The 450,060-nt window shown below is 36.8% G+C and overlaps 2 protein-coding genes and 1 pseudogene across 6 annotated transcripts; 1 reads left to right on the top strand and 2 right to left on the bottom strand.

Annotated features, from left to right (window-relative positions):
- Positions 1-4,505: 4,505 nt before the first annotated feature.
- On the bottom strand, positions 4,506-384,804 carry AGBE (1,4-alpha-glucan-branching enzyme). 2 transcript variants are annotated; one of them, XM_090411694.1, is made up of 15 exons: positions 384,542-384,804; positions 376,381-376,550; positions 344,518-344,633; positions 325,667-325,759; positions 276,241-276,385; positions 248,183-248,273; positions 223,954-224,163; positions 196,683-196,926; positions 161,435-161,533; positions 154,411-154,521; positions 118,529-118,700; positions 97,405-97,589; positions 64,240-64,370; positions 25,567-25,684; positions 4,506-7,817 (listed from the first exon to the last, which is right to left on the bottom strand). In XM_090411694.1, exons 1-15 carry the CDS (start codon positions 384,640-384,642, stop codon positions 7,770-7,772), a joined length of 2,034 nt encoding a protein of 677 aa, XP_090267820.1. In that variant the 5' UTR covers positions 384,643-384,804; the 3' UTR covers positions 4,506-7,769. The 2 variants fall into 2 exon arrangements, with proteins under 2 accessions (XP_090267820.1, XP_090267819.1); XM_090411693.1 differs by having other exon boundaries at positions 325,640-325,759; positions 384,542-384,803.
- Positions 19,020-19,843, bottom strand: LOC150095140 (malonyl-CoA-acyl carrier protein transacylase, mitochondrial-like; annotated as a pseudogene).
- An 18,095-nt stretch (positions 384,805-402,899) lies between the features above and the next one.
- Positions 402,900-447,590, top strand: LOC150095138 (uncharacterized). 4 transcript variants are annotated; one of them, XM_090411229.1, is made up of 3 exons: positions 402,900-403,171; positions 410,742-410,838; positions 445,742-447,590. In XM_090411229.1, the coding sequence occupies exon 3, from the start codon at positions 445,814-445,816 to the stop codon at positions 447,140-447,142; it is 1,329 nt and encodes a 442-aa protein (XP_090267355.1). In that variant the 5' UTR covers positions 402,900-403,171; positions 410,742-410,838; positions 445,742-445,813; the 3' UTR covers positions 447,143-447,590. The 4 variants fall into 4 exon arrangements, with proteins under 4 accessions (XP_090267355.1, XP_090267358.1, XP_090267357.1 ...); XM_090411231.1 differs by lacking the exon at positions 402,900-403,171 and adding an exon at positions 403,372-403,590; XM_090411230.1 differs by lacking the exon at positions 402,900-403,171 and adding an exon at positions 403,612-404,443.
- The last annotated feature ends 2,470 nt before the right edge of the window (positions 447,591-450,060 follow it).

The following is a 450,060-nucleotide window of genomic DNA, read 5'->3' as shown; positions in this document are numbered from 1 at the left end:
TACTGAATCTCAAATTAGGTTTACTACTAATTAAAGATACCAAGAAATTATATACTTGGTTTAATCCTTTATCCAAGTGTAAGCAAACAAAGTTTGCACCTGAAATATAATCAGGACTAGGACAACTCGTATATAGAAGCTAATGACTTCACATCACTTTCCTTAGTATCCCATAATGCAAAGCACATATCTTTACAGGTAGGTATAATGCTATGCATTATGGGAAGGGGCACTACCTAGACCGGATTCAACCTTTATTGAAGTCTCATCAGTGGGAGCCAGACCAAGAGGGTGAACTAAGATTGAAGTAATACAGAAGTCATATTTTCATATACAAGTTGCCAAAGGGTGTCATACCTTATTATTAAAATACTCTGGATTAGAGATAGTTGTTAGTAGAAAAATTTCCAACAAGAGAGTAGAACTGCATAAGACTTCCATACCTTACATCAAAGGTATCTCTGAATGAGCAGCATTCAGATTATTCATGACTTATTTTTCACGGTATTAACAACACCACACACGCTTTTATCACAAAGATGTTTTATTAACGCTTATATTTTTCGCCGATTTTCAACTCAGCATCATCAGAGCACAACCCACTTGTATACGCGTTGAAAATCGGCGAAAAATATAAGCGTTAATAAAACATCTTTGTGATAAAAGTGTGTGTGGTGTTGTTAATACAGTGAAAAATAAGTCACGAATAACCATCAGCACCTAAGCTTATCTGTTAGATTCAGATTATTAAAAAATACCCACTCATCGCTACCTTCAAACCCATTAACCAAATTCATAATCTGTTACCTTCTCCAAAAGAAATGCTCAACATTAATGCTACCTGGAGTATACCAAGTCCCATGTTCATGCAAATAAGAATATCAATCTATAAACTTATTTCTAAACACCAAGACCGCATTTGGCTCATCAAATCACACAAATCGGGCCTATGGAATTGAAAAACAAAGGATCCAATGGGAACACCCAAAGCTTTACTCAGATCTATGTACAGACATGAAAGGCTATTCAAAGACAGTACTGAAGCTCTACTTCACAGATCAGACCTTAATCATAATGGCTGTCTTACTATCCCAAAAGTTTGGGAAATTGTTATACTCAATAAATAGATGACACTGTCTGGGAATAAATGCAGATTCCTGAGACCTCCAAGAAAGGAGTGTATGGGACAGTCAACAGTTGTGTGAAACCAAATTTAAGTCATTAGAGCTTGAATAACTAGTTCTATGCTTTAGCTATAAATTCTTTAGAATTGTAAATTGCTCTAGTAAACATTTTGAAACTCTGCTAATTGCAAAAATTTTGTACTGTACATATTATTAGATACTGATATTAATTATGTTATTAATACAACCACATCTATGCTAAGATTAACTCTGATATGTTTAATGAAAATGAGGAACTGGTAAATTGTAACAAGTTTGCAGACTGTTGATCATAAGAATTTCTTGAATAAACGTTTTGGATTTAATTGACAGGAAGAAAAGAGAGGATACGATAAAAAATATATGTATTACTAAAGGGATTTTATAAAACAGAAAAAATATTTTTAATATTTAATATGGACGGAAGAAAGAGTACAAGGGATTATCCCTAGAAAATAAGTGCTAAAGAAATAGAATTGAATAGATTAACAGAGAAGTTGCAAGTATACTCTCAAAGAGAGAGTTGTTGGAAGTTTTTGGTTATACTATAAATTAAAGATGCCAAGAAATTATATTCTTGATTTAATCCTTTATCCAAGTGTAAGCAAACAAACTTTGCACCAGAATTATTTTCAGGACCGGGCAACTCGTATATCGTGGCTAATGACTTCACATCACTTGCCTTAGTATCCCATAAAAAGCACATCTCCTTACGGAAATGTATAATGCTGTGTATTATGAAAAGGGTCACTACCCAGACCAGTTTGGATCTTTTTTTGAGGTCTCATCAGTGCAAGCCAGACCCAGAGGTGATACCAAGATTGAAGTAATGCAGAAGTCATATTTCCATATACGAGTAGCCAAAAGGTGTCACGCCTTATTATTAAAATACTCTGGATTAGAGATAGTTGGAAGTTTTTCCACTTGGTTATATTATAAATTATATACACTTCTATTATATAAATATATATATTATATATAATTTATATAATCTACCCTATATATATAAAATGATAAGCCTTTTTATGTCACGTTTTTTGAAACGTTTCGAAACTCAGGGGCTACCCTGAGTGTCGAGTCTTCAAAAATCGAGTCATTAGAATTCAAGGAGAACTGGCCTACCAGTCTGGAACTTGGGCGACGGGTGTGTGTGGGGGGGGACCCCTTTCGAGTCTTCAAAATTCAAGTCATCAGAATTCAAGGAGAACCAGTCTACCTGTCCAGAACATGGGGCAGAATGTCCCCCCGTAGTATTTATATAAATATTATATAAGCTTCTATATATGAGTTTCCCCAGTTCTGAAAATACTTCAGGCACAACTTTGTTTGCTTATACTTGGATAAAGGATTAAACCAAGAATATAATTTCTTGGCATCTTTAATTTAAAATATACTCTCGGTGAATAAGTTTAATAACGGGGGGGTATGATAAGCACCATATGAATTAGTTAGATAGTATGGGTCTTTCATGATAAGTAGTCCTAGAACTCCACAGAATTGTCTGAACAACAAGAAGAAATTGTTCATTGAAAACTGCCTTTCACCTAAGCACATCCGCAAACATCAACGACACAGTGAGATTTGAATTATGTAGTGATGTGAATTCCTCCCATAAAGTAACCTTAGTGCATTTTAATTGCTGCGTGTGTGTGTGTGTGTGTGTGTGTGTGTGTGTGTGTGTGTGTGTGTGTGTGTGTGTGTGTGTGTGCTGGGGGGGGGAGAACTAAGGGTTAGATAATTCAGAAACCTTGCTCTAGAGACCAATCAATCATGGAAACTTTTCAAGCCTTCAGTAAGCTGGGTGGTGGTGTCACACTAGAAGTGTGACACAATCACCCAGCACTAAAAAATATTCACAAACATCCATACCCATGATGGGGTTCAAGATCACAGCTTGTTGGGTGGAGAGCGTATACACTATCCACACAACTGACCATACTAGCAATCTTAGTTGGACAAATGCTATACAGCCATAACATTACATCTATGAACAACCAAAAGAGAGGATACAATAAAAATATATGTATTACTAAAGGGATTTTATAAAACAGAAAAACTCTGGATTAGAGATAGTTGGAAGTTCTTCCACTTGGTATTATATAAAATATCACATTTTGTAGAACTTTTGTCTGTAAAACTGATTCAAGGCAGAGTAAGAGAGAGAGAGAGAGTAGAAGCAAGTAAAGTATAAATTTGTAGTATTCCTCCAGATTGCAAGAAAAGAAATAAAAAGAATGTGTTTGGGTTAATGTCAGCAATAAAATAGGCTTTAATTACTGTATAGAACATTTAGTTCTATAAAATAGGCTTTCTGTAATGTTAAACATTACAGAAAGCCTATCTTTGTGAAACAGACTTGGTAGTAATGACTTGTGACAGACTATTATTATGGCTAATAATTATTATGTGATACACGTCTGTGGAGTCTTGTGGTACATCACAGGAAGCCACTCTATACAATCTACTATCTATGCTACATCTTCCAAGTACCTCCGTAGTGCAATTGGAAGACAGTATGATGGTACAGTGCGTCCTTCAATTGGAATAGGCCTAAGTTCGATTCTCGTCATGATGGGAGGAACAATCGAAGGTGAGTTAGCCGATCTCATACAGAGGTAGCAGGGTTTATCTCCTGGAAACTCGGGTTTTTCATCCCACATACAGACAAATCGGCCCTTCAGAATACATGCAATGTACAGACAAAAAATACTTGTGGTGGTGATGATGGTGGTGGTAGATGGCATTGATGAAGATAATTGGTAATAGAGGTTCGGTGTAGTGGTGGAGACAGTTGTATAGTAGGTTGTCCTCCCGCGATGAGTCTTCAGCCTCCTTGGAGGTGTCACGAATAATAATAATACTATCTAAAGGCATTAGCAATTAACAGACAGCATTTCTGTCCTCATATGAGATTGGATAACTCATTTGCAGCTCCATATAAAGTTTCCTCCTGTCACGACAAGAAATTAACCCAGGTCTTTTCTAATCAAAAGGCATGTGTCTCATCATTCTTCCAACTTCGAGTACAGAGGAATATAAATTAATTATATAGTTCTTAATAGACATGGTTCATTGGTGGTTCTTTATAATATCTTTTTATAACATCTTCCAAGCACCTCCATAGTGCAATTGGAAGACGGTATGACGGTACATCTTGAAGCATTTCAGCTTTAAATTCTAAAGAAGTTGCAAATAGTGGCTATTTATTAACTTCAATATGAAATTCATATATCCTAATGTAAATTTAAGATATTCAGAAAACACACATTAAAAGAAGGCTAAAGATAAAATTTCAGTTCAATAAGCATAAACTGCAGGTTAATAAATATTCAAAAATATTTATTTTCACTCTGTACACAAATGCATAATCTAACAAATTTGTAGAACTATAGAAATAAAGCAAAGCCAAATATCAAATAAAAAAAAAGTCACTGCTGAGCAACTACAATTTTAGATAACTAAGATATTACATAATAATTTTAAATAACTGTTGCCTTTCAAGAGAATACATGACAAGTGCCATACAGTAAAAACCAAAATGACCTGAAAAGAATATGGCACACATTTTATTTAAAAATATGATTAACAAGGAAGAATGAGCTACTGCACCAGCCAGGATGATTTCTTTTTATTGTGCAATAATGATTGAGAATTGATGTGAATTGCAAGATACATACATACATACATATAGCTAATTTAAGTGAACACTATCTGTTCATGTTATTGTCTGTATTTGAGGATTACTTTCATACATGTTTGTTTAGGGCAATAAAAAAAAATTTTTAAAAAAACCACACAACAGGCTGAGTATGAAAGTTATCATGTAAGCAGCTAGCTAAATGCATCTGTACTAAAGTAAATTCATGTGAACCACTAGTTCACTGTATAGTAGAAATTTTACTATTTCATTTAATACGACACTGATGCTATGAGATTTTGGTATGTAATAACATGGGAATCCAATATAAGTATGTGCTACAGTGGAAGTCAACTGTATTTGCATCAAGGTTGCTTAAATTTGCATTAATTCTCGTCACTGTTGCAAATTATGAGAGAAAAAATTCAATTAAGAATTTTTTTTTTATATCACCAAATAATGAAAATGTTCAGAACCTCTACAAATGAATGCACTGTGGCATCACTGCAGTTTGTTTTGTTTTAAATGCTTCACAGCTGTGGTGTAATGTCTCGCAGCACACTGCCATCAAGGTGAACTGCAACATCAAAGCAGTCAAAACAAACCGAACCATAGCAAAACTTCATCACATTCATTCACTCAGAACCTTTACCTGCAGTATGTAAATTTTAAACTATCCAAGGTCAAACATCCTAGATTATTAATCAACAGAAGAAAGAAATTGCAATTATGCTTACTTAGTTTTCTGTAAAAATCTGATATATTTATCAACTAGCTCTAAACAATTATATGGAAAGTAACTATGTATATATATATATACACACACACACACAGTTAGTTAAGCAGCAGTAACTGATGTTTGGAGAGGGTGCAGAGACTAATAACAAAAATGTCAGGACTGTACAACGTTCATTATAAGGACAGACTTAGGGCATGCAGATTGCAGAGTTTGGTGGATAGAAGGCCAAGGGGAGGGATATGATCAAGACATTTAAGATGTTGAAGGGTTATCATATTAACACTGAGGAGACTTTTCACAAGTTAGAATGAGGAAAGGCCCTGGAAGTTGCAAAAGGAGGTGGTGGTAAAAGGGTAAGAAGTAAGTTTTTGCATTGAGCATGGAATGCATTGCATGAAAGAGTGGTGAATATGCAGACTGTGGATGGTTTTAAGGAGTGGTATGATAGACTGTATTCACTAGTGTTCCACCCCCCCCCAACAATGAATCTTATGACTGACTCCATGAGGGTTAGGAAAATAGTAATAATAATAATAGTAGTAATAAAAATGAATGAAATGGGGTTTCATTTTAGAATTACAAAAGAAAATAAAATCAGATTTATTAGTACAGCAGAAGCACTAAATGCAATGAAAAATCTTTACAAATATTTTGCAAAGAATAGGAGGATTTTCCTTATTTTTTAAGATAACCTCATTTTTTTTTTTTATATCACTAAAGTATTAACCTCAGTGATTATTTCAAAATTTTAAATTCCATTTATGAAAACAAAGTCTTACGCTAAATAGTATATGACATCATATGATTTTGATGATATATTACATAACTTTAATGAAAATCATAATATATTCAAAGTACGAGTCTTTTTTTTTCCCCTGAAAATAGATTTTCAAACATGGACAATTTTTTGTGTAATTAAAAATAATATATACAGAACAAATTCACCTATCTATCTATCTCTACCATCATATATGTGTGTGTGTATACACAAACACTACAGGTCATCTTGAAAGTGATTTGGCACTGACTTTTTTTTAACAGTAATTTAATTATATAATATTTCACTATGTATTTTTTTATATTATGATCAATTGTTTTTAAATACAGTTTCTTTTATTTGTGAATATTATTTAATATAGTAAATGATAATTATTTATATGATATTTCATAAGTAAAAGAAACATTTCTTTCTGATAACTTTTTTTATCAGAAAAAGTATCTTTGTAAAGCTGGAATGTACTGAAAGAAAAATAGTAAGAAAGTAGCTATCACTGTGATGACAATATCAAGCTCTATAGATCAAAATCCCTGTTAACAAGAAAAAAGAAATATCTAAAAGCCATGAGGAGACAAAAAAAAATAATAATAAAATGAAAACTTGAACAAGATTAGGCATTCAAGCTCAAATGAACACAACGTGGTGTATAAGACCTACTGTTTGTTGGAATACATATCTAAAAAATTAAAAACTAGTGGAATCAATGTTGTGTCATTACACTACTTCTGTTAAGCTTCTCATCCAGTACTGAAATACAAATTTTTTTAAAAATCACTTATTTCAACAAATTCTTCTAAACACTTAGAATTACTTTAACTTTAAAATATCAAGATAAAAATATCTTTGTAGAGTTGGAATTCACTGAACTAAGGATTTATAACGTAACAACTACACTTATATAAAATTAGGCTACATGTAGAGCAGTTGTTCTACTTCCTGTCAAAAATAGTGTATACTGTGGTGTAATTATAAACCCATATGGTTATTTTTCATCATGAGCAACAATTAAAAGATTAGAATAGTTCAGAAATGAGAAAGAAAAATGTTTATAGTTAGATCCTCTTTAAATTATAGCACATCATGACTGTCATAAAAAGAATTCAACCTGCATCAGTTTTTGCATTTTTTTTCTAATACTGAAAAATAGAAAATTAAATTTTGGATACAAGCCCAATTCTTTCAACCTCATATCTACACTTCTTTTCTCAGTCAAAAATATATTTATTAATCTACATGATTTTAACTGTATAATATGGCACAATAATTTTTGGATACTTTTTATCTTTTTACAAAAATATTTAATTCTTTACACTTCGAAAGTACTATTTGCTTTCTTTTCTACTAAAACATAATACATTAAGATGGATGCCAAATCTTCTCAATTTTAAACAAAGAACCTTCTCTCTTCATGATTATCACCTTTTTTTTTTCTTCACTTGAAACTAAATTTAATTAATCTGCTAATGCTAGTATTATTCCAACACGACTGGGGATGTATGCCTAAAAAAAAAAAAATTATCAATATTAAGAGATATTACTCCCAAATTATGTAAATATAAAACACGACAAGTTCTGTGAAAAAAACATCAAGAATGAGTGGATTTTCTCTGGTATAATACACTCTCAGTGACACAGTGATCTGCATCCAGACAAGTTAAGACTTGTGTATAAAGGATATACTCTCACCTCTTGATATAGCAAACACTATTACAACAAACTCATTCATTATACTAACTACTGAAAAAGTTCTGGCCATGGCTTATAACCAGAATGCTATTCTAAAGGAAATTCACTATAACAAACAATCGATATAAGAAACTATTCCTGTGGTCCTTACAAGTCCACTATAATGAGAGGTCAACTATACTTACTGTATTATCAGTCACTGAGTTCGTGTGTGTTTATATTGCATCACATTTTACAATGTTTAAGAATTATGAGCATGTGTGCAATAAAAATTTATGTAAATCATCATAAATGCTATTTATATTAATTTGTTTTTATTATGATTTACACAAACTATTTCACTGTTTAAAGATCCACCAAAAGTGGTAACTACTATCCTTAACTGATAACTTTCAACTGCTAGAAAAGAAAAAAAAAAGAACATGTAACCAAAAGTGCATAATTTATAGAGAATCATTGACCAGCATTTGCATTTGGTAGATTTGGACTACCTCTGTAATACAGTGCAACTGAACTGACCATAGAAGTAAAAGATGAGAGGGTTGTATGCAGGGATCTGTCTTGGGGCTATTATTGTTTAACCTACATGTTAATGATATTGGGAATGGCGTAACTAGAAATATGCAGTTGCATGCCAATTACACAGGGCTGGAAAGAAATATGGCCTTGCAGAAAGATGTCAAGAGACTAAGTTCCACTCACCAGTTTAATGTTGAAAGTCCAAGGTCTTCAAATTCAGCAAGCAAGGTTTGGATCAGATTAATGGAAACATTTTGAAGGAGGTGGGAGACATGACAGATCACGGAGTGATGGTAGACAGGGACTTGAAGTTCTTGGAGGTCACAATACTAAAGTCGTATAAACATCACAATGAATTTGTGTAAAGAATGCGAGGATTTAAAGTGTGTTTCAGGTCGTGAGAGTGATATTGTTGTTGAAAGTGGGAATGTAGAAAATGGTGATAAGCAAGGTATGAATGATATTTGCGAGGTAGTACCAGATAGCTGTGAGAGTGGTGTTGAAAGTGAGAATGAAGGTAAAAATACAGAACGAATGAATGAATTAACAGATAATAAAAATGATGAGATAGATGCAATGAGTGAGATTGCACGGTTATGCGGAGCGATATACAGGGCAAATCGGCAGCTGGAGCATTGGCAAAAATGTTTACTGAGCGTACCAACTAATAAACGGCAAAAGTATGATAAGAAAAATAAAAGTATGATAGTGAGTGTAAACAAAATGAAAGAGCGAGTGTTGTACGGAGATTCTTTAGTAAGAGGTGTGATAGATGAGAGTTAGACAAAATCGTACCAACCTGATGCGAACCTTAAGGATGTAAGAGAGTCAATTAGAATGCAAAAGCAGAGGAGTGAAAGAATTGATAGTAGTAGTAGGAATGAAAGATTTGAAAGGAGAAAAAATGGCTATGAGAGAGGATTTGAAGGAATTACATGAGGTAGCAAAAGAGAAGAGTAAGAGAGTTAGAATGGCGAGTCTGTTTCCGCAGTATGACAGTGAAGAGTATAGAAGGAGGGCCGTAATTGCTAATGATTTTATGCGCGGATTATGCAGGAGGAGTGGTGTGGAATTTGTGGATGTGTGGAGTGAGTTCGATGGGTGAAAGGATTTATATAAGATGGATGGTTTACATTTGAAAGGATTTGGTGTACAGAGACTTGAAAAGGTGTTGTTGAATGAAGTGGATGTGGATGTGCAGAATCAGGGAAACTAGAATTATTAGGGGGGGGGGGATAGATATGCAGACTTTAGGGAGACAGTTGAGTGTATGAATGTTGGTAATATGCCAGAGCGAGCACAAAGGACAACAAATCAGAACGGGATAGTTAGTATAAGGCAGGGGTGTTCAACCCGTCGACTGATTTTTGGTCAATCTCTTGTGTATTCCTCCTTACTTACAAATTTAATTAAAACTGAAAACATAATATTTTATTTATCATTATTTTGTATTATTTTTAATTCGCTTTAAGTGTATTGCTATTGTTTATTTATTTTTCGTTAAAATTTCTGGGTAAATGAATTAATTTGGATCAGTGGAAGTCAAACAGTGAGCCAAGTGAATACGATTATAAGCAAAGTGTAAAAACTCGATTGTAGCTTAAATATTCCAAGCACATTACATCAATTTTTTACTTAGGTTAAGTCCTGTGTGAATATTGTAAAAAAATAAACTTCATTTGTCTCGGTATAGTTTGTATTAGATGTAAATAACTCTTTTGAAGCTAACTGTATATACTGCTTTAATAAGAATATGTTAGAGTGTTAAAAACAAAGGCAATGTTTTTGTCACCGAAGCTGTACAAGGCGGCATTAGAAAGATTGTTGTTGAAACTTGTATGTATGAGAAAGGCTTGCAGGTTCTAAGTGTAAACATCTCTGGAGTCAGTCAGAAAGAGTTCAAACAACTTTCCGATGGCCGGCAACTTACAATCAAAAGAAAGCAGAGGAGAACAAAAGGCATGCCGAACTTGAAACTTAAGATGAAAGACTCATACCAATTCTTTGGGGGTTGCCAAACTTCGTGTGAGGTCTCAGAGGAGGCCTAATAAAAAGGGAACGAAGCAAGCAGAAGGGGTCTCGGTTCCAGAATTGCTGTCAGAGAGGCCACCCGGTCCAGAGTTGCCGTCAGAGTGCCTGGATCCATGTTGCTTGAGAGAGGAGTTTCCCACTTCCAGAAAGGAGCTTCTCAGTTCGAGGCATCGCTAGAAAGAGACTACTTCTAGGCCGCAGACAAGGTTTCAAATTGCCAAAAGGAAGAGTTCCAATTGCCGGAGAAAAGTTTCCAGGCTAGGTTAATGTCAGACATTCAACAGTGTGTTGCATTTTCATTACAAGTTGATGAATCAAACGACTTTACTGATATTGTGTGGACAGACTTATGTGTTCGTCGAACATGTTGTTTATTATTTTAACGGTATAATAGAACACAGAAACTAAGTAAATAATTGATTTATTAACTTGATGCTGATATTTCGCTGGTATTATAACCAGCATCTTCAGAGCACAAAAACACTGTTTGTCACAATACGCGAGACTGAAACAACATGGTGTACATTAACAAAATTGTAGCAGCAACACAAAGACTAGAGTCCTGATTTTGGTGCCCTCTATCTGAAAAAAAAAAAAAAAAAAAACGCTATCATATATTGCTAGAGTCCTAGAAAAGTGCTAGTTTTTCCTTAATATGACTGTCTCCCAGATCTTCGGCAAGTTAATACAGCCATATTTGTTGAGATTTGGAGTGTGTTTTAGGGCTTCTGTCGCCTCTAAGAACAATCTCTCTGATTTATATGGGTTTCTGTGTAGTACTTTTGTGTTTTTCCAGTTGATCCTGTGTGCAGGGGTATCCAGAGCATGGTCTGCTAGGCCCGACTTCCCATAATGATATTTCCGGACGTATCGTTTATGTTCGCTGATGCGGATATTCACAGTTCTTCCTGTTTGACCGTAGTAGGCTTGATTGCATGAGCAGGGTACTTGGTAGACTCCTGGATGTGATAAAGGAGGAATGCTGTCCTTGGGTGAGCGGATGAGGGTGGCTAATTTGCTACATGGTCTGAATGTAGTGCGTAGTTTATGTTTAATGAGAATTCTTGAGATCTTTTCGGATGTGCCTTTAATGTAAGGGATGGTGACTGTTTTGTTGTAGTTCTCTGTGGTGGATGGTGGGAGGGGTTTCTTAGGAGTGTTTAGTATTTTGTTTATTTTTTGTGGATTGTAGCCGTTGGCCAGGAAGGTGTGGCGTAAGTGAGTCAGTTCAGCAGTAAGAGCCTTGTCATTTGAACAGATTGCTCTCGCTCTATGGGTTAGCGTTTTTAATATGCCATATTGTTGAGAAGGATGATGGTGTGATTGTTTGTGTAAGTATCTGCCTGTATGTGTGGGTTTTCTGAAAACTGAAAATGATAAGGAACCATCTGGGAGACGTGTGATGAGTGTATCCAGGAAGGGCAGACAGTTGTTGGCTTCCGGTTCCATAGTAAAGTGGATTTTTGGGTGTTGGCTATTTAAATGTGCTAAGAATGTTTTCAATGTCTCAGGGCCATGTGGCCAAATGGCAAGCACATCATCAACATAGCGTAGCCAAAGTGTTGGTTTGAGAGTGGCTGTATTGATTGCTTGTTTTTCCAGGTGTTCTATGTAAAAGTTGGCTAGGGGGGGAGAAGGTGATGGACACAACTGAATATGAAAACAAAATGCACACACTATTACAAGATCAGTCAACATACAAAATTATTGATCGCAATCCCACCAACACACAAAAGAATAAGGCACGAAAATTATTAAAAAAAGTCACTTCCTGGCCCAAAGACACAGTTAACAAACTCAAACCCTTCCATGTTAGAACACCGAGGATCTATGGATCACCAAAAATTCACAAACCAGGCACACCCCTACGCCCAATTGTGGACAGTATAAATAGTCCCACATACAAACTGGCTAGACATTTAGCAAAGCTACTAGCCACTCTCACTAACAATTCTCCCTCCTTTATCAAAAATTCAGCACACCTAAAAAGCATCTTACAACACCTCACCCTAAAAAGCTCAGACTTAATAGTAAGCTTTGCCATCACTTCACTATTCACAAATGTACCACTAATAGAAACCCTCAATCTACTGAAGTCACACTTCCCCCCTGATATATTTGAACTATTCAAATTCACAATACATGCAGGATATTTCACATGGAAAGGGAAAATATACAAACAAATTGATGGGACAGCCATGGGCTCCCCCCTTTCTCCCCCCCCTAGCCAACTTTTACATAGAACACCTGGAAAAACAAGCAATCAATACAGCCACTCTCAAACCAACACTTTGGCTACGCTATGTTGATGATGTGCTTGCCATTTGGCCACATGGCCCTGAGACATTGAAAACATTCTTAGCACATTTAAATAGCCAACACCCAAAAATCCACTTTACTATGGAACCGGAAGCCAACAACTGTCTGCCCTTCCTGGATACACTCATCACACGTCTCCCAGATGGTTCCTTATCATTTTCAGTTTTCAGAAAACCCACACATACAGGCAGATACTTACACAAACAATCACACCATCATCCTTCTCAACAATATGGCATATTAAAAACGCTAACCCATAGAGCGAGAGCAATCTGTTCAAATGACAAGGCTCTTACTGCTGAACTGACTCACTTACGCCACACCTTCCTGGCCAACGGCTACAATCCACAAAAAATAAACAAAATACTAAACACTCCTAAGAAACCCCTCCCACCATCCACCACAGAGAACTACAACAAAACAGTCACCATCCCTTACATTAAAGGCACATCCGAAAAGATCTCAAGAATTCTCATTAAACATAAACTACGCACTACATTCAGACCATGTAGCAAATTAGCCACCCTCATCCGCTCACCCAAGGACAGCATTCCTTCTTTATCACATCCAGGAGTCTACCAAGTACCCTGCTCATGCAATCAAGCCTACTACGGTCAAACAGGAAGAACTGTGAATATCCGCATCAGCGAACATAAACGATACGTCCGGAAATATCATTATGGGAAGTCGGGCCTAGCAGACCATGCTCTGGATACCCCTGCACACAGGATCAACTGGAAAAACACAAAAGTACTACACAGAAACCCATATAAATCAGAGAGATTGTTCTTAGAGGCGACAGAAGCCCTAAAACACACTCCAAATCTCAACAAATATGGCTGTATTAACTTGCCGAAGATCTGGGAGACAGTCATATTAAGGAAAAACTAGCACTTTTCTAGGACTCTAGCAATATATGATAGCGTTTTTTTTTTTTTTTTTTTTTTTTTTTTCAGATAGAGGGCGCCAAAATCAGGACTCTAGTCTTTGTGTTGCTGCTACAATTTTGTTAATGTACACCATGTTGTTTTAGTCTCGCGTATTGTGACAAACAGTGTTTTTGTGCTCTGAAGATGCTGGTTATAATACCAGCGAAATATCAGCATCAAGTTAATAAATCAATTATTTACTTAGTTTCTGTGTTCTATTATACCGTTAAAATAATAAACAACATTTACTGATATTGCTCAGTTAATGGTATTTATTCTCATGGTATTTCAAGATTATTCAAGTAAATTCGAGTAAAGAAGAACTTTCGAAAATTATACAATTATTGGGAAGAACTAGGGGAGAAGACATTTTTTCGGCATTTGATGAATTTGTGAAACAACACAAACTTCCACTTTTTAAACTTGTGTCTATTACTACTGATGGTGCTCCTGCAATGATAGGTAATAAATCAGGCTTCATTTCATTATGTAAAAAGGATGACAAATATCTAGATTTTTTAACGTACCACTGTATCATTCACTAACAGGCACTGTGTAGTAAAAGATTAAACACAAAAGATGTTTTGAATATTACATTTAAAATTGTAAATTATGTTCGAGGAAAAGCCCTGCAACGGCGGTTATTTAAATTACAGGCAGATGATATAGGGAACTTTCTGTGGTGCAATAATGTTCGCTGGCTCAGCAGAAGTCAATTTTTAGAAAGATTTTTTGTATTAATTAACAATATAAAACAGTTTTTGATGAAAAAGGAGACATTTATCCACAATTGAGTGATAAAAGATGGTTGTTACACTCATCATTTTTAGTAGATTTCTGTACGAAATTAAGCAATTTAAATTTAGAGTTACAAGGTAGAGATAAAAATTTAATTGACATGTTAAGTTCAATAAAAACTTTCCAACAATACTTACTTTTATTAAAGAAAAATATAAATGACCATGAATTTAGACATCTCCCATATTTATTAAAATTTTTTGAGAAATAGTTGAGAAATCGTGTAAATATGACAAGGATCTGTACTTAAGTTTTGAAGAGCTGGAAAAGGCATAAAGCAAGGTGCCCAGAAAAAAGCTTTTCAAAACACTACAATTATATCTAATGAATGAAACATTATACAGAGCAACACATAGTCTATATTTAATTTGTCAATCAGAAGTCAGATTTGAGAAAATACAGGAAGATTGTTTGATGTAAAATCGGGAATAAGAGAAGGATGCACATTATCTTCACTTGTATTCATCATCTATATGGATCACATTATGAAAGAAAGTGGCATCAATCCTATGTATTATTAGAAAACTTCAGCTACATTCTGAATGGAGATCAGAATGTAGCTGAAGTAAGATATTTCAGCTATTTAGGAACATTTTTTAGTGAAGATGGCAGGTTAAATCTGGAAATAGACAACAGAATAAGCAAAGCTGGTATGGTGGTTAGCCATTTTGAATAAATGTATATGGAATAAAAGAAAAAATTAGCCAAAACACCAAACTAGCAGTATACAAGACAGTGTTTAAACTAGTTTTAAATTATGGATCTGAGAGTTGGGTCAGAAATAAAGCACTTGATCAAAGACTAGAGACCACACTGGGGGTAAGGTGTTGCACTACTTTACCCCAGTCCTGAAGATATTTTCAGGTGCAAACTTTGTTTGTTTGCACTTGGATAAAGGATTAAACTAAATTTATTACTAGAGACCACAGATATGAGAATTCTGTGAAAAATTACAGGAGTGAGCCAATGGCATCAATGACAGAATCATATTAAAAATGAAGATATTAGAAGGGAACTATACATTATTAGCATGCAAGAATGAGCCAGCAGAGCTAATCTAAGGTGGTATAACCACTTACATAGAATACCTGAAGAAAGGTAAGCAAAACAGGTGTTTGATGCCAAGATGGCAGGAAAGAGATCCAGAGGAAGACCAAGGTCTAGGTGGATTGATTCAGTTAGAAGTACCTTATAAGCACAAAATGTTTATTATTATTATTACGTGACACCTCCAGGGAGTCCAAGGACTCATCGAGGGAGGGTACCTACTCTATGACTGTCTCCGCCATTAACAATCCATCAACTGCAACTACACCAATGCCATCTACTCCCCACCACAACCACTAGTATTTCCACAGACAATCACAAACATCCATGCCCACAGTGGGATTTGAACCTGCAGCCCTTTGGCTGGAGAGCAAATACGCTAACCACTTGGCCAACCTGGCCAGCAATTTTCATTAATTGAGCCATTCACAAGCCAAATCGATTAACTCCACTTTTTGAATTTTTTTAAATTTTTGTGTCAAAGCACTTGATTGACTCCTAACTTTTTATATTCATAATAAATTTCTCTAATAATAAGGATTAACACCACTAAATAACAAAATTTTTGTTGGCCATCGAATAATAAACGATTTATTTCAGAAGCCAATCTAATTAACTCTATACGCTAATGTAAATCGTTGCAATAATACAATTCAAGTGCAGAAGCAAGTACTTGATGATAACGGTAAATTGTTTAGTGCTGTCTCATCACAAAAAAAGTAAAATAATTATCAGTTACAGTCAAACTGCCACAGAAGTAAGTACTTGTGAATTTTAGTGTCAGTATTTAGAAAAAAGAAAAATTATACCGTTACAATATCAAAATGGATGAGACTAATAATAATTATTTGGATGTAGAAAATGATGAATCTGAAGGTTCTTCAATACGATTTATTAGCAGAAAGCTCGGTTCAAGAAAACGTTTATGCATTTCTTCAGATGCGTCATTTGATTGTAGCAGTGAAAACATTACAACAAATAATTCGATTGGGTGGAAAAGAAGTTGTAATCCTGATAAATGGGCTAAATGTCCAAAAGCATAGAAGAATAAAAGGTTTGGAATACAGAAATAGAAGGGCAAATTTAATACCTGCAAAAACATTTGTAGATGTAATATGTCGATGTCGTCAGAAGTGCAATGAAAAAATTACTTCGGATGAAAGAGAAGCTGCCATGGAGGCATTTTATAATTTAAATAGTCAATGTGAGCAAAATATTTTTTAAGAGGTTGTATTAAAGTTAACGAAATAAAAAGAAGCCGCCCGAAGGATAACAGTAAAATGCCAAAATCACGTTCTTTCACATATTATTTTCGAAATAGCCGAAAAAAATGATATTTATGTTTGCAAAAAATATTTTAAGGATACTTATCAGATAAGTGACAGATGAATATACGACTGTTGTTGTAAAGAACAAGTTTCGTCTTTGATTGATCGTTGCGGTCACCATGTTCCAGGCAATAAAATCGATGACACACGTTATAAAACATACAGACTCATTTCCCGCCTACACTAGTCACTACACAAGAGCTCACAATCCAAGACGAAAATATTTAAATCCAGACTAGATATTAAGAAAATGTATGAACTGTACATCGCGCAATGTGAAGATGAAGATATAGTACTGGTGAAAGAAAAATATTACTACAAGGTATTCTCCACTAAATTTAATTTACATTTCAAGCAACCGTCTAAAGATACATGCCAAACTTGTGATTCTTTGGAAATAAAAATTCAGTCTTCGGACAGTGAAGGAATTCGGATGGCAAAACTTGAAAAGGACACTCACAAGAGGCTGAACAGGCTCGTAGTCATATGGCTGCAGATGGAATGGCAGCATCCGAAAAAATTTTTGTATTTTCTTTCGCCTTAGAAAAAGCTTTAGCCTTTCCTAAACTTACTACATCAGTAGCTTATTATAAGCGAAATTTATATGTTTATAATTTCGGTTGCCACGATTTTAATAAAAATATAAGCCACATGTTCGTTTGGCCAGAAACTGAAGGATCTTGCAGGTCTCAGGAAATTTCATCATGCCTAATAAAGTACATAAAGACTTATGCTAAAAATTATGAAAAATAATAATCTATTCAGATTCGTGTACCGGACGAAACAGGAATATCAAAACTGTCTCAAGTTTATTGAAATTGGTTCAAAGTACAGAAATAAGAGTTGAGTCAATTGAAATTAAATTTTTGGTAAGTGGACATAGTTATTTGCCTAATGATTCAAATTTTGCCATTATCGAGTCACATGCGAAAAAAAATTCAAAACATTTTTTCACCAGATGATTGGTACAATATAATCAAAACCAGTAAAAAGAAAGCACCATTTAATGTGGTTCAAATGACTCATCAGGATTTTTTCTCAACAAATCCTTTAGAAAATTCTATCATTAACAGAAAAGTAACAGTTACAGGGTTACCAGTAAATTGGCTTAAAATGCACTGGATAAAATTAGAAAGGTCGAAATCCCACGTCACACAAATCAAATATGACTTTAATGAAGATTCAGAATTTCATGCCATTAATATAAGAAAATCTGTAGCAGGTAGACCACTAGGTCTGAAAAATGTAGACCAGCCTTTGTTATATCCTACAGGTATAACTGTGACAAAAGAAAAGAGGAACAATATGATGGACCTGTTGAAATTCATTCCTCCTATTAAACATGATTATTATAAAAACTTAAGAGCAAATCGACATGACAGGACCTCAAATACAGCTGATTAATCAATTTAAACAAACTAATAATAATAATTTGTAACAGAACAGTTATTATTCATTTTTGCAAAAAAATCTTTAATAAAAAATGTATGATAATGAAGTTTTTCTGTAATAAAAAAATAATTTGAAGAATGAATTTGATGTTATTACTTTTTTTTCACTTGCCAAATCGATTACCTCCCTTAGTCAATCAAAAATTGTAATAATAATAACAATTACTCCAAGGATATTCTATCTTATACATTTTATATGTTGTTAGATAAAAGCTACATCTGCAATAATACATTCTACAATGTTTATTTGAATCTATATTTTAAAAGGAATTTTAAAAAACAATGTATATTATTTTATCACTTTTCTCCACGTTTTGTTTTATGGAGTTAATCGATTTGGCAAGTGAGCAGCTCAATTATGCTCAGTTTTTAAACAAAGTATGGTTTTTCTGTACGCTTTAAGGATAAATCAAGAGCCCATCCTTAAAAGTTGCATGAAAGAGTGGAAATTTAATGTTGTAAGGGTAGAAGTGTAAGACATAATGGACTATATGAACCAAGGTCTAACTCATGAAAGTTCTATAACAATAATGCAGTTATAATAAACCTTTATTATTATAGGTCAAAGACAAATATTTTTTGCATCAGTCCATTTTAGTGAACACCAAAGACTGAGCAATTTTTCCATGCCTTTGCATTTACCATTTTCAGAATAGTTTTTAAACTCTGTCCAGGACCGCACCCAACAGTTTTTGGGAAAGAAGTATCAGCTGGTCTTTCATAAATAACATGAAGAGTTTGCTCCCACTTCACAGGGGAACATATCTGAGTAGTAAATGTCTTTACTATATCATGCTGATATGGCTTGCCATCTACGTTAGAATACACTGGAATTAATGGAGAACTAAATTGTATAGCTTGGAGTGCTTGAGCAAGAACTTGCTATGCAAGTTTCATTAGTTTTCTATGAAAAGCACCACTCACTGGAAGGTGTTTCAGCCTTGTTATTCCAAATTCAGCAGCATTCACTTCAATGAAGTTGAGTGCCTCCTGGTTTCCTGAATGACTTTACATCCTGGAAAAAGGAAGTTTGCTACTGAACAAACAGGATTTTCTACACCTAATCTAGCACACCATTCCTGTGCAGCAAAACAAGCAAACCTATTATAGCAGCAGCTCTATAAAACAATGTCATCATACCACTTGGCAGCCGTACTGCATCCTCGTTTGAGGATGCAGTACGGCTGGCTCCAGCAAAAACCAATGCTGAATATTCCCCAACACTGAAGCCTGCAGTTGCAATACAGTTCTGAAATTGTACTGGGAGAATCAACTCTTAGTTTTTCAACAGCAGACAAAGATGTGACTAAAACAGCTGGTTGACAATGTACGGTCTTATCCAATTTCGATTTTGTTCCATTAAGGCATAAGTCTAAAAGATCATTTTCATTTGCATATTCGATCAAGCTTTGTCCCATAACTAACAAACTGAGAACCAAATTTCGATCTACCATCAATCATAACAAATCAACCATGCGGTTTAAATACAACGGAGTTAGATGACAATATTGCAGTGCTCAAGTAATAAATAGATTGATCTGGAGGAAAATTGTTGATAGGAGATTAATAATGATGAGAACTTTATCATGTACTGCTGTCATAGTAATCTGAACACTTCTTGGTGGTATGTATTAGATTATTTTAAAAAAGTAATCATGACTATACACAAGTAGCCTAGTCGTGAATTGACTTCACACACAAACTTTGTTTGCTTACATCTGGATAAAGGATGAAGTCAAGAAGATAACTTCTTGGCATCTTTAATTTATTGATATCTGTGCATTAATAGAGTATTATTGCTAATTGTAATGCCCTGAATCAAACATGTTACACTTGTAATAGCATCATTAACCATATTGGTATCACTTTCTCAAAACTGTACATCAATTCATGAAACATGTATATCCCATATTTGTAATGTAGCAGAAAACGTTTCTTTAATCATCTCACTTTTATGACTTCATGAAAATGCTGACTTCATCAAAACTATATGATTATATTGAAAGTTTCTAACAAGCCAGTGCCCTGGGAAAGTAACGAAATTTTCATTTGTATGCTGACAGGTTCATATATACAAATATATTTAACATCTGCAATATTTTTAATAGTTACAACTAACAGGGCATAAATATCCAGAATTATTTTTTCTGTAAAATATTTTCTTCCATGCATGTTATACTGTGGAGCAAGTTTGCTGATTAGCCTAATAAATCCTCCATTTTGAACAACTGAGTACTATGGCATAATGCGAAGATTTCACATATTTGAAATCTATGTCTCATTTTGGAGATTTTTCTACATCACATGTTTGTTGTTTCAATGGATTTACCTTTAATTCTGACTGCTTACTTGTTTTTGCATATTCTGGCTTGATATTTCTGTTTAGCTGTTTTACAAATTCATTGCTATATGAAGTGTGACAATTCCTGGAATGAACCTGTAAAAAATCTACGTTTGGAACATACATTAGTGGCTATTACCTTTGAAGTAGTCCCCCTTGTGCATTTATACACTGTTTAAGACGGTGTTCCCATTTTTGGAAACAGGCCGGGAACAATTTTTATGGAATACTCGAGTTCCTTTATCACATTATGCTGGATATCAGCATTGTCAGAAAATCTTCATCTTTTAGTTCAGCCTTTAATTTTTGAAACAGCCAGAAATCACAGGAAGCTAAGTCAGGTGATTAAGCAGGATGACCTTTCAGTAATCGATTTTTTGGCCAGAAACTCTCTTACAATGAGCACACTATAGCTTGACACATTGTCGTCATGGATGATCCACTTGTCAGACTATAATTCAGGTGTTTTTCTCCAAACAGAACCTCAATGTTTTCAGCACTTCTAAATAGCATTGTTGGTTCATTTGTCCCTGTTCAATGAATTCATAGTGGACTATCCCCGTGCAATCAAAGGAACATACCAGCATGGTCTTGAACTGCGAACGCAACAAGCGTGCTTTTTTTCAGAAGTGGCGAACTCAGGGTTTTCACTGCATCCGCAGGCATTTTGTTTTGGGATTGTACTGGAAGCACCAGGTTTCGTCACCTGTAATTACTCTCAGAAACGTGCTTATTTGCAAAAATGATCAGTCGCAACCTGAAGCCACTACTGCTTCTGTTCGTCTGTCAAGATCCAAGGCACAAACTTTGTTTCACATACCAAATTCTTCAGTTAAAATTACCCTGACTGTTTCTCGATTCACTTGTAATTAAGTATCCATTAATTTCACACAATAGTCTGTCAGACCATACCAAATCTCTGTTCGCATTTGCATCCATCATTTTTGTTTTTGGCAGCCCACACTACACAGCAGTTCCAGAAATTAAATTGTCACACCTTGTACTTGCATTGAACATGATTAATCATAAAGTTGTACTTGCATTTTTCCTGCATTAACTCCAAGATATCTGCTGTTTGCATTTTTTATATATTGCAAATTTTGAATTTTCACATAATTGTAAAAGTCCTAAATATTGCTGCTTTTATTATTCATGGAGAAACCTGTACTCATTTTTTTGTATTTTAAGGCTGCATAATATAAACCAAATACAGGTAATACTAAGTTAAATACGCATACCAAACACAACGCTTTGGTTGTGTGGTCACACATGATAAAGGAAAGATTTTTCCCAATTCATTACATTCATTATGGTGCATGTACTGGGAATCTTTCAGCTTCAGCAGGCAGAATAAATCTCTCTGCTGATTCAGCCAAAGCTGAATATTTGCAAAACATGCTGCCAAATCAACCAATATCAAAGTGAAAACAAATATTTGGCACATCTCTAGTAAAGGATATTAATATATGACAAAAGATATTGCCTCTCACTATAGCAAACTGCTATAAAAAATATTGAAAAGTCCAGACCAAAGCCTCTGAGGTATGATGCTATGTTAAAAGAAATTCACCAGCAAACTATCCACTATAACAAATTATTCCTCTGGTACACACAAATTTGCTATAGTGAGAATTGACTGCACATAGTTTTTCAGGCAACATTCATATCTTTCAATACCCAAAGGCAACTCATTTGCAGTTTCATAAATTTTCAATCACTAAGATTTTTGCAAGTTTCAATGCACAAACCTTATTTGCCTGCTTAGTATAATTCTTTTAATGGATTTTTATTATTCTCTATAATAAATGGTCAGGTGATAAATTAATGCATTGGATAACAGACTGGCTGCTGATAAGCATCAGCAAGTTGTGTAGAGGAATGCATTGTCTGAAGAGGAAAGTCATTAGTGGTTTGTCCCAGGGGACACACCACTATAATAGTAGTGGTGTGTCCTTTTAACTTGTATGTTAACTTGTTTGTTTAACTTGTATGTTAGTGATGTGAATAGTTAAGTTATTCAAATTTGATGCCACCAGATGCTACATGTCACTCCCATACCTCATAGGGTTTTGGGAGTGAGTTGTTTATAACTGAAGCAAAGTTGGGATGAACTGTGGAACAGATGTGGCATTTCAGGAAGATTTGATCAGTTAACCTCTTTTATTCCCTTATAGGCAGTAGGTGAGGCCTTTTGACCCTATCTAGCTTTTCAATACTGAGTGAGCAGTTCAATCTCCACTGGTAGCCGATCAGAGATAGCTGATCCACGACTATCATTAATTGTAAGTGGCAACCAATGAATAGATGGGTAAACAAGTGCTGCCATCTCTTGGTACCTAACCCTAACAGGATATGTTACTGTCTGAAATAAAGAGAGTTCTATAGTTGATTTTCTTGAGTTTACAGGATGAAAAACCCAAGTTTCCAGGAGAAAAAACCAGCTTGCCCATACCAGAGATCGACTAACTTGGGAACCAGTCAAAGATAGGTTTAGTAAAAGTTCCTCCAGTCAGCAACTAGACTTGAACTTAAGTCTATCTTCAGGTGGCCTAGTACAAAGGATACAAGGACCACTTCCACTAAGCTACATAGGCCTTGAGGAAGATTTGAATCGACTAAAATACTTTGCCTCCAGTTTGAAACATTCTCAAGGATAGAAGGCAATCATCATAATTATAAAAGGTCACAATGAAAAAAAACTTAGCAAGGGTTAAAAATATTCAAGTCAGTATCCTTATGCACTCCCTAGGGTACAGTTGAGGATGGCTGGTTTTATTATTACTTATGATAAGACTCAGAGGGTGCAGATCAGGACAGCAGTTTGAATATTTCACACCTTTACTCATTTCATGATGTGTACCTTTGTGATTACTTCATGATCACTATTACCTTTAGCATGCCTCAGTAATGGGAGAAAAAATATTGTAATCAAGTACAGGTAGGCATTCAAAAATCCAGCCATCGATAATCCAGTTCCTTCAAATCTCCGGCACGGATTTCGGAGCGTGCATTTTCAAATTTACCACGTTGGTGTGCCACTTTTCTGTTTATGTTTTGATGGCGCTGTAGTCGATAAGCATTGCGATAACCTGCTTATTCCTTCTCATTTTATCATTTATTTGCTGCTGTATAGCCCCCATTATGGAAAGAAAAGAGGTGGCATAAAACATAAACACCGTGCGTTGTTGTCGCAGAGAGAGTGGAAGTGCTAAAAAAATTGATAGCGCCGTGTCTGTGCGAACCATTCGTGAAACATACGACATTGGCTCTTCAACATTGTATGATATTAAAGTTCTTTTCTGATAGTGTATCAAAAAAGCAAATGTTTGTAAGGAAGTCAATGACGGAGGGAAAAAGTTCAGAACTGGACCAAGTTATCATAACCTGGTTTAATTTGCTTGTAAGTGAAGGTGTGGAAATTTCTGGTGATTTATTAAAGGAACAAGCCAAAATGTTTCATGAAGAGCTGCGATTGCAACACAAGTGTGAATATTCAGAAGGTTGGCTGCATCGTTTCAAGTCGCGACATGGCTTACAGTTTTGTGCAGTGTGTGTGGGGAAAAATGTTCAGCAGACAAAGATGCGGCTAGTGCATATGTGGATGAATTTGCAAAGTTAGTTAGTGATGAACATTTAAGTCCTGAACAAGTGTACAATGCTGACGAGACTGACTTGTTTTGGAAATGTACACCAAAAAGAACTCTAACAACTGAGGATGTAGAATCGCCATCGGGGTTCAAAGCTTCGCATCATGGTAATGTGCTGCTTTAATGCTGCGGGTACCCATAGATGTAAGTTGCTTGTATTCGGAAAAAGTTTACATCCGAGGGCCTTCAAGAGTATGACACAGTTTCCTGTCCATTACCATGCCAACAAGAAGGTCACTGATACTACATTGGATTGGTTTCAAAACTGTTTTGTTCCTGAGGCTAGGGCTCACTGTAACTCGGTTGGATTAGACCCTAATTGCAAGATACTTCTTATTTTAGACAATTATTTGGCACATCCAAAAGCTGATCTTCTAGTGAAAGATAATGTTTTTGTTGTCTGCCTCCCGCCCAACTGCACATCACTAATTCAACCACAGGACAATGATATTATACGTTCTATGAAGTGTAAGTATCGATCCCTGTTAATGAGGCACCTAGTGAGTTCAGTTAATTCAGGCACCCCAGTACAGAAGTTAATAAAAGAATTCAACATTAAGGATGCAGTACACTGCATCCTTAATGTTGAATTTTCTTAATGTTGTACTCATCAACTTTTTTCTTAATGTTGTACTACATCTCAAGTTTCCAGGAGAAAAAACCCAGCTTGCCTGGTTTTTTCTCCTGCAAATATATGAAGCAGCAGACACTGCACGATATATTCAAGAAAATAGCTAGGAAGCAGGAAGAAGCAGCAGTGGTGTTCACACTTGATAATCCACTACCATTAACTTCAAGTCAACCAGATGTGCTGTCACCGCCATCAACATTTTATTAATTAAAATTCTGTAGAACCGTTATATTTAGTTGGTGAACATTAAAATTTCATAAGCTTTTCATTTAGTGTTTAATTTTCTTTCTTTAAAGGACTGTGCAGGTAGCCATTTTCTGTTAAAAATATACAGCATGTACAACCATCCAAAATCCGGCACCCTTCAGGTCCAGAGGTTGCCAGATTTTTGAATACCTACCTGTACTTCTTTTATCTACTTTTATCTACTAGTGCACTCATTTTCCAATATTTCTTAAATGAATTTAAACAAAACATATTTCATAATAACAAACTGAGTAAATCCCACAAAATGTATTTTACCTTTAATGAGTTTGGTCTTCCTGCAAATGGTTCAGGAAAGGTGAAATATTCTGTATCAGCATTTAAGCGCTGGTGTCCCCCAAATTCCTTTGCATCTGAATCCAGTACTATTTTATATCTGTAACTTGTTAAGAAATTCCTATCACATTTAATAAATCATTTTAATTAACTGCATTAAACTGCTTAACTCTACAGAGAACTAAGAATAATAATATAAATTACATGAATCAGATAAAAACCACATTTCTTGGTTTTTCCAAGGTTCTTGGAGTAGGTTCTTTGCATGGAGAGAGTGGTTTGAGAGTGGAATGCACTGCCTGAGTGTGTTGTGGGTGTAGACACACTGAATCAGTTTAAAGCACGGTTGGATGAGCATTGTGTGCAATAGTGTGTACCTCCCACGATGAGTCTCTTCTTCCTACACAATTACACATGGACTCATTTGCAGACATGGTCCTTCTCAATTCATCTCTATCATATTGTGGCAGCAGATTCAAAACATCTTCACTCTTCTTTTTCACTTATACAAGCAATTCTCATATCTTCTTACATAACACTTATCATCTGACGGATTACCTCTTTTTTTTTCTTTGCATGTATACATTTCATCTATAAAGGCTTCACTAACATATTTAATTGCACCTGGGAAATGAGATTTCATCACTTTCAATCAACTCATTTAATTATAGAATCCCCACACAAAATCTCTCCTCTCCTTCCCTCTTTCATATTATACTTTCTCTTTCTTAACACCTTACTTATCTGCCATACCACTCACTACACATTTCTCTAATTGTCCTAAGCTTAAGTTTTGTTCTCTGAAGGATCCACAACATAGCAGAAAATTTTTTGAAATTATTCAAAATTCCAAATTTCAATAAAATCTGTCTAGTCAAAGTGGAGTCAAGTCTGTTTATAAACATACAAACAAAATACTTACAAAAATAATTCAATATTTTATGATACTATAGAAATATGTAAACTAAGCATTATTACTGTATAATATCTGTTTCCATAGTTTTTTCTCTTTATGTTTACTCTCATTTCTTATACTATAAAATGTCTTGCACCTCTGACATCTCTCATAGTATTTTGTGACTAATATATTGCACAGTATAGCATGTTATTAATGTATTACTGTATTATTATTGTGGTGTTGCTGTAGTAATTGGACTATTAATGGTCTGCTAATGCACAATCTGCAGCCTTTTCTAGTTTAACTAACTTGTAACTTCTTGCAATGCAGCCTATTTCCACAAACAGGACTCTGGTGTAACAAGCATATGCTGCCACCTTATAATCCACCCTATTGTTCAAGAAACTGCCAGTTACACTAGTAAGTGGCAGATGACTGTCATCATCTGCTGAAACACCTCCACCTGGAGTTTATAAGAGGACTCAAATGGCTACTATCATGTTTAGTCTCCAGAATAGACTGGTTTCTGTCTGCTCCTACCGCTCCCCACTAATACAGTGCAAGCAACACCCTTCATAGGAATGCCTAACGTGCTGCAATGAACTAAGTGCTTCTTCCATTTGAGAGTACAACAGTACAAAAAAGTTATTATGCCTCTGTATAACTTTGATACAACACACACATATCCTTACAGACATGTATAATACTATGCATCATGGGAAGGGCATTATCCAGATGGATTTCAACCTTTATTGAGGAGAAAAAGAAGAAAAATAAAGGGTGCTCATTATAGGCCTAGAGCATAGATGGCGAACCTATGGCATGCATGCCACAGGTGGCACGTCCGAGAATTTTGCTGGCACGTCAATGATTTACAGGTGATATGCTTTTATACACTTATAAATTATTCAGCCTTTTTTTTTTTAATTGTTACAATATGTACTAGTAAAATTTGTTTTACATGAGAGAGCAGCTATGAAAACGTGCATATGATTGGTGAAATAGCAAACCAAACACAAAGATCACACGAGCCAAAGACAAAGGCAACCGACAATTCTTGAGTTGAAATGCTAATTCTCTTCAACCGAATTCCATAACATCGGAAACTGTCATAACAACATTCACTATATATTTCTTAGTTTTAACACATTCATGAAGGGGTGTCATTTATCTTTCCGATAGAACTTATCATTACCTGCGGGCTCAACTCACACAAAGTTTCAACCCTTGGTTGAATTTTATTGCTACTTATTTGAGCTGGCAGATGAACTCACACATGCATTATATAGCATGTTTCAATTTGTGGTAGAATTTTATTTGAAGTTAGCTTTTGTGATCTGTCATAATGACATTGAGAATTTCAAATGCAATAAAACAAACACTTATTTCATGTAAATGAAAAATTGGACAATAGTTTTAAGTTAGATACTGTGTTTATGATGCAACATATGGTTTTGCTTGAGTCTATACAGCATAGTTTCTGTGAGACGGGACATGTGATTCATTAGTTAGCGTCGTTTTGATTCCGGCTATCTGTAATTGCACTATTTGTTGAGAAATATATTACACAGACTGCAAAAGGCTCTGTACCTTATTCAGGGATACAATAAAACTACTTGTTTTTCTTGCATCTGCAGTATAATGGCTGTTGGGAAGGGCATGTTGTTAACCGCAAGGAGCTAGTTACTGTTGCCTCGACGTGAACATGTTCAAACATTAAATTATATATTTAGTTTAATTCTTTATCCAAGTGTAAACAAACAAATTTTGCTCCTGTCATATCATCAAGACTGGGGCAACTCGTGGCAAAGGTAGACTTACTTTACATCACTTGCCTTAGTACCCGTAATGCACAGTACATCTCCTGCGGAGATGTATAATGCTATGCATAATGGGAAGAGTCACTACCCAGACCAGTTTCGACCTTTATTGAGGTCTCTTCAGTGGGAGCCAGACCCAGAGTTGATACCAAGGTTGAAGTAATGCAGAAGTCATATTTTCCTATACCAATTGCCAAAAGGTGTCACACTTCCAACATCTTTCTCTAATCCAGAGTTATTTAATAGTAATGCGTGAACAGTGGTGCACCCAGGGAGGGGGCCAAGGAGCCCTGCCCCTCCCCCCCCCAAAAAAAGTTAAAAAACACTAGAAAATTTTCCAATATACTTTTCCTAATTAAAATTCATTTTTTTTTATTTATGTTGTGTCATGTCTTCTATTTCAAAAATGCTTATGAATTAGGGGTCACATAAGGTGAGAGAATCCTATAGCATGTTTCTCAACCTATGGTCCGCAGACCATATGTTGGGAAACACATACAATGATGGGACAGGTAGGCCACAGGCTTAAATTAACCAAATAAATCTATAAATTTTAATTATCCAAACAAAACAAATTAAAATTGAATAAGTAATAATTATTAAAATAAAATGAATACTTAAAAAACAAAAAAAAAAATAGCGGCAGAATGTTCATTCCATGAACATTCTGCCATTATTTTAATCTGTAGCGGCAGAATGACGAGTAATAAAAGAGGGGTGAAGTGAAAAACAATATGGTTTTATTGCTTCCACCTTCCCTTGCTGTTGTGTCAGATTTGAAGTGAACATCTGTTGTCCACATGACCACATTTCAACCAATTGCTTGTTGTTTATTGATTTTTATTGTTGAAGGTTTTCCTCCTTCAACCAAGGCTCAATATATCTTCAGATGTGCTAAGTAATACTTAGACAAAATGTGTTGTGAGTTAACTCCAGTATTTATATATTTTTCGGAAATCGCGCAAAAAGCAAGCTGACAATTGAATTGAAATGCTAACTCTCTTCAACCGAATTCCAATAATATGTGAAACTGCCATAACAGCATTTACTATATATATCTTACTTTTAACACGTTTACGAATTTTAATACTTTCAATTGAATTTTATTGCTGCCAAGCGAACTCGCACAATCTAATTAATAACAATAGTTTTTTAGTTAGATACTGTGTTTGCCTGTGCAACATATGGTTTTGCTTGAGTCTATATATACAGCATAGTTTCTGTATGAGGGGACATGTGATTTATTAATTAGTTTCGTTTTTATCCCAGTTGTCTCTAATTGCACTATTTGTTGAGAAATATATTACACAGACTGCTTATACCTTATTCACTGACATAATAAGAGTACTTGTTTTTCTTTCCTTTGCAATATAGTGGCTATTGGGGGAAGGCATGTTGTTTACGGCGGGAGCAAGTTACTATCACCCTGCTCTGAACGTGTTTCAGCTTTTTTTCATTTGCGAGGTATATGCAAAAGTTTTTAATTTCTTTTTTGAAAAGTAAAATCAGGGGTGAGAGTTATATGCGAGTAAGTATGGTATTTCTATTATGGATAAGTACATTGGTACCTTCTTTAAACGGAAAAATATCTCACATGACAGTGAAAATACAAAACGAGTTGTAAATGAAAGTTTGTGTGTAGTTTCTGAAGAGAAAGAGGTCTGTAACGAATCCACAGAAACACAGAATTCCCATAATTTGCAATGCAATAATATTAATACGCTTAATGAAAGGAAAGATTTGCCGACTTACTGGACACTCGACCAGTGGATAGCATTCAAAGATAAATACAATTGTTTAGTTTGTAGGATGTTTTGACTTTTCTCCCTTTACATTAATTATGCCTGCATTATTGTGTTATTATTCAACAACTGTTTACAGTTTTGAATGTGTATATAAAGTCAATATCAACAGTAGCCTGATTACGAACGCTTGATGAAAGGGACAGGGAGGTTTGGAGCTTCTTCGGATAGTATTCAAAAGGTAAATACAATTGGTTATTTTTGTATAGGGCCCCAAAACTTATTAGTTTAGAATTTAACCACTTGGAAAGGGTTTCTGTCCACCTCAAAACTCTGAAACAAAATTTGGAAACATTTTCCGGATAACTTTTTATAAGAAATTTCTGTGATTTCACGATTCATTGCAGGCTTGCAGTCACAAGAACGACCTTTTGTTATCGAAAAAGGAACAGCTAATTGAGCTTTCAAGTGACGGTGGGCTTAAAATGCAATTCCATGATCGTGGTTTGGCTCGATTCTGGATTTCGCCTTCAGTGAGAAGTGAATTTCCCGAATTAAGTCTAAAATCGTCATGCAGTTTTCTACAACCTATCTTTGCAAGAAACGATTTTCATCACTCCTTCAAATAAAAACAAAATACAGAATTCGTCTTAGTGTGTGTGTGTGTGCCAATCTTCGACTGAAGTTGACCAATATTGAGCCAGATATCCAGCAACTCTGCAAGGTCGAGAAGCTCATCCATCTCATTAAAAGTAAATAGTAACATGATTATATCATTTTATTTATTTGTTTAATAAAATAAAATGCGATTGTCTGTGAAAATATTAGTGGTAGTGGTCGGCAGTAGACAGCGTTGGTGTAGATGATGATGATTGTAGTTGGTGAAGACAGAGTTGTAGAGTAGGTGCCCTTCCTTGATATGTCTCTGGACTACCTGGAGGTGTTATGTAATAATAATATCGACAAGTTTTATATGTTCATTGTTGTTGATCACAGAGAATGGCAGGACAGAAGATGAAATTAAAAAAAGGATTGAAATTGCAAGGTCAACTTTCAACAGTATGAAAAATCTACTAACATCTATAGAATTAAATCTGAAAACAAGACTAAGAATCTCCAAATGCTAGGTATGGTCTACATTATTATATGAAGTAGAGACATGGACATTCTCCAATCTGAGTGTGAAAAAACTGGAGGCCTTCGAAATGTGGATGCTGCAAAGAAATATGAGGATATCATGGAAAGACAAATGAATAGGTACTAGAGATAGTAGGTGTAAACAGGAGCCTGATGAAAGAAATTAAAAAGAGAAAAGTCAGCTATTTTGGATATATTCTGAGACATAACTGCCTACAAAGGACACTTCTCGAAGGAACTGTTGAGGGAAAGAGGAAGACAAAGACTGGAGTGGATGAAAAATATAGAAGACTGGACCTATCTCTCATATGAGGAATGCAGCAGAGAGGTGCAGAAAAGGACATGGTGGAGACACATGGTAGTCAATCTCCGGGAGGGAAAAGACACTTGAAAGGATAAGACATCTGTCATATAAACATTCATGTGAAACTGTAAGTCATTCTATCAAGCAGTTTATTTTATACAGCTGTCTAAAGCAAAAGTATGTGTATCCTTGGAAATTGATAAAATTGAGTATCGTGCAGTTATAAAAGTCTTTGTAAAAGAAGGTTTAATGCCAAAAGGAATTCCTTCGAAGTTCATAAGTTTATGGGCACTCTTCTCCTTCATTTTCGACAATTAAGAAATGGGCTGCCAAGTTTTTAAACCTTGAAGATGATCCATGCGATAGACGTCCAAAAAGTATAACAACACAAGAAATCATTGATCAAGTGCACGATATGTTATTGGATGACACGGCAAATCAAATTGCGTGAAACTGCTGAGACTATAGGCATTTCAAGAGAACGTGTAGGATATATTTTGCATGAAGAATTGCAAATGAAAAAGATGGGTGCTGCACTTGCTCACAGCAGATCAAACACGCACTCGCATGAAAATCTCTGAACAGTGCTTGGAGCGTTTTAACAAGAATAAAACTGATTTTGTGCGTCAATTTATTACTATAGATGAGATTTGGATTCACCAGAATCCAAACAGCAGTCAAAACGGTGGACAGAAGCCAATTGTTCAGACCCAAAGAAGACAAAGTTGGTTCCATCAGCAGGAAAGGTCATGACACGGTATTTTGGGATGCTAAAGGCAATTTGTTTATTAATTATGATGAAAATGGTAAAACCATAACTGGGGAATATTATTCCAATCTTTTAACCAGACTAGATGAAAAAAAATTTGTAAGAAAAGACCTGGTTTGCAAGAATAAAAAATTCATCTTTCATCAGGACAATGCACCTGCCCACAAAGGTGTTTTGCCAATGGTAAAATTAAGAGATCTGCACTACGAATTGTTGGAACATCCACCCTATTCCCCAGATTTGGCTTCCTCCGACTTCTATCGCTTCTCAAAACTAAAAAACTCTTCCTTGCAGGTCAGCATTTTTCTTCAAATCAAGAGGTGATTGCAGCTGTAGAAGGGTATTTTGCAGATCTTACTGAGAACTACTACAGGGACAGAATAATGGCGCTGGAGCATCGCTGGAATATCATGTTGAAAACTAAAAATAATTTCGAAATTATAAATTCGTTTTTTCATTGTTAGGCCAAGAATTTTTCAGAAGACACATGTATATAATTTATAGTCTAACCAAGTGAATAAACTTTCAACATCTTTCTCTAATCCAGAGTAATTTAATAAAAAGTCTGACAGCTTTTGGCAACTGGTATAGGAAAATATGACATCTGCATTAGTTCAACCTTTGTATCACCGCCTGGGTCTGGCTCCCACTGAAGAGACCTCAATAAAGGTCGAAATTGGTCTGGGTAGTGACCTTTCCCATAATGTATAGCATTATAGATGTCCGCAAGGAGATGTGCTTTGCATTATGGGATACTAAAGCAAGTGATGTGAAGTCAGTCCACATTTGCCACGAGTTGCCCCAGTCCTGAAGATACTTCAGGCGCAAACTTTGTTTGCTTACAATTGGATAAAGAATTAAACTAGATATATAATTTATAGTCTAACCAAGTGAAAAAAATTCCAATGTACAAACATTTTTTGTGTGCGAGATATAAGCAAAACTTTTTAATGTCTTTTTTCATGAAGTAAAATCAGGGGTGCGAGTTATACGCGAGGACAAGTTATATTCGAGTAAATACGGAAGCGTTTTGCTGACAAGTTGACATCCTTCTGCTGTGAATTACAACGCATAAATATTTTTCTCACTACCATTTTTTTTCAAACCAACATCATTAAAATCACTAAATAATATAAATTTATATAATAAATAAATATTACAAATAAAATAAAATATTATTTATAAAATTATAAATAATTATTTATAAAATATTATAAATAAATATGTATATTATAAATTTATAAATAAATAAATTAAGTTAGATTAATTTTCCCCTATTAAAAACTGCCTGGCACGTCAGCAAGTCGATTTGTAAATTTTTGGCAAGCTCCGTCACGTCAGCAACTCAATTTGCAAATTTTTGGCATGTGCACATAAAAAGATTTGCCACCACTGGCCTAGAGTAATTAGTATAGGGGTGCAAGAGAGCCTGATAGTATTGGGAGAAAGAAAAGACAGATAGATAGTATGAGAGACAGAAAAAAGGCCTCAATTCTTTTATATCATCATATAGCCAAAAGCTATCCATTTTCCTTTCTCACCAATCTCATATAGATGAACAACCAAAAGACTAACTGAAATTAAAGTGCAAAGATGACTGATACCCAATAGTTAGCCTTATCTGAGTTAACCGTTTTGAGTTGGCCTTCTCTTGGATTGCTCTCCAGTCATCCCTGCAACTGACATAAGACCACATTGAATTAAGAGGACGAAACCATTAAAAACCCTCTCGTAGTAAAACCAGACAGAATTTTATCTCCCCCTGGTGAATATTGCATAATGTGAGTGGACTACACCACCCAGCCAAAAATTTGATATCCCCTAGAATGCTTCTTACTAAATACAAAAATCATTTGACTGAACAATAAAATTTTCACAATTCAACATTTATTGAGGTGTCTTATCAGTGCAAGCCAGACCCAGAAGCAATACCAAACCAAGATCGATGTAATGCAGAAGTCATATTTCCTATATAGAAGTAGTCAAGTGGTGTCACACATTATTACTAAAATACTCTGTATTACAGATAGACGTTGAAATTTTTTTTTTCACTTGGTTATACTATAAATTAAAGATGCCAAGAAATTATATTCTTGGTTTCATTCCTTTATCCAAGTGTAAGCAAACGAAGTTTGCATGTGAAGTAACTTCATCACTGGGCTATTGGTATATAGAGGCTAATGACTTCACATCAATTGCCTTAGTATTCCATAATGCAAGGCACACACCATAACAGACATGTATAATGCTGTGCATTATTATTATGTGACACCTCCAGGGTGTACAAAGACTCATCGAGGGAGGGCATCTATTCTACAAATCTGTCTCCACCAACTACAATGAACCGCAACTACCATCACCATCCACACCATCGGCATTTACCACCCATTACCATCACTAGCATTTTCACAGACAATCACAAACATCCATGGCAGGATTCGAACCGGCAGCCTTTTGGCTGGAGAGTGGATAACCACTCGGCCAACCAGGCTGGTGTTAAAATATTATTACGTGACACCTCCAGGGAGTCCAAAGACTTATCGAGGAAGGACACCTACTCTACAACTCTCTATCTCCACCGTCCACCAACTACAACAAACCATCATCATCTACACCAATGCCATCTACTGCCCACTAGTATTTTCACAGACAATCAGAAATGCCTTGATAACAGAAGTATTCTCTGTTGTCAGCATTAGCTCATAAAAGGGGTGATCATGTTTTAACTTATGTACTATAACAAGATAAACGTCTTGGACAAGAGAGATGGATATACAGTGGTATACTTAGATTTTGGGGGTGCTTAAGGATCAAAGCTGTATAACTGAGAGGCGACCTCCACATTGCCTTTAAAGGAATGCAGAGAACTGACCAGGGCTTCTGACCTAATGTTCCTCACCTTCTCGGGGTGCACCCTGTTAGGTATCTACTTTGATACTGAACGAACGAGAATGGGCTGGCAATTTGGGATTTAGCTGACCAAATTGTATTCTTATTGGTTAAACCACATGACAAAATTTCATGCCGGCTGGGACATCACCCGGTTAAACAAGGCCCCCGTTGTTTTCGCCAGGGAACCAGGGTGAACAGCGAAAAGTCAGCTACTGGAAAAAATCTGAAAACAAACCCCAACTCAACATCACCAGAGTTAAAGATCGGTACTATCAACATAAGAAGCCTGAATGGCAAAGAAATGGAGCCAGCTGAGGAATTAGATAAGTACCAGATAGACATAATAGGGGTGACTGAAACAAAAAAGACCAAAACTGGTGAGATCTTTCTGAGCAATAAATACAAAATGTTATATTCAGGCAATGACAATCAAGGAATAGAAGGAGTAGCCATAGTATTCAACACAAAATACGAGGCTAATCTTCTTAAATGGCAGTCAGTCTCAAGAAGAGTAATGTGGGCAAATATGAGAATGGGGAACTGGACAATGAGACTTATTTATGCCTATGGTCCCACAGAAGGTTCTACTAAGGTAGAAGTGGAGGAATTTTTTGATGTTCTAGAAAAGCAACTGACATAATGAAAAAGGAAAAGTTGGTCCTTGTTGGGGATCTATATAGCAGAGTAGGAAATGATTGTCAGACATAGAAAAATATTTTGTGAAAATTTGGAGAAAAGAGCAAAGCTAATAATAATGGCAAATATCTGTTGGATTTCTGCTCAGGACATGGACTGGTTATTACTAACACCATGTTCCAACATAAAAATGTGCACAAATTCACATGGAGAGAAGAGGCTAGGAATAAGAAAAGTCTCATTGACTATGTTATTGTTGATAGTGATGTTTTCTCCCTGGTGCAGGACACCAGAGTGTACAGAGGATTTGAAATTGGAAGTGATCACTATTTAGTCTTGAGCAGGATAAAATTGAATTTTATATTGAAAAGAATAACATGTAAGAAAGTTTTAAAGCGAATAAAAGTTGAGCAGCTCTCAGATGTGAACTGTAGACTAAAATACAGAAAGATTATTGAAAAGAAAATGAAAGAGTTTGAGAACAGGAATCAAACCTTGGAGATTCAGTGGCAAACTCTGAAGAAAACATTTGATTCTGCCAGAGAGGCATGTGGTGAGGTTGTGTGCAAGGATAAAAAAATCAGAATTCCCTGGTGGACACAGGAAGTTAAAGAGGCAGTGAAGGAAAAGAAGAAAGCATATCAAAAGTTCCTGGCAAAAGTAAAAGCTGGCAAATAAGCCAGCTTTTACTCTTACAGAATACAGAGACAAATGTAAGAAAGCTAAACAGTGTGTAAAACTAGCTAAACAAAAGTCATGGGAGGACTTTGACAAGAATATAGAAAATAAATATCAAGAAGGTGGCAAAATATTCTGGAGGTTGTTGAAGAAGCTTAGGAATGGAGGAAAGAGTGCTGTAAAAGGAGTTGGAGATGATAAAGGTGACATGAAAACGGAAGAAAAAGATATCCTTGAATTATGAAGTAATTACTTTGAAAAACTGCTAAGTGAAACAAGCAGTGATGACAGCACAGTGATAAAAAACACTGACCAGGCATGCAGTCAGGAATACATATCCATACTCGAAGTAGAAAAAGCCATCAAAGGCTTGAAATGTGGAAAGGCAGCTGGAGTAGATGATATTCGACCAAGAAATGCTGAAGTATGGTGGCATAAGAGTCTTACAGTGGATGCATTGCATAGTTCAGAAAGCCTGGACTGAGGGACGAATTCCCGATGACTGGAGTAGAGCTCTCATAGTACCCATATATAAAAAGGGAAATAAAACTGAATGTGAGAATTACAGAGGTATTTCCCTACTGAGTGTTCCTGGCAAGATCTATGCAAGTATACTTGAGAAACGGTTGAGAAGAATTGTGGAAGAAAAGCTTGGTGAAGAACAAGCTGGATTCAGGCCAAATAGAGGCTGTCAGGATCAGATCTTCACTTTACGACAAATAGTCGAGAAAGCATGGGAATATAACAAAGATCTGTATTTAAGTTTTTGTCGATTTGGAAAAGGCATATGACAAGGTGCCAAGAGAGAAGCTATTCAATACGCTGCAGTTATATGGTGTCAATGGGGCATTATATCAAGCAATACTTAGTCTTTATTTGAGTTGTAAGTCAGCAGTTAGAAATGAAGGAAGTACAGGAAGATGGTTTAATGTTAAATCTGGTGTGAGACAAGAATGTACATTATCCCCTCTGTTATTCATTATCTATATGGATCACATTATGAAGGAAAGTGGTATTAAACCTGATATCAAAATTGGAGATGTTAATGTCAGCTCTTTGCTTTATGCGGATGATGTTATACTTCTAAATAAATCCGCTACAAGTCTGCAAGATTCTCTGACTAAATTGAATAGCTGTTGTAATAGATATGGTATGAAGGTCAGCAATAAAAAGACAAAGACAATGAAAATAGGCAGAATCATTGAAAATATCAACTGTGTTGTGAATGGAGAACCTATGGAACAAGTAAAACATTTCAGCTACTTAGGCACAATTTTTACTCAAGATGGTAAATTAAATATAGAAATAGACAACAGAATCAGCAAAACTGGTATGGTGGGAAGTCAACTGAATAAATTCATATGGAATAAGAGAGAAATTAGTCGGAACACTAAATTAGCTGTATACAAGACAGTGTTCAAACCAGTTTTAACTTATGGATCTGAGCACTGGGTCAGAAGTAAAACACTTGACCAAAGACTACAGACCGCAGATATGAGAGTCCTGAGAAAGATTAGAGGCGTGAACAGATGGCATCAATGGCAATATCATATTAAAAATGAGGATATTTGGAAAGAACTTGATATTGTCAGCAACCAGGACTGCATTAGCAGAGCTAATCTCAGGTGGTATGGTCACTTAAATAGAATGGGAGAGGAAAGATTAGCGAAACAAGTGTTCTCTGCCAGGTTGGCAGGAAAACAACCCAGAGGAAGACCAAGATATAGGTGGACTGATACAGTACAAAGTGCCTTAGACGATAGAAATATAAGATCTGATAATGCTGGAGTCTTGACAAGTAACAGACTGATTTGGAGGAAAATTGCAGATAGGAAGTTAGTAAAGATGTAATTTTTTCATGTAGTACTGTCATATCCTGTACACCCCTTGAGGGTACATGGCAGGAATTTGATGATGATACTTAGATTTTGCAAGACTGCCAAATGATAAGCTGTTAAATAAACTGAAACGGATGGGATTGGAAAGCAGACTAGCGAGTTGGATGGGTTACTAGCTGTCTGATAGCATTTGGGAATAAGAAATATGAATTTCTTGAGAGATAACTACAATCTAAGACAGTATGTAAAGGAGGGTACACAAGTATTGGGAGTTTTAGGTCTGATCGTTTCATCAGAGGATGTGATTGTGAGTGGGGTTTTGTGTTTCCTCCAGTTGGTGAGAGGGATCATGAAGTGTTCACCTGAGTTGTAGCTAGCCTTAAGACATCTGTGAGAAAATGCTATATGTGGAATACAAGGCTAATGATTATGAAACACTTAGGAAATAGCTTAGAGCTATATTAAGCAGGAAGGATATAAATGCTGTGTTGAGAACTGACCAAAAGATCTTTAAGAGCATTGATGTGCAAATGTATTCTGAAGGTCAAAAGCCTGAATAAAGTAGATGTCAAATGCATGAATAAAGGAATTAAGCATGAAATTTGAAAGAAAAGGATACTGTGGAGGCAGGATACTGTGAGGAAACTTTAAAGGAGGTTGAGGAGATGAGAAGTCTGGGAGTGGTAGTGAACAAGGACCTGAAATTCAGGGACCAGAATGCACAAGTTGTCCCATCGGATAATTGCAATGATGCAGAAGACTCTGAAATACAAAAATAAAGAAGTTATGATTCCATTATTATAAGGCCTCTTATGGATTACTGTGTACAGATTTGGCCACCAGGTTTTTATAGTGATGGGGGAGATATGATGCCGACTTGGTTGGCCTAGTGGTTAGCGTATCTGCTCTCCAGCCCATAGGCTACGGGTTCAAATCCCTCAATGGGCATGGATTTGTGATTGTCTGTGAAAATACTAGTGGCGGGTGAGCAGTAGATGGCGTTGGTATCTATGGTGATTGTAGTTGGAGACAGCTGTAGAGTAGTTGACCTCCCTCGATGAGTCTTTGGACTCCCTGGTCACGTAATAATATAGGTTACTCAGGTGTTGTTATCAGGTTGACATGGAAAAAAATTCATAGAATGGGAGAGAGGGATATGGACAAGAAGCCATCCCTAGAAACTGTATAAGGAAGGTGTGAGTTGAAGGTATTTAACATGGACAGTGGTTGGTGAGTGGAATGCATTGCCTGAGTGTGTTGTGAATGTAGAAAGGGCGCATACTATCACAGTTTACATGTGAGAGTGTGTGCCCTGCATGATGAGTTTCTGCTCCATGGAGGTCAGATGTTAATAATAATAATGAACAGAATGGTAGAGGAGATGTTAGCATAGCATTTTTTTTTATTAGCATGATGCAGGAAAATGACCCAGAGGAAGACCAAAATACAAATATGACAATATTGCAGTCCTGACAGACAAAACATTTAGAGAAAATTTATCAATAGGAAGTTAAGTAATGCTGTAACCTTATATTTGTAATTATCGTAATATCCAATAAACCTGACATGTGCCCTAAAGGGGTAAATACCAGGGATTCGATATGATGATGATAAATCTAGCTTATTCTTCATCAATTTCCCCTTCAACAATTTTTCCTAACCTTTTTCTCAAGCATGCTTGCATAAATCTTTCCCAGAAATTAAGCTGGAAATTTACTCCAAATTCACACACTCTGGTTTTATTTTCTCCATTATAAATTGCTATGAGAGCTCTACTACAATAACTATTACTAAATACACCCTGATTATGAACATTAACACACTAAGAGATTACTTTTCACTTAAATGATTATGATACATATAGTTGTATAAATGTTAGAAAGTCATATTTATCCCTCAATCCTGAAGCTTAGAAAATATCGCATGCAATTTTTCCTGACCTAATCACAGCTCTTACCATGAACACACATGCAGATTCACTACATTTTTTCTTTGAAAGGAAAGATGGTGAATTAAAATATTCCATTTAATTCTTCTGTGTCCCTCCCCCCCAAATATCTTGAGTTCTGTCTTTTATTCTTCGGGCAATATTTTGAGAAATTTGATCGGCTTCTATATTCTCATTTCAAATTTTAAAGCGTCTAATATTTTGTGTTTTCTACATGGTTATTTTTTTGTTCTTCTAGTATACTCTACCTCTAAAGTTATTTGCTGCAAGTACTGTCTTCTTCCCTTCTTTCCTACCTAGGAATTCCAGTCCAACATGGAATTCTCCTGAGAGCTAAGTCACTTTTCATCAGGTCTCATCTTGAACACCTCTTTAATCATTCTCTTGTCGCATACTTTTGCATGTCAAAGCCATCTCAGTGTGCAAGCTGTAATATCATCAGTTAGTAGTAGGGATGTAAACAGTTGGTAAAGTTCTTGCTTATGTCTTCTTTATTCTGTTGTTATCTCTTGCAGGTCCAAAGATTTTTTTCCCCTAAGGATTTTATTTTTAAAGAACTGCAAGTTCTTTAAAAATAAAATTGAAGTTTCAAAAATATTTCTGGGTAATGGGTTTAAGTTTTCTTTGAATTTTTGTCAAACTGGCAATCCACTCACAAAGGTTAGAAGGGAGTTCATAGGATGGCATTCTAGTAAAACAGTTGCAATGCTTGATCAGATGACTTGGAGATAAACAGCAACCACGAGATTTTCCAGATCTTTTCATGACCTGCATCCAAAGGTCAGTAAGATCTGCGGCAAGAATGAGAAAGGTGGATTCAATTACTAATAATTAATAATTACTAGTAATTAATAATTAACTGATAGGGTTTCTAGATAGTGAACAAGCTAACTGTTGCTTACCTCCATCACTTTCAAGAGTATTGAGAAGAGGGCAATGGGACAGTAGTTGGTTGGCTGACTTTTTTTCCTACCTTTTTAGGAACCGGCTGGATAAAAGTTTCCTCCGTTCTTTTGGATATATGCCAAATGAGCATGACAAATTGTAAAAGCAATACAGGAAGGGTATTAATTCTCGAGCACAAGATCTAAATGCAACTGGTTGTTGGTTGATTTATAATTTATTGGTGCAAGAACAGCCAAGATCATACTGTGCCATAACAAAAGTTATAGCAGTTAACAACGTCAAAGGTTACAGCAATGCATAAACAGTCAAAGAAAATTTGTAAACAATATGCATGTACAAAAACCAAGCCAATATACAGAATATACGAGGGTGGTCTGAAAAGTTCTCGGCCTAACAATGAAAAAACGAATTTATAATTTCAAAATTATTTTTAACATAATCTCTCTTAAGACTAATACATTTATTCCAGTGATGCTCCAGCGCCATTATCCCATCGCTGTAGTGGTTCTCAGTAAGATCTGCAAAATACCTCCTCTACAGCTGCAATCACCTCTTGATTCGAAGAAAAATGTTGACCAGCAAGGAAGAGTTTTAATTTTGGGAAAAGATGGAAGTCAGAGGGAGCCAAATCTGTGGGACAGGGTGGATGTTCCAACAATTCATAGTGCAGATCCCTTAATTTTCCCATTGACAAAACACTTTTGTGGGCAGGTGCATTGTCCTGATAAAAGATGATTTTTTTATTCTTGCAAACCAGGTCTTTTCTTACAAATTTTTTTTCATCTAGTCTGGTTAAAAGATTGGAATAATATTCCCTGGTTATTGTTTTACCTTTTTCAAGATAATAAACAAAATGCCTTTAGCATCCCAAAACACCAATGCCATGACCTTTCCTGCTGATGGAACTGACTTTGTCTTCTTTGTCGCTGATCAACTGGCTTCTGTCCACTGTTTTGACTGCTGTTTGGATTCTGGTGTATAATGATGAATCCAAGTCTCATCCATAGTAATAAATTGATGCACAAAACCAGCTTTATTCTTGTTAAAATGCTCCAAGCACTGTTCAGAGATTTTCATGCAAGTGAGCTTTTGATCTGCTGTGAGCAAGCACAGCACCCATCTTGCGCAAAGTTTTTTCATTTGCAATTCTTCATGCAAAATATATTCTACACAGTCTTTTGAAATGCCTATAGTCTCAACAATTTCACGCACTTTGACTCGCCGGTCATCTAATACCATATCATGCACTTGATCAATGATTTCTGGTGTTGTTACACTTTTTGGATGTCCTTCAAGGATGGTACGGCCACATATAAACTCGACAGCCCATTTCTTAATTATCAAAAATGAAAGAGAAGATAGCCCATAAATTTTTATGAACTTCGAATGAATTTCTTTTAGCATTAAACCTTCTTTTATTTCATTGATGAAGTGCATGATATGGTATTAGATGACCGGCGAGTCAAAGTGCGTGAAATTGTTGAGACTATAGGCATTTCAAAAGACTGTGTAGGATATACTTTGCATGAAGAATTGCAAATGAAAAAACTTTGCGCAAGATGGGTGCTGTGTTTGCTCACAGCAGATCAAAAAGCTCATGGCATTAAACCTTCTTTTATTTCATTGATCAAGTGCATGATATGGTATTAGATGATAAAATTGAGTATCGTGCGGTTATAAAATTCTTTTACAAAGAATTTTATAACCGCACGATACTCAATTTTATCCATTTCAAGGGATTCAGAACAACACTTTTGCTTCAGACAGCTGTATAAAACAAACTACTTGAATAGAATGACTTGCAATTTCACATGGATGCTTATGATAGATGTACCAACTTAGAAAAAAATATCTTGCCGATTGTGTTGTCATCTATGGTTGAGGCCAAGAATGTTTCAGACCATCCTCGTACGTATAAATAAATTACTGCAAATGTTACAGGAATACATAAGATCAAAAGTTACAGCAGTACATAAATAGTCAACGACAAACTAGTAAACAAAATGCATGTACAAAAACCAAATGCAGTACCTACATATAAATAAAATTACAGCAAAGGTTACAGCAGTACAAAACTAATGAAAGAGAAATTATTAAACAATATTCATGCACAAAAATTCAGTTTAGCAAGACAGTATTTACATATAAACAAAATTAAGCAAAGTTATACCAATACACAAAGTCAAAAGCTACACAGTACATAAATAGTAAAAAATAAACTAGCAAATAATATGTTTGTACAAAAATTTAATTATGCAATGAAGTATCTACATATAAACAAAATTTCAATCAAAAGTGTTTATACAAATTAATTCCTTGTAGAAAGTTAAAAAAACATGCAATCTGATAGGTAAAAATTTCATTCCTCTCTTGTGTAAAGTGCTGGCACTCCACCAGAATATGACAAATAGTGAGACATATATTGCATTTTTCACACATGGGAGGATCATCAGCCATCAATAAATAAGAATGTGTAAGATGACTGTGACCTATGCAGACCTACAAAGAACAACTTCCTCTCTTCTCTTTCTATATTGACTAGAATGCCAATGTTTAATTTCAACCTTAATGTCATATAATTTGTCAATGCTTCCTGCCATGATGACTGCCAATAAGCAATTAGCTTTGATGTTATAAAAACTGTCTGTATTCAGTATATGGCATTGTCAAACAGTATGTGGAGAAAGTATGAGCTTATCTAGCAGATGCAGTCATATTTCCCTTAATTCCAATGTAGCTGGGAATCCAGCACAACAGAACATCAAAATTAAGGGTTTTCATTTTGTACAACAGGTGTAACACCACATACAGCACTGGATATGGATTATACATAGGAGAGAAGATAGCCTGTAAAAAACTTAATAAGTCTGTATAAATTACACACTTTTGGTATAAGATTTCTTTTATATGCATAAGAGCAAGCTCAATGGCATGTAACTCTGCTGTATAATTACTGTAATCAGGTGAGATCTGGTTGGAAATAGTAATGTCAGGGAGCACAGCAGGCATCCAACACAGATATCAGTTCTTGAGCCATAAGTATAGATGGACAAGAAATCAGAGTGGGCTGCTCTGTGTGCATTAAACAATTGCAGGTAATCAGATGATGAAGTATGAGACTTCTGTAGCTGACAAAGTGAGAGGTTGCAAGATGGAGTGCAAACCTGTCATGGAGGAATGCTGTTATGTTTGGAGTAGGTAACATTCTCAACATTCATGTGTAGTCTCTTTAACATGCATACCTAAAGGACATATATATATATGGCAGTCTGATGTGTGTGATATGAGTTTCCCAATGCAGAGAAGAGAGCCTAGTCCTTGGATGATTAGGGAAAAATTTTATCTTTAGGGTATAATTAAGAGACAACTGTTTCCATCTAAGTGATAGAGCTGGTTTATTTGCTTCAGCATAAAGACTTTGAGAGGGTGATGTGTCAAAGGCACCAGTAGCTATCCATATACTCTAATGATGGATGGGATCCAACCATCGCAGGTTAGTCTACCTTGCAAAACCATAGACTTGAGACCAAACCATAATCCAGCTTTAAACGTATAAGTGCACGATAAAGACAAAGCAATGAAGATCGATCGGCAACCTACTTAATAGAGGATAAAGTGCAAATGGGATTCAATGCTCTCTAGAACTTTTCTCTTAGTTGATGAATCTGTGCAAGGAACGTAAGTCTTCTGTCAAAGACAAGTCCCAAGAATTTGGCTTCTGGTTACTGGAATAACATTTCATCCCATTCTCAATTCAGGATCAGAGTGAAGAGTGCATTTTCGACGGAATATCCAGACACATTTTTCTGTTGAAAACCTGAACCCATTACAAAGAGATCACAGAAAAACATGATCAATTGCTTGATGAAACTGTCTTTCAATTAGTCTCATGTTACGAGAGTGACTCTAAATATGAGGAGAATCATCTTGAATGGCAGGCAATATCAAGTAGTGATGTGAGCTTTCATTAAAAAAAAAGGAAAAGAAAAGATAGTGATGTGGGCAAATATCAGAATGGGAACTGGACAATGAAATTTATTTGTGCTTATGGTCCCATAGAAGGTTCTGCCAGGAAGAAATGGAGAAATTTTTGGTGGCATTAGAGAAGGCAGTTGGCTCAATAAAAAAGAAAAGTTTCCTTGTTGAGATCTAAACAGCAGAGTAGAAAATGATTACAACACATATAGAAATGTTTGGGGAAAATCTGGAGAAAAGCATAAAGTTAATAATAATGGTAAATGCCTGCTGGATTTCTGTTCAGGATATGCATTAGTTAAACATAAAAAATGGAAAGAAGCTGCAAGAAATAAAAGTTTCATAGACTATGTTATAGTTGATAGCATTGTTTTCCCACTGGTTCAGGACACAAGAGGATACAGAAAATTTGAAATAGGAGGTGACCACTATTGAATTCTGAGCAGGTTAAAACTGAATTTCATATTGAAAAGAAGAGTGTCAATATTTTTGGAATTTATGCACCAGTAAAGTGGAAGAGACAGAAGAATTGTACGGAAAACTTCAGGAATGTATTGATGAAACAAATAAAAATGAAGCAACAATCTTGATGGGAGATTTCAATGCTAGAGTAAGAAATAACCAAATAATAGGATGCACTGCATCAAAGGGAGAATCAGTAATCAATGAAATTTTATTAAGAGACTTCTGCATATTAAACAATCTAAAAATCAGCAATATTTCTTCAGGCATAAAAATATACATAAGTACATATGGGAAGCAAGAGGAAATAAATCAATAATAGATTACATTATTATTAACAACAAACTAAATATAGGTATCCCTCATTATATGCGATCTCACTTTACACTGTCGCTATAACGCGATTCATCATCATCAAATTCCTCACATGTACCCTCAAGGGGTGTACAGGATATGATAGTACTACATGAAAAATTTACATCATTACTAACTTCCTATCTACAATTTTCCTCCAAATCATTCTGTTACTTGTCAAGACTCCAACATTATCAGAGCTTATATTTCTATCGTCTACAGCATCTTGTACCGTATCAATCCACCTATATCTTGGTATTCCTCCGGGTCGTTTTCCTGACAACCTGGCAGAGAACACTTGTTTTGATAATCCTTCCTCGCCCATTATGTTTAAGTGACCATACCACCTGAGATTCTGCTAATGCATTCCTGGATGCTGACAATGTCAAGTTCTTTCCTAATATCCTCGTTTTCAATATGATATTGCCATTGATGCCATCTGTTCATTCCTCTAATCTTAATCCGGACTCTCATATCTGTGGTCTAGTCTTTGGTCAAGTGTTTTACTTCTGACCCAGCTCTCATATCCATAAGTTAAAACTGGTTTGAACACTGTCTTGCATACAACTAATTTAGTGTTCTGACTAATTCTCTCTTATTCCATATGAATTTATTCAATTGACTTCCTACCATACCAGCTTTGTTGATTCTGTTGTCTATTTCCATACTTAATTTACCATATTCAGTAAAAATTGTGCCTAAGTAGCTGAAATGTTTTACTTGTTCCACGGGTTCTCCGTTGACAACACAGTTGACATTTTCAACGATTCTACCTATTTTCATTATCTTTATCTTTTTATTGATGACCTTCATACCATATCTATTACAACGGTTATTCAATTTAGTCAGGGAATCTTCCAAACTTGTAGTGGATTTATTTAGAAGTATAACATTGTCCGCATAAAGCAAAGAGCTGACATTAACATCTCCAGTTCTGATATGTTCAATACCACTTTCCTTCATAATGTAATCCATATAGATAATGAATAACAGAGGGGATAATGTACATCCTTGTCTCATGCCAGATTTAACATTAAACCATCTTTTTGTACTTCCTTCAATTCTAACTGCTGACTTGCAACTCAAATAAAGACTAAGTATTGCTTGATATCCCATTGAAACCATATAACTATAGCGTATCGAATAGCTTCTCTCTTGGCACCTTGTCATATGCCTTTTCCAGATCGACAAAACTTTAATACAGATCTTTGTTATATTCTCATGCTTTCTCAACTATTTGTCGTAAAGTGAAGATTTGATCCTGACAGCCTCTATTTTGCCTGAATCCCGCTTATTCTTCACCAAGCTTTTCTTCCACAATTCTTCTCAACCGTTTCTCAAGTATACTGGCATAAATCTTGCTGGGACACTCAGTAGGGAAATACCTCTGTAATTCTCACATTCAGTTTTATTTCCCTTTTTATATATGGGTACTATTAGAGCTCTACTCCAATCATCAGGAATTCGTCTCTCTGTCCAGGCTTTCTGAACTATTCAGTGCAGCCACTGTAAGACTTTTATACCACCATACTTCAGCAATTCTGGTCGAATATCACCTACTCTTATTGCCTTTCCACATTTCAAGCCTTTGATGGCTTTTTCCTTCGATGCCATTCAAGTATGGATATGTATTCCTGACTGCATGCCTGGTTTTTTTTTTTTTTACCACTGTGCTATCATCAATTGTTTCATTTAGCAATTTTTCGAAGTAATTATTCCATATGTCAAGGATATCTTTTTCTCCCATTTTCATGTCACCTTTATCATCTCGTATTTACAGCTCTTTTCTCCATTTCTAAGCTTCTTCAACAACCTCCAGAATATCTTACCACCTTGTTGATATTTATCAATGTTCTTAACAAAGTCCTCGCATGACTTTTGTTTAGCTAGCTTTACTCAGTGTTTAGCTTTCTTACATTTGTCTCTATATTCTCTAAGAGCACAAGCTGACTTATTTGCTAGGAACTTTTGATATGCTTTCTTCTTTTCCTTCACTGCCTCTTTAACTTCCTGTGTCCACCATGGAGTTCTGATTTTTTTCTATCCTTACCGACAACCCCAGTCTCTCTGGCTTAATCAATCAGTATTGTCTTCAGGCTTCGCCACTGAATCTCCAAGGTTTGGTTCCTGTTCTCAAACTCTCATTTTTTCTTCAATCATCTTTTGTGTATTTTAGTCTACAGTTCACATCTGAGAGCTGCTCAACTTTTATTCGCTATAAGACTTTCTTACATGTCATTCTATGCAATATGAAATTCAATTTTATCCTGCTCAAGACTAAGTAGTGATCAATTTCAAATCCTCTGTACACTCTAGTGTCATTGTACCAGAGAGAAAACATCGCTATCAACAATAAGATAGTCAATGAGACTTTTCTTATTCCTTGCCTCTTCTCTCCATGTGAATTTGTGCACATTTTTATGTTGGAACATGGTGTTAGTAATAACCAGTCCATGTCCTGAGCAGAAATCCAACAGGTATTCACCATTATTATTAGCTTTGCTCTTTTCTTCAAATTTTCCAAAAATATTTTTGTATGTCTAACAATTACTTCCTACTCTGCTATTTAGATCCCCAACAAAGACCAAGTTTTCCTTTTTCATTGTGTCAGTAGCTTTCTCTAGAGCCTCAAAAAATTCCTCCACTTCTACCTTAGTAGAGCCTTCTGTGGGACTATAGGCACAAATAAGTCTCATTGTCCAGTTCCCAATTCTGATATTTGTCCACATCACTTTACTTGGGATTGCCTGCCATTCAAGAAGATTAGCCTTGTATTTAGTGTTGAATACTATGGCTACTCCTTCTTTTCCTTGATTGTTATTGCCTGAATATAACATTTTGTATTTATTGCTCAGAAAGATCTCACCAGTTTTGTCTTTTCTGTTTCAGTCACCCCTATTATGTCGATCTGGTACTTATCCAATTCCTCAGCTAGCTCCATTTCTTTGCCATTCAGGCTTCTTATGTTGATAGTACCAATCTTTAACTCTGGTGATGTTGAGTTGGGGTGTGCTTTCAGATTTGTTCCAGTAGCTGACTTTTCGCTGTTCACCCTGGTTCCCTGGCAAGAACAATGGAAGCCTTGTTTAACCAGTCGATGCCCCAGCCAGCATGAAATTTTGTCATGTTGTACCATCATTTTGTATATTGGTTTAAGCCAATAAGAATACAATTTGGTCAGCTAAATCCCAAATTGCCAGCCCATCCTCGTTTGTTCAATATCCAGGTAGATAGCCAACAGGGTGCACCATGAGAAGGTGAGGATTGAACATTAGGTCAGAAGTCCTGGTCAGTTCTCTGCATTCCTTTAAAGGCTATGTGGAGATCTCCTCTCAGTTATACAGCTTTGACCTTTAAGCACCCCCTATAACGTGATTTTAAAATGTTAATTTAAAAAATCACAACCGATAGCAATTTCGCAGTCACCTGTGCATGGTCATGTAACTTTGTACGGACACCACTTTGACAAGGCAGCATCATGCTGCATGCGAGTCTCACAGAAGGTGTAGAACTAGTAAGGTCCATTGTTGGAGTCTTCTGCAATGCAAATATTATGGGGAAAAAAGAGATAATTGTGATCAAAATACTTCCAAGACTAAAAAACAAAGAAAGCTATAACACGGAGGAAAAATTACATGTTATAAAGAGGTATGAACATAATGAGCACACAGTTGACTTTGTCAGAGCTACAGGAATTTCAGAATCAACTTTAAGAACAATAAGAAATCAAGCAGAGAAAATAAAAGAAAGTTGTAAAAGTGCAAGAAGAATGTCGACAACTAAGATAACACAGATAAAGACACCAATTATGGAGAAATTGGAAAGGATGTTGGCCCAATGGATTGAACATGAAAATCAATGTGCTGTTCCGTTATCTACCTTGATTATCCAGGTTGAAGCGAAAAGTCTGTCTGATGATTTGAATGCTAGATCCTGATCCTAAAGTGCAATCTTTTGCTGCAAGTGCTGGGTGGTTTGAATGTTTCAAGGTGCAACATGGATTCCATAATCTCAAGCTGACTGGCAAGGCTGCGGGAGCTGATGTTGCTGCTGAGAACTGTGCAGCAAAATTTCTGTGTGTTCAGGAACATGGTTATTTGCCTCAGCAAGTGTTCAGTCTCAACGAAACGGAGTTGTTCTGGATGTGTATGCCTAGTAGAACATTTCTATCAGTGCAAGAAAAGAGGGCCCCATGTTTTAAAGCTTGCAAGGACCATCTCACTTTGCTGTTAGGAGAAAATGCATCTGGAGATCATAAAACTAAACCACTGATAGTTTATCACTCTGAAAACCCACGTGTACTCAAGGGCTACTCAAAGGAGGATTTGCCAGTTGTATGGTGGTCAGATAAAAAAGTATGGATTACCGGAGCTGTGTTTGAGTTCTACTTTTGCAATGAACTGCATTGTGAATTGAAGGCTTATTGTGACAGGATAAATGTACCCTTCAAAATTCTTCTGCTTCTGGACAATGCAATCCTCCAAGCATGGCTGAAATTGATAAGAATATCAAAGTTATTTTTCTGCCACCAAACACAACATCCCTCATTCAACCCATGGATCAGGGTGTTATTGCAACTTTCAAGAGTTATTTCCGCAGAACATTTTCGCAGTTAGTTCAAGCTACATGTACCGACAGTGAAGATAAAATTTCAGTGAAAGAATTTTGGAAGAAATAAGATATAAAAATGGCAATTGATAACACTGAAGAGGCATGGGCAGAAGTTAAGCAGTACTGCATGAAGGGAGTTTGGAAGAAAATTTGGCCTGTAGTTTCTGAGTCTAAGGATTTTGAGCCTGAAAGTGAGCTTGCCAACTCAAGACATGCTTGAGTTGGTAAGCTCATTCAATTAAAATTTGTGTGTTTTGTTTATAAGTTTAAATAATTCATTGATTAAAATTTCTTTTGCTCACAGGTGTAAAGTTTTCATTTTTTATCATTCTGAAGAAACCCCTATCCCTATCTCACCCATGCTAAATTCAACTCACTTTACGCAATTTCGTGTTATGCAATTATTTCATAGAACCGATTAATTGCATAAAGTGAGGGACACATGATAATAATAGGGACTTAATAATATCATGGATACCAGGGTTTTTAGAGAGAGTGAAATTGATAGCGATCCAGTGTTAGTTGAAAGCAGATTTGAATTCATAAAAAGAACCACATACTTCAAAAGAGAAAAAGACAACGAACCAACATCTAATAAACAATTTAAAATTCACCTCCTAGAATACGAGAGTATTAGAAATTTATATAAAATAAAACCAACCACAAACAATATTGAAACTGACTGGAAAAATGTAAAGGAAACCATACTAAAAGCAGCAGAAGAAAGTTTAGGATACAAATCAAGGAAAAACAAAAAATGGCTCAGAACTTGGAATGATGACTTAAAGGAAAAAACAAGCTTCTATTATTATTACGTGACACCTCCAGGGAGTCCAAAGACCCATCGAGAGAGGGCACCTACTCTACATCTCTCTCTGTCTCTGCCACTCAAATCCACCAACTACAACTAACTGCAACTACACCAACACCATCTACTGCCCACCACCACCACTAGTATTTCCACTGACAATCATAAATGTCCATGCCCAAGGCAGGATTCTAACCTGCAGCCTTTTGGCTGGAGAGCAGATCCGCTAACTGCTCAGCCAACCAGGCTAGCAATTTTAAAATCTATCTGCAAAATAAAAACACTACTGACTATATACAATATATGAAATTACAGGCTGAAGTCGGAAAGCTTTCCAGAAGTATACTCAGAGAAGATTGGAGTAAATATGTTAAATCATTAGAACAGGATATCACTGTACCACAAAGAATAGGTTTTAAAATTTTCAGGCAACTACAAATAGCAGAAAATGAGCAATTAAGAAATAATCTAATTTCCAAAGAGAATTGGATAGAATACTATAAAATATTGTGGAATGAAAAATAAGAAATACAAAACCATGACAAAAACTCACAAAATTGAAGATACCAATATATAGGAAAGTACAGAAGAAATAGTAATGGAAGAATTAGAAAAAGAATTAAAAAACTCAGAAATAGAAAAAGCCCAGGACATAGATGGAATATACATTGAGCTCTTTAAATATGCAGGCAATAGCTCAAAAGAAAACCTACTTAAACTCTTCAATGTATCTGGAAATATCAAAAGATCCCAAAAGAATGGGAAACTGGAGTAGTAATAATTATTCGCAAAAAAATGTTCCAAGGACAAATGTGGAAATTACAGAGGCATTACTCTTAATAACAGCATCTAAACTAAATTAAACGTACAGAAAATAACAGTATGGTTTTAGAAGAGGGAGAGGATGCACGGATGCCTCTTTCACAATGCAACAGATCATAGAAAAAAGAAAAGAATTTAATCTGCCCACTTTTCTTCTATTTATTGAAAAGAGCAAAAAAAAGTCTATGCAGAGAAACAAAAATTTGCATCAAATTTGCAGATGGAACATTATCAGAACCTATAACTATAAATAAAGGAGTAAGACACGGTTGCAGCTTATCCCCAATCCTATTCAACATTTATATAAACAGAATCCTAAAAGAATGGAAAAAACTGTCCAAGATGGAATTAAACTAACTAATAATAAACAGCTAAATACAATACTTTATGCAGATAATCAAGTACTAATTGCAAACTCAGAAGATAAACTCCAAATTGCAACTAACCATCTAAATGAAATAGCAAAAAAATATAAAATGAAAATATCTGAAACAAAAACTATGGCAATGTGTGGAAACTGTTCAAAATGTCAAAATTATGCTTAACAATAAAATAACAGAACAATTACAGAATTCAAATACTTAGGAAATATAATCTTGCAATACAATACTGATTCACACTTGGAAGCAAGACTACAAATTTACAATAAAATGAATGGCATAATTAAAAGAAAAAATTTTGGAAAACAAATGACTAAAGAAACTCAAGATTACATAATATGACCTCTAAACGATTTGTGGATGTTTAAGGCAGATGGAAGGAGGGTGTGTGCAAAGTATGACCTGAATGAGGAATTGATGAATGCTAATATGAGATTAATGTCAGAAAGTGTTAGTAGCAAGGATGTCACAGGGAAAATGAGTGCACATTTGAAAGAGAAGGATAGTGTGAAAGAGAGGCAATAAAATGTTACAAAATCAGTAAAAAAGAAAACGAGCGATTTGAAAACCATACCGGATGTTAAAAAGGACAAAAGTGAGGAGAGAGAGTGGTGGAAGGAAACAAAATTGAGAGAACAAATGATAGCAAAAGTTGAACACATGTTGGACTGAAAGTACGGAAACTTTCGGAAGGATGAATAACAGTGAAAGTGAGAATCGGGGGTCAAGAGTTAGAAAATTAGAAAGATTCAATGATAGACAGAATGTGACGCGAGATTCGGAAGTTGAATTGAAATGGATGAGGCAAGAGATGAAATAGATGTGGAATGAAATTAAGAAAATTAGGGTAAAAACTATTAAAACAAATCATGATGCCATGAAAGAGTTAACGAAAGATGAGAGAGTGGGGTTGTATGGCGACTCCATTATTAAAGGTGTGCTGGATGATAGGATGCACAAGGTATGTTTTCCAGGCAATAAATTAAGTAGAGTGATTGAGGCATTGGATATGAAGAGGGAGCGAGCAAAGGAGTTGATGGTTTTAATAGGTACAAATGATTTGACAGAGGAAAAAGAGCACATCAGAATGGATATCAGGAAGCTGCTTAGAAGGATAAAAGAGAATAGTGTGACAGGAAAGGTAGTCAATGTGTTGCCTAGGCATGACTGTGGTGAGATGAGGCAGAGAGCAAAGATTATGAATGATATCTGGCTGAAATGTGTAAGGAGATGGAAGTACAGTTTGTAGAACGAAGTGAACTGTATGGGTGCAATGGGTTGCATTTAGTGGTTATGGTGTGAGTCACTTGGAGAGACTGCTGGAAGGGAGAGAAGTGAGTAGAGAGAATGAATCAGATCAAATGGGAAGTGATATGGAAGAGCAGGAGAGTAAGACAGGAGAGATTGAAGAGGTGGTTATGAATGAAGAAATGAGTTATGGGTATAGAAAAATGAGAGAATGGGTGCACAAGAGCAGGGAAACGGGGAGGCTCAGGGTGGACAGGGGTACACAGTGTGACAAAGGTGGATGCTCAAGAGGGGGTGAGAGCATGTGTAGACAGGAAAGGAATGGCATGACCTGGGATCAAAAGAAAACAACTGGAATTGAAAAGGGTTCTAAAATGAATAAGCAGGAAGGGAAATGGCCCCAGTCGAGCATGTAGAGATCACATCGAGTGAGTGGTATCAGTGGAACTAGCTGTAGATCCAGAAATGAGTTGTTGTATTTGTATACAAATGCTAGAAGTATAAGAAACAAGGCAGATGAAATGGTTGCACTAATTGCGTCTGTTTACCCAAAGATTGTCGGAATAAGTGAGACATGTTTGGAAGAGGACGACATCCTGAGAGGAACAGAGATGGAGGGGTATGATGTGTTTTGTGAGGATAGAAGGGGTAAAAAGGGAGGGGGAGTGCTATTGATGATAGAAAAAGTTATATCAATACAAAGTATATATGCAAGAGGGAAATAGTGCCATTGGTTTTGAGGCAGTATGGTGTGAGATAGAGGAATGGAATCAAATACTCGGTTCGATTTTGTTATAAACCAGGTAATGTGGATGGTGGTGATAATGAACTGTATAATCAAATTAGCCAAGAAAATAAGAAAAGGGTGATCATTATGGGTGATTTTAATTATGACAATATCGATGGAATGATGAGATAGCAACTAGAAGTAAAGAAAATTAGTTTCTCGAGTTTTTGAGAGATAACTACCTCAGACAGTATGTAACAGAGGGCACACGAAGATTGGGGGCCTTGGATTTTGTCATCTCATCAGAGAATGTAATTATAAATGAGGTGTCAAATCATCCACCAATTGATGAGAGTGACCATGAGGTGATTACCTAGGTGGTTGCAAGCAGTGTAAGGACCTCTGTGAGAAAAGGGTATATGTGGAACTACAATTGGGGGTGATTATGAAGTGCTCAGAAGACAGCTTGCAGGTGTAGCAAGGAATGCGGAATTAGCTGGAAAAAAGATCAATGCAGCTTGGTGGATTTTCAAAAACTATCTAGTAGATGCAATGTCTAAATGTATTCCAAGGGTGAGAGGTTAAATAAGGTAGGAGTGACTTGGTTGGTGAGGGTAGCTAAAGAGAGGTATGAACAGCAGTTAGCTAATGAAGCCAAAAAGAATCCTAAGGAGTTCTTTCAATAAGTAACCAGCAAAAGAAAGAGCGATTATGGAAGGATGACATTGATTGGAGAAAATGGTATAAAGATAGCTGTTGCAGAATGTGCGGTAGAGACACTTAATGAGCAGTTCATGATGGGGAGGAGAGACTGACTGTAAGTGAGCAAGAGGTGTATGGGGAGTTGAGTAAACTGGATGTTAATAAGGTTGTGGGACTTGATAATATATCACCATGTATTCTGAAGGAATGTGCTAGGGACTTGACATATTTTTTAATGTGAGTCTTGCGCTCGGTCAAGTTCCTAAGGAGTGGAAGGAGGGCAAGATTGTGCCACTTCATAAAGGAGGTGATCGAACTCAAGCATCAAACTATAGGCCTATCTCTGTGTCAGGTGTTGTGGTTAAGTTGCTGGAGAAGCTTGTGAGAACTAGGATCCAGAGTTGGGTTGACAACAATGATATAATCTTTGATGGACAGCATGGATTTGCTAAAGGGAGGTCATGTTTTAGTAATCTACTTACTTATTACAATAAAGTGACTGCTTCCTTGGACAGAGGAGAAGGATACACAGTAATATACTTGGATTTCGCAAAAGCTTTTGATAGAGTACCTCATGATAAGTTGACAGTCAAACTAGAGCAGATGGGGTTGGATATAAGATTAGTGCATTGGATTGAAGACTGGCTATCTGATAGGTATCAACAAGTTGTGTATGGGGGAGTGATATCCAGGAAAAGGGAAGTCACTAGTGGAGTGCCTCAGGGGTCTGTTTTAGGGGCCATTACTGTTTAACTTGTATATTAATGATATTGGTGAAGATTTGGATGGAGATATTCAGTTGTTTGCAGATGATGCTAAGTTGGGAGGAACCATGAAGTAGAATGCGAGTTCAATGTTGCAAAATGTAAGGTTTTAAAATTTGGAAAACAAAGATGGGATGCAGAATTTATGCTTGGTGAGGATATATTGTCGGAGGCGGAAGAAATAAGGAATCTGGGGGTGACAGTGCATAAAGATCTGAAATTTAGGGGACACATAGCCAAAATTGTGAAGACAACACAAAGGCTTCTGGGAATGATGTGGAGGACACTGACCTATAGAAGTAGGCTTTGATTACGCCACAAATACTATTGTGCCAGATTTAGTCACCTGGTTTTCAGAAGGATGAAGAGATGTTGGAAAGGGTCCAAAAGAGACTGACTAAGGTAGTTTCTGACCCTCTGGAATGTCGAGTATGAGGAAAGATTGAGAAAATGTAATTTGCAGAGTTTGGTGGACAGGAGGATGAGGGGAGATATGATAGAGACCAACAAGTTAGTAAGGGGTTGTTATAGGATCAATGCTGGAGAAGTTCTACAGAAAATAGGAGATCGGGGAAGAACCAGAGGTCATGAAACTGTACAAAGAGAGTGTGAGTAGGGGAGTGAGAGGCAGGTTTTTTTCATGCAGAGTTGTAAATGATGGAATGCCTTGTCTGAGAGTGTGTTTAAGACATGGTATGATGAGCTGTGTGTGTGATAAAAGGACCTCCCAGAGGAGCCTTTGACTCCATGAGGTCTTGGGATAATAATAATAAACCATTTCTCAAATTTGGAAGTGAAATCTGGATTCTAAAACAAAGAAACAGACAAAGATTGGAAGTAGCGCATAAGTTTCTAAGACCTCTCCTGGGACTCGCTATATTAGATAAAAGAAAAACTCAGAAATAAGAGAATGATTAGATATAAAGAACATCGTACAAGAATATCAGCAAAATTGGCTTCACTACATAGAAAGGATGAATAACAATAGGATTCCCAAACTAGCATATAAATATAAACCTACAGAAAGAAGAGACTGTAAACATCCAAGACTAAGATGGAAAGAACAACTTCATCTGCAGAGCAGGAACAGAACATAAAAAGCCTATAGCTGAATTGCTCCGATGACAATGATGAAGAGCAGTGTGTAAGAAAGTTTTAAAATGAATCAAGATTGAGCCCCTTGCAGAGGTGAATTGTAAACTGAAATACACAAACACCATTTAAGAAAAAATGAAAGAATTTGAAAAGAAGAACAAACCTTGGAGATGCATTGGCAAATCCTGAAGAAAACATTTATTAATTGAATCATCCAGAGAAGTGTGTGGTGAGGTTGTCTGTGCGGATAGAAAAATTAGAACTCGATGATGTACTCAGGAAATTAAAGAGGCATTGAAAGAAAAGAAGAAGAACACAAGCTGACTTACATCCTGGCAAGTAAGTCAGCTTGTGTTCATAGAAAATACAGAGAAAACTGTAAGAAAGCAAAGCACTGTGTAAAACTAGCTAAACAACAGTCATGGAAGACTTTGGTAAGAACATAAAAAATAAATATCAGGATGGTGGTAAAATATATTGGATGCTATTGAGAAAGATTAGAAATGGAGGAAAAAGTACTGTAAAACGAATCAGAGATGATAAAATTGACATGAAAACCAAAGATAAAGATATCCAGATGTCTGGAGTAATTACTTTGAAAGACTCATTGCTTCTGCATTGGTGTCTCCACTACTGGGCCTAGCTCCCACTGACGAGACCACAATAAAGGTCGAAAACCGGTATGGGTAGTGGCCCTTGCCTTAATACACAGCATTACACTTATCCGCAAGGAGATGTGCTTTGCATTTTGGAAGATACCGAGATAGGAGTGATGATAGCTTTCTTCACCTTTGCCATTAGTTACCTTGGTGTTGCACCATATAAGCTTCAGGACTGATCCTGAAGATACTTTTTAGTTTCAAAGAAGAAACTTTGTTTGCTCACAGTTGGATAAAGGATTAAACTAAACTTATTATAGTCTAACCAAGTGATAAATAAACTCTCAACATCTTTCTCTGAATCCGGAGTAATTTAATAATAAGGTTGTACACCTTTTGGCAACTCCTATAGGTGGGGATGACCTCTCATTGCTTCTGCCTTGGTGTCTCCACTACTGGGCCTAGCTCCCACTGACGAGACCTCAATAAAGGTCGAAACCGGTATAGGTAGTGGCCCTTGCCTTAATGCATAGAATTACACATATCTGCAAGGAGATGTGCTTTGCATTTTGGAAGATACTGAGATAGGAGTGATGATAGCTTTCTCCACCTTTGCCACGTGTTGCACAGCCTTAGCTCGGTCCTGAAGATACTTTCAGGCGCAAACTTTGTTAGCTCACACTTGGATAAAGGATTAAACTAAACTTAATGGAGTGAACAGATGGCATCAAGGAAGAATTTAACATTGTTAGCATTCAGGAATGTGTTAGTAGAGCTAATCTCAGGTGGTATGGTCACTTAAACAGAATGGAAAAGGAAAGATTAGCAAAAGAATAGTTCTTTGCCAAGTTGGCAGGGAAAAGACCCAGAGGAAGACCAAGATGTAGATGGATTGATATAGTTAAAAGTACCTTAAAAGACAGAAATATAAGATCTGATACTATTGGAATCTTGACAGATAATAGATTCATTTGGAGGAAAATTGTTGATAGGAAGTTAGTAATGGTGTAACTTTTTCATGTAGTAGTATCATAATTATCCTGTACATCCCCTGAGGGTACATATCAGAAATTTGATGATGATATGAGAGTGAAGTAAATTGTGAAGTCATCAATGGCTTCATCAACATATAGAGCATTGTCTACAGTGGGAGGAAGCTGTTCACTGATTGAGTTAACTTGGACAGCAAAAAGTGTCACACTTAAGATAAAGCTTTGGGGAACACCCTATTCTTGATGATATGGCCAAGATAGCATACTTCCCACTCTGACTTGGAAAGTTTGCCTGGACAGAAAGTTTTTAATACATGCAGGATGGTGTCATCTGAGACCCAGGGTTATGGATGTATTTTATTATGCCATATCTCCAGGCTGTGTCATAAGCTTTTGCCATGTCAATAAAAACTGAAACCAGATGTTCTTACTTCAGACATGCATCTCTTATACAAGTTTCTAAATGAACCAAATGGTCTAAAGTTGAATAATGTCTATGGAAGCCACATTATGTATTGGAGAGAAGATCATTGCTTTCTAAATACCAGTCTGGCATTAACCATTTTCTTTAATATTTTACAAAAACAGTGGGTCAGAACAATCGGTCAATAATTATTTGCTTGTGCTGGATCCTTGTTTTGGGATAGCAATGACAACTGATTTATGCCGAGAATCCAGAAACTCTTCCTCTAAAAGCATTCTACTGTATTAAGAGAAGGAGATCCAGTGAAGATGATGGTAGATGTTTTATCATTTCATAATAGATGTCTCCAGGCCCTACTGTACTAGGGTGAGCGAGAGTGTGTATTTCACATAACTGGAGGAACACCATTTCTGCTAGTGGACTTTATTAGCATCAAGGATACTGATCAATACTAGTCATCTAAACAAGAGTTTATTGACAGAATGGAGACCTAAGAATAGAAGTAGACAAAGGCTAACACCAAAGAAGAAATTGCAGGATGAAATTGTTAGAACTGCTGGAATCCAGCATATGAGAAAAGCTGAAAATAGAATGGAATAAAGAAAATTGGGGGGAGACCTTCATCCAACAGTGGAGTGATCTATGTTGAAGAAGAAAGAAGGAATGGAGAAAAAGACTTCTATTGTTCTATTAAGATATAAGAGAAACAGAAACTTAAGAGAGCAGAAGTTTTGTTCAAAAGCCTCAACAAGGGACCAGAAGGCTCCATTACCATTTGAGTCAGAGTTCAGCTAGTGTGTTTGGTTCTTACAAAGTCAGCTTTAGATGTGCTGATTTTCTTGCAGCCTTTAGGGGAGGTAGTGTAAGCTGAACAAGAAGTTGAAATTTTTAATCTGTACCATTGAACATATACTGGAGTTTTTAACTTGCACCATTGAACATATGCTATATTTTTAGCTTGCTTTGACACATTTGTTTGAAAACAAGGCTTGGTGAGGGTCAGGGATTTTGAATGGAGTAGAGAATAAAAGCACTCACTCCAGTATGAATAAGTTCATTTATTAGTTATTAAATCAGAGCAAGTGCTTGGGTCAGGACAGCAGAAGCAATCATTAGACCATGGAAAAGAGACATAGAAATCCTGAAGATCATCCCAATCGGAACCATTGCAATGCCATAGGATACAGAACTGTTATTAGGATATATGCTGCCCCTGTGCAAGCACTATTGTTCTGCCCTAAATTCAAGAAAATGTGCAAAATTAGAAATTAAAAAAAAGCTGTTTTTACGGTTGAGATAAAATTTTGTAGTGCTCCAAACTTGCCAATTCAAGGAAAATTGCCTTAGTTGTTGCTTTGTGGGTTACAACGATCCTGATAGGATATAAGGCTGAGGTTGGTTTGGAGGAGGATGATCAGTAGGAAAAAAAAAAAAAAAAAACAGAACCAAAGTTATGGTTAGAGCTTCCATGAAGAGAACTAATGTGAATTGTGTATTTGAAAGGAAAGCTGGGTAAGATAATGTCCAGGGTACTAGCAAAACAGTGAAGATTAACTAATATGCTGGTATGTGTGAGCAATCATCATCAGATCATTACTGATAGCAAAAAATTCAGCTTCATTTCCATCTTGATAAGAAGTTAGAGAAGGTGAGTCAGTGGAGTTATGGATATTGAAATCTCCAAGTAAAGTTATCTTGCTATTTGGATAATCAGACTGCAGGTTTGGTTGGCCAAGTGGTTAGTGTTAAATTGTGAATGAAGCTATGTTATGTAATTTATTATTTTTCATTCACATTTAACATGGCTTATTAAATATTAATCATGGTTTATATAAAATTGTTTATTATTCCTTAATTAAGAATTACTAATTAAATATTTACTCAAAATCTGACCTGCTATTAACTTATAAAATAATATGTTTAGAATTTTGTGTAACTAAATATATATGGTGTAACGTAAAGTGTTAATTTATATTTAACTGTATACGTAATCAAAAAGTTAAAGAAGTAGCTTAAATATTCTGTTGTTTTTATTTGTGAAATATTTAATGTTATGTAATCACTCATGAATAATATTAGACCATACATTACATTAGCGAAATGTTTACGTGCAGTCTGTTGTCATGGAGACGCACGCGTAAACAACCACGAGTGGAGTAGAGCGTGGCGTTCGAACGTAAGGTGGGAGTGAAGGTCAGAGAGAGAGAGATATAGAGAAGAGGGAAGGTCATAAAAAGGAGATATAGAGAAGAATTATTATTAAGGAGTGAGGAGAAAGTTTTGCGGAACCAAGATTATATAATCCTCAGGGCAGAGATTTATGAGTATAGTGTTCGAAAGTGAACCTATAAGTAGTGAAACATAAAGTTTAATGTTATAAGCGAAATCTGCTGTTGTTATGAAGAAAGGTTGATACCGTAATCAGATAAAAGGAAACTGGACAGTCAATGCGAAAATTCTGATTAGTTCTAGTTAATCTGGATTACGATTAAATTCTATGTTGCCCTAGGAAAAGGTTATGTTGGTTACTTGGAGAAGAGTGAACAGGAAAAGATATTAGTACCTAATTACTGTTGTTTGGAATAGTGAAGTGCGACTTACAGTAATACAGTTTAAACTATGGAGAATATTTGTTATGTGTGTTCCGCTAATGTTAATTAAGTTAATTCATAAGTGCTCTCTCAATAATTTGATATATTGAAGAATTTGTCTGGTAAGAGTAGTTGTATAAGTTTCTCTATTCTAGCATTAACTGTAATATACCTCCGATGCTCAAGGTCCGGGAATATATTTGCTTGGAATATAGCTTACGTAGTTTATTGCCTGCTGTGAATATAAACATTGAACTGATAGATTTGTGAAGACTGAATAAGATGTGAAATTGTTATATTAACTTGAGATAAGAAGATTTGTGTTTTTGAGACTGTGAATAGTATATGAAAGTTAGAACATTGAATTAGCATCAGTGACCTAAGATGTGTTAAGTTAATTGTATAGTTCCATTTTAAAATAGAGTTCTTGTATTTGTTGACCATATCATATATTAAATTTTTATTTTGTTGATCTAAATATTGTGTTTGCCTGAATTCCTTATTATTGCACCGTTCATAAATATTCGAATCTTGCGGGAACCCCAAGTAAAAATGATAATAGATGATTCGGCCTAATGAGATGACTGTTAACTTAATTTAGAACTGATACTACTATTTATATAGACTAATCTAAGAATAGGGTGGCGCAGTATAAATATAAATTTCCCTACTTTTGGATCGGTGATCACTTCGCAATTGGTTATTTTAATTATAAAAGTGACTTGAAACTAGATAGAATTAGAACACACAGAAAAGAGTCGTCACGACAGTTAGCATCACGCACCACCAACAGGTTGCGGAATCCTGCCATGGATGTTTATGATTGTATTTAGGAGGAAGATTAATTTCATCACCCAGTGTGAGACCCATCACCCTGCTTATTGGAGGCCTAGAGTGGCTTGAAAAACTTTCATGTCTGGTCTCTAGAGCAGGGTTTCTGGACTATCTAAAAATAAATAAAAAATTACAAAAAAAAAACTATATAAAAATTGATAAAAATGGGGAAAAAATCCTTAGCCCACCCATGGTACAAATGTACTATAGGTTTACTAATCATCTTTCATGGATGAAAACCACATAAAAACGTGATAAACGTTTGGATAATAATTGAAAATGTTAATTTGGTCATTAGAATTAAGAAAGTAAAACAGTAGCAGATTAAGAGAATAAATAAAAAAAATCTTGAACCAAAGCCAATTATAAGGGAGAGTCAAGGTCAACCTTTGGCATAGGATAGTGGACATCGCAAAAACACTTAATCCAACCTCTTTACAAAAGGCATCATGCATGATGTAATACCAAAAGGTTTAGATGAGCTGTAATCAAACTACATTCCGAATGGAGAACCTATAGAATAAATAAAACATATCAGCTATTTAGGAAATATAGAAATAGACAACAAAATTAGAAAGGCTGGTATGGTAGGAAGTTAAGTGAATAAATCTATATGGAATAAGAGAGAAATTAGTCAAAACATACTAAAGTAGCAGTATACAAGATAGTGTTCAAGCCAGTTTTAACTTATGGATCTGAGAGCTGGTTTAAAAATTTAACTAGTTAAACAAAGGTTATTTATTTTAGTTATTTAATTCTGATTTGTTCACTTGTTATAAATTATCAAGACTAAATTTTTATTATCCTAATCAGGGGGGGGGGGAGTAAAATTCTCTCTGATTGAAGAATTTTTATGTTTGAACCAGTGGTCTCAAAGGTAAGCTTTTTTTTTTTTTAAAATTATGGGTTTCTTTTATTCTTTCTCTTAGTATCAACAAGTATATACTACTGTTTCTTGCTTTCTGGTCTGAATTTCTAGTAATTTAGCTACACAAGAAAGTAACATTGCAGAGTCTGTATTAGAGGATAGTTAAATTTAAAGATTCACTACATCCTAGACAAGATTCATACCCAGGTCTTTACAACTAAAGGGCATCATTCATGCAGAAAAGAGCCAGTTTTGATAATAATAAAAACTGTACTTACCAATAAGTTTTTGCTGCTACATAGAAGAATTATTACTAATTTGAAATTTGAATGATATTCTCAGTTAGCAATGTATGTTAAGAAAAGTACAGTTTTAATTTCAGTTTCTACCTGGGTCTTATGAAATCTTGTTATATTTTGCTTTTTAAAGAGATGACACCAGGGATCATATACCTTCAAGAAGAGAAATTAGATAATCAGTATTTCTTATTATAATCTTTTCCAATTTAGAGTTGCAAATAACATTATGTATCAAAATACTCATTTTCTCCCTATTTCTCTCACCTACAAATAATCTAAGAAACAACAAACATCTTTAAATTTAGCAACTCTCTCTTTCTCAAAAAACTAAGCAATATATTACATTGCATAGCTGATAAATTGGATTTGGCTCATTATATAACCAGAAGCTTTAATATTACAAAAAAAATTGTAATATTATGTTTTCACAGATATTAACCTAACATTAAATTACTTCATTATGATAATTTTCAGCATACTGTATATTGCAATAAAAGGAAGGGAAAGGGGAAAAATAATCTGCAAAGGATACTTTCCAGGTTTATCAATTCCAATTTTATAGTCAGGGAAGCTAGCTGATGAATGGAAATTAAAGATAAATACTAAATTTGCCCTTTCAAAAACAATCACTTTATCAGATTCATGTTTCCAACTGACATAGGCCTATGAAAAAGAAATTCAAAATTTGCACCCATTCTAATTATTAAGTAAAGTTTAGAAAAGTACTTCCTAATAATTTAAGTATTATGAAATCAGAATGTTTAATTAGCAATCAATATAAATCGTGATATTAAAGTTTTTTTTCTGACTATGGTTCAGCATGTGGAATTTTTCAGAAACTGCAAAAAATGCATAATCATATGACATCCAACAATATATCCCATCTAGGGCTACTGCAGCTGCATCCAAAAAACTGCACTTTTTCTTCGGATGCAACAGGTAAAATTTTATTATACATTAAAAAGTAATGCACGTTTTTCTTCATGAAATATATATTATTTATGAAACAAAATTAACTTCTGCGCTTTGCTGTTTTAAGGATACTTGTGACATAAGACTGAATGATATATGCACGTAAACACAAGAAAGATATTTAATTAACCAAATATTTCGGTCTGGAAATAGCAGACCATCCTCAGTGGTATTACAAGAACAGTTTTAAAAAATATACAAGCTAGAATATAATATATATACAAGCTAATACTGACAATAGATCGTTAAAAATAGAACACGCCGCGTGATGTTATATTGTTAATAATTGGTGGATTTTTATATAGATAAGGATAATCATAGATATTATATCTTAATATTAATCCTACCATAGAGAATGATCTCTGTTTCTAACAATTATTTTTTTAATTCCGAGTGCACCTATATGTTATTATATGCACAAGGGTTCACTCCAAATGGTGCAATGATCTTAACTCTTTCTTTCAGAATCCAAATAATCACTGACTCAAGACCAAAATACAAAATAAACACATTTAATAAAACAAAAACAATATATATATATATATATATATATATATATATATATATATATATATATATATATACACACACACACACTTCAAACAAATATTACATAACTACAAATTAATTGGAGCCAAGGCCTTTTTTAAATTAAACTTACACTTAAGATTACACTAAACACTTTGTTTGCACAATCACAAAATATTCATTGCCAGTTTCTCTCTCTGTCAAGGCCCTTCTCCAAAGACATATGACTTTATTCTTCATTTTTACAGGATCCTTTCTCATCACTTATGTAGCACACATTAATTCTTCCGAACTTAATTCTGTCTCTTTTCTTCAGTAGAAATAATAGTCAGATCCGGCGTCCTTAATACAGATGAAACTTCCTAATCAGAGTTTTCTCGAACATTCATTTAGAACGTAAATAGCAAATTCTTCTTTTATTCACTAAATGCTTATTGACAGTCTTAACTCTTCCAATTGAAAAAAGAAAAAAAAAATTACAGTTCTACGATTCCCTTTTCGGAATCTACTATAAATCTTTCAGTTAGTGTTTTCTCCAATATTCCATTTAAAACGCATATAGCAATATTTCCCTTTTATTCATCAATACGTATTCCACTTTGAAACTTAATAGTTCCACGATTCCTTTTTCGGAATATACTATTAATTTTCTTCCGCCCGTCACTTAAAAAACTTCAGCTCCTCTGAATCTAAATATCTGTCGGCCTGTGTTCTAAATTTCTTCCGAACGCTTTCTTGTCAGCTGTCAATCACTCATCAAACTTCTCAGCAAGCATGAGCACTCCGTGGCAAGAGAGAAACTATGTACGGTATAATGGCTGACACTTTGTATCCGTTAGCGACAAGAGAATGCCCTCATAAAACAACTTTTGATAACTTTATAAATTACAATAAAATTTGTTTAAAGTAACACAACTATTCAAATCCGGTAAGTACATAAATTTTTAACTGCTTTACATATCACTTTTAACAAAACAATTTCCATAACGAGCACGTCGCAAGTGCCGACAATGCGTGTTACGAAAACAAAACTAATAAACATACTAACATAAACAATACGTAAAAATATTCAGAAGTTTAATTATGATTATTTTTACAATATCACTAAGTATGAAACGGAATAATTTGAAATAGAGACATGAAAAAAAAAATGAATGAGTAATCTTGATTAGACTTTCCCAGATTTTTGATATAGATATACAATCATTACGATTCAGGTTGGGACGATGGAGCAAGGCCTCCACGCTTTCCTTGAACAAACGTTCGAACCTATAACTCCAGGACTCGCCTGTTACATAGATCTCGTTATAGGTTCGAACGTTTGTTCAAGGAAAGCGTGGAGGCCTTGCTCCATCGTCCCAACCTGAATCGTAATGACTGTATATCTATATAAAAAATCTGGGAAAGTCTAATCAAGATTACTCATTAATTATTTTAAAAAAAAAATTTTTTCATGTCTCTACTTCAAAATATTCCGTTTCATACTTGATATAACAACACGCGGCGTGTTTTATTTTTAACGATCTATTGTCAGTATTCTAGCTTGTATATTTTTTAAAACTGTTCTTGTAATACCACTGAGGATGGTCTGCTATTTCCAGACTGAAATATTTGGTTAATTAAATATCTTTCTTGTGTTTACCTGGATATATCATTCAACTTCTGCACTTTGGTATGAAGTGTAAGAGCTTCATTAGATGTTTCATCAATGAAAATGGCATAATGCAAAAAGTGCAATGACTTAGTTTCTTACCCTCCCCCTAATATGAGCCTCACATTGCAAGCGATATCAAGACCTCTGGACAACTCATAGCATTGCCATACATGGGCAAGTGGTGAGTAAAGAGAATGGAATTTGTTGATATGCTTCTTGAAGATCTGAGGGTTGAAATAAATATGAATCACAGAATGGGGAAAAACCATTCCAAAGAACAGATGTATGTGAAATGGAGGAGAAGAGAAGTTGTAAACAATTCACATGCAATTATATTCTTGTTTAATCCTTGAACCAATGTTCAAGTATATATAAGCAAACTTTATTTGCTTATACTTGAACATTGTTGGGTGCTGCTATAGACCAGGGGGATTCCACAGGAAGATGGAGATACCATGTATCGGCAGATTAGCACAATGAGTGTAGGACAAACATTAGTATGGGAAACTTTAACTGTGGGAACATCAAATGGAAGGAGGAAAGAAGACAGACATGGCAATATGGAAGTGGGATTTATACAGTTGCTAAGGGATAATAATTACATGAAGTAACATGTTATAGAGAAGGTAAGGGAGGTTTGAGGATGTTTGATCTGATAACAGCATCAAAAAAATGTCTCCGGATTGCTGGGTCAAAGGGCTAAAGGACCAAAGCTGTATAACTGGGAGGAGACCTCCACATAGCCTTTAAAGGAATGCGGAGAACCAACCAGGGCTTCTGACCTAAGGTCCAATCCTCACCTCGTGGTGCATCCTGTTGGTTATCTAACTGGATACTGAACGAACGAGGATCGGCTGGCAATTTGGGATTTAGCCGACCAAATTGTATTCTTATTGGCTTAAACCAAAATACAAAATGATGGTACAACATGACAAAATTTCATGCCGGCTGGAGTGTCGACCGGTTAAACAAGGTCCCCATTGTTTTCGCTAGGGAACCAGAGCGAACAGCGAAAAGTTAGCTATGAAACAAATCTGAAAACAGACCCCAACTCAACATCACCAGAGTTAAAGATTGGTACTATCAACATAAGAAGCCTGAATGGCAAAGGAATGGAGCTAGCTGAGGAATTAGATCAGTACCAGATCGACATAATAGGGGTGACTGAAACAGAAAAGACAAAAACCGGTGAGATCTTTCTGAGCAATAAATACAAAATGTTATATTCAGGCAATGACAATCAAGGAAAAGAAGGAGTAGCCATAGTATTCAACACTAAATACGAGGCTAATCTTCTTGAATGGCAGGCAATCTCAAGTTGAGTGATTGGGCAAATATCAGAATGAGGAAACTGGACAATGAGACTTATTTGTGCCTATGGTCCCACAGAAGGTTCTACTAAGATAGAAGTGGAGGAATTTTTTGAGGCTTTAGAGAAAGCAACTGACACAATGAAAAAGGAAAAGTTGGTCCTTGTTGGGGATCTAAATAGCAGAGTAGGAAATGATTGTCAGACATACAAAAATATTTTGGGAAAATTTGGAGAAAAGAGCAAAGCTAATAATAATGGCAAACACCTGTTGGATTTCTGCTCAGGACATGGACTGGTTGTTACTAACACCATGTTCCAACATAAAAAATGTGCACAATTTCACATGGAGAGAAGAAGCAAGGAATAAGAAAAGTCTCATTGGCTATGTTATTGTTGATAGTGATGTTTTCTCTCTGGCAGGACACCAGAGTGTACAAAGGATTTGAAATTGGAAGTGACTTAGGCAGAGGGTCTAGGTCAAAAAAAATGCTACAGTCTCCACTAGCTACAATGAGTCCACCTACAGTGCACAATGATAGAATGATATTAGTAGGAACATATAACTGCAGATTTCTATGGGATGATGATAGATTGGAAGAACTGATTAAGGATTTGGAACATATAAAATGGGACGTTGTGGGCCTTTCAGAGATAAGAAAAAAAGAAGAAGCTTTCATGCGATTAAAAGATGGACATCTACTCTACCACTGTGAATGTGACAAAAACTCAACTGGTGATGTAGGATTCCTAATAAATAACACAATCAAGGACAATGTCCTGTTTGTTAATAAAATAACATAAAGAATAGCTGAACTAAATCTCTTCATAAATAAAAGATACCAACTGAAAATTATACAAATATATGCCCCAACTACGGATCATCCAGATGAAGAGACAGAAGATTTCTATGAAACATTAGAATCCACATTAATAATTCTAAAGAATTCTACATAATTATAATGAGTGGCTTTAATGCCAAGATTGGAAGCAGAGATGACCATCTGAACTCCATCGGTAAATTTGGATTTGGACAGAGGAATGAAAGAGGAGAAAGACTTATTGAATTTACAGAAGAAAATAACCTCTTTATTATAAACAGCTTTTTCAAGAAGAAAATCAATTCGAAAATGGACTTGGAGAAGCCCAAATTGACAAACTTAAGGTGAAATGGACTTAATCCTGTCCAACAGAAGATATATAATAAATAATACCGAAATGCTTAATAGATTCAATACAGGAAGTGACCACAGACTAGTAAGAACAAAAGTATGGATCAACAAAAAATGGGAACAAAATAAGCTCTTAAGAAAAAAGTCCAATTTAGTGAATCTACAAAACCTCTACCACAATAAAAGCTGTTATAGAGAATCACTCAAAAATGAACTAAAAAAGTTTAACACAGCTACTACCATCGATGATGCTAATGAAATCTTAACAAAATCTATCTTGAATTGTGCACTAGAAATAGGAAGTGTAAAAAGGTACCAAAGAGAGTAAAAACTAAGACAGGAAACCTTAGATCTGATGAAGAAAAGAAGAGATATGAATGACACCAATAAAATAGAATATGCAGAAATTTGTAGAACTATATGTAAAAGGATGAAACATGAAATTAGATCATAATACTAGGAAAATTAAAGAAACAATAGAAAACAATAATAATATGACAGTCCTAAGACGAACATTATCAGTTGGAACAAAGGAAATAACTTCTGTAAGAGGAAAAAATGGTGAACTTATAAAAATAGAGATGTAATAATCAAATGAATTCAGGAATTTTATACTGAACTCTATGAAGACAAAGACCGAGACATCCAAAAATCATCTATGGATAACTCGAGTGAGGAAGAACACGATGCCCCTGAGATCTTACAAGGTGAAGTGGAAATGGCACTGCGGGAAATGAAGAATGGAAAGGCCCCAGGAGAAGATGGAATTATGGTAGACTTCTTAAACTGGGAGGAAGCCCTGTCATCAAACAGCTGACTAAACTCTTTAATAAATGCCTAAAACAGAGAAAAATTCCAAAAAATTGGAACAATTCATTTCTAGTGTTAATTTTTAAAAAGGGCAATAAGGAAGAAATTAAAAACTACAGACGTATTGGCCTACTCCCCACCATATATAGAGTCTTCATATTTACAATAATGCAACTTCTGTAATTAAATTATATAAAAACAGTGAAAGTTCCCAATACAAAAAAGACATCCGGCAAGGCAACACCATATCTCCCAAATTATTTACAGCTGCACTAGAGGAAGTCTAAGCCTTGATTGGGAAACAAAAGGAATAAACATAAATGGAGAAAGGCTGCATCATCTGAAATTTGCAGATAATATTGTCCTAATAGCAGATAATCTTGAAGATCTGGAGGAAAGGCTAAATCAGCTAAATGACATCTCCAGAGTAATTGGATTAAAAAAAAATAGAGAAAAAATAAAAATAATGATGAATAAATATATTAACCATAGAACTATCAAAGTTGAAAACCATGAAATACAACAAGTGTCTTCATATGTATATTTGGGCCAACTGTTATCCTTTGAGGAGTGCCAAAGAAAACAGACTGAACGAAGAATTCACCTTGGATGGATGACTTATGGGAAAATGAGAGACATATTCAGAAGTGACATCCCTATGAGTCTAAAAAGGAAAGTTTTCAACCAGTGCATACCTCCTGTCCTAACATATGGAGGAGAAACATGGACTTTAACAGAAGCCCTAAACAAAATGCTGAGAACAACACAACATCACATGGAAAGAAGTATGCTAAAAATAACAGTAAGAGATAGGAAAACAAATACCTGGATAAGATCTCAAACAGGTGTCATGGATATTTAAAATACATTAAACAGGCTAAGTGGAGATGGGCTGGCCATATTGCCAGATTCAGTGACGGCAGATGGACTAGAAAAACAACAGAGTGGAGACCAATGGATGGAGGAAGACCGAGAAGAAGGTGGAGGGATGAACTGGAACAAATTGCAGGAGTGAGATGGATGGGAGAGGCAGACAACTGTGTAATCTGGAAAATCATGTGGGGAGACCTTCGTCCAGCAGTGGACAGAACCAAAAGGTTAAAGAAGAAGAAGAATATAATACTTAAGGGGAATGCTATATTTGGTTGGTATATTTGAATTATTAAAAGATATAAATATGTCAACCATAATTAATGAGCCATGTGGGAATGGGAATTACAAGGGAGAGAAAGAACAGCTGTGAACAGAAATACTTTCATTACTGATAAACAAATGATTAATAATTAACATTTGTGATATGGCATGTCTTATGGCATATCACAGAGCATCTGAGTGACCACACAGCATCTAGAATTTCTAGAATTCTTGAAGGACAAATGTCTTAGGCAACATGTAATAGAGGGAACAAGAGGTTCAAGAGTTTTGGATTTGGTCATAACATCAGAAGAGTTGATAATAACTGAGATGATGTCTCTTCCACCAGTTGGAAAGTGACCATGTGGTTTTGACTTGGAAAATGAATAGATATGCAGGAGTATCAAAAAAAAGGGAACGTTTTTCCCTTGGAATTGGAAGGCCTGGATATCATTAGTGCTTGGAAAATTGTGAAGGGATATTTGTTAGCAGCAATAGTAAGGTGTATTCCACGAGTGAAGAAGAGGACACAATTTGAAGTAAAGTGGATGACAAACAATATTAAACAAGAACTGCATTCGAAGAAGAGGCTATGGAAGAGATATAAGGAGAGAGGTGAAGAGCAGATGCATGAAGAATATAAGATACAGGTCAGGAGAGTGACTAGTATGGTAAGGAAGGCAAAACTGGAATATGAGAAGAGATTGGCACTAAGATAAGAAAGAAAATTCTAGGGAATTTTTTAGCTATGTGGCCAGTAGGAGGAGAAACGATTGTGGAAGAATGATATTGCGGGATAAAAATGGGAAGAGAGTGACTGATCCAGAGGACATAGTAGAATTGATCGATGAACACTTTACTGGAGTATTTCATCCTGGAAGAGTAAATTTTAATACTAGAGGGATAGAGCAGGATCGAGGTTTAGAGGTCCAGGAGAAGAGTGTGTTCCAAATACTGAGTACTCTGGATATCAGTAAAGCTAACTGATAGATCCTTTAACCTGGCTTTTCAATGAAAGTCTGGCTACAGGAAAGGTGCCCAGGGAATGAAAGGAAGGTAAGATAGTGCCATCACATAAGGGAGGTAGCAGACTGGAAATGTCTAATTATATGCCAGTTTGTGTGTCATCAGTAGATGTTAAGATCTTGGAGAAATTAGTGAAGGACCGTATACAGCATTGACAGCTCCTCTGACCTGGCTTTTCAATGAAAGTCTGGCTACGGGAAAGGTGCCCAGAGAATGGAAGGAGGGTAAGATAGTGCCATTGCATAAAGGAGGTAGCAGACTGGAAATGTCTAATTATATGCCAGTTTGTGTGTCATCAGTAGATGTTAAGATCTTGGAGAAATTAGTGAGGGACCGTATACAGCATTGGGAAGATGAGGGTAATGTTATCTGTGAGAGTCAACATGGATTTGTTAAGGGGCGCTCTTATTTTAGTAATATGCAAGCCTTTTATAATAAAGTTACAAGTGCAGTAGATGAGGGAAAGGCATATACTGCCATTTTCTTGGATTTAGCATAAGCATTTGACAGGGGTGCCACATGATAAGTTGATATTTAAGTTGCAGCACATGGGATTGGATGTCAGGTTGGTCAACTGAATTCAGGATTGGCTGTCCGATAGGTATCAGAGAGTTGTGTATGGTGGGGCAGTTTCAAGGAGGCAGAGGGTTACAACTGGGATCCCACATGGCTCAGTACTGGGACCTGTATTGTGTAACCTTTATATCAATGACATTGTCAGTGGATTGCAAGGGGATATTCAGTTGTTTGCAGATGATGGGAAGCTGGGAAGGGTTATTAGTAATAGTGCAGATGTAGTAGTCCTGCAAGAGGATTTGAATAAGCTAGACATATGGGTAAATGATTGGGGGTTTCAGTTCGATGCAGCAAAATGTAAGGTCTTCATGTTTGGGACACATCAATGGGATGCTGCATACTCTATTGGAGGAGCTATACTGGAGGAAGTAGGGGAGTCAAGAGATCTAGGGGTTAATGATTGATAGAAACCTGAAATTCAAGGGACATATTTCAAAGGTGGTGAAGGTAACACAGAGGATTGCTGCAATAATGAGAAGGATGCTGACCTGCAGAGATAAAAGAGTTATCATTCTGTTGTATAAGACCCTGATCAGACTGCACTTCGACTATTGTTCTCAGATTTGGTCCCCAGGATTTGAAGGGGATAAATTAACTGTGGAAAGGGTACAAAGGTGGATAACAAAGATAGTCTCAGGACTGTACAATGTTAGTTATGAGGATCGGCTGAGAGAACGTTGACCTGCAGAGTTTGGCAGATAGAAGGAGAAGTGATATGATTGAGACTTTTTAACTGTTGAGAGGTGGTTACAGGGTTGACACTGGGGAGTTCTTTTGCTTGGTTGAACAGCGGGAAGGAGTGATGACAAGGGGGTCCTTCCCTGGAAGTTATGAAAGGAAACTGTGAACAAGAGGGTGAGGAGTAGTTTCTTTGCATGGAGAGTGGTTGTGCCATGGAATGCATTGCCTGATAGAGTGGTGAGAGCAAGAACAGTCAATGAGTTTAAGGAGTGGTGTGATAGACTTTGTGTTTCCTAGGAAGGATCTCCCGCGATGAGTCTTTTGACTCCATGGAGGTCTGAATAATAATAATAATATGTTGATGTCCAATGAATTAAATAGATATAAGACAGATAATTGGATGAGTATTATAAGTTGCTGGATATCATGCATGCATGATATCCTGCAACTTATCCAGCATGATATGCATGAGTGAATAACACATGATCCTATAAACCCTAGATGTAATAATGGCATAATTAAAAAAAATTATAATGAGAATGAAATAGATTTGTTTGTGAAATATAAACAGCTAACTAATAATAAACAGTGGCTGTACACGTTTGATAGCTCAGTAAATATATACGGGGAGGGGCTAATCCTATGAACTAATAATGATGATCAGGTGACTCATCTGTCTATGGCAGAAATATATGCTGGTTGAGGGAGCAGCAAATCATCTCGTAAATGTTGGCTCATTATGTGTATTTATTTCTATGTTTTCTTTATATTTTGCTTGGTTTTCTAAGAATCTTCTTTTATTCATTAATGATTAGTATACACTTTTCATACAGTAATATATATGTTATGGTTAAAGTGATAAATCCAGTTATTAATAATAATTACCGGTTAAAGTGAATAATTCCTAGAGGAGTCTGGTAAATGTAATAAAAACATGTTTATAGGTTTTGTATATAGGTTTTCATTCTCAATAGAAATTATAACAGCTTAGGTTAGTTTATAATGAAAAAAGTATTTTCTTTTGCACATTAAGTTTATAATCAAAAAAGTAAGGAAAGTACTTCTTTTGCACTCAATGAGATCAGAAATCATTATAAACTAAACTAACCTAACCTAAACTAATCTGGATGTCGCATGTCGAACCAGAGTGAAGTCGTAGTTCATCGTGAGCAGATTAATGGGGATGAAAGATAAACGTTGTTGTTGGCCGAGCTTAATGAACGGGAAGATAAAAGGGGATAACAAACAAAAGTTGCTGTGGATAGATGAATGGGGATAATAGATAAATCAGAGAGGAACTGATCAGTGTTTTTCTCCATTGATTAGGAAAGAGGTACAGCAACGACATTTATCTATTATCTCCATTCATCTGACCACAACAACTTTTATTTGTTATCCAATTTATCTGCCCGCAATCATTAAGCTCAGCCCACAACAACGTTTACCTTTCATCCCCATTAATCTGCCCACGACAAACTACGACTACACTCTGGTTCGACATGCGACATCCAGGTTAGTTTATGTTAGGTTAGGTTAGTTTATAATGATTTCTGATTTCATTGAGTGCAAAAGAAGTACTTTCCTTACTTTTCTCATTATAAACTAACCTAACCTAACCAATAAAGGTTAGGTTAGTTTATAATGATTTCCAACCAATAAAGGTTAGGTTAAGTTAGTGTATAATGATTTCTGATTTCATTGAGTACAAAAGAAGTATTTTCCTTACTTTTTTCATTATAAACTAACCTAACCTAAGCTGTTATAATTTCTATTGAGAATGAAAACCTATATATAAAACTTATAAACATGTTTTTATTACATTTACCAGACTCCTCTAGGAATTATTCACTTTAACCGGTTAAAGTGAATAATTTATTCATTCACTTTAACCGGTTAAAGTGAATAATTTAACCGTGATTATAATTAATCACGGTTAAAGTGATTAATTCTCGTAAATTATTCACTTTAACTGGTAATTATTAATAATAACCGGATTTATCACTTTAACCGTAACATATATATATATATATATATATATATATATATATTCATGAATAATTTCTAATCATCATTAAAATTATCCACCCTGTCATGAATCTTAACTTCACATAATTTTTAATTTTTAGTCGGTGGCTCTTTTGTCTTATCGATAATAATATACAATATATCTTACATATGATAATCTTTTGTTGAAGATCAATGGATGCAGTCTGCCCCCTTCTCATAATACATAGGATTCATTTTTATTCAGGAATAGATGAATTTTTTTACTTACTATACTGTTCTTTTAGAGAACTAGAATGAAAACGTTCCTATAGTGTGAAAAACATTCTATCCTCAACAACCTTCAGAAGCAAGAAAAACAAGTAGTTTTATTTGTAACTCTAAATACAGTTCAGAACATTTACAGTCTATGAATGTAATTAGAGACAAATGGAATGACACTTCATAATGAAAAACACTCCCATCCCACAGATACTCTGTTGCATGCATACAAACATAACAGATTTACTGTTGCACTAAACATAGTATTTAACTAAACACACTTGTGTCCTAACATCACCTTTCAAATTTTCAGTTGCAGAAAATACATATAACAGCTTTTTATAATGCAGTCAACTGGGTACAGAAAGCACACAATTTATGTAAAGCAAATAATGATATGTGTGTGTGTGAGAGAGACTTGAAACCAGTTGAAACTGTATTTGGGATTTTTGATATCATTAAGACATTTCACAAATGCTAATTTTTCGAATAAAATTCTACAGAAAAGTTACAACTAGCATGCTGTATAAGTTTAGTGAAAATATGAAAATGCAACAGACCAATGAAAGTGGCATACATATGGTAAAACTAGTTCCAACCATTGGTTTCTGCATGTCTGGACACTTCCCAGCATAAACATTTTAATAGCGTTTTCAAGCAGTCATATATATACGTATGCATGTGTGTGTGTGCGCGCGCGCACACATTCATGCGACTTAAATAAAGAATTTATTTCAGAAAAATTCAGAATAACTTTTGCAAATGAAAAAAAGTATTCTGATTAACTTGGCTTAAGGGAAGCAGTTTGGTTATCTACAATCTACACCATTAAAATTGTTCCATTTTGGTAATAATATTGTCATATTTACAGATAATTGTAGTATTAATTAGTGTAGCACTTTTCACTTTGCTAAGAACTTTATCTTTGTTCTAAACAACTGTAACAACAGTAATGAAATGCAATTTTAGCCTACAACCAATCTTTGTGTTTGACACACCATTGTCACTAAATTTAATAACTTTAATCTTAGGACGTAATGCAACAGGTATACATGTTTTTCTTCTTTGCTAGAAGCAACAGCACCCTTATTCTGAATTTTATCTGCCATTGCCAGCCTGGTTGGCCGAGTGGATAGCATACTGCTCTCCAGCCAAAAGGCTGTGGGTTCAAATTCTGCCTTGGCCATGGATGTTTGTGATTGTCTGTGGAAATACCAGTGGTGGTCGCGGTAGATGGCATTAGTGTAGCTGCGGTCAGTTGGTGACTGAATGGTGGAAATGGAGTTGTAGAACAGGTGCCCCTCCCTTGATGAGTCCTTGAACTCCCTGGAAGTGTCAAATAATAATAATATTAACAACAATAAAATAATAATTATGAACAGTTAGCGAGCAATGATATCGTAAACAAAACCATCATACGAATGAATGCAGCATCAGATAAATGGGTGTTGGGCATAATTCAAAAGCAATGTAAGGCGAGGTAATACTGTACTATAAAGTAGGATTGATTTGAGATTTATACAGCATTAAAAGTTGCACAGTTGAGAAGTCATGTCTGGAGCAGAAAAGAACACTTAAGTTTTTCTTGGGGAAGAAGAAGAGGCAATGAATGTGATGTGCTTATATCAGGAAAGGCTGCAGGTGTAGGTTATTAAGAGGACAGTGAGAGAGATCTGATCTTCTGTGGAGATCTGCATATTATCAAAAGTGAGAGGATGTAGCATGTGACCTTTTTTTGGCATGACATATCCCAATCATGTTTGTCAAATGAAAAGAAAAAGAATGGATCAACAAAACTATAGATTAGATGGGCATTTATAAATGGAGGAAATTGTGGGTGAAAGTCATCTACCTAGTAGGTCTATTTTTTTTTTTTTTTAGAGGTACCTGTGGCATAGTAAAATTATTAAAAGAACACGTAAGTCCACAGTAATGACTTTTTAATTAATAAAGATTCAGATATTTCATACTAAAACTAATAGTACATCTTCAGTGTTACAAACAGATAGGAATGGAATACAAGTAACGAACATTCGGTGGATCACCTATTAAAATACATAGTTGTTGCGAGCTAGGAAATGAAAGAAATTAATAAATAATTCATATTTAAGATAATTGGGTTTTTTATGATTACATAAAATAAAAGTCTCCCAGATCTTCGAGAGAGAGTCAATCATTTCGATTTAAATTCGGTCAGTGTGAAATAGCTTCACAACTTTCTTTAAAGAGGCGTTCATATTTGAACCTGCATCTATGAAGGAGAATAGCTTTATTCCAATGGATATTATGGGTAGTGTTAATACTGTTGTGCTACACCAGACTTCTGAGGTTTGTTGTATTCAATATAATATTGATGTTATTTAATTCTTTTTTCCACAGAATGGCCAGTTTGTCCAAAATAAGAAACATCGCATTCACGTGGTATTTGGTCAACGCCAGCCAAAGATAGAGATGACAGTTTATCTTTTGTAGAAAGCAATAAGGAAGAAATTTTGTTGATAGGAATATATACGTGGGAATCAATTGGTACTTTTTCAAAATTCTACCTATGGATTCTGAGATGCCCGGAATTTAGGGGATTGGAACTCTGTGGACTGTTGAAGAAACCTTAGGTATTGGATTTATAATGAAAAAAGTATTTCTTTTGCACCCTAATCAAATCCAACAGATTCAATTATCTATTGGATTTGATTAGAGTGGTGATTATTAGATTCCATTAACTTTTTAATGATGGAAAGTTCTTGTTGTAAGATTTCTGGATAAGGGCAAACTTTATGTGCTCTATTAATTAGAGATGTAAGAATGCCAAATTTTTGAGATGTGTGGTGAGCAGACTTTTTATGAATATATATGCCAGTAAATGTGGGCTTTCGAAAGACACTTGTAGATAAGGTACCAGAAGAAGTTCGAGTAAGCAGGATGTACAAAAATGGTAAACGTACCAGAATTTTCCTTTTCCATGGTGAATTGGATACGAGGGTGAAGGCTATTTATCTATTGTAAAAAGGTGGAAAGCTCATCTTCAGTATGTGACCAAATGGCAAAAACATCATCGACATAATGATACCAAAGAGATGGTTGTTGTGAATGGATGAAAACAGTCTCTTCGAATTGTTTCAAAAAAATAGTTACCCAGAGGTGGAGACAAAGGGATACCCAGGGCTGGAGGAAGCGGGCATGCAGAGCATGCGGGTGCTGCTACAAAGGGGGAGCCGCTGCTGGGGCACCGTTCATAAGTTCATTTTTAAGAAACAAAATTTTTATCATGAAAACAAAAAAATCTTAGAATGATCAATATTAAAATAAATATTGATCGGATACACCGAATAAAAATTTTAAAAAATTGTATATTGATCAGCCAGCTGTTTTCAATTTTGCAGCAAGAGCAGGCTAAATGCTTGCCTAGAGAATGTTGTGTCTACTGCAGTCTATCTAAAGTGAAATGGTGAACGGTTTTTATGCACAGAAACGAATTTTCGTACAAAATATTTGTTGCTAGTTAACCAGTCATATGGTACGCATCTCAGTAGGCTACTGACAGTAGCGCAGTGCAGACTATTATTTTGTCTCTGTGTTGTGTTGTATAATAATTTCTTGTGGGTATAAAATAGAAATGGAATCAAAAATTTAAAAAAAAGTTATCCAGTGCGCAAAATCGTAAGCATCATGCTACGAAAGAAGCAGATGTTAAGAAACAAACTGGGGCTCGTAATAAATTTGTTAAAATATTAAAATATTCTGATGCAGATTATAACCAACTCGATACATCAGAAATCAGAGTTGAAGAACCGTGCACATCATCCAGTTTGCATGAAAACACTATTGCAACTATTGAACAAGATAACAAGATGCATGATTTAAGTGAAAAATAGTTAGAAGATTTAGTTGTAGTTGACCACGAAACTAACACATTGTTAGTCTCTGTAAATTTAGAAGATCCAGGTGAATGGGGAAATATTGATGAAAAATTACTTGTTTTAATTGAAATGGGGCCTGTTCAAAAGAAAAATAATATATCCCAGAGATACATATGGTCATAAATTTGGCGACACATATTATAATTGAAAAATGGAAAACTGTGACCTCGTGTCAAAAACATGGCTCATTTATTCCGAAACTTTAAATTCTGTTTTTTGCTTTTATTGCAAACCTTTGCACCTACCGAATCAAGTAGTCTTGTAGAAGGCTATAACGATTGGAGAAATGCAAGTACAACTTTGCATATACATGAGACTAGTTTACCTCACATGAAAAATTTCTTAAAATGGAAGGAAGTAGATAAAAATTTAAAAACAAAACTACTACTGATTGAGACACTCAATGGAAAAGAAACATTGGACGAGTGTTTAGAACGCTTGATTGAAATTATAAAATTCCTTGGTAGCCAAAATTTAGCTTTTCGCGGATCATCTGATAAATTATATGAAAGGAATAACGGCAATTTTTTAAAATTAGTCGAACTGTTTGCGAAGTTTGATTCCGTTATGGAAAATCATGTTGAAAGGACCCTACAACGAAACAATAGAGTACACTATTTGAGTAAAGACAGTCAAAATGAAATACTGGAAACTTTAAGTAATGCAATCAGGGATACAATTTTATTATCAATTCAAAAATCTAAATATTATTCCATAATTTTAGACTGCACACCTGATGTAAGTAAAACAGAACAAATGACCATTGTTATTCGCTTTGTTTCCTGTGACAATGGAATTGTTAAGATCAGGGAAAACTTTTTGGGTTTTGCAGATATATCAGATTCCACAGGACGTGATTTATGCGCAACAATAATGGAACAACTGGAAAAATGGAACATTCCCATTGAAGACATGCGAGGTCAAGGGCATAACAATGGGGAAAATATGAATATGAAAGGGAAAAAATATGAGCTCCAAAATTTGCTTTTAAACAAAAATCCTCAAGCTTTTTACGTGCCATGTGCTGCTCATACTCTAAATTTAATCATTAATGATTCAGCCAAAGTGAATGCAGATACAATTAGTTTCTTTGCAATTATTCAAGAAATATACTGTTGTGTCAGAAAAAGTGCTGATTCACTTTTGATGAGTCATCCTGTTTCCGACCCAACATAAGGTAAATGTTAAAAACCATGGATATGGACATATTTATGCCTCCAGAAGAAAAAGCTAAAAGATAGTGTACAATTGCTCACACAGAAGTATGTCTAACCTTCTTTAGTTGTAAATATAAAGTGATTTTGAGTAGTCAATAATTAAAATTGATCAAGTCTGTGAAATAATTAACAAGAGAAAATTATGTATCAATGCAGAAATGTTACTATTAGATGTATGTAAGATAATATAAGTATTAGAGTCATGTCAAAACAGTTCGGAGTTGCGGTGACCAATCGGCCGCAGCTATGAGCATGACGTAGTCACCAAGAGAGGGCGTTCACATTTACTATTTAAGTTTCGACGCGTGATTCAACCGCTCTCTAGTTTTCTGTTCCTGGTTCCTGATTCAAGTCATGGATAGCTGCCAAGCTTGCCACCGTGCTCAGCAACAATCTCCCTGTGTGCTGTATATCAATGAACTTGGGCTTTGTGCAAAGAGGAGAATCAAGCATTTGAGGAAATCAATTGGGATCTTAGGGGTATCCCCCTCCCCAATACATGCTACTAAAGTAGTGAGACTGAAGGTGGGACTACCTGAGTTTGGATTGTATGCATGGCAAAATATTTTGATTCTACCTAAGAACTCCATTTCCCACATAGGGCTAATTTTATGGGAGGATTTTCTGTGGAAGAATGGATTCTCGTGCGACTACCCCAAAGGGGAGATTAAGTTCCTTCAAACAAAGAATCCTAACAATGCCAATCAGAGCCGACAATCCTCAGTGCACTGAGAATGATGTGATTGAAAAAAGAGGGAAAGATGTCTCATTGCACAAAGATAGAGAACCGAATATAAGAGACAATTTCAGGATCGAGGAAATACATGGTGATCTTGTCACGAGTAAAAAGGTGACTAATACCTGTAAAAAGGCAGAAAATGAAGACCAAATTAGTGATGAATACACAGATACATGTTAAGGAGTAGGCAAGGAAGTCAACTTTTCCCAGAGAAAGGAGAGGATGTTGTTAACAGAGAAATTTTTCTGTAACTTCGTTAAAGTAAAATTTTAGATAAAGGGGGGGCCTTTGTTGTGTCGGAAAAAGTGCTGATTCACTTTTGATGAGTCATCCCGTTTCCGACCCAACATAAGGTAACGTTAAAAACCATGGATATGGACACATTTATGCCTCCAGAAGAAAAAGCTAAAAGATAGTGTACAATTGCTCACACAGAAGTATGTCTAAACCTTCTTTAGTTGTAAATATAAAGTGATTTTGAGTAGTCAATAATTAAAATTGATAAAGTCTGTGAAATAATTAACGAGAAAAAATTATGTATCAATGCAGAAATGTTACTATTAGATGTATGCAAGATAATATAAGTATTAGAGCCATGTCAAAACAGTTCGGAGTCGCAGTGACCAATCGGCCACCGCTATAAGCATGACATAGTCACCAAGAGGTTCATATTTACTATTTAAGTTTCGGTGCGTGATTCAATCGCTCTCTAGTTTTCTGTTCCTGGTTCAAGTCGTGGATAGCTGCCAAGCTTGCCGCTGTGCTCAGCAACAATCTTCCCGTTTGCTGTACGTTCCACATCGAGTATAGCCACGCCGAAGGAATGCAGCCAGAATACCAGCTGTTGGTTAGTCATGCCAACGTATAAGTCAGCGAATTCGAAGAAAATAGAAGTATGTCACAGACACCATAAGAATACATGGTGAGAAAACGCGGAAGTGTAATCAAGGAAGTCTCAACAACTACGAGAAAAGGCAAGAATGGTAAGGTGCAAGTTTTCGTACTTAATTTAATAATAACCAAAGAGGGTATAGAAACCAGAGAATTAAGAACCCCCATATATTCAACTTTCATTTAGTGTCTAAAGAACTGTTTTGGACATTTCTGTCCAAAACAGTTCTTGCTTATTGTTTAATAAGCAAGTGTAATAAGTAAGGTGGTACTTGTTTATTGTTTAATAAGCAAGTACCATCCTAAGCTTAAGCTGAGCAGGGAACCAAGCTTTCAAACTGTTTTATTTTGGAAGAAACATTTATGTCATGTGTTAGAATTAAGCTTGAATATTAACTGGATTTTTAGGGGAAGATAAAGCCTGAACATAAACTAGAATATTGTCCTTTGTTAAAATTGCAAGATGGAATACGTTTGATACACGCTATACTAGAATTGTATACAATTATGTACATATGCTATTTTTTATATGTGGGAACTGAGTAACTCTCTGAGAATTAACCAAATCTGAACATCGTTACACAAAGGAATTGAGACTGTTAGAATAGATTTTAGAGTAGACATTTTGGATATATTAACTTAAAAGGGGGGGGGGTTCAGACTCTTTACCATTGGAATTTCTAATTAAAGTGTGTGTATATATATATATATATATATATATATATATATATATATATATATATATATATATATATGTATTTCTTTAACTCAAACCTCATGAGTCTGTCGTTTCTGAGAATTTGAATTACCACTTATTAAATTTCGGACCATGCATAAGTAAAGGGGGAATCTATTAACAAAAAGAAAAGAGGGGACCACGACTGCAAATCATTTAATCCCTATATAATTTTTGTTGTTTAATTGTGTATCAGAAATTAGTTGCTGGCTGGCGCAGTCAATTTAAATAATTATAAATTTGTCGGCAATGGAATACTGAAGATATAAAGTGATAGAAAGATAGAAGATAACATAACCATAACATAATAGAGAAAAAACAAAGGCATAACAATACAATTTCTTTTCATTCTCTTACAAACGCTGGGCAATCCTTTTAAAGTTCGTAAAAAAATTAACATTGAAACAGCCATCAGATACGGGATGGGAAAGTAAAATTAATGCAATCTGCCCTCTACGATATCAGTTATGAGAAATTTACGATGCACTTTTTGAAATTTTAAATAATGAAGATTTTCATAAAGAAACTCAGCATGAAGCACAAACATTATGTGCAAAAATAAAGGACTACAAATTTATTTGCTCTCTTATAACTGGGCATGATTTACTTAACAGAATAAACCCTGTGAGTAAAATGCTTCAAGACAAAAATATGAACATTACACTTGCTTTAGAATCTATCGAAAACTTAAAAATATTCTTACAAGAGTATCGATCAGATACAAATTTTAAAGAAGTTCTAAAACGGCAAAAGAACTGAGTGAAGAAGTGGATGGAGAACAAGAATTTAAAACTGGTACGGAAGTCCGACGACGAAAGAAGACACGGCAATTTGACTATAAGCATCATGACAAAACACCACAATCGCCAGAAGATAAATTTACAGTGAACGTGTTTTATACACTTCTAGACGTTGCAATGTGTTCATTAATAGAACATTTTGAACAACTAAAAACATATTATGATAATGTCAATTTCTTGTATAGATTACTACAAATTAATAACGAAGATTTATGAAAAAATTATGATTTAGAGATTCTCTTGAAGGATGGTGACAACAAAGACGTAAATGCAATAGAACTATATGACGAGTTATGTACTTTCCGGGATATTTTTCGGAAGGATAATTTAAATATTCAAAACCCTTTTGATATTCTTAATTTTATTTTTTCCAATAATTTATCTTTCCCTAACTTTTCAATTGCTTTAAGAATACTATTAACCTTACCTGTTAGTGCAGCGAGCGGTGTATGTTCCTTTTCCAAGTTGAAATTGATTAAAAGTAGGTTTTAATTTAAAACCTACTTAAGAACAAGTATGTCACAAAAAAATGCTTGTTAGTTCGGTGTTAATAGCTATTGAAAATGATATATGTGTGGAATTAGACGTTAAGACAATTATTTCTAATTTTATGAATATGCAATCAAAAACCCTAAAATTTTAATTAAAAAAAATTTCAAGTATATTTATGTAATTTAATTTATTTTCTTTTATTCTGTAAAGATGTTATTTTTTGAATACTTATATTAAATGTTTTAATCATTTCTGAATTCTTTTCTTATTTTCTCATCTATCTTGAGTTTCTTTTATTTTCCTAAAAGATAGTTAAACTTATAAAAATTATTAAACATTTTTTACAAGTTACTAAGAATTTAGTAACTTGTAAAATGCAAGAATTTTTTAAACTTTAGTTCAAATAAATTTTAACTTTAATTAAAATTCATTTTAATTTTGTTAGCGATTCGAGTTGGTGAGAAGGCTATAATCTCTGTATCATTATATTCAACGATTAAAGTGAGGTGGCATTATCAAAATTTGCTTTAACTTTTGAGAATTTTTTGAATATTCGGGTTTTTAACGATTATCCTGCCTAGTCAACACCCCCGGTTCGTTACATTTAGCGAACCAACGTGTGGCTGTTCTGTCAAAATTTATTTAAGAAATTTCAAATAATTTAAATTTTTATTATCGTAAAAGAACCACACAAGCCTGGATCGTTACAGGGGCGCTTAGATAGACATTGCATGCGGGCAGCAAAGACCCTAGCACCGGCTCTGAGGGCTACCCATGGTAGTACCCTCAATTTGTTTGTAGAACTTGTTTTTCCAACTAAAATAACCTGAATGGATAACAAATTTGAACATTTTTGCGATATCTGGAGGGTAATCTTCATATAATAATTTGACTGTGTCAAATTATTATATAGTAGGTCTAGTAGGCATTTCCTCCAACTAAGAAGGTGTCCCTCTGCAGCAAAAATATTTGCATTGCTGGCATATGTGAAATCAGAAATTTATGTAATAGTGACTTATCTCCAAAATAGAATAAGTTGTAGTTACAAGGAATTTGAGACTCCCAGTTGCAATAGCTGTTATACTTAATCTTCTGGAGAAGGTAAAATGAACTTTGTTTAATTGATAGGTTTGTAAGCAACTGTAATATACAATATTTTTTAAAATGCGAGCAACATGTTCAGAAAATCCCTAAAAAGAAGGGATAGTATTATTATTATTATTATTATTATTATTATTCAGGCCTCCTTGGAGTCAAAAGACTTATCGTGGGAAGTCCTTTCTAACATCAACCTCACCACTCCATCAGGCAATGCATTCCATGGTTCAACCACCCTCCATGCAAAGAAACCACTCCTCACCCTCTTTTTCACAGTTTCCTTTCGTAACTTAAGATATACTATGAAAGTAATCTCTTCTTGTAGAAGGTAAGTCTGGCCTTGCAGAATATGAAACTAGCTACAAGATCATGTGGAATAATGCTAAACTTCTACATAGAAGCATTCACAAATTTGAACATATTTTTAAAGAAAGTGCTGACTTCTTCATTTTTCAAATCTCAATCTCAATGATGGACTTTCTATTTCAAAAATATGAAAAAATTATTAAAAATTATATTTCTTAATAACAAAAAAAATAATTGCAAAGCTTATTCAGTAATGGAGTTATCCTGCTCTCTAACCACAAGCTAACTTAGATGACTAATATAAAAGTTTTAATTTTTATTAAAATACTAGTTAAAAATTCATACCTAATTGTGTATTGTTAATGACAAAGGATGATAAGATATTCTGAGCCAAAATGAACAAGAGAATGGTATTGAGAATGAAGCTCAATTATGTGAACCTAAATAATGTACATTCAATAGATATAAATGAAACATGAATAAAACTTGTACACAAAGAAGATGATGAATCAAAGGGACTATAAATTTTGAAAGATTAATAATTATAATTATGAAAAATAAAAAATTTTAAAACTAAAACTTAAAGAACAAAAACTAATAAAAATATATACAGAACCAGCAACATGACATGGGAGTCATCATCAGATGATAAACAGCACAATAAACTTGACTATGAGCTTGCTGTGTGGTTGAAGATTATGTATTAAGAGGAGTAATTTATTTTGTGAACTGCCAAGAGAGAAGGATTAATTAAAAATGCCAAGAAATTATATTCTTGATTTAATCCATTATCCAAGTGTAAGCAAACAAAGTTTGTGAGTGAAGTAATTTCATGATTGGGAAACTCATATATAGAGGTTAATGACTTCACATTAGTTGCCTTAGTATCCCATAATGCAAAGCACATATCCTTACAGATGTGTATAAGGCTTTGCATTATGGGAAGGGTAACTACCCAGACCAGTTTCGACCTTTATTGAGGTATAAAGTTAAAGTAATGCAGAAGTCATGTTTCCATATACAAGTAGTCAAAAGGTGTTTCACCTTATTATTAAAACGCTCTGGATTAGAGATAGATGTTAAAAGTTTTTCAAAATTACTTCATGTGCAAACTTTGTTTGCTTACACTTGAATAAAGAATTAAACCAAGAATATAATTTCTTGGCATCTTTAATTTATAGTATAACCAAGTGGAAAAACTTCCAACATCTATCTCTAGTCCAGAGTATTTCAGTAATAAGATGTGAAATCTTTAAGCTACTTTCATGTGGAAATATGACTTCTGCATCACTTCTGGCTCTGGCTTCCAATGATGATACCTCAATAAAAGTCTAAACCAGTCTAGGTAGTAACCCTTCCCATAATACTGAGCATTATACATGTCCAGAAGGATATGTGCTTTGCATTATGGGATACTAAGACAAGTGATATGAAGTCATTAGCCTCTATATAGGAGTTGCCCAGTCATGAAATTACTTCACGTGCAAGCTTTGTTTGCTTGCACTTGGATAAAGAATTAAACCAAGAATATAAATTTCTTGGCATCTTTAATTTATAGTATAACCTAGTGGAAAAACTTTTAACAGGGTGGGATTAAATATGTTCTTTTTGTGTTTATAGCATCCTGAATGGTTCTTATTGCTGGAGATTTAGAGTAATAATTTGGTTTTGTACTCTTGAAAATCCACGTTGGTAAAATTTAACAATTTCAGGGGCATGTTCAGTCTGTACTGCATGAAATACTTTTTTTCTGCCATTCTTGGCAATTATGGACTTAATAATTAAAGTCAATATATAAAATTTAGTTAATTATCTGTTTCTTTCATTCAACAAAAATTTAAGTGATAATTAGTGTCCATACTAGGCAATAAAAATTTCATCACTTTATTATTATTATTGTAAATGTTTAAGGCTGGCTTCAGATCTCTACCTTAAAGGAAAAACAAGCAAGCATAGTGTCACTGAAAGATATGCTTTTACATCCATTGCACCAAAAAATTAGAGGCATAAGTATAAATGAGGTACAACTGGAAAGTAAGCTGGAACTGGAAAATAAAACAGATATCATAAAACTCCTACTAATGGTTCCATATGTGGAAGTCATTTAAATGATCAACTATTCCTTGATCTGTGTACAATGTCATTATCCAACATGCAGAGTTACAAAAGCTAAAGTGTAAGTAGCTTATGTGCTAGCATTGTGTGAAATTAAAATGGAACACAGAGCCAACCTCTCAAATTTGAACTTGGCTCAATGAAGCATAGTAGTTTTGTTTATCATTTGATTCTACACTGCTTGGAAAGAAGCAATGAACACCATAGTGTGAGAAACAAACAGCCATGGCACCCATCCTGATAAGATATAGAATCTCCTTTTGCTATGATGACTGCAGCAATCCTACAGGGTATACTTTCCACAAGCATATGACAGCAATCTATGAGAATTTTGGACCATTTCTTACTGCAGGCATGTAATGAGGTCCTGGACTGCTGGGAGAACAGACAACTCTTGATCTCACCCAAAACTCTAGTTGATCCCAGTTCACAACAGGGTTGAGTTCAAGGTTCTGTGGAGGCCAGTCAAGTGTGGTGATATTCATGTCCACAAACTACACAATTACATCAGCAGCCTTAGGACATGATGCATTGTCTTGCTGAAACAGACAATGATCAGTTCCATAGAAATGCCACAAAAGTAAGAAGCATTGCATTGTCCAGAATATTCAGATACCTCTCAGAGTTCAACGTTTGAGGCACCATAAACAGAGGTCTGAAGCCAAACCAGGAAAAAAAGGACCATAATATCACACCACCACATCTGAATTTCATAGCTGTGGGTACACACGCTGTTAAGAGATGTTCACCGGGCATCCACCATACCCACACCCGTCCATCTGCTCGGTAGATGATGTAGTGCGATTCTTTTCTCCATAACATAGCATTCCAAGCTTTCACATCCCACTGTACATCCTCTTTGCACCACTGAAAATGACTATACATGTTGGTTCAGGTAATGTTGGGCTTGTATATTGCAGTCTCCTACCATGAAAATACATGTAGCAAGCCTTGGTTCTGAATGCTTTCACGCAGATTCATGTTCCAGTTTATGTTGAACTCTGTATTCAATGTGTCAGCTGATAAATGGCGGTTTTACATATTATCCTTAATAGCACCCTCCAGTCAACATTTGGTGAGTGCGGTGGATTATCCACTGTAGGTAACACTTGCAGTTGCCTCCCTGCACATCCACTTCAGTATGGTATTGCTGATTATTGACCTGGGATGGTGTCCAATTTGCCAAACGGATAGGCCTGCAACATGGCATCCTATCACAATGGTCTTTCAAACTCAATCAGTTCCCTTCTTGCAGCCATTTCACCCAGATACAGTTGCACTGACTCGGAAGCATCATATTCCTCCAATTTTTTGGAAGTTTTTCCACTTGGTTATAGTATAAATTAAAGATACCAAGAAATTATACACTTGGTTTAATCCTTCATCCAAGTGTAAGGTGTGACACCTTTTGACTACTCATATAAAAATATGAGTTCTGCATTACTTCTACCTTAGTTGCTTTGCATTATAGGATACTAAAGCAAGTGATGTGAAGTCATTAACTTCTATATAAGAGTTGTCTCAGTCCTGAAAATACTTGAGGTGTAAACTTTGTTTGCTTACACTTGGATAAAGGATTAAAGCAAAAATATAATTTCTTAGTATCTTTAATTTATCCTCCAATTTATATTGGTTACAATGTGACTCATTACATGGCATGATGCACCTTGCCCATGGGGTATCCATTAACTTCTTACCAAGCAGTATATGCATGCTGTTTGCTGGTTCTAACTGTGCATAGACATGCTTACAGATATATTTTTTATGTTCTTCTGATGGATGTTAGCTGCTCTTCAAATCTACCCATATTAGGTCACACTAAAGGAAGCCTATATAGACCATTAACTGAGAGGGAAAGGAGTTGATCGTTCCCCTTTCTGGCAGGGACAAATTCTCTATGCTTGCTATGCAAGCTCATTACTTGAGAAAGAAGTGATATTTATTTGTTAATAAATGCATGTATTTATAACATTCCATTTAGGCTTTTATTTTTATAGACAGAAGATGTCTTAAGCTTAAGCGGCAATAACTGAGCTTTTAGAAGGCTGATGCTTGCTCATCGTCAAATCTAGTCAAAGTTACCTTGGATTGCTCGGTTGTGGGAGCTTCCAGGTTTTCGCTGCATCACTGTGATTTCATGTGCATGCATAGGCATTTCCACTCCCTTCACATCGTCTCACCCTGTTGCTTAAACACAGGCCATACGCAGTCAAAGTAGCTCTAGCTAGTGAGCTTCAGCCAGCCTTTACAAGTGTGCGTGTTGCTTGGGAAAATTCAGTTACAACCAACTTTTTATGACGATGTTATTGACCAGTTCATAAAGAATTCTACTGTAGGGTAGAATTTGTATTCAAGTAGGTCAGCTAAATTGAAAAAAGATAGAATATCATTTGTAAAATAAATGTTGTATTTGTATGATTAAATGTACATACATTTCTAAATATATAACTATTAAATTATTTAAGGAATTTACAGTGTATACTGGAATATTAATTAAAAGAAACTTTAATAAATACTTCCTATATTTCGGCAATGTCACATTGCCATCTTCAATGGGAATATATAACTATGACATGCGATAACTATTTTTTTATAGTTTTTTATAGTCTCTTCTGCCTCATATGCAAAAAAGCAAATGAGGCAGAAGAGAGAAACTGCTGTTCTTCCTAGAGTCTTAATGGTGCTGCCTAGCGGGCTATATTGGGATGTCTTGGCCGTTGGGCTGATGTTCTCATGATGCAAGCTTCCCAAATTTGGGGCAGTCTCATGCACCCATTCCAAACCACAACAAATTTGGGTGCATGAGACTGTCCCAAATTTGGGAAGCTTGCATCATGAGAACCTCAGCCCAACGGCCAAGATAACCCAATATAGCCCACTAAGGGGCACCATTAGAACTCTAGGAACAACAGTAGTTTCTCTCTTCTGCCTCATTTGCTTTTTGTTGTTAGCTGTATGTTTAGTTTTAATTTATTAATTAAAGTTTCTTTTAATTAATATTCCAGTATACATTGTAAATTCCTTAAATAACTTAATAGTCACGTGTTACCAACATATAAGCCTTTCTACAAGAATTTTAAATATATAGTTTTAAATGGTCAGCAATTCATTATTCCGCTAATCAGACTTCAATCACACCTCCCACTCCCTGAATGATAATAAGCATGAATTTCAAGACCAGCATTGCCCCTGCTTTCTGGTTATTTTTTCTGAAATACTCTGGACACATGGAATGAAGATTGCATTACTATAATCTTCCTGAGATGATGAAGAAGAAGGTAAAAGATTCAGGGAAAAGGTTTCGTATTTTATTGATTGTGTTGGAATTGTAGCCACTGCATAGGAAGATGTGGCAAATATTTGTAATTCAGCTGTAAGAGAAAACCCACTGGAACAGAAACTGATGGCTCTATTAATTAGTGTTTTGATAATACCATACTGTTGGGGAGCAGGGAGTTTGTGAATATATCTGCCTGTGCAAGTCGGTTACTGTAAAAGAAATGTTACATTAGGAAAGAACGTTTTAGTAAAGTGTATAGAAAGGCTAGACTATTGTTAGCTTCTGTTTCCATAGTAAAACAGATTCTTGGATGTTGCCTATTCAGGAGGTAAAAGAAAAAAAAAAGATTCATCTACTTGGTAAAACATAAAAAATACATCTGTAATAATGTCTATGGCTTCTGTGGACTCTGCTCTGGATACTACTTACAGAATCAGAAAAATACTATGCTGAATCATAGCAAATTCAAAAGTGAAAAACTTTTTTTTATTTCCCAGCAGATACCCTTACAAACCAACATAATTAAAATAAATATGGATATGGTCTCAATACCAAAAACTACCTAGAGAACTGCTTAACCACAGAAACCTACATCTAAATATGCATGTGTTAAACTTCTCAAAAATAGTTCATTTGAGGCGGATCTGTTGTGAAACAGTGACCAACGCAACCAAATTATACAGCTGTTTGCTGCTATAGGCCGGGGGGGGGGGGTGATACTGAATTCATGCATCAGCAAATTAGTTCAATGAGTGCAGGGTTAGTGATTATTATGGGGAATTTTAATTATGGTGATATCAATTGGAAGGAGGAAATATCATGTGGCAAAAAGGAAATGGAATTCATACACCTTCTAAGAGATAATTACTTGAAACAGCACATAACTGAAGGGACACGTGGTGTGAGAGTGTTGGATCTGGTCATAGGTTCAGAGAACATATGCATAAGTAATCATTACCTCCAATTGGTGAGAGTGATCATCTGGTATTGACTTTGGAGGTTGCAAAATTTGTGGATTTCTTTCTTAAGAAGAGGTATATACGGAATTACAGGTTAGGTAATTATAACAAGCTTTGGAGTGAGCTTACAGCCGTCCCATGATAAAACATATTACAGGGCAGTGCATGATATATAATCAGTGGGTGTCTGAGGAAGGCAATATCAGAATGTATTCCCATGGTCAGGAAAACAAACAAGGTAGGTGTTAGATGGTTGAGTAGTAGTATCAGGCTTGATCTGCAAAAAAAAGAAAATGTCATGGAGAATTTACAAGGAGAAAGGCGATCAGTACAAGGCTCAAGCTAGGAAGGTTACCAGCATAGTAAGAAAAGCTAAATCAGATTATAGATCTTAGCCAAGGAGATCAAGGGTAATCCCAAAGAGTTCTTCCGCTATGTGTCAAGTAAAGGGAAGAATGATTTTGGAAGGATAACCTTAGTGGGTGCTGATGGTATTGAGGTGACCAATTCAGATGTAATAGTAGAGTTACTGAGTGATCACTTTTCAAAAGTCAATCACCCAAGTGAGGATATCTCTGTACCTGTAGCAATAACTAATGTGAGAATTGAAGTTAATAAATCAGAGGTACTTAGTATACTGCAGAATTTAAATGCAAACACTGCTATAGGTTTACATGAAATATCAGCTCGGATGTTGTGAATGTGCAAAGGAATTGTCAACGCCTCTTACTCGGTTATTTAACTTAAGTTTGAACTCTGGTGTGGTCCCTAGAGAGTGGAAGGGAGGCAAAATGGTTCCTTTGCATAAAGGTGGCTCTAAGATTGCGGTAGTTAATTACAGACCAATCACCATCTCGGGAGTGGTGGTAAAAGTATTGGAAAAGTTGGTTAAGGACAGAATTCAAGAATGGGTGGATCAGAATATGATACTCTGTAGGGGCCAACATGGTTTTGTTAAAGGTCGATCCTGCCATAGCAATTTATTAACTTTTTATAACAGAATGACATCTGAGTTGGACAAGGGAAATGGCTATACACTGATACCTCTGGATTTTGCTAAGGCTTTTGACAGGATACCCCCATGGAATACTGTTGCTCAAATTAGAGCAGATGGGGATGGATACTAAACTGGCAATATGGATAAGAGAATGACTCATGGAGAGATACCAGAAAGTGGTGTATGGAGGAGCAGAGTCCAGGATGAGGCAGGTGACAAGTGGCGTGTGGCTCACGACTCTGTGCTTGGGCTGTTATTGTTCAATTTGTACAGAAAATGTACAAATGATATAGGAAATGGCTTGAAGGAAGATATTCAGTTGTTTGCTGATGATGCAAAGTTGGATAGTGCAATAAAAAATCAAGCTGATGATGAGAGTTTGCAGGATGATTTAAATAAGCTGGCAAAATGGGCAAAAGCTAATGGATGTCAGTTCAATGGAAAAGTGTAAAGTTATGCATTTTGGGATTAAAAGATTACCAGCTGTGTACCACATTGATAGAATGGTACTCCAAGAGACTGATGAGGCTAGGAACTCGGGGGTGTTGGTGGATAGGGAGATGAAGTTCATAGAGCACACTGCTAAGATTACTAAGATTGTACATAGGATTACTTGGTTATTGAAGAACAACTAACATCCAGAGATAAAGAGGTTATCATTCCCCTTTATAAAGCATTGATACTTCTGCATTTTGATTACTGTGCTCAAGTCTGGTCACCTGAATGACTTGGAGATGAGGAGGTTGTGGAAAGGGTTCAGAGGAGAGTGACTAAGTTGGTGAGTGATGTAAAAAATGCTTTCTACATTGATAGACTAAGGGCTTGTGGATTGCAGAGGTTGGTTGATAGGCAGAGAAGAGGAGATATGATAGAAACATTTAAATTACTAAAAGGTTTTTATAAGATTGATGCAGGGGAAATATTTCAGCTGTGTGATAGTGATGGAAGAACAAGAGGTCATCCTTGGAAATTAAGGAAAAGTGTGGTTAACAAAGGTGTGAGAACTAGATTTTTTGCTTGGAGGATGGTGAATGAGTGGAATGCATTGCCTGACTCAGTTGCGAGTTCTTCATCTGTAAATGAATTCTAGAAGAGTTATGATAGATATTGTTTTGATACTTTGGGTCTCCTCCTGTGATGAGTTTACTGACTCTGTGGAGATATCTGTAATAATAATATGGGAAACATTAATTCTTGGACATCCTGTTTTTAAAATCTAGACCAGTGGTCGGCAACCTTTTTAACATGAAGGGTGCAATATTGCAGGTGCCATGAAGCTCGTGGGCGCTGTGTTGCAGACTCCTCCTGATTTAAATAATTAAACTTAAAATTACAATTGGCATGAATGGCTTTGAAATGTCTTTCTATATCACATTCTTTAGAAATAGCCACACTATTATTGCATAATAAACAAATACATTTGCCATTATGATTGATAAAGCTAGGCGCTTGCATCTGATGTAACAGATACATGCTAATTGTTAACATGAATATTCTTTTTGTATTCATTTTTTATTTTTTACGGTATCTTATATTCATTCATATGTGACAAAAAATATGTTGCAAAAGCGAGGTAAATAAAATAATGTTAAAATTTGAAAAATTTGAAATGAAGCATGTTTATTTTTCTTAAAAACAACTAATCATAGAATTTCTAAGCCTCAAATGAGAGAAAAAATGAATGTGTCATGAGCACTCTGTAATTTTCAAATTTTATATTGCACTCTTCATACTAAAAAGGTTGCTGACCTCTGCAAGATGTGCTTTACATTTATGGAAAATACTAAGGAAAGAGATCTGGAGCTTGCTCCACCTTTACTCCGAGTTGCCCATAAGGCACTACTTATGCTTGCATCTGCCGAAACTTAGTTTTGTAGTTTCTCTTGTAGTTTCTATATTTGGCTATGAAATAATGTTGGATTCAATATTCACTTAATTTGTACTATCATGTATTATATTTGCAGAGTTTTTTCCTTTATGTTTTCTTGCATTTTAGCACATACTAGTAATGAATGTATCTCTCAGATATACTGCAATCTATACTGCAAAATTACCTCTGCGAGCTCCAAAGCAGGTGACAATAATTTCTCTGAGGGCGCACTAAAAATTCACTGCGGGCACTGCGTTGCCAACCTCTGATCTAGACTAATAATGGAATGGTTTAATTCTTTTCCTGTGCTGCTTTCAATCCAATAAGTGTCAAACGTAAGTTGCACTAAGCACTAAATCCTGAACACACAGGAAAAGAAACACGGTAGTGGTGGTGATGAAGCATGTTTATAAGGATAACTGCCTATCACATGCATGTGTTTGTATGGCAAAAAATCATGTTTCTGCATTTCTACCAAGGCTAAAAATTACAAGATGAACATCCTGGTTCATCAATCAAAAACAATTCATACATCAGAATTAGCCTAGAAAAGTTTGGGAAATCATAACCTATGACCAACATGTTATGCTCATTGGTCATGTTTATGAAAAGGAGGACAATGAAATCAGACATAAGCTTTCTGCTGAGGTATATCACTGGCAGAAAGCTTTGTGTGCCCACATCTGAACTTTATACACAAATTTAGTCACCTCATTTCTATTTGTAATGAAAAAAAATATATATATATATATATATATGGATCCAGAGATGAATATCAGTTACAAGGAGAGGCTGAGGAATTATAGATTATAGTTTTAGCAAAAAAAAAAAAAAAAAAAAAGCAAAAAATATGCTAAACATTTAAGTTGGTATGGAGGTTTTATGGAATTAGCAAGTTGAGTAAGAGCATGGAACAAGAAATCAATGAGTAGTTTTTTTTTTTTACACTATTATATGAGTATTAACTCTATTTGCAGAGTTAATAAACAGATCTCTTGATCTATTAATTGAGAAGGCTACTTATTTAATTATGTATTTATTTTTCAATTAAAATATCCTAACAGTGGAATTATCTTCCTTAAAAAAAGCATCCACAACTCAGACAGGTTTTCCTTCTCGACTTCTATTGATAAGCTGGAAGATATAATGAGATATTTGTCATTAGCAATGACTTAACACAGAGACAGAGTCCATCTACTCATCGGAATACCAGATAATCTTCCATTCTACTAATACCTTTGACCTTTTATTATCCAACTCTTCTTCCAAATATGCTCTGTGTGTGTGTATGTCCTATCTTCTCTTGGACATACAAGAGAAGATAGGACATACAGGTTATGGTCTCTCAGACCATAACCTCATCCAAGTTTTCTTTACTACAGATCACTCTTCACCTAACCATTTTGTTGTCCTGTGTTATAATAACAGTACCAAAGTGAATAACCTCCATGACTTCTATTTCTTCTTTCCTAAATGCTAATTCTCTAATGCCTTTTATTCCCAAAAAAGAGCATGCAGAACATCTTTAGCCTAATGAACTTTTTTTTGAAGGTTACTGGGCAGCTGATCATCCTCTCAGCCATCAGCGAGCTTAAGCTATCAATAAATCAAGGCTTTCAGGGATGAGAATATGACAGCCAAGTGCTGCCATCTCGTGGCTCTAACAGGTTTTAAATTATATCTGAAATATTCTGTTGCATGGCCTTTTTTTTTTTTAACTGCAAGAATAAAAAAACCAAGTTTCATCCTATGTTTTGTAATTTTTCATGCATGGGGCTCATATAAAATTTTTAATACAACCACTACACTGACACTCATGTAAGCTTATATAGTTAAAATTACTGCCAAGCAAGAGAGAGAGATCTTCTGACCATCACAGAGGCATTCAATTTGCATATATCAGAACATACGAGTTACTTTACTTAGTCAAAATAATTATATAAGTATTATTATTTTATTATTTATAACAGGAAGCATCATACAGCTAGTCATCCAAAAGGAGTGTCCATATAAATATGCTCTGTATGTACTAACAACATCACTACTAAAATAATTATAAATTGCATGCCTAAAATTTTATAATTTAATTAGGAAGGTTCTATTAAACTTCTCTAATAAATCAATCCCTAACTATGATCATATATTTAATAAACCTGTGGAGATGACAGCCATCCATATTTTTCTTCTAATGTATTCATGGCACGATCAAAATTGTTTAGCTGTTGGTATCGAAGCAGTTCATCATCGACTAGGTGCCACTGGCGACGAGCATATTTATAACTTTCATTATTCCCCTTACGAGGAAAATCAAGCCATTCTGGATGTCCAAATTCATTACCTAAAACAGGTCAAATATCCTTCTTCAAAAAGAAGACACTATATTCATATACTTTTTTTTTAAATGCAGAAGATGAGATTTAAATATGGCATTAATATCAATACCTTGGTTAGCCAAGTGTAAAATATTAGAATATTTCACAACTAATTATTATAATCCCATTTTATTCATTTTAAGTGATAAACTCGAAGTAGATCTCTCACTTTATTCCTATTAACTTGAGCTATTTCAAGTATCCATAAACAAGGCAGTAGTATTTCCCCCATGCTATGAAAGTAACTTATCACCTATATATATAAATTATATTAATGCTGACAAAATTCATAGACAAGATTAACTCACTATACAATGTCAATTATATAAGGAATTTAATATAAAACATTCATATTTCATGATGAGTATCTTATCGTATCATCAGGATGAATATACACTAAAAGAATGATGGGCAGTTACATGTAGTTGGAAAGGAATGATAACAGATGTTACACAGCACCTCTGTTTATGCTTCTCTCTCTCATTCATGCAGTAATAAACAAAGATACCAAATGGCAAGGGAGCACAAAGTGTATGCTATATAGAAAGTTCAAGAAGAAAAATTCTAAATTAAAAATACATTAAGATTAAAATTAAACGATGATATGTATATAAAATTGCATATACAGACATATATATTAAAACAATTATTCACATACAGTGAATAGAAAGTGTATGTAAAACATGACAAATAAACTTAGGAATACATTGTGTGTGTATATGTAAGCAAATATAATTAAAAGGAAAATGTGTGTGTGTGGATGGAGAGAAAGAGAGCTACACACATATACCGTATATGTCAGCGTATAAGACGACTCTCAAATACTACAGAAAACCCCTCAAAATCATGGGTCGTCTTGTACATCAAGTATAAAAAGGGAAGCTTAATTTCTTGGATGAACATTTAGGTAGTTACAATACACAGTTATATAAGAAAATAGGCAGTGTTTATAAACAAATCAGATTAATTTTTTGTTACATACATTTATTTAAAATATTACAATAGATGTAAGTCTTAAAAAACAAATAATTATTAACCTCAATTTTCATGTTAATTTTCTTCATCATCTGTCGAAAACAGTTCTTCAGATTCATTGTTTAAATGATCATCATATGGATCCCAGTTCGAATCCAGTGAATTGATTTCATTATCATCGTCATCAGCGTCCCAGAACAGATCATCTTCCATACCATCCATAAGATTAGAGATACCACACTTTTTAAATGATTTTATAACAGTCTCTACTTTTACTTTATTCCATGCTTTGATCACAAAATTGCACAACATATCAAGTGATGCAGCACGCATAGAACCACCGTTTGTAAACGATTTTTCACCAGTCAACATCCAATTATTCCACTCTTCTCGCATGTGGTCTTTAAATGGTTTGTTCAAGCAGACGTCTAGTGGCTGCAATATAGAAGTTAAACCACCTGTTATAAGATCAATTTTTGTATTATTTTTTTCTAGAAGATTCTTAGTATTCTAGAAAAAAATTTTCTAGTCAAACTTTCTTGCAGCAGCACAGTTATTAGTTTGCTATGCCATTTCAATTACCCCTGTTTTAAATCGAGCTTCACACTTTCTTTGTTTTGTTGCTGTTCCATGATTTTAAATGATAACAATTATAATAATCCTAAAATTAAAAAAAAATAATTAAAATTAGGGCTAATCACTTTTAATTAGGGTAATTTGCATAAATGCTAAATCTATGGTATGAAAAAAAAATGGATATGCATAGATATAAAAATAACAGATATAACAACAATACCTAACATTGCATTAATACAAGAAAGAAGAAATTGAGGGGTTGTCTTATACAACCGACATAAGTTTAAAACCTAAAAAGGCCTCAGCTTATATGCCGACACATATAGTAAATATAACCCAAACTATAAAACCAAGTGGGTGGGTGTTTACACATGAAAAAAAATATATATATATATACAGTACACATCATCAGCAATATCTATCATGTAGTGTACTGGATCTTATGATAGTATCACATGAAAAGTCACAAGTAGCCAAAAGATATAGGTAGGTAGGTAGGTAGGTAGGTATTCTTATGGCAGAGTTCAGCTATAGTTCAGTGTCCAATGTTGAAAGCCACTCTAGAACCTCCTTTGACACTTGAAGTATCTCCTGCAGATTGTCATGAAAATGGCAAAAGGGAGCAGTCAATGATGATATGTTTGACAGTTTGTAGGATATGGGTGCAGTCACCGTAAGGGCTATTTGCCATATTCCATTTATATATGAGGTAGACACATCTGCCCTTGGTTCATCCTAATTCTGTTGATAGTTGTCCATAGTCTTCTAGGAAAGAAGAAGCTGGGCTGGAAGCCGCAGGAGTCTTTCAAGAGAGCTACTTTTGGATACACATGTCATGAATTGAAGGTGCTGGGCCAGAAAAGAGGGGTCTCTGGTTACATCCAAAAATGGGTACCTTGACTTCACCTGGGTTCTAGGAGGATTTATAAGGGTTGAATGAAGAGGCAGTAGGGAGTTATTTGTGATATTCTCCAGTTCTTTTAGTGAAGCCTGTTTTCTTCATGTATTTGGTGGGGCTATGTTGGAAAGCACTGGTAGCCATGACAGAGAGGTAGATTTCAAGGTCTCACTAATTGTGTGCATGGTTATGTTCGGTTGGGAGTCAATAATGTTTGTGTGAGCCTCTCCCAGGTTGGTGCACACTACTCTGCATCAGAGTAAACAAGGGCCAGACTCAAGATCCTAATACTTATTAATATAATAACGGAATTAACTCACATAAATTATTCTTTATTCATAGAATTTTCACTTGAGTATCACAGGCATCATCAGTACAGATACAAAGGCTAATTAAACAATAACTGTTATATTCACAAAGCACCACCTAAGTAGTTAAGGTTAAATTTCCTAAATTTATTTAGGAAATTTAATATATATAAATATTTTTTTGAAATATATATAAATATATATATATGTGTATACAATTACAAGTTAGGAAAGATTTGCTGATTACTATCTCCAACAAGGGGGAAAGACATAGACCATTGGATCTGTTTAGGTTATGGGAGTGAAGTAACGTTCACATGTTTCTTTGTAAAGCCGTTCCATTAGGAACCGACTTTTGTGAATGACTTTTGTTTTCTTCCACTGTCTGGTGTTGATGGCATGCTCTGCAAGTCCAGACTGTTCAGGTTCAAGGTACTGGATATACGACTTGTGTTCTTCTAACCAGATCAGAGCAGATCTTCCTGTTTGTCCTAAATATAACCCACAAGAGCAGGGAATCTGGTAGACACCTGGGTAGCTGAGATGTGGGAGCTTGTCTTTTGGAGACATGAGGAATGTGGAGATTTTTCTGATGGGTCGAAAGGCCACACAAATATTTAGTTGTTTTAAAACTTTAGCTATACGTTTGCTAATGCCTTGTACATAGGAGATAGGTATATGCATAGTTCTTCTGTATTTGAAGAAGATGCTGGAGCACGACTACTTAAAGCTCTTTTTATGAAGGAATTCTTATAACCATTGGATATGAAGGAGGAACTAATATAATGTAATTCTTTTTGTAATAGTTCTTCTGAAGAACAAAAGGAGTGGGCTCTATGATTTAGTGTTTTATAGTACCTGCCTTTTAACCGTGATCGTGATGTGATTCAGCATGGATGTACCGACTGTATGAGTCTCCTTCCTATAGACTGTGAATTGCAAGTTACCATCTGGTTGACAAAGAACTAAGAGGTCCAGAAAGGCTAACTGCTTATTTACTTCTACTTCTAGGGTGAACTGGATCTCTGGATGAAGTGTATTTATTTTTGAGAGAAACTGTTGTAATTCTTCTGAAGTGCTCTTCCATATGGCAAAAATGTCGTCCACCTATCTGAACCACAAGTTAGGGCTGGGTGTAATGTTGTCAAAGATCAGGGCCGGCCATCTCGGGGGTACAATGCACCTGGGCCCCACGATCAAGTGGGCACAGTAGGTACACACTTGCAGAAACGTATTATATTTCGAATGTGTTTTTTTTGTTTTCCTGTGCCAAAATCATTTGCAGGTAAGAGGCTTTACAATATGTTTATTTCGAATCCTTTAATTTTTACCTCTGAAAAATATTTTAGGGCCTCAAAAGGTTTCTTGCACCTGGGCCCCTTTATAGAGAAGATCAGCCCTGTTAAAGATATGGTGTTCGAAGTGCTCCACGAAGTAGTTGGCAATAGCAGGAGATATTGGATTACCCCATTGCTGTTCCTTCGATTTGTTGGTATAACTGGTTTTTGAAGGAAAAATAATCAGACTTTATTACAAATTCAAATAATTTGACTATGTCTGGAGGAAATTCTTGGTGTAGTAATTCAATGCTGTCTGCCAATGGAACATTTGTAAATAGTGATACAACATTGAGACTAATCATAATCTCTGAATCGTCTAGATGCAAATCAGAAATTTTATTTCTGAAATCCACTGAATTTTTTTTTACATACGTGGCAGTTCTTCTAGTTGAAAAAGCGAGTAAATTTGACAGAAATTTTGATATTTTGTAAGTGGGACAACCTATACAGTCTACAACAGGGCTTAATGGAATTCCTGGCTTATACAATTTTGGAAAACCATATAATCTCAGTGGGCACCCCTGAAGGAGGTCTTTAGTATTTTCTTTTTATCTTCATCTCATATCAATATTTTTTCTATTGTTATTGTTTAAGTTATTGTTTAATTTATTGTTTAAGTTATTGTTTAATTAGCCTTTGTACATGTATTGATGATGCCTGTGATACTCAGGCGAAAATTCTATGAATAAAGAATAATTTACGTGAGTTAATTCCATTATTATATTAGTAAGTAATATGTCTAGTCATGGTATTTCCTTACTGAAAGATCCTAATACCTCAGCTCTCTGCAATCCCAGCTAGTTCCACTTAGTCTTGAGATGATGATGTTCCTCATTTTTACTACATTTTGGGATGCAGAGATATAAGGCTACATACTGTATTGGTGGAGCAGTACTTCAGGAAATGGATGAGATTCGGGATCTTAGAGTGGACTGAAGTTCCGAGGGCACATCTCACATGTTGCAAAGACTGAACATCATATTGCTTCTATGATCTATATAAGGCATTAGTCAGACAACATATGGACTACTGTGCTCAGATTTGGTCACACAGTTATCATTGTGATGTGGAAACACTAGAGAGGGTTCAAAGACAAATAACTAAACTGATATCAGGACCTCTGGAGTGTTGGTTATGAAGAGAGTTTGAGAGAATGTGGATTACAGAGGTTGGTGGATAGCAGGAAAAGAGGAGATATGATAGAAATCTTCAAGTTAGTTAAGGGATTCTATCAGATTAATACAGAAGAAATTATAAAATGAGTGGATGTTAAGAATGAAAGGCCATTCCTGGAAGTTGTATAGAGATGTAGTGAAGAAAGGAGTGAGGAGTTGATTTTTTACATGGAGAGTTGTTAGCGAGTGGAATGTATTGCCTGAGTGTGTTGTGAGCGCAGGAAATGTAAATAACTTCAAAGATCATTATGATAGACATGTTGCTGGTTGAGTGGGCTTCCCACAATGAGTCGGTTGACTCCATGGAGGTTACCAAATAATAATAACCTCCTTGGTTTAATACTTAGGGTTATATTTTTATATATAGTTACACACACACACACACACTCATGAGCCAAAACATTATGACTAGCCTATTTGGTTGGTCAGAAACATGTCAGTGGTGGTATCCTAGTATGCAGCTTGCTCTCATGAAGAGCACTGGGTCCTCCCCAATCAATGTACTTTGACTTCTAATTTTTACCTGGGAAGTGTTTTGGACCAGTTATTGCCCTACATGGTGACAATGTAGCCCAGTGGATCTGGACTCTTCCAGCATGAAAACTCTCCACATCACGAAACTTGCACTTTGCAAGCTTGTTTTGAACAAAACATCGAAGTTCTGTGTGTGCTATCCTGACCAGGTCTCTTGATAAGAATCCCACTGAACATTTGTGGGCTCAAGTGAAATGCCCATCTGCTGAATGACATCAGTGCCTCACTCAGTTGCTGACCTTCATTATGTCTTAAACATGCTTTCTATTTACTGCACTTGAATAAAAATAATATTTTTATTGTATCTCTATATTTATATACAGATGCCAATTTAATTTTAATTTTTAGCATATTTTTAATTTAGTAATTTTTCTTTTTAAAACTTCTCTAATAATAATAATAATAATAATAAAATGATACAGCAAAGGATATGAGAAAGGTCTATGAAGACTTGAACTTGATTTCAGGGAAGAAGAGAAGGATAAAAAAGCAGTGCTTTGAAGGATGAAAGAGGAAAGATTTTGTTGGAAAAAAATGAAGAAATGATAAGATGGAAAGAGTATGTTACAGAACTTTATGGAGATGAAGATAATCTGGAATGTGATCAGATAGAAAATGATGATGCCCCAGAAATTACCTGAGGCAGCTTCACTCTGAAGTTTTTCTTTTCGCCGTGGGAGAACAACCTTTTGCCGGAGCTGAATGAGTACCGCAGTCTACAGCCCGCTATTTTCCCGATGAGATATTAATGAAGCCAGACATTCCTGATGAAGCTAAAGATCTGAGATGAAAGAATTGTCTTAGAACTTTTTGTGCAAGACTTTTGACTGAATACAGAGCCTTTGTAAGTTCCATACTTTTGTACAATTCCTCTTATAGTATGTTATAGAAAGACTTTTAAGAATTTGGTTAATAGCAGTAAGAAGTGTCATTAAGAGAATTGATTGGCATATTGGAAGTTGATATAAAAATTGTAAAGATAACTTAACAGAGAGTTAGCTAACCTCTTTGCAAGTAAACTAGAAGTTTAATAAGTTGAATTTGTAAGCAGAGAGTAAATAAGATTGTAAATTAAAGAAGTTAATTAGTGTTAAAGTAAAAAGATTCTAATTTATGCTAAAGATTTTATAAATGGATAGAGAAAGCAATCTCCCTATTTTTTAATTCATGTATAATTTTTAAATGTGTTTTTAATTATTTGTTAAAAGTGCTGCCTCTTTTATTTTACAACTGCACTGTTCTTAAATAAATCGGACTTGTGAGCGGGAAATAATTTAAGGCAATAAAAACGCAGTTCAGTTACTTACGAAACACGACTGTTAAAGTAAACATTGATAAAAGAAACTTTGCTCATGAGAGCAAATCTACTGGAAGTTTTATTTAGTCTTATGCCAATTAAATGATATATCGGTGGTGCAGTCTGACAAATAAATTTCCAGAATTCATAGCCATTCAACTAGTAAATACGGAAAGTGGATAATCTCATAGTACGCAGTAGAGTAAATGAGAAAGGATAAGAGAGAAAAAGTGCATTAGAGTAAAGTTATAAAGAATTAGGAATAGAATAAAGATATAGAAGAGTAAAAGAAAAGATATTAAACATAGAAGAAAAATAACAGATATTACGGTAGAATAGACGCACTATGTAATGTTTGCTATCAATTCCTGACTTTTCTTTTTGTGTATTTACTCTGACGATGATACTCAAAATGAAATATAATTGTTTTATATTAAATTCTTTATTTTCCCTATATAATATGCAAAAATAAACAACTAATGAAGAGATACTCAGATTAACTATAATCACAGAAGGTAATAATGAAATGTTTTACATGGCCATAAACAATTTCCCTTCAGATTAACTATATGAATGATTATTGAACTTTGAACATTGCAGTGAACATTAAAAATTTAAAACACATTTTTAAGATCAAGATGACAATTTTAAAATTATGTAGTGTTTAATGACATGGACCAAAACAACTTCTTCCTGTTGCTGCCTACAAGATGCCTCAGTTTTAAGATTTCAGGTCAATCCGAATATTCTACCAATTTCTGATGAGTTATCAATGACACAGGCACATTCTATTACTTACAAATACACTCATGATGTATCTATAACAGACAACATTATTTATTTATCACTACTTATAAAGTCAAAATTGAAAATAAGGAAGACAGTACCAATATTATTTAAATCTCAGAACTGTATGAACAAGCCTGGCTTTTTTTTAAACCAATCTCAAGGGATAAAATATGTCTCTGTTAATATAATATTTGCTAAAGCTACTTACCAATTATTTATAATCTTATCATCTATTGTCCACTCTTTGCAATTTAAATGCCAAATTCCTCTATAGTCATAATATAAATCAAAATATTCACCCAACATTTTGACTTCATATCAAGATCATCATCTGGAGTAACACACACACACACAAGAAGACAAGCTTCATTACAATACATACAGTATGATAAGGTCACACTAATTTGGTCAAACGGTTAACACTACTGGCCTGACCTCTGGTGGAAAATCTACTACATCAAACCTGGAGTCCTGTTAACTGTTTGACTAGAGATTATTCACAGATTAATCAGAACAAAAGAGCCTCAGTAGCTCAGTCATATAGACAAAGCCCTTTGGTCGGAAAGACCTGGGTTCAATTCCTGTCAGTGACGTGAGGAACCTTTATCTGGTTTCTTTCGATGAAAGGCGAGTTAGCCGATCTCATATGGAGGTAGAGAGTTTTTTCTCTTGGAATATTGGGTTTTTCATCAATCCTATAATAATGACGTTCGTCAAAATTGGTCTTAATTTCCTGTGATGGGCACATAGGTAAGACAGAGTGAGCAACCAACTCTGTTTCTAAGAGTAGCACTCAGCATTCTCTCTACCGCACCTTCAATGAGGCATGCTGGAACTGGCCTTCCACACAGGATTTTTCTTATGTGCTATTTCAGCTCCTTATAAATTATCATCAGGCTCTCTGTGATGAATTTTTCTCCATTGAGAGATATTTACAATGATAAATTGGCTAGCTTACTCCACATCCTTACTGCAGAACCAGACCTCTATCCAATGTCTGTAAGGCATCCACCTCAATGAGAGTCATGTTTGCTCCCTCCATATACTCATAAACATGACTGATATTCTTTCACTTAAACATTAAGAACTCCAGCCACAAAGCATTTTTCATTGGCAGCAACACCTCGCAACGTCCATCAAATTGCTTTGTTTTAATCAGAAAATTGGATTACTCTGGTCTGTGCCAATTCTGAGTCAGCTATAAGTTGCTGGCTGAAACAGTCACACCAGGCAGGCAATTTGGCACACCAGGTAGCTGAGGCATTCCACAAGACAGTGTATTTTTCACCTTATAAGGTGAAAAACTATCCAGTATAAGTATAAGGACAAAACTATCCAGTCCCAGTGCAGCCCAATGGCTGCACTGGGACTGGATAGTTTTGTCCAGTCTCAGTGAAGTGCCATACCTGCTTTGGACCCCAGCCCAATCAGTCCAGTTCTCAGAGCCAATCCTTGTCATGAGGTTACAGATCCATTTTGCCAACTTCCCTTAACTACATTAAGGGAACAGCCTCTAGTCAAACTATTGACTAGAGGCTGTTCACCTTGGAGACCTGCTGCAGATATGGGTATGGTCTGGCACAAAAATCACCCTCAGATTTTCAAGCGCTGATAGGAGCACTCTAGACCCACAGGAGGTGTGGTGCTTTATGGGGATAGTATCCCCCTCTCCAGACAAACTGATTCCAGGGAGCCAAACTTTTACAAAGAAAAGACAACTCTCCCCAAGACTCCCATCAACTTCTCTGAGTTTGGTTGTGTTACTGCACTTGGTCCTAGAGGGGTCAATTTCCATGTCCAGATTCTGTAATTCGATTAATATTCCAGGTTCTGGAACATTAACCCAATTCTCTTTCGGTCTACTAGTAAGACCAGCTCTTCATCTTATAAGGTGAAAAATACAGTAATTGCGTGAAGTTCTCTTTCAATTACCCTCATGTTAAGAAGGTGACAGTAAATTGTGAGGTAATCAATATAATCAACATTGCCTACAGTGAAAGGAAGCTTTTTAGTGATTGAATTAACTTTGATAACAAAAAAAGTGTCACACTAAAGACACAGCCTTAGGAAACACCCTGTTCGTGATGACATGACTGAAATAGTGTACTTCCCACTCATCTGGAAAATTTGGCTAGACAAAGTTTTTAATAAATACAGGCAGGTGTCCTGTGAGATCAAGATTTCATATGCAATATTTCCAGGCTGTGTTATAAGCTTTTTCCATGTCAAAGAATACTGAAATCAGATGTTCTTGTTTCAGGCATGCATCACTTATACAAGTTTCTAAACAGACCAAATGGTCCAAAGTCAGATGATGTCTATGAAAGCCACATTGTGTATTAGAGAGAAGATTGTTAATTTCTAAATACCAGATAAGTCTTGCATTAACCATTTCCTCTAATATCTTATGAAGTCAGCTCATCAAAGCAATAGGTCAATAATTGTTTGCTTGTCCTGTTGGTTCCTTTCCTGGTTGTGGGATAGCGATGACAGCTGACTTTTTGCAAGAATCCAGAAACTTTTCCTGTAAGCATTCTGTTATATATATATATATATATATATTAAGAAAAGGAGATCCATAGAAGACAATGGAAGATGTTTTATCATTTCTATTTATATTTTTAGTTCCTTATTAACAAAGGGCTGATTATACAGCTCAAATCTATTGGTAAAGAAATTTAGCCACTGTTTCTCTTGTTGCTCTTTCAATATTAAAAATTCAGAAGGATATAAAGCTGTTGCTGAGATTCTGGCAAAATGTTCACCCAAAGTATCTGCAATAGCTTTGGATCAGCAACAACACATCTTTGGCTACCTAGGCACTCTGGGTACCACCAAAGCTTTGGATAGAGTAGAAATAGAGATTTTTTTTTTTTTTTAACTGGCTGTTGCTGCCTGGACAATACAATCTGTTGCATACTTTACTGCATTATTTATAGGTGTTTGACTGACTGTATCAGCATTAAATTAAGATGGCAAAAGGCATTCCAGTCATCCTGGTCCATTTTGCACATGGGGGATTCATGTAGGAGAGCATGGTTCCTGTGAAGACATTGTGCAAAGAATAAGAAAATGATTGCTTCTGTATGTGTTCTCTTTGGCATCCCACGTAAGCAGTGGAAAAATGGCAGGGGAACAGATTATATCTATTGCAGAATATGAGTAGGCAAATGTATTGAGTCCATTATTGTCAAGACTCACTCAATGATATGACCTCATCCATTTGTGTTGCCACTACTCCACAGAGTGTTCTGCTAAATAAAGTCATCCATAAGAAGTATGCGCTCAGGAAGTTGTAATACAAGATTATCAAATTCCATCAATCTTATAACTCGGTAGTAAATAAATCGAACATACTGTAATAAGAAATCCCACAGAGAAGTGAATCACTACTGCTTCCAGAGCATATTAAGCTGGATGATGAAAAGGAGTATGACTGCCCACTAGGATGTACGAAAATCTCCAGTTCTATCCTTGCATACAATAGCTAAATTCCTTAAGGTAAGTTCCTCACTAGGTTTTAAATGTTTCCTGCAAAAAGAAACAGAAAGGCTTGTGTTTCTGCAGCAAAATCTTAATATCATCAATATTCTTTCGAACCCCATGACACTTCCATAGTAAATAGAGATTGAGAGCTTACCTTTATCAGATTTATATCTATCAACTGATTTTTGAAATGATGTATCTTTGACAATCAGTACTTGGTTTGGACCTTGTTAGGGCACCTGAAACATTTGAGGATGAAGGATTCATGCTGAAAGGGGGGGGGGTGACAACAGATCTCCCTCACTCACCATGAAGCCACATATGCATGCCCACTGACCAGCAAGCAATGACTGCTCTTGGGAGTGGAACACCAGGGCTATCCTGGACACTATACCAGCACTGAAGCAAGCCTTGGGTCACACACATGCGAACCATAGGGTGAAAGACATTGCAAGAGACTTACTGTTGACCTTTACAGGCAAGCCCATTGATCACAGCTGGGCCATCCAGGCCCACTTGTCTTGCTGAAGTAGAGGCCAAAGTAATGCAAAACTACCAGGGTCTCCCTTTCTAGATATCCACAAGTCACAACACACAGCAAACATAGAGGCAGGGCATTGGATCCCAGTGATGGTGGTCTGGAAGAAAGGATAGTAAAAAAGACTCAGGAGAAGTAGAGCAAAGAATATGGAAAGAAAGCAAAGAAACAGAGGAAGAATGAAAAGGGCCAATACCATCACTGGAAGCCCCCCCCCCAGTGCCAGTGATGATTAGGGCTTCTGACCTAATGCCCAATCCAAATTTCTCATGGTGCAACTGGTATCTACCAGGATAATGAACAAATGTGGATGAGCTGGCAATTTGAAGTTTAGCCACCAAAACTGTATTCTTTACTAGTTTAAATCAAAAGTCAGTGATGGTACAAAAAGAAGAAAGACATGATGGCTGTGGTGTTGCCTAGTTAAACAAAACCCATGCTATTTTCATCAGAGAAACAAGGCAAACAGTGAAAAGTTAGTGGAACAAACTCAACCTCAGGAGAATTCAAGATAGATACCATAATGATTCCATTGATACATAAGATGTATCAATGGAAAATAACTGGAATAGGTAGATAAGAATTACAGCAGTATCAAACTGGCATAATTAGTTATGACTAATTAATAATCACTTATGTTAATTTAAATCTTTTTATTTGTAGAATTTTTGACTGTTTCATAGCCATTTTTAGTATTATTATAGAAAAACAATCACAAAAAAAGAGCTAATCAATTGAAAGCATGTGATAAAGGTTAGATGACTGAACTTACACACGTAACCACAGTAATAAGATTTTTTAATTAGTAAATATTTCGTCCTAAGTATCATAGGAATTATCAGTACAGTTAATTCAAACAATACTAGGAATCACATACAGTTAGGGTGCATGTTTGCAATGGAATTCCTCTATGCGTGCAGTAGCATGTTATAGAATTAAATTAAAATATACCTGAAAAAAAAATTACATTAAAATGAGATCACATATATAAAATTATTTTACACAATTTAGGAACAGCAAAGGGATCTCCCTTAGCCAACCTTTTCCTAGAACACTTTGAAGGAAAAATTTTCACATTTAATCCTAAACCAAAAATCTGGCAACAATATGCGATCACGTCTTTGCTGTCTGGGGTCATTCTGAACAAGAACTACACTTGTTTCTAGATAAAATCAACCTTCTTCACCCTCGCATCAAATTCATGATAGAAAAAGAATCTCCACAGGGAATCTCCTTCCTGGTCGTCCACATCCAAAGAAAAGAAGATGGTTCCATCTCCACTTCTGTCTATCGTAAGCCAACATTTTAAGGTCGCTACATTCACAATTCTTCGGCTCATCATCCATCTCAAAAATTTGGCATCATTAAATCATTAAACCAGAGTACACAGATTCTGCTCCTCCGAAGAATCTTTAAACCAAGAATTGGAAATAATCAAAAATACAGCCATACAAAATGGATACAATCCAAAAACAACTCAAAAAATCATCAGTCACTTCCCCACACATCAACCTAGACAAGAACAAGCCCATAAGATTCCCATACTTTATGTCAAAGGCATCTCCGAGCATCTTTCAAAAATTATTAAGAAATATAAATTGGCTGCTACCTACAAACCAAACAACCAGATTTACAATGGTTACCTTATCCTAAAGGCAAACTCTCACCTCTGATGCTATCTGGGATGTACGAGATCCCATGCTCCTGTAAATTGTCCTACTATGAACAGACAGGTAGATCCATTAACAAACACATTTCTGAACATCAAGACCATATCCGTCTTATCAAACTGCAGAAATCTGGCCTCGCACAACACGGAATTGAAAACCCAAACCATAGGATCCATTGAAAAAAGACCTAACTTCTCCATAGTTTTTATATAAACATGAATGTTTATATAAAGAAAGTGCTGAAGTCCTACATCAGAGACCCAATTTGAACCGTAATGGCGTTCTTACTATCCCTAAAGTCTGGGAAATTGACATCCTAAATTGTGTAAAATAATTTTATACAAGTGATCTCATTTTAATGTAATTTTTTTTTCAGATATATTTTAATTTAATTCTATAACATGATACTGCATGCGTAGAGGGATTCCATTGTAAGCATGTGCCCTAACCGTATGTGATTTCTAGTATTGTGTGAATTAACTGTACTGACGATGTCCTATGATGCTTAAGACGAAATATTTACTAATTAAAAAATCTTACTGCGGTTACGTGAGTAAGTTTAGTCGTGATTGCCCTAAAGGTTTCATTATACAACAAACATTAGATGCTGAACTAAAAAACAGGAAATTATGACCAACTGATGAGTATACTAAATTCATTGGAATGGGATCGGCTGATGGATGGGAAGAATATCAACAGTGCATGAGAAGCATTTAAACAATACTTAAATGATGTAAATGATGTAATATCAGAGTATGTCCAAAGAATTCAAAGAATAAATAGGGTAGGAGTCAAATGGATTTGTAATCTTATTAAGCAAGAGATTTGTAAGAAAAGAATGATGTGGAAGGAATACCATATGCATAAGAATGTACATTATGAAAATTATAAGCAGTAGGCTAAAATAGACAATTGTACAGAAAGCAAAGTCTGAATATGAAAGGAAACTGGCTCTGCATGCTAAAGACAACCCACAAGAATTCTATCGATATGCTGTAAGTAAAAGGAAGAATGAATATGAAAGATTAACTCTTCTAAATGCAGATGGCATGAGGGTTACAGATGCAAAAGAGGTTGTTCAACTAATGAATGCCATTTTGTTAAAATCTATCAATCTGATGTATGCGATATTGAGCTCACTGCTACCTCTTCCCTGGAAGAAGAAACTCAGGTATATGAGGACGAGGTATTAGAGCTGGTGCACAAACTAAATAAGAATTCAACAATAGGGACTGATGGGATATCAGCACATGTGCTAAAAGAGTGTTTGGCTGAACTGGCTACTCCTTTGACCAGGCTGTTTATTATGAGTCTCAGAACAGGGAAGATTCTGCAAGAAAGGAAAGAATGTATAATAATAATACCCTTGTGCAATGGAATTATTATACATTCTTTCCAAAGACCGATATATCCAACTATCGACCAATTAGTACCTCAGAAATGGTGGTGAAGATTGAAGATTGATTATTATTATTGGATAAGTACCAGATCGACATAATAGGGATGACTAAAACAAAAAATGCAAAATCTGGTGAAACCTTTCTGAGCAATAAATACAAAATGTTATATTCAGGCAATGACAATCAAGGAAAAGAAGGAGTAGCCATAGTATTCAACACAAAATACGAGGCTAATCTTCTTGAATGGCAGTCAGTCTCAAGTAGAGTAATATGGGCAAATATGAGAATGAGGAACTGGACAATGAGACTTATTTGTGCCTATGGTCCCAAAGAAGGTTCTACTAAGGTAGAAGTGGAGGAATTTTTTGATGCTTTAGAAAAAGCAACTGACAATGAAAAAGGAAAAGTTGGTCCTTGTTGGGGATCTCAATAGCAGAGTAGGAAATGATTGCGAGACATACAAAAATATTTTTTGGAAAATTTGGAGAAAAGAGCAAAACTAATAATAATGGCAAATATCTGTTGGATTTCTGCTCAGGACATGGACTGGCTATTACTAACACCATGTTCCAACATAAAAATGTGCACAAATTCACATGGAGAAGAGAGGCAAGGAAAAAGAGAAGTCTCATTGACTAAGTTATTGTTGATAGTGATGTTTTCTCTGTGGTGCAGGACACCAGAGTGTACAGAGGATTTGAAATTAGAAGTGATCACTATTTAGTCTTGAGCAGGATAAAATTGAATTTCATATTGAAAAGAATAACATGTAAGAAAGTTTTAAAGTGAATAAAAGTTGAGCAGCTCTCAGATTTGAACTGTAGACTAAAATACACAAACATAATTGAAGAAAAAATAAAAGACTGAGAACAGGAACCAAACCTAGAAGATTCAGTGGCAAGCCCTGAAGAAAGCACTGATTGATTTCTTTTTGATTGTTGATATTTGGTCCTTTTTTTAAAATATGAAACATAGCCAGACAGACACAAGCTGGCAAAACTGGATGACGATTGTATACATATATTTATATAAAAAATTATGGTCCAATAAAATCCAAAGAAAATGTCTCACTGGTTGATTTCATTTAGCAATTTTTTGAAGTAATGACTCTATACTTCAAGGATATCTTTTTTCTCCTGTTTTCATGTCATCTAATTCCTTTCACAGCAGTCTTTTCTCCATTTCTGAGCTTATTCAACACCTCCAGAATATCTGGAGGAATGATGCGGAGGACACTGACGTGTAGAAGATTCTTGTTCCATTGTATAAGGCTTTGATTAGGCCACACATGGACTATTGTGCCCAGATTTGGTCACCTTTATGACCTCTGGAATGTCGAGTATTAGGAAAGATTGAGAAGATGTAATTTGCAGAGTCTGGTGGACAGGAGGAAGAGGGGAGATATGATAGAGACCTACAAGTTGGTAAGGTCTCTATATGCCTTTTGACTGAAGAACGGATACACTATCCACTCGGCCCACCCAGCCAGCAATCAAAGTCTTTTTCATCATAAGTTCCCTCCATGTTATAGGATGAATGCTGAAGAAGTTCTATATAAAATAGTGGGAGATAGGGGGAGAATCAGAGGTCATCCCTGGAAACCGTATAAAGATGGTGTGAGAGTGAGAGGCAGGTGTTTTTCGTGTAGAGTTGTAAATGATATGAATGCCTTGCCTGAGAATGTGGTGTCTCTGCAAGGAGTTTGAGTGTATTTAAGACACATTATGATGAGCTGTGTGTGTGATAAAAGGACCTCCCAGATGAGTTTTTGACTCCATGAGGTCTTCGGGTAGTAATAATAATAATATCTTGCCACTTTCTTGATATTTATTTTCTATGTTCTTACCAAAGTCTACAGGAAGTTAAAGAGGCAGTGAAAGGAAAGAAGAAAGCATATCAAAAGTTCCTGGCAAATAAGTCAGGTTGTGCTCTTAGAGAATACAGAGACAAATGTAAGAAAGCTAAACACTGTGTAAAACTAGCTAAACAAACATCGTGGGAAGACTTTGGTAAGAACGTAGAAAATAAATATCAAGAAGGTGGCAAGATATTACGGAAGTTGTTGAAGAAGCTCAGAAATGGAGGAAAGAATGCTGTAAAAGGAATTAGAGATGATAAACGGGACATGAAAACTGGAGAAAAAGATATCCTTGAAATATAGAGTCATTACTTCAAAAAATGCTAAATGAAACAAGCAGTAATGACAGCACAGTGGTAGAAATAACTCACCAGGCATGCAGCCAGGAATACATATCCATACTTGAAGTAGAAAAAGCCATCAAAAGCCTGAAATGTGGAAAAGCAGCATGAGTAGATGATATTTGACCAGAAATGCTGAAGTGTGGAAGTATTAAAGTCTTACAGTGGCTGCACTGCATACTTCAGAAGGCCTAGACAGAGGGGCAAATTCCAGATGACTGAAGTAGAGCTCTCATAGTACCCGTACATAAAAAGGGAAATAAAACTGAATGTGAGAATTACAGAGGTATTTCTCTACTGAGTTTTTGTGCTAAGATATGTGCAAGTATACTTGAGAAACAGTTGAGAAGGATTGTGGAAAAGAAGCTTAGTGAAGAACAAGCTGGATTCAGACCAAATAGAGACCATCAGGATCAGATTTTCACTTTACAACAGATAGTTGGGAAATCATGGAAATATAACAAAAGATCTGTATTTAAGTTGATCTGTAGATCTGGAAAAGACATATGACAAGGTGCCAAGAGAGAAGCTATTTGAAATGCTACAGTTATATGGTGTCAATTGGGCATTATATCAAGCAATACCTAGTCTTTGAGTTGTAAGTAAGCAGTTAGAATTGAAGGAAGTACAGGAAGATGGTTTAATATTAAATCTGGTGTCAGACAAGAATGTACGTTATACCCTCTGTTATTCATTATCTATATGGATCAAATTATGAAGTGGCATTAAAACAGATATCAAAATTGGAAATGTTAATCTCAGCTCTTTGATTTATGAGGATGATGTTATGCTTCTAAATAAATCTACTACAAGTCTGCAAGATTCCCTGACTAAAGTGATAACTGTTGTAATAGATATGGTATGAAGGTCAGCATTAAAAAGTTAAAGAAAATAGGCAGAAATATCGTTGAAAATATCAACTGCATTGTGAATGGAGAACCAATAGAACAAGTAAAACATTTCAGCTACTTAGGCATGATTTTTAGTGAGGCTGGTAAATTAAATATGGAAATAGACAACAGAATCAACAAAGCTGGTATGATAGGAAGTCAACTGAATAAATTTATATGGATTAAGAGAGAAATTAGCCAAAACACTAAATGAGCTGTATGCAAGACAGTATTCAAGCCAATTTTAACTTATGGATCTGAGAGTTGGGTCAGAAGTAAAACACTTGACCAAAGACTAGAGACCGCAGATATGAGAGTCCTGAGAAAAATTAGGGGCATGAACAGATGGCATCAATGGCAATATCATATTAAAAATGAGGATATTAGGAAAGAATTTGACATTGTTAGCATCCATAAATGTGTTAGCTGAGCTAATCTCAGGTGGTATAGTCACTTAAACAGAATGGGAGAGGAAATATTAGTGAAATAAGTATTTTCTGCCAGGAAAAAGACCCAGAGGAAGACAAGATATAGGTGGATTGATTGATACAGTAAAAAGTGCCTTAGAAGATAGAAATATAAGTTCTGATAATGTTGAAGTCTTGACAGGTAACAGACTGATTTGGAGGAAAATTGTAGATAGGAAGGTAGTAAAGATGTAATTTTTCATGTAGTGCTATCATATCCTGTATACTCCCTGAGGTATATATCATGAATTTGATGATTATGATTATTATTATTTGACATATCCAGGGAGTCTCAAGAAGGTACATGCTCTACAACTCCGTCTCCACCATTCACTCACCAACTGACCACCACTACACCGATGTCATCTACTGCCAACCACCACCACTGGTATTTCCAAAGAATCACAAACACCTATGCCAAAGGCAGTATTTAAACCCGCAGCCTTTTGACTGAAGAATGGATACACTACCCACTCGGCTCACCCAGCAATCAAAGTCTTTTTCATAATAAATGAAGGCCATGTGTGTTTCTTTTTGAAATTCTCTTCTCTTTTCGATTAATAATTTTTGAACATAAACTGAATGTATACAAGATCGGCCTTTTCAGAATCCATTATATTCTTCTAGTAGTTTGTCTGCTACAATACTGTTTAGTTTCTCTTAATATTTATTCCTGCATATAATTTGTGTCCTGCATTTAGTAGACTAATTCCTCTTTATTGTGGTCATCTTTCTGTTTTAATAAATTGGAATATCCAGTGCTTTTTTTCCAAGAGTTTTGAGCTTTTTTTTTCCAGAAATCCAGACCATGTTAAAGAATGTCAGGAGTCTTTCATTAAATTTTTCACCTGCGTTTTTGTAGAATTCCATGTTTATAGTCATCTATTGGTGTTTTCCTATTTTTCACCTTGTTTATTGTATTTTTTAGTTCAGATTTCATAATATTTTCTGTTAGATCACTCTTTGTTGTATAAAATTTTACTTCTTTGTTAGCACCAATCTAGAGATTCTGAAAATAAGTTGCCCTTTTTCTAAATCCATTCTTTGTACTTTTACATTTTCTTTTATTTCGGTGTTCATGTATTTTATCAAAGACTTTTTCATAATAAACGAAGCCGTATGTTTTATAATTTTTCAAAATAAACCTATGTTTTATAGGTTTTTCTTTGTGGCTCAGATATATCCTTTTCTAGTTCTGTTACAAAATTCTTCCATTTTTGTTTTTTCCTTACTTCTCATTTTGCAATTGGAAATATCTTTTGTACTCTATTTTTGCTTCTATTGTCTTAAAATTTAGCCATTTCTGTTTTTTTTTCCATAGTTCTCTTTTTCTATTCCATTTAACATAAGCTGAAACAGCTTTCTGTTGGAACTTTTGTTAACAGAGATAAAAGTACCTAAGAAATTGAAGATGATTGGTTTACCTTATGGCTTTTAGAGAAAACTGGCAAATAAAATTGTAGATTTTGTGATTCTTTAAAAGGGAATGTTGTAATGTTTCAATATAAGGATTTCAGATGCAGAAATTTTATTTTCAACTCTCTGGAAATAAAACTCTGGAAAATAACATGGAAAATAAAAGTGTAACTTATGCAAAGAAAATAACATATTTTGAATGCATTTAGAATGAGAATGCATCCTGGTGAGAGATGGCTATGTGTGCAAAATACTTCAAAAAGAGAATTTCAAATGTATATTACAATAAATTTCAAATAAAATTTCATCATTATTATTATACGACACCTCCAAGTACAAAAACTCAGCGAGGGAGAGCACCCACTCCACAACTCGCCGTCTCCACTGACCCAACTACCATCGTCATCCACACCAATGCAATCCAATGACCACCACTCAACATTAGTATTTCACAAACAATCACAAATATCCATGCCGATGATGGGATTCAAACCTGCAGCCTTTTGGCTGCAGAGTGGATACGCTAACCACTCAGCCAACCAGGCAAGCAAATTATTATATTATGCCAGCCTGGGTTGGTTGAATGGTTAGCGTATCCACTCTCCAGCCAAAAGGTTGTGAGTTTGAATCCCATCGTGGGCATGCATGTTTGCGATTGTTTGTGAAAATACTAGTGGTGGTGGTGGTGAGCGGTAGATGGCGCTAATGTAGTTGCTGGATTGAGTGATGAAGACAGTTGTAGAATAGGTACCCTCCCTCAATGAGTCTTTGGACTCCCTGGGGGTGTCACGTAATAATAATTATTATATAATTATTATGATACACAAAATACATGTAATCATATTTTCCAAACTCTTGCATACAAATTTATAAATAATGTTAAGTCATAAGAAATACAGATAGTGTGATAAAACTGAATATTCAGATAAAAAAAAAAAAAAACTTACCCATAAAGTTAAGCCAACCCTCTCCTCCTAGTCCATATGTAATTAATCTTATTAATTTATGCAATGCAATGCCTCTATCAATTACTGGATTTAAGTTGTCCAATACACTCATGAACTCATACATCTCCTTGTCCATCAGCCAAAAAGCAAGTGTTTTATCTCCAACAAGAGCCTACAATCAGATATTTTTAAATTACCATGAGCTCAAAATCTACGTAGGATAATAAACTACTACTGCTTTGAGGAGGACTCGAAATGGGCTGTCCATTTCGAGTAGAATACCACTGTAGAATACAACCCCTTTACCATTTCTCAGCTAAGAAATGGTACAGGAAGTAAAAATATTGTAAATAGCATAACATAAAATAAATTAAGAATTACTGTATTTGCCGGCGTATAAGACACACTGGCATACAGGACGCACCTCCTTTTTTGTACACATTTTTTAGGAAAAAAACTTTATCACTGAATATTATAATGAATTTACAGTATTTCAAATATAAAGTAATAAGTAGGTCTACTTTCAACAAATACCAAATTTAACTAGGAAAGAATACCCACCTTTTAATTGTCAAAACCCAGAAATTAATCTCCAGAGCTAAATAAGAGACACTTCAAACCTCTTCTAAATCAGAATCTGAGTCTTCATACAACAAACTGTCCTCTGTACCATCCAGTGCATTACTAATTCCACACTTCTTAAATGGTTTCACCACTGTCTCAGTTTTTGCAGCATCCCATGAAGCTTTGACCCACTCACAAACTTGAGAAAAAATGCTAGGCTTCTTCCTGATGGCATAACCTCAAAATCTGAAGACTGCATCCAGCTGTTCCACTTCTCCTTCATAAATTCCTTAAATGGTTTATTAATACAGACATCTAAAGGTTGAAGCTGACTAGTTAGATCTCCTGGAATTACAGCTAACTGAGTTTTCAATTCCTTGAGTTTATTTGTAACATCGTCTGTTCTGTGAGAATGAAACTGATCCTATACTAGCATGGCAGGCTTCTTCAACAGTCCACCAGGGCACCTAGACAAAATTTTATTTATCCATAACTTCATTCCTCCTCCATCCATCCAGCCTTTTGCTTGAACATGTACAAACACTCCTTTAAGCAGTTTTTCTTTGGGTAGCATCTTCCTTTTAAAAATCAATAGTGGCGGCAATTTTGTCCCATCAGCACAGCAGGATAAAACACCCGTGTAGTGAGTTTTTTTGTACCCCGAAGTTTTAATAGTAACACTTTTAGTGCCCTTGGAATCTACAGTTTTGTTTGAGGGCACATCAAAAGTCAGCAGAACCTCGTCCATGTTTCTTATTTGCGCAATTTCAAAATTTTCTCATTTCCTTGCGTTAATGACGAATTGATGAAATTCGATCATTTTTTCTTCATATTTGGCTGGTATCTTTTGTGATATTTTTGTTTTAGTCTGCATACATAGCTGATTTCTCTTCATGAATCTTGAACACCATGATGTTGATCCAGTAAAGTTGGTGATCCCTCTGTTAGTGGCCATCGCTTTCGCTTGATGAATAATCATTTTTGTAGACACTGAAAGTCCCACTTTTCTGTGGTCTAAAATTCAAGTATTCAGCTCTGCCTAAGTTCTGGCCATTTTGCAGTTCCACTTCATAGGTTATGCTTACTGCGAGTTGCTTTTTTTAAATCCTCTTCCTGATTCCGCCAAGTTCTTATCATTTTCTCAGTTGGGGGTGGTCCAAAATGCCTCTCTGCAGCCCTGTTTCCATGTTCTTTAGCATACGCAATCACAGGTAGTTTGTATGCAATATTGTAACAATGCCAACGTTTTTCAGCCATAATTTGCCAAGAAATTTAGAGAAAATTTAACAGCAGAAATTTATCACTTTTCACAACTGCGACAACTGGAAAGTTTAAACGAACAGGACACAGCTGTGATCGTCGATGACAGCGCATGCGCATCCACTGAACTCTATGTCAGTGTTTCTCAAAGTGTGGTATGCGTACCCATGGAGGTACGTGAAAGGTCTTCAGGGGGTCCGTGGCAATTTTCGGCTATGTATCATTAACACATAGAATAAAATTCAATGTATCCGTGAAGTTCGAGATCGTAAGATGTTCCTATTGTATCACTGAATAAGGTACAGAGACATCTGCAGGCTGTGCAATATGTTTCTCAACAAACTATGCAATTAGAGACAACTGGGATAAAAAGCACTAACTAATGAATTGCATGTCCCCCCTCCCACAGAAAATGCTGTATGACTCAAGCAAAACCATATGTTGCCAGTGCAACATATGGTTTTGTTTGAGTGAACGTGTTAAAACGAAGAAACATATAGTGAATGTGTTTCCTTATATTATATAAGGAATTCAGTTGAAGAGAATTAGCATTTCAACTCAACTTTCGGCTTGTCTTTGTCATTTAGTAGCACGATCTTTTGTTATTACCGCACCAATCATATGAACGTGGATGTCTGAAGTTTGAGAAACACTGCTCTATGTAACTGGAATGCTATCATACACACACACCGCAAGGAAGCAATAAAGAAATCACGTAACTCGGAACAGAGAAAATTTCCAGAAATGAAAATAATAAAAAACTGAGTATCGGCGTATAAGACGCACCTTGTTTTTCAGATCTATTTTCAAAGAAAAAAAGTGCGTCTTATACGCCGGCAAATACAGTAAATATTGAAAAAATAAAATTTATAGCAAGATTTAGCTGCTATAACAATCATCTAGCCATATATAAATATTTCTTTCACCTGTGAAAATAAAATGAATCAAGTATTAAGTGAGCACCAGTAAAGTGTTGGTTTGCAGTTACAAGTAGCTTCACAAAATGAAGGAGTAAAGCATGTGGTTTCTTTTCTTTGTTTCTCTATCATGTGAAAAATAACACAAAAAACAGTTGATTAAAGATACCAAGAAATTATATACTGTACTTGGTTTAATTCAAGTACATAATTTCTTGGTATCTTTAATTTATAGTATAAAAAAGAGTTGTTTAAATTTCATACAAAATCACATATGCCAAAAATCATAATGAAGTTATCTTGTTGTTTCTGGTATTTATTTATCGATTTGGTAATTAAAACATGAATTCTGCATATGTGTTACATAGTATATTCATATACACAACATGCAAAGATAAAAAAAAACCCAGACAATTGAAGTCTGAATTATCATCTTGCAGAGAAATAAACCAAGGAGTTAGACCAAGGATACCCCTATCTGCAACTTTAATACTTATTTAAATGAAATAGCAAAATGGAATAGAAAAAAAAACATCCAGACATTAAACGATCCTTTAATATGAATTTAAACACACTCCTCTTTGATGATGACTAAGTGGTAATATACAAACAATATACTAAAATTTCACAAAAATCATTAGCAACAGAATACAAAACAAACTAGATTTTTCCCAACCTCCAGAACAAGCAGGATTCAGAACAAAAATTACAGTACTATTGATCATATATATATATTATTATTATTATTATTATTCAGGCCTCCATGGAGTCAAAAGACTCATCATGAGAGGTCCTTCCTAGGAAGCACAAAGTCTATCATACCACTGCTTGAACTCATTGACCATTCTTGCTCACACTACCCTATCAGGCAATGCATTTCACGGTTCAGTCATCCTCAGTTTCGCATCATCAGCAAACAATCGAATATCCCCCCATCATTCCATATGTCATTAATATACAAATATACAAATTAACAAGTATTGGCCTTAGTACAGAGCCCTGAGGCACTTCACTAATCATTGTCATTCTCTTAGTTTCAACTCCACCATATACGAGGGGGGGTGGAGGAGAGAACTGGAAAGTTCTGATAAACACCTAGTACAAAAATCTGTATTTGTAATATGATAAAAGATTATGCACTAATTATAGGCCTATCTCTCTACTTAATAATGTTTACAAGGTTTTCATCTGTATTATACAAAACCGAATTAAATCTATCTATGAAAAAATCTTAGAAGAGGAACAGATGGGCTTAATGATAGAGACTATACTAACAAATCTTACAATAGAAAACAATTCTTTATTGTTGTTTCATCGATCCTTGAAAAAACATAGATCCCTATATTATTAATCTCATTAAGCAATAAAGACACAAAAGCAATAGTAAAATTTAATAAAATGGAAATAGAAGAAATACATATTGTAAAACGAGTTATGCAAGGCTGTCCACTTTCTCCATACTACATTACCAATATATACATATACACACACACATACACACACACATATATATAGGTAATGTTGTCAGAGAAGCTCTAGAAGAATGTTGTACTGGCCTCTCACTAAATGAACCAACATCACCCATATCAAACATGTAGACAATATAGTCCTTATTACTAATAGCAAAAAAGATCTGAAATCCATGATCAGCAAAAAAAAAACAAATTAGCAACAAATATATATCCTAAGATCCCATGGAGTCAAAGACTCATCTAGGAGGTCCCTTTTGTCATGCACACAGCCCATCTACCATTCTTTAAACATATTCAAATTCTCTGCAGACACCATGCTTTCAGGCAATGCATTCCAAATTCACAACTAACCCCCAAAAAATTGCTTCTCACACCCTTGCTCATACCCTCCTCATAAAGCTTCCAGGGATGACCTCTTGTTCTCCCCCAATCTCCCACCATTTTATGAAAAACATCTTCATATAACAACTCCTTACCAACTTTTATATCTATCACATCACCCCTCTTCTTCCTATCCACTAGACCATGCAAACTGCATCCTCAACCTTTCTTCATATTCAACATTCCAGAGATTAGGCATTATTTTAATCAATCACCTCTGGACACTCTCCAACATCTCTTCATCCTTTTTAAACCAGGTAACCAAATCTGTGCACAGTAGTCCATGTGTGGCATAATCAGAGCCTTATACAATGAAACCAGAATCTCCTCACTTCTCCAAGTCAGTGTCCGAATCCATTGTGGTCTTCACAATTTTAACAATAGGTCCTCTAAATTTTAGATCCTTATCCACCATCAGACCAAGATCTCTTATTTCCTCCACCTCCAACAACATGCCTACCAAGAGTAAATTCTATAACCCATATTTGGGATGTTGGGGACATTCAACTATTGAAGTATCTCCACTCACATACCCATTCACTCTGTCTATTCAAGTCTTCTTGTAAAGCCACAAAAACATCTGCTCTACTCCTCATAGTTCGTTCCAACTTTGCATCATCTGCAAACAACTGTATATCCCCATTCAAATCTTCCCCAATATCATTAACTTAAGGTTAAACAGCAATGGCCCTAAAACAGACCCCTGCGGCACACCACTAGTGACATTCCTCTTCTGGGATACTGCTCCTCCATATACAATTTGTTGATACCTATGAGTCTGTTCATCTTCAATCCAATGCACTTGTCTAAAATCTAACCCCATCCACTCTTACTTTGACTATCAACTTGTCATATGGTAATCTATGAAAAGACTTTGCAAAGTCTCAGTATCCTACTGTGTATCCATAATCCCACACCCAATGCTGCTGTCACCTTATTGTAATAAGCAAGTAGATTACTAAAACATGATCCCCCCCACCTCAGCAAATCTGTGCTGTCCATCAAAGATAATATCATTGTTGTCAACCCATTTCTGGATCCCAATTCTCACCAGCCTTTCCAACACTTTAACCACAATAGCTGAACACACAGAATTGATGCTTGAATTTCAATTCCTCCTTTATGAAGCAGTACAATCTTGCCTTCTTTCCACTCCTTTATGATACACATTGATAAAGTGCTCGTTCAATAATTCCTCACTGTATTCTTTGCAATGGTCACTCTGCTGCCATGATTATTGTGTAGTATTATTGATAGTGTATTACTAATAGTATTAGTATATTATTGACATTTTGACAGTGCATTATTATTGGCCATATATTACAATAATAATGCAAGAAAACTGCCGTCAGCTCTTTAATTTTCTTTAATTTAAGAGGACAGGATAGTTCCATTACATAAAAGAGGCTAAAAAAATCATCAACTGGAAGTTACCAACCACTGAGATATATAATTCAAGTTCTTGGAGAGATGCACATTTTCTAAATATTTATAAGTTTGGGCATAGTAGACCACCTAGATTTATTCCATGTTTAATAGTTTCTTCATAATTTGTCTGTGGTTCAACTGCCTGAGTCATTAAAATTTTTAACCTTTACAGTTTATTTTTTTCAGCTTTCAACTTCTTCTATTTCTACTTATTACACTGTTTTGGTTTTACTAGACAAACTATATAGCATAGTCCCTGCTGTTTTTACATAGGGCTCACAAAATCTTTCAATCATATATTATTATTACAGGCAACTCGAAGGAGTCCATAGACTCATCGAGGGAGGCCCTAACATCATGTCAAGAACAACTATTCGACATTCACACAGTATCTATCATACCTCGTCTTGAACTCATTTACAGTCATTGCACCCACAACAGACTCCTGCAACTTATTCCACTCATTCACCACTCTCCAAGTAAAAAACCTAGCTCTAACATCCTTGCTAACCACACTCTTGCCCAGCTTCCATGTATGGCCCCTAGTCCTCCCACCACCGGTTCTATTCTCAAAAATATCTTCTGAATTAATCATATAGAAACCTTTCAGTAATTTGAATGTCTCAATCATATCATCCCTATTCTGACTATCAACCAATTTCTGCAACCCACAAATCTTCAACCTGTTCTCATAAGGTTCATTCCATAGACTTGCTATTATCTTGGTCACTCGTCTCTGGATCCTCTCCACCTGCTCCCCCCATCCATAAGAAACCCTGGCGCCATATCTGGGCATAACAGTCCAGATGAGGCCTTATCAAGACTCGATACAGAGGAACAATAACCTGTTTGTCTCTGCTTTTTAAAGTATTTTTCAGCAACCAGTGATTTGATGAGCTAATTTAGCCACTTTTGCGAAGTGCCCCCTAAACTTCAATTCCCTGTCCACCAACACTCCCAAATCCCTGGCCTCATCAATCTCCTGGAGTACGGTTCCACCAATGTGATATACTGCTGCTAATCTTTTCACCCCAAAATGTATAACCTTACATTTTGCCACATTAAATTGACATCCATTCTCTTAAGCTCAGTCCTCCAAACTATCCAAATCATCCTGCAAAATTTTGACATCCTGTGCACTCACTATTGCTCTACCAAACTTTGCATCATCAGCACACAAATGAACAGTTCCTCTCAGATCCTTTCCTATATCGTTAATGAACGAATTGAACAGTAGTGGTCAAAGAGCAGAACCCTGTGGCACACCACTAGTCACAGGCCATCTTTTGGACTCTACTCCTGAATAAACCACTCTCTGATATCTCTCCATCAACCACCCTCCTATCCATCTCACCAACCCTATATCCATCCCCATATGCTGAAGTTTACTGATTAGAATTCCATGTGGTATCCTGTCAAAGGCCTTAGCAAGGTCCAGTAGAATCAATGAAAACCCATTACCCTTATGCAGTTCAGCCGTCACTGTGTTATAAAACGTGAGCAAGTTACTGAGGCATGATCTACCCTTCACAAAACCATGCTGTCCCCCATAAAGAATCCCATTTTCATCTATCCAATCCTGTATTTTTCTCTTGACTATTTTCTCCAAGACCTTGACAACGATTCCTGTTATGCTGATCAGTCGGTAATTTACAATAGCAGTCTTGGAACCTCCTTTTTGCAGTGGAACTATTTTCCCCTCTTTCCACCCCTTGGGGCTAACCCAGACCCGAGACTCAAATTAAACAAAATGGTCAAGGGCACTGACAATTCTTTAGCCACTTCACATACGACATGAGCTAGTATACCATTCAATCCCACAGATGTATCGACATTGAGGTTTTGTAATAGACTATTCACCTCCACTTCATTCACCACAATTCCAGTATAAGCTGTTGGTTCTTCCATTCCTGCAAAGTCACCACCTGGATGATATACTCTTGCAAAATGCTCGCTCGGTAATTCCACTATATCGACTGATTCGGTTACCTCCTTACCATCGACATTCTATAAAATCATTCTGCCTAACACCGTCCCTTAAAGATGATTTAATTTCCAAAAAGCTAATTGGAAGAGTTTCATGGAAAATCTTGACCGCTCCATAAAAGAAGTCCTTCCAAAACCTCAAGAATATCCAGAATTCATAAAAATACTGAGGAAAATCTCCACCAAACACATCCCCTGAGGATGCCGCACAAACTAATTCCAGGCCTTTCCAGTGACATAAAAGCCCAGTATGCTGATTACTTACAACTTTGCAATACCAACCCCTTCTCAGAAGAGACTATCCAAGCAGGAGAAAAATTATGCTCCAAGATGGCAGAGGAAAGGCGTTCCTCATGGAAAAAAGAAATAGAAGCCCTTGATACGACCCATAGTAGCAGAAAGGCATGGAACTTTATCAACAGAATTAGGAAGGATTTCACTAAGCCATATGAGCATCCGCAGTCAACTTGCTCACCAGCTGCTGCTGAATGGAAAATTCACTAAAAAACACACACACAAAAAAGATACTTAGAACCCCAAGTGAGGAACAAAATATGATTAACTCAGATTTCACCATCACTGAACTCAATGCTACCATAAATCTATTAAAACCTAGAAAATCTGCAGGCTTTAATGATGTCTGTAATGAACAGATTAAACATTTTGGAAACAGTACTAAAGAGTGGTTATTAAACCTATATAACACTTGCCTCAGAACCCTAAGGATACCAACTATCTGGAGGCATGCCAAAGTGGTGGCCTTTCTGAAACCAGGAAACCCCTCAACCGAAGCAAAAAATTACAGACTTATATCACTACTCAGCAACCTCTTTAAACTCTCTGAACGATTAATTTTGAATAGGCTACAACCCCTAATCGAACCCCATCTTATTGCTGAGCAGGCTGGCTTTAGACCAGACAAATCTTGCACATCACAAATTCTCAACTTCACTCAAGATATAGAAAATGATTATGAGCAAAACTAGCCACAGGCGTAGTCTTTGTAGAACTAACTGCAGCATATGATACTGTAAACCATCTCACACTCAGAAATAAAACATACAGAATAACTAGAGACTATCACCTTGTTCTCCTGATCCAATCCTCTTGGAAAACAGACGCTTTTATGTGGACCTTGTGGGTAGGAAGAGCTGCTGCCACCACCAAAAAGATGGCCTCCCCCAGGGTAGTATGTTATCACCATTACTTTTCAACATCTACGTCAACGATCTCCCCATCTTTTCAGGAACTAGAAATTTTATCTATGCTGATGACCTTGCCATAGCTAGTCAGTCAAAAAATTTCAAGTCCATTGAAACTACTCTATTACTTGCCTTAAATAGTCTAACCACATACTATACCAGCAATCAACTAAAACCAAACTCCTTGAAAACCCAGACTGGTCTTTTCCACCTTAACAATAAGGAAGCCAACAGGAAGCTACAGATTTCTTGGGAAGGCTCTAATATAGACCATTCCTGGAAACCAATCTACCTCGCGTGACTCTCGATCGCACCCTCTCACATAAAACCCACATAGAAAAAACAAAGGCAAAAGTGAATGCAAGAAATAACATACTAAAAAAGCTCACTTCCTCCAAATGGGGTGCAGACCCTAGCGCACTGAGATCTTCTGCCTTGGCCCTTTGCTATTCTTCTGCTGAATATGCCTGCCCAGTATGGTCCAGATCCTGCCATGCTGAAAAACTTGACCCAGCATTGAATGAAAGCTGCCGCTTAATTACAGGATGCTTGAAACCAACACCACTAAAAGACCTGTATACTTTGGCTGGTATTGCACCTCTTCAATTCGAAGATCTGCATTCTCAGCTGATGAAAGAAGCAGACAAATGAATGATGAACGCTACCCACTGTTCAGCCAGACCTCAGTGTCCCAAAGACTAAGATCCCAACATAGCTTCCTACAACTGTTGAACTACCTAAAAACCTCCCAGAGACAAGACTTCAACAATGGCTTGCACTATATCCTGAAAATAATACTGGTATTCCAACAGCCGAACATCTTCCATGTGGTGCCCACTTGGACTGGAATACTTGGAAATGCCTAAACAGACTCCAGACGACAGGATGCTACAAACAAAACCTCATCAAATGGGGCTACCTCACTGGCTCAGAAAATTGTAGGTGTGGGACAAACAAGTCCATGGAACACCTTCTTTCTTGTCCCTTTCTTCCATCACCTTGTGCAAAAGAGGACCTTATATCCTGCACAGAAAGAGCAGTTGACTGTGCAAGATACTGGAGGAACATCTGACCATGTTTATTGTATATAAGTTATGTATAGTTTCCTTTTTTTCATATTTAATTATTATTCCCTGTATAATTCACCTACTAAATCTAAGCTAATCTCATTGTAATGTATCCTAATTTGTTGTAAATCATGTTGTACTACTTACTTACTACTGTACTACTTATGTTTGGATACGAAATAAATAAATTCTGCTGTATACATTTTTTCTTTTACTTGCAACATATCAAAAAACTGTTTGGGATTCTCCTTAGCCTGCATGGCTAATGTTCTTTCATAATCTGCTTTTGCTTTTCTTACCACACTCATTACCCTTCTGGCCTGCGCTTTATACATTCATGTGCCTGCCGGTCACCTTTCTCCTTAAATTCTCTTCACAGTTGTTTCTTTTTTTGCAGCTCAAGCTTCATGGTGTTATTCATTCATTTAACCCCTACTTGATTTATTATTTGGACTCTAGGTCCATTGCCTCCTGCAAACACTTCTTAGCCACCTCCCATGCACTATCAACATCCAACCCTTGCAATTTTACATGCCATGGCACTGAACCAATCAAACTCCTAAGCTTGTCATACTTACCAGCCCGATAATTCCACATGTACCCTGTCTTAATTGTAAATTCCACACCTTTAGCCACCTCCCAAGTCAAGACCCAATGATCAGTCTCACCAATTGGTGGCAACGTGGTCATATTTGTTACAGCCAAATTCTCAGATGCAATTACTAGGTCAAGCACTCTCTGACCTCTAGTATTTTCCATTACATGCTGTCACAGATAGTTATCCCTTAATAACCGCATAAAATCCAATTCTTTCCTCCCATGTGTCCTCTCCTCCTTCCAATCAATGTTACCATAGTTGAAATCTCTCATCTATTCCATCACCTGTTCTATAGCAGCACCTAATTGTATATTTTGTTGTGCTAGCCTCAATCTCACACCAAATGGCCTCAAATGTGCTCTTTTCTCTATCCCGCAGTTCAACTTCTATTCTCCTTGGATGCAGTCATCAGCTATCAAGAATCTCCACAACACTTACGCTTTCATTTTGTTTACACTCACGATCATACTCTTATTTTTCTTATCATACTTTTGCCATTTATTAGTTGGTATGCTCGGTAAACATTTTTGCCAATGCTCCAGCTGCCGATTCGCCCTATGTATCGCTGAGCGCAACCGTGCAATCTCACTCATTGTATCTGCCTCATCATTTTTATTATCCATTAATCCATTCATTCATTCTGTATTTTTACCTTCGTTCTCACTTTCAACGCCACTCTCACAGCTACCTGGTTGTTGTTATGATCCATCGAGTCATTTCCAACTCATGGCGACTCCAGGAACATTCACTCTCCATTCCGATCTGTCCCTGACCATGTCTTTCAGAACCTCCAAGCGCACTCCAGTTGCTTCTTTAACTCCATTCACCCAGCTAATTCTTGGTCTTCCTCTTCTGCTGCTTCCATCAACTTTAGAAAGCATCATCTTCTCCAGACTGTCATTTGCTCGCATAATATGTCCAAAGTATGACATTTTTTGCTTGATGATCATAGCTTCAAGGGAGCAATATGGCTTTATTCTGTCTATCACTGATTTATTGGTTTGCTTTGCAGTCCATGGTATTCTTAGTAAGCATCTCCAAACCCATAATTCAAATGCATCTATCTTCCTTCTTTCACTCTTTCTCAGGGTCCAACTTTCACATCCATACAGCACCACAGGGAATACCATTGCTTTCACGATTCTGATTTTTATTGCGAGGCTAATATTTTTATCTTTAAATATCTTGCTTAAATTTGTCATTGCTTTTTTTCCGAGTAATAATCTTCTTCTAACTTCTTCGGTACAATAACCATCTTTATCAATTCAGGATCCTAGGAACACAAAATTGTTAACCGCTTCCATTTTCTCTCCATCTACTTCAAAATCATTAAGTTCACATGTTGCCATAACTTTTGTCTTTTTGAGGTTAAGTTTAAGACCATATTTAGCATTTTCTTCTTTAACTTTTATAATAAGTTCCTTCAAATCTTCTTTGCATTCTACTAGCAAGGTGGTATCATCTGCATACCTCAATTTATTAATATTTTTTCCACCAATTTTAATGCCAACTGGAGGCTCCTCCAGCCCTGTCATTCTTAAAATGTATTTGCTGTACAAGTTAAACAGGTACAGAGATAAAATACATCCTTGTCGCACCCCTTTACCTATTACGAAATACTCAGTTTCTACAAGATCTATTCAGGCAGTAGCTTCTTGTTCTTAATAAAGATTTCTCAGAAGGATAATGAAATGCTCTGGGACTCCCATTGTTCTTAACACATTCCACAGTTTTACATGATCTACAGAGTCAAAAGCCTTGCTATAGTCAAGGAAACAAAGGTAGACATTCTTATGATATTCCTGTGCTCTTTCTATTATCCGTCTCACATTAGCAATTTGATCTGGTACTACCTGGTACAACCTCGCAAATATCACTATTTTCTACATTCTGACTTTCAACAACGATAGCACTTCCATGACCTGAAACACACTTTAAATCCTCACATTCCTTACACTTTCTGCACACATTCACTCCACTATCATTGTCTAACCAGACTCCAACCGCTCTTCTCAAAGCATACATCTCACAAATGGTACACTGAATATACTCCTTTATATTAAAATTTTTTAACAAATATGGTGATCTGGACACGATTGTATTCCTTCTTATCGGCGCCATTTGCATGCTATTAATCGTATCTATCAATTACTAATTGAAATAACTCAGACAACACACAAAAATCACACAGACACACTAAGATATGAAAAGTAAACAATACTACATAAGATTCAAGCAAATTCACCAATTATTACTCCAACTTAAAATAATACTTATTTTTCAGGAGCTCTCTTCAAACACTACACACCATGTAGCCCTCTAGTGGCTATGATCAAGAAAATCTGTACCTGCCAGAGATATTTTAAGCTCTTGTTGTCTGTAAATAATCATACTATACAATCTGCATAAAGGGAAGGTAGATAGTATTGCCCAGATACAACAATGCAAAGTTGAAAAGAAAAGCTGCAATGATGAATAATATTAGAACATGTGCATGCTGGGAATGAATTTGTTAACAGAAGAGAGAGATGAACAAAAGATGAGCTGCATTTGAACAAAGAAAGATGCAGACAATTGGAGAGATTGTTCTCTGGGCAAATGAGTGTTGAAGACAGGGAAATGAAACATGCCAGAGTAGATGGTAATGGGGTTGCCCCTTTGTGGGAATAGTTACTTTGAGGTGGGAGAATGTGTGGCATATTTTGCAGAAGCCAATTGGAGTCTGAAAAGAATAATAACAGGTGTAGGAATACCGATAATGAACTAATGTTTATCTATAAAAATGCTAGGGGTATCAGGAATCAGTTTGTCTGAAGATTGCTTATAAGTAATGAGTTGTGACCTCTCAGAATAGTGAATTCGGAAGAAAATGACACTCACAGTTTTGATATATTATTACCCCAAGACCTCATGGAGCCAAAGACTCATCTGGGAGGTCCTTTTATCACACACGGCTCATCATGCCTTGTCTTAAACACACTCAAACTCCTTGCAGACAAAACACCATCAGGGAAGGAATTCCAATCATTCACAACTCTGCACGAAAAAAATCTGCCTCACTCCCCTACTCACACACTCTTTATACAGTTTCCAGGGATGACCTCTGGTTCTCTCCCTATCTCCCACTATTTTATGTAGAACTTCTCCAGCATCATCCTATAACAACTCCTTACCAACTTGTAGGTCTCTATCATATCTCCCCTCTTCCTCTTGTCTACCAGACTCTGCAAATTACATCTTCTCAATCTTTCCTCATACTCGACATTCCAGCGGTCAGAAACTACCTTAGTCAGTTGCCTTTGGACCCTTTCCAACATCTCTTCATCCTTCTCAGGTGACCAAATATGGGCACAACAGTCCATGTGTGGCCTAATCAAAGCTTTATACAACGGAACAAGAATCTGTCCTCCACATCATTCCCAGAAGCCTTTGTGTTGTCTTCACAATTTTGGCTATGTGTCTGCTAAATTTCAGATCCTTATCCACTATCATCCTGAGATCTCTTATTTCCTCCACCTCCAACAATATATCCTCACCAAGCATAAATTCTGCATCCCATCTTTGTTTTCCAAATTTTAAAACCTTACATTTTGCAACATTGAAGTCGCATCCCCATTTCCATGCCCAATCACTCAATTTATTCAAGTCTTCTTGTAAGGCCACAACATCTTCACTACTCTTCATGGTTCGTCCCAACTTTGCATCATCTGCAAACAACTGAATATCTCCATCCAAATCTTCACCAATATCATTAATATACAACTTAAACAGTAATGGCACTAAAACAGACCCCTGAGAAGAGTGGAGAAGATGAACTCATTAATACTTAACCCGTCTTGACGGAAGAGAATCAATCAATTTGTAATAATTTGTTCTTTTTCTTTCTTGTGGTTATATTAGTTGCTTTAATATCATTTTTGTTCTAGGCTCCAAACTAGAACAAAAATGATATTAAATTTTCCAGACTCCTCCCTTGTACTATTCTCTCAAGTCTGTCAGCCACAACCATATTCACACCCCCTGTTTCATATCCATTCCCATATGCTAGAACTTTTGTAATAGCTTTCCATGCTGTATCCTGTCAAATACCATTACAAAGTCCAGCAGTATCATGGTGTGCAGCACTTTCCCTTATCTAATTCTGTTGTCATTCTATTACAAAATGTGAATAAATTATTAAGGCAGGTCCAACCTTTTGGAAAGCCATGCTGCTCACTATAGAGTATCAAATTGCTATCCACCCATTACTAGATTTTACCTTTAACCAACTTTTCCAATAGTTTAACTAACATTCTTGAGATATTAATTGGTCTACAATTTGCTACTTCTCTCTTAGAGCCATCTTTATGTAATGGAACAATCTTATCCTCTTTTCACTCCTTGGAACCTTGCCAAAGCTGAGAATTAGATTGAACAGCTTCAACAGAGGTACTGCTAATTCTCTTGCAAATTCACTTAGTACACAGACCAACATACCATCAGTCCAACTGCTGTATTCACTTAATATTTTCAATATGTGTAAGCATATCCTGTTCATCTATCTCAATTCTCACATCAGCAACTGCATATATCCACCTGGATTAACTCAACTATTTCTTCTGCTAGCTTCCTACCATCAGCACTGATTCAAGTCATCCTTCAGCAATCATTCTTCCTCTTACTTGCTACATGGGAAGGTGGCGCTAGTGTCCTTGGTAAATGTGGCGGTCGAGTTTAGCTAGTCTAGAAAACTTGTTTTTAAAGTTAAATATAGTGTGGCTTTTTGTCACAAATTGTGCTGCAATTGTGCATCGGTTAGAAACAAGTGTCCTTCAGTGGTATTATTGTTTAGAACTGTGTTGTATATATTGTGTTTTCACTGCTGTTTGTTTCACTATATCAACGTGTAAAGATGGCGTCCAACAAGAAACGTACGTCAGCGGCGCGCAGGACTTCTACTGCTACACGAAAGGCTGGCTCAGCGTTAGATTTTTCGCAATGGATGCGTTGCGGAAACTGCTACATGTATGCACCGAAAAATGTGAAGGATCTGTGGTCGGTCTGGCAAAATGAGAAGAACGAAAATGTCGACGTATGTGAGAAGTGTCGGGATAGGCTGGAGCGTTTAGGAATGGAAGCTGACATCGGGACCATAGCGGAAGAACTTCGGCGGGAGTTTATGAAAATGAAAAATGACCTTCATCTTCTTCATGAGGAAGTGATCGGTAAGGAGATACTGGAAGTTAAAGCTGAGTTTAATGTGTTAAACAGAGAAATTAGGACTATAGAGATTACTTTAGCTGAAGTAACTAGAACAGGATTACATATGGGTGAGTCTTTGGTGAATGATTCAGTAATAAATAGTATGGGAGTGATTGGGAGTCAACAAAATAAAACCACAAGTGGCCTAGAAGAAATGAGATGTAGTGGGAGTGGGGGGGGTAAGTAATAGAGAGTTGAGTAATGAAGCTGGGAGAGTCATGCTGAATAGTGTAGAGAATGAGTCCATGAGTGTGGACTTGAATGAAGTTAAGAGTGGTAAAATATATGGTGATTCTATGATTAAGGGTATGGAGAGTGGTATGCATGAGGAGTGCTTGGCTGACGGGACAATAGAAAGATTGGCTTTAGCAATAAAGAGAGGGCATGAAGCAGACAAGATGATAGTTATGGTGGGTACGAATGACCTGAGAGGTAGTATAAATCGGGTAGGAAAAGATTTAAGAACATTATTAGATATTGTGAAGAGGAAATGTGTCAATGGGAGAATAGTGTGTGTGCTGCCTCGTTTTGACAATTACGAGTTAAGTAGACGAGCAATGATAATGAATGATATGATTGCAAGAATGTGCAGAAAAAGAGGTCTGGAGTTTGTTGATGTTTGGAGTGTGTTTGAAGGAAAAAGGCAGTTGTATGCTAGAGATGGACTGCATCTTAACATGGAAGGACATAAGCGATTGAAGAAGTTATTGTTTTCTGAACAGGTTGAAGTTATTGGGCAGGGAAACTAATATTGAAAAGGTTGAGTGTAAGAGAGAGAAACTTTAGCACTGATTGTGTATTAATTGATCCTTATAGGCAGAATAAATTGCAGAAGAGAGGGGATAAAAATCGGCATAGGACTACGGTAGTTAGTGACTTATATATCAGTTCTAAAGCCGGTACAAGATCTAGAGGGAATCTGCAATTTTTGTATACCAATGCTAGAAGCATTCGAAATAAGAGAGAAGAATTTTTGGCATTAGTCAGTGAAATCTCACCAAAAGTTGTAGGCATTAGTGAAACTTGGCTGTCAGCAGAAGATGTGGTCACTGGAATTGAATGTGATGGGTACAGTATTTTCAGGGAGGATAGAGAAGATAGAACAGGAGGAGGAATACTGTTGATGATAGCTGATGTGTTGCAGCCAAAGAAAGTAGTATATCATGATGATAGACATGTGAAAGAGAGTTCATTTGAGGCAGTCTGGTGCGAAATAGTGACCAACGCAACCAAATATACAGTTGGATGCTGCTATAGGCCAGGGAGTACGGGGGGAGATATTGAATTCATGCATCAGCAACTTAGTGCAATGAGTGAAGGCTTAGTGATTATTATGGGGGATTTTAATTATGGTGATATCAATTGGAAGGAGGAATTATCACGTAGCAAAAAGGAAATGGAGTTCATACATCTTCTACGAGATAATTACTTGAAACAGCACATAACTGAAGGGACACGTGGTGTGAGAGTGTTGGACCTGGTTATTGGTTCAGAGGTTATATGCATAAGTAAGGTGTCCTCGTTACCTCCAGTTGGTGAAAGCGATCATGTGGTATTGACTTGGGAGGTTGCAAAATCTGTGGATTTTTCTATTAAGAAGGGGTATGTACGGAACTACAGGTTAGGCAATTATAACAAGCTTCGGAGTGAGCTTGCAGCCATCCCATGGCAAAACATATTGCAAGGAAAAGATGTTAGCAGTGCTTGGGATAAAATCAGCGGGTATCTGAGGAAAGCATTATCAGATTGTGTCCCCATGGTCAGGAGGTCAAATAAGGCAGGCATTAGATGGATGAGCAGTAGTATCAAGCTTGAACTGCAAAAAAAGAAAATGTTATGGAGAATTTACAAGGAGAAAGGCGATCAGGACACCCATGAGCAGTACAAGGCTCAAGCTAGGAAGGTTACCAGCATAGTAAGAAAAGCTAAATCAGATTATGAGAAGACCTTGGCCAAAGAGATCAAGGGTAATCCCAAAGAGTTCTTCCGCTATGTGGCAAGTAAGAGGAAGAATGACTTCGGAAGGATAACCTTAGTGGGTTCTGATGGTATTGAGGTGACAAAATCAGATGTAATAGTCGAGTTACTGAGTGATCACTTTTCAAAAGTCTATCACCCAAGTGAGGATATCTCTATACCTATAGCAATACCTAATGTGAGAATTGAAGCTAAAGAATCAGAGGTATTAAATATATTGCAAAACTTAAATGCAAACACTGCGGTAGGCTTAGATGGAATATCAGCTCGGGTGTTGCGTGAATGTGCAAATGAATTGTCAACCCCTCTTACCTGGATATTTAATTTAAGTTTGAACTCTGGTATGGTCCCTAGGGAGTGGAAGTTAGGCAAAGTGGTTCCTTTGCATAAGGGTGGCTCTAAAACTGCAGTATTGAATTACAGACCAATCACCATCTCAGGAGTAGTGGTAAAAGTATTGGAAAAGTTGGTTAAAGACAAAATTCAAGAATGGGTGGATCAGGATATGATACTCTATAGAGGCTAACATGGTTTTGTTAAAGGTAGATCCTGCCTTAGCAATCTATTAACTATTCATAATAGAATAACATCTGAGTTGGACAAAGGAACTGGCTACACAGTGGTACTTCTGGATTTTTGCTAAGGCTTTTGACAGGATACCCCATAGAACACTGTTACGCAAATTGGAGCGGATGGGAATGGATATTAAATTGGTGATATGGATAGGAGAATGGCTCAGGGAGAGATACCATAAGGTGGTGTATGGAGGAGCCGAGTCCAGAATGAAGCAGGTGACCAGTGGTGTGCCTCAGGGCTCTGTGCTTGGGCCAATGTTGTTTAATTTGTATATAAATGATATAGGAAACGGCTTAAAGGGAGATATTCAGTTGTTTGCTGATGATGCAAAGTTGTGTAGTGCAATAAAAAATCAAGCTGATGTTGAAAGTTTGCAGGATGATTTAAATAAGCTGGTAAAATGGGCAAAAGAAAATGGATGTCAGTTCAATGTGGAAAAGTGTAAAGTCATGCATTTTGGGATTAAAAGATTACCAGCTGTGTACTACATCGATGGAAAGGTACTCCAAGAGATTGATGAGGCTAGGGACTTAGGGGTATTGGTAGATAAGGAGATGAAGTTCAGAGGACACATTGCTAAGGTGTCCAAGATTGCACATAGGATTACTTGGTTGTTGAGGAACACACTGACATCCAGAGATAAAGAGGTTATTATTCCCCTTTATAAAGCATTGATACTTCCACATTTGGATTACTGTGCTCAGGTCTGGTCACCTGGATTCCTTGGAGATGAGGAGGCTGCAGAGAGGGTTCAGAGAAGAGTGACCAAGTTGGTGAGTGATATAAAAAATGCTCCCTACATTGATAGATTGAGAGCTTGTGGATTGCAGAGATTGGTTGATAGGCGAAGAAGAGGGGATATGATAGAAACATTCAAATTACTAAAAGGTTTTTATAGGATTGATGCAGGGGAAATGTTTCAGCTGTGTGATAGTGATGGAAGAACAAGAGGTCATCTCTGGAAATTAAAGAAGAGTGTGGTTAACAAAGGTGTCAGAACAAGGTTTTTTGCCTGGAGGGTGGTGAATGAGTGGAATTCATTGCCTGACTTAGTTGTGAGCTCTTCGTCTGTAAATGAATTCAAGAAGAGATATGACAGATATTGTTTTGCTAGTTTGGGTCTCCCGCGATGAGTCTACTGACTCCATGGAGATACCCGTAATAATAATACATAGCAAAAAAAACTCTTACATATTTATTATATTTTAGCCTGTTAAGCTAATTTTCCCTCATAATCTGATTTGGCTTTTCTTACCACCATATTAGCACCCTTCTTGCCTACACTTTGTACTGCTCATAAATATGCTGATCATCTTTTTCTTTATATTCTCTCCACAATGTTTGCTTTCTTTACAGCTCCTAATTTATATCTCTACCCATCCATTTCATCCTTATTTGGTTATCATCCTGGCTGTGAGTATGCAGTCTGATACCGCTTCTCTCAAACATTCCCTGACCACTTTCCATGCACTACTGACATTCTTTCCTTAATTGTTTCTCATGCCATGGCACTGCTCTAAGATGCCTCCTAAGTGTGTCCTAATTGCCAGCTGCATAGTTTACAACATAAATCCTTTCTTGAAAGATAATTGTACATGTTAGCAGCCTCCTAGAAATAGACTGCATGCTCATTTTTCTGGTTGAAGCCAGAGTGTCTACTTGGGTTATGGATACACCTTCTGATACTATTACTAGATCCAGCACTCTCAAACCTAAGGACCCCTACATGACATACAGTTTCAGGTAATTCTCTCTTAGCAACTGTAGACATTCCACTTCCATCTTGCTGTGCTCCCTTTCCTCTTCCAAATGCATGTCTCCATAGCTGAAGTTCTTCATAATTACTCTTGAGGTTAATCTGCTGATGTAGACCATTTGCATCTTCCAGGTGTATGCTAACAACCAACAATATAATTTATCCTACTGGCCTGTATCTCGTACAAGATAGCCTCAAATGAATCATCTTCTCCACACCTAAAATCCTGCTTAACTTCTATATTTCTTGATTGAAATTCTGAGTTTTGATTAATTTTGAGTTATAAGTCAGCAGTTAGAATTGAAGGAAGTACAGGAAGATGGTTTAATGTTAAATCTGGTGTGAGACAAGGATGTACATTATCCCCTCTGTTATTCATTATCTATATGGATCACATTATGAAGGAAAGTGATATCAAAATTGGAATGTTAATGTCAGCTCTTTGCTTTATGTGGATGATGTTATACTTCTAAATAAATCCGCTACAAGTCTGCAAGATTCTCTGACTAAATTGTAATAGAGCTGTTGTAATAGATGTGGTATGAAGGTCAGCAATAAAAAGACAAAGACAATGAAAATAGGCAGAATCATTAAAAATATCAACTGTGTTGTGAATGGAGAACCAGTGGAACAAGCAAAACATTTCAGCTACTTAGGCACGATTTTTACTGAAGATGGTAAATTAAATATAGAAATAGACAACAGAATCAGCAAAACTGGTATGGTGGGAAGTCAACTGAATAAATACATATGGAATAAGAGAGAAATTAGTCGGAACACTAAATTAGCTGTATACAAGACCGTGTTCAAACCAGTTTTAACTTATGGATCTGAGAGCTGGGTCAGAAGTAAAACGCTTGACCAAAGACTAGAGACCGCAGATATGAGAGTGCTGAGAAAGATTATTGGCGTGAACAGATGGCATCAATGGCAATATCATATTAAAAACGAGGATATTAGGAAAGAACTTGACATTGTCTGCATCCAGGAATGCGTTAGAAGAGCTAATCTCAGGTGGTATGGTCACCTAAACAGAATGGGCGAGGAAAGATTAGCAAAACAAGTATTCTCTGCTAGGTTGACAGCAAAACGACCCAGAGGAAGACCAAGATATAGGTGGATTGATATAGTACAAAGTGTCTTAGACGATAGAAATATAAGATCTGATAATGTTGGAGTCTTGACAAGTAACAGACTGATTTGGAGGAAAATTGTAGATAGGAAGTTAGTAATGATATAATTTTTTCATGTAGTACTATCATATCCTGTACACCCCTTGTGGGTACATGGCAGGAATTTGATGATGATGATTTTCAGCAACACCTTTCTCTCTTCTTCCCTCCATCTTCCCTGAATTTACAATATATCCATTCCATTCTACTATTATTATTTCAGACTGCAATGGAGTCATATTACTTATCATGGGAGGTCCATCTTAGACACAGTCTATCACATCACTCCTTAAACCCATTCATTGTCTGCACATTCATCACTATCAGGCAATGAATTCCATCGTCCAATTGCCCTACCATGCAAAAAAAAAAACCACTTCTTCCCCTCCTACTCACCATTTCATTTTTCAACTTCTAAGGATGGCTTCTAGTCCTTTCTCCTTCCCCTTGTTCTACTAGATGAAAAATTTCTCCATCAATGCTGTAAATACTGATGCTATTACTAGATCCAGCACTCTCAAACTTAAGAATCCCTACATGACATGCCGTTTCAGGTAATTCTCCCTTAGAAACTGTAGAGATTCCACTTCCATCTTGTTGTGCTTCCTTTCCTCCTTCCAAATACATGTCTCTATAGTTGAAGTTCTCCATAATTACTTAGCATGCACTTATTAAGGTTAATCTGCTGATGCAGATCATCTGCATTCTCTCAGTAGCATGTCTCAATAATGTCCACCTCCTCATTCATCTATCCATCAAACTAAAAACTGCCAAAAAAGTCCACCTTATGCAAGAAAAATGCTACCTCATCCCCTCTCATTTTTGATAATGTTCCAGTTTTCTTACAAGATCAGCTTTCTCTTCTTGGGTTGACTGTCACATTCAGTTTATCCTGGCACAAACATGTTACTTACAGTCTTCTTAACCTCTAAAAAGTTTAGTGTTCTTCCATTCTAAACATTACTTCTCTTCCTCTCAACTTCTAACACTTTATAACTCTCAGATCTGACCAATCTTGAAGAACTATTCCCATTTAGGAGGGGGGGGTACCCAAGACATCCCTAAGAATTCCTGATGATATTCAGAAGAGGACAATCCACTTAACAGATGACTCTTCTCTAACAGACCCTCTTCAGTCACTTTACCATAGGCACTCTGTTTCAGCACTGTGCCCTTTTCCATTGCTCCTCTGAATTGGCTGCTGCCATTCCTCCAATTTCTTCTAACCATACCAGAACCAGAGCAGCCACTGGCCAATACCCATATGCTGTCCAGCTCAAAACACAACAAACTAACTTCTCACCAGCTTCCTTCATTGCATTCACCTCTATTCTGTGGAACAATCTCCACTCTTCAATAAACATAACAGGCTACATTTTGTCTTTAATCACCTGCCCAAACATGCAATTGTAGTGTTGTCTTGTGACATTTCATGTGTGGGGTCATCGTTAAAAAAAAAAAAAATTAAACTAACATCGTCAAGTTCTGATATCAATTTTGTTATCCACCTCTGTGCCCTCTCCAAGGCTAACTTATCCTATTCAAATACTAGTCACAATAATCCAGATGCAACCTGATCAGAACTTTGTACAACGAAATCACCACTCTTTTATTGCTACTGGTCAAAGTCCTAAGTATTACAGCAATTCTTGGGTTACATTCATCACCTTCAACATATGTCCCTTCCATGATGAGTCCTTGGAGGTGTCATGCCATAATGATAATAGATCCACCAATAGAGTATGCAGCTTCTCATCAGTGGATCCTAAATTTCAAAACATTGCATTTAGTTGCATTAAACTGATATCTCCATTCATTTGGATGAAGAATATTTAAATATTTTTCAGGATGATTTAAATAATCTATACAGATTATTTAAATCATCCTGAAGAGCTGCAACACTGGCTCTATTACTAATAAAAATCCCAAACTCTGCATCATCTGCAAATAACTGAATATTTCCCTGTAACTCAGTGACAATATCATTAGCATAAAGGTTAAAAAGCAAAGGTCCCAGTACTGATTACTGTGGAACCCCACTTGTGACCTTCCTCTTCGTTGATACTACTTCCCTATAAACAACTTTCTGATATCTATCAAACAGCCAATTTCCAATCCAATTCACTAACTCTATGTGTTGCAATTTAAATATCAACTTCTCATGTAGCATCCTATCAAATGCCTTTGCAAAATAAAAAAAACAAAGTTTAGTATACAGTATCCCTCGATTAGTGTAACATTTTCTTTCGATACCCAAATTCAATTAGTGCGCCTATATACATCTTAAAAATAAATGTTACAGATTTTAAAAATTTTCTATCTATACATTTTTATGGCTAACTATTTTAAAAAATCACTCACTAGAATGAAATAATTTAGTTAGAAATGAAGGAAGTACGAATCGGTCGCCAACAGACGAAATCACATGCTTTATAGATAAAATTTCCCAACTGTTATACGAGCAAAATAATTCCCACTTTAAAAACTACAATGATCATAAAAGAGAAGTTAATTTTCCAACGTGTAATAATAAACAACTCATCCCAGAAGACGGATTGATTACCCTATTATCGGAATGGATTCTCCTTTTTGTGACATGTGCAGAAGGGTCTCGAATCTGTGGGCGTACTATAAAACATTTTACAAAGTTATTTTTAATGGCCTACTACACTACTTCCATGTACACTATGTTCCAAAATTTACCACCAATATTTATGCCATCTGCTATAGCACGCTCACAGATTTGAGACCCTTCTGCACATGTCACAAAAAGGAGAATCCATTCCAATAATAGGGTAATCAATCCGTCTTCTGGGATGAGTTGTTTATTATTACATGTCGGAAAATTAACTTCTCTTTCCTTGTAATTTTTAAAGTGGTAACTATTTTGCTTGTATAACAGTTGGGAAATTTTATCTATAAAGCACATGATTTCGTGTGTTGGCAACCAATTCGTACTTCCTTCATTTCTTTCTTCCCTTCAACATGAATCGACTATTCTTGGCACCAAGACAAGTGAAGCTGTACAAAAGTGTGGGCATACTATAATTACATAGCACTTTGATGGTTGTATCTCATGCCTCCTTTGCAATGTTATATGAGTGTGTTTTCCTTACTTTTTTTATTTTAAAGTATTTTCCAAGCTTTAATCATGAGTAAAAGAATTAGTGAGCAAAAAAGTGGATGTGTGAAAAAGATTCGATAATGAAGAGAGAAGCAGTAAAATTTGCAGAAGAGTAGAAGAGGCAATACCATAAGTTGTATTAAAAAAAAAAAGAAACAAAATGCCCGCCAAACTACGTTAGCTCAATTCTTTGTTAAGAAGTAGAATAATAAAATTTATATTCTGAATATGTTTTATTAAATATCATTATATTTAACCATGAATATCTTTCAGCTTCATTTCCTTTAACTAGGCCCTGAGACACACCTTAATTCTTTTATAAAAAAATTAAGGTTCAAAAAAGAAATTTGAGGAACGAATTATACTGTTTCCCCATAGGTTATTATGTAATATATGTATTCGATTAGTGCATTTTCGATTAATGCCAGTGTTTTAAAGAATGTATTTAGGCGCACTAATCAAGGGATTGCTGTATACCTTCCCCTTGGTAACTACTCTTGTCATTACTTTATTAAAAAAAAGCAAGCAAATTACTGGAACAAGAGTACCCTTCAATAAATTCATGCTGACCTTCACAGATAGATTACCATCACTACCAAATTTGTATACGATCTCTCATTAATTTCTCCAAAATCTTAATGACTGCAGAAGAAATTCAAACTGGTCTATAGTTTGATGCCTATATTCTACCGCCACCCTTGTGCAACAGCACTATCTTACCCTTCTTCCACTGACTGGGCACTTTCCCAGTAGCTAGACTTTAACAGAATAGCCAGGTCAATAGAGCTATCAGTTGTGCACAATCTCTCAAAACATGGTTAAACACCATTAAACAGCACCACTATATCATCTGCATTAGTCATTTGACCTCCTTTTCCATCTAACAGTAATTTGTTCATAGTCATTTCTCTTCATTCTGCCTACATAAAAAAAGAATTTTCAGGATTTTCCTTGGAGTATAGTGCTAATTTCTCTCTCCTCATATTCCATTTAGGTCTTCTTTACCATACTTTCCTGGCCAGAGGAGTTATATTCCTCATGCGCTGCTCTCCATTTCTCTCTCTTGATACTTTTACCATGACTTCTTTTTCATCTGCAGTTCCTGTTTGATTTCATTAATCAACCATCAATTTTATACCAAATCATGTTATCTTTTTCATTTGAAGAATAAAATTTGTCATTGCTGTTGATAAATATTTCTTCATTAGCCCATGTGCAGAGCTGATATCTTTCACTTAATTCTTCCATCCATAGAAGTGTCCTAAGTTAATTCCAAAGATTATTCTATAGTCACTTGCCTTATAATTTCACCAAAATCCCTTTCTCTTTGATACTTCTGCATGTCTATTCAGCCACCAACTCAAGACTGCATGATCACTCTTGCCAAGGACTGACATCTCAATTACAATCAGAGGATCTGATTTTAACTGCGATGCCATCTGAGCCGTATTTTTTCTTCATCAAAACATTTTTCCTTAAAAAAATTCTAGAAATTTTATTCCTTTGCTAGCATATGCTATTCCCCCTGCCTAATTTATGCTGCTATTGTTAAAATCTCCCATAATGATCACTCTCTTCACAGTTGCCAAATTGATTTGCCTAAATATTTCCTGCTCATCACCCTCTGTGTTTCCTTGCCTATAGCAACATCCCACTGAATATCTTGTCCTGCACACTGCTATCTCACACAATACACTTTAAAAACTATTAGTGCCACTTCTTTACAAATTCTCCACTCTGAGAGGACTCAACTCATCACATATCGGAGTGGAAAATTTGTAAAGAAGTGGCACTAATTGTTTTAATCATAAGTAACATTTCATCACTCCATTTGACATTCCCATCCTGCTGAAATATGACATATCTTTCTACTTCTATACCTGTGAGGACATCACCTACTGTCAACCACATTCCACTGAATGTGGCTTTCAATGCCACCAATTCACTTCCTTTATTCCTGATATTCCTGGCATTAGTATAAAGAAAATCAATGCATTATAACCATGCCTGTACCACTTATTATTTGCTCCAGATTCCATTTGACTCTGCAGTTTAGTATGCATTGTCTCGTCTCCAAAGTTCCTATCCCCACAAAAGACCATCCCTGATACTATTCACCCTGACAACTCTAGTTTCCCTGCTCTAACATTCTCAGTTGCGAAGAGAACAACAATCTTTCTCTGGATGTCTATGCCCTTCCACGTTTAAATGGATTCCATCTCTTGCATACAGCTCTCCTCTATCCTCAAATGCACTCTACACATCCATATATTCCAGACCACTCTTTTGATACATTCTAGTTATTATCAATTCATTACTGCCCTCCTGCTCCTCCTTAACTCTGCATAGTCGTAACTGAGTAAAATATTATCTTCCCTCTCACACTTTTCTGCTGTACAGTTCCTAACAATAACCTCAAATCTCTCGCTACCTGATTCATACTACCTCTCAGATCTTGTACTAACCATCACTATCATATCATCTACATTTTTATGTTGCTTTTTGGCCTATACTCTATGATTCCTTCAGGCAAGCACTTCTCTAACACACATTCTACTTTGCATACTAGAAATCACTGAATATCCATACATTACTTCCCTCACAGACCAATTCATTCTTTGCTCAAGGGCATCCCTCACTCTCTTCCCTCTGCCAATATGCTCCCTCCTTGCTCTCCACTTATCTGCCTTCCTCTTATCTCTCCTTCCTTTGCTCCTGAACACTCTCTCACTCTCTCCCTCATTCCCTCTCTCTCTCCCTAGTTCATGCATTCTCTCCACTCTCATTGCCATAATTTGTGCTCATACTTCTTGTTTGTCTTGCATAAGCCAGCTTTTCAAGTCTTAAAACCTCTCTCTCTCTCTCTCTCTCTCTCTCTCTCTCCCTTAACACAAACTCATTTTTCATACCTTCCACTTCCTTTCTTGCTGTAAACGATTTGCTGTTTGTTGCTATTTATATACTGTTATTCTAATTAGCAGTGTACACTTTCTGTACACACATATATATATACAGGGTGTTCGGGATAAATTTGACATATTTATAATTAATTATATTTTTCCGTAAGTTACATGTATTAACACACACTTCTCTTCATTTAAAAGTTTGGACCCTTCTTCATTCATATACAAGATGTCAGAAAGGATAGATAGCTGGAACCCACCTGAATCATGGAAGAGAATAACTTGTATCATGATGATTCGTGCCCGCCATCAAAATAAGGATATTACGACTGCTGCCCAATGCTCCCTGAATACAGTAAAAACAATCAGGCATGAACTAGAGACTTGCAATGGTGACTACGAGGATGTAGCAAGAAGAAAGATCCCTAGCAGACGATCTGATTGCGTTCGTACAGCAGAATTCCTCGCAAATCTGCAGGAACAGGTGTTGAAGAACCCTGGCATTGGAATTCGGGCTTTGTTCGTGGAGTTGCTAACTGTAGTCAAGCCCTGGATAACAAGGGTAGCCAATGGTAGGCCGTATGTATGGCAGCAGGATTCGGCCCCTTGCCACACCTCTGGGAAAAGTCAAAAATGGTTGTCTGAAAATTTCTACGACTTCACCAGTCCAAATGTTTGGCCTCCAAACTCCCCAGACCTTAACCCCATGGATTATTTTGTATGGGGCGCAGTTGAAAAAGACACCAATCGCACTTCCAGTAATACAAAAGCCCAGTTAATGGATAAAATTAAAACAGTTTTTGCGGCCCTTCCCAGGGAGACTGTAGCATCAGCTTGTTCGAGGTTCCGAAGCAGAATTGAAGCTGTGATCGATGCTAATGGTGGTTATTTTGAGTAAATCTTGTTGATAGTATTGTAATTAACTCTGCCTGTAATGTTTTTTTGTCAATTCATTAAATTTAATAGATACAAAGAAGATTTTCTTTTTCCTTACGAAACTGTCAAATTTATCCCGAACACCCTGTATATATATTATATACGTTAAAGATACCAAGCTATTTTAAATATAAACCTGGTTTTTTTTTATTTATTATTTATTTTTTTTATTTCTTTATTATAACTTTCTACATATATTATATAATATATATATATATATATATATATATATATATATATATATATAAAATAGGCATACAACTAGTATTTACTAGTTGTATGCCTACAAACACTGGAAAATTTATTTGTTAGACTGCGCTATCCAATATATCAATATCCGGCATAAGACTCAGTAAAACGTCTGGTAGATCTCTCTCTCTCTCTCTTACTAGCGTAAATTCCTTCAACAAAGTTTACATAAACAGTCGTGGTTCTTAAGTAATAAAACTGCGCTTTTAATACCTTAGTTGTTTTCTCGCTCACAAGTCTGATTCGTTTTAGAAACAGTGCATTGTAAGATAAAGGATCAGGCAGCACTCTTTTAACAAATAATTAAAACACATTTATTTACGTTAATATGAAATATACATGAATCAAACGACAGGGAGATTGCTTTCTCTACCCATCTAAAAAAATCTTTAGCATAAAATTAGAACCCTTTTACTTCAACACTAAATAATCTTTTTAACTCAAAAACTTATTTACTCTCTGCTTACAAATTTAACTTATAAAACTTCTAGTTTACTTGCAAAGAGGTTAGCTAACTCTCTGCTAAGTTATTTTTACAAATTTGATATCAACTTCTAACATGTCAACTGACTCTCTTATGGACACTTCTTATTACATTTAAATTAATTCTTAACAGTCCATATATAACATATCTCCTAGATTATAAGAGAAAAATTACAAAAAAGGTGGAACTTACAGAGGTTGTGTCGCACATTCAGTCAAGAGTCTTACACTAAAGTCTTTCTGGCATTTCTTTCATCTCAGATCTTAAGCTTGCTTCAGCGGTATCACGTCGGGATATTGGCAGGATTTTGGACTACAATCTGCAGTACTCGAATAGCACATGCAAGCGATTTCAGCATACGGGCAAATTCTCCTCTGGATCCTACTTCGGGAACTTCAGCTTCTAGCTACTGACTTCTCTGCTTCTAACTGCTGCCACTTCTGCTGCTAATTGCCAACAGCTGATGACAGTAACTGCTGCCAACTGGCTCTCTTTGGTAACGGCACTTCGCCTTGCTCTCGTGGCAACTGGATCTCGGCGGCTCTCCTCTGCCGGCAACTAGACCTGGACTGTCCTGCTTAGTAACTGGGGCCTTGCCTCTCCTCTTTTTCTGCCACCACTGCTCTGGTTCCGACCTCTTCTGGTTCTGACTGTCCTCTGTTGTGGTTCCGACTGTCTCCCCTCTCGATGATTGGCTCAGTCCCCTTTTATTTTGCAATCTCGGGATCTTGCACCAAGGGTTGTAAACCCCTAAGAATTCGGTATGACTCTTTCATCTTCTTTTAAGTTCGCCCCACTCATTGTTCTCCTCTGAGCACTCCCTTTTTTTCTTTTTATCTTGCCAGTCAGCAGAAACTTGTCTCAACCTAGTGGCACTCTTAGATACTAACTTCAAAGGTGTTATGCACAGTGCTCGCAAGCAACTTTCTCATACACATAACTGTAAACAACTTTCTTGTGCTCTCATATAGAGCTATTATACAAAGTTCCGATGGCAAAGCATTGCCTTTGGTTGTAAGCGATTAAATACAGTCACTACCCATAGGGTTAACTATATTAATATTTAGCAAAATATACATAGAAACAAACAAGGTTATTTACAGTTCTCGTGAGACTTGACCTATGTAAAAATCGATGTAAAGCACTTTGGTATTTTTAAGCTACATCAAGTTTTACAATACCTCTATTCCCTCTGCAAGCATCCTACCTGCACTCAAGATTCAGAAACAGTCAATCCCCGTCTTTCAGATCTTTCACATATACAGTGACGCTACCTAATATTAAATCACTTGCTATCTGATGCTTGCTTTCCTCCTCCATTGGTAACACTACTTGTCTCTCCCAACAAATACGCATATCCTTAGCACCTCATTACCACTGAAATCTGAGCTGTTGATGTCTAACTAAATTCCTCCTATTTGGTGCAAACATGCATCCCTCGTATTTTAACAGCCACTTTTTAAATGCCAGGAAGCATATATTTTTGTCATATCCCTGTCATGAGGGCACAGAGGTCTGACATATGTTAGTTTACAGGCCGAAGTTAACCCTGTGAGAATGGCCGGTCCTCAGCAGCATCGAACGATTGAACCCCTTCCAACTACTAACCACACTCAGACTTGCTTAACTTTTTGCATGAGACATTAATAGCAGAGGCTCTACAAATCAATCAACCTTTACTGGCAAGAATCATATATGCCACTGACAAGGCACACTAAAAAAATCTTGTATTATACTTCACAAAATGTAATCTTTAAATAGTAGCAACTTGGAAATAACAAATCAGTAAATGAAGGTATGGCACAAAGCAATATACTGGAAAAGTACATTCTCTATTTGTTTGTTTGCTTACACTAGGATAAAGGATTAAACAATAATATACCGTATTTTCCGCTGTATAAGATGTTCCTATATATAAGACACACCCAAGAAATTTAATACGATTTTCTGAAAAAAACCTAAACTTTAAAGTATGATTTAAAAAAAAAAAGGATAAAATAATAGGTAATTTTTAATAGTAAACTGAAACCTGAAACCTGCAAAACCCATATCACTGTCATCTGACTCTTCTCTATCATCATTAATTTCTTATAATATAGAAATAATTTTGTCTTCATATTCTTTTGGCATTTTTTGACTGGTTTTTGTACGAATACAAAGTCCACTGCATTTCATGAAACAGTAACACTATGACGCACCACCTTTAAAATCTTCAATGTTACGCTCACAGGCTACTTTGACTGCATGTGTACGAATCATTTTTGTTGAAATGGCAATGCCATTTTGCCGATTTTCTTGCACCCATTTCAAAACTTCGGTCTCTAGTTCTGGCCACTTCACAATTTTTCGATATTCTGTGCGCTTTTTTTTTTTTTTAATGCAAATTGTACAAAATCTCCTTCTGACCATGCCAAGTTCTTAGCCAATGACGCGCTAGAAGTCACGTGAAGGTTGATTGCACCATTAACCGCCTACAAAGATCTTGGAACATAAAAGGGAGTGCATATGACTTTGAAAAGAGGAAACAATCTTTACCTTCATTATATAAGACACACCCCATTTTTAAGATGAATTTTTAAGGTAAAAAAGTGCATCTTATACACCAGAAAATACAGTAATTTCTAGGCAGTTTTAATTAAACTTATAACCAAGTGAAAAAAACTTTCTACAAAATGTGCTATTATGCCCCATTGTGGATGCACTGATTCATCCACATACAATTAGCAAAACAAAAAGCCAAAGTGCTCTCACAATATACTGGCAACACTCCATCACATATGAAAAACTCTGCCCAATATAAGAGCAGTTCCTAACAATAACCTCAAATCTCTCAGATCACTCCAACACATTGACAATGATTAGCTCTGATATATCCTCTCTATTCACTAATGTCCCTACTTAAAGACAGCTTGGACTTTATTCAAGCTATATTTCCTCCAAATATCTGAGCCCTGTTTCAGTTCACCATGAACTCTGATTTGGCAGGGAAAATTCACATAGAGGAAACAGTCATTAGGTTCTCTGCTTTCTCCACACCTGGCTAACTACTTTATGAAGACCTTTGAAGAGAAAGCCTTAATCTCTGCCTCACAAACACCACTGTAGATGAGGTGTTATCCAGTGGAACACATGGCCTGGAAACTCTCAATGTTTTCTTAACATACCTAAATAATCATCAACCCAGAATCCAGTTCATCTCAGAAAACGAAAACAACAACAGTCTCTTCTTCTTCTTCCCAGACACTCTGTTACATGCCAGCCTGATGGATTCCTGACGGTGTTTGTTTACAGAAAACCCACACATATTGATACATTCACCAACAGTCAAACCACCTTCCTCCCAACAATATAGGATTATAAAAACCCTATATAACAGGGCAAAGTTAACAAGTTCTGATAACAGTGGCCTAACTACTGGATCTGACCATAATCTCAACACTTTCTTAGGATGTCTACAATCCCCACCAAAAAAAAAAAAAAAAATTAAACTGCATAACTGCAACCTCCCCTCCCTCACCTTCCAGAACAGAGATTACACAAAATTCTATCACCATTCCATATATCCTGAAAAAATTAACATCCAAAAAATTAACTAAAATCATAAAAAAAAAACCTTATAACCATTTACATCATCATCAAATTCTTGCCATGTACCCTCAAGGGGTGTACAGGATATGATAGTACTACATGAAAAAAATTACATCATTATTAACATCCTATCTACAATTTTCCTCCAAATCAGTCTGTTACTTGTCAAGACTCTAACATTATCAGATCTTATATTTCTATCGTCTAAGGCACTTTATACCGTATCAATCCACCTATACTTTGGTCTTCCTCTGGGTCGTTTTGCTGCCAACCTGGCAGAGAACACTTGTTTTGCTAATCTTTCTTCGCCCATTCTATTTAAGTGACCATACCACCTGAGATTAGCTCTGCTAACGCATTCCCGGATGCTGACAATGTCAAGTTCTTTCCTAATATCCTTGTTTTTAATATGACATTGCCATTGATGCCATCTGTTCGTGCCCCTGATCTTCCTCAGGACTCTCATATCTGCAGTCTCTAGTCTTTGGTCAACTGTTTTATTTCTGACACAGCGCTCAGATCCATTAGTTAAAACTGGTTTGAATACAGTGTTATATACAGCTAATTTAGTGTTCTGACTAATGTCTCTCTTATTCCATATGAATTTATCCAGTTGACTTCCTACCATACCAGCTTTGTTGATTCTGTTGTCTATTTCCATATTTAATTTACCATCCTCACAAAAATTGTGCCTAAGTAGCTGAAATCTTTTACTTGTTCTATAGGTTCTCCATTCACAATGCAGTTGATATTTTCAATATTTCTGCCTATTTTCATTGTCTTTATTTTGTTATTGCTGACCTTCATACCATATATATTACAACAGTTATTCAATTCAGTCAGAGAATCTTGCAGACATGTAACAGATTTATTTAGAAGTATAATATCATCTGCATAAAGCAAAGAGCTGAGATTAACATCTCCAATTTTGTTATCAGGTTTAATACGACTTTAATTCATAATGCGATCCATATAAATAATAAATAACAGAAGGAATAATGTACATCCTTGTCTGAACCAGATTTAATATCAAACCATCTTCCTGTACTTCCTTCAATTCTAACTGCTGACTCACAACTGAAATAAAGACTAAGTATTGCTTGATATAATGCCCCATTGACACCATATAACTGTAGCGTTTTGAATAGCTTCTCTCTTCACACCTTGCCATATGCCTTTTCTAGATATACTAAACTTAAATACAGATCTTTGTTATATTCCCATGATTTCTCAACTATTTGTCGTAAAATGAAGATCTGATCCTAACAGCCTCTATTTGGCCTGAATCCAGCTTGTTCTTCATCAAGCTTTTCTTCTGCAATTCTTCTCAACCGTTTCTCAAGTATACTTGCCTAAATCTTACCAGGAACACTCAGTAGGGAAATACCTCTGAAATTTTCACATTCAGTTTTATTTACCTTTTTATATATAGGTATACTATGTATAACTTCCTGACTGTATGCCTGTTGAGCATTTTTTACCACTGCTGTCATCACTGATTGTTTCATTTAACAATTTTTTGAAGTAATTCCTCCATACTTCAAGGATATCTTTTTCTCCAGTTTTCATGTCACTATCATCATCTCTAATTCCTTTTACAACACTCTTTTCTCCATTTCTGAGCTTCTTCAACAACCAGAATATCTTGCCACCTTCTTGATAGTTATTTTCTATGTTCTTACCAAAGTCTTCCCATGACTTTTAATAAGTTTAGTTTAATCCTTTATTCAAGTGTGAGCAAACAAAGTTTGCACCTGAAAGTATCTTCAGGACTGAGCTAAGATTCTGCAACACCAAGACAACTCGTTGCAAAAATGGAGAAAGCTATCATCACTCCTATCTCAGTATCTCCAATAATGCAAAGCACATCTCCTTGCGGATATGTGTGATGTAATGCATTAAGGCAAGGGATTTCATACCGACACCCCAGCCGGTATGAAATTCTGTCATGTTGTGCCATCATTCTATATTTTGGTTTAAGCCAATAAGAAAACAATTTGGTGGCTAAATCACCAATTGCCAGCCCATCCTTTTTCGTTGAGTATCCAGGTAGATACCTAACAGGGTGCACCATGAGAAGGTGAGGATTGGACATTAGGTCAGAAGCCCTGGTCGGTTCTCCGCATTCCTTTAAAGGCTATGTGGAGGTCTCTTCTCAGTTATACTGCTTTGACCCTTAAGCATTTCAATTAGTAACCATTTACGTTAGTAACCAAGTAGCCATTTATAGATGACATAAAAAAGTAGCATCCCTTATCCACTCTACCAAAGGCCAACCACATTCCCTAGACTTGCCAGGTTCCTTGCAGTTGCAAACTGTCCTGCTATGTCCAAACAGGCAGGACAGCCAATATCAGAATTTCTGAATACATGGACTACATTCGGTTCTGCCATTAGGCTCACTCTGGACATGTTGACCATACTTTGGAAACTGGAAGAAGGTCACTCTACTTCACTGCAGTGAATACAATTATGAAAAGCTATTCCTGGTATCTGCTTCAGCCCTGAGAAACTTTCTTCAACAAATTTGGATGCATGAAATTGCCCCAAATTTGGGAAACACTCATCCAGATTTTCAGTCCAATGGCCAAGACCACCAATTTAACTACAGGGTGCCATTTAGGAATCTAGCCCAACTTTAGTTGCCTTTCCTCAGTTTCATTTACAGTTTTAGTGCCTACATTGGAACACAGATGAAGAGAGAGGTAGTCAGGTGGAGATCCTTGGGAAAGGCCCTATGCTCCCAATGGATTGAAGAGGAGCAAGTAAGTAATGTCTGCATGCACATATCATAGTTCTGTGATAAGCAATGGTAATTTGACTTTGCCAAAATATTGCAAGTTATTGTAATTAATATTCAATATACATCATAATGTCCTCAAAAATAACAGTTATACACTATGATGTTACAACAAAATAACAGAAATATGTATTTTACAAACTAAAATTCTCAAAACATTGTCAATTTATTTCTAGTATCTCTAAATTATTAGAAATATACCTGGTCATGTGATTCTGCATAAGCAATGCTTTTTTCTTGCCATCGGCGATTAGTCAATGTATGCACAATATCACCTATATTCCAATCTTCATCAAGTTTTTCTTTCAATATCTAAAATTTCACACAAATCAAAAGGCATAATCAATGCAAATAAAAGCAATAATTATCATATTTAATATAAACCTCCCTACTAGCCAAGGTAGATGAAATAGTGAAGACCAAATGACACTTCTTATCCATGTTATTCAATAGGTGTTACAGAATCATATCCAGATTTAGCTGGACATCTATAGATGTCATGGCCGGTTGAGGGGTTAATATCATAACATGAATTTAAGTAACATTTGTAATATTATAAGTTAAGGGGATAAAAATCCCTTATTGTTTTCCAGCCAGTAAGCGAAACTAAGATCGAAAACTACGATCTGTAACGTTTCATGCCGACGAACTGTCAGCGTATCCAAGCGTAAGTGACCACTTGGTAGTGCCACACCACGGCAACTCGTTGCAAAGGTGGAGCAAGCTCCCTCACTGTTCTTGATATTTTCTCATAATGTGAAACACACAACTCTTAAGAGATGTAGTACTGTTTTACATTATGAGGAAAGGTCACTACCCAGCCCGGTTTCAACCTTTTTTTGAGGTCTCATCAGTGAGTAGCTAGACCTAGAATATCAGAGCTACTCACTGATGAGACCTCAAAAAAAAGGTTGAAACCGGGCTGGGTAGTGACCTTTCCTCATAATGTAAAACAGTACTACATCTCTTAAGAGCTGTGTGTTTTACATTATGAGAAAATATCAAGAACAGTGAGGGAGCTTGCTCCACCTTTGCAACGAGTTGCCGTGGTGTGGCACTACCAAGTGGTCACTTACGCTTGGATACGCTGACAGTTCGTCGGCATGAAACGTTACAGATCGTAGTTTTCGATCTTAGTTTCGCTTACTGGCTGAAAAACAATAAGGGATTTTTATCCCCTTAACTTATATCAACCTCGCCAGAAAAAAATAGCCGTTTGGCTTTTCATTTGCAATATTAATTAATAAAAACCGTTGAGAGGAAAAAGTCAGAATTTATGTTGTGAAGGGTTGGTAACTTTAGTTTATATTAATAATCTTTACTTGGAAGAGCAACATTTCATAGATTGGTCTATGGCTATTCACTGTGGCTAAAATTTCTTGGCACATAATTTTGCTTAGTTTTAAAATAAATGCTAAACTAACAGATGAAGATGTTCAAACCAATTTTACTTATTATTAACATCAACCCCCCCCCCATGAAGTCAAAAGACTCATTGCAGGATTTCACTACCATCACCCACAGAACTCATTGCACCATGCCTTAAACTTATTCCGTGTTTCTGCATTTACCACACTCTCAGTCGATGCATTCCGTATACAAACGATTCTCCATAGCACACTTGCCCCTGAACTTGGAATCTGTATACAGTTTCCAAGAATAGATTCGTTTTCTACCCCTGTAGAGCAAGAGATCATCCTGGAAACTCTATAGGAGTAGGTGGAGTTTTGTTGTTCATTTTAAAGGAGTTTAGCAAGGGTTAAAAAAAAAACTCCCCAAGCAGCAGAAAAATCCAACAGATAAACTGGGCTTCCCCTTAAACAACAAAGAATTCGAACATCCCTTGTTCTCAAGGTCATTTCATTCTCCATCTTTTAGTGACTGTGTATTAGGTAACTTTAACAGCCATAGCATTAACTGAGGTTACTCAAAGTCTAATGAAGATGGAGAACTTGTTGAAAACTGAGCCAAAAACTTCTCTCTAAACTTGATACATAATCCAAAACTGACTGCATCTGTCAACAGTGGCAAATGGAAGCGAAGCTATAACCTAGAAGCTATAAAGTTTGAGCTAACAAATATGACCTCATATTTGTTAGCTCAAAAATATCCAACAATTATGTTAAAGAGGTTTTAAATCCCATTGCACATACCCAACAGAGACCTGAAATGCTTCAAATCAACTTAGCCATTATGCCTAATACGGTCCCTTATAGACAATTTAATTTCGAAAAAGCTAATTGGAAGGGTTTTGTGGAAGATCTTGACTGCTCCATAGGACCAGTCCCTCCAAACCCTCAAGAGTATCTCCAATTCATAAAAATCTCCACCAAACACATCCCCGATGATGCTGAACAAACTACATTCCAGGCCTTTCCAATGATATACAAAGCCCAATATGCTAATTACTTACAACTTTACAACACCAACCCCTTCTCAGATCCAAAACTCCCTGCATCTGTCAACAGTGGCAGATGGAAGTGAAAGTATAACCATGACTTCATATTTGTTAGCTCAAAAATATCCAACACTTGTGTTAAAGAGATGTTAAATCCCATTCCACATACTCAACATAGGACCTACAATGCTTCAATTCAACCTAGCCATTATGCCTAACTACAGACGACAATTTAATTTCAAAAAAAAAAAAGAAGCTAATTGGAAGGGTTTCATGGAAGATCTTGACCACTCCATAGAACCAGTACCTCCAATATAATGTGGGTGGGGATGTCAGTTTAATATCAAAATGTATAGTGTTAAAATTGGGGAAGCAAAGATGGGATGCAGAATATAGGATTGGTAGGGATATTTTACAGGAGATGGAGAAGATGAAAGATTTTGGGGTAATGGTGGATAGGGATTTGAAATTTCATGGATATTTTGCTAAAATTGAGAGGCCAACATAGCAGATTATTGGAACGATGTGGATAACACTGACATGTAGAAATAAAGATGTTTTGATTCCAGTGTACAAGGATTTGATCAAGGTGCATATGGATTACTGTGCACAGATTTAGTTGCCAGGTTTACAAAAGGATGATTTTGGAGAGGGTTCAGAGACAACTGACTAAGTTGGTTTCCAGTCTCTGGAATATGAAGACAATTACAAGTTGGTATGGTAATCACCAGATTAACATGGATGAAATGTTTCATAGAATATCTGGAGACTGGGGGGGAAACAAGAGCCCATCCCTGGAACCGGTATAAGGTGGATGTGAGAAAGGGAGTGAGGAGTATATTTTTTCCATGGAGAGTGGTGGGTGATTGGAATGCATTGCTTGAGGATGTGGTGAGTTTAAGTCATAGCATGGTGAGCTGTGATTGTGAGAATGGGACACCCCACAACGAATCTCGACTCCAGTAGGTCTGTTAATAATAATTTCTTATTTCAGATCACAACTATAACATCAGTTACTCGAAAACAATGCAAAAAGTTAAGACAGCTTTCAGATGACACAACATATTCAATACAAGAATAATGGCACACTGATATGGAACAAGTTATTACTTTTCATCAGACTGCTGGTATAAAGACCATATATTTAATAACGAGAACTAGTTTTATTAAAATAACAAAACCCAGCTATTTATTTCATTTTGATAAATTATGTAGACTACAAAAAAAAAAAAAAAAAAAATTGTAAGTCATCAGACTTACACATATCAGGCATAAAGGTTTTGTATGAAGATTTTAATTTGCCTTTGTGTGTACTTGCCTGTATGTGTGTGTAATTTGCCTTTGTGTGGATTTGTTAAGGGGGGGGAGTAGATATACAGTCTGTAGGGAGGCAGTTGAATGTAAGAATGAATATAAATACACACAAAGCCTTATATTAACTATCCCACTCTGGTTTGTTGTCCTTATATGCTAGAGCAAATAAGGACAACAAACCAGAGTGGGATAGTTAATATAAGGCATCAAGGTAGGGTTGGGGCTAATGGGGGTCTTAAATTCATGTACACTAATACTAGGAGTATTAGGAACAAGAAGGAAGAGTTTTTGGCCATGGTTTGCACTTCCAGACCACAGGTTATTGGTATTAGTGAAACATGGCTGACTGTAGATGATATAGCTAGTGGGATTGAATGTGATGGGTATAGTGTGTTCAGGAATGACAGAGAGAATAAAATGGGGGGAGGAGTATTGTTGATGATAGCTGATGAGCTACAGCCAAGGAGAATAGAAGTTGAATTGCAGGATAGAGAAAAGAGCACATTTGAGGCCATTTGGTGTGAGATTGTGGCTAGCAGAACTAAATATACAATTGGGTGCTGCTATAGACCAGGTGATGGAAAAGATGGTGGTGACAGTATGCACAAGCAAATAGAAGAAATGAGTGGAAGGAGGGTGATTATTATAGGAGATATCAACTATGGTCGCATTGATTGGAGTGAGGAGAGGACACACGGGAGGAAGGAATTGGATTTTATGCGGTTATTAAGGGATAACTATCTGTGACAGCATGTAATGGAAAATACTAGGGGTCAGAGAGTGCTTGACCTAGTAATTACATCTGAGGATTTGGCTGTAACAAATATGACCACATTGCCACCAATCGGTGAGTGATCATAGGGTCTTGACTTGGGAGGTGGCTAAAGGTGTAGAATTTTCAATTAAGACAGGGTACATGTGGAATTATCGGGCTGGAAAGTATGACAAGCATAGGAGTTTGATTGGCTCAGTGCCATGGCATGTACAACTGCAAGGACTAGAAGTTGATAGTGCATATGGGAGGTAGTTAAGAAGTGCTTGCATGAATCAATGGCTGACTGTATACCTAGAGTCCGAATAATAAATCAAGTAGGGGTTAAATGGATGAATAACACCGTTAAGCTTGAGCTGCAAAAAAAGAAACAACTATGGAGGGAATTTAAGGAGAAAGGTGACCGGCAGGCACATGAACGGTATAAAGCGCAGGCCAGAAGGGTGAGGAGTGTGGTAAGAAAAGCAAAAAAGGATTATGAAAAAACATTGGCCATACAGGCTAAAGAGAATCCTAAACAGTTTTTTTAGATATGTAGCAAGTAAAAGGAAAAATGTACATGGCAGAATGATTTTAAACAATGCCGATGGTAGGGAGGTAACTGAATCAGTTGAGATAGTTGAGTTACTGAGTGAGCACTTTGCAAGAATATATCATCCGGGTGGTGACATTGCAGAAACGAATAAACCAGTAGATTATACAGGAATTGTGGTGAATGAAGTGGAGGTGAGTAGTCTATTGCATAACCTCAATGTCAATACATCTGTGGGATTGGATGGTATACCAGCTCGTGTAGTACGAGAAGCAGCTAAAGAATTGTCAGTACCCTTGACCATTTTGTTTAATTTGAGTCTCGGGTCTGGGTTAGTCCCGAGCGGGTGGAAGGAGGGGAAAATAGTTCCACTGCATAAAGGTGGTTCCAAGACTGCTGTTGTAAATTACCGACCGATTAACATATCAGGAATCATTGTCAAGTCTTAGAGAAATTAGTCAAGAAAACAATACAGGATTGGATAGATGAAAATGGGATATTGTATGGGGGACAACATGGTTTTGTGAAGGGTAGATCATGCCTCAGTAACTTGCTCACGTTTTATAACACAGTGACGGCTGAACTGGGTAGGGGTAGTGGGTTTACAGTGATACTACTGGAACTTGACAAGGCCTTTGATAGGATACCACATGGAACCCTAATCAGTAAACTGGAGCAGATGGGGATGGATATAGGTTTGGTGAGATGGATAGGAGGGTGGTTGAAGGAGAGATACCAAAGAGTGGTTTATTCAGGAGTGGAGTCAAAAAGACGTCTTGTGACTAGTGGAGTGCCGCAAGGCTCTGTTCTTGGACCACTGCTTTTCAATTTGTTCATCAATGATATTGGAAAGGATTTGAGAGGAAGTGTTCACTTGTTTGCTGATGATGCAAAGTTGGTAGAGCAATTGTGAGTGCACAGGATGTCAAAATTTTACAGGATGATTTGGATAGTTTGGAGGACTGGGCTAGGAAAAATGGATGTCAGTTTAATGTGGCAAAGTGTAAGGTTATGCACTTTGGGGTGAAAAGAATAGCAGCAGTATATTGCATTGGTGGAACAATACTCCAGGAGATTGATGAGGCCAGGGATTTGGGAGTGCTGGTGGATAGGGAGTTGAAGTTTAGGGGGCACATTGCAAAAGTGACTAAAACAGCTCACTAAATCACTTGGCTTCTGAAAAATACTTTAACATGCAGAGACAAACAAGTTGTTGTTCCTCTGTATCGAGCCTTGATAAGACCCCATCTGGACTTCTGTGCCCAGTTATGGGCACCAGGGTTTCTTCGTGATGGGGAGGAAGTGGAGAGGATCCAGAGACAAGTGACCAAGATGATAGCAGGTCTGTGGAATGAACCTTATGAGAATAGGTTGAAGATTTGTGGGTTGCAGAAATTGGACGATAGGCGAAGGAGGGGGTGATATGATTGAGACATTCAAATTACTGAAGGGTTTTTATAAGATTGATCCAGAAGATATTTTTGAAAATATGACTGGTGGTGGGAGGACTAGGGGCCATGCATGGAAGCTGGGCAAGAGCGTGGTTGACAAGGGTGTTAGAGCTAGGTTTTTTACTTGGAGAGTGGTGAATGAGTGGAATAAGCTTCCAGAGTCTGTTGTGGGTGCTACGACCGTGAATGAGTTCAAGGCAAGATATGATAGATACCGTGTGAATGTTGAATAGTTGTTCCAGACATGATGTTAGGGCCTCCCTCGATGAGTCTGTCGACTCCTTGGAGTTTCCCGGAACAATAATAATAATAATAATTTATTCTTTCTAGTTTTTTCAATCAATTAATGCGAGACTTTTAAATCAATGATGTGAGTCTGATGACATATGTGACAAGTTATTGTTATTTCAATAAAACTAGTTCTCATTCCAAAATTGTAGTAATCTCTATACCAGCAGTCCAATGAACAGTAATAATAGAAATATCAGACTTCAAGTCATTCCTTGTTCCACTAACTGATGTGTGACATTTCTCTACATTCATCTTTCTTTACAATTGCTTAATTTTGTTTGAAACTTAGAAAAACTTTTCAGACAAAATTAAGACAAATTTCTGACATTTTAAAGCAACTAGATAAAAGCAGCAAAAATATTACATAAATTTGATTTACAGTATATATACTGATAAATCCCAGCTCATCCTTATTAATCAAACTAGGAATTTATTATAGAAGTTTGAATGAATTTATTTGTTCCCACCTGTATCCATTTGTCAGGAATAGCCATTGCTAACCGATAATCAAATCCAGTTCCACCTTCTGATACTGGTCTACAAAGAGCAGGCATGCCTGAAACATCCTAATAAAAATATTTCATAATTATTAAATTTTCTTAATTTATCTTAGTCAGAAAAGTCTCATCAGTGTAAATATGAATAATGTGAAATATTTTGTATAGTAAAATGCTTTGCTATGAAACACATCCATACAGTCTTACAAATATATTATAGATAAGCAATATACAGATAACAGGGTGCAAACTCAGTTTACTGTATGCGCAAGTGCTGCTTGCCCTCCCTGTTCCAATTATTCATGAAAAACAAAAACATAAGAACTTAGTTTATCAACTATCTAAATTGAATCTATGATTGCTAAAAATACAATACATGATTTTATATACCTTTATGGCCATGTCACCTGCAAAAGGTACCAAAAATGAGTTAAGAATTAGATTATTTGGTAACCCCACTCTAGAAACTAAACATGGAACAGGATTCCTAAATTATCTAATCCTCAGCTTACCCATAGTTTAAGATTTATGCAAAAATATACATTACAGAGTGATTCCAGTTCATAAGGTCTGCTATCCAGGAGGGAGAATGAGTAGGTTAATTTAGGCACGGGACATGAAGAAGAAACGAACAAGAGAGTTAGTGGTGATTTTAGGAAAAAATTATATAAGTGGACATAAGAGCATGTGAGGGTGAAATACCAGAAGGTTACTGAGAAGAGTAAAAGATAACAGTGTAGTGTGAAAGGTTGTCAATGTGTTTCCGAGGCATGACAATGATGAGTTGTGACAGAGAGCCAAAATCATGAATGGTATGCTAGTGGAGCTGTGCGAGGTAAAGGGAGTACAGTTTGTGGGTGAATGACGTGTTTGAGGGAAGAATGAAATTACACAGGCGTGATGGGTTGCATTTGAATGGCTTTGGAGTCAGTGCACTGGAGAAAGTGTTTTCAAAGGAAGCACAGTGTGTGTGTGATGCGTGCAAGAGATCAGAAGCAAGAGATGACGTGAAAAATCAGGAGAGTGGTATTGAAGAGACAGAAGTGCTTGGCAGTGAAAATAGTAGTAGTGTGAGAGATTGAGAGAATGGAAATGCAAGTGGAACGGATAAATAGGGAGTGAGGAAGCCTGGGAGGGGAGGGGAGAGATGGCATAGAGAGTGGATGTTGAAGATGGCAGTGAATGTGTGTATGAAAATGGAGTATATTGCGATATGGATGGGAAGTTGAGATGGAGTAGATATATGTGGTAGGCAGTAAAACCAACAAGTGGCTTGGACAGGACTAGTTATAGACCTAAAAATGAATTACCGAGGTTGTTTAAAAATGCCAAAAGTACAGAAATAAGGGAGATGAAATGGTTTCACTGATTGAGTTTATTCACGCCAAAATCATTGGAATAAGTGAAACATGGTTGAACGAAGCATGGTCGATATTCTAAGAGAATAAAAATGAAAGGATACAATATTTTTCATGAAGATAGAAAGGACAAGAAGGGAGGAAGAGCACTGCTGATGATAGCAGAGATTTTATGTCCACATAAGATAGACATGAAAGAGGAAAATAGTGGCAATGGTTATGAGGCAGTGTGGTGTAACGTGGAGTTGACAGGATGACATTTAGTTGGATGTTGCTATACAAGGGCGGAAGGAAGGGAGGAAGAGCACTGCTGATGATAGCAGAGATTTTATGCCCACATAAGATAGACATGAAAGAGGAAAATAGTGGCAATGGTTATGAGGCAGTGTGGTGTAACGTGGAGTTGACAGGATGACATTTAGTTGGATGTTGCTATACGAGGGCGGTCTGAAAAGTTCTCGACCTAACAATGAAAAAACGAATTTATAATTTCAAAATTACTTTTATTTTTCAACATAATCTCCCTTAAGACTAATACATTTATACCAGCAATGCTCCGGCGCCATTATCCTATCCCTATAGTGGTTCTCAATAAGATCTGCAAAATACTCCTCTACAACCGCAATCACCTCTTGATTCAAAGAAAAATGCTGACCAGCGAGGAAGAATTTTAATTTTGGGAAGAGGTAGAAGAAGTCAGAGGGAGCCAAATCTAGGGAATAGGATGGATGTTCCAACAATTCATAGTGCAGATCCCTTAATTTTTCCATTGCCAAAACACATTTGTGGGCAGGTGCATTGTCCTGATGAAAGATGATTTTTCTTCTGCAAACCAGGTCTTACTCATGGATTTCTTTTGTTAAGTCTGGTTAAAAGATTGGAATAATATTCCCCAGTTACTATTTTACTCTTTTCAAGATAATTAATAAACAAAATGCGTTTAGCATCCCCAAACACCAATGCCATGACCTTTCCTGGTGATGGAACCAACTTTGTCGTCTTTGGCACTGAACAACAGGCTTCTGTCCACTGTTTTGACTGCTGTTTGGATTCTGGGTATAATGGTGAATAGAAGTCTCATCCATAGTAATAAATTGAAGCACAAAATAATAATTATTATTATTACTATTCAGGCCTCCATGGAGTCAAAAGACTCATCATGGGAGGTCCTTCCTAAGAAACACAAAGTCTATCAAGACTCATCGTGAGGAGGTCTCCCCTAAGAAACACAAAGTCTAACGTACCACTCCTTAAACTCATTGACCGTTCTCGCTCTCACCACTCCATCAAGCAATACATTCCATGGTTCAACGACCCTCCATGCAAAGAAACCACTCCTCACCCTCTTGCTCACAGTTTTCTTTTCGTAACTTCCAGGGATGGCCTCTTGTCATCACTCCTTCCCGCTGTTCAACCAAGCAAAAGAACTCCCCAATTCACCTCTCAATAGTTTAAAAGTCTCAATCATATCACCTCTCCTTCTTAAGTTTTATTCTTATTAGAATGCTCCAAGCAGTGTTCAGAGATTTTCGTGCGAGTGCATTTTTGATCTGCTGTGAGCAAGCACAGCACCCATTTGGGCAAAGCTTTTTCATTTGCAATTCTTCATGCAAAATATATCCTACACATTCTTTTGAAATGTCTATAGTCTCAGCAATTTCACACATTTTGACTCGCAGGTCATTCAATACCATATCATGCACTAAATCAATGATTTCTGGTGTTGTTACACTTTTTTGAATACCCTTCACGTGGATCATCTTCAAGGCTGGTACAGCCACGTTTAAACTTGGCAGTCCATTTTTTAATTGTCGAAAATGAAGGAGAAGAGTGCCCATAAACTTTTATGAACTTCGAATGAATTTCTTTTGGCATTAAACCTTCTTTTACAAAGAATTTTATAACCACACGATACTCAATTTTATACATTTCAATGGAACAGACAACACTTTTACTTCAGACAACTGTATAAAACAAACTTCTTAATAGAATGACTTGCAATTTTACATGGATGCTTATGACAGATGTACCAACTTAGAAAAAAAATAATCTAGCTAATAGTGTTGCCATCTATGGTCGAGAACTTTTCAGACCACCCTCATAGGTCTGGAAATGTGGAGCATGGTGATAAAGAAATATATAAACATTTTGGATTAGTGAACAAAGGAACAATAATTATTATTGGCGATTTTAATTATTGCAGTATAAATTGGAAGAAAGAGATAGTATTTGGGAATAAGGAAAATTAATTTCTTAAGTTCTTCAGAGATAACTATTCACACTTTCCTCCAGTTGGTGAGAGTGATCATGAAGTGATCATCCAGGTGGTGGCTAGCCATATACAGACTCTTGTAAGGAAAAGATATATATAGAATTATAACGCTGGTGATTATGACAAGCTTAAGAGACAGCTTAGAGCTATAGTATGGAACAAGCAATTGAGTGGTAAGGAAATAAATGCTGCTTAGGAACTGACAGAAAAATGCATAAGAGTATCAATGTGTGTGAATGTATTCTGAAGGCCAAAAGGCTGAATAAGGTAGCTGTAAAATGGATGAATGAGGAGCTTAAGCATGAAATCTGGAAGAAGGTACTTTGGAGGCAGTACAAGATGAATAATGGTAATAATCAGTTACGTGAAGAGTACAAAGACAAGTCAGAAGAGTGACTCAGTTAGTAAAGAAAACAAAAGTGCAGTATAAGCAAAAATTGGCAAATCAGCCCAAGAAAAACTCCACAGAGTTTTAGATATGTGGCAAGTAGAAGGAAGAATGATCATGGTATAAGAGGATGTTAATGGATAAAAACTGGTAGAATTGTAACTGCTGCAGAAGACATTGCTGAGGTATTTAGTGATCAATTTATAAGGGTGTTTCATCCTGATCAGGATGGAATTCATGAAGAACTTAAGTGTAGAGGACATAGAAGAGTTTGACTTAATTGTGAGTGAGCAGGAGGTATTTGAGCAAATAAATAACCTTGATGTCAATAAGGTGATAGAATTTGATGACATATCACCATATATCTTAAGGGAATGTTCCAGGGAATTGGCAGTAGTATTGGCATACCTGTTTAATAAGACTTACAACAGTACAAGTTCCAAGGGAGTGGGAGGAGGGTAAAAATGTTCCACTGCATCAAGGTGGTGATAAGGCTGCAGCTTTAAATTATAGGCCAATCTGTATATCTGGAGTTGTGGGGAAGATACTGGATAGATTGGGAAGTATGATACAGAAATAGGTTGATAACAGCATTCTCTGTGGTTATTAGCATGGGTTTGTTAAAGGGAGATCATGTTTTACTAACTTAATTATGTACTATAACAAGGTGACAAATACTTTGGACAGGGGAGATGCATATACAGTGGTGTACTTGGATTTTGCAAAGGCTTTTCGTGGACTGCCACATGACAAACTGTTAAATAAATTGAAACAGATGGGACTGGATAACAGACTTCTGAGGCAGATCAGTGACTAGCTGTCAGATAGGTATCAGAAAATTGTACATCGGGGAGGGAGTGCAGTATCCCAAAAGAAGGTCACTAGTGGTGTACTGCAGGGGTCAGTTTTGGGACCATTTGTTCAATTTGTATGTTAATGATATTGGGATGGATTTAACTAGTGATATGGAGCTATTTGCAGATTAGGCAAAATTGGGATGAGCAATGCAGAGTAAAGCAGATGTTATGGCCTTATAGAAGGAACTGAATAGATTGCATGATGGGCAGGTAAGTGGAACTATCAGTTCAATATCACAAAGTGTAAGGTTTTGAGATTTGGTAAGCAACAATTTGATGCAAAATATACACTTGGTGGGGAAATTTTAAAGGAAGTAGAGGAGATTGAGAGATCTAGGAGTGATGGTGAACAAGGACCTGCTATTCAGTGGCCACATTGCACAAGTTGTAAAGACATCACATTGAATAAAGGTAATGATGCAGAGGACCCGGACATGCAGAAATAGAGAGGTTCTGATGCCCTTGTATAAGGCCTAGATCAGGCCTCATATGGATTTTTGTGCACAGATTTGCTCACGGGATTTTCATGTTGATGAGGATATGTTGGAAAGGATCCAGAGAAGATTCAAAAAGGTGGTCAGTGGTCCTTGAAATGTGGAGTATGAAGGCAGCTTGAGAGAATGTAAGATGAATAGCCAAATCAAGTCAGGGATTGTTATCATGTTGACATGGAAGAGATTTTTCATAGAATTGGAGAGGGAGAAAGGAGGGTAGAACAAGAGGCCATCATTGGAAACTGTATAATGAGGGTGTAAGCAGAGGAGTAAGGAGAAGATTCTCTGCATGGAGAGTGGTCGGTGAGTGGAATGCATTGCCTGAGTGTGTGTTGTGAATGTAGACACACTGAATCAGTTGAAGGCATGGTTGGATGAGCACCATATGCAAGAGTGTGTATCTTCTATGATGAGTCTCTGGCTCCATGGAGGTCACATGATAATAATAATAATGTATTGTTTGATATATTTAGGAAGTTTTCTCACTTGGTTATTGTTATATATGTGTCTGCTTTTACTTTTCTTTTTCATTTATTATTTTATTGTGTTCTCCTTCTTTTATCTCTTATCTTATTCACAGTTAAATCTATCCACACAATTTGGCTGATTCTTAGAATGATTACGTATATTAAATAAATTGACAAAGGATTGACTTCTGAATAGAGTCCGATCCTCAGCAATAACAGTCTGGAGTTACTTCCTATTCAGGTTCTGGCAATATTTATTTGATCAAGCTGCGCCAGCCAGATCCCTAGGTTAGAAATTCCTTTCCACCAAGAAGTAACATTCAGAAAACATACTAAGTAAATCAATCTATTAATTACTCCTCATATCAATTATTTATCTATCTCTCCTAAAACAATTTTAGATTGAAGTCGTGGTCTCTGTCATATATTTCACTCCTGCTCAGATTCAAATATTAGCAAGCGGTGCACTGGATTCAAATCAAGGCACAAAATGGGTTAAGATAATCAAGATACATTTATTTGATTCTAAAGATTACACATTTACAATAAAAATACTCAATAAGAACAGAGTTATCCCAAGTTATAAGGTTAGACATAACAGCTGTAATTCACATATCACATCTAACAATAGGCTCATTTCACTACACAAAATTCTAGCTAGCATCCATTAAATATCTCTACCATCTTACACATATTCTTAAAACATTAACATCGATAATTCTATAGATCATTACTTATAGCAAATTAACTACTACTCATTCACACAAATACTGAGGAAACAGCTATCAGGTTCTAAACACTGGTATCTAAAATCTCACTAAAGTCCTTCCTACAAGTTTAGAGTTATATAACCTAACATTTCGTTTCTTTCATAACACATTATTCCGTTCTTTCTTAACAAAGGAATTATAAAGAGGTTTTACATTACCACATTCCTGTAACTTATTCCGTCTATCCTTTCGTTATAATTTTCCTCCGAATGTTCAATCTCGTCCTTGGCGATTAACTCACGGGTTAGGTTTGGCCTTCATTGTTCTGTCCTTTCATCGCATTCTCGACTGGAAACAGCATGGATTGAATCGATCCACGTGGATGTATGTAGCAACCAGTTTCTTCAGGCTTACTCGGAAAAGTACCTAATATTTCTTCGTCGCCCGACATCGCGAAACGACAGCAGAGAATAGCTGCCCGCTATCGACTAGATCTCGAACTGGAACTCTTCCCGACTCCACCAGAAATTCTCCAGCAACTCCAGATGAAAAAACCTAAAAAGCCCTGAATGGGGGGACAAACCCATTTTATACCTCGTATCTCTAGCGCCCTCTTTCACCCAAAACTTTCTGCTGGACACTTTCTTTTTTTGTGCCCAGCTCCTATTTCTTTCCTATCTTCCTGAAATACTCCATACAATTGCCGCGTCTTCCTGGAAAAAACACTGTATGTGTGCCATTCACACGTAAGCAAATTGTAGTCAGCTACACAATTTATCCAAAGTTGTCATTAATGGACTTTGAGCCTTCGTTATTATGCTCTAACATATATCTTATAGAGAAACTTCTTACATTATAATCTTTTACAAATAAATGACATCTTTCACCTTTAATTAATATTACAAAAATTTGTATTAGTATAATTCTTTAAACAAAAATTGGTATCTTCACTTATTTACAAGCATTTCCCCTTTTAGTTTTTTTTTTTCTTGTTAAATTCTGAATGAGATATTTCTTAGTAAAATTATTTTCATTCAAAATTCAACATTATGTTATAAATTAAAGATGCAAAGAAATTATATTCTTGGTTTAATCCTTTATCCAAGTGTAAGCAAACAAAGTTTGTACCTGAAGAAATTTCTATGCTGGGCAACTCATATACAGAAGCTAATGAGTATATAAAAGCTAATGAAGTCATTACTGTCCAACCACGGATTCGAGAGCCCTGGCTGGCACTTGCCAAGAATAGTCAATTCATGTTGAAGGGGAGAAAGGAATAAGACGATGTATGAATTCGTCACCAACATGCGAAATCACATGCTTTATACGCAAAATTTTCCAGCTGTTGTACAAGCAAAATAGTTACCACTTTAAAAACTAGAATTTTTCATTATTCAATTTATACTATATAATTATAGTGTTCTGAATGGTTTTCTTTTGGCACCTTGTCATGTGCCATTTTCAGACACAAATATTAACAAATATAGACCCTTGTTGTATTACCATGATTTTTCAACTATTTATCTTAAAGTGAAAATCTGATCCTAATGACCTCCATTTGGCCTGAATTGAGCTGCTTCTTCTTCAAGTTTTCCTTTCACAATTTTTCTTAACTTCTTCTCAATGGCTATGCATGTATAAATCTTACCTGGAACACTCAATAGAGATATTCCCCTGCAATCTTTGTGGTTTTTTTTTTTTTTTTTTTGCATACTCTGCTACTTCAAAACTGATTAATAATTAATTTCTTAAATTTTAGAAACAGGAAAATCAATGGGTTTTGTGACTTTATTGATTTCTCTCAGATTTAAAACAAATCTCAAATTTCAATTAGGTTTTTCTAAGTGAATAAATGGACTATTCCATTTTGAGTTAGACTTTTCTATAATTCCTGCCTTTTCATATTCCTGTAGCAACTACTGAAAATGCTTCATATATTTCATTGGAGTTTGGTATTGTTCTACATAGATATGTGTCTGTGTAGTAAGTTGTACAGAATGCTCAACTGCATTAGTACAAGACGTAGACACAATATCTTCTGTGAAGACTTTAGGAAATAACTGAAAAGCAGTTCAAAGAAAGTATTAGTTAGCTTCTTTTCATTGACTGTAATTGCCAACTTTATTGCATTTTCTATTAGGATTTTTTTTCTCACTGAATCTTCCTTTTTCATCCATGTTTATTGCTTCAATTTTTAACAATTCATCTTGTTTAGTTTCAGAAACTTCAGTTCATACACTTAAATCTTGTATCTTGTGAAGAGATTGCTCATTAAGATTATATTCCAATCCATAAAGAGAATAGTGCCACCCAAGAAATTATAGGCAAATTAATATCTTTTTAGGAAATCAAGACCAAGAATAACCTGTACATGAGGATTAGAAGTCTCGGGATCATTCAGAGGAAAACATGAAATGTGAAGAAATATCTATCTTCTTAGAAGTAGAAATTTCAGTTTCAATTACAATCTTAAAATATCATCTGGAATCATTCTTTAATTTTATTAAAGTGACCAAGAAATATGTACTCCTGTATCTAATAGAATTTCACAAAGTACACCTTAAATAAAACCTTGTAAAACCCTTAAAGACTGTTAAAACTCTTTATCATTACTGATACGTGACATTGTAACAATATCAAGTTGATGATTTGAATTGCAAACTAACTTATTATTTTGAGCTGAAATATCTATAGGTAAGTTTGTTTTTACTAACACTATATTTGATTCATATTTCATTCCAAAATTTGATTTTATCTTATCTTCAAATTTATTCCCCCTAGAATTAAACTTACTCCTACTAAAACAGTTTTTAGATAAGTGTCCTAACTTGTTACAATTTATAACATCTAGGAATAAACTTTTCCTGCACTACTTGTTTATAATTAGATTTAGTATCAATAGACAACTCATTTGATTTAACAGTAGAAATGCTCAAGACCGTGCAAGATGGAGGAAGCAGTGCACACAAGAGAACCCTGCCTTAAAGTGTGACAAATGTGAAGAGAAAGAAGGAGGAGGAGGAAACAACTCATCTAATTTACAAGGAGAATTACTTTATCAGGAGGATACTTTACCAGGAGGATATAGACATGCAGAAGTATCAAAGAAAAGGGGATGTATATGGAATTATAAGGCAGGTGATTATAACAGTCTTAGATATCAACTTAGGGCAGTTCCATGGAGGGCAGAATTGGAAGGCTGGGATATCATTAGTGCTTGGGAAATGTGAAGGAAAATTTATTGGCAGGAATAGTAAGCTGTATTATTATTATTATTATCATTATTATTCAGGCCTCCATGGAGTCAAAAGACTCATCTTTGGATCTACGAGTGAAGAAAACACAATTTAGTGTAAAGTAGATGACAAACAATATCAAACAGGAACTGCAGGTGAAAAAAGAGTGTTACGTCTGTTTTTATCCCCTCCCCTCTTGTATAATGCTATTTGATTTAGTGGTCACTACTCTTTCCTTTACCTTAATATATAAGTTGGACTCTGTCTACTATCTTTGACCCTTATATATCCTTAAATCATCTACCTAACATTTGAGCATATGATCTTACTGCTAATCTGACAATCTCTAAATTTTAGGCCCCCAGAAAATACCTATTCCCTGATCTCTATAAGTCATCCACATTTGCTCAGACAAATTTATTTCCTGCACCAGCCTGGGCTTTAAGGACAGAGTCAAACTCAGCCTAAGGATGGTTATAGAGTATCAGATGCTACTAAAATAATTCACTTGAAATCAGAAGCCGTAGGTTTTCCTTTTTGTCTGTTTGCAGTCGTGCCCCCTTTCCTTTCTTACTTAGGATATTCCCATGCACGTATATGATCACCAGGTTCGTATTTTTATGAAGGGTCTAGGTCAGTCAAGATGGTCAGAAAAACAAGCATGAATGGTAACATACAAATTTAATGAATTCATAATTAATTACAATACAAAGACAAAATTGATATTAATGCTAGATTAAAACTCTTACGTTTCTCTCACTCTCTCATTCTTAGATAACCATGGATTTCTTAATCTCTACAATACTATTCCTTTAAGTTATCAAATATTTAGTTTACAACGTAATAGGAGCCAGCTAGATATTTGGCAATTATTAATCTCCCTCAAGTAGGTCACAACAGAATCTCCAGTAAATTAACAGTTCTTAGAATTCAGTCTAATCGTATAGAGTCATTCACACATATAATTCTTCATGCTTATCCTTATCATAAATTTCGAGTTACACTTTCTTCCATTTCTGTTAGTCAAGTTCTCTAAAGGGCTAGAATATATAAAAGTACTTATCTACACTATCTCAGGTTCTTTCGGGATTTTCTCCATCCTTCCTTCTTACGAAGTTCTGGCTGCCTTGGTTCTGTTGCCAAGTGAGAATCACATGCTCTCCCTGGATAGGGTGCTCGGTTTCTTTACTAAGGATTTACGTCAATGTTATTCCTTACTGATGGCCTGCGTTCAAGATTTGCCATACTGGGTTTTCTCGGAGATCAGCTCTTAAAGATAAGAAATGAATCACGATGACCACTCAAAGCACACGGTGAGAATACAGGAACAAACAAAACGGAGGGTTTCAATTCTGTGCTGCAGGTTTTATACGCTCCCCAAGAGCGCCACCTTTCCAAGTTTGATCTCTCTTTTCACCCCCGACTGCGTGACGATCCTCATACAGGGCTTTCCAATTCAGGAATGCATGCGTCTTGATGTTTTCTTAGAGGTGGCACCCGCAGATGCTTAAGCTGCTATTGTAGTATTGAGCGACCTTTGCCCCTTCCTACCGAATTGTTGGCATTCTTTCACGTGTAGAAATTCACTGATAATTACTCTCATGTGAGCCCTTTTTGTTGACTTATAGTTACATTAAAGTATAAAAACTAACTATAATACAAACAGTTCTTATTCTAATTTGCCAGTTGTTATTTCTTTTAAAACATAGTTAAATTATGCCAAGTGATAAGTATGCTCATTTAATGGATATCTTCTGTTAGACTCTGGAAAGGTGACCTCACTTAGAATGAGGTCGCCCATTTCAGATCTAACAAGAGGTTATGGAAGAGATATAATGAGAGGTGTGGAGAGCAGATGCATGAAGAATATAAGAATCAGGCCAGAAGAGTAACTAATATGGTAAGGAAGCCAAAACCAGAATACAAGAAGAGACTGGCACTAAGATCCAAAGAAAATCTTACGGAATTTTTTTAGCTATGTGGCCAGTAGGAGGAGAAATGATTGTGGAAGAATAACGTTATGGGATAAAAATGGGAATAGAGTGACCGATCCAGAAGACATAGCCGAATTGTTCAATGAACACTTTATTGGAATATTTCATCCTGAAGAAGTAAGTTTTAATACTAGAGGGATAGGGCAGGTTCGAGGTTAAGAGGTGCAAGAGGAAGTGTGTTCCAAATACTGAGTACCCCAGATGTCAGTAAAGCTGTCAGGCTGGATGGTATTTCGCCACGGGTTTTGGGAGAATGTGCTAAAGAACTGACAGCTCCGTTGACCTGGCTTTTCAATGAAAGTAAGGGTCAGTTTGTGTAAAGTAGTTGTAAAGATCTTGGAGAAATTAGTGAAGGACCATGTACAACATTGGGCAGATGAGGATAATGTTATCTATGACAGTAAACATGGATTTGTTAATCCATGTTTACTGTCATAGATAACAAACTGGCCTATAGTTTACTATAGGCCAGTTTGTGTAAAGTAGTTGTAAAGATCTTGGAGAAATTAGTGAAGGACCATGTACAACATTGGGCAGATGAGGATAAAGTTATCTATGACAGTAAACATGGATTTGTGAAGCGGCGCTCTTGTTTTAGCAACATGCTAGCCTTTTATGATAAAGTTACAAGAGCATTAGATGAGGGAAAGGCATATACTACCATTTTCTTAGAATCAGCAAAGGCATTTGACAGGGTGCCACATGATAAGTTGATATTTAAGTTGCTGCACATGGGTCTGAATGTCAGATTGGTCAACTGGATTCAGGATTGACTGTCTGATAGCTATCAGAGAGTTGTGTATGGTGGGGCAGTATCAAGGAAGCAGAAGGTTACAAGTGAGGTCTCACAGGGCTCAGTACTAGGACCTGCATTGTTTAACCTTTATATCAATGACATTGTCAATGGAATGCAAGGGGATATTCAGTTGCTTGCAGATGATGTGAAGCAGGGAAGGGTTATTAGTAATAGTGCAGATGCGGCAGCTCTGCAAGAGGATTTGAATAAACTAGACAGATGGGTGAATGAATGGGGATGTCGGTTTAATGCAGCAAAATGTAAAGTCTTGAGGTTTGGGTATAACATCGATGGGACACTGCTTACTCTATGGGAGGAGTTATACTGGAGGAAGTAGGGGAGACAAGAGATCTGGGGTTGATGATTGATAGAAACCTGAAATTTAGGGGACATATTGCAAAGGTGGTGAGGGTAACACAGATGATTGCTGCAATAATGAGAAGGACACTGACCTGCAGAAATAAAACAGTTATCATTCTGTTGTATAAGACCCTGATCAAGACCACACTTAGACTATTGTTCTCAAATTTAGTCCCAATTTGAAGGAGATAAATTAACTGTGGAAAGGTTACAGAGGCAGATAACAAAGAAGGTTTCAGGAATGTAGAATGTTGGTTATGAGGATCGGCTGAGGGAACATGGACTGTAGTTTGGTAGATAGAAGAAGGAGAGGTGATACGATTGAGACTTTTAAACTGTTGAGAAGTAGTTGCAAGGTTGACACTGGGGAGTTCTTTTACTTGGTGGAACAATGGAAAGGAGTGATGACAAGGGACCATCCCTGGAAGTTGCAAAAGGAAGCTCCCATAAATGTTTCACTTATTATGTTCATTATTTTTACAGTCTTACACATTACTTACCTATCTTCTTCATACCTCATGGCAGAAAGCTGAGATAGATCCATTTTTTCTGATACCTCTATTCTGAGCCACTAGTTTGGCTTCTCTTCAGCTCTTCCAGCTAGCTCTTCTTTCCTTTGTCATTCTCCACCAAGTTAATTCAGGACTTCTATGCCAAAGCCACTATCAGAATCTTTCTGCTATCCATTTTCAGTGTGTCCAATCCATTTCCATCTTTGTTTTTTTACTTCATTCTTTTTTGCAGTAAGCTTATATGATAATAATTTAAAGATGCCAAGGAATTATATTCTTGGTTTAATCCTTTATCCAAGTGTAAGCAAACAAAGTTTACAACTTAAGTATTTTTTTAGGACTGGGGCAACTCGTATATAGAAGCTAATTACTTCAAATACTTGCCATAATATCCCATAACGCAAAGCACATATACTTACGAACATGTATAATGCTATGCTTTATGAGAAAGATCACAATCCAGTCTAGTTTCAACCTTTATTGAGGTCACATTAGTGGGAGTCAAATCCCTTATGTAAGTTGAAGTAACGTAGAAGTCATATTTCCATATACAAGTAGCCAAAAGGTGTCACATCTTATTACTAAAATACTCTGGGTTAGAGAATGACATTGGAAGTTCCCCCACAAATTAAAGAAGTCAAGAAATTATATTCTTGGTTTAATCCTTTATCCAAGTGTAAGCAAACAAAGTTTGCACCTGAAGTAACTTCAGAATTGGACATCTTCAGAACTTCTGTGAGATCTCAATAAACATTGAAAGCTGTCTGGGTAGTGACCCTTCCCATAATGCATAGCATAAGTCCATAAGAATATGTTCTCTAAGAATTATCAACACGTTAGCACAAGAATATTTTAATATTTGCCAAATATTTCAGTCTGAAATTAACAGACTATCATCAGTGGCTTGATGGAATAGTTTTTACAGAATGGAATATAAACAATTGTTGATTCAAAAGTAGATGAGCATGAGCCATGTGATGTTATATTGCTAAGCAGTAAAGAGAGGTAAATTTCATCAGAGTGATAAATAAATTATAGGTATTAATTCACAATTTCATATAACAATCTTAATTTATAAATTCAATTAAAGATAACATTAGACTAATATAAGAATAAGAAGGTCTCGATTGAAAAAAAAAAAAAAAACAGTGTTTTATCCGGATTAAACTTTCCCATATTTTTGACAAGGATAGGCAATCATTTCGATTCAAGTTAGGGCATTGAAGTAAGGCCTCAGTACTCTCTTTGAATAGGCATTCGAATTTATAGCAACATCTGTGTAGAAGGCAAGTCTTGGACCAGAGAATGCTGTGGCTTGTCTCTATCCTGTGTTGCACCAATCCACATTTATCGGATTTGTGACTGTATTCTTTTTTCTATAGAGCATCAGGGTTGTCCAAAGTAAGACAGATTGCAGTCACACAGACTTGATATACACCAGGCAGCAACAAAGTTGAGCATTTATCTTTAGAAGAGGGGAAATAGGTGGATATTTTGTTAATAGGGATATAAGTGGCTGTTAAATCATATTTCTACAGAATTCTTGAAATTGGTTCTGAAATTCTGGAAATACATGGAATTGGAACTCGACATACTGATTCTTTGTTGTTCTGGATTAGATTGTAGGAATCAAACAGATGTTGTGTAGTCTTTTCGGAGAAGCCATTTAATTTCATGTAATGTTTGATAGTTGAAAGTTCTGTCTGTAATTCGTGGGGAATTGAGCAATTAGTTCTGGCTCATCAAATTAAACATTTTATGATTCCTGTTTTTTGATAAGGATGATGGGAAGATTGTTTGAGAATGTAACGTCCAGTATATGTTATCTTTAATTTCTGTAAGTTGTTGTTGTCAGAATAACTGAAGGTGAGTAGATGAGAAGGATGTCTAAAAAAGATAACTAGTTGTCTTTTTCAATCTCCATGGTAAACTTGATATTAGGGTGTAAAGAATTGATTTTGGCTAAAAAGGAAGATAAGGAATCTCTGTTGTGAGGCCACGTGTCATCCCTGTCAAAAAACAGGAATCATAAAATGTTTAATTCAACAAGCTAGAACTAATTGCTCAACTTCCTACGAATTACAGAAAGAACTTTCAACTATCAAACATTACATGAAATTAAATGGCTTCTCCAAAAAGACTACACAACATCTGTTCGATATCTACAATCAAATCGAGAACAACAGAGAATCAATACGTCGAGTTCCAATTCCATATATTTCCCAAATTTCAGAACCAATTTCAAGAATTCTGAAGAAATATGATTTAACAGCCACTTATATTCCTATTAACAAAATATTGACCTATTTCCTCTCTTCTAAAGATAAGTGCTCAACTATGTCGCTGCCTGGTATATATCAGGTTCAATGTGACTGCAATCTGTCATACTTTGGACAAACCAGATGCTCTATAGAAAAAAATAATACAAGAACATCAATTGTGCATTCTTCACAACAAATTCAATAAGTCTGGATTGGTGCAACACAGGATAGAGACAAGCCACAACATTCTCTGGTCTTGACATCTGTGTAGACTTGACTTCTACATAGATGCCGCTATAAATTCGAATGCCTATTCAAAGAGAGTGCTGAGGCCTTCGTTCAATGCCCTAACTTGAATTGAAATGATTGCCTGTTCTTGTGAAAAATATGGAAAAGTTTAATCCAGATAACACACTAAGTTTTTTTTTTTCAATTGAGACCTTCTAATTCTTACATTAGTCTAATGTTATCTTTAATTGAATTTATAAATTAGACTGTTATATTATTATTATTATTCAGGCCTCCAAGAGTCAAAAGACTCATCATGGGAGGTCCTTCCTAAGAAATACAAAGTCTATCAAGACTGATCGAAAGGGGGGTATTCCCCTAAGAAACACAAAGTCTATCATACCACTCCTTGAACTCATTGACCATTCTCACTCTCACCACTCCATCAGGCAATACATTCCATGGTTCAACCACCCTCTATGCAAAGAAACCACTCCTCTACCCTTTTGCTCAGAGTTTCCTTTCGTAACTTCCAGGGATGGCCTCTTGTCATCACTCCTTCCCGCTTTTCAACCACTCGAAAGAACTCCCCAGTGTCAAACATGTAACCACCTCTCAACACTTTAAAAGTCTCAATCATATCACCTCTCCTTCTATCCACCAAACTCTGCAGTCCACATTCCCTCAGCCGATCCTCATAACTATCATTGTACAGTCCTGAAACTATCTTTGTTATCTGCCTTTGTACCCTTTCCACAGTTAATTTATCCCCTTCAAATCCTGGGAACCAAATCTGAGAACAAGAGTCTAAGTGTGGTCTGATCAGGGTCTTATACAACGGAATGATAACTGCTTTATCTCTGCAGGTCAGTGTCCTTCTCATTATTGCAGCAATCCTTTGTGTTACCTTCACCACCTTTGCAATATGTCCCCTAAATTTCAGGTTTCTATCAATCATCAACCCCAGATCTCTTGTCTCCCCTACTTCCTCCAGTATAACTCCTTCCACAGAGTAAGCAGTGTCCCATCGATGTTATACCCAAACCTCAAGACCTTACATTTTGCTGCATTAAACCGACACCCCTATTCATTTGCCCATCTATCTAGCTTATTCAAATCCTCTTGCAGGGCTGCCGCATCTGCACTATTACTAATAATCCTTCCCAGCTTTGCATCATCTGCAAACAACTGAATATCCCCTTGCAATCCACTGCCAATGTCATTAATATAAAGGTTAAACAATATAGGTCCCAGTACTGAGCCCTGTGGGACTCCACTTGTAACCCTCTGCTTCCTTGAAACTGCCCCACTATACACAACTCTCTGATAGCTATCAGACAGCCAATCCTGAATCCATTTGACCAATCTGACATCCAGATCCATGTGCAGCAACTTAAATATCAGCTTATCATGTGGCACCCTGTCAAATGCCTTTGCTGATTCTAAGAAAATAGTAGTATATGCCTTTCTATCATAAAAGGCTAGCATATTGTTAAAACAAGAGCGCCGCTTCACAAATCCATGTTGACTCTCACAGATAACATTACCCTCATCTGCGCAATGCTGTATACGGTCCTTCACTACTTTCTCCAAGATCTTAATAACTACTGATGACACACAAACTGGTCTATAATTAGAAACTTCCAGTCTGCTACCGCCCTTATGCAAAGGCACTATCTTACCTTCCCTCCATTCCATGGGCACCTTTCCCGCAGCCCGACTTTCATTGAAAAGCCAGGTTAAAGGCACTGTCAGTTCCCTAGCACATTCTCTCAAAACTCGTGGTGAAATACCATCCAGTCCCACAGCTTTACTGACATCCAGAGTACTCAGTATTTGAAACACACTCTCCTCCTGTACCTCTAAACCTTGAACCTGCCCTATCCCTCTAGCATTAAAATTGACTCCTCCAGGATGAAATACTCCAATAAAGTGTTCATTGAACAATTTTACTATGTCCTCTGCATCAGTCACTCTATTCCCATTTTTATCCCACAATATAATTCTTTCACAGTCATTTCTCCTCCTACTGGCCACATAGCTAAAAAATTCCCTACGATTTTCTTTGGATCTTAGGGCTAATCTCCTCTCATATTCCAGTTTCGTCTTCCTTACCATACTAGTCACTCTTCTGGCCTGTGTCTTATATTCTTCATGCATCTTTTCTTCTCCTGTCTCCTTATATCTCTTCCACAGCATCTTTTTCGCATGCAATTCCTGTTTAATATTGTTTGTCATCCACTTTACTCCAAATTGTGTCCTCTTGTTCACTCGTGGTATACAACTTACCATTGCTGCTAACAAATATTCTTTCATAATTTCCCACGAACTAATGATATCCCAGCCTTCCAATTCCTCCCTCCATGAAACTTCCCCAAGTTGACGTCTTAGACTATTATAATTACCTGTCTTATAATTCCACATATGTTCCTGTCTCTTTGATACTCCTGCATGTCTATTCATTTTCCAAGTCAAAACCATATGGTTACTCTTCCAACTGGTGGGAGAGATGTCATCTCAGTTATTATCAACTCTTCTGATGCTATAACCAAATCCAAAACTCTTGAACCTCTTGTTCCCTCTATTACATGTTGCCTAAGACATTTGTCACTCAAGAATTCTAGAAATTCCATTCCCTTATTGCTACATGCATCTTCCTCTCCTCATTTTATACTACTGTAGTTAAAATCTCCCATAACAATTATTCTTCTTGCACTTGCAAAACACAACTGCCTAAACATTTTCTGGTCCCCACCCTCTGTACTCCTGGGTCTGTAGCAACACCCCACTAAATATCCTGTCTTGCCCACCTCTACCTCACACCATATGCTTTCAAAATCATTAGTGTCACTGCCTTCCAAAGTCTCCACTCTTAGAGGACATAGGTCACTTATCATAAGCAGTACTCCACCACCACGCTTTCCCTTCCTATCTTGCCGAAAAATGCTGTACCCAGCGACTTCTATTCCTGTTATTATATCCTCTTCCGTTGACCACGTCCCAGTGAGCCCAATAATTTTTGGCCATTCTGATGCTATCTGACCCACCAATTCCTCTCCCTTATTCCGGTTACTCCTGGCATTAGTATATATATAAATACCGTTGTTTCTATACCCAGAATTATCCCCTCTAGACTCCACTGGGCTCAGTATTACCTGATGTCTCCCAAGTACGCATTCCCACAAGAGGCCTACCATTCACCCTGGGACACAGTGACTCGTTCAGAACAGCAATCTCTCCAGATGCCTATATCCTTCCTCATTCAAATGTAAGTGGTCTCTTGCATACAATTCCTCTCTGTCCTCAAATGCACTCCAAGCATCCACATATTTCAGTCCTCTCTTGTCACACATTCTAGCTATTATGTCATTCAATATTACCGCTCTTCTGCTCAGTTTGTCATTATCATATCCTAGGCAACACACACACACCAGCTTTCCCCTCTGTGTCTTCTTTCGTACCACCTCAAGCAAGAATCTCATATCTCTCGCAGCCCTATTTACACCACCACTCAAGTAATTTGTTCCCACCATTACAATCATCTCATCCACCCTTTCACCACTCTTAACTGCCAAAGCCACCCATTCTATCGTTCCTCCTGGCAAACACTCCTCACGCATCCTATCTTGAACACCATGGATCATTGAGTCCCCATACATTATACCTCTTACCATTCCCTCTCTCCTATTGTTTCCATTTTCTCCTCTTCTTTCATTCCCATACCTCTCTCTCTCATTCCCTCTCCTACTGTTTCCATTTTCTCTTCTTCTAGCACTCGCATACCTCTCTCTCTCATTCCATTCTCTCTCTCATTCGCAGCCCTATTTACACCACCACTCAAGTAATTTGTTCCCACCATTACAATCATCTCATCCACCCTTTCACCACTCTTAACTGCCAAAGCCACCCTTTCTATCGTTCCTCCTGGCAAACACTCCTCACGCATCCTATCTTGAACACCATGGATCATTGAGTCCCCATACATTATACCTCTTACCATTCCCTCTCTCCTATTGTTTCCATTTTCTCCTCTTCTTTCATTCCCATACCTCTCTCTCTCATTCCCTCTCCTACTGTTTCCATTTTCTCTTCTTCTAGCACTCGCATACCTCTCTCTCTCATTCCATTCTCTCCTCTTCTAGCACTGCCATACCTCTCTCTATGTCTGTATCAATTTTGTCAATTGTTTGTATTCCACCTTGTAAAAACTGTTCCTATCAAGCCACTGATGATAGTCTGTTAATTTCAGACTGAAATATTTGGCAAATATTAAAATATTCTTGTGCTAATGTGTTGATAATTCTTAATTTCATGTCACAAGTGTCTCTCAAGAATAAATATGTGCTCTGCATTATGGGATATTAAGGCAAGTGATGTGAAGTCATTAGATTCTATGTATGAGTTACTCAGTCCTGAAGTTACTTCACACGCAAACTTTGTTTGCTTACAGTTGGATAAAGAATTAAACCTAGAATATAATTTCTTGGCATATTTCATTTATAGTATAACCAAATGGAAAAACTTTCAACTTATAAAATGATGTGTAAATCATCACTGGGGGCAAAATATTTTTAATATTTCAAAATCCAAATGTGGGCTTAAAATATTAAAAATATTTTGATCATGCCTTAAAATCTTCTCTACTTCATTTTTAATCCTATTTATCCATATTCTACACAAAATTTTTGCAGGTACAAAGAGTAGGCTAATTCCCCTCCATCTAGTGAGATTTCCTTTCTTAGGGATTATAATTATCATTGCTTCTTTCCACTGTTCAGGTATCTTTTAAGTCTCTAGCACTTTCCTAAGGATCAGTTGCAGTTTATCAGCAGCAGTTTATTTAGTTGTCTTAAGCATTTTTATTGCTATATTATCATTGCCTGAAGCCTTTCCACTTTTTTTTCTGTTACATTTGTTATTTCATTTTTAGATATAGGTTATGTTATATTTAAATTTATGCTTACAGGAGGTTCTTCCATTATTGAACTTCTAATCATATCAGTTATATTGTCTACATTTAGAATTTCATCAGTGTTCTTTCCACAATCTTATCCTCTTCAGTTAGCAGCAAACCATCTTTATCTCTTATAGCATTTACTTGCTTTTAAGCATATTTTTCTTGTCATCTCATACAGTCTCCCAATGTGCCCTAATTTGCTGCCTTCTGTGCTTCTGCCAAACTGTTTCAAATAATTCCCTTTATCCTCTCTTGCAGATCTTTTAACTAACTTGTCTTTCTCTCTATAACTGCTGAAATTAATTTCTTTAGCTCTGTGGGACTCAGAACTGTCAAACATCACTTTGTGCCTTTCTGATAACTAAATGTTGTTATTTTTCTCTTCTTAGCACCCAAACAGTCTCTTGCAACCTCATTATATACTATTTTAAAATTTTTCCTTTGCATTTCAATCATGTCTTCTGAGCTTTCTACTTTCTCACCTTCTAGCTTCTCATTTTCAAAAAAAATATGAAATCAATTTTATCATAAGTGAAAAAAGGGTTTTCTTAATTTCATTCATTTTTAATTTAGATATGTCATATTTTCCCCTCCCATTTTGATTTCTAATTTTTTTTAATCCCATGCACTTTTATTTTGGCTGTTACTAAACAGTGATCAGATCCTACATCAGCTCCTAGCCTTACTTTAACATCTAAAAGTGGACTCCAAAAATTATCCTTGATTGCAATGTGATCAATGTGATCAATTAGGATTTTTTTTTTACCATCAGGTGATAACCAATTCATTTTATGTATGTTTTTATGCTTAAATGAGCTTCCTCCTATAAAATTATTCATTTCACAAAATGCCACCAATAGGTCACCATTCTCATTTCTTGAATCACATGCTTCATTAAATGGAGGCGCAGGGTGGACAGGGGAACACAGCATGAGAAAGGTGGTCACTCATATCGCAAAAGAAGTAACGGTGTATAAAGAGGGCTCCCATTTCAGATAAGTCTTTTGAAATAATAATATATAAGCGTGTGCTCATGAGTAAGAGTTGCTATAAAAGGTTGTGCACTTGTAGGGTTATTAGTGTGTGGGATATTTTGTTTAAATTTATTTACAAATTTGTTGGTATTAGAGCTTAGTGTAGTAACCAGCAAAGGAAAGATGACAGCGGCTTTTTCCATGCAGGAATTTAACTTAGACTTCAGTTGTGTCGTGAAATGTGAGGTGTGCGATATGTACTCATTTGATTATATAGATAAATTCTGGATATTTAAGGCAGATGGAAGGAAGGTATGTGCAAAGTGTGAGCTGAATGAGGACTTGAGGAGTGCTATGTTGATGACTGAAAGTGTTATCAGCAAGAATGCCACGAGGAGGATGAGTGCTCGTCTGATAGAGAAGGACGGTGTAAAAGAGCAGTGAAAAAAAAAATGTTAAAAAAGTTTTGAAAAAGAAAACAAGTGATCTGAGAAACCTAACTGATGGTAAGAAAAAGAAAGTAATGCGAATGTGGCAAAAGGCAATGAAATTGAGAGAATGAATGAAAGCAAAAATGTGACACAAGATTTGAAAGCTGAGTTGGTAAGGAAGAGGCAAGAGATGAAATGGATGTGGAATGAAGTTAAGAAAATTCGAGATATGTATGGGAGAGTGAAAATAATGAAAACAAATAATGGTGGTATAAAAGAGGTAACAAAAGACTTGTGAGTGGCATTGTATGGTGATTCAATTATTAAAGGTGTGCTGACGAGAGGATGCACAAGGTAAAGGTATGTTTTACTGAAGGTAGAATGAGTAGAGTGATTGAGGCATTGGATATGAGAAGTAAGAGAGCAAAAGAGTTGGTAGTTGTAATAAGTACAAATGACTTGACTGCGAAGAAAGAATGTCAGATTGGATATCAGGAGGTTGCTTAGATGGATAAAAGAAAATAGTGTGATAGCAAAAGCGGTAAGTGTGTTGCTTAGGTATGACAGAACTGTGCAAGGAGAAAGGAGTGCAGTTTGTTAATGTGTGGAATGAGTCTGAAGGACAAAGTAAACTTTATAAGAGTGATGGACTGAATTTCAGTGGTTTTGGTGTGAGTTGCTTGAAGAGACTGCTGATAGAAGGTAGAGAAGTGAATGTAGAGAATGAATCTGATCAAGTAGAAAGTGATGTGGAAGAGCAGGAGAGTAAGGCAGGAGAGACTGAAGAGGTGTTTTTGAATGTAGAAGTGAGCGGCATGCGTATAGAGAATGAATGAACAGGTGTCCAAGATGGACAGAGGAACACAGCATGAGAAAGGTGGATGCTCCAAGAGGATGTGAATGCATGTGTAGACAGGAAAGAAAGGGTATGATCTGGGTTGTGGGGAAAACAGTTGGATTTGAAGAGTGTTTAAGATGAATAAAGAGAAAGGAAAATGGCTTGAGTTGAGCATCAAGAAATCACATCGAATGAGTGGTATCAGTGGAACTAGCTATAGATCCAGGAATAAGCCACTGTGTTTGTATACAAATGTTAGAGGTGTAAGAAATAAGGCAAATGAAATGGTTGCATTAATGGAGTCTGTTCACCCAAAAATTGTTAGAATAAGTGAGACATTGGATAAGAACAACATCCTGACAGGAATAGAGATGGAAGGGTATGATGTGTTTCATAAGAATAGAAAGGGTAAAAAGAGAGGGGGAGTGCTGCTATTGATAACAGATAAAGAGTTATGTCCATACAAAGTAGAGATGCAAGACAGAAATAGTGCCAGTGGCTTTGAGGGTATGGTATGAGATAGCGGTGAATAGAATGAAATACTTGGTTGGATGTTGTTATAGACCTGGTAATGTGGATAGCAGTGACTATGAAATGTATAGTCAAATTAGCCAAGCAAATAAGAAAAGGGTGATTATTATGGGTGATTTCAATTATGGAAATATAAACTAGGAAGATGAGATAGCAACTGGACGAAAAGAAAATGAGTTTCTTGAGTTTTTGAGAGACAACTACAGTACGTAACAGAGGGCAAACAAGAATTGAGGAGTGTGAATTTGATCTTCTCATTAGAGGATGTAATTATAAACGAGGTATCCAATCACCCTCCCAATTGGTGAGAGTGACCATGAAGTGATTACCTGTGTGGCTAATAGTAGTGTGAGAACCTCAGTGAGAAAAATGTATATGTGGAACTACAAGGGTGGTGATTATGAAGAATGCAGGAGACAGCTTGCAGGTGTAGCATGGAATGAGGCGTTAGCTCTAGAAAAGAGATCAATGCAGCTTGAGGAATATTCAAGAACTATCTAGTAGAAGCAATGCATAAATGTATTCGAAGGGTCAGAAGGTTAAATAAGGCAGGTGTGAAATGAATGAATATAGAGATTAAGCATGCGATACAGAGAAAAAGAGCATTATGGAGGCAGCTTAAGAGAAGTGGTAATAACCAATTCCATGAGGATTACAAAGACCAGACAATGCGGGTGACTTGGCTGGTAAGGGTAGCAAAAGTGATGTATGAGCAGAAGTTAGCTAATGAAACCAAAAAGAATCCTAGAGAGTTCTTTCGATATGTAACCAGCAAAAAAAAAAAGATGATTATGGAAGGATGACACTGATTGGAGAAAATGGTATGAGGACAACTGTTACATAAGATATAGTGGAGATACTTAATGAGAAGTTCATAAAGGTCTTTCATTCTTGTGAATGTGATTTCGTGGAGAGATTGACAGCAGTTGATGATGAGGAGGAGAGACTGATTGTGAGCAAGAGGTGTATGGAGAGATGAGCAAACTTGATGTTAATAAGACTGTGGGACTTGATAATATATCACCACATATTCTGAAGGAATGTGCCTGGAAGTTGACATCTGCCTGGACATATTTTTTTAATATGTCGAGGCACTGGGTAAAGTTCCAAAGGAGTGGAAGGAGGGCAAGATTGTGCCACTTCATAAGGTCTGTTTTAGGCCATTACTGTTTAACTTGTATGTTAGTGATATTGGCAAAGATTTGGATGGAGATATTCAGTTGTTTGCAGATGATGCAAAGTTGGAACAAACTATCAAGAGTAGAGAAGATGTTGTGGCCTTACAAGAAGAGTTGAATAAATTCAGTGAATGGGCATGGGATTGGAGATGCCAGTTCAATATTGCAAAGTGTAAGGTTTTAAAATTTGGGAAACAAAGATGGGATGTAGAATTTATGCTTGGTGGGAATATATTGTCAGAGGTGGAGGAAATGAGATATTGGGGTGATAGTAGATAATAAGAATCTGAAATTTAGGGGACACACTTCCAAAATTGTGAGGACAACACAAAGACTTCTGAGAATGATGCAGAGGACACTGACTTGCAGAAGTAGGGAGATTCTTATTCCATTGTATAAGGCTTTATACAATGCACAGATATGGTCACCTGGTTTCTAAACGGACACAGAGATGTTGAAAAGGGTCCAGAGGCAACTGACTAAGGTAGTTTCTGATCTCTTCAATGTTGAATATGAGGAAAGATGGAGAAGACAATTTATAGACTCGAGAGGATAGGAGGAAGAGGGAGTGATATGATAGAGGCATACAAGTTGATAAGGGGTTGTTATAGGATCAATGTTGGAAAAGTTCTACCGAAAATAGTGGGAGATAAGGGAAAACCAGAAGTCATCCCTGGAAACTCTATAAACAGGGTGTGAACAGGGGAGTGAGAAGCAGTTTTTTTGCATGCAGAGTTGTGAATGATTGGAATGCCTTGCCTGAAAGCATGGTGTTTGCAGAGAATTTGAGTGTGTTTAAGGTGTGGTATGATGAGCTGTATGTATGATAAAAGGACTTCCTATATTAGTCATCGACTCCATGGGGTCTTGGGGTAATAATAATAAATAATGCTCTCTCTCTCTCTCAATCTTCATTATTTCTTTTGCCAACTTTAGCAACTTGATTCCATGTTGACTATAATTCCTCTCTTCAACACCCTTCTCATTTGTTGGTGGATGTACTTGTATTATGGTTAATTTAATACACCTCGAATATAATCTAGCCATTATTATCCACTCATTTATGGGCTTCTAATTTATCAAGCTTTTACTTGTGTATGCACTAAATAAGAGGGTGGTCTGAAAAGTTCTCGGCCCTGACTATAGATGGCAACACTATTGGCAAGATTTTTTTTCCTAAGTTGGTAGATCTGTCATGAGCATACATGTCATATTACAAGTCATTCTATCAAGTAGTTTGTTTAATTTGCTTCAGACAGCTGTCTGAAGCAAAAGTGTTGTCTGTATCCCTTGAAATGGATAAAATTGAATATCGTGCAGTTATAAAATTCTTTGTAAAAGAAGGTTTAATGCCAAAAGAGATTCATTCAAAGTTCATAAAAGTTTATGGGCATTCTTTTCCTTCATTTTCGACAATTAAGAAATGGGCTGCCAAGTTTAAATGTGGCCATACCAGCCTTGAAGATGATCCATGTGAAGGACGTCCAAAAGGTGTAACAACACCAGAAATCATTGATCAAGTGTATGATATGGTATTGGATGACCGGTGAGTCAAAGTGTGTGAAATTGCTGAGATTATAGGCATTTCAAAAGAATATGTAGGATATTATATGGTTTGCACAAGATGGATGCCACACTTGCTCAAAGCTGATCAAAAACGCACTAGCATGAAAATCTCTGAACAGTGCGTGGAGCATTTTAACAAGAATAAAACTGATTTTGTGCATTGATTTATTACTGTGAATGAGACTTGGATTCACCATTACACACCAAAATCCAAACAGCAGTCAAAAAGTGGACAGAAGCCAGTTTTTCAGCATCCAAAGTCGGTTCCATCAGGAGGAAAGGTCATGGCATCGGTGTTTTGGGATGCTAAAGGCATTTTGGTTATTAATTATCTTGAAAATGGTCAAACAATAACCACAGAATATTATTCCAATCTTTTAAATAGATGAAAAAATTCGTGAGAAAAGACCTGGTTTGCAAAAGAACAAAATTATCTTTCATAAGGACAATGCACCTGCACACAAAGGTGTTTTAAAAATGGAAAATTAAGGGATCTTCACTATGAATTGTTGGAACATTCACCATATTCCCTAGATTTTGCTACTTCTGACTTCTATCTCTTCCCAAAACTAAAAATCTTCCTCGCTGGTCAGAGTTTTTCTTCGAATCAAGAGAAGATTGCGGCTGTAGAGGGGTATTTTGCAGATCTTACTGGGAAACACTACAGGGACGGGATAATGGTGCTGGAGCATCGGTGGAATAAATGAATTAGTCTTGAGGGAGATTATGTTGAAAAATAAAAATTATTTTGAAATTATAAATTAGTTTTTTCATTGTTAGACCGAGAACTTTTCAGACCATCCTCAAGTGCCACACCTTTTTCATGACTTTCATCTGATCCTGAATACAATATTTGATATCCACCTACAGATATATATTGGGAAAAATTCATTAATATGTTTTGTTATACAATAAAGTAATTTGTAAATATATGTATTCATTCACAATTTACTAATGCAATTGTACACATTCTATTATCAGAGCTACCATGTGGTTAAAGAAGTGGTGATATTAAAGGAGACTTAAATGTAGTTATAAGTGGTAAGTATGTTGTAATACTTAAGGAATAACAGAAATATTGTATATATATTATAAATTCATTTATATTGTTTACAGTAATGTTTCTATGTCAAACACTCATAGCATACAATTGCTGTAATAATGGCAGCCAAGTTGTCACTTGAGTTTTGCTTTGAATCTCAGTAACAGACATGCAAGTTTGTTGTTTTTTTTAAAACAGATGTCGCTGGGTAACAAGAACACTAGTAAGAAAAAGTAAGCAAGCGCAGAAGGAGAGCTGGAAAGGTCTAATAAACTACCAAGGTAAGTCTCTAATCTCTGAAAAGTTTTTAATATGCATCTAACTACTCTCCAAGGAGTAACTGTGAAGTTAATAACTGAAGAACAGTATAATGTATCAAGCATTCAGAGATTAGTGAGAATATTTTGTGCTTAATGAAAAGCAAGTGATATATGTTCCAAGGAACAAAACAGAATCTGCAGCAAAGTTCTTTTTATTGGAAGTGCAATTAGAAATGCTCAATTAATGTATTCTTATTATCTGAGTGATTATTCTTATTCTCTCAGAATTGTATTTAACCGTGAGTCAGAGAGTGAAAGAATTTTATTAAACTCATACTATGTAAACTTCAGCAAAATAAGGAAGGATGCATTAAGGAAACTTGCTTACATATGTATATTCTAAGGAATTTGAGAGATAAGACAGAAAGAAAAGGAACGAGTAAACACAATAAAATAAATGGAGAAGTTGTTCTCATATAGCCAGTGAAACTACAGAACTTTCAGCTGAATGCCGTGTTGAATTTGCTTTGTAAAGTACTGTAATACTATCTCTCAGAATTGTATTTAAGCGTGAGTCAAAGAATTTTATTAAGCTCATACTGTGCAAATATCTAGAATGGTCATTTATTACTTGTATCTATTAAAATAGCTGAAATGAATTTACTACTTTTAATTCTATGGAGAATATGAAGTCAGATCTCTTTAGAGAGCGAGAGAGAATTACTTAATATACAAAATTTGTATCTACTGTAGTATATATTTTCAGTAAATATTATTGTTATAATTGAGCTTCTTACTTTGAATAAGTAAATACTTTCAGATACTTGGGATGTGATCTATCATACGAAGAAGAAGAAAAAGACATAGACACTAAAATATCAAACCTTTGTCAAAGTAAATGGCATAATAAATAGTATATTTAAGCCATCCCTGGTACAAAAACACACTAGAATCAGACTATATAATGTCTTGTCAAAACCAACTCTACCATACGGAAGCGAAACATGGACCATGAAAAGGAAAGATGAAAAACGAATTCAAACAGCAGAAATGAAGTTCCCCAGAAAAACAGCTGGATATACCAAGCGGGACCACAAAACAAATGAAGAAATCTTACAATCCCTAAAAATCAAACCAATTAATTACTACATAAGACAGTATAAACAAAAATGGCTAAAACATTTAAATCGAATGGACAATAGCAGACTACCAAAAATATTATGCAGATACAAAATAAGTGGAAAAAGAAGAATCGGAAGACCAAGAAAGAGATGGCATGAGACTGGAACAGGCCACATGGCCTATATTCCATGATAGGAAGAAGAAGAAGACTTTGAATATACACAACATGCTGATTTGAAGTCAATGCACCATTATGGATACAAATATAAAACATTCTAACCAACTAAAATAAAATTACATTATATGTACAAATACATATATGTATATATATATGAAAGAATGATCACTAACTCGGTTAACATACATATTTTTTAAAAAGAATTGAATGACTAGAACCGAGATTTAAGTAAAAAGGTTTTAATATAAAAACACGAAACTTGTTTTTAATATAAAAACAAGTTTCGGCTTGTAACAGCCTTCATCAGGTGACATTATAAAAAAGGAAAAAACACTAAAACACTGAAGCTTAAATAAACTATGAACATCAAAGTTAATGGATATTCAAAGAGAATCATTGAAACATTCCTTCTTACTCCTAGACATTGCTCAGAAGAAACAAACAGATTCAAAGGCAATATATCTATTCCTTACATAAGTACAGTTTCATATAAATTAGCAAACGTTCTAAGAAAATACAATATCAGAACCTTGTTCACTCCACTTCCAAAGATCTGTTTCTTAATAAGCCACCCAAAACCTTGTCGTCATCATCTCAAATACCCTGGTGTATATAAAACATTGTGTGATTGTGATATTCCTTATTTTGGGCAGACAGACAAATCTGTTGAATTGCATATGGAAGAACACATGAGGGACATTACTTACAAGAGACAGCGAGCGAGTGCATTATCAAGTAATATCCTTTTCTCGGCTAATCTTAATGATGACAGCCAAAGTCACAAAGTCTGCTGGGAAAAATCTACTAACATCTTCCATTGCAATGATGAACTAGAGAGAAAAATCATGGAATTTAGGGAAATCATCTTCATCCTGTTCATGTAAATAATAACTTGAGCTACAACCTTCCAGATAGTCATTCAGCCGTAATCACGTACTGGCGTTCACAAGATGCTACTAGCATGTACTTTCCCAACAATACAACAAACGAAAGAACAGCTTTAAATACAACCACAACGATTTAATGTCAATTATGTATAGAGACTCTCTATGATGTTCATAGTTTATTTAAGCTTCAGTGTTCTAGTGTTTTTTCTTTTTTCTTTCTTTTATAATGGATGAAGGCACCTGATGAAGGCTGTTACAAGCCGAAACTAGTCGTATTTTTATATTAAAACCTTTTTACTTAAAATCTCGGTTCTAGTCATGCAATTCTTTTTTTAAAAAAAAACATATATATATATATATATATATATTCATTTGTAATATTAACTGACTTAAAACATATCCCAACCCCGAGTTAATAGCAGTAGTCATATATATATATATATATATATATATATGTTAAAGATACCAAGTTATTTTAAATATAAACCTGGTTTTTTTACTCCATTTCCCAAGTAAGCAAACAGACAAGTCAGTCAAGTTTGCACCTGCAAGTGTTGCAAGTCTAGCTGACCCTGCACGTAGTGCAAGTCCAAGGCAACTCATGGTAAAGGTAGAATAGGCTCTGATCACTATTCTTAATATTTATCCTTAATGCAAAACACATCTCCTGGAGGAGATGTATGCCTATTTATTAAAGGCAAGGGGCCACTACCCAGACCGGTTTCGACCTTTATTGAGATCTCATCAGTGGGAGCCAGGCTAAGAAATACTAAGTTTTAAGTAATACAGAGCTTGTAAATATTTTACCAATGCAAACTTGGCTGACTTGTCTGTTTGCTTACTTGGGAAATGGAGTAAAAAACCAGGTTTATATTTAAAATAACTTGCTATCTTTAACATATATTATAACCAAGGTAAAAAACTTTCCACACACACACACACACACACACACAGAACCCCCACCTTAATTTCACAGACCATCAATATAGAAGAGCAAACAGCTTGAAATATAAGTTGCACTAAAGCTTTTGACTGAGTCTGGCACAACAGCCTGTTAAGTAAGTTCCCATTATTTGTTTGGTCAGCCGCACAACTTCTGCAACTGGGTTGCCAGCTTTCTGACTGGACACATTACATGTGATGGTAGATTGTTCCTTATCCTTTCTATACAACTAATGCTGGGGTTCCACAAGGATCTGTTTTCTCACAAACCTTCTTCCTTCTGTATATCAACAAATTACTCCAACTGACTGCCAACCCAATATATAGTTTTGCTAATGACAGACATTGCACTCTTTTCATTTGATAAACTGTGCACTACAGAACCCCACCTTAACTTTACAGACATCAACCCTCTCTGTCTTCAATTTTGATCTCCATGCCATCCTCCAATGGGGTTCAAAGATAACGTTGTCAATTTCAATGCTTGCAAAACACAGTTCTGCCTAATTCCCTCCCCTCCCCAAAAAAAAACATTTTCTTCCAGTATTAACTTTGACAATACCGAAATCTCTCAACAAGATAAGATCTCTCCTTGAAATTACCGTAACATCAAGTTTCTTCTGGCAAAAACACGACATCACAACCATTGTCTCTTCAGCTTTCAAAAAAACTACGATTTCTCTTTTGCTCAAAGCACTACTTTGCCTCTGAACAATTGTAATCCTTATACAAATCTACCCAACTGTCAAATATCGCTCACATTTGGGATGGTGCCCCTGAGAGCTACCTAAAAATACTTGACTCAATATAGAAGAAAGAAATCAGATTGATCAATGATCCATCTCTCACACATGCATTTGATTTCTGCAATATGAATCTTCTTTAAACAGAATGGGAGAAGAAATATTAGCTAAACAGGTGTTCTTTGCCAGGATGCAGGAAAAAACCCATAGGAAGATCAATATGTAGGTGGATTGATCAGTAAAAAGTGCCTTAGAAGAGAGAAATATAAGATGTTGTAATATCAGAATGTTGACAGATAACAGGCTAATCTAGGAATGTTTATAGGAAGTTAGTAATGATGTAACTTTTCATGTTGTACTATCATAAGATCCTGTATGCACAATGATGATTTTTCATTGAACAACCTAATCTATGTAGTTGAAGTTCTTTGGCTTACTTATTTCATCATTAGTGACTGATTAAATTATGCAATTTTATTTATTTTATTCATGTGGGGTTCCCCCCATTCCTTGACCACCCCTTAGGACTGGGCGAGCCCTCCTAATGAGGGATTGAGTACTATATCCTATGACTGTAGCCTGTGTGTGTGTATATATACACAGGGCTGGTTTGCCTGCTTGCAGGATGAAAAACCCAGATAAACTGGGGGGGGACTGCTGTTCTAACTTGACCATGGCTGAGGAAGATCCTTAAGTTCCTCATGTCTTCAATGGGAATCGAACCTAGGACACTCCTTCCCCAGGCATATGGTTGCGAAGTGCATAGTCACTAGGCTAACCGAGCGGACTATTATGAAATGAATATGCCACTTGACATCACATTTTTTCTCACACTTTTTATTTTTAAAAATTAGCAAACCCTTAAGTGGAGATTTCAAAATGTTGCATGTATATGTGTTAATCTGCTAATGGCAATGACTTTTCCTCTTAGTTAAATCCATAATTTTGCCAATAAATTTTGTCTCTGTATTATGGATCAGTAATGGAACACTGATCCATAATTTATTTGTCAATCATGATTGATAATTTAATTATCTATTAATTAACTAGGCCTGGCTGGCCATGTGGTTAGTGTATCTGCTCTCCAGCCAAAAGGCTGTGGGTTCGAATCCCACCGTCGGCATGGATGATTGCGATTGTCTGTGAAAATACTAGTGGTGGTGGTATGCAGTAGATGGCATTGGTGTAGATAAGGGTTTCTCAAACTTTTCCTATGATGGAACACTTCTTAATCCTGAAATTTTAACGGAACACCTTGGTTAGAGTCAAGTATCATTGGTCTTGTATTCAATGCAAAGCTAAGCACATACTATCGCCAACACAGGCTGAATCACATCAAAAAATGCGACAGCGCACACTACAGGCATGCCGGGCTGCATCGCATGTGACCACACATTTCCTAGAAAAGATACCTCTGTACTTTACTCCCACTCAGAGGTGTCGACAACTGTAGGTGGCTGAGTTCAAATATGTTTGAACTTGTCGCAGCATTTAAAACCATTCCAGGCTCATATTAATTTTGATAATTTTTCACAGAACACTTATTCACTTTTCACGGAACATAGTTTGGGAAACGCTGGTGTAGGTGATGAACATAGCTGTAGTTGGTGGATTGAGTAGTGGAGACGGAGAGTTGTGGAGTAGGTGCCCTCCCTCGATGAGTCTTTGGACTCCCTGGAAGTATTATGAAATAATAATATAAATATTTCGATGGCAAATGTTCATCTGAAATATTATTATTATTATCTGAGACTGCAAATTTCTTAACTACTTTCTTGACTGCAAATAAAATTAACTTCCATGGATATCCCCCCCCGTGTTCTCTCCCCACCTTCCATATAACGAAAAATTCATCAGTTGAAATGCTATAACACCTATTCAAAAGTTTATAGACCTCTATCATATCACCCCTCTTTCTCCTGTTAACCAGAATCTGCAATCCACACACTCGCAATCTGTCCTTATAATCTAAATCCCATAATCCGGATATAATCTTTGTAACTCTTCTTTGCACTCTTTCCACAGCTTCTTTATCCCCTTGGAACCTGGGAGACCAAATCTGCACACAGTAATCCAGGTGTGGTCTTATCAAAGCCTTATAAAGAGGCAAAATTACTTCCTTATCCTTACATGTCAAGGTTTGCTTCAACATAGCAATTATCCTCTAAGTTGTATTTGCAACTTTTTCTATGTGACCTTTGAACTTTAAATTCTTATCCACCAATACACCAAGATCCCTTGCCTCTTCAGTTTCTTGTAGCATAACCCCACATAACCCCTATAATATGCCGCTGGAATTCTAATCAAGCCAAAGTGCATAACTTTACACTTACTAACATTAAACTGACAGTCATTTTCCTTTGCCCAGATTTCCAGTCTATTCAAATCATTTTGTAATTGCTGAATATCAGTAGCATCCCTGATTGCCCTGCCTATCTTCGCATCATCAGCAAACAATTGCAAATCTGATGATAGACCTTGCTTGATGTTCTTAATGTATAGATTGAACAATAATGGCCCAAGGACTGAACCCTGAGGTACACCACTGGTTACCTTAAATTTGACAGATTCACACCCGCTGTATACCACTTTTTGATATCTGTCTGTCAACAATCCCCTGATCCAAGTCAATAGATTATGTTCCAATCCCATATTCTTCAGTTTACACAACAGCCTATCGTGTGGTATCCTATCAAATACCTTAGAAAAATCCAACATTATCATAATGTATCCATTTCCTTTATCCAACTTGGCCGTAACATTGTTATAAAATATGAGCAAATTGCTAAAACATGACCTTCCTTTAGTAAACCCATGCTGTTCCCTGCAGAGTGTAGAATTCTTGTCTACCCATTTCTGTATGCGAGTTCTTACCAACTTCTCTAAAATCTTCACTACCACACCAGAAATACTAATAAGTTGGTAGTTAGACACATCAGTTTTTGCACCACCCTTGTGCAATGGAACTATCATACATTCCTTCCATTCCTGTGGAATGAAAGGAATGTATGAATTGGCTGGCATGAAAGGCCTAGCCAATTCAGCTGAACATTCCTTTAACAAATGGGCAGATATTCCATCTGTCCCTACTGACAAATTCTTATCCAGGTTATGCAAGAGCTCTTCAACCTCATTTTCATGAATCCCTAACTCTTCATCCAACATAGCAGTAGCACACCATACTACATATACCTGGTTGATATATCTTAGCAAAGATGAGCACTCATTAACTGAACAATCACCTTAGCTTCCTCAAGTTTCTTTTCCTCCTCCTTCATCCCTGCAACATTGAGGAACAGTCTTTCCCCTGATGTGATTCCCAAGGAATACAACATGCAGGGCTTCAAATCAAATGGAAATAAGTTTCTCCTTTCCCAACTCACCACCCATCAATACTAACTTACAAAAGGTATCAATCAACCAACTCTCGTATAAGGATGGATAAAAACTGAATCTGTAATTAAAATGCAATATCACCTTAATTTCCACAATCAAATATGGTAGTTATTTAAAAATTATTCAGAGAAATTAAGACAGCTGTACTCCTACATTGTGCTAATGAGTTATAATGAATCAGCACTTCTGTTTAAAACAATAAATATCTAAGAATTTTTATATTTAAATATGCATATCTACCTCTGCTATGGTTAAGGCATTGGGATATAGAGTATGAATAACATGGTTGGCTAACATTAGATAGGATAAAGATTCAGTATCAGTACCCAGTCCGAAATATTCACTGTAATCACCAGTGAAACCATGTTTTATTCCATGTGAATGGTAGATCATTGATGTCACACCATCAAATCTGAAACCATCAAACTGATATTCATCTGCATACCAACAAAGATTAGAGAGGAGGAACCTTAGCACTTCCCATCTGAAAAACAAGCAAAAAAATCGAAACACAAGATTAAAACGAAATCAGTTTGCACTGAAATGAATGTATTAATAAAATAAATACAAAAATAAAACGACAAAGAAAATATCTCATGACAGTACGAGTATGATACTCTACTCTACTTGCATATATTGCTAATGTAACAGAGGTTCTATATTTTTGTATTGTAAACTTTTCTCTCTATTTTTGTCTATATATATTAGACTCTTTATATTATTATTACTTCATTTTGTTATTGGCTGTTGTGCTGTTGTAAACTCTTAATTATTGTCTACCTTTAATCCTTATATTCTTTATATTCCTTTTAGCAGTGTGCTTTCGTAACTTTTCTTACTACACACTAAGTGTTTTAAGGCAGCAACTTAGCAACCATAAAACAAAACACTGCGAATAGTGTGGGGGATAGATCAGCTCACCAAATACACACTTAACGCTTACTTTACCCTATCGGGCATGAAAAAACTACAGGGGGGGTATCTTAAAACTAGATAGCGGGTTTTTTGGTGTTATGGAGAAAGCAACTGGCCTGGTTGGCCGAGTGCTTAGCGTATCCGCTCTCCAGCCAAAAGGCTGCAGGTTTGAATCCCGACGTGGGCATGGATGTTTGTGATTGTCTGTGAAAGCACTAGTGGTGGTAGTCGGCAGTAGATGGCATTGGTGTTAGATGATGAAGCTGGTGGAGAAGTAGTGAGGCGAACCCTTGATGAGTCTTTGGACTCCCTGGAGATGTGATATAATAATAATAATACTTCTATCCTTAAACCTTATATGTCGGCTTTAAGTATTCACTCTCTCCCTTTATCCCTTCTATGTATCTATGATATATTATTTTATGCAAAAACTCCTTTTCTACCTTCTGCACTTCCCTTCTTATTCCTTGGACACTGGAAATTTATTTGTTAAGACTGTGAAACCAGTGTCTTTTTTTTTTTTTTTTAACAATAAAATGTGTAAGTACGTCCAGCAGTTTTCCCTTAAACATAAATTCCCTCCGATCAATTATTGTTTACAGTCGTGGTCTACAAATTATCCTTTCTAATTCTCTCCTGGGTTTCCGCTAACAGGCTCTAGTTTATTTTGGAACAGTGCATTGAAAGATTAAAGATCAGGCGCACTCCAATGACATTCAATAAACACATTTATTTAAAACAATAAAATAATTTACACTATAATTTCGACGGGGAGAAATATTCCGTCTGACTCTTGGTTAAGAAGAATTGTTAAAATACCTTTGAAATTCATAATTATCATAACACATGAATATTCATTCCTTTCCAACATTAAGTTAAATTCCCAGCCAATTATACTGCTAACAAATTGTTATTCTTTAACTATTACATGCATGTTCTCCAATCACTATCTAGCATAAAATTTCATTCTTAAACGCTGCTCAATTTCAGCACCTTAAATTTGACAGTCCACTAATACAGTTCTCCTATGTCTCACATAAATGAATGAAAAGATTAACTCACATTAGCTCTGCTACCTTTGGTGTGCACTTATACTTGGCTTTGTGTTGGAGTCCTGAGTCTGCTTTTCCGTATCAGGTTTTGGATTCCTTCCTATGAATCCTCAGACACAAGCATCAGATCAGCGACACTGACGGCTTCTGGAACGCTATTTATCCAGCACTCATAAGCTCATTCAAAGAGGTTCGCTGTTCAGAGCATGTGCATTCTTGTTCGGGTAACGGTGCAGTTCCTTTCCAGCTCGAAGGTTCACTCCTCGGACAATAGCTCCCAGTGAAATGGTCATCAGATCTAGACTCTGCCTGGTGGATCGGCCTGTGTCATCCTCCTCAGACTTCTGGCGGAACCTGTCCAAAAGGTCGCGTCCTCGATAGTTGAGATCCCATCTTCGATCCTCTGGCCAACGCCTTTTATTCATACTCTTTTGGATCCCTGCATGAAGGTTTGGGACCCGAATATTTCGGGGTCCCAAACCTTCATGCAGAGATCCAAAATGCGATTTCTTGATCTTTCACTAGCACCGACTCCTTCTTTGTTCTCCTATGTGCACTCCTTTAATCCTATCTTGTCGGGCAGCAGAAACTTGTCTGAACCTTGCCTATCTCTTTGACAGCAGTGTCTATATGCAGAGCTCATAAACAACTTTCTTATACACTTAAATCGTAAACAACTTTCTTATGCCCTTAGATAGAGCTATTATACAAAGTTCTGCTGGCAAAGCATTGCCTTTGTTCTTGACATTCTAGAAATTTCTTTGTTAAAGCAGTAAGTACAGTCAATTCCCATAGGGTTATTTACATTAACATTTAGCATTAAATATATACAGACATACAAGGTTATTTTTGTAACAATCTCATGGGACTTGACCTCTGTAAAAATCTATGTAAAATGCTTTGGTATTTCCAAGCTATATCGACTTTTACACTAAGTATCTCAAGTACATTTTATTATACATTCATCTTTCACTAAAGCAAACTGATGCCATCTGTCTAACTGGATAACATCACAGCTGGCATGAAATTTCATGATGGCTGGAACATCACCAAGTTAGACCAAGGTTAGACTCAGCAAGGAGCCTCCATAGCTCAGTTGGTATAGATAAAGCCCTTTTGAATTGAATTTCATTTTGAAAAAGAAGAACATATAAGAAAGTTTTAAAGCGAATAAAAGTTGAGTAGCTCTCAGATGTGAACTGTAGACTAAAATACACAAAGATTATTGAAGAAAAAATGAAAGAGTTTGAGAACTTTGAGATTCAATGACAAGCCTTGAAGAAAACTCTGATTGATTCAGCCAGAGATGCATGTGGTGAGATTGTCTGCAAGGATAGAAAACTCAGAACTTCATGGTGGACACAGGAAGTTAAAGAGGCAGTGAAAGAAAAGAAGAAAGCATATCAAAAGTTCCGGGTAAATAAGTCAGCTAATGCTCTCAGAGGATACAGAAACAAATGTAAGAAAGCTAAACATTCTGTAAAACTAGCTAAACAAAAGTCATGGGAAGATTTTGGTAAGAACACAGAAAATAAATATCAAGAAGGTGGCAAGATATTCTGGAGGTTGTTGAAGAAGCCCAGAAATGGAGGAAAGAGTGTTGTAAAATGAATTGGAGATGATAAAGGTGACATGAAAACTGTAGGAAAAAAGATATCCTTGAAGTATGGAGTAATTACTTTAAAAAATTGCTAAATGAAACAAGCAGTGATAACACAGTGGTAAAAACACTCAACAGGCATGCAGTCAGGAATAAATATCCATACTTGAAGTAGAAAAAGCCATCAAAGGCTTGAAATGTGGAAAGGAAAGGCAGTAGGAGTAGATGATATTCGACCAGAAATGCTCAAGTATGGAGGTATAAAAGTCTTACAGTGGCTGCACTGCACAGTTAAAAGGCCTGGACAGAGGGACAAATTCCCAATGATTGGAGTAGAGCTCTCATAGAACCCATAAATCTTCTCAACCCACGGTTAAGAAGGATTGTGGAAGAAAAGCTTGGTGAAGAACAAGCTAGGTTCAGGCCAAATAGAGGCTGTCAGGATCAGCTCTTCACTTTACGACAAATAGGTGAGAAATCATGGGAATATAACAAAGATCTGTATTTGAGTATTGTATATCCGGAAAAGGCATACAACAAGGTGCCAAGAGAGAAGTTATTCAAAACACTACAGTTACATGAGCCATTCACAACCCAAATTGATTAACTCCACTTTTTGAATTTTTTTAAATTTTAGTATCAAAGCACTTGATTGACTCCTAACTTTTTATATTCATAATAAATTTTCCTAATAATAAGAATTAACACCACTAAATGACAAAAATTTTATTGGCCATCGAATAATAAATAATTTATTCCAGAAGCCAATCTAATTAACTCCATACTCTAATGTAAATCGTTGCAATAATGCAATTCAAACGCAGAAGCTAGTACTTGATAACAGTAAATCGTTTAGTGTAAATTGTCTCATCACAAAAAAAGTAAAATAATTAACATGTTCACTACCACGCTCCTTCAAAGTACAGAAATAAAAGCAGAATCAATTGAAATGAAATTTTTGGTAAGTGGACATAGTTATTTGCCTAATGATTCAAATTTTGGGATTATCGAGTCACATGCAAAAAAAATTCAAAACATTTTTTCACTAGATTATTGGTACAATATAATCTAAACCAGCAAAAAGAAAGCACCATTTAATGTGGTTCAAATGACTCATCAGGATTTTTTCTCAACAAATCCTTTAGAAAATTCTATCATTAACAGAAAAGTAACAGTTACAGTGTTAACAGTAAATTGGCTTAAAATGCACTGGATAAAATTAGTAAAATTAGAAAATCTGTAGCAGGTAGACCACTAGGTCTGAAAAATGTAGACCAGCCTTTGTTATATCCTACAGGTAGAACGGTGACAAGAGAAAAGAGGAAAGATATGATGGACCTGTTGAAATTCATTCCTCCTATTAAACATGATTATTATAAAAACTTAAGAACAAATCGACATGACGGGATCACAAATACAGCTGATGAAGAAGACATCATTTATGTTTCTAATGAATCAATTTAAACAAACTAATAATAATAATTGTAACAGAACAATTATTATCATTTTTGCGAAAAATCTTTAATTAAAAATGTATGATAATGAAGTTTTTCGGTAATAAAAAAATAATTTGAAGAATGAATTTCATGTTATTACTTTTTTTCACTTGCAAAATCGATTAACTCCTTTAGTCATGTAAAAATTGTAATAATAATAATAATGATGATGATTACTCCAAGGATATTCTATCTTACACATTATATATAGTTAGATAAAAGCTACATATCTGCAATAATACATTCTACAATGTTTATTTGAATTTATATTTTAAAAGAAATTTTAAAAAACAATGTATATTATTTTATCACTTTTCTCCACTTTTTGTTTTATGGAGTTAATCGATTTGGCAAGAGAGCGGCTCATATGGTGTCAATGGAGCATTTATCAAGCAATACTTCGTCTTTATTTGAGTTGTGAGCCAGCAGTTAGAATTGAAGGAAGTACAGGAAGATGATTTGATGTTAAATCTGGTGTCAGACAAGGATGTACGTTATCCACCTCTGTCATTTATTATTTATATGGATCGTATTATGAATTAAAGTGGTATTAAACCTGATAACAAAATTGGAGATGTTAATGTTTATTATTTATATGGAGCATGATATCGACATTTTAAGAGGAGAGGTAGAAAAAGCAATATGATGGCTACAACACAAATACAGCCTAGTAATGATAACATTACTGGAGAAATTATTAAATATGGTGGTGAAAGTATGATTACAGAAATGCACTAACTATGTAATATGGTATGGAAAGAAGGGAAAATGCCAGAGGAGTGGGTGAAATCAATATTAGTAACATTATACAAGAAAGGAAATAAGCTAGAATGTAAAATTTATAGAACAATTGCCTTGATAAGTCACCATGGTAAAGTGATGATGATCATATTGACAGAAAGATTGAGAACACAAATGAAAGCATACCTTGCAGACGAGCAAGCAGGATTTATGAAGAATGAAACTACAATTCAACAGATTTTGACAATGAGGTTAATAGCAGAGAAAGCTAGGAGAAAAAACAAAAACATATATACTTGCTTTGTTGATTTTCAGAAAGCATTTGACAGTATTCACCAGAAAGTAACATTAGCTGTTCTGGAATCCTATGGAATTGATAAAAAACTAATAGCTATATTAAAAGATGTTTATCAGAATGCAGTTGTAGCAATAATAAATTTGGTTTAATCCTTTTGTAGTAGTTGTAGCAGTTAGAATAGGTGATGATTTGGGGAAATGTTTAAAACGAGCAGAGGTACTAGACAGGGAGACCCAATATCACCAAGCATTTTCATCGCACATTTAGAAAGAGCAATGGACAAATTGAAGGAAGATGCCAAAGGAATATTTGTACACGGAATGAGAATTAACAATCTCAGATTTGCAGATGACATTGTTATTATTGAAGAAGATGAAAGAGAACTACAAAAAACACTGAAACTGTTAAATGAGGAAGGGAAGAGATTTGGACTTGTTATGAACGTGGGAAAAACAAAGACAATGGTATTTAGTGAGAAGAACATGAAACAAAATATACAAGTGGATGGAACTGATATAGAAAATGTAGAACAATTCACATATTTGGGAAGTAAACTGACATATGACTTGGACTGTAAAAAAAAAAATAAAGATCAGGATTGCAAAGGGAAGGACAAATCTGAACGCCATGGATAACATCTGGAAAAGTATTGAAAGTTTATTTTTCACTTGGTTAGAGTATAATAAATTTAGTTTAACCCTTTGTCCAAGTGTGAGCAAACAAAGTTTGTGCCTGAAAGTATCTTCAGGACTGGGTTAAGGTGGTACAACACCAGGGCAACTCGTTGCAAAGGTGGAGCAAGTTACCAACACTCCTATCTCAGTATCTCCTATAATGCAAAACACATCTCCTTGCAGATATGTCTAATGTTATGCATTAAGGGAAGGGTCACTACCCAGACTAGTTTCGAACTTTATTGAGGTCTCTTCACTGGGAGCCAGGCCATCTCTACCTATAGGAGTTGCCAATTGGTGTGCCACCCTTTTTTAATAAATTACTCTGAATTTAGAGAAAGATGTTGAAAGTTGATATGTCTAATGTTATGCATTAAGGGAAGGGCCACTACCCAGAATGGGTAGTGGCCCTTGAGGTAGAATGGGAGTTCATGCCTTTCATCACTGGCCTCTTTAGATTTAAAAAAAGTTGTGCTGAGAGTCAGCTTGATAGTGAGAGAGGAGGAGAAAGATAGAGTGGATAGTAGTAGATAGTTAAAAGAGGCCTCAGTCGATCTACTTGGCCTGACTTAAATGCCAGCACAAAGCAGATCTCCGACATTATCTCCCTCCATCCGTTCTTTTCTGCGTTCCCAGGCCAGCCACCTCTTCAGATGTCTGGCCGATGAAAGAAGTGAAAAACAAATGCAGGAGGACACACATAAATTGAAAAGCAAAAGGAACTAGGATACATAGAAGCAGACCAATAAAAGAGCTAAGACACACATAAAATAGGACAACAAAAATCAGTGAAATAACAGAATAGTACTGTAGGAACTGGGGAGGAGCCTGGCCCGAGTGATGCAGCCCACAAGGAGCTGCACCGCCTTGCTGTAAGCCTTCGCCGCTCGGGTTCTCAGGTCTGCCCCTCCTGTGAACTAGATATGAACGAGAAATTCTAAAAATGAACAAGAATTTTTTTTTTTTTAATTCGATCCTTCCCTGATTCTCTCGAGTACCTTTTCTTCAAATGGTTTTTGCAACGTTTTCTAGAAATTTAACAAATAATGTCGCCTCTTCATCCGTTAAATTTAGTAGTTTCTGCATATCAGTTGGTTTCCAGTGCAGTCTGTGGTAAATATGGTCTCCCCATTTTATCGATATCTAATTGTTATTCATCTCATCCGCATATTGTATTTTAGGATATCCCAATTCCGTTAGTGTTGTGGTCACTTTTTCCAATAACTCGGGACTCGTAATATATGTCGAATTGATGGCTGGTTTGAGATCCCAACTGAACAGTAAGTTTTCTTCAGATTTTCCGACGGCTGTTTCGTTTTCCTGCTCATCCTCAGAACTTGACGTTTCTGTTGGACTTTCAGTGTTCGGCTTGGTTCTTTTATTTTCTTCTTCTTCTGGTGTGATAGGTCTTTTCGTTGTATTGGTACTGGTTTCCATTTCCTCCGATTCTGTGCTGTTAATGTCGCCTTCTGTTTCAATGGTGTGAGATGACTTGGCGTTCCGTTTCTTTTTCTTCTTAGTTTTGCCTTCTGCGTTTTTCCCTCATATTGCCTGATTTTCTGTCATAGTGGTTACGATAGTTGGGGGATGGAGGGCTGGAAAATCTTCTGAGTTAAGTGCTTTTGGTTTGTTTAAAGTTTGGCTGGTATTTTGAGAGTCCTCTGTTGTGAGTTCTGGACTGATTACTGGAATGGCTACTGCTGCAGGTGTTATGGAGCCTTCTGCTCTTTCAGCAAGCATTCTGTTAGGGCAAACATTAACTTTGTGAGTTTCGTCTCCGCATTTCCGGCAAGATGCTTCGCATTGCGCTAAGGCATGTCCTGTCAGCATGCAGTTCCTGCACTTATTTGTGGGGCAGCCAGCGCCCAAATGCTCAGGTGATCCGCACTTAAAGCATAGTCGCTTAATGCCAGGGTAGCTAACCATTACCCTGGCCGATCCTATCTTGACGAAATTCGGAATTTCTGCCTTCATCATGACAGAAAAGGTGACCTCTCCTGACTTCCATTAAGGGAAGTCAGCGTCCGTGCCAATTTTTATGTCACGCACGGCTCCCCATTTCGAGAAGACTTTAGGTATGATGTCAGTGTCTTCTTCGAGATATTCTAGCGGGAACCGATCTATTCTTACTCTTTTGGAAAGACTTCCCACTACAAAAGGGTGAAAAATTTTTCTCTGGCACTCGACTACTGTCAGTAATTTTTCTCTAGTTGCAACGTTAGTGCATACAACTCGAACCCCCCCCCCCCCGTAAGGGGTAAAACCAGAAATGTTGTCTGCTCCGACATAGTTAATTATAGTCGTCACAAACGTCCTCTTCTCAATATTAGCATCAATTTCGAACCCGAGGGTTCTTACCCTCAGTAAAACCGAAGACATTACTTAAACAAAGAAAGGAAGAAGACTTTCCAAGGATAGTCTATTCCTATATTCCTATAATATTCCTATAAAATAGCAGAATGCCGTGTATAGGTCTAAAAAAAAAACCCACAAAAGAACAAAGGAATCTTACCAAGGCAGGACTTCAATCTGAGCTCTCTTTTCGGTTCTCCTAAACTGTTGCTGGAATCCTCTGGAACAGGTTTGAAGAAGGACTGGAACATGGAGCTTTTTCTCGGGGCCACTGCAAACAGGTCTCTTCAGTGGGAGCCAGGCCCAAGTAAAGATACCAGGCAGAAGCATTAGCAGGTCATCTCTACCTATAGGAGTTACCAATTGGTGTGCCACCCTTTTTTTAATAAATTACTCTGGATTTAGAGAAAGATGTTGAAAGTTGATTTTTCACTTGGTTAGAGTATAATAAATTTAGTTTAACCCTTTACCCAAGTGTGAGCAAACAAAGTTTGCGCCTGAAAGTATCTTCAGGACTTGGGTAAGGTGGTACAACACCAGGGAAACTCGTTGCAAAGGTGGAGCAAGCTACCAACACTCCTATCTCAGTATCTCCTATAATGCAAAACACATCTCCTTGCGGATATGTCTAATGTTATGCATTAAGGGAAAGGCCACTACCCAGACTAGTTTCGACCTTTATTGAGGTCTCTTCAGTGGGAGCCAGGCCCAGGTGGATATACGAGTGTTGGTATCTTGCTCCACCTTTGCAACGAGTTGCCCTGGTGTTGTAGCACCTTACCCCAGTCCTGAAGATACTTTCAGGCGCAAACTTTGTTTGCTCGCACTTGGATAAAGGATTAAACTAAATTTATTATCTGGAAAAGTAAAGTGATCAGCCTGCAAACAAAACTAAGAGTACTGGACACATGCATCTTCAGTGTTGTACTGTACGGATCTGAAACGTGGGTAATAAATAAGGAATCAAGAAAAAGAATTTTGGCATTTGAAAGAACTTGTACAGGAAGATTCTAAGAATAGGATGGGTACAGAAAATCAGCAATGAAGAGCTCTATCAGAAGATGCAACCAAAACAGAATCTAATGCAAAAGATTATAAAACAGAAGCTGCAATTATTTGGACACATCTGTAGAATGAGTGAGTACCGGAAGATAAAGACATTTATGTTTGGTATTTTGGATGGTTTAAACAGAAGAGGTAGACCATACAGAGAATGGATAGACGATATAAAAGACTGGTGTGGAATGGGTGTACAAAAACTGTGACACTGCGCACTGGACAAAGAAAGGTGGAAGAAGATAGTGAAGCACGCATCAGACATCACCGGGCAGTGAGCCTATGGTTCATGATGATGACGACGATGATGAGTTAGAATTGAAGGAAGTACAGGAAGATGGTCTGATGTTAAATCTGGTGTCAGACAAGGATGTACATTATCCCCCTCTGTCATTTATTATTTATATGGATGGCATTATTAATTAAAGTGATATTAAACCTGATAACAAAATTGGAGATGTAAATGTCAGCTCTTTGCTTTATGTGGACGATGTTATACTTCTTAATAAATCCGCTACAAGTCTGCAATATTCCCTGACTAAACTGAATAACTGTTGTAACAGATATGGTATGAAGATCAGCATTAAAAAGACAAAGACAATGAAAAAACAGAATCATTGAAAATGTCAACTGCATTGTGAATGGAGAACCTGTGGAACGATTGACACATTTCAGCTACTTAAGCATGATTTTTAGTAAAGATGGTAAATTAAATATGGAAATAGACAACAGAATCAATAAACCTGGCATGGTAGGAAGTCAATTGAATAAATTCACATGGAATAAGAGAGAAATTAGTCGGAACACTAAATTAGCTGTATACATTCAAACCAGTTTTAACTTATGGATCTGAGATCTGGGTCAGAAGTATAACACTTGACCAAAGACTAGAGACAGAAGATATGAGAGTCCTGAGAAAGATTAGGGGTACGAACAGATGGCATCAATGGTAATATCATATTAAAAATGAGGATATTAGGAAAGAACTTGACGTTGTCAGCATCCAGGAATGCATTGGCAGAGCTAATCTCAGATATGGTCACTTAAACAGAATGGGCATGAACAGGAATGATTACGAAAACAAGCATTCTTTGCCAGGTTGGCAGGAAAACGACCCAGAGGAAGATCAAGATATGGGTGGATTGATACAGTAAAATGTGCATTAGAAGATAGAAATATAAGATCTGATAATGTTGAAGTCGTGACTAGTAGCAGACTGATTCGGAGGAAAATTGTAGATAGGAAGTTAGTAATGATGTAAATTTTTCATGTAGTACTATCATATCCTGTATATCCCTTGAGGGTACATGGCAGGAATTTGATGATGATGACACAAAAATAAAACAACAAAGAAAATATCTCATGACAGTATGAGTATGATACTCTACTCTACTTGCATGGTATGCTAAGTATCTCAAGTACATGTTATTATACATTCATCTTTCACTAAAGCAAACTGATGCCATCTGTCTAACTGCATAACATCACAGCAGGCATGAAATTTCATGCTGGCTGGAACATCACCAAGTTAGACCAAGGTCACACTTAGCAAGGAGTCTCCATAGCTCAATCGGTATAGATGAAGCCCTTCGGTCGGAAAGACCTGGGTTCAATTCCCGTCCGTGACATGAGGAAGTAGAAAAAAAAAAAGCCAGAAACTTGGGTTTTTCGTCCTTTAGAACAGATAAACTGGCCCAGTGCGCACGCACGCACACACACACACACACACACACACACACACACACACACACACACGGATCTACAGCAATGAATACTTATAATAATGTGAAAGAGATAGGGTCCTCATCACATTCGCCTTACACCCCATAGTCAACCATGAATCATTAATGATGATAGTAAACCTCCTGGATAGAGAAGATAAAATAAAAAGGAAGCCAACCAAACACAATCAGGAGAAAACTGGATAAGTGGTGATAAAAGGAAGAAGAATTACTGCTGAGAAGTACATAGGTTAGGCTGGTTAGAAACTCAAAACTCAGTTATTTGCAAAATATGTTTCCAAATGCCAGTTATACCAAGAATAAGGAGAACGAATATGTACATTTAAGACTTTTAGAAAATTCACTGCTAATACTCTCCCAAATAACATGACATCAGAAGAATTAAATGAAGCATTAAAAGAAATGAAAAAAAAAAATGGAAAATCACCAGTAGAAGAAGATAAAATCCCAACAGAACTTATATGTAAGAAAAAATTTGACCAAAGATTTATTACATTAATTAACAAAATATATAACACAGAAAAGTACCTCCAATGATTGGAACCACAGTTATTTTTTATTCCTTTTTTTTTTTAAAAAAAAAAGGGAAGACAAATAACTGTGACAACTACAGAAGAAAAAGATTATTCAACATAGGTTATAAGATATATGCCAAAATACTGAAGAACAGAATCAACCCTATTCTTGAAAATATTATAAAGAAGAAAATATAGATCTTATAATGACTTTCAAACTACTAACTGAGAAAAGAACTGAACTTAGAAATGACTTAGTATTCATAGATTATTATTATTATGGGCAACTCCAAAGAGTCCTTAGACTCATCAAGGGATGCCATAAACATTCAGCATTTGCACAGTATCTATCATACTTTTCTTTGAACTCACTCACAGTCATGGCACCCACAACAGACTCTGGCAACCTATTCCACTCATTCACTACTCTTCAAGTAAAAAACTTAGTTCTAACACCCTTACTAACTACAATCTTGCTCAGTTTCCATGATTGGCCCTGGTTCTCCCTCCACCACACCTCTTCTGAAAAATTTCCTCTGAATAAATCTTGTAAAAATCCCTCAGTAATGTGAATGTCTCAATCATATCACCCCTTTTCTGCCTATCAGTCAGTTTCTGTAACCAACAAAACTTCAACCTGTTCTCATAAGGTTCATTCGATAGAGCTGCTACCATCTTAGTCACTCCTCTAGATCCTCTCTACCACCTCCCCATCACAAAAAAACCCTGGCACCCAGATCTGCATGCAGTAGTCATGATTGGGTCTTATCACGGTTCGATAAACAGGAACAATAACCTGCTTGTCAAAGTATTTTTCAGCAACCAAGTAATCTGATGAGCTACTTTAGCCATTTTTGCTATGTGGCCCCTAAACTTTCACTCCCTATCCACTAACACTCACAAGTCTCTGGCTTCATCAATTTCCTGAAGTACAGTTCCACCAATGTGATATACTGCTGATAATCTTTTCACCCCTAAGTGCATAAAATTACACTTTGCCGTATTAAACTGACATCCATTCTCCTTAGCCCGGTCTGCCAATCTATCCAAATCATCCTGAAAAATTTTCACGTCATCTCTAATAACTATTGCTCTACCCAACTTTGCATTACTGGCAAATAACTGAACAGTTACTTTCAGATCCTTTCCAATATCGTTAATGAACAAAATAAACAGTGGCAGTCAGAGAACAGAACCCTGCTGCACACCACTAGTCACAGGCCTTCTTTTGAACTTTGCTCCTGAATAAACAACTCTCTAATATCTCTCCATCAACCACCCTCATATCCATCTCACCAACCCTATATCCATCCCATGTGCTGCAGTTTACTGATTAGAATTCCATGTGGTATCCTGTCAAGGGCACTGTCAATTCCTTTGCTGTTTCACATAAGACTCAAGCTGGTATATCATCCAATCCCACAGATGTATTCACAGTAAGGTTATGTAACATGCTATTCACCTCCATTTCATTCACCTCAGTTCCCATATAAGCCATCCAGGCAGTGATGATCATTATATCATCACTGCCTGGATGATATACTCTTGCAAAGTGTTGACTTAGTACATTTTTGCATTTTTGAAAATTATGGAGACAATATTGACTTAATAATTCTACTATTTCGAATGATTCAGTTACCTTCCTACCATTAGCATTCCTTAAAATCATTCTGCCATATACATATTTTCTTTTACTTGCAGCATAAAGAGAATCCCAAACAGTTGAAAGAACTGTTTGGGATTCTCTTTAGCCTGCATTGCTAACTTCCTTTCATAATCTGCTTTTGCCTTTCTTACCATGCTAGTTACCCTTCTGTCCTGTGCCTTGTATTGTTTCATGTGCCTGCAGGTCACCTTTCTCATTAAATTGTTTCTTTTTTTTTGCAGCTACAGCTTGATGGTGTTATTAATCAATTTAACTCCAACTTTATTAACTCTCCTGACTATTTATACAATCAGCCATTACCTCCTTCAAACACTCCTTTACCATCCCATGTACTATCAATATCCAGCCCTTGCAGTTTCACATGCCATGGCACCGATCCAAGCAATCTCCTAAGCCTGTCATACTCACCAGCCCGGTAATTCCACATATACCCTGTCTTAACTGAAAATTCCACATATTTAGCCACCTCCCAGGTCAAGACCATATGATCACTTTCACAAATTGGTGACAACATGGTCATAGTGGTCGTATTCATTATAGACAAATTCTCAGATGCAATTACTAGATCGAGCACTCTTGAACCCCTAGCATACTCCATTACATGCTGTCTCAGGTAATTATCCCTTCCTAACTGCATAAAATCCATTTCCTTCCTCCCATGTGTCTCCTCTCCCTCTTCCAATCAATGTTACCATTGTTGAAATCTGCCATAATAACTACCTGTCCTCCACTCATTGAGTTTATTTGCTGATGCATACTATCTCCAACATCTTTTCCATCCCCTGGTCTATAGCAGCATCCAACTGTATGTTTTGTTCTTCTAGCCTCAATTTCACACCAGATAGCCTCAAATGTGCTATTTTCACTAGCCTGCAGTTGAACTTCTACTCTCTTTGGTTGCAGTTAATTGGCTTTCATCAATAACACTCCTCACCCAATTCTTTTCTCTCTATTCTCCCTGAACACATTTTACCCTTCACATTCTATCCCCCTAACTATATCATATTCTGTTAGCTATGTCTCACTAATGCCAATAACCTTTGACCAGGATGAGCCAACCGATGCCATAAATTCCTCCTGCTTGTTCCAAATGCTCCTGGCATTAGTGTACATAAAGTACAAAAGTCCCCTTAGGCCACTATCCTGATGCTTTATACTACCTATCCCATTCTGATTTGTTACCAGTGGTACTTAGGCATATTATACACATTCTTACACTCAACTAATATCTGCATATCCACTCAACAGCCTACGCCCCTAAAAAAAATGTTCTAGTTTCTCTGATTTTGCATATCCACTTCATTCAACAACACTTTTTCCAGTTTCCAAACACTAAATCTATTCAAATGCAAACCATCCTTCTGTATTAGTCCTTTTGCCAGTCAAACTCATTCTACACATCCATAAACTACATACCACTCCTCCTGCATAACCTATGCATCGAGTCATTTGCTATTTTAGCCCTCCTTTTCAGCTCTGCTCTGTCATACCATGGCATCAGACTCACTATCTTAACTCTCTCACTCTTTTCTTTTGCTACTTCCAGTAATTCTTTCATGTCCTGTCTCATGCCATACTTTTCTCCTTTTAAATCATTCATTCCAGCCACTATGATCATTTCTTCTACCCTATGCTTTTGTGCTAGAATAGCCTCACTAACATTATTAATTTTCGCACCAGGAAAGAATGATTTTGTCAAACTCTCATCGATCACACCTTTTAGGATTAAATCACCGTATAACACTCACTCCTTAATTTTTCTTTCTCTCCTGGTCATGCCTTCATTTTTCTTATCTCGCACTTCTTTCTTTTTGTTGTCAGCTGATCCACGCGGTAGACATTTTTGCAATCGCTCCAGCTGCCGCTTCATGCTACATATCACTCAGCCAACTGAGATATCTCCCTCATTGAAGCCAACTCTTCATTCCTTACGTCGGTCAAAATATTCTTTTGCTCAACACTTTACTCTCTTACTTTCAACCATGTTACATTTAATTTCACTCTCAATGCTATCTGGCATTACATCGCAATTTTCAATCATATTCTGTGCTTCATCCACTACTTCAATCTTGAAACCTGAGACACACTTTGGTTCCTCGCTTTCATGACATTTTCGGCACACTTTTCCACCAATGTTGCTTTCAAACTAAATTCCAGCTGCCTCAGTAATGCATACATTTTGCAGACATTGCACTGTATGAAGTCCCTTTGATTAAATTCTTTAAACGATGATGACAACTTGGATGCCATTGTTCTAATTCGCATTGGTGCCATATGCTATGTATCTTGCCCTATCTTATCAATAGACTAAATTAACAATATTTAGAACACAATTTTTTAAGCTAAACTAATTAACTCTGCAATATAGTCTAATTCTGACACAATTTTTTAACTGATAACGCTATTTTTTATAAAAAAATTTTTTTATAAAAAAATTTTTTGACCAGATACAGATATAAATTCTCTTATATACGAAAAAATCACTTACCTAAAAATTTGTTAAAACCACTCTACAACACATGTGAGAAAACAGTAATAAACATAAAAGGAGAAGAGAGAGAAAAACCAAAACATAAGAAGTAACAAGATTCAGACAAAGATGTCCCATATCTCCAGTGTTATTTGGAATATATATGAATGAAATAATCCAAAAAATTGAGTTTAACTATTAAAGAATGAATCCAAACAGAAAATAATTTTATCTTAGATACCTTACTCTTTGCAGATGACCAAGTGATATTTGGATCAACTAAAGACAATTTACAAAAAACTGTATAGTAAATTCAATTTCATAATAAAACAGCATAGTGGAACTGGCAGTGGAAGTGCCTTCGAACAGAGCTAAATCACCTGAAGAGGGAGCATTGCAAGTTCAATTCTAGATGCCGACTAGAGGAATTTTTACTAAGCCTTTTTTCAACCAGTTCTCGAGTTAGTTGATCTCTGGCACGGGCAAGCAGATTTTTTCTTCTGGAAACTTGGATTTTTCATCACCGTAAATTCAAGAAAATCAACAGTAGAACCCACACTATTTTAGACAGTGAAAGTAGTATTAGGATTTATGGACCACTTGTCAGTCGCTTCTCTCCACTAGATGCCATGTATAATTAGTGATAGTCTTTGGCCAGCTATCTCTGATTAGCTACTAATGGAGATTGAACTGTCCTCTCAGTCTCCTCCAAAAGTTAGATTGGGCTAAAATGGCCCCGCCTACTTCCTATACAAGAATATAAGGTATTAGCTGATTTTGTTTTTTATTTAATAGTATGATATGCTAATCTTCGAAGAAACTAAAATTATGGCATTCAAAACAAAAAATGCCCATCTGAACTAAAATAGTAACAGACAACGAAATCATTGAGCAAGTCAATTTCCAAAAAAAATTTCCAAAAATTCTCCAAAATAAATGACATAATAAACAAAACACTATGACCAGCAAACAGGTACTAAAAAAAAAAAAAAAGTAGGTTATGAATGTATAATATTTTATCAGAATCAACATTATTATATAGTGCTGAAGTCTGGATAATAAGAGAAGGAGATAGGAAAGATTCACTACAGCAGAAATGAAATATACGAGATGAATAGCAGGTTATACTAAACTAGATAAAGAGTGAAGGCATACACTGAAAGAACTGAACCAAACATCAATAATAGAAGCAAAAAAAAAAAAAAAAGAACCAAATGGAAAGAGCATCTAAAACAAATGTTATATGAAAGAATACCCAGGAAGATTATGAACTACAAACCAAACAGTCAAAGAAACAGAGGCAGATTGATTGAATGCCGAGCTAAGACTGAAACAGGCCACCTGGCCACAATTTGTAAAAGAAAGGAGGACAATGAGACCACATTTTAAAGTACATAAAGAAAAAAATAAGCAATTATAACCCTATAAGTTTCATACGTCTGATGACTTATGAAACTTATAGGGTTTGTAACTGGCATTCTACGTTTACCTTTACATACAGGTAGATACATTCACCAGCAATCAACATCCCCCCACCCTCCCCACAATATAGGATTATAAAAATCCTATATAACAGGGCAAAATTAATCACTTCTGATAACAGAGCCTTAAATACCATATTCTCAATGCTTTCTTAGACAATGGCTACAACCACGCAAAAATCCAAATAATATTAAAACCCCATTATTATTATTATTATTTGACACCTCCAGGGAGTCGAAGGACTCATCGAGGGAGGGCACCTGTTCTCTCTGTCACTACTACTCAATCCACCAACTGACAGCAAATACACCAATGCCATCTACTGTCAACCACCACCACTAGTATTATTACCGACACAAACATCCATGCCTACCGCGGGATTCGAACCCCCAGCCTTTTGCCTGAAGAGCGGATACGCTAACCACTTGGCCAGCCAGGCCGGGACCCCATAACCACAAAACTCCTCCCCTCCACCCCCCCACCTTCAGAATACAGATTACTCAAGTATCATCATTTCATATATCCAGGACATATCCGAAATGCTGACAAAAATCCTAGTTGAGTTTAGTTGCCTTTCTTCAGCTTCGTTTGTCCAGTGTTAGTGCATGTGTGCATATATCATTGCTTTTGTGATCCCTGATGATGGCAATGTAACATTGCAAAATATAAGAAAGTATTAATTAAAGTTTTTTTCATTAATATTTTAGTATACATTGTTATTTCATTAAGAGCCTGTGTAGCTCAGTGGATGTGGCATTTGCACACCACAGCGCTTGACTGCACAAAGGAAGACTTGCATTCGAATCTAGTTGGCGACTAGAGGAAATTTTTCTAAACTTTTTTCAACCGGTTCCCGAGTTAGTCGATCTCTGGCACGAGCAAGCAGGTTTTTTCTCCCAGAAACTCGGGTGTTTCGTCCCGTAAACTCAAGAAAATGGACCGTAGAACCCACATTATTTCAGACATTAAATATATTGTGTTAGGGACCACGAGGTGGCAGCACTTGTTGAGCCGTCTCTCTTCACTGCATGCCGCTTAATTAGCGATAGCCTTGGGCCAGCTATCTCGATTGGGTACCAGTGGAGATTGAACTGCCCACTCAGTCTCCAAAAAAGTTAGATAGGACTAAAACAGCCTTGCCTACTCCCTATATGGGAATAAAAAAGGTGTTAGCTGATTTTTTTTTTATTTAAGGAAAAATAATAGTGGCAAAAGAGTTTCTTGGATGAAAAGAGGAATGGAGAGTACTATCATCAAAACTAGGAATAGGATTTGAAGCCAAAAAGGAAAGGCCACTGTAAAGGAGGAGGAGGAGCACAAGTGAGACTACAAAACCCTGGGGGGGGGGGGGAGATACTCCAGCACTGATGAAATCTGATGAGAGAAAGTCATCTACCACAGCATGCAATGAATGACCAGAGAGACAGGAAGTTAGTAATCAAAGCACAAATTAATTAACTTGTTCAGAAGGCCTCAATGCCAGACATGATCAAATGTCTTTGAAATATCAAGAGGGACCACATGGGTTTCTCCAAATCTTTCCATGGCCTGTATCCAAAGATATATAAGATTAGCAAGCAGATCTCAGTAGAATGGACATTGAAGAATCCATACAGTGAATGCTAATTAATTGATAGGTCTCCACGCAGTGAAGAGGCCAGTTGTTGTTGTTGGTCTTCTCTATCACTTCTGAGAGTACTGATGTGAGGGCAATGGGATGATAGTTTAATGGCAGCCTTTATTTCCATTTTTAGGCACAGAATGGATAAACGCTTGCTTCCATGATGTTGGTGTATGCCAGATAAATATGACAGCTTATACAGTCGATACATGATAGATGTTAATTCTGCAACACCAGTGTTAAGCACAAGAAAGAAACATCATCTGAACCAGGAACCTTATTGTTACCAAGATTACATTGAGTTTTCCTGATTTCCTTGAGGTAAAATATCAGAGGCATGCAATCAGGAAAATCCTCTGTAATCTTGGTACCAAGGTTACAGAGACCAAGACAACATTGGAATGGTGAATTTTGCAGTTTGTGGTAGTCTTCCTTGATTGTCTAAACAAGAGTTGGAAGAAAATAATGATATCAAGAGGTCTGCCTTATTCTTGGGTGAGGTTACCATAGTACCATTATGATGGTGCAAGAACTGTGGAAACAAAGAAAGGCAGAAGTTAAACCCAACAGCTTTAGTGAGGGACCAGAAGGGTCAACTAACAGGAGGCAAGCATATTGTATTTCATTTGTATGAAGTCTGCTATGGAATTACTGATAACAGTTTTACACTTGTTTTGGACAATAGTGTAAGCTGAATGAAATGCTGGAATTTTTTTTATTTAAGCCATTGAATATATGCCGCACTTTTATTATAGACTGGAGAGAAACATTTTTTAGAGACGCCCTGGATAAGGGTCAGGGGATATGCACTGGAATGGGGAATGGAGACCCTCATTCCAGTGAAGATTATTTCAGTTATTACTTCCTTGCAGATGTTTAGATCAGCAGAGCAAAAACAGTAATCTAAACAAATTGAGAACAAGGCATAAAAGTCATTTCTGGAGGTCATTCCAGTCGGCATTGCTGTAGTGCCATACGGCATGAGGCTGAAATTGGCTGGCAGGAGAACAACCTGTAGAAAGGGAAACTTGGATAAGGTTATGGTCAGAGTTGCCAAGAGGAGAGTAGACATCCACAGTGTATTTGGAGGGAGTGCTAGTTAAAAAAATTCTAGAGTACTGGAAGAATTGATGTGGATTATCTAGTATTCTGCTGGGTAGGTGAACTATTTGTGATAGATCATGACTGATGGCAAATGATGCAGCTTCCTTTCCAGCTTGATCTGTGAAATTAGCATAGGTGAACCAGGTTGTGTTATGGACATTAAAGTCTCCTAATAAGACTTTCTCTAAAATATAGTAACTAGATTGTTATGAAATCAACTCTTAGTGATGAGCAGTCAAAGAGAGCAGTTAGAATAAGGGGAAACAATAAAGGCAGTAAATGAAGACTATAAGGTAAGGAAATCTTGAACCAGAATGAATCACACAAGATTTAGTTGGGTGGGCTGTCATTGTGGAGGATGCTAATTGGGGTTCTGATGTCTGCAAGTGGTGGTGTATATAATTAATGCTTGTAGCGATCCCTCGGACATTCGTGAATGGAAATGCAGAAATGTTTTTTAATGAAAGAAATTTTGGTGTTATTTTGAAGGGGAGGTTTTTTGGGATCCATTTTTATTATTTTTTACAATTATTGTTGTTCAATATTTTATATATTTTCACATTTCATTATTTTTATGGACAAATTTTTACATTCACAATTAAAATGCCCGTATTTGTATAACCATCTTTCAGGGAGGAGTTGATTCAGGAAACGCAAAGGCATGCAGCTGATGCCTTGTGCACAACTCCTGCAAAGAGAGTGGCCAGACTCCAGTCTGGTAAATCTTAAATGAAAGGTTTAATTTGTCATAAAACATTTCATTCGGGATTTAACTAGGATACCAAAATTTCCCAAAGTACTTGTACATGGGTATAAATGAAACTGTAAATAACGTATTAGTCCTTTGTTTTGTAAATTCTTCTACTTTTTTTATTGTTAATTGTCCTGTGAATAAAAGACAAAAATTGAAATTTTGTGTGAATTGTAATGGAATGGGGAAAGGTTAGATCAAAGTTCACAGTGAAATAATCGGCTTAAAGACATAACCCGAGCCAGTAGCGTGTGTGAGGTCTGAGGTGCATGCGAGATGTCCAAGGCGAAAACGTAATGAGGAGAAGATAGTACCAAGTGCAAAAGGCTTAGGTGCCGTGAGGAATCGGTGACGTAGTAGGGAGAGCAGCACGCGAGGATATAAGAAGTTGGACGGCACGAACTCCGGGCTTTTTTTTGCTTCTTCTCCTATTGGCTATCGGGCACCGGTGGAAGTCATTCGAGCGGTCGGAAAGAACAATGGTCAGCGGCAGCTCTATGCGACGAAGCAGGGTTCCAGTCTAGGCATAACAACGGTGTTACTAGACTGTCAGTGAGGACTGAAGTTTCATGCCAAACCACGAGGACCTATCCAGGCAGAGCAGTTTTGCCCACATCGGCAAGAAGGTGATTCGTGAACGAAGTTACAGGTTGGTCATATTCGAAGACAATGGACCTGAGAATGAAAAGACTAGCCACGTGAATTCAGCAAATTGATCGAGAGGAGGAGCAGGCATGATCTAAATGGTTGGTAACGTAAAACCTTTCTAGTTCCATTGTGTTCTGAACAAAGCTAGAGTGTAGAAAAGTGCTGGTATATTATGTGATAGGACTTATTAACTGGTAGTAGGACTCTAGTACTAACACTAGAGTGTTAGTACTAGAGTGTCCTACTATATATTACAAGAGATTATTACATTCATTCATTCTAAGGGTATTAGACAATGACATGCCTCAACCATTCAATATCAAACTCTAGTACTAACACTTCTAGAATTACAACAATTAGAATGAATGAATGTAATCATCTCTTGTAATATATAGTAGGACATCTTAAATTGATAATAATAAGTTTAGTTTAATCCGTTATCTAAGTGTCAGCAAACAAAGTTTGCGCCTGAAAGTATCTTCAGGACTGAGGTAAGGTGGTACAACACCAGGCAACTCGTTGCAAAGGTGGAGAAAGCTCTCATCACTCCTATCTCAGTATCTCCCATGATGCAAAGCACATCTCCTTGCAGATATGTGTAATGCTATGCATACTATGCCACTACCCATACCGGTTTCGACCTTTATTGAGGTCTCATCAGTGGGAGCCAGCCCCAGTAGTGGAGACACCAAGGCAGAAGCAATGAGAGGTCATCCCAACCTATGGGAGTTGCCAAAGAGTGTACAACCTTGTTATTAAATTACTCCGGATTCAGAGAAAGATGTTGAGAGTTTATTTTTCACTTGGTTAGACTATAATAAGTTGAGTTTAATCCTTTATCCAAGTGTGAGCAAACAAAGTTTGCACCTGAAAGTATCTTCAGGACTGGGGTAAGGTAGTACAACACCGGGAAACTCATTGCAACGGTGGAGAAAGCTCTCATCACTCCTATCTCAGTATCTCTCATAATAAGGTTGTACACTCTTTGGTAACTCCCATAGGTTGGGATGACCTCTCATCGCTTCTGCCTTGGTGTCTCCACTACTGGGCCTGGCTCCCACTGACAAGACCTCAATAAAGGTCGAAACCGGTATGGGTAGTGGCCCTTCCATAAATGCATAGCATTACACATATATGCAAGGAGATTTGCTTTGCATTATGGGAGATACTGAGATAGGAGTGATGAGAACTTTCTCCACCTTTGCAACGAGTTGCCCGGTGTTGTACTAACTTACCCCAGTCCTGAAGACACTTTCAGGTGCAAACTTTGTTTGCTCACACTTGGATAAAGGATTAAACTAAACTTATTATAGTCTAACCAAGTGAAAAATAAACTCTCAACATCTTAAATTGATACTGTCTTTTTAATGTGAGCTATTGATTGTGGTTAGATTTTGTCTGGTTAAATAGCTTGGATAGGCTGAAGATGCTGGATATAATACCAGTGAAATATTAGCTTCTAAGTTAATAAATAGTTATTTTTTTATCCATCTGTGTTCATATCATACGTGAAATCTATTACAACTGGTTAAATAGCGTTACAAGCAAGTGTATCTCAGCATAGTTAAGTGTAATTTTGATAATTGTGTAATGTACTATAGAATGAATAAACATTCCTGTTTTCTTTCCCTTATAATATTGCCTGATCTCTGAAATCAGTGCTCATTAAGATTGGGACCTGTACGAATTCAAATGTAGGGGATTAGCCACGACTATATTTAGAACAAGTTCATTAAGAATTTGAAGTTGGGTATATTAATAGCTAAATTCCAGAGTCATAGGTTAGTCTGGTTGTTAACTCTCTGACAAGGAGACTTCTCTTGTATAGGAAATAAGATGGCACAGCTGTAATAAACAAATTTTTCTTAATTTTAAAAAGGAGTTAATTCCAGATTTGCATCCAAAGAAGTTTGGCTCAAATGTATGCTGAGATTTGCACACGCATCCAATAAAAGGAGCGGCCACAGAAAGGGAAGAATTTAGCTAAAGTAGATTGCAGTAGTAGAGGGACTTAAGGGACATAAGTATATAACAAGTCCAAGTGTAGCCTTGAACAGTGTCCCCCCCCCCTGCTAACTCTGGCTCCTTCCAAGCCTAAAAGAGTAAGCAGCAGCTGCTGGATTATTCACCAGCGGATTTGAAAACCCCAACAGCTAAGTTACCATTGGGCTTGGTACTGCACTAGCTAGTGACCAGCTTGCAGAAAGCTGGTTACTACTGTACCCTCAAATGGAGCAGAAACTTGCTCTTCAAATAATAACAGTCACTGCGCTGAGCATGCAAAGCAAGGCCATAATCCTTGCTCCATGTGGGAAGATAAAAAAAAGGGAGGGAGGACAAAGAAACTGGAGATCCTACTCTGGTCATGTTAGTAATGGTATTTCACCAAAAGATGACGTCTGGTGAGGCAATGCTTTCCTTATCAGAGCCAAATTTGTGGAAACAGGCCATAATAACCCAATTTAAGAATATAAGATGAGAGTGGTCTGAAATGTTCTCAGCCTAACAATTTAAAAACGAATTTATAATTTCAAAATTATTTTTATTTGTCAACATAAACCTCCCTGAAAACTAATACATTTATTCCAGCAATGCTTCAGTGACATATCCAGTCCCTGCAGTGGTTCTCAGTGAGATCTGCAAACTACCCCTCTACAGCTACAATCACTTCTTGATTTGAAGAAAAATGCTGACCAGTGAGAAAGAGTTTAGTTTTGGGAAGAGATAGAAGTCAGAACGAGCCAAATCTGGGAAACAGGGTGGATGTTCCAACAATTCATAGTGCAGATTCCTTAATTTTCCCACTGCCAAAACACTTTTGTGGGCAGGTGCAGTGTCCTGATGAAAGATGATTTATTTCTTCTGTAAATTGAGTCTTTTTTCATGAATTTTTCTGTCTAGTCTGGTTAAACGATCAGAATGATATTCCCCGTTTATTGTTTTACCCTTTTCAAGATAATTAATAAAAAAAAATGCCTTTAGCATCCCAAAACCCCAATGCCATGACCTTTTCCTGCTGATGGAACTGACTTTGTCTTCTTTGGCACCGATCAACTGGCTTCTGTCCACTGTTTTGACTGTTGTTTGGATTCCAGTGTGTAATGGTGAATCCAAGTCTCATCCATAGTAATAAATTGATGCACAAAATCAGTTTTATTCTTGTTAAAATGCTCCAAGCAGTGTTCAGAGATTTTCATGTGAATGCGTTTTTTAATTTGCTGTGAGCAAGCATGGCACCCATCTTGTGCAATGCTTTTTCATATGCAATTCGTCATGCAAAATATATCCTACACATTCTTTTGAAATGCCTAGTCTCAGCAATTTCACGCAATTTGACTCGCCGGTCACCCAATACCATATCATGCATTTGATCAATGATTTCTGGTGTTGTTACACTTTTTGGATTTCCTTCACGAGGATCATCTTCAGGACTGGTACGGCCACATTTAAACTTGGCAGCCCATTTCTTAATTGTTGAAAATGAAGGAGAAGAGTGCCCATAAACTTTTATGAACTTTAAATGAATTTCTTTTGGCGTTAAATCTTCTTTTACAAAGAAATTTATAACCTCATGATACTCAATTTCTATTATCCATTTCAAGGGATACAGACAACACTTTTGCTTCTGTATAAAACAAGCTACTTGATAGAATGACTTGCAATTTCACATGGATGCTTATGACAGATGTACCAACTTAGAAAAAAAAAAATCTTACCAATAGTGTTTCCATGTATGGTCGAGACCGAGAACTTTTCAGAACACCCTCATACTCAGTTCAACAGCAGAATTATCTTTGTTCTTTTGTCTATTACAAATTTTGTTTACCCAATTATTTAATTGTCAGTGGGTTGTACACATTCATGTAACAAGTAGTTTTTGAGATCAGAGGATGATGGTTTGAAGTCGAGTGAAATATCAACATCTTCAGTTATATGCTGTTGATATATCTCATCTCATCTTCCTTATACCCTCTTTTACCTTGCAGTGTCGAGGGTCCATTGATCATCAGACCTCACTCCGTTTATAGGATAAGGTGGTCAGCCTTATGCCCCGGTGTATCCTATGGCTGTAGTGTTGAGTTCTCAAGGCCAGTTTGCCTGCTTTGCAGGATGAAAAACCCCAGAATAAACTGGGGAAAAAACCCTGCTGTCCACGCCCAAGACTGGGTAACTTGGCTATGGCTGAGGAAGATCCTTCAGCTCCTCACGTCACCGACGGGAATCGAACCTAGGACACTCCTTCCCCAGGCATATGGTTGTGAAGCTATATTAGGGTTATCAAGTAATTTTATAAACTTGGTTATTTTACTCCTAATCCTAAGTAAGCAAACAGTTAAGTTTGCGCCTGAACGTAGTTCAAGTCTAAAGGTGGTGCAACACCAGGGCAACTCATTGTAAAGGTGGGTAAAGCTCTGATCACTATTCTTAGTATTTTCCATAATGTAAAGCACATCTCACTAAGAGATGTATACTGCAATACATTATGGGTGGGGTCACTACCCACACACACACACTCTTTTTTTGTGAAGTGTTGTGAATCAATACCATTAAAATAATATGAATAATAGCCAACAACTAGGAAGTCTTTCTAAACCATTAAGTATCAATTCTGTTTCTTCACATGAAAAGATCAATTTGGAATATCTGGTTTTCTAATAAATGTAATGATATTACCTAAGTCTTTAACAAGAGAGAAAAAAAATGTTTGCACATAAATTCTGTTTATGTGCATACATTATGTTTATAATTTATTTTAAACACATATGTTTTGTATAAAATCTGAACAGTTATGAACATCTCACCTCACATAATAACATGAACAAACTTCCTGGTATTATATAATGTGTCTGATCTTCCTGGTTTATTGAGCAAGGCAATGAAAGCCCAGTAGTCAAATAAGTAAAAGCAACAATATGGAGACACGTATCATGATTATGAATAATCCAAGATAAGGGGAAATAAGAAGTGAAGTGGCCTCTTTAGTTATTCTCCTACCTCTCTAATTTATGTCAACTATGGCAGATTGTTGGTCTTTTGCAGAACAACCATGTTTCTAGCAGATGGAGTTAAATAAGTTTCTTCCTTACTGATTTTGTTTCATCAAAAATTTTGTTTTCCTTCAAAAGGAAAGAGCTAGGAAACAGAATGTACAATGTCATGAATAAAATGAACAGCATACAATCTGCAACAAAATTCATGCTTTTTAAATTATTAATAATCATGTGTTCTTTTAATTATTCTTTTTGTTTATTTTATAGCACATACATATAAGCCAACTAACAGTCATTTAAAAATCATCCATAATTAAAAAATCAGAGCAGAACTTACTGAGTGTAGTCAAACAGCCTACTTCCCCATAAGGCATGTTCCCCACGAGGTCCATCGTGAAAATAGCACGAGTTTGTACCATCAAATTGATTAAGCCCATCTAAAACATTCTTGGAAGCATGACTATGAACAATATCAAGCAGCATATAAATACCATGGGAATGAGCTGTATCAATTAAATTCTTGAGATCCTCTGGTGTTCCATATCGACTGCAAAAACAAGAGTTTGATTTATTACACTGAAGCATATTAAATAATTATCATTCTACAACTGAATAAACAATTTACTGATTACTCAGACTGAATAAATGATTAGACAACTTATTTGATTCTCTGCTCAGACATATACTTAAACTTATACATGGTCATCAGACACGAAGCTACATGTTTTGGTGTTAGTGGCTTGGAAAATAGACATTTTCACATTTTAACATAGTTTGTAAATTTCTTTGAGAAAGGTACTGAATTTTTTTTTAAAAAAATTCTTAAATTGTACTGTATTAAGTGAATTTATTAAGCTGTACAGGAAGATGTGGATAACCTGAGAAGATGCAGTACAGGCCTTTTGAGTAAATATGAACATGGATCTGATAGTGAAAGCTGAATCCTTAAGACTCAAATGTACTGCTGCAATAATGCTTTCTTGTTTAACTTCCTTCTAGTTACATGAAGAGAGAGAGGATTCTATCCATATAACATATAGTGAGTTCAGCAAACTCAAAACTGGGCAACATACCCAGTTGCTTTTATAATTGGCTTAATGTCATTCACCATCTGCATTAACACACTGTTCTGATATAAAGTTTAATTTACCTGCAATAGTGTTAAACAACAATCATGTTCCACATTCATGAATTCTCATATCACTATGGAAAATAAATTTTAACATCACTTTATTATCAACATGTAGTGTAGTATCCTCTACAACCGGTTCATTGGTCCAGTTATTTTTGAAGGTCATCTTATAGATGGCATATACTATAATTTCTGGTCCTATTAGGTGACAATGCACCTCTGACTACACTGCATCATATGCACATATATGATGGAGCTACTCCACTTTTTTTTTTCTTATGCAATGAAAATGCATCTCAATAACTATGTTCCTAGCAAATGAATCAATCATGATAATCAACAAAACCAGCTACTCAGGACTCCAGACCTAGACTATTTGTGTCTGTGTGTCTGAAAGCAGTTGAAATGAACAGAAATGATGATGCAGCATACAATACTCACACTTTGAATGTTGCAACTTATGTAAAGGAGACTCGTAATGAACTAATGCAAGCTTTGTGAGCCACACACGTGTGCGTGCGCAAACAAATACACTGGCAACTTAGGACAAGTGTATTTATTTTGGAAAGCAAACCTATTAGCTGTATATTCTTGAATAAACTCATACTACGTATACGTTTGTTGATTCTAATTTTTACCAGCAAAACTCCACAGACTAATTTTATAAAAAATAAATAATTGAACAGCCATAACACTAAACAATTCAGTATCAGACCTGTGTTCATATAAGTTTATTACTCAAAAAAGACTTGTACAGTAAGCTACCAAAATTATGCCCATTCCTCCTGACTCAACTTGTATAAAAATCAACAAAATGTTTGCAATTAATGTTAAATAATGTTTAGCACTTTTATATTAATTATTATTGGAAAACCTCTAAGGATGCACTGCCAGAGGAAACTATTCCACACAACCACAATCCATTTCTTGATTAAAAATCTTGAGAGTCCAGGAGAGAAACCTTGCTACCTACATATAAAATTGGCTAACTCGCATTCAATTGAAAAAGTATATAAAGATTCCTCTCATCATGATGAGAAATGAACTCATGTCTTTTTCAATCGAAGAGCACAGTGTCTCATTGCATTGTGCTCTTCCAACTGCACTACTACTACTTCTTCATCGATCTCCTCATGCCTGAGGACGCGTGACATTGGCAACAATGTTTCTACATCTACTTCAATCTCTTGACAGTTGCTTCTTCCAAGAAAAGTCTTGAGATCCTTTGGATTTGATCTATTCATCTTGCTCTTGGTCTTCCTTTCCTGCATTTTCCTCCTACTTTTCCTTACATTACTTCCTTCTTGATGTTATCACCATCTCGTCGTGATATATGACCAAAATACTGAAGTACTTCTGATATTAGTTCTTTTATCCATCCATGACACATTCAATATCCTTCTCAAGCACCACATTTCAAAGCTGTCTAGTGTCTCTTTGTCTCTCTTACCAAGTGTCCAGAATTCTGCACCATAGAGAACGATTGAGAAAACAAAGGTACTCAACTGGTTTATATTCACTAGTTACAATTATTGTAGATATGTAGTTATTGTTATAAGTTATATTGTTACTACTGACCAGCTGCATCCTCAAGGTTCCATCAATTGCAATACCATCGGAAACAGAGGGCACATATAATTCCCCCCCCCCCTCCAAAAATAAAAAAAAATAAGAACTCAAATAATTGTTCTAGAGAAATTTTTTTCTAGATGCATTCAAACATAAGCCTTGGAGCACTGATTTTTTTCTGATATATTATTAATAATTAATAAAATAAAAAACAAAAGTAGAAATACCGATCTTCATAATCTAAATGAGAATGAATATTATTATGGTGGTTATTATGGGCTACTCCATGGAGTTCTTAGACTCATCAAGGTAGGCCCTAAACATCGTGTCAAGCACTATCCAATGTTTGCGCAGTCTATCATACTTTGCTTTGAACTCATCACAGTCATGGCACCGATAACAGGTTCTGGAAACCTATTCCACTCATTCACCACTCTCCAAGAAAAAAACTTAGTTCTAACACCATTGCTAACTACACACTCTTACTCAGTTTCGAGGATGGCCCCTAGTTTCCCTACCACCAGACCTGTTCTGAAAAAATTTCCTCTGAATTAATCTTGTAAAAATCTTCAGTAATTTGTATGTCTCAATCATATTACCTGATTTCTACTTGTCAACCAGTTTCTGTAACCCACAAATCTTCAACCTGTTTCTTGTAAGATTCATTCTGTAGGCCTTCTTCTGTCTTGGTCACTTGCCTCTTGATCCTCTCTTCCTCACTGTCAAGAAACCCTGGTGACTAGATCTATGCACAGTAGACAAGATTATGTCTTATCAAGTGTCGATTAAGAGAAATAATAACCTACTTGTCTGCTCATCAAAGTATTCTTCAGTAATCAAGCAATCCGATGAGCTGCTTTAGCCACTTTTGCTATGTGCCCTCTAAACTTCAACTCCCTATTCACCAATACTCCTAAATCTCTGGCTTCGTCAATTTCCTGGAGTACAGTTCCATCAATGCAGTATACAGCTGGTAATCTTTTCACCTCAAAATGCATAACCTTACACTTTGCCACATTGAACTGACACCCATTCTCCCAGACTGCCAGTTCTATCCAAATCATCCTGCAAAATTTTAACATCATCTGTATTAACCTACCCAAGATTGTGTCATCAGCAAACAACTGAACAGTTCCTCTCAGATTCTTTCCTATATCTTTAATGTACAAATTAAACAGTAGTGGCCCAAGAACAGAGCCTTGTGGCTTGCCACTAGTGACAGGCTTTCTTCTGGCCTATACTCCTGAATAACTACTCTCTGATATCTTTCCATCAAACACCCTCTTATGCACCTCACCAACCCTATATCTATCCCCATGTGCTGCAGTTTTAGTGTTGAGAATTCTAAGTGGTATCTTTTCAATGGCTTTTGCAAAGTCCAGAAGTATCACTGTAAACCCATCACCTGTATCCAATTCAGCTGTCACTGTATTATAAAACATGAGCAAGTTACTGAGGCACGACCTACCCTTCATAAAACAATGTTGTCCCACCCCATACAGTATCACATTTCCATCTATCCATTCCTGTATTTTGCTCCAACTTCTCCAGTACCCTGACAACAACCCCTGATATGCTGAACAGTCAGTAATTAGAGCCTCCTTTATGCAACAGAACTATTTTCCCTTCTTTCCATCAGCTCTGGAACTAAGCCAGAGCTGAAACTTAGATTAAAAAATGTGGTCTAGGGCACTGACAATTCCCTAGCACCTTCACATAACACTTAAGCTGGTATACCATCTAATCCCATAGCTGTATTCACTAAGGTTCTGTGAATTACTAAGTTAAGTGAACAATTGCAAAGTGTTCACTTAGTAATTCTACTATTTTGATTTCATCATTACGAATCATGGGCTCACTGTCCGTTGATGACTGACTGATGCGTGTTTCACTATCTTCTTCCACCTTTCTTTGTCCAGTGCACAGTGTCACAGTTTTTGTACACCCATTCCAAACCAGTCTTTTATAGTGTCTATCCATTCTTTGTATGGTCTACCTCTTCTGTTTAAACCATCCAAAATACCAAACATAAATTTCTTTTTTGAAAGTTTATTTTTCATTTGGTTAGACTATAATAAATTTAGTTTAATCCTTTATCCAAGTGTGAGCAAACAAAGTTTGTGCCTGAAAGTATCTTCAGGATTGGGGGTAAGGTGGTACAACACTGGGCAACTCGTTGCAAAGGTGGAGCAAGCTAACATCACTCCTATCTCAGTATCTCCCATAATGCAAAACACATCTTGCAGATATGCCTAATGTTATGCATTAAGGGAAGGGCCACTACCCAGACTAGTTTTGACCTTTATTGAGGTTTCTTCAGCATGAGCCAGGCCCAAGTGGAGATACCAGGCAGAAGCATTAGCAAGGTTATCTCTACCTATAGGAGTTGCCCAACGGTGTGCCACCTTTTTAGGTTTTAGGTGTTGTACCACCTTTCCCCAGTCCTGAAGATACTTTCAGGTGCAAACTTTGTTTGCTGATACTTGGAAAAAGGATTAAACTAAATTTATTATATGATAACTAATTATTAAGGAATGGACAGTGTACACTAGAAATATAAATTAAATAAACTTTAATATATACTTTCCGATATTTCGGCAAATGTCACGTTGCCATCTTCTTGGGAACTTAATACAAAGACAAATGCACGCAAGTACTACGTAACAGCAAATGAGAACCGAAGCTAGGAAGCTACCGTTTTCCTAAAGTCCTGATGGTGCTGCCTAGCGGACTATATTGGTAGTTCTTGGCCTTTGGGCTGAAGTTCTTCTGATAAATGTTTCCCAAATTTGGGGCAGTCTCATGCATCCAAATTTGTTGAGGTTTGGCATGTTCCTAAGGGCTGAGGCTGATTCCATGAATAGTTTTTCATATTTGAACTTGCTGCGGTGTATTACTCTGGCTTTCTTCCATCTTATTCTGTGGCGAGTATCCAGAGCGTGGTCTGCAAGCCCAGAGTGGCTGTACTGGTGAAATCTGATGTAATCCTTGTGTTCTGAGATTCTGATATTTGCTGTCCTGCCTGTTTGGCCAAAGTAGGACAATTTACAGCTGCAAAAGACCTGGTATACACCAGGTAGGTCTAGGGGAAGTGGTTGGTCTTTAGTGGAGTGGATTAGGGATGCCAATTTTCTATATGGTCTGTAACAAGTGGTCAAGTCATGTTTTTTTAAGATTTTGTTGATTTTTTTCCGAGATGCCTCGGATGTAGGGAATGGTGATGGATTTAGAGTAATCTTTTTTGTGAAAGGGGGTGGGGGGGGAAGGTGGGTTGTGGATAACTGGTTTAAGTATTTTTTGGATTCTTTTTTTTTGGGGGGGGTAGCCATTGGCTGAGAAAGTGTCACAGATGTGATTTAGTTCAGTGGTTAGGGCTTGATCATTTGAACAGATTATTTTTGCCCTGTTGAATAGTGTCTTAATAACTACATATTGTTGTGGGGGGGGGGGGGGGTGATGGGATTGTTGGTGAATGTATCTGCCTGTATGGGTGGGTTTTCTATAAACTGAGAAAACCAAGGTTCCATCAGGTTGGCATGTGACTAGTGTGTCTAAGATGGGGAGGTTATTGTTTTTCTCTTTTTTCAGGGTGAACTTGATTCTAGGGTGTTGGTTGTTTAAGTTTGTTAGGAAAGAGAGGAGTGAATCCAGGCCATGTGGCCAAATAGCGAACACATCATCAACATAGCGAAGCCATATGGTAGGTTTTTGTGGGGCTGAGCTTAAGGCTTTCTCTTCAAAAGTCTCCATAAAGAAGTTGGCCAAGGGTGGGGAAAGTGGTGAACCCATGGCTGTCCCCTCTATCTGTTTGTAGAATTTTTCCTGCCAAACGAAATAGCCTGAATTCATTGTAAACTGAAATAGGGCTGAGATATCGCGAGGAAATTTAGCTTGGATTAGCTCTAAGGTTTCTTTGGGGGGGGGGGGGACATTCGTGAATAAGGAGGGGATGTCAAAACTGACTATTATGTTAGAGTTTAAGGTTTTCTATACTCGCTTCGAAGTGGACTTTTTGTGTGTTTTGGTGTGTTGCCAGTATAGTGTGAGAGCGCTTTGGCTAAATGCATGGCTAGTTTGTAAGTGGGGGAATCAATGCCATCCACTATGGGACATAATGGCACATTTTCTTTATGTATTTTTGGGAGCCCATATATGCAGGGGGGGGGGGTCTAGAGTTATATGGTTTTAGTCTGTTGGTAATCTCCAACCACTTCCCCTAGACTTACCTGATGTATACCAGGTCCCTTGCAGCTGTAAATTGTCCTACTTTGGCCAAACAGGCAGGACAGCAAATATCAGAATCTCAGAACACAAGGATTACATCTGATTTCACCAGTACAGCCACTCTGAGCTTGCAGGCCATGCTCTGGATACTCGCCACAGAATAAAATGGAAGAAAGCCTGAGTAATACACCGTAGCAAGTTCAAACATGAAAGACTATTCATGGAATCAGCCTCAGCCCTTAGGAACATGCCAAACCTAAACAAATTTGGATGCATGAGACTGCCCCAAATTTGGGAAACATTTATCAGAAGAACTTCAGCCCAAAGGCAAAGAACTACCAATATAGCCCACTAGGGGGCACCATCAGGACTTTAGGAAAACGGAAGCTTACTAGCTTCGGTTCTCATTTGCTGTTATGTAGTACTTGCGTGCACCTGTCTTTGTATTAAGTTCCCAAGAAGATGGGAATGTGACGTTTGCCGAGATATCGGAAAGTATATATTAAAGTTTATTTAATTTATATTTCTAGTGTACGCTGTCAATTCCTTAATTATTAGTTATCATGTTTAACCAGCGTATAAGCCTCTCTACAAGAATAAATTTATTATAGTCTAACCAAGTGAAAAATAAACTTTCAACATCTTTCTCTAAATTCAGAGTAATTTATTAAAAAGGTGGCACACCATTCGGCAACTCCTATAGGTAGAGATGACCTTGCTAATGCTTCTGCCTGGTATCTAAACTTGGGCCTGGCTCCCAGTGAAGAGACCTCAATAAAGGCGAAACTAGTCTGGGTAGTGGCCCTTCCCTTAATGCATAACATTAGACATATCCGCAAGAAGATGTGTTTTGCATTATGGGGGATACTGAGATAGGAGTGATGTTAGCTTGCTCCACCTTTGCAACGAGTTGCCGGGTGTTGTATCACCTAACCCGGTCCTGAAGATACTTTCAGATGCAAACTTTGTTTGCTCACACTTGGATAAAGGATTAAACTAAATTTATTATAATAAATGTCTTTATCTTCCGGTCCTCACTCATTCTACAGATGTTTCCAAATAATTGCAGCTTCCGTTTTATAATCTTCTGCATTAGATTCTGTTTTAGTTGTATCTTCTGATAGATCTCTTCATTGGTGATTTTTTGTACTCATCCTGTTCATAGAATCTTCCTGTACAAGTTCTTTCAAATGCCAAAATTCTTTTTTTTGATTCCTTATTTATTACCCACGTTTCAGATCCATACAGTACACCGCTGAAGATGCATGTTTCCAGTCCTCTTAGTTTTGTTTGCAAGCTGATCACTTTACTTTTCCAGATGTTATCTATGGCGTTCAGATTTGTTCTTCACTTTGCAATCCTGATCTTTATTTCTTTTTTACAGTCCAAGTCATATGTCGGTTTACTTCCCAAATATGTGAATTGTTCCTACATTTTCTATATCAGTTCCATCCACTTGTATATTTTGTTTCATGTTCTTCTCACCAAATACCATTGTCTTTGTTTTTCCCACATTCATAACAAGTCCAAATCTCTTCCCTTCCTCATTTAACAGTTTCAGTGTTTTTTGTAGTTCTCTTTCATCTTCTTCAATAATAACAATGTCATCTGCAAATCTGAGATTGTTAATTCTCATTCCGTGTACAGATATTCCTTTGGCATCTTCCTTCAGTTTGTCCATTGCTCTTTCAAAACGTGCGATGAAAATGCTTGGTGATATTGGGTCTCCCTGTCTAGCACCTCTGCTTGTTTTAAACCATTTCCCCAAATCATCACCTATTCTAACTGCTGCAACTGCATTCTGATAAACATCTTTTAATATAGCTATTAGTTTTTTTATCAATTCCATAGGATTCCAGAACTGCTAATGTCACTTTCTGGTGAATACTGTCAAATGCTTTCTGAAAATCAACAAATCAAGTATACATGTTTTTGTTTTATCTCCTAGCTTTCTCTGCTATTAACCTCATTGTTAAAATCTGTTGAATTGTAGTTCTATCCTTCCTAAATCTTGCTTGCTCGTCTGCAAGGTATGTTTCCATTTGTGTTCTCAATCTTCCTGTCAATATGATCATCATCACTTTACCAAGGTGACTTATCAAGGCAATTGTTCTATAATTTTTACATTCTAGCTTATTTCCTTTCTTGTATAATGTTACTAATATTGATTTCACCCACTCCTCTGGCATTTTCCCTTCTTTCCATACCATATTACATAGTTGGTGCATTTCTGTAACCATACTTTCACCACCATATTTAATCATTTCTCCAGCAATGTTATCGTTACCAGGACTCTTGTTGTGTTTAGCTGTCCCATTGCTTTTTCTACCTCTCCTCTTAAAATGTCCATATCATGCTCATTACCTGGTGGTGATATCTGCTTCAATTCTTCAGTCAGTTTCCCAATGCTATCTGAACCTAGTTTTTCTTCATATAACTCACTACAGTATCTTGTCCACCGCTGTACAATTTTTTCTTTATTCATCAATACTTTGCCTTTTTCATTTTTAATTGTGGTCTGTTTTGGTTGCCACTTTCTATTAATGGTTCTGATCATTTTGTATACCTCTCTTGTTTTATGATCTCCATAGTACTGTTCTATATTGTTCTATATTTTGATTTGGTGATTTACAATTGTTGCAAGATGATCCTTACACTCTAGTGTTTATTTCTATAATGTACAAGTAAACTTACATTTCTTTTAAAAAAATAAATACACACACACAGTCAAATAAAGTCCACTTGATATAAATTAAATACTATTCATATAAATTATTTTTTTTTATTATTATTTGGCTTGACTGTTCTATAGAAAACACAAGTAAAATTACATTAAACTGATAGCTAAACCATTGTCAGTATCATAAATATGATAAAGTTTTTATTAAAAAATAATAATTTATATTATTACACCCTCCATGGAGTAGGCAGACTCATCATGGGAGGTTCATTTAACTAACAACATATTTAATCGATGATTGGCATGTGGCTTTTGAGTAGTATATGAGACCCTCATCTCGTGAGTCTGTAAATGATGCTGATGTGAATGAGGAACTGAAAGTGCAGTATACGACATAATACCAGGAGGCTGTCCTGTACTAGCAGTAAATACACTTTGTTGTTTCTTCTTTTCTAATTCTTTTCTTAACTGCTGGACAACTTGTTTTTGCTTTTCACTTAATGCCCTAATTTCTGCTTGAAGATCGTGAAGTTGTTTCTGAAGAGCAGAATTCTGAGGATCATTCCTCATTTTGGATAGAACAATAGGAGTATTCAATCGATGATTGGCATATGGCTTTTGAGTAGTATATGAGACCCTCATCTCGGGAGTCTGTAAATGATGCTGATGTGAATGAGGAACTGAAGGTGCAGTATACGACATAATACCATGAAGCTGTCCTGTACTAGCAGTAAATACACTTTGTTGTTTCTTCTTTTTTAATTCTTTTCTTAACTGCTTTTCTTAACAACATATTTATCATACCAAACCTTAAAATCTTTAACATCCTTACATTAACAACATATTTTGGTAATGTATTCCATTTGCTGACAATTGTCCATGTAAAAAATCTACTCCTCACACCCCTCTTCATCACACTCTTACATAATTTCCAGGGATGGCTTCTGGTTCTTCTCCTCTTGCCTTCTCAATTTTATAATCACCTCTGAATTAATCCAATAAAATCCTCTCACTAATTTAAACATCTCTATCACATCACCCCTTTTCCTCCAATCCATCAAACTCTGCAATCCATATTCTTCAACCTCTCTCCACAGCCAGCATTCCAAAGTCCTAATATTATATTGTTGCAGTCATTCATCACTTAGTAGTCATTCAAATCTCATATGAAACAGCAAAAAAAAAAAAAAGGGCATGATGGTATGCCGATATGGACTGAGGAATTGGATGGAAAGGAGATAAATGCTGCTTGAGCCTCCACAAGAACTACCTATTAGACACAATATCTGAAAGTATTAAAAGATCAGGAGGTTTAAAAAAAGCAGGTGCAAAAGACGAATGAGGTGCTAGGCATGCAATCTTAAAGGAGGAGGCATTATGGATGCAGCACAAGATGAGTGGTAATCAGTTGTATGAATATTATTAAGGGTAGGTTAGGGAGGTGACTTGATTAGTAAGGATAGAAAAAATATAGCATGAACAGCAAGTAGCTAAAAAAAGAATGATTATTGAAGGATGATAATGGTAGGTGAAATTGGTAGGATAAACACTGTAGAGGATCTAGGTGAGATATTAAATGAGCAATTCATAAAGGTATTTCAATCTCATGAATATTGATAAGGGTATTTCATTACATCAAATCCACCTCCTCCTTTCCCCACATCACTCATGAGTGCTTCTTTAACACGTGCCTTGTTTACAATGGGTCAAGTTCCAAAGAAGTGGAAAGATGGCAAAATTGTTGCACTCCATAAGGTAAGTGATAAGACTAAGGCTCTTTTGGGGAATGCAGAGAACCAACCAGGGCTTCTGACCTGAATTCCAATTCTTACCTTCTTGTGGTGCATCCTGTTGGGTATCTACCTGGATACTGAATGAATGAGGATGGGCTGGCAATTTGAGATTTAGCAGATCAAATTATATTCTTACTGGCTTAAACCATAACTCAAAATGATGGTAATACATGATGGAATTTCATGCCAGCCAGGGCATCACCCAGCAGTTAAACAACACACCCATTGTTTTGTTTTTTTCAGGAAAACAGGACGAACAGCAAAACGTCAGCTACTGGAACAAACCCCCCAGCTCAACATCAGCAGAAAACAAGATTGGCACCCTCAACATAAGAAGCATCAATGGAAAAGAAATGCAACTAGCAGAAGAATTGGCTAAGTACCAGATCAACATAATTGGTGTTACCGAAATAAAGAAGACAACAACAGGTGAGATCTTTCTAAGCAACAAATACAAGATATCTTATATTCAGGAAATAGCAATCAGGGTAAAAAAGGAGTTGCTATAATGTTAAACACTAAATATGAGGCTAATCTTCTTGGCAGGCAACATCAAGTAGAATGATGTGGGCTAATATCAAATGGAGAACTGGACAATGAGGCTTATTTGTGCTTAGTCCCACAATAGGTTCTTCTAAGAAGTGGAGGAATTTTTTGAGGCATTAGTGAAGGCAGCTGACACAACGAAAAAGGAAAAGTTTGTTCTTGTTGGAGATCTTAACAGCAGAGTAGGAACTGATTACCAGACATATAATAAAAATGTTTTGGGAAAATTTGGAGAAAAGAGCAAATCTAATAATAATGGTACGTAGATTTCTGCCCAGGACATTGACTAGTTATTACTAACCATGTTCTGACATAAAAATGTGCACAAATTCACATGGAGAGAAGCAAGGAATAAGAAAAGTTTCATGCACTATTATCACTTATTATCAATAGTGATGTTTTTTCCACTGGTTAAGTACAATGATTTGAAATAGGAAGTGATCACCATTTAGTGTTGAGCAGAATAAAATTGAATTTCAAATTGAAAGGGGGTGTGTAAGAAAGTTTTTAAATATTATTCAAGAAAAACTGAAAGAGTTTGAAAACAAGAACCAAATTTTGGATTTTCAGTGGCAAACTCTAAAGAACACTTTGATTCAGTCAGACAGGCGTACAGTGAGGTAATCTGCAACAACATAAAAATCAGAACTCCATGATGGATTCGGGAATTAAAGAGGCAGTGAAGGAAAAGAAGAAAACTGAAAGTTCCTGGCAAATAAGCCAGCTTCTGCTCTTATGGAATACAGAGAAAAATGCAAGAAAGCAAAGCATTGTGTAAAATTAGCTAAACAAAAGTCATGGGAAGACTTTGGTAAGAAAATAGAAAGTAAACATCAGGAAGGTAATAAAATATTCTATTGCGTTAAAATACTTGATTGAAAAAAGCTCAGAAGTGGAGAAAAGAGTATTGTAAAAAGGAATTAAAATGATGATACAGGACACAGGATAAAGATATTCTTGATGGATGGAGTAATTATTTTGAAAGATTGTAATATGAAACAAGCAGTGACAGCATGGTGGTAGAAACCACTCAACAAGAATGCCATTTGGAATATATATATATCTGTACTTGAAGTAAACAAAGATATCACAAACCTGAAATGTAGAAATACAGCTGGGCTGGAGTAGATGAAATTCAACCAGAAATACTAAAAGATGGAGGTATAAACATTTTACAGTGGCTACATTGTATAATTCAGAAAGCATTGTAAGGGTTGAGTTCCAGGTGACTGGAGTAGAGAGCTCAATAATACCCATCTATAAAAAAGGGAATAAAACTGAATGTGAGAATTACAGATAACTTTCTCAACTGAGTATTCTTGGTAAGATTTATGCAAGTATTCTTGAGAAACAGCTAAGAAAAATTGTGGAGGAGAAGCTTGGAGAAGATCAAGCTGGGTTTCAGGCCAAACAGAGGTTGTCAGGATCAGATTTTCACTTTAAGATAAATGGTTGAGAAATCTTGGGAATATAACAAGGATTTCAATATCCCCTTAATTTGTATAATTTTGCATCGCCGAAGTGAAGCCTTTTGGCTCTCTATTTCAATAATTCTTGGTACCTAAAATGTGACACCTTTTGACAACTCATATGGCAAAGTATGACTTCTGCATCACTTCAACCTGGGTGTTTACATCTGAGTCTGGCTCCCACTGATGAGACCTCAACAAAGGTTGAAACTAGTCTAGGTAGTCATCCCCTTTAATGTGCTTTATTATGGAAAATACTAAGGAAAGTGATCAGAACTTACTCCACCTTTACCGCGAGTTGCCCCGTCCTAAAAGGTTGCTTACACTTGGATCTGCCGAAACTTTCATAGTTTCTATATTCAGCACGAAACTCATGTAGTTTCTATATTGTAGTGTTTGTAGAGAGCTCCTGAACAGATAAGTGTTATTTTAAGTAATAATTCGTAAATTTGCTTGAATCTTACGTAGCATTATTTACTTTTCGTATCTTAGCGTGTCTGTGTGATCTTTGTGTTTTCTGAGTTATTTCAATTAGTAATTTGATAGATACGATTATTGGCATGCACATGGCTCAAATAAAAAGGAATACAATGGCATCCAGATCGGCATCTTTGTCCAAATATTTTAATATAAAGCATTTTATTCAGATTGTGAAATGTATGCTTTGAGGAGAGCGGTTGGAGTCTGGTTAGACAATGACAGTGAAGTGAACGTGTGCAGAAAGTTTAAGGAATGTGAGGATTTAAAGTGAGTTTCAGGTTATGAGAGTGATATCATTGTTGAAAGTGGGAATGAAGAAAATAGTGATATGCGAGATATGAATAGTGATATTTGCAAGATAGTACCAGATAGCTGTGAGTGTGGCGTTGAAAGTGTGAATGAAGGTAAAAATATAGAACGAATGAATGAATTAACGGATCATAAAAATGATGAGACAGATCCAATGAGTGAGATCGCACAGCTATGCGGAGCAATACACAGGACAAATTGGCAGCTGGAGCATTGGCAAAAATGTTTACTGAGCATTCCAACTAAGAGTGCAAAAGTAGAGGGTGAAAGAATTGATATTAGTAGCAGGAACAAATGATTTGAAAGGAGATAAAATGGCTATGAGAGAGGATTTGAAGGAATTACTTGAGATAGCAAGAGAGAAGAGTGAGAGAGTTAGGATGGCGAGTCTGTTGCCACGGAATGACAGTGAAGAGTATAAAAGGAGGGCCATAATTGCTAATGACTTTATGTGAGGATTATGCAGAAGGAGTGGTGTGGAATTTGTGGATATGTGGAGTGAGTTCGATGGGCGAAAGGATTTATATAAGATGGAAGGTTTGTATTTGAATGCATTCAGTGTACGAAAACTTGAAAAAGTGTTGTTGAATGAATTGGAAGTGGATGTGTAGAATCAGGGAAACTAGAGTTATTAAGGGGGGGGGGGAGTAGATATGTTGACTTTAGGGAAACAGTTGAGTGTATGAATGTGTGTAATATGCCCGAGCGAGTAGGAAGGACAACAAATCAGAGTGGGATAGTTAGTATAAGGTATCAAAATAGGGATGGGACAAATGGGCTTCTGCAATTCATTTATACTAATGCCAGAAGTATTAGGAACAAGAAGGAAGAATTTCTGGCCTTGGTTAGCACTTCCAGGCCACAGGTTATTGGCATTAGTGAAACATGGCTGACAGAAGATGATATAGCTAGTGGGATTGAATGTGAGGGATATGGTGTGTTCAGGAGTGACAGGGAGAATAAAATGGGGAGAGGAGTGTAATTGATGATAGCTGATGAGCTGAAGCCAAAGTGAATAGAAGTGAAACTGCAGGATAGAGAAAAGAGCACATTTGAGGCTATTTGGTGTGAGATTGAGACTAGCAGAACAAAATATACAGTTGAATGCTACTATAGGCCAGTTGATGGAATAGATGGTGGAGATAGTATGCATAAGCAAATAGAAGAAATGAGTTTAAGGAGGGTAATTATTATGGGAGATTTCAACTACGGTAACACTGATTGGAAGGAGGAGAGGACACATGGGAGGAAGGAATTGGATTTTATGCGGTTATTAAGGGATAACTATCTGCAACAGCATGTAATGGAAAATACTAGGGATCAGAGAGTGCTAGTAAATGCATCTGAGAATTTGGCTGTAACGAATATGACCACGTTGCCACCAACTGGTCAGAGTGATCATAAGGTCTTGACTTGGGATGTGGCTAAAGGTGTGGAATTTACAATTAAGACAGGGTACATGTGGAATTATCGGGCTGGTAAGTATGACAAGCTTAGGAGTTTGATTGGTTCAGTGCCACAGCATGTAAAACTGCAAGGGCTGGATGTTGATAGTGCATGGGAGTCAGTTAAGAAGTGTTTATAGGAGGCAATGGCTGACTGTATACCTACAGTCCAAATAATAAATCAAGTTAGGGGTTAATTGGATGAATAACACCTTGAGCTGCAAAAAAAGAAACAACTGTGGAGGGAATTTAAGAAGAAAGCTGACCAGCAGGCACATGAGCGGTATAAAGCGCAGGATAGAAGGGTAATGAGTGTGGTAAGAAAAGCAAAAGCGGATTATGAAAGAACATTAGCCATGCATGCTAAAGAGAATCCCAAACAGTTTTTTCGATATGTTGCAAGTAAAAGAAAAAATGTATATGGCAGAATGATTTTAAAGAATGCTGACGGCAAGGTGGTAACCGAATCAGTTGTTATAGCGGAATTACTGAGCGAGCACTTTGCAAGAGTATATCGTCCAGGTGGCGACATTGCAGGAATGAATGAACCAATAGCTTATATGGGAATTGTGGTGAATGAAGTAGAGGTGAATAGTCTATTACAAAACCTCTATGTCAATACATCTGTGGGATTGGATGGTATACCAGCTTGTGTTGTACGTGAAGCGGCTAAAGAATTGTCAGTGCCCTTAATCATTTTGTTTAATTTGATTCTCAGGTCTGAGTTAGTCCTGAGGGGGGGGGGGGAATAGTTCCACAGCATAAAGAAGGTTCCAAGACTGCTGTTGTAAATTACTGACTGATCAGCATAACAGGAATCGCTGTCAAGGTCTTGGAGAAAATAGTCAAGAGGAAAATACAGGACTGGATAGATGAAAATGGGATACTGTATGGGAGACAGCATGGTTTTGTGAAGGCTAGATCATGCCTCAGTAACTTGCTCGCGTTCTATAACACAGTGACGGCTGAAACTGGCTAAGGGTAATGGGTTTACAGTGATTCTACTGGACCTTATTAAGGCATTTGACAGGATACATCATGGAATTCTAATCAGTAAACGGCAGCATATGGGGATGGATATAGGGTTGGTGAGATGGATAGGAGGGTGGTTGATGGAGAGATATCAGAGAGTGGTTTATTCAGGAGTAGAGTACAAAATACGTCCTGTGACTAGTTATGTGCCGCAGGATTCTGTTCCTGGACCACTACTGTTCAATTTGTTCATTAACGATATAGGAAAGGATCTGAGAGAAAGTGTCCATTTGTTTGCTGATGATGCAAAGTTGGGTAGAGCAATAGTGAATGCACAGGATGTCAAAATTTTGCAGGATGATTTGAATAGTTTGGAGGACTGGGCTAAGGAGAATGGATGTCAATTTAATGTGGCAAAGTGTAAGGTTATGCATTTTGGGGTGAAAAGATTAGCAGCAGTATATCACATTGGTGGAACCTTACTGCAGGAGATTGAAGAGGCCAGGGATTTGGGAGTGTTGGTGGACAGGGAGTTGAAGTTCAGGGGGGGCACATTGCAAAATTGGCTAAATCAGCTCATCAAATCACTTGGTTGCTGAAAAAAACTTTAACAAGCAGAAACAAACAGGTTATTGTTCCTCTGTATCGAGCCTTGATAAGACCTCCCCCCCCATCTAGACCACAGTGCCCAGATATGGTCGCAAGGATTTCTTCTTGATGGGGAGGAGGTGGAGAGGATCCAGAGGCAAGATGATAGCAGGTCTATGCAATGAACCTGATGAGAACAGGTTGAAGATTTGTGGGTTGCAGAAATTGGTTGATCGGCAGAAAAGGGGTAATATGATTGAGACATTCAAATTATTGAAGGGTTTCTATAAGATTAATTCAGAAGATATTTTTGAGAATAGAACTGGTGGTGGGAGGACTAGGGGCCATACATGGAAGCTGGGCAAGAGTGTGGTTAGCAAGGGTGTTAGAGCTAGATTTTTTTACTTGGAGAATGCTGAATGAGTGGAATAAGCTGCCAGAGTCTGTTGTGGGTGCCATGACTGTGAATGAGTTCAAGGTGAGATATGATAGATACTGTGTGAATGTCGAATAGTTGTTCTTGACATGATGTTAGGGCCTCCCTCGGTGAGTCTGGCGACTCCTTGGAGTTGCCCTAATAATAATAATATATATTCGGCTGTGAAATAGTGTTGGATTCAATATACACTTAATTTGTATAATTTTGTATCGCCGAAGTGAAGCCTTTTGGTTCTTTATTTCAATAATCTACATTTAAGTTTAGATTTGGAAAAGGCATATGAAAAGGTGCCAAGAGGAAAGCTGATATTATTTTAAGACCCCATGGAATCAAAGACTCATCTAGAATTTCCCTTTGTCATGCATACAGCTCATCTTACTGCACCTTAAACACGTTCAAATTCTCTGCAGATACTACAACACTCTCAGACAAGGCATTGTAATCATTCACAACTCTGCATGTAAAAAACCTGCTTCTCACTTCCCTTCTCACACCCTCTTTATACAGTTTCCAGGAATGACCTCTTGTTCTTCCCTGACCTCTCACCATTATATGAAAAACCTCTTGAACACTGATCCTATAGCAACCCCATACCAACTTGTATGTCTCCATCATATCTCCCCTCTTCTTCCTATCCATAAGACACTGTAAACTGCATCTTCTCAACCATTCCTCATATTTGACATAGATCAGAAACTACCTTAGTCAGTCAACTCTTCCAAAAGGCCTCTTTGTCCTTCTGAAAACCAGATGACAAAATCTGTGGATAGTAGTCCATCTGATTTGGCCTAATCAGAGCCTTATAAAATGGAACAAGAATCTCCTTATTTCTATAAGTCAGTGTCCTCTGCATGATTCCCGGAATTCATTGTGTTGTCCTCACAATTTTGGCAATGTGTCCTCTAAATTTTAGACCCTTATATACCATCACCCCAAGATCTCTTATTTCCTCCAGCTCCAACAATATATCCCCACCAAGCATAAATTCTACATCCCATCTTTGTTTGCAAATTTTAAAACCTTACATTTTGCAACATCCCCACTTCTGTTCCCATTCGCTCAGTCTATTCAAGTCTTTTTGTAAGGCTTCTCACTTCATCTGCTCTACTTATCATATTTTGTACCAACTTTGCATCATCTGCAAACAACTGAATATCCCCATCCAAATCATCTCCAATATCATTAACATACAAATTAAACAGCAATGACTACAAAACAGCTTCCCGGGGAATAACATTAGTGACTTTCCTGTCTTGGGATATTGCTCCCCCATACACAACTTGCTAATACTTATCAGATAACCAATCGCGATCCAATGCACTAGTCTAATATCCAACCCCATCTGTTCTAGTTTGAGTATCAACTTATCATATGGTAATCTACCAAAAGCCTTTGCAATATATAAGTATGCTATTACGCATCCATCTCCTTTGTCCAATGAAGATGTCACCTTATTGTAATATGTACAATACTTAATGAACATTCTAATTTTTAAATTGGTAACTATTTTGCTTGTATAACAGTTGGAAAATTTTACATATAAAGCATGCATTTGGGGTGTTGGTGACAAATTACTACAGTACCCTATTAATTTCTCCCCTTCAACATGAATTGATTCTTCTTGGCACTCTGACAGCTATGGTTCTCTCAACTGTTGGCAGACTATAAGTAGATTACTAAAATATGACCTCCCTTTAGCAAATCCAAACTGTGGATCAAAGATAACACAATTGTTGTCAAACTAATTTTGGATCCTGGTTCTCACCAGACTCTCCAACACTTTAACCATAACAACTGACACAGAGATAGGTCTATAATTTGATGCTTGTGTTCTGTCACCTTCCTTATGAAGTGGCACAATCTTGACTTCCTTCCACTCCTTTGGAACTTGACCCAGTGCAAGACTTCAATTAAACAAATGTCAACACCCCAGCACATTCCTTCAAGATACGTGGTGATATATTATCAAGTCCCACAGCCTTATCAACATCAAGTTTGTTCAATTCCCCATATACCTCTTGCTGTTTTGGAGACAGTCTCTCCTCATCATCAACTGCTCCTCTCAAACTCTCCATGATATCACATTCACAAGAATGAAAGAAATTTATGAACTGCTCATTAAATATCTCAACTATATCTTCTGCAGCAGTTGTTCTTATAACATTTTCTCCAATCAATGCTACAATTCCATAATCATTCTTTTTTTTCCTGTCTACATATCAAAAGAACTCCCTAGGATTCTATCTGCTTCATTAGCCAACTGCTGCTCATACTTCACTTTTACTACCCTTACTAACCAGTTCACCCTCCTTGCCTGTTCTTTGTAATCCTCATCGAATTGATAATTATGACGTCTCTTAAGCTGACTCCCTATGCCTTTTCCTCTGTATCGCATGCTTAAAATACACAGTCTCTATCCGAGTTGTAAATCAGCAGTTAGAAGTGAAGGAAGAGGAGGAAGATGGTTTGATGTTAAGTCAGGTGTGCAAAAAAGTGTAAATTTTCTCCACTGTTATTCATCATCTATATGGATCATATTATAAAAGAAAGTGATATTAAACCTGATATCAAGATTGGAGATGTTGGTCTCATCTCTTTATTTTATACAGATGATGTTATACTCTTAAATAAATCCAGGACAAGTCTGTAGGATTCTCTGACCGAATTGAATAACTGCTGTAATAAATTTGGTATGAAAATAAGCATTAAAAAGACAAAGACAATGCAAATCAGCAGAAACACTGAAAAAAACATCGACTACATGCTGAATGGAGAACCTATAGAACACATAAAACATTTCAGCTATTTAAGCACACTTTTTAGTGAAGATGGCAAATTAAATTTGGAAATAGACAGCAGAATTAGCAAATCTGGTATGGTAGAAAGTCAACTGAATAAATTTATATGTAATAAGAGAGAGATTAGTCAAAATACTAAACTAGCTGTATACAAGACAGTGTTCAAACCAATTTTAACTTATGGATCTGAGAGCTGGGTTAGAAATGAAACTCTTGATCAAAGACTGGAGACCACAGATATGAGAGCCCTGAGAATGATTAGGGAACTGAACAGATGGCATAAATGGTAGTATCACATTAAAAATCAGAATATTAGGAAAGAATTAGCCATTCTTAGTATTCAGAAATGTGTTAGCAGAGCTAATCTAAGATTTTTTTTACAAATTAAATGGTTTTAATTTGTTAGTGACTTCTACAGGCCAAGAAGTCACCTTCTTAAGGAGTCTGTGGAGGTTTCTAATTTGTGAGTTGGTGGGATTGTACTCGATAGGGAGGTAAGTGGCCCGATCTAACAATAGAGCATTCAGCTTACCTGTGTAATCCTTTTGGTTAAGCAATACTCTGGGGTTCCCTTTATCTGCTTTGGTGATTATTATTTCCTTGTTTTTCTTTAATTCTAGTAGAGATTTAATTTCCTTACTGGGCATGTTAGTTTTTGGTGATTTTGCTTTGGTCAGAACATAAGCCACATCCAGTCTAATATCATTGACGACGTGGTTAAGAAGGTGTCATATCCTGCTTTCAATTCGTATCATAATATCTTCAGCAGATATTCTTCTGGGCGCAATGGGAAAGTTGTGGCCACGTGAGAGAGCGTCGAGTGCTTCAAGTTTCACACTAACTGACAAAAGGTTGACTACCATTTCGGTAGGAAGTTTTGGTTTCGAGTTCGAGTTCTATTTTAAATTTTCAAATTTTTTGAAGTGTCGATCTCGTACTTTTTTAAATTCTTTCTCCTCAGCAGTGCATGAGATGTCGTATAAAATAGAATAAATTTAGTGGCTTAAGGTTTGAAAGGTCATCTTCGAGTGCCTGGATAGCTAAGTTAGCATCATTCAGGAAACGGTGAGTTGTAGCGATTTGTTCCCTGAGCAAAGCTTGGCTTGTGCGGTTATAAATACGAAGAGCCTTTTGCGAAGAGAAATAGTGCTTCAATTTGACACAGTTTGGGATTACCTGGTTATCCCGGCAGCGTTTTAGGAAGGCGAGACGATTCAGTTGTCTTGATAGCTTTAACTTCATTTTACCATAATGGCGGGCCTTACGTGCGGTGGCATCTCCGTGGATTATCATAATTTTCGTGAAAAGGCTTAGACGTTGGTTATGCATTTTTACTAAATAGTTTAAGGAAATTACAACGTATAATAGGATATACATTAAAATAAATTTTAATACACTTCCAATATTTTGGCAACGTCATGTTGCCATTTTCACAGGAACTTAAAAACAAGACACGTGCACGCAAGTACAAGAAACAGTAAATGAGGATGAAGCAGGAAGCTATTCATTCTCCTAAAAGTCCTGATGGTGCCTCCTAGTGGGAAATGTTAGTATTCTTGGCCGATTGGGCTGAAGGTCTTAAGGTCGTAATCTAAGATAGTATGGCCACTTAAACAGAATGGCAGAGGAAAGATTAGCTAAACATATCTTCTCTGTCAGGATGGCAAGAAAAAGATCAAGATGTAGGTGAATTGATACAGTAAAAAGTGCCTTATCATTCTGATCTGATAATATTGGAACGTTGACAGATAACAGGCTAATCTGAAGGAAAATTATTGATAGGAAGTTTGTGATGATATAACTTCTCATAGTATACTATTGGGTTGGCAAATAAGTTTGTTCAGTTTATGCGTTAGTACAAGTTTATGCCGCTTTGCCTATCGCTATTGTTGCAGTACCGTGCAACGCTATTGCGCAGTTGAAAGGCGACATTTCACATAACCTTTCAGTGAATTTTAGTTCGGCCTACTTCGGTTGCGCGTGTAACATATTTTTAGAAATGGAAGGAAACAACATACATTACCGGCATATTTTGCTTTTTTATTTCAAAAAAGGCAAACGAGCTGTGGAGGCCCATCAAAAAAAAAGCAGCATATATGGGGATGGTGCCTTAACAGAACGCGTATGCCAAAAGTGGTTTGCCAAATTCCATTCTGGAGATTTCGACATCAGTGATGAGCCTCGTGCCGGTTGCCTGACCAAGGTTGATTCGAGTGTTGTGAAGGATATCGTCGACAAAAATCTGTCACAAACAGTGCGGGAGATTGCTGCAGTACTGAACATATCCCAGACAAGCATTGAAAACAATTTGCACAAGCTGGGATATGTTTCAAAATTCAATGTTTGGGTGCCGCATGAATTGACTGAGGCCAATATGACTGCTCACATATCCATCTGTGTTTGCTGCGACGTCGCCATCATGATCATGATGATAATGATGACTTATTTTATCTACTTATTCATTATAGAAAGGAAACAAATGCACAAGACAAGGAGGATGCATATACCATGGTATATTTAAATTTTGCAATGGTCTTTGATAGATTGCTACATGATTAAGTAAATTGCAACAGATGGATAGCAGATTCAAGTGCTGAATTGAAAATCAGCTTGTGTGTGTGTGGGGGGGGGGTATTAGGAAGCTGTGTTTAGGGAAGCAATATCCTGGTAGAGGAATGTCACTAGTAGTGTGCTCCAGGAAGGAGTTAAATATCTGAAGAACAAATTCTTTTTGATCCTCAGACAATTATTCTGGAGTGGAACAATATATTCTATCCTACTGACACACACACACTGTGTGTGTGTGTGTGTGTGTGTGTGTGTGTGTGTGTGTGTGTGTGTGTGTGTGTGTGTGTGTGTTTCAGACTGATCATTATTTACAATGAGTGAAATTTTTTGCTCAGACTCAGAAACATATCTTCAGAGGAACAAATAAATTGTTCCAATCTGGATAGATAAAAAATTTATGATAACAAAAAAATACAATCCGGGATTATTAATTCATGCAATTAGAAAAAAAAAATTTCCATTTGAATTGTTCTGAGAAGAATATTTTATTTTGGTTCAAAACCATTTCAACCTCTGGCTCCATGGGTAGGTTTTGGGACCATTGCTGTTTAACTTGTATGCTAATAATATTAGGAATGATTTAAATAACAACATGTAGTTGCTTGCAGATGATGTACGGTTGGAAATAACTATGAGGAATAGAGCAGTTTTGGTTTTACAAGAGGACTTGAATAGACTGGGTGGATGGTTGATGAATAGACAATGATGGATGAATGGGCAAGTGAGTAAGATTACCAGGTCAATGTTGCAAATTGAAGGATCTTAAAATCATGAAACAAAGATAGCACACAGAGTATATAACTGGTAGGGATATCTTAGAGCAGGTGGGGTAGATAAAGGGATCTGTGAGTGATGGTGGATAAAAACCTAAAATTTAAGGGACAGCTTGCTATATTTTGATGACACCACAACAGATTATGGCAATAATGCAAAAACCACTGATGTGTAGAAGTAAGAAGATTGTAGTTCCATTGTATAAGACATTGATCAGACCATATATATGGATTACTGTGCACAAATTTTGTCACTTGGTTTTCAAAAGAATGGAAAGGCGTTCAAAAGGATCCAGACAAGATTGACTAAGGTGGTTTCAGGTCTCTGGAATGTTCAATATGAAGAAAGATGGAAAAAATGCAATTTGCAGTCTAGTGGATAGGAGGAAGGGAGAGATATGACTGAAACATGTTGGTAAGTTGGTAAATGGTTATTACAATATTATGCAGAAATTTTTCATAGAACTTGGGTGGGGGAAACTAGAGACCATCTCTGGGAACTGTATAGTCTGCATGGAGAGCGCTAAGTAACTGGAATGCATTACATGAGAGTATGATGAATTGTATTTAAGGCATGATTTGGTGAGCTGTGTGTGACAATAGAACCTCACACAATGAGTCTTGACTCCATGGTAGTCTAATGAGGATAATAATGATAGGTGGTGTGTGAGCAGAATGAAGCCACACAAGAAGTCCCATATAACAATGATGATGATAATAATAATAATAATAAAAACAAGAATGAAGCTTTTTCTATTAACAATTTACAAAGAAATCTTACCTAGAGGCTGCAAAGAAGCTTGTCACCTGATAACCAAAGCTAGCATAATATGCATGTTCCATAATAGCCATCATCTGTATAGCATTATAACCTAATCAAGAAATATAGTTTTCTTAGTGATTTATAAAACATTTTACTGCTGATGAATTTCATACAGATCTTTCTTAATTACCAAACTTTAAAAAAAAAATAATAATAAAAACTCGGTAAAATGGACTAGATTTTTATTTTATTTTATTATTATTTTTTTTTAATGTGGCTCCCACCAAAGAAAGGTTTATTTTATAAGCCTATAGTACATTCATACTGTTGGTAGGCTAAGGACTTTTTTTTCTATCTTATTGATTTTATATTATTTAAATTAAAGGGATATTTAATCCCACATGATTTCAAAGCCGAATAAGAAAACTCTTAAGATATAATTAAAACAAAGAGTTTCATGCCAAATATAGCAAACTATAAAAGTTCAGTGAGTCCAAGCATGAACAAACACCTGGGTGGTGCAATACCAGGCAACTCGTAGTAAAGGTGGATAAAGCTAGGATCACTATTCTTAGTATTTGCCCTAATGTAAAACTCATCCCCTAGGAGATGTATGTTGTTTTACATTACGGGAGATAGGTCACTACCCAGACCAGTTTCAACCTTTATTGAGGTCTCATCAGTGAGTAGGTAGACCAAATAATACCAAGATTGTAGAGATAACAGATTTAATACTTTACAGTACGAGTTGTCAAAAAGGTGCACAGATAAATTAATGAAATAAAGAGCCAAAAGGCTTTATTTCAGCGATGTAAAAATTGTTTAAAATAAGGGGATAATCCCACATTATTTCAAAGCCGAATAAGAAAACTCTAAGATATAATTAAATCAAAGAGTTTCATGCCGAATATAGCAAACTATAAAAGTTCGGCAAGTCCAGGCATGAGCAAACACCTGGGTGGTGCAATACTGGACAACTGAAATAATGTGGGATTAAATATCCCCTTAATTTAAATAATTTTTACATCGCCGAAGTGAATTTTGGAGTTGCACCTTTTTGACAATTCGTCAAAAAGGTGCAACTTCATACCGGGCAACTTTAATACTTTACAGAATCGTACTATAAAGTATTAAAACTATTATCTCTACAATCTTGGTATTATTTTGTTTTACCTACTCACTGATGAGACCTCAATAAAGGTTGAAACCGGTCTGGATAATGAACCTACCTCCCTTAATGTAAAACAACATACATCTCCTAGGGGATGAGTTTTACATTAGGGCAAATACTAAGAATAGCAATCCTAGCTTTATCCACCTTTACTATGAATTGCCCAGTATTGAACCACCCAGGTGTTTGCTCACACTTGGACTCGCCGAACTTTTATAGTTTGCTATATTCGGCATGAAACTTTGTGATTTAATTATATCTCAGAGTTTTCTTATTCGACTTTGAAATAATGTGGGATTAAATATCCCGTTAATTTAAATAATATTTACATCACCAAAGTGAAGCCTTTTGGCTCTTTATTTCACTGATTTTATATATTTGTATATTTATTCATTTTTTTTTTGGTCCAGAAACCTTGCTCTAGAAACCGAACATGGAACCTTTTTAGCCATTTCAGATCTCCAGTAAGTAGGGTGGTGGTGGTGGGCTCACACAGGTGATGATATTCATCTCCCACCTAAGAACAATCACAAACATCCATGCCTGTGGTCTGGTGGCTGGAAGGGAATATGCTAGCCACTCAGCCAACAATGATTAATCTGCAAAAGGACTCCTGAAACATTACTAACTATATATTCAATTAAGTGCACTTAACTGGCCAAATACTCAATTTCCCAATGTAACTAAATAATTGATGGATCACTGTATATATTCAACCAAAGTCCATTTATTTTATCGATTAAAAACAAATTATCATGTTAAAAGAAAGTTTTATAATCACAATAATGTTAATTTCTTGTTTAATCAACACTCTAGAAACAATTTCAATTCACTTTTTTCTTTTTCTTTTGCATTATTAAGAAATTAGAATGCGAAAATTTTTTTAGAATGTTAATAGGATGACTGAGAAGAGTCTCTATAGCAACAGGGACTGTCCCTTAGAACAATGATGAAACAGATCACATTATGAAAGAAAGTGGAATCAAACCTGATATTGAAATCAGATATACTGATCTCAATTCTTTACTTTATAGACAATGTTATGCTCTTAAATAAATTCAGTACAGGTCTACAGAATAACCTAACTAAATTGAATAACTACTGTAATAAATTTTGTATGAAAATCAGTAATAAAAGACAGACTATGAAAGCTTTGCAGGAATACTGAAGACATCAACTGCATCATGAATAGAACTTATATATACAAGTTATCATCTATCACACTGGCCTGGTTGGCCAAGTGGTTAGTGTATCCACTCTCCAGCTGCAGGTTTAGACACAATTTTTAGGGAAAGCGACAAATTAAATATGGAAATAGACATCAGAATTAGCAATGAAGAAGTCAAATGAATAAATTTAAATGGAATAAAAGAAAAATCAGTCAAAGCATTTAAACTAGCTGTGTACAAGATAGTGTTAAAATAATTTTGAAATCTGAGATTGTACAGAAAAGAGTTCTTCAGTTTTGTAGAGGTAATAAATTTAGAATATATAATACTTTCTTTAATCACAAAAGCAACATAAAATAGCATGGTGGGATAACAAGAAAATTATCTACCAAAGATTATTTAATAATAAAAAGAATAGTAAAACCAGATGAAATATTGGATATCAGAGTTCTAACATCTGCAGATGTTACACACATGCTCATCAACTACTGATGAAAAAATTTTGACTCAAAAAAGCATATAAAGAAATACAAGAAACACAACAAAGAAATACAAGGAAATCAATGTAAAGTGGAATTATTTCAAGATAGCACTATAAGAATATTTTACAAAATAGACTGAAAGAGAAATTTCAAAAAATGTTATCAGGAATGAGAAAGATGTAGAAATTTTCTTCACTCGGAAAAAATTCAAAATGAACATTAAACAAGATGCATATAATGTAACGAGACAGAAAAACTGATAAATGCAAAACAAGATGGGTACCCTGGCATACTGGAGAAATAAAAACACTATCAGAAACAAAAATAAAATAGCATATCTATCCTCACAGGTAACATTCCACAGGTCACTCGCCTCTGAATCCTCTCCATCACCAAGTAACCCAGGGGACCAGACTTGAGCATAGTAATCCAGATGTGGGCATATCAAGGCCTTATAAAGAGGAATTACAACTTCCTTATCTCTACTTGTTAATGTGTTCTTCAATCTTATGAAGCAACCTTAGCAATATGTCCTCTAAACTTTAACTCTGTCTACCACCACTACACCACAGTCCCATCAATGTGATACATGGCTTGTAATCTATTTATCCCAAAATGCATAAATTTACATTTCTCGACATCAAATTGACGCCCATTAACTTTTGCCCATACCGACAGCTTATTTAAATCATCCTGCAAGCTCTTGACATTGCCTTAACTATTACTCTACATAATTTCACATTATCAGCAAACATTATATATTTCCTATATCATTTATGTACAAATGAAGCAGCAATGAACCCAACACACCACCTTGCAGCACACCACTAGTCACCTGTTTTCACCTTGATTCTACTCCTCCATATACCACTTTTTGATATCTGTCCAGCAGCCACCTTCTTATCCACTTAACAAGCATCATATCCATCCCCAATTGTTCTAATTTGCATACCTTGCATGAGTTCCATGTGGTATTCAGTTAAATGTCTTTGCAAAATCCAGGAAAATCATCGTGTAGTCATTTCCTTTATCCAACTCAGCTGTTACTCTATTATAAAAAGTTAGTAAATTACTATGGCATGACCAACCCTTCAACAAAGCCATGTGGACCCTCATACAGTATCATAATCTACCAATTCTTTTTTATTACCAATTTTACTAGTACAATTTTAACAATTCTAATACAATTTTTTTACCAATTTTTCTCTTCCCTTTTTTGATGCGAGAACTTTAACCACCACGCCTGAGATACTGATTGGTCTATAATTTGCTACTGCAGTCTTAGAACCTCCCTTATGCAAAGGAATTATTTTGACCTCTTTCCAACTTCTTTGGAACTCTGCCAAAGCTAAGACTTAAATTAAAGAGCCTAGTCATAGGCATTGCCAGTTCCCTTGCACATTCTCACAAAACCCTAACTGATATCCCATCTTATCCCACAGCTGTATTTACATTTAGATTCTAGAATATCCTAAGAAGCTCCAATTCATCCATCTCTATTCCCACATTAGTGTCTGTCACATAGGCTAAAGCAGTAACCTCACTAGGATGGTATGCCATTGCAAAGTGGTCACTTAGTAATGCAACTATTTTATCTGCTTCTGTCTCCTCATGACATCATCACTCATTAAGGTTAACCTTCCATAGTCATTCTTCCTCTTACTTGCCATATAACGAAAGAATTCTTTAGGATTTCCTTTGGCCTGCTCAGCTAGATCTTCTCATAATCTGATTTTGCCTTCCTTGTCATGCTGGTCACCTTTCTTGATTGAGCCTTGCACTGTTCATGAGTTTGCTGGTCACCTATCTCTTCATATATATTCCACAGCATTTATCATTAAGCACGAGCTGCAGAAGAAGAGGCTCCATCTAACTCCTCCCTGATTAACCCTCCTTACCCTATATATATATATATATATACACACACACACACACAATTTAATACTGCTTCCTCTAGATGAAGCTGTTGTAGGATCAAGAGGACTGGAAAAAGGTACTTTTTAGCAATGACAGTATGTTTTGTCTGTCCCATGGTCATCAAGGGATATGTGTTTGGTGTCTTAAACAAGAAGCATTTGATAAAGAATGCATGAAACATTCAGTGAAATTTGCAACCTCTGTCATGGTATGGGCTTGTATGACCACAGAGATTCCAGGTAGGTTGTGTATTGTATACGAAAGTCAATTCCAAAGTGTACCAAGAAATTCTTGAACGTAATAAGTTTAGTTTAATCCTTTATCCAAGTGTGAGCAACAAAGTTTGCACCTGAAAGTATCTTCAGGACTGGGATAAGGTAGTGCAACACCAGGCAACTCATTGCAAAGGTGGAGCAAGCTCTCATCACTCCTATCTCAGTATCTCCCATGCACTACCTTATCCCAGTCCTGAAGATACTTTCAGGCGCAAACTTTGTTTGCTCACACTTGGATAAAGGATTAAACTAAACTTATTATAGTCTAACCAAGTGAAAAATAAACTCTCAACATCAAATTCTTGAATGCTTTATGTTACCATCATCAGAAGATTTGTGTAATAGCGATTTCCTTTTTTCAGTAAGATTCAGTTTCTTGTCAGACTTCCAAGACAACTACTAGATGCCTCAAAGAAAGAAAAATCAGTGTAATTCGTTGGCTGGCAAACCCACAAGATTTAAACCCCACTGAGAATTTGTCGGGAATTATGGATTAACGTCTTCAAGAAGTTGCCCCAAAAGACAAAAATGAACTTGTTTCTAGTCTGCAGACCATATGGGCATGTTTTGATAAAAAAAAAGACTGTGAACCGCTAGTAAATAACATGCCCAACCATTTACGAATGGTCATAAAAGTTAAGAAAGATGCTACAAAGTAGTAATTATGATGATGTTTCCCTTTGACAATAACTTTTGCATTTATTTTCGCATTATTCTAATATTTTTAACCATGTTAAAAATTATTCTAAGTTTGTGAATGTTTTCTAAATCTACATATTTTGTAGATTATATAATCATGTAAGCATATAAAAATGTAATATAATTATAAGAAAATAACAGTTTTTCTTATAATATATATCACATTTTTATGTATTTATATGGTTATATAATCTACATAGTACACAGATTGAGATTATACTAATTCATATTTGGTAATAATTATTTTCTATGCAATAAATTAAAATTGCAAATCATTCAACACGATTCTTTGTTCATTTTAATTTTTAGATCAGGAGATACAGAAAGAGAACAGTGGGAAAACTATTTCTACAAAATTATATGAAGGCAAAGAAGAAAAAAAAAAAAAAAAACTACCCAGACCAGGGTAAGGATAATGATCTGAGTAGTGACCCTTCCCATAATGCATAGCATTATACATGTCTGTAAGGATATGTGCTGTGCATTATTGGATACCAAGGCAAGTGATGTGAAGTCATTAGCTTCTTTATACGAGTTGCCCAGTCCTGAAAATAGTTCAGGCGCAAACTTTGTTTGCTTACACTTGGATAAGGGATTAAACCAAGAATATAATTTCTTGGAATCTTTAATTTGTAATATCATCCAACAAAGTGACAAAGCAATTGAACAAGGGACATGCATACATACATAATGGTATATTTAGATTTTGTAAAAGCCTTAGATAACCACATGACATGCTGATAATTAAACTAGAACAGAAGGTTGGATAATTGATTAGATTGGAGACTAGCTGTCTGAAAGGTATCACAGCAAGCTGTGTAGGGTGATGCAATACCCAAAAAGAGGAATGTCACTAGTGGTGTGTCCAAAGGATCTGTTTCGGGGCCATTGATATTTAACTTGTATGTTAATGATATCAGGAAAGAATTCAATGGGGATATGCAGTCATTTGCAGATGATGCAAAACTGCAAACTCTGAGAAACAGAACAGATGTAGCTTTGCAAGAGGACTTAAGCAGACTTGGTGCATGAACAAGTGAACGGGACCATCAGTTCAATTATTTATTTCATATGATGATACAACGGCTGTGAGCCCCTTTTATGGGGAGGTACAGCACCATTTCAATTCCCTTTAATTTTATCCAGGCTCAGGACCAGCATAGCTGGCAAATCAGGTTTATGGCTGTGTCTTAAGTATTCCTGACTATAATCTGTGTGTGTTCGTGGGCTGGTTTCTGCCTGTTCTGGAGGATGAAAAACCCGAGTTTCTGGGTGAAAAAAAGCCCCTACCTCCATATGAGATCAGCTAACTCACCTTTTGTTGAATGAAACCAGGTAAAGGTTCCTCATGTCACAGACAGTAATCAAACCCAGGTCCTTCTGACCAAAGGGCTTCATTTATACCAACTGAGCTATCAGTTCAGTGATGCAACGTGTAAGGTTTTAAAATTTTGTAAATAAAGATGGGATGCAGAGTTTAATGGTGAGGAAATCTTAGAGCAGGTGAAGGAAATGAGGAATCTGATGATGATGGTGGATAAGGAGTTAAATTTCAGGAACATTTTGTTAAATGTTGCAAGAGCAATGATGCAAGAACACTGATATAGAAGTAAGAATGTTATGATTCCATTGTAAGAGGCTTTGATGAGACTACATATGGATTACTGTGTGTGGATTTGGTTACCTGATTTTGAAAAGGATGAAGAGATATTGGAAAGGGTCCATAGATTATTAACTAAGGTGGATTCTGGTCTATAGAATATTGAGTATGAAAACAGATTAAGAGTATGCAAACTGTAAAATCTACTGAATAAAAAGAAGGGTGGAACATGATTGAGAGATAAGTTGGTAAGTGGTTTTTACCAGATTAATGTGGATGACATTTTTCACAAAAATAGGTAGAAACAGGGGAAGAACAAGAGATCATCCCTGGAAGTTGTATAAAGAGGGCATGAGTGTATGGGGGGGGGGGCAGTAGGTATTTTGTGTGGAGAGTGGTGATGGTGATTGAAATGCATCACATGTTCAAGACATATCAGGCCTGACATCACATTTCTCCATAACAAACCACATCATTAAGTGGAACAAAAGTTGTACCCCTTACGTAGAAGAAGACTACCACTCTCGAATATTTAAAGAAGCAGCCACAGTCACATGCACTACAGCTAACCTTAACAGGAACCAAGGTTTAATACTTCCAGAGATATGGAAAACCCTAATTAGATCTCTGAACACACAAAATGAACTCTAATGCTAACTATAGAACGTTCCTTGGCAACAACTAGTAAATCATGTACACGCGATGCGTGTATTATTCACGTTCAATGCTATTTTAGTTTGTAACTATAATTTTTAGAATTTACAGTTAAGATATATTTTGTGATATGTTTTAACCTCAGTGCTTGTATCCTGATGATGCCAACAGCTTAAATTAGATGAAACTAGTCGGTATTAAAATACTTGCCGTTTACACTTGATCCATGTTCCCAAATAGTTATTTACATTAGTTCTGTGATCAAGAAAATACACGCTCATTATGACAATAATTTTTCTATTTTTTGATGCAGCTTAACCCTGCTATAACTTACATATTTTGTGCAGACTGTTTTATTCTATCTGCATTTTTCATAATCGTAGTAACAGTCGATGGAGGTAAGTTCATACTTCTAAAGACATTAGCACATATCTGCCCATCTTCCATTCTTCGAATTGCCTCCATCTACTTTTCAAGTGTGATTGATTTCCGCACCTTCTTAACACTAAGTTCTGCTACCGTTTCTGCACTTCTTTTATCAGACATGGTATGTAATTACATACTTTATCAACTTAAATACGTATGTATGTAAAAAAAATGAAATAGAAAAATTAGGTAGATTCAAACAGTAAAACTAGATTTGATACATATACGTCGTAATAGCTCGGTAAACACTAATACGTAATAGCTCAAACAATAGAGTGCCTGCTAGAGTTGTTTCTCAGTCAGACCAAACTACAGTAAGAAAGCACATGCAGGCATCCGCTGTCATTGTGAATTGCTGTAAATTGAACTGTCGTAAACCAAGGGCTGCCTGTATTTATAAATATAAGCTTCAGAAACCACATATGAAACTTACAATTCTCATCCATTTACCAAAGGACAAACCCCATCTATTCACTACATCCAGGAATGTATGAAGTGCCCTGTACTAATGAAATGGTTCAAGTGAAGACATACAAGAAGATCTGTTTGTTGACAGGTCAGGATTACAGCAGCAATGGTGGCAAGAACATAAGACACTCATCACTATTGTTATGGCAAGTCAGAACTGACAGACCATGATATAGACATCCTCCCCTCTTTACATATGATTAGATGGAAGAAAACCAAAGTGCTACACAGAAGTCATTACACATCTGAGAGACTGCTCCAATGCTACTGCTGATCCCAAAAAGTCTCACTGACTTGTCATAGTATAAAACATCTCTTTGGAGTACACATTACCTTTTCAAAAAGATCTTAGTGCCTACTAATCCGAACCCACACTAGTATATATGGAGATGATCCACCCTTAGCTGATATCATCAAATTCCTGTCATGTACCCTCAAGGGGTGTACAGAATATGATAGTACTACATAAAAAATTTACATCATTACTAACTTCCTATCTAGAATTTTCCTCCAAATCAGTCTATTACTTGTCAAGACTCCAATATTATCATTATCAGATCTTATATTTCTATCGTCTAAGGCACATTGTACCGTATCAATCTACCTATATCTTGGTCTTCCTCTGGGTCGTTTTCCTGCCAACCTGGCAGAGAACACTTGTTTTGCTAATCTTCCCTCGCCCATTCTGTTTAAATGACCATGCAAACTGAGATTAGCTCTGCTAATGCATTCCTAGATGCCGACAATGTCAAGTTTTTCCCTAATATCCTCATTTTTAATACGATATTGCTATTGATGCCATCTGTTCATGCCTCTATTCTTTCTCAGGACTCTCATATCTGCGGTCTCTAGTCTTTGGTCAAGTGTTTTACTTCTGACCCAGCTCTCAGATCCATAAGTTAAAACTGGTTTGAACACTGTCTTGTATACGGCTAATTTAATGTTCCGACTAATTTCTCTCTTATTATGAATTTATTCAATTGACTTCCTACCATATCAGCTTTGTTGATTCTGTTGTCTATTTCTATATACAATTTATCATCTTCACTAAAAATCGTGTCTAAGTAGCTGAAATGTTTTACTTGTTCCACAGGTTCTCCATTCACAATACAGTTGACATTTTCAATGAATCTGCCTATTCTCATTGTCTTTGTCTTTTTATTGCTGACCTTCATACCATATCTATTACAACAGTGATTCAATTTAGTCAGTGAATCTTGCAGAATGTAGCAGATTTATTTAGAAGTATAACATCGTCCACATAAAGCAAAGAGCTGACATTTACATCTCCAATTTTGATATCATGTTTAATACCACTTTCCTTCATAATGTGATCCATATAGATAATGAATAATAGAGTGGATAATGTACATCCTTGTCTGGTGTGAGATTTAGTGTTAAATCTCACACCAGATTTAACACTAAACCATCTTCCTGTACTTCCTTCAATTCTAACTGCTGACTTACAACTCAAATAAAGACTAAGCATTGCTTGATATAATGTCCCATTGACACCATAACTGTAGCTTATTGAATAGCTTCTCTTTCTCTCTTGGCACCTTGTCATATGCCTTTTCCAAATCGACAAAACTTAAATACAGATCTTTGTTGCATTCCCATGATTTCTCCACTATTTGTCGTAAAGTGAAGATCTGATCCTCACAACCTCTATTTGACCTGAATCCAGCTTGTTCTTCACCAAGCTTTTCTTCCACAATTCTTCTCAACCGTTTCTCAAGTTTACTTGCATATATCTTACGAACACTCAATAGGGAAATACCTCTGTAATTCTCAGATTTTGTTTTATTTCCATTTTTATATATGGGTACTGTGAGAGCTCTACTCCAATCATGGGGAATTCGTCCCTCTGTCCAGGCATTCTGAACTATGCAGTGCAGCCACTGTAAGACTTTTATACCACCATACTTCAGCATTTCTGGTCGAATATCATCTACTCCTGCTGCCTTTCCACATTTCAAGCCTTTGATGGCTTTTTCTACCTCAAGTATGGATATGTATTCCTGACTGCATGCCTGGTCAGTGTTTTTTACCACTGTGCTGTCATCACTGCTTGTTTCATTTAGCAGTTTTTCAAAGTAATTACTCCATACTTCAGGGATATCTTTTTCTCCTGTTTTCATATCACCTTTATCATCTCTAACTCCTTTTACAGCATTCTTTCCTCCATTCCTAAGCTTCTTCAACAACCTCCAGAATATTTTGCAACCTTCTTGATATTTATTTTCTATATTCTTGCCAAAGTCCTCCCATGATTTTTGTTTAGCTAGTTTTACACACTGTTTAGCTTTCTTACATTTGTCTCTGTATTCTCTAAGAGCACAAGCTGACTTATTTACCAGGAACTTTTGATATGCTTTCTTCTTTTCATTCACTGTCTCTTTAACTTCCTGTGTCCACCATGGAATTCTAATTTTTCAATCCTTCCAGACAACTTCACCACATGCCTCTCTAGCTGAATCGAACAGGGTTTTCTTCAAGGCTTGCCACTGAATCTCCAAGGTTTGGTTTCTGTTCTCTAACTCTCATTTTTTTTCAATAATCTTTGTGTATTTTAATCTGCAGTTCACATCAAAGCTGCTCAACTTTTATTCGCTTTAAAACTTTCTTACATGTTATTCTTTTCAATATGAAATTCAATTTTATCCAGCTCAGACTAAATAGTGATCACTTCCAATTTCAAATCCTCTGTACACTCTGGTGTCCTGCATCACAAAGAAAACATCACTATCAACAATAACATATAGTCAATGAGACTTTTCTTAATCCTTGCCTCTTCTCTCCATGTGAATTTGTGCACATTTTTATGTTGGAACATGGTGTTAGTAATAACCAGTCCATGTCCTAAGCAGAAATCCAACAGATATTTGCCATTATTATTAGCTTTGCTCTTTTCTCCAAATTTTCGTAAAATATTTTTGTATGTCTGACAATTATTTTCTACTTTGCTATTTAGATCCCTAACAGGCACAAACTTTTCCTCTTTCTAGTTGCTTGTTCTAAAAATTCCTCCACTTCTACCTTAGTAGAACCTTCTGTGGGATCATAGCCAGAAATAAGTCTCATTGTCCAGTTCCTCATTCTCATATTTGCCCACATTACTCTACATGAGACTGCCTACCATTCAAGAAGATTAGCCTCATATTTTGTGTTGAATACTATGGCTACTCCTTCTTTTCCTTGATTGTCATTGCCTGAATATAACATTTTGTATTTATTGCTCAGAAAGATCTCACTAGTTTTTTTGTCTTTTCTGTTTCAGTCACCTCTGTTATGTCGATCTGGTCCTTATCTAATTCCTCAGCTTACTCCATTTCTTTGCCATTCAGGCTTCTTATGTTGATAGTACCGATCTTTAACTCTGGTGATGTTGAGTTGGGGTGTGTTTTCAGATTTGTTCCAGTAGCTGACTTTTCGCTGTTCGCCCTGGTTCCCTGGAGAAAACAACGGGGGCCTTGTTTAACCAGGTGACACCCCAGCCGGCATGAAATTTTGTCATGTTGTATCATCATTTTGTATTTTGGTTTAAGCCAATAAGAATACAATTTGTCTGGCTAAATCCCAAATTGTCAGCCCATCCTCGTTTGTTCAGTATCCAGATAGATACCCAACAGGGTGCACCACGAGAAGGTGAGGATTGGACATTAGGTCAGAAGCCCTGGTCGGGTTCTCCGCATTCCTTTAAAGGCTATGTGGAGGTCTCCTCTCAGTTATACAGCTTTTACCTTTAAGCACCCCCCCCCAGCTGATATAAAAGCCTTTAATTTTCTGGTATGCTTTTCTATATTTTTGTATGCTTCTACTGCAGCAATTCTCTTCCAATGTTCCAGAAGAGTATTAGTGAAGTTGGTAACTGATGTCGATTTCAACCTGGCTTGCCATCAGCATACCAATTCAGCCCACAAGTGTTTGATGGGGTTGAGATCAGGGCTCTATGCAGAGCAGTCAAGTTTTTCGACACCCATCTCATCAAAACATTCCAGCAGAGATTCTGCTTTGTGAATGGCAGCATTGTCATGCTGACACAGGAAAGGGATGTCACCAAACTGTTGCCATAAAGTTCTAAGCGCAGAATTGTCAAGAATAGAATTAAAGGTTGCAACATTAATATTCACCATTTCTGGAACTAGGGGGTCCAGCCCGAACCATGAAAAACAGCTCCAGACCATGCCTCCTCCTCCAAACTTCACACTTGGCACAACACATTTCCGTAGGTGGTGTTTTCCCAGCATCTGCCAAACCCAGACTTATCTGTTGGTTTGCCAAATAGTGAAGTATCAGTCATCACTCCCACAGAAAGCATTTCCACTGCTCTAGAGTCCAACAAGCTTTACACCATTCAACCCAATCCTTGCTGATGTTAGGATTGTGTGCAGCTGCACAGCTATGGATGGCCTCCTAACATAGCAACATGTTGAAAATGAAACACTTCAGTACATTGTATTTTACTTTTAATGTTCACTATGAAGACTGAAAGACCTTGTGCTTTCTTTTTACACCTGTGATGTATATAGCCATATCCACTAGTATGAAAGGATGTCTAGATATTTTATCATATAGTGTACATTAGGAGTTTGATAACGATAATGAAAAAAATTTATCCTACATCTTAATCTAAAAGAGATGGTATCATCATTTTTCTTCATCCATCCACACTTAATTCTGCATGGCCTAGACTTGATTAATCAGAATTTAAAGAACACAGTTGTGCCCTTGTGTTTACAAATTTAATACATATTTGCTCTTTATACTTATAGAAGTGGATGCATTATTACACACCATATACACATTCAAGAACAGGTAAATTGGCACATGGCAATTTCTTTATTCCTGAGTGTTAATGAAATTAGTATTCATTAACATAAAAACTAGTGTGGAATCTCATTAAACTACTTTTTGCATCTTCTTTTTCCTAACAAGTATTTTAGGCCAGGTGGCCTGTTCTGGTTCCATGCCATCTCTCTCTCTCTCTCTCTCGATTTTCTGATTCTTCTTTTTCCACATATTTTATATTTGTATAATATTTCTGGTAGTCTGTTGTTGTCCATTCGATTTAAATGTTCTATCCATTTTTGTTTATACTGTCTTATGTAGTAATTAATTGGTTAAATATAAAGAGCCAATAGGTTTCATTTCGGTGATGAAACATTATTTAAATTTAGGGGATATTAAATCCCACATTGTTTCAAAACTGAATAAGAAACTCAAAGATCGGAATCAAAGAGTTTCATGCCGAATATAGTAAACTATAAAAGTATCGGCGGATACTAGCGTAAGCCAAAGCACATAGTACAAACTAGGGCAACTCATAGCACAGGTGGGTAAAGCTCTGATCACTATTCTTAGTATTTCCCATAATGTAAAACACAACTCCGAGGAGATCTATGATGTTATACATTATGGTGGAAGGTCACTACCCAGACCGGTTTTGACCTTTATTGAGGTCTCATCAGTGAGTAAGTAGACCAAATTAATACTGAAGGTATAGTGAAAACAACTTATATACTCTGCTATAAGAGTTGTCAAACAGGTGCACCCATTAAATTACTTAAATAAATATAAAGAGCCAATAGGCTTCATTTCGGCAATGTAACACAACATTATTTAAATTAAGGGGATATTGAATTCCACATTGTTTCAAAACCGAACAAGAAACTCAAAGATCGGAATCAAAGAGTTTCATGCTGAATATAGTAAACTATAAAAGTATCGGCGGATACTAGCGTAAGCCAAAGCACATAGTACAAACTAGGGCAACTCGTAGCAAAGGAGAGGAAAGCTCTACCCACCTTTGCTAAGAGTTACCCTAGTTTCTACTACGTGCTTTGGCTTATGCTAGTATCCGCCTATACTTTTATAGGTTACTATATTCAGCATGAAACTTTGATTCCGATCTTTGAGTTTCTTGTTCGGTTTGAAACAATATGAGATTTAATATCAATTTAATTGAGATAATGTTACATCACCGAAATGAAGCCTATTGGCTCTTTAAATTTATTTAAAGAACCAACAGGCTACTAGACAACTCGTATAGCAGAGTATATAAGTTCTTTTTGCTATACCCTCAGTATTAATTTGGTCTACCTACTCACTGATGATACCTCAATAAAGGTTGGAACCGATCTGGGTAGTGAACTTCCACCATAATGTATAACATCATACACCTCCTAGGAGTTGTGTTTTACATTATGGGAAATACTAAGAATAGTGATCAGAGCTTTACCAACCTTTGCTACGAGTTGCCCTAGTTTGTACTACATGTTTTGACTTACGCTAGTATCCGTCGATACTTTTATTGTTTCCTATATTTGGCATGAAACTCTTTGATTCCGATCTTTGAGTTTCTTATTCAGTTTTGAAACAATGTGGGATTTAATATCCCCTTAATGTAAATTAATTGGTTTTATATTCAGGAATTAAAATTTCTTCATTTGTTTTATGGTCCCACTTGGTATATCCAGCTGTTTTTTGAGAAATTTCATTTCTGCTGTTTGAATTTGTTTTTCTTCTTTCTTTTTCATGGTCCATGCTTCGCTTCGTATAGTAGAGTTGGTTTTGACAAGCCATTATATAATCTGATTCTAGTGTGTTTTTGTATTAGGGATGGCTTAAATATATTATTTATTATGTCATTTACTCTGACAAAGTTTATTCTGTCTGATTCTGTATTTTAGTCTGTCTTTTTCTTCTCTATATGATAAATCATTGAAAGTACTTACTTGTTCTAATATTTTATTATCTATCACTATTTTACTTCTTATTGGGTTTTCTCCTTTGAATGCATTATTTTTGTTTTTTCTTTAGATATTGTCATATTATAATGTTCTGAGATATAATTTGATAATCTTTGCAAATCATTTTCTGATGTAGCTAATAATATTTGATCATCTGCAAATAATAGTGTATCTATCTCATTTGTGGAGTTATTTGTATACCAAATGGGTTATATTGTTTCCAGATTGTTCTAATAACTGTTGTAATAGTGATGGTATGAAGGTCAGCATTAAAAAGACAAAGACAATGAAAATAGATGGAATTGTTGAAAATGTTAACTGTGTTGTGAACGGGGAACCTGTGGAACAAGTAAAATATTTCAGCTACTTGGGCACGATTTTTAGTGAAGATGGTAAATTAAATATGGAAATAGGCAACAGAATCAACAAAGTTGGTATGGCAGGAGGTCAATCAAATAAATTCATATGGAATAAGAGAGAAATTAGTCAGAACACTTAATTAGCTGTATACAAGACAGTGTTCAAACCAGTTTTAACTTATGGATCTGAGAGCTGGGTCAGAAGTAAAATACTTGACCAAAGACTGGAGACCGCAGATACGAGAGGCCTGAGAAAGATTAGAGGCATGAACAGATGGCATCAATGGCAATATCATATTAAAAACGAGGATATTAGGAAAGAACTTGACATTGTCAGCATCCAGGAATGCGTTAGCAGAGCTAATCTCAGGTGGTATGGTCACTTAAACAGAATGGGCGAGGAAATATTAGCAAAACAAGTGTTCTCTACCAGGTTGGCAGGAAAACAACCCAGAGGAAGACCAAGATATAGGTGGATTGATACGGTACAGTGTGCCTTAGACGATAAAAATATAAGATCTGATAATGATAATATTGGAGTCTTGACAAGTAATAGACTGATTTGGAGGAAAATTGTAGATAGGAAGTTAGTAATGATGTAAATTTTTCATTTAGTACTATCATATCCTGTACCCTACAAGGGTACATGTCAGGAATTTGATAATGATGATGATTGTTCTAATTTTGTTTAATATATATACTGAAAAGCAGAGGTGAGAGAGTACATCCTTGTTGTACTCCTCTTGATATATCTTTCCATTCTGAGATGTGTTCTAATTTAACTGCTATTTTATTTCCTGTATATATTTCTTGAATGGATTGTAAAAGTTGGTTTGGTATATTTAAATCAGTTAATATTTTAAATAATTTTTGCGTACTAATTTTGTCAAAGACTTTTTGTAATCAATAAAGGCCACGTGTTTTTTTTTGAAATTCTCTTCTCTTTTCTATTAATAATTTTAAAGTAAAAATTGGATGTTCTTCTAATAGTTTGTCATCTACAATACTTTGAAAGTTTATTTTTCACTTGGTTAGACTATAATAAATTTAGTTTAATCCTTTATCCAAGTGTGAGCAAACAAAGTTTGTGCCTGAAAATATCTTCAAGACTGAGGTAAGGTAGTACAACACCAGGCAACTCACAGCAAAGGTAGATCAAGCTCTCAACTCCTTGTTTCAGGATCTCCCATAATGCACAGCACATCTCCTTGTATACTGCTATGCATTAAAGGAAGGGCCACTACCCATACCGGTTTCGACATTTACTGATTTCTTGTCAGTGGGAGCCAGGCCCATAAAGGGCGAAACCGGTATGGGTAGTGGCCCTTCCCTTAATGCATAGCAGTATACATGTCCACAAGGAGATGTGTTGTGCATTATGGGAGATACTGAGACAAGGAGTTGAGATCTTGATCCACCTTTGCTGCGAGTTGCTTGGTATTGTACTACCTTACCTCAGTCCTGAAGATATTTTCAGGCGCAAACTTTGTTTCCTCACACTTGGATAAAGGATTAAACTAAATTTATTATCGTCTAACCAAGTGAAAAATAAACTTTCGACATCTTTCTCGAAATCCAGAGTAATTTAATAATAAGGTGGCATACCGTTTGGCAACTCCTATAGGTAAGGATGACCTCTCCTATTGCTTCTTCCGAACATATCACTCCTACAAATCCAACAGAAATGATAAATATCATCTCCCATCTAAACAATAAAAAAGCTTCAGGACCGGATAGTAACTAACAGAATAGTAAAACTACTTCCAAGAAAAGCCATAGTCCATCTCGTGAACATTACAAATGCCATCTTTAGATTCCAGCATTTCCCTACTACATGGAAAACAGCCACAATCATACCACTGAAGAAGCCAGGAAAAAATGCTCACCTTCCCGAAAGCTACAGACCCATAAGCCTATCATCCAGCCTCGGAAAGGTGACAGAGAAAGTGATCCTCTCAAGATTCCAAGCAGAAACAGATAAGTTAGGAATTTTGCCTAATGAACAGTTCTTCTTCCGTAGGGCCCATAGTACAGCTCAACAAGTGCACTGGCTGGTAGAAATCATTACTAAAGGTTTCAACTGGAAACTCAATACAGCTGCCATCTTCATCGACGCAGAGAAGGCGTTTGATAAAGTATGGCATCAAGGTCTTCTCTACAAACAGATAAAATTTAATTTTCCAGTCAGGTTAATAAAGGTAATACATTCTTACCTGAAAGACAGATATATGCAGGTCAGGGTAGGTGAAACGTTTTCGACCAGACGCAGGATCTCGGCAGGCGTACCTCAAGGATCTCTTCTGGCACCTCTCCTGTTTTCAATCTATGTAGCAGACATCCCTCTGAACTCAAGAACAACATTCACTGCATTATATGCAGATGATACTGCACTGATGGCAAGATTACTGAGCCCAAAACTGGCAACTAAAAGACTACAAACTAGCATACACACTTTAGAAAAATGGATGGCAGACTGGAGGATCCAAGTTAACCCCCAGAAAAGCTCAGCTATATTGTTTTACTAGAAAGAAAATCCATACCATGGAGGATATTTATTTAATGGGAGTAAATATTCCATGGCAGACTGAAGTTAAATATCTTGGACTGATTCTTGATAGTAAACTCCTATTCAGCAAACATATTAGTTACATTACCTCAAAGACATCCAATGTCTTAGCACAGCTCTATCCTATGATCAACAGACAAAGTAAACTGGACACGCAAACAAAATTAACAATTTACAAGATGGTAATTCGACCAGTTATCACTTACGCATCCCCAGCTTGGAGCCACACCGCAAATTCAAACATTCTAAAACTTCAGAGATTACAGAATAAGTGCCTGAGGATGATTCTGGATGCCCCTTGGTTCATAAGAAACACCCAGATCCATAGAGAAGTTAATATCCCTTATATCTCTTCCTTTCTCATAAATCTAGCTGAGAAGTTCTTTACCAAGACAAGTAACCATCCAAACCCGTTAATCAAGGAAGCCTCTGAATATAATGAAGAAGAAATCAACAAATATAAAAGACCAAAATCTATTTTAAGTTCAGCTGAACACAACTAACTTCACTGCCCTCAATGGGTGAGCATATCGCTCACAAACACTCCATTCAAAGTTCTTCCATTACAAGACAAAGGGGAATATGAAAAGCAATTTTGCTTCACCCATCTAGCCAGAAATGTTAATGTTAATGCCTTAGTATCGCCACTCTGGGGATAGTATCTGGCTCCCACTGACGAGACCTCAATAAAGGTAAAACCGGTATGGGTAGTGGCCCTTCCCTTAATGCATAGCAGTATACATGTCCGCAAGGAGATGTGCTGTGCATTATGGAAGATACTGAGACAAGGAGTTGAGAGCTTGATCCACCTTTGCTGCAAGTTGCCTGGTATTGTACTACCTCACCTCAGTCCTGAAGATATTTTCAGGCACAAACTTTGTTTGCTCACACTTGGATAAAGGATCTACAATACTGTTTAGCTTCTCTTTTAATATTCCTGCATATATTTTATATCCTGTATTTAGCAGACTAATTCCCCTATAGTTATTGCAATCTTTATTTCCTTTTTTATAGATTGGGATAACCAATGCCTTTTTTTCCAAGTGTTAGGAGTTTTTCCAGACATCCAAACCTTATTAAAAATTTTACAAGTCTTTCATTAAATTTTTCACCTGCATTTTTGTATAGTTCTATATTTATATTGTCTTATCCTGGTGTTTTCCTATTTTTCATCTTCTTTATTGTATTTTTCAGCTCTAACATTGTGATATTTTCTGTTAGGTCATTCTTTGTTTTATAAAATTTTATTTCATTGTTCTCATTTGTCCAGAGATTTTAGAAATAGGCCACCCATTTTTCTAAATTTATTGTTTGTATTTTTATCTTTTCTTTTATTTCTTTATTCATATATTTTATACGATTTGGGTTGTGGCTTAAATAAATCCTTTTCTAGTTCTGTTACAAAAATTTTCTTTCTCTATGTTTTTTCCCTTACTTCTTGTTTTGCAATTGCACTGGTTCTTTTATACAGTGGTATCTCACTAATCCAAACCTCTTCCGAACCCTCCAGTAATCCGAACTGCGGTTTGAAAGAAAAAAAATGTTTTATTTATTACATATTATTATTTTATGCAGTATTATTTTTATTTAATAATTATTATTTTAACTATTATTATTTATTTTATTATTATTACAGTACAGTATTTTTTTCATACTGTCAATTGTACAGTTATATTGTAGGCTAATTTTGATTTATTGTGTGTGTTCACATTTGCTTTTTTAATACTGTATTGTCAGCATGAATCGCCAAATTTGAAATCAAATCAGATGCTGAAATTATAAATATGATGCAACAGAATGAATTAGAAGACGATGATGACAATAAAGAACTCGAAGAAAAAAAGTAAAACATGTAGAGGCAGTTGAGAATTTTAATATGCGTATAGAATGGGCTAAGCAGAATGATGCGCCATTCCACAAAATTTTATTGCTAATGCAGCTCAGAGAAGCATTTGAAAAAAGTTTAGCTTCCAAGAAGCAAAAGAAAATGAGTAACTTTTTTACAAAGAAATAAAACTTTTTTTTTGTGTTATTTTGCAAAACTTTTTTTTGTTTTGTATACAAGAAAGTGATATTTTTTATGCGAATTAAGTTATGTACTGAACCATGCAATTTTATTAAATCAGAATCCTCAACAATATAGGTACATACAAAACTAAATTTTTTACTAAAATAAACTTGTGTACTGTATTATTTTTTAAGTTTTACATTACAGTACATTAGCTTTTTTTTCTATCAGTTACTTCATTTATTTACAGAATTAAATTGATGTATCATTAGAATCCTATTATTTTTGTCTTAAATGCTAGTTACTGTTGTCTCTTGGGAGGAAATTCGCAAATCCAAATGAGCACGGTTTTTATTAGTTCGGATTAGCAAGATAACACTGTACTCTATCTCTGCTGCTATTGTTTTAGAATTTAGCCATTTCTGGTAACTGTCCTTTTTTTGTTTTTATTATTTTTTTTTATTTCTTTGTTCCAGTCTCATAGTCTTCTTTTCCTAATCCATTTGCACTTTATTCTTAAGGTTTCTGTTGCTGCTTTTGTGAGAATTTGTTTCAAATTTTCCCATTCCTCTGCTGTGTCACTTGATTCATGTGTGGTTTCTGTTTTTAAATTTGTGCATTTTTGATACTGCTGTCTAATATGGGGATCCCATAATGAAGAAATTTTGTAACTCAGTTGATAAGAATTTTCAATTTTATATATTTTTAGCCACTTTGATTTAAATCAAATGCTTACTGATACCATATAATGATCAGAGTTTAATTTAAAGCTTCGATATGCTCTTACATCTAAAATTAATTCTGCTAATTTAAAATTTGCGATACTGTAGTCAATTACTGATTTGAATCCTCTGGCTGACCAAGTATATTTTTGCTTATTTAACTACTTTTTGCATATTGTTGCTAATAGTTTGAATCTACTATATTAAAAATACTCAATTTGTAGTAGCAGTACCATATTAAAAATATGCTTAAATAAGAGCCTCCATAGCTCAGTCAGTATAGGCGAAGCCCTTTGGTTGGAAAGACCTGGGTTCAATTCCTATCCGTGATGCAAGGAACCTTTATCTTGTCTCTTTTGACTAAAGTTGAGTTAGCTGGTCTCATACGGAGGTAGGGGTTTCTTCACCTGGAAAGTTGGGTTTTTTGTTCCCCAGAACAGGCAAACCGGCCCTGTGAACACACACAGATTACAGTCAGGAATACCTAAGACCCAGCCATAGGCTTGATTCATCAGCTATGCTGGTCCCAAGCCTGGATAAAATTAGAGGGGATTGAGCTGGTGCCATACTTTCCTGTAAAAAAGGTCTCATGACCGTTGTATCATCATATGATGAATAAATAAATAAATACTTAAATAATAAGAATTTTTAATGGGACCTGCAGCATCATATCATAGATACAGTGCAAACACATAGATACAGTAGAAATACATAATAATAGAAGCAACAGATATTTCAGATTAGATATGACAAATCATTTTCAGTGTTAGTATAACAAACACTTGTTTGAATACCAGATCCGTTTTACTAATTTCGTAATTAGCACCTTTTTGTTAGTGGCATTGGGTTTTCACCCACCAAAAACAGAAAAGTTGTATTCATTACAAAGTCATAGGTAGAATGGTTTTAGCAATTTTCCACCACTCTATCACTAGTACCTTAGATGCTTACCATCTTGTTTCTTGAGTACTGACATTATCTGCATTTTTTCCAGATTGTAATCAACTCTTACAGGAACAGGTCTCTTGCTCCTGTGGCAGCTTGATAGTCTCATATGAAGCTATGGCCTTAAGAGAGAAGACAGGAAAGATGAGGCGAGTGTTCTGTCCTGAAGGAAATGAGGGGGGGCGAATAGTTATAGACCTAATAGAATTTTTCTCTTTAATTTCACTTTTGGGATGGGGGGGTCTCTCACTCTCTCCAGTTTTGGGGGGATAGCTTCCCAAAAGTTGATTCTGGCTACTTCCTGGGCTAGACAGTGTATATTTCCCTTGTTTTTAATGTATTTTTTTTTTCATATTATATATTGTTTTATTTTATTTTTAATTTTTATTTATTATTTTTTTTAATTATTTATTTTTTACTTATTATTTTTAGGATAATGCATAATGATTGCTAGTTTGTCTTTTTTTTTTCTTTTTTTTTTTTTTTTTGCATCCAGAGAGTGGCTCGGGGCTAGTTATTTGGGAAATTTGACTATTATTGTCATTTCCATTCCTGGCATTCACATTGGTTATTAGGTGTATGTCAAAGGGCTTGGGGAAAACACTTCTCTAAATGAGAAAGAGATATTGGTGTGGTTGTTAGCCTGATTAACTTATGCTCTGGTAGAGTGGTATTTTTTTAGTATAGTTTAAGAGAATAGTACCATAAGTTTAAATTGAATAAAGTGAACATAAAAGGGTAATTAAACTCAAGCATGAGAGACAAGCTTACAGGCTAACATGAAGGTCTATTTAAGATTAAGTTATAGACAATTGTAATAGTGAAGATTTTAGAAAAAAAAATTTAGAGAAAATAAGGAAAAGTACGATTGGACAATAAGGTGTAAAATAAATAAATAAAGTAAAATAATAAATAAATAAATAAATAAAAATTAAATTAAAAAAAAAGGAAAGGTGAACCAAGTAAAGCAGAGAGATAAGAGGAAAGGGTTTTTGAAAAGGTAGAAGTTGTGGCCATTTTGCGCACTTTTCTTGAAATCAGTCATGTGAGTTTCAAGCCTTCAGATAGGTATAACTGGTAATTAGTTTACGGAATTAACAACGCAAGTAAAGTATATTAATTAAAGGTAACTTTAATGAATCACTTCTATATTTCGGCAAAGTCACATTGCCATCTTCAGGAACATAAAGATATGGTATGTGCATGCAGGCACTAACACAAAGCAAATGAGGAAGAAAGCAAGAAACTAATATTGTTCCTAAAGTCCTAATGGTGCCCTCTTGCGGGCTAATTTGGTAGTCTTGGCAGTTGGGCTGAAGTTCACATAATGAAAGTCTCCCAAATTTGGGGCAGTTTCATGCACCCAAATTTGTTGAGGTTAGGAACGTTTTTTAGAGCTGCTAAAGATTCTTTGAATAATCTTTCGTATTTAAACTTGCTGCGATGAATTATTTTTGTTTTCTTCCAACGAATTTTATGGTGGGTATCTAAGGCATGGTCTGCCAGCCCAGAGCGGCTGTACTGGTGAAACCGGATGTACTCTTTGTGTTCTGAAATCCTGATATTAGTTGTTCTGCCTGTTTGGCCAAATTAGGACAATTTGCAGCTGCAAGGGACCTGGTATACACCAGGTAGGTCTAGGGGGAGTGGTTAGTCTTTGGTAGAGCGGATAAGGGATGTCAACTTTTTATATGGTCTGTAACAGGAAGTAAGGTCATATTTTTTGAGGATATTGGTTATTTTCTCAGAGGTGCCCTGGATGTAGGGGATGGTGATAGACTTGGTGTAATCTTTATTGTGGAGGGGGGAGGGGGTTGTGGTTTACTGGTTTTAGTATTTTTTGGATTTTTTCGGGGTTATAGCCATTGGCTCTCCACAGACTCCTTAAGAAAGTCACTTCTTGGCCTGTGGAAGTCGCCAACAAACTTAAACCTTATAACTCTAGACACCCCCCGATTATATGGACTCCCAAAAATACATAAACAAAATGTGCCATTGCGTCCCATAGTGGATGGCATTGATTCCCTCACATATAAATTAGCCAAACATTTAGCCAAAACGCTCACACACTATACTGGCAACACACCATCACACATAAAAAACTCAGCCCACTTTAAAGCCAGTATAGAAAACCTCACACTCCAACACACTGACATAATGGTCAGTTTTGACGTCTCCTCCCTATTCACTAATGTCCCACTCAAAGAAACCCTTGAGCTCATCCAAGCCAAGTTTTCTCCCGATATCTCAGCCCTATTTCAGTTCACAATGAACACAATGGCTATTTCGTTTGGCAAGGAAAGTTCTACAAACAGATAGAGGGGACAGCCATGGGTTCACCACTTTCCCCACCCTTGGCCAATTTCTTTATGGAGATATTTGAAGAGAAAGCCTTAAACTCCGCCCCACAAAAAGCCACTATTTGGCTTCGTTATGTGGATGATGTGTTTGCTATTTGGCCACATGGCTCAGACACACTCCACTCCTTCCTAACACACTTAAACAACCAACACCCCAGAGTCCAGTTCACCTTAGAAAAAGAGGAAAACAACACCCTCCCTTTCCTAGACACATTAATCACCCGCCAGCTTGATGGATACAGAAAACCTACCCATACTGGCCGATACATTGTGGATTGGTAGAGCCTCTGCTACTAATAGCTCAGTTAAGTAAGTTTGAGCGCGGTTAGTAGTTGGAAGGGAACAATCGTTCGATGCTGTTGGCACACTCTCCCTTGATGAGTCTTTGGACTCCCTGGAGGTGTCAAATAATAACAATAACAATACACTCACCAGCAATCCCCCCCCCTCACAACAATATGGGGTTATAAAAACACTATATAACAGGGCAAAATTAATCTGCTCAGATGACAAGGCCCTGACTACTGAACTAAACCACATCCTCAACACTTTCTTAGCCAATGGCTATAACCCCCAAAAAATCCAAAAAATACTAAAACCAGTAAACCACAACCCCCCTCCCCCCCCCTCCACAATAAAGATTACACCAAGTCTATCACCATCCCCTACATCCAGGGCACCTCTGAGAAAATAACCAATATCCTCAAAAAATATGACCTTACTTCCTGTTACAGACCATATAAAAAGTTGACATCCCTTATCCGCTCTACCAAAGACCAACCACTCCCCCTAGACCTACCTGGTGTATACCAGGTCCCTTGCAGCTGCAAATTGTCCTACTTTGGCCAAACAGGCAGAACAACTAATATCAGGATTTCAGAACACAAAGAGTACATCCGGTTTCACCAGTACAGCCGCTCTGGGCTGGCAGACCATGCCTTAGATACCCACCATAAAATTCGTTGGAAGAAAATAAAAATAATTCATCGCAGCAAGTTTAAATACGAAAGATTATTCAAAGAATCTTCAGCAGCTCTAAAAAACGTTCCTAACCTCAACAAATTTGGGTGCATGAAACTATCCCAAATTTGGGAGACTTACATTATGAGAACTTCAGCCCAACAGCCAAGACTACCAAATTAGCCCGCAAGAGGGCACCATTAGGACTTTAGGAACAATATTAGTTTCTTGCTTTCTTCCTCATTTGCTTTGTGTTAGTGCCTGCGTGCACATACCATATCTTTATGTTCCTGAAGATGGCAATGTGACGTTGCCGAAATATAGAAGTGATTCATTAAAGTTACCTTTAATTAATATACTTTACTTGCGTTGTTAATTCCGTAAACTAATTACCAGTTATGTCTAACCAACGTATAAGCCTTGCTACTAGAATTCAGATAGGTAACATAATGCAGGTGGGGAAACTCCATCTTTTCCTAAACAGATTTGGTCCTGGTTTTTCTAACTGTAATTTCAGGTAGTTCTTAATGGAGGCCCTTGAACTTCTTTTAATATTCTCTATTGTTTTATTTTGTTTTTGGTATGTTACAATGTTTCTGATTTTCCAAATGTGATATTTAATTTCAATTAGTAGGTAGAGTAGTTGAGTTTTCAGGCTTCCTTCCTAAGTGTGGAGATGAAAATACTGCTAACATTAGCCCATATTTGTTTTGCACATTCAAGTACAAGTATTCTCAATTTTAGGAGTTGTGTTTACTGGTAGGATATTGTGTAGTATCCTCCAGTTAAAATTGTGTCTGGAGGGGTAAGTGTACTTGAAGTAGCAATTTTGCCATTTTTCCTTTTCTTATGGGAGTGTGTCTGTTGGAATGTTTCTATCTGTTTGTATTATGTCTTATTTTTTTAGTTCTTGAAGATGTTGTTATTCTTCTTTGTGATGATAATTCTTGCTTATCTGGACATAGTTCTGTAACATTCTAATGATGTGTTTGCCTTTTCACCATTGTGGTTTTGGCCTATGAACATTTTGTTCTTTACTCCTAGCCAGTACTGGCACATTTCATTGGAGGAGGTGCTGTTTGTGAGAGCTTAATTATCTGCAGAATTTTCTCTACTGAGAGCATGTCTGTAATTCTTGGGATGTTCAGGGCATCTTGTTCTTTTTTTTTGGGGGGGGGGGGGAGGCTAATTTGTCTTTACTAACCTTTGCCTTTTTATTATTCCAGAAGAAGCTGTAGATAATGTCTTCCAGTCTTTTAATTTGTAATTTGCTGAGCAGAAATGAACTTGTGTAGTATTTTATCAAGGGAATCATTAATTGTTTAATGATTTGTGCTTTTCCAGTGGCAGTTAGGTGTACAGGTTGCTAGGTTTCTTTTATACAGGTGATTTTCTTAATTATTTCTTCTTCATTTTCAAGTTAGCCTAGGTGGTTGAAAGGAATTCCTAGTATGGTAATTGGTGCTGGTTGTTGTGTTGTGACATCTCCTAATACTTTTATTTTCGATTTCTTAATCTGTGATCCTGTTATTCTGTTGTATTTTTCTGTTGTCTAGAAGAGGATCCTAAGAGCCATGTTGTTGATTATTATGCAAGTAACATCATTAGCATGGATAGCACATTTTATTTCCTGTTTCTTTGTTGTGGTTATAAAGCCTTCAATTTCTAAGAAAGTATACTGGTCAAAAATTGGTCAACCTTACAAACCAAATGTGTTATATCAGAAAGATAACATAATACAAATTAAACTGAAATCATTGGGTTATGGATATAACATTAAAAAAATAAAATAAAAATACATACAATTGCTTATAATCATAATCTGCTATACTTTAGACCACAGATAGACCATCACTCTGATTTAAATTAGGACAATGTAACAAGGCTTCAGAGTTGTTGTTTTTTTAACAACCAATCATGTGTACCAGGCATGTGTCCTTCCAAGCATTTAAATATTTGAAAGAAATATTTAAATGCTTTTAAATACATTTTAAATTTTTTTTAAATCTCTCCAATCTCAGTAGTCCATTCTTTCTTCTTCTGTCGTGTTTGTTTTGACTTTCCCCCTTTTCCTTTGGGGATCCATATCAAAGCTACCCTTGAAACCTCTCCTCTATCCATTCTCAGTACATGTCCAATCTATTTCCATGTGCAATCCATTAAAATGGCTGAGGGATATATTACACATCTGAAGTGATGTGATTACATTGTGATTATTCAATCTTCTGAAAGCTATAAGTGCTTTTGTCAATCTGCATTAAATTCTTGTCATTTCACCTGCAGTGTCAACATTAACTCCTAATGTTTGTAAACTTTTTAACTGCTTTTTATTACATGTTAGCCAATTTTAATTTTTTTTTTTTTTTGCTAGCATCCATTGTTCAATTTAGGAAATATTTTTATTCATATTTATTTTAAGTCCAATGTATTTTAAGTCCAACACTTAAGATTTGACTTAAGATTTTAAGTCAAATCTTAAGTGAAAAAAATGTTTCAATTTAATGATCTTTTTTTTCTCAAAAATTTCCATTTATTTTTCTTACCTTGTTTAGCTATACGTGGGATAACATTTTTAGCAAAATGAGCATAGGTGGCTATACCATGCTCCTCACCAGATATTCCAACATGAGCTTCATAGATTCTAAGAGTCCTTGGTTTTGGTACTTTGAGATGCTTAAATTGATATCTCTGTAAATAAACACTTTTTTTTATAATACAGCATAAAATCATTAGACACATTAAGTAATTATGTAAGCAAGCTTTTTATTTTAATCTCATATATGAAATTCAGCTCATCTAAACCCAAAAGACTGTGATTTTAAATTCCAGAGTGCATATCTGTGACTGTCTTTATGTGGTACATGACTTTGTTGAGGCTTTTCAAGTGACTTGAAAATAGCTCTATGTTTGATCTCTAGAGCAGAAATTCCATATTATTCTTATTACTCACATTAACCCTTAGTGCATTCAGAGTACTAATATACTATAGGTTACAACCTTTTGTGGCCAGGATTCACACATACACACTTTAAAAATTCCCAGGAATCTCTGATAAAATCAAAAATAGCATAGTATAATAGTATTTCAGATATGATGCATCTTTGATTAGTTTAAGTTAAGGGATATTACATCCCATATAGTTTCTTAGCCGAATAGGAAACTCAAAAGAGTTTCATGCCGAATATAGTAGGAACTATATAAAGTTCGGCGATTCCAAGCATAAGTAAATACCTGGATACTGCAGCAACTGACCCTAAAGGTAGTGCAAGCTGAGGCAACTCGTGTCAAAGGTGGAGCAAGCTCCGATCACTATTCTTGATATTTACCCATAATGTGAACTTAGCTCCTAAGAGCTGTATTATTGTTCGACATTATGAGAGAAGGTCACTACCCAGACCGGTTTCAACCTTTATTGAGGTCTCATCAGTGAGTAGGCAGACCTAGTTAATATCAATTGAAGCCTTTGGCTCTTCATATATCTAATAATCTTTGATTAGTTTATTTAATTTAGTTTTAATTCACAACACAAGAATAATAAGAAAACCAATCGGCTAATGAATTTTATTCCTTTATAGGGCAAAGGCAAGGCCGTTTTAGCCCTATCTAACTTTGAGACAGAGTGAGTAGCTGAATCTCCATCAGCAGCCAATCAGAGAAATCTGTCTCAAGAGTATCAGTAATTATAAGGGCCATCCAATGAAGAGATGACTAACAAGTGTTGTCACCTCATGGTCCCTAACCCTAGCATGATGTATTATTGTCTGAAATAGTGTGGGTTCTACAGTTGATTTTCTTGAGTTTAAGGAATGAAAAGCCAGAGTTTCCAGGAAAAAAAAAATGCTTGCCCATGCCAGAGATCGATTAACTTGGCAACTGCTTGAAAAAAGGATTCAAAAAAGTTCCTCTAGTCAGCTTAATCTAGTCAGTTGAACTTAATTCTATCTTTGAGCAGCCTAGCACAGAGGATGCCATCACTCCCAATTAGCTACACAAGCTTGAATAATAAGCATCTTCAGAACACAAAAACAGTTCACAGTATGCAAACAGTGGGACCAGTTTAAAAATTGTAATGGACAACATAAGAAACTGAAGTCCTAATTGGTGCCATCTATTGTTGAATAAAGAGAGAGTTAACAAGTATTAATTTGAACTTAAAATTACTATTTCCAGATTTTTCATAAATTGATAAAGTCATACTTGTTGTGGTTCTGGGAATGTTTTAAAACTGCTTCTGATTCCAAAACAATCTCTCTGACTTATGACTTCTGTGTAGCACTTGTGGTATTCTCCATTTCATCCTGTGTGAAGGAGTATCCAAGGTATGATCTACTAGTCTCCACTTGCTATAACAATGGTGCCTAATGTATTTTTTATGTTCTTCAAGACATGTCAACAGTTGTTCTTGTCTGTCCATTGTAAGCCGGGTCACAAGTACAGGACACTTCTGTGTCCTGTACTTGTGATAAAGGAGAGAGTTTGTCCTTAGGTGAACAGATGAGAGTTGCTAATTTGAATCATCCTGCCAAAGCTTGCAGGACGATTTAAATAGGCTGTCAGTATGGGCAAAAGAAAATGGGTAGCAGTTCAATGTGGAGAAATGTAAAGTTATGACTTTTGGGATAAATCGATTACAAGTTGTGCATCACATCGATACACAGCTTGTAATCTGTGTATCACATGGATGGAAATGTACTCCAGGAAATACATGAATTTAGAGGTGGCAGTAGACAGAGTTGACATTTGGAGAACATATTGCTAAGGTAGTCATAAGATTACTTGGCTATTGAAGAACACACTAACAAGTAGAGATAAGGAAGTTGTTATTCCTCTTTATGAGGCCCTGATACATCCCCATCTGGATTACTGTGCTCAGGTCTGGTCTCCTGAGTTTCTTGAGGATGGGGAAGTGATGGAGAGGCAAGCGACCAACCAAGATGGTGAGTGATCGGTGGAATGTTCCACTATGAGGACAGAATGGGGGTGTGGAGTGCAGAAGTTGGTTGATAAAAACATGGGATAGATAAATATGTTTAAGTTAATTAAAGGATTAAGGATTTTATACGATTGATGCAAGGAAAATATTTCAACACTTGGATAGAGGAGACGGAACAAGAGGTCATCCACCATGGAAGTTGAGTAAAAGCATGGTTAGTAGAGGTGTGAGGACTAGATATTTCACTTGGAGAGTTGTAAATGAATGAAATGGGTTGCCAGAGTCAGTCATTAGTGCTTTGTTTGTTAATGATTCTAGGAGAGGTATGATAGATTATGTGGATAGTTTGGGTCTCTTACGATGAGTCTTCAGACTCCATGGAGGTACCCATACAATAATAATAATGGCAATTCTTTTACATGTTCTCATAATACATAGGCCATGGTGGTATTCACAAGATTGTACAATATTCTAAGCACCACCAATTCATCTGCCTCTATTTTCATATCAATGACACACCTAGCACTGCAATATCTTCATCTCAGGTACATCCTCACAAACACCCTTTCTAACCTCACCTGCTTCTGTTATCTTCATCAGTACTCATTAAAGTTAACCTTTCACAGTCATTCTTCCTTTTATCCTCCATGTAGTGAAAGAACTCAGTGGAATTTCCTTTTACATGCTTATCTAATTTTTTCTCATCTAATTTTTCCTTCTTTACCAGCTATGTCCTGCTCATGAGCTTCCTGCTTACCTTTCTCCTTATATATCCTCAACATTATTTTTATTTTATTTATTTTTTCTGCAGCTCCTGCTTAATGCTATTCAACCACTTTTAATCCCTACCTAATTTATCCTTCTGATCCTGGGTATATAGTCCGATAACGCTTTTCCTTTCTACAACTTTGACCACCTCCCTTGCCTTGCAGGTTCTTATTTTGCCTTGCCATAACACTGCTTCAAGTTGCCTCTTCAGTTTGCCATAATCAACTGCTCTGTAATTATTATTATTCAGGCCTCCATGGAGTCCAAAGACTCATCGTGGGAAGTCCTTCCTAAGAACATAAAGTCTGTCAAGACTCATCGAGGGGAGGTCCCCCTAAGAAACACAAAGTCTATCATATTACTCCTTAAACTCATTGATCGTTCTCGCTCTCACCACTCCATCAGGCAATGCATTCCATGATTCAACCACCCTCCATGCAAAGAAACCACTCCTTACCCGCTTGCTCACAGTTTCCTTTCGTAACTTCCAGGGATGGCCTCTTGTCATCACTCCTTCCCGCTGTTCAACCATGCGAAAGAACTCCCCAGTGTCAAACATGTAACCACCTCTCAACAGTTTAAAAGTCTCAATCATATCACCTCTCCTTCTTCTAACCACCAAACTCTGCAGTTCACATTCCCTCAGCCGATCCTCATAACCAAAATTGTACGGTCCTGAAACCATCTTTGTCATCCGTCTCTGTACCCTTTCCACAATTAATTTATCCCCTTCCAATACTGGGGACCAAATCTGAGAACAATAGTCTAAGTGTGGTCTGATCAGGGTCTTATACAACGGAATGATAACCGTTTTATCTCTGCAGGTCAGCATCCTTCCAGTATTGCAGCAATCCTCTCAGTTACCCTCACCACCTTTGCAATATGTCCCCTAAAGTTCAGGTTTCTATCAATCATCAACCCCAGATCTCTTGTCTCCCCTACTTCCTCCAGTATAACTCCTCCTATAGAGTAAGCAGTGTCCCATCGATGTTACCCAAACCTCAAGACCTTACATTTTGCTGCATTACACCGACACTCCCATTCATTTGCCCATCTATCTAGCTTATTCAAATCCAATTGCAAGGCTGCCGCATCTGCACAATTACTAATAATCCTTCCCAGCTTCGCATCATCCGCAAACAACTGAATATCCCCCTGCAATCCACTGGCTATGTCATTGATATAAAGGTTAAACAATATAGGTCCTAGTACTGAGCCCTGTGGGACCCCACTTGTAACCCTCTACCTCCTGGAAACTGCTCCACCATACACAATTCTCTGATACCTATCAGACAGCCAATACTGAATCCAGTTGACCAATCTGACATCCAGACCCATGTGCTGCAACTTAAATATCAGCTTATCATGTGGCACCCTGTCAAATGCCTTCGCCAAGTCTAAGAAAATTGCAGTATATGCCTTTCCCTCATCTAATGTTCTTGTAACTTTATTATAAAAGGCTAGCATATTGCTAAAACAAGAGCGCCCATTCACAAATCCATGTTGACTCTCACAGATAACATTACCCTCATCTACCCAATGCTGTATACGATCCCTCACTACTTTCTCAAAGATCTCAACAACTACTGATGACACACAAACTGGCCTATAATTAGACACTTCCAGTCTGTTACCACCCTTATGCAATGGCACTCTCTTATCTTCCTTCCATTCCCTGGGCACCTTTCCTGAAGCCAGACTTTCATTGAAAAGCAGGTTAAAGGCACTGTCAGTTCCCTAGCACATTCTCTCAAAATTCGTGGTGAAATACCATCCAATCCCAAAGCTTTACTGACATCCAGAGTACTCAGTATCTGAAACACACTCTCCTCCTGTACCTCTAAACCTTGAACCTGCCCTATCCCTCTAGCATTAAAACTGACTCCTTTAGGATGAAATACTCCAATAAAGTGTTCATTGAACAATTTTACTATGTCCTCTGCATCAGTCACTCTATTCCCATTTTTATCCCACAATATCTCCACAGTCATTTCTCTTCTTACTGGCCTTATAGCTAAAAAATTCCCTAGGATTGCCTTTGGATCTTAGGGCCAATATCCTCTCATATCCAGTTTCGCTTTCCTTACCACACTAGTCACTCTTCTGGCCTGCGTCTTATATTCTTCATGCATCTTCTCTTCACCTGTCTCCTTATATCTCTTCCATAGCATCTTTTTCACATGCAATTCCTGTTTATATTGTTTGTCATCCACTTTACTCCAAATTGTGTCCTCTTTCTCACTCGTGGTATACAACTTACCATTGCTGCTAACAAATATTCTTTCACAATTTCCCACGAACTAATGATATCCCAGCCTTCCAATTCCTCCCTCCATGAAACTTCCCGAAGTTGCTGTCTAAGACTATTATAATCACCTGCTTTATAATTCCACATAAGTTCCCATCTCTTTGATAATCCTGCATGTCTATACATTTTCCAAGTCAAAACCATATGGTCACTGTCTCCAACTGGTGGGAGAGCTGTCATCTAAGTTATTAGCAACTCTTCTGATGCTATAACCAAATCCAAAATTCTTGAACCTCTTGTTCCCTCTGTTACATGTTGCCTAAGACATTTGTCCCTCAAGAATTCTAGCAATTCCATTCCCCTATTGCTACATGCATCTTCCTCTCCCCAATTTATACTACTGTAGTTAAAATATCCCATAACAATCATTCTTCTTGCACTTGCCAAACTTGACTGTCTAAACATCTCCTGGTCCCCATCCTCTGTGCTCCTGGGTCTGTAGCAACACCCCACTAAATATCCTATCTTTCCCACCTCTACCTCACACCATATGCTCTCAAAATCATTTGTCTCACTGCCTTCCAAAGCCTCCACTCTTAGAGGACATAAGTCATCACTTATCATAAGCAGTACCCCACCACCACGCTTTCCCCTCCTATCCCAGTGAAAAATGCTGTACCCAGCGAATTCTATTCCTGTTATTATATCCTCTTCTGTCAACCATGTCTCAGTTATCCCAATAATTTTTGGCCAGGCTGATGCTATCTGCGCCACCAATTCCTCTCCCTTATTCTGGATACTCCTGGCATTAGTATAAAGCATATAAATGCCATTGTTTCTATACCCAGAATTATCCCCTCTAGATTCCACTGGGCTCAGTGTTACCTGATGTCTCCCTTCTCCCAAGTATCCATTCCCACAAAAGGCCACCCCTGCTATCATCCTCCCTGGGACACACTGCCTCGTTCAGAACAGCAATCTCTCCAGATGCCTATGTCCTTCTTTATTCAAATGTAAGCGGTCTCTTGCATACAATTCCTCTCTTTCCTCAAACGCATTCCAAGCATCCACATATACCAGTCCTCTCTTGTCACACATTCTAGCTATTATGTCATTCAATATTGCTGCTCTTCTGCTCGGCTTGTCATATCGAATTCCTCATACACTCCTTTTTAAATGAAAATGTCCATATATTTGGCAATATTAGATATCAGGATTACATAACTTCACTATCAGAGACAGTAGGGATGCCTTGGTTACTGGCAAATCCTCTGATGCAATCACCAGATCCAGCACTCTCAAACTCAGAGGTCCTTCCATCAAGTCTCGAGTATAAATTCCATTTCCCTCCTTCTGTGGTCTGTTCTCCTACCAATCTACATCCCCACAGATGAAATTCACCTATCTCAGTCACTCAACTCTCACCGCAAAAAAACTCATAGACCAATGGAATAGTTTGTTATTGTTATAGTGAATGGTTAGCTATAGTGAATTTCATGTATGACTGAAAGTTACCTATGGACTTTGGTTGGGACTTTCAGTCGATTGTTATTGTGAGAATATTTGTTATAGTAGTGAATGCTATATAGAGGAAGTTGAACAATATTTTAATAAGTTGTTGTTAGTAAGATGTTAGAACCAAGGGATATATGCAAAGTTGGCTTAATTGTAAATCAGATCAGGTGCAAGCAAGATTGTATTACCTTTACTGTTATTTACAATCTATGTGATCCATATCTTAAGGAAGAAGATAATTTCCATATTAATGAACATTGACTGCAGAAATAATTACCTATCTACCTAGCTCTTCTCATAACATCTCTTCCAAACTAAAATTCACAAGTCCCCAATGTTTCTTAGTTTCATGAGTCCCTTGATATTGCTTAGTTTCTCATCTTTAAACTTTCTCCAGTTTCCTCATCACAATGGTGATGCGGAAAATGGCTGATAAATTTTTAACATCATCCACATTGTATTATAAAATGAAATAACTTCCCTATCTCTACTTAAGTGTTCATATTGTTGCAGCTTTGTGTGTGTGTGTGTGTGTGTGTGTGTGTGTGTGTGTGTGTGTGTGTGTGTGTGTGTGTGTGTGTGTGTGTGTGTGTGTGTGTGTGTGTGAGTGAGTTAAATGTGAATCCCATCAAAGGTTGCAAAACCTACTGTACATTAGTAATATGAAAGGGATGAGGGTTAACTAATCCAAAAATCTTGCTCTAAAGAACAAACATAAAACGTTTAAGCCTCTTCAGGGCTTCAATATTATTATTATGATGATGATTCAGGCCTGCATGAAGTCACGAGATTCATCGTAGGAGGCCCATCCTAAAAAACACGGTCTATCATGCCACTCCCTGAACACATTGACCATTCTTGCTCTCACCACTCTATCAGGCAATGTATTCCACAGTTCAACCACACTCCATGCAAAGAAACCACTCCTCACCTTCTTGCTCACAGCTTTCAGGAATGATCCCTTGTCCTCACTCCTTTCCCCTGTTCTACTGAGAGAAAGCACTCACCAGTGTCAACCCTGCAACACCTCTAAACAGTTTAAAAGTCTCAACCATATCACCTCTCCTTCTATCTACCAAACTCTGCAGTCCACATTCCTTCAGCCTGTTTTCATAACTAACATTGTACAGGCCTGATACCATCTTTGTTATCTGCTTCTGCACTCTTTCCACAGTTAATTTATCTCCTTCAAATACTGGGGACCAAATTTGAGAAGAAAAGGCCAAGAGTGGTCTGAACAGGGCTTTATACAATGGAATGACAATTCTTATCTCTCTAGGTCAGCATTCTTCTCATTATTGCAGCAATCCTCTGGGTTACTTTCACCATTTTTGTAATATGTTCTCTGAATTTCAGGTTTCTATCCATCATCACCCCCAGATCCCTTGCCTCCCCTACTTCTCCAGTATAGTTCCTCCAATAGAGTATGCAGCCTCCCATCAATACAGTGGAGTAGCTAGGGGTGTAGCTAAAAGTGCCCTGGGCAGCACTTTCCATGTGAGACAATTTTATTTTTCGACAATTCTTTTATTTAAGTTATACTTAGTAATTTTTATTACTTAGTTAATAATTAGTTTTTAACAACTATACTTATAACTAAAATAAACATAAAAAAAGTGTTTTAATTTATTTCCGTATACATCGTTTTAACTCTTTGTAGTATTATTGGTGTGTATTGAGAGGGGAAACAAATGCAGGAACCGCCTTGGGCAGCAAAAGCTCTAGCTACACCACTGCATCGATCCATCCCAAACTCCAAGATTTCGCATTTAGCTGCATTAAGCCGATGTGCCCATTCATTTGCCCATCTGTCCAGTTTATTCAAATCCTCTTGAAGGGCTACACATCTGCACTATTACTAAAAACCCTCTGCAGCTTCACATCATCTGCAAATAACTGGATATCCCTGTGCAATCCATTGACAATATCACTGATATAATGGTTAACCAATATGGGTCGTCCCAGTATTGAGCCCTGTGGGACCAGACTTCTATCCTTCTGCCTCCTTGATATTACTTCCCTATATACAACTCTCTGATACCTATCAGATAACAATCCTAAATTCAGTTCACTAACCTGACATCTAAACCCAAGTAATGCATCTTAAATATCAACTTATCGTGTGACACCCTGTAAAATGTCTTTGCAAAATCAAAACAAAAACCCACAGAATATGTCTTTCCTTCATCAACTGCTCCTGTAACTTTATTATTATTTCCCAAGACCTCATGGACTCAAAGACTCATCTGGGAGGTCCTTTTATCACACACACACATCTCATCATACCGTGTCTTAAACACACTCAAATTCTTGGAGACACCACACTCTCAGGCAAGGCATTCCAATCATTCACAACTCTGCATGAAAACAACCTGCCTCTCACTCCCCTACTCACAGCCTCTTTATACAGTTTCCAGGGATGACCTCTGGTTCTCCCCTGATCTCCCACTATTCTCTGTAGAACTTCTCCACCATTGATCTTATAAAAACCTCTTACCAACTTGTAGGTCTATCATTTTCTTCCTTCTCTCCACCAGACTCTGCAAATTACATCTTCTCACTTTCCTCATACTCAACATTCCAGAGGTCAGAAACTACCTTAGTCAGTCACCTTTGGCCCCTTTCCAACATCTCTTCATCCTTCTAAAAACCCGGTGACAAATCTGGGCACAATAGTTCATGTGTGGCCTAATCAAAGCCTTATACAATGGAACAAGAATTTTCCTACTTCTACACGTCAGATTCTTCTGATTAATTCCCAGAAGTCTTTGTATTGTCTTCACAATTTTGGCGATGTGTCCCCTAAATTTTAGATCCTTATCCACTATCACCCCCAGAGATCTTATTTCCTCTACCTCCAACAACATATTCTCACCAAGCATAAATTCTGTATCCCATCTTTGTTTTCCAAATTTCAAAACCTTACATTTTGCAACATTGAGCTTACATCCCTATTTGCTTGCCCAATCACTCAATTTATTCAAGTCTTCTTGCAAGGCCACAACATCTTCACTACTCTCTCTTTATGGTTCATCCCAACTTTGCATCATCTGCAAACAACTGAATATCTCCATCCAAATCTTCGTCAATATCATTAATATACGAGTTAAATAGCAATGGCCCTAAAACAGACCCCTGAGGCACTCCACTAGTGACTTTCCTTTTCCTGGATATCGCACCCTCCATACACAACTTGTTGATACCTAACAGATAGCCAGTCTCCAATCCAATGCACTAATCTAATATCCAACCTCAACTGCTCTAGTTTGACTGTCAACTTATAATGAGGTACGCTATCAAAAGCGTTTACAAAATCCAAGTATATGTGTATCCTTCTCCTCTGTCCAAGGAAGCAGTCACTTTATTGTAATAAGTAAGCAGATTACTAAACCGTGACCTCCCTTTAGCAAATCCATGCTGTCCATCAAAGATTATACCATTGTTGTCAACCCAACTCTGGACTCTAGTTCTCAAAAGCTTCTCCAACAACTTAACCACAACACCTGACACACAGATAGGCCTATAGTTTGATGCTTGAGTTTGATCACCTCCTTTATAAAGTGGCACAATCTTGCCCTCCTTACACTCTTTAGGAACTTGACCAAGTGCAAGACTCGTTACTAAAAAAATATGTCAAGGCAGGTGTCAACTCTCTGGCACATTCCTTCAGAATACACGGTGATATATTATCAAGTCCCACAGCCTTATTTACATCTAGTTTACTCAACTCCCCAAACACCTCTTGCTCACTTACAGTCAGTCTCTCCTCCCCATCATCAACTACTCTCAATCTCTCCATGAAGTCACATTCACAATATTGAAAGATCTTTATGAACTGCAAATTAGTATCTCCACCACACATTCTGCAACAGCTGTCTTTATACCATTTCCTCCAATCAACGTCATCCTTCCATAATCAATCTAATAAATTGTATGGAGACTCGTTAGTACGAGGTGTGTTAGTTGAGGATTTGACAAAATCGTACCAACCTGGTGCAACCATAAAGGACGTAACTGCGTTTATTAGAGAGCAAAAGGAAAGGGTGAAAGAAATGATTGTTGTGGCAGGTACGAATGATTTGAAAGGAGATAAAATGGAAATGATAGAAGACCTGAATGAATTGTTTGAGGTAGCAAAAGAAAAGAGTGAGAGAGTTAGAATGATTAGTCTTTTGCCACGGTATGACAGTGAAATGTTTAAAAGGAGGGCTATAATTGCGAATGACTTTATGCGTGGGTTATGTATGACGAGTGGTGTTGTTGGATTCTAATTATGTAGAAAATAGAATAAATGTTGTTTGATTCAGAATCCAACATGATTTTCCGTCATAAGAACTATATTTGTAGATATTATTTAATGTAAATAACATAAATTATAATTGATATTATATAACTACCTTAATTATGTCAAATATTTAATTGCTTAATCAAAGAAATGTGTTAATGGTAAATAGATTCTGTATTAAATGTTATTAAGCTGTTTTATTTATTGTTATGTCAATATTGTAAGAACTTGTATTTGTAGTTTAACTGCGCATTTATTGAAATGCGATCATTCTATTTATTCCTTTTGTGAAAGCTTAATGTTATGTAATAACTCAATGTAGTTGTATAGCGTAATGTAACATTCGCGAGAATGTTTACGTCTATCGGTTGTCATGGAGACGCGTGAAAATAAACGGGCGCGTGTGAAGGGAGCGTTGGTGGAGAAGAGAGAAAAGAGATACGTAGTTGTAAGTGGGAGTCGGAACGGAACTTTGGAACTATAAGGTAGCAAGGAAGTAAACTAAAGAAGTAGATGTAATTAAAAGGTTCTTAGGGAAGAATTGAGTAGATATTTTTTTCATAAGTGAATCTTATAGTTGGCTGAAAGCAAAGTCAGCCGTAGTAATAAAGGAAATTATTGTCGTAATCGGATAATTAGAGAACTGGACATTCAAAGAAGAATTCTGAATAAATCCAGTCAGTCTGCAATTACGACTTATTTCTATACTACGAAAAAAGGAATTGTACGGAGTTAAACTAGTTGATGAATGAAAAATAAGAATAATTAATGTACCTTATAGCTTTTATCTGGAGTTTTGAAGCGCGATTAATAAGGCTTAGTTATAACCTTGGAGAATTTTTATAAATGTGTTTCGCAAGTATGATAAATACAAATTGAAAGTGTGCTCACAAAATATTGGAAGTACTGAAGATTATTTCTGGTAAGGACAGTCACATTAGTTTATTTCAGTGTATGAAGATTTAAGTATTAGTTCCGTTGCGCTGTTTGTAACATTAACTGTAGCTTACCATCGAGGCTGAGAGTTGAAACTATAGACATTGAAATGATATCTACCGTGGTTAGTGCCTGTTATGAGTTAATCGTAGAGTGTAGCTGAGAGACACAAGGAAACTGTTTAAATAAGAATTTCTATTGTAATAAGTTGAGTATAGGAACTTTGTGATTCTGAAACTGTGAAATTGTATGTGAAAGATTGATTTATTGTGAATGACTTGACCTGATGTACTAGCTTGACTGAGTTATCATATTTAAAAGTGGAATACATGTATTTTGTTATATAACCATATATTAAATGTTTTGTTTGTTAACTTAAATATTGTGTTTGCCTGAATTTCTTTTTACTGCACCGTTCACAAAAATTCGGATCTAGCGGGAATCCCAGAAGGAAAGAAAATAAATACCATCGGCCTGAATGAGTGAAAAGACTGCTAACTAATTTTGAATTAATCTTACTAATTCATATAGACTTATCTAAGGATAGAGTGGCGCAGTATAATAGAAATTTCTCTACCCTTAGATCAGTGATTAATTTGCAATTAGTTTTCCTTTATTTTATGAAAGTGACTTTTAGCAAGATGGCGGATTTAGAACATAACATGAAAATAGAACGTCACGACAGTGTGGAATTTGTGGATGTGTGGAGTGAGTTTGATGGGCGAAAGGATCTATATAAGATGGATGGCTTGCGTTTGAATGGTTACGGTGTAAGAAGACTTGAGAAAGTGTTGCTGAATGTAGTGGATGTGCAAATTCAGGGAAACTAGATTTGTTAGGGGGGGGGGAGTAGAGATACAGTCCTTATGGAGGCAGTTGAATGTAAGAATGAATATATTATGCCAGAGCAAATAAGGACAACAAATCTGAGTGGGATAGTTAATATAAGGCATCAAGGTAGGGTTGGGGCTAATGGGTATTAGCCCCAACCCTAACTTGGCTAATGTTCCTAATACTCCTAGTATTAGCTACACTAATACTAGGAGTATTAGGAACAAGAAGGGAGATTTTTTGGCCATGGTTGGCACTTCCAGACCACAGGTTATTGGTATTAGTGAAACATGGCTAACTGTAGATGATAGTGGGATTGAATGTGATGGGTATAGTGTGTTCAGGAATGACAGAGAGAATAAAATGGGGGGAGGAGTATTGTTGATGATAGCTGATGAGCTCCAGCCAAGGAGAATAGAAGTTGAATTGCAGGATAGATAAAAGAGCACATTTGAGGCCATTTGGTGTGAGATTGTGGCTAGCAGAACTAAATATACAATTGGGTGCTGCTATAGACCAGGTGATGGAAAAGATGGTGGTGACAGTATGCACAAGCAAATAGAAGAAATGGGTGGAAGGAGAGTGATTATTATGGGAGATTTCAACTATGGTCGCATTGATTGGAGTGAGGAGAGGACACACGGGAGGAAGGAACTGGATTTTATGCGGTTATTAAGGGATAACTATCTGCGACAGCATGTAATGGAAAATACTAGGGGTCAGAGAGTGCTTGACCTAGTAATTACATCTGAGGATTTGGCTGTAACAAATATGACCACATTGCCACCAATCGGTGAGAGTGATCAAAGGGTCTTAACTTGGGAGGTGGCTAAAGGTGTAGAATTTTCAATTAAGACAGGGTACATGTGGAATTATCGGGCTGGAAAGTATGACAAGCTTAGGAGTTTGATTGGTTCAGTGCCATGGCATGTACAACTGCAAGGACTAGAAGTTGATAGTGCATGGGAGGTAGTTAAGAAGTGCTTGCATGAAGCAATGGCTGACTGTATACCTAGAGTCCGAATAATAAATCAAGTAGGGGTTAAATGGATGAATAACACCATTAAGCTTGAGTTGCAAAAAAAGAAACAACTATGGAGGGAATTTAAGGAGAAGGGTGACCGGCAGGCACATGAACGGTATAAAGCGCAGGCCAGAAGGGTGACGAGTGTGGTAAGAAAAGCAAAAAAGGATTATGAAAGAACATTGGCCATGCAGGCTAAAGAGAATCCTAAACAGTTTTTTAGATATGTAGCAAGTAAAAGGAAAAATGTACATGGCAGATTGATTTCAAAGAATGCCGATGGTAGGGAGGTAACTAAATCAGTTGAGATAGTTGAGTTACTGAGTGAGCACTTTGCAAAAGTATATCATCCAGATGGTGACATTGCAGAAACGAATAAACCAGTAGATTATACGGGAATTGTGGTTAATGAAGTGGAGGTGAGTAGTCTATTGCATAACCTCAACGTCAATACATCTGTGGGATTGGATGGTATACCAGCTCGTGTTGTACGAGAAGCAGCTAAAGAATTGTCAGTACCCTTGACCATTTTGTTTAATTTGAGTCTCGGGTCTGGGTTAGTCCCAAGCGGGTGGAAAGAGGGGAAAATAGTTCCACTGCATAAAGGTGGTTCCAAGACTGCTGTTGTAAATTACCGACCGATTAGCATATCAGGAATCATTGTCAAGGTCTTAGAGAAATTAGTCAAAACTGGTAATTAATTTACGGAATTAACAATGCATATAAAGTAAATTAATTAAAGATAACTTTAATGAATCACTTCTATATTTCGACAATGTCACATTGTCATCTTCAGGAACATAAAGATATGGTATGTGCACTACAGGAACTAACAAAGCAAATGAGGAAGAAATTAAGACACTAATTTTGTTCCTAAAGTCCTAATGGTGCCCTCTTGCGGGCTAATTTGGTAGTCTTGGCCGTTGGGCTGAAGTTCTCATAATGAAAGTCTCCCAAATTTGGGGCAGTTTCATGCACCCAAATTTGTTGAGGTTAGGAACGTTTTTTAGAGCTGCTGAAGATTCTTTGAATAACAACAAAAAAATAGTAATCACCAAAGCTGATAAGGGAAGCGCCACTGTGGTACTCAATCAAAAAGACTACAAAGGTAAGCTAAATTCCTTAATACGAGACCGTACCACTTACCTCCCCATTGAATATAATCCGACCAGCTCTCAGATTAGAACTATCCACAGACTCCTTAAGAAAGTCAATTCTTGGCCTGTGGAAGTCACCAACAAGCTTAAACCTTATAACTCTAGACCCCCCCGATTATATGGACTCCCAAAAATACATAAACAAAATGTGCCATTACGTCCCATAGTGGATGGCATTGATTCCCCCACACATAAATTAGCCAAACATTTAGCCAAAACGCTCACACACTACACTGGCAACACACCATCACACATAAAAAACTCAGCCCACTTTAAAGCCAGTATAGAAAACCTCACACTCCAACACACTGACATAATGGTCAGTTTTGACGTCTCCTCCCTATTCACTAATGTCCCACTCAAAGAAACCCTTGAGCTCATCCAAGCCAAGTTTCCTCCCGATATCTCAGCCCTATTTCAGTTCACAATGAACTCAGGCTATTTCGTTTGGCAAGGAAAGTTCTACAAACAGATAGAGGGGACAGCCATGGGTTCACCACTTTCCGAACCCTTGGCCAATTTCTTTATGGAGACATTTGAAGAAAAAGCCTTAAACTCCGCCCCACAAAAACCGACTATTTGGCTTCGTTATGTGGATGATGTGTTTGCTATTTGGCCACATGGCTCAGACTCACTCCACTCCTTCCTAACACACTTAAACAACCAACATCCCAGAGTCCAGTTCACCATAGAAAAAGAGGAAAACAACACCCTCCCCTTCCTAGACACTTTAATCACCCGCCAGCTTGATGGATCTTTGGTTTTCTCTGTTTACAGAAAACCCACCCACACTGGCAGATACATTCACCAGCAATCCCCCCCCCCCCCCTCACAACAATATGGGATGATAAAAACACTATATAACAGGGCAAAATTAATCTGCTCAGATGACAAGGCCCTGACTATGGAACTAAACCACATCCTCAACACTTTCTTAGCCAATGGCTATAACCCCAAAAAAATCCAAAAAATACTAAAACCTGAAAACCACAACCCCCCTCCCCCCCTCAACAATAAAGACTACACCAAGTCTATCACTATCCCCTACATCCAGGGCACCTCTGAAAAAATAACTAATATCCTCAAGAAATATGACCTTACTTCCTGTTACAGACCATATAAAAAGTTGGCATCCCTTATCCGCTCTACCAAAGACCAACCACTTCCCCTAGACCTACCTGGTGTATACCAGGTCCCTTGCAGCTGCAAATTGTCCTACTTTGGCCAAACAGGCAGAACAACAAATATCAGGATTTCAGAACACCAAGACTACATCCGGTTTCACCAGTACAGCCGCTCTGGGCTGGCAGACCATGCCTTAGATACCCACCATAAAATTCGTTGGAAGAAGACAAAAATAATCCATCGCAGCAAGTTTAAATACGAAAGATTATTCAAAGAATCTTCAGCAGCTCTAAAAAACGTTCCTAACCTCAACAAATTTGGGTGCATGAAACTGCCCCAAATTTGGGAGACTTTCATTATGAGAACTTCAGCCCAACGGCCAAGACTACCAAATTAGCCCGCAAGAGGGCACCATTAGGACTTTAGGAACAAAATTAGTGTCTTAATTTCTTAGTCATTTGCTTTGTTAGTTCCTGTAGTGCACATACCATATCTTTATGTTCCTGAAGATGACAATGTGACATTGTCGAAATATAGAAGTGATTCATTAAAGTTATCTTTAATTAATTTACTTTATATGCGTTGTTAATTCCGTAAATTAATTACCAGTTATGTCTAACCAACGTATAAGTCTTACCACTAGAAATTAGTCAAGAAAAGAATACAGGATTGGATAGATGAAAATAGGATATTGTATGGGGGACGACATGGTTTTGTGAAGGGTAGATCAAGCCTCAGTAACTTGCTCACGTTTTATAATACAGTGACGGCTGAACTGGATAGGGGTAGTGGGTTTACAGTGATACTACTGGACCTTGCCAAGGCCAATGATAGCATACCACATGGAACTCTAATCAGTAAACTGGAGCAGATGGGTATAGATATAGGGTTGGTGAGATGGATAAGAGGGTGGTTGAAGTAGAGATATCAAAGAGTGGTTTATTCAGGAGTGGAGTCAAAAAGACGTCTTGTGACTAGTGGAGTGCCGCAGGGCTCTGTTCTTGGACCACTGCTTTTCAATTTGTTCATCAATGATATTGGAAAGGATCTGAGAGGAAGTGTTCACTTGTTTGCTGATGATGCAAAGTTGGGTAGAGCAATTGTGAGTGCACAAGATGTCAAAATTTTACAGGATGATTTGGATAGTTTGGAGGACTGGGCTAGGAAAAATGGATGTCAATTTAATGTGGCAAAGTGTAAGGTTATGCACTTTGGGGTGAAAAGAATAGCAGCAGTATATCGCATTGGTGGAATCAAACTCCAGGAGATTGATGAGGCCAGGGATTTGGGAGTGTTGGTGGATAGGGAGTTGAAGTTTAGGGGGCACATTGCAAAAGTAACTAAAACAGCTCACCAAATCACTTGGCTTCTGAAAAATACTTTAACATGCAGAGACGAACAAGTTGTTGTTCCTCTGTATAGAGCCTTGATAAGACCCCATCTGGACTTCTGTGCCCAGCTATGGGCACCAAGGTTTCTTCGTGATGGGGAGGAAGTGGAGAGGGTCCAGAGACGAGTGACCAAGATGATAGCAGGTCTGTGGAATGAACCTTATGAGAATAGGTTGAAGATTTGTGGGTTGCAGAAATTGGACGATAGGCGAAGGAGGGGTGATATGATTGAGACATTCAAATTACTGAAGGGTTTTTATAAGATTGATCCAGAAGATATTTTTGAAAATATGACTGGTGGTGGGAGGACTAGGGGCCATGCATGGAAGCTTGGCAAGAGCGTGGTTGACAAGGTTGTTAGAGCTAGGTTCTTTACTTGGAGAGTGGTAAATGAGTGGAATAAGCTTCCAGAGTCTGTTGTGGGTGCTACGACCATGAATGAGTTCAAGGCAAGGTATGATAGACACCGTGTGAATGTTGAATAGTTGTTCTTGACATGATGTTAGGGCCTCCCTCGATGAGTCTGTCGACTCCTTGGAGTTTCCCGGAACAATAATAATAATTCTTTCTTTTGCTGGCTACATATCGAAAAAACTCTCTAGGATTCTTTTGGCTTCATTAGCTAACTGCTTTTCATACCTCTCTTTAGCTACTCTCACCAACCAAGTCACCCTCCTTGTCTGGTCTATGTAGACCTCATGAAATTGGTTACTTCCACTTCTCTTATGCTGCCTCCACAGTGCCCTTTTTCTGTGTATCCCATGCTTAATCTCTTTATTCATCCATCTCACACCTACCTTATTTAACCTTCTCACCCTTGGAATATATTCAGACATTGCATCTACTAAACAGTTTTTGAAAATCCCCCAAGCTGCATTGATCTCTTTTCCAGCTAACTCCTCATTCCATGCTACACCTGCAAGCTGTCTCCTGAGCTCTTCATAATGACTCCCCTTGTAATTCCACATATAACCTTTTTTCACAGGGGTCCTTGCACTGCTGGCAACCACCCAGGTAATCACCACCAATCATCCAACAATTGGTGAAATCACTTTCACCAATTGGTGGATGATTTGACACCTCATTTATAATTACATCCTCTGATGAGATGACCAAATCCAAGACCCTTAATCCTCGTGTGCCCTCTGTTACATACTGTCTGAGATAGTTATCCCTCAAAATCTCAAGAAACTCATTTTCTTTACTTCCAGTTGCTATCTCTTCATTCCAGTCGATATTGCCATAATTAAAATCACTGATAATGATCACCCTTTTCTTATTTGCTTGGCATATTTGACTATACATTTCACTATCACCACCATCCACATTACCAGGTCTATAACAACATCCCACCAAGTATGTGATTCTATTCACCTCTATCTCGCACCATACTGCCTCAAAACCACTGGCCCTATTTCCCTCTTGCATCTCTATGTTGTATGGACATAACTCTTTCTCTATCATCAATAGCACTCCCCCCCTCCCTTTTTACCCCTTCTATCCTCATGAAACATATCATACCCTTCCATCTCTATTCCTGTCAGGATGTAATCCTCATCTAACCATGTCTCACTTATTCTGACAATCTTTTGTCAGAATAGATGTAATTCGTGCACAGGTGAACAGATGTAATTAGTGCAACCATTTCATCTGCCTTGTTTCTTATACTTCTAGCATTGGTATACAAACATGACAGCTCATTTCTGGATATACAGCTAGTTCCACTGATACCACTCACTCGATGTGATTTTTCCATGCTGGACTGGGACCATTTCCCTTTCTGGTTCTTCATTTCAGAAACCTTTTCAATTTCATCTGTTTCCTCTTGATCCATAGTCATTGCATTTCTTTCCTGCCTACACATGCTCTCACCTCCTCTTGGAGCATCCACCTTTCTCACACTGTATTATAAAAGGCAATCATATTACTAAAGCAAAAGCACCACTTTAACAAATCCATGTGACTCTCACATATAACATCACTGTCTCCTGCCTAATTCTGTATATGGGCTCTCAGTAATTTCTCCAAGAGCTTAACAACTACTAATGAAACACAAACTGGTCTATAATTTGACACTTCAAGTCTGCTATCACTCTTATACAATGGCACTCTCTTACACTCCTTCCATTCCTTGGTTACCTTTCCCTTGGCCAGACTTTCATTGAAAAGCCAAGTCAATGGAGCTTTCAATTCTTTAGCACATTTTCTCAAAACCTGTGATAAAATTCCATTCAGTCCCACTGCTTTATTCACATCCAGAGTACTCAGTATTGAAACATATTCTCCTCTTACACTTCTAAGCCTCAAACATGCCCTACCTCTCTAGTTTTAAAACCTACTTCTCCAGGATAAACAACCATAATAAAGTGTTCACTGAATAACTCCACTATGTCCTTTGCATCAGTCATTCTATTCCCATTTTTATCCAACAATATCATTGTTGGATAAAAATGGGAATAGAGCGACTATTCATTTCTCTCTACTAGCCACATATATCCTATGGTGACCTCACATGACACAACAGAAACTGACTACTGCCTGAAGACTTTCACACCATCCAACCCTGCAGTGAGAACTGAACCCACAAGCTGTTGATCAGAGTGGAGATACCATTTGCTCAAATGGCAAATGCTTGGTGAAAAAAAAAAAAAAAAAAAGAGGGGAGGGGGAGAGAATTGTGATGAAGCTGTCCTCAAGGAAAGACATATAACGCCAAAATGAAATCAGGAATAATTTCCCAAGTTCAACAGATAGTCATTGAAAAGACGAAAGCATAATAAAAGTTCCTAGCAAGTAAATCAGCATGTACCGAGAGAATACAGAAGAGATATAAGAACAGAGAGCAACATGTAAAAGCAGTTAAACAAAAGTCATGGGAAGATTTTGTTAGAGAATACAGATGAAAATTATAAGGAAGGTGGCAAAATGTTTTGGAGGCTATTGAAAAACTTAGAAATGGAGGAAAAATTAATGTAAATAGAATCACAAATGCTAGACATGAAAATTGATAATAAAACTGCTAATAATATGTCAGAAATCTTTTTCAATATTTTATTTTATTCATTCTATTCCCTGTTGTCTGCAAGGTTAGCCTAGTGGCTATGCGCTTCACAGCCATATGCCTGGAGAAGGAGTGGCCTAGATTTGATTCCCGTCGACTTCGAATCGGGACTAGATATGAGTCCCGATACGATCCTTCAGCTCCTTGAGCTGAAGGATCTTCCTCAGCCATAGCCAAGTTAACCGGTCTTGGGTGTGGACAGCAGGGTTTTTCTCCCCAGTTTATCTGGGGTTTTTCATCCTGTAAGCAGGCAAACAGCCAACGTGAACACACACGGATACAGTCATGAATCCGCTGGTTCACCACTCCTCTGCTGCAACCCTTAGGGGATGCAGCAGAGGAGTGGTGAACCAGCTGCATTGATACGCCAGTAACCCCTCATTAGGAGAGAACTCAATAATATGTAAGTAGAGAATACATTGTAAATGAAACTCCCATGACTATATTTGCATGATTTTCCAGCTGTTGCTTCTCTTTGTCTTCAATCTTGCTTCAAGATTGCTAAATGAAATGAGTCATAAAACAGTAGCAAAAAGTACAAAATATTAAAGAATGCAATCAAGAGTCAATAAGGAAAAGAAGAAAGCATATCAAAAGTTCCTGGCAAATAAGTCAGCTTTTACTCTTACAGAATACAGAGACAAATGTAAGAAAGCTAAACAGTGTGTAAAACTAGCTAAACAAAAGTCATGGGAGGACTTTGGCAAGAATATAGAAAATAAATATCAAGAAGGTGGCAAAATATTCTGGAGGTTGTTGAAGAAGCTTAGGAATGGAGGAAAGAGTGTTGTAAAAGGAATTAGAGATAAAGGTGAAATGAAAACAGGAGAAAAAGATATCCTTGAAGTATGGAGCAATTACTTTGAAAAGCTGCTAAATGAAACAAGCAGTGATGACAGCACAGTGATAAAAAACACTGACCAGGCATGCAGTCAGGAATACATATCCATACTTGAAGTAGAAAAAGCCATCAAAGGCTTGAAATGTGGAAAGGCAGCAGGAGTAGATGATATTCGACCAGAAATGCTGAAGTATGGTGGTATAAGAGTCTTACAGTGGCTGCACTGCATAGTTCAGAAAGACTGGACAGAGGGACGAATTCCTGATGATTGGAGTAGAGCTCTCATAGTACCCATATATAAAAAGGGAAATAAAACTGAATGTGAGAATTACAGAGGTATTTCCCTACTGAGTGTTCCTGGCAAGATCTATGCAAGTATACTTGAGAAACGGTTGAGAAGAATTGTGGAAGAAAAGCTTGGTGAAAAACAAGCTGGATTCAGGTCAAATAGAGGCTGTCAGGATCAGATCTTCACTTTACGACAAATAGTCGAGAAAGCATGGGAATATAACAAAGATCTGTATTTAAGTTTTGTCGATTTGGAAAGGGCATATGACAAGGTGCCAAGAGAGAAGCTATTCAATACACTGCAGTTATATGGTGTCAATGGGGCATTATATCAAGTAATACTTAGTCTTTATTTGAGTTGTGAGTCAGGATTTAGAATTGAAGGAAGTACAGGAAGATGGTTTAATGTTAAATCTGGTGTGAGACAAGGATGTACATTATCCCCTCTGTTATTCATTATCTATATGGATCACATTATGAAGGAATGTGTTATTAAACCTGATATCAAAATTCGAGATGTTAATGTCAGCTCTTTGCTTTATGCGGATGATGTTATACTTCTAAATAAATCCGCTACAAGTCTGCAAGATTCTCTGACTAAATTGAATAGCTGTTGTAATAGATATGGTATGAAGGTCAGCAATAAAACGACAAAGACAATGAAAATAGGCAGAATCATTGAAAATGTCAACTGTGTTGTGAATGGAGAACCTGTGGAACAAGTAAAACATTTCAGCTACTTAGGCACAATTTTTACTGAAGATGGTAAACTAAATATAGAAATAGACAACAGAATCAGCAAAGCTGGTATCGTGGGAAGTCAATTGAATAAATTCATATGGAATAAGAAAGAAATTAGTCGGAACACTAAATTAGCTGTATACAAGACTGTGTTCAAACCAATTTTAACTTATGGATCTGAGAGCTGGGTCAGAAGTAAAACACTTGACCAAAGACTAGAGACCGCAGATATGAGAGTCCTGAGAAAGATTAGAGGCGTGAACAGATGGCATCAATGGCAATATCATATTAAAAATGAGGATATTAGGAAAGAACTTGACATTGTCAGCATCCAGGAATGCGTTAGCAGAGCTAATCTCAGATGGTATGGTCACTTAAATAGAATGAGAGGAAAGATTAGCAAAACAAGTGTTCTCTGCCAGGTTGGCAGGAAAACGACCTAGAGGAAGACCAAGATATAGGTGGATTGATACGGAACAAAGTGCCTTAGACGATAGAAATATAAGATGTGATAATGTTGGAGTTTTGACAAGTAACAGACTGATTTGGAGGAAAATTGTAGATAGGAAGTTAGTAATGATGTAATTTTTTCATGTGGTACTATCATATCCTGTACACCCTCTTGAGGGTACATGGAAGGAGTTTGATGATGAAGTTCTGACATATTATTGGCAGTTTTATTATTATTACCTCAAGGGCTCACTTTAGTGAGTACGGTCATGGCAAACCAAGTAATCCTGAGCTGTGCAATCGAGGTGCTTGGTGAGACATCTGGAAAGATTAGAGAGCAGAAGGAGGGTTGGTGGTGGAATAATAACGTACAAGTGGCAGTGACAGCTAAGAGGAAGACAAAGCAGAAGTGGGATGAGTCAAGAGTGGAAGAGGACAGAGGGGTGTACAGAGAGAGAAAGCAAGAAGCCAAGAGAGTTGTGGCACAGGCAAAGGCCATGGCATATCAAGATCTGTATGATCAATTAGAAACAAAGGAAGGACAGAGAAAAATTTACCAATTAGCGAAATGTAGAAATAAAGCAGCAAAGGACATCTTACATGTGAGGCAGATCAAAGATGCTGAAAGAAGAGTATTATGGAGGGATGTAGACATAAGAAACAGAAAATATACTTTTAGGGACTTTTGAATGAAGAAAAAGGAAGGATTCACAGAGGAGAAGGGCAGCCTTTTTAGGGGATGCTGCAGAATATCAGTAGAGTGGAAGTGACGGAGGCCATGAAGAGGATGAGGAATGGAAAATCGGTGGGCCCAGACAGAATTCCAGTGGGGGCATGGAAGGCACTGGGGGAAGAGGGAATTGACCTGCTGTGGGACCTGTTCATGAAAGTCTGCCAACAGGAAAATATACCCGAGGAATGGAGGGAGGGTACTCTTGTCCCCATCTACAAAGGTAAAGTGGATGCACAAGACTGTAAAAATTACAGAGGAATAAAATTGATGTCCCACACAATGAAAATCCTAGAAAGGGTTCTTGATGGTAGATTGAGGAAAGAGGGGGATTGCAAAGGAACAATTTGGCTTCATGCCTGGTAGATCAACAACAGATGCTAACTTTGGGTTACGGCAGATGATGGAAAAGTATCGAGAGAAACAAAGGGAGCTACATCTGGCATTTATTGATCTGGAGAAAGCATATGATAGAGTGCCAAGGCAAGAAGTCTGGAGGTGTCTGAGGAAGAAGAAGGTGCCAGAGAAATATGTCAGGTTGTTGCAGGAAATGTACAGAAATGTTCGGATCTGTCTGGGACAGACAGAAAGTTTTCAAGTAACAGTTGGCTTGCATCAAGGGTAAGTTTGGTTAAGTCCATTAAGTCCATCATTAAGTCCATTTCTGTTTAATACTGTGATGGAGGTGGTAACAGAGGAGGTGAGAGAAGATGCGCCTTGGACAATGTTGTATGCAGATGACATCCTGCTGTGTGCAGATTCAAGAGAAGAAGCAGGAACTAAACTGGAAAAATGGAGAAAAGTACTGGAAGAGAGAGGTATGAGACTGAGCAGAAGTAAGACAGAGTATATGTGTTGCACAGTTGGCGGTGGACAGGAGACAGATCTGGAGCTGGAAGGAAATGTCATCAGGAAAGTGAGAGACTTTAGATACTTAGGTTCAACAGTGTAAGAAGATGGAGGAGCTGAGAAGGAAGTGGGATGCAGGATACAAGCGGATTGGAGGAACTGGAGGGAGATGGCTGGAGTGTTATGCGATAAGAGGGTGCCGATCAATCTGAAAGGTAAAATCTATAGGACAATAGTGAGGCCAGCTATGACATATGCTATAGAAACTGTGGCCCTGAGGAAAAATAACATCAGCAGGATGGAAGTAGCAGAGATGAGAATGCTTAGGTGGATGTGCGGTGTGATCAGAAAGGATCGTCTGAGAAATGACTATGTCAGGGGAACAGTTAAAGTTACGAACTTAGGAGCGAAAATACAGGAGGCAAGGTTGAGATGGTTTGGTCATGTGATGAGGAGAGAGGACGAATATGTGGGAAGAAGGGTCGTGTAGATGGATGTGCAAGGAAGGTGGAAGCGTGGGCGGCCAAAGAGGAGATGGAGGGAGCTGGTAGAAGAGGACTTGAGGATGAAGAACTTGGATGTGGTGACAGCCCAAGACAGGAAGGTGTGGAGGAGACTCATCATCAACAGTGACCCCACTTAAGCAGGAGAAGCTGCAGAAGAAGAAGAAGAATTATTACTTTAGAGCAAATTTTAAAATCTAAGTTAGTTGTGATTGGTGCATTTGCATTCAAAGTTGGAGTTTGATGTACTTTTCAAATATACTGCTCTCTGTGATATACCGATTCTTTCTCTCACTTATTCAACTGCTGTATCTCCATTTACTGACATTCTTAAACTGCCTGCCACCATTTAAAGATTACATAGTACTATACAAGACTTTATGCATGCTGTACATGTATTTTTCCTGTTATTTAAAAATATGGTAAATAAGAGATTGGGAATGTATATTTGCATGAAATATAGACAATGGGAAAAGCTAGGGGTGTTCAATATCACTTTCTCTGGTTTCAGCAGCATAGATGGTAGTGCAACAGAAATAATTGAGTGACCGAATGAAAGCAGAGAGAGAGAGAGATAAGAGTAGCATGATTGAGGGAGTGGAAGGCAAGCATGAGGTGATGATAGGTTGGATATTAGGTAATATGACTGAAAATATAGAGGATGTGAAGGATTGACAGTGTAGGTGAATCTCAAAGAGAGTGAGAGGCATGGAGAGGAAAACACAGATACTGAGAAAGGAAGCAGAAGATCTTTTTTGGGTTCGAAGCTATCTGGCATGAAGACATGCTGTTATGAAGCTGCTGAAAGATCAATGATTTTTGTTGATTTATTGATTGTTTTCTTAGATTAACTGGTGTATCTTTAGTATATTATTGTAGTTTTTCTTAGTGTATTTATCATAATTGTAGAAATATAATTAGTTTTTAATAGATTAAGAAATGCCCTGAAACCTTGCCATAACAGAGTAGTGTCTAAAGCACAATTAGTTAATATTGAAGAGAACCTTTGTCCCAACAAGCAGAAATGTTGCACCAGTGATGATTACAATATAATCAAGGATAATATAACAATGAAAATATCTCAATTAAAAGATTGTTAGAAAATCGAGCAGAGAACTGAAAAAAAGTGAAAAAATGTTTTGCAAAATAAATTAAAAAGGACAAGAAATTACATTCTTGGTTTAATCCTTTATCCAAGTGTTAGCAAACAAAGTCTGCATGTGAAGTAACTTCACAACTGGGTAACACACATATACAGGCTAATGACTTCACATCACTTGCCTTACTATCCCACGATGCAAAGTACATATCCTTACAGATGTATAATGCTATGCATTATGGGAAGTGTCACTACCCAAACCAGTTTCGACCTTTATTGAGGTCTCATCAGTAGGAGCTTTGCAAAACTAAGACAATATAAGAAAAATTATCAGAACAAGAAGATATAAGAAAGCACTGAACTGGGTAAGAATAATCATAAAAACAGCAAGGTAAGTCAATTAAAATGCAATAAAAAAGAAGTAATATGGTACAGTGCTTCAACCATAAAATTTCTATCTGCCAATGCTGTCACTACTAGTTTCCTGGAAATTACAAAAATATAAAAAATGTAACAGAAAAGAAATGTAGGAGATGGTAGTTCTAGTTGGAACTAATGATTTAAAAAGTAACAAATATAGTATTCTTTTTTATGTGTTTTCCACCCACAAAAGGTTATTACTAAACCTATAGTACATTTGTACTCTAGGTAGTCAAGGATTTTTTTCTCCCATTTTTGTTAATTTTATATATTTTTTTTGTAATTTTTTATTATTCATTTTTACATGATCTGGAAACCCCGCTATGCATTATAGGAAGGGTCACTATCCAGATTGGTTTCACCTTTAATTGAGATCTCATCAGTGGAAGTCAGACCCAAAAGTGATACCAAGATTGAAGCTACTCGTATGTAGAAATATGACTTCTGCATTACCTCAACCTTGGTAACACTTTTGGGTCTGACGCCCACTGATGAGACTCAATAAAGGTAGAAACTGGTATGGGTAGTGACCCTTCCCATAATGCATAGCATTATACATGTCTGTAAGGATATGTGCTTTGCATTATGGGATACTAAGGCAAGTCAGCTAATGTGAAGTCATTAGCTTTTATATACGAGTTGCCCAGTCTTGAAATTGCTTCAGGTGTACACTTTGTTTGCTTACACTTGGATAAAGGATTAAACCAAAAATATAATTTCTTGGCATCTTTAATTTATAAGAGGGGAAATGATCCTGTTAGATAGAAATGGGGATCAAGTAACCATGTGCAACAACATAGTGCAGCGTGACCAATCCAGATGACATACTAGAGTTGATTAATGATCATTTTATTCAGGTATTTCATCCAGGAAAATCAGGTTTTATTTCCAGAAGGATGCAGGATTGAAGGTTTCAAAGTGCACGAGGAAAATGTATTTCAAATACTAAGTACTCTGGAAGGGATGGGATTTCACCATGTAATTTAAGAGAACGTGCTAAGGAACAGACAGCTCCATTGACTTGGCTGTTCAATGAAAGTCTAGCTACTAGGAAAGTGCCCAGTATAGTGTGAGTACATAATGGTGGTGGTGTGGTGTTGGAATGTAAGTGTCAAACTAAAGACCAGTTTATATTTCTTCTATATTTGGTAAGATTTGGAAGAAATTTATGAAAGATGGTATACAATATTGGATAAATGAGGGTAATATTATCTGTGAAGGTCAGCATGGATTTGTTAATGGATGCTCTTGCTTCAGTAATTTGTTGTTGTTTTTTTTAATAATAAAGTTGCAAGAGCAGATCTAAACAGCAAAGTAGGAAATGATTACTTCTAGTGTCACAATAAGAAGTAGTGGTCTATTTGAATGGTGCTATGAAAGGATTTTTTTTCCTTAAATTATAATGTGTAGATTTGTATAATAGTGCTTTTGTGTGATAGCCAGACTGGATATAATCATTGTACTGTAATATTATAGTTCTAAAAGTGTTCGCTTCGGTTTTTATCGTGATTAACATGTAAGTGCTCATTGACATTACATAAATGGCAGCAGTGGCAGTAAAGAAGCATGCACCAGCAGCGTGGAAGGTTTCAACTCTGAGATCTAGTTTTTCCCTGGACTTTTCACAGTCGATAAGATGTGACAAATGTTTCATGTAAGTGCCGAAAAACGTTTTTGATTGTTAGATGGACTGATAATATGGAGTATTAGATGGAATGATAAAAAGAAACATATTACAGTATGTGAGAAGTGCAATGAAAGGCTAGAATGTTCCAAAAATGAGAAACAGTGTTAACAGGAATAATCAGGAAATGGATGGGAAGTGATGAAAGAGCTTAAGCAAGAGTTAATGAAAATGAAGAGTCAAGTTAAATGTATGGAGGAGGAAACAGAATGTTAAAAGAAGAGAATAACTGGTGTAAATGACAAGGAAGTTAATATGAAGAAGCAAATATCTAAAGATGATAGGGTTTCTTTATATGGTGACTCAATCATGAAAGGTGTGGTAAAAGAAAGTGCACAAGACATGCTTTACAAGTAGATAAAACGAACATCAAATGGAACAGGAAGGAATTGGCATCAGAATTAGTGGTGGGCACAAATGACTTGAACAGTGCAACAACAAATGTGGAAAAGGATGTGAAGAAGTTGCTGCAGGAAGTGAAGAATAATTCTAGGAGTTATTCTAGGAATAATATATTATATATGCGTAATTGTTTGAGTAAGAGCGGCTGTAAACGTTGTGAGCTACCAGTATTATTAGTGTGGGGGATTTTTCTTGCCTAAACTTATTACGAAACTGTTATTATTAGACCTAGTAACCTGCAAGGGAAAAAAAAAAAAAAAAAAAAAATCGCGGCGGCATTGTCATTCCATGATTTTAATTTAGATTTCAGTCGTTTCGTTAAGTGCGAGGTCTGTTATATGTATTCCTTCGATTACATAAATGATTTCTGGATGTTTAGTGTGGATGGAAGAAGGGTGTGTGTGCAAAGTGTGACCTGAATGAGCAACTGATGAATGCAAATATGAAATTGATGACAGGAAGTGTTAATAATGATTGTGTCGCGAGTGCACATTTGAAAGAGAAGGATGGTGCGAAAGAGAGGCGAAAAAATGTTCAAAAATGAGGAAAAAAGAAAAAGAGCGATTTGAAAACCGTAATGGATGTTAAAAGGGATGAAAGTGAGGCGAGAGTGGTGGAAAGAAATGAAATTGAGAGAACGAATGAAAGTAGAAATGGTGTGACGCAGAAATCGCAAGTGAAAAAAATCTAAAGAATAAATGATAGCGAAAAAAGAATGAATGATGGCGAAAGTTGGACGCATGTTGGACTGAAAGTAGTGAAACAAAGAAAGATAAATGAGAGTAAAAGTGAGAAGAATGATAGCGAAAGTTGGACGCATGTTAGTCCGAAAGTACGGAAACAAAGAAGGATGAATGAGAGTGAAAATGAGAAGAGGAGGTCGAGAATTAGAAAGATTTAATGATAGAGAGAACGTGTCACGAGATTCGGAAGTTGAATTGGATTGGATGAGGCAAGAAATGAAATTAAGAAAATTCAGGTCAAAACTATTAAAATAAATCATGATGGCATGAAAGAATTAATGAAAGATGAGCGAGTGGCGTTGTATGGCGACTCCGTTATTAAAGGTGTGCTAGAGGATAGAATGCACAAGGTATGTTTTCCAAGCACTAAAATGAGTAGAGTCATTGAGGCATTGGATATGAGGCAGGAGCCTCATATCCAATGTAAGAACAGAGAATATGTCAGAACTTATCTTTTTTTATTTTATTCATTTTTTCCCCCTGTTTACATTGTAGATCACTAAACTCCCATGATTATATTTGCATGATTTCCCAACTGTTTGTCTTAAAGGGAAAATATGATCCTAATAGCCTCTGTTTGACCTTGACCCTAACCCAGCTAGATCTTCTTGATATTTCCTTTCCATAATTTTTCATTCTCTTCTGAAATAAGCTTGCATAAATCTAGCTTGAAATCCCTTATAAGGAAATTTCTTTGTAAATACTTGCATTAATTTTTATGTCCCTTTTTTAGAGATGGATACTAAAATGAGATGGAGTTGTACTCCAATCATCTGGAATGACCAGATGAAATGAATTTTGCAGTGTGGGTGAAGCCACTGTAAAACTTTTTTATCTTCATATTTCAGCATTTCTGGTCAAATATTATCTACTCCAGTGCCTTTCCACATTTCAGGTTTTTGATTATATATATATATATATATATATATATATATTTCAAAAAATAGATTTAATGACTCCAAGACCGAGATAACATATAAAGATTTTAATGATAAATAAAATCTTTATATGTTATCTCGGTCTTGGAGTCATTAAATCTATTTTTTGAAATGTATAACAACCGAGTAAAAGCTGATCGCCACATATATATATATATATATATATATATATATATATATATAGAAAGTATTTTTACCTTGGGTATAAATATGTTAAAGATACCAAGCAATTTTAAACCTGGTTTTACTCCATTTCCCAAGTAAGCAAACAGACTAAAAGTCAAGTTTGCGCCTGCAATTGATGCAAGTCTAACTGATCCCACAGGTAGTGCAAGATTAGTGATCGGAGCTTGTTCCACCTTTGAAACGAGTTGCCCTGATCTTGCACTACCTGTGGGATCAGTTAGACTTGCATCAATTGCAGGCGCAAACTTGACTTTTAGTCTGTTTGCTTACTTGGGAAATGGAGTAAAACCAGGTTTAAAATTGCTTGGTATCTTTAACATACATATATATATATATATATATATATATATAGACTCTTGATTGCATTCTTGAATATTTTTTACTTTTTGCTACTATTTTATGACTTATTTCATTTAGCAATCTTGAAGCAAGATTGAAGACAAAGAGAAGCAACAGCTCGAAAATCATGCAAATATAGTCATGGGAGTTTGATTTACAATGTATTCCCTACTTACATATTATTGAGTTCTCTCCTAATGAGGGGTTACTGGCGTATCAATGCAGCTGGTTCACCACTCCTCTGTTGCATCCCCTAAGGGTTGCAGCAGAGGAGTGGTGAACCAGCAGATTCATGACTGTATCCGTGTGTGTTCACAGGGCCGGTTTGCCTGCTTGCAGGATGAAAAACCTCAGATAAACTGGGGAGAAAAACCCTGCTGTCCACACACAAGACCGGTTAACTTGGCTATAGCTGAGGAAGATCCTTCAGCTCCTTGAGTCGTCGACGGGAATCAAATCAAGGGCACTCCTTCTCCAGGCATATGGCTGTGAAGCGCATAGCCACTAGGCTAACCTTGCAGACAACAGGGAATAGAATGAATAAAATAAAATATTGAAAAAGATTTCTGACATATTATTAGCAGTTTTATTATCAATTTTCATGTCTAGCATTTGTGATTCTATTTACATTAATTTTTCCTCCATTTCTAAGTTTTTCAATAGCCTCCAAAACATCATCTGTATTCTCTAACAAAATCTTCCCATGACTTTTGTTTAGCTGCTTTTACATGTTGCTCTCTGTTCTTATATCTCTTCTGTATTCTCTCGGTACATGCTGATTTACTTGCTAGGAACTTTTATTATGCTTTCGTCTTTTCAATGACTATCTGTTGAACTCGGGAAATTATTCCTGATTTCATTTTGGCGTTATATGTCTTTCCTTGAGGACAGCTTCATCACAATTCTCTCCCCCTCCCCTCTTTTTTTTTTTTTTCACCAAGCATTTGCCATTTGAGCAAATGGTATCTCCACTCTGATCAACAGCTTGTGGGTTCAGTTCTCACTGCAGGGTTGGATGGTGTGAAAGTCTTCAGGCAGTAGTCAGTTTCTGTTGTGTCATGTGAGGTCACCATAGGATATGTGTGGCTAATAGGAGAGAAATGATTGTGGAAGAATGATATTGTTGGATAAAAATGGGAATAGAGTGACTGATGCGAAGTACATAGTGGAGTTTTTCAATGAACACTTTATTATGGTATTTCATCCTGGAGAAGTAGGTTTTAAAACTATAGAGATAGGGCATGTTTGAGGTTTAGACGTGTAGGAGGAGAGTATGTTTCAATACTGAGTACTCTGGATGTCAATAAAGCAGTGGGACTGAATGGAGTTTTATTACAGGTTTTGAGAAAATGTGCTGAAGAACTGAAAGCTCCACTGACCTGGATTTTCAATGAAAGTCTGGCCAAGGGAAAGGTAACCAAGGAATGGAAGGAGTGTAAGAGAGTGCCATTGTATAAGAGTGATAGCAGACTTGAAGTGTCAAATTATAGACCAGTTTGTGTTTCATTAGTAGTTGTTAAGCTCTTGGAGAAATTACTGAGAGCCCATATACAGAATTGGGCAGGTAACAGTAATGTTATATGTGAGAGTCACATGGATTTGTTAAAGTGGTGCTTTTGCTTTAGTAATATGATTGCCTTTTATAATACAGCGTGAGAAAGGTGGATGCTCCAAGAGGAGGTGAGAGCATGTGTAGGCAGGAAAGAAATGGGATGACCAGGGATCAAGAGGAAACAGATGAAATTGAAAAGGCTACTAAAATGAAGAAGCAGAAAGGGAAATGGTCCCAGTCCAGCATGGAGAGATCACATCGAGTGAGTGGAATCAGTGGAACTAGCTGTATATCCAGAAATGAGCTGTCATGTTTGTATACCAATGCTAGAAGTATAAGAAACAAGGCGGATGAAATGGTTGCACTAATTGCGTCTGTTCACCCAAAGATTGACGAAATAAGTGAGACATGGCTAGATGAGGACGACATTTTCACAGGAATAGAGATGGAAGGGTATGATATGTTTCGTGAGGATAGAAGGGGTAAAAGGAGAGGAGGAGTGCTATTGATGATAGAGAAAGAGTTATGTCCATACAACGTAGAGATGCAAGAGGGAAATAGGCCAGTGGTTTTGAGGCAGTATGGTGTGAGATAGAGGTGAATAGAATCAAATACTTGGTGGGATGTTGTTATAGACCTGGTAATGTGGATGGTGATGATAGTGAAATATATAGTCAAATATGCCAAGCAAATAAGAAAAGGGTGATCATCATGGGTGATTTTAATTATAGCAATATAGACTGGAATGAAGAGATAGCAATTGGAAGTAAAGAAAATGAGTTGAGTTTTTGAGGGATAACTACCTCAGACAGTATTTAACAGAGGGCACACGAGGATTAAGGGTCTTGGATTTGGTCATCTCATCAGAGGATGTAATTATAAATGAGGTGTCAAATCATCCACCAATTGAAAGTGACCATGAGGTGATTACCTGGTTGGTTACCAGCCGTGCAAGGACCCCTGTGAAAAAAGGTATATGTGGAATTACAAGAGGAGTGATTATGAAGAGCTCAGGAGACAGCTTGCAGGTGTAGCATGGAATGAGGAGTTAGCTGGAAAAGAGATCAATGCAGCTTGGGGGATTTTTAAAAACTATTTAGTAGATGCAATGTCTAAATGTATTCTAAGGGTGAGAAGGTTAAATAAGTTAGGTGTGAAATGGATGAATAAAGACATTAAGCATGCAATACAGAGAAAAAGGGCACTGTGGAGGCAGCATAAGAGAAGTGGAAGTAACTAATTTCAGGAGGTCGACAAAGACCAGGCAAAGAGGGTGACTTGGTTGGCGAGACTTGCTAAAGAGAGGTATGAACAACAGTTAGCTAATGAAGCCAAAAAGAATCCTAGGGAGTTCTTTCGATATGCAGCCAGCAAAAGAAAGAATGATTATGGAAGGATGACATTGATTGGAGGAAATGGTATAAAGACAGCTGTTGCCGAATGTGTGCTGGAGATACTAATCAGCAGTTCATAAAGATCTTTCAATCTTGTGAATGCGACTTCATGGAGAGATTGAGAGCAGTTGATGATGGGGAGGAGAGACTGACTGTAAGTGAGCAAGAGGTGTTTGGGGAGTTGAGTAAACTAGATGTAAATAAGACTGTGGGACTTCATAATATATCACCGCGTATTCTGAAGGAATGTGCCAGAGAGTTGACACCTGCCTTGACATATTTTTTTAGTACGAGTCTTGCACTTGGTCAAGTTCCTAAAGAGTGGAAGGAGGGCAAGATTGTGCCACTTCATAAAGGAGGTGATCGAACTTAAGCATCAAACTATAGGCCTGTGTGTCAGATGTTGTGGTTAAGTTGTTGGAGAAGCTTGTGAGAACTAGGATACAGAGTTGGGTTGACAACAATGGTATAATCTTTGATGGACAGCATGGATTTGCTAAAGGGAGTTCATGTTTTAGTAATTTACTTATTTTACAATAAAGTGACTGCTTCCTTGGACAGAGGAGAAGGATATACAGAAATATACATGGATTTTGCAAAGGCTTTTGATAGAGTACCTCATGATAAGTTGACAGTCAAACTAGAGCAGATGGGGTTGGATATTAGATTAGTACATTGGATTGGAGACTGGCTATCTGATAGGTATCAACAAGTTGTGTATGGGGGTGCGATATCCAGGAAAATAAAGTCACTAGACCAGTGGCTCAGGGGTCTGTTTTAGGGCCATTACTATTTAACTTGTATATTAATGGTATTGGCGAAGATTTGGATGGAGATATTCAGTTGTTTGCAGATGATGCAAAGTTGGGACGAACCATAAAGAGTAGTGAAGATGTTGTGGCCTTGCAAGAAGACTTGAATAAATTGAGTGATTGGGCAAGCAAACGGGGATGCGATTTCAATGTTACAAAATATAAGGTTTTAACATTTGGAAAACAAAGATGGGATGCAGAATTTATGCTTGGTGAGAATATATTGTTGGAGGTAGAGGAAATAAGAGATCTTGGGGTGATAGTGGATAAGGATCTAAAATTTAGGGGACACATCGCCATAATTGTGAAGACAACACAAAGACTTCTGGGAATGATGCAGAGGACACTGACGTTTAAAAGTAGGGAGATTCTTGTTCTGTTGTATAAGGCTTTGATTAGGCCACACATGGACTATTGTGCCCAGATTTGGTCACCGTTTTTTCAGAAGGATGAAAAGATGTTGGAAAGGGTCCAAAGGTGAATGAGTAAGGTAGTTTCTGACCTCTGGAATGTTGAGTATGAGGAAAGTGAGAAGATGTAATTTGCAGAGTCTGGTGGAGAGAAGGAAGAAAATGATAGAGACCTACAAGTTGGTAAGAGGTTGTTATAAGATCAATGGTGGAGAAGTTCTACAGAGAATAGTGGGAGATCAGGGGAGAACCAGAGGTTATCCCTGGAAACTGTATAAAGAGGGTGTGAGTAGGGGAGTGAGAGGCAAGTTTTTTCATGCATAGTTGTGAATGATTGGATTGCCTTGCCTGAGAGTGTGGTGACTGCAGGGAGTTTGAGTGTGTTTAAGACACGGTATGATGAGATGCGTGTGTCATAAAAGGACCTCCAAGATGAGTCTTTGAGTCCATGAGGTCTTGGGAAATGGTAATAATAATAATAATAATAATAATAATAATAGTGTCATTGGGGAAGTGGTTAGGTAGTTGTTCAGATATGACAATAGTGAACTGAGAAGAGCAATAATACTGAATGACAAAATGATTAAATGGTGTCAGGCAGAGAGTGTCCTTTTCCAGGTTGGCAAGAAAAAGACCCAGAGGAAGACCAAGATGTAGATGGATTGATATAGTAAAAAAGAGTCTTAAAAGACAGAAATATAGAATCTGATAATATTGGAATCTTGACAGATAACAGATTAATTTGGATGAAAATTGTTGATTGGAAGTTAGTAATGGGGTAACTTTTTCATGTAGTACTGTCATAATTATCCTGTGTATCCTCTTGAGTACATAACAGGAATTTGATGATGATGATGATGATTAACAAGAGCAGTTGACAATGGAAAGGCATATACAGGGTGTTTTGTATATGCCTTTCCATTGTCATTCCATAAAGTACCACATGATAAGTTGATATTTAAGTCACAACACATGGGATTAGATATCATATTATTGAACTGGACTGGAAAATGGCTGTCTGATAGATATCAGAAAGTTGTATACAGGGGAGTAGTATCAAGAAAACGAAGGTCATGAGTAGGTTCCACAGGGCTACAGGGCTCAGTATGGGACTTTTGCTTTTCTAACCTTTATGCTAGCCTGGTTGGCCGAGAGATTTGCCTATCTGCTCTCCAGTCAAAAGGCTGCAGGTACGAACCATGGGCATGGATGTTTATGATTGTCTGTGAAAATACTAGTGGTGGTGGTGGGCAGTAGATGATGTTGGTGCAGATGATGTGGTTCGCTATAGTTGGTGAATTGAGTGTTGTAGAGTAGGTGCCCTCAATCAATGAGTCTTTGGACTCCTTGGTCCAATCTTTGGATGCAATAATAATGTCAATGATATCGTCACCGGTTTGAAGGGAAGATATTCAGTTATTTTGCAGATGATGGACTATTAGTAACATTTGATGTTAATATTTAGATGAAGGATTATTAGTAATAGTGCCGATAGGATAGCCTCCAGCAGGCTTTGAATAAGCTTGATAAGCAAGATAAGCAAATGAATGGGAACATCAGTTTAACGTATCAAAATGTAAGGTCTCAAAAACTGGAATCCAATGATGGGAAGCTGCATACTCTATTACAGAACTATACTAGAAGAACTGAGGAGACAAGGATTCTTGCAGTGATAGTCAATAAAAATTTTAAATTTATGGGACATATTGGTTATTAAGAGGATTGCTACAATATTAAGGACTTTGAACAGTACAGATAAATGAATAGTAATTACATTGTATAAAACCATGATCAAAACACATCTGGATTATTGTATTCAGTAGTAACTGGGATTTAATAGGATAATCATCTTTTAGAGAGGATACAGAGGCAGATAACAAAAGCAATATCTGGAACGTACAATGTTAGTTATAAGGAGAGACTGAGGGAATGCAAACTATAGTATGGTGGATAGAAGACAAAGAAATAAGTCACATGACCAAGTCATTTAAACTATTAAGAGGTATTTACAGGATTAATACTAAGAGATTTTTATATTTTTTGCATAGAGGACAGGTCAACAGTGAATTCATTGCCTAGCAAGGTTGTGAACACGCAGGCAGTGAACAGATTTAACGAGTGGTATGGCAGACTATGTTGTCGAAAATGGGCCTCCTTCATGTGACTGTCTGTGGAAATACTAGTGGTGATAACAGACGGTAGATGGCATTGGTGGAGACAGAGAGATGTAGAGTAGGTCTCCTCCCTCGATGAGTCTTTGGAGGTGTCACGTAATAATAATAGGTCCTGAAGAGTAATAATAATAGGTCCTATTTACACCATATAATAACAACAAGGTGTGCAAAACCACTACAATCAGATGGTGTAAATAGGACATTATATCAAGCAATGCACAGTTTATGTCTGAGTTGCAAGTCAGCAATTTCAATTCGAATTAAAAGAGGTACAGGAAGATGGTTTGATGTTAAATATGTGAGACAAGAATGCATATAATCTCCACTTTTATTTGTCATCTATATGGATCAATTATGAAAGAAAGTGGCCAAATCTTTTATCAAAATTGGAGATATTACTCCACTCTTTACTTTATGCAAGTGATGTTGTACTGTTAAATAATTCCAGTAGAAGTCTGAAGGATAACTATTAAGCAGTTATTAAGGGTTAACTATCTGTGACATGCTGTCACAGATAGTTATCCCTTAATAACTGCATAAAATCCAATTCCTTCCTCCCACATGTCCTCTCATCCTTCCAATCAATGTTACCACAGTTGAAATCCCCCATAATAATTATCCTCCTTCCACTCATTGCGTCTATTTGCTTATGCATACTATCTCCACCATCTAGAAAGTTTTATCCTGAGATTTCTATTTAATGAGGTCAAAGCACCTTATGGCAACTTGTTTAGGTAAAATTTATAAGCTCTGCATTTTTTCACCCTTGGCATTTTTTTTTAGGTCTGACTCCCACTGACGAGACCTCAATAAAGGTCGAAAACGGTGTGGATAGTGACCATTACCTTAATGCATAACATTATACATCTCTCTGCAAGGAAATGTGCTTTGCATTAGGGGAAAATTCTAAGGAACGTGATCAGAGCTTACTCCACCTTTACCATGAGTTGCACTACGTGCAGCCGCAAACTTGACTTACTTGTCTCTTTGCTTACTTGGGAAAAAGGATTAAAAACCTAGCTTATAAAATTGCATGGTATCTTTAACATAATATATACCCAAGGTAAAAAACTTTCTACATCTTACTCTCATCTTGAGATTTTTATTAATGAGGTCAAAGCACCTTATGGCAACTTGTTTAGGTAAAATTTATAATCTATGTATTACTTTACCCTTGGCATTTTCTAGGTCTGGCTCTCACTGACGAGACCTCAATAAAGGTCGAAACCGGTCTGGGTAGTGACCATTACGTTAATGGATAGTATCTTACATCTCCGCAAGGAAATGTGCTTTGCATTAGGGGAAAATTCTAAGGAAAGTGATCAGAGCTTACTCCCTTTACCACGAGCACTACGTGCAGTCGCAAACTTGATTTACTTATCTGATTGCTTATTTGGGAAAAAGGATAAAAAAACCTAGCTTATAAAATTGCTCGTCTCCACCATCTATTCCGTCAACTGGTCTATAGCAGCAGCCACCTCTATATTTTGTTCTGCTAGTCTTAATCTCACACCAAATAGCCTCAAATGTGCTCTTTTCTCTATCCTGCAGTTAACTTCTATTCTCCTAGGCTGCAGTTCATCAGCTATCATCAATAACATTTCCCTCCCCCATTTTATTCTCTCTGTCCTTCCTGAACACACTATATCCCTCACATTCTATCCCACTAGCTATATCATCTTCTGTCAGCCATGTTTCACTAATGCCAATAACCTGTGACCAGGAAGAGCCAACCAAGCCCAAAAATTCTTCCTTCTTGTTCCTAATACTCCTGGCATTAGTATACATGAAATGCAGAAGCCCGTTAGTCCCACCCCTATCTTGATGCCTTATACTAACTATCCCATTCCGATTTATTGTCCTTCGTACTAGCTCAGGCATATTATAAACATTCTTACACTCAACTGCCTCCCTGAAGTCTGCATATCCCCACCTCCCTTAATAACTCTAGTTTCTCTGATTCTGCACATTCACTTTCACTTCATTGAATAACACTTTTTCCAGTCTCCGCACACCAAATCCATTCAGATGCAAACTGTCCATCTTGTATAAATCCTTTCACCCAACAAACTCCCTCCACACATCCACAAATTCCACACCACTCTTCCTACATAACCTGCACATAGAGTCATTTGCAATTATGGCCCTCCTTCTCAACTCTTCTCTGTCATACCCTGGCAACAGACTCACTATCCTAACTCTCTCACTCTTTTCTTTTGCTACCTCAAGCAATTCCTTCAAGTCCTCTCTCATAGCAATTTTTTCTCCTTTTAAATCATTCATTCCTACCACTACTATCATTTCTTTCACCCTCTGCTTTTTCGCTCTTATAGACTCACTTGCATCCTTAATTTTTGCACCCGGTAGGTATGATTTTAACAAACGGGGATTTATTAGTAACACCTGTTACTAATAAATCCCTGTACAACACTCGCTCCTTCATTTTTCTTACATTCCCGATCATACTCTTATTTTTCATATCATACATTTGCTTCATAATCTTCATAAATAAACAAATAATCTACCATTTCCAAACTCTGGGAGATTATTAAGCAAAGAGAAGATATGAAAGTTGCAAGAATTATCATCATAATCAAGAATTTCATTATAATAAATGAGAAAAAATTTGTGAATTAGAGCCAATGGATGATTCAGTGTAGGATAACAGTAAGAAATAACTTTTGGTTCAACTGCCTACATTCAGTTCTTAAGCTGTAAAATGATTGTTATCAGACAGAATTGTATTCTTCATGGGTAAATTTCTGTGTATCAGCATATCAACTTGAAATTAAACAAGAATTAATTAGAATGTGTATAATTTTTAGAATGAATCAAAACGAACAAATTATATAAAATTATATAAAAAGTATCGATGTAAGTCTTCACAAATAAACAATCTACCGTTTCCAAACTCTGGGAGATTATTAAGCAGAGAGAGAGAAGTAAGCTTTCTTATAGACAAAAAACATTTATGAAAGTGCATGATCAGTTGTGTATTAATAATAACTTTCAAATATTACTTAAATCCACTCAGACTAGGTCAAAGATCCTACCTGATCATTCTCAGATATCATGACAAGAAAATCCCATGAAAAGGAAAAAATCAAATGGCATTGACAAAAGCAAGAGAATGTTAGGTATAACATTCTCTTCATTTAGACATAAAATGAAATAAATATAATGCCACTTTCAGAATGAAACTGTACATATAGTAAATAAAGATGGCATATGCTTTTCCCACAACCTTCAATATGTTCACAAACAAAATACACCAATATTTTTGTTATGCATGGTTAGAGAGGGGGGGGGGTAGAGAGGAGCGTGTGTGAATGAGAGAGAGATCTCATTTATTTCGGAGAAATCAATATTTCTTGGAAATAATTCTTCATGGCAAAATCCAGGCATGGTTCAGACAAAATAAACAGACAACTTTCTTGTCCATACTTACTGATGTCCTCAACAATGAAGCAGTTCCACTGATATTTTCATCATTTTTGCAATGCATCCTGCAATTCTTATCCAATATCATTTCAAGATTCCATACTTTTTCCACTTCCTACAATACAGTTGGTAACTGTTATGCAATAAATTATCAAAAAATAATAACTCGTGTTGATGTTTAGAGGAGAAACACATCTAGGGATTAGATAACGAAATGTATTTAGCTATTAAATTATTAGTGCAATATTTCATCTTGATCACCAAAGCATCTTCATGGGCATAAAGATATACAATAATAAGTGTATATCTTTTGTGCCCATGCTGGCGTATCTCCATGCACTTGCAGGAAAGCAGATAGACTAAATGTGGGATCCTACAATGCTAATTGGTTCCCTCTATGGGTGCAATGCTGGAATCTTGATGATAGTCATAAGATGATCTCCCAGATTTTTAGTGATATGAAGGAGCTGAATTTGCTTAGATTTAGAGAATATCTCTTTCCAAAACTGTTTTGGAGTGGTCTGCCACACCTGAATGGCTTCCATGAATACAGACCACCAGATCAAATGAAAACATTTTTTCTTGGCAATGCAGAAGTAGATATAAATCTGAGAGACTATTTCTGGAATATATCATAGCACTACAACATTTTTCAAATGCAAATGAATTCAGCTGCCTTACGTTACCAAAAACGTGAAAGATCATCTTAAGACCTTCAGCAAAATCCCATCACCACACTCATAGAGATCACCAGTTAGGATTGTAGGATCCTGCCCTTCATAGGCTGAAAAGGTGGAATCCTACCCTAATTTCAGTCCTAATAATTATAATTAAATACATTTACTTAGTTAATTATTATCTCTAAAAGTGTTTTCTACTACATCCAAGCATCCATAACAGAAAACACTTTTAGAAAAAAAAAAAATCACCAAGCAGGAAGATAATAAAGCTTGAGAACTTTGTCTAGTTCTATCTAGCTAGTGAATGACATCATGAGATATATGCAAAATACAATGCTTCAAGCCCTATCTTTAAATATATCTTCACAAAGATATTTTTGTGAAGAAACTTCATGTGCAAACTTTGTTTGCTTACACTTGGATAAAGAATAAAACAAGAACATAATTTCTTGGCAAGTTCAATTTAATTTGCAACCAAGTGAAAAACTTTCTACACCTATCTTCAATCTTCATGAGATAAAAGCATCATAATAAGTTCAATCAGATGGTCTTATGAAATTGTTTCAGATTTTTCAGACAAACCTAAAGTCTTCAAATAACTATTATACTTTAAAGTCTTCATTACTTACTTCATTACTGAAAACATTACGGTTTTCAGAGAGCTCCCGAAAGCTAAGTGCAATTTTGAGTAAAAATTAGAATATAGGTTAAAATCATAACGTAATATTGCCTAATTTTGGTAGCTTGTTGTGTCTGTGGGATTTTGGTGTGAATTACGTTATTTAATTTAGTATATAACGTTATGTTTTCATAGATTTGAATATGGCACCAATGCGACGTAAGATAATGGCGTCCAAAAATACGACGCCATTGTACAAAAACTATAATGTGAGAGAGTTTGTCCAATGTGATGTGTGTGGAATGTATGCATTCCCGAATGAGGCTGGAATTTGGATTGAAAGTGATAGTGGTGGGAGAATGTGCAGAAAGAGTAAGCAAAGTGAGGAGTTGAAGTATGTGTCAGGTAGTGAGATAGTTATGGTTGAAGAAAGCCAGAATTGCCAGAATGCGAGTGAAAATAGTGGCTTGATAGAGAATTGCGATGTACAAAATGGCAATGAGAGCGGTGATCTAAGAAAGAGCGAAAGCAACCATACTGAGAGAGAAAATGGTTTAAATGATAAAAATAATGAGGAATTATTTGTAGGAAGTGAGATCGCTAGGTTGCGTGCAGGGATACAAAATGCGCAGCGGCAATTAGAGCACCTGCAAAACTCTTTCCAGAGTGATTCGGCTAACGCAAAAAAACAGTGCAAGAATGAGAGAGTTTCTGAAATGAAGGAAAGAGTGTTGTATGGTGACTCGTTATTAAGAGGGGTGATAGATGGCAGTGTAACTAAATCGTACTTACCGGGTGCGAAATTTAAGGATGTAAGTGAGAGTATTAGAGTGCAAAAACAGAGGGTGAAAGAATTAATAATTGTGGCGGGTACGAATGAATTGAAAGGTGATAAATTTTTTATGAGAGAGGACTTGAAAGTATTGTTAAAGGTAGCGAAAGAAAAGAGTGACAGAGTTAGAATGATTAGTCTGTTGCCACGGTATGACAGAGAGGAGTTTAGGAGGAGGGCCATAATTGCAAATGACATTATGCGTAGGTTATGCAGACGGTGTGGTGTGGAATTCGTGGATGTGCGGAATGAGTATGAAGGGCAAAAGGACTTATACAAGATGGATGGCCTGCATTGGAATGGACTTGGTGTGCGGAGACTGGAAAGAGTGTTGCTGAATGAAGTGAAAATGGATGTGCAAAACCAGGGAAACTAGAACTACCAAGGAGGGGGGGGGGAATGGATATGCAGACATCAGTGAGACAGATGAGTGTAAGAATGTATATAATGTACCCGAGCCAGCACTAAGGACAAAAAATGGGAATGGGTCATTTAGAATAACGTATCAATATAGGGGTGGGACTAAGGGATCACTGCATTTCATGTATACTAATGCCAGGAGTATTAGGAACAAGAAGGAAGAATTTTTGGCCTTGATTGGCTCTTCCTGGCCACAGGTTATTGGCATTAGTGAAACATGGCTAACGGAAGAAGATATAGTTAGTGGGATAGAATGTGTAGGTTATAGTGTGTTTAGGAGGGACAGAGAGAATAAAATGGGGGGGAGGGGTATTATGATGATAGCTGATGAACTGCAGCCAAGGAGAATTGAAGTTGTATCGCAGGATAGTGAAAGGAGCTCATATGAGGCTATTTGGTGTGAGATTGAGACTGGCAGAATAAAATATACAGTTCGGTGCTGCTATAGACCAGGTGATGGAATAGATGGTGGAGATAGTATGCATAGGGAAATTGATGAAATGAGTGGAAGGAGGGTAATTATTATGGGGGATTTCAACTATGGTAACATTGATTGGAAAGAGCAGAGGACACATGTGAGGAAGGAAAAGGATTTTATTCAATTATTAAGGGATAACTATCTGAGACAGCATGTAATTGAAAATACTAGGGGTGTGAGAGTGCTTGACCTGGTAATAGCATCTGAGAATTTGACTGTAATGAATATGACCATGTTGCCACCTATTGGTGAGAGTGATCATAAGGTCTTGACCTGGGAGGTGGCTAAAGGTGTGGAATTTTCGATTAAGACAGGGTATATGTGGAATTACCATGCTAGCAAGTATGACAAGCTTAGGAGATTGCTTGGATCAGTGCCATGGCATGTACAACTGCAAGGGCTGGACGTCGATAGAGCATGGGACGTGGTCAAGGAGCATTTACAGGAGGTAATGGCTGATTGTATACCTAGGGTCCGAATAGTAAAACAAGTAGGGGTTAAATGGATGAATAACACCATTAAGCTCGAGCTGCAAAAAAAGAAACAACTGTGGAGGGAATTTAAAGAAAGGGGTGACCTGCAGGCACACGAACGGTATAAAGTGCAGGCCAGAAGGGTAACGAGTGTGGTAAAAAAAGCAAAAGCGGATTATGAAAGGAAACTAGCTTTGCAAGCAAAAGAGAATCCAAAACCGTTCTTTCAATATGCTGCAAGCAAGAAAAAACTGTACACGGCAAAATGATTTTAAGTAATGATGATGGTAAGGAGGTCACTAAATCAGTAGATATAGTGGAGTTACTGAGCGCGCACTTTGAAAAAACATATCATCCAGGTGGTGACATTGAAAAAGTGAAGGAACCATTAGTTTATACGGGAATAGTGATGAATGAAGTGGAGGTGACTAGTTATTACAGAACCTTAATGTGAACACATCTGTGGGATTGGATGGTATACCGGCACAGGTCTTGCGTGAAGCGGCTAAAGAATTATCAATGCCCTTGACCATGTTGTTTAATCTGAGTCTCAGGTCTGGCTTAGTCCCGAAGGTGTGGAAAGAGGGGAAAATAGTTTCACTGCACAAAGGAGGATCCAAGACTATGGTTGCAAATTACCGACCGATCAGCATATCAGAGGTCGTTGTCAAGGTCTTAGAGAAAGTAGTCAAGGGAAAAATACAGGAATGGATCGATGAAAACGAGATACTGTACAGGGGACAGCATGGCTTTGTGAAGGGTAAATCATGCTTCAGTAACTTGCTCAAGTTTTATAACAAGGTGACGGCTGAACTGGATAAGGGAAATGGATTTACAGTGATACTGCTGGACTTGGCAAAAGCGTTTGACAGGATACCACATGGAATACTAATCCGTAAACTACAACATATGGGAATGGATATAGGGTTGGTGAGATGGATAGGTGGTTGGTTGATGGAGAGATATCAAAGAGTAGTTTATTCAGGAGTGGAGTCCAAAAGACGGCCTGTGACTAGTGGTGTGCTGCAGGGTTCTGTTCTTGGACCACTGCTGTTTAATCTGTTCATTAACGATATAGGGAAGGATCTAAGTGGAACAATTCATTTGTTCGCTGATGATGCAAAGTTGGGTAGGGCAATAGTGAATGCAGAAGATGTCAAAGTCTTGCAGGATGACTTGGATAGATTGGAGTTCTGGGCTAAGGATGTCAATTTAATGTGACAAAATGTAAGGTTATGCATTTTGGGGTGAAAAGATTAGCAGCAGTATACCACATTGGTGGAACTGTACTCCAAGAGATTGATGAGGCCAGGGACTTGGGAGTGTTGGTGGATAAGGAGATGAAGTTTAGGGGGCACACTGCAAAAGTAGCTAAAGCAGCTCATCAACTCACTTGGTTGTTGAAAAATACCTTGACGAGCAGAGACAAGCAAGTTATTGTACCTCTGTACCGAGCCTTGATAAGACCTCATCTCGATTACTGTGCCCAGATTTGGTCACCTCGGCTCCTTCTTGATGAGGTGACCAAATACTGTGAGGATCCAGAGGCGAGTGACTAAGATGATAACAGGTCTCTGGAATGAACCATATGAGAACAGGTTGAAGATTTGTGGGTTGCAGAAACTGGTTGATAGGCGGAGGAGGGGAGATATGATTGAGACATTCAAATTGCTAAAAGGATTCTATAGGATTAATTCAGAGGATATTTTTGAGATCAGGACTGATGGTGGGAGAACTAGGGGACACCTATGGAAGCTGGGCAAGAGTGTGGTTAGCAGGGGTGTTAGAGCTGGGTTCTTTACTTTTAGAGTGGTAAATGAGTGGAATAAGCTGCCAGAGTCTGTTGTGGGTGCTATGACGGTGAGCGAGTTCAAGACAAGGTATGATAGATACTGTGAGAATGTAATCGCATAGTTGTGTGGACATGATGTTTAGGGCCTCCCTCGATGAGTCTAAAGACTCCTGGAGTCGCCCGAAATAATAATAATAATTACTTACGCAATATATATATATATATATTTTTTTTTTTTTTTTTTTTTAATGTAATTTCCAACCTAGAAAGGTTGTAAACCTATAGTACTGTGGGTGCACTAAGGTTTTTATTTTTATTTATTTTTAATTTTTTTTTCTTAAATTTATGTTTCATATAATCCAGAAACCTTGCTGTTCTAGAGACCAAGCATGGAACTTCCTCCAATAAGCAGGGACAGTGGTTTTATACTAGCCAATGAAATTCATCTTCCACCTAAAGACAATCACAAATATCTATGCCCAAGGTAGGATTCAAATCCACAGCCTGTTAGTTGGAGAACTTTTTTTTTTATGTTGGGCCCATGTACAGGAGGTTGGCTAGTCAACCTATAGTACGTTAGTACCGTATATGGGTGATGGGTTGTGAAAGGAGAAACTTGTTTACATTTGATTTGAATGCCTGTAAATTGTATTCCTTGGGAAATACGTCGGGGGAAAGACTGTTCCACAGTACTGCAGCAGCAGGGATGAATGAGGAGGAGAAGAAACTTGTTCTATGGGTTTCGAGGTGTACTGTAAAAGGATGTTGGGCAGCAGCTGTACGTGTTCCAATGGCTTAGTACAGGGTGGGGGAATTATCGATGCTGTTTCAGACGAACCTTTCCCGTGAAAGTATTTATAGAATATACAGATTGCAGAGACCAAGCGGCTATGTGAAAGTGAGGGGAGCGAGTTGGTGAGGGATGGGTCGTTTATTAGTCTAATTGCTCTCCTCTGTATTGAGTCAAGCATTTTGAGGGAGATTTTTGGAGCCCCACTCCAGATGCGAGAGCAGTATTCAAGAGCTGGGAGGATTTGTGACTTGTATAGTGTTAACAGTTGTTTAGAGGTGAAGTAGCATCTTGAGAGAAAGAGAAAACCTAGTTTTTTGGAAGCTAAGGATGCAATGGTTGTGATGTGTTTATGCCAGGAGAGGCTTGATGTCAAGGTAATTCCGAGAAGAGAAATTTCGTCTTGTCTGTGAATTTGAGTGTTATCGAAAACAATGCTGGGGGAAAATGGTTCTTTTTTTGTGAGAAATAAGACAGAACTGGGTTTTACTAGCGTTGAAGTTGATAAGGTTGTCTGAGCCCCATCGGAGGATGGCTTGGAGGTCAGAATTAAGGGCAGTGGTGGTTCTATGGGTTGAAGTGAGTTGTGTAGGGTAGTTTGTCAAATGAAAGGAGGAATGTAGTGTGCTGTCATCTGCAAAACTGTGTATTGGGTTAGAGGTCAACTGAAGTAGGCCATTGATATATAGAAGGAAGAGGGTCGGTGAGAGAACTGAGCCTTGAGGGATCCCGGCATTAGTTGGATGGTGAGAGGATAGGGAGCCATCTATCATCACACATAGTGTGCATCCAGACAGGAAGCTGGCAATCCATCTGCAGAAGTCCTGAGGCAGTCCAAATGATGGGAGTTTGCTTAGTAAGCCTTTGTGCCAAACTCGGTCAAAGGCTTTAGAGATATCAAGTGCAACTACTTGAGATTCGCCAAATTTCTCCATAGCGTTTGTCCAGTGATGGGTGATGTACGAGAGTAGATCTCCTGTTGAACAACTTTAGCGGAATCCATACTGGTGATCACTTAATAGCCGGGTACCTTCAAGGTAGATTAGGAATTGAGAGTTGATGATTTTCTCCATTACTTTAGATAGGACTGAAGTGAGTGAGTGAGACAGGGCGGTAGTTAGATGGCAGTGATTTGTCACCCTTTTTACGAATAGGTTGAATATAGGCCAGTTTCCAGGATATATACCAGTGGAGTAAAAGAGTGTATACAGGTGACATAGGATAGGAGTCAGTTCAGTTGCGCAGACCTTCAGGATAATTGGAGGAATTCCATCTGGGCCAGGAGATTTTTTTGTGTCTAATTTAGACAGCAGGTTTGCGATGTCTTTTTGGCAAAAGGATATAGGGGCATTGTATGTTGGGCAGTTGGAATGAGTGGAGGGCATTTGCCATTGTCAGTTATGTGTGCATTGGAGGAAAATTTTGATGCCAGGAGGTTAGCTTTTTCTATGGTTGATGTTGCAAATGAGCCATCTGGGTATGATAGATATGATAGAGGTGAGAATAGTGTAGGGCAAAAGTTATGGCCAATTGACTTGGCAAGGGACCAAAAGGCACAGCTGCCGTTTGGACAGGCTGCAAGTTTCCTGCTTTTGGCCCATTCAAAATCTGTTCTGGAAGTATCGATAGTTTACTTAGCATCTTGTGGTATGCTAGCATACCACAAGATGCTAAGTAACTAGCATACCACATACTCTTGTGGCATGCTAGTTACTTAGCCAACCAGGTCAGCATGTAATGAAGGATTAACTGCAGCATCTTGCAGATATATATATATATATATATATATATTTAAAATTTCAAATAGTTAGGTAAAACTTAAAAAATACATGCTCTGTATAATTAATAGTCATATTTGCATGAATAGATGAATTGCAACATCTTCCTTACCTCTTAATAGCATACTCCATAAGTACACTGAACAAATTCAAAATATACAATATAATTCTTCATAGACGAATCATGTATTTCCAACAATTATCCACTATATATTCTAATATTACTTTTCAGACAATACCAATCATGGTCCATTTTAGAATAAACCTTCTTTTCATATAAAACTTATTTATATGAAAACATTGCTTCATTTTTGGTTATATCATATTCCACTTCTATGATTCCTAATACCAATTTCTGACATTTCTCATGTTTATTTCTATCCTTCCTATGCAAAGTTAACATAGGGAAAATCAATGAAATGCTGAAACTTCCAACTTTATGCTTTTAATTTGGAATCTCTGAATTTCATTCAGCAGTATTCTCTCTCTCTCATTAATTTTACTACCTTACTTCAGTCTTTCTAAGTTTTAAAATGTTTGCTGATTCTTCATGCCATTATGTCTGGTATTTTTTGATGATACATCTATATACATCATACTATTACCAAATATAAGCAGTACTTTGATTAAAGGAATGAAAGTTATAAAATAGATATGCTAAAGAAAATCTAGCGACATCCATTGATCCAAAACTGGAGAAATGTATATTTTAAGTAAAATATACATTTACCCTAAAATACATCAGAATTAATTATTCTCATTATAAAACATAAAATAACAGTGATAAACAAAGTGGCTTATACCACTTACATCATATGGTGGAGGATTCCAAAATACCTGATCATATAGAGGTGTGTTTGCAGGTTGAACAACATATGTTGCCCATGGAGAAAGCCTATCTTCTAATTTACTGTTTTTTAACACAACAACCTAAAAACATACACAATAAGAGAAAACCTATTAATATAAAATACAGAAAATTTACATTATAAATCAGAAAAATTCATAACATGGCTTAATGAACCTTTCACTGGATTTAGTATTTGGCTATCCATATCTAAAAAAATCAGGCTAATGTCATTTGTTCCCTTAAGGGAGTAGGTGAGGCCCTATCTAACTTTTGAAGACTGAGTGAGCAGTTCAATTTACACTGCTAACCAATCAGAGATGATTGGTCCAACTCAATCACTAATTATAGGTAGCAACCGATGAAGAGACTAGCAGACAAATGCTGCCATCTCATGGTCACTAATCCCAATAGTATATGTTATTGTCCGAAATAGTGTGGATTCTGTAACATATCCTGTTAGTGACCACGAGATAGCAGAACTCATCTGTCAGTCTCTTCATTGTTTGCCGCTTATAATTAGTATAATTATATAATTAAAATTCGACCTTAGGCCAACTATCTCTGATTGGCTACTGATATGGGAGAGGGAACTGCCCATATCAATCAGTTGATAATAGAATGTATGCTATACACCTATGCAGATTTCAATATATATATATATATATATATATACACACACGTAAATGAATAACTAGTATATTCTTAGTATCTGTATACATGAATGTATAAATGTACAAACCAGCTAATTTACATGAATGTGTAAATTAGCTGGTTTGCAAGTTGATCATCTTTTTCATTTTATTCTATTTTATTGTTATTTCAAAATAAATTTCATTTCTATTTTATTAGTATTTTTTTTGTCTGTGAAAAACTAAATGCATAACTGTTGAAATGCTTAAATTTAATATTTTCATCCCCAAAAAAAAATTTAAGGGCCATATGAGCTGTAAGTATCAGATAACTAAAAAAGTTTGTGAAGTTTTTCATAATAAAAATTAAATTGCAGATAAATAAATAAATAAAAATTAAACTGCAGAAATTGTTTTAATCGTTAAAATAAGCACTTTAATAATCTACAACTCTTTCCCAATGAGAAAGAAGTTTGTAAATTCTGCTTTTATAAAACATTTTGTCTTTTGAAGTAATAAACCTAGCAACCCCTGCTTCAGTCTCTGTTTTATTGCGGAACTGTCCTCCTAAGGTATGAAATCATCTCACTAGTAAGTTTTGCAGTACGAGGTTTTGCATTGTCCTGTAAGAATAACACTTTCTTCAGATTAACTAATCCTGGCTGTTTCTGAAGTAACACATCCTGAACACACTTGAGTTGTATCGAGTAAATCTCGGCCATAATTGTTTGGCCTGCAGTGAGAAACTCTTAGTAGACAATACTGGCTCCAGTCCACCACACACAAAGCATAATCTTCTGGGGGGGATAAGTGGTGCTTTTGAAGTGTGTAGTACTGGATCGTTTGGCAACAACCAATGATACATTCGTGTCCTGTTAGAGTACAAGATGCATTTTTCATCACAAGTGAGCAAGTCATAAAAAAAGGCTCATTTTTATGACATGAAAGAAGTGAAGAATAAATTGATAGCCTTTGAAGTTTATTTTCATCTGACAATGCATGTGGGACCCATTTGCTTTGCTTCCATGATTTTTCCAGTTGATGCAAGTGTAAACAAATTGTTTCACCATTCACGTTAAACATTTGCGAAAGTTCTTGCATATGTTAATCTTACATTATTTTCAACAGCAGTACATAATTCTTCATTATCAATAACGGAGGGTCTTCCTGAACATGGTGCATCTTCAAGTAAATCATCACCATTTCTGCACAGTATGTTCTGCTACCACATCTTTTCCAAATGCCACACATATCTTATGGGATGCTTCTGAAGCCTGTGAACTGAGTTTAAATTCATAAAGCAAACAAGGTCCAAATTACACCAGGTTCAACTGACATTTTAAAAGGGTTCAAAGTCACAGAAAAGAGTGCATGCCAAGGTAGAGCACACTGATTGACTAACACATATCTGTGCCTTATTAAGCACATAAAAAATTACACTCTGCAAAACACTACAATATAAAACAAGTCACTGCAGAAAACTCTACCAAAAACTGAATAAACTTTTTTAGTCACCTGGTATAATATGAAGTGTTATTAGTACTGTTGCAAGCTCTCATGGAGCCAAGACTTATCACAAGAGGACCAACTCTAGGAACTACAACCTTGCCCTGAACACATCTAGTGGTATACACGTCATATCGATTATGACAATGCATTCATCTCATTCCCCACTCTCCATGCAAAAACAACCTATTTCTCATATCCTTACATTATATTCATACTTCCAGGAATGACCTTTTGTTCTCCCACCAACTATTACTCCATGCAATATTTATACCTTTCTGACAGGCTCTTCTCAGGCTCTACAAAGAAAAGCCCCTCAATCTCTTCTCCTACTCAACATTTTACGGTCCCAAAACAGTAGCTCAGCCAGTAATGATGATGCCCTTTAGTTGGAAATACTTGGGACTGAACCCAGTTTAGGTTATGAAGAAACTTTATAAGGGCTTTTCAAGTGAAAGTGATTTAGCTGGTCTCATATGTAGGTAACAATGTTTTTAATCGTTCAGCGAGAGAATAATATAAGTGCAAAATCAAAAAAACTAGCTGTTATTGTATGGGAAGAGGGATTGAGAATGACAATACTCAGTGATAACAAAAAACAAGAATGATTTTTGGGGAGGTATTCTTAAAGAATGGCTACAATCCTAAAACCATCAACAGCACCTTACAAAGCCCATTATGTATTCCAACAAATGTAGAGGAGCAATATAACTATAAAGGTGAAATTTTTTTGCCTTGCATAAAAAATGACACAAATAAGAGAGCTGAAGCAAAACTCCATAAAAGTTGCCTTCACACCAATGCAAAAAGTCTCCATAATGCTGCAGTCACCCAGACAACCTATTCTCCTTTCGAGGACCAGAAATGTACAAATTTTTCTCTGCAATGCAGAATTTATTATGGAGAACCATCTGGAGAGAGATCCGCAAGAAAGAACACAAAAATGTGGAAAAAAATGGCAGGTGCCCAAATTGGAATTAGCATTTCATACCACCAATTAAAAACATCAGGTACTTTGACAACTCACAAGAATGCCATATGCTGAATTCAACAACTATGTATACAGATTCAAAGAATATGTCAAAATGCTACATACATTGTCTCCCCCCCCACACACCAATGTAACAGGCATAAGAAACTTGTTCATTAAACAACTTTTTCTTCAATGTTTACCATTATTCTCTTCAAAACTAGGTGGTGATAAACTTTTTTCAAATCCTTTATATTCTTGTATACAGAGAATGCAAGAGTATCCTTAACTAGAAGATACTTATGAACAATAACATACTAAAAACCTTTTTATTATTATTTTTTTTTTCCTCTATCTCCATTTATGCAAATCTTTATGTCGAAGCATGGTACTAGTAATGACTAATCCATATCCTGAACACCAGTGAAACCTTATCTTACTTAAATAATTTTAATAATATTAGATTGACCTCTTTTTCTCCAAAGGTATTTGCTGCATATGCCAGCCTGGTTGGTTGAGCGGTTAGCGTATCCGCTGTCCAGCCAAAAGGTTGTGGGTTCAAATGCTGTCGTGGACATGGATGTTCGTGATTGTCTGTGAAAATACTAGTGGTGGTGGTGGTCGGCGGTAGATGATGACGTAATAGCAAAGATGGAGAGTTGTGGAATAGGTGTCCTCCCTCGATGAGTCTTTGGACTCCATGGAGGTGTCATGTAATAATAACAATAATGTGTCAACAAGAACCTTCCCCCAATCCCACACACAACAAAACAAATGCCAACTGCCCTTTCTCTACTTGAAATTGTTGCCCATGAAATAAGTTTATCTTTGTGTTTAGTGCTAATTCTTTTTAATGGGAATCCCATCTGACAAAGGCTATCAATCTTATAGTCTGCAGTACTTTTTTAAAAAAATTTTTTATTAGCACTGTGGATGTTCTAAGGATTAAACGTGGAAGTGGCGTATGCCATCCATGCTACTGGACTGCCCGAAGAAAGAATGTTGCAAGTTCTATTCTAGTTGCAGACTTTAAGCCTCCGTAGCGCAATTGGAAGAACGACGGTACATTGCACCCTTTGATTGGAATAGGCCAAGTTTGATTCTCGTCATGACGGGAGGAATCTTTATCTGGATGATTTCAATCGAAGGTGAGTTAGGTAGCAGGGTTTTTCCTCCCGGAAACTTGGGTTTTAAATCCAGCATACAGACAAATCGGCCCTTCAGAACACACGCAATTTACAGACAAAAAATATTAGTTGTTGTGGTGGTGGAGGTGGGCGGTAGATGGAGATGATTCGTAGTAGAGGTTCGGTGTAGTGGTTGAGACAGTTGTAGGTGTCCTCTCGCGATAAGTCTTCGGACTCCTTGGAGGAATCAGGAATAATAATAATAAATAATAATAGATAATCTGTAATCCACGCTCTAGAGGCCAATCAGATATCTAGTGGTGGCCTCACAGCAGGTGATGAAATTTAACTGCTACCTAAAAGGTATTCAAAAACATCCATGTCTACACAAACCCACAGCTTATTTACAGTGGCTTGAAAGCAGGTATGCTAACCATTAATCAACCAGACTGATGAATCCTTCTACTGGCTACTGTCTCAAAACACCAATTACATCCACATATGTTCATAAAGCTCCAAAAATTCAATTAAATAAAGCTTAAGCAACAATAAAAATGCAAGAACATTTCCACAACTACTTGACCAACATTTGTGGCATTAATTACAACATTAATACTGCCACTACTTACAAACAACTAAACCTGCATGCTATTTCTAACAGAATGTCTTAACCAGTGGTCATAACAACCACGGTTACCTAAACTATCTAAATTTCTCTATTTCCATCAAAAGAATAGTATATGCACAGGAGATTTGACATCCCATTCTACAGAATACCAAAACACATTCTCTGTTGACGATCTTCTCTGAATGAAATTTTTCTTGTCCATTTTCTTGCATTCATTTACAGTCTTTAGGAAAGGTGGAAGTTTTTCACTTGGTTATACTACAAATTTAAAGATGCCAAGAAGTTATATTCTTGGTTTAATCCTTTATCCAAGTGCAAGCAAACAAAGTTTGTGCCTGAAGTAATTTCAGGACTGGGCAACTTGTATATAGAAGCTAATGGTTTCATCACTTGCCTTAGTATCCCATCCTCACCTGGATCACTAATTATTTTTGTCAGCCTGGTTGGCCGAGTGGTTAGCGTATCCACTCTCCAGCCAAAAGGCTGCGGGTTTGAATCCTGCCATGGGCATGGATGTTTATGATTGTCTGTGAAAGTACTAGTGGTGCTGGTCGGCAATAGATGACGCTGGTGTTAGATGATAGAGGTTGGTAGAGTAGTGAGACGAAGAGTTGTAGTAGAGTAGATGCCCTCCCTCAATGAGTCTTTGGACTCCCTGGAGGTGTGATGTAATAATAATAATAATGCAAAGCACATATCCTTACAGACATGTATAATGTTATGCCTTATGGGAAGGGTCACTACCCAGACCAGTTTCGACCTTTAGTGAAGTCTCATCAGTGGGAGCCAGACCCAAAAGCGATACAAAGGTTGAAGTGATGCAGAAGTCATATTTTCATATATGAGTAGCCAAAAGGTGTCACACCTTATTATAAAAATACTTCTAGAAGAGCCATTCTATTCTTTTGAGACTTTCTAATCAGGCTGAGATTTCTCTGATTTGGCTAGCAAAGTCTTGGGAGGCATTCGCTTCCAAAAAAAGGCCGGTTTCATCGACATTATAATTTGCGACCACCTCCTTATTTCCATTTGCAGCTTCACCTGTGATTCGAACAGTATGCAGGCCATTTTCTCTTTTTGAAATGCTCAAACCACCCAGCACTAGCATGTAATTCTTCTTCTTTTCCATCATTGATAGCCCTTTCTTTCAAGGTTGCAAAGAGACTTAATGCTTTTGATTTAATAAGGTCAGTGACTAGCTGGATCAGTTTTTGGTTACAATCTCCGATCCATGTAGAAAGAAGTCTCTCTAATTCAATCATTATAATACTTTGATTTCAAGTGATCTGCATGCATGATGAACTTGATTCACCCTTGTGTTTTTGTCCTATCTTTACTCTGGACTCGCTTCTTCATTTTCCTCTATTATTTCAAGTTTTTCTTCCAATGAGATTACTTTTCAAATCTTTTTCATACTTCCCCTTTTTTTTGCTCACTAATTCTTTTACTCATGATTAAAGGTTAGGAAAATACATTAAAATAAAAAAGTAAGGGAAGTAATTGCAAAGGAGGCACGAGACATGATCAGCAAAATGCTATGTAATTCACAGATGACAAATTTTGGCAGTAAATTGAGAACATACTGTACATGGAAATAGTATAAATTAAAGATACCAAGAAATTATATACTTGGTTTTATTCTTTATCCAAGCGTAAGCAAACAAATGTTGAAAGTTTATTTTTCACATGGTTAGAGTATAATAAATTTAGTTTAATCCTTTATCCAAGTGTGAGCAAACAAAGTTTGCGCCTGAAAGTATCTTCAGGACTGGGTTAAGGTGATACAACACCAGGACAACTCGTTGCAAAGGTGGAGCAAGTACCAACACTCCTATCTCAGTATCTCCTATAATGCAAAACACATCTCCTTGCGGATATGTCTAATGTTATGCATTAAGGGAAGGGCCACTACCCAGACTAGTTTCGACCTTTATTGAGGTCTCTTCAGTGGGAGCCAGGCCCAAGTGGAGATATCAGGCAGAAGCATTAGCAGGTCATCTCCACCTATAGGAATTGCCAATTGGTGTCAACATCTTTCTCTAAATCCAGAGTAAATTATTAAAAAAGGGTGGCACACCAATTGGCAATTCCTATAGGTGGAGATGACCTGCTAATGCTTCTGCCTGATATCTCCACTTGGGCCTGGCTCCCACTGAAGAGACCTCAATAAAGGTCAGTTACCAGATCCCGAGAGAGCTCCTATTCCAGTATTGTTTGGTAAGAACCCTTCTAGTTTTTCTTTTGTTGGCTTTTATTTTTTGCAGCCTCGTTCCAATCGGTGCAGGTCCATTTTAGGTCATCTCCTTTCAGGGACTGAAATTTGCTATTCCGTTGGTAAGGTATTTGCTTTTAAAGAATGTCGAAATTCTTGCCAAGAGTTCGTACCCTCGGGATCGAAATTGACCCAAACATCGACAAAGGGACGTTTGTGAGAGCTCTTCTCAAAGTTGCCAAAGCAGAAAGCATTTACAGGCTTACCCCTTATGGGGGGGTGGAAGATTCCAAATAGTAACGAACAATATAGAGACAAGGGAAACGCTCCTTAAAGGCATAGAATGTGAAGGAAGAAAATACCTACCCTTCATAGTTGGGAGTATTTTAAAATCCGTAAAAGTTGACGTTTCCACTCGAATATCTAGAGAAAGGGGAGGAAAGCATTAAAACCATTTTCGCAAAGTGGGGGATTGTTCAAAACGTATCAATTGGACAAGACACGGATATCCCAGAGTGGAAATCAGGGGAAGTGAGCATTTCAATTGAAATTAAAACAGAAATCCCCAACTTGATTTTTTTAGGCTCAGCAAGAGTAATAATTAATTACCCAGGCGTAAGAAAACAATGTTTTCGGTGCACCGCTTTGGGCCACCTTAGCGCTCACTGCCCGAAAAACAAGAAATGCCGCAACTGCTTATCAACAGAACACTATTGGATAAATGTGAGTCACCATGCCGCAAATGTGGGAACACTTCTCACAGAATAGACGTTTGTCCTAACAGGACACTGGCAGAAAGAGCAGGAGGCTCCATAGCACCTGCGCCAGTGGCCATTCCAGTAATCAGTCCTAAACTCGCATCACAGGACTCGCGAACTACTGGCCAAACAGTAAACAAACCACAAACAACGGAATCAGAAGACTTTCCAGCCCTCCAACTACCAGCTATCATAACGACTACATTAGGAAATCAGGCAATAACTGAGAGGAACACAATTAGGAAGAAAAAGAAATGGAACACTAAGAAATCTTACACCATTGAATCGGAAGGCAACAATGACAGCACAGAAACAGAGGAAATGGAAATCAATACCAGTACAACAAAACCACCCATCACGCCGGAAGAAGAAGGAGAAATGAAACGAAATAAACAGGACACTGAAAGCCAAATAGAAGCCTCAAGTTCAAATGAGGATGAGGAAGGAAATGAGATAACGCGAAACAACACAGAAAATGAGGAAGAAACCTCATCAGAAGAAGAAGATAGAGAGCAAGGAAACAATCCAGAAACTAAGGAAGAAACAGACTTTGTTAAAAGCAATACCCCAAACAGCTCTGTCATTTTGAAGAACTTTAAGGGATCTCTTAAAACGGCAGAAAAACTATTTCAGATAATGACCACAAAAGGAGAGCCAACTTTCTTGTTCTTTAAGAAGAGCAATAGACTCATATGGGGAGAACTCTATGTAAAGGAGTTCTCCCCATATGAGTGGGGAGAACTCCCAAGGTCGAGCCCCATCAACTGGACGGTCACCTGGACTTAACAGAGGAAGAAAAACAACACTTATGTGACACATTGAAGTCGCTGACACGAGTAGATTTGGAAAAGAGATACCCATGGATAATGAAGGAATTTGAAAAAAGAACTTTACCAGTAGATACAAACACCGGTTCTTCTCACCCCATTACAAAACCGGTAAAAGGAAAAGAACCCCTATATGAGAACTCAAATGTAACAAAACGAATCCTATTCTATCTTAGGGATAAACCCGAGATAAGAAACAAAGTCCACACAGCTCTACAGGAAAAAGGAGACGCTGCTTTGCAATGTGAAGGTGAGCTAGAGAGTCTTAAAATATGGCTCAAGTTTGGGAACGTCAGTTACCACCGAGCGAAATGGAATGAAAGCTTGAAGAGAATATGGAAACTAAATGATGAAGAGTCAGTACATGTACTCACAGTGATGGAAAACGTGGTAAAAGACTACGAGGTAGCGATAAAAAATAGCAGGGCAAATAGGATCTAAAAAATAAAAAAAAAAGCCCCTTCTAAGTTTCTTGATTCTGTTTCTGTATGTTCACGCTTAATCCACATAGGAGGCAGACCTGAGAACCTGAGCGGCGAAGGCTTACAGCGAGGCGGTGCGGCTCCTTGCGGACTGCATCACTCGGGCCAGGCTCTTCCCCCGTTCTTGCAGTACTTTTCTGTTGATTCACCGACTTTTTTTTTTTTGTTCTGTTTATGCGTGTTCTAGCTCCTTTGTTGTTTCTGTGTGTCTTAGTTCCTATGCTTTTTAATTTAGGTGTGTCCTCCTGCATTTGTTTTTCCCCAATTTCCTTGGACAGACACCTGAAGAGGTGACTGACCGGGGAAAGCAGAAAAGAATGGATGGAGGGAGGAAATGTCAGAGATCTGCTTGGCACTGACTTTCGAGTAAGGCCAAGTAGATCGACTGAGGCCTCTTTAACTACCTACTACTATCTACTCTATCTTTTCTACTCCTCTCTTACTATCAAAGCTGGCTCTCAATACAACTTTTTGACTCTAAAGAGGCCAATGATGATGAGATAGGAACTCCCATTCTACCTCAATAAAGGTAGAAACTAGTCTGGGTAGTGGCCCTTCCCTTAATGCATAACATTAGACATATCTGCAAGGAGATGTGTTTTGCATTATAGGAGATACTGAGATAGGAAAGTTGGTAGCTTGCTCCACCTTTGCAACGAGTTGCCCTGGTGTTGTACCACCTTAACCCAGTCCTGAAGATACTTTCAGGCGCAAACTTTGTTTGCTCACACTTGGATAAAGGATTAAACTAAATTTATTATACTCTAACCAAGTGAAAAATAAACTTTCAACATCTTTCTCTAAATCCAGAGTAAATTATTAAAAAAGGATGGCACACCAATTGGCAATTCCTATAGATGGAGATGACCTGCTAATGCTTCTGCCTGATATCTCCACTTGGGCCTGGCTCCCACTGATGAGACCTGACATCGACAGAATGCAGCGGATTCCAGCGACAGTTCCGAAGGACCCCCCGAGAAAGCTCCGGCCAAACGTGGACGTTTACCTCTCAAGAAGATCCAGTTTCAATGGCCTGAAAAGAGAGCTCCATGCTCAGATTCCACAGTAGTACCCCAGCTTTGGTAAGACCTTTTTTCTTTTTATTGCCTGTTTTATCGGTCTATTCTGGTATCGCTTTGTTTGCGGCGAGGAACGCCCAACGTTCCTCAATTTTTCCCTCCCTTACATCCCCTTTCTACAGCCAGTAGTCAGGAATTTCTGTAACCATGTCGCATTTTTTGCTTAGAACTAGGACGCTCGGTATCGAGCTCATGAAGCCCGTAGATCAGCGGGCATTAGCGAGAGCTCTAATCGAAACAGTAGGGGCTGAAAATATATACGGTTTTATACCTTACAGGAACAATAGATTCCAAATAGTGGTCAAAAACGAACAAACAAAAAAGAAATTATTAGAGGATTTCATTTGTTGTAGACAAACAATCAGACCGTTTCTAATAGGGAGCCTACGCAAAACGCTAAAAATAACCAGGTTTCCACTAGAATACCTAGAGAACGAACCTGAATTCAAGAAATTCTTTAGTCAATGGGGGGGAAATTCATGAGATTAAAGCAATTGAGCACGCAGACTATAAAGGATGGAAAACAGGAGACGTCGAAATCCAGATTGAAATGAAAAAAGAAGTCCCCAACTTCGTTTTTTTGGGGGGGAACGAGGGTAATGATCAACTACCCGGGTGTGAAAAGAAGGTGCTTTAGATGTAACTCGGAGGAACACCTTGGGCAGATTGCCCTCGAATACAATGTAGAAATTGCAAAGCATCAAAACATAAAATAGAAAGCTGTACGGAACCTTGTCTGAAGTGTGGGGATCTGACCCACAAAGTGGACACATGCCCAAACAGGACACTCAGAAGCAACTGGAGGGACCATAACACCGATTAGGGCTGCACCCATCGGGAAGCCTGAGACAGTAGCAAGGAGCGATTTTCCGGAGCTCTGCCAACAAGCTGAAAAGGGAGCATCAACGGAAAGCACAACCTCCACAAAAACCCAAAAGATACCCAAGGCAAGCCGCCACACGCAGGACAACATCGCCAGCATCAAAGTGGCAAACCATGAAACGTGCAGGAAAGAGGAAGAAGTCACACCCAGCGCCCCAACAAAGCGCACAAGAGAAACAGAATCAGAAGAAAAGAAAAAAGTGAAACAAAGCAGCCTGATGTCATCGGAGGACGAGACAGAGTATACTCATACTACAGGTCGACGTCAAACAATAGGCACAAAGCCCCTCAACAATGACGTAACAATGCTAGAGAGCCTATCCCTAGTAAGGGATCAACCGGCAGAACCACAAGTCCACGAAATGGACTCTGAAGACGAAGGGGAGAGGGACTCCCCAAACAGGCTCGTCATTGACTCAGGTGCTGAAAGTGCAACCAGCACCGGCCTGCATAGAACAACCAACAGGTAATGCACCCCCCCTCATACTAACACCAACATGGAAGTTAAAATCGCACATTAAACACTAAACGGACTATGCAACCCCTTTGCGCAAAGCGCTGTCTGGAGGCTAATGTTAACACACAAAATCAATATCCTCCTGATACAAGAAACCCATTTCTATAAGCACTGGGACGTGGAGAACTTCTCGAGAAGCTATCCAGTCACCAGCTACTGGTGCTTCGGGGACGCTCACTCGCGAGGGGGTGGGGATACTAATTCGCCCCCCGATCGCGGGGGGGGGTTCTTCAACGTCCAAAAAGACGCCACAGGATGCCTAGTAACGGTGAACTGGAAGTATGGTGGCCGTACCATCTGACTTGCTGCAGTTTACGCCCCAAACAATCCATACCACAGAATTGGTCTCTTCTCTGCCCTTGAAAACTATCTCCTGGGAGCGGAACACCTAATAGTTGCAGGAGACTGGAACTGTGTGGAAGACACACGTCTAGACAAAATCGGTGGGAATCCAAACACCGGAACTGGCGGCATTGCCGCTTTAAAACGATGCTGTATTAATTTTGATCTCGTCGATATCTGGAGGCGGAATAACCCCTCCAAAGTAGAAACTACGTGGTGCCGCGGCCAGATAGCAACAAGACTAGACAGGGTGTATGTGTCCCAAAACTTGGAACAATATGTTCAGAGGATACGTCACACCACAGTGCACAACATGACAACTGACCACAAAATGGTCATACTCAAAATCACGCTCCCGGAGGTTATGGAAACAGCCAGAGGGCCTTGGAGGCTTCCTCCCACCTTTCCCAGTCTTTTTAGCGACCAGCTACAGAACCTCTGTGACAGATGGACAAATACCAACTGGGACTGGGAAAACTGGCTGAGCTTCAAGTGGCAGGCTAGGGAACTGTTCCAAAAATGCGAGCACGAAAGGGCCTACCAACAACGCAAACGGCTGAGGGATCTCTACAGGGAACTCGGCTGGTACCGGACAAACGAACAGAGTTCCCTGCGGACATCTTATCAAGCAAGTAGAAATAGAGCTGCAGCAAGAGCGGCAGTAGAGTCGAGGACCTCGATTTTCGAACGAGACTATCTCAGAAATTTGGAAACACCTTCCGCCGCATTCTACAACCAACAACGGGTGGCAGCTAATGACGAGAAAACAATTTACCAGATCAAAGAGAAGGGCCAGATTCTACACTCATCCCACGAAATACTCCGTCACTTTCATCAGCAGTATATCGGCATCTCTGATCAGCAGTGCACAGATGACTTCAGTGAGTGGGACGCAACACGTTTTCCCGATCATCTCAGTGCCCTGCATGACAGGCCGATAACTGCAGCCGAAATAAAGGCTACGTGCAAAACAATGAAAACAAAGAAGACCCCAGGGCCAGACGGACTGGGGATAGAATTCTATAGATCTATCTGGGAATTTGCAGTGGCAGTATTAATAAACATCTTTAACGAATTCCTCACTTCGGGAAACATCCCCGAGGAATTCATTAAGAGCTATACCATATTTATCCCCAAGAAAGACCGAGATCGGACTTTGTCGAATAACTGGCGTTCAATCTCCTTAACCAATTTAGACTATAAGATCTTTGCAAAAATTATCTGCACATGCCTTAAGGGCGGTATCGAAAATATAATAACAAGCTCACAGGTCTACGGGATCCCCGGTAGATCTATGGAACTCAATCTCTTCTTGTTAAGAGACTTGATCAGACTGGCTAAGGAAAAAAAATACCCCCTGGCACTTCTCTCCACCGACCTGGAGAAAGCGTTTGACAGCATCAACCACAGGTACTTGCAGAACATCCTACAAAAAACAGGCTTGGGCCCGAGACTTCGGCATACAATTAAAAACATGTACGCGGAAGCCACGACCCAACTATCTATTAATGGGTTTCTGGCAGAACCAATCCGCATAAAGAGAGGGGTTAGGCAAGGCTGCCTGCTAAGCCCCCTCCTCTTCTCCCTAGTATTAGAACCCCTAATCAAAAGAACTGATAACACCCCCCCTGCAATTAATGGTATTCCACTGCCCTAAGTCTCCAGACAATGTAAAATAGTAGCATATGCGGACGATGTAGTGGCCACACTCAGAGATTCTGAGTCCATCTATATCTATCTGCACATACTGCAAAAGTTCAGCATAGTCAGTGGTCTTCGCGTTAACGCACAAAAAAACTAAAATCAAAAGTTTTGGAAATTTCCATAGCACCGGACTTCCCTATGGTTTAACGCTACAGACACAGCCCCCTAACAATACTAGGCGTGCCTTTTTCAGACACCCTAGCACTACCAATCCAAAAATTGCAGGAGACAAGCAGGGAGAGGATAAGGCTGTTCAAACCAACCTTTTTCTCCTTTTACGGCAGAGCGACAGTAATAAGAACAATCGTCACCCCAATGCTGATGCACACTGTCAACATCACAGGCATCACACTGTCACAAGAAAATAAATTATCAAAAGAACTCATTGATTTCTTCTGGAATGGGAGAAAACACGAAGTAAAGAAAGAATACCTACAACTCAAACAGGAAGAAGGGGGGTTACGCTCTGCCTGATCACAAAAGCTTGCTACAAGCAAACACGTTCAAAACCGTACGGAAGGCCTTAAACTCCAACCACATTTCTGGCTTGCTAATTAGATACTTTATAGGGCTTTTCCTTCCCCTCTTTGGGATCACGGACTATGCTGGATCCCGCTCAAGGGGGGGTGCCCAAGTGGTACCGTACATTAGTTAAATCGATCACAACACTCAGAGACAGAGGAATAGCAATCCTCACACACAAACCCAAAGCAGTATACTGGGATTTCTTCCAACTTTCCAGGCGTGATAACACCCAATCTCAGGACAAATAATGAAATTCTCTTCAGAAATATCAAAAACAGCTGGGGACAGCCTTTTAATCGGGATCTAGCCTGGAGAATAGCCTACGGGCGGCAAACAGGTGAAATCCCGGTATGTACCTAGCCTGTACGACCCCTTCTGCGATGTCTGCCGGGACATGGAAACGGTGGACCATTTCTTTTATTTTTGCCCACCAGCCCAAAGCATCTGGCAGAGACTCAGCACAGCATTGGGAATCCCCATGCTGACAGTAGAAGAGGTCGTACGGCTACAATTCTCCCCACCAGTCCAAAAAACCCAAAAGTTCGCTATCTTCCTAATCAACGTGTTAAAATATCACATTTGGAAGGTACGGAAAAAATCCCAGGTACGAGACGCAAATTTAATGTATGCAAGAATAAGGAAAGGTTTCTTTTTCTACCTACCCAAATTTCTTGCGCAAGAAAGGCACTTACTAGGAGATTTTAAATTTGTGAATCAATACTGCAAACCACCGACAATATGCTTTCTTATACAGGGACGCATCAAGCCCTGTATATCTCTTTAGAACCCACAAAACCCCACCGACCCCCCCCACACACACACCCTAAGAAAAAGAATAACCGCTCTGTCTTCCTTAGCCATAAAGCTTTCGCTGGCACGGTTTCTTTTACTCCAAATAAGGGGGGTAGAGCTGAGAACCCAGGTTGCGAAGGCTTACAGCGAGGCGGTGCCGCTCCTCGCGAGCGGCATCTCCCGGGCCAGTCTCTACCCCATTCTAAGTCCCAATGGTACCAGGTCTATAAGTCCCTATTCATTTCAACTCACTGGACCTTAAGTCCTGTTATTTTATTATTTGAATTTTTTTTTTAAATTTAAATAATAAAATTTATATTTTAAATGTATTCAAAAAAAAAAAAACTTTTTTTTTTATCTTTTCACTCCGGACCCTAAGTTCGACCTCTATGATCAATTTGTATATTTAGCCCGGACCATAAGTCCTCAGTTTCTCAATAACAGCAGTAAAATTTAATTACCAGGAATACAAATAATGATATTATATTTAGTAAATTATTAATTTGGATAAAATCATATGCGAACTCTAGACAAAAGTCTATGTTTAACCTTTTTTTTTCTGAACAGATAAATGGAGATTATGTGTTACAGACCAATTAGCCTAATATGGCTAAACAGGTTGACTGAGGCCTCTTTTACCTCCTACTATCCTACTCTATCTTACTGTCTGCTGACCCTCAGCATGCTTTATTCTCCAAAGGCCAATGATGAGAGACATGAACTCCCATGAACCTCAATAAACGTCAAAACTAGTCTGGGTAGTGGCCCTTCCCTTAATGCATAACATTAGACATATCCGCAAGGAGATGTGTTTTGCATTATAGGAGATACTGAGATAGGAGTGTTGGTACTTGCTCCACCTTTGCAACGAGTTGCCCTGGTGTTGTACCACCTTAACCCAGTCCTGAAGATACTTTCAGGTGCAAATTTTGTTTGCTCACACTTGGATAAAGGATTAAACTAAATTTATTATATGTAAGCAAACAAAGTTTGCACCTGAACTATTTTCAGGACTAGGGCAACTCGTATATTGAAGCTAATGACTTCATATCACTTGCCTTAGTATTCCATAATGAAAGCACATATCCTTACAGGTATGTATAATGCTATGCATCATGGGAAGGGTCACTACCAATGGAAATAGTCTCTATGCCATTAAAAAATAACTTTGTAAAATATTTTAAATTGGTAACTAAATAATTTCATCCTCGTGATGATTTTTTTTAAATAATTAGTCATAAAAAAATGTATAGATAGAAAATTTTTAAAATCTGTAACACTTATTTTTAAGATGTATATAGACACCCTAATTGAATTTTAGAGGCTCATTAATTACATTTGGGTGTAGAAAAAAAAATGACACTAATTGAAAACGCACTAATCAGAGATGCATTAATCGAGGGATTGCTTGTTTCGGGTCTGAAATTTACAGACCATCTTTGGTGGCGGTGACAGTTGATTACAAGGTAGAACAAATACAAGGGATTGTTTGAAACAGAAAGAGGTGCATGTTACTCTTACAACAGCATAATGTTATGACTGAGGAAACAAAGGTTAATCATAACTGTAAAAAACAAAATAATTAATTATGTGTTGTTCTAATAATACTTTCCCATATTTTTAATAAAGATAGGCAGTCATTCCAATTCAAGTTCGAGTGGTGAAGCAAGGCCTAAATACTCGTGAAACTAATTTCTTTTTTTTTTTTCTTTTTAGAGTGATGATTAACCTATGTTTCCTCAGTTATAACATTACACTGTTGTAAGTATAACATCAAGTGGCTCTTTTTGTTTTAAAGAATCCATTGTTTACATTCTACCTTGTATCGATTGTCACTGGCACCACCGAAGATAGTCAAAGTTTCAGACCAAAATACCTGGCCTTCTAGACAAATAAATAATATTACCTATGCCTTGTGCTTTCTTGTAAATAAGTAATATAGGTATAAAATAGCCTCTTGAATTAAAGAGGGTGGCTTCCAAAAAACCTAGTCACCATGTGTTTATGCCAGGAAAGACTGGACGTAAACAGTCCGAGAGAGATCTAATCTTATCTAGTGATTTGTGTATTACTGCAGGTAAGGGTAGGTGAGCTGAGATTTCTCTTGCAAGAAAAAAGTCAAGACTGCATTTTGGCAGCATTGAGCATGACATAGTTGTTCAGTGATCTGGTTGTGGATGATCTTGTTGCCTGGGATATCAGAGTAATGCATGATTTGTCAAATGAGCAGGATGAGTAGAGAGTACTGTTGTCTGCAGAGCTGTCGATAGGAATAGCAGTGATGATGAGTAGGAGGCTATATATGAACAGGAGAAAGAGTAGGTGATAGGACAAAAGAATAAGTGATAAGTCAGGTGATATCACTCCAAATATACTGCAGACGTCAACTCTCCTCCTCGTGGTAATCCAGGCCATAACCTCATCCAGGTTTGCTTTCCTTTCTAAGGAAATCATTTTCCAAGCCACTCTTAGTCTCATGTCCTCAACTTCTAAATAGGATGATTTTTGTGACTTTTGCTCTTCCTTCTTGGTTAGTGATGTAGCTCTTCCAAGTAAACTTGGGTTTTTCATCCCACAAAACAGGCAAAGTGGCCAGAAGGACACATGCAATCTACAGGCATAACACAGTGGCCTCATAGACTTCGTAACTTCAGCCATAATCAAAATCAGCAAAGAGATTTGTGAGCTGATGTAGCTTCTGCTCTCCTGATCCGAACACCTTCTCAATAAGAAGGTCCCCTAACTACTATCCAAGCTTTGATTCACTAAACACTGTGGCAATGCAGTCCAAATCAAACATTCAATATGCCACAAGCAGTCAAGAAAAAACTCCAGCTTCATACTCAGCCCATTACAGCTTAAAAAAAAAAAATCAAATCCAACTCTGAATAAACCAAGTGTAGAAAACTTGCCTCCTACAAAAGCAGCAATGCCTTCTGGTTCTTTGACAACATCATCTAGTGTAATTTCAGCTCTTTCATGCTTTTCACCTCTCACATAATAATGATAATGTAACATCATCAAAGATCACACTGACCTCCTGGCATCATTCTCCTCATTCTACATAGATGACATAGATAACAAGCAATGCAGATCACTTTACCACACTAAGAATAGCTAAGAAGAGGAGATATATATATATATATATATATATATATATATATATATAATAAATTTGCATCCTCTGGTCTTCAGCCAGAAAGAAATCAAAAAGTCCTGAATAACTTGGATAGATACGAACAAGTATTCTGATTCTAATAACAGCCCAGTGGTACTAATACACTGATGTCTTCTTGCTGCATCTCCAATACTTCAATGCAAGCAGTCTCTCCATCACTTTCTTGGCTTACCAACTGGTCTTTTTGTATTTGGTTTCCAGTCTCTTGCTAGTTTAACTATTCTTTTTGGGTCCATCCTATTAACATGTTGATTCTATTCTAATCTTCTCTTTTTTATCCATGCTTTTATGGGTTGTAGTTGACATTCTTCATAAATCTTTTCATTTTTAACCAATTTTTTAATTTTTTTCATTTCACTTGTTGCATTTACATGTTGTATTTTTGATGTTTCTATTCTTGTTGTTTCATATGCATACGTCAATATTGGTCAGACTACTGATTTAGATATTCTTACTTTTATTTCTTTTGTTAGATCTTTATTTTTCTATATATAGCTGAATTTAGATATCCTGATGTTTTATTAGCCTTCAGAGATTATTCTTTTACTTCATCCTATGTATATTTCCATAGTCCAAAGAATTTAAAATGTAACAACCCAATAACAATGCATTTAAAGCAGTAGTAACAAGTTGCAGTGGCATTTGAAAAGATAATTTTAAAATAATGCAAACCAACTAACTTTTACTTTACTGCCATGGGGAATTGCACATGAGCCATCAGGATTTGGAGGAATTTCTAGTTCCCATTTGCCATATTCTAGTTTCCGATATGGATGTGATACTTGATTCCAGCCATCTAAAAGATAAGAGTTATCAGTATATACAATTAAAAAATGAAATTTATGTAATTTTTTAGTACAATTTATGTAATTTAACTGTACAATAAATGAATAAATTATTCAATGATTACATAATTCTATAAAAGATTTAGAAACTAGAGCTGCCAGAATGGAAGGTAGCAGAGAAGGTCTTGTGTGTGGAAAGCAACCTGTAATAAAGGTTGTTATATAGTGTTTTATATATCTCAAAACCAAGGGAGTCTGGGATGAGTAATAATAGTCATGGAAACACTGACTACACTGGGTTTTATTATGATTATTATCCCAAGACCCCAATGGAGTCAGAGATTCATTGAGGAGGTCCCTTTGGTAATACAGCTCATCATATCATGCCTTAAGCACATTTAAATTCTCTGCAGACACAATGCTCTCAAACAATGCATTTCTATCATTCACAGCTCTCAAAGCAAAAACCTGCTTCTCACCCCTCCCCGTTCACACTCTTCTTGAATAGATTCCAGAGATGACCTCTTGTTCTACCCCAATCTCTCACTATTTTATGAAAAACCTCTTCAACATTAATCCTACAACAACCTCTTACTAACTTTTGCATCTCTATCATATCACCCCTCTTTCTTCTATCCACTAGATTCTACAAACTGCATCATCTCATCACCTTTCTTCATATTCAACATTCCAGAGATCAGAAACTATTTTGGTCAATTGCATCTGGACCCTCTCCAACATCTCTTCATCATTTTGAAAACCAGGGGACCAAATCTGTGCACAGTAGTCCATATATTGAAACAATTGTGGAGGGAATTTAAGGAGAAGGGTGACCATCAGGTGCATGAACAGTATAAAGCTCAGGCCAGGATGGTAACAAGGGTGGTAAGAAAAGCAAAAGCAGATTACGAAAGGAAATTGGCCATGCAGGCTAAAGAGAATCCCAAACAGTTTTTTCAATATGTTGCAAGTAAAAGGAAAAATGCTCATGGTAGAATGATCTTAAAAAATGCTGAGGGTAGGGAGGTAACTGAATCAGTCGATGTTGTGGAATTACTGAGCGAGCACTTTGCAAGAGTATATCATCCAGGTGGTGGCCTTGCGGAAATGGAGGAACCAACAGCTTATACTGGAATTGTGATGAATGAGGTAGAGGTAACTAGTCTGTTACAGAACCTCAATGTCAATACATCTGTGGGATTGGATGGTATACCAGCTCGTGTCGTATGTGAAGCGGCAAAAGAATTGTCAGTGCCCTTGACCATTATGTTTAATTTGAGCCTCAGGACTGGGTCAGTCCCAAGGGGGTGGAAAGAGGGGAAAATAGTTCCACTGCACAAAGGTGGTTCCAAGGCTGCTGTTGAAAATTACCGGCCAATCAGCATAACAGGAATCATTATCAAGGTCTTAGAGAAAATAGTCAAGAGGAAAATACAAGATTGGATAGAAGAAAATGGGATACTGTATCGGGGACAGCATGGTTTTGTGAAGGGTAGGTCATGCCTCAGTAACTTGCTCACGTATTATAACACAGTGACGGCTGAACTGGATAAGGGTAATGGGTTTACAGTGATTCTGCTGGACCTTGCTAAGGCCTTTGACAGGATACCACATGGAATTCTAATCAGTAAATTGCAGCATATGGGAATGGACATAGGGTTGGTGAGATGGATAGGAGGGTGGTTGACGGAGAGATATCAGAGAGTGGTTTACTCAGGAGCAGAGTCCACAAGACGGCCTGTGACTAGTGGTGTACCACAAGGATCTGTTCTTGGACCACTGCTGTTTAATTTGTTCATAAATGATATAGGAAAGGATCTGAGAGGAACAGTTCATTTGTTTGCGGATGATGCAAAGTTGGGTAGGGCAATAGTGAATGCAGATGACGTCAAAATTTTGCAGGATGATTTGGATAGATTGGAGGTCTGGGCTAGGGAGAATGGATGTCAATTTAATGTGGCAAAATGTAAGGTTATGCATTTTGGGGTGAAAAGATGGGAGGCAGTTTACTGCATTGGTGGAACTGTGCTCCAGGAAATTGATGAGGCACGAGATTTAGGAGTGTTGGTGGATAAGGAATTGAAATTTAGGGGACACATTGCAAAAGTGGCCAAATCAGCTCATCAAATCACTTGGTTGCTGAAGAATACGTTGACAAACAGAGACAAGCAGGTTATTGTTCCTCTGTATCGAGCCTTGATAAGACCTCATCTCGACTACTGTGCTCAGATTTGGTCACCTAGGTTTCTTCTTGATGGGGAGGAGGTGGAGAGGATCCAGAGGCGAGTGACCAAGATGATAGCAGGTCTGTGGAATGAACCGTATGAGAACAGGTTGAGGATTTGTGGGTTGCAAAAATTGGTTGATAGGCGGAGGAGGGGAGATATGATTGAGACATTCAAATTACTGAAGGGTTTCTATAAAATTAATTCAGAAGATATTTTTGAGAACAGGGCTGGTTGTGGGAGGACTAGGGGACATCCATGGAAACTGGGCAAAAGTGTGGTTAGTAAAGGTGTTAGAGCTGGGTTCTTTACTTTTAGAGTAGTGAATGAGTGGAATGCGCTCCCTGAGTCTGTGGTGGATGCTGTGACAGTGAATGAGTTTAAGGCGAGGTATGATAGATACTGTATGAATGTCGAATAGTTGTGATGAAAATGATTTGGGGCCTCCCTCGATGAGTCTAATGACTCCCTGGAGTTGCCCGTAATAATAATAATAATAATAATATATGGACTTATAGAATGGAACCAGAATCTCCTTACTTCTACAAGTGAGTGTCCTCCACATCATTCCCAGAATTAGTTGTGTTGCCCTCACAAATTTGCCAATATGTCCTCTAAATTTCAGATCTTTATCCACCATCCTCCAAAGATCTCTTATTTCTCTAAGTAAAGAACCGTGAGTAGACATATAAATACAAAATTAATGATGAAAAATCTCACGTAAAAAGATTTTTTTAATAGTATAATTTTTCATCTTTCAATATATCTTAAGCTGAAATTAAACAATAACTGACAATTCCAAAAAAGTGTCCCTAAGTAGTAGCTAGTGTAAGATAACTAAAAAGGTCAATAAAATTTCCTAAAAAACTATATATACAATAAAATGTTAGAAAAGATTAGCTGATTTGTAAAGTATTATCTCCCCATAAAGGGAATAGACATAACCCATCAGATCTGTTTAAGTTAGAAGAGTTGAGTAAAGTTTCACGTTTCTTTTTAAAGTCGTTTTCTATGAGGAACCGACTTTTGTGAAGGACTCTTGTCTTTTTCAAATGGACTCTATGTCTGGTTAAGATGGCATGTTCTTCAAGTCCAGACTGTTCAGGTTTAAAAGGTACTGAATATAAGACTGGTGTTCTTCTAGTTAGTCGAATAGAGGCAGATCTTCCGGTTTGTCTGAAATAAGATAATCCACAAGAGCAAGGAATCTGGTAGACACCTGGATAATTAAGATGTGGAAGCTTGTCCTTAGGAGAAGTAAGAAAGGTGGACATTTTTCTAACCAGTTGAAAGGCAACAAAAATATTCAGTGGTTTTAAAACTTTTGCTATACATTTACTAATGCCGTGTACATAAGGGATAGGAATGCATGTTATTTCTTCTGTATTTGAAGAGGAATACATATTAAAACTACTCAAAGCTCTTTTGATGAAGGAATTCTTGTATCCATCAGATAGAAAGGAAGAAGTAATATATTGCTGTTCTTTCTGTAAGAGATCGTCTGAAGAACAAAAGGAGTTGGCCCAATGAACCAGTGTTTTAATAGTTCCTGCCTTTTGACTGGGATGGTGATGAAATTGAGCATGAATATAATAGCAGTATGAGTCTTCTTTCTATAGACTGAGAAATGTAGATTACCATCTGGTTGGCGAAGACTTAGAAGATCTAAAAAGGCTAACTGCTTATTTGATTCTATTTCAAGGGTAAACTGGATTCTTGGATGAAGTGCATTTAATTTAGTGAGAAACTGTTGAAGTTCATCAGAAGAACCATTCCAAATAGCAAAAATGTCATTGACATATCTGAACTAATGAGTAGGTCTGGGAGAAATGTTGTCAAAGATACGTTTTTCAAAATGTTCCATAAAGAAGTTGGAGATAGGAAGAGAAAGAGGATTGCCCATTGCTGTTCCTTTAATTTGTTGATAAAACTTATTTTAGCTATTTCGAAAAACCTATCTTTGACAACATTTCTCCCAGACCTACTCATTGGTTCAGATATGTTGATAACATTTTTGTTATTTGGAATGGCTCTTCTGATGAACTTCAACAGTTTCTCACTAAATTAAATGCACTTCATCCAAGAATCCAGTTTACCCTTGAAATAGAATCAAATAAGCAGTTAGCCTTTTTAGATCTTCTAAGTCTTCGCCAACCAGATGCTAACCTACATTTCTCAGTCTATAGAAAGAAGACTCATACTGCCATTATATTCATGCTCAATCTCATCACCATCCCAGTGATGGTGATGAGATTGAGACGGTGATGAAAGGCAGGAACTATTAAAAAAACTGGTTCATCGGGCCAACTCCTTTTGTTCTTCAGACGATCTCTTACAGAAAGAACAGCAATATATTACTTCTTCCTTTCTATCTGATGGATACAAGAATTCCTTCATCAAAAGAGCTTTGAGTAGTTTTAATATGTATTCCTCTTCAAATACAGAAGAAATAACATGCATTCCTATCCCTTATGTACACGGCATTAGTAAATGTATAGCAAAAGTTTTAAAACCACTGAATATTTTTGTTGCCTTTCGACAGATCAGAAAAATGTCCACCTTTCTTATTTCTCCTAAGGACAAGCTTCCACATCTTAATTATCCAGGTGTCTACCAGATTCCTTGCTCTTGTGGTTTATCTTATTTCGGACAAACAGGAAGATCTGACTCTATTCAACTAGAAGAACACCAGTCTTATATTCAGTACCTTAAACCTGAATAGTCTGGACTTGCAGAACATGCCATCTTAACCAGACAAAGAATCCATTGGAAAAAGACAAGAGTCCTTCACTAAAAAGTTGTTTCCTCATAGAACGGCTTTAAAAAGGAATGTGAAACTTTACTCAACTCTTCTAACTTAAACAGATCTGATGGGTTACGTCTATCCCCTTTATGGGAGATAGGAAAGATTAGCTGATTTGTAAAGTACTAACTTTTTATTATATATATAGGTTTTTTTTTTTTTTTTTTTTTTTAAGGAAATTTTATTGACCTTTTTAGTTATCTTACACTAGCTACTTAGGTGGCGCTTATTGGAATTGTCAGTTATTGTACAATTTCAGCTTAACATGTACTGAAGATGCCTGAGACACAGGTGAAAATTATACTATTAAAAAAATCTTTTTACGTGAGATTTTCCGTCATTAATTTTGTATCTCTTATTTCATCTACCTCCAACAATATATCTCCGCCAAGAGTAAATCCTACATTCCATATTTTGCTTTCTAAATTTTAAAACCTTACATTTTGCAACAATGAGCTGGCATCCCTACTCCTATGCCTATTCACTCAGTCTATTCAAGTCTTCTTTTAAGGTCACAACATCTGCTCTACTCTGCATAGTTCATCACTTGCACCATCTGCAAACTACTGAATGTTCCCATTCAAACCTTCCCTAATATTATTAAATTACAGATTAAACAGCAAAATCCCTAAAACAAACGTGGAGGGTGCTAGTGAACAAAGTAGTGTGGATGTGACTAAGAAAAGCTCCTGATTGAGATAAGTTATTCTAGGAATAATTAATTATATATGCATAATTGTTTGAGTAAGAGCGGCTGTAAACGTTGTGCGCTACCGGTATTATTAGTGTTAGGGATTTTTCATGCCTAAACTTAATTACGAAATCATTATTATTAGACCTAGTAACCTGTAGAGAGAAAAAAATGGTGGCGGCATTGTCATCACATGATTTTAATTTAGATTTCAGTCATTTCGTTAAGTGTGAGGTCTGTTATATGTATTTCTTTGATTACATAAATGATTTGTGGATGTTTAGCATGGGTGGAAAAAGGGTGTGTGCGAAGTGTGACCTGAACGAGGAATTGATGAATGCAAATATCAAATTGATGACAGAAAGTGTTAGTAACGAGAATGTCATGGGAAACATGAGTGCACGTTTGAAAGAGAAGGATGGTGAGAAGAGAGGCGAAAATATGTTCAAAAATCACTAAAAAAAAGAAGAGCAATTTGAAAACCATAACGGATGTTAAAAGGGACGAAAGTGAGGCGAGAGTGGCAGAAGGAAACAAAATTAAGAGAACGAATGAAACTAGAAATGGCGTGACGGAGAAATCGAAGGAATGGATGATAGCGAAAAAAGAATGAATGATAACGAAAGTTTGATGCATGTTAGACCGAAAGTACGCAAACAAAGAAAGATAAATGAGAGCAAAAGTGAAAAGAATGATAGCGAAAGTTGGACGTATGTTGGACCGAAAGTACGGAAACAAAGAAGGATGAATGAAAGTGAGAAGAGGGAGGTCGAGAGTTAGAAAGATTTAATGACAGAGAGAATGTGTCGTGAGATTCAGAAGTTGAATTGGATTGGATGAGGAAAGAAATGAAATGGATGCAGAATGAAATTAAGAAAATTCAGGTCAAAACTATTAAAATAAATAACGATGACATGAAAGAGTTAATGAGCGAGTGACGTTGTATGGCAACTTCATTATTAAAGGTGTGCTAGAAGATAGAAGGCACAAGGTATGTTTTCCAGGTGCTAAAATGAGTAGAGTCATTGAGGCATTGGATATGAGGCAGGAGCGAGCAAAAGAGTTAATAGTATTAATAGGTACGAATGATTTGAGAGAAGACAAAGAGTGTGTCAGAATGGATATCAGGAGGCTGCTTAGAAGGATAAAAGAGAATAGTGCGACAGGAAAGGTAGTCAGTGTGTTGCCTAGGTACGACTGTGGTGAAATGAGGTGGAGAGCAAGGATTATGAATGATATGCTAGCTGAAATGTGTGAGGAGATGGGAGTACAGTTTCTTAATGTGTGGAATGAGTTTGAGGGACAAAGTGAGCTATATGGGAGCGATGGACTGCATTTGAATGGTTATGTTGTGAGTTGCTTGGAGAGACTGCCGCTGGAAGGTAGAGAAGTGAATAGAGAGAATGAATCAGATCGAGAGGGGAGTGATGTTGAAGAGCAGGAGAGTAAGACAGGAGATATTGAAGAAGCGGATATGAATGGGGAAGTAAGTGGTATGAATATAGAAAATGAGAGAATGGGTGTGCAAGAAGAGCAGGGAAATGGTGAGGCTCAAGTGAACAGGGGTACACAGCGTGAGAAAGGTGGATGCTCCAAGAGGAGGTGAAAGCATGTGTAGGCAGGAAAAGAATGGGATGACCAGGGATCAAGATGAAACAGTTGGAATTGAAAACGTTCTAAAATGAAGAAGCAGAAAGGGAAATGGCCCCAGTCTAGCATGGAGAGATCATATCGAGTGAGTGGTATCAGTGAAACCAGCTGTAGATCCAGAAATGAGCTGTTGTGTTGGCATACCAATGCTATAAGTATAAGAAACAAGGCAGATGAAATGGTTGCACTAATTGCATCTGTTCACCCAAAGATTGTCGGAATAAGTGAGACATGGTTGGAAGAGGATGACATCCTGACATCAATAGAGATGGAAGGGTATGATGTGTTTCATGAGGATAGAAAGGGTAAAGAGAGAGGGGGAGTGCTATTGATGATAGAGAAAGAGTTATGTCTATACAAAGTAGAGATGCAAGATGGAAATAGTGCCAGTGGTTTTGAGGCACTATGGTGTGAGATAGAGGTGAATGGATTAAATACTTGGTGGGATGTTGTTAAAGACCAGGTAATGTGGATGGTGGTGATGGTGAAATGTATATTCAAATTAGCCAAGCAAATAATAAAAGGGTGATCATTATTAGTGATTATAATTATGGCAATATAGACTGGAATGATGAGATAGCAACTGGAAGTAAAGAAAATGAGTTTCTTGAGATTTTGAGGGATAACTATTTCAGACAGTATGTAACAGAGGGCATACAAGGATTAAGGGTCTTGGATTTGGTCATCTCATCAGAGGATGTAATTATAAATGAGGTGTCAAATCATCCACCAATTGGTGAAAGTGACCATGAGATAAATACCAGGGTGGTTGCCAGCAGTGCAAGGACCCCTGTGAAAAAAGAGTATATGTGGAATTACAAGGGGAGTGATTATGAAGAGCTCAGGAGACAGCTTGCGGTTGTAGCATGGAATGAGGAGTTAGCTGGAAAAGAGATCAATGCAGCTTGGGGAATTTTCAAAAACTATCTAGCAGATGCAACGTCTGAATGCATTTCAAGAGTGAGAAGGTTAAATAAGGTAGGTGCGAGATGCATGAATAAAGAGATTAAGCATGCGATACAGAGAAAAAGGGCATTGTGGAAGCAGCATAAGAGAAGTGAGAATAGCCAATTTCATGAGGTCTACAAAGACCAGGCAAGGAGGGTGACTTGGTTGGCAAGAGTAGCTAAAGAGGTATGAACAGCAGTTAGCAAATGAAGCTAAAAAGAATCCTAGGAGTTCTTTTGATATGTAGCCAGCAAAAGAAAGAATGATTATTGAAGGATGACACTGATTGGAGGAAATGGTATAAAGACAGCTGTAGCAGAATGTGTGACGTAGATACTTAATGAACTGTTCATAAAGATCTTTCAATCTTGTGAATGTGACTTCATGGAGAGATTAGGAGCAGTTGTTGATGGGGAGGAGAGACTGACTGTAAGTGAGAAAGGGATGTTTGGGGAGGTGAGTAAACTAGATGTAAATAAGGCTGTGGGACTTGATAATATATCATGAGTATTCTGAAGGAAAGTGCCAAAGAGTTGACACCTGCCTTGACATATTTTTTTAATACGAGTCTTGCATTTGGTCAAGTTCCTAAGCAGTGAAAGGAGGGCAAGATTGTGCTACTTCATAAAAGATGTGATCGAACTCAAGCATCAAACTATAGGCCTATCTCTGTGTCAGGTGTTGTGGTTAAGTTGTTGGAGAAGCTTGTGAGAACTAGGATCCAGAGTTGGGTAGGCAGCAATGGTATAATCTTTGATGGACAGTATGGATTTGCTAAAGGGAGTTCTTGTTTTAGTAATCTACTTACTTATTATAATAAAGTGACTGCTTCCTTGGACAGAGGAGAAGGATACACAGTAATATACTTGGATTTTGCAAAAGCTTTTGATAGAGTACCTCATGATAAGTTGACAGTCAAACTAGAGCAGATGGGGTTGGATATTAGATTAGTGCACTGGATTGGAGACTGGCTATCTGATAGGTATCAACAATTTGTGTATGGGGGGTGCGATATCCAGGAAAATGAAAGTCACTAGACCAGTGCCTCAGGGGTCTGTTTTAGGGCCATTACTATTTAACTTGTATATTAATGATATTGGCGAAGATTTGGATGGACATATCCAGTTGCTTGCAGATGATGCAAAGTTGGGACAAACCATAAAGAGTAGTGAAGATGTTGTGGCCTTGCAAGAAGACTTGAATAAATTGAGTGATTGGGCAAGCAAATGGGGATGTGAGTTCAATGTTGCAAAATATAATGTTTTAACATTTGGAAAACAAAAATGGGATGCAGAATTTATGCTTGGTGAGAATATATTGTTGGAGGTAGAGGAAATAAGAGATCTTGGGGTGATAGTGGATAAGGATCTAAAATTTAGGGGACACATCGCCAAAATTGTGAAGACAACACAAAGACTTCTGGGAATGATGCAGAAGACACTGACGTGTAGAAGTAGGGAGATTCTTGTTCTGTTGTATAAGGCTTTGATTAGGCCACACATGGACTACTGTGCCCAGATTTGGTCACCGGATTTTCAGAAGGATGAAAAGATGTTGGAAAGGGTCCAAAGGCAACTGACTAAGGTAGTTTCTGACCTCTGGAATGTTGAGTATGAGGAAAGTGAGAAGATGTAATTTGCAGAGTCTGGTGGAGAGAAGGAAGAGGGGAGATATGATAGAGACCTACAAGTTGGTAAGAGGTTTTTATAAGATCAATGGTGGAGAAGTTCTACAGAGAATAGTGGGAGATCAGGGGAGAACCAGAGGTCATCCCTGGAAACTGTATAAAGAGGGTGTGAGTAGTGGAGTGAGAGGCAGGTTTTTTCGTGCAGAGTTGTGAATGATTGGAATGCCTTGCCTGAGAGTGTGGTGTTTGCAAGGAGTTTGAGTGTGCCTAAGGCTTGGTATGATGAGATGTGTGTGTGTGATAAAAGGACCTCCCAGATGAGTCTTTGACTCCATGAGGTATTGGGGTAATAATAATAATAACCCTTGAGGCATACCACTAGTGACTTTTCCTCTTCTGGAATACTGCTTCCCCATACACAACTTGTTGATACCTATCAGACAGTCAATCTCCAATCCAATGCACTAGTGTAATATCCAATCCCATTCACTCTAGTTTGACTATCAATTTGTCATGCAGTAATCTATCAAAAGCCTTTGTAAAGTCTAAGTATTCTACTGTGTATCTATCTCTTCCATCCCTCACCAAGTTTTTATATGTGAATACCAGGAGTATCAGGAATAAAGAAAATGGGTTTGTGGCATTGACAGACTCAAGTCTGCCAGACGATTATTAGTATTGGTGTCATGTCAAAGTTTCTGAAACAAAAAAACTACATGGAACTGGAATGAAGATAAAGATTTACTAATTATTTACAAGCCAACATTTCACCAGCTTCAGCTGGTGAAATATTGGCTAGCATTATAAGGGAAATTTAACCATACACAAGTTAGTGAAGAAAAGGAATAAAATGATCTCGAGAACAGTACAGTTATATACATGGAGGAAAACTGTGGAAGACAGAGTGGCATGCCAAAATCTATGCAAAATCACCATCAGTTCCATTGCAGTCAAATCGGTTCTATAGAACTTGTGCTGCTTCCAGGTTTGCCTCAAGCCCAAATTATAGCTGAGATATATATACACACTGTGATGTTTCCGCTATATGGACCACAGGCTCATTCTAACTTTTTACATTTCCTGAACAATATTCATTGCTGAATTAATTTTAAAAGAAGAAAAAAAAAGGGGCTCTAGCCTTCTTGGGCACCTTAGATATAAGGCAAGCTGACTGATCCCTCATATGTTTAGTATACCATATGCCCACAGATACCCACATGTCACTTCACATCAAATCCTAGAAACTTGGAATTTTCAAAACTTGATACCATCACTGCATCTGTAACAACAAGCTCAACTTACATCATTCCAACAAAATGTGTGCAACAGAAAAAAAGCCTAAGCAAAGTCCTTAAAAAGAACACCTTCCCCCTAACAGACAATACATGCACCATATCTTTACCATACATCAAAGGTACAACAGATAAACCAGATTCTCTCCTAAAACAACATAGAATCAGAATAGTACATAAATCTCTGAATAAAGTTTCCACATTCATGAGAAAAAATCAAGAATTACTGGGATCCTCTACAGCATCCCCTGTCAGTGTAGAACTTGGTATTTTATACAGGCAGGATGGACCACCTTGTTAAGAAAAAAGAAGAACGTAAAATACATCCATTACAGGCAAACAAAAAGCAAGATAGCACAACATGCTTTGGAGGAAGGCAATTTCATCAGGTGGGAAAAAAGCCAGGCTACTATATACTATACCCAGCTTATATATATAATCTCAGCTTAAATCAGAGAGACCGTTCCTGGAAGCAAAAGAAATTATGGTATGATCTTGCATATCACCCTATCTTTTCATCAGCATTACTAACAGAAATTACCATGAAGAGCACTACTATCACCCAAAACTTTGTAAAATAATTACTATACCTATTCTTTAACTCTTTTCACCACAAATCAACCATTCAAGTCAGCTTAAGTAATTTTGTTAATGTTGTGGGGGGGGGTGAAATACTAATTCAAAAAACAATGTATAAAATAAAATTTTTAAAAAAAAATTTGGCCAAAAAAGCCATAAATAATCCACAACCATTACTGTCCACCTCAACTTTTCTAACTACAGTCTGCCTGATTTCTTTCACCACAAAGGCAGAGCCTCACATTTGTTAAATCTGACAACAACTCTGTCAAATCAATGGCAAATTTTGAATTACCCCTTTTTTTTTCTCTGAAAAATTTCCTTTTTTCCCCATGTGCTCATGAACCAACACCCATCAGGTATGATCTTTCTATCTTTACAATCGAAAGATCATAGAGGATGGGTATCTTTATGATTGAAAGATTGTAGAAGTAAATGTCTTTACAATCTTTCATACTCATATGGCATTTACCCTTCAGCATAGAAATAATCCTATAAAGATCTGAAAAGAAAAGAGAGATAAAAACCAGCCATCAAATTATTGTCCTATTGCAGTCTCATCAGTTCTCATAAAAATAATGAAAAGTCATCAATGGTCAACTTTTTAACTATCTGGGAAGCCCACCAGTTAATCACCACCAATATGAATTCTGCTACTCTTAATCCATAGTAGATCATCTCTTTGTCAACATCACCCATCTAGGGACACAAGTTACGGACAGGTTTGGTGAAATCCATGTTGTTGCTCTAGACCAGTGATTTTCAGCCTTTTTCATAACACGGCACACCTAGACTAATTATTAAAATTCTGCGGCACACTAAAAATATATTCTTTTAATTTTTTTGATCTGGCAAAAAAAAATAATAGGCATAATTTTGATTGATTTAAACACACAAGAAGATGGAAGACCAGACACTAATAAATAAATGCGCAAATTACAACATTATTTCTTTCAATTAATTGGTTTTCATAAATCTCATGACACACCAGTTGAAAATCGCTGCTCTAGATATTTCCAGAGCACTGAGTCTGGTACAAAGGCTTACCTGCCAAAGTATTATCTACTTTGCAAGTGAATTGCCAATTTTCTGTCTGGTAGCTCACTACGTATCAGACTGTATGGTTTCCTTTCTTCAGATTTCCTTGCCAATAGGCAGAAGTTCCCTAGGTCAATGTACTTTCACCACACTCTTTCTCCTATTCATAAATAACCTTCTGTCACTAACTGCAAATCCTATGCATAGTTTGGCTGATGACAGTACTATCCATTATTCTTTTTTCATTTGACAAACCTTAGAGTGCACATATATCCAAAGCCACATGACATTCCATAATCAGTGACTTAAACATGCCATGCCTTAGTGAGGTGAGGATAATCCTGCCTACTTTAATGTTACTAAAACACAATTCTATGTTATTTCATACAAGAAAGACCATACATATACCCCACATTCTCTCACCATTGATAATACCAAGATCTCCACACTAGCTTATATCTCTCTTTTTAAATCAACTCATATCTCTAGCCTCATAAGCACATCCACAGCCTCCTCCTACAAAAAAACAAAGTATCCTTTTCTGCTTAAGACATTACTTCTCACCGGTTCAATTCCTAACAGTGTATAAATTCAAAAGCATCCAATTCTAAAATACTGTTCTTAAATATTGGGTGGTGATGCACCAAAAACTTCCCTGTTTCTTGATGCTACTAGAAACATGACATGTCGTAGTGAGGGGGCCATCCAATTAACTTGTGACTCCTTTCTCTCAGGGGGCTTTAGTGCAGTCACTTTCTCATAGACCACCCAATGCTTCTTTTGCATCCAAGTATTTTCATAAGCACTGCTCTACTTAACTGTCTGCTACCATTTCTCTACTTCCTTTAAGCCTTGCACTCATGTATAGATGAGCAATTATTACTCAACAACCATTTTTTCCAGTCCAGTCCAGTTGCAAACATACCAAACCAACTTCTCATCTTCCTTTTCATCTACCTCTGTGCTTTGGAACAGTCTTTCTCATATGGTTTCTTCTGAAGACTATGACCTACAGCTGTTCAAAAAACATATCAACATATTCCTTTTTCTTTCTTTTTTTTTCTTGGCCACATACACAGAGTTCCAATGTGGTACAGGGCTTTCAATCTTTTATGAGTGAGGTTGAGTGTAAAAAAAAAAATGTACTATTGTACATGCCATGCCTTAGTGCCAGAGAACGAGAGGAGACCGAATGGAAGAAGGTCACTCTATAGAAAAGTTAACGTCAACAAGATTATGTTCAAACTGCTAAGAGGAGAAGCAACAGTGCAGAGGAAGCACAGGCTAAGAAAAGATCCATGGTTTGAGAGAATGTGGACTATCTGGTATTCTGATAAGAAGGTGAATAATTTGTGTAAGATGATTATTGATGGCAATAATTTAGCTTCTCTTCATACTTGATCTGTGAGTTAGAGAAACGGGGGGAGGGGGACACAGTTTCAAATGTGAATACACTTAAGTCTCCAATGAAGATCTCAACTGATTGGGTAATTAGACTGCATGAAATTCACTTGCAGAGACAACTAATCAAAGAGGTCAGGCTGGTCACTAGAAGAACAGTGAATGAATGCAACAAACCAGCAACGAAAATAGCAAGTAAAGGCAAGGAAATCTTGAACCAGAACAGATCCTGACCTTCTTTAAGAAGGTCATAATTGATTTGAACTGCTGTTATAGAGGATGCCATATAAGTGAATAACAGATTTTGAGATTCTGTGAGAACTGTTTTGGGGATATAATATTTGATGGTGTTTTTTTTTTTTTTTTTGTGGGAACTTTTTAAGCCACAATCATTATAAATTTATTATGCTATGCTATTTTTTCATAATACAGAGCATAGACATGAAGTAAGGATAAGACTTGTGAACATATTTCCCACACAGGCAGTGTCCAAAATCCAGTCCAAGCATGGCCTCAATAGTGCTTCTGCATGCTGCCATATTCAGATGCCATCCAGGCACAATCGAGCAGGGTAAAAAAAAGTGTCATGAATATGAATGATTTCTATGGAGAAAGTGGTGTGGTCTGAGTAAATAATTATAGCCTGATAAGCTAAGATTTTTATAGCACCATACTGCTGAGAAGGGTGATGATGCAAAAGATGATGTATATACCTCAATAGTGCTTCTGCATACTGCCTGTAGAAAAACTATCCACATCCAGTGCGGATAGGTTTTTCTACAGATAGAAAATGATAAAAATCTGTTGGGTAGTCAGGTGACATGTCAAGGAAGAACAGACAATTACTGCTTTCTCTTTCAATAATGAAAAAAAATCCTTTTTTTTTCACTATTGAAAGTTTACTAGAAATATTTCTAATGTATCCAAGACACATGGCCAAATGGAAAATGTCATCCACATAGCATAACCATATTATGGGTTTGAGAGGGGGGGGGGCGTTCCCTCTGTCCCTCTCAAATCCACATTCCCTACATTGGGGATACTCAGAAAAAAAAAAGCACATGGGTTTTAAATGAGTATGACATATAGACATCCTCCAAGCCACACTTAAAATCAACTACCCATATCCACTCGCCAAAAGATCCACTCTGACATCCAGGCCATCATGGAATCTACGGCATCCCTTGTTCCTGCGAACTTTCATATATTGGACAAAGGATAGAACTACCAATATCCATCTGGAGGAAGACAGAAACTATGTTTGTTTTGATAACACCATATACTCACACCACAGCCATTCTGGTATAGCAGAGCATGGCAGGGATACTAATCACTAAATCCAATAGAACAAAACTTCCCTTTTACATATGAACAGATATAAATCAGATTACTTCTAAAATCTGCCACAACATTACAACATTCATCAAATCTGAATGAATTCAGCTGCCTCACTTCACCCAAAATATGAGAGAGAGAGAGTTATTTGAGACCTTCAGCAAGTTTCCATTATTACACCCATAGAGGGAATAAGAAGTGGGGGTTCCTGACTTTCATACTCTGTTTGCGCTTGCCTTCTTGCTAGTATGCCTGCATGTATTACTTAGTTTCATTTCTCTGTGCCCAAGAAGATGCCTTAATAACCAAAGCGAAATATTGAATGGTAATTTATTAACTAAATAAATTTAGTTAGTATTTATTATCTCTAGATGTGCGTGTGTGTGCACGCGCGCTCTGCTAAACAGCAACATGAAAGTTACAAAATAGCCAAGTGGTTAGCATATCTGCTCTCCAGCCAAAAGCCTGTGGATTCGAATCCTGCCGTGGACATGGTTGTTTGTTACTAGTGGTGGTGGGTGGTAGATGGCATTGGTGTAGATGATGGTAGTTGCAGTTCGTTGTAGTTGGCAGACTGAGTGGTGGAGACAGAGTTGTACAGTAGGTGCCCTCCCTCAATGAGTCTTTAGACTCCCTGGAGGTGTCATGTAATAATAATGTGTGTGTGTTTTTGTTCTCCTACACACACTATCTACCAATAACTGTCCGGACACCCCTGTTATTTGAAGTTATGGAACATTCGAGGTTTGCTAATAACATAAAAACTAGTGTACATATAGTAGGAAGCAGTATTTCATCAGTGGTATGGCAACTCAACATGAACTCAGCGACTTTGAGAGAGGTGTCATTGTGAGCTGTCACATTAGTGGCATGAACATACATGCCACTGCCGCATTCAAAATCAATGGTGGCGATGTGATCAACAAACAGAGACATTCTGACATCACAAGTACAGGAAAACACCTAGGGGGAGCTGCTGAAAATGACTGCCAGTGACAGGAGGGTGTTAAAATGAGTGGCATGCAAAGATTGGCTGCAATTGGCACAGACCATCCATGATACATTCCAGAGCACCAGTAACACCATGGTGAGCATTAATACTTTACAAAAAGAACTCCATTTCCTGGGTTTCCACACTGGGTCACAACAATAACAAACAAAGTGCCTCATCTGGCCTGGTGCAAAGAGTTTTCCAGTGGAAAATGATACTCTGGAGCGATGAATCAAGGTTCACTTGTTTCCAGTCTGATGGCAGGGTGTAAAGGCAGCCTGGTGAATGCATGTGACCACAGTGTGTCACATCCACAGTAAAGTTTGGTGATGGAGGAATAATGGTGTGGGGTGCATTCAGCTGGTTTGGAGAGTGACCACTGATCATTGTTCGTGGTTCCATGACCTTGATATTCTGGATAATCAGGTGCTGCTTACACTGTGAAGTTTTTATGGAACGGACCTGTGTTTTTATCAAGACGACAATGCCCCATGCTACAAAGCTGCAGCTGTTATGAAATGGTATGAAGAGATGCGTTTTCAATGACTGTTCTGACCTCAATCCCATCGAACACTTGTTGGATGAATTGAAGCGCCGATTGAGGTCCAGGGCAGCACATACTCGATCTGGCGCTGAACTCAGTGCTGCTTTGATGGGGGAATGAAGACAAATTCCACCTGATGTCTGCTGCACATTGGAGGAAAGCCAACGGTGCAGCAGACATCAGGATCCCTCAAAGGAGGCAGGAGGTAATCAAAGCCAAAGGTGGACATACCCAATATTAGGGTTTGCCTGCTGGTATCAATTGTAAATCACTAAACTGTCTGAACAATTATTGGTAGAGAGATATATATATATAGCCTCATTTCCCTCCTCTCTCTCTCTCGCTATATATATATATACAAACACACACACACACGAGGGTGATCTGAAAGTTCTCAGCCTAACAATGAAAAAAACAAATTTATAATTTCAAATTTTTTTTTTATTTATCAACTTAATTTCCCTTAAGACTAATACATTTACTCCAGCAATGCTCCAGTGCCATTATCCCATCTCTGTAGTGGTTCTCAGTAAGATCTACAAAATACCCCTCTACAGATTACATATTTGTTTTGATCCTTTATCAAAGTGTAAGCAAACAAAGTTTGTGCCTGAATTATTTTCAAGACTGGGACAACTCGTGGTAAAGGTGGCATAAGTTCTGATCACTTGCCTTAGTATCCCATAATGCAAAGCACATATCCTTATGCACTGCCGCACCCAGGGAGGGGGCCAAGGGGCCTTCCCCCCCAAAAAAAAAGAAAATGGAAAAAAAAAAAAAACTAGAAAAATTTACAAAAATCTTTTCCTAATCAAAATTCATTTTTTTTTATTTATGTTGTGTCATGTCTTCTATTTCTATGCTACTTATGAATTAGTGGTCAAATAAGATGACCCTATAGCTCTCAGGAATCCTGGCCGCTGTGAATGCAAGGTGAACGAAGTAATGCTCGGGCGCTACTTCGTTTGACCGAGCCGGGCCAGAGGAGATCACAGGTATCACGTATTGGTGATCACTGCAGATGCTCAGTCATAGCTCGTATGCAATGCGTAATGTGTATTCTCAAACTGTCTACTCAACCCCCCCCCTACCCCAAGATTAAATCTTAAGTGTTTGGCACCCTCCAAGATTAAATCCTGAGTGCGCCACTGTCCTTATGGGTATGTAAAATGTATGGGGATGTATGCATTATGAAAACAATCACTACCCAGGCCGATTTCGAACTTTACTGAGGTCTCATCAGTGGGAGCTAGACCCAAAGGTGGTGATACTAAGGTGGAAGTAATGCAAAAGTCATATCACCATATACCAGCTGCCAAAAGGTGTCAACACCTAATTGTTAAAATTCTCTGGATTAGAGATAGTACCACCACAACCTCTGGGTCTAGTTCCACTGACGATACCTCAATAAAGGTCGAAACTGGTCTGGGTAGTGATCCCATAAGGATATGTGCTTTGCATTATGAGATACTAAGGCAAATGATCAGAACTTATGCCACCTTTACCACAAGTTGCCCCAGTCCTGAAAATATTTCAGGTGCAAACTTTGTTTGCTTACACTTGGATAAAGGATCAAACCAAATATGTAATTGGTAACATAGCCAAGTGAAAAAACTTCCATCAACCCTTCTACAGCTGCAATTACCTCTTGATTCGAAGAAAAATGCTGACCAGCGAGGAAGATTTTTAGTTTTGGGAAGAGACAGAAGTCAGAGCGAGCCAAATCTGGGGAATAGGGTGGATGTTCCAACAATTCATAATGCAGATCCCTTAATTTTCCCATTGCCAAAACACCTTCATGGGCAGGTGCATTGTCCTGATAAAAGATGATTTTTTTCTTCTGCAAACCGGCTCTTTTCTCACAAATTTTCTCGTCTAGTGTAGTTAAAAGATGGGAATAATATTCCCTGGTTAGTGTTTTACCCTTTTCAAGATAATTAATAAACAAAATGCCACGATCTTTCCTGGAACCGACTTTATCTTCCTTAGTGCTGAACAACCAGCTTCTGTCCACTGTTTTGACTGCTGTTTGGATTCTGGTGTGTAATGATGAATCCAAGTCGCATCAAAACACTCCAAGCACCATTCAGAGATTTTTATGCAAGTGTGTTTTTGATCTGCTGTGAGCAAGCGTGGCACCCATTCTTGCTCAAAGCTTTTTCATATGCAATTCTTCATGCAAAATATATCCTACACATTCTTTTGAAATGACTACAGTCTCAGCAATTTCATGCACTTTGACTCGCCAGTCATCCAATACCATATCATGCACTGATCAATGATTTCTAGCATTGTTACACTATTTGGACGTCCTTCAAGTGGATCATCTTCAAGGCCGGTACGACCGTGTTTAAACTTGGCAGCCCATTTCTTAATTGTCAAAAACACAGGAGAAGAGTGCCCATAAACTTTTATGAACTTGGAATGAATTTCTTTTGGCATTAACCTTCTTTTACAAAGAATTTTATAACCACACGATACTCAATTTTATCCATTTCAAGGGATACAGACAACACTTTTGCTTCAGACAGCTGTATAAAACAAACTACTTGATAGAACGACTAGCAGTTTCACGTGGATACTTATGACAGATGTACCAACTTAGAAAAAAAAACTTTCAGACAACCCTCGAATATATACACACACACATACAGGGTGTTCGGGATAAATTTGACAGTTTCGTAAGGAAAAAGAAAATCTTCTTTGTATCTATTAAATTTAATGAATTGACAAAAAAACATTACAGGCAGAGTTAATTACAATACTATCAACAAGATTTACTCAAAATAACCACCATTAGCATCGATCACAGCTTCAATTCTGCTTCGGAACCTCGAACAAGCTGATGCTACAGTCTCCCTGGGAAGGGCCGCAAAAACTGTTTTAATTTTATCCATTAACTGGGCTTTTGTATTACTGGAAGTGCAATTGGTGTCTTTTTCAACTGCGCTTCATACAAAATAATCCATGGGGTTAAGGTCTGGGGAGTTTGGAGGCCAAACATTTGGACTGGTGAAGTCGTAGAAATTTTCAGACAACCATTTTTGACTTTTCCCAGAGGTGTGGCAAGGGGCCGAATCCTGCTGCCATACATACGGCCTACCATTGGCTACCCTTGTTATCCAGGGCTTGACTACAGTTAGCAACTCCACGAACAAAGCCCGAATTCCAATGCCAGGGTTCTTCAACACCTGTTCCTGCAGATTTGCGAGGAATTCTGCTGTACGAACGCAATCAGATCGTCTGCTAGGGATCTTTCTTCTTGCTACATCCTCGTAGTCACCATTGCAAGTCTCTAGTTCATGCCTGATTGTTTTTACTGTATTCAGGGAGCATTGGGCAGCAGTCGTAATATCCTTATTTTGATGGCGGGCACGAATCATCATGATACAAGTTATTCTCTTCCATGATTCAGGTGGGTTCCAGCTATCCATCCTTTCTGACATCTTGTATATGAATGAAGAAGGGTCCAAACTTTTAAATGAAGAGAAGTGTGTGTTAATACATGTAACTTACGGAAAAATATAATTAATTATAAATATGTCAAATTTATCCCGAACACCCTGTATATATATATATATATATATTTTTTTTTTTTTTGATGCAGTATGACAGAGGAGTTTAGAAGGAGGGCCATAATCGCAAATGACTTTATGTGCAGGCTATGTAGACAGTGTGGTGTGGAGCTAGCGGACGTGTGGAGCGAGTTTGATGGGCGAAAGGATTTGTAAAAGATGGATGGCTTACATTTGAATGGATCTGGTGTGCAAAGACTGGAAAAAGTGTTGCTGAGTGAAGTGAGATTGGATGTGCAAAATCAGGGAAACTAGAACTATTAAGGAGGGGAAGATATTCGGACACCAGTGAGGCAGTTGAGTGTAAGAATGTATATAATGAGCCCGAGCCAGTACAAAGGACAGAAAATCCGAATAGGATAGTTAGAATAATGCATCAAGATAGGGGTGGGACAAATGGACCACTGCATTTCATGTATACTAATGCCAGGAGTATTAGGAACAAGAGAGAAGAATTTTTGGCCTTGGTTGGCTCTTCCTGCCACAGGTTAATGGCATTAGTGAAACATCGCTGACAGAAAATGACATAGTTAGTGGAATAGAATGTGTAGAGTATAGTATGTTCAGGAGGGACAGAGAGAATAAAATGGGTGGAGGAGTGTTATTGATGATAGCTGATGAACTGCTATCATCAATAACATCAATATGCCAAGGAGAATAGAAGTTGTATTGCAGGATAGTGAAATGGGTTCATTTGAGGCTATTTGGCATGAGATTGAGACCAATGGAACAAAATGTACAGTTGGGTGCTAATATAGACTAGGTGATGGAATAGATAGTGGAGATAGTAGGCATAGTCAAATTGATGAAATGAGTGGAAGGAGAGTAATTATTATGGGGGATTTCAACTATGGTAACATTGATTGGAAGGAGGAGAGGACACATGTGAGGAAGGAACTGGATTTTATTCAGTTACTAAGGGATAATTATCTAAGACAGCATGTAATGGAAAATACTAGGGGTTCGAGAGTGCTTGACCTAGTAATAGCATCTGAGAATTTGACTATAATGAATATGACCATGTTACCACTACTGGTGAGAGTGATAATAGGGTGTTTACCTGGGAGATGGCTAAATGTGTGAAATTTTCGATTAAAACAGGGTACATGTGGAATTATCGGGCTGGTAAGTATGACAAGCGTAGGAGATTGCTTGGTTCAGTGCCATGGCATGTAAAACTGCAAGGGATGGATGTTGATAGGGCACGGGAAGAGGTCAAGGAGCATTTGTAAGAGGTTACGGCTGACTGTATACCTAGAGTCTGAAGTAAATCACGTAGGGGTTAAATAGATGAATAACACCATTAAAATTGAGTTGCAAAAAAAGAAACAACTGTGGAAGGAATTTAAGGAGAAAGGTGACCTGCAGGCACATGACCGGTATAAAGCGTAGGCTAGAAGGGTAACAAGTGTGGTAAGAAAAACAAAAGAGGATGATGAAAGGAAATTAGCCATGCAAGCTAAAGAGAATCCCAAACAGTGCTTTCAATATGCTGCAAGTAAAAGAAAACTTGTACACAGCAGAATGATTTTAAGGAATGCTGATGGTAGGGAGGTCACTGAATCAGTCGATATAGTGGAATTACTGAGGGAGCACTTTGTAAGAGTATATCATCCAGGTGGTGACATTGAAGGAATGAAAGAACCATTAGTTTATATGGGAATTATGGTGAATGAAGTGGAGGTGAATAGTCTATTACAGAACCTTAATGTGAATACACCTGTGGGATTGGATGGTATACAAGCACGGGTCTTAAGTGAAGCAGCTAAAGAATTGTCAGTGCCCTTGACCATATTGTTTAATCTGAGTCTTGGATCTGGTTTAGTCCCGAAGGGGTGGAAAGAGGGGAAATAGTTCCACTGCATAAAGGAGGAATCAAGACTACAGTTGCAAATTACTGACTGATCAGCATATCAGGAGTCGTTGTCAAGGTCTTGGAGAAAGTAGTGAAGGGAAAAATACAGGAATGGATTGATGAAAATGAGATGCTGTATGGGGGAGAGCATGGTTTTGTGAAGGGTAGATCATGCCTCATAACTTGCTCACGTTTTATAACACAGTGACGGCTGAACTGGATAAGGGTAAAGGGTTTACAGTGATACCGCTGGACCTGGCTAAGGCCTTTGACAGAATACCACATGGAATTCTAATCCGTAAACTGCAACATATGGGAATGGATATAGGGTTGGTGAGATGGATAGGAGAGTGGTTGATGGAGAGATACCAGAGAGTAGTTTACTCAGGAGAAGAGTCCAAAAGATGGCCTATGACTAGTGGTGTGCCACAGGGTTCTGTTCTTGGACCACTGCTGTTTAATTTGTTCATTAACGATATAGGGAAGGAACTGAGAGGAATGGTTCATTTGTTCGCTGATGATGCAAAGTTGGGTAGGGCGATAGTGAATGCAGAAGATGTCAAAATTTTGCAGAATGATTTGGCTAGATTGGAGGTCTGGGCTAAGGAGAATGGATGTCAATTTAATGTGGCAAAATGTAAAGTTATGTATTTTGGGGTGAAAAGATTAGCAGCAGTATATCATATTGGTGGAACTGTACTCCAGGAGACTGATGAGGCCAGGGACTTGGGAGAGTTGGTGGATAGGGAGTTGAAGTTTAGGGGGCACATTGCAAAAGTGGATAAATCAGCTCATCAAATGAATACTTTGACGAGCAGAGATAAGCAAGTTATTGTTCCTCTGTATCGAGCCTTGATAAGACCTCATCTCGACTACTGTGCCCAGATCTGGTCACCTCGGTTTCTTCTTGATGGGGAGGAGATTGAGAGGATATGTAGGCGAGTGACCAAGATGATAGTAGGTCTATGGAATGAACCTTATGAAAACAGGTTGAAGATTTGTGGGTTGCAGAAATTGGTTGATAGGCAGAAAAGGGGAGATATAATTGAGATATTCAAATTGCTGAAGGGTTTCTATAGGATTAATTCAGGGGATATTTTTGAGAACAGGACCTAGTAGTGGGAGGACTAGGGGACATCCATGGAAGCTGGGCAAGAGTGTGGTTAATAAGAGTGTTAGAGCTGGGTTTTTTACTTTTAGAGTGGTGAATGAGTAGAATAAGCTGACAGAGTCTGTTGTGGGTGCGATGACAGTGAATGAGTTCAAGGCAAAGTATGATAGATACTGTGTGAACGTCAAATAGTTGTGATGGGCATGATGTTCAGGACCTCCCTCGATGAGTCTAAGGACTTCTTTGAGTCGCCCGTAATAATAATAATAATAATAATAATATAAAGAGAGAGGGGGGGGAGGCAGCAGAGTTGACTGTGTAGGTCCACAGATGGAGCCTATTCTGTGCTACCACATGCAACTTTTGCTAAAGACAGTGAAGCAAGCAGAAGAGTTGGAGAAGAAGAATTAAGAATGTGCTGTCAAGGTTTGATAGTAGTATGAATGGTATGATTGCTAGAATGTGCAGGAAGAGTGGACTTGAGTATGTGAATGGAATAAATGACAAAGGAAGACAAGGATGTATGAATGGCCTCAACCAGCCTGGTTAGCCAAATGATTTGAAGAGCATTATCTGCTCTCCAACCAACAAGTTCAAATCCTGCCACAGGCATGGGTGTTTGTGATTGTCTTTGGGTGGTAGATGAATTTCATCACCTGGTGATGGTGATGAAATTTGGAACCAACACCAGGTAGGGTCACCCCACTTATTGTAGGCTCAAAGTGGCTTGAAAAAGTTCCATGTTAGGTCTTTAGAGCAAGGTTTCCAGACTATATAAAGATATATAATTAATAAAATAGAAAAAAAAAAGTCAAAGAATTTGAATGATGAGGAATTGCAGGATCAGGGGAAGCCACTCTGCTTATATACATCACTGCAAGATGCATTAGGAATAAGGGTGAAGCTTTTGAGGCCATTATTATTGGCAAATTATTGTTGTCAGTGAGACATGGTTAATGGAGGATGATATTTTTGTTATTGTCTTGTCCTTCGAGGAGTCTTAGATATTTCCATGTGCTCTTTAAACTGCTTTGGTCAATGATTTTGTTCATATAGAGTTGTTGTTCAGGATAAGGGTCTAATGCTTACAAGGCTGCTGTAATTACTGGACAGGTAAAAATATGAGTGGGTGTCAGTTCAGTGTTAGGGCAGTTCTTGCAGTTTTTATATGTTCCTGTACCATCCATACTGATCTTCATTCCTCTAAGATGTCCTATTCGGAGTTTTGCTATCACAGTGGAAGTCTTTCTGTCAACATTCATTTTGGAAATTTGGTGTTGTATATCTGATTTTAGTGGAATTCATTTAGATTTTGCTAGTGTCTTAGCATCAGCAAGAGTTACCATGTCAGTTTCTTGGTTGAATCTCTGGACTCTTTTGCTAATTTAAAAACTGCTTCATTGTAATCAATGTCTACATGAGCAGGAATCTATTGTAAAATGCAACTTTTTCCCATACACTTTAGCTGGTTTAAGAATTTATGGATATCTTGGTATTGCCATTTTTGATTGCCTCCACTGCTAGTCTTAAGTTACTGTAAATTACAATTCCCTCTAATTGTTGAGATGATAATTTTAAGTAGACTTCGAGTGATTTATTTATTGCATAGAGTTCACTGGTAAAATTGGAAGCAATTTTACCAGTGATCCAACTCCCAGATCCAACTTTTATTGGATGTTTTTCACCTTTCTGGAGGAGAAGGAGAGTACCAGTGCCCCCATTAATCATACTGGTGTCTGATGATCCATTGGTATAACAAGTAACTTGTTTGGAGAATGAAAGAAGGCTGATAGTATTTATTCCTCTTTCTTTGAATATTATTTCTTTTGATTTTTTTTTTGTACAAGGTTCGGTAAGGTTTAGATTTATGGAGGTATCTGAAGGTAAAGGTCTGGAAAATAGCGGTTCTTTGCTTATGTGGGCATTTAGATAATCAAGACCTATTTCCTTCCTGATAGTGTCATCATATTGTAAAGTTGATCAGAGAAGTCTGCATTTTTGATTCCTATGTTCATAAGTTTTTTAGGGAGATATGATCACTTTGGTAGTTTCTGATATTATTAATGAATTTTATGGTGGCAAATTTCCATCTCTCCTCCAGCAAGTCAAGCCCACATTCCTGTTGGGCTCTGATGTTGTTAGTGGATGAGACAGCACCAAAGATAATCTTGTATTCTTTGCTTGTACTTTGCCTAATTTTTCCTTTACTGATAAAGCAGAAGGTGACCAGATAGGTGCTGCATGTTCCATTATTGGCCTTATTAGTGTAGCGTAAGCAGTTATGAGAATTTTTGGCTTCGCACCCCAATTTGTTCTTCAAAGCCTTTTCAATATATTTAGTTTTTTGAGCCCTGTTGGAAATGTCAGAGATGTGTTAAGCAAAACGTAATTCCTCATCAAGCCTAATACCAAGGTATTTTGGATTTACAACTTTTTTCAATTAACCTGTTGTTGATCATGACGTTCAGATTGTAGGAATGTCTATTTTTCCTGTCTGTTCTAAAGGTGCTCAGTTTTGTTTTATCTGGGTTGATTTCGAGTAAGTTCATCTGACCATTTTTCTAATCCGCTCATGGATTTGTTTAGAATCTCTTCCGATTCTTTAATTTTGTCACTAGTGTCCCAGATGCCAGAATATCATCGGGAGATTGATGCATTCACAGAAATAGAATATTATGATTATAGCATTTTTTTGAAAAGACAGAAAAGATAAGAGGAGGTGAGTATTACTGATGATTTCAGACAAGTTGTATCCTTTTAATGTAGAAAGCAGTGACAATAATGGCTTTGAGACCTTTAGATATTTAGTGGGATGTTGCTACAGGCCAGGAAATGCAGACCGAGATGATTCAAAAATATTCAGCCAGATGAGACTAGTGAGTGACAGGAAAGTGATAATAATGGGTGACTTAACTATGAGGCACTGAATGGGAGTAGAAAATAATGTGTAAATAAGAAGACTGAAATCCTTGGAAGATTTAGCAACTAACTACATTATGTAGTATGTAGTATGTGTAGCTTCAACTTTATGCAAGTGTTGGATGCAATAACATCGTCTCATGCTGCCAACTGGGGAAAGTTGTCATGTGGTTTTGATGTGGGAAGTGACATGGCAGGTACAAGCTTCACAGAAAAACAGATACCATGGAATTACAGAGGTGGAGGCTGTGATAAATTAAGGAAAAACAAACTGGTGCGCAATGGCTTGATTAACTGAAGAAGAGAGAAATCAGCAGTGCCTGGAATTTGGTCTGAAATCAGTTACTCATGCCAATGTGATTAAGGAAGTGAAAATAAACTTTTTTTTTGCATGGTGGATGGTAAATGAGTAGAATGCATTGCCATAGCAGATATTGAGTGCTCCACCACTAAACATCTGCAAGGCAAAGTACGATAGTTATCTTGGCCTACGAACATTTGCCCTCCCATGATGAGTCTTCAGACTCCATGGAATCCTGGAAGTAATACTAATAAAGCTGTTCCATAAGAAATCTGCTCTTATGTAAGATTTTAGTTGTATTTCAGAGAATTCTACACTTAGTAGAGATGGTATGTTCATTGTCCAAACTTAAATAGATCTGATGGCCTACATTTATCTCCTTTATGGAATACAGAAGATTGAAAAAAATAATAACCTTTCCTAATTTTGTTTATTTAATTATGTATACATATATTATAATTAGGAATTTGCAGATCACTTTGTTACCTGACTGTAGTTATTGTGGTGCGTTTTAGAATCTCTCTGTTAATTGTATATTATGCTATTTCATTTCTATATTGAAGATGCTCTATAACTCTGTCTCCACCTTTAATTTACCGTTAAAGAATAAATTATTTATGTAAGTTTTCCCATTTCCTTATTTTTAATAGTATGCCTGCTTACATTATTACAATTTTAAAACAAGTTGATTAACAGCAAAATTCAGGGATGGGTGGATAGGAATGGGATATTATATTGGGAAGGCAGCATGATTTTGTGGAAGGCAGAGTATGTCTCAGTAATTTAATTAACTCACATTTTATAATAAGATTACAGATGAGTTGGATAAGGAGAACTACAAAATTATATTACTGGACTTTTTTTTTATTATTATTATTTGACAACTCCAGGGAGTCCACAGATTCATCGAGGGAGGGCACCTGCTCTATAACTCTGTCTCCACCAACTGACTGCAACTATACCAACGCTATCTACTGCTGATCACCACCACTAGTATTTCCACAGACAATCACAAACATCCATGTCCACGGCGGGATTCAAATCAGCAGCCTTTTGGTTGGAGAGCAGATACGCTAACCACTCGGCCAGCCAGGCTGTCAAAAGTTTATCCTCCTTGGCGGGGAATCAAACCCTGGTCTCCCACATGACAGGCGGGGATACTAACCACTATATCACCGAGGACTTACAAAGGCATTTGACAGAATACACATGAAACTCAATTATATATACTGAAGCAAATGGGAATGAATATGAAACTGGTGATGGATAAGAAAGTGGTTAATGAATAGATGTTAGAGTAGTTTATGGATGAGAAGAGTCCAAGAGAAGGAATGTGACTAGCAGTGTACTACAGAGCTCTATATCTGAGCCATTGTTATTTAAATTATGCATTAAAAATATAGGAAATGATTTCAGGGGAAATATTCAGCTGTTTACTGATGATGCAAAACTGGGTAAGACAACAGTTTCTAATAATGAAGAGATCCTACAGGATAATTTAAACAAACTGACGGTATGGGCAAAGGAGAATGGCTATTAGTTTAATGTGGCAAAGTAGAAGGTTATGCATTTTGGGATGAAAAGATTACCCTGTGCTGCATTAATGGAACTGCAGGAAATTGATGACGCTAAGGATATGTGGGTGTTGATAGACTGTGAAGATGTTCAGATGTATACTGAAGAAATGCCTAAGTAACTCATGGGTTCACCTGGTTATTGAAAAACACGCAAGTGTAGATAAGGAAGTTAATATAAAATTTTATAAGGCCTTGATGCAGGCTCCATATAGACTATTGTGCATGGATCTAGTCACCTGAGTTTCTTGGGGATGAAGAAGAGGCAAAGAGGCAAGTGACCAAGATGGTGGCAAGTCCACAGAATGCTATTTATGAGAAAGGTTGAAGATTTGTGGGTTACAGAAATTAGTTGACAGGCAGAAAAGATAAAATATGATAGAAACAATAAGTTATTTAAAGGTCATTACAGGATTAATACAGTGGAAATTTTTCGGTACATGGATGGAGAACTAGGGTTCATCACTAGAAATTGAGCAAGGGTATGAAGAACTAGATTTTTTGCTTTGAGAGTTGTGAATGAATGGAATGGGTTGCCATCAGTTTTGAGTGATTTGCTGGTGAATTAGTCCCAAGCAAAGTAAGATAGGTGTTGTGCAAATGCTGGTTAGTGGTTTGTGAAATGTTTTGGATCTTCTCTAACACAGACTTCGTGGTTGGATGACTAATGACTTTTTTTTTTGATTAATTTTATACATAATCTGAAAACTCTGCTCTAGAGACCAAACAGAATTATTTCAAGCCACTTCAGGGCTTCAGTAAACCAGGTGGTAGTTTCACATCAGAAAATTAAATAATTCATCTTCCACTTAAAAGACATTCACAAACATCCATACCTGTGGTGAGATATGAACCTACAACCTGTTGTTTGGAAAGAGTATGCTAACCACTTAGCCAACATTTGACTATTTTTTTTATTACAAAAATAAATCAACATACTCATTTATTAGAACTGCACAGTACTAATTTTATGACTATATTTAGATAAAAAATTTGTTGATGAAATTTTTAAACAATTTTTTTCTCATTTCATCCTGCAACTCAACCAGACAAGAAGTCCCACAGGACTCCTATACCATATATTAAAGGAATCTCTGAACATTTAGCAAAAGTTATGAAAAAAATACAAACTTGTTGTTACCAATAAATCCATCAACCAAATTCACAACTTGTTACCTTACCCAAGAGACAAACTTAAACCAATGATGCTACCTGGCATATACAAAGTACCATGTTCTTGTAACTTATCTTACAATAGACAAACAGGAAGATCTATAAATAAACTTCTCTCTCCTTCTTTATAAGGCTATGATTCAGCCACATCTTTACCACTGTGCACAGATTTGGCAACATGGGTACCAGGAGGTGGTCAAAAAAGATTCAGAGATGAGTGACCAAAATGGTGACACAGGTATGTGAAAATATACTATGACCATAGGCTGAAGTTTTGTGAGTTACAAAGTTTAGTTGATAGGCAGAAAAGAGGGGACATGATAGAAACTTTTAAGATATTAAAGGGGTTTTATAAAACTGATGCAAGTGAAATTTTTCAATATATGACAAAGAGTAGCAGTATCCAATTAGTCAGAGAACTAGTGGCAATCTGTGGACGTTGTGTGAGAGTGTGGTTAGTAGGGTGTGCAGACCAGATTTTTTGCGTGGAGAGTGAACGGAATGGATTGCCAGAATTGGTTGAGAGTTCTCTGATAGTGAATGGATTCATGGAGAGATATGATAGGATTTTGTGTATGATGGTTGGTTTGGGTCTCCAGACTCCACGAAGATGCCGTAAATAATAATAATGTATCTCTGAACATCAAGACAACATCCATCTCATCAAACCTCACAAATCTGGTCTTGAACAACATGGAATTGAAAACATTAATCACAAAATCAATTTACATATTAAATCACAGGAAATATTTACATATTAAAAAGTTATCTACTGTGGCATACGTGTTATTTTATGAATACCCCGCAGGTTTCACCATAAAAGAAAGAATGACTATTAGTAGTTGGGATGAATTTGTAAGAGGAATCATGGTCTTCTTCTGGATGGCAATTAAACATTCTCATGAGAATGCTTCATGTACACTACTCCAAATGTGTAAGCAGTATTTTGAGGTTGAGTCGATTTGGGATTTATACAGTATTAGCAGTAGTTTAAGGAAGGTAAAATTTGTGCAAATAATGCTAAATTTTATATCCAACTGTTTTATATACACAGATACATGCATATTATACTTGACAAGGAATTATATTCCTGTTTTAATCCTATATTCAAGTGTAAGCATAAGTGCAACTATTACTAAAACTGTCTCTCAACCAGAATATTAAATAAGATTTTCTTATTCTTTTCTTTCTTTCTTTCTTTCTCTCTGTATGTATACAGAGAGAGAGAGAGAGATTGAGAGCAAGAAATAAGGTAAGGAGATTAGATTTAAATATATTTCCTGAAATCCATACAAAGTCATATATGAAAATATATGACTTCTGCACTGATTTAACGTTGACATCTTCTTGGGCCTGGATCCAGGTGATGAGATTTCAATAAAGATCCAAAACTGGTCTGCAAGCAAGTTATTGTACCTCTGTACCAAGCCTTGATAAGACCTCATCTCGACTATTGTGCCCAGATTTGGTCACCTAGGTTTCTTCTTGATGGGGAGGAGGTGGAGAGGATCCAGAGGCGAGTGATCAAGATGATAGCAGGTCTATGGAATGAACCTTATGAGAACAGGTTGAAGATTTGTGGGTTGCAGAAATTAGTCGATAGACGGAAAAGGGGAGATATGATTGAGACATTCAAATTGCTAAAGGGCTTCTAAAGGATTAATTCAAAGGATATTTTTGAGATCAGGACTGGTGGTGGGAGAACTAGGGGACACCTATGGAAGCTGGGCAAGAGTGTGGTTAGCAAGGGTGTTAGAGCTGGGTTCTTTAGAGTGATAAATGAGTGGAATAAGCTGCCAGAATCTGTTGCGGGTGCTATGACTGTGAGTGTGAGAATGTCGTATAGTTGTGTGAACATGATGTTTAGGGCCTCCCTCGATGAGTCTAAGGACTCCCTGGAGTCGCTCGTAGTAATAATAATAATAATAGTAACTTCCCAACTTTAGTCTTATGCTTAAACTTAAGATAGAATTAAAACAAGAATATCATTTCTTGTCAAATATATATATGTGTGTACACACACACACACACACACACACACTGTAGCCAAGCAGGAAAACTTTCTGTACATACATGAAGAGAGAGAGAGAGAGAAAGGTAAAAAGATGAGATTTATATATACTTACTGAAATCTCCTCTAAGAAACAATGCTTCAGCTCCAGGTGCCCATTCCCGACAAACAATCCTATTATTTTCTTTCACGTGAATGCCAAACTGTTTGTAGCTGCGGCTAAATTTTGCTATTCCACCATCCAATCTTTCAAAAGTATCAAGCCAACTTTTAAAACAACCATACCTAATGAAGTATTGGCAAAGATGACAACTGAGAATCTAATCAATATAAATTAGCTATGGAATTGAAACAAATTAAATACACAGTCTTTAAACACTGCAAAGATTAACGCATAATAAAATTCAAAAACATATTACATTTAAGCACAAAATTATTATGACAGCTTCTGCAAAGTCACAGTCTTCATCACAGAAGGAATTAAGCTAGAAGACATCCAATCACCTCAATTCAACAGGAGATCATTTGTTCGGAATAATCAGATGGTAAAATGTGGAAAGGAAATTTGAATATTTAGTATAACTTCAAATAACCAACTCTGGAATAATCAGTTTTTACACTACTAGATATTAAGTCAGAGTTCAATGTTCATATAATAGGTAACAGCCCATGTAAGTGAATCAGAATTAGTTTTTCTGACCTTTCAGATGTTATGTTGGGTTGGATACACAGATACAGGTAAAACTTCAAATAACCTATTATCCAAAATTACCGATTTCACATGTTAGGTGAGATGCCTCAAAAAGTAGGTCATATGACTCCATGTACTAAAAAAAAAAAAAAAAAAAAAAAAAAAAAAAAAAAAAAGAGTATGGTGATTGGTTATCATACTAGTAATATTACTACTAGTATAACCCATTATACTAGTAATAATAATAATATTATTATTACTAGTATAATGGGTTATCATACTATTACTAATAAAACAATTCTCCTTTGCACATCTGTTAGCAAAAAGTAATAAATAATCAATGCATGTGATCAGTTTATTTTCCTTTCCTTCATGCGATGTCACTGTTTATATCTTGACATTAAAAGATAATGATGTTACTTTTTTTTTTCTTTTTATGCATAATGATGATTCTTTGCTGGTTGAAAGGACAGTATCTGCACCATCGATCTAACAAGTTGTATATTAGAATCCCACTCTGGCAAAAATTTTTGCAAAAGTCATTACAAGACAGATTATTCTTTGTTGACTAGTGTGAACCCACCACGCTGCTTACTGGAGGCCCCAGTTAGTTTGAAAAAATACCGTTTGGTTCAGATTGTCTATCCCTTATGCCAGTGTTTCTCAAAGACGTTTTGCGTATCCCCGGGGGTACGAAAAAGGTCTTCAGGGAGTACTTGGCAATTTTTGGCTATGCATCATTAACGCATGGAATCAGTCTATTTCTACAAATAGTACAATTAGAGACAACTGGGATAAAAAGCACTAACTAATGAATCACATCCCCCCTCCAACAGAAACTGCTGTATAGATTCAAGCAAAATCGTATTTTTCCAGTGCAACATATAGTTTTGCTCAATACCACCCCATCGTGAACGTGTTAAAACTAAGAAATATATAGATTAAAAGATTACCAGCTGTGTACTACATAGATGGAAAGGTACTCCAAGAGATTGATGAGGCTAGGGACTTAGGGGTATTGGTAGATAAGGAGATGAAGTTCAGAGGACACATTGCTAAGGTGTCCAAGATTGCACATAGGATTACTTGGTTGTTGAGGAACACACTGACATCCAGAGATAAAGAGGTTATTATTCCCCTTTATAAAGCATTGATACTTCCACATTTGGATTACTGTGCTCAGGTCTGGTCACCTGGATTCCTTGGAGATGAGGAGGCTGTGGAGAGGGTTCAGAGAAGAGTGACCAAGTTGGTGAGTGATATAAAAAATGCTCCCTACATTGATAGATTGAGAGCTTGTGGATTGCAGAGATTGGTTGATAGGCGAAGAAGAGGGGATATGATAGAAACATTCAAATTACTAAAAGGTTTTTATAGGATTGATGCAGGGGAAATGTTTCAGCTGTGTGATAATGTTGGAAGAACAAGAGGTCATCTCTGGAAATTAAAGAAGAGTGTGGTTAACAAAGGTGTCAGAACAAGGTTTTTTGCCTGGAGGGTGGTGAATGAGTGGAATTCATTGCCGGACTTTGTTGTGAGCTCTTCATCTGTAAATGAATTCAAGAAGAGATATGACAGATATTGTTTTGCTAGTTTGGGTCTCCCGCGATGAGTCTACTGACTCCATGGAGATACCCGTAATAGTAATAATAATAATAATAATAATAATATAGTGAATATGTTTCAGATATTATGGAATTCAGTTGAAGAGAATTAGCATTTCAACTCAACTGTTGAAATTTGGTTCGTGCGATCTTTTGTTAATACTGCACCAATCATATGCACTTCTTCATAGCTGCTCTACATATCTTGTCTTGTAAATTACTGGTAATTTTTGCTTGAAATAATGGGAAAGAAGATGAAGCTATTTGGCTAGATGACTTTGACGATGCACACAAGGAAACTATTCTCGATGCTTAGAATAGCGATAGCGAGTAGAAGCTTCTTGGTAAGTCACACCATTTGCAGTTTTTTTTTTCTGAAAACTTTAGTTTCCAAAAATTCCCACATATATCTCGCACCACGATTTTTTAGCTTTAATTTTGGGAAAAAGGTGCAAGTTATATTCAAGTCAATACAGTAATTTTTTTAGCTTTCAAATTCTGACGTATGGATCATTGGTTAAAGATTGGATTTATAAAACACACAAAATAGAGCAATATAGCAAATACGAGTAGCTGTAAGCAACAAGAAAATGTTGATACTGCATCTGGATCAAATGAAATTGATAAGGGTGTGTCGTCTGACATCTCTAGAGAACCAACTAGGAAGAAGATTTCATTGTAAATGTCTAGGAAAACATTTACAATGAAATATACTTTATTTATTATTTGATGAGGGGTACTTGGTAATAATGAATATTTAAGAAAGGGTATGCAGATATCTGAAGTTTTGAGAAACACTGCCTTAGGCTATGAATGGTGCTAAACATATAACAGGTTTACGACCTTTTGTGAGATTCACATTTTTAAAAAAATTATTCATTTATCCTTGGATGTCTGTTTATTATTTTTTGTTTGCAATTAACGATGAGTAGATTTGCTTGAATAAGTACCAGGTTTTAACTCATATTGTTTTATTTATGCTAGATGTATTTCCTTTGTATGTTCCACTGTCTATAATCACTAACAGCATCATCAGGAAGTTGCTTGGAAAAAAAAAAAAAATGTTTTCCAACCACAGTTAATATCTATAATATGAAAAGAATAGAATGATAGCTTTAATCTTGGATATCATTAGGCCACATTGTTGTGTAAACCCTGTCTGTTATTGCTGGCATAACAGAAATAAGAGTCTTTACACATATTGATCAATGATTTCCAGATGTAGTGAAGGATCGATTCTTTGATTTCTATTTAGTGTGCCTTTTGGGCGAATGACCTCAGAGGACTCCTTGAACAACCTGTTAAAGTAATTCTCTTCTAAGTAGGGCATGGAGGATGCTTGCCAATTTACTGGGCAATGTTCTTTGAGGATGTGCACTACAAGTCCACTTTTTTCTTCCAGATGTTTATAAAAAGGGACTGTTTTTAGGGGAGTGTAGAAAGCTTTGTAAGGTGTTGACTGGTTTGAAAGTTGTTCTGATGTTGACTGCTTTTAATATTTTTGCTGTTTTTCTTGATGTATTGCCAATGTATGGAATGGATACCAAGTTTTTGCAATTAATTTCTGGTCTCGTGGGATGGCTCTTCAGTTTCTTCTTCAAAATAAGAGAATGGCTCATGCAGTGACCAATGATGTGCCTCAGGGCTCTGTACTTGGGCCATTATTGTTTAATTTGTACATAAATGATATAGGAAATGGCTTAAAGGGAGATATTCAGTTGTTTGCTGATGATCCAAAGTTGGGTAGCACAATAAAAAATGAAGCTGATGTTGAGAGTTTGCATGATGATTTAAAGAAGCTGGCAAAATGGGCAAAAGGTAATGGATGTCAGTTCAATGTGGAAAAGTGTAAAGTTATGCATTTTGGGATTAAAAGATTACCAGCTGTGTACTACATTGATGGAACAGTATTCCAAGAGATTGATGAGGCTAGGAACTTGAGGGTATTTGTGGATAGGAAGATGAAGTTCAGTGGACACATTGCTAAGGTGTCCAAGATTGCACATAGGATTACTTGGTTATTGAAGAACACACTAACATCCAGAGATAAAGAGGTTATTATTCCCCTTTATAAGGTGTTGATACTTCCACATTTGGATTACTGTGCTCAAGTCTGCTCACCTGGATTCCTTAGAGATGAGGAGGTTGTGGAGAGGGCTCAGAGGAAAGTGACTAAGTTGATGAGTGATGTAAAAAATGCTCCTAAGTTGATAGATTGACAGCTTGTGGATTGCAGAGGTTGGTTGACAGGCAGAGAAGAGGGGATATGATAGAAACATTTAAATTACTAAAAAGGTTTTTATAAGATTGATGCAGGGGAAATATTTCAGCTGTGTGATAGTGATGGATGAACAAGAAGTCATCCCTGGAAATTAAGGAAAAGTGTGGTCAACAAGGGTGTGAGAACGAGGTTTTTCGCCTGGAGGGTGGTGAATGAGTGGAATGCATTGCCTGACTCAGTTGTGAGCTCTTCATCTGTAAATGAATTCAAGAAGAGATATGATAGATATTGTTTTGATAGTTTGGGTCTCCTGCGATGAGTCTACTGACTCCATGGAGATAGCCATAATAATAATAATATGGAATTCTCAATCAAGAAAAGGGTTCATGTGGAATTGCAAAGCCAATAATTATGATAAACTTGGGAGAAAGCTTGGAGCAATACCATATCATAAGAAGATACAAGGGAAGAATGACAATACTACATGGAAAATTGTCAGAGACATTGACTGTTTAAGGGAAGCGGAATTAGACTGCATACCCTAGGTCAGGAAGATGAACCATGTGGGAGTTAAATGGATAAGAAGCAATATAAATCAGGAGCTTTGAAAAGAAGAAATGTGGAAGAATATAAATAAAAAGTAATCAGCATACCCATGGGCAACACAAAGTACAGGCAAGAAGAGTTGGGAGTATAATAAGGAGGGCTAAATCAGATTATGAGAGAAAATTCGCTAAGCACACCAAACGAAATGCTAAAGAGGTGTTTCTTTTTTTTTTTTTTTGATGTGTAGCAAGTAAGAGGATGAATGATTATGGAAGGATAACTTTAATCGGTGATAATGGTAGGAAAGTAAAAGAAGTGGAAGAAACAGTTGACAGTTACTAACAGATCATCTTGCAAGGGCGCATCATCCAAGTGGAGATTTTGAAGTTGCTAATGTGACAAAAACTGGTAAAAATTGAGGTAAAACAAACCAGAAATGCTTAGCATATTGAAAAATATCAATATGAATACAGCAGTATGATTGGATCACATGCTGGCCCAGTTAAGAAAGCATGTAAGTAAAGTGGCAGTGCTTCTGATGCACTGCCACTTTAAAATGCCCAATAAAATGGCAGATATAGATTAAACTATCTAGCAAATTACATACCAATCTCACTGGTGGTAGTTAAAAGGTATTGGAAAAGTCAGTTAAAGTATAATTCAGAAAAGGATAGACAGGAATATGATATTCTATGGTGTGCAACTTAGTAATTTAGTTCCATTTTATAACAGAGTGACAGCAGAATTGGATAATGGAAATGACTATGCCATGATACTCCTGCACAGAATACTCCTGCACTGACAGAATGCCACATGAAAAACTATAACATAAGTTTGGAACAAATGGGAGGATGAATATGACACTGGTGGTAATAGATGGGGGGGGGGAAGGCTGATAGACAGACACCTGCAAAAAGAGTCCACTCCACCTGTGGTGGAGTGGACTCTTGTTGAATAAAGATGACTAGTGAAGTGCCTTGAGATTCTGTATTAGGACCACCATTGTTTAATTTATATATTAATGGAATAGGAAATAATTTATGTGGGAATATTCAGTGATTTGTTTAAAAAAAAAAAAAATCAACTAACACCTTTTATTCCCTTATAGGGAGTAAGCGAGGCCTTTATACCCTATCTAGCTTTTGGAGAAAGCTAGATAGGGTATAAAGAGATATATAAAGAGATTGAGTGGGCAGTTCAATCTCCATCAGTAGTCAATCAGAGATAGCTGGCCCATGTCTATCACTAATTATAGCAGCCACCGATGAAGGGGCTGGAAAACAAGTGCTGTCATCTATTGGTACTTAACCCTAACAAGATATATCACTGTCTGAAATAATGTGGATACTACGGTCGATTTTCTTGAGTTTACATGATGAAAAACCCGAGTTTCCAGGAAGAAAAATTTGTTGACAATGCAAATCTGGGAAGGGCAGTAATTGATAAAGGTGATGTAGATATTCTGCAGGGTGATTTAAATAAATTGTTATTGTGGACAAAGGATAATGGTTGTTAATTTAATAATGTAAAATATAAGGTTATTATTCAATTTGGAATAAAAAGATTGCATACTGTGTAACACATTGATGGTACTGAATTACAGGAAATTGATGAGGGAAGTAATAGTGGAGAGAAATCTGAAGTTCAGAGGGCATATTGCAAAAATTGATAAAATAACTCAAAGGATTACTTGGATGTTGTAAAACATGCTAACAAGGAGAGGTTATCATTATTACTATACGCATTACTACTATACACAAATTTGGTCACCTGGGTTTCTTGAAGATCAGAGACAAACGACCAAGCTGGTGACAGGTTTGTGGAATGCTATCATGATAGGCTGAACATGAGTTGCATAGATGGAAAGGAGACATAAGAGAAACTTATGAATTACTAAAAGGGGTTCTATAAGATTAACACACAAAAAAATGTTTCAAAAAGACAAACAGAGAAAAAACTAAAGGTCCCTAGGAGTTGTATAAGAGTGTATGAAGACTATATTTTTTGCCTGGAGTAGAATAGATTGCCAGAGGTATTTGTTAATGCCCTGACAATTAACAAGTTTAAGGAGAGCTAAGATAGGTATTGTGTGAATAACTGTTAGTGTAGGTCTCCTGAAATGAATCTTTTGGCTTAACATTTGTATAATGTTAATAATAATAATAATAATATTATTATTATTATTATTGCAGTTATCTGATAATATGACTTAACCAATTTGACAATGTAACGCCTAAATTTTAAATTTGCTGTTCATTATTACCCTATGCAATGCTACTCATACATAAAATTGAACTTAGATGTTACCAAAGAACATACATAGTTCCAATTTACAATAAATAAAGAAAATCTATATAAGAATCAATATATTTCAGAACTGTATGTTATAAAAATTATTCTTTACTTTTACGCCTACACACACATATATATACATATTCCTTATTTATCTTATGCATATGAGCAAATAACGTTTATGGGATTTAAAATTTCTCCACTGGAGGTTTCTTAAACCGATCATATCTACTCCTTGGCTGGCCCTATTTCAGGTTTTTCTCCCCCCACCCCATAGTAATTTAGATTATTGAAGAAAAGTAGTTCAAATTCCAAAAATCCCAATATTTTATCTTCACATCAATATTACACGTTAGGAGTTGGTCATGTTTAAATAATTCTTAGCATCTTGAGTGCAGATTAATACTTATAAAAGTATCATAAAGTGCATGAAATCTTCAGAAATGTATTCACCTCAAATGTGTAGAATTAGAAAATAAAATTTAATAACGGTAGTTATCATCCGTTCTCACTTGAAGTTTTCGCAAAATACAGTACACTGATATGTGTACTACCCTTACGCGTCCACGTGAATATTTAAATGTCAAGAGTAGGTCAAGGTCAAGGTCAACGCATTTCAATAGTACGGGAAAATATCCTCTCCACAGCATAACACCAAATCGTGACTGCTATTATAGTGAATCGGTTCTTGCTTAAAGAGCATACTATATTTACTTAAATTTTCTTATTTCACGGAAGAAAACAGTTCTAAGTAATTAAGCAAATTCAATCAGTATCCAAATTTTGCTTGCACGTTAAGGATATCCGCAAGTACTAGGTTAGCATTATAATTTGCAAATCACGCAGTAAACAAATATACTGTATATTTGGTAAATCGGGATGCTACCACTGCCGTTAAATTTTAATATTTAAGACCACCTACCTCCTTCTTATCTCTTTTTCATGAAATTTAAGATACGGATCACTCTTTAAAAGATTGTCAATGTCTGGTACAATAACCTTCATCGGATCCGCTGGCCCCATATTTGCAGCGCAACAAACAGTGTTTGATCCAGATATCAGAATATTCTTATGTAGCGAAAGTGCACTCCGTGCGACTACACCATCGAAGTCTTCAAATGTGAAGTAAAGCGTGTGATGCCAATTGAAACCACCAACCGCTGTTTAGTCTGATAAAAGTTGCATCTTAATGAACAGTGTATAACTGAAATAATATTATCGTCAAGCAGACCATAACGTAGGGGAAATGAATGGGTATAAAGTAGAATCTATCGTCACTTATAAATCAATTGTAAATAATGAATATAAAAATTCATGCCACAACCTTGAAATAAATATCTCAAAACAATATAATTAGCTGTGGAATTATAAATCTTATAATAATTAAACATTTATAATTTTTGAAGTTCATGAACTTTGTGATGAAAGTTTATTAAACTTATAACTTATCCGAATACATATTACTGTGCTTAAGTAATTACTTGAGGCATACAAGCCTTTTCATGGGATGTATCAGAAATATAGGATGACGAGGAAAGTTCCTCCTGTCAGTGGTGCACTCAGGATTTAACCTTGGGGTGGAGGGGGGGGAGTTGAGTAGACGATTTGCGAATACACACTACGCATCGCATAAGACCTATGACTGAGCATCTGAAAGTGATCACTAATTCTTAAATAGTATAGAAATAGAAGACACGACACAACATAAATAAAAAAATGATTTTTAATTAGGAAAAGATTTTTGGAAAATTTTCTAGTGTTTTTTTCCTTTTCTTTGGGGGGTGTCCGGGCCCGTTGCCCCCCCCCTCCTTCTGGGTGCGCCACTGCCTCCTATTAATTGAACTCGTCATAGAATTTGAAAGCGACTTACCTCCTTCTTATGGCTCTTTCATAGGGCATAAGGTTAGAATCGATCCTTAAAAGATTATTAATGTCAGGTACAGTAATCAGCACTGAACAGTTCATTTGGTCAATCTTTCCTTGTGCACAAAAGAAAGCTTCACAATTTCCAGAGAGATAAGCCGCAGAACACGAAAATCATATTCCATTACATGGTTAAAAGCTGCATGTTAATAGGATCAAAGACATCACCAGAATGACATGTTTTAGTAGTGAAAGTTTCATTTTCAAATACGGATTATTATTAATATATGCAGATGCCCTACAAAGCCTTCGATTGTTAAAATGCCACACAATTTGTACGAATTTAGTTCACAATAAACGACCAAGAAAGCCCTGTCAAAGTATTAAGCTCATTACTTACACTTGACCGTACTGACAAAGAATGAAACAAGACTAAAAATAATTATAGTAATCATAATATTTTTATAATTGAGTAGAATTCAGATCTCTTTTCTGTAAAAAAAAAAAAAAAAAAAGTAATAAAATCATTACTATTCTTCCGTAAATTCGAAGAAATTTATCAGTGCATTTTTTGCACATAAAAGTGAATCAGTTTTGCAAAATTCACATAAAAAATGGACACCTATATTATTATTATTAAAAGTTTAATAATTGTTTATTAAACATAAATTATCCGAACATATATTATTGCGCTTATGTAATTACTTTCGACATTTATGAAACCATAAGATTCTTCACAGGAAGTATAAGAAATATAGGACGATAGAACAGAACACAGAACGTTACTGGTTTGATGGGTGAAGCATATATGCTTTTCATATTCCGCTTTGTCTGAGAGGGAAGTTCTTTGAATGGAGAGATATTGAGCTTTAAGCTCTCCCCGGAAGGGCAGTGGAATTAGCTGCGTTCAGCTGAGCATAGGATTGGGTCTTTTGTATTTGTAGCATTCTGCTTCATTGTAGTCTGAAGCTTACTTGATCAGTGGGTTTGGATGATTGCTTGTCTTGGCGAAGAACTTTTCTGCTAGATTATAAAGGAAGGGTGTGATGTAGGGAATGTTGACTTCTCTGTGAATCTGAGAGTTTCTAATGAACCGTGGGGCGTCCAGAATCATTCTCAGGCATATATTCTGTATCCTCTGCAGTTTTTGAATGTTTGTATCTGAAATATGGCTGCATGCAGGAGATGCATAAGTGATGACTGGACGTATTACCATCCTGTATATGAGTAGTTTGTTCCGAGTATCCAGTTTGCTTCTTCTGTTAATCATGGGATAGAGTTGCGCGATTACTTTGGATGTCTTCGAGCTTATGTGTTTTATATGACTGGTGAATTTCATTTTCTTGTCAAGCATCACGCCGAGATATTTGACTTCAGTATGCCATGAAATCTTGACTCCTAGTACGTGTGTGTCCTCCTTGGTCTGGACCTTCTTTTTGGAGAACAGTATGGCTGAACTCTTCTGGGGTTCTCCAGAAGAGGACCTCCAGTGCTCGGATCCTCCAGTCTATCAGCCACTTCTACAGTGTATGAATGCTGCTTTGAAGTCTTCTGATTGCGAGTTTGGGGCTGAGAGATCTTGCTAATAAAGCAGTATCATCTGCATATAATGCAGTGATTGTTGAACTTAGGTTTTGAGGGACATTAGCCATGTAGATAGAAAATAGCAGGGGGTGCAGAAGTCAGCCCTGTGGCACACGTGCTAGGCTCTTGCATCTGGTTGATACATTTCATTTATTTTCACCTGCATATATCTGTCTTTTAGGTATATGTCATTTATTTTTATTAGATTAGATTAATTGGTATATTGAATTTGATGAGTTTGCAGAGAAGACCTTGATGCCATACCTAATCAAAAGCCTTCACTGCATCTATAAAGACTGCAGCTGTGTGGAGATTCCAGTTGAAACCTTTTGTAATATATTCGACCAGTCGGTGTATTTGTTGTACAGTGCTATGGTTATTTCTGAATCTAAACTGCTCATTTGGAATAATACCTAATTTATCAGTTGCTGATTGAAGCCTTGTAAGGACGACATTATTCGTAACCTTTCCAAGGCTGGATAGAAGACTGATTGGTCTGTAGCCTTCAGGGAATTGAGAGTTCTTTCTAATCTTTTGGACTGGCGTGATCAGCCAATCAAAGAGATCCGCCGTCTTCCAAGTTATGGGAAAATGCTTGAATCTGAGGTTGGCATTGATTATGTTGACTAGATGCGCAATGTCTTTTCTGGGGAAGAGTTTGATTATTCTGTTTGTGATTCCATCTGGACCTGAAGCTTGGTTGTTGTTCAGATAGGTCATCATATTTGTAACTTCTGCTGGAGAAGTGGATGTGATAGGTTCTGAGTTATCCTTTTTTGTCTTAAGACCTGCTTAACTCGGCGTTGAATCTTGTAGATAAGATTGATGTTCAGATTTTCATAAGATTTTTATTTGCACTGACTGTTCAACCAGAAGATAGCAACATTGAGTTTCCAAGCTGTCAATTAGAGCTTTGGGTTTTTCTTTATCTGTGTGAGCAATTCCTTTCTAAGTCTGTATTGGGGCTATGGGTTGGCATTTAGCACGGAGGATTCTCAAGGATTTCCAGATGGAGTTGCCCTCTGGATTTAGATTAGTCAGTTTGGTTTCCCAATCTTGATTTCGATGTTTTTGCAGAGCTTGAACTTGTCTATTTAAATTTTTATTATTATTATTATTATTATTATTATTATTATTATTATTATTATTATTATTATTATTATTGTTCCGGGAAACTCAAAGGAGTCGACAGACTCATCTAGGGAGGCCCTAACATCATGTCTAGAACAACTATTCAACATTCACACAGTATCTATCATACCTTGCCTTGAACTCATTCATGGTCGTAGTACCCACAACAGACTCTGGAAGCTTATTCCACTCATTCACCACTCTCCAAGTAAAAAACCTAGCTCTAACACCCTTGTCAACCACGCTCTTTCCCAGCTTCCATGCATGGTGCTTAGTCCTCCCACCACCAGACATATTTTCAAAAATATCTTCTGGATCATTCTTATAAAAACCCTTCAGTAATTTGAATGTCTCAATCATATCACCCCCACCTTCGCCTATCGTCCAATTTCTGCAACCCACAAATCTTCAACCTATTCTCATAAGGTTCGTTCCACAGACCTGCTATCATCTTGGTCACTCATCTCTGGACCCTCTCCACTTCCTCCCCATCACGAAGAAACCCTGGTGCCCATAACTGGGCACAGAAGTCCAGATGGAGTCTTATCAAAGCTCGATACAGAGGAACAATAACTTGTTTGTCTCTGCATGTTAAAGAATTATTCAGAAGCCAAGTGATTTGGTGAGCTCTTTTAGTCACTTTTGCAATGTTTCCCCGAAACTTCAACTCCCTATCCACCAGCACTCCCAAATCCCTGGCCTCATCAATCTCCTGGAGTACGGTTCCACCAATGCGATATACTGCTGCTATTCTTTTCACCCCAAAGTGCATAACCTTACACTTTGCCACATTAAACTGACATCCATTTTTCCTAGCCCAGTCCTCCAAACTATCCAAATCATCCTGTAAAATTTTGACATCCTGTGCACTCACAATTGCTCTACCCAACTTTGCATCATCAGCAAACAAGTGAACACTTCCTCTCAAATCCTTTCCAATATCATTAATGAACAAATTTAAAAGCAGTGGTCCAAGAACAGAGCCCTGTGGCACTCCACTAGTCTTTCGACACCACTCCTGAATAAACCACTGCTTTTCAATTTGTTCATCAATGATATACCAACCCTAACCCTATATCTATCCCCATCTGCTCCAGTTTACTGATTAGGGTTCCATGTGGTATCCTCTCAAAGGCCTTGGCAAGGTCCAGTAGTATTACCCCTATCCAGTTCAGCCGTCACTGTGTTATAAAACGTGAGCAAGTTACTGAGGCATGATCTACCCCTTCACAAAACCATGTTATCCCCCATACAATGTCCCATTTTCATCTATCCAATCCTGTATTCTTTTCTTGACTAATTTCTCTAAGACTTTGACAATGATTCCTGATATGCTAATCGGTCGGTAATTTACAACAGCAGTCTTGGAACCACCTTTATGCAGTGGAACTATTTCCCCTCTTTCCACCCGCTCGGGACTAACCCAGACCCCAGACTCAAATTAAACAAAATGGTCAACAATTCTTTAGCTGCTTCTCGTACTACACGATATGGTATACCATCCAATCCCACAGATGTATTGACATTGAGGTTAATGATTAAATTGAGGTTTATATGATTAAATTTATCTATTTTAATTATAGAAATATAAGGAAAGTTCCTCCTATTTATTACGAATGTTTCAAAAAAAATACGGGAAACATGTGTTGTTACATGGATATTTTACAGTATTTTTTATTAGCACTGATTGTATGTGCCTGGAGAAGATATAAGTGAAGTGAATAGTTGAACCAGGAGATAGCAATATTGATCATACAACCGCAAAGACTTCAATTGCCTTATTTTGGAACTGCAACAGAACAACTCAAGGCTAATGTTCCTCTGATCAGTTCTTCCAGAAAAATTATAGGCAGCATAGGAGAGAAGGGGATGGGCTTAAGACTAATTATATCAGATTACTTGAATCCAGTTAGACTTGAGACCTATGACTGTAATATCAATAATTTTTTTTTATTTATTTGGCAGCGAGTTTGAAACTGTCTGGAGTATGGTGGAGTCCAAGAATATTAAATACATAGTGATATGATGCTATCGACCCAGTGGATCAGCTGCTAGTGACGAAGAAATGCATCACTAAATAAATAAATAAGATAGGTCCTAAAGAGTAATCATAATGGGAGACTTCAGTTATCCGAAAATTGATTGAGTAGCGGTGAAATTGCATGAGAACTGAATTTATTGAACTGTTCCGCGACGACTTCCTCAAGCATCATGTAACAGAAAGAACTTGAGATCAAAGAGTGTTAGATTTGATTATAGTGTTAGAGGATGTTTCAGTTAAAGACGTAACATTCTGCCTCCGGTTGGGGACAGTTATCATGCAATACTCACTTGGGAAGTGGCGAACTTTATGAATGTTTCATTCAGAAAGGTGATATGCTGAACCGAAAAGCAGGAAATTCTGGCCACCTGAGGTGTATGCTAGGTTCTGGCGATGGTATCAGTTGTTAGATTATTATTATTATTATTATTATTATTATTATTATTATTATTATTATTATTATTATTATTATTATTATTATTATTATTATTATTATTATTATTATTATTATTATTATTATTATTTTAACGGTGTCTCCATGGAGTCAAAAGACTCATCGCGGGAGACCTGACATTGACACACTAACCATTATTTACACAATACCTGTCATACCTCTCCTTAAATTCATTCACAGTTGAAGCATTCACAACCAGTTCTGGCAAAGCATTCCACCCATTCACAACCCTCCAAGTAAAAAATCTAGTCCTAACACCCTTGTTAACCACACTCTTACACAATCTCTAGGGATGGCCCCTCGTTCTCTCACATCCTGCATTGGTCTTAAGAATATCATCAGTATCAATCCTGTAAAATCCCTTTAACAATTTAAATACCTCTATCATATCTCCTCTCCTACGTCTATTAGCTAGTTTTTGGAGCCCACAGATCATCAGTCTATCCTCATAGGGAACATCCCACAGACCTGCAACAATCTTTGTAACCCGCCTCTGAATCCTCTCTACCACTTACGCATCACCAAGAAATCCTGGCGACCAGATCTGTGCACAATAGTCCAAATGCGGCCTTATTAATGCCTTACAGAGTGGAATAATAACTTCCCTATCCCTGCTGGTTAGTGTGTTCCTCAACAACCATGTAATTTGATGTGATGTTTTGGCAATCTTAGCAATATGCCCTTTAAACTTAAGTTCTCTGTCGACAATAACTCCCAAGTCTCTTGTCTCATCAACTTCCTGCAGTTCAGTTCCGTTAATATAGTAAACAGCATGCGATGTCATCCTCCCGAAGTGCATCACCTTACACTTAGCCACGTTGAACTGACAGCCATTTACCTCAGTCCATAGCGTCAGCCTATTTAAGTCATCCTGTAAAATATCTACATCATTTGAATTGATTATCGCTCTTCCCAATTTTGCATCATCAGCAAACAAGTGGATATTTCCATTCAAGGTATTTCCAATATCATTGATGTACAAATTAAACAATAGAGGACCAAGAACTGAGCCCTGAGGTACACCACTAGTCACTTGCCTTTACCTGGACTCAGCTCCTCCGTAAACCACTCTCTGATATCTGTCCGCCAGCCATCCTTTAATCCAAATCACTATCTTCGGATCCAAACTCATTTGCTCTAATTTATGTAACAGAGTTCCATGCAGAATCCTGTCAAAAGCCTTTGCAAAGTCAAGCAGTATCACTGAGTAAGGATTTCCTTTATCCAACTCCACTGTTACTTTATTATAGAAAGTAAGCAAATTACTTTGGCAAGACCTACCTTTCACAAAACCATGTTGCCCCTTATAAAGTATCATATTGCTGTCCACCCAGTCCTGAATTCTAATTTTAACTAATTTCTCCAAAATCTTAACCACCACTCCAGATATATTGATTGGTCTATAATTTGCAAAATCATTCTTAGAGCCTCCCTTGTGCAATGGAACTATTTTCCCCTCTTTCCACTCTATTGGCACTTTACCAGAACTGAGGCTTAAATTAAACATCCTGGTTAGAGGAGTTGCTAATTCTCTTGCACATTCTCGCAACACATGGGCCGATATGCCATCTAACCCAATGGCAGTGTTAGCATTAAGGTTCTTTAATATATTAAGCACCTCAATTTCATCTATCTCTATACTCTCATCAGTCAATGGCACATCTGACACTGCACTATCACTACGAAGATGGTATACTTTTGCGAAATGATCACTAAGCAACTCAACTATTTGATTAGCTTCAGTAATTTCCTTACCATCAACACTTTTTAAAGTAATCGTTCCATGGATATTCTTCCTTTTACTAGCCACATAGCGAAAGAACTCTTTAGGGTTTCTTTTGGATTCATCAGCTAGTTTCCTCTCATAATTAGCTTTGGCTTTCCTTACCATACAGGTTACTCTCTTTGCCTGTATACCTTATATTGCTCATTGGAACGCTCATGACCTTTTTCTTTATATGTCTTCCACAACCTTTTCTTTATCTGCAACTCTTGTTTAATAGTATTAGTCATCCATTTTACTCCTACTTGATTTCTCCTTCTGACTCTGGGAATACAGTCTGATACAGCTTTCTTCAAATACTCCTTGAGAATCTCCCACGCACCATCAACATCTCTCCCCTTGAATTTCTCATGCCATAATACAGCTGAAAGCTGACTTCTCAGCTTGCCATAATCACCAGCCTTGTAATTCCACATATACCCATTCTTAATAGAATATTCAGTACGTCTTTCAATCTCCCAGGTCAAGACCACATGATTGCTTTCCCCAAGTGGAGACATTGTAACTAAATTACTTATTGATATGTTCTCCGATGTTACCAGATCTAACACTTTAGAATTTCTTGTCCCTTCCATCACATGCTGTCTCAGGTAATTATCTCTTAACAATTGTATAAACTCCATTTCCTTTGTTCCTTGTGACCATTCCTTCCCCCAATCTATGTCCCCAAAGTTAAAATCCCCCATAATAATTACTTGACCTTTACTCATCGTGCTAATTTGCCAATACATGCTATCTACATTCTTCCTTATTCCCCTTGGATTATAGCAACAACCAATTACATATTTCACCTTGTTAATCTCTATCTCACACCAAACAGCCTCTAATGAACTGCCCTCTACATACCTGTCACAGTGAGGTACTTCTATCTTTTTTGGCTTTAATGTTTCGTCTATCATTAATAAAACCCCTCCTCCCATTCTGTCATCTCTGTCCTGCCTGAAAATACTGTACCCTTTACATTCAATCCCAATAACTATATCATTCTTGGTTAACCAAGTTTCGCTAATTCCTATAATTTTTGGCCATGTTGTACTAAGTAATGACAAAAATTCTTCACACTTATTCCTAATACTTCGAGCATTGGTATACATAAACTGCAATACACCCTTCCTCCCATAATATCCCTGTGTGCGAATTACCCCACTCTGTCTACTGTTAACATTCTGCGAACAATTAATCCCAGTTTCACAACGATTAATGACCTTAGTACTATTTACAGCTAACTCTCTCACCTGCCTCCCTAGCAAATCCCATTTCCCTGTTTATGACTCTGTCCTTTATCAATAAATGTTCTAAATGCCAAGCTCCTAATCCATTTAAGTGCAAACCATCTCTCTCAAAATACTCATTCCTTTTATCAAACTCATCCCAGACATTCATAAAATGAATATTCAGTTTCATTTCTTTGCAAAACCTTTTACACAATCTGGACACCATTCCATTTACTATAATTGCTCATCTGTTCATTTCATCACAATCAAATCGTGGTGGCACACTCATGATCTTTCCACTCTCACTCTTTGCATTCATTGCAATCATTAAATTCTTCAAATCCCGTCTTACAGAAAATCTTTCGCTACGTAGATCATTCGTCCCTATAACTGCAATAATCTCACTCACTCTATCTTTCTGCAATTTCACAGCCCTAGTTATATCCTTAATCTTTGACCCTGGATAACACGCTTTAATTACTCTACCATCCTTCACACCCTTAATTATAGAATTCCCATACAGCACAACATCTTTTTTGCTTCTTCTTAACTTGACATCGTTTACTCCCACTGATGCTTGTTTTTGTTCCTGAACCTCTCTCACATTCTTTAGTATATCACTCAGCAATATGTGTGTATCTATTTCTGCACTATTTATTCCATGCACATATTCACTTCTGTCATTCTATTACTTCGTCATTCTTAATCCCCCCATACTTCCTATTCCATAAAAAATATTAGAACATATTGGAATTCTAAAAGATAGATTAATTATACAATTTGGTCTGATCAAAATTATAAAATATATTACAGTCATTTAAAAATGTCCGTTCATTTGTTTCAGGAGAACTTGCACAACACAGTCTACTCCACATGCTTCTATCCGATACATTGGGATATGGCTATATAAAACATGTATGTTCCCTATGTGACTGATGGTAGCTAACTGCGAAGTCTTGATGATCACTTAAACTTGGGATATTAGTCAAACCAGATGTATCATCATATATTACATTAAAACTTCTGCGATCATACGAGTCACTTAATACAGGCAAAACATTTGATATATTAGAAGATGTGGAATGGACTGCACAGTCTTTCGTTTCTACTTTGACATCAGATTCAAGAGGGGATACTATAGAAACACAAGATGTTAAGTAATCTGGATTGACATCACCAGCAACCACAGAAGAAATGGCTGACTCAGATGACATACCCAAGTTTGTGACTGGCAGGTGAGAATCAACCGTAGCATCAGAAACAGACAACACACTGCCATGCACACATTCACCTGAATTGATGAAAGGACCATCATCACCGCTAAAAACCGTGACTGCAGCTTCAGAAACCGACAACACACCGTTATGCACACATTCACCTGAATTGATGAAAGGACTGTTGTCATCACTACCCAAGGTTGTGACTGTTAGGTGAGAATCAACTGTAGATGGGAAAGATATCGAGAGTGCGTGGGAAGTGTTTAAAAAATAACTAAATGATGAATATCAGAATGTGTTCCATGAGTTCGGAGAAAAAATAGAGTAGGAATGAAATGAAGGAGTAACCTAATTAAACAAGTGATTTGTAAGAAAAAAAATGACAGGGAAGGAATACCATGTGAATAAGGATGATATCAATTATAATAATTATAAGCAGCAGGCCAGAAGAGTCACAATTGTTATATGGAAAACTAAGTGTGAGTATGAAAAGAAACTACCTCCGAAAATTAAAGACAATCGAAAAGATTTCTATCGTTATACTAAAAATAACCAGTCTAATTGGCTGAGTGATTAGCATATCAGCTCTTCAGCCAAAAGGCTGCGGATCGGAATCCCGCAATTGTCCTGGGTGTTTGTGATTGTCTGTGAAAATACTAGTGGAAGTGGTGGACGGTAGATGGCGTTGGTGTTGTTGTGGGTGGTGAGGATGGAGAGCTGTAGAGTAGATCTCCTCCCCTCGATGAGTCTTTGGGCTCCCTGAAGGTGTCAAGTAATAATAATAATAATAATAATAATAATAATGATAATAATAATAATAATAATAATAATAATAACAGAAAGAATGAATATGAAAGAATAACTCTACTGAATGCTGATGGTATGCGGCTGACTGATGCAGAAGTGATTGTTCAACTAAAGAGCAGCCATTTTGCTAAAAGCTGTCAACCTGGAAGCCTGTGTAGCTCAGTGGATGTGGCGTTTGCATACCACGGCGCTTGGCAGCACGAAGGAACATTTGGTTTCGAGTCTAGTCGGCGACTAGAGGAAATTTTACTAAGCCTTTTTTCGACCGGTTCCCGAGTTAGTCGATCACTGGCTCGGGCAAGCGGGTTTTTCCTCCCGGAAACTCGGGTTTTTCGTCCTGCAAACTCAAGAAAATCGACCGTAGAATCCACATTATTTCAGACATTAAATATATTGTGTTAGGGTTAGGGACCACGAGATGGCGGCACATTTGAGCCGTCTCTCTTCACTGCGTACCGCTTAATTAGTGATAGCTTTGGGCCATCTATCTCTGATTGGGTACCAGTGGAGATTGAACTGCCCACTCAGTCTCCAAAAGTTAGATAGGGCTAAATGGCCTCGCCTATTCCCGTATACGGGAATAAAAAAAAGGCGTTAGCTGATTTTTTTTTTCTGATTTCTGTCAACCTGGTATACTGTATGCAACATTGAACTCACCACTACCTCTTCGCTGTATGAGGAAACTCGTGTGTATGAAGTTGAACTACCAGAGCTGTTGCAAAAATTTAATAAGAATCCTGAAATAGGGACTGATGGCATATCAGCACGGGTGCTAAAACAGTGTTCAGTCTAACAGGCAATTCCTTTGACCAGGCTATATAATTTCAGTCTCAGAACAGGGAAGTTTCCACAAGAGTGGAAAGAATGTATGGTAATGCCATTACACAAGAGTGGTGAAAAGACCAATGTATCTACCTATCGACCAATCAGTATCTGAGGAGTGGCCCTAATGGTGAAGATATTGGAAGTTTGTTAGGGCTCGCATTCAGAAATGGGTTGACAGAGAATCTCTAATTTACAACGAACACCATGGGTAATGGAAGGTCATGTTTTAGCAACTTGTTCACATTCTATAACAATGTTACCGGTGAGTTAAACAAGAGGAATGGATATACTGTGATATGTTTGGATTCTGCTAAGACTTTTAATAGAATACAGCATGAAAGTTTGTTGCATAAATTGGAGAATATGGGATTATGGACTATTGGTATGGATAAGAAGATAGCTGACTGATAGATATCAAAAAGTTGTGTAAGGCGCGGTGGAATCTGTCAGATTCAAGGTCACCAGTGGTGTGCCTCAAGGATTAGTCCTTCGTCCATTGTTATTCAATCTGTAGATTAATGACAATGGGAAGGATTTGACATGCCAGATTCAGCTATTTGCTGATGATGCAAAGATAGGTAGGATAATTAGGAATGCTACTGATATGGAGTACTTTATTATTATTATTATTATTGTTATTGTTCCTGATACCTCCAAGGAATCCGAAAACTCATCGCGGGAGGACACCTACAACTGTCTCTACACCTAACCTCTACTACGAATCATCTCCATCAACGCCATCTACCGCCCACCTCCAACACCACCACAACTAGTATTTTTTATGTCTGTAAATTGCGTGTGTTCTGAAGGGCCGATTTGTCTGTATGCGGGATGAAAAACCAGAGTTTCCGGGAGAAAAAACCCTGATACCTCCGTATGAGATCGGCTAACTCACCTTCGATTGAAATCGATTAGATAAAAATTCCTCCCGTCGCGACGAGAATCGAACTTAGGCCTGTTCCAATCGAAAGGCGCAATGTACCGTCGTTCTTCCAATTGCGCTACGGAGGCGCTCGTACTTGCAGAATGATTTGAATAGGCTGGAATTGTGGGCATGTAAAAATGCCTGTCAGTATGTTCATAAATGTAAGGTCATGCACTTTGGTGTGATTAGATATCCAATGTCTTATTACATTGGTGGGATTATGCAACAAGAATCTGATCAGACTAGCGATCTTGGCTAATTTGACAATTTTGTGTGTGTGTGTGTGTGTGTGTGTGTGTGTGTGTGTGTGTGTGTGTGTGTGTGTGTGTGTGTGTGTGTGTGTGTGTGTGTGTGTGTGTGTGTGTGTGTGTGTGTGTGTGTGTGTGTGTGTGTGTGTGTGTGTGTGTGTGTGTGTGTGTGTGTGTGTGTCAAATCAGCTATAAATATATAGGGAGTAGGGGAGGCCGTTTTAGTCCAATCTAACATTTGAAGTCAGTGGGCAATTCAGTCTCTACTGGTAGCTAATCAGAGAGCTAGCACAAGACTATAATTTATTTAAAGCGGGATCCACTGAAAAGACGGCATATATTTATTTATTTATTTCTTAAATCTGTTTGAAGTTATTTTTCCTAGAATCTTAATATAATTAGAGAGTGAGGCTCTACATCATAAACGTGAAGTTTTCGCATGTCATATACCGATTTCTTTTCTTGTTATTTAATATGAAAGTCATACTGAAGATGCCATTGACACTACAGTGAAAATTTTATGCTAATTAAAATGCATATAAGTAAGATAAATCCGATTCGTATTATTTATTATCATGTCCTACGTTTCGAGACGTCACGGAATTTGATATCTTTAACAAAATGCATTGGACACTTTCAATTTTTGTTAAACTGAGCAATTTTGATATAAAATTTATATGAAATTAAATGTGTTTCCACTGAATTTTGAACTTCCTGAAGTCACCAGTTAATGAATGAGGTAATCAATCGTTTATTATATATAGCATACAGCTTACTGAATTTTACATTCAGATCTGAAGTAATGTAAAGTACCGCGCGGTTAGCCTAGTGACTTTGCGCCTTGCAACCATATGCCTGGGGAAGAAGTGTCCCAGGTTCGATTCCCGTTGTAGACGTGAGGAATTTGAGGATCTTCCTCAGGCATAGCCAAGTTAGCTGGTCTTGGGCGCGGTCAGTAGGGTTTTTTCCGCCAGTTTATCTGGCGTTTTTCATCCCGCAAACAGGCAAACCGGCCCCGTGAACATACGCCTCTACAGTCAAAAAATATATCCCCTCCAGCTGCAGACCAGGCGACGGGTCGGTTGGGAGTAGTACTAACAAGAAGTTGCATTTAAAGTAACACGCGGACCCTGCATAGGAAGCGGGAATAACGCGTAGAAGAAGAAGATCTGAAGTAATGTAAAGCATTCTTGTGGATAGAAAAAAAAGCTCATAATGTTATCATTAATAATCCCACTTTGGGACATTAATAATATTACAGCATTTTAACAAAAATATTACAGCATTTTAATATTGTAAGTTAATAAGCATATTGATAAGTAAATTAATTATAGTAATAAAATGTCCTTCTCTAATATATTTGTAAACGATAACAAGTATTAAATAGAGGTAGCAGAATTTGTCATTTGACGTGCAGGTAACCTACACGAGACTGATGTCACAACCTTAGTTGTTTCTTGCTGTTTTAAATCTGCAAAATCATACCCTCACCATCATTAGCGGTTCAGTGCACGTCTGACAATGTGCTACAGAAGGCGACTTTAGTAGCAAGACAATAATGAACTGCGACCTTTAAAAACAGCTTCTTCCTGGGGGGAAAAAAAAAGGTGCTGTCATAAAGGTGGTCAGGGATGCATATCACCTTTTCAGAAGAGATTTTATTTTATTTTAATTTATTTATAGAGGCCTGTTTATTCTTGTGGAAATGCAATTTGCATCGATAGAGCTAGTCTGGCTGAAGAAAGCTGTTCCAAGTTCAATTGTAATCTATCTTGTAGTATAGGATTTTTTGCTAACCCGTTGTTGGACTAGTTCCAAAATTGGTCCCAAGTGATGGCAGTACTTGTTTGCCTGCCTCTTCATCGGTTGCTCCACATAATTAGTGATAGACGTGGGCCAGCTATCTCTGATTGGGTACCAGTCAATCTCCAAAAGTTAGATAGGGCTAAATGGCCTGGCCTGCTCCCCGTATACGGGAATATAATGGAGTAAGCTGATTTATTTTTATTTGACACCTCCAGGGAGTCCAAAAACACATCGAGGGAGAGTGTGCCAGCAGCATCGAACGATTAATTCCTTCCAACTACTAACCGAGCTCAAACTTGCTTAACTTTTTTGCGTGAGCCATTAGTAGTGAGGCTCTGCCAATCGACCAACCTTTGCTCTAACCGATTTTATCCATCCACAAAAACAAAAAAAGAGGGAGATGAAAGTGTGCCATCAAACTAATGGCCAATCGCTCTCTCCAAGATCTTTTCCAAAAATAATGAAAAAATTATTAACAGTCACCCTTTCCAGCTATTTACCTGTTAACTAATGACCACTAGTGTAGATTCTGACTCAGGACTGATGAAAAATTCTTGACCTACATCATCCACCACTAGATAAATGCTATGACAACATTAACAGTGAATGCGAAAACTTCTGCTGTTGATGTTGTCGAGGCTGGCATCGAAACGTGCTGAGGAAATATTCACTTTCCACCCTTTTTTTGGTCTGCTTTCCACCCTTTTCTTGGTCTGCTTTCCACTCTATAATTGGGCTGCTAGTTATTCACTGCATGTAATTATGAATGGCTTCATCACTTTGAGCTCTTTCTACTGATGCACAAGCGCCTCAGGGCGCTCTGCTCTATCACATACTCTCGTTCTTCTATACATTCGTGAACTTTTCTCATTGACAAATAATCCTATCCACTATTTCAATGATAGCATACCACATTCTCTCTCTCTCTGCTCATTCGACAAAACCAAGCTCTAAACAAATATCTCAAGCTTTAAGATCGGCGAAGTTCCTTGAATACTGATCTGAACAGTATGAAGTTCGGTGCCTTCAATGGTGAGGATCAGCGCCATAAACATTAACCTTCATACCATTATTCAATGGTATGAAGGTTAATGAGGCAGAATATAACCAAGTCACCTTTTAATGCTACTATAGTGTAATCTTTCCTTCTTTTCCCAAACATAATCTTCCCTTATCTCCAATAATACATAAATTATCTGACAAGATCATATGTCCATCTTCTCGACCGGACATTTACTTTTAGACCTTCCAGGCATAAGCATATCCCATCAAATAATCTTCCTCAGTCTCTAAAAATTTTTTCTAATTTATATTTTTCACCCATCTAGCTATTAACTGTAAAAATTACATATCTGCCTATCCTTGGTATACTGTTTACATATTTGCTGTGATGCACCTACAACCTCCGTGAAAATTCTCGATGCTATCCAGCAAAGAGCGATGGATGATCTCTCCATCACTGACTCACTCATGATTTTCAGTCCTATCTCTTCTACAGGTACTTCCTTGGGCACCATTCCCCTAACACATCCATCACTGATTTACTACAGCTACTGTCTCTAGGATATTGTATTTCATCTTGGTCTCTTTTTTCATGTACTTCCTTGAACACTGTTCCACCAAATTAGCATCCAACATTATTATGTGACACCTCCATGGAGTCCAAAGACCGATCATGGGAGGGCAATCTGCTTTACTTCACTAAATATATCTCACTCTCTCCACAGCTACTTAATTCGCATGCTACGACACTACTGCCATCCACTGCCCATCATCACCAACAATAGGATTTTTTGTCTAATATTTCTCCATTTTTCTTTGGGGCTATTAAAATAGGTGCAGCAGCTATCCAACATTCTTATATCCAATTGAAAATTCAACAAGCTCTTTTATTATATCTGCCTTTGCTCTCTGGAAAATCCTTTCCCTAACAACCTAAACCTAACAATTACTACTTCCAGCTTTTAAGGTAGTAATGTGCAATAGGTTCTTCTAGTTGTCATATAATATGGATTCATATTAAAAAAATTAAAATATGGAGTGAAGATTTGTGTTTTTTTAACGTTCTATTATACACTATAAGAATCTTTCGATTGCACTTATTATGAAAAAATGTCCTTATAAGACAGATAAAAAGGCATGCTACTACTCCTATTTCCAACTAATTCCTAGTTCATCTGCTCCTTCATGACACAGAGGGTAGCGATTGCATGTAGTAATGACACCTTATTAATCGTTGGAAAAAATTAATTTCGAATTCCGCCTAAGACGAAACACATACTTAGTGCCTCCACAGTGCAATTGGTAAAACAACAGAACATTGCGCCCTTCGACTGGAAAAGACCTGAGTTAGATTCATTTTGACTAAAGGAACCTTTATATGGGCTTTTTCAATTGAAAGTGACTTAGTCGATCTCATACGGAGGTAACAGAGAGTTTTTCTCCCGGAAATTCTGGTTTTTCATTCCGTGCACAGGCAAATCGGTCATGAGAACACACGCAATTTACAGACAAAAAATACTGTTTTTGTTGGTAGATGGCGTGTTGTGTATATGTAGAGAATTAATTAATAGGGGAGATCAGTGGCGCACCCAGGACGGGGGGACAATGGGCCCTGTCCGCCAAAAGAAAAAGGAAATAAGCACTAGAAAATATTCCAAAAATTTTTTCCTAATTAAAATTAATTTTTTTATTTATGTTGTGTGTTCTGTTTCTATACTACTTATCATGTATTGGCGATCACTGCAGATGCTCATTCATAGGTCGTATGCAGATACTCTGTCATAGGTCGTATGCAACATTGCAAATATTGCATATGTGCGTATTGCAAATATGCAATGTGTATTCGTAAATCGTCTACTCAACTCTGCCCCCCCCAAAAAAAATTAAATCCAGAGTGCGCCAATGGATGGGGGGGGGGTGCAAAAATGTGTCTATAGGAGTAGAGGACAGTGCCCTCCCGTGATAAGTGCTTGGATTCCTTGGGGATAAACACTAATTAAGGACCTTTCAACTGATCATGATTAACTTACTTATACCTGGATTCCAAGTCTCTCTCTCTCTCTCTCTCTCTCTCTCTCTCTTAGGAAACTTTTTTTTTTAATTCCTGAAGAACAGACAAGCCGATCAGAGAGTACACTCATTTACATACGTGCAAACTATGGATATTGAATTAGTCACTCGCCAAAAATTATGTTTGTAAAAAAGACAGTGGGTACCTAATATGTAAAGGAAAATGGAAAACAATCCATTATTGGAGTAAACATATTTTCTAGTATTTGCATTTTTTTGCTTCAATTTGAAATTCAATTCTGCTTCAATTTGAAAATAAAAAAAAGGCAGGGGGAGAGAAAGCCACTTTTTCCCCCACAGAATTCTACACTAAAGCTTCTAAATGCTTACTATATTTTAAAAGTTGCACTAAAATTTATAAAGGAATCATGACGTGTATAATTTGTTTATTCCAATATCACTAGAGTTCACTGCGCATTGAACAGCCAAAAGCATTGATCAGTTGAGTAGTTTAAAATTATTGTTGAGTTCTATCAGTTTTATTTGTCCACCTCAGTTTTTCTTTCAGAAGCAATATATTTTTTTAAATTATTGAAAGAAAAGGGAATGATTTTATTTGCTCTACACTTTTACTAAGAATAGGTAAGTAACCATAACATGATTATTTTTTGGGGGGGGGGGAAAGTAAAGTGATTTCATTAATATTTTAGTTTCAAGTTTTTAAATTATTTATTTTATCTTTCTCGTAAGCATGTGCTTATACTCCGTTCGTACAGATTTGTTTGTATATCTACAGATGTTGAGTTAGGTGATTCAGAGAAAGGAAGCGTCATGTTGTTGTTGTTTTTTTAATTCGGCAGAAAATACCTCTTAATCTCCAGGAAGATTTTTGGCCTTTCACCATGACTTAGCTATTCGAATAAGTGAAGATGTTATTTTTATTTAATTTTTTTATTAACTGACAGTCATAGTTCTTTTCCAGACGTTATCAGTCAGAAGACAATGATCGCAGGATTACTTCACCCTTTTACTCTCCGTGGGAAAAGACTATTTCCACATAGGTCCTAAGATAGAGATTTCTTCTTTCTACTTTTTAAAATTTTTTATTACTTGCTTCTTTCATTCTTTCTAATAACTAGAATTTGCACAGCCAAGAATTTTCCTGAATTTTTTTCCTTCATAAATAAGCTACATACCAGACGTAGCCTAGAGTAAAATGACTTTAATTAGAAATTATTATTTCCCTCCAGGATCATGACTCTCAAGGAGAATATTTCAATTGACCATTTTTTTTCTCTCTCTCTCCAGTAGAGGGATTGAATATTCACCCTAATAGATTAACAACAATCTATTTAACTTATGCAGAAATTAGTATTATCATCTGATTACCATGAAGTCAGACTCATCACCATTAGATACACTCATCAACATACCTTAAACACGGTCATATCTGTACTCAAAACATGGGTGTTTCATCCTGCAATAAAAGCAAATTTGACAGAAGAATGCATGCAGTTAACAGTTGTTGACTGATGTTGCATTGGCCATGATCAAAAAAATTATCTGCACTTGCCACACTTTCAGGTAACATATTCTACTCACTCAACTCTTAAGCATAAAACCAGCTCTTCACTTCTGTGTTCATATCCTCTTTATGCAGCTTACAGAATCCATCAGAAGAGAAGATGCAGTAAATATTGGATATTTGAAACACAAGTTACCATACTTTCCTTTCTTTTAAGATTACATAGTGGTCGGCATTCATTGTGAAGAATTTATGGAGACAAAAACATACATGTTGAAGTAATTACTTTACTTCTATGAACATAACACTTGAAGTTTCGACCTCTGTATCAAGATCATCAGGAAAACATACATGTGCATGGGACACAGACTACATGATTCTACGCAAAAGTAAGATAAATTTAAATGCTTTGTTAATTGTTTACCACTGGTGAAGAAAAAGTAATAATAATAAATAAAACATTATACATAAATATAAATTAATAAAATAAAATTTTTTTTATAGCCGAATAAGAAACTCAAAGAGTTTCTTATTCGGCTATGAAACAATATGGGATGTAATATCCCTTAACTTGAATAATTTCACGTCGCCAAATTGAAGCCTTTGGCTCTTCGTATAATTAGTTATAATATATATATATATATATATATATATATATATATATATTATTAAAAAAATAAAGTTTTATAGTAGTGGAACAACATTAAACAGTCCTCTTATATTAAAAATTTCTTGTGTTGGGATGTTCTGGACTATATAGGTTGCAGATGGGTCCTCCAGATTCTTGGAATTACTAATCCATCATTCTTGTTGAGATTAGGTCTTAATTTTGCAGGAGGTTTGAAGGCTACCTTAATGTTGTATTTATGTTCTGTTTATTTTTTCTGATATTCCCCTAATGTATGATATGGCATTCTTGTAATTTTTTTTGCTTTTAATGGTATTATTGTGAAGTGGCAATATAAGTAACACTTTTAAGTATTATTGACGAGTGTTAAAATTTTTTTTATAAACGTCTTAAATACATCAGCGATATTAACAAACATGTTCAAAGATGAGAAAACTCATGAACTATTATGGTATTATCATTGAGAATTAAAATCAGAAACAGCAAGCTAGATATTTTGTGAAACCTAATATTACGTTAGAGAGTTATCATTATCAGCATACTGAAGAACTACTGCACTACAGTCTTACATAAAATTTAGAATGAAATAGAAATATGCATATAATACAAGTGAATGAATTTGAACAGAAAGAGATGAAAATAATGATTTTTGATTCCAGAAAGTCAGCTGAGGTACTTTTAATTTTGAGTTAAGTGTAATATTTAACTAGTAGTAGCTGTGTTTATGTTTTATTGTCTTTGTGGTTATAATCACATGTTGAACACTTATTGCTGATTTCTGATATTGGTTATTATATTTAAATTTTTGAAAGTGCACCGTTCAGCTATTCAACTGGTTGCGATATATATTTATGTCATTCGAAACATAAATCCAAAGAGCTCATTAAAATTTCAATAGCATTGATAGCCCATTGAAATAACATGAATACAACATATAGGATAGCTCATGTTTCATCTGCATGGATGTTTGGGTGATTAAATTTATGAAAGAAAAGGTGCCATTAGCAAGTAACATTAATATATCTAAAATATGCTCTAGTTTGTTTGAAGTCATGCGTGTTCTAAGTCTAGAATGCATGTATCTTTAATGATATTTGGAAAGTCTTAACTAACCACAGATTTATAAATTAACATAAACCATACACAAATTTTTTTCTGCATAAAAACTACAGAAAAGAATTAAAAGGAGGAAGGCACTCATCCTCCTGTTCACTGAAATACAGTCTTCAGAGGGATATTATTATTATTATTATTACCACCCCAAGACCTCATGGAGTCAGACTCATCTGGGAGGTCCTTTTATCACACACCCAGCTCATCATACCATGTTTTAAACACTTTCAAACTCTTTGCAGACACCACATTCTCAGGCAACACATTCCAATCATTCACAATTCTGCACGAAAAACACCTGCCTCTCACTCCCCTACTCACACCCTCTTTATACAGTTTCCAGGGATGATCGTTGGTTCTCCCCTGATCTCCCACTATTCTCTGTAAAACTTCTCCAGCATTGATCCTATAACAACCCTTACCAACTTGTAGGTTTCTATCGTATCTCCCCTCTTCCTCCTGTCCACCAGACTCTGCAAATTACATCTTCTCAATCTTTCCTCATACTCGACATTCCGGACGTCAGAAACTACCTTAGTCAGTCTCCTTTGGACCCTTTCCAACATCTCTTCATACTTCTGAAAACCCAGTGACCAAATCTGGGCACAATAGTCCATGTGTGGCCTAATCAAGAGCCTTATACAACGGAACAAGAATCTCCCTACTTCTACACGTCAGTGTCCTCCATATCATTCCCAGAAGCCTTTGTGTTGTCTTCACAATTTTGGTGATGTGTCTTCTAAATTTTAGATCCTAATCCACTATCACCCCCAGATCTCTTATTTCCTCTACCTCCAACAATATATTCTCACCAAGCATAAATTCTGTATTCCATCTTTGTTTTCCAAATTTTAAAACCTTACATTTTGCAGCATTGAACTCACATCCCCATTTGCTTGCCCAATCACTCAATCTATTCAAGTCTTCCTGTAAGGCCACAACATCTTCACTACACTTCATGGTTCGTCCCAACTTTGCATCATCTGCGAACAACAGAATATCTCCAACCAAATCTTCACCTATATCCTTAATATACAAGTTAAACAGTAATGGACCTAAAACAATCCCTGAGGCACTCCACTAGTGACTTTCCTTTTCCTGGATATCGCACCACCCATACACAACTTGTTGATACCTATCAGATAGTCAGTCTTCAATCCAATGCACCAATCTAATATCCAATCCCATCTGCTCTAGTTTGATTATCAATTTATCATGAGGTACTCTATCAAAAGCCTTTGCAAAATCTAAGTATATTACTGTGTATCCTTCTCTTATGTCCAAGGAAGCAGTCACTTTATTGTAATAAGTAAGTAGATTACTAAAAGATGACCTCCCTTTAGCAAATCCATGCTGTCCATCAAAGATTATACCATTGTTGTCAACCCAACTCTGGATCCTAGTTCTCAAAAGATTCTCCAACAACTTAACCTCAACACCTGACACACAGATAGGCCCATAGTTTGATGCTTGAGTTCGATCACCTCCTTTATGAAGGGTCATAATCTTGCCCTCCTTTCACTCCCTTAGGAACTTGACCAAATGCAAGACTCGTATTAAAAAAATATGTCAAGGCAGGTGTCATCTCCCTGGCACATTCTTTCAGAATACGTGGTGATATATTATCAAGTCCCACAGCCTTATTAAGATCTAGTTTACTCAACTCCCCCACACACCTCTTGCTCACCTACAGTCAGTCTCTCCTCCCCATCATGAACTGCTCTCGATCCCTCCATGAAGTCACATTCACAAGATTCAAAGATCTTTTTGAACTGCTCATTGAGTATCTCCACCACACATTCTGCATCAGCTGTCTTTATACCATTTTCTCCAATCAATGTCATCCTTCCATAATTATTCTTTTTTTTTGCTGGCTACATATCTAAAGAACTCCTTAGGATTCTTTTTGGCTTCATTAGCCAACTGCTGTTCATACCTCTGTTTAGCTACCCTTACTAACCAAGTCACCCTCCTTGCTTGGTCTTTGTAGACCTCATGGAATTGGTTATTTCCAATTCTCTTATGCTGCCTCCACAATGCCTTTTTCTCTGTATCGCATGCTTAATCTCTTTATTCATCCATCTCACACCCACCTTATTTAATCTTCTCACCCTTGTAATACATTTAGACATTGCATCTACTAAACAGTTTTTGAAAATCCCCAAAGCTGCATTGATCTCTTTTCCAGCTAACTCCTCATTCCATGCTACTCCCGCAAGCTGTCTCCTGAGCTCTTCATAATCACCCCCCTTGTAGTTCCACATATACCCTTTTCTCACATGGGTCCTTGCACTGCTGGAAACCACCCAGGTAATCACCTCATGGTCACTCTTACCAATTGGTGGATGATTTGACACCTCATTTATAATTATATCCTCTGATGAGATGACCAAATCCAAGACCCTTAATCCTCGTGTGCCATCTGTTACATACTGTCTGTGGTAGTTATCTCTCAAAAACTCAAGAAACTCATTTTCTTTGCTTCCAGTTGCTATCTCATCATTCCAGTCTATATTGCCATAATTAAAATCATCCATAATGATCACCCTTTTCTTATTTACTTGGCTAATTTGATTGTACATTTCATTATCACCACCATCCACATTACCTAGTCTATAACAACATCCCACCAAGTATTTGATTCCATTCACCTCTATCTCACACCATACTGCCTCAAAACCACTGGCACTATGTCCCTCTTTTTTCTCTACTTTATATGGACTTAACTCTTTCTCTATCATCAATAGCACTCCCCCTCCCTTTTTATCCCATCTGTCCTCACGAAACACATCATACCCTTCCATCTCTATTCCTGTCAGGATGTCATCCTCTTCCAACCATGTCTCACTTATTCCGACAATCTTTGGGTGAACAGATGCAATTAGTGCAACCATTTCATCTGCCTTGTTTCTTATACTTCTAGCATTTGTATACAAATACAACAGTTCATTTCTGGATCTACAGCTAGTTCCACTGATACCACTCACTTGATGTGATCTCTCCATGCTCAACTGTGGCCATTTCTCTTTCTGCTTCTTCATTTTAAAACCCTTTTCAATTCCAACTGTTTCCTCTTGATCCCTGGTCATCCCATTCCTTTCCTGCCTACACATGCTCACCTCCTCTTGGAGCATCCACCTTTCTCATGCTGTGTACCCCTGTCCACCATGAGCCTCCCCATTTCCCTGCTCCTTTTGCGCACCCATTCTCTGATTTTCTATACTCATACCACTCACTTCCCCATTCATAACCACCTCTTTAATCTCTCCTGTCTTACTCTCCTGCTCTTCCACATCACTTCCCACTCGATCTGATTCATTCTCTCTATTCACTTCTCTACCTTCCAGCAGCAGTCTCTCCAAGTGACTCACACCATAACGACTCAAATGCAGTCCATCGCTCCCATACAGCTCACTTCATCTCAAACTCATTCCACACATTAACAAACTGTACTCCCATATCCTCATACATTTCATCCAGCATATCATTCATAATCCTTGCTCTCCACCTTATTTCACCACAGTCATACCTAGGCAACACACTGACTACCCTTCCTCTCACACTATTCTCTTTTATCCTTCTAAGCAGCCTCCTGATATCCATTCTGACACACTCTTTGTCCTCTCTCAAATCATTGGTACCTATTAATACTATTAACTCTTTTGCTCGCTCCTGCCTCAATGACTCTACTCATTTTAGCACCTGGAGAACATACCTTGTGCATTCTATCCTCCAGCACACCTTTAATAATGGAGTCGCATACAACGCCACTCGCTCATCTTTCGTTAACTCTTTTATGCCATCGTTATTTATTTTAATTGTTTTTACCCAAATTTTCTTAATTTCATTCCTCATCCATTTCATTTCTTGCCTCATCCAATCCAATTCAACTTCTGAATCTTGCGACACATTCTCTCTATCATTCAATCTTTCTAATTCTCGACCCCCTCTTCTCACTTTTACTCTCATTCATCCTACTTTGTTTCCGCACTTTCGGTCCAACATGCGTCCAACTTTCGCTATCATCCATTCCTTCGATTTCTCCGTCATGCCATTTCTAGTTCATTTGTTCTCTTAATTTTGTTTCCTTCTGCCACTCTCACCTCACTTTCGTCCCTTTTAACATCCGTTATGGTTTTCAAATTGCTCTTCTTTTTTTTTAGTGATTTTTTAACATTTTTTCACTTCTCTTTCTCACCATCCTTCTCTTTCAAACATGCACTTATTTTCCCCGCGACAATCTCGCTACTAACACTTTCTGTCATCAATTTCACATTTGCATTCATCAATTCCTCATTCAGGTCACACTTCGCACACACCCTCCTTCCATCCTCACCAAATATCCACAAATCATTTATGTAATCGAAAGAATACATATAACAGACCTCACACTTATCGAAACGACTGAAATCTAAATTAGTCATGGAATGACAATGCCGCCGCCATTTTTTGCAACTTACTAAGTCTAATAATAACAATTTCGTAATTAAGTTTTGGCAAAAAAAAAAATCCCCCACACTAATAAAACCGGTAGTGCACAACGTTTACAACCTCTCTTACTCAAACAATTATGCATATATATTTAATTATTCCTAGAAAACTTATCCCAATCAGGAGCTCTCCTTATACATGTCACTGCGCTTGACTCACGAGTACCCTCCCCAGATATTCAAGTAAGTACACAAAAGACAGAACAACAAGCATTCTCAAAGGTCTACTGAAAGCCTGTTGTGGTTAGGTAGCCGGGGATAGAGAGAGAGAAATCATAATTATGCCACTGCAAAAAAAGTATTGTTATATTCATATTTAAGTATCCTTAATAATTCTAGCAGATATTTATTAGGTAGCTATTTATTCCTTGCTTTTTTTTTACATGAGCATTAAGTTTATTTTTCCCTATTAAAATCAGCAATTAGGAAAAAGAATTTTTTTTTTTTCATTCACAGAACCCAGATCTCTTAACATATTCATTGAGAATTGCTAGAACAGATTACGCATAATGAAGCCTCTGGATACAGGAGCAGGAAAAATAAAAGGGGTGGAGTAAGTTGTTTGATTACTTTATTATATGATGAAAGATTAAGATGCAATCAGAAAACATTACTTTATTAAGTATTAAAAATAGAAAAACACTTCAGTAAACATTTCTAATGCAGAATTTTTGTCATGTCTCATTTTCATTGTAGATTTATGTTTAAAAAGAGAATAGAGTAAAAATTTAAAAAAAAAAAAAAAAGCACATGCTGCAATGATAGTGCAAGCATGAGATCTGCAATGGCATTGGTCCGAAGTATGTGTGGGGAGATATAACTACCATAATAAGGTTTTTCTTTTTTATATATATTTCACACAAGAGATGGCAGAACACTCACATATGCTCCACACATTAGTATTATGTATATGAGGATTGGAAAGAAAGAACCTATTGATATTTCTTGAAAAGCTGAAAATTGTTGTTGAGAATGAGAAAGACTTCTATAAAATAAAAGCAGATAGAGGAGCAGCAGGTTTAGCAAGTTTGCAGTTGGACTGTAAAAGGATGTTGGGCTGTTAAAAGATGATCTGCTGCTCATCTTTTAACAGGACTAATGAATATGCAAAAAGTATGCTAGAATTCTTGTCACATTTCATTATCACCACCATCCACATCTGCATATCTACTATATACTGAATTTTTTTTTTTCTTGAAGGTACACTTGCCAATAAAAATAAGACTGAATTCACTTACAAAGAGAATAATCTCTTATTTTTGTTATCATGTCTGCTACTTGCTTGTCAGTTTTTTGACATATTGGTTGTTAAACCATGTTTAAACCATTGTTTGACATGTGTTGTTAAACTATGCCGTGGAGGGTGGGAGCTTTGGATGATTGGAGAATGAAGGCCTTCATGCTAAGTTCTATCAGGAATGTGTGAGCAGCTAATCTAAGGTGGCATGGTCACATAAATAGAATGGGAGAGAAAGGTTAGCAAAAAGTCATGTGATGCCAAGATTGCAGGAAAGAGTTCGAGGAGGAGACTAAGATTTACATGACTATGATCTATTTCTGGAACAAAATATCTGTTCTGAACAATTATTTTGATTCAGAAAGTGTAAGTAATGGTCTGACCATAGAAAGGAGCATAGAGGCCCCAGAGATTATTTCTACTTGGCATTGTTTATAGTTTCAAAGACTACAAGGTTGGGAGTGGTTCAGGGGATAAAGTCCTGTGGGAAAGGAAACTTGCAGAAGATTATAGTGTGAGTCAGAGGAGAAATGATCCTACAGCAGTGATTTTCAACCTTTTCCATAATACGGCGCACCTAGACTAATTATTAAAATTCTGCGGCACACTAAAAATATATTCTTTTAATTTTTTTGATGATCTGGCAAAAAATAGGCATAATTTTGATTGATTTACACACACAAGAAGAAGGAAGACCAGACACTAATAAATAAATGCACAAATTATGACATTATTTCTTTCAGTTAATTGGTTTTCATAAATCTCGCAGTACACCTAAGGACCTCTCGCAGCACACCAATGGGCTGTGGAAGGCCGGTTGAAAATCACTGCCCCACAGTATACTTGGAAGAACTTATTAAGAAAAAATGAAGGATAGTGGGATTGTGGAGATAGTTGTCTGGTATTGCCTTCAGGATGGTGAATGGACAATTTGCATTAATCATTGCTTATAGCAAATACTTTTCACATTTCTTTCAGCTTGGTAGACGGAATTGGAACAGGGAAGCTAGGTGAATTGTAGACATTGCAGTTTTCTAGGAAGATGACTTCATTGTTTGGGCAATTAGATGCAAAAAATCAGGCTTCAGGGCTGCTGTTGGGTGAAGAAGATATAGCTGGTTATGTTTTTAATTACTGCTTTTTCATAATCTTTCTTATAGTAAGAAAAAGTTCTGAAACTTAAAGGAGATAAAAAAATGAAAGAAAATTAAGATGGCTGGTTTACATTGACTTTTAAAGAAAAGCAGAAACTAAAATTTCACATGTTTTTGTGATTCTTAAAAAGGGAACGCCAGTGTTCAAATTAAGGATTTCAAACATTCTCAAAACGAAGCTGAAAATTTATTTGTCTGTGGTGAGTGGATTTCTGGAGCCTTGCTTATGACTGCATTATTCCATGTAAATCTTGGTCTTCTTGAACTCTTTCCTGCCATTTGGCATCAAATACCTGTTTTGCTAACTTTTCTCATTCTATTTAAGTGACCAATACCACCTTAGATTAGCTCTGCTCACACATTTCCAAATGCTGACAATGTCAAGTTCCATCCTAATCTTCATTTTTAATATAATTGTGCCATTGATACCATCTGTTCACTCCCTTAATTCCTCTCAGAACTCTCATAACCCTGGTCTCAAGTCTTGGATCAACTGCTTTATTTGTAAACCAGTTCTCAGATATATAACTTAAACTGGTCTGAATACTGTCTTATATACTACTGCTAGTTTGGTGTTTTGGTTAATTTCTCTCTTATTCCATACAAATTTATTCAGTTAACTTCCTACCAAAATAGCTTTTCTAATTCTCTTGTCTATTTCCATATTTAATTTGCCATCTTCACTAAAATTGTACCTAAATAGCTGAAATATTTTGCTTGTTCTTTTATTTACATTTATCTCTTTTACCATAGGTGATTTTCAAAAACAAGATAAAAGGATTGGCAGGTTTTCTTGTTTATTGTTTTTTTATTATTATTATTATTATTATTATTACAGCTCTATGGAGTCAGTAGATTCATTGTGGGAGGTTCATTCAACTGATAACAAATCTATTATACCGAATCTTAGTCTTTAACACTGTAGCTAGAGCTTTTGCTGCCTCTCTCAATACACATTAAAAATACTACAAAAAGTCAAAATGATGATGTATAGGGAAATAAATTAAAATGCTGTTTATTTTTGAAGTAAAACTTTAATTTGAACATTTTAAAATGTTATTTTTCTTGCTTTTCTGTTTGACTTTGCCAATGTCATTGACAATTTTGCTATTTCATAGTAATGTAAGTAATTCTTAATCAATTTTATTTAGAAAAACAAGTTTACAGTTTTCTCCTCTCATAACTAGCAACACTTACAGCAATTGTGAGGAAAATTCCCAGTAATATTACAATATTTGGAAATTAGTTCTTGAGAGTGTATTTTAGAATTAACTGCAAAAGTCCAAAGAGGTTCAAATTGCTGCCTGGGGCAGAATGCCCCCCCCCCCCCCCCCCGATATGCCTCTGCCTGCATTAACAACATATTCTAGTAATGCACTCCTTTTACTCATAATTCTCCATGTAAAAAATCTGCTCCTCACCACAATGTCATTAGAAGTTTTTCCACTTGATTATACTATAAATTAAAGATGCCAAGAAATTGTATTCTTGGTTTAATCCTTTATCCAAGTGTAAGCAAACAAAGTTTGCACCTGAAGTATTTTCAGGACAGGGCAACTCATATATATATATATATATATATATATATATATATATATATATAGATAGATAGAGAGAGAGAGCGAGGCTAATGACTTCAGATCACTTGTCTTGGTATCCCATAATGCAAAGCACATCTCCTTATGGACATGTATAATGCTATGCATTATGGGAAGTGTCACTACCCAAACTGGTTTCGACCTTTATCGAGGTCTCATCAGTGGGAGCCAGACCCAGAGATGATACCAAGGTTGAATTAATGCAGAAGTCATATTTCCATATACGAGTAACCAAAAGGTGTCACACCTTATTATTACAATACTCTGGATTACAGATCCAGAGTATTGTAATAATGTCTGACACCTTTTGGCTACTTGTGTACTCATTCCCTTTTTTGGAAACAGGCCTGGAACTCTTTTTCCTGAATATTCTGAAAGTTCCTTTATCACATTATGCTGGATATCAGCGATGTCAGAAAATCTTCGTCCTTTTAGCACAGTCTTTAATTTTGGAAATCGCCAGAAATCACAGGGTGAATAAGCAGGATGACCTAAATGTTAAAAATACCAAGCAATTTTAAACCTGGTTTTACTCCATTTCCCAAGTAAGCAAACAGACAAATGTAAGTCAAATTTGCACCTGCAAGTGATGCAAGTCTAGCTGATCCTACAGGTAGTGCAAGACCTCACTTGCAGGTGCAAATTTGACTTACATTTGTCTGTTTGCTTACTTGGGAAATGGAGTAAAACCAGGTTTAAAATTGCCTGGTATTTTTAACATTTATTATACCCAAGGTAAAATACTTTCTACAGGATGACCTAATTCGGTAATTGATTTTTTGGCCAAAAATTGTCTCGCGATGAGTGCAATATGGCTTGCTGCATTGTTGTGATGGATGATCCATTGTCAGGCCTCAATTCAGGTCTTTTTTCCGAACAGAATCTTGCAATCTTTTCAGCACCTCTAAATAGCATTGTTCATCAACTGTTTGTCCCTGTTCAATGAATTCATAGTGGACTATCCCCCCTTGTGATCAAAGAAACACACCAGCATGGTCTTGAACTGTCAACTTGACATATGTACATTTTTCCACTGCATGCTCTGGCATTTTGTTTCAGGATCATACTGGAAGCACCACGTTTCATCACCCATAATCACTCTCTGAAACGTGATTATTTGCTGAAAGATCAGTAACAACATGAAGTTGCTACTGCTTCTGTTTGTCTGCTACTGCTTCTGTTTGTCTGTCAAGATCTGAGGTACAAACTTTGCAGAAATCTTTTGCATACCCAATTCTTCAATTAAAATTATCCTGACTGTTTCTTGATTCATTTGCAATTCATCAGTCATTAATTGCACACTTAATCATCTGTCAGACCATACCAAATCTCACATTCTGTTCACATTTGCATCTGTCATTTTTGTTTTTGGATGCCCACTTCTGGGATTGTTGTTCACATCTTCTTTGCCCACCTTTGAATCTCTTATGCCACCTTCAATAACTCCAACGTTTCAGTAGCAGTTTTGCCGATTTTCACACAAAATTTGAATCTCGTCAAAGTTTACATGATGATCTCTATTGTTTTTGCAATAGCCAACTGGGCAAATGACTATCAGCTTGAGGCTTACGCACGCATTAGTTAAAAGAAGTACAAACACGATTACTCATGTGACTCCAACCAAATCACCACATGGGCGACACTATGCAGCTGTTCCGGGAATTAAATTTTTACATCTTGTATGTGGAATGATAAAGGAGGTGAAAATGGGAAGCTCTGTAGTCAACTATCATCAATATGTTGGGTAGATGAGTGTGAAGAGAAGATGTTGGCAGAGCATGGGAATTCACAAGACTGTATCTGATACAGACAGTGCATAACTGAATACCAGTTAAGCAAGTAAATAGAGTAGGAGTCAAATGGATGAACAGTGAAATCAAGCAAGCAAGCTGCATTGGAAAATAAAATCTTATGGAGGTACAATACAGTTCCTGGTGATCGGATCCATGAAGAGTATGCTAAGATGGCAGGAAAGAGTTCAGGAAGACTAAGATTTATGTGTAATGATGTAGTCATATGCAAGACTCCAGAAATCCACTTACCACTGGCAAATCAAATCATTTTCAGATTTGCTTTGAATGTGTTTATAATGTATACTGTTTTCTGTGCTTAATTTATAAGTGCAGGCTAGGAAGGTGATGAGCATGGTAAAGAGATAAAAGTGTAGTACGAGATGAGATTAGCTGGTCAGGCTAAGGTTAATTCAAAAGAATTCTTCTGCTATATTACAAAAACGAGGAACAATAATTATGGCAGGTTGACACTGGTGGATAGTTATGGTAGTAACAGAGTGACCCTTGAAGAGGATACAGTGGAATTATTTAATGAGCACTTCATCAGTGTATATCATACTGGTTTAAATGATGCTGGGCAACATGTAGAAGGGAGACACATATTAGGAGAATAAGAGGTGAAGGAATCAGAGGTGTATCAGTGTCAATTGGGTTAGATGTTAATAAGTCTGTGGGAAAGAATGACATATCAGCATGCATTTTTAAGAAATGTGCACAACAGTTAGCTATGTCCTTGACCTCGTTATTTAATGAAAATCTTGCAGTAGATAAGGTTCCTAAGGAGTGGAAAGAAGGCAAAATGGTACCATTCCACAAGCATAGTTCTAGGACAGAAGTTTCCAATTATAGACCAGTCTTTATAACTGCAGTTGTGGTCAAGATATTGGAGAGATTGGTTAGAATATAATACATGATTGGGTTGAGGGATATAGTATTCTTTATGATATGTTTAACATGGATTTGTAAAGGGTAGGTCTTGTTTTAGCAATTTACTTGCATTTTATAACGGAACAAGTGTGCTAAATAAGGAATACAGACAATGTATAACTGCATATCAAGGGTTAAGCAAGTAAATAAAGTAGGAGTGAAATGGATGAACAGTGAAATCAAGCACGCTGCATTGGAAAAGAAAATATTATGGAGGAGGAAGTCATATACAGTGATTACCACATAAGTTGTACACAAACTTATGTGGTAATCAATCAACCCTTACTATTTAGCTTGTAAAGGGTATAAACACGTGGACCGAAATTTGGATCTTTACTTGTTTGCTAATGATGCAAAGTTGGGGATAATTACTGGTAACCCTTGTATAACATGGATGTTAGGTTCCTTAGAAATGCTGCGTTATATACATTGCATTATGCAAGACTCAGATCACATAGAAATAGTAGGGTTATGTTCTGAAATCTTTTTTTTTTTTTTAAATATGAATATGTATAAACAACAATGACATAGCCAACAAAAAAATATTTTTATTTAATTCACGTAATTCGTTTAAGTTAAAAAAAAAAAACTTATAAACTGAAACAAATACATAGGATAGTATAAACTTATAAAAATTAGAAATTGTACGTAAACTTCATTGCACATAATGCATAAATGTTTTAGGCAAAATAAAATAAAGTGCATATTTTAATCGTCATCACTATCTTCAAAAGTAACATTTCATAGATGTTCTTTATTTACAAGTGGCTGGACATCGTCATCACTTGAAATCTCTTGGACATCATTTGTATATTTCTCATTGTATACTTCGGCTGGTTTATTTATCATGAAGTCAGTAATAAGAACTTGCTTACCACTATGCTGCAGTAACTGAGAGGAGACCTCCACATAGCCTTTAAAGGAATGTGGAGAACCGACCAGGGCTTATGACCTAATGTCCAATCCTCACCTTCTCGTGGTGCACCCTGATGGATATCTACTTGGATACTGAACGAATGAGGATGGGCTGGCAATTTGGGATTTCATCATCATCATCAAATTCCTGCCATGTACCCTCACAGTACTTCATGAAAAAAATTACAACATTACCAACTTCCTATCTACAATTTTCCTCCAAATCAGTCTGTTACATGTCAAGACTCCAACATTATCAGATCTTATATTTCTATATGTCTAAGGCACTTTGTCCCGTATCAATCCACCTATACCTTGGTCTTCCTCTGGGTCGTTTTGCTGCCAACCTGGCAGAGAACACTTGTTTTGCTAATCTTTCTTTGCTTATTCTGTTTAAGTGACCCTACCACCTGAGATTAGCTCTGCTAACACATTCCTGGATGTTGACAATGTCAAGTTCTTTCCTAATATCCTCATTTTTAATATGATATTGCCATTGATGCCATCTGGTCACGCCTCTAATCTTTCTCAGGACTCTCATATCTGCGGCCTCTAGTCTTTGGTCGAGTGTTTTACTTCTGACCCAGCTCTCAGATCCATAAGTTAAAACTGGTTTGAACACTGTCTTGTATACAGCTAATTTAGTGTTCCGACTAATTTCTCTCTTATTCCATATGAATTTATTCAATTGACTTCCCACCATACCAGCTTTGCTGATTCTGTTGTCTATTTCTATATTTAATTTACCATCTTCATTAAAAATCGTGCCTAAGTAGCTGAAGTGTTTCACTTGTTCCACAGGTTCTCCATTCACAACACAGTTGACATTTTCAATGATTCTGCCTATTTTCATTGTCTTTGTCTTTTTATTGCTGACCTTCATACCATATCTATTACAACAGCTATTCAATTTAGTCAGAGAATCTTGCAGACTTGTAGCGGATTTATTTAGAAGTATAACATCATCCACATAAAGCAAAGAGCTGACATTAACATCTCCAATTTTGATATCATGTTTAATACCACTTTCCTTCATAATGTGATCCATATAGATAATGAATAGCAGAGGGGATAATGTACATCCTTGTCTCACACCAGATTTAACATTAAACCACCTTCCTGTACTTCCTTCAATTCTAACTGCTGACTTACAACTCAAATAAAGACTAAGTATTGCTTGATATAATGCCTCATTGACACCATATAACTGTAGGTTATTGAATAGCTTCTCTCTTGGCACCTTGTCATATGCCCTTTCCAAATCGACAAAACTTAAATAAAGATCTCTGTTATATTTCCATGCTTTCTCGACTATTTGTCGTAAAGTGAAGATCTGATCCTGACATCCTCTATTTGACCTGAATCCAGCTTGTTCTTCACCAAGCTTTTCTTCCACAATTCTTCTCAACTGTTTCTCATGTATACTTGCATAGATCTTACACTCACTAGGGAAATACCTCTGTAATTTTCACATTCAGTTTTATTTCCCTTTTTATATATGGGTACTATGAGAGCTCTCCTCCAATCATCTGGAATTCGTCCCTCTGTCCAGGCTTCTGAACTGTGCAGTGCAGCCACTGTAAGACTCTTATACCACCATACTTCAGCATTTCTGGTCGAATATCATCTATTCCTGCTGCCTAAGTTAAAATTATTAAAAGCCATCAAGCCTTTCATGGCTTTTTCTACTTCAAGTATGGATACGTATTCCTGACTGCATGCCTGGTCAGTGTTTTTTATCTGTTCACTGTGCTGTCATCACTGCTTGTTTCATTTCGCAGTTTTTCAAAGTAATTACTCCATACTTCAAGGATATCTTTTTCTCCCGTTTTCATGTCATCTTTATCATCTCTAACTTCTTTTACAGCACTCTTTCCTCCATTCCTAAGCTTCTTCAACAACCTCCAGAATATTTTGCCATCTTCTTGATATTTATTTTCTATATTCTTGCCAAAGTCTTCCCATGACTTTTGTTTAGCTATTTTTACACAGTGTTTAGCATTCTTGCATTTGTCTCTATATTCTCTAAGAGCACAAGCTGACTTATTTACCAGGAACTTTTGATATGCTTCTTCTTTTCCTTCACTGCCCCTTTAACTTCCTGTGTCCATCAGGGAGTTCTGATTTTTTTATCCTTGCAGACAACCTCACCACATGCCTCTCTGGCAGAATCAATCAATGTTTTCTTCAGAGTTTGCCGTTGAATCTCCAAGGTTTGATTCCTGTTCTCAAACTCTTTCATTTTTTCTTCAATAATCTTTGTGTATTTTAGTCTACAGTTCACATCTGAGAGCTGCTCAACTTTTATTCGCTTTAAAACTTTCTTACATGTTATTCTTTTCAATATGAAATTCAATTTTATCCTGCTCAAGACTAAATAGTGATCACTTCCAATTTCAAATCCTCTGTACACTCTGGTGTCTTGCACCAGGGAGAAAACATCACTATCAACAATAACATAGTCAATGGGACTTTTCTTATTCCTTGCCTCTTCTCTCCATGTGAATTTGTGCACATTTTTATGTTGGAACATGGTGTTAGTAATAACCAGTCCATGTCCTGAGCAGAAATCCAACAGATATTTGCCATTATTATTAGCTTTGCTCTTTTCTCCAAATTTTCCCAAAACATTTTTGTATGTCTGGCAATCACTTCCTACTCTGCTATTTAGATCTCCAACAAGGACCAACTTTTCCTTTTCCATTGTGTTAGTAACTTTCTCTAGAGCCTGAAAAAATTCTTTCACTTCAACGTTAGTAGAACCTTCTGTGGGACCATAGGCACAAATAAGTCTCATTGTCCAGTTCCTCATTCTCATATTTGCCCACATTACTCTACTTGAGACTGATTGCCATTCAAGAAGATTAGCCGCGTATTTTGTGTTGAATACTATGGCTACTCCTTCTTTTCCTTGATTTTCATTGCCTGAATATAACATTTTGTATTTATTGCTCAAAAAGATCTCACCAGCTTTGGCCTTTTTTGTTTCAGTCACCGCTATTATGTCGATCTGGTACTTATCTAATTCCTCAGCTAGCTCCATTTCTTTGCCATTCAGGCTTCTTACGTTGATAGTACCGATCTTTAACTCTGGTGATGTTGAGTTGGGGTTTGTTTTCAGATTTGTTCCAGTAGCTTACTTTTCACTGTTTGCCCTGGTTCCCTGGCAAAAACAGTGGGGGTCTTGTTTAACCGGGCGACGCCCCAGATGGCAAGAAATTTTGTCATGTTGTACCATCATTTTTTATTTTGGTTTAACCAATAAGAATACAATTTGGTTGGCTAAATCCCAAATTGCCAGCCCATCCTCGTTCATTCAGTATCCAAGTAGATACCCAACAGGGTGCTCCACGAGAAGGTGAGGATTGGACATTAGGTTAGAAGCCCTGGTCAGTTCTCCGCATTCCTTTAAAGGCTATGTGGAGGTCTCCTCTCATTTATACAGCTTTGACCCTTAAACACCCCACTCAATTTGGGATTTAGCCGACCAAATTATATTCTTATTGGTTAAACCAAACTAAAAAATTATGGTACAACATGACAAAATTTCATGCCGGCTGGGGCGTCGCCCAGTTAAACAATGCACCCGTTGTTTTCTCCAGGGAACCAGGGCGAACAGCGATAAGTCAGCTACTGGAACAAATCTGAAAACAAACCCCAACTCAACATCACCAGAGTTAAAGATCTGTACTGTCAACGTAAGAAGCGTGAATGGCAAAGAAATGGAGCTAGCTGAGGAATTAGATTAGTACCAGATCGACATAATAGGGGTGATTGAAACAAAAAAAGACCAAAACTGGCGAGATCTTTCTGACCAATAAATATAAAATGTTATATTCAGGCAATGACAATCAAGGAAAAGAAGGAGAACCCATGGTATTCAACACAAAATACGAGGCTAATCTTCTTGAATGGCAGTCAGTCTCAAGTAGAGTAATGTGGCAAATATGAGAATGGAGAACTGGACAATGAGACTTATTTGTGCCTATGGACCCACAGAAGGTTCTACTAAGGTAGAAGTGGAGGAATTTTTTGAGGCTTTAGAAAAAGCAACTGACACAATGTTGGGGATCTAAATAGCAGAGTAGGAAATGATTGTGACACATACAAAAATATTTTGGGAAAATTTGGAGAAAAGAGCAAAGCTAATAATAATGGCAAATATCTGTTGGATTTCTGCTCAGGACATGGACTTTTTATTACTAACACCATGTTCCAACATAAAAATGTGCAAAAATTCACATACAGAGAAGAGGCAAGGAATAAGAAATTCTCATTGACTATATTATTGTTGACAGTGATATTTTCTCCCTGCTGCAGAACACCAGAGTGTACAGAGGATTTGAAATTGGAAGTGATCACTATTTAGTCTTGAGCAGGATAAAATTCAATTTCATATTGAAAAGAATAACATGTAAGAAAGTTTTAAAGCAAATAAAAGTTGAGCAGCTCTCAGATGTGAACTGAAGACTAAAATACACAAAGATTATTGGGGGAAAAAATGAAAGAGTTTGAGAACAGGAATCAAACCTTGAAGATTCAGTGGCAAACTCTGAAGAAAACATTGATTGATTCTGCCAGAGAGACATGTGGTGAGGTTGTCTGCAAGGATAAAAAAAATCAGAACTCCCTGGTGGACATAGGAAGTTAAAGAGACAGTAAAGCAAAAGAAGAAAGCATATCAAAAGTTCCTGTCAAATAAGTCAGCTTGTGCTCTTAGAGAATATAGAGACAAATGCAAGAATGCTAAACCCTGTGTAAAACTAGCTAAACAAGAGTCATGGAAGGACTTTGGCAAGAATATAGAAAATAAATATCAAGAAGGCGGGAAAATATTCTTGAGGTTGTTGAAGAAGCTTAATAATGGAGGAAAGAGTAAAAGGAGTTAGAGATGATAAAGGTGAAATGAAAACAGGAGAAAAAGATATCCTTGAATTATGGAGTAATTACTTTGAAAAACTGCTAAATGAAACAAGCAGTGATGACAGCACAGTGGTAAAAAACACTGACCAGGCATGCAGTCAGGAATACATATCCATACTTGAATTAGAAAAAGCCATCAAAGGCTTGAAATGTGGAAAGGCGGCAGGAGTAGATGATATTCGACCAGAAATGCTGATGTATGGTGGTATAAAAGTCTTACAGTGGCTGCACTGCATAGTTCAGAAAGCCTGGACAGAGGGACGAATTCCCAATGATTGGAGTAGAGCTCTCATAGTACCCATATATAAAAAGGGAAATAAAACTGAATGTGAGAATTGCAGAGGTATTTCCCTACTGAATGTTCCTGGCGAGATCTATGCAAGTATACTTGAGAAGAATTGCGGAAGAAACACTGGGTGAAGAACAAGCTGGATTCGGACCAAATAGAGGCTGTCGGGATCAGATCTTCACTTTATGACAAATAGTAGAGAAAGCATGGGAATATTACAAAGATCAGTATTTAAGTTTTGTCGATTTGGAAAAGGCATATGATAAGGTGCCAAGAGAGAAGCTATTCAATAAGCTACAGTTATGGTGTCAATGGGACATTATATCAAGCAATGCTTAGTCTTTATTTGAGTTGTAAGTCAGCAGTTAGAATTGAAGGAAGTACAGGAAGATGGTTTAATGTTAAATCTGGTGTGAAACAAGGATGTACATTATCCCCTCTGCTATTCATTATCTATATTGATCACATTATGAAGGAAAGTGGTACTAAACATGATATCAAAATTGGAGATGTTAATTTCAGCTCTTTGCTTTATGTAGATGATGTTATACTTCTAAATAAATCCGCTACAAGTCTGCAGGATTCTCTGACTAAATTGAATAGCTGTTGTAATAGATATGGTATGAAGGTCAGCAATAAAAAGACAAAAACAATTAAAATAGGCAGAATCATTGAAAATGTCAACTGTGTTCTAAATGGAGAATCTGTGGAACAAGTAAAACATTTCGGCTACTTAGGCACAATTTTTACTGAAGATGGTAAATTAAATATAGAAATAGACAACAGAATCAGCAAAGCTGGTATGGTGGGAAGTCAATTGAATAAATTCATATGGAATAAGAGAGAAATTAGTCAGAACACTAAATTAGCTGTATACAAGACAGTGTTCAAACCAGTTTTAACTTATGGATCTGAGAGCTGGATCAGAAGTAAAACACTTGACAAGACTAGCGACCGCAGATATGAGAGTCCTGAGAAAGATTAGAGGCGTGAACAGATGGCATCAATGGCAATATCATATTAAAAACGAGGATATTAGGAAAGAACTTGACATTGTCAGCATCAAGGAATGCGTTAGCGGAGCTAATCTCAGGTGGTATGGTCACTTAAATAGAATGGGAGAGAAAAGATTAGCAAAACAAGTGTTCTCTGCCAGGTTGGCAGCAAAACGACCCAGAGGAAGACCAAGATATAGGTGGATTGATATGGTACAAAGTGCCTTAGACGATAGAAATATAAGATCTGATAATTTTGGAGTCTTGACAAGTAACAGACTGATTTGGAGGAAAATTGTAGATAGGAAGTTAGTAATGATGTAATTTTTTCATGTAGTGCTATCATATCCTGTACACCCCTTGAGGGTACATGGCAGGAATTTGATGGTGATGATGGAGTTAAACAAATATCCAGTTGTCTCGTGAATTTTCTGGAGTGCACCATTGAGGGATCATTATCTGTAAAATAACTTCCTAACTTTCTTGCCAAGTGCAATCCTTCTACTACTAATCTCTTTAAACTGAATCCATTAAGGAATTCATCACAATCAGAATCTTCGGCAGAACTTTCCCCGCCATTTAGTTCGACGTCATCTACCAGTTCTTCCTCATTTAAATCTCTTTCCCCATCAGTTAATTCACTAATTTCGTTTTCAACCATATCGCAAAAGCCCTCTAATTGGCCATTACTATAAAAATATTTTTTTACATAAAGCATTACATATTATATGTAACTCCCCAGAAAATAAAGTGCTCAGCTTGAGATTAACTCGCTTGTTATTTTTAATGCGCTTTTCTGGCAGAAAACAAAGATAATTTTCAACAATGTGTGCTAAAGGGTATTTCCCCTAATATAAATTAGCTACTTATAACTACATGCATGATATGGGCAGATGCAAATTTGACAAAGATAAAATTTGATTTTTAAGTCTCGCGGTGAAAAATATATGAAAAAATAAATATCGAACTGCGTTGTATAAGTACCTGTTATACGAGGGTTACCTGTATAAGTAGATGTAACACTGCTGATGTTAATTCCCTTTAGGAAGATTTGAGTAGACCTTTGACTTGGACAAAGAAGTGAGGTTGTAGTTTTAATATTAATAAGTGCAAGGTGTTGCATTTTGGAGTGCAGAAATATAAGACTATGTACTATATCGATGATACTGTACTGCATTTTCTACAGTAAATGCCCAAATCCATCAACTTTAAACCATTCCAAATATCTCCTTCATATTCATCCCACAAATTTACAAACTGTGAACCCTCATTGCCTCACGCAACTTGGCCATCTTGCTGTTAATTTTTTCTGCTTTCCTTCTCATAGCTCTAATATACACTGCTTGGAAACAAGTCAATAGTTCCCCCTCCCCCCATAATAGTGAGTTGAATAATAGTGAGTCATATTACTGCATGGAGCATTTTGAAGATCATCATTCGTAAAAATATTTCTCCTAAACCTACAGTATGGTACAGATATATACATAATACGAGGTGTAGCTATTAAAGAACGAGACTAGTTGCAAAAATGTTGTTTATTATTACGATTGTACAACTTAATTGTTATCCCCTTCAACATACTCCTCTCCTCTATCTATACACCGTTGCATAAGAATTTTCCATTGTTGGAAGCAGTGCTGCAAGTCATCACTTGTTATCTGCTTCAGTAGTGCTGCTGTTTTCTCCTTTACCTCATCCACTCACTGAAAATGGGTGACATGGAAAACTCCCATGTCACCGAGAATTAAAAAAGCAAGAATGAGCAAGTCAAAACTGAAAGCAATGCTGATAGTTTTTTTTTTATATTTTTTTTATATAAATATAAAAAAATGTAATGATTGAATGGGTGCCAGAGGGTCAGACAGTTAACCAACATTATTACCTTAAGGTTATGGCCAAGCTGAGAGAACAAGTGAGGAAGAAGAGACCTGATCTGTGGAAGAAAAACACTTGGATTCTCCATCAGGACAATGTTCGCCCACAGTGCACTGTCTGTAAATCACTCTCTGGCTAATAAGATCTCAGTATTGGACCACCCACCTTATTCTCTGATTTAGCTCCATGCGATTTTCAGCTTTTTCCAAAGTTGAAATCCGTTGAAGGCCACCTATTTTAAATTAGTGGATGAGGTAAAGGAGAAAACGGCAGCACTACTGAAGCAGATAACACCTGATGACTTGCAGCACTGCTTCCAACAATGGAAAATTCGTATGCAACGGTGTATAGATAGAGGAGGGGGAGTAAATTGAAGGGGATAACAATTAATTTGTACAATTGTAATGGTAAACTTCATTTTTGCGAGCAGTCTCAATATTTAATAGCCATGTCTCATATATTTGCAATATGGAAAAGTTCATCAGATTTAAAACTGTTCATTTCAAAAATAAATATGATTCATCCTAGAATTCAGTTTACTTTGGACGAAGGGGGGGGGTGAAGTCAACTAGATGGTAGTTTACAATTTTCTGTTTTTAGAAAAGAAACTAAACGCATACATACTGATCTTTATATCCATACTGATTCTCATCAGCATCCTAGTCAAAAGATTGGAACTATTAAATACCCGTTGCATTGTTCTTATAATATTTATTCTGCTTGAAGACCTTTCACAGTAAGAATTATTATTATTGTTCCGGAAAACTCCAAGGAGTCGACAGACTCATCGAGGGAGGCCCTAACATCATGTCTGGAACAACTATTCAACATTCACACAGTATCTATCATATCTTGCCTTGAACTCATTCATGGTCGTAGCACCCACAACAGACTCTGGAAGCTTATTCCACTCATTCACCACTCTCCAATTAAAAAACCTAGCTCTAACACCCTTGTCAACCATGCTCTTGCCCAGCTTCCATGCATGGCCCCTAGTCCTCCCACCACCAGTCATATTTTCAAAAATATCTTCTGGATCAATCTTATAAAAACCCTTCAGTAATTTGAATGTCTCAATCATATCACCCCTCCTTCGCCTATCGTCCAATTTCTGCAACCCACAAATCTTCAACCTATTCTCATAAGGTTCATTCCACAGACCTGCTATCATCTTGGTCACTCGTCTCTTGACCCTCTCCACTTCCTCCCCATCACGAAGAAATCCTGGTGCCCATAACTGGGCACAGAAGTCCAGATGGGGTCTTATCAAGGCACGATACAGAGGAACAACAACTTGTTTGTCTCTGCATGTTAAAGTATTATTCAGAAGCCAAGTGATTTGGTGAGCTGTTTTAGTCACTTTTGCAATGTGCCCCCTAAACTTCAACTCCCTATCCACCAGCACTCCCAAATCCCTGGCCTCATCAATCTCCTGGAGTACGGTTCCACCAATGCGATATACTGCTGCTATTCTTTTTACCCCAAAGTGCATAACCTTACACTTTGCCACATTAAACTGACATCCATTTTTCCTAGCCCAGTCCTCCAAACTATCCAAATCATCCTGTAAAATTTTGACATCCTGTGCACTCACAATTGCTCTACCCAACTTTGCATCATCAGCAAACAAGTGAACACTTCCTCTCAAATCCTTTCCAATATCATTGATGAACAAATTTAAAAGCAGTGGTCCAAGAACAGAGCCCTGCGGCACTCCACTAGTCACAAGACGTCTTTTAGACTCCACTCCTGAATAAACCACTCTCTGGTATCTCTCCTTCAACCACCCTCCTATCCATCTCACCAACCCTATATCTATCCCCATCTGCTCCAGTTTACTGATTAGGGTTCTATGTGGTATCCTATCAAAGGCCTTGGCAAGGTCCAGTAGTATCACTGTAAACCCACTACCCCTATCCAGTTCAGCCGTCACTGTGTTATAAAATGTGAGCAAGTTACTGAGGCATGATCTACCCTTCACAAAACCATGTTGTCCCCCATACAATATCCCATTTTCATCTATCCAATCCTGTATTCTTTTCTTGACTAATTTCTCTAAGACCTTGACAATGATTCCTGATATGTTAATCGGTCGGTAATTTACAACAGCACCTTTATGCAGTGGAACTATTTTCCCCTCCTTCCACCCGCTCGGGACTAACCCAGACCCGAGACTCAAATTAAACAAAATGGTCAAGGGTACTGACAATTCTTTAGCTGCTTCTCGTACTACATGAGCTGGTATACCATCCAATCCCACAGATGTATTGACATTGAGGTTATGCAATAGACTACTCACCTCCTCTTCATTCACCACAATTCCTGTATAATCTACTGGTTTATTCGTTTCTGCAATGTCACCACCTGGATGATATATTCTTGCAAAGTGCTGTCTGCATTTATGAGAATTGGCTTTAGTGAAGCTTTAAGAAATTTTTTTAACAGCTTTAGACAACCAGTCTCTAGATCTCTTGAAGATATCACTTCAATTCCACTCCCTTATATTAATGGGATTTCTGAACACATGGCCCAAGTTCTAAAACCTCTTAACACTCTTATCGGCCAAGGTGGATGAAATAGCAAGACTATCCCAGGCTTTTTCATGGATCAAAACTTCATCGGCATTCTATCTTTTATCAGGTATTTATCCTTCACTGCTGTTAATTCCTTAACGGCGATTTTAGAGCCATTCGCGGATTAACTGTGGTCGAGCGACTTTTGTGTCACTTGTATTTACATGTACTCTGTTACTTCAAATTTTCTTCACTGTATTGGGATATTTGATTGTTGTTGTTTTTTTCTGAACAATTTATTTCTTGTATCTCTTTCCAAAAATAGAAGTTTCACATCTGCCAAAATAAATAATCAATCCTGAAATGACCATAGATCAGCCTTTGCAATGAATATACTTTAGTAATATTTAATTTCCTCCACTTTACTGACAATACAGATTCTTTTTCGCAAATTTTCAAATGTTTGTTTATGTTTAAAATATTTTGTCATCATCAAATTCCTGCCATGTACCCTCAAGGGGTGTACAGGATATGACAGTACTACATGAAAAAATTACATCATTACTAACTTCCTATCTACAATTTTCCTCCAAATCAATCTGTTACTTGTCAAGACTCCAACATTATCAGATCTTATATTTCTATCGTCTAAGGCACTTTGTACCGTATCAATCCACCTATATCTTGGTCTTCCTCTGGGTCGTTTTCCTGCCAACCTGGCAGAGAACACTTGTTTTGCTAATCTTTCCTCTCCCATTCTATTTAAGTGACCATACCACCTGAGATTAGCTCTGCTAATGCATTCCTGGATGCTGACAATATCAAGTTCTTTCCTAATATCCTCATTTTTAATATGATATTGCCATTGATGCCATCTGTTCACACCTCTAATCTTTCTCAGGACTCTCATATCTGCGGTCTCTAGTCTTTGGTCAAGTGTTTTACTTCTGACCCCGCTCTCAGATCCATAAGTTAAAACTGGTTTGAACACTGTCTTGTATACAGCTAATTTAGTGTTCCGACTAATTTCTCTCTTATTCCATATGAATTTATTCAATTGACTTCCCACAATACCAGCTTTGCTGATTCTGTTGTCAATTTCTATATTTAATTTACCATCTACAGTAAAAATTGTGCCTAAGTAGCTGAAATGTTTTACTTGTTCCACAGGTTCTCCATTCACAACACAGTTGACATTTTCAATGATTCTGCCTATTTTCATTGTCTTTGTCTTTTTATTGCTGACCTTCATACCATATCTATTACAACAGCTATTCAATTTAGTCAGAGAATCTTGCAGACTTGTAGCGGATTTATTTAGAAGTATAACATCATCCACATAAAGCAAAGAGCTGACATTAACATCTCCAATTTTGATATCAGGTTTAATACCACTTTCCTTCATAATGTGATCCATATAGATAATGAATAACAGAGGGGATAATGTACATCCTTGTCTCACACCAGATTTAACATTAAACCATCTTCCTGTACTTCCTTCAATTCTAACTGCTGACTTACAACTTGAATAAAGACTAAGTATTGCTTGATATAATGCCCCATTGACACCATATAACTGCAGCGTATTGAATAGCTTCTCTCTTGGCACCTTATCATATGCCTTTTCCAAATCGACAAAGCTTAAATACAGATCTTTGTTATATTCCCATGTTTTCTCGACTATTTGTCGTAAAGTGAAGATCTGATCCTGACAGCCTCTGTTTGGCCTGAATCCAGCTTGTTCTTCACCAAGATTTTCTTCCACAATTCTTCTCAACCGTTTCTCAAGTATACTTGCATAGATCTTGCCAGGAACACTCAATAGGGAAATACCTCTGTAATTCTCACATTCAGTTTTATTTCCCTTTTTATATATGGGTACTATGAGAGCTCTACTCCAATCATGGGGAATTCGTTCCTCTGTCCAGGCTTTCTGAATCATACTTCAGCATTTCTGATCGAATATCATCTACTCCTGCTGCCTTTCCACATTTCAAGCCTTTGATGGCTTTTTCTACTTCAAGTATGGATATGTATTCCTGACTGCATGCCTGGTCAGTGTTTTTTATCACTGTGCTGTCATCACTGCTTGTTTCAGTGATGACAGCACAGTGATAAAATATTTTGTCAAATATTTATATTTTTAAATAACATTTAGTGAAATAAATATGACATTTTGCTTTCTTTCTTTGCAAAATACCTTTTATATAGATTGTCACATTTCAATTTCAGGAACGATTGTTTTTTTTTTTTATGAACAACAAATGATTATAAACTGCATTACTCGGTTTCCGATATTGTATCTTTTTTAGTATCAAAAATTTATACCTAATGGTATTTTATCAGAGACTCTTCGCTGCTGCCTTTTGCTGAAAATTGCAACAGAGTTTTTTTTTTTTTTTTTGTAGGATGCACATTACTGTAATATCCAATGCTTAACCACTGTAGATATGTTGAAAATATAATAGGAAGGATATCCTGTATGGAATGATTAAAAATTTATGCTCATTTTTAGGATTTTTTACTTCAACTCCCCCCCCCCCCTCCTGTCCTGGAACTGAGTTGCATAACTACTTTAAATTTCTATAGCTTTGAAAGCTTTTAGACGGTATTCAAAATCTCTTATTTCAGTTTACCGTTTTGACAAAAGAAATAAAGCAATAATATTGTTGTATATCAAAGCTTCTAATTCTGTACTCTTTCTTCTTTATATCTGAAATCAGCGGTCTGCTGAAATTATTCTAAGATTTAGTAATACTATGCTGTATTTTCAACATGTAAAACTGTATACCACACAAAGAAATTTCAATTGTGTTATTTCTGTTTCTTTTTTTTTTTTAAAAAAAATCTAAATATTACTACTTCTATTTCTGCTGATTGCTATTTCTGAGATACTTCTTAGAAATGCTGGACAATAATTTCCTCTTACCTAGAGGAAAAGCTAAAAGTCTTAGATTACTCTTTTGAGAAACACAAGACAGAAAGTTTCCTAGAAGTCGCACTAAATTGCCTCAAACAAGAACGTCTTGTTTCGTTTTCTGTTGTTCAGATATCCTAACACAGTAAAACTGGCATTTCTTTTACAGGCTGATGAAGTATTTATGCCAAAAATGATTTCTTTATTTATAGTGATCAGTTTCACTTTTATTATCGAAAAATTCTAAATTATTTGATAATTACCTTGAAAAAAATTACTGCTATTGCTGCTGCTGCTCTTGCTTGTCATCCCACAAATTAATTGTATATTGGGTATACTTTCTAATATTCCTTTCTGCCCAGTAAACTTGTTACTGGGCAGAAAGGAATATTATGCCCCCCCACACACACCACTGGGAACTGGATCAAAAGAACATGCCCAGAAGGCAGCACACTAAAGTACCTCATGCAATAACTGAATATTTTACAGGCAGAAATTCCTTGTTCTGTTTTTCCATCTTTCTGATTGATTAGCAGACATTCGAATTAGCATATTCTGATATTGCATATATATGAAAGCATATCCTGATATTGCATTTGTAGGATGACATTTTTAATGTCATCCTACATTTTAAATATTAATTTCCCCTATTAGCCAACGTCACATAACTTCCTGATTTATAACGATAGGGAAATAATATATATATTTTCTTATTTATAATTTGCAAATTTATAATAATCAAACTTAGTTTCTGTGTCGAAAAAATTAAACGTTATGTGGAACAATTATTATGGAAAAATCACGAATGAAATAAAAACTGTACCTATGTTTCATAACAGCTTTCGGGTGTCTGGTAATGTTGCAACGGGAGGGGGGGGGATGATGCTATCAAAGTTGAAATAAAGTTTATTTGTATTGTGAAAGGAAATGAAATTTCACATTTGATGCATTTGATATACATATTTTGAATGATAAAAATAAGCAAATGTATTGCTTACTTTAAAAATTGGAGAATAAAATATCTGAATTATGCAGTAAATATCTATAACTGTTAATTTCATTTTGTAATGACCAATTATACAAGGAAACCAAGAAAGTGAAAGTACAAAGAACAGTAGATTACTATATAATATAAAGAAAATATTTAGTGATTGCTCCAACGTGTCCTGAAGGAAATGTGTGAAGTATTATTCGATTTCGATGGTTTTGTACAAAAATAAAAATAATATAATTTGGAACGTCAGCAGCCGGTTTTCTTTTCTTTTTTTAAAAGAATATTTCAAATAATTATCGTGAATTAATTTCTTTGAGAACAAAGAAAAATATTTTGTCTTGTAAGCGATTAGAAAAAAATTACTGCAAAAAAATTAAAATTTAAATTGGTTCTCCAAGGTAAGGCAATATTTAAGTGAAGAAATTATGCAAGATCCTTATTTAGTCCAGACATTAAAAATGTATTGTACAATAAAAAGAGAAAACAAAAATATAAATTATTTCCCTATTTTTAGTCTATCCTATATAACTTAAATCCAGTTACCCAGCATAGAACAAGGATGTGCGTTTCTTGTTATAGGCAACTGAGAGGTAGCTACGAACGTGAGATAATCCGATTAACCGTTCTCTTCAGCGTGAGGGTTTATCACACCTGCTAATGGACAGGACAGTCAAATTGCACTTCTTATCCTGGTTCTTTAAACAGGTGGGCTGAATCATATCCAGATTTAGTTGGACGTCTATAGATGTCCTGGCCTTTTGGAAGGTTAATATTGTCATATCCTTTCAACCTGTCAGGAAGATTTCCACCTTTCTTTCTTCTCCTAGAGACATGCGTTCTCCACTTAATCTTTCAACTGTCTACCAGATCTGCAGCTATCCTATTTATTTCTTAAATAATAATTTTATTGACAATTTGTTGTCCTATTAAAGCTATAGTAGTGCTTTTTGAAAATGAGTGTTTAATTGTAATTTTATGTTGTTGTTCCATTTACAATGTATTAAGGAAGCTTAGCTTATGACACTTTGAAAATTTTACAACTAATAAATTAATTTTTCTGTGTTTAATTGTTCTATGTATGTCAACTTATGTACCGATATATTAAAGCAGATACCATGTCTCTCATATTTCTATATCCCTTGCATGGGAACTTGATCATACGCTTTATCAAGACTAATATGGTCATATTATATTTCAGTCTTCTTAGGACACTTCAAACTAAATATAGATCTTTCTTAGAGGTTTTTTTTCTGGCCTCCTGGTAATAAACGTGTGTTTTGGTAACCTTTCCTATTCCATTCTGTTTAAGTGACCATACTATCTTATATTAGCTCTGTTCACATATTGTTGAATGCTAATAATGTGAGTACCTTCTTAATATCTTCATTTTTCTTACAATTTTGATATTGATGCCATCTGTTGCCAGTGATATCCTAATTTTTTCTCAGAACCTTCATGTCTGTGATCTCTAGTCTTTAATTCACTGTTTTATTTCTAACCTAACTCTGATCCATAAGTTAAATTCAGTTTGAATACTGTATTGTATAATTTGATAAGCTGATTTAACTTATACTAGTACAATGTTTTGGCTAATTTCTCTTACACTTGGATAAAGGATGAAACCAAGAATATAACTTCTGGGTATCTTTAATTTATGTTTTTCAAGGTGCTGTTGCACTTCGTCTTATACCTTTTTCCTGACCTACAAAATGCAAATATATATTCTTGTTATATTCATGTTATTCCTTGCCTATTTATCTTAAAGTAAAAATATCTTGACAATCCCTATTTGGCCTGAATAATCAGTTTTTCTTCACAAAGCTTCTCCTTCTCTTTCACAATTTTTCTTAACCACTTCTCAAATATACTTCTACAAATCTTACCTTGAACTCAATACTTAAATTCCTATGTAATTCTCACATTTACTTTTATTTCCTTTTGTATAGATGGCACTATACAGGGCTTCTATTTCAATCATCTGGAATTTGACTTTCTGATATCATTCTCATCAAATTCCTGATATGTACCTCAATGGGAGAGGGGGGGAGGAGAGATGTACTGAATATTATGATAGTACTACAGGAAAAGTTTACATCATTACTAGTTTCCTATTAATTTTCTTCCAAATTAATTTATCACCTGTAATGACTGTAGTATTGTCAGGTCAGACCTTATATTTTGATCTTCTAAGGCAGTGCTTCCCAAACTTATGGATGTAAAGGACCCTTTGGAAAAATTAAAATATTTCATGGCCCCCATCGGGGAAAAAAATCGTAGTTAAGACGTGTTACTGTAATATTTATTGTATTTATATTCAGTACAAAACATGCATAGCAAATATTGCAAAAATCAAATGCAAATATTACATTTTTAACATCTTGCATACATATTTGACATGGCACACTTAGTCTTAAAACATTTTAAATTTGTTTTCGTTATTTCACAGTCCACCTTCAACAAAACTAATGACCTCAAGGGGGGCTACAGCTCACAGTTTGGGAAGCACTGTTCTAAGGCACTTCGTACTGTATCAATCCACCTAGACTTTGGTCTTCCTCTGGGTCTTTTATCTACCAGAAAAACTTTTGTTTTTGCTAACTCTTCCTTTCTGATTCTAAATATTAAACTTAGGAAATTAGTCCAAATATTAAACTAGCCAAATACAAGACAGTATTTTAACCAATTTTGACTACTATATCTGTAATTATATCTATATCTATACCTGTAATTAACTCTGCTAGCATATTCCTGGATGGTACCAGTGTCGAATTTTTTCCCTGATATCCTTGTTTTTAACGTGATTATACCATTGATGTCATCTGTTCACTACCCTAATCTTTCTCAAAACTGTGGTTTTCCAGCTCCCAGATCCATAAGTCAAAATTGGTTAGAATACTGTCTTGTATTTAGCTAGTTTAATATATCTGGACTAATTTCTCTCTTATTCCACGTAACTTTATTCAATTGATTTCCTGCCATATTATCTTTGCTAATATTGTTTACTATTTCCATATTGAATTTGTCAAAAATTGGGTCTACATAAATGAAATATTATACTTGTTTTAAGATTTCTTTATTCGGGATGATGTTTGTTTTAAATGTTCCTGCCTGTTTTTGTAGTTTTGGTCTTTTTTTGCTGATTCTGATTTTTGCAAATTTTTTGGTTAGGAAATCCTGCAGACTTGTACTGGATTTATTTAGGAGTATAATATCATCTGTATAAAATAAAGAGTGTAATTAACATCTCCAATTTTGATATAAGGTTAATGATGTTTTACTTCATAATATGAATCCATATAGATGATTTAACAATGGAGATAATGTGCATCCTTTTCTCACACCTGATTTAACATCGAACCATCTTCCTGTACCTCCTTCAATTCTAATTGCTGCTTACAACTCAAATATAGGCCATGTACCTACTCAATATAATGTCCCATTTACATATGTAATTGTAGTGTTTTAAAAAAATTTTTCTCTTAGTACCTTGTCATATGACTTTTCCAGATCTACAAAACTTAGATGCAGATCCTTGTTATATTCCCATGATTTTTCAACTGTTTGTCTTAAAGGTGAAAATCTGATGCTTAATACTCAATAGAGAAATTCCTCTGTAATTATCACATTGTTTTATTTCCATTTTTATAGACAGGTACTATGAGAGCTTTACTCCACGCATCTGGAATAAACCCACTGTCCAGGCCTAATGAATTATGCAGTGTGGCTACTGTACTGTAAAAGTTCATCATCATCATCAAATTCCTGCCATGTACCCTCAAGGGGTGTACAGGATATGATAGTACTACATGAAAAAATTACATCATTATTAATTTCCTATCTACAATTTTCCTCCAAATCAGTCTGTTATTTGTCAAGACTCCAACATTATCAGATCTTATATTTCTATCGTCTAAAGCACTTTGTACCGTATCAATCCACCTATATCTTGGTCTTCCTCTGGGTCGTTTTCCTGCCAACCTGGCAGAGAACACTTGTTTTGCTAATCTTTCCTCGCCCATTCTGTTTAAGTGACCATACCACCTGAGATTAGCTCTGCCAACACATTCCTGGATGCTGACAATGTCAAGTTTTTTCCTAATATCCTCGTTTTTAATATGATATTGCCATTGATGCCGTCTGTTCACGCCTATAATCTTTCTCAGGACTCTCATATCTGTGGTCTCTAGTCTTTGGTCAAGTGTTTTACTTCTGACCCAGCTCTCAGATCCATAAGTTAAAACTGGTTTGAACACTGTCTTGTATACAGCTAATTTAGTGTTCCGACTAATTTCTCTCTTATTCCATATGAATTTATTCAATTGATTTCCCACCATACCAGCTTTGCTGATTCTGTTGTCTATTTCTATATATAATTTACCATCTTCGGTAAAAATCGTGCCTAAATAGCTGAAATGTTTTACTTGTTCCACAGGTTCTCCATTCACAACACAGTTGACATTTTCAATGATTTTGCCTATTTTCATTGTCTTTGTCTTTTTATTGCTGACCTTCATACCATATCTATTACAACAGCTATTCAATTTATTCAGAGAATCATGCAGACTTGTAGCAGATTTATTTAGAAGTATAACATCGTCTGCATAAAGCAAAGAGCTTACATTAACATCTCCAATTTTGATATCATGTTTAATACCACTTTCCTTCATAATGTGATCCATATAGATAATGAATAACAGAGGGGATAATGTACATCCTTGTCTCACATCAGATTTAACATTAAACCATCTTCCTGTACTTCCTTCAATTCTAACTGCTGACTTACAACTCAAATAAAGACTAAGTATTGCTTGATATAATGCCCCATTGACACCATATAACTGCAGCGTATTGAACAGCTGCTCTCTTGGCACCTTGTCATATGCCTTTTCCAAATCGACAAAACTTAAATACAGATCTTTGTTATATTCCCATGCTTTCTCGACTATTTGTCGTAAAGTGAAGATCTGATCCTGACAGCCTCTATTTGGCCTGAATCCAGCTTGTTCTTCACCAAGATTTTCTTCTACAATTCTTCTCAACCGTTTCTCAAGTATACTTGCATAGATCTTGCCAGGAACACTCAGCAGGGAAATACCTCTGTAATTCTCACATGCAGTTTTGTTTCCCTTTTTATATATGGGTACTATGAGAGCTCTACTCCAATTTAGTAGAGAGGGAATGAGAAAAATGCAAGAAAGGTTTAAACGCGATAACTATAGTTTTTAGAAAGGCGCAGGAGACAAGATATAATTGAAGATAAGATAAGATAACATATAAAATAATGACATATTTAACAAAAGGTATCCAATGAGTGGAAGGAGGGTAAGATAGTGCCATTGCATAAGGGTTGTAGCAGACTGGAAGTGTGCTACAACCAGACTAGCAGACTAGATCAGTTTGTGTTTCATCAGTAGTTAAGATCTTGGAGAAATTAGTGAGGGATCATACATGGCATTGGGCACATGAGGGCAATGTTATCTGTATGAGTCATAATGGATTTCTTAAGGGGCACTCTTTCATTAGTAATATGATTGCCTTGTATAATAAAGTGACAAGAGCGATTGATGAGGAAAAGGCATATTCTGCCTTTTTGGATTTTACGAATGTCATTTGACAGGGTACCATATAAGCTGATATTTAAGTTGCAGCTCATGGGTTGAGATGCCAGGTTAGTTGAACTGGATTTGTTAATCTGATAGGTATCAGAGTTGTATATAGGGAAGCAATATCAAGGAACCAGAAGGTTACAAGTGGGGTCCCACAGGACTCAGTACTCGGTCCTGTATTGTTTAACTTTTATATAAATGATATTGTCAATTGATTGCAAGGGGATATTTAGTTGTTTGTGAATTATGTGAAGGTGGGAATGGTTATTAGTAATAGTGCAGATGTGGTAGCCTTGCAAGAGGATTTGAATAAACTGGACAGATGGATGGGCAAATGAATCGGGGTATCAGTTTAATTCAATTAAATGTAAAGTTTTGAAGTTTGGAATACATCAATGAGAGGCTGCATACTCAGTTGGCGGAACTGTACTGGAGGAAGTAGGGGAAGTGAGGGACCTGGGAGTGGTGATTGATAGAAACCTGCAATGCAGGGAACATATTGCAAAGGTGGTGAATGTAACTCGGAGGATTGCTGCAATACTGAAAAGGATGCTGACTTGCAGAGATAAGAGTTGTCATTCCATTGTATAAAGCTCTGATCAGACCACACTTGGACTATTGTTCTCAAATTTGGACCCCAGGATTTGAAAGGGATAAATTAACCGTGGAAAGGGTGGAGAGGTAGATAACTACGATGGTATCAGGCCTGTACAATGTTAGTTTTGAAGATAGGCTGAGTGAATGTGGACTGCAGTTTGGTAGATAGAAGAAGTGATATGATTGAAAATTTTAAACTATTGAGAAGTAAAGTTACAGGGTTGACACTGGGAGGCAGGGGTGTTTCTTACTTTTGGTATAACAGGGTGAAGGAGTGAAAACAAGGGGCCATTATGAAAAGAAGCTGTGAGCAAGAAGGTGAGGAGTGTTTTCTTTTCATGGAGGGTGGTTGAACCGTGGAATGCATTGCCTGCTAGTGGTGAGAGCACAAATGGTCAATGAGTTCAAGGAGTGGTATGAACTTCTTCCTTTCCAGGCTTATAGGCCAAGTGGCCTATTCTGGACTCAAAAGAGTGGTATGATAGACTTTGTATTTTCTAGGATGAGCCGCCCACTGAGTCTTGTGACTCCATGGAGGTCTGAACCATAAATAATATTAATGAGACCTTCATGCAATTAGTCATTGTTCTTTGAATAACTTCAGTTGTTTTCTTGTCATCAGTTACAAAACTTGAGTAAAGCTGTAATCCAATATTGGCTTGACTGGAGACTCATATAACAATATCGTAACTTCTTTACTCTTACAAGTAAAGCTCTGCGAATTAAACCTGCAGTCTCTTGTTTTATTAGTTGTCCTAGCAGTATGATTCTTTAACTTAAATTCCTTATTAACCAAAATATCTAAATCTTTGTAATTCATTAACATTTTCTTAAACCTGCCATTCAGTGTATATCTAGCTGATATCTTCTTACCAAATATTTATTCTTTACTCACATTTATTTATTTAAACCCTGCTTCCTTGTCCATTCTTTTAGTTTATTAAGATTATTCTATAAAGAACCTGGATCATCTGCTAATGGAGAACTTTTACTCATAATATTAAACTAGGGTCCTGTCACGAAACTCTTATCCCCCTTTTCATTAGTGGCTCTTTGAAGCCCATGCTCTAAACAACACTTGTTTTTGTATCAACCAGTTTCTTGCTTATCTTGCTGGGTGATCATCAATATCAATCTAGCACATTTTAATCAGCAGATTTTTATGTGGAATGCTGGCGTAGGTTATTAGTCTATTTCCTTTGTAATTTCATCATAAAAAGTAAATAAATTTGTCATAATGTCTTTCCCTGATGAAACCATAATGTGCTATGTTCACTAGGTGATTCTTATCAAGAATATCTTGATACAATTCCTAATTAATTTTTCCATTACTTTGTCTTTAGCACCAAGAAGATTCAATGGTCTTTAATTTTCCACTTTGTGATGAACCACTTTATGAATTAGAAATGTTCATCTCAGTGATTATTGAAATGAACTGATAGTGATTTACCGTATTTGCCAGCGTATAAGATGCAATCCCTTTTTTGTACACATTTTTTAGGAAAAAAACTATAATGAATTTACATAATGAAATACAATAATTTTTTCTTCATATTCAGCTGGCATCTTTTGTGATATTTTTGTTTTAGTCCACATACATAGCTGGTTTCTCTTCATGAATCTTGAACACCATGATATTGATCCAGTAAAGTTGGCAATCCCTCTGTTAGTGGCTATCGCTTTCGCTTGATGAATAATCATTTTTGTAGACACTGAAAGTCCCGCTTTTCTGTGGTCTAAATTCCAAGTATTCAGTTCTGCCTCAAGTTCTGGCCATTTGGCAGTTCCACTTCATAGGTTATGTTTACTGTGAGTTGCTTTTTTTGGATCCTCTTCTTGATTCCGCCAAGTTCTTATCATTTTCTCAGTTGGGGGACGGCCTGAAATGCCTCTGTGCAGCCCTGTTTCCATGTTCTTTAGTATACACAACGTAGCTTGTATGCAATATTGTAGCAATGCAATGTTTTTCACCCATAATTTGCCAAGAAATTTAGAGAAAATTTAACAGTATATCTGTGATTTAACAGCTGTGATCGTCGATGACAGCGCATACGCATCCACTGAACTCTACGTAACTGGAATACTCTCACACGCCACAAGGAAGCAAGAAAGAAATCGAGTAACTCGGAAGTTCCGAGTTATGCGAGTTCCAAGTCAGAACAAAGAAAATTTCCAAAAATGAAAGTAATAAAAAACTTAGTATCAGCGTATAAGACGCACCCTGTTTTTCAGACCTATTTTCAAAGAAAAAAAGTGCATGTTATATGTCGGCAAATACGGTAATTAACACTAACATCTCTCTACTTCCAAGGATGATATAACATTCCTTATCTCAGACTTTATCAGTTGCCAAATTATTTAAGATACCTGCAGTTTCCTTCTCCTGTATTGTGTCATTAGATAAATCTTGTCTCTCAAGGCGCAATTTCCCTTCTTGCTGACCAATGTTCACACTCACAAAATACATATTAAATTCTTCTCCAATCACACCTGCATCACTCAATTATTTCATAGAAACTGGTGGTTATGCTTAAATTTATTTCTGTTATCCCTTTTTACATATCGATAAAAGCTTGTCAGATTAATCTTAACAGTCCTAGTTAGTTGTAATTCAAATTTTGCTTTACATTATTTAATTAACAATTTAGGTAATACTAGTTGTTTCTTATGTCTATCATGCATGTGTGGTCTGAAAAGTTCTTGACCTAACAATGAAAAACTAATTTATAATTTCAAAATTATTTTTATTTTTCAACATAATCTCCCTCAATTTATTCCAGTAATGCTCCAGTGTCATTATCCCCTCCCTGTAGTGGTTCTCAGTAAGATCTGCAAAATATCCCTTTGCAGATCACCTCTTGATTCAAAGAAAAACGCTGACCAGCGAGAAAGATTTTTAGTTTTGGGAAAAGATAGAAGTCAGAAGGAGGCCAAATCTGGGGAATAGGGTGGATGTTCCAACAATTCATATTGCAGATCCCTTAATTTTCCCATTGCTAAAACATCTTTGTGGGCAGATGCATTGTCCTGATAAAAGATGATTTTTTTCTTCTGCAAACCGGGTGTTATCTCACAAATTTTTTCTTCTAGTCTAGTTAAAAGGTTCACCTTTTTCAAAATAATTAATAAACAAAATGCCTTTTAACATCCCAAAACACCGATGCCATAACCTTTCCTACTGATGGAATAGACTTTGGCGCTGAGCAATCACTTCTGTCCTTTGACTGCTGTTTGGGTTCTGGTGAATCCAAGTCTTATCCATAGTAATAAATCGACACACAAAATCAGTTTTATTCTTGTTAAAACACTCCAAGCACTGTTCAGAGATTGTCATGTACGTGTATTTTTGATCTGCATGGCACACATCTTGCTCAAAGGGTTTTCATTTGCAGTTCTTCATGCAAAATGTATCCTACATGTTCTTTTGAAATGTCTATAGTCTCAGCAATTTCACGCACTTTGACTCGCCAGTCATCCAATACCATATCGTGCACTGATCAATGATTTCTGGTGTTGTTACACTTTTTGGACGTCCTTCACATGGATCATCTTCAAGGCTAGTATGCCTTGTTTAAACTCAGCAGCCCATTTCTTAATTGTCAGAAACAAAGGAGAAGAGTACCCATAAACTTTTATGAACTTCGAATGAATTTCTTTTTTCGTTAAACCTTCTTTTACAAAGAAATTTATAACCTTATGATACTCGATTTCCATTATCCATTTCAAGGGATAAGACAACACTTTGGCTTCCGGCAGCTGTATAAAATTTCACATGGATGCTTATGACAGATGTACAACTTAGAAAAAAAATCTTTCCAATAGTGTTAATTTATGGTTGAGGCCGAGACCTTTTCAGACCACCCAAATACTTAATATCTAATTTATCAGGGTTGCTAGTTTTTCTGGGATGATCAGAGCTGGTGTAAGGTTGTTGTGGCTCATAAAGTATAACTTTTAAGAAGTCCCTCTACTGAGTAAATTTAAGTTATCGGTACTGAGGTAGATAACTCGTAATGCAAGGCCTGAAGCTGTAGCTTATCTAGTTAATTAAATTTCACTATAATAAGAGTATTTTAATAAAAAGAAGAAATGCATGCTCATTAAGTGGCATACTAGAACATGCCCATGTCTTTTAATGTCTTCACAATTCCATGTGGCAGTTATGACACAAAAAATTCTAGTCAGGTTGTTGGCAGAGGTCCTCATTAGTCCGTTGAGCCTGCTTTTGGCTAATTCTTGTACTCAATAACAGTTACTAAACATATAACAAATGAAAATAACTAGCTCTACAGGACAAAGCAAGCATTTTACTGCTTTACTTGCACAAAGGAGTGAAATGCTGTGCTGGTAATTATTTATTTTTGTGTTGCTTGCACACAATAGATCCCAAAATCTGTAACTGTAATGATATCATAAGCAAATAAAAAAAAATAATTAGGGAGAAAGAATAAATATGTTGATAAGTTTCTTGAGGAGGTGGAAGTATTCAATGAGGCATGTGTATTCATTAGGAGCAACTATATGTGGAAGGTTTTTCTAAAAAACAAAGGTAGATGGAACGAAAGAAGATAAGAAATTAGTGGAGTGAGTTTGGAGCTGAACTGTATATGGATGTTGACCACAGCTGTGCTGTGGTCAACAGAACAGCAGATGTTGAGAACAGCAGTTGCCAGCTCTTATATGATTAGAGGAAAGAAGAAGAATGGGGCCAGTTAATAGGGCAGTGCTCATGAAAATACCTTTAAAAAAGACAATGTAGAAACACAGTATCTGTGAGGAAGGAATTGCCCTCTTCTGGATAGCATCAAGCACTATTAACTCATTCGCTGTGAGGTCACTCAGAACTAATTCTGGCACTCTATTCTATTCATTCACCACTCCCCATGCAGAAAATCTAGTCTGCATCCTCCTTACCAACCATACTGTTACAAAACTTCCATAGATGACCCCTAGTTCTCTCATGATTTGTCATATATTGAGAAAATTTCCTCTGCATCAATTTTATAAAATGCCTTTAATTTCTGTCATTTTCTTTCTTTTCCACCTATTACCTGAACTTTGCAACCCACACACCTTTAACTTATCCTCATAGAGAGCATTCCACAGACCTCATCTCACTCATCTCTGAATCCTCTCTACCACCTTCCAATCTCCAAGAAACCTAGATCATCAAATCTATGCAAAGTAATCAAGATGCAGCCAAATCATAGCCTTATAAAGAGCAATAATAACCTCCTTATCTTTACCTTATTAGCATTGTTTTCAACATTCAAGTAATGTTTTCAGCCATTTTTAAGTATACCCCCTCAGAACTTCAACTTTCTGTCCACAATTATCCCCAGGTTCCTAGCCTCATCAATTTCCTACAAACCATTACTATCAGTGTGAGACACACAGTGTATAACCTTTTCAGCCTAAAGTGCATAACCTTACACTTTACAACATTAAATTGACAATCATTATCCTTTGCCCACAATGCCAATTTATTTAAATCATCCTGCAGGATATTCACCTTTTAGCAATTTTTGTCCTCTCCCTTCAATCGTTCCCTATATTATTAATATAAAAATTAAAGAGCAGTGACCCTAACAGAACCTTGAGATACCCCACTAGTACCCTCATTCTCCTAGATTTCTCTCCACTATATACTACTGTGGCATCTGGCCCCCTGCCAATTCCATGCTACCAGCTTTATATCCATTCCCATGTGCTTCAACTTTTGTAATAGTTTTCCATATGGTAATTTGTCAACTGCCTTTATGAAGTCCAGCAGTATCCCCCAAGTTCCTAGTCTCAACCATTTCCTTTATCCAATTCTGCTGTCACTTTATTATAAAATATGAGTAAATTACTAAGGCAGGACCTACTTTTGACAATGCCATGCTGCCCACCATAGAGTATCGTATCACTATTCACTCACTGTTGGATTTTACCTGTAATCAACTTTTCCAGTACTTTAACAACCATTTCTGAGAGATTAATTGGTCAGTAATTTGCTACTTCTGTCTTGATGCCACCGTTGTGTAATGGAACTATCTTACCTTCTTTCCACCATCTTGGAATCTTGCAAGAACTGAAATTTAAATTGAACAACTTCATCAGAGGCAGTGCCAGTTCTTTCTTGCACATTTGTGTAGTACACCAGATGACATGACATCCAATCCTACTGCTGTATTCACATTGATATTTTCCAATATGCTGAACATTTATTGTTCGTATGCCTCAATTTTGATGAGTCTACTACATCAGCAACTGAAAAATCTCCACCTGGATGATACACTATAGTAAAGTGATCACTCAGCAATTCAACTATTTCTTTTCCTCTGTCTTCCTGCCATCAGCATTGATTAAAACCATCCTTCTATAGTCAATTTTCCTCTTATGCTACGTAACAAAAAAGCTCTTTTGGATTTACTTTGGCCTGCTTAGCTAATTTTCTCTCATAATCTGATGGCCTTCCTTACCATACTAGTCACACTTCTGCTTCTACTTTGACCTGCTCACCTTTTTCTTTATATTTCCTGCACAATGTTTTTTTGCAACCCTTGCTTTATATTTCATCCACTTAACCGTCACTTGGTTAATCCTGAACCCTTGGGTATTCAGTCTGATTAATGCTTCTCTCAAACAGTTCCTGACCATTTCTCATGCTGCAGAACTTATGCATATATCACACTTATGTAGATTTGTCTTCAACCATTTTTGTTTTCTTTAGTAATGAATTTTACATTTCTTTTTCACATTAACTGAATAGCCTTATATATCCACCCCATGTGTAAGTGGTTACAGAATCAGCTCAAGAAGAGGGATCTAACTTTGTCTGGAGACATTGGAATTATCAAACAGCAAAAATGAAGGGTAATTTTTTTTTTTTTGAATGAAATAAGACAATTTTAATTTTCTGTTACTACTTTATGTATGTTGCCAGTCCTGACAGGTGATGGGGAAAACTATCTGTCACAATATTGTAAATATACATGATTTTCATTTACAATTTACATTTTTATATTTTAAAATAAATGTGAGAAAATATTTTAAAATATTCTTGCATAAATTGTTATCAATTAAAAATTGAAGTAATTTTTCATATTAAATATATAAATACTTTTTTCATATTTTTCAGGTTTGATTCAAGTCACATTCACAATTATCCACTACGTTAATGTAAAATTGTTTCATAAAATTGAACTCTAAAATGAAGAAGTATATTCAGCTGAGTTTAGTTATTATTGCTATATTAGCCTTGTTTATGATGGTGGTTTATGAAAGAAAGTATTCAAGATTAAGTATGGTTTTTCAGGTAATGACATCTTTTGGCTCTAGAGATTCTGCCTTAGTTTGTGAAAAAAAAATTACTTATTTAAAAGAAACAGTGAAGGACAAAATGGTATATAATATGATATCTCAGTTACCTGTTTGGACAGAAGTTGCAGAAAGTATGTATGCATACTCTTCATTTTGGATTAATCATACAGATGAAATTGGAGTTGTACGAACAGTTGCTCTGATAGATGGTAAAACTGATAAAAATCTGGTTTGTAATCTCTGGTACCCACAATATCGCAAACCACTCGAGGGACATCTGTCTGTTCTTTCACTGAAAGAAAATAATAACTGTTTCCTTTCATTTTTACAGTGCAAGCCAAAAAATTTTGCTATACAACATCCATTTGGAATTTCTTTTTCTGGAGCAGTCCTCTCCAATCTTAATTCTGTTCCAATTTCATTACCAAGCAAAATGGAAACTACTGTATATTTAACTGGATGTGTTGAACCTTTACAAGCTGGATTCAGTGATGTTTTTAGCGTAGTCGAGTTTATTTTATATTACTACCATGTGGGTGTTAAACACTTCATATTTTATGATATGGGGATTTCTCCAGTTATTAAACAATTGCTTATTCATCACAGCATAGTCACTCCGGTAAATATTACTATGCTTCCTTGGAATGTGCCTTACAACTATACGGAAAGTATAGTGTCAAAAGATGCTCATTTTGTTGATTGTTTACATAGAAGTATAGTCATATACAAAAGTAAATTTGTGGTAAGCTTGAAACTTGACACATTTTTTGTATCTAAAAGTCATCAGAACTTTACAACATTCTTAGAAAACAATTTAGTTTCAAAAGACAAAAGTCTAGTGTCTCTTTCACTTGCAAAGTACAACTTTTGTGAAGAATATCCTGGTGATATTGTTGCTGAAACTCTTAAAATACCATTCAAAACATTGGCACAAACTAAAAGGCACCCAAAACCATCCATTACAAACATAATTGTATTTCAGCAAATTTCTTCAACTGATATACATGGATTGAACTGGAAGAACTGGTTTCAAAGTAATCTTAAGAATCTTAGCACTAATGTTCCTGAAAAATATGGTGTTATATTTGATTATGGAATGTGTAATGAGCAGAGTCAGAACTTGTTGAAAACAGATCTTATTACTGAAGAATATATGTGGAAATTCAAAGAACTGTTCTTTGACTCTGATTTATATAAAAGTGCTAAAAGCCAACTATAATATCTTTAAGCCTTAAAATAAATTGCTCAAGAAAGGACAGTTTTTGCTTTTAACTGATAAACATTCCTCAAATCTGTAATGCAGTCATGGAATATTATTACTTAAACAGTTGTATTTTGTTTTAAATATACAATTTTCACATACTGTATTAAATTTACAAAAATTGAACTGACTGTTGTATGAAATGAAATACTAATAGAATTATTTTTAATATTTTGAGGTTTCCTTTTGACAGTATTTACCAGAAAAGCAAATAGTTTTTTCTGTTCATAGTGATATCATACATCTGTCAGTTTAAAATAATTTACTGATGCAGTTTGTTATAGTCTTTCATGTATATTAATTGAAGAAACTACTTTCCTAAAGGATGCCTTTCTGTATAAAACTCAAAATTGTACAAAAATGTGATATGTCTGTCTTCCATTAAAATCTAACAACTGCTTTTGAATATTGCATTTTTTTTTTTTTAATATTTCATCAGGCTTTACACTGCATTATATATATTCAGAATCTCGATGTGAAATATTTATGATTAAAATAAAAGATTTTAATTTATTTAAGAATAGAGTATTGCTCTCATATTTTACACACACACACAGTGTGTGCCTGTTAAGTAATGAGACAACAATTATTATATCAAAACAAAGAACTATATTTGGAATTGTCATACAGATTCAAAATAATCTCTCTCCAACTCCACATAATATTCACATCTGTCATACAGGTGTTTGAAGGCATGGTAGAAGTGCTCCCCTTATACTTCAAGGTATACTTCATCTTTGGGAAAAGGAAAAAGTCTGCAGGAGCAAATCTGGTGAATAAGGGGAATGACTATGAAGCCAGAAACTGCTTCACAGACAGCAAGCATGCACGTTGCCATGCAACAGAAACCAATTGTTGTTGTGGAACCGTCCTTTACTGACACAGGACATGCAGGTGAACAGACATTGCATTACTACTAAATAATACTGACTGTTCACTGTGTCACCTGCAGGAACAAATTCGCAGTGGATAATTCCAGGATCATCGAAAAAAACAAGGACCATTGTCTCTGACGTGATTTTTGCAACCTTGACTTTCTTCTGCCAGGGAGAAGATGTTCGGCACCATTTCATCCTCTGGCATTTCGTTTCCAGATCAAACTGAAAACATCAACTTTCATCACCTGTGACAATTATTTGCAACATATACACAATCTTGATTAACTGCATAGATGAAATTTTGACAACATGCAACCAGTGCTCTCTGTTTGTGTGCCAACATGTGCGTCACAAACCTTAAAGAACTCTTCCTCTTGTGCAAATCTCTTTCTTTGATTAATCTGGCTGTTTCCTCACTGACCAAGCTGTACAGCAAGTAGAGATTCAAAATTGCTTGCTCATGGGCAACAGTTTCCCTAGCTTTCACCACATTTTCATTTGTCTATGCAGAAACTGGCTGTCCACAGCATGGTTCATCCTCCAGGTACTCTCCTCTTTAAAAAAAACAGCAGAACACCTAGCACAGCTCAGTCAATAGTGTAAACTCTTTTTTAGGTCTTGGTACAATTCTGCAGAAGTTTTTCCTAATTTACTGTAAAATTTTATCACAGCTCTTTGCTCCATGACCCAACTTCTGACACACTCCACTTGCTTCAAAGCTTAGCACATGAAAACTGCTACATCATCCAACTCGAAAGTTGCACCTGCGATTACAACACACTCTAGTGATGAAAACTATAAACACATTTGTTTATAGTGTGTGTTACTTTTATTCAATGGGCTCCCCTGTAAAAAAAAAAATCGATCTCATTACTTAACAGGCACACTGTATATTCAAAACCCATTAGTTTTGAATATTTAATATTTTTGGTTGAAATACCATCAAATTTTTGATGTGTATCCTTAAGGGATATACAGAACACTAGAATAGAACTACATGATTACTAAATTTCTATCAACTAATTTTTTTCGAAATTGATCTTTACTTTTCATGACTCCAATACTGTCATATTTCATATATTGGTCTTCTAAGACCATGCAGTGGCATCAAATCACCAAGATTTTGATCTTCCCAAGAAGTCTTTTTTTCCCATCATCAAATATCTGTTCTGCTAATGTTTCCTCTATCATTCTGTTTAAGATTGACTCTGCTTGTGCATTCTTGAATGCTAATGTCAACTCCTGATATTTTCATCTTTAATGATTGCCCTTTATGTCATCTGTTCACTCCCTTAATTCTTCATTGAACTTTGATGCCTGCTGTCTTTAATCTTTGATAAAATGTTTTGTTCTTAACTCATCTTTCAGAATTGCAAGTTAAAGTTGATTTTCAATTGCCTTGTCGACTGCTAGTTCAGTATTTTGGCTAAATTCTCTCATATCTATTAAAAAAAATTGTTCAGATGTCCTCTTACCATACTCTTCTTCTGTTTATTCTCTTGTCTATTTCCATATTTAATTTACCATCTTTGCTTTAAAAAAAAATCTGCCCAAATAGCTAAAAAAAAATATTTGGGCTCTCCTTTGAGAATGCAGTTAATTATTTTAAATGTTCCTGCCTATTTTTAACTATTTGTCTTTTCATTACTGATTTTTATGCCAAAATTGTTACACTAATTATTCAGTTTAGTTACCCCCAAAGATTATAATGAATTAATTTAGGAGTTTAATATCATCTGTAGTAAATAAAAAGCTGAGTTACATAACTCCAGTTTTGATATCAGGCTTAATGCCACTTTCCTTCATGTTGGGATCCATTTAAATGATAAATAAGAGTAGTGATAGTGTGATGTGATTTTACATCATCTTTCTGTATTTCTTTCACTGCCAACTTACAGCTTCAATTATAGGTATATATTACACTGTATAATGTTCTGTTTATATAATTATACCTTTTTGAAGAGCTTTTATCGTAGTACCTTGTCATGTGCCTTAAAG

Source organism: Typopeltis vanoorti, chromosome 21, assembly GCF_054136105.1.
Source record: "Typopeltis vanoorti isolate ZY-2024b chromosome 21, IOZ_Tvanoo_1.0, whole genome shotgun sequence".
NCBI lineage: Eukaryota > Metazoa > Arthropoda > Arachnida > Uropygi > Thelyphonidae > Typopeltis > Typopeltis vanoorti.
Note: the sequence above shows the minus strand (reverse complement) of the source record. Positions and strands in the feature narration are given on the sequence as shown.

Coding starts and splice junctions, on each gene's coding strand:
- AGBE (XM_090411693.1), bottom strand. CDS start 384,642: ATGGGGCCAGCGGATCCGATGAAGGTTATTGTACCAGACATTGACAAT. Junction 376,551..384,541: donor GAAAAAGAGATAAGAAGGAG/GTAGGTGGTCTT, acceptor ATACTTCATTAG/GTATGGTTGTTTTAAAAGTT. Junction 325,760..344,517: donor CCCATGGCAGTAAAGTAAAA/GTTAGTTGGTTT, acceptor GTATGTTTTTAG/GTTGTTGTGTTAAAAAACAG.
- LOC150095138 (XM_090411232.1), top strand. CDS start 445,814: ATGAAGAAGTATATTCAGCTGAGTTTAGTTATTATTGCTATATTAGCC.